We start from the raw sequence: 554,617 nt of genomic DNA on the forward strand, positions 1-554,617 counted from the left end.
AGACTCCTCTGTCCACGGAATTTTCCAGGCAAGAATACTGCAGTGGGTTGTCATTTCCTTCTCTAGAGGGTCTTCTCGATCCAGAGATCAAACTCGAATCTCTGTGTCTCCTGCATTGGCAGACAGATTCTTTACCACTGTGCCACCTGGGAAGCCCCCATAGTAACCTTGGGCAACACTATATAGGAGAACAGGTATGTCTGGGTAGCACATGTGTATGTATTTAATTGACCATCAAGTCTTCCTGTTTCAATGCAACACGTAAAGCTGAAACTCTGTTACCTTGAAACTCTGTTACAAGGTATTTGTATCACCTGTGAAGCAGTATAGTATTTGCAAGTGGACTTGGGCTAGTCATAAATGTGTATAGCAAACTCTAGGGCAATTGCTTAAGAAAGTAAAAATAGAAGTAAAACTGAAATGTTAAGAGAGGAGAGAAATGGAATGATATAGTGAGTGAGTGAGTGAAAGTCGCTCAGTCATGTCCGACTTTTTGCAACCCCAGAGACTATACAGTCCATGGACTTCTCCAGGCCAGAATACTAGAGAGGGTAGCCTTTTCCTTCTCCAGGGGATCTTCCCAACCCAAGAATCGAACCCAGGTCTCTCAAATTGCAGGCAGATTCTTTACCAGCAGATCTGGTTCTTTACCAGCTGAGCCACAAGAGAAGCCCTAAATGCTCATAAAAGCAAAGAAGGTATTAAAAGAATAGAAGACAAAAAAACAGAAATGAATGAAAATAGTAACAAACATGGCAAACATGTCATAATCACTTTAAATGTGAGTGGTCTAAATAAACCAACTAAAAGAACATCAGAATGGATAGGGGAAAAAAAAGACTGAACTACATGTTGTCTACAAGAAACCCACTTTAAATATAAACACATAGATTAAATGTAAAGTGATGGAGAAAGATATACCATGCTAACACTAACAAAAAGAAAGTTGGGACAGCTATGTTAATTTCAGACCAGAATTCAGAGAAAGAAATTTATCAGGGATAAAGAGAAGCATTACAAAAAGATAAAGAGGTGAATTTTCCAAGAAGATATAACAATTCTTACTGCACATACTCCTAACAACAGAGCAACAAAATACACGAGGCAAAAACTGATAGAACTGCAGAGAGAAACAGATAAATCCACCGTTATAGCTAGAGACTTCGATACCCCTCTATCAGCAACAAACCCAGCAGGCAGAAAATATCAGTAAGGACATAGTTGAACAGAACAGCCCCATCAATCAACTGAATTTAATTGTCATTCATAGACTACTTCACCCAACCACAACAGATTACACATTCCCCTCAAACCCACAGAACCTTCACCAAGATGGACTATATTCTGGGCCATAAAAAATGTAAAAGAAATAGCTCCCTGCCACTCAGCCATTGTCCGTGTGCTTGGTTGTGACTCTTCGCAAAGCCCTGGGCTGTAGCCCTCCAGGCTTCTCGTCCAAGGGAATTCCCAGACAAGAATACTGGAGTGGGTTGCCATTTCCTACTCCAGGGGATCTTCCCAACCCAGGGATTGAACCTGTTTCTCTTGCATGTCTGCATTGCCAGGTGGATTCTTTACCTCTGGGCCACCTGGGAAGCCCATGATACCCCAAATAACAAACACAATTAATTTGAATGTATCTTTCAAGCCATGGAAAATGAAGCAGAGCTCATCTTATAAAAAGCACAAAATCAGACAATCTTCGGGCTTCCCTGGTGGCACACTGGGTAAAACGTCTGCCTTCAATGCGGGAGACCTGGGTTTGATCCCCAGGTCGGGGAGATCCCCTGGAGAAGGAAACGGCAACCCACTCCAGTTCCTCTTGCCTGGAAAATTCGCAAACAGTTGTACACGACTGAGCAACTTGACTTCTCTGACTGCGAAATAATATTTTTGCTGCCTACTAGAAAATCCTAAGCTAATAAATCTAAAGAAATGGTAGCCTACTCATTTGAAATCAATTTTTTCTCAGGAGCAGAAAATTTGTCAGTTTTTGCATCTCTACAGATGACCTGAATCTGGGCTGTGTTCTGTTTCCCCTCCTTGCACAATAGGATAACATTCCTACTCCTCCGAATGCCAATTCCCCCATCATCCACTGAATCCCAGCCTCCTCACTTTCTTCTCTTGTCTTCATTCCATGGGTCACCCCCATTAGCTCACAACATGTCTGGTATCCATTAATTTTAAGGTTGCCACGTTTAGCAAGTAAAAACACAGACACCTAGGTAAATTTTAGTGTCAGATAAACAAGTAACATATTTGTGTGTGTGTCTCATGGAATATTTCAGTTCAGTTCAGTCACTCAGTTGTGTCTGACTCTTTGCGACCCCATGGACTGCAGCATCATGCAATATTTAAGACATACTAAAAACTGAAAACAAAGCCTTCCTGTTTGCCTGAAATTCAACTTAATCGGGGTCCCTGTATTTTATTCGGCAACCTTACATCATTCACCCTACAGCCCAGTCTTCCCCCTTTCCTTTTCTTCCCTTCTCAGCAAAGTGCCTGAAAAAAAGAGTCGTCTGAATTCTCCCTTCTCTCCTCCCCCTCCTATTCCTCTTTCACACTGTGTCCAAGCTAACTTCTTTAGCCAGCACTCCAGAGACTGATGGCCTCCACGCTGTTTATTGGAGCATGAGATTGGTCTTATTCCCCAGTGTATTCCAAGTTCCTGGTGCTTATAACAGTACCTATCACAGAGCTGGTACTCGATCAATGTTTATTTAATGAATGCACTCATGTATCTGCAGTATTATCAGATGAGTCAGTTTTCAGCAAATTTATTTGCCATTCCATGAGATTCTCAATGCTGGAATTGAAATTGTTCACTCTCATATACATATAACACACCATGCTCTAACTATAGAAGCAAGTCTTTAAGCCATTCAACTTTATTCACAGCTACTTTTTTTTTAACAGCTACTTTTTCATACTAAACATCATCTAAACATACTAAACAATGTCTAGCCCTTCCTTCATTTTACGGCATAACTAACCACAAAGAAGCAGGGAGATGGACGTCCCCTCACCGTGCTGACTCTGGGGAGAGCCTGAGCTGCTTTTTTCCCATCCTATCCATAGCATCATCTCCGTTCCAGGTGTCCAGAGCCTCCCCTTCTTCCTCACTGCCCCATGAGCAGCTTGGAAAAGAACTGAGCGGGAAGGGAGGTCTCAATGCCCAGAGATACAGTCCTTCTGCTGGAGGCCATGGGGGGACAGGCTTAGTGCCACGGAAGAAGGTCCTCATGAGAGGCCAACGGGAAGAAATTCTAGAGATGACTTTTCTGTGCTGACCTACTGAAATCACTGATAAGTTCTTTCTTTTAACTGGGCCAAGACCGACTTTCTTGGGTTGTTAGTTATGTCTTCCAGAATACAATCAAATATGTAAAGCAAGTCAATTCTCTTTCTCATGATGACACTTTGAACATCTGAAGATAGCTTTGTATCCTACAAGCCTTCACTCCTCAGGGCAAACACTTAGCTTCTTGATTTCTTTCTCAAAGGAAGTGGTTTCCAGTCCTTACATTCTGGCTCCCTTTCTCCTAGTCTTTCCATTCAATTCATGAACATTTCTTTCAAAATAGGGTGCCTGGATTCTTCATGTAACCAACCTGGGAGATAGAAGTTCTTACAGGGCAACATGTTACTATTTATAATGTCTAAGTCAGGGTTGCTCCCCAAACATCTGCAGTGCTCCTAATGGTCCCTAGAATGTCAGTTAACATCCTCAAATCTTTTCCCATAAAATCCTGTTAGACCATATTCCCTTTATCATATATGCATATTATAGATTTTTTAAAATGAGTAGAACTTTAAATTTTATAGGAATAAATGAAATTCTGTTAACATTCTTTTCCTGTGTTTTAGCCTGTCAACTTCATTTGTAATTCTGCTTGCCATTTGTCACAATACCATCCTTCTACATGTTGAGGCATCTCAAATCCAGTAAGTCACTCTGAACCCACTGATGGAAAGAGCATGCAAACTCTTTAACTTCTGAGGTCCAGGGGCCAGTAACCTCAAAAGACAGAAACCTTAATTATCCAGAAAGGGGCTGAGACACGGAGGACTCTGTCACAGGCTAAAGCAACTTGTGATCCTACAGAAATACTTGAGATGTTACTCTTGGTTCACCCATCAGTGGGTTGGGGAGAGAGAGGTAGGCAGTCTGGGAGGAAATGTGTTATGGAAAGTTGATATCTGTGCCCAGCCAGCCAGTGAAGAGAAAGACACTGAGGCAGACACTTTTCACCAGAGTCCCCCCAAAGCAGCTTATGTGCAGAAGGCAGAGCTTTTGAGTTACCTTAAAGCCAAGGCTAGAAATGGGATATCGCTTTCTGAACAGGCCTCCCTGTCCATGAAGTCCTCTATCTCAGCTACAAGCACTGTGAAGTTCCTGCAAAATTCCATGAAATGTGTCCGGAGGTCAACCGGGCAGTGCTCCCTAGAGGCAGCCGCAGAATTAGCCACAAAGGGACAGGGTTCTCAAGGTGATGGTGCCACTTTCCTCCAGCAGTGGAAGGCCCCAGGCACATAGCCCACTCTTCTTTCCAGTTTATACCCTGCACCAATTCTAATGCTTCCGCCCTACTCCTGACCCTCCCCAGCCCTTGTATACTTTGGAAACCAAATCAATAGCTTCTTAGATCAATTAGAAAGTAAATCACCCCGATCAGCCCCAATCACCAAACAAGATTAAACTGACTGAGATTTATTAAAATTTAAAAAAAAAAATTTGTTTGCAGTATCTCTAATGGTGAAGTTATACTGGTTTTTATTTCCTTTTTTGCTAACCTACATTTTGTTCAGAAAAGATAAAATGAAAAAAGATTGGGGTTAATGGGTTACCTGCAATAATATGATGTTCTGATTTAAATTTGGTTAATTACATCTTTTTTTTTTTTTTCAAGAACTTTACTCGTAACTTGTGTGTCATATTTGTCTTGCAAAGAATCCAGAAAGAACAGTACCAGGGAAATACAAAAGGAAACCAACATTCAAAACACCTGCTGGTTCTTGACTTCAAATCCAGGTCATGATTTCTTTCTTTCCCTGCCTCCCCCGCCACAGCCCATCCCCACCCCCCACCCCATCCCCACACACACAGCTTTAGGAATTTCTAAAGGGAATAGCTACTTCTCACTTCTTCTAAAAGCAGAACATCTCTACGATTCTTCAAAAACAGGCACAATGAAGAACTACTTTGGTTTGAAGACCAACATTTGTACTAAAATGCAGCAACTCCATTTTAGCTTTTAACTCATTCTTAAACAAAACAAAAAACTCTTCATACTGATGTTTTCTTTAGAAAAATCTCAGAATTGTAAAATGCTAAATGAAAGAAACATCATGAGAAATGCTAGGCTGGATGAAGCACAAGCTGGAATCAAGATTGCCAGGAGAAATATCAGTAACCTCAGACATGCAGATGACACCACCCTTATGGCAGAAAGTGAAGAACTAAAGAGCCTCTTGATGCAAGTGAGACAGGAGAATGAAAAAGTTGGCTTAAAGCTCAACATTCAGAAAACTAAGATCATGGCATCAGGTCCCATCACTTCATGGCAAATAGATGGGGGAAACAATGAAAACAGTGTCAGACTTTATTTTGGGGGGCTCCAAAATCACTGTAGATAGTGACTGCAGTCATGAAATTAAAAGACGCTTACTCCTTGGAAGAAAAGTTATGACCAACCTAGACAGCATATTAAAAAGCAGAGACATTACTTTGCCAACAAAGGTCCATCTAGTCAAAGCTATGGCTTTTCCAGTGGTCATGTATGGATGTGAGAGTTGGATTATAAAGAAAGCTGAGCACCAAAGAATTGATGCTTTTGAACTGTGGTGTTGGAGAAGACTCTTAAGAGTCCCTTGGACTGCAAGGAGATCCAACCAGTCTATCCTAAAGGAAATCAGTCCTGAATATTCACTGGAAGGACTGATGTTGAAGCTGAAACTCCAATATTTACCTGATGCAAAGAACTGACTCATAGGAAAAGCCCCTGAGGCTGGGAAAGATTGAAGGTGTGAGGACAAGGGGACGACAGAGGATGAGATGGTTGGATGGCATCACCGACTCAATGGACATGAGTTTGAGTAAACTCTGGGAGTTGGCAATGGACAGGGAGGCCTAGTGTGCTGCAGTCCATGGGGCGCAAAGAGTTAGACACAACTGAGCGACTGAACTGAAATGAAAGAAACCACTGATTTCAGGAATATCACTATATCACAAAATCAAAATCTAAATACTTACACTAATGAGTATTTTCAGGGTACTGATGTAACCACCTATGAGCCAGTTACTCTAAAACAACTTTACAATAAGAGTTGTCCAGATATGTTCTGTGTTCCACACTTCTGTAATTCTATCCTTTGGCACAAGTATGACAAATAGTAGTTTAACTACATGAAAGTGGGCTACTTAAATTTGTGAGTATAATTGTTCCAGTCTCCCAACACCAGAGAGATCAAACACATACCACCTCCAGTTACTCCCCCAGGAAGGTCCAGCAGGGAAAGTGAGGGAGATCTTTAGAGGAAGAAAGTTACTAGATAAATAGTGTGCAACTCAAAAACAATAAAAATATTTCATTAATCACCTAACCCAGGCACTGGACCAAGGATCGCTTACTTGTTTTTGCTTATTGTTTTCTTCTTACCTGAAGCTGTGCTTGGCAGGTGCAACATGGAAGAGGAGAAAGAGGGAGAAAAAAATGCCAGTTTGGTTTAAATCCACATTTAAGTCAACCCAGTGGGACTGGGTGTGGGACCAGCCTGACCTCTCTCCTAAGCCTTAGCTGCTTCTCCTAATTCCCTGTTCTACTATTTTGAACCTTTTCACAACCAGAGCATGTGAAATCTCTTAGGGAACACGGTGTGCCAGGTGGTCCCCTGGTTTTAATATGAAGTATATCAGGGCTTTCCTGATAGCTCAGTTGGTAAAGAATCCACCTGCATACCAGGAGACCCTGACTCAATTCCTGAGTCAGGAAGATCTGCTGAAGGTATAGGCTACCCACTCCAGTATTCTGGCTTGGAGAATTCCATGGACTGTATATAGTCCACGGGGTTGCAAAGAGTCAGACACGACTGAGCGACTTTCAATTCAATACTGATTAAAAGAGAACATAAAAGTATCTTAAAACTATCACATTTATTTCTTCAGGTATGTCTAAAGTATTGGCATATCTTACCAGGGTGTATATATGTATTTTTAAAAATCCCTTTATTTTTCTTTCATGGATTTTCAGTTTTGTCAGTGTGCTTCAACTATCCTGATACACTGTCTTTCTGTTGTTTACTATTTTTTTTTAAGCTCTGTAAACAGCAGAAACATACTTTAAAGCTTTCTTCATAGTGGTCTACTCCCTCCAATTTTTAGGCTCAAGTTCTCCTTGTTGGTTGATCCTGTGAACTCTCCGTCATGAAGCCTTGTTTTCTGCCAAGACTTGCAATCATTAACTGTGGTTTCCACTTCACCAGGAGCTGACTGCCTTGAGAATCGAGGCAAGTTCTGGGTCATGGATACCCAGGGCAGGCTCTTAATAGTCTCTGTGAGGACCTTTGGGCTTTATCTGTATCAGATTAGTTTTTAAAATTTCAATTAACTTTAGAGAAAAACTTTAAAAATAGAGGGTTTCTGTATACCTTTTCCATAGCTTCCCCTAATACTAAAGTTAGCAAAATCAATAAAGGAACCTCTGTACAATACTGCTAGCTACACTGTAGGCGGTATTTAGATTTCACCCTTTTTCCCACTGATAACCTTTTTGTTGTCCAGAATCCTATCCAGGTTTCCACATTTCCTTCCTTTGTTGTGTTCCTCTGTGTTTTGCAGTTCCTCTTGCTTTTCTCAGTTTCAAGGGGTTTTTATTTTCTTGAGTTTCGTAAACAACTCCAGGTTTATCCTCTTACCCTTCAAGTTTGCATAGATGAGGATCTTCTCAGTTATCTTTCTAGATCATAGTCCTAATCTTTTAATTCCAAAATGAATCTGCTCTTAGTGGAACCATCGATTTGATTAGTGGAGGGCCTGTAAAGCAAAATAGTGAGATGAAAGGAGTGGCGCCAACCACCTTGAGTGACAACAATTCTGCAAATTCCATGCACTGAAAAGACTACTTTCAACTTAATTCCTTGGAAAATGAAAGCATCAGGTGTTCTCACGACGGACACAAAAATCAGAGAACAAAAACCACTGCATTCAACTTTCACATTTTGCACATGAGAACTATCATGTTGCAAAGGAAATAAACAGAAAATATCACTTGACACCAATTCAGAGCATTTATTGACATTTCCATTTAAAATGCTAGGAAAGCTGTATAAATTGTAAACATGGAAACCAAACACTTGCATAAATTATTTCAAAAACTCTACAGCACATTAGAAAACGGTGCAGCTAATTGAAGGGAAGAAACATAGCCAGCAAAGAGAAGAGAGGGTCGAATTACTAAATCATTTACCCATACTGAAATTTAAGGGCCCATTTGAGACCAGCAAACCATGATTGTCAAGTTCAAAGTTGCAGGATTGATGCCTCAAGTGGCCTCAATTTACTCTGCATTTTTTCGTACATTAACACTCATAATCTAGGGATGAGAGTGCAGGAACTCAGAAGAACATGGACCTTGACAAAGTCAGAGGTGGCCAGTGGGCACCCCAGAGTGCTCGGTTTGGCAGCCTTTCCTGGAAGGGTGCAATTCACTCCACCCCCATGCTCCCTAGACCAGCCCTGGAGGAGGGCAAAGTGGAGAATTTCTACTCCCCTTTTCTGAAATTAACCCTCTGCTGCCTAGAGCAACGGAATCCACTGGTGGAGCTTCTGTTCCCCTAGGGTTCCCTCCTCCTTCCTCACATTTGCAGGAGGAACAGTTTGGGGAGCCTGGCTAGAAGCTGACCCAGCACTATTCTGACCTTGCACTCAAGGAGTCAAGTGATGAATGCTGGAAACCTGGTGGACATGAGAAGGGGCATTCATGACGTTCCAAGTTGTCCAGAAAGATTCCGTGGAATCAGGGACCATGAGACCCAAATCACTTCAATTTTTCTTTGTCCCTTCTACTTATCCACTCTTTCTTTAAATGTGAAGTGGCCCCAGAGCAGAAAAACCCGGAGAAAGAAGGAAAAGCAAAGGGTCTGCATGATGATCTACCCCGTGGGAAAGTAATTTCGAGAAGGGTGTCTCAGAGGGTGACATTCCTTCCTTCTTTCTCTTGCTAGCTGGTTCCCAACTTTGTTTCATGTTTCCAAGGCATTTGATACTCTTTTGCTAAATGTCAACGCTGCTGGCGTGTTAAGATAAATTGTCAGGTGTACTGTTACACACACAGCATGGAATTAGGATCGTACCGTGAGGTTTTAGTTTTCACGTCTTTTTCATAAAATTAGAGACAGGAGTCTTAACGACTGCAAATCGCCTCCAAGGGTAGCAAAAGAAACCAGAAATGCACACACTCCCTGTTCACTAGGTAACAAGTGTAAGCCTAATACAGTGTATGAGTGTGTTACGGCAGCTGTTGATGGAAACCCCTCTCACCTGTTGTAAGAATATCCGTGATGGTGCTAGAGTAAATGTAAAAATGAAGTTCAGGTTACCATCCCATAAAAACATGCTGTGTGTTCAAATGGTCTACATGCAGGTGCAGAAGTGGACTTCCTCACGCTCCTGCCTGGAACAAAGGTGGGTTAGGTGGGCTCTGGAGTCTGGCTTTGGGGACCTGATCTGGAGGTAGAAATGAAATGGCTAAAACATCTACAGCTAAAGCGTGTGTGGTACTTAAGATTGGAACCCCCTCCCCACCCACCCAGAACCTCTCACCAGCTCTCCTCCAATGAGCAAATTCATTCATGTCTAGGAATCTCATATGAAAGGGAGAGAGAGATGTATTTAATGATTAACTCCTGAATTAACTACAAATGCCAATCTGTGTCCGAGTGACTGGTTTGGTCACTGGAGCACTAAGTTGTGCAAACGCAGTGAACACTGACCCTGTCACGCAGTTGAATGGGAGGCTCGTAAAGCACAGAATTACCTGTTTCAGCCCGCAGCCTCCAGGCGTCCCTTCACCTGTACCCTGCATCACAGGCCTCATGCCCTGAAAAATTGTGGTTGGCAGAAACTGGCTTAGTCTGCAGCTCAAAAGCCACATACAACCAAAATGAAAAGACGCTCTGAAATTAAATACAATTTGGAGGAAAAAGTGTAGGTAGCTGTAAAGTCAAATATATTTACTTATAACCCACTACACTCCACAAAGGATTAAATGTGGCTGAATGACGGACCCTTGAGATCTGCTCTTAGCAGCAGACCTCAGTGAACATCTTTCACACTTGACACTGGCCCTCTGGCAGTTCTGGGACTCTCCCGTCCCCTCCAGAACAGACGTCTTCCTCCACAGACCTTCCTCCCAGGCCTGGTCATTTTCTTGGTGGGTTCCTGCAAACATTTCCTCATAGCGTCACTTCTTCCTCTTTACAAAACTCCTTCAGTGGTGCAGTTAGGGATTTGGTCTCCATATTTGAGCAGACCAGGTTCAAGGTTATTTTCAATGGCAGCTTCACCACTTTCTCCATCCTTCCCCAGGCCCACTCTCAACTCTTCCCACACCATCTCACCACGTGCCTGGGAAGCTCTTGTCTTCCGTGGCTTCTGATGCTGAGTTCTCCCCAAGATCCCACTGTTTCCAAACGTGTAAGTTCCATTCCTCCTTCTAATGTACTTGTGTACTTCGGTGCATTTTACTGATGTTTAAACCATGTTATTTTCCCATCTCTTCCATTTTTTACACCCAAGGGTGTTGTCTGATTCAGATCCGAACATCTCAGAAGGCAGGACTCATGTTTGGTGCCAGAAACAGCAGAAAATCCGAACAATGCATGAGAACTGAAAGTTAATGGCGAAGGAAGTGAATTGAAAGCAAATCGGGAGGGAGGAAGTGGAGTCCCATGGGGCCTCTGGTGTTGCTCTGGTTTCCTCCACGTGAACTCACTCACTGGGAGGTCACAGCAGATCCGACGGTCCATCCCAGCACCATCACACAGACAGCCCATGTTCTCACAGTGTTCTGTGGTCCCTCCTCAAGGGGTGTCTGCCCACATGACCACACCTGATCCTTGCAATGAGAATCCTGGGGGGTGAGGGTGGGTGCACGGGGGAGGCCCGTTCTCATGAGGCTGATGGGGAGAATAAGGCTCAGACAAGTGGCCTGACACAGCCAGGGAGTGACTGTGCAGAATCTGAAAATGACCATTTCTCCAAACAGTCTCCTCTAAAACTCCGACTCAAATGTATAGCTCTTGCTACTACCATGAGAACTTTTAAAATCAGAAAAAAAGAACAGACGTAAAATGTCAGTTTTCATTTTGCAGTGTTTCAATAAATGGAACTCCAAAGCCACACAACTGCCACGAGGACCTCTCGTTGAAGTAGATTCCATTCACTGAGTGTCTGAAGCCCCACTCAGGGCAGTGTTCCCACGACAGCTGGTGTGTTCTGGGTCAGTTGACAATAAAACTGAGTGCAAACTGAGTGTGCTTTACAACCAACGCAAGAGTGCTGGGGATCTCACCCACCTGCTCACAGCCACCACATACCACCGGTTGTCTATAACACGTCATTTTTGGTCTTGGCATTGGTTTAAAAGTGTATCCCTTCTAAGAAGAAAAATATAGACAGAATCCCCTTATGCTAGCTTGAAAGGCATCAAAACTGCTACCGCAGCCCCGTTTAAAACAGAGGCCCATCTCTGCCACGTGCCAAGGAGGTAACCACATCTGTACACTCCACGTGCGAACACGTAGGACATTGAGCAGGAGGGGAGGGGAGGGGCTGTCAGTTGGCACTCAATCTGAATTCACCAAAAGGTGTCCAAAGTAAAAATCTGCGTGAATCTCTGAAATCCTTCCTTACACATTCAGGATCCTGGTATTTCTGAATGACAGGCAAAGAGACCCCTCCACTCTGGGCAAGTCTGGTATTAAATCAAGACTGAGAGGTAAGAGATGAAGCCCACATGAGGGTCCTCTCTCCCCTGCTCTTTGGAGCCAGGGAAGGGTACCCAAAAAGGAGCTCCCATCACTTTATCTCACATTCTCAACAGACATCCTTCTGCACCTCTCCTGTTTCAGAGGCGTGAAGATAAAAAATGCCTACATTTTAATTTCCCAGAACTGACTCTCCCTGGATTGTGAGACTCTTGAGTCTACATAACAGGCTAAGTGCAGGAAGTGCAGAAACCCAATGGTTCCACTTTGGGGGCCTATTTTAGCTGCTTCAGGGTTCTTAAAATTTGACATAAATACAGAGATTTTGATTAGTCAGAGCCCCAGATTCTGCCTGTGTATCTGTTGTTTAATTAAAGATATTAATTGAGCTAATAAAAAAGGAATCATGGCAAAGTGTTATCTGCATCTGTTCCTCTTCATTCCACTCAGGTCCCAGAAAACAGAACAGCCCTTGTTACTCTATTCTTTACTCCACTTCGGGAAGCGGAGAGCTATTCCCTTCAGGAGGCAATCTCAAGTGAGAGGACCCCTCCGTCAGGCCCAAAGGTGGTTTTATCAGTCACTCAGCACAGTTATACACAATAAAATCAGAAATCAGGAGCAACTCTTTCTCCCTCGTGGTCTCAAAGCTTCTCCTTCCTTTCTTGGCTCATTACAAAGAGGCTCAACAGAACTCGTTTCCAGGTCTTGAACATAGGGACTGCAATTTCCACAGGTGCATTCATGAATAACTAACCATTCGGTGGTCCTAGGAACTGTGACAAAGCATTTTTGCTCATGTAAGATTCCTCATTCAAAGTCGGGAGCAACTTATCAGCAAAGTGCCAGGATTCGTCAGGACCTCCTCAAAGCCTCATTCTATAGGACTGGCCTTGATGAAGATATGTACTCAAATGAAATGCAGTAGGCAGTTGCCTCTGCCAATCAACAAATGGCAAATACAATTAAGAGTGTAAATCTAAACTTTGATATGTATTTTGAATAACCAAATAAATATTAAGCTTTTCCTCTGTGGAGAGGCTTTTTCCCCTCTTTCTAGAACAAAATGAAGCCTTCCACATGTTCTTCCATTGAGAAAGCCAAAGTTGCATTTCACAGACAAGGTGAAGGGGCTCTTGGAGCTGTAGCACCAGAAGAAGGAAAATGCAGTTGATGGCTTTGTTTCAAATCATCAGGCTCTACAATCTATCATTTGGTTTCTCACTAGTAGCTTTTTAAATTCCCAAACAGTCTTAGTATTCATGTCGTTAATATTACTATTAAAAGAAGTTCCTATGGAGGAAAAAGAGGGTGAAAATCAAGCCGTTAATAAAATGTCTTCAAAACTCTTCTCAGAAAACAAAGCAGCAGGTTCATCGTACAAACCAGTCTGAGTCACATCTTCCTACAGAAATACTAGGTTCCTTTAATCCCTACACCATCTACACATTATCATCTTTCACCTTAAAAAAAAAAAAAAGAGAAACTAACTTAGGAATTTCATTAGCTTAGAACTGTGGTTGGTCTTTTGTGAAGTGCTGCTGGCTTTTGGCCAAAAGTACATAAATTTCAACTGAACCCAGGTGGTCACAAAACTGCCAACGTATGAAAAGCATCATGGGCTGTCACGTGACTTGGGGCATCTTCTAAAATCGCGACCTGTTCCCTTAGTTGGGCCCCTCACCCCGGAGATGCTCCTCCTCTTAAAAACACCTGCTCAGTTGACTTCCTTTTAGTCTTGCTTCCACAGGAAGCGGATACTTGGCAAATGTGCAAGGCGAGGCTGATCAGCTGTGGAAGTTCTGCACAGCGGTCTGCTTCTGCGAGAGCCGGAGGAGCTCCTCGCGGATTGCTTTGATGAGAGAGGCTGAGGAGTGGCCGGGCTGGAGGTCTTCCGTGGAGCTGGTGGGGTAGGCCAATCCGGCGCCCGGCAGCCCCCTGTGAGGGAGGTTCCCGGGAGGAGCTGAGGGCTCCCGGCCTGAAGTCCTTGGCACCTGGAACAGCGGGGATGAATACTCCTGATGTCCGAGCACGTGTGTCTAAAAAACCACGGCAAACACAGGAAAACAGGAGGGAAGATCAGAGGCAAACTGGCATCCGATGCTCTCCACCCACCTCCCAACCAACAGCTCAGTCTCCCACCACCAGAATGCAAAGATGTAACTGCAGAGAAATCGTTCAAGGGAAAGTAGTCCAATAAAGAAGCCCCTGAACTTAATTTAACAAGGGCCTATACACACTTGCTTAAAGACAGAAAGAATGAACGCATGGTTGGCCCCACTGGCTAATCCCCGTGCTGCCATGTGTAGGAGAGTGGGCCACTGGGGAACCCGGAAGGGCCCTGCAGAGCTGGACAGGGAAGGAGGCTGGAGCATCCCAGAGAGGGCAAGGTCTGATGAGCATGTCTGCTCAGAGGGATATGCAGAAACTGGCAGACGGACCGACGGGAAGAGCAACTGCCTTTGCTCTGAGTCCAGGACTCAAGGAAGCGGTGACGAGAACACATATTGGGCCCATGGAACAAGACCACATGGCGACAAGATCACAAAATCATCTTCCATCCTATCCACCTGTGTGTCTGCGTGTCAGTGCTCTGTACAGCTTTTTTTTTTTAAAGCTATCTGCACAAAAGCATACACTAGCTTTGCTGACACTGGCAAAATATGGATTAACCGGGCATTCCTTTGATAAGAATTATACTTTTCAGTGATTTTTTCCATATTTTTTTTCAGTGGAAAAAATCTCTTTATACACACATACACACACTACATCTGTGATTTCACTTGTGGTAAGAGCAACTCGATAGCCTGGTAAACAGGACATGTGAGCCCCGGAATAACTTCCACATTTCACTTCTCCAAATTGTGACCAAGAAGCCCTCAAAAAGTGCACATTGAATTTGATGGGAAAACCCAAAACAACTCAGGAAACTAAGCCAGGCACAGAAAATGCAAAATGTCAGCAAAGGTAAAGTGCAGACCTGAGACTGTAATGCACGCACGCCAAGTCTCTTCAGTCATGTCCAACTCTTTGAGACCCCATGAACTGTATGTAGCCCATCAGGCTCCTCTGTCCATGGGATTCTCCAGGCAAGAATACTGGAGTGGGTTGCCATTTCCTACTCCAGGGGATCTTTCTGACCCATGGATCGAACTCACGTCGATCCAAGTTCAACCAAGTTCAACCAAGTTCAACCCCTGAGTCGGGAAGATCCCCTGGAGGAGGAAATGGCAACCCACTCCAGTATTCTTGCCTGGAGAATCCCATGGACAGAGGAGCCTGGTGGGCTACAGTTCACAGGGTCGAAAAAGAGTCAGACCTGGACTAAAGCGACTCAGCACGCATACACGGTGGTCATAATGGAAATGACATTAACAAACCCACAATAAAACTCAAATGCTGAGCAAGAAGGTACATAAGATTGGAAATATTTATATAGTGATCACACCAAAGATCAAGTCCAGCTTTTACAGTTTCAAAGTCACGACTTAAAAGTCAAAATTACAGAGACAAAATTACAGGTAGTGCCTGGAGCTAGGGGGAGGGAGAGTGGGGAATTCGTGTTTAATGGGTATGGATTTCAGCTTCATAAGATGAAAAGAGCTATGGGGACGAATGATGTGAAGGCTACATAATAGTATGAATGTATTTAAAACCACTTAAGCATGGTTCAAATGGTAAATTTTACGTTCTATGTATTTTACCATAATTGAAAAAAAATGGGGGGAAAAAGTTACTGTTACTTAGGTCTCTATGCAGATTTTCCATAATGAATACTGCTTTCGTTATTTTTAAGTTATTTTAGAAACCTCATTACTTCAAGCCTGAAATCTACCTTGAGAAAAATAGTATATGTTTCCAGATTTCAACACCAGTAGTCTCCCAGTCTGGTCAGAGGGAATTACCATCTACAAGCTGTAAGAAGGACTTCCCAGGTGGCGCTAGTGGTAAAGAGCCTGCCTGCCAATGCAGCAGACAAAAGAGACATGGGTTCAGTCCCTGGGTTGGGAAGATCCCCTGGAGGAGGGCATGCCAACCCACTCCAGTATTCTTGCCTGGAGATCCCATGGACAGTGGAGCCTGGCGGACTAAGTCCATAAGGTCACACAGAGTTGGACACAACTGAAGCAACTTAGCATGCATGCACGACTGTATGAAAAGAAAAACAGACTCAAGGAGAAAAATGGTGACGGAGGTTTTAAAGAGAGATCTGCCCTGCAGAAGCAGCAGCAGCTATACCATTTACCATTTGAACCATGCTTAAGTGGTTTTAAATACATTCATACTATTATGCAGCCTTAGCTTCGTCCCCATAGCTCTTGAAATCATCTTATAAAACTGAAATCCATACCCATCATGTCTGAATTCTCAACGATGATCCCAACACGAGATACTCACAGCCTCTCTCCGGCCGGCTTCGTCCTCCCCATAGGCAGGCCAGCCTGGCCCCCCATACTGGCCGCCTCTGCCCGGTGGGATTTCCACTGGCTGAGCTCCGATTCTGCTGGCGATTCCCACCTGTGTCAGGTGCTGGATCTGAGAGCCTAGAGGAACACAGGGAGGGGCCCGTGAACACCAGCAGGGGAGTGGAAGGCTGCTCAAGTGAAGACACTCTGGTTCTGACCTCAGCACGCCCCTGGGGACACAAGCACTGTTCAAATGTGGCACCAATTCTACCCCCAGAAAAGACACTTCCTAAGAAAACCAGACCTGAGCTTCTGGGCTTGTGGGCTGTTACTTTCTCTCAATACAGTGGCTATTAGTGATGTTCCTATTTTCCTGGTCAGACATCAAAGGACGGGGAAGAAGGGATAATGGAGGGCTCTTCCATTCATTTCTGTAGAGGCTACAGATAATGGGGACCTTATTCATTCAGAAAAAAAAGGAGTGAAAGGTTTTGGAGCCATAAAGAAGCTGAAACCTAGTACTTTCTTATGACTTTCAGACTCACAGCAAAATGAAAATGCAATATGCCTTTTTTTTTTTTAAACAGGCAGAGTGTGTATTTGAGTTCAAAATGTTAAAGTACATTTTTGTTACACTCACACTGTTTTCATAATTTAGTCACACCAAATTAAAAATTTAAAACTATCCATGACAAATGGGTACTTGCCAAGAGCATGTGCCAGCGACTGAACAACAAGGGCATTTGTCACCTGCCTCTGCGGAGACTGAACCCTGAGCTGCTGCAGCTGTTGACCTTCAGCACCCCGAGGGAGTTCAGGGTGGAGTGAGACACTCTGCTCCAGGGAATCTGGTGGAACAGGTCTTTAGAGAGTTAGGTATTTTCAGGAACTGATTTCAGGATCCCAATCTTTGCATCTCCTCACATCCAGAAAAGCACTAAATCCCTTCGTGATGACATCAGCTCCAGGTGACTAGCAGAAAACCTCTTGTAAAGTAAGTGCCTGATTGCACTGAAGTCCCCTTTCTTAAAAATCATATATTGACCTTCCCCCACTGCCTCTTTGGGGCAGTCTCTCAGAGCTATCTGAGGTGCTGTCTCTCAGGCTACAGTCCTCATTTTGCCCCAAATAAAACTCACCTCTCGAGTTGTGCCTCTTTTTCAGTCGACAAAGCCACCCACCCAACCTCTTCATCGAGGTATAGTGAAGCAAAGACAGATGATCACTAGTGCTCATTCTACACTTAGGCACGCCATAGCCTTGTGTGGCTGTGAAAGCTAGCCTTTAAATAACATATTTTTCTCTCCCATCAACTTTGGCATATGGAAATAACCCTATTCAACAGATCGAGGGAGAAAAAACAAATCTTTAAATGCTGTGAAATAAAACATCGATTTCTAAATGCACCTAGGATCATCTTATTCATCTGGGATGCTCAGGCTAGTCCCACAAAGGTTCAGGGTTTTCCAGAGGTAAGACCTCTCCATCTTCAAGGCTGTTCCTACTCTAGTTACCTAATTAACAGCCTCTGTTAATCAAATACTTTTTATTAAATGTCCTCTACAGGAGCACTTGTCCTGAAGCATTTGTTACTGAAGATTCCTAACACTATTAAAATTACTGGAACTATCAGACAATGGACATTGCCCAACAGACATTGAGTAAATCTTGCAAAGGACGGAAATGCAGCAGTGTTCATCATCACTTGTGACTTGAGACAACTGCACAGGGAGAAAAGCATACCTTTGTGTTGGACTTGCAACAGCAGTTGAAATCGCAGTTGAGACATGATTCTGTATTTTGCTTTGTTCACTTAACGAGACACACAGGCTCCCTCATGATTCAAGTGGCCCATCACCCCCCAGCAGGCAGGGGTTTGCATTCCAGCTCAACCACTGACAAGCCTGTGACCTCAGACACCCAGTAATCACTCCAGCTGAGACTCAATGCCTCACTTTTCAAATGGAGATTAAAAAAAAAAAACTATCTCACAGTGCTATTTCAAGGATTAAAAGAGAGAAAATAGGTCAAGTACCAAATGCATAGGAGGCAATCAGGAAATCTTAAATTCCCTTTTTGTGGCTCTGAGCTCTTCATTTTCAAAGGCTGTACAAGTTTACTCACTGATGCCCTTAAACTCGGTATTGAGGGAGCTCACAGTTGTTTGCTATTCTGAATAATGCTTCAATAAACATCCTTGCACATGTAGTTTTTCTCCAATATTTTGGATCTCTTCGGGGGACAGGGAGGACCCCATATTCCCAAATTACGAAATCAAAGGCTCACAAAGTTATATTGCCAAGCTGCTTTCCAAAAATTTAATGATTTACACCATCACCAGAAATAATATGAGTAGTAATAATAATAATGGCAGCTAATATTATTACAATTTGTGATATGCCAGGCACTATTTTAAGCACTTTATATCTGTTATCTTCTAAGACTGTTCTTTTAATGATGATCTGAAAGAGCAGGTAGAAAAAACCTAGAGCAGTTTCATGTTGTCACCAGCTTCCCCTGACCTTCCACTGCTGACTCTGCCCATGAGTGACTGCAGAGAAGGGACAGGCATAGAGGCATGGGGAAATGACAAAGATATTTTAGAAAAGAGAAGATAAAGGTAGAAGGGGAAAAATGAGGGAGGTAAGGCTCGAGGAGAAAACCGTGGTTGTACCCTCCCAGAAGTGACCAAATAAAACACAAATCTCCCTGTAGTCACTGCGGATCAACTTTAGAAACTGCCTTCTCTAAAATAAACGCTTGTTTTCATGCCATCGTAAGCACTCAGAAATAGGTGTTTCTGTTCACTCTAAGTTTTCAGAAACGTTTTCCCTGAAGACATGCGCTGGGAATTTCACATAAAGGGACTGTTTTCGAGACTCTGACTCAGGAACAAATCGGAGGCCCCGGGTCTTGGGATCGCAGCCACTCTGTCCTTTCCCACCTCCCAGCCATGCATCTCCAACAGGATCCGAGGGAACACAGCTCACCCCCAGAAGAGGCCAGGGCTGGGATGCTGACACCCTGAAGTCTAAAATGTTCTCTGCAGAGTTTAGCCAAAAAGAAACGCCCGCGTGTACCTGTGGTGCCCCCAACAGGCCGAGGCCGGGCCACTGACGGCCCCTCCTCAGAGTAGATCCCTCGGGCAGCAAATGAGGTGGCTTCGGACGATGCTTGGGGCTGCGGCGGCTCGGGAGGCACCAGCTCCGAAGACTGCAGCAAACCGGCTCCGAAACTGGGTCTGAAGGCGAAGCACACCCAAACATTAGGACCACACTTGCCTGGTTCTGCTATTTTATTAGGTCCACCCTCAGCCCTGAAGCAATATAAGACCTATGTGTCTGCTGTCTTATTAACCATCTCCTCTCCCAGAACATGGGCTCCCTGAGGACAGGGACTCTATTTGCTCCCTGACAAATCTCCTGTGCTACAAACTATATATACACCATCCAGTACACATGCTGGAACACAGCTGATGCTTGACCAATCTGCTGGAAGACTGGAGAAAAAATGCTCTAGTTTATAGACCCAAAAAGGGTGCATCTCAAGCTCCAGGGCCTGTTCATCTTCAGCAGTCGACTAAAGGAGTGGATCTCAACCCTGGCTGTACATTAGGGTTACCTGGGGAACCCACACCACATCCCAGACTTCCCAAAAATAGAATCTTTAGACATGGGACCCACACCATGGTAGTTTTTAAAGCTCCACTGATGTTCCTGAGTTTTATCAAGGCTGAAAACTAGTGCTTTAAAGCAGTGGTTCTCAAACTATTTAGTCTTAGGACATAGTTGCATTCATGAAAATAAGGACTCACAAGGGAAAGTGAAAGTTGCTCAGTGGTGTCCAACTCTTTGCAACCTCATGGACTACTCCAAGGAATTCTCCAGGTCAGAATACTGGAGTGGGTAGCCTTTCCCTTCTCCAGGGGATCTTCCCAACCCAGGGATCAAACCCAGGTCTCCCAAATTGCAGGCGGATTCTTTATCAGCTGAGCCACAAGGGAAGCCCAAGAATACTGGAGTGGGTAGCCTATCCCTTTCTCCAGGGGATCATCCCCACCCAGTAACTGAACCGGGGCCTCCTGCATTGCAGGCAGATTCTTTACCAACTGAGCTAAGAGGGAAGGACTCACAAGAGCTTTTGTTTATTTGGCTTCCCTGGTTGAGTCACCTGGTTGAGTCACCTGCAATGCAGGAGACTGGGGTTCAGTCCCTGGCTCCAGAAGATCCCCTGGAGGAGGGCATGGCAACCCACTCCAGTATTCTTGCCTGGAGAACCCCATGGACAGAGGAGCTTGGCAGGCTACAGTCCACAGGGTCACAAAGAGTTGGACACAACTGAGTAACTAACACTTTCAAGAGTTCTTGTTTATGTGGAGCATATCTATAGCTAAGTATCATGTTCAAAATTAAAACAGAGCAAATGAAAAATTCATTTAAAAATAACAATATTAAACCTATGACATGTCAACATTTTTCACAGAATTAACTAATACTGGAGTGGGTAGCCATTCCCTTCTCCATGGAATCTTCCCGACACAGGGATCAAACCTGGGTCTCTTGCATTGCAGGTGGATTCTTTACCATCTGAGCCACCAGAGAAGCCCATATTTTCCTGCATGCCCCCCTCCCCCCAATTTAATGAGAAGTGTTCTACATTTTTTAAAAAATTTCCTTAATAGAAGACATCTGGATTCTCATATACTTTGTATTCAATCAGTTTCCATCAGTTATTTTATGAAGAAAGGCATAAATATGTAGTTGGAAAAAGAAGGAAGATTTTAATAGCCTTTCCAAATAATATTCAAATAGTATTTCCATTAAACATTCTTCTCTGAAACCATACCAAAACTCAATATTTCCTATGAAGGTTAGTGGCAATATTGACTCTGAAACTATCAATGAACTTTTCATCTTCTGTTATGTTAAAACTACTCGTCTTCCTTGCACTTAGAATAGACTCATGCATGATTGTATGACATTGCTCATTTGGAAAATACTGGTTCACTGAATTATGCAGACTTTCTTGATATTGACACATTTTATTTTACAGTAACCCAAAGTCACATTCATTAATATCACCATCAAGCTCATCAGAAAAGGCTTTAAGTACTAGGAAACTGTCCATTTCACCGCAGCAGACAAGTTTATAAAATTTTAATTTCCAATTGAAAGCTCAATTTGATCATTGGCAATAACTGCTGTCAGCTGTTTTCCTGCCCACTGCTCATTTTCAAAGCCAAACAAAAGTCCACAGGCTGTTTGTTCAAGCAAAAACATAGCAACAGTTAGATCAGTTCTCAACTCTAAGGCCAAAATCAGCAGAAGTGGTTTATATGTTTCTCCTCTCCTGTCATCCAGACTGTTAAGAGACTCTAGGGTCTAAGTTTAATAAAGTTAATTTTGGGGCCTCCCTGGTGGTCCAGTGGTTAAGAATCCGACTGCCCATGCAGGGGACACAGGTTTAATCCCTGGTCTGGGAAGATCTCACATGCCTGGGAGCAACTAAGCCCATGCACCACAATTCCTGAGCCCTTGCGTCTAGAGCCCACAGCTACAGCTACTGAAGCTCGCATACTCTAGAGCCCGTGCTCCACAACAAGAGAAGTTGCTGCCACAAGAAGCCTCCACACCACAACGAAGAGTAGCCCCCGCTCTCCACAACTAGAGAAAGCCTGCACAGCAATTAAGACTCACCACAGCCAAAAATAAATAAATCTTTAAAATTTATTTTTACTACCTCAATGATATACTAACATAAAACTGGCATTTTAAAAAATGCTGTAAAAAAACAAAAATAAAAAAATCTGTGATTGCCCAGCAGTGACGAAGACTGGAATGAGTCCTTGAACAGCTAGGTGTCACTGTCTGGATTCAAGCCAAGGCACCACAGCTTCACCCACCACTGCTTACATACCTCAGTGCAAAGGTCAACGCAATGAGAAAAGTCAGATGATATCTTTATATTATTACAAAAATAGCTTTGACCTCACAGACCTCCCTGAATGGGCCTCAAGGACCCTCTAGGGATCTGAGAATCTCACCCTGAGATTCTGAGGCTTCTCAGAATCTCAGGGTGAGATTCTCACCCTGAGAACCCCTCTTTTAAAGATACTCAAAAGTAAAAAAAGAATGATGGTTTAGCTATAATTCCTTGCAAATGACAGTTAACCAGTAATTAATAGATTAAAACTTGGACTGCATGGAGATCAAACCAGTCAATCCTAAAAGAAATCAGTTCTGAATATAAGACTGATGCTGAAGCTGAAGCTCAGCTTTGGCCACCTGATATGAAGAAGTGACTCACTGGAAAAGACCCTGATGTTGGGAAAGACTGAAGGCAGGAGGGGAAGGGGATGACAGAGGATGAGATGGTTGGATGGCATCACCAACTTGATGCACATGAGTCTGAGCAAGCTCCAGGAGTTCGATGACAGGGAAGCCTAGCATGCTATAGTCCATGGACATAGTCCATGTCGCAGACATGACTGAGCAACTGAACTGACTAATAGATTAAACTAGTTTGATGAGAAAGTACACCAACTTGCTCTGATTCTACACTGTCATTTCTGGAGTACAGTCCATAAACTAAAACCCAGGCAACCTGTATTACTCTCTTTAAAGAACTGCTGCTGTTTCCGATTGACCTCAGAAAGAGGTGTCTGACATCTCTGACCTTACAGATCTAAGAGCTTAACCAATGCACACTCCTCCATCCAGCCCTGTAAACTAGAGCTCACCTAAGTTAATTATAATCTCTGGACCATTACCTAGGAACAAGAGCTTGCCTTTTATTAATGATTTCTGCTTTATCCAGTCAACTAGCACCCTCCTGCCTATATCTACACCCCTTTCATCCTAAACTGTATACTCAGAGAGTTCTGTGTGATCCAAATATTCTAATTTACCTTGGGTGACCAAGGTAAAATTTAGCATCCAAACCAGAACACTTTTGAGAGTGGAATTTACAGTTATGCTGAACATCAGGTGTAAATTAGGATTGAACCAGGCAAAACCAGATCATGTGGTCCCCCTAGCATTAGCTTTTGCCCTGGATCATCTAATCTCCACCTGTTCCCTTTACTTTGTTGCTTTTGGACCACAAAGCATTGCCTGGAGAGGGGGAGAAGGGCTGAGGAAAAATAAAACAAAATCTTCTGAAAATGAGGGCAAATAAAGAGAAAGTAAGGAGAAAGCAGATAACATTCCTACTTCTGTGTGACTAAAGGGATAGCTGAATCATTCAAGGGATAGTTGAATGTGATTTCTGAGACTAATTCTTTATTACAATTCCTTCATTGTAATAAATCAATTGTCTATTCACATGTGGGTCTGATTATGAATGCTCTTTTCTGTTCTGTTGGTCTACTTGTCTTGCTTTATAGCCACACCACACTCCTCATTCCTTGACAGTAATTTGCAACATTCAGAATACAGTCCTAACATCTTATTCTTCTTTCTCAAAGTGACTTGGCTACTCTTGGCCCCTTGCAAATCCACATGTATTTTAGAGTGAGTTAATCAATTTCCACATATTAAAAAATGCAACAGAGACAGCAAAAGAGACACAGATATAAAGAACAGACTTTTGGACTCTGGCAGGGAAGGCGAGGGTGGGATGATTTGAGAGAACAGCATTGAAACATGTATATTACCATATGTGAAACAGAAGACCAGTCTAAGTTTGATGCATTAAACAGGGCACTCAAAACCAGTGCACTGGGACAGCCCAGAGGGATGGGATGGGGAGAGGGGTAGGAGGGGGGTTTGGGACAGGGGAACACATGTACACCCGTGGCTGATTCATGTCAGTGTATAGCCAGAACCACCACAATACTGTAAAGTAATTAGCCTCCAGTTATAATAAATGAATTAATTTTTTAAAAATAAATTAAAAATGCAATAAACTATTGGGATTTTGAATGGGACTGCAATGAATCTGTAGACCATTTGGGGTGATTCGATATTTTAAAAGAGTTGCACAATCCATGAATACCTTTCTTTAGAAGGCTTGAATATCTTCAGTTAGATTTAGCCTGAGGTATTTCGTACTTTTGAGTGCTATTTTACATACCTTTAAAATTTTTTTATTTTCTGTCATTGCTCATGAACAGAACAGATTTTTGTATACTAGTCTTATAATGTTGTATACTGATCTTGTTCATCTTGGTATCCAATTACTTTGTAATTTAATTATTATGATCTTGCTATTTAACCATCTTGCTAAAGTTCCTTAATTCTAACAATTCATGTATTGACATTTTAGGATTTTTCTATTACAAAAGTGTATCATCTGTGAATAACAACAGTATTATTTCTCTATTTGGATTCCTTAATCGCTCTGTTACTTTTTCTTGTGTTATTATACTAGCTAGGATGGCCAGGGCAATGCTGAATAGAAGTAATGCATGCAGGCAATTTTGTCTTGCTTTTGTTCTCAAAGGGAAAGTTTTTAACATTTCACCATTAACCAGTATTTGCCAAGATACTTTTTTATCAGATTCCTATCTGTCTGCTTCTATCCTGTGTTTACAAAGATTTTTACCATGAACGGATGCTGAACTTTATCAAATGTTGTATCTATTGAAATGAGAAGATTTTCCTCCTTTATTCACTTCAAAGTGGTGAATTACAATGATTTTTTAAAATATTACATTACTCTTGTACTGATGGAAAAACATCCAACTTGATTATGATGTGATAGCCTATTGTATTGTATTGCTGGATATACTTGCTAAAATACAGTTTCAAATTTTTGGCATCTATGTTCACGAATGAAACTGGCCCTTAATGTTTCCTGTCTTGCAATGTCCTTATCCTCTCTGGTTTTGGTTATCAAGGTTATGCTGGTCTCATAAAATGAGTTAAGGAGTATTTTCTTGTTTTCTGCTCTTTAAAAGAGTTTGTATGATACTGGTATCTTTTCTTCCTTCAGTGTTTGGTAGAATTTACTGTTGAAGCCACCAGGCCCTGAAGTTTTCTTTGTGGGAAGAATTTTAATAATGATTTTAATCTCTTTAATAGTTATAGGACTATTCATGTTTTCTCTTTCTAGGAGTTTTTCAAAGAACTAACTTTCAGCTTTGCTGATGGCATTTGTTTTCTACTTCATTAATTTCTATTCTTATTTTTATTATTTCCTTCCTTCTACTTCCCTAGGTTTTAAGACTTTTTTTCATGTGGACCATTTTAAAAGTCTTTTACTGCACTTGAGGCACTAACGCTTCTGTTGTTTATGACCTGGTTTTCTGGCCACGAGGCACAGGGGATCTTTGCTTCCTCACCAGGGAATGAGTCTGCACCCCCTGCATTGGACGGCAAAGCCTTAACCACTGGACGACCAGGAAAGTCCCCACAAAACTTTTGATACAGTGCATTTTCAAGACTTCAAATCTCATGAATCTTGTCAAAAGTTTTGCTCAGCTTGATTCCTTGTCTGGAATCAGCAGTATCCGTGGGAGAAAGCGGACCCCAAAGCAGGGCTCGCTTCTTTGGATTTGCTGGATCTTGACTCCATTCTGTTTCACTGCCTTGATGGCTACTGGGTGTTTTGTTTTTGTTCTTAAATCTTGTCCAGCTTTTCCAGTTATCATGAGCAAATTATCTAGTCTGTCATTACTGGAAGCAGGACTTAAATTCTAACTTTCTTCCTCCTCTTCTGGTTACATCAAGATAACACACAACTCCGAGTTTTGTATCTGTTCATATTAGCTAAAAGAAATAAAGCTGAAAAATTTAAGAAACAGCCTATGTGAAAGGTCCTGATACATTTTCTCCTAAAAACCTTACCTTGGTAATGGGCCTGATGGGGGAGTCATTCCATAGTCTTCATATCTCTGAAAGAAATTCAAATGAAGATTAACATTCAATCCTTATTATGAAGTGACAACAGCAAACTTACAAATTTAGATTTGCAGGATCAACTTCCAAGAGATTTATTTTCTCATAAAAAGTTAGTATGCTTTCACGGCATTCCGCCACCATGTAATGCTAGAAGCTTCAGTTTGGGGAACTGGGCTAATACACAACTAGCTTCCAGACCTTTCCTTCTTTTGTAAAAATATTAACAAGAGACAGAGTTCCTGCACCTGCCCTTCCCTGCAGGTTTATCATCCACAAACCTGTATCTTCTGCTAATAAGATGGGCCTTTGTGGCCATATTTACTGTAAATGACTCCATCAACATGGACCACAATGGTCACCAGATCTAGTGGGTGCCTATCAGCAATTCAAATACACTCAAGAAACTAAGCAATGCAAATGTTGTTCCATGCTGTACAATGCTATAAAAAGAGAAAGACTTTAAGAAGAACCGTAATTTGAGAGAGATGCTAAAAGATGAAGTAAACACATTCCGTTCTGACTAATACCAAGGAGGTCCAGCCATACACACTGCCCTTAAATTCCATAAGATGTCCAGGTATCCTTCAATCCACTCTTCTTATTTGAACTAATCTGCACTAACCAAACACTCTTTGACTAAAGCAAGATGGCACCAGATTGAAAGAAATCTAGATCTATGCTGCATTCCTCATGAAACCAATATATCCTAACCCTAGCATAGTTGGGACTTGGACTTTTAACACTTCTTTTCAACAACTATGAATCATGATTTTGGAGTCAGATATTTTAGTAGGATAGTAACTCTGGACAGCGTCCACCCAACTCCACTCAGTTTAAATTAACTGGCTCCAGGATAGGAGTTCCATATTAAGTTACTAAATCAGCCTTGCTTCTGGACTTGCTCTCATATGAGATCTTTTTTTTCTTAAGCTGCCATTTACTGAATTATTATTTTGCTATGACTGTATGAACACTGACTCAGGTCCACAGCAATGCTAAAAAGGGGTCATTACCTACTGCTTACAGAAGAAACCAAAACACAAAGAAATTAAACAATGTCCTCCTAATCTATCTTTCTGACTCCAAAGACTATGCTTTTAATCACTGGGCTGCACCACCCATGATTTCTAAAACCAGACTTTCCCTCTTAAATAAATCTCTACTGGTGGGGGGGGGGGGGGGGGGAGTGGAGGGCGGGTGGCCAGATAAGGAGTATAAGGAGTAGCAGCTTTGGCCTCAGACACACTGACCAATTCATTCTATTTCCCTTGGTCTATTACCTTAGGCCAAGAAGGACAAAACAATCTCTGCACCTCATAGAGTCCCAAAGGGATTACTAGCCTTGAAAACGTACTCAAATTGCTTCACCTCTGACCCTCGCTGCTTCCCTTCCCTTGGCAAAGGGAGAGAGATTTAGAACCCCTCAGAGTTCCACAACTGAGGTAAAATAAGCCAAAGGGGATTATGGAAGAAGAGAGGAACAGGATGAAAAGGAGAGTCTATTTATTTTCCAAATAATTAAACAGAAATCTGAGACTGGATCAAGATTATTCTTTACAGAATAAAATGGCCCCTGTGCTTTCAGCAGAGTTTCGTTTTTTTAAAAAACATATTCATATGCAAAATAATATTAATAAAAAAGGTCAAGACTTTACAGTTTATCTGTTGGGATTTCACAAGGTCTAATAAGTGAAAAACTAAAAAGAAAAACAATGCAAAGTAGCTGACTACTCTTTACCTGATCTATTACTGTAGTGCTAGGCATTTCTGCTCTACTTTAGTTAGAAAAAGGGTATTATTTTTCTAGAGGCTACATACCCCCAATGATGGCAGGCATTTCCTTTACGTGGGTCACACTTGTTAAAAAAAAAAAGTCTGGAGGACAAAGAGAATTTTAAGGTTGCAATCATCTAGGTGAATAAAAATCCCATTTTAATGCATTCTTTCGTTCTGTTCAGTATAAAACAAGCCAACAAAGCAAGAAAGACAACTGATGGGTGGAGCCTGGGAGAGGCCTGAGGTAAAGCAACCAGATGGCAAGAAGCTAGTAAAATCTCAGGTATTCACACCTGCCACTTGGAGGACAAATCCAAGGAGGTTAACTCTACTTAGGAAAGCGGAAATACCACCTGTCAAGTGGCCTGACTCACCAATGCATAACTAACAATTTTACACTGGCAAGAAAAGGATAGAAGTGTTGTCAGATGGTCTATATTCATGGGGTAACTGAAGGCATCCTGAAATCCACATTTCAGTGGTTTTTACTGTAGTCAAAAGAAGCAAATAAAAGGTGATCAGGTTCCTCCTGGCAATAAACAGTAACTTTACAACCAATTTATGAGCATGTTTAAGTTATATTAGATATGCCCAAATACAACCAATGATCTGGTTTTCCACTAGATTAAATTGCTACCACTCCCATCAAAACACTAAGGATAATCAACTAGTAGGGAAAACAATAGATACAACTTATAATCAAATCAATGCCTTCAGTCATAATTGAAGGCAGAGAAAAAAGAACAAAGTAGCTAAAGCTGCAGATAAACTGACAGATACAGAAAAGGGACAAAGATGAGCCAACATAAAAATAAATGGCATCTTCAATCCAACAAAGAAAACTGCTTCAGAAGTGAAAGGAAGTTTCCCTGACATGAATGAAAGAAATGAATATGAAGATTAAATGGACACTGGCTATTCAGGGGGGGAAATGATTTGGAAAAACTGGTTGAATGCCAAGAACTATTTATGCTTCCCAGAGGACAGGACACACACATCTTCTATCAGGTAGGGAGCAATTAAGAAGGCCACAAATTTCTGCACCGAACAACTCAAGGAGCAGAAAGAAGCAACATGTAGATGCCAGCAGCCACCAAGTATAGGTTGGGAAGTGAGATGAGAATTCTCCTTTTGGAAAACATGAGACTAGCCCAAGAGGCTCCTGGAAGGTCTCCCTCTTCACTCAAGTCCTCCTGTCCCTCATAGATGCATCTACTGTGTTAGCCTCTCAGCTCGTTAACACCAATAAACAGCATTTTACTTGTCAGCCACCACCCTGACATCCTCCCTTTCAAAACCAGAGGCAAGGAGATGAACAGGAAATCTTTCAATAATCTTGGTGAGAGATGATGACGACTCCACCAGTGTAATACAGTGGATAGATTTGAGAGGAAAAGTTTCCAACCCTCTAGCACATTTAATCAACCTCAACTTCCTCCACTTCCCCTTTCAGTGCTAATCTACCATCACTTCAACTGTACCCTCTGACCTGTACATCTCTTCCCAGCTGTCTTATCATCACACATGCCTGATAAAGCCCCAGTCCTGGATCAATCCAATTGCCTATTCTCTCCTTGTCTACACCTGGGTATCTGAATGCTAGTAAACTACAAAACTTTAATTTGTGCCACTATAATTTCATGACCGTCAGTCTCAACAGTGGCCTCAAGGCTGAGTGATTACTTCCATGTCGCTAGTCTGTTTTCCCTCATTCTCCTCCATAAGTATTTCATGTTTCTACTCTCCCTCAACCCTCCTGCCTTGCTACACTTCTCTCATTCTGAAGAGATGACTCTGCTTTCTCTACTGTGAGAACAGAAACCAATGTAGGGAGTCTGGGTTCAATCCTTGGTCAGGGAACTAGATCCCACATGTTGCAATTCAGGGTCTTGCCACAAATAAAGATCCCACACGCCTCAATGAAAATTGAAGATCCCAGATCCTGCACGCCACAACTATTTAATAAGACCCAGAGCAGCCAAATAAATATCAATAAAAAATATTTTTAAAAGGTTGAATTTGATCTGTATCCTTTAAATTTTTCAATGCTTCTAATTAATGTGTTCAATCTTTCCTCTAGGTTCCTAAACATACAAAACTCCATTATAATAATTCTTTTATTATCTTTGTCTACTAATGCTATAATCTGTACCATTTTCTTGCTTCTCTGCTTGTTTGGTTAGTTTTGACTGGATGCCAGACATTATTCAGTTTACCTTGCTGGATACTGTATATTTTTGGTTTTCTACATAAATATTCCTGACTTTGTTCAGCTTCAGGTCTTACTTTTTCTGTGTTAGGTAGAATGAGAGCAGCTTTAACCTGGGGCTATTTGCCCCACTACTGAGGCAAAACTCTTCTGAGTACTCTAACTGATGCTACACAAATTATTGGGTCTTCTACACTGCGCACACACACAAAAACTATAGTCATCTCAGGCTACCATCACAAAACAACACCGATTGGGTGGCTTAAAAAACAGAAATTAAAAAAAAACAAAACAGAAATTAAATTTTTCACAGTTCTGGAGGTGGAAAATCCACAGTCAAGTTTCCAGCAGGGTTCAGCTGTTGCTAGTTTTCCTCCTGGCTTGTGGACAGCTGCCTACCTGCTGTGTCCTCACACGGTGGAGAGCAAGCTCTGGTGCCTCTTCCTCTTCTTATAAGGGTACCAGTTCTATCAGATCAGGGATGCAACCGTATGACCTCATTTAACTTTTATTTACTCCTTCAAGACTCAGTCTCCAATACATGTGCATGGGGGCTTACACTTCAACATACAAATTTTGGGAGAATACAATTCAATCCACAGCAGGAACATTTCCCCATACTTCTGTGAGCTCTGACGATGGTTCCCTTTAATCTCTTGGGGAAGTTCTTTCCCTCGTCTGGAGTAGTTTCCTCACACCTTAAAACTGATCAAAACTCAAATGAAGATTCCCTGCAATCTCTGGAAGCATCTCTCTGTGCTTCTCTCTGCTTTCCTGCACTGTCTGTTGTGAACCCTAGCTCTCTTCTCCTCCCCACACTCTCCACTCCGTTCTCTCACCTCGGGGAGACCATGGAGCTCTCCCTGGAGTCTTCCTCCCCGCACCATAGCTAGAAACTCTCTCAAGATGGGAACTGGGGTGACGGGAGGGTTCTATGCATCTCTCAGTGATCTCTCTTCTTTGTTGCCTCAAGTCCAATGGTGGTGAAAACCCATACATTTTGTTCAGTTATTTTTACTTGTTTCTGGAGGGAGGATAAATCCTGAGCCTTTCCTCCATTTTGTCCAGAAGAGGGAGTTTGTACCAGATGCTTTTGTTTCTGGGTCTCTGTTAGATTCCCCACTACCTGGAATACTCTTCTTTAACTGAAACCACTAATTGTCCTCAGACTTCCACTTAGATGTCATTCTGTCCAGAAAATCCTTCCCAAACACTTTGGGTCAAGGGCTCCCCCACATACTCTCCTCCTGCCTGACACCTGCCCTATGCTGCACTGAATTACTTTTTCCACTGTCCACATATCCCCACTGGGATGCAGGGGCTGGAGCTATATGTTGTGCACTTCTGTGACCCCAACACCTCGCAGAGCACTCAACAGGCAAAGCAGGTGCTCCATAAACACATCTGAATGAATAAACGAGCGAGACAAGCTTAATGTAAACAGACAGCAGACATGGTCAAACTCATTTTCATTGCTGAGTTTTGTTCTGTATCATCCATTTCCTTAAAGATTATAAACTACTAGTTTATAATTACCTATCACCTATAATTATGAAATGGTTTAACCTTTATTGCTGAAACAATCTATATTTTAATATATAAACCAACAATGACTAGGTTGGATAGCATTTTTCTCCTGTGTGGTGGCTATGATCACTCAGGCATGTGCTCATTATGCCTTGAAAGAAACTATCTAAGAGCCTACTTTGAAAATTCCAGAGATGAAAATTCTTCTTTAAAAAAAATTTTTTTAATGTATTTTTCTGTGCTGGGTCTTAGTTGCAGCATGTGGGATCGAGTTCCCTGACTGGGGATTAAACCTGGGTCCCCTGAACTGAGAGGACAGAGTCTAACCACTGGACCATCAGGGAAGTCCCCAGAGCTGAAAATTCTTTTAACGCATGCTTATTACCGCCCAATTTAACCTTAATATGGTTAGCAAAACTAGAAGAACCCTGTATAAACACTCCTTGAAGAACAAATTTAAACTGTAACCTATTAACATCTTTCCAGAATCAAATGTTTCATCATCTGAAATTAGAAAAAGATAATATTTAATATTACGTCCTTGAGTTTTACTTCTTGTCCTTGACTTGACAAGGCACCTCTGAAAGCACTGATTGAATATAAAAATAAACAAATAAAGGATAACAAAACAGATGAAGCACTGAAATGTCAGCTCCCAAGATGGAAACCTGGTATTTGAAAATGACTATCTTTGGCTACTGGTGGACTAGATGCCTCCACTCCCAGAGCCTCACCTCACCTCTCCAGTCCCAGGGGCCTGCAAAAAGAAGCTGAATGACTCTAGGACATTCTTGGCCGTATCTTTTATGGAGACATCAGTGAAAATTTTCTGGCTGTTTTTTTTAGTCTCTAAGTCCTGTCTGATTCTTCCTCAACCCCACGGATTGTAGCCCACCAGGGTCCTTTGTCCATGGGATTTCTCAGGCAAGGATACTGGAGTGGGTTGCCATTTCCTGCTCTAAGGGACATTCCCGAACCAGGGATCAAACCCATGTCTCCGGCACTGGCAGGTGGATTCTTAACCACAGAGCCACATCTTCCCTTTGGTAAAGAATCTGCCTGCCAGTGCAGGAGCTGGAGGAGATATGAGTTTGATCTCTGGGTTGGGAAGATCCCCTGGAGTAGAAAACAGCAACCACTCCAGTAGTCTTGCCTGGAAAATCCAAGGGATAGAGGAGCCTGGTGGGCTACAGTCCATGGGGTCACAAAAGAGACAGACAGGACTGAAGAACTAAACAAACAAAAAAACAACGAGAATGTATTTTGACAGTTACTCCACATATATTTTATGACAATGAATTTTATACCTTTCATGGAGGCAAATTCAGGAAGGTACCTCCATGAAATGTCCAAGTTGCATAAAACGATGTTTTCAACATTGAGAATTAACTTAGAAGATAATAAAAACTAAGACTCATCATACAAGCTTTAATTCCAGTCGAATCCAATCAGGATCCTGAAAATGAGGCAGTCAGGCAACAAAGCTCCAACATCTTGCCCATGAGAGAATTCCAGAAGGTCCACACTTACACTGCACGGGTTGTTGGCCGTCTGAGCCGGGCTGTAGAAGGACCCCCACTGGGTGGCTCGTCTCTCATCCCGGGAAGGGGTGCTGTTCACGGGCAGGCCGGCTGGGACCCCAGGGCCTGCAGCCGCAGCGTTGGGGGGCTGGCTGCTGGGGGCCACCAGGGCAAAAGCATCGTCCAGGAGGGAGTGCATGGTCTGGCGCGCCTCCTCGATGGACGGCTGGGGCGGGATGTACTGGGAGGCCGGGAAGGGCAGGCCTGGATACCTGCCCAGCTCAGCCGACGACGGCGTGGGCACATCAGCCGGGAGGTCGGGATCAGACTACAGCGGGGGAGACAGCAAAGTGGAAAGTCACATCACTCAGCCATTAAAAGGAACGAAACCGGGTCATTTGTAGAGATATGGGTGGGCCTAGAGTCTGTCATACAGAGGGAAGTAAGTCAGAAAGAGAAAAACAAATATTGCGTGCTAATGCATATAAGTGGAATCTAGAAAATGGTACAGATGAACCCATTTGCAGGGCAGGGGTAGAGATAAAGAACAGACATGTGGACATGTAGGGGAGGGGAAGGTGGGATGAACTGAGAGTGCACCACTGACATTTACACACTGTCATGTGTAATATAGATAGCTAGTGGGAAGCTGCTATAGAGCTCAGCTTGGTGCTCTGCGACGACCAAGAGGGGTGGGATGGGTGAGAGAAAGATCCAGGAGGGAGGGGACATATGTATACATATTGCTGATTCACTCCACTGAACAGTGGAGATGAACCCAACATTGTAAACCAATTATATTTAAAAAAAATGAATCCGACACGAGTTTCTATGGAGAACAAAATTCTAGGACCAAGACAGAATTTGTAACCATTTTCACTGCCACTGAGGAATGGGTTTACCATAAAAATATTCCAAATCACAGCCGAGGAATGTGTGTTACCTTTCATCGGGGCAAAAAGTTTGAAATCAGAAAAAAGTAAAAATATTCAACAACCATTTGTCAGGCAAAACGCAATCAATTCCCTGAAAGGTATCTCAGTACCTGAAAGTTCATGTTTTTCCTGAGAGCCCCTAACAACCAAAAATGATGTGTCAGAATTTACATACTAAAATACCTAGTTGACGTTCCATAGATACAGAAACCCCCTGCTAAAGCAGTTTATTGACTATTAATAATAGAACAGCCCTATACAACCCCAAAGAATTCAAAGTCACCACCATGTTACAACTACGTGTGTATAAACCTTTTTAACACTTATTGCGACAACTCTTTATAAACAGTAAATAGTATCTATTATTTGTTCAGAAACTACTTTCTTAACATAAAGGTGTCCCTGGATAACATGAGCCAACAAGAAAAGTTTAACTCCTATACCCACTGTCTATGAGGCAGGGACATAAGTAACAATTTAAAATTTTTAATTAAAATTACTTCAACTGACACTGAAGAGAAGAGGTTCTACTCAGTGGGCTGGTGACCCCATGTCCTCAAAGAAAAAGTTGTTCAATTGCTCAGTCGTGTCCAACTCTTTGTGACCCCATGGACTGCAGCATGCTGGACTTTCTTGTCCTTCACTATCTCATAGAGGTTGCTCAAAATCATGTCCACTGAGTCAGTGATGCCATCCAACCATCTCATCCTCTGCCTTCTACTCCTGCCTTCAAACTTTCCCAGCATCAGGGTCTTTTTCAGTGAGTCGGCTCTTCACATCATGTGGCCAAATTATTGGAGCTTCAGCTTCAGCATCAGTCCTTCCAATTAATATTCCTTAGGATTCTTCAATCCTTTAGGATTGACTGGTTGGATCTCCTTGCAGTTCAAGGGACTCTCAAGAGTTTCTCCAACACCACAATTCGAAAGCATCAATTCTTCAGTACTCAGCCTTTTTTATGGTCCAACTCTCACATCCATACATGACTACTGGAAAAACCATAGCTTTGAATATATGCACCTTTGTCAGCAAAGTGATGTCTCTGCTTTTTAATACACTGTCTACGTTTGTCAAAGCTTTTCTTCCAAGGAGCAAGTGTCTTTTAATTTCATGGCTATAGTCACAGTCCACAGTAATTTTGGAGTCCAAGAAAATAAATTCTGCTTCTGCTACCCCTTTTTGGGTGGGTACCTTTTCCTGGAATCCTCTGCTTACTCTACAGGTCCACAGTTTTAGCTTCGCTGATTAGATCATCCCACAGAAGGGCCAAAGGAAGGCATTCCCATATTTGTTTGGCTCAGTGAATCTCTTACAAAGAAAATCTCTATTCCAGAGTCACATCCTTACTTTTAGTCAACTGTCTGAAACACTTCCTAATGACTATTGTCTGTACACTGAGGATCAGTTTTTATTCACACCAGCATCAAAGACTTAAGAGCAGCAGTTGTGTAATTCCAAACAAAGAGAAAAACAGACTACGAACTGGCAAACCCACCAACAGTTCACAAACCTATTGTGCTTGGCCCACACAGTATTTAAAAAATAGTCAATATTTTAAAAATCTGAAAATTTCCTACGAAAACTCAGATTTCTGGACTCTCTTGGCAGACTCGGAAGCTGTGGCACCCCTGGGCCCTTGTCCTCCACAGAAACAAGTGCTGTTGGGCAGAGCCGGCTCCTGAGATGGGCCGGTGCGCCGTCCTTCACAACAGCGAGTGGGTGGTCTCACTCCCAGGTATAATACACACTGGGTCCTCAAAGACTGCTTCTCCAAAATTACAATATCCCAGTAAAGTTCCACTAAGCGGCTTCATCATCGAGGAAGGATTTGGGGCTCCAAAGGTCTCCGGCTTGTGACACAACATTGGAAAGAGTCTGTGTTCTTCTCCTTACAAGGTACGAAAATGGCCCACACTCATACCTTCTCCTGCTTTTGGTTTTCTTGAGGAGCAGATCAGGAAGAATGTGGTGAGTAGAGGCCACCAACCCAACACCCCATGGTGAAAAAGAAAAGTATATCTGTAGAAATGTCCTACGGGTAACTAAGAGGGTCTCTCTAAAACCAGAAGCCATGTTCCTGGTGGTGGTTTTCAATAACTGCAGCGCATGGAAGCGAGCACTGTGGCTTGGCTACAGCTTGACTACAGTGCAAACTGAGATTCAAATGGGGGGAAAATCCTATTTACATTTGAGGAGGGTTCCCAAAAGCTACAGCCACTGCCAATCTCAGCATCACTGGGTGTCACTTTAAAGAAGGTATAACTTCTATAGCAAGAGAGACCTGTTGCAAAGATGTGAAGTTAGGTTCCTTGGAGACTCATTGGTTCCATGAATCCTGCCATGAAGGCAAAGAGCCGTAGAGCAATGATGTGAGAGCTTCCTGCTCTCTGGTCTTCCTGCTGCCCCCAACCCCCAAATTCACAGACTAGACTCTCAGCAACCTGCAGGCCAAGAGGAGGTTTTATTCATTTTCCTGTGTCCCAACATCCAGCACAGTGTTTCACATGTAGATGGAACTTAACAGATGGTACTATGATCAAGAGAAGATGAAATCTACCTAGGATACCCAGGACTTGGAATTTGAATTTCATTCTCTTGAATCCAAGTTTGATGACTTTGATGTTCAGTTTGTTTCCTTGGCACAAATACATGTTCACCTATCACTCCCCAGAAATATATGAGAACTTTTTTGCCTTTAGTAAAAAAAAAAAAAAAAAGTATGTTATTTCTATGATGCATTCTGGTGCCTCTCTGCAATGCTTCATATTATAAGAGAGTGATCACGTACTGTGGCTGGTCCAGGACAATCTCGGTTCATGCTTGTTATCCTAGGATAATTAATACCATCTACTGTCACCCTCACAAGGGTGTGACTTGGAAAATAAATTATATTGGGGTTGACAAACTTCCATAAAGGGCCAGAGAGTAAATATTCTAGGCTTTGTGAGTCATATAACTACTCAACTCTGCCACCCTAGCAAAAGCAGTCATAGATAACACAAAAATGATGGGTGTGGCTGTGTTCCAATAAAGCTTTCTTCACAAAAGCCAGCAGTAGGTTGGATTTGGCCTGAGGGTCATAGTGTGCTGAATCCTGATTTATAATGTAAGCCTATTTACGAGAAATCCAGGAATATTTCTTTTACTTCAGGAGAAGAAAGCTCTCAAGAAGATATTTTGAGGGGAAAGCACAAAATTCAAGACAGTTCAAAAGCATGTATGCGTAATATAACCTTCGAGATGAAATACTACCTATAAAAAGGTGAGTGCTCAAAAAGGCATTATCTTTGAAAGTATACATTTCAACAGACTCACAGACTTAGAAAACAAATTTACGGTTTTATCAAAGGAGAAAGATAGGTTGGGGGAGGGATAAATTAGGAGGTTGGGATTAACATATACACACAACTATATATAAAATGGGCTTCCCAGGTGACTCAGTGGTAAAGAATCTGCCTGCCAATGCAGGAGACACAAGAGATAGGGTTTGAACCCTCGGTATGGAAAATTCCATCGAGTAGGAAATGGTAACCCACTCCAGTACTCCTGCCTGGAAAATTCCGTGGTCAGAGGAGCCTGGTGGGCTATAGTACATGGGGTCTCAAAGAGTCAGATGCAACTGAGCACACATACACATAAATTACATAATCAACAAATACAGGGAGCTCTACTCAATATTCTGTAATAACCTATACTGGAAAAGAATCTGAAAAAGAAAAGATATTCATATAACTGAATCACCTTACTATACGCCTGAAACACACACTGTAAATCAAGTATGTGTGTGTGTGGTCAGCTTGGTCCCACTATTTTATGACCCCATGGTCTGCAGCCCTCCAAGCTCCTATGTCCATGGGCTTCTCGAGGCAGGAATACTGGAGTGGGTAACCATTTCCTTCTACAGGGAATCTTCCTGACCCAGGGATTGAATCTGCATTTCCTACACTGGCAGGCAGATTCTTTACCACTGCGCCACCTGGGAAGCCCAAAATCAATTACACTCCAATGTAAAATAAAAATTAAAACAAAATCATACAATATTTAAGTATTAAAATAAAAAAGAAAGTATACATTTCATAATTTTAAGGAGAGAAAGTAAAAAGTCCATGTAAGGAAGAATGACTTCTTAGGGTACCTCTGCAAATCGGAGCTACTTGGGACGAAGCAGCTGATTGAGGTGGTACTCACCAGGGAAGAGCTTCTTCCCTCCAGCTGAGGGAGGAAACTCTGCACTTTCTGCTAAGAAAAAAAGCAAAGAGAAGAAGGATGGTCTGGGCCACCATGAAAGGAGTCTGATTTAGGATCATTAAGAGAGGAAGAGGAGGACAGGTTCAGTCCTGTCCTGAAGGTTCAGTTCAGTCGCTCAGTCGTGTTTGACTTTGCAGACCCCATGGACTGCAGCACGTCAGGCCTCCCTGTCTATCACCAACTCCCGGAGTTTACTCAAACTCATGTCCATTCAGTCGGTGATGCCATCCAACCATCTCATCCTCTGTCATCCCCTTCTCCTCCTGCCTTCAATCTTTCCCAGCATCAGGGTCTTTTCAAATGAGTCAGTTCTTCGCATCAGGTGGCCAAAGTACTGGAGTTTCAGCTTTAGCATCAGTCCTTCCAATGAACACCCAGGACTGATCTCCTTTAGGATGGACTGGTTGGATCTCCTTGCAGTCCAAGGGACTTAAGAGTCTTCTCCAACACCACAGTTCAAAAGCATCCATTCTTTGGCACTCAGTTTTCTTTATAGTCCAACTCTCACATTCATACATGACTACTGGAAAAGCCATAGCTTTGACTAGGCAGACTTTTGTTGGCAAAGTAATGTCTCTGCTTTTTAATAAGCCGTCTAGGTTGATCATAACTTTTCTTCCAAGGAGCAAGAGTCTTTTAACTTCACGGCTGCATTAACCATCTGCAGTGATCTTGGAGTCACCAAAAATAAAGTCTGTCACTGTTTGCACTGTTTCTCCATCTATTTGCCATGAAGTGATGGGACCAGATGCTACAATCTTAGTTTTCTGAATGTTGAGCTTTAAGCCAACTTTTTCACTCTCCTCTTTCACATTCATCAAGAGGCTCTTCAGTTCTTCTTCGCTTTCTGCCAGAGGGTGATGTCATCTGCATATCTGAGGTTATTGATATTTCTCCCAGCAAACTAATCTATTCTTTAGTTTCACACAACACGGTCTCTGAGATTCCAGATTAGACAAAAACAAAAGCTCCAAGGGACCATCCTGGGGAGCCAAGGATACATCCCTTCCAGAATCAAGCCAGACACCACAGACGCCCCAACACTGGTCCAAAAACACAGCGGCAGCTCAAGATCGCCATCTACTGTGAGAACTGCCAATGCTGGTTCCCCCACCGGAGGAATTTATTCACAGCCTTCAGAAAGGACTCTTTCATTCATCCTGCTGAGGAGCAAAGGAACCTAATTTGTAGACCTTCCAGCCCTCGGGAATCACATCAACCCTCACAAGCCGGTTAGGAAGGGACAGTCTTAGGACACCAGAATCACAATAAGATTCCAAGGAAAAGCCTGGGGAAAGAAGCCTGGGATCATCTCTCGGACGATCATGATGCAATTATATTTAGTCCCAATGTCAGTACGGCATTTGGCACATATGTGTAATTATGCTTAGTATCTCTCAGTGTTAGATATTTGTGTCATTTGAGGAATTAAAATATAAAACTCAAATAAAACACTGGTTACATAAGCTCTATCTGAAGTGATCATGTACATCATAAACTCTTTCTCCGAGGGCATGTTTTTCGCTCAATTCTTTAACAAAGATAGCTCTGTCAGGGCTGCACCTTGGCACAGAGTCACAGACATCCACTGTGTGTCCCAGTACTGCCGGACACAGTGGATAAAAATGGATTAACAGGAAGATACCTGGGTATCTGGGGCTCCTCTCCATCTTGGGGTGTTTTTATATCTGTATTTCTCATGGTCCATTGGGGAGGCTAGCCCTTTCCTCTCTACTTACTGGGGTCTGTATGTGTCTTAATGTTGTCAACATCTGCTTTAACACATCAAGCAACTCTGTGTCCTTTTCCTTCCAAAAAAATTAAGTCCCTATTTCTTAATTTCCATTAAGCTCTTTCTTCCATTAAAACTAGAAATATATATATACATACACATGTATATATATACACACCCACACATTGTTATTTAGTCACTCAGTCAAGTCCAACTCGTTTGCGACCCCATGGATTGTGATTTTCCAGCAGGAATACTTCCTTTGTCCAGGGTATATTCCCAGTTCAGGGACTGAACCTGTATCTCCTGCACTGCAGGTGGATTTTTTTACAGCTGAACCACTGGGAAGCCATACATATGCATATATACATATATATATATGCTCGCGCGTGCACACACACACACACACACACACACACACACACACACCACATAGAGGGAACATCTTAGCACTCTAAGAGCAGAACGGGACACAAAACCCTAAATATCCCTCCTACCACCAAGAAATCCAAACAGTTCCCTCAACCAGGGGAAGGGGAAAAAAAAACTTTCTGGACATTTCTGTTTTCCAGTGAATTCCCAAAAGTGCCCGTCCTGAAGCCCGAGAGGACGGGGCTTGCACATAGGAAAGAAAAACACTGAGCATGTTTCCAGAGGGCGCCCCCAGCAGCCCCCTGGTCTCCAGGACTCAAGTTTCTCCACAAATGAGCGGCCCATCCTTGCCCCCACCCACATGCGCCCCACGACCCGGCTGGCCCTGGAGCATCAACCCCACACATGGCCGCAGCTGGCACTGCTCACTCATCTCCTGCTGGCCACCAGACACAAGGGTCAGCGTACGCACCGGGCAACCAATATAGGCAGAGTTGTGGACACCAGGCGGCCTTTTGTAAGTGCCGTCACTGTCCGTGGTGATAAGTCTGTCCTTCTCAGCGTCTCCGGGGCAGCCGTTGACTTGGTGTTTCCGGCGTGGCTTAGGGGAACGTTTTATCCTGGAGCTGCCAGGAGAAAAAGACATTATCTTCTTAGGAAATAACTTTCCTGCCCTGGCTCATGAAGTGAAGGCTAAGGATTTTCTGAGTACCTAGAACCCTGCTGGCCACTGTATGAAACACCCCACAGGATATAAACGTGTAAAACAGTCTCTGCTCTAAGAAAGGCACAGTCCACCTGGGCAGACAATACTAAACACACAGAACAACACAGAATAACATCATCGCTGGCTACTGGGACCTGACCTAGGTCTTGAAGAGGGAGGAGGAGCTTTGGACACGTCCAATTTATCCAACAAAAATAATAAATAAGGAGGGAGGTGGGGAGAGTGTGAGGCGAAGCTGGGATCTTGCCCAGGGCCAGAAACCGGAATGTAGATGAAAGTCTAGAGGGCGATGAGGCCATCGCCTGGTAGGGCGGCAGGCCCATCTGTGGGGAGCATCTGGGTGGGGACTCGGGGCCCCACCAGGTACCGGGGCACGGGTCCACCCACAGGCAGCCTGATCCAATACAGGGGTGGGCAGAGCAAGACGCAAATGAGAGCTGGCCTTACAGAAAACGCCTCTCCCTTAAGGAGCAGGGGTCTCGGAGACCAAGAGGACAAGAGGCTGAGGGCAGCAGCGGGAAAAGAAATGGGCATCCAGCAAGCAGAGGGTGGTGATGACACGGGGGGCGAGGGCAGGACGAGGGGAGGGGGAGCCAGGGCTCAGCGTCTGACAAGGAGGGGCCCCCGTTTCAGAAAGCTGAATGCCAGGAGACAGGAAACCCGGGAATGGCGAGTCCCGGGGTAACTGGGGTGGAAGCAGCCTTCCCCGCAGGCGACCGCCAGGCGGGGTCGCCCCCTGCCGGCAGCCCGGAGTTCCCGCAGGCGACCGCCAGGCGGGGTCGGCCTCCCCCTCGGCCGCACGCCCACCTCTTCCTGGGCTCGATGAACACGGAGGGCACGCTGGCCGTGGGGTCCAGGATCTTGTCGATCTGCATCTGCGCCCTGCGGTACACGCGGTGCCGCTCCCGCGTGTCGCCCGACGACAGCTCGTCCAGCACCGGGAACTCGTAGTGGCCGCGGCGCTTGGCACGCAGCCGGATCTTGTTGCGGTGGTGCTCGATCTCAGACTTGTGCCGCAGAGCTGTCTGGATCTGGGGAGCGAGACAGACAGACCGTTTCCACGGTTCCATGGACCCGTGCACAAAGTAGTCTGGAGGCGTCCTGTGTCTCTCCCCTGCCCTCCCTCCGACACCCCCCCCCCCCCCCCCCCACACACACAGCTGTCCTAGGCTCCCAAGAGGCCCCAAGGGGCGACAGGGACACCAGCCGCAGAGAGCCTGCCACCGCCCCCTAGCTGCGTCCCCACCCTCCACGTGGTGCGTGTGAGCGGAGAAGCCTCGGTACCGGCCCCCAGAAACGACATGCGTGCCTATGCGCTCAGTCCTATTAGGCTCTCTGCGGCCCCATGGACTGAAGCTCGCCAGGCTCCTCTGTCCATGGGATTTTTTCAGGCAAGAATACCGGAGTGGGTTGCTATTTCCTCCTCCAGGGGATTTTCCCGACCCAGGGATGGAACCCATGTCTCTAGCATCTCCTGCATTGACAGGCAGATTCTGTACCACTGCGAGCCCTGGGAAAGGCAAAAGTACTCAAACCCAGGAAATCGTCCAGTGGCAACTTTGAAGATGCTGAGGGGCAGTGATTCCTAGATGTAATTCTCCCTGAGAAAAAAATAAGTATTTTCCATACCCAATAGTATCATTACTTAATAAGTTTTTAAATTAAAACAGTTCAAAGAAGATATTTGCACTATACAATAAAATAGCCATTTACTAATGATGTTTCAGTGTTACCGAAACAAGCCCCCTAATAGGAGACCCCTCTCCTCAAAGAAGAAAATCAGCAAGTATGCAAACACATCCTCCTGGCTCCATGGGGCGTGAACTACGTCTGGAAGTGTTGGGGAGAAAGGGTAGTGGGCAGAGGGCAAGGGCCAGAAGCAGGAATGCAGGTGCATGTCTAGGAGAAGGAGGCCACGACTCCGGGAGCGGTCAGTCTGTTGGGCTCTGGTGGAGAGCAGACGGGGAATGCCTGCCTTCATCAACAAACATCACCTCATTTTCAAAGCCCTTAGCCTTGCTTCAGGGAACTTAATAGCAAGTGAGATGGAGGGAGACAGAGGGGGAAGAGGGAAACCAAGAAGGGACTCCAACTGGAAAGAGACAGCAGGACGCTGTCCAAGACAGGACATGGTCTGCCACACCACAGCAGACCAGAAGCCACGTCCTCCTTGAGACTTTGAGAAGGAGGGTTAGCTAGATGAGAGTCGACAAACTTCCCAGCAGGAGAATTCAGGAAGCCCCTCTAACTCTTTCAGGATCTGTTCTTTAAAATACCTGAGGTCTCACAGGAGGACTGAGATATGCCTGGAATCTGCGCCAGAACCTCCTATGAAGAAAACATTTCCATTGAGATGTCCATACCTACCATACATGTAGGTCCACCAGAACTGATAATGCTCTTGTTCTTAAGCTGAATTTTCATTTTATGCTTCATAATCAGTATATATGTTTCCTATACCACATGTATCCATCAGATACATTTTAAAAAGATAGTAAAAGAACAAAGTGGAGATGAACACTTTCCAGTGGTGAGGCCATGGGCCTGGTGAGCTCATTCTCATCTTTCTTTCGGTCACACAGAGAACCCACTCAGAGTGCTTACTCACGGCTGGTGTGAGACACTTGAAACACCGGACTGATGAAAACAGGTCTAGGCTAGGACAGGAGTCATGTGAGCAACCCCAGGGCTCCCAAGCATTGGTGAGAAGGGACAGCACATGCCACCTTGAGCCCATGATGCAAGTTTTTGTGGTCACATCCTTGGCAAGGAGCCAATGGAGAGGAGACAGTGTAAGAACTCTTGAGGAGACTTCTACAAGATAATCCACTTTAAGGATTCAGTTGTATCAATTATTACTTCACCTGGCAGAACTCACAAGAGCAGCAGGCATTTCTTAGCAGCAGGAAACTGACAGCCACGATGCTGTCATGCGTGCAGCCCTCAATACTATTCACTGCACTCATGGTCCAGCCCCGGTCAAACTTCTCAAGTTCAGCTTAACAGTGACTCGAGCCGGCCTTCTGATTCCAGAATATTAGGAAGAAAGCAGATCTAACTCACTCTTCCAGGAGTCACTAGAATAGGGTAGTTTACCAATCATGATTTAGATCTTGGGGCCAGAGCAGTTCTATCAGAGTTCACAGAATCTACCGTGGTCCCAAGATTACTCAGCGTTCAGTGATTCACTAGGAGAACCCTCTGGACTCAGCATTCAGTCCAATTTATTACAGCAAGAGGCTACAAAGCAAAACCAGCATAGGGGAATGACACATAGGGTGAGGTCTGGAGGACCCAGGCACAAGCTTCCAGGAGTCCTTTCCCGGTAAAGTCACGTAGGGTGTACTGAATTCCTCCAGCAATGACTTGTGACAACACGTGCAAAACGTCTACAAGGGAAGTTTATTAGATACTCAATGCTCACAGGGTCCTCACTGGAGACTGCTCACATAGGCACCCTCTGCCTAGCATGTACCAAAATTCCAGACTCCAGGAAGAGCTGTTCAGCATACATCATGTTTTTTGTACAAAAACAGTTTAGGTACAGCGAGCCACTCCATCCTGAGAATGGTGGGGATCTTTCCAAAATCTCATTCCCAAACCCCAACCACGGGCTAAGGCAGACTTTCTAAGGATAGCCAGCCCTGGTCTTTAGTCTGCACATCTCCCAATGTGCCCACTCGTGTCCATGATCAGTATCTGACCTAAAAATACTGAGTAGCAGATTTAAAATTAAGAATCGTTGTAAGCAGCTCATGGGACTTCCCAGATGGCACTAGTGGTAAAGAATTCGCTTGCCAATGCAGGAGACATAAGAGACACGATCCTGGGTTAGGTAGACAGATCCCCTGGAGGAGGGCATGGCAGTCCACTCCATTATTCTTGCTTGGAGAATCCCATGGACAGAGAAGCCTGGTGGGCTACAGTCCATGGGGTCCCAAAGAGCTGGACACAACTGAAGCAACTTGCATGCACGCACACACGTGAGGAGCTCACGTTGTTAGTGACCTTTTGACACTAACTTTCACTCATTTTTAAGCACTGACCAAATCAGAATCTAAGGGCTTTTTGGGCTTTTTTAATTACTGTACTTTTCCATAAAAGCAGATACCTCCTTGTGAATCCTGTTGGTCTCTGCCCCGCGGTCAGCCAGGGCGGGGTGTGGAGCTGGAGGGGCGGGGATGGGCTGCATGGCAATCAGCTGGATTTTACTGGGGACCCGCCGACCGGCCTCCGAGGGGCGGCAGATCCTGTCCACGTGCTCGAAGATGGAGGCTGACGAGTGCTGCTCATTCCCCGAACTGGGTGCTGCCCCTGGAACAGAGAGAAGAGCAGAGTTAGTAAACACCGTCACCCTAAGAAAAGAGCAAACCATCACAATTATTACAGATTATTTCCTAAAGGATCCTTAGATGGATCCCAGACCAAAAACACATCCACAACTCCATGGCAGAATACTTGAAATGTCACTCTTTGAGCCTAAACTGTCTGGGTTAAATAGTGTCTCCTTCAACCTCAGCAATAATTACAGATATCTGTAGGGAAGATAAGAAAATCATTATGAACTTTGTGCCCCAGATGTCCTGTTTTGTCTAAAAGTGTTTCCAAGACTTCAGTAAGACAGGCTAAAGGGTAAGAGGAGCCTGAGGTTGGCCGGCCAGGAGCGATTTACAGAACGTGGAGGACATTTATAACAGCTCTGAACATCCATGCTCATCTGGAGTGAGAGTGGTATAAATTTAGTTGCCAAGGCAACTTACTGTCGGAAAAAAAAAAGACCAGGGGGACTGTGGACCTGCTGTACTGATTAATGGTGAATGCTGCTGGCTTTTCTGTTCTAATGCAGCAAAAAATGAAGCTGAGGAGTCAAAGAGAAGAAAAAGCTGCTGCTGCAAGGAATTAGTTTCTTCTTTACAAAGAGATGCAGAGAACACTCAAAAAATGGTTAAAAGGGTAAATTCTAGGGCTATATATATTTCACCACAATGAATGTTTTTTTAGTCATCAGAACTGCAAAGAAGAAACACACTTAAATGTATAGAAAAAAGAAAAACACATTACGATGTTAATAGAGACTGGATCTTGGTGTAATGGGTCATTTTCTCCACTTTTTTGTATTTTCTATAATGAAGATTTTCTCTAGTCAGTATTACTTTTATAACAGAAATAATCTCAATAAACTTTTATTTTTAAAAAGCAAAGAGAGAGATTAAGAAGGGTCAAATAGATGAAAAGAACTCCCAGTTACATGCACTAAGATCCCTGATGCCCTTCCTCTAAGCCACAGTCACCTCTGGGCTACTCTAACATTGCTCGAAAATAAATGGCCAAACACCAAGAGAGGGGCTTCCCTGGTGGCGCTAGTGGTTAAGAATCCATCTGCCAATGCAGGACACACAAGAGACATGGGTTCCATCCCTGGGTCTGGACGATCCCCTGGAGAAGAAAATGGCTACCCACTCCAGTATTCTTGCCTGGAAAATTCCATGGGCAGAAAAGCCTGGCGGGCTACAGTCCAAGGGGTTGCAAAAGATTCGGACATGACTGAGCACACACACACACAGGCCGAGAGAAGGAGTAAGGGCATGTAGAAACTGTTTCTAAACAAAAGCCTGAGTTTTGAAACCTCAATCATAAGTGAAAACTGTAGAGGTTTTCCCTCAGTGTAAAAAAGTGTTGAGCAAAGCAGTAAGGAGTAGTAGCTGATACTTTATATAAGGCATGCACAGTAGTGGGGGACAAATCTTTGTATTTCCTCTCAATTTGAATTATATGCATTTATGTTCAGTAATACTCATCCCAAGTAATTAGAAATTACATACTTAACTCTGTGAATGAAGATGTCTCAGCGAGGAGGCACACTTGTCTGCATTCAGGCTGTTCCTGGGCTTTCTTTGCCTGCCTGGAGGGAGCCTGACCCTTTGTATAATGCAAACCCAGCCAGACAGCACCGTTCACCAGGGGGCTACTCAAATTACAGGCACGAAGCCTAGCAGGAGATAATTAGCTCTACCAGATAAGGCCGGCCTTGCTAACCCAAACTTTTAAACCAAAGGCAAATGTCACGAAGGGTGTCCCATTAACTCACTGATACTGAAGGCAGAGGTGGCCTCTTCCAGGATGGTAAAAAAAAAACAGGGTGCAAAGGTGACAGGAAGAAAGGCCCCTCCACTCGTGTCATCTGCCTGCCTGGGTCCCCGGGGCTGCAGGCCTGGGACGGACTCCTGTCCTGGCCCTTCCCACCCCTCAACTGGATCCTCGCTCTATAATTCACCAGCTGCAATAGGAGAAGCAGGAGATGCACAGAAAACCCTCAACTTCTAGACTGGCTAGAACTCAGCCCTTCCAAAAGGCTAAAAAATGCGATATGTTATTTGCCATATTCATACATTAAAGATATATATATCTCCTTACACATATATATAAACAAACTGGATTAGTATACATATGTAACACACATATTATTTTACATATAATACATATTTTTATTGTTTGCTATCCACTGCACAATTTTTTAAAAAACTGCCTGGATAATAATGACAAGGGTTACATAGATCAATGCTGCACAAATACTGCCTTAAGGCAAGTAGGTATTAAAATCTTTTAAAAAATTATAAAACAAAAAAAATAAGGATAGAAATTATAGTGTAAGATGATGTCCACAGAACAGAATGACACAGGAAAGGGCAATCTGAATTACTGAAATACCGAAGCAACAGAACATTTATAAAGGAATGTTAATTCCATTATCAATAAGTAAGTACATCTTTAAATCAAAATAGCGGCATGTGAGCCTTCTAGGACCCACAAGAACGTCTAGGCCACTTGTCTCCTTCCACAGTCAACTCTAAGCCCCGACACTGACATGCTTATTACTACCTGGATTTTGAATATATGTTGAGAGTGATATTTGACTTTTGTTAGCCATGTATAATATACTGGTTCTAATACTATTAGCAAGGATTGTTAAAGGGCTTTCCTGATGGCTCAGTGGGTAAAGAAACTGCCTGCAATGTAGGAGACACAGAAGACGATGGTTTGATGCCTGGGTTGGGAAGATCCCCTGAAGGAGGAAATCACAACTCACTCCAGTATTCTTGCCTAGAAAATCTCATGGACAGAGAAGCCTGGTGGGCTGCAGTCCAAAGGGTCACAAAGAGTCTGACACGACTGAGCAACTAAGCACAGAAGGAGTTAAAAACAGGAACCAAAGAGGAAGATTTACTCAGACATACAATTAACAGAAATTAAGAAGCTCCAGAGCTGATTTTTTCCCCCAAATATTTCTTTTCCTAGGATCAAAATTAGATTTTAACCCTGTCTATCTGAAACAGTGCACCTATTACCATGGTGCTAACTAATTTTTAAGATTTTATGAAATTAGATCATTAGATCTAAAGAAAAAAATCCTTCCCTTATCCTAAGGTTTTTCTTTTTTGTTTTTGTTTTTAACACCAAAAAAGAAACAACCGGAAGGCATCTCAAAAATCAGCTGGCTTAGTCCCAGAGAAGTTCCCACAACTAAGGGACATACAAGGTCACAAACAAGACAGTGGATAAAATAGGCTCTCCAACTCTGTCCATAATCTATTCATTTACAGATGATGGTTCAGTCTGTACTGCAATTTTATACAGATATATTTGTAATGGAAAACATATGTATAAAAATTACTATTAAAAATCATATCCTGGTAATTCCCTGGCAGTCCAGTGGTTAGGACTCTGCAATTTCACTACCAAGGGCTTGGGTTCAATCCCTAATTGGGAGCTAAGATCCCAAAAGAGGCGTGACACAGCCAAATAAAAAAGTAATAAAATGATATCCAGAGACACTTCCATCTTCTTTGCACTACTAAAACACAACCCTGAAATATAAATAAAGCTCCAGCAAGTACAAGAGCATTTATTTAACAGAATCTATTAAACTAACACCAAAGCTACCCTGTCATCAGGCCAAAAAAGGTTCCAAGTCTAGTAAGACCGATGAGCTAAGTTCTACTGCAAGACACATGAATTTTATGACAATACTCTTCAGAAGGGGAGTGAAGTACATTTCAAACCTGGTCAAAGAAGCAACAGCATCTGACAACACATGCAACCATCTGACCACGCTCAACTATTTGCTGGAAGATAGACCTAGGACTAGGACCAAATATAAAGCCCTTGGACCTAGAATAAGTAAATAATCAGCCTTCTGACAGTGACAGCTGTGAGATACTTAAATGGGCTCCTAAGAAGGTCACTGAACCCTGGATGCAGTTTTACTTGGATTCCTCCTTGTCCTTTGAAGAGGAAAATTGTAGGACCCCAAACTAGATTCAAACATGACCAGTAACCTCAAAACACACATCAGTGAATCTCTTAACTTCTAGCCTGGCCCACCAGCTCAATGCAGACACTGATACAGCGTTAGACGGTGACAATTAATCCGAGAAATCCACTGTATGAATGATGAATATTTTAATGCACAGGGTATTCTTATGTTCTGCATTTGAAGCAGTATAAGAGTCTAGCCTACTAGAACCTCATAATGACTTTTTTTTTCACCACAACGCAGGGTTTGTGGGATCTTAGTTCCCTGACCAGGGATCGAACCCACACCCTCTGCAATGAAATGGCAGAGTCCACACCACTGGACTGCTAAGGAAGTCCCTCATAATTACTACTTTTAAAGTGGAGAACAAGAAGGGTCACAGACCACTCTGTGGGGCTCTGTGGGACTTGCCATCGGTCACGGCTCCTGGAGTCTTGTCCCCCGCGTCCCTCTCACTGGACTCTTCACTTACGGTGGAGTCGGCATCTGAGGGAGAAACTCTGCAGACACAAAACAAATGCAGATGTTAGGAAAAAGAAAGAAAGCAGGTAGAAAGGTCACATTCATCTGGATGGGGAAGTCAGGCTTCTATGCAAAACTGGGAGAAGTCAAAGGGTCCAAAACCTTGTTTCGAGGTGCAGCATCTTCAAGGACCACACTGATAGCACAGTTACCTTGTGAGGACAGCGTGACATGCCTTACTAAACGGCTCAGCAGACTCATTTCGACAAATACTGGGAAACCAAGTACTCGCTGGAGGACAGTCCCCCCACCCCGCAAGCTCCCAGGGGAAACCTGGCAATCTGGGACTGGTGTGGGTTGGATCAGAGGATCTGGGATTCAAGTTTGGTTAGGAGTTAGCTGGGCCTGCAGAATTTCTAGGAAGCCAGGGTCATTCTGCAGTCACCAGATATAATTCCAAATATTTGGAGGAAGACTACACTTTTAACACAAAGGCAATGATTATCGCTGTTAACTGATTCTATATTTAAAAAAGCAAGTGTGTCATAGAACCCAAGTTGCTCCAGGATTCACTGAAAAGCCTTGATCAGTTAACACCCTTTCTCTTTGAACTTTCTGAAATGCCCAGACATTCTAGTGCCCCTGAGGGATGCTAAACTATGATATTAACCATGCAGACCATTGAGATGTTGTGACTAAGTGTCTAGGCTGAGGCTTCCAGACGAGAAAAAAAGACTGTTAAATTGTACTAGCATATTCAATAATCTTTAATGATTTGATTTATTCTCACTCTGCAAAATAATTAAGCAAATGATCTCTCTCTACATTATTCATCTTCTTTTGTAAAGATCATGTTCTAACATTCATTAAATTCTTAAAACTAGGTCAGAACCCCTGGGGTATGCTTTCTGATAAATCAGAAATTACAATGTCATTTTGAATGTTGGTATGATCACACACTTTTCCCCTCTCAACAGAAAACCAGAATTTGGCACTCCAAAGCTCAAAAGAAGGCTGATAATTGGGGGCTTCAATACCAAAACCTGATGACGCTCTGACCTAAAGGCAAGTTAATAAAACCTGACCCTGAACATTGTCTCCTTTAGAGAAGGGCAGCCCGTCTCACAGGGTCATAGGGTCACACTAGGTAGTCTGTTACCAGCAGTGCCCCGTGTGCTTAATGTTGGTAAGAGGAATGGGAATTAACTGGGAAAGGGGAGCTGGGCACAGGGTGATGAAGAATCCAGGCACACATGCTAAAGAGGGTAACAGCAGGGGCAGATGGAGAAAAGCCACGCAAGGAAAGCAGGGTGTGATGAAGGTCACCTGCAGATCAAGCAAGGAAGCCACAGCTCCAGCCGCTGGCATAACAGTCAAGGGCAGAGCCGATGCTGGCCAAGTGTGTATCATAAGCCATGCACTTTTTATACATTTTTGTACATTATTCCTAACATCACCTCCAGAGGGCCTAGCGTGGTCACCCCAGAATATATACCCTCAAGCTGGTCAATCCCAAATGAAGTTCCAAGGGGACCACCAAAGCATACGGATCGGTGGTTCATAACCTTACCCACTTTGGGGAAAAAAAGCACATGGGCCTCCTCTGGGAGTCCATTAGAGCGGATCAAGGGCCCTTGGGTGTGCTGATTTTGGGGGCCAATCTCATCAGTCTTCCAGGCTGCAGACTCGGGCAACACTCACCGTCAGCCCTTCTGCTACTGGAAACTGACAAATGGAAAAGAGAACCGCGGGTCGCGATAGCGAACAATACAGAAAGCCCCGTAAGAACCTTCCTCTGTGACGGATGTTCTTGGAAGGGATCTTTGCCTTGGGGCTCGGCACATCTCCGTTCTCAGAGGGTGTGGTGTGGTCCTTCACGGGTCCCGGCAGTGGGGCTGGCTCGTGAATGATCAGTATGTCGTCCTTGTTGTGCTGACCCAGGTGCTGCTTAGCGAAGTCGAAGCCCTTCACACTAGGGATCTGCAACTGAAACACATACACACAAGTGAGACAATCAAGCTGATGGTGAGTGCCGGCAGGAGGGTGAGTGCCAGCTTCTGACCCAAGAGTGTGCTTGCAATCTTACCCATCAAATTCAACATGCATCTCTAGAACACTGACCCGTGCAAGAATTATACCTTCAGTTTTCAGTAAAGACAGATACTTGCTACAGATTAAAATACAAAGATTAAAAAGTTAGACCACGATACAAGACATCACAAGACAATGCTGACCACTGTCACAGCAATGACCCAAGCCTGGATAGTGGCATGGGGTGAGACTCTTCTCAGAGAATGGAGACTTGTGCTAGGAGGACAGACCGAATGTAGAAATAAAAAGAGGTGGCTACTCAGAGAATGTCCTCAATTGCATCAGGGACCAGAGAAGACTTGAGATCTGGTAAAAGATCACATTAGCTGCACTAGAAGGGTCAGGACAGAGGGGAATGAGAGAAGGCCAGACTGTAACACCCAGGGGTGGGTATTAACTGTTTCCTTTGCTTCACTTGCAAAGTAGAGGAAAATAAACCACGTATTAGTAGTGCTACCAAGGGTCTCTTTGGCAGGAGTCCCCATGCAATTCCATCAGGCTGAATTCTACACTCACAGAGAGTGCTATCAGTCAGAAGACAAAGTCCAACTCATCTAAGGAGCCGTTCTAGACAATATACTGCATGTGGAAGTGAAAGGCTTTGCGGTATTTGCGCTAACTTTACACACAGGTGAGCGACAATATCAGTGGCTTGTTTGTGATCTCTATGGTCTTTCAGCACTAAAAAGATAGGCTGGATGGGTGGAAGGAAAGCAGTCTGCAATAACGACTTACGCCAGCAGAGGGGGACAGAACTTGATATAAATCATGCTTACAAAAACGCTGCTTGGAAACAAAAGGCAAAGACTGGCATGCCTATATTTTCTAAATTAATAACATCTTGTTACCAGCAGTCAACTTCACCACACACAGGCAGATTGTGCGTGGTGCACATTTCTTGGCTCAAAAACGTTGTTTCCCAAACAATGAGCCCAAACCTGCATCTCCATGACTCCCCCTACCTCCCAGCCATCTTCACCGGGGCTCTGCAAATCTCTGGGACTGTGGGCTTCCCAGGTGGAGCAAGTGGTAAAGAATCTGCCTGCCAATGTAAGAGACAGGTTCAATCCCTGGGTCGGGAAGATCCCCTGGAGGAGGAAATGGCAACCCCCTCCAATATTGCCTGGAAAATTACATGGACAGAGGAGCCTGGTGGGTTACAGTCCATGGGGTCGCAAAGAGTCAGGCACAACTGAAAATGCATATACACACACACCTTCCTGGGGGCATGTGTTCCCTTTAAAGCAATCAAACGCCAAACAGACAACCTCTGTAGATAAACTTCTGGTTCCTCCTTTCTCAAGAATCCTCCTGCTTTACAGGAGAGGCACATCTCTCATCCATGGGGCTGCTTGGCCCCAGCTACACCTCATTTTAGCTCCATAAGTTTCCTCTAAATGAGAGAGTAACAGATATCATCAATAGTCATCTACTCATAACCATCAAAATCTCCTCTTTTGAAAGCTAGACGATTTGCTTTTATCAAAATTGAAGGATGAGCCACAGATTGCCTCCTCTAAGCAAAGGTCTCTAAAGTGAATAAAGGAAAAATATAGACAGCATCGCCTCCTTGGTACAGCCTGTGTAGCCAGGTCTAGGAACTAAATGCCTGCCCTGATATACTCTTAGGTTTATACAAGAAATGTACATCAGTGGGAAGCAGCTACGTAGTACAGGGAGCTCGGCTCGGTGCTCTCTGATGACCTAGAGAGCTGGGTGGGAGGCTCAAGAGGGAGGAGCTATAGTTTTACTTACAGCTGATTCACTGTTGTAGAGCAACACAACACTGTGAAGCAATTATCCCGTAATTAAAAATAAGTTTTTTAAAAACCTGAAAAAAATAAAAGATGAAAACCTTGGCAAGAAAAAAAGAAACATATATACACATCGTAGGGGAACAAAATTTGCTACCCCCAAATGTCTCTTGAGAGTCCCTCGGACAGCAAGGAGATCCAACCAGTCAATCCCGAAGGAAATCAATCCTGAATATTCATTGGAAGGACTGATGCTGAAGCTCCAATACTTTGGCCACCTGATGCGAAGAGCTGACTTATGGAAAAGACCCTGTTGCTAGGAAAGAATGAGGGCAGGAGGAGAAGGGGGTAAGAGAGGACAAGATGGATGGCATCACCGACTCAATGGACATGAGTCTGAGCAAGCTCCAGGAGATAGTGAAGGACAGGGAAGCCTGGCGTGCTGCAGTCCACGGGGGTGGGGGGGCGGGGTCACAAAGAGTCGGACACGACTGAGCAACTGAACAACAGTGTGTCTTTGGCAGGTGCATTATTTCAAGATGAAAACAAGCAAGGCCCAAAAGACTCAGGAAAAACTCTGATATTCCCCCATCTAACTGCCTAAAAAATAGAGACAGAGGACCTATTCCAGAAAGAGAGCTATCACCATTCCTCTCTGGTCCCCCGTCTCTGCAAGACCCACCAAGCATTTATTTACCAAACCTTTGCTTTTCCATCTCCCTGTGAACTGCCTTCCTCCCCTCTAAAGTCCCAAACCACTGCCTCTGACATCCTCTTTTGTCTTTAGCTGCTGGTGGTATTTAAGGTGAGCGCTTTGGCCATTGTGGTGAGTTCCTCCATTCCATACATGGGTCTCTCCTATGAACCCATGTTATTGAACCTTTCTGTGATTTCCTCCTGTCAATCTGTCTCAGGTCGATTTAATTTGTAGACCAGCCTATAAAATTCGTTCCTCCCCGACAATATCAAAATGCTTCATAAATGCCAAGGCACCAAACAAATGAGACTGACAGCAATATTATTGCTCTTGGTCGATGAAAGTTGATATAAATAGACAGTTGAGAGTTCTCAGAGACCAGATAAGACTATAGATATAAATTTAGATACAAAATGTTTTAATTCAGCAACGTGACCCACAGTAGACCCCCAATAAATATCTGATGACTGAACAAATTTTAAAAAGGTTACCAAACTTACTGGATTTTGTGGGGAACCAAGAAAAGAGTATACATCATAAATGAAATATACATCCATTACAGCCCTAAAGTCCTGTTGGCTTTGGTTCATTCCAACTAGCATCTTTAAATATGTTCATTAGTTCCCTGACTTCTCTCAGGCTGGGTGAGTCGCCTCCTCCTATGACAATAGAAATTTGGCAACCAGTCTGTGCTTATACACAAAACAAAGGCCATCTCCACACAGAAGGAAAAAATTAGAGAAAACACTGCTCCCCTCACTTATGGAACTATTAGCTCCCTTTGTTTCTTCCCTGTTTCCCAGAACACTTTTTCTAGTTTTTCTATGTCTTAAAAAAATCTATAGAGTTAAGTCTGGCATATTGTGCTTCCAGCCTTCACATGCAGAAAAAAAGTGTCAATCAGCATTTTATAAGAGTCAAGATTCACGCGTGCTTTCAATATTCCTATTAGGACCCAGTTTTTCTAAGCAGACAGCTCTTTTGTTCCTTCTTTAATGTATCACAGAGGGGACAACTCCACTGTCTGTGTCTCACTGGAATATGTCGCTGACAAGTTGGGGTGGGCTGGTATGGCAGGTCAGCCAAGTAACAGGAGAGATGCCGGATGAATTTTAAAATGTGTGAGCCATAAATATAATATGACCCAGATGGAACAACGCAGAGTGAAGTCCCCAGGACTCGGGTTAGCCTGAGTCCCCTTAGGAAGGAGCAGTTGAGATGACAAGGGAAACCGCAGAGCCGACCCCCAAAGTGGCTGAACAAAAACGCACCACCTCCAAGACAGCGCCATTGTTTAAGCGCTTGCTGTTTGATGCATGTGGTCGGGGGGAGTCACCAGGGCCACCATGCTGTCTCCATTGAGGGGGTGACCACAAGGGGAGCCTACTGCCACCCCGGTCTCCCCTGCAGCCCAGCGTGGGGCCACGGCTCACCCCAAGGTCTAGGAGGTGGGCAAGCAGTTCTCCGAGATCCTCCCACCCCCAGGCCCTGGCAAGTCCTGGTCAGCTGATCCAGAACAGCCTGGAGCCACCAACACTTTAGGTGTTAACACAATCCTTGCAGAGAAGGGATGAGACGAACTCTGCTCAGATGGAAGGAACTCTTCCAGCTTCACTTCAACCCGCTGATCACACTGCCCTCCTCAGGAACTGTTTCAAACATCAGTGTGTCCAGGGGATTCCCTGGGGGCCCCACGGTTAAGAATCTGCCTCCCAATGCAGGGGACGTGGGTTCGATCCCTGGTTGGGGAACTAAGATCCCCTATGCTTGGGGTGACTAAGCCCATGCAGCACTGTAACTTCTGAGCCCACGAGCTCTAGAGCCTGGGCACCACAACAAGAGAAGCTCCCGCTGGAACCAGAGAAAGCCTGGGCGCCACAACAAAGAGTCCGCGCACACACCAAAAGACCTAATGCAACTAAATTTGAAAACAAAAACAAATCAATGCGTCCAAGCTACTCTCGCTTCTGACAACCCCTCAGTGCTCCCCCAAGCCGAGAGCATCACCTCCACCCCTTGTCACGTCCTATAAACCCCTCCAAGCCTCACTCCTGCCTACATCTGTCACCTTGGTGTTGGCTGTGCCCTTCGTTACATTCACCTTCGCCCCATCCTTCCGGCGTCCATACCTGCCCTCCCCCACCACCTGGACCCACTTCCTCTGGCTTCCCCTCCTCAACCTCCAAGCTTCAGCCCTTTATCTGAGCTGCCCCAGAGCCCTGGACAGAGGCTGCTGTGTGTCGGCTTTGAGCCGCTTCCTCCCTAACCAAAGCCCCCAAAGGCAGGGGCCACATGTTATCTGTGCTGGTCACCCAGCCCGACCCTGCTGGGCGGAGAGCAAAGTCTCAGCGCTTGGTGAATGAACACGCGGCGTCTGAGGCAGCCCCATCCGGCCGCCCACGGTGCCCGCGAGCCAGGAACCAGGTCCCAGGCCGACCACGGGGTGTGGAACGTCCCCATCAGAAGGAACAAGTTTTCACCAAGCAGGCAACATCTAAGCCAATGCTGTTCATGTCTTTAAATAGAACCTCAACAGGGCGAGGCGGGTCCAAGCTGTAATTTTACTGGTAGCAGTAAAAAGTGATGCCTTTGGGCTACAGATTAAAGAGAATACAGATAAAAAGAAAGACATGCGTTAGGGTTTGTGTGTTTTCTTTTTATCATTCAAAATTTTTAAAGACTCTGCCTCAAAATAGGACAGAATGGCTTCTCTCTCTTATCATATTTCAAAACTAATCTACTCCCAGACAATAGGAAGAGGTTTCCCTCTGATTACAAGAAGAAAGGGGTGTGGATTTGGGGTCAGCAGATTTATTGTTTCCAGATGTTTGCAGCTCTGGGATTTGCTAAAAGATTTCAGAGAATAGCAGTGAAGCAGCACCAGGGGGCGGGGTGAGCAGAGCAGAGAGTGAAAACAGCCACACGAGAAGGAAAAAGAGCCTCTGCTCTTCTGAGTCACACGGAAGACAGCATCTTTGCAAAGTGCCCTGAAGAATAGGCTAGAGGCACTTTACTATTATCAGATAATCTTAGAAGAAACACTTATGAAGCAGAGATGCTTGTTTTTGAACTAAATGGATAGCATCATCTTCTTATTAGAAAAACACGACAAAATCCAAACGATGGGCTCTTATGCCAGCAAAACAAAGACCCTGCTACGCTTCTAACCAAGTCAAGGATACCTGTTCTCTTGCGGAATCCTTGGTACAAAAAACCTTTCCTGAAAAGATGCTGTAAAACTGAATACGCCAACCCAGGCAGCACATGCAGAAGAACACAACTCCAAAGGCGGAAAGTTCTATTGGAAACTGTTTACTTGAGGGATAGCAGCATCAGGGGTTAGAATATTTCAGAACAGTCCATTGTGAACTTCAGGGATGTGGTTCTCTTGACAGTTTACTGAAGTGAGAGACAATGGATAGGTTTCCACAGGAGTGTTTATGTGAGGAATCACAGCACAGTACAGACCCAAATACAGAACTGTCTACACTGGCTAAATCTCTCTGTAACAGTGCTCTTTCACCAGAACCAGAAACATTTCCAAACCGATTGCTGATGTCACCACAGTGAAAGTCACATGATGAATCATTTAGTACATCAAGGACTTTACCCCCCAGGTTTTTTCCATGCTATTCACCAGTCTGACAACAAAACAACCTTAGCAGATTATGTCAATGATAAATGAAGATGGGTAATAAATATAACCTTAATGTATAAACTGCTTCCAAAATGCTGGATAACTATAAGCTTGCAATTTAATCAAGAGTTTGCATTTCTTAGTTAAATCATAAGAAAAAGAATGCTCTTTATTTTACAAGCAAAATAAATTTTAAATTCTTTTTTTCATCCATCAGAACTTCCCTGGTGGTCTAGTGATTAAGACTCCATCCACACTTTTGATGCAAGGAATGTGGGTTCGATCCCTGGTCTGGGAATTAAGATCCCATATGCTGCACAGGGTGGTCAAAGAAATAACCCCAAAAATGACTTTAAATAGTGCTGAATTAATTTGAGCTTCCCTGGTGGCTCAGCTGGTAAAGAATCCACCTGCAATGCAGGAGACCTGGGTTCGATCCCTATGTTGGGAAGATCCCCTGGAAAAGGGAAACACGACCCACTCCAGTATTCTGGCCTGGACTGTATAGTCCATGGGGTTGCAAAGAGTTGGACATGACTTTCACTTTCACTTTTTTCATCCATCAGGTCTAGGTTTATTATGTACAGGATTTTTTAATACCCAGAAAATCAGAGTAAAATTAGAAGGTTAATAGGGTGGTCATTTATTTCCTGTTCTTCTGCCTCTTGATTTCTTTTTCTCACTAAACTCTTAGAGTCCATCAAGTCCTCTAAATGTGTGACCCATAGTGGATACATGTTATTAGAGTTGGTAGCCACCACTTCTCATGCCCTGGGTGAGGCTGACAGGTGTGCTGAGTTCAGGGTTTGCACCTAACCAGCTCTTCTCTTACTTGGCATGTTCAGGCTTCACCAGAGGAGCCAGATACTGACTAAGATGCTGTGTCTTCGCTCTGAAACTTATATGTGACAAATATTGCAGATACTGTTGAAACGTAAGTATGAGAAGGGAACTACTATTATAAAAACTAAAAACTGCTATTATAAAAACTAAAAACTGCTATTATAAATTTCCAAGGAATGCCTTGGAAAGACATTGGAAAAGAGTTGCTAAAAAGAAAGAAACTGCTGTCAAATTAGGTGTAAGTTAATTAACTCTAAAAGATTGCAGAGTAGGGTTGGGTAGGGGGGATATGGGAAAAAAAAAATAGAAAATTTTGTACTCAGGTTGTTTTGTTCTTCCCTAAAGTATCCCAATCTGGAAACTGCAGCTGATGCATTTTGGGTGTTGTTAACAAGAAAGACCACACAGAATTCCTTTTGGTTGACTAGTACTCCGAACTTTTTTTGAAGGTTGTCAAATAAAGACTCATTATGTACATACATACATATATATATAATCAAAATGAAAAAGGCACATATTACCACTTTTTAATGATTAAGTGCTTTTGATCAAGGTGATAAGTAGGCTTGCAGTAAGGTAGACAGAAAGTAAAGGAGCCACCCAGCGGGGTTGTAGATCAAAGAAAACCTACCTTGGCTCTTGCTCTCTGAATGTCTCCGGGGTTAAAATAGATCAGAATTCATGCACAGAATGGATATGACTTTGTAACTGAATATCTCAAAAATAAAATCACAGTGGAACTCAGAGCCCACAGCATTACTGCGTCTTTACACAGCTTCTTTTTCTGGGCAGGTACTGAACACTACAGAAGACCTGGCTTTCAGCAAACAAACACGGAAGTGAAGGGACACCACCCGCAGGCCCTGAAGATTTCCTGACCAGCCCCTTTCCCCGTCCTTCAGGACCAGGAGCCCGAACTCGCCCCAGCCCAGCCCACAAGACGCTCATGTGAATGTGGGGGTGGAGGGGCCACCCCTTACCTTCTGACGCTGCTGAACGTTGGCCACGGTGTCAGGCTGAAAGTCCAGCTTGTCCGTGCGGCAGAGCTTCCAGTAGAGGATGACGACAATCACCAGCACCACCAGCGCCGGCACGACCACGCCCACGATGACCCAGAGGTTGCTGCTCTGGGACTCGGGGGACGGCCTCTTCACCCTGTCCACAGCTGCACACGAGGAAGCAAGGTCTCCCGGTGAGTCCTCTGCGCTCCTTTACTGGACAGCGAATGCCCCCTCCACTAGCAGAAACCCTCCCACGTCATTTCAGCTCAAGACAACTGGGGAGAGATGGTGACCCCCTGAAGACAAAAAACGGGACGCAGTAAACACAACTCAGGATGTTCCAGCTACAACACGGCAGGTATCATGGTGACATCCACGACACGTCTAAAGGAACATCGCTAATTCAATGGCCAAGTGAGGTGGATTCCAGGTCTCCTGACGTCCAGCTTATTCTCCTGACATCCAGTTTATTCTACCAGGTCCCTCCCTAAATTCTCACTGCAGCAAGATTTCTAATCCTCACCAAAAATCAGAAATCCCAGTAAGGGGTCTGTGAGCACTGTCTTCATTCTTCATCTGGGTCTCTCTCTAAGCCCTTGAAATAGGAATTTGCATTGAAACCGCTTTACTTAAGGTACAGTTGTCAATTTTACAATTACATTAAAAATTTTTTTTTGGATTTGGATCATCTTTAAAGTCTTTATTGAATTTGTTACAATATTGCTTCTGTTTTATGTTTTGGCTTGTTGGCATGTGGGATCTCAGGTCCCCAACCAGGGATCAAACTCACATTCCCTGCACTGGCAAGTAAAGTCTAAACCACTGGGCCGTCAAGGAAGTCCCCTCAACTCACATTCTGAATCCTCCGCCCTCCGCCCTCTGCCCCCGTACCTCCCACCGCAGGCCCCCCCCCCCCATCTCCCATGGCCTTGGATGATCATGCTGTCATTACTCGGTCCTCAATTTCCTTCACGGGCTCCTCTCCCTAACCCAGCCTCCCAGTACTGGGCCTTCATGCTCTTCATTTTACATTCCTTCTCTTGCAAGATTTAGCTCTTCTTAAAAGCTCAAGTCTTTCCGGTCCTTTTAAAGCTCAGATTCCAATTACTAGGCTCTGGAAACCAAAACGCCCCCTCCCCTCTGCCCAGCTCCCTCATCCATTACGGTCACTTCACAACAACCTCTCCATGATAACGGTGGATTCCCCTTGTCTAACTTCTTTTGTCCTTGGATGTCTTTGTCTTATAAACAGTAGTGTGCTATTCTTTCATGAGGCATGTTATTACATAAATGTATCATCTTGATACACAATCCTACTTCGCTCATTAATATGGTCATGACTCTATGCCTTGTCTGTTCAAACACAACCTCAGTCTTTTTGAGCAGGGACTAAGTTTTATACTTTTTTCATATCCTGTAATGGTTAACACATGCTGCGGGATCAGAATGTTTTCACTCGAAGATGTAACAATAAAAAGAGATGCTTAGTGCTGGTTTAAGTTTGGGTTTAGGCCCCTGAGTGACCAGTGGGGAGCAAGCCCTCTAAAGCACGTGCACTCTGAAAGAAGCACAAATTGCAAAGCAAAGGCTCTGCAGGAAATGGGGAAAGTGACAGGGTGTTAACAGTTTGGATCTTTTAGTTTGCCATGAATACAGCTTGTACACGTACTTTATCTTGCATGAAAACAACTGACAATACTGGAGTTACACAACCAAACTGAGGAGCTGGGACAACTGGAGACTCTTCTTAGTTCTAACCTAGTAAAACCCTGTGACTCATCAAAATGAGGGCCTGACACGGGGTCCACAGCTGTTTTGGGGGCTGGCTCTAGTCTTGGCTGAAGCTTCCAACCCCAGGACTGCTACCCCCGTGGTCTTCAGCACAAAAATGAGCCAAGAGAGGTGCAAAAGTAGATGGAAGTAGCCTTGAAAAGTGCCCAGAGTCTACTGCAATGCATCTTTTCTAAAAAAGTGAGTGCTCAGCTGGACTGGGGCACCCATCCAACAGTCTGAAATACCATCTATGAAGAAATGTAAGTAAGTGTTTCATTATTTTTTCTGGCTGCTTTGAAACAGAACACACCAATACACAATCATCTCTCAAATACACAAACACAAACCACCAGTGGTTAATTGCTTCAACTCTCCCATGATCACCTATAAAATGGAGCAAGTGTGTGCACTGACCCTCTTCCTCATTAGTTTCCAAGGACAGCTCTTACAAAGAACATTCCATTACTGAGGATCATTTCAAAGCTGTCATTTGTTAAGAACTGCCTTCATCGCTGAAAGTTGGGGGGAGATTTTCAACACTCTCTGATGCTAAATTCCTTCTAAACATTTAGCTATCCCTTTACTGTTGTAGGGAGGAAATATCTCTGGGCTCTTACGAGGATTGCTCCCAGGAACATAAAGGAAAAACACCCACATTAAAATAGTAGTCTGATTCAGAGAGGCATATTTAGAAAAATATACTCTTTCATGTCTCTCCTTTTCTTACTTTTAAATAACCAGAATCTGTGAGTTGGGGAAAAAAAAAAGGCTTGAGAATAGCCATCTCGAGGAGGGGCAGGAGCCCAGACTCTTCCAGCAATAATAAAGAGATATCAAAACACCCCTAAATTATGAGTGGTGTAAGGACAGGGTGGGAGAGAAACAGGATTGAAAAGGCTAAGGATCAAGGACTTCTTTGTATTATAAGACCCAGGAGGAAGCCAATAAATTCAGAAGGTACCTCCCAGCTTCCTGTTTGACTCACTGTCCCCACCCCAACATTCAAAATGTGACATATAAGATTTTGGAATAAATACAGAGAAAATACAGTATTTTACCTAGGATAAATCTTTTTTTTTTTTAGTACAGGAAGAAGGAAAAATATTAAAGTTAACTTAAGCTACTAAAACTCACTATAACACTATGAATATAAAATTCTGGGTAAGAAAAAGAACAGTGAATGCTACAACTACATGCAACTGAAATAAAGAAGGTCTTGGCAAACTAATTTTAATGACTGACCTCTTACATAAGTGACACCTAATAATAAAGATATAAGACATAAATCTACTATGCACACATAAGAAAGCTTTAAATTCAGAGGTTATCATCAAAAACAGACCGACTTTTGACCCCAGCTCAGCACAGATGACTATGAGGGGCCAAGCCTCATGCACTCACGCTGGGCGACAGCGCCTTGAATTCGGTAACCCAAGATGATGGCTGCTCTCTGGATGTCTATCTTGTTAATCAGATCTGAAGACTTGACGGCACTGAGTCTCTCTCCATCTTGATCCTCCACAAAGTAGATGAGCTGCACGGGATTGTCGTCTCCCTCGAGCCTTGACACATTTACCACCTGAAAGATAACAGAAACCATTAGCATTTTAGATGCTCTCATTTCCAGATGCCCTTTCTTGGGAGCACTCAACCTTGACTGTGTTACTCAGGATTTATTCCTATCCTCCTAGTAAGGTCATTACACCACTCCAGATCCCAGAATCCCCAAGATGCTCTCTTGATGAGAAGAAAAACAGTTAAAATGAAAGTTCCTCTCTGCAGAAATAACAAGTGTGCTTTGTTTTGCTCAAAGTCTCCTTTGAGACAAAGGAGCAAGGAGGGTACATAGAATATACCAAGTCCAGTCTAGAACTGCTATCAACCAGCTCCAACAGGTCACGGGAGAGTGCTGTCGTCCTCCCAGCACCCCTGGTTCTCTCAAACTATTAGTGGTTCTAGCCAATCCTTTCTCAAATCTGTTGGCATTTTCTCCCTGTTCTTCGAGGGCAGAGTTTCTCAACCTTGGCACTATTGCCATTTTTGATCCAGATAATTCCTTGATGTGGGACTACCCCAAGTATCATAGGATGCTTAGCAGCATCTCTGCCCTCAACTCACTAAAGGCCGGTAGCAACAGCTATGTCCTTCCTCACCAGCTGTGAAAACCAAAAATATTTCCAAACATTGCCAAATGTATCCTGGGGGGCAAAATCATCCTCTGTTGAGAACCAGTGCTCTTGAGATAATAAATCTCATTAACTTTTTAATATCCCACTCTCAACAAGAGATAGATCATCCAACCAGGAATCAATAAACAGCAGATTTGAACAATGCTGCAGACCAAATGAACCTAACAAACATACATAGAACATTCCCTCCAATGGCAACACAATATACATTCTTCTCAAGTACACATGGAACGTTTTCTAGGGCAGATCATATGTTAGGCCATAAAACAAATCTCAAGGTGGATGTGAGTTTAAGCAAGCTCCGGGAGTTGGTGATGGACAGGGAAGCCTGGCGTGCTGCAGTCCATGGGGTCACAAAGAGTTGGACATGACTGGGTGACTGAATTGAACTGAAACTGAACCAATAAAAAGAGATAGGACTCAAAAACTATAAATGAAACAGAAGACATTACATTAGATACCATAAAAATATAAATGATCAAAAGAGACTACTGTGAACAATTATATGCCTACAGATTTGACAACCAAGAAGAAATGGATAAATTCCTAGAAACATACAACCTACCAAGACAGGATCATGATGAAATAGAAAATCTGTTCAGACCAATAATGTGTAAGGAAATTAAATCAGTAATCACATACTTCCTATCCAAAAAAAAAAAAGCCCAGAACCAGATGGTTTCACTGATGAATTCTATCAAATAATTAAAGAAAAATTTAAAACCTCAAAATTTTCCAAAAAATTGAAGAGGGGAAAGCACTCTCAAATTGATTGTATAAGACTAACATTATCTTAAATACCAAAGCCAGGTATAGACACTACAAGAAAAGAAAACTACAGACCAATATCTCTAAGAAACACAAATGCAAAAATTTTCAACAATCTTAGCAAACCAAATTCAATAATAAATCATACAAGCATATCAACAGATGCGAAAAAAAAGCATTTGACAAAACTCAAAATTCATTTATGATAAAAACTCTTAACAAATTGAGTCCAGAAGAAACATATCTCTATATAGAAAAAATCATATATGACAAATACACAGTTAACACTGTACTCAATGATGAAAGGTTGAAAGCTTTTCCTTTATGACCAGGAATAAGATGAGATTCTCCACTCTTACTACCCCTATTCAACACAATCCTAGAAATCCTAAGTGGAACAATCAGGCAAGAAAAATAAATAAAAGGCATCCAAATTGAAAAGGAAGAAGTAAAACTGTCTTTGTTTGTAGATGACATGAAATTATATACAGAAAACCCTAAAGACCCTCCAAAAACAAACCCAAAAAACTAGTGGAATGAATAAGTAAATTCAGTAAAGCTGTAAGATATAAAATGAAAATACAGAAATCACTTGTATTTCTATATACTAATAACAAAGTATCTGAAAAAGAAACAAACAGTCCCATTCAAAATAGCATCAAAAATAATCAACTATTTAGGAATAAATTTAACCAAGGAGGTAAAGATCTGTATACTGAAATCTATAAGACACTGATGAAAGAAACCGAAGATTACACAAATAAATGGAAATATGTCCCATATTCATGGATCAAAAGAATACTGTTAAAATGTCCATACTATCCAAAGCTATCTACAGATTCAACGCAGTCCCTACCAAAATTCCAATGGCATTTTTACAGAAATAAAACAACAATCCTAAAATTCATATGAAACCACAAAAGACCCTGGTGACCAAAAAGCCGAGAATACTCAATGGGGCAAAGAAACTCTTTTATAAATGGAGTTGGGAAAACTGGATATTCACATCCAAAAAGATGAAACTGGACACCATCTTACACACAAAAATTACCTCTAAATGGAAACACCTGAAACCACAAAACTCCTACATGAAAACATATGACAAAAGCTCTGTCATTGGTCTTGGCAATGGTTTTTGGATAAGACATTCAAAGCACAAGCAACAAGCAAAAATAAACAAATGGGACTACATGTTAAAAAAAAAAAAAAGCCTCTATACAGCAAAAGAAACAATCAACAAAATGAAGAGGTAACCTATGAAATAGGATAAAATATTTACAAATCATGTATTTGATAAGGGATTAATATTCAAAATATATCAAGGAACTCATAAAACTCAATAGCAAAAAAAAAAAATCTGATTAACAAACAAGCATCAATTCAGTTCAATTTAGTTCACTCAGTCATGTCCGACTCTTTGCGACCCCATGGACTGCAGCACGCCAGGCTTCCCTGTCCATCACCAACTCCTGGAGCCTGCTCAGACTTACGTCCATTGAGTCAGAGATGCCATCCAACTATCTCATCCTCTGTCATTCCCTTCTCCTCCTGCCTTCAATCTTTCCTAGCATCAGGATCTTTTCCAAAGAGTCAGTTCTTCACATCAGGTGGCCAAAGTATTAGAGCTTCAGCTTCAGCATCAGTCCTTCCAATGAATATTCAGGACTGATTTCTTTTAGGACTGAATGGTTTGATCTCCTTGAAGTACAAGGGACTCAAGAGTCTTCTCCAACACCACAGTTCAAAAGCATCAATTCTTCGGCACTCAGTTTTCTTTAAAAAAAAAAAAAAAATAGCTTTGACTACACAGACCTTTGTCAGCAAAGTGATGTTTCTGCTTTTTAACATACTGTCTAGCATCAGGGCCTTTTCCAGTGAGTCAGTTCTTCACATCAGGTGGCCAAAGTATTAGAGCTTCAGCTTCAGCATCAGTTTTTCCATTGAATATTCAGGACTGATTTCATCTAGGATTGACTGGCTTGACCTCCTTGCAGTCCAAGGGACTCCAACTTCTCCAACACCACAGTTCTAAAGCATCAATTCTTTGGTGCTCAGCTTTCTTTACGGTCCAATTCTCACATCCATACATGACCACTGGAAAAACCATAGCTTTGACTAGATGGACCTTTGTTGGCAAAGTAATGTCTCTGCTTTTTAATATGCTGTCTAGGTTGGTCATACCTTTTCTTCCAAGGAGCAAGCGTCTTTTAATTTCATGGCTGCAGTCACCATCTGCAGTGATTTTGGAGCCCAAGAAAATAAAGTCTGTCACTGTTTTCATTGTTTCCCCATCTATTTGCCATGAAGTGATAGGACTGGATGCCATGATCTTAATTTTCTGAGTACTGAGTTTTATGCCAGCTTTTTGACTCTCCTCTTTTACTTTCATCATGAGGCTCTTTAGTTTCTCTTCACATTCTGCCATTAGGGTGATGTCATTTGCATATCTGAGGTTATTGATATTTCTCCCAGCAATCTTGACTCCAGCTTGTGCTTCATCCAATATGGCATTTTGCATGAGGTACTTCGCATATAAGTTAAATAAGCAAGGTGACAATATACAGCCTTGACATATTCCTTTCCCAATTTGGAACCAGTCTGTTGTTCCATGTCTGGTTCTAACTGTTGCTTCTTGACCTGCATACAGATTTCTCAGGAAGCAGATAAGGTGGTCTGTTATTCCCATCTCTTAAACAATATTCTACAATTTGCTGTGATCCACACAAAGGGTTTAACAAAGTCAATGAAGCAGAAGTAGATACTTTTCTGGAATTCTCTTGCTTTTGCAATGATCCAATGGATGTTGGCAATTGGATCTCTGGTTCTTCTGCCTTTTCTAAATCCAGCTTGAACATCTGGAAGTCCACAGTTCACATACTGCTGAAGCCTGGCTTGGAGAATTTCAAGCATTACTTGGCTAGTGTGTGAGATGAGTCCAACTGTGCGGTAGTTTGAGCATTCTTTGGCATTTCCTTTCTTTGGGACTGGAATGAAAACTGATCTTTTCCAGTCCTGTGGCCACTGTTGAGTCTTCCAAATTTGCTGGCGTATTGAATGCAGCACTTTCACAGCATCATCTTTTAGGATTTGAAACAGCTCCACTGGAATTCCACCACATCCACTAGTTTTGTTCGTAGTGATGCTTCCTAAGGCCCATTTGACTTCACACTCCAGAATGTCTAGCTCTAGGTGAGTGATCACACCATCATGGTTATCTGGGCCTTAAGATCTTTTCTGTACAGTTCTGTGTATTCTTGCCACCTCTTCTTAATATCTTCTGCTTCTGTTAGGTCTATATCGTTTCTGTTCTTTATTGTGCCCATCATTGCATGAAATGTCCCCTTGGTATCTCCCTTGGAAACAAACGGGTATAGGATCTGAATAGACATTTTTCCAAAGATACACAAATGGCCAATGGTACATGAAGAAGAACTCAATATCACTAACTATCATGGAAATGCAAATCAAAACCACAGTGAGATATCACCTCGTATCTACTAGAATGACTATTATCAAAAGCATAAGAGATAAATGCTAGTGAGGATGTAGAGAAAAGGGAACCTTTGTGCACTACTGGTGGGAACTCAAGTTGGTACAGCCACCATGGGAGATAGTGTGGAGGTTCCTCAAAAATTTAAAACTAGAACTAGTATGTGGTCCAGGAGCTCCACTTTGGGGTACATATCCAAAGTAAATGAAATCACTGTCTTTGACAAGATATCTGCACCCCAAGTTCACTAGATTCAACAGGCAGGACATGGAAGTAACCTAAAGTGTCCATCTATGGACAAATGGATAAAGAAAATGTGACATGATACATACACATGTGTGTACACACACAATGGAATAGTATTCATTCAAAAAAGAAGAAAATCCCATCATTTGCAACTATCTGGGATGAACCTTGAATGTATTCCACTAAGTGAAGTAAGTCCAACAAAGACAAATACTGTCTGATTTCACGCATGTGTGGAATCTAAAACAGTCAAACTCATGGAAAGAGTAGATTGGCGGTTGCAAGGGTGGAGGGGAAGAGAAATGGGGTGATGGTGGTCAAAGGGGGTCACTTCCAGTCATCAGGTTCTAGGGATCTAATGTACAGCATGGTGACTACAGTTAATAATACTGTACTGCATACTTGCTGCTATGAGAATAGACCTTAAAAGTTCTCACCACACACACAAAAAAAGTATGTGAGCGATGGATGTGTTAACTAATCTTATACTAGTAATTGTTTCACAACGTATATATAAATTAACAGAGAGGGAGATGGCAACCCACTCCAGTATTCTTGCCTGAGAAATCCCATGGATAAAGGAGCCCCCTACAGTCCATGGGGTCACAAAAGAGTTGGACATGACTTAGCAACTAAACGACATACATAAATCATATCATCACACTGTATACTTTAAATTTACACAATATTATATGTCAATTACTTCACAAGCAAGTTGAAAAAATCTCATAAACTCATTATCTGCTGGGTCAATACTTTGACTTGTCCCAAAATTTGTTATCTCTCTGGTGTTAACAGGGAAGTCCTGTTACATTAGTACTTCAGAATCTACGACACTTGATATATCACAGTTTTGCATAAATATAGCTTTCTATTTTGTTGCTATTTCTCTTAGTAATATACAACTTTATGGCCCCTTTAGACTCCAGCAAAATAGTGGACTGACATTCTGAGAGAATGATCAATGGTAATCCCAAGCCCTCTATTTTAGACACATAATTTCAATGTTTGGGCTCTACATTTGCCATTGGCAAAATGTAGCTGCTCCTTTGCTAGCCACAATACAGAACTGTAATAGTGCCCTGTGCTCTGGACATGGCTGTTTGCCTCTTTCTTCACCACTGGAAACTTTTGGCAAACTTTTGGCCACTATTTCATGATTTCATCGTGAATGCCTACTTCCAGATCATGTATAAAGATCCTTAACATAGGTCCAAACTCTCATCCCTGGAGAATCTGTTCTTTATACCTCTGCATCGTAAGAACGGCTCACCTGTCCAGGCCTTCATTTGTTGTTTCTAGGCCTTCATTTGCTGTTTCTAAGTTAGTTCCTTGACCACTTCTGCTCCCTAACCACCTACTTCCTCCCCCAGAACTGTGCTATAATAGTTGATTTTCATTAGCCTTTAGAATGGAATACTATAAAGGGCTACTGAAATGCAATAGATTATATCCACCTGCCTGTCTACCTATGTGCCTATTTATTCCACTATAAAGTTCTGATAAGTTTTAGAAATGCTTCTTCTTGCAGAAACCATACACCCAAATATCCAGTGACATCTACCTTGATTAAAAATTCTACATGCTTCTCCAATCTGAAAGTAACAGTTTGTAAAATCTAATCCCAACATCCTTCCTAGATGACTTTGTATCAGATTCATATCTGAAATCCATAAAACCAGGCTGTGACAGTCATCATTTGGGGCAACATTTTCTATTTTATTAAAAAAAAAATTTCTGATTAAAATCACATATTCAACTGTACAAATTATACACTCATTGGAGAAATTTTGAAGAACAAGAAAAATAAGGATAAAGAATAAAACAAAAATCACCTGAAACTCAGTCAACCAAAGAAAATCATTGCAAATATTTTGGCATATTCCCTCCTGTCATTTTTTTCATATGTACATTAATATTTGGATTATATTGCATATATTCATTTATAGCCTCTTTTTACTTCAGCTTTTTTCTATACTCCCTCACTAATTAAAAAAAAAAAGATAATGGGACATTCTAACATAAAGATTTCACTACAGTTTATTTGCCCATTCTCTAATTGCTGGACATTGAGCTTGTTTTAATACTTTCACTTTTACACATTATGGGTTTGTTTGGTTATTTTTAAACACCAAAAATACCTTGTGTTGAGGTTTAGCAGATTAACAACGCTGTGGTAGTTTGGGGGAACGGCAAAGGCACTAAACCATACATATAAAACATGAATCCATTATCTCCCAAACTTCCCTCCCATCCAGGCTAGCACCTAACATTGAGCAGAGTTCCATGTGCTATACAATAGGGTCTTTACACATTATGTTTTTTTCTTTAATTAGTTTACTTGCTTTATAATATTGTGTTGGTTTCTGCCAAACATCAGCATGAATCAGCCATAGCATTATGTTTTGATGAAGAGTCCTGGTTGTACATAAATCCTTGCCTACATCTCCATGTTTGGTCACTCTAAAGCGGAAGACACATAGGGCATGTTTTCTAAGCAATTCATTAGATGGCACCATTAGCCTAAGATGACTTGGTTGACTTTCAAAGATTCCACATTTCTATCTCAGGGAACTTGCACAACTAATTAAACACATCATTATGGAATTTTATGGTCCTCTACAGCTATTTTATGTGCATAAATTAACCTCCACCCAGACTTTGAGCTCTATGAAGCCAAGGCTGCTAAATAAGGCATGGCTTTTAATGTTCATTTTTATTCTTAGTATTATAGTTATTTGCTTAATATTGCTCTTTTTTTTTTTTTAGTTTTTCAATTTCTGTATATTCTATAGCATCTGGCAAAGTAACTAGTTTAGAAACCTAATAACCACCTTTCTGGGAGGGAAAATAAAGAGCAACATTTACAGGGAAAAACTCGGTAAAAGAGCTGAGGGATAATGATGATGCCAGTTCTCGGCAAACTGCCCAGCTCCCCACCCAAGTGTCAGCTTCACATCTTTCTCTCGAAAGCCTCTAAACCACCAGTCTCCACGTCTCTGCACGCTGGGGTTTCACCCTGGCTTCTCGTCTCTGAAATGGCATAGCTCCAAATATCCCATTTCCCTAGCTTTACAAGTCAGCATTGGTAAAGACAAAAATCCAAAATAATGTAATTCATATCAAGATGGGAATTAATTACAGCCCCAACCCCAACTCTTGAGTATATGCATTTTTAAATGGGTCACTTTTCGATTCAAACGGATCTGTCATTGCAACCTTTCTGCCAGTCTATGTAGTGAAGACAATTTGGGTAACAAGGGACACCCAGGGCTGGCGGGAGGCGGGGAAGACAGAGTGTTGGAAGAGAGGACAACATTTTCCTCTTTCCCATCTCTCAAGGTTTCTCACAGCTGAATGACTTATCTCTACAATGCTATCAATAATGCTTACCATTCCACAACACTGTTTTGGTAACTAAAAAACTACTCTTTGAAAAATCAGATCATCCAATGGCAGTCCACTTATACGTTCTTCTGCTGTGGTCCCCACAAGGCCATTTGCTGCACTGACCAGTTATTAAGGATTCGGGAAGTATCTGTCCAGACTCTAGTGGAATTAAATGGTGACACATTCACTGCCGCTTAAGAGAGCAATCAGTCTATTTATCAAGATTCTTCTCCTGGCATTTTCCATTTGCGTGAAAACACGGCACATTTTTAGACGGCTCCGCTCTCCTTCCCCGCCCTCCTCCTCCGGCCGTCTCCTTACCTGCACCATGCTGTTCCCGGCAGCGATGGTGGCCCTTCTCCACATCCGTCTTCTGGTGGAGACCTCGCTGAGCAGCTGGGCCAGCTTGCGCTCCATCTCAGCTTGAAACACTTCATTCTGGAGCTGCTTCTCAACAACACCCAGGAGGACTACATTCAAGGTGAAACACACATAGGCCCCCAAACAAGTTAACAGTGGAGAGGAAAGAGTGTGTGCAAAGGAAATTAACACAGGCTTACTATAAAATGCCAATCCCTAGGAAGGAGACATTAAAAGGGGAAAGAGGGAAGATGAATGGGGTGCGGGAGAGCCCCAGGGAGGATGGGTCTTATCTCTAAAGTTCACAAAGACTGGTGGCCAGAAGTCCCAGGAGTTCAGCAATGCAGGAGCTTTGGAGCTAAGAGCTCCTGCTGCTGCTGCTGCTGCTGCTGTTGCTGCTAAGTCGCTTCAGTCGTGTCCAACTCTGTGTGACCCCATAGACAGCAGCCCACCAGGCTCCCCCGTCCCTGGGATTCTCCAGGCAAGAACACTGGAGTGGGCTGCCATTTCCTTTTCCACTAAGAGGTCCTACACAAGATCAAATGTTTTGTCTGCACTGATTTCAAAATTTCTGTAAATGGTCTGAGCTCATATTCTATCTTGACTCAAGATTCAGACTCATTAACTGACTTGAGATAAGGAAGCCTGTCTTCAGACACCTGGATTATCTAAACAGACAACAGCTTCTCAGCGTGGTATAAAAGAAAAAAGCCTGAGTTTTTCAGCCAAAACTGGCTCAAATCCCCTTTGAGATAGGACCACGTGCAAGTCACTTAACCACTAGGAAAATTATTTTGAAAATAAGGCCACTGTACCAGGCAAAGAGGTGGGGCCTTTATCAGGCATCATGTTGGACATGAGCAATGAGAACTTGCAGGGCCCAGGAACCTGTCCATAATGATGATCCCCACTTTGCAAGCTTCCTCCCACGACCAGTGAGGTACCAGGCTGCTTCCACACTGTCATAGACTGGGCATCTTTTACTCTTTTGTGTCCCAAGTTAAAAAGCCTTTATCTGCAATTCCACAGCTATGAATATCTGACCCAGGCCCACAAGACTTTAAAACATGCTTCTTAACTGCTCACCAATACCTTATTTGTCCTTATCAAACTAGACATATGAGGCTTTTAAGGGAAAAGAAGAGATCCTTGCTTTGGAAGCTTGTCCTGTTCTGGTCAGAAGACTGTCAATTCCTGTTAGACTTTGTCCTGGACGTGACGTATGAATTTTAAAGAAAGCCAATCCTTTCTGTGCCATAACTCAGTGGGACATATTCTCGCAGTCGAATCTGAATCCCTTTTTTCATTCATTCTTTGCCAGGAATCTAAGGTACACGTTGCCCTGAATTTAGGGCTCAGAAACAGGAAAGGCGGTGTCCCTCTCAATACCCCAGCACAGGCTCCTTCCTCTTACAGTTTCTCAAAACATTATGTAAGTTAAACGTACCTGTTCTTACCCAGGAGGACTTCAACAGCTGAGATAAGTTGAGCTGTGGGTACTGGAAGGCTATAAAAGGAAAGAGTTAGAAAAGGAGAAAGATCTGTTAAAAAAACAAAAAAATGTTTGCAACAATCAGAAAGGTGAGTGTTCTAGGGAGTGAGGGATAAAGTCACAATATGCCATCTCTCCTTCACTAATCAGCTCTGCTTGTGGGCGCAAGGCTAGGGTGCCAGGCTGGGGTGAAGGCAGAGACAGTGACAGGATCCTGAGCGCATCAGCCTCCAGGAGAAAGAGAGAGAAAAGGAAAGAAAGGGCGACATCATGGGACACTGTTTCACAGAGCTCACCCTTAAGTTCCCCTTGAAATGTCACAATTCCAGAGCAACCAGTTTTCACTCCATGTTCCTCAGAGCCCTGGAAATTCCCAGCAATGACTCAGACAGGCAAAGTGACCCAATGTCTGGCATACTTATTATTTCATCCATACCTGCACAATGTATCACTGAAAGTTGCTATTCGTAAACAACAATTTCATCCCTGTCTATTTCTGCATTTTACAAGTTATCCTTTTTCATTTAATTCACTTCAGTTCAGACATTCAGTTGTGTCCGACTCTTTGCAACCCCATGAATCACAGCACGCCAGGCTTCCCTGTCCATCACCAACTCCCGGAGTTTACTCAAACTCATGTCCATCGAGTCGGTGATGACATCCAGCCATCTCATCCTCTGTCGTCCCCTTCTCCTCCTGCCCCCAATCCCTCCCAGTATCAGGGTCTTTTCCAATGAGTCAACTCTCTGCATGAGGTGGCCAAAGTATTGCAGGTTCAGCTTCAGCATCAGTCCTTTCAATGAACACCCAGGACTGATCTCCTTTTGGATGGACTGGTTGGATCTCCTTGCAGTCCAAGGGACTCTCAAGAGTCTTCTCCAACACCACAGTTCAAAAGCATCAATTCTTCAGCACTCAGCTTTCTTCACATTCCAACTCTCATATCCATACATGATCACTGGAAAATTCATTTAATTAACACTACACTAAAATAACAATAAGGGCTTCCCAGGTAGCTCAAATGGTAAGGAATATGCCTGCAATGCAGGAGACCTGGGTTCGGTCCCTGGGTTGGGAAATGTCCTGAAGGAGGGCATGGCTACCCACTCTAGTACTCTTGCCTGAAGAATCCCATGGACAGAGGAGCCTTGTAGGCTACAGTCCATGGGGTTGCAAAGAGTCAGACCACGACTGAGCGACTAACACATAAAACACAGTAATAATCATTAAGCCATTTGGCTGTTCCATTCTGAAAAAGAATTTGATATCTTTTTTTTCCCTTGACTTCAGCTCTGGAATCTACTGTTTTTTTGAAGTAAATATTTCCCCTATCCCGACTCCACTCCCTTTGTACTGTGAACTGAACTGTTTCCACCAGGAAGGAAGGTTTTGTTGGTTTTCATTTCTGCTTTGTTTTTCTTCTTAAATGTACACACAGTAAACCTTGGTCTTTTTGCTGTATATTTAGGTTGGTGCAAGCATAATTGCGGTTTTGGACCATGACTTTTAATTCATTATAACTAGGCTCAACACATCTTTATTAATCAAAATAGGAACCAAAACAATCAACACATCTTTGCCAATGAGAAATAAGTTTGTTTATTCCTGTAGTGTGAAAATCCATGCTTCAGGATCTGATGAACTCTTGGAAAGCATTTTCTGCATCCTGCTAGTTGTGGAAGCATTTTCTCTGCATAAAGTTGTCACGATGCTTGAAGAAGTGGCAGTCAGTTGGCAAGAGGTCAGGTGAATATGGCAGATGAGGCAAAACTTCATAGCCCAATGCATTCAACTTTTGAAGCACTGGTTGTGTGACATGTGGTCAGGTGTTGTTGTGGAAAAGAACTGGGTCCTTTCTGTTGCCCAATGCTGGCTGCAGGTGTTGCAGTTTTCAGGGTATCTCATCAAATTGCTGAGCATACTTCTCAGATGGAATGGTTTCGCCAGGATTCAGAAAGTTGTAGTGGATCAGACCAGCAGCAGACCACCAAACAGTGACAATGACCTTTTTTTGGTGCAAGTCTGGCTTTGGGAAGTATCTTGGAGCTTCTTCTTGGTCCAACCACTGAGCTAGTCATTGCTAGTTGTCATATAAAATCCACTTTTCATCCCACAATACAATTTGATTGAGAAATGGTTCACTCTTGTTGTCTAGAATAAGAGGACACTTCAAAATGACAATTTTTTTTTTATTTTCAGTCAGCTCACAAGGCACCCACTTATAAAGCTTTGCCACCTTTCCAATTTGCCTCAAATACCAAATGACTGTAAAATTGTCAATGTTGAGTTCTTCAGCAACTTCTTGTGTAGTTGGAAAAGGATCAGATTTGTTGATGGCTCTCAACGCCATTGTCAACTTCCGAACTACGTTCCTCATCTTCAAGGCTTTCCTCTCCTTTGCAAAACTTCTTGAACCACCACTGCACTGTCCATTCATTATCAGTTCTTTGGTCAAATGCTTTGTTGATGTTGTAAGTTGTCTCTGCTGTTTTACGACCCATTTTGAACTCAAATAAGGAAATCACTCAAATTTCCTTTTAGTTTAACATCATTTTCATAGTCTAAAATAAATAAATATAAAATATACAGCCAGTAACAAGCCACTAGCAAAAAAAAATAAAAAACCATAAAGCGAGAAATGGGCATTAAAATGATGCATAACATAACCAAGTTTATTTAAGAAGGTATTCCAATATCAAATGGCGAAGTTTAGCAATGCAAAACCGCAATTACTTTTGCACCAACCTAACAGTTTTATGGGTTTTGACAAGTGCATAGAGGTGTGTAACCACCACAATATACAAGACACTCTCATCACTACCCCTCCCCCTACTCCAAGCTGCTTTTCTCACACCCTTCACCCCTGGTAACCACAGATCTGTTACTCAGTCCCTCTGGTTTCACCTTTTCCAGGACTGGTATAATCTTGGATGGCACCCTTGGCTCTCTAAAGAGAATAACAATGCAAGCCTGGGGGGAAAGGAGGGCTCTGGAGGCCCACCTCCACGTGATTTGAGGAGCTCCAGTTTTATCTGATTTATATTCTGCCTTTCTGCTAGCTATTCTGTTTGAAGAGGTCCACCAACGCAAGCGCTCCCAGCCACATTCCCCGGGAGAGCACCACTCACGTTCGGCGATCTGCAGCACCGGGTACCCCAGGTAGAAGCTGAACTCCACCACGCTCAGGTTTCTGAGCAGCTCGCTCACTTCAGATCCGTTCAGAAACCCCTGCGAGCCTCTGACAGCAAAGACGATGTTCACAGGGCCCCGGCGAGGAGCCAGCCTCGAAGATCCCACAGTGATATTCAAGATCTGAAAGAAAGAAATCGGAATAAGTTTCTAAGATAAATTAAAACATCCAGGTAAAAGCTTGACTATGATTTCTCTCTCACAATTTCTCTCACCAATTTTTTTTTTAAAGAATATTTTTAAAGGAAGAGTAATTGGCCTCACAGTCAGGTTCCTTTTTGTAATAATTTTAAACCCTCAGTTTATTGAAAACGTTTTTTTACATTAAGTAGAGAACTGAGCACATGTATTTACAGTTCCTCCCCTTTTCGTTCCCACCCCAAATCCCACTGATATAACAATAAGATGAACAAAGAGGAATAAATCTACAAAGACGCTGAGAAAAGAAGAAAACCAGAGATTCTGTCAAATTACTGGAAGCTGGAGACAGGGTGGGAATCATGTTGATACAAACCAAAATGGAGGGAACCAAGACCCCAAAACACACACATGCACAGACCACAGTGGACTGAGACGGGTCTCCTCCAGGGGCCCCAGGAGGCCTCCTCCCAGAGATCTGCAGGAACTGAGAAAAGAGTGGGCTGCAGGACAGACGCTGGGGTCACTAGGTAGACTGGGTGCCAACCACTGATTCGGGTATCTGCCACCCCTCTCCCTTCCCACGTCCCAGGCCAACTCACAAGGGCTAGCAGCCCCAGCTTCACCCCAGGAAGCTGAAGAGCTGCTCCCTGAGGAAGATGAGCTCCTGGTCTGAGAGGGTCCAAGACCCGTTGTGGGGCAGCCTCTAAGCAGGAAGATGGGTAAAAATAACCACAGTGTACACAGGTGACAAAGAAGGAAAAGGAGTGAAAAGGAGGAGCTGTTCTACTATGAAAAATACATCAACACTCCTCACCTCCAGGACACAACCTCCTCATCTCATACGACAGTTGCCTGTCCCTGATCAAATACTGCCTGGTACCCAAGGCTCCAGTGAACTCTCCCAACAGGAGAGAGAGCTGATGTAGACACAGACTCTACAGCTGATGGGGAAAGATGAACGAGGTGCTAAAACCACCTTCTTCCTCATTCCTAAAGACAACCACTAACGGTCAACAGATGCTTACAGAAAACTATTAGCATGAAAGTGAAGACCCAAGATAAACATAGAACAACGGCAAAGAATGCAGAGAAAACTTAGGACATGGAAGACAACTTATTAAAAATTCTAATTAACATCCTCAGAAACTTTCAAGGGAATACTGTAACATCATTCAAGATAAGCCTGCATTATTACAGGAAGCCTGCAATGAAACAAAGAACAAATAACAATGAAAAACAAATGATAGCTAAAAGAAAATTCAATAGAGGAAATGAACAACGTAATGAACACAGCTGAAGACTACATCAACAACTTGGAGGACAAGATTTAGAAATCTGTAAAAGTAGAGAATTTCAGACAGAGGTAGAAGAACTTCCCTGGTGGTCCAGTGGTTAAGAATCCACCTTCCAATGCAGGGGACTTGGGTTTGATTCCTGGTCAGGAACTAAGATCTCACATGTCGCAGGACAATGAAGCCGGTGTGCCTCAACTACTGAGCCTGCCTGTGCCACTACTAGAGAGAAGCCCTAACGCCGCAATGAAGAGCCTGCACACCGCAACGAAAGATTCTGCATGCTGCAACTAAGACCTGACCCAGCCAAAAATACATAAATAAATATTAAAGAGAGAGAGATGGAAAAAGTAACTAATACGCATGGGGAATCCAGGATCACCAAAATCTTTTTAACATGAATTCAAAAAAGAGAAAACAAAGAATATGGAGGAATAAATATCAAAGAAATGTAAAAACATCAGTTTCCATGTGATACAAAGCCTGTTCTTTGATTAGTACCATATTCTGTTCAAATAGTGAAGCACTGCATTTCATGGTATTCCATAAAATGAAATTCCATACTATGAAACTCTGGTGTATTCAGGCATTCCCCTCATTGGATATTTAAGTTGATACTGTTCATTTCTAGAACATTCTTACATTTCCCACATAGGCCCATCTCTCTCCAGCTCACCACACCTGAGCTCCCTGGTTATTGGGCCACTCTGTAAACTTTCAAATATACTTTAGTCTATTCAAGCTCTGTGGCCTCAATGCCATGGAAAGAGATGCTCTCTAATCCATGAAAACCGAATCTCCTCTGCTGTAGGGAATTAGTAAGAGTTAGGTGTGTCTGAAACAAACCATTAAGAAACGGGTTTCTCTTTAAAAGATAAAGCATCTTGCTCTGCACTCAAGGCTGTGCTCACCTGCACCGTGAGGTTGTACCCCCCCTGCCGGTGTTTCCTCACTTCTGAGAGAGCTGTCATCAGGCCTTTCTCGATGCGCTGGGTGAAGTTGCAGAAGCCGGTGTCCACACTCTGAGGCACAAACTGGAGCACTGAAAAGAAGGACAGCAACACAGTCCCCTGAACCGGGCATTTCTTGAGTATTTAAAATGAGGAGAGGGACAAAACAGTGTCTAAATCAATGAACTCTGACCCATAGTACACCGTTAAGTTCTATAAAATTATTATTTTACTGAGGGATAGTGGGTGTACATGATTATGTAAGTTTCAGGTGTACAACGCACTGATTCACAATTTTTAGAGGCTATATTTCATTTATAGTTATAAAATACTAGCTATATTCCCTGTGCTATACAATATATCCTTGTAGCTTATTTATTCTATACATAGTAGTTTGCAACCCCTTAATCTCTTACATCTATATTGTCCCCACCCTTGGTTCTCTCCACTTGTAAACACTAGTTTGTTGTCAATGAGTCTATTTCTTTTCTGTTATATTCACTAGCCTGATTTATTTTTTAGATTCTGTGTAAGTGACATCTCATAGTATTTGTCTTTCTCTGTCTGACTTAATTTCACTTAGCATAATACCCTCTAAGTCCATCCATGTTCTTGCAAATGGCAAAATTTTCATTCCTTTTTATGGATTAATAGTATATATATATATATATATATATATATATAGGGATTCCCAGGTGGCTCAGCAGTAAAGAATCTGCCTGCCAATGCAGGAGACACAGGAGATGCAGGTTCAATCCCTGTGTCAGGAAGACCCCCTGGTGGAATAAATGGCAACCCACTCCAATATTCTTGCTGGGAAATTTACATGGACAGAGGAGCCTGGCAGGTTACAGTCCATGGGGTCGCAAAGAGTCTGACATGACTGAGCATCACCACTATACACACACAGACACACATACACACACATCACATCTTCATCCATTCATCTGTTGATAGGCACTTGGGTGCATCCATGTCTTGGGTTATTGAAAATAATGCTGCTATGAACACTGAGGTGCATGTATCTTTTTAAATTAGTGTTTTCATTTTTTTGGATACACATCCAAGAGTGGAACTGCTGGGTCACACGGTAGTTCTATTTTCAGGTTTTTGAGAAACGTCCATACTGTTTTCCGTAGTGGCTGCACCAATTTACATTCCCACCAACAGTGTACAAGGGTCCATGATATATTATTTACACATATCACATCACGGAAATGTGGAAAGCCAACTGTACCAAAGGACTACGTGCAACGTGAAGTGACTCATACCATTTTAAAATGGAAAAATATCTAAGATAATAACTGGGGCATCAAAAGATACAACACTGAAACATTTGAAATATAAATAAATTCACTAGTGATGAATTCTTAAGTATGTATGGGTGAAATGACATGTTATCTGATATTGTTTTAAAACACTCTAGCTTCCTCAAAAAAATCTGTGTGAGATAAAAGAAACAAAACTGGGAAAATGTTGATAATTTTTTAAGTCTGTATACACATATGTGGGCTAACTGCAGTATTCTTTCTACTTCTGTATGTTTTTAGAAGTCCATAATAAAAAGTTAAATGACATTAAGGAATTACAGCTAATCTCAGGGGGTGTGACAATGATACTGTGAATAGATGTGTGTATGTATGCATGTGTATGTTTTATGTGTGTGTATATATGTTTAATAGTCTTATCTTTTAGAGTCACAGCTAAAGTATTTATGAATGAGATGACACGAGGCCATATCAAAATAACATGAGAGAAGGGGTTTATCTGGGGACAAAGATGTAACAAAACTGGCTAGGAGTTGAAAATTGTTGTGTGTTAGTCACTCAGTTGTGTCCGACTCTTTGCAACCCCATGGACTGTAGCCCTGCAGGCTCCTCTGTCCCTGGGGATTCTCGAGGCAAGAATACTAGAGTGTGTTGTCATGCCCTCCTCCAGGGGATCTTCCCAACCCAGGGACTGAACCCAGGTCTCCTGCATTGCAGGCGGATTCTTCACAGTCTGAGTCACCAATTGTTGAAGCCGTACAATGAGTACCTAGGGGTTCATTATATTATTCTGTGCACTTTTATATAAGCTGGAAATTCTCCATCATTATAAAGTTTTTTGAAATTTTGAATAACAAATTTTAACACAATCCTCCCCAAAGTATTTTAAAACATAAAAAATAAAATGAAACTATATTTACAAATCAGAAAAACTATACTTAAGTCTTCTTACCTGTTTGAACTTGGAACCTGGACTCTGGCACAAGGAAGGAGGGTTTCACAGCCAAGATTAAAGGAGTTTGGTCTCGTACAAGTTTACTATTTATAAGTACATTGATGACAGATATTGCCGTGTAAACAAAGGGACCAGATGTTACCAGAAAAGTGAAGTCAGCGAATAGTTCATAAACCTATAAAGACAAAAGACATTAAATAGAAAATTTGACGGTAACATAATTCAAACTAAAGGGAGTTGTATTGAGTAGAAAAATAATAAAGTTAAAAAAATAATTTTAAATGAAGGGGTATGGCTTCAGAGATAATTAAAATTTTATTTTAGTTATTCCTCTCACATATCTGTCAACTTTCTCAACAAAAGCACAAAATTACAAGAGCAAGGACTGTGAAAAAGAAGAATAGTTAATAATAGGAACCAACTAAGGAATTAAGAAAAATTCAAGGTGTTTTATTGTATTTAACCCACATAAAAAGGAGCACTTACTCTATGAAGCAGAGCTATCCACAAGAAGTACGTGAGCCACATATATAATTTTCAAATTTCTAGTAGCCACATTAAAAAAATAAAATAAACAGGTGAAATTAATTTTAAAGCATTTTACTTAAACCATATATGATATGTCATCTCAATTGGAGGCAATGCAAAAACATGATTAATGAGATACTCTGCATTCCCTTTTGCACTGAGTCTTTGAAATCTGGTGTGTATCTAGCACTGACAGCACATCTCACTCGGGACAAGTCCCATTCCACATGCTCAACAGCCACACATGGCTCGTGGCTCTGTTCAAGATGACGCCAGGCTAGAATGTGGCTTTGTGAGCTCAGCAGGGGACAGGAGGCACCAGCAGGCACCCAGCCTAAAGCACCTAGAAACCCATCTCACTCGACGCACAGAAACATACACACACACTCACTCTAAACCCTCATCCAAGTCCTTTCATGTAAATCAAGGGAAGCGAGATCCTTAGGTCATCACCCCAGACGCAAGTCTTACAGCCCTTTGTTCCCACTCTGCCAACACGCCCCCTGATGGACTAAACCTGGCCTCGTCTGGGGTCAGAAAGGCTTCCTTGGAGAACTGGATGTTTGAGGGGTGATCCAAAGGAAGAGAAGGTGTCCACCAGGAGGAGGGAGGGGGGAAGAGGAAAGCAAATGTCCTGCTCCCACTGTGCGTGCAATCCAGCCAAGCTCCCCCTGCAGATTTTCACACCATGCGGACCCACCTTGAGCTCCACCACACGGTTGAAATGGGTCCTCAACACCTCTTTGATGGATGTGATGATGTACTCCTGCACGGCTCTGCGGGCCAGCACTGCAAGGCAGGTTAGTGTCATTATGAATGGGCTCCCTTGGTCTCAGTGTGGAGAAAAAAGACCCAGTGCGTTCTCCTCCCTCCTCCCAGCTCCACCTTCCCTGACCACTCAGCTCCCTGCCTGCTCCACCTCTCCTGCCATCTTCTCCCTTTCTATCCCTCATTCCCATCCCAACCAACAAGCAGAACCAGGCTGCTGATCAACCACACTTTGTACTTCAGTGCGTATGAACAGGACACTGGCTTAATGCACACCTGCCACTTCTCAAGAGGAACAAGCAGGAAAGTCTGATGGGAGGCCACAGTCGCCAGACTTGTTCAGACATGACATTCGGGGTACTTCAGTTTTCTGCAACTAAAGTGGCCGAGCAGTTGCAAGAGAAGCTGCTGCCTGTCGGCCGGTAACTCAGACAGCAGGCTGGGGAGAAGGTCAAGGTCTGTGACCCAGTTCAGAGGATACTAAGTCACCCCATGTTGCTCTCCTCGGTTTCTCTGATGGCTCAGGTGGTAAACAATCTGCCTGCAATGCAGGAGACCCAGATTTGACCCCTAGCTCAGGAAGATGCCCTAGAGAAGGGAATGGCTACCCACTCCAGCATTCTTGCCTGGAGAATTCTATGGGCAGAGGAGCCTGGCAGGCTAGTCTGTGGGGTCAAAGAGTCGGATACCACTGAGTGACTAACACTTTCATGCAAGAACAAAGTGCCCCCTCTTTTCCAGGAAAAGTGAGAACAGTAAATGAGTAAGAAACTGCAGTGGAGGCCCTTACACATTTGTCCAACTAACTGCTTGAACGAAACATGAAGGTGTTTAACTGTGTCATCTATGCATCCCATGGGTTATGAGCTCCAAAGACAAAGATCCTAGCAAACACTTCTAAAGCTCATTTAAATCTGTTTTCATTGCTGCTCATCTGTAATATATTTTGTGGGCACTTACAATATAGGCCAGGCACTGGGTTAAGTATTTTATATGCATTAACGCATTGAAATCTCTATAACAACCCAAAGAAGTAAGTGCCACCATCCTCCCTGTTTAACAGTTGAGGAAACTGAGGCTTAGAGAAGCTAACTGCCCAGAGAAGTCAAGAGAGCTGGTACAGCAGTGAGGAGTTGTCTGGGTCCAGAGCTTATACTTTGCCCCAGCGCTGCACATTATACACGTGTTTCCTATGAGCACCTTCAGAACATCACCCCAACTGAGAGAAGGGACGTGAAGCAGGGCCTTACCAGTTGTGATCAGATAGGCGTCAGGAACCGTAATATCACACACATATGGCGACTTGGTGGTGACCAGCGCTGGAGTAGGAACTGATGCTTCGGGAGTGGGGGTGGCCACGGGCTGAAGGGACAGTGCAGGGAGGACCGTGCTGCCCTCGTGGGGATCCTGACTGGCGGGTCTGCTGTTCAGGGTGGTGTGACCAGAATTCTCAGGGGCAACACTGGTATCAGACGTGCTTGGTTCAGTGGAGGTGTTCCTCGGCAAATCCGCGGGTGTGAAGGACAGCCCACGCGGACCGCCGGTAGGCTCTGTAGGCAGAGGCGAGGGGGTCACGTCAGGAACAGACGAGGATGCTGACGGCAGGTACCCGGCGGTGACCAGCACTGTGCTGGTAGGGGTGACTTCTGAGAACGAGGGTAAGACAGACGCGTGATCGTTTATAGCACTGATATCACCAGAAGGTGTCGGGGTTGAAAAGAGAGAAGGTTCAGTTAAAACAGCTGAAGTAGGGACAGCAGTCCAAAGTGACATGAAGTGAGAGTCAGCAGTCAAAACGGGCTCGGAGCTGGAGGGCACCAGCGTGGTGACTGCGGATTCACGGGACATGAGTGAAAACTCAACAGAGGAGGTAGTTTCAGTGAAAGCTGAGGTAAAATGAGCTTCAGTATCTGTCAGTGACACTGTGGGCGCTTCAGAAAACTTCAGAGAATCAGAGGGAAAGCTGGAGTGTCGTGACATTTCAGAGTAACCAGGGAGGAGAGTGAACGTGCTTAAAAGAGAGTTTGAGCTTGGCCAGGGCTGAGAAAACTGCAGGTTTGTGGAGCCGGGAACAGAGGGCTGCGGTGACTGAGAATTGATCGCGTCGGTCAGTGTAGGTGTCTCAACCAAGCTGGAAAACGCCTGAGAAACAAAGGTAGACAGATCCCTTGACCTCAGAGACGGAGAAGCAAATACTTCCGAAGACGGAGGGACCCCGCTGCTGTATTCCAGTGGTGGAGTAGAGAGAAAGCTGGACGCAGAACCCCAAATACTTGCAGTTTCATATTGGGAAAAACTGACAGGTTCTCGGTCCGGGAAAAGCGAAGACTCTGCCGGCGGGTCCGAACTGTAAGACGGAAAAAGACCTGGGCTGCTGACGGCAAGCGACGGTGTGTTTCTGTTTGCTGTGACGGGGAAGGAAGAGTCGAGAAGGACGCTGGGGGTGACCGAGGACAGCACGGCTGTCACGCTGGACGGCATCATTTGAGCAACAGAGGAGGAGCCCAGAGCAGCATCGGGTGACACAGGCTCCGAGAGGCGGCCGTGGGGAGGGTACACCCGCATGGTTACAACACCGCTCATCTCCCCCTCGGCTGAAACACCGACATCGGTGGCTGAGATTTCCCCGGACGGAGAAGAGAGAGGAACCATCGGCCTGGAGGGGAAAAGTGTATTGAACTCTTGAGACTCTTCCTCAAATTCAGGGAGGTCCGTGATGACACTGCTCAGTGGAGAGATGCTGCTGGCTCCCAAGGGGGTGGGGGACAGGGTCTCAGCACCATCCCCCGAACCCGCATCCTTCTCCGTGAGGCTCGTTGACAGCACAGGCCGGGACAAATCCTCACCACAGGACAGGCATCGCGTGTACAGCCTGAACAAAGACACCGGGCTCTGGACATGGGAGTCACCCGCACCACTTGGGACCACTGGGTGGCCAGGCAATTCTGATGCCTCATGGGAGTTGCCGGGAAGAAAGGGGTTATGTGACACGCTGGCGGATTGAGCAGAAAAGGATCCAGATGCCAGAGGAGCTGGAAACAAAGCCCAGTGTGCATTGCTGCTGCTAAAAGCAAGGACCATTGGCGACAGAGCTGCAGAACGGCGTGTGCCTGGAGAGACGGTTTTGTCTAGGCTCTGACCCAAAGCAGTGGTGACATCAGGGTACCTGTCTGTATCTGTGGTCAGAACATCCTCTGGAGGCGGTGAGACCTGCCCTGATGGGGGAGATGGCTGCTGAGTAACATCATCGCCTGGTAGCCAGGACTCTGAAGACTGCGAGCTAAGAAGGAGGGTTCCTGAGCCCTCTGCTCCTGAAACCATGATCTCCGGCAAAGTCCTGCTTGACACGTGCCCACAAGCATCAGAAGGATAAAATGCCAAATTCCTACTAGGCATTGGAATTATGCCCTCGGAAGTGGGAAAAGCTGACCGAAAAGCACTGAAATGACCAGGGAGCTCCGCATACGTGGTTGGTTGTTTCACTGTGTTTAGCCAGGCTGATGTCACTTCTTCATCTTGTAAAGGTATGACGGGTAACGATGGAGTCAGCACGGAGTCTAAGGTTTCCTTGGGCAGCTCTGGCGGGCTGACTGTGACATATCGTACCGGCGAAACCACGCGCGAGGCGGTCCAATAAGTCTCTGGCAAGAAGTTGTCCATTTCATCGTCATCTAGGACCTCGTTGCTCGTCACTGCCACATAATTTGCCGCAAAGATGCTGGGATCTGCTGTACTTTGGGTCCATTTTTCTTGGTTAAAAAAGGCTGTATCAAAAGCCGTGGTGGATGGAGATGATGTGATGTGGAGAGAACTGCTTTGTGGGGACCCTGGAGCGGTTTCTGTTAAGGCCACGTATGCAGTGCTGGGCACAGTGCCTTCCCTCGGCATGAGCTCCATGGAGGAGAAAGAAAGATTGTGCTGTTCCAGACGGAGCTCATCTAAGAAAATAACAGCCGAGTTTAGTTGAAAGGCAATGAAAAGTCACACTGCTAACATTTTGTTTCAGATATGAAAATATTCTCCATCAACAGATACCCACTCACTGAATATCCACGATTTAAAAAAGTTAAACAACCAATTGAAAGCCAGAAATTGCCAGAGTTAACTGTCAGCATAATACCTGCAAACATTCATAAATTTGAGCACCACTTTTTACTTAAGCATGTTGGGCCTGTCGGTCTGTATACACACACTGACATGTTCTTTTTGCCTTCTCACACCCCCACAGAATACTATAAATAGAGGAGGACGAATGGAGCTGTCTTATCTCTTCTTGCTCATTTATCGCTGAGAAAGAGAAGGTCGGAGAAGGTAATTAAATCAGTTACGTGACCACCCAGACGCAGGTGGAGCTGGAATCTTAGTAGAAGCCTGCCTTGATGCCCGAGCCCGTTTTCCTATTCTTTCAGAAGAGCTGGCTCTTAGGAGAAATGAACATGACTGCTCTGACAGCACCATGCACAAAGCAGGGAAGAGAGTTCAGCAGTTTCCTGGTTATAGGGCCTTCCACATCCAGGCTGCAGACTGCCTCCAGGCTCCCCCCTCATCCTTCCCTGCTCCGCTCACACCGTCCCAACTACGCTCTGGCCCAATGAGCTACTTGCAGTCCCCAAGCCCAGATCCTCTGCGGCTCAGTGATCTGCACATTCCCTTCTCTCTCTGCTGGGATGCCCTTCCCCTGCCCTCCACCTGGGTTGTTTCTACCGGCCCTGCAGATACAGCCCAGGTACCACCTCCCTCCTCAATGCTCCAAAGGCAGGTGAGTGTCTCTCCCTAGTTTTCTACCTGTCACATCCCTGATCATGTCCCACTGAAATGAGCTGTCTGCTCATTACACTCTGAGCATTTTGAGGACAGAAACTATTGATCTCTCTCCCTAGTGCCTAGCACAGTGAATGACTTATACTAACAGCTCAATAAGTGAAAAATGAAAGTCGCTCAGTCGTGTCCGACTCTTTGCAACCCCATGGACTATACAGTCCATGGAATTCTCCATGCCAGAATACTGGAGTGGGTAGCCATTCCCTTCTCCAGGGGATCTTCCCAACCCAGGGATCAAACCCAGGTCTCCTGCATTGCAGGTAGATTCTTTACCAGCTGAGTCACAAGGGAAGTCCAAGAATACTGGAGTGGGTAGCCTATCTCCTCTCAGTGGATCTTCCAGACCCAGGAATTGAACTGGGATCTCCTGCATTGCAGGCGAAATCTTTAGGAACTGAGCTATCAGTAAATTTCAATAAACAGCTGTTAAGTGAATGAATGAATAAATGAATAAATGAACGTGTCTGAGGACCAAGTTCTGATATGTGCCAAAAGCATTCTATCATCCTCTCAAACTTTCATATTCTTCATCCTTGGGATAGCTGTCATGATCATTTAAGTGATTTAGGTATTTCCACCTCTAATTCAGGTATACTGTACAGAGAGGCAGGAAACACAATGGCCCAGACCCCTGATGAAGGCCCAGGGGACAGGTCTTAGAGGAATATCTAAATAGAAAGCCTAGACGGACACTGCACCAGTCAGCTTAATGCTCAGTCATGAGTGCAAATTTAAAAATCACAAGATACATAAGAATTCAGGTACTATGAAAAAGAATCAAGAGAAACCTCCCCCAAAAGTGAAGAGAGAAATCCACACAAAAGAAAAGGTGATTATCCTGGAGGGAAGATCTGAGAATAAATAGAGAATAAAGGAATGATAAAATGTGGTTAAATCTAAACAAGCATGGATGCTATAAATGAACAATAAAAATGCTATTTAATCTGTAAGGTTACAAGAGACCTAATACAGAATTAAAATGGCTTGTTACATGGCATAGAAGTTGAAAGAGCAGCATTTAGACAAAACTGAATAGATCTTGTGTGTACACACTAAAATTTGTAAATTATATTCAATCATGTATTTATATAGATGAACTATTTCTAGCTGGTTCAGTTAGCATCTGAAAGTTACAAATTTACACCAGACAGAAGCTGCTTACTTTAAAGCTGCTCACTTTCTGTGGAATATGACTTTTAAAAATGAATAGATAATTAAAGAAGAAAACTGTTTCTCAGAGATTTTAGGTTTTTTCATAGCAATATATATTAGGCATCTGTTGTCTTCCATACAACTAGGCTCTAGATTTCTGGTCTATATGCTTTTACTATTTACCTGCCACATTCCAAGCATGAGTAAAAGTAAAGACAATACTTACTACAAATACCGTAAAGTAGCAGCTGCTCTCCTCCATAGTAAAGGTTAAGAAGTGATAAATTTGAGAAGTAATAAAATAATAATATGTGCAACTATGCAGCACATAGATTTAAAAGTTTTCCTAAGAATAAATTATTTTATGTGTTCGAAAACTCTGCTATGATTTATTTTTAAATAGAAGACCTGAAGAAAGAGCAAGATCCCTTTTTAATTGAATCAGAAACATACTCATAAGTGCACTGGAAAACTGCAAGAGATAAAACAGCAAAGAGAGAAGCATTTAGGGGCTAATTTATGAGCCCAAGTATCTGATGCAACTTAGAATTCAATCAATTCTGCCTACAAAGGACAGGGAACAGGGAAGGCAAAGTGATCAAAAGAATGAAAAATTCTCCTGGCTAGTAAAACAGAGGAACAAAAACTTCCTATTAAGAACTGTGAGGTGAGCCAAGCCGTGGCGCTTTCTCCCCCCTCCTTCTGGCCAAGTCCCAGGAGAAAGAAATCAGCTCTAAAGAGACAGCCGCCGGAATGCCATGGGAATCACTTCTGTAGTTAATTCAGGAAGAGGTTAGAAAACCCAGGTGAGTCCCTCCCAGCAGAAAAAGCTTCCAAGACTCTAATTTCAAGCCCTGGAGATCAATTTTCAAGCTCTCAAGTTCACACAAGCATGCAAGGTTCTCTCTTGGACAACACGGAGAAAGGAATGGGGATGATACACGTGAGATGGGGGATCTTGTTAAGATATGGGCACTGTCGGGCAGGGCCGGGCCAGGAGAGGGCCCGCTGAGCTTCTGCAGAGCGCCCAGGTGGGTCCAGACCCAACCAGACTCTGCGGAAAAGTACTAAGCCACTTTCTCCTGTGTAGACGGTACAACCTCGCACCCCCTTCTCCTTTGTAGGTGCCTGCCAAGCTGCCCAAGTGCCATGCAGATTCATAGTGATGAAAAATTCACAATGCAAACCCGTAGAAAGCACATCAAAGGTGAACCCCAAAGGGAGCTAGACTTTGGGTGACAATGCTGTGTCAGTGTAGGTTCATTTACTGTAACAAACGTACCATCTGGTGGGGGATGTTAACAATGGGGGAGGCTATGCGTGGGTGGGGGCAGGGAGTATATGGGAAATCTCTCTACTTTCCTCTCAATTTTGCTACCTGAATGAACCTAAAACTGTTCTTTAAAAAATAAAATAAATTCTTGGGAATTTCCTGGTGATCCAATAGTTAGTCAGGACTTCATGCTTTCACTGCTGAGGGCCTGAGTTCAATCCCTGGTCGAGCAACTAAGATACCACAAGCAGCACAGTATGGCCAAAAGAAACAAAACAAATAAATAAATATTTTAAAAAGTAAAACTTTTTTAAAACTCATGTGTGAGCTGCCAGTCTCTAGGAAGTCACTGGTCTCATTCACACATGCATAATTTGGTATTTATCTTTTTTGAAAGTTGTATTTTTCCATCTGGAAACCCTCCCTAAATACACTAGTCAAACATGGCATCGTGGACTTTTCAAGCTGAATGGATCCTTTAAGACCTTGGCAACCCCCTCGCATGGCAAATGAGGCTCAGAGGTTAAGCTGACTTGCTCAAAATAGCATCAGGGCAGAGCCAGCCTAGAAAGGCAGGCTCCTAAGCCCCCACTGGTTGAATGCAAGATTCACACCACACCAGGCTGAGGCAAATCAGCCTATTTCATTAAGATTGCTAGTGAAGAAATTACATTGAAAAATATGCTAAGTTGTGTTATAAATGCATTGAAAGCACATGCTAAATTCTGTGCCCCTGAAACCTATGCCAAGGCATGCTGCTTGAGCTCTGAGGTACCACCGTCCACGCGGGGCGGCTCATAGCTGCAGGCACGGGCGCTCAGAAAACAAAACATCCTCTGAGGGCTGGCCTGGAAAACCCAAGGGACGACAACATCAAAAACCTCTAAGGAGCTTTCACCCAAACAGAACCATTACTTTTGCTTCTCTGCTGAACTGAGGAGTCTGCAAAGCAGGGTGAGTCGTCTCCACTCCGTGGCTATTAGGTCCGCCACAGAACAAGAGCTCACTAGAATCTCTAGGTGTTTGAAAACAAAAGCAGTCAGATAACTAAACCAATAGCAATGCGGCAAATCTTCAGCACTTTTTATCCTAGTTCTTAGGCTGTCCTAAGAAGGATTTTAGTGCCATTCTTAAAACCATCCTCTCCTTTTCCTACCTTTCATTTTTCTCTCCCTGGTTTAGAAAAGAATGTGTCTCTTCTCTTTCTTTCTCCAACCCCAACTGTCTATTAATACCTTCAACCAGCTACCTCCTACCTTCTATGCTCTCTTCCAAGTGGTATTGTTTTTATTACCAAATATTGAGTAGGTAAGAAATACTACTTATAAAGAAAGACACATTTATCAGGTCACATATATATAGTAACATAAATAACATCTGAATTTTATGTGGTCTTCTGATGAACAGAAATTATCAGTTTTAATGTGGTTAAATTTATCAATCTTTTCTGTAATTGTTTGAGATTTGTGTGTCTGTGTCTTAAGATGGAAAGCTTAAATTCTTCCCTAGAGTAAAAGCCATCATGATATCCTTTAAAAGCATAAAGCAAGAATGACACGATCAGGATAATGATCTAAAAGTCCCTCCTACTACAGCATGAAGAACAGGTTAACCAGGGTCAAGAGGAGATGCTGAGTAAGTGGGCTTATGAGAACTCTGTTAATTTCACAACTTTGCCTGATGTCTAAGATGCTCTCCAAATAAAAACTAAAATAAGTCGGGTTCTCACTCAGCAGGTTGGGCCTGGGGCTCAGGACTCGGTGTAGGTGTCTGTGTTTGCTGCTGTTCCTGTTGTGGTGGAACTGTGTTCTGAAAACCACACCCTGGGTAATACTAACCCCAAGCACAAGCACCCTTCTCTGTGGAGACCAGACTAGGAATAATGCTGACGGAACAACCCATAAGAGAGGAAGAAGTAGAAGATGCAAAGGATGAAGGAGGAGCCCAGGGGGCTGGGAAGGAAGAAGGAAACGGGGTCCAGAGGGGAAGCAGCCTTTGACCCTCACCTGGAGTAGAGGGTGAGTGCAGACAGGGCACGATGCACGGACCTGCTGGAGAGTGCTGAAAGGGATTCTGGCCTGGGCGGGGAGGGGTGGGGACGACAGCAACCAGGTCAGTGGAGAATGCTGAAACAGACACCAAAGGAGATGGCCAGGCTCTGCTGGGGGAGCTACAGTCTGAAACCAGAGGGCAGGCTTCACAGGTCCCATGTGGTTTGGGAAACTGTGGTTCCCGATTCCGCATTTCAGGGTGGATCTGGGGGCTCAGCCAAAGAACAATCACCAAAGAGCTCCCTGCACAGAAAAGACTCAACCTCAAGGCAAATAAATAGTAACTGCTGGTCAGTTCTCAGGATTTTAAAGACCTCAGGAGGCACAAGTGGTAAACCATCCAACTACCAATGCAGGAGCTATAAGAGATGCAGGTTCAATCCCTGGGTCATGATGATCCCCTGGAGGAGGAAATGGCAACCCACTCCAGTATTCTTCTTGGAGAATCCCATGGACAGACAGCCCGGCGGGCTACAGTCCATGGGATCACAAAGAGAAAAACACGACTGAAGCAACTGAGCATGCCAGCCAAACCTGGGTATTTTAAGACCTCAGTACTACGTAAAAACTTTTATAAATCTTCTTTTGATATCCTTTGTTTCTCAACTTTTATTAAATCACAAACAACAATAAACTGCCTGAAACGCCATAGTTCCCGTCTGTCATGAACTGAACAGTGCTGCCCAGGCCTCTGTGTTGAAGCTCTAACCCTCACTGTGACATGTTTGGAGATGGGGGCCTTCACGGAGGTGATGGAGGTTAAAGGCGGTCATGAGGGTGGGGTCCTTCCTGATCCGACAGAACCAGCCTCTTTATAAGAAGAGGGAAACCAGAGCTCGCCGGCCCCAGGTGCCTGGGCATGGAGGAAAGGCCATGTGAGGAAACAGCGAGAAGGCAGCATCCACAAGCACAGGAGTGGAGCCTCGACAGACACCAACCCTGCCGGCACCTTGATTGTGGACTCCAGCCTCAGAACTAGAAGGAAGCTAATTCCTGTTGACGTCACACAGTCTGGCGTTTTGTGAGGGCGGCTCGAGTGACCAAGACAACACCATTCATTCCTGGCTCAAGCAAAAGGCTCTGTGATGGAGCAGAGATGACAGGAAACTTGTGGGTCTAGGGTCCGGCTCACAAGCTCAGGAGCTGCTGACCCTGAGTAACTCACCTCACATCCCTGGGTCTCAGCTCCCTCTTCTCCTCGTGAGATACAAGGTTCCTGAAAACGGGTGTGAAAGTGTGGACTTCCCCTGTCCAGGCCTGACATGCGACCCGATGCTTGCTTGCTTCCTCAAGCTGTGAGGGCTTCTCAGTCAGGGTTCTCTGTTGTTCGCAGTGGAAACAGCTCTGGCCACATAAGCAGGAGGGGATTCAGTGGAACGACACCAGGGGGTCCACGGAACGAACAAGCTGGCTCAGGCTCGGGACACAGCTGAGAGACAAGTGAGGCTGGGCAGTGAGGGAGCCGGCTGGGGTCTCTGCACGGGGTGGCAGCCGACACCGCCCGGCCGGGACCAACACTGGCACAGCTGTCAGTGGACCCTCTGGGCCTCTGCTTCATGACCTCGCTCCCGCCAAGTTCAAAGTCCAGCCAGGAGTGTCCCACCAGCCACGCCCAGGTCACATGCCACACTGCTGGTCCTCCCTGCAGCCCTTGAACCCTAACATAATATGGATTCCCCAGAAAGGGAAAGGGTGGTCCCCAAACTGGCAAACGGCTACTACATCAGTAGTGGGGGCTTCGGTTTTAACTGGAAACATAAAAGCTAATAAAAAGCACAGCACTGGCATAATACAATCCTGGTCAGAGAGGGAGACGACAGCTCCAGAACCTTCCACAGATAACAGAACTGGGTTCTGGGGTTCCGTTCTGTATCAAACTTGCTCAGCTCCCCAGAAGAAATCTGCTGTAATTAGTCATACCTTCCACTTCCTCCTCAAGAGATGGAGATACAGATAACAATTAGTGACATCACTGAAACAAGAAGAGAACTAATGAGCAACTTCAGAAAACAACAACTGCAACCATACAATCCTGAAATAATGGGTCCATGAAGCTTTTCCACAATGCATACTATTATAGCTAAAACACCAGGATAGCTTCCCATTGGGATCTGGGCCTCTCTCTCTCTCTGCACAATTTTCTCATTTAAGGAGGTAAGGATAATAAAATGTTGGTTTAATTCAAAGCATGTTCCAGAGTATTTGTTGGGAGATGTTCTGTAGCACTTTACTTTTTTCCTAAATAAAATGCAATCCTCTTTTACCAACCTGGAAAGCAAGGCTGTCAGCACTTTAAGTAACCAAAACAAACTCAACTAAATACTCAATTCACTAAGAACAAAGGCGAAAAAACTCTCAGTCGGCCATCTGTTTCTAAAATAATTTAATTCAAAACACAGTCCCAGAACAACAGGGAAAAGGACACCATCAGCGTCAAGATAATCTTCCATCTCCAATTACACTTGGGGCTGGACTGGCACAGACATCCTGTGACTAAGCATGAGAAGGCACTTCACCCCCAAACATGGGAGCCCGAGGCCATCAGTCTCTGTACAAACACACGCGCCTGAAACCCAGTAACCAGGGGACACATCTGCCTCCTAGGTAGCTCTCCTCCCAACAGTCAAGAGCTTATGCTACAGGCTCAATACTTTAATTCACCTCTAAATTGAGTTTTGACTTTACATCAAGGGAGCCAGAGGCTTAAGAGAGAGACTGGGGGGCCATGCTGGCTGGAAGTAGCAGCGTGGACAAAGGCTCCACGTCTGGACAATGTGGGGTGTGTTTGCTAACAAACAGTAGTGGCTCCACTAGGTTGGAGAGAACACTAGGAAAGTCGGCTGAGGAGCGTGAGAATGCAGTGAACAATGGGGGAGCCACTGGATATTTGCAGCAAAGTGGGCTTCTTATCAAAGTTACGGTGCAGAAGGGGAGAAAAAAAAAAAACAACAACCTGGCAGAGCAGAGAGAAGCACAAAACATCAATCGCACCCACAGGTACACAGCCGAAGGGGCAAGGAGAGGGGACTGGGTGACAGATGAGACCGCAAGAGAAGTTACAAGAGAGACTGCACAGAAGGCCAGTAATAAAGTTAGTTACTGACGACATGGATGGGGCAAGAAAGAGGAGTCCAAAGCAATTCTGAGTCACAGATTCAACTGCCCACTACAGACTCTTCCACCTGGTTACCTAATGCAGTCGTGTCTGACTCTTTGCAACTCCACAGACTATAGGCCGCCAGGCTCCTCTGTCCATGGGATTTCACAGGCAAGAATACTAGAGAGGGTTGCCATTTCCTCCCCAGGGGATCTTGCTGACCCAGGGATCGAACCCATGTCTCCTGCATTGGCAGACGGTTTCTTTACCACTGAGCCACCTGGGATGCTCTGAGTAACTAATAGGTATCTAACAGGCCCCTAAAAAAACCTGATCCTTCCTCTTTGGATATTTATAAGTCTTTCTCACAGTCAGGATCTTGTAATTCACTCTCAAATCCTTTGATCCCCACCACTACTGAAGTCTGGGCCCTTAACCACTGCTTGATCATCATCAGCCTCTGTGAAGAGACAAGCTTTCCAAGGGCCTGGAGACACAGGAGGCAGGGATGTTCTGACACCCTGGACACAAACCCTGCTTCCTTGCTCACCCTGAGTTTGGTTCAAGAACCAGGAGAACCCAGAGGATCCTTTAACATTCCTCTGATGACAAAGAAGTGGCTGTGGTGACAAGTGCTTCCTGAGTGGTATCACACACCACCAGTACAAAGATTGGTGCCCAGTAAGGGTGAACACCCCCAACGTGACAATTTCCTGTTCATCACAGCCTCCCGAGAGCTGTGTGACTACCTGCTTCCCATGTGTCCCAGCCCCTAGGGCTCTAGACTCAAGGGGAGCCGTGCTAAGAAATGCTGTAATCGTCAGGAAATTCAGCCTGATCAGAAGTGTGCTCCTGCCCACGGAAATCCATCGGGGCTGTGGTCTCTCCCCACCAGCCACAACCCACCCTAAACTCCTGAAGCATCTCCTAGCACCTTCAACCCATCTGGAAGGTGTTCTAACACACAGATCCGATCCATCCATTTCTGTGCATTTGAGGTTTCTCTAAAGCGAGAAGAGAAATAATCCTTCCACGACATTCCAGGCTTAAGATCCTCCAAGGGATCCTTAACAGCCTTTGGAAATCCAAAGTCCTCAGCTGTGACACAAGAGCCCCCATTTTCCGGTCACATCCTGTCCTGCTGTGTCACCTCCCTGACAACCAGCCCACACACTCCCACCATGCAATGTTTTCTCTGACTGCCCTAATTTTGGAAAGACTGGTTCCTCTCCTACAAACACCCATCCCTCCTCCTTTCCCTAACTCCAGTCATGCTCCCAGACTTCTTGTTCCCATCACTTCCAGAACCTGTGTGTGCTTTTCTCATAAAACTGTAATGTTTGGCTTACTCATCTCCCTCCCCGAGCCAATGACCAAGATGCTTGGAGGAAAAAACTGTATCGTTCACCAGTCTGCCTTCCAGGTTTAGCCCAGAGCCAGACATGTCCATTCATTCATCAATCATTCACTCGTAAATCCAACAAATGTCTACTGATGATGGAAGCAAAGTGCAGGGCATGAAGTGTCAACCGAGACAGAAAGGAGTCCTGCTCAGGGAACTCACAGTGGAGAAGAGGAGACAATAATTATAACTGAGAAGACGGCTAAGGAAACAAGGCAGGGCTGGTGAGAATGGCACCCAAGGCAAAGCACCAAGAGCTGGTGTGAATGGTGCTCAGCCAGCCTGGGGAGCCTGGCTCGGGCGAGGCTGGCGTGGAAGGCAGGGAACCAAGTCCAGGTGGATGGAAATGTGATTCTAGCACCCAACAGAGTCATTTGGGCCAACAGTACCGATTTGGTGATCCTCTACAGAGAGATGGTAACAAACTGAAGTCGAATGACTCCAACAAGGCAGAGAGAGAGAGAGAAACAAGTTTGACCCCACACTCTACAGTGCTATGTTCATTTAAGGTGTGGTGGGAGAGCCCCAGATTCTACAGCAGTCAGAAGAGACCACCTTTAGCAATCATTACCATACAGAGTGCTCTTTACATACACTTCTACAAGCCAACTCAGTCAAGCACACAAATTATTCTCCTCCTGACTTAATTTATTTCCATTCACTGACAATCTTCCCCAAACCCCCTCTTTTGCCTGTTTATTGGTATGAACAGCCTACTGATTAGCAATTATCCATAGCGTTAACTCTCTAAGTATCTGTAATTATGACCTCTCTTGGTTTATTTGAGGGCTCCTGGGGACTTCAGGATGAGGAATAACATGAAGCTAATGTAAATACTAATTTGTCAAGAAACCAACCAGACCAAATATGCAGATAAGCCAAAAGGCAATTTTCCAAAAGCTGAGGTTCCACCAGTCTGGAGAGTTCTGTATTTGTTTTCACTATTTAAAGGGAAGTGTTTAAATGCCACCGATAAACCAATTTCGGCATTTTTAACTTTTTATTATGAAATTTTCAGACATACAGAAGCTGAAAGACTGGAACACATTACCCAGTGTGAACACCAGTTTTCTGCCATGCTCACTTCACCTACCCCTCCTCGCAGCTTTTTTTGTAAATGAAAGTAAAGCAAATCCCAGACATCATTTATTTCACTAGTATCTACTTCAGTGTCTCTGATAAGGGCTTTTAAAAATCATAACCACAATCATTATCACAGCCAACAAAATTAAAAGTAATTCCTAATATCATCTAATTATCCATCCCACACTTAGCTTTCCTTGATGGCCTCAAAATACTTTTGTATAATTGCTTTTTGCAAATCAAGATTGAAAACAGGTGCACAACTGCTTAGGGTGATGTGTCTCCCAAGTCCCTTTTATTTGGTTAACAGGTCTCACCTACCTTTTTTCTTTTTTAAATCTCTCATTATTCACTTGCTAGAGAAAAGGTCGCTTGTCCCTGTAGACAGCCCATGTGCTATATTTAGTTGACTATATTCTCATGGTGTCATTTCACATATTCTTCCAATCCTCGAATTTTCTATAAACTGGGTGTTATATCAAGAGGCTTTACTACATTCAAGACCAATGTTTTTGGCAAGAATACTTTCCAGGTGGTCCACTGCATCACATCAAGAGGTGCCTGATCCCTAGCTGTCCCACTGGGAGTGATACCAACATTCATCCAGGGCTTTAGGTTGTGAGACCCTGCCCTATCCATCATAAAGCTCTCCATCAATGTCTCACCAAACAATGAAGCAGTCACAAAGATCACTGCTTACATCTGCTATTTCATTAAGAAGGTTGAGTTTCTTAACTCTACCTTAATTAAAGATATTCCTAACGCTCACAGATACAATTACAGAAAGAATAATTATTATTTGGTATCTGAAACAATAACATATTTGTGTGTGTTTGAGAACATTTCTTAAGTCACCTAACTAGGAATTCAATAAAAGATGCTGACTCCTAAACTTTTCTTTAGAAAGATTATTTTTAAATGACTGACTGTGCATGTAATACAGTAAAGCTCTATGTCTGTCTGTCTGTCTGTCTGTCTGTCTTTCTATCTCTCTCTGGAGTTCAAAGTTCCAAAACGACAGTGAAAAAAAAATCAAGGAAATCTTAGAAATTATGCCAATTATGAAGGAGCAAGGGAGCAAGAAATAGAAATGGCAGAATATTTCCCAAAGCAGTACATTTATTTTAGTCCCTGTTCAAAGGAGAGATTAATGAAGTACCAAAATAACCTTAACACATGATGGTTAAACAGTTTCAATTTCTACTTCTTCCCAAAGCTCTTAATTAGAGTTTCTAGAAAACAGTCAAAAAGAGCCTGAAATCTTTTTCTTCCCTATCCCATAGTCAGATGTTAATAAACAGTATAGTACCTGTGTGGACAGAAGCAGGAGACCTTGCCTCCAAAACTGGCAATGAGAGTTAATACCACCCGAAGAACCATTTAATGACCCTGAGAAAGCCTCCATCAACATCCAAGCCTCCCCAGACAACTGCATTTCCCTCTGGCGCTAGAGAACTTGCAGCTCACTGAACTTCACCAGCCTGGGGCAAGCAGGGAGGGGAAGGGGCACCTGTCGCCAGGTGTGACCTCCAGGTATGATGATGAGAGAGGTTAAATGCTGCAAAGAGAAGAAATAACGCAACAACAAAAATGTTGCAGTGACTGCCACTGAGTTGTATACTTAATAATCAGTGAAATGGAAACGTTTATATTATGTATATTTTACCATAGCAAAAAAAAAAAAAAAAGAACATGTTGCAATGGTCAAGTGAGAGGCTTACAGGCTCTTCTCAACAGTAACCACCACTCTGCCAGCCGCTAGGACCCATTATCTTTCTCACTTTATTGCTGAAGGAGATGAGGGCCCAAAAGATAAAGTGCCTCGTTCAAGGCCCACGGTCAGCAAGTGGTTCAGATCTGAACACGCACCCACCAGCCGCCAAAGCCCCTTGCTCTCTCACAACAGCACACAACCTCTCTGGGGACAGTGTGTTGAGCTGCACTCAAAAGTTTCCAAGGCACATTTCCAGACTATCATTCTTGAATAGCTATATGCAAAAATCTTCATAATTACACAGCAAACAAGAATTCTATTATGTATATATATTTAAGATTTTAAACTTTTTATTTATTTTTGACTGCACTGGGTCTCAGTTGCTGCACGGGCTTTTCTCTAGTTGTGGCGAATGGGGGCCACTCTCCAGTTGCAGCTTCTCATTGCAGCGGCTTCTCTTCGTTGTGAAGCATGGGCTCCGGGGCTCGCAGGCTTCAGGAGCTGCAGCACATGGGTTCAGGAGTTGGGCTCCTAGGTTCGAGCGCACGAGTTGTGGTACACGGGCTTGGCTGCTCTGCACACAGGGGACCTTCCCAGATCAGGGATCAAACCCATGAATCAGCAGGTGGGTTCTTTACCGCTGAGCCACCAGGGACGCCCCAAGAATTCTATACAATAAAAACAGCTTCCCAAATGTTCCTTGCATGCCCATACAGCCCTACCAACTTGAAAGGCATTAAACAATATTTAAAAGAACCATGCAGTAAGATTAACATCTCAACACCAGGTCCAAAGAGGCACGAAGCTGGCTCCTGGCTCAGCTCTGCGTCAGGACCGCACAGGGTGTTGCCCCAGGAGGACTCTGTAACTGGTAAAAAGTTGCCCAGGTCCATGGGAGCCTTCCAGGAAATGGGCTTTCCTGGGCTTTGGGCTGGTAACACATTTACTCCCCTGACAACCTGGATAAACTGGAGTTTGGGCCAGAAGCAGGAAAACTCAAGCAATGAATATAGACGTTCACTATCCCTGGCAACCTAGACACGGTCCCCCAGGGCCTCACACAGCAGATGACAACCACAATGTGTCCCTCCAGGTTGCCATCCTCAACACTAAGGAAAGAAGCACAGATATGATGACAGAGCTCCTGGTCTGTGACAAAGATGAGGACAAAGGCTCCAGAGTGCTCACTCTGTGCCCAGATGCTTTAACAGGCCCTTCCTGTTGTTCACGAAGCCCTCCAAGGAAGCTACTGTTAGCATCACTGTTACACCAACAAGGCAGGCAGGCTCAGAGAATTCTAGCTTGCCCAAAGCCTGGCAAGAGTCAGGACTAGGATTCTGGGCTGTCTGCCTCCAGCACCAACAACATTCAAAACTGTTACCCTGCATTAAGAAGACAACACCCACCTCAATACATAGTGACTACTTAAAAGCAAAACCGTTGCCAAAAGGCACAAGAAAAGATGCTCCATGTCATTAGTCATTAGGAAAACGCAAGTCAAAACCACAAGGAGACACCAATTCGCACCCACTAGGATGGCCAGAAATTTTTTTAAAACAAGAAATAAAAAGAAAAAAAAAAGTTCTGGAAGATGTAGAGTAATTGTAATGCTCATATACTGCTCGTGCATCCACTATGGTAAAGAGTTTGCTGTTATGCAGAAAATCACCATATGACCCAGTAATACCATCTGTAGATATATACTTAAAACCATTGGAAACGGGTGCTCAAAACCTTATATAGGAATGTTCCCAGTAGTACTACTGACAACAGCCAACCCCTGGAAACAACTCAAACACTCATCAACAGATGACTGGATAAACAAAGTGTAGTGTATCCATACAATGCAGTTTTATCCGGCCATAAAAAAGAATGAGGTACTCAAACACGCTTCAACCCGGATGAATCTTGAAAAGGTTATGCTCAGTGAGAGCAGCCAGACACACCCACAAAGACACATACTGTACAATTCCATTTACATGAAATATCCAGAATCAACAAACCCAGGGAGCGAGAAAACAGATTAGTGGTTGCTAAGGGCTGGGGGCAGGAACAACAGAACCAGACAGTGAATAGTGGTTACATACAACACTGCAAATGCCCTAATGCCACAGAACTACACACTTTCAGTAGGATTTTCAATGGTGATTTCAGGTTGTGTGTGTTTTCCTACAGTCTATTCGTTGGTGCACTGGGTCTTCATTGCTGCTTGTGGGCTTTCTCTAGTTGCAGTGAATGGGGCTACCCTTCGCAGCAGAGGACAGCCTTCTCATCTTGGTGGCATCCCTTGTTTCAAAGCACGGGCTCCAGGTGTTCAGGCTTCAGTGGCTGCAGCTCACAGACTCAGCAGTTGTGGCTCCAAGGCTCTAGAGCTCAGGCTCAGTAGTTGTGGCTCACAGGTTTTAGTGGCTCTGCAACATGTGGAATCATCCCACATTAGGGATTGAAATCGTGTCCTCTGCATTGGCAGGCAGATTCCTATCCACTGTACCACCAAGGAAGTCTTACAGTTTTTGTTTTTTTTAAGCCACCAGTCCCAGGGCTTGAATACATAAACTCCTAGGTGCAAAGTAAACCTTAACCCAACTTACTTTTGGTAAGTTCTCATTATTCTCAAGCTGTCATTTCTTTCTACCAGTGCAGTGTTTCTCAGAGTGGTCCTGCTCTCAGAATCACCTGAAGACCTTTTAAGAATATGGATTTCCAGGCCTCTCTCCAGACTCTCCAAGGGAGCAGGAATGCACAGGTTAACACCTGCCCCAGTGCCTCAGCATCATCTCTAAGACTCCCATCCCTGTTCTTCTAGCCAGTGGGCCAGTTACTGAAGCTTCTCAAAAGAAAAGTGTTAATCAGCTTCTTCCCAGCTGCTGGCCATGGATGCCTGGGTACCATCTCTGAGCTGTTAGTATCTGTTGCGTTTAGCTCTCAGCTGCACTTTCCAAGTCAAGCCCCCCCCCCCGCCCCCACCTGACAGAAGCTGACCTTGGCCCCACTATTCGAAGTTCTGTCCCACTTCTGATCCACAGAGGTGGTTATCCTGTTTTTGAGACTAACGAAGTGAAGTGAAGTGAAAGTCACTCAGTCATGGCCAACTCTTTGTGACCCCATGGACTGTACAGTCCATGGAATTCTCTAGGTTAGAATGCTGGAGTGGGTAGCCTTTCCCTTCGCCAAGGGATCTTCCCAACCCAGGGATCGAACCCAGGTCTCCCACATTGCAGGCAGATTCTTTTACCAGCTGAGCCACAAGGGATTGCATTTCACCTACCAACGTTTAAAGCATGAACTCACGCGTGCCATCTTACCCAAAGACTGATTTCTGACTATTCCCACTTCAAAACCAGACTGCTAACATGTTTTCTTCTAGGCATATTATTAATAAAATTCCTTCAAAACACAACAATTTTAACCTAAGTGGCAGTTTTAAAATGTATCCACAAGTCTAGGTCAACAGCAAGCTTGTCAAAGAACATGTTTAAGCTGGTTCCCCCTCTCTGAGCTCACTAACCCCCCCCCCCCACCTCTCCCCCAGTCTCTCTCCATCCTTTGCCAGCCTCTCCCCAGTCCTGTGTTTCTTATCTGCCTCCCATCTTCTCCCTTTCCTCAACTGGAATAACATAAGATTATGAAATCAAATAATTAAGTATACACATTGTTACATTTACTGAGGGAGGTTTCTATTCTCTGCTTTTAAACACTGGTTACAATTTGTTCTTTTAAATAAACTTTTTTTTCCTCCTGCTTGTGTGTAAGCCTTGGTTGATTTCTTGAGAGGCATCAGTGGCCTCTAAGAAAAAGGCTCTTGATTGCTGATGCTATTTAAATAAGGAACACAGGGCATCCTCAGTGAGAATTTTAAACCACCCCACTGTCACGATACAATTCCTCATTCTTCTGCTTGGCTACAGAGACAAAAAGAAAAGGACCTCATAGACCAAAGATACTCTGTGCGTGCTCAGTCAGTCAGTCATGTCTGACTCTGCAAGCCCACAGACTGTGGCCCGCCAGGCTCCTCTATCCATGGGGATTCTCCAGGCAAGAATACTGGAGTGAGTTGCCATGCCCTCTTAGGGGATCTTCCTGACCCAGGGATCAAACCCGCATTTCCTGCTTCTCCTACATTGCAAGAGGATTCTTTACCAGTGAGTCACCGGGGAAGTCCCAAAATACCTTAAAACAGAACTTTTAAAAAATGAAAATGCAGGACTTAAAGCAGTCATATTAGAGGCACCTGGAGGTCCCCAGTTCTTTGAACTCCCAATCCACTAGCTGTAAAGTCTTCATCCCCACCCCATTGTTGACAATGACAACAAACACCCCTGCAACGATACTGGCCCAGCGAAGAACCCCTGCCGTGTGCTGCATCTTCACTGGGGAGGCCTAGGGAGGGCAGAAAATAACCCCCAAGTCACCCTGGTGCCCCCACTGCCATCCTGCATAGGAAAACCCACAGCAGAATCAGGAAAGCCACAGCAGTGCATTCACTTGGAGAATCAATGCTAATATTTATTGACTGCCTGCTATGTGTCAAGCACCCTGCAGGCATTATATTGTTTAATTTCCCCAACACGGTGTTTTACAAAGGAGGAAACTAAAGCTAGAGAGGTCAGGGAACTTGCAAAGGCTGGCTGCTAGGAAGTCATGGAATTGGGGTTTTCATGCAAGCCTCCAGTCCTGAGTACCTGACCCTCTGGTCAGACAGCCCAGGTGGTGCTCTCCAAACTGACGGGGTGACACACTCCATTAGTAAGTGTTAAACCATGTGAAAGTATGACCTGCTCAATAAAAGGTTAATTTTAAAAAATTTTAAACAAAGTATAATAAAATGCCTGCTGATTCTGGCTAGAAGTTTGTGATCCAGGGTTTAGATAATACACTTGCTGGAAAATAGTTAAGTTACTGGAAGTAAGAAAACCCTCAAAGATACAAAAAGTTTCAGAGAGTCTGAAGGTTCTCCATCTGTGATCTCAGGAGACTCTTCAACACAAATGCCTAGAGAAGCAAGGGGGAGAAGAGGTTCAGGAGTGAACCTCTCAACTTGCTGGAAAATAGTTAAGTTACTGGAACTAAGAAAAACCTCAAAGATACCAAAGTTTCGGAGACTTTGAAGGTTCTCCTTTTGCAATCTCAGGAGACTCTTACACACAAATGCTTAGAGACGCAAGGAGAAGAGGTTCAGGAGTGAACCTCACAAAATAAAGGGGACAGGGTGGAGGAAAGGGGGTCACAGAGATTCAGTCCTGGCACAGTGCCCCAATTGAGGAAAGCAGGCTTGGTGAGGCCAAGCATTAATTCGTTCCAAGAGAAGACACACATCTACATTTTGATGGGAAATCTCCCGATTTTTAAATGCTGGCAAATCTTCTGACATTTACAAATAATCTTCAAGTCAATGAAACCACTTCATCAGGCTTGAGCTCAAAGTCAGAGTAGAAGAGATGTTTGTGCCAGGATGAAGAGGCCCTAAAGCTACCTAGGAGTCACCGGCACTCCCTGCAATGAATGCAGAGGCCCAGGGATACCCAGGACCTGGGAAAGATCCAGAACCACCTGCAACAGCCCAGGATCCCAGAGACCAACGGGTGCCTCGTACACACCAGGCAAACACGTCTGAGCCAGTCTGGGGCAGCCTGTGCAAGTCCACGAGTGCAACGAACAGATCTGAAGTCAGCAGCCCCCACCAAGCCACAAGCCTCCTAACTGACACTACATTTTCAGGAAGATGGCTGAGGCCACCTTACTTCAAGATCTGCACAAAACTAACCCTAACCCTGGCAACAAGCTGTAGACAAGTTTGTGGATGACATGACTGCACATGCTAATTTACCATTTCAGCTCTTATACCAGGAAAGGGATTACCCAGGGAAGAAGAGGACACACAGAGGAGCTTTGGAAGGGCAAGTGACATTCCAGTTCTTGATTTCAGTGTTATTACGCCCCTGCATTGTTTGTGCAGGGCTTCCCTGGTGGCTCAGTGGTAAAGAATTTGCCTGCCAATGCAGCAGACAAGGGTTCAATTTCTGCAAGGTCCCCTGGAAAAGGGAATGGCAACCCACTCCAGTATTCTTGCCTGGAGAATCCCATGGACAGAGGAGCCTGGGGGGCTACAGTCCATGGGGTTGCAAAGAGTTGGATAAGACTGACAGACTAAACAACAACACTGTGCAAATTCACTGGGTTAAACACTTAAGCGCACTTTTCTATGTATACATGCGAAGGTATAGACAGATAAGTAGAGAGAGAAATACATAAAATTTCAAAAGCTCAATTTCTGTGAAACTTGAAAAATCCTTAAGACACTTCTAACAGATCCAAACACCCACAATAAGCTGCTCACTTAGTTAAAGCCACTCAACTACTGTTTGGAAAAGGAAAGGCTGCCTACAAGTCTTCCCTCTTTCTAGCCTTACTAGGCTTCAGGAAAAGAGAATACACTGTGTGAGCTTAAATTTGGGCTGTGAGATGAATTCTCGAAAAGCTGTATGGAAACTGCCTCTGGAATCTTTAAATTCTATGTGAAATGCCTTAGGGGACTTGTCATTTAAAAACTATTCAGCACAAGAAGAATCACTTCCAGGGACTTCCCTGGGTGGTCCAGTGGCTAGCGCTCCACATTGCCAATGCAGGGGACCCAGGTTTGATCCCTGGCCAGGCAACTAGATTCCACATGCCAGAACTAAGCGTTCACATGCTGCAACTAAGACCAGGCACCATCAACTAAAAAATACATACATATATAAAGAATGTGTGTGCTAAGTCACTTCAGTCGTGTCTGACTCTTTACGACCCTATGGACTGTAGCCCCCCAGGCTCCTCTGTCCATGGGATTCTTCAGGCAAGAGAATTCTCCATCGCCACAGCAGCTGCCATGCTCCTGTTCTCCCCTGGGGCTGAAACCTCACACTCCCATCAGATCATCTCTCCTACTTTGCTGAAACTATCGGCACCATCTCACACGAGGCCCCTGCCACCTTCACCCTCACCTCCGACCGCTCCGTCACCACAGTTACCTCCCTATCGTTCCTTCATCCCCAAGGTCAGGTGCACCTCTCCCTTCCCCCACCCACTCATCTTCTCCTCTGAATAACCTGAATCCCAAACACAGCATCGCAGAAGGCAGGCTCCGCAGGACCCCTCCATCAACTGACTTCTCTCCCTTTTCCTCAGGGTATGCTCTCCTGCAAATATCGCAGGCTTCCTCTCCCTGGACCCCTCTCCTTAACCCTGTTGCTGCCCCCCCGCACTCTATCTCTTTTTCTTTCCCTTCCCTGGGCTTTACCTGGAATGCACCCTTGACCTCCTCCCCGTTCGTGTCCTCTTTGTTAGCTCTGCACCCATGGGGCTGGCCCAGGGGACTGTTTATGTCCGTCTCCACAGTTCTGCGAGAGCTGATCCCAGGTGAACAACTGCTCAGGCTTAAGCTATCAACCCACTCATTAGAGGCCACCACCTGCTCTCCCCACAGAACAACTGACTCCAGAGCAGCACACCTTTTAATAAAGTACCTAAAACTTAACAACTCATCCCCCTGGGATCGTGCATGGACTATCTAAGTGATCAATAATAAAATGCTAGTCAGCAAACACCCCTGATCCGACAGAAATTCTGTATGTCCCGATGTGCAGACTACAGGAGAAAAGAACACAATATCGATGCCTGCACACTAACCAGGAATTTAAAAGTACTTCCTGAACCGATGTTACAGAGGGACCTCTGTAAATACTGCACGATGCCCCTGCTCTGTTTTAATCAAACAGTCTGGCTCCAAAGCATAACTGATAAGTACTGAAAGAACAGTCTCTGGAATCAGACAAACTGGGTGTGAATCTCCACTAATGCTATGTTGATCAGTCCTGTCCTCAGTGTTTCCAAACATAAAATGTGGAAAATACATGCTCCAGAGGGTCATTAGATAGATTAAAATAGCACAGGGGACCCTTGGCTGCCAATCAGAATCGTCTGCAGCACTGAACAGAATACTGGTGCCTTGGTCCCTCTCCCAGCGGTTCTGACTCAGTCTGTCTGGGTATACACTGGGATTCTGAAACTCTGCAGATTGATTCTAATGTGCATAAGACCCAGAAAAACTGGACAAACATATGGAAAGCTATCCCTCCAAAACGCCAGCTTTTAGTACAATCATTCATAATATGGCCTGGGAAAAGAAGAATTCGGGGATCCAGGTTTAAACAAGATGAGGCACTCAAAAGAACCAGGCTAAGGCAAGTGAGAATTTTAATAACCAAGAACCTTCACGGGAAATAAGTTTGTTCCACTCTTCTTGGTTAGTAAAATCAGAAAGATGTCATTCCCAGGAATAAGTTAAGGACTCTACACATCAAGTGATGTTCATGAAAATCACTCAGGATGAATGAGACGGAACCTCTGTTGTTGGTGTGAATCCCCATGGCCTGAAGCTCTACCCAGTCACTAGTATTATGATCACCTAATGGGGCCACTTTAGCAAAGTAGTTATACTCTAGTCCAAAAATGCATTTTTCACCCATTGAAATTTGCATTTGGCATCATAGACGCTAACTCTGATCATTTCTGTCACTTTGTGATAATCTTAAAAAGATTCCTGGTTCCTTGATGAAGTGTTCTAGAAGGTCCTATAGGCTTTTTTTTTTTAAGGGTCACCTTCCTCCATAAAGCACCGCTCCCACCAAAAAAAAAAAAAGCAAAAAAAAACTCAATCTGAAAAAAAATCTATAGGGAAAAACAAAAAAACATGAAAGAAAACATGAGTGAAACAAAATGAGGAAGGCTGCATTAGGAAAGGAAGTAGTAGTGCTCCATTCAAAAGAGGAGGTTATGCAATTCCTATTCCCAAAAAGAGAAAGAATGGCAGTTTAAAATTTTCAAGAAATAGAATTTTAAGACCTTACCCTGTAATTTCATAAACTTTCTCATCTATCTTCCACACAACACAAACAGAAAACAGACACACATGAAACAAAATAAACACTTATTTCACATCTATTACGATTCATTCATTCAAAGACACATCTTTTTTTCATGTCTATAAGAAATTAGGATGCATTTGCAACCAAGGGTGTGCTGTCATGTAAGTGGCAATGTTTTTTCTTCATGATTTTTCTTCCTCAGAGTACAGAAAATAACTAGTCCATCTCACTCTCAATGGCATCCTAGTTCCAATGAAATGTTATATTAGTCATCGACAATAATATTACTACACGCAATGCTTTATGCTAGCAAGGGGCCAATGATATAGTCATAGAGATAGGATCCAGAGAAACTTAGATGAATAATAATTAAAATTAGTTCCAAACAAGGGGCTGTATGTAGTATGAGTGTTTATAGACAGAGAAACTGCTAAAAGAATATGAAGCGGAGAGTATTCGGGCAATTGAACTCTGTCAGTAAACTTAAGTACTGAACTGTGCTCTGAAGATGGTGAGAATTGAGCAAACTGGCAAAGCCTGGGCAGATGCTGCCTTTGGGGAAAACAGCATGAGGAAGATGTTAAAGACAGAAGACAGAAGGGCCATCTGGGGCATAATTAACTTGGGTCAGGTGGGCAGTTCAGACGTGTAATGGGAGATGGGTGGATAACGGGATGAGACTCCTGAGGACCTGAACTGCCAGACTAAGCAGTTAAAAATTGATCGTACAAGCTGGCCTGGCATCCTGAACATCCACCCCCTGCCAAGGCGCAGGCTCTCTGCAACAGCCAAATGAAATTCCCCAGGGTGCCTGAGCACTAGCCAAAAATGGTCTGCTTCCTTCCCTACATCTTTCAGGGTATTTCTCTGCCTCTGGGCCCCTCTACTCCCAAAGGATGCCAGAGTCAGTTTTCCACCTCGGCTTCCCCTCCAGAAGTTGTCTTCAGCCATCCTTGCTGGCTCATTAAAGCTTCTGCCTCTCCAGGAAGGGAATGAATCATACAGAGCTACTCAAGTTTCAGGGAAAGGTGGTCTTAAGCAAGAACCATAAGGAAGAGTCGTGTAGTGCAGGAGAAACTGAGCACTGTCAGAACCAGGTGATGGGAACGAAGGTGGGGAAGAAAAGCCGCAGATGTGAGGGTGCATCTGGAAGGCAGATCCAGCAACCCAGGGCAAGAAAAAGAAGACAGCAAAGCCATGGAGCATTCGAGGCACGATGCCCCAGAGGCTGAGCACAGGAAAGACTCCCCCCAACAGACCGCCCAGGACTCAAGTCACCACCCACACTACGTGCCAGAGACAGCGCCAGGCTTCTGGGAGCTGCAGGCACTGTCCCTGTTCCTGAGTTGCTGCTAGTCTGATAGTAAAAACAGAACTAAAAATAAGTCACTGTAAGGGTTTCACTGTGAGAGGATCAGCGATGGCTGCACGACAATGGGAATGCATGTAATACCCTGCAAACCTGTGTGCTTAACCACGATGAAAGAGAAAATCTTAGGTATTTTTACCATGATAACCAGCCAGTGAGGTACTGTAACACACACAGTAGGAACAGTCAAATAGAGACAATGGACACAGTTGTGGCACAAAGGAAGATCAGGAAAGAGGTGCTCAACAAAGGAAAGACAGCTGGGGCTGAACCCTGAAGGAGGAGCAGAAAGTGTGCTCCCAAAAGATCACGTGTTCCTCCCACTCCCATCCGTTCACCGCGAGGTCATACCCCCACACCCATCCCCCAGGAAGTAACGGCAATGGCTGGTAACATCCCCGGTGTGGCCAAGATTCCCAAATACCCTCTGACTCTTGGGCTCTGGATCTTGAGAGGCGTGCACAGGGTAGTGGCTGCTTTATGGGTAAACACCTGTTCACAATGAGATGCAGTAGAAGACAATCAGACAACACAGCTGGGAAGAAGTATTAGTCCCGGCCAGGGATTCTCTTTCTGGAAAATTGCTGAACTATACGAACTATGGGCTTCCCTGGTAGCTCAGTTGGTAAAGAATCCGCCTGCAATGCAGGAGACCCTGGTTCGATTCCTGGGTTGGGAAGATGCCCTGGAGAAGGGAAAGGCTACCCACTCCAGTATTCTGGGCTTCCCTTGTGGCTCAGCTGGTAAACAATCCGCCTGCAATGCAGGAGACCTGGGTTTGAACCCTGGGTTGGGAAGATCCCCTTGGAGAAGGGAAAGGCTACCCACTCCAGCATTCTGGCCTGGAGAATTCCATGGACTGTATAGTCCATGGGGTCGCAAAGAGTCAGACACGACTGAGCAACTTTCACTTTCTTCACTTCCATACAAACTATAAAGCTGTTTCTAAATTCCCAAACAAATGGCATATTTTGGGATAGTTATTCTGGACATTATTCTGGTTTACACATACATACACACACACACAGAGGTTTCCCCTTTTTGACCCAGTGATTCTCCTATAATCTAATCCTAAAGGGAATAACCAGAAGCCCAAAGATCTATGTATGAAGAGGTTCATCAGAGCATAAATGTATAAAATGGTAAGAATGAGGATCAATGTAGACATCAAACTAAGAATGGCTTGAAAAATTCTGCTCTATAAAGGGATACTATGCAAGGAGATCCAACCAGTCCATCCTAAAGGAGATCAGTCCTGGGTGTTCACTGGAAGGACTGATGCTGAAACTGAAACTCCAGTACTTTGGCCACCTGATGCAAAGAGCTGACTCACTGGAAAAGACCCTGATGCTGGGAGGGATTGGGGGCAGGAGAAGGGGACGACAGAAGATGAGATGGCTGGATGGCATCACCGACTCAGTGGACATGAGTTTGAGTAAACTCCGGGAGTTGGTGATAGGCAGGGAAGCCTGGCGTGCTGCAATCCATGGGGTCACAAAGAGTCAGATACAATTGAGCGACTGAACTGAATTGAACTGATGCAACCAACAAAAATATTTTAAAGGATATGTAATAGCCTGGAAAATATTTTGCATTTCATTGCAAATGAAAATTGCAATAAGGAAAATTATACAGATAGTATGACCACATTTTACAAAACAGTCTATTATATATACCTGTATACATGTTTTTTTAAAGATAAGAAAGACACATATCAAACTGTATATGAAATACTATAGTTATTGTTAGATGGTAAAAATAAAGGTGCTTATTTTCATCTAAATATATTTCCATATTTCCAAAGAATATATAAGTAAGTATTATTTATGCGTGCTAAGTTGCTTCAGTCATGTCTGACTCATTGCAACCTATAGACTGTAGCCTGCCAAGCTCCTCTGTCCATGGGATTCTCCAGGCAAGAATACTGGAGTGGGTTGCCACCCCCTCCTCCAGGGGATCTTCCTGACCCAGGGATGGAACCTGCATCTCCTGTGACTAAGTATTATTTATAATCAGAAACATAAACTTCTCTTGAAAGTTTATGATTCTTGAAAGAAAGAATCAACAACATGCAGGAAACTCAGGCACTGACAGGATTAAATTTAAAATGATATCTAACATCCACATGGGTTTAAGTTCAAGTCAAGATCTGGGACAAAGACGTAGTTTTGAGGCCCAAAAGTATACAGGTGACTCCTGGAGCCGAGGGACTGAGTAAAATCTTCAAGAAAGGAAAGAGGGTCTGAAAAAGAGTCCTGAGTTAGGATTCAGGAGGAGGAAGATGGTAAGTGGCAGTGAAAGATAAAAGGAAGTCTGGCTTTAAGAAGCACGTGATACATTCACTGAGTCATTATTCTGGTTCAATCAACCGTTTATAAATCACATATGGGGCTTCCCAGGTGGCACTAGCGGTAAAGAACCCACCTGCCAATGCAGGAGATGTAAGAGACATAGGTTTGATCCCTGGGCAGGGAAGATCCCCTGGAGGAGGGCATGGCAACCCTCCCCAGTATTCTTGCCTGGAGAATGCCATCAACACAGGCGCCTGACAGGCTATAGTCCATGGGGCTGCAAAGAATCAGACATGACCGAAGTGACTTAGCACACACGGCACAATCACACATCCGTTCAATCTTTCACTGACAGGATCACTCCTCTCTCCAATCATCCATTTAATTAGTCAACAAACATTCACTGAGGGCCAGCCACAGTGCTAGGTGGTGAGGACACGAATTGGAAAAGGAACCGTTTTTTTACCCCCAAGAAGCTTCCAATCTAATTAAAAACCAATACTGCCCAGAGTGGTCAGTGCTATCACGCGGTGTACATAGACCATCGAAATCTTTCCAGGATTTCTGGAAGGCTTCCTGCAGGAGGTGATATCTAGGCTGAGACTTCGAGGATGGAGGAAAATCAAGGAGAAGAGAAAGAGCATTCCAGGAGAAGGAACAGCATATAGACAGCATGTGCAAAGGGGCTGAGACACAAAGAACTCAACACAGGTCCCCTTATGGGGAAAGAACATGCGGCCTGAACGGCGTCACAGAGGACAGGAAATGAAGCAGGAAAGCGAAGGAAGGCTGTTGCACTGGTAAAAGCAGACCGAGAAAAATGAAGACAACAAACCAGGAACGCTGCCATGTGCGGCCTCACACTGCTCTTCTGATCCAATGAACTCAGTGAACATGCTGACCAGGAACAGAGCCAAGAGCCCCAAGAACAAAAAGACAAGCAGAAACCCAAAGTCAACTAATGAATCGCAGCCAACTACGTTGTTAACGCATGTTAACTGAGGACCCTTTTCACACGCCATGTCACTTGCTGTCCCCTCCTTATCTCGGCTGTCCCCTCTACTCTCGTCCTCATCTACCCTCTACTATTCAGCCATTCTGCCCCACGCATTCTCTCTCCAAGCACCCAGGCACTCTGCCAAGGGCACGCACCCCCCAGTCTGTCTAACTAACCGTATGTCCATGTATCTATATGTGTGCATTTCTGTGTGTGCTACTATTAACCTATGTACCTGGACACAGGATGCTTTTTTATGTACTCATGCGTCTGTGCATGTAGTTATTTGTGAAAATGTCTGTTAATACATATTTCTGTCTTTCCTCACCTTTTGAGTGTCTTCCTCTGAATGTACATACATGCATATTTATGAGTACATGTATGTATGTAAACAGGTGAAAATATGCACTGAGCGTGAGTGGGGATGTGATGCACATGCAGGCTGCAGAGTGGACACCTGCAGTTCCAGCCCACCTGGCACCCACCCCCCAGTATGGCTTTGGGGAACACTCCTTCCACTGTGATCAAGATGCTTTGTCACTAAAGATGCCCATTTGCTCAGGGCCAAGGGACAGGCACCTAGCCCAGGCCCCAGGCTCTGCCCTCAGAACCGGAATCCTGAACAGAAAAATAATAAAGGCTGAAATTCACCCAACTGGCTGTGCCCTAAAGACCAGTCTCCGTCTCCTACAGCCTGGATCCCCAAGGTGCAGGCCCCGGGGCATCTTGTCAGGGCCACAGAAGTAGAAACTGACACACATAAGAATATTTACACACCTTCCCAGCTGCAAAGTTCTATGATTCAGGAACTATTTAACAGTCTGACAAACACTACCCATGACAACAGTTTTGCCTGGGATTATTTTTAAAACTTGTATTTCTCCCTCCCCGGTTTGGTTTCTTGCTGCCTCACTGTCCCACCAGCTACTCTTTCTCTCCCAGGTCCGGAGACACCCAGTTTCTGCCTACTTGCCCCTAACTAATGTGGACAGCAGACACTCTGCCTCACTCAGCAACAATCCAATATGACCAAACAACGTGGCAGAGCTCAGAAACTGTTCCTGTTCAGGCAGACATACAAGTTCCACTATTTAAAGAAATACAGACTTGTTTTTTCAGTGGCCAGGAGTTCTCACTCATATTTCTTTTTCCATTTGGCCACATCACAGGACATGTAGGACCTTAGTTCCCCGATCAGGGATCAAACCTGCAACCCCCTGCACTGGACCACCAGGGAAGTCCCTCTAATCCATTATTTTTTAACCAAGCAACCTTAAGTAGTATTATAAAAATCTGGTGTAGATTCATTTATTCCCTCTTGGCAATGAGCCACCTATCAAAACTAAGACTATCAGAAATCATGACCATAAACAACTAGAAAAAGTACCAGTGATAAAAAAAAAATTGATAAAAAGTTAATAAATAATAAGCACTATTGATAAGTCCTCATTCATTTACTAATGCTGGGCCCTGTGGAATACAGACGACTAACTCTAACAGGGATCCCACCGTGGGAAACAGGGAGTGAGGGTGTGTGGCCCAGAGGCCCAAACTGCACAGGGCAAAGGGTCTTTGTATTCATTTCCCATAAAAAGCCTGCAGTCAGAACCCAGGTTTTATAAATGGAGAAAATGTAATCATTGTTATGACCATTTTTAACCCTGACATTGGTTATCAATTATTTCAGCATGAAATGTGTCTTGAATGCTTGCTTACAAAATAAAACTTAAACTTATGTTAAATTAGAAACTTTTTCTTGATTAGAAGAGGCATTAACAAATCTCTTTATAAAATTATGTAAGTGCTACTATCAAAGAATTATAACTCTGTAAATTCCAAAGAGCTAAACTGCAGGGTCAAAGAGTATGTGATGATCACGGGGTGCCTGGGTGGGAACTGTGTCTCTGAGCCTGACGTGACCCGTCTTTAAACACTCCAGTACTAACAATTTTCAGCAAACATCACGGCTGTGTTGTACCGGGTCAGTGCTCAGGACTAGAGGGCAAAGACGGAAAAGACTGCCAGTTCCCTGACATGGATAAGATCTGGTCTGGTCAGAGGCTTCAAAAGTTAATCCAGGATACGGTGAATCAAAGCAGGAATTAGAGTGGTGTCCCAACCTCAATTGTCAAAGGCTGATGGGGCTACCAGGTCCAGGAGAAGCAGAGTTGACCCCTGGAACTCCACGGCATGGGAGAGAGTACAGACGATGTACCTTATGGCTTCCTGCTCTGCTCTTTCTGTTGTGATCCACAGATAGTACACTTAAAAACCACTTTTTGCACAAAGTTCAACCTGCCCTTGCCCCATCACACTGAAGTGATGACCATCCTACCATCAAAAAGAAAAAAAAGAGGCAATCCAACACTAAGCTCCTCCACAGCATCATCCCCACACCCCTCACCTGCACCCACACCTGTACCCATCACTCCCTCCAGTCCACCTGTCTCAGTGGAAGCAGCACCATTCTTCCTGTCCAAGAGTGCCCGGGAGTTTGAATCCTTCCTCTCCCAGTTATCAGCTGTGTGACCTAAGGTGAGGTTCCTCATCTTCTTGGGTACCAGTCTCCTCATCTGTAAAATGGAGTTAATAGTTGTAGCTGATAGAGTTGTTACCAGGACAAAATAATACTATTAATTCATGTCAAGTGGCTCAAAGAATGCCTGGCACATGGTAAGTGCACATTAAATATGAGTTAGCTATTATAAGAGGGCAGCAGAGGATAAGATGGTTGGATGGCATCACTGATTCAGTGGACATGAACTTGGGCAAACTCTGGGACATACCGAGGGACAGGGAGGCCTGGCATGCTGCATGGGGGGTCACAAAGAGTCAGATACAACTTTGTGACTGAACAACGAGCAAGTTATTATAATTGCTATTGCTTTTATAATTTACTTGTGTCTCTTCTGAGAACTTGCCCTGGTGATTTTACCTTTTCCTCCTTTATCCTCAACCAAGTTGTGCTTGTGCTGGATAATCTTGATGATCACCATCAATTCATAAGCATATGCTATTCCATCCACCAATGGTTAGCTCCTATTCCCTCCTGCCTCTTGAATCTGGGCTGGCCTTGTGACTAGCTCTGACAAAAAGAATGCAGCAGGGGAACTTTCAAGCCCCAGATCTTAAGTGAACTGGCAGCTTCTGCTTTATCCCTATTGAAAGTCAAATGTGATGTCCTACCATCCTGAGACCACTACATTTTGAGGAAGCCCACGACAGCCACGTGGGAGGAGAGCGGGAGGGTATGTGGAAGGGCATAACAACACTAGACAGGGGAGGGAAACCCTCTTGGAAGTTCCAGTACCAACCACAAGCCAGGTCAGGGACCACAGTCCAGGCTACATGGAGCAGAAGAATCGCCCGTCTGAGCCCTGTCCAAATTCCTGACCCACAGAATCACTAGGAATAAAATGCCATTACTGTCTAAAACCACTCAATGTTGGGGAGATCTGTTATGCAACAAGAGATAACTGAAACAATGCTCCCCTTCAGCACTAAAAGAATGTTCCATCGTCCATCCCATCTTAAAACAAAATATCCCACAGTTCTTCAACCCTACGTTTACCACCAGTTACTGACTTCTTTGTATCACCACTGCAGTCTTCTGTTACAGCACTTAGCACACTGCTGGATAGCTATTTATGTATAGCACTCTCTCTCCTACTGGATGGAGTTCCTTGGGGCCATGACTGACTGTCATGTTATTCTTAATATCCTCACGTCTAGCGCATTCAGCAAGTGGTCTAGCGCATTCAGTGAGTGCTCCAGAAAAAAAAAAAAGTTAGCTGAGGGAATTTCCCTGGCAGTCCAATGGTTAGAACTCCACCCTCTCACTGCCGAGTGTCTGGGCTCAATCCCTGGTTGAGGAACTAAAATTCCATCAGCTGTGTGGCACGGCAAAAAAAAAAAAAGTTAGCTGAATAATATATGCATGTATAAATAAAGGGAACCTCCATACATCTGGTTTACCCCAGACATACACTGGAAAACCCAAGATGAAGATGAAAACAAACACAGGAACCAAGAAAGCAAAATTTCTAGACCCAGACAAAAGTCAAAAGGTGCAGGAAAGAGGTAAAGGGTAAAATCAGCATGGTGGAGTCAAACGCACAGAATGAAAGCCACTGAAGTTTGAGGGTTGTTTCTGCAGCACAACTAGTTTATCCTGACTGGCGGAATACATTTTCTACAAGTATATGTTGTTTTGTTTTCATGGGGAGCTGAACCCTAAGTTGTAAGAAGGAGAAGAGGAACTTGAAAGATGTCAATGGTCAAAGTCAATATAAACACTGATTAAAAACTAGGCAAAACAGTTTCAGGCCTAAGATTTCTGGAAATTATTTAGAAGGTTAAACTTTAAAGCCAGATCCAGACAAGAACTCAAGGTATGAATACACTGTGTTTTATTAAGAACTAAAAAGGCTCAAGGGGCATATAAAACAATGAAAGTAGGACAGCTTGGTGCTCAGGTTGGGTTTCAAACAATGTATTAATTTTAAGGCATTGACTTCCTCCCACCAAAATTTCAAAGTTAATGAGAAATTGATTTTAAACCAGTGTCATACACCAATTTATTAACAAAGAGGATGTATAACAACCCACACACTCTGCTATCAGAAACAAGCCACAGCTAAATAATATAGTCGAAAACAAAGTAGAAATATCAAAACCACAAGGATATGATCCAGGACATGATGCACAAGGAAATGCAATAAGAAAATGTCACCTGGTATTAAGAAAACAATTATCCTCTGTGTCGGAGGATATGGAATATGGGTTCATAATATGAATTTTAACTTTCTGAAACTTTTTAAAAATTTTAATATATTAAAGTAAAAAAAAAAAAAAGGCACCTTCACATAATATCCTAACTATATCCTAACTTTCAAAAGCCTGCCTCCTTCATTTCTCTTAACCATTGTTTGGGGAGCACCTTCCCATATGTGTTGAGCCCTGGGCTGGCCTTCAGAGCCAGGACATCTGACGCAGGCCGGGGGCTGGCGAGGGCCACAGCTGGCTGTGACCGCAGCTCTGGGTCCACAGAGCTCACTCGACCAAGCAAGCAAAGCCGGTGAGCCGGCATTTCAACAGCAGAGATCATGGAGTCGTTCTCTAACTAGACCTTGAGCAAAAGAAACCCCCAGGGTGAGAAGGACTGCTACTAGTTGTATGACCTTGAGCAAGTGTGTGACCATCTCTAACCTTTATTTCCCTCATCTGTAAAGTGGGGATAACAACAGTGCCTACCTCGTAGAGTTCTGATATACATTAAACAAGATACACTGTGTCTAACACAATGCCTGGCACGCAGCTAGCTCGCTACAATTGTTAAGTATTATTACTCCCAGGTTAGCCTTGAGCTTTCTACAAGGGAAACCAGAGAAAGGAAGGCAAAGGGGGCTTCAATCAAAGGCCTAACGGGTCTTTCCTGGTGGTCCAGGGGTTAAGACTTCCCCTTCCAATGCAGAGGGTGAGGGTTCAATCCCTGGTCAGGAAGCCAAGATCCCACATGCCTTGTGGCCAAAAGACCAAAACATAAAATAGAAGCAATATTATAACAAATCCAATAAAGACTTTAAAAATGGTCCATATAAAAAAAATAAATAAAGGCTTTAAGAAACAAAACAAAAAAACCAAAGGCCTGAGTGCCTACTAACAAACAAGGAAGTAAAACTTTAAAGGAGATGTTTTTTACCTACGATTTTGGCAAAGATAATAAAGATTGGGAATAGTCTGTTATATAGAAAGGTGGAGTAAAACTGGCACTCAATTCACTCCTAGGGAGAACGCTGATTGCTTCAACCTTTTGAGAGACCAATTTGGTAATATATATTAAAATTTAACATATGAATACTGTCTAGTCCAGCAGTTCTATTTCTGGGAATTTATCCTAAGGAAATAATTAGAAAAGTGTATAAAGATAGACGCACAAAGACGCTCATAGCAGTGTTTTTTAATCACACCAAAGCTGAAAGAGATGTAATTATCCATCAACAGAGAACCAATTAAATAAAGTATAGAACATCCACAGCACTGGGTAAAATCATGATGTGGACCTATATTTCCTGACAAGAAGGTTCTATGAGCAAGTGTGAAGTGATAAGAAGTTAGCAAACAACACATAGAAGACAGTACCCTTCTTTGTTTACACACGCTAAAAAAGTCTGAAATAAGAGATACCAGAGTGGCATAGTGGTTATCTCTGAGTAGAGGGATCTGGGGTGGTTTTCACTTTCTTTCATCTTTTTGTACTATCAGAATGCATTTAATGTGCCATAAATCTGATGTGTTAAGCCTCATCACATCACTCCTCTAATTCTCACCTTACTGGGGGTGATGATGAGTCCTGTGACACCTATGATGCTCCACCCAACACTCACTTTCTCCAACATCTGAGCCCCTGTCTCCACTCCCCATCTCCACCCTCTCTTCTTTGGGCACATTAGCTTTCCTCCCATCCCTCCCCGAACACTGGCACACTCCTGTCTTTACACTGATTGCTTCATCCACAGGAAACACTGTCCCCCAAAGACCTAGGTGGCTGGCCCCCTGGCTTTCTTCAAATCTTAAGAGTAAATGCGACTGTCACGGGTCGAACCATGTCCCCCGTCCCCAAATTCACAGGTTGGAGTCCTAACCCCGAGTACCTCAGGATGTGACCTTATTTGGAAACAGGGTCACTGAAGACGTTAGAAGCTAAGATGAAGTCATACTGGAGTATGATGGGCCCTCAATCCAATGGCTATCCTTACAGAAAGGGGAAAATTGAAGACGCGCTGCCACAAGCCAAGGCCCGCCACAATCCAGGAGAGAGGACAGGACAGATCCTCCCCACCCCGCGCCACAATCCAGGAGAGAGGACAGGACAGATCCTCCCCACCCTGCACCTTCAGAGGAGCACGGCCCTGCAGACAGGGGACTTCTAGCATCCAGCACGGGGCTGCGATCAATTTCTGCTGTTTAAGCTGCCATTTTTGTGGCCCTCCATGATGGAGGCCCCAGCAATTAACAGCCACGGGCTCAACGAGGCCTCCCTCGCCACTGGACTCCCGCTTCCATCCCTCGCTCCCAAGCCCTCTACCTGCTCCATTTCTTCACGGCATTTACCAACAAGTAACACGCCATGAAATTACCTTTGTTCACGGAGGCATCCCCAGGGCCCAGGGCAGGATCTGCACAGAGAAGGCACTCAAGAAGGATCTGCTACCCAGAGAAACAACACAGGACAAAACAAACCAAGGCGGGCCTGGCCGAGCTTACTCTGTAGTGGAGGGAGACAAAAGAAGCAGACACGGAGAAGGTGGTGCCAAGCGCCGTGGAGACCACCAAGGCCGGGTCAGGCGCAAGGAATTCGGGAAGGGCTGCGGTTTCTTTAAAACAGAGTCAGGGAAGGCGTCTCTGATGACGTGAGATCTGAGCACAGACCTGAAGGAAGGGGCGCCCGTAAACCATGGAGATCACAGCTGAGATAAGAATGTTCCAGGCACAGAGAACAGTAAGTACAGATTAGTTCAATAAACACATACCATTTGTATAATCAGAATAGAGGGGAAAAAAATAAGGCTATTGTAAGTCTGAAAATGCATCCAAATATTTAAAAGCCCAATGCAAGGGCAAGGAAGAAGAATCTGGTTTTATGAATTCTTAAACACTCTATCCTGGCCCAGGCTGAAAATTTCAACCCCCTCCCAGCCCTGCCCCCAGGCTATCCTCCAACAAAACGGGGGGGAGTGAGATGAGAGGTGAAAAGTGAGGTGAAAGAGGAAGGTGACAGGTGAGGTAAGAAGCTTTGAGGTGAGGTGAAACGAGGTGAGAGGTGAAAGGTTAGGTGAGAGATAAAGTAAAGGTGAAGGTGCGTGCTTAGTCACTGCATTCGTGCCCCACTCTCTGCGACCCTATGTACTGAAGCCCACAAGGTTCCTCTGTCCATGGGATTCTCCAAGCAAGAATCCTGGAGTGGGTTGCCATGCCCTCCTCCAGGGGATCCTCTGGACCCAGGGATGGAACCCGTGATTCCTACATTTCCTGCATTGGCAGGCAGTTTCTTTACCACTAGCGCCACCTAGGAACGTGAGGTGAGGTGAATCAGTCCTGAAGTTGAGAAGCCTGGAGATCCCTGATGGTGCCTTAGGGCCAAGAGCAAGGAATGTGACTGCTGTCCTAGCCACCAGCCGCCGACCTGTCCCCATCAGGTCTGGCCTCTGCTGGTCACCTGTGTCAGCCAGCACGTTCCCACAGCCAGCACCCGTCCTGTGCTCCAGCCCTGCCCTCAGGCTACCGTGGATCCCAGCTCTGACTGGGATCACTCCTGCTACCTGACCAGCTAGTTAGCATTCAGCCTCACTTTGGCTTTCTTTTTTGAATTGCAATTTAAAAAAAAGCTCACATATCATACAATTTACTGCAGTGTTTGGTACATGCACATGGTTGTACAACCCATCTCCAGAATGCTTTTCATCCTGCAAAAGTGAAACTCTGCACCCACTGAACACAGCTCCCCTGCCCTCCTTCCCTCCGACCCTGGCCAGCTCCACTCTACTTCTGTCTCCGCGATTCTGGCAACTAGATACAAGTGGAATCGCACAGTACTTTGTCCTTTTTGTGACTGTCTTATTTCACTTAGCATTAATGTCAAGATCCATCCATGTTGCAACCTGAGTCAGAACTTCCCTTTTTCTCTAAGAAGGAATACTAAGTCCCTTGTACGGACAGACCGCATTTTGTTTGCGTCTGTTGATGGACATCTGAGTTGCTTCCACCTTCGCCTTGCTTTTGACACTTTGCTTCAGCTACCTCCAGGCGCTCCTGTAATCTTGGGGTTCAAGATCAGTGCAGGGCAACCTAGGATGGAGTGAAAGGCGACCAAACTCGCCCAGGCTGAGGGGAAACACGGAGCAGGGGCGGTTCTGAGCTACACGACCTGCCAGACACCAACCCGGTTCTGAACCTGCTGCTGCTCCTTCCCTGCTTCCCAACCAACTTAAAACCTGCATTTTTACCAGTTAAAGACTCCCTACTGATAGGGGAAACCAGGCCTGGGAAATGTACTCATCCTCAAGGACACACTGCCAAGGCCAGAGCTTCTCAAACCTGAGTGTGCTAAGTCCCTCTCGTGTCCAACTCTCTGCAACCCCTGTGGACCACAGCCCACCAGGCTCCTCTGTCCATGGGATTCTCCAGGCAAGAATGCTGGAGTGGGTTGCTGTGCCCTCCTCCAGGGGATCTTCCCGACCCAGGGATCGAACCTGAGACTCTTACATCTCCTGCACTGGCAGGTGGGTTATTTACCACTAGCACCACTTGGACTTAAACGGTATACTCCATAGATCCAAGCAGACCTCGACGAGGGCCTTCCTCACACACTCCCGGGGAGCTTTGGGGGCCGCTCCATGCCCCGTAACCTGCAGAAGCAAAGGCCTAGCAACCCCCCCGCCATTCACTCCTGTCTCCTGGGCTCCCCGTTTGCGGTGTGTGTGCGAGGCGTCCCGTGTTCACACGGCCCTTCAGGCTGCGTGGCTCCAACGTGAATCTCGGCACCACGGTGAGGCAGGGCTCCCTCCACCAGCCCCGACGCGAGAGCAGAGAAAGGAGCTGGAGGGCTTCCCCAGGACTCCACAGGGCCGCCAACACCGGCCCGGCCCCGACCCCCTGGCAGGACGGGCCACCCACCGCCCAGGGGAGCTGTCACCGCACGTATCCGGCCGGGGCTCCCAGGAAAGGCAAGCGGACGGTGCCCGCCTCGCCCACTGCCGAGACGGCCCCCCAACTGCAGCCCACGCCATTTAGGACCTGACAATTCGTCACTCACCTCCTCTCGGCTTCCTTCCACAAGCCACCATATTTCCTCACACTCACCGTCCCCTCTCACACAGAGGGGTCGCACAGAGGGTTCTCAGCAGAGGGCTGAGAATGTCCGCCATCCCCGGGAATGGTCACCCGCTCCTCGGCCCGCCCCTGTCCCCCCACCACCTAGCTCCAGCTCTCCTCCGCTCTCCCCGGAGTCTCCTCCCCCCCAAAGCCCTGGAGTCTTCACTCCACCCTCATCGGCCCACCCAGCACCATCCCTCTCCTCTTCCAGCCCACCCCCTCCTCTCCGGCACTTGGGGGCCCCTACCTGCCCCCTCTTCGCCTTCTGCAAACTTGCAACCCACTTCAAACCCTGAAGAGACACAGGACCCCCTAAAGCAGGACTCGGCCTCCCCCCACCACCCCCCAACCCCGGCCAGCCAGTCACCGTCAAGTGCATCCCGAGGTTGAAACCATGGAAGATGTGAGGAAGGCAACCCTCAGGCGTCAGATCCTGTCCCGTCCCCCTCTCGTTGGCCCTTTCTGGCACAAGTGCTCTGGAGACCCTGCACCACCGTGTCCACGTTCTCATGAGCGCCCACCTCCCACATCCCAGCTCCCACCCCTGGCACAAGCCTCGTCCTGAGCGCCCAGGCTGTGGACTCGGACTTGAAGGAGCATGAAACTGTGGGAGCCCCCCAGTTGTTTCAGCGAGAAAGTGAGGATGTGACGTGAGCAGCCTGGTTTCCACAAGGACCTCCAGCTGAAGCGGGGAGATGAACTGGCTGTAGCCAGAGCAGTAACGGGGGAGAAGAGGACGGGAGGCTGGACGGGGGCAGCGGTGATGGAGAGAGGGGTGGAGAGGCTAAAGGGCCGCTTCCTCCCCACCGCGGCGGTCACGGCCCTTCATTTACTGAAGACTCAGTGCCCAGCTCCCGGTCCTCTCACCTCACTCCTGGCGAATCTGGCACCCACAGAGGATTCACCCAGAGCCTGCATTCATGGTCCACTCCGACAACCGGCTCCTGCAGCCACACCCCACACCCTTAACCGAGACCAACAGCAGCGCTGATTCACTTCTGAAACCGCCATCCCTCCAGCCTGCCTCCCACCTCACTGCTATCTGGGATCTCCCCAGACCCCCTTTCTCAGTCCTTCTCCTCTCCTCCTCCCCTTCCTTCCTCATCCAGCCCAGACTGCACCGCACCACCTGACCATGTCTTCACAAATCCCGCCACTCCCCTTGTCTTTTGACCACGTCTGCCCGAGATTCCCAACCCTGGCTCAAGCCAACCGCCCACCTCCCCTGGCCCCACACGCCTGTCAGATGCTACAGGACAAACGCCATCACCTGTGCCCCGGCAACACCACAGCCTCAGGCTTCACTCCCAACCTCCCACCAGTCCCTTTCAGTTCCTTCTCCCATTATTATTTCTCTCCTATGCAAGCTATGTTAAGTCTGCCTGCCCAAAGGAACTTCTCACTTTGGAGAATGATCCTTCAGTTACTTCTATGTGCTCAGTCGTGTCCGACTCTGAGAGCCTGTGGACTGTAGCCTACCAAGCTCCTCCGTCCATGGGATTTTCCGGGCAAGAGTACTGGAGTGGGTTGCCACTTCCTTGTCCAGGGGATGTTCCTGACCCAGGGATCGAACCCGGGTCTCCTGCGTTGTAGGCAGATGCTTTACCATCTGAGCCACTGGGGATTCTATGTGCTTCTACTCGTTCTTAAATTTTCAACAACTGCTTTACTGATTCTTCCATGACGCCTATGAACATAACCAAGTCATTATATATGTTTTCAAAATCTCCATTAACCCCATGAAGTCAATAGGTGGCAAGTCTGGTCACCTCCCTCCCGCCCTCCTTGCATCTGTAGGGGCTCCCGTTTTTTTCAAGATCCCCTAAGTCTAAGTCCACAGTCTGTGCTCTCAGTAGGAGGTTTATGAGGTGGGGTGGGAGTAGGGACCTAGGATGCAGGGGCTCATGAGAAAATGAACACAGTGGGTGTACTGGGGGCAGGGATGCAGGAGGAAAGAGTATTTTTTTTAAGAAGAACTGAACACAATGGCCTTCGGTAGGTCACTGGACTAGAACATCTACAGGACAGTGAGACAGTGACACTCACAGACATTCAGTGGAAGCTGGACAGTTGCTATAACACATGCATCCAACCTGTGGACCTGAAATGTAAGAGCATCTCAGCAAACCCTGCTTACACTGATGAGATAACCCAGCACAGGGTAACCTGTCCACAGACACACAGCAAGTCATCGGCTAAGAAGAGCACTCTCAGGTTTGCTACCTCACAGTTGGGTGTGCTTTCCAACAAATCGTGCTGCCTAAGCACATGAAAGAGAAATCATGTCACTGCAAGCCCGCAGATGAAAGGTGGGTGGTCACAACTTGGAAACAAATTAGATCAGTGAGAACAGCATCTTTCTAGCTGGGAAAATCAACCTAGTGTAATTATAATTACAGTAATTAGCTGCCTCTAGCACCCAGGGCACTGAGAGAAAAACCTGTGGCTCCCAGGTCCCCCGAGACTTTTCACAACCCCTGGCTGGGTTCTGTTTTCAGGATTAAATGAGGCATTTCCTGACAAAGACTGCAGCAGCTGTTCCCAAGGGGCTGGAGAGGTGAGGATTTAAAATGACTTCCTCCATGCCCTTTGATTCTCAACCCAGAGACAACCAACCAGACAAGATAGAATCCCAATCAGTTTCAACATTATGGTTTTAAATCAATTGTTCTAACAGTGAAAAGACAATTGCAAGATATTAAGTGGACTATCCCCCAAATGCCATCAACTTTCAACTATGGGTTTATGGTATCTGGATCAGCAGTTCCAAAGGTCAAAATGCCTAAAAATAAGCTGTGAAAAAAGGAAGATTCCCAGTTACTAACACCAAAGATTCTAATGTAGGTGAAGGGAGAGCCGCAGAAATCTAAATTCTTAACAAGCACCCCCAAGTCCCGGAGGGATTGTGATGATGCAGGGGTCTAGGGATCACACCTTCAGAACGTTTACCTAAGTCTTCGTTTATAGGCTACTACACCACTCAAGAAGTAGAGCAAATATTCAACTGAAAGCACTCATAATAAAACAGTGCTTAATGTAACTTAAAAAGTTAACATGCCATTAAGCATACATGCAATGAAAAAACAAAATGGCAGATTTTGCTAACCAAAATAATCAAATTTCAAGACTATATAAAATTTAAAGGAAAATCCATTAGGAGGGGGAGAAAATAACAAAAAGGAGGGGGAAAAAAACAGTTGCTCTCTTTTAAAAAAATTTACATATATATGTATGTGTGTGTGTTTTGGGCTTCCCAGGTGGCTTAGTGATAAAGGACCTGCCTTCGGATATCGGAGATGAGGGTTGGATTTCTGGGTCGGGAAGATCCCCTAGAAATGGGAATCCACTACAGTATTCTTGCCTGGGAAATTCCAAGGACAGAGGAGCCTGGAGGGCTACAGTTCACAGGGTCACAACAGAGTCAGACACGACTCAGTGACTAAGCTATACGTATATATCATGGATAAATAAGAAAAAACAGAAAATTCACAGACTACAAATACAAAATAAACACAAAATATTCAACTCAAAAGTAATAAAAAATTAAAGCAATGTGTTACAAATTAACTAGAGTTTTAAAAGTAACACTCAATGCTGGCAGTGATGAAGTAAAACAGTAAACTGCATAGACTGCTTGGGGTAATTTCAGCATTACAGTTTTATGTAAGAAGCTGATTCCTTTAACAACCACCTACCGAGACACGTATTAAACACCCAGCATACCAAACAAAACATGCAAAGATCCAGGCCGGTGGATTTAGATCTAAAGAGTAGTCTAATTTCTCTTCTGGAAATGTATTCTAAGGGGGGAAAAGAGCCCACACACAAAGAAATCTAGACAAAGTCTTACCTATATACCTATTCATCACAGCATTATTTATAACAGGAAAAAAAAAAGCTGGAATAAAAGGATAAATGAGTAAATTATTAGGATGGAAACTGAATTTTTCATGAATAGGGAAATGCTTAAGTTAAATATTGAGTGAAAAAAAGTAAATACATAAATTCAAAATTTTTTTTTTATGCTAACAAAGCAAAGACAAAGTTACTTACAGAGTTAGCTATAGGTTGTGGGATTAAGGATACCTGTTATCTGTACCTTCCGATAATTTTCAAAGTTTCAATTTCATAATAACTATTATCTTAAGAAAGACTTACCCCTGAATAAAATGAAGAAATGGGGTACAATCTTTTCTTTTTACATGGTGGATGTAGGATTCCTAAAGCACTCCATTCAAAAACAAGTCCAAAGCATTACAACTTGTTTCCACAGCAGTGAACCATCAAGACCAAACTTATAAATGTTTAAACAAACCAAAAAAAAAAAAAAAAAAAAAGGAGGGGGCACATTTAAAACGCTGAATGAAACAGAAATAGACAAGAAATCAATAAGACACAGAAATTTATATAAAGACTGACATATGGGGATAACTGGAGGGCGGACCCCATTTAACAAAGTTACCAAGCAAAGACAAACCTGTGGAAGGAGGAGAGAGTCTACAGGCAGCCACAGAAGGAACAAGTGCCTAACCTAGGAGACCCAAGGCAGGAGAAAGACACGACACGTTCTGATGCCACTTACTCTTCAGAAAGAGAACCAGGACAGCAGGGCTTGGCAGAGCCTCCTCCAGCCCCACTCCAATGGGGAAAATACAACTCTCAGGACGAGGAGCCCAAGGGTCCCAGCGGCACAAGACATGGGCCAGACAGCTGAAACGCAGCATCTCCTCGGGGTCACATGCCACTCACCATGCCCAGGGGTCCCACATTAGGAAGTCACCCTCCGCCACTATCACTCTCTCAGCCTTCCAGAGGATCGGTGCCACCTTTTAAGAGATCTTCCCTGGAAAGCTGTTTCCCTTGCTTCCTTTCCTGCCCGGGGACAGCCCACGTGGGGTCTGGTCTTGCTTATGAGCTGCTTTGGGTCCCAACAGGATCCCTGAGGACAGGCGCCATGTCCTCCCCTTCTTCAGTTCCCATCCTATGATGCAGCCTAGAAGCAGCTATACAAACCTGAAGGGCCCAATACACCAACCAGCAAAAGGATGAGGTCTCTGCTTCTATGATGTCGATTCTAGAGTGGATATAAAATGACTTTCAAGTCTCCACGTTTAATGTTTGCATTGGAGGTTACGCAGCACAGGAAAAGACTAGAGAAGAGAAAATTATGGAGAGACAGTACAAACAGCTCGATTTACTTTAAATTTATCAAGAGAATTACTTGTATTACCCACAACATCTACAGCACATCCAGATGGCCATATTCACATGAGGAAGCTGTACAGAGGTTACTGTACATGGAGTCTGGAGTCAAACTAACCCAAACTCCTGCAGCCTTAGTATTCTCATCTGTAAAATGGGGATAACAATGCCTAACTCACAGCGTATCAGATCATGTATATAAAATGTGGTGCCCAGCACACAGGACGCACTCAGTAAATGGAAACAATCAGTTTGCCATGTCCCTTAGCAGATGAATCCATTAGTATCAGATGTTTTTTACTGCTTGACTAAAGCCAAGAGCCTGCTTCATGATTACCTCTTCTCACGAAAGGCCCAAGATCTCCATTTCTCTCGACACACAGGCGCAAGACTGAGAGCTGAGGCACTGGGTCAGCAATGCTGTCTCTTTCAAATGCCCGAAAGAGACCCATTTTGTCCCCCTGGTTCTGCTGTGGCTCCCTGAGCAGGGTTCCACCCAGCTATGGGAAAGCTATGAAGGGGTCTCAGGTGTGCCTAAGTTCACAGGTTAAGCGCCATAAGGCGAATGGAAAACAGAGGGTTCTGCACCAACCAGCCTGTGACCTTGGGCAAGTCAGTTACGTCTCAATTTCCTCTTCAGTAAGAGGAGCAGTTCCAGTCTGTGATCCTTCAAGTCCCTTCCTGTGCTTTTGTGTCCCATCCTCTATGTGGCACTGGTTATAATTCCGACAGTGAGGTCCAGGGACACCTTCAAACGTGTTCCATTTCCTCCCAGAGCCACTTGGCGGTCCTCTGGCACTGATCCCACCAGAAGGGAAGGTTTGGAGTTGCTTCCACAGCTTTCTGGTTTTGTTCAGCATGCAGCCGCTCTGCACACTGCTCACTCCACCTTTCCTGCCCCCAAAGTGGTCGTGCGTGTGTGCGCGCGCGCGTGTGTGTGTACGCGCACGAGCACGCGCTGGGGCAATCACCGGCTTGCATCATGTCAGTTCAGAGACGGTTTGCAGACCATCCTGCGTGTATGCTCAGGGTGGACAAATAAACATTTCAGAGGAGCAATATGAATTAAATCATTTCCTCAACAACAAAACCCGCCCACATGCTTCTTCATAAATCATGCCTCTTAATTCCACGCTGACTAACAGTCAGTAAACTGCCTCTATTATAAAAACAACCCTTACTCCTTTCATGCCCTGACACTTAAGAATCACAATATTTTCACACTCTATTGTACTAATGCCTTTGCAGAAGTAACAGCAATAGCTATTTCCCTGGAAAGATCCATGGCCAGGGCGCTTTCCAAGAGATATTCTTTGAATGTTCTTTGTGTCCTGGTGCACTGGGGGACACAGCCAGCTGCCTGCATCTGGGGGACGCAGGGCCACCCAGAGAAATGCAACACTGCTTTAAAGCACACTCACCGAATGTACCCTTTCGCCCCGACCATCAAGTATTTCCCCAAATTTGCTGTAACCACATTCATACAGCCATGCACAAACACAATTCCAGTGCCTGCGTTTTGCAGGGAAAAATAAAGACACATTTTGAGATGAAGCCGCCAGACCCGCCTCGGGTTCCGTGGATAGCAGAATAAGCTTTGCAGACCTTTGGCAAGATTGGCCAGAATCTGCTTGCTTTTTCGTATTATTTTTTCCGTGCCTTTATCTGTTGGGCCCAACGAAAATGGAAAAGCATCTCCAGAAAGGAGGGCGAGGGAGCGGTGAAGAATAAAAGATGGGCGGGGAAAGCAGGATTTTGAAAAGAGCAGCGATAAAGGAAAGGCAGGGTCGCGCCGGAGGGTCTCCGCGGTGCTTACCTGGGGCGCACGAGGTCGGCCGGGCCAGCAGCAGCAGCCAGAGGCCGGGGAGTAGCAGCCCCGAGCGGCGGCGGCGGCGGCGGCGGGCGCGGCGGGCGGAAGGCCCGCGGCCGCTCGGCCCCGGGACCAGCGCGACCCCGGCGCGGGTCTTCCCCTCCATGGCCGCGCCTCGGCGTCGGCGCCGCGCCCCCGGCAGTCCCGGCCGGCGCCCCGGCCCGGCCTCGCGGCTCTGCGCTCTCAGGCCCGGGAGGGGCGGCCGCTGCGGCGGCGGCGGCAGGGACGGGGCGCCGCGCACCGGCGCGGAGAGAGGCCGGCGAGGCGGGGGCGGGCCGGGGGCCGGAACCGCGGACGGACGGGGGCTGCCAGCCGCACGCCGGCCTCGCCGCTCCGCCCACTTCGGAGCCTCCGAGGCGCTGCCCAGCAACGCGCGGGCCCGGGCGCGGGGAGGCGAGCACCACCTCCCGGCCGGCCGGGAACCTGCCTGAGGGGCGGCCAGGCGGCGGGCGCGGGCGCGAGGGGACTGCGCGGCGCAAGGCCCGGGCCCGGCCCGCCCCCGGGATCCGCCTCCTGGGAGGGGGCGCGCGGGTCGCGGGAGGCCTGGGACCAGGTGGCGGCCGGCGCCGCCCGACCCGCACCGAACGCCGGGTCCCGCCGCCCTGGTGGCCCGGCGTCCAGCCCCCCGGGGGCGCCCGGAGGGAGGGGGCGCCGCGAGGAGGGGCCAGAGCCGGAAAACCTGGCGAGCGCGAGCGCGGCGGGCCTCTTTCCTCCTCTGGCTCCAGTCGGTGCGGGGCAGCAGGTGTGAGTGGGGCTCCTGCGTTGGTAGGACAGCCTTCGGGGCTGCAGCGGGCACAAAGCGAAGGAGAAATCGGCGGCCCCTTTGCAAGAGTCCGACGTGCAGTAGAGGAAAGCGCGCGCACCGCCCTACCCATCCTGCCTCCCGCCTGCAGGTCTTGCCTCCGGACCAGGTGACTGGGAAACGAACAGATAGGATGCTCTGGGCCCGGAAAACCCGCAAATCGCGCACCTAGTAGGCCTGCAGAAGGCGCCTACAGAATCAATTGAAGCAGAACGCCGAAGAATTGATGCTTTTGAAGTGTGGTGTTGGAGAAGACTCTTGAAAGTCTTGAAAGTCCCTTAAAAGTCCCTTCGACTGCAAGGAAATCCAACCAATCCATCCTAAAGGAGATCAGTCCTGAGTGTTCACTGGAAGGACTGATGCTGAAACCGAAACTCCATTACCTCGTACGAAGGGCTGACTCATTGGAAAAGACCCTGATGCTGGGAAAGATTGAAGGCGGGAGGAGAAGGGGACGACAGAGGATGAGATGGTTGGATGGCATCACCGGCTCAATGGACATAAGTTATGGTAAACTCCGGGAGTTGGTGATGGACAGGGAGGCCTGGCGTGCTGCAGTCCATGGGGTCGCAAAGAGTCGGACACAGCTGAGCGACTGAACTGACTGGGGAGAGAACCAGGCACGCCCAGGCCGTCTTAGGGAAAGCAGTGGTCTTGGGAGGCGAAAGAGAATGCCAGAGTTCGGAAGAGTTCGGACTGGGTGCGAGGATCAGGAACGCGAGGATATGAGTTGACATTTGTCTGGTGCCTGCTGTGCACGGAGTGTCTAACTCCAAGGACACCCCGTGGACTAAAGGTCTTGGAACGTGGAATTGACAGTTTTCGATCTTGTCCTATTGTAATGCTTGCACCAGTCAGATTATGAAAGGTGTGAGTTGGGGACACTGTATTGCCCTGGGAAGCTACAATGGACTGTGGAGAGTGTGAATCACCCACAAAGGATGCAGGTTGCTCTCCAGTCTGTTTTCCCTGCAAGGCCCAGCCTTGCAGCTCCAGTCCAACTAGGCTTCCTGTCTGGTGGTGAGAGTGTTGGAGAATTAGTAATAGCCCTTGCTCAGAATAAGGCTGAGGTACCTACCTGTTAAGTACCTACCTGTTAGTTTCAAGGAAGATAATTGAGTGCTTCGGCAGCACATATACTAAAAATTGGGAGGGAGATAATTGAGAATAAAGGTTAAAGATAACTTTTGTTGATATTCCTATTTGGTTTTGTACTTTTTTTTTTTTGGTTTTGTACTTTTTAATCCCTCCTGATCATAAACAGTCCTTGTTCTTAGCACCTTGATCACCTCCCTTCATAGATAAGGAGCTTTGCATACCTTGCTTTCAGCTCATAATCTGCAGGTTAGTACTCAGATGGAGACACTGCCTATCCGTGCACATCTGGTCCTTGGATATCAGCCCTAGATGTTCATTTTCCGATTTCACTTCATTTGACCACAGACGCCTGCCTTGGGATTCTTAAATTGTCTTGTCCTATTAAGGTTATCTTTTATGAATTTATGCTTTGTGTCTCCAGCCAAATTAATAGGAAGTTCAAAGATGATGTCATCCTGCTTAGCACTGCCCATAGCACCAGTCAAACCTTGTTATCCATTTGTTGATTTGAATCGGAGAATCCACCTGCCCAGTGAAGAAGTTCAACCTTTCAGATCTGGCCCTAGCCTCCAGGAGGCTTCCACCTACCCCAGAAGACAGGCTGTGAGAGAAAGGAGGTGCCCTCACAAACTGCAAGTCAGTTCAAGAAAAATGAAATATTTGCCCAGCCATTAAGAAAAGATCAACATCAATTGGAAATAGAAATTGCAACTTCAATAGGAATGAGGCAAGGTCACCAACTCTCTAAGAAAAATGAGATTCCTAGTGTCCCATAGCTTCCCAGCTCTGAAGGCAAAAAACTCAATGTTCAGGGATTTCCCTGATGATTCAGTGGTTAAGAATCCACCTTCCAGGACTTCCCTCGTGGTCCGGTGGTTGAGAAGCTGCCTGCCAGTGCTGGGGACACAGGTTTGATCCCTGGTCAGGGAAGATCCCACATGCCAAGGAGCAACTAAGCCCATGTGCCACGACTACCAAGCCCTTCATAGATAAGGAGCCTGTGAGCCAAACGACTCAAGCCCTCAAGCCCTAGAACCCGTGCTCTGCAGCAAGACAAGCCACGGCACTGAGAAGCTCTTGCCCCACAACTAGAGAAAACCGAAGCAGCAAGGAAGGCTCAGAGCAGACAAAAAATTTAAAAAAAGAATCCACCTTCACTGCTGGGGATGTGGGTTCAATCCCTGGTTGGGGAGTAAGACATCACATGCAATGGCTCAGCTAACCCTGCAAGACACAACTAGAGAGCCCACGTGTCAAAACTAAGACCCAACATGGAAACTACCTAAGCACGCACCAAAAAGTGAATGGTAAAGTAATCACACACACACACACACACAGGACTATTATTTGGCCGTGAAAAAGAAGGAAATCCTGTTATTTGCAACAACATGGATAGATCTCACAGCATTATGCTAAGTGAAATAGAGAAAGGCAAATACTGTATGATCTCCTTTATTTGTGGAATCTAAAAACATGGAGCTCATAGAAACAGTAGAATGGTGGTTACCAAGGACTGAGGGCAATGGGGAGATGTTGGTCAGAGAGTACAGACTTTCAGTTAACAGATGAGTGGTTCCAGGGATCTAATGTTCAGCAAAGTCACTGTAATCAATAATAGTTTAAAGTTGTGAGCACAGAGCTTTAATAGTCTTAGTAACAAAACAGTAATTATGTGAGGTGGAAGTTGTGTTAAGCTTATTGTAGTAAACATTTCACTATATATCTGAGTGTCAAATTATCACTTTGTGCACCTTGAACTTACACCATGTTATATGTCAGTTATACCTCAATAAAGCTGGAGGGGATAAGAACCCTTGAGCTAGAAGTCTGAGTCCAACTTTCTACTAAAAATGGTAAGACAGAAACTTAGTAGAGAAGCTGGGATGGACTAAGGACTCAAACACCTGGCTAGAATGTCTAGACTTAACTTTGTAAGCAGTTGGGGTATCATTAATGATTTTTTTGAGGTAGTATTACAACTAAACACTAGAAGGATTACTCAATTAACAATATGTAAGATGATCTGGAGAGAGAAAAGATTGCAAGTGAAGAGACTGATTAGGACAAGATCTTAACAGCACATGACTGAGGTCATAGGTTTTTTTCACCATCAAATAGACCTTTAAAAAAAATTGATTATATCCATTTGTGTCAGAGTGTGGGGAAACAGGCACTCTCAGGTTCTAGTGGTGGAGGCGTAAATTGGTATATCCATTTTGGAGGATGATTAAGCCTTATCTATCAAAATTTAAAATCAGTTCACCATCTGGTACAGAAAATTATATATATAGACAGAGAGACCGAGAGAGAGTGAAGTGACGTCGCTCAGTCATGTCCGACTCTTTGTGACCCCATGGACTATAGCCTACTAGGCTCCTCTGTCCATGAAATTTTCCAGGCAAGAGTACTGGAGTGGGTTGCCATTCCCTTCTCCAGGGGATCTTCCTGACCCAGGGATCGAACCCGGGTCTCCCACATTGCAGGCAGACGCTTTACCGTCTGAACCACCTGGGAATATATATGCTGTTATTTCTGCTGCTTTTTCTTCCTTTCTTTTCCTTTTTTTAATCAAGGTTAATTCAGACAGGTAAATTCAGTCAAATAATTCAATCAGATAAAATTCACTTCTTTTAAAGTATACCTACAGATCATTGAATTTTGACAAACAAGTAACTGCCACCACATTTAAGACACAGAGCATTTCTACTGCCCTACAAAGTTCCCTTGTGCCAGCCCACAGTCTATATCCTGCCCCTATCCCAACCCCTAACAACCACCAATCTGATTTCTATTTCTATAGCTTTGCCTCTCCCAGAATTTCATATATAAATGGAATAATATGATATGTAGCCTTTTGTGACTGGTTTCTTTTTCTTACTTTGAGATTCATTCAAGTTGTTGCGTATATCAGCAATTTGTCCCTTTCTGTTGCTAACTAGTATTCCGTTGAATGGTCATACCACAGTTTGTTAATCCACTCACCAATTGATGGACATTTGGCTTGTTTTCAATTCTGTTTTGTCTTGGCTGTTATGAACACTGCTGCTATAAACATTTGCTTCCAAGTCTTTGTGTGACAATGTTTTCATTTCTCTTAGGTAAAAACCTTGGATTTGAGTTGCTAGGTCATGTGGCTAATATATATTTAACTTTACACGAAACTGCCTTCCAAAGTGGATATAATATTTTATGTTCTCAGCAGTTATGTTTGATAGTTTCCGTTGTTCCCTGTTCATGTCAGCACTTGCTTCTATCAGTCATTTAAATTTGTACCGTTCTGGTAGGCATGTGGGGCTTCCTAGGTGGCTCAGTGGTAAAGAATCCACCTGCCAATGCGGGAGATGTGGGTTTGATCCCTGGGTCAGGAAGACCCCTGGAGTAGGAAATGGCAACCCACTCCAGTATTCTTGCTTGGAAAATTCCATGGATAGAAGACCCTGGTGGGCTATGGTCTATGGGGTCGCAAAAGAGTCAGACACAGCTGATCGACTGAGCACACACACACAGTAGGCACGCAGTGATATTTTGTTATGGTCTTTAATTTGCATTTTCCTGATGACTGATGTTATTGAACACCTTTCAGGTGTTTATTTTCCATTAATATTTCTTTTTTGATGAAGTGCCTGTGTGAATCTTTTACTCATTTTATAGTTACACTGTTTTCTTATTATCAAGTTGTAAGTATCTTTATTTATCCTGGATACAAATTCTTTTTCAGACAACTATTTTTGCAAATATTTTATTTGAGTCCATAACTTGTCTTTCTGTTCTCTTAACAATATCTTTTGAAAAGCAGACATTTTTAATTTGATGAGGTCCAATTTGTAAATATTTTTGCTTTTGCTTTCTATGTCCTAAGAAAATTTTTGTCTAACCCGAGGTCACAAGTACTTTCCCCTATGTTTTCTTTTAGATATATAATGTTTAGCTTTTGTGTTTAGCTCTTCAATTCATCTGAGTCAACTTCTATTTATTTTGCTAGATAGAAGTTGCTGTTAACCTTTCCCATACAATGTCCAGTTATTATAGCACCATTTGTTAAAAGACTATCCTTTCTCCATAAGAACCAATTTTATACGTTTTTAATTTTTATTTTATTAATATAATAATATTATCATGTTAATTAATATTTGTTTTTACTGCACTGAGTCTTCACTGCTCCATGCTGGTTTTCTCAAGTTTCGGTGATTGGGGGCTACTTCTAGTTGTGATGGGCATCTCATTGCAGTTGGTTTTTTGTTGCAGAGGACAGGCTCGAGAGCACGTGGGTTTCAGCAGTTGTGGTGCATGGTCTTAGTTGCCCTGCAGCATGTGGAATTGTCCCAGAGCAAGGATGGAACCCGTGTCCCCTGCACTGGCAGGTAGAATCTTAACCACTAGGCCACAAAGGAAGTCCAATTTTATACTTTTTAAAAATAAAAATGTTACAACATATATGTGGGTCTTTCCTTGGACCTTCTATTCTGTTCCATGTAAGATCTATATACCTCATAATGAAGGAGAGAAAGCAAGACACAGTATAGTGTAATTAATGGGAAAAAGTGTGTTGATTGGAAATCCACTTTCCCACTGGGAAAAGAAATAATATTTGGAAAGGGATTGAGGAGTACATATTTGAAGAGGAATGTTCACTTTTACAGAGAAGAGCATTCATTTGTTACTCTATATGTTAATACATCTGATTATAGTATAATAAAATTATATCACTTGCATTTTTAACACAAGCATAATGCTTTTGTATTTTGACTAAAATCTCTGTGTGTTTGAGTGGAGATTAGAAAACAGGTGAGACACACACATCTCTGGGAGATAGTGAAGGATAGGGAAGCCTGGCGTGCTGCAGTTCCTGGGGTCGAAAAGACTTGGACACGACTTCGCAACTGAACAACCCCACCACCACTCTGGATGTTAAATCAGCTGATGAAATATGAGGAAAGAAAAGAATAAAAGATGATTCAGAGGTTTTGAGGTCATATATGCAAGGGTAAGCCAAAGGAAGCTTGGGGGTGGGGGATGAAGAAGGTTGGGAGCTAAATTCGAGGAGCTGGGTTAGCACTGGGTGCTAACAGGGAATGATGTTAGCATGAGCAGTGGGTGGTGAAGGTGAGCCTCAGGCTTGGCGGATTAGGCCAGTAGGGTTAAAAGTACACATATGGAAATCATTTGCACAGAAGTATTAGCTAAAGATGTGAAAATAAATGACTCTGCCGGGGAAGAGGGGAAAGCAGAGAAGAGGGCTGAAGAGCTTCAGAAAGACCTTCATTTTGGAAAAACTAAAAAGGAGTTTTCGATAAAAGCAGAGAAAGATTGAGAGAAAGCTGAAGAGAACGACAGAAAAGTGACATCACCAAGGGCCTGGAGGACTGTTTCAGGAAGGTATGATCAATGTCAGGGATGATAAGGACTGAGGTCTTTTTGGGCTTAATGATGTGGTCATTAAAAGGAGACTGCTGAAATGTGATGGAGAAGGGTAATAACAAGGGTAACTAAAAGAATGAGCTGATTGGAAAACACTGGAGGCTACAGAGAATGGTATCGGCAGGGTTGAAATATGTTTTAGGTTAGATAAGCCTCAACATCTCTGTAGATAGGAGAGAAGGTATTGAAAACAGCGAGAGAATAAAATGCAAGGGAAAATACTTTGAATGACATTATAATTATGAATATATGTTTCTATTGTGCTGTGCTGTGTTTAGTCACTCAGTCGTGTCCAGCTCTTTGTGACAGCATGGACGGTAGCCTGGCAGGCTCCTCGGTCCATGGAATTCTCCAGGCAAAAATACTAGAGTGGGTAGCCATGCCCTCCTCCAGGGGATCTTCCCAATCCAGGGATGAAACCCAGGTCTCCTGCAATACAGATGGATTCTTTACCAGCTGAGCTACCGGGGAAGCTCATATATTTTTATGCTTTTGTCCAAATCCTTAGAATGTTTAACACTACTGACTTCATTAAAGTGAACCCTAAGATGAAGTAGGGGCCTTGGTTGATTATGATGTGTCAATACAGTTCATTCTTGATTAAAAAAAAAAAAAAAAATGTACCACCTGGTTGATAGTGGCTATTCTTCCAGGGGAGGGGGTATATGAGAAATTTCTGTATCTTCTTGTCATTTTTGTTGTGAACCTAAAACTGCTTTTTAAAAAAGTCTCCAAAAAAAAATTAACACTCAGGGTAGACATTTTTCGCAAAACTTTTGTTTCACTTTTACTTATGTATACACATTATATATGTGTGTATGTTTGTTGGATTGTGATGTAAAATTGATCTCTTAGGTCAAAAACTTTGCAGGCCACAGTAGTTAAATTATACTGGCAAATAAAAACACAAATTAACCTCAAAAAAAAATACAAGGGAAGGATAATTGATATAAATTCTCAGAATTCAGAGGAGATGGAATTAAGAACAGCATGTAATTCTTTGGAAAATAGAGCCAATGGCACCCACTCCAGTATTCTGGCCTGGGAAATTCCATGGACAGAGGAGCCTGGCGGGCTACAGTCCATGGGGTCACAAAAGAGTCAGACATGACTTAGTGACTAAACAACAACACAGATTTTTCAGTTTCTGTTATGTGAATACTGTAAGAAGCTAAATAATTAAAAGCATTATTTGTGATTAAAAAAAAAAATGACAGAATGAGCCAGCAACCCCTGTCCAGTATCAAGAGAGTGGCTTGTTATAATTACATTACAGTAACAAGAGGCAATGTTATACTTCTCTTATAATAACTGTGAGGAAACTAAAGACGTGTTTGGGTTATGTTGTTAAATGGAGAAAAACTAAATATAAAGTGGTTTATGAGATGATGTAAAACAATGAGTATGACTGGAAAGGAATGGTGTAATACTTACAATTGTTGCATTAAGATGATGAGATTAAGGGTATTCTCTCTTTAGATGCTGTCATATTTGTGTTTTCAATAAAAAAGAGTTTAGAAATGTCTTCCTCCAAGAGAGGAGAGGAAAGGACAGATAAAGATGAGTTCAGATGAAGGGTTTGGTGGTCTTTAACATGATTTCTCCCTTTCCAACACCCTCAGTCTCAGTCTCAGTGTTACGTGGCAGGTTTGGGACTATAAATTTGGTGGGGTTTTTTTTTCTTGGAAAACCCAAATAACAGTTAAGACTCCACGCTTGCACAACAGGGGGTGAGAGTTCGATCTCTGGTGGGGGCGGGTGTAGGGGTGGGGGTGGGGGCACTAAGATCCCATATGCCTGAGCAGTGTGGCCAAAAAGTTTTTTTTTTTAAAGGAGAGAGGGTATTGCAGAGAAAACAAGGGTAGGAAGACAAGGCAAAGAAAGGCAAGGTAGAAATTCTAAAGGTAAGAAGGTAGAAATGAATGGAATGTGGACACAGGATGGGCCACTTGCTAACTGGAGGAAGAGCTATTTAGAGGAATTTGGGGAGAACAAATAGATATGGTCAGATTGTAGCAAGCAGAGTTTAGACCTGCCATGGTCTAAGCCAAACAACTACCTAAATTGACCTCAGTCTCTAGGAAAGACCTCCTGCCCAGTGGAGAAAGAGATCCTCCAAGGCCAGTGACCAAGGGTACAAGGTTTAAAACCAGGATCCTGGTCTCAGATGGACTGAGCCGGAGACTTCTGTCTCTCTCTCACTGTTTGTTGGCCATAATGACAATAAGAATGTTCCTGAAGCAGGCTTCCCAGCCTCGCCTCCCTGTCTGTTGCAGTTTCCCTTACCTCCTTCCCCAGTCCCCTCCCGACAGCACACAAACCACAGATCAACCAGCTCAACTCTCTGCCCACACTCTCCTCGGCCGTTTCCCACTATAGCCCCAAACCCACGGGCAGCTCCCCTAAGAAGTGCCAAAAAACCCATAGGAGAACCGTGGCAGCAGTTGGGAAAAGCTGTTTTTAGAATCACCCTCTTTCTCTGGCATTCTACTAACTCCAACTCACATATGACTGGGTTCTAGAACTCATCAACTCTGGCTCCACTTCAGAGAAGGAGAATGATGATCACTCAGTTCCCTTCCTCGTTCTTTCGTCTGGGCCTGAGTGAGAATCGATGACCTGAGTAAGGAAAGCCAAACCCACTCTGTGGATCTGTCCTAATCTCCCTGCTTTTCTAAAAAACTCTTTGCTCACTCACATCCCTAGATGGATACCCTTCCTAGGAGAGATCTCTGCTCTTGAGCTGTATCCTTCATTTCTCCAGTCATTGGTCCTTCATCTCCCCAAACCCGGATCTGTTGCCCTCCTCTATGCTCCCACAGCCCCTGGGATACCTCGGTCAGTGCTCTGACCACGTGGAGTAAATCTACATGTGCCTGCTAGTTCTTCAAGGGCAGAGACCAGCTCATTTCCACCTCTTTCATTCCTGGATGCCTAGCATGGTGCTTGGCAGGTTGTAGGGCTCAGTTAATACTTGGATGTACAAGAACTGCTTAGTTCACCCTTCCTTGCCCCCCATGAACAATTAACCTAATCAATTAATTAGGGGAGCATGAGTTTGTCCATGGTCCTTGGGTACCAGAGCCAGAAAAATGTACCAGGGCATCATCTTATCCAACTTTACACAGACAGAGTAACTTCTCAGACTTCAAAGTACATCAAGAAATGCTGGGGACCTCCCTGGTGGTACAGTGGATGGAAACCCACCTGTCAATGTTGGGACAAAGGTTTGATCCCTGGTCCGGGAAGATTCCAGATGCCTCAGAGTAACTAAGCCCACACACCACAACTACTGAGCCCAAACTCTAGAGCAGACGAGCCACAGCTATGGAGTCTGCGTGCTGCAAGTACTGAAGCCTGTGGGCCGAGAGCCTGTGCTCCACAACAAGAGAAGCCGTTGCAATGAGAAGCCCATGCATTGCAACAAAGGGTAGTCCCCACTCGCCGCAACTAGAGAAAGCCCATGCGCAGCAATGAAGACCCAGCACAACCAAAAATAAATAAAACTTTAAAAAGGAAAGAAATGCTGGATTTCTCTGCTCTACACTATGAACAGTCAAACAGTGATTGCTTAAAAAACATAAAAGGTCACTTCAGACATGACATTAGTTCGGCCTTGTGTAGAGCTACAGTCATTGGCATCAGCAAAAGCTTATTAAATTTAGTGAATGACTTTAAAAGCTCTTCACAGAAAAAGAGAAAGAACACAATCTCTGCCCTTTAGGTGATGACAATCTCCAAACAATAAGATATGCTTACAAAATTTGAATTTTATAGACTCTGGTGAAAATTGTGAGAAACTGGATGATAAAATTATCCGCCCACAAACAGCTGTGTGTGGAACTCCTCCACCATTTAAAAGAGCAAATTAAGAAATTCCTAGGCCAGTGCTGTCAAGAAGAACTTTATGCGATGATGGAACTGTTCTATAAATCTGTTCTGTCCAATGAAGTAGCTGCTATGAGCATCCAAAGTGTGACTAAGGAGCTGAATTTTTAATGTTATTTCAGTTTAATGAATTTAAATTTGAATATCTATGTGGCCACCATATTGGATGGAACAGCTCAACCATGAAAATGAAGTACAATGACTGCTATGTGATAAGTGGAGTATAGAAACTGCCAACTTATAACTCACTATTCAGATTTGCTAATAAATCCTGGACTTGGTCCATGATGGACTTTCCTGGTGACTCAGATGGTAGGGAATCTGCCTGCAATGCCAGAGACCTGGGTTTGATCCCTGAGTTGGGAAGACCCCCTGGAGGAGGGCATGGCAACCCACTCCAGTATTCTTGCCTGGAAAATCCCTATGGACAGAGGAGCCTGATTGGCTACAGTCCATGGGATCACAAAGAGTTGGACATGGCTAAGCACAGCACAGCACATGATATATACTATTTTTTTTTTTTTTTTGTCTTCCCTGGTATCTCAGTTGGTAAAGAATCCGCCTGCACTGCAGGAGACCCTGGTTTGATTCCTGGGTCAGGAAGATCTGCTGGAGAAGGGAGAAGTCACCCACTCCAGTATTCTTGGGCTTCCCTCATGGCTCAGCTGGTAAATAATCCACCTGCAATGCAGGAGACCTGGGTTCGATCCCTGGGTTGGGAAGATCCCCTGGAGAAGGGAACGGCTACCCACTCCAGTATTCTGGCCTGGAGAATTCATCCATGGGCTCACAAAGAGTCAAACACGACTGAGCGACTTTCACTTTCACTGGTCCATGACAGGTATTTGACATCTATGGCAAACACCACTTTCTGTACATTAGTTTCCTCATCTGCAAAATGGGAATAATCATAAAAGTAACTATACCTCATACCACCCTCAGCACTTTGCCTCTCTAACCTTCTAAGAATCAATTTGAAATTCCACATTTGGAATATCTGTCTGCCTGAGGCTCAGGCCAGAAAGGAACTCAGCCACCGTCACCTGTGACCACAGAAGATGCTGGCCTGAGTCCCATGGGTAGGATGGGTTAGCCATCAGGTGAGTAAAAAATAAAAGACACCTGCAGATGAAGCATCTGTAATGAGCAAAAACACTCCATAAATAAAAAATCCAAACTTCAAAATCTCCCCATCACTCTTCAAATAAAACCAGTTGCTTGGCCTGACCAGCAAATGTTCACAGACTCCTTCAGGGATGAGCAGCGTCTGGGACTATCCTTCCAGGCACCGCCCCAGGGCCCCTTCCCGGGCTCTCCCACTGGCCCTGGCCAATCACCCACCCTTCCTCTGATGGGCTTTTCACTCCAGCCTTCCCTGACTGCCCTATCCCCATCTAAGTAAGCCATTCCTCTTAGTCTCATCTACCTTTTTTAGCATTTACTATTTGAAACCACATATTTAATTTTGTGTTTGGTTTTATGTCTGTATTTGCCATTAAATCTTAATCTTGCTGAGGACAGACAGCATTGCTCCATGTCTAGAGAGGAGAGTTTTACATAATGGTTATTTGCTCAGACTCTTAGGCCAGGGTTACTTATATTTGTGTCACAGCCCCACCACTTATTAGCTATATGATGCACTAGCCCCTCTGTGCCTCAGTGTTCTCATCTATAAAATGGAAGAACAGTAACAGTCATTATCTCGTGGGGTTGTATAAGAATTGAGTTGGTGTATCTAAACTGCTTAGAAAAGAGTCTAGTCTAGCATATAGCAAACTCTACATTAATGTCAGCTGTTATTATCCTTTGACACTGTTTGGGCAATGCCTGACACATAGTATGTTCCCAGTAAATATTTACTGATTGAATTTCCATACTATATGAATGATCTGGTTTTTTTTCCTAACTACTCTTGCCATCTTAAAAGCAATGACAATAATCCCTAAAAATATTCTAAATAATTATGACATTGACCAGTTAATTTGTGGTTAATCTGATGTTGACCTTTTTTTTAACTGAAGTATAGTTGATGCACACATCTTAACTTGTTTTTATTTTTATTTTTCCAAACTTTAAACTCTTTATTTTGCATTAGGGTATAGCCGATCAACAATGACGTGGTAGTTTCAGGTGAACAACAAAAGGAGTCATATATATGTATGGGACTCAGCCATACATACACATGTAGCCATTCTTTCCTAAACCCCCCTGCCATCCAGGCTGGCACATAACATTGAGTAGAGCTCCATGTGCTATATAGTAGGTCTTTGTTGGTTATCTATTTTGAATATAACAGTGTGTATATGACCTTCCCAAACTCCCAAGTATCCTTTCTCCCCCAGTAACCATAAATTTGCTTACTAAGTCTGTGAGTCTCTTTAACTTGTTTTAAAAATATGGATGCCAAGTTAATGAAGTATCTGCCTGGTTTTAGCTTCAGAGAGTCTTTTAAATATTATACAATGCCTGTTCAGTGTTTATAATCTTCTGATGTTCATTAATCATGCTGTTGCTGGCATGAAGTAATGTATTCAGTTTTCTTTGCGATCTGCTCATCTTGTACTTGAAGATAAGTTCTATTTAGTCATAGTGTGGTTAACAACACAGATTTTATTTACTTTTCATTTATTTTTTAATTGGTGGAAAATTGCTTTATGATTTTGTGTTGGTTTCTACTATACAACAATACAATCAGTCATAATTATTTATATATATATCCCTTCCCTCCGGAACCTCTGTCTCCTCCTCACATCCCATCCCTCTGGATCATCACGGAGTGCCAGGCTGGCCTCCCTGCAACACAGATTTTAGATGAAGACAGATCTGACTTTGAATACTGTTTTGTCATTTAAAAACCACATAACTTTGAGAATGACTTTTCTGAGCCTTGGTTTCTCTGCCTAAAAATGAAAAGGTTAATACCTACTTCATAGTGTTGGATGAAAAAGATAGAGAGTTGGGTAAGTCACTCAGCATTGTTCCCGCCATCTAATTATATACAGTAATTATTGTTGCTCAAGTCTTTGCTAGAATTTCATTGAAGAATGTTGTAACCATGTTCAAAAGTGAAATTGGCTTCTAATAGAATTTTTAATGAATTTTCCTTATCAGTTTTAAGACTAGCACCTATTTAACTCACAGAATTAATTTGGGATTATGCCATATTTCTCACTTTTCAAAAAATAACTTTAATTTTTTATTACACATTGCAGAAAAGGCAGAACATACCAAAAAGTAAAGTTATGCCCTGTAATCTCACCACTCCAAAAGAAGCACCATTAGCATTAGACCAAATATTCTTCCAGACACTACAAATGCATATGTGTGCATGCGCACGTGTGTGTGTGCACATATACACACACAATACTAATATAAAATTGAGATCACGCTGTAGATAAAATTTTGTTTCACTGAACAGTATATTATGAATATCTTCCCACCTTAGTAAACACTTGCAGACATAATTTTTAATGGTGGCACTGTATTCCCAAATATGAACCTAAGTTGTTCAAGAGTTCCCTAATGTTGGACATATAGGTGGTTTCCAACAATTTACCATTATAGGCGATGCTGCATCAGACACTGTGGTCGATATTTTATTAGCCCATGTCCATCCTTCCCTCTCCACCATGCTATTTACTTCAGGAAGCTGACCTTTGCCAGACTGCATCATTGACCTTCCTTTTTCTCTGGCCTCCTTCAATCAATGGGAGCAAGAAATTAGACAATAGAGAAAAGGGAGACAAAGGTATTTATAACCCCAGGTCCTCCCTAAAGGGCTACTAGTTAGTAGTCCATGAGTGAAAGAACTTGACTATACCTGGTAGGAGGTTCTCTCAAGTGGCTACTCTCCCTGGGTTCCTGTAACAGGCCCTCGCCCCGCACCCTCATGCTCAGGTTGGTACCCTCATCACCGCACGCCCATGTACCCCACCAACCCTGGTAGGTTTCCCTTCACCTGACCCATGTCTTTGTAAATAGTCCTTCATTAAATCCGCCCCACTTATCCAGTTTAAGCGTGCCTTGTCTTTCTCACCATGACCCTAACAAACATAAACAACTTTGTCAGTAAATCCCTCTACATATTTTTTATTATTATCACATGATAAATTTCTGACACTGAAATTATTTGATCAATGACATGTGTATTTTTAAGACCTTTTATGAGCTTGCCAACTTGTCTTCCAGTGGACCCTTTCCCCGCAGTCCCTGAGTGTGACAGCCTTCAAGCCCCTTGTCTAACTGGGTATTATAATTTCTTTATCTTTTGCTGCATTCATAAACATTTCTATAATGTGGAGGTCATCTTGTCTTTGAAAGTGTGTGTTGGGGTTTGAGATTACTTATTAATCATTGCAGTCTGTTTGTTTTGGCTGTTCTTACGTAACTTTCTGTGTTTCCCTCTGCTACACCTACTATAAATTGACATGCTACCCCACAATCGGCCTTTAAGAATTTGTTAAAATGTATGTGATTTCATCTTACCCGTTTGTATGGGGGCCATTTCTGCCCACGTGCTCTTTCAAAGGTGAATTTGTTTTTGTGTCATGTCTCTCTTTGCAGAATCTTGTCACACTTTGGGTTTCAGTGAAGTTGATTGACTTGTGACCACAGCTCTCTTACGAGCTCAAGAAAGGTTATGGTGATTCCCTGGTGGTTCAGTGGTTAAGACTCAGCTCTTTCACTGCCAGGGGCCCAGGTTCGCTCCCTGTTTGGGGAAACAAGATCGTGCAAACTGCATGGCACAGTCAAAAAAAAGAAATGAAAACTTAAAGAGAGAAAAGTTATGATTTTGTAGGTGATCTGGCTTTTTCTTGTGACTTTCTGCATCATGAGGTGAAGTGAAACTCCCCATTCAATTTTTAGTTAAATTTAGTTAAATCTTAAGGATCCTTTAGTTTTTTTTCCTTTATTTTTATTAGTTGGAGGCTAATTACTTTACAATATTGTAGTGGTTTTTGCCATACATTGACATGAATCAGCCACGGATTTACATGTGTTCCCCATCCTGATCCCCCCTCCCTCCTCCCTTCCCACTCCATCCCTCTGGGTCATCCCAGTGCACCAGCCCCAAGCACTTGTCTCATGCATCCAGCCTGGGCGGGTGATCTGTTTCACCCTTGATAATATACATGTTTCAATTAAGGATCCTTTAATAAAAATAAAACATAAAACTATTCAATACCCAGTTCAGTGTGCGTGTAATGCCTAAGGACTCAATATCTTGTCTCATATATTACATGGAAAACTACTTCATAAATGTTGAAGAGTAGTATGAATTGTTTAATAATGCAAAATGTCCCCCAGCCTCTGTGTGCACTAGCAGCAAATACTATTTAATTTGTGTCTGCAGAACCGCTGATTGGAACACAAAGAGGAAGGGAAATGGACACTGGAAACTACTGGGAAATGTTATTTTATTTCGAAAGATTCTTTCACATCCACTCTGACAAGCAGGACTTGACAAGTTCGTTTGTTTTTGCCTACCTGCATGTTTGCACCAGTGAAATCCTTTCAAAGCCTAAAACCATACCTGTCTCCACTGTTGGCAGGAGTACAACCCACAGACCTGCACAGCGTTCAGAAGCAATCACTTTGTTTTGGCTGCAACAAGTTAGTTGCTGCATCCAGGATCTGAGGGATCTTTCGTTGCAGTGCCAGGATTCTCTAGTTGTGGCGTGTGGGCTCAATTTCTCCACGGCATGTGGGATCTTAGCTCCCTAGCCAGGGATCAGACCCAAGTACCCTGCTTTACAAGGTGGCTTCTCAACCACTGGACCACCAGGGAAGTCCGGCGATCACCTTTTGTGTTGAGGACATAGTTTAAGAGATGTAGGGAAAGATTTTCCTGGGACCTAAAAAGATGTAAATCGTCAGCAGAGAGGAACTTCTAAAGCCGAGGCCCAGCGCAGAGACCCCCTTGCCCAGGTCTAAGGGCAGTACTGATCTAACTCATCTCTGTTTGGATAATTAAATAAGGTCGCCTATTTAAAGAACTTGGGGAACTTCCCAGGCAGTCCAGTGGTTAAGACTCCGCACTTCCAATGCAAGGGCATGTGAGAATGTCAAGCTGCTTCAGTCGTGTCTGACTCTCTGCGACCGTGGACTGCAGCCTACCAGACTCCTCCGTCCAGGCAAGAATCCTGGAGTGGGTTGCCATGCCCTCCTCCAGGGGATCTTGGTCAAGGGTTCAATCCCTAGTCAGGGATCTAAGATCCCACATGCTGAGCGCCCAAAAAATAAATCAATTAAATATGTTTTAAAAAGGACTTAGGGATCGATGACGACACCCTCTCATGCATTCCTTGGAAAATCTGAACAACATGAGTGAGAACTCACTACCGTCTCCTCATCGAAACTGAGGTCCAGCACGTTGCCTAAAAAAAAAAAAAAAAAGGACTTAGGACTTTCTTGTCACACAGGAAAGGTACAATGAAGGGAAGCTGTTATAAGTATCACTATTTCTTATCACCGATGAGACCCATTAGCTCAACGTATCTTAAAGATCCTGATTTCAGCCCCTGTGGCCTTTTATTTGGATTTCAAGTCCCCAAATAATTCTATTTGATATTTCTTTCAATGTTATCTACCCCTTCTTGGTTGCTTAAAGCATTCTTTATAAGTTCAGCAAGTTAAAATATTTATTCAGGTTTCTTATTTTAAATGATAGTACTTGATAGGACCCCAGGTGTACTTTTGAACTTCAAGCACAACTTATTTCTGTTTCCAGCCCTAGGAAATGCTCTTCTATTACAATGCTGTTTATGCAACTAGACTAGCACTTTCTCAGAAATTCTTTCGAACCTTCAATTGTATTTCTGTGTCCTGTTGCCTAATTTTTCTAGTCATACTATAACTCTTCTTACTCAATCCCTCTTTGTCTTGAATTTGATTTTTAATTAATATTTAGCATTGCTGATTAGATATAGTATAGGTTTAATTATATAGTTACATATACTTCTACTAAGCACAAAACAATTCAGTATTATCTTAATTTTTACAGCACTTACAAATACATTAATATATTTTTCATCCTAATCTGTTTTTCCTCTAGCATTTTCATGAGATCCCAAGTAGATCTAACATTCTGCTTAAAATTTAATACTTCTACAATTAGTTTGGGTATTATTCTTTTTGTAAGATAACTTTTTCCCCTCAGGCTATGTTCTCCCTTCCCTCATTCTTTGAGTGTTTTTCTACTGCTTTTTGATGTTGAGGTTTTTGTTTCAAATGCTCTCACTGGTATTTTAGGAGATCTTGTCAGTTTCAGCAGATACCACAAAAAAAGTGTCCTTGCATTTTATCGGTAGGGCACCCATTATATCTCAGAAACAAGCTAAAAAAAATGTAAATTCACATTTAGGGCATCAACCATGTTAGAAGCCTTCAGTTCACGTGATCAACCTTTGAGATAAAAAAAAATAGTAACAAAAAAAAATAATAAAAAAATAAAATAGTAACAAACATAGAATCGTTACTGTATTGTTCTCCTTAATATTGACATAATTAATTCTATCAATATCTTTATAAAGTATTTTAACTAAATGAATATGAACCAAGAAGCACAGTTTATCAGTCAGCATCATTTGAATGAGGCAAATATTAAGGGAAATGTTTTCAGCTCTTTTCCTTTTAAGAACAGACTTAGTTCCAGAGAACTGGCTCTCTGTGCCACCTACTTGCACAAGAGCTTTTCCTTACTGAGAAGTTTCACCAGTAATTGGCCAAATATCAGACTGATCTTATTGACCTGTGGAAGGGTAATCACTGAGATAAATCTCTGTGTCCTGTTTGTGAACATCCTAGTTCATTATGCTCAGTAGACTGTGACTGCCGGCATTATTCTGGGTTTGGTTTCTTTTTTCTAATTTCATGTCATTAAAAAAAAACTTATTGTGTTTATCAAAGTAATTATTGTTATTATTTTTTTAATCATATAGATAATAAAGTAATTGAGTCAATAATGAATAGTCCTCCAAAACAGAAAGCAAGAGACCCAGAAGGGTTCATCGGTGAATTATACCAAACATTTAAGAAAAAAATGACGCCAATTCTACACAGTCTCTTTCAAAGAATAGAAGCAGAGGAAATAATTAGTAACTTATTCTATGAAGCCAACATTAACCTAATATCAAAACCAGATAAAGATAAGAAAACTTCCCGGATGGCTCATTAGCTAAAGAATCTGCCTGCAATGCAAGAGACACAGGAGACTCAGTTTTGAGTCTTCCCTGGGTCGGGAAGATCCCCTGGAGAAGGAAATGGCACCCATTCCAGTATTCTTCTTTGGAGAATCCCATGGACAGAGGAGCCTGGCAGGCTACAGTCCAGTGGGTCGCAGAGTCGAACATGACTGGGCGACCTAGCACACACAGATCAATATCTCTTGTGAACGCAGATGCAAAAGTCCTCAACAAAATATTAACAAGTTGAATCCAAAAATGTCCAAAAAGAATTATATACCATGACCAAGTGGGATTTATCATTGATACACAAGACAACTGGGTCAACATTTGAAAATCAATTATGATAATCTATCACATTGACAGACTAAAAAAGAAAAATCATACTATATCGATAGATGCAGAAAAAACATTTGACAAAATCCAACTCTCAGTGATAAAAACTCAGTAAACTGGAGTAGAAGGGAACTTTCTCAAGTTGGTAAAGACTATCTACAAAAAACCTACAGCTAACATCATACTAAATGGTGAGAAATTCAAAGCTTTAAGACAAGAATGTCCCTTCTCAGCATTTCTTTTCAACATAGAACTGAAGCCTTGCTAATGTGGCAAGGCAAGAAAAGGGTGGTACAGTCACTTTGGAAGGCAGTTTGGTGGTTTCTCATAAAACTAAATATTCTTTCACCATATGATCTAGCAATTATACTTCTTGGTATTTACCCAATGACGTTGAAAAAGTATGTCCACACAAAAACCTCAACATGGACCTATTTAGCAGTTCTAGTCATAATTACAATTGGAAGCAACCAAGATGTCCTTCAGTAGGTAGATGGATAAACTGTGGTAACCTTCAGACAATGGAATATTATACAGCACTATAAAGAAACGAGCCCCCAGAGACATGGAGGAACCTAAATGCATATTACTAAGTGAAAGAAACCAATCTAAAAAAACTATGTAATGTACAATTCCAACTATATAACATCCTGTAAAAAGTAAAACTGTGGAAACAATCAAAAGATCAGTGTTTGCCAAGTTGGGGAAGGGAGATGATAGGCAAAGCACAGAGACTTTTCAAGGCAGTAAAAATATTCTGTATGGCCCCTGGTGGCTCAGACGGTAAAGAACTTGCCTGCAATGCAGGGGCCGCAGGAGAGGCAGGTTCAATCCCTGGGTCAGGAAGATCCCCTGGAGAAGAAAATGGCAACCCACTCCAGTATTGTGGCCTGGGATATCCCACAGATGGAGCAGCCTGGCAGGCTACAGTCCACGGGGTTGCAGAGTCATACACAACTGAAGAGACTGAACACACACACATTATTAATATAATGATGGATATATGCTATTATACTTTTATCCAAACCTATAGAATATATAACACTAAGAGTGAACCCTAAGGTAAACTATGGACCTTAGATGATAATGATGTAAATTTTGTTGTTGTTCAGCCTCTAAATTGGCGTTCAACTCTTTGCGACCTCAAGGACTATAGACTGCCAGGCTCCTCTGTCCATGTGGTTTTCCAGGCAAGAATACTGGAATGGGTTGCTATTTCCTTCTCCAGAAAGTAGGTACATTCTTGCTAAAAAATACACTGTTCTGGTAAGTGATGTTCATAATGGGAGAGGCTATGCATGTATGGGAGTGGAGGGTATATGAGAAATCTCTACCTTCCTCTCATAAACCTACTCTAAAAAAAATCGTGTCCTAAAACGTCACAATGCCCGACCATAGAACTACGATTAAATAAAAGATACCTTAAAAATATAATGCAGCTATCAAATATGAGTGCTTTCAATTGTGTGGGGGAATGCTGACAATATCAATCCAGAAGTGCATAATATGAAGTTGCACTTATGGTATACTCTCAATATTTAAGAATATGTACATAAGGGACATCCCTGGTGGTCCAGTGGTTAAAAATCCACCTTCCAAAGCAGGGGATGCAGGTTCAATCCCCGGTGGAGGATCTAAGATCCCACATGCTGCAGGGTAACTAAGGCTGCAAGCCACAGCTGCTCAGCCCATGTGCCACAACCAGAGAGACGCCCCTGCTACACAACAAAGAGCCCACGTCCCACAACTAAGGCCTGAGGCAGTCAAATAAACAAAGACTTTAAAAAACACTGTGAAAAAAGACTGAAAAAATATCCTAAATGATTAACAGTGATTGTCTCTATACAGTTGTATTATGGGTGCTTGTGACTTCTCTCCTACTACTTAATTCCTGTACTCTCCAAAATTCTACAATGACATATTTTCTCCCCAAAAAATCTTTTGGAAAAATATTCCTCAATAATAATACAGTAATTCAATGATACAGTAATACATTATTTTAAAGTTAATAATGAATGTGAGGGGATGGATGTGCTAACTAGCTTTATCGTGGTAAACAGTTGGAAATATATACATGTATACAGGTGAATCAGATCATCTTGTACATCTTAAACTGACACAATGTTATATGTCAGTTCCATCTCAATAAAGCGCGACCAAAATTTTAATAAAAATTGTAATAACATTACATATCAATTTACAAAAAGTCAAAACAGTACCTAGAATATTTTTCTCAGAATAAAGCAATAAAAGGAACTTACTACACACACATAATATGTAAATAAACTTTATTTATGAATGTTTAGATGTGTATACTTGAAAATTACCAAATAAGATAAAAAATACATTAAAAGAATATATACCATTATCAAGTGGAGATTACTCAAGAATTTAAAGATGTTTTAATATCATGAAAACCATTAATACAATCATATTAGGTGATTTAAATGATTAAAATTATATCAAAAGATACCAATTCCTACCAAAAGCTTCCAATAAACAAGAATAAAAGATGCTATTTCCCTTATCATAATACAGAATATTTAACGCCAGCAATTGACTTCATATTTAATAAAGAAATATCCAAAATATGTTATTACAATTTTATTTCACCAAAGATATAACAGAAATACATAAGAAAAGTTAAATACAAACCATCTAATACTGTTAGGATGAAGACAATTCATCTAAAGACAAATATTTTGAAAATCAACAGCATTCTAATGATAAAGAGTCCCATACTGAGTAGCAATACTGATATATTTAGCCAGGACAGAATTCATGCAATAAGGGATATTTAAGATCTAGACAAAAACATGAACAAATTATAAAGAAAGAAATCAAGAAATATGTCAATAATGTAGACTTTAGTCCTTGATGGAAGGAATTAGTGTCACAAACATAAGTCATAAAGAGTTAATTTTAGACCTAGACAATTCAAACTGAAGTATCAAAAGGATGTTTACTTTATAGAAGACATTCCTTTTGGGAAAAATATTTTTTTAATATTAAAAATATGTGAGGAGAAAGAGAATCAATGAAGAGCCATATGATACTGATTCAACAGATTAAAATGCAGAGTTTAATTCATTATACGGCAAAAAATATTTAACCACCAAGTGTATAATTTGCAAGAAGAATAAATAATGTCTGCTCAAAGCCAGGGAATAAAAACACAAGCACTGCAATGTAATGTAGTAAGCACTAGAACTTGGAGAACATGAGGAGAACTGCCTGTCTTGGGGTCAGGAAAGGCTAACCTGGAATCTTAAAGAACCTAATTTTGCCAGGTTTTGGGGCTGAGGAAGGAAACAGCGTTACTTAGAAGGAGCATCTAAGTAGGAATCACAAGATAAAATGGCACATTCCAAAAACTGCAAGTAGGTCAATTCACACAATATTGACCTGCATTTTAAAAACTCAACTGAAAGTCAATATTTAAAAGTCAGCAAACCGCTCATAAGAATTTCTGGATTTTTGGCTTTTTTTTAACAAATTGGACGATATGTCAAATTGGGTACTGCATTCCTATGTGGAAGCAGGTGGCAGGTGCCCCTTTCAGATGGGACAATATGCCACAGCCTTCCTCTCTCCCCCCATTCCTCTCACTTTGTCCATTTACCTTAACTGTCTAGCCCCTGTAGGGATTTGAGTTTTATGACTTCTATCCTCCGTGATGGGGACCGATGAAGGGTATGGCAGAAAAAAGCGAAACCATTAGGTCTGCATTTTCAAAAGGTCAACCAGGCAGCAAAGGGAAAGAAGAGTGGTAAGGAGTTCAACGACATCAGCAAAGGCCTACTATATGAAAAATCACCATGGTGCTGCCATCCTTGAAGTGCACATTACAATGGGGCTACCAACTCCTGCCACAAAATTCTAACAAGACATGACTTGAAAACCATGGAGTTATCCATCTCTAAAATAAATACAAGAAGTGATGAGGGCTTAGAAAAAGGCAGTGGGTTGGGGATGCAAAGAAAGGGGTAGAGAAGGACAAAAATTTGAGAGTTTTTTTTTTTTTTTGAGAGATTCTTAAGGTGGAAAATTCTCCAACATGGGGTAACCAATCTAACAATTTCTCCTAATAAGGAGAAAGGAAAAGTATAGGACACTTTACAGGGTTTTTGCTTAAGTCATTTGGTGGGGACACTTCAAAATTAAGAACAAAAGGAGGAAGAAGTCTAAAGGAAAGTCAGTCATTCCATTTAGGGTATTTGGAGTTTAGGGAGCCTATAGATGTGCAGCTTCATCTCATAAACCCTGATGGATTGCCAAAGAAAATTCTAAGCTGATAACTCTCCAACAGCTGACTCATCAAGATAAAATAAAAGAGACGGGTACGAATACATAAAATGTTTATAGAGAATGACTACTAATGGAACAAAGATTAAAATGGAATATTATAGAATTGAATAATATATTGCAACAAAGATTAGAGAGTCAATAACTTCATATATAAAGGCTTAATTATAAGAGATACAAAAATAAAATTTTAAAAAGATATACAAAAAGAACACAATAATGTAAAAATCTACCAAAGATGTAAAGAATATGCTTTTATATGCTACACTGTTTCCATTAAGGATTTAACATGGCTTACAAAAGAAATAGTAAAATAATAAAATGTAAGTGATTATAAAATGTGAAAATTTTTCTTAAAAAGTTATCACCAGGAGAAATCATAACAAAGAAAAAAGAAACAAGATATGCAAAACCTAAGAGTTTTCAGAAATACTGTTGTTGGCAATCAAAGTGAAGGGATTAGCATAAGTTGCATGGCTCTTATTGTCCATCAGAAGAAAACACAGCACTTTTTCACTTTAAAAAGGACATATTCACTCATCTCCCTCAACGGAAAAGAAAAATTTTCATGATTAAAAATTTGCTAAATTAAATAAATTTAGCTGGATGAAAACCGCACCACTTTGGCCTATTCCCCAAATGTTATGTTATTGCTAGACAGTTAAATTAAAAAAAGAAAGAAAGAAAACAACTTTACACACGAATATTTGGGCTATTACTACAACAAACACAGGAAAGAAATTCACAAAGCTGATCTCTGTGGTACCCCTTCGTGAAAACAAAGAATTAAACATGGGGCGTAACTCAACAGAGACAGCTGGGTAGGCAGGGGCAGAGAGAAAGGAGGAAGCAGGAAGTCAGTTCAGAATGGGTAAGGTATTTAGATTTCTGATGGTTCATCTTAATCACAGAAAGGATGGACACAACTAGGAGGAATATATGAGCTACACTTTCTTCACACTATAGGAATCTGAGCTTTGGTAAAAGTTTAGTAAGAAATGGAAAGTAGACAGAGTGAGGTAGAAATCTCTGGTGAGCACCCAAAAGTTAAATTCTCTGTGGAGTTGGCTGAGGGTAGATTCACAAGGGCTGGATATCATATCAAATACAGTCATCATCCTTTTACAAAAACTTTAAGGAGCCTAATTAAAGGCCAACTCACAGCAGCACAGAGGAGGGCTCCAGCAATTCAAGGGCACATACAAACTGTACAAAATAAAGACAGAGAGAAAGAAGGCACAGAGAAAAGTATTTACTGGCATACAGATATAGTTAATATATTTTTTACTCGTGCCCCCTGCAGTAGAAACAGAGTCCTAACCACTGGACCACCAGGGAATTCCTGCATATATTTTTAAAGAAATGAAAATCAACAGTATCGTTCAGCAACCATATAGGTGAAGCAAAAGCAAAGAATAACTTAAACATTAATATTATGTGGATTTTAAGAAGAGCTGTATTCAAAATTTGTTGGGAAGAATAAAAATATCCCAGAATAGTGGAACTAGTGAAGCAAAGGATGATATATGAGCATATCTGTGCATAAAAATGATGATGCTTGATAAATGTGAACACATATGGAGAAATGCTTATGGACTACTAGAAAAAAAAAAGCAGCATAAAGTGTGTGTACTCTCTGAACACAAGATGAACTCTGTATACAGACGTATAGATAGGCACTTGGTTGGGTTCCAGAACAGGTCAGCAGGAGTCTGTCTCTTTAAGGGCTCTGGCCAGCTAGCCTGGGTAAGCTCTCCAGAACTGCAGGATTTGCCCAGGACTGACCTCATCTCCCTCCAGGTTTTACCCTCTCTTAGCCTGTTTAATGTCCAACCTCACCCCTAACCACTCAGCCCCAGTTTCATCCTCCCAATCTGACACTTTCTCCTTTCCCATCTTCTTTCTCTCATCACAACCTGTGAGGTAGGTATTATTATGGCTATTATTAATCAACGATTAAGTGAATGAACAGTTACAAACCGAATCTCAACAGAAGCCTTGTTTTCAGACCCTCCAACTGGACACTCTTCTTATCCTGCTGACGTCCTTTAAGGTCTGCCTGCACACGGCTTCTTGGCCGACGCAGCAGGGCCAGAGACCAGAGGTCGGGCCTCTGCAGCCCCAGCTACGTGCCCTCCTCGTTTCTCAAGGCCCTGGGGATGCTCAGCAGGAGAAGCTGAACCATCTAAAAAGAAGAAGAAAGAGACGAGGTTTCCTAAGATACTCCTTTATCACTCAAAATTTCATTTAATGTTGGGAGCATCAGCCCAAGCTAGTCAGATCTGTGATAAAACTCCCAACGCTCGGGATTTAGAGAGTTCATGTCTTCTGGATTAAAAAACTTACATATGTACTTATATATCTCGACAGCAAGCAGAAAGTCACATTTCATAGTTAGGAGAGAGCCATTAAATAAGACCAGATGAAGACAGGGACAGGCCCTACTCATCATATAGGTTGGGAGGTCCCTGCCACCATTTAGGGACCCACCGACACAGCCTCTGAAACTGATACATACAGAGTCCCCCCTACCTTCAAGCCACCACTCATCAAGTCAGGCTCTACCATCCCAACACAAGGAGCTTCCATGTTAAAGCTTAGAGACTCTGATTTTTTTGGATATCTGGTTTTTCCGTCAGCAATTCTTCCAAGCCTACTACCCTCTGGTTTTCAGCTATAAGCAAATCTCAGGGAATAAATTCCCTCACACTATAATTAAAAGAAGACCAAACCACACTTAGCTGTTGTTTAGTTGCTAAGTTGTGTCCGACTCCTTTTCGACCTCATGAACTGCAGCCCACCAGGCTCCTCTGTCCATGGGATTTCCCAGGCAAGAATACCGGAGCGGGTTGCCATTTCCTTCTCCAGGGGATCTTCCCGACCCAGGGACTAAATCCAAATCTCCTGCATTGGTAGGTGGATTCTTTACTGCTGAGGCACCAGGGAAGCCCACACTTCATAGACCTTAAAAAAGGATAGACTACGCAGCAATATGGGATGATATGTATGATGCTGTATAACATGAGAACAAAAGGTACTAAACTGCTACAGACTCTGACCACTACCGGACTGGTATTTTCCAGTAATAGGACTGAAAGGCCTGTAATTAAATGGTACCAATTATTGTGGATTAGAATGAGTCATATGTGAGTTTTACTTCTACTCTCTATTTTCCAAACTCTTCTGTAGTGTGCTTAAAATTTCCTAAAAATTTAAGAAAAAAAAAATTCAATTCAATTTAAAAAAAGAAAGCCATCTCTACATTATCCTATGTTTCCAGTATGGATAAGTATATATGTTTCTAGCCCACCTTCCTCCTTTTTTCCCCTGGTGATTTAGTCGCTAAGTCATGTCCGACTCTTGTAACCCCATGGACTGTAGCCTGCTAGGCTCCTCTGTTCATGGGATTCTCTGGGCAAGAATACTGGAGTTGCCATTTCCTTCGCCAGGGGATCTTCCCCACCCAGGAATCGAACCCAGGTATCCGGCACGGCAGGTAGATTCTTTGCCCACTGAGCTACGAGGGAAGCCCTCTTTTTTCCTAACAAAGAGGTTAAGGCTGCTATTCCAACTTCCTGATCCCCAACTTACCAAGAAGCTACACTGTCCAAACACTTGGGGGCAGTGCTGAAAATAAACTCGAACCCGACCCTCCCTCTTTTGGTTAGAAGCACAGCTCAATATCATAGAACACTGACTGATGAAGCCTCCCAAGGACCCAGTAGCCATCAACCTATGAAGTGCTTTTTCCCCAGACTCACTTCCAGCTCAGCACTACACTGTGGATAGTGTTTCGTTCATCTCTGATAGTCTCACCTTTGTTTTCTAGCATCTTGTGCAGCTTCATGTGCTTGTAGGTGGAAATGATCTGAAAATTAACGACACTTGAGATCTCCAGTTCTTGGTCCTGCAGCAGCTCCAGGGATGCAGCATGAATGAGTTGATGGGACCGCTTGCATTTCTGCAGCCTGCACTCTCCCCTGACAAAGGACTTGCACACGTGCAACTTGGTGCATTTATCCTTGAGGTTGCAGTAACCATAGAGGGCTTCACCTTTGTTGTAGAGCAAACAGACCTGGTACAGAAATGAAGCAACACTTAGGATGTTTGTTTTCACTGTATCTCAAGACAGTAAAGGGCAGTATCTCTAAATGGCACCCTCTGATCATCGATGGCTGTTAAAGGCCCCATAGATGAAAGGCAGATGAGTATATAATAGCTCCTCCACTCACATCTCTCCTCTGTGTACTCAGTGACTCAGTCGTGTCTGGCTCTTTGCCACCCCATGGACTGTAGCCCACCAGGCTCCTCTGTCCAAGGGGTTTTTCAGGCTGGAGCAAGTTGGCATTTCCTGCTCCAAGGGATCTTCCCGACCCAGGGATTGAACCCACGTCTCTTGCATTAGCAGGCAGATCCTTTACCACCGAGCCACCTGGGAAGGCCCACATCTCTCCTAGCTGCAACTAACATTCAGCTGCCCCTCTCTGACCTTGACTCTCAGCTGGCCTGCCCTCCTCTCCCGAAGCCTGTAGCCAATGAGTGACTTCTATGCAGGTACAAAAGGCTGGACCCTGCCTCAAAGCTAGAACCTCAAAGCTAGTGATATTTGCTCCCAAGCCTCTGTGTGAATCAAGTCAGGGCCATTCCATCTTGCCTGTAGCTCTCCCCTCCCGCTGTTTTACCTTACAGATTTTTCCCAAGGATCCCTCCTTCAATATATCTCACGCACCTCAATCCCTGTGTCAGCCTCTGTCTCTAGGGAAACCAATCTGGACAGACAGCATGATTAGATAATTTATTATCCAGACAAGGGCATTTTTAAAGGAGCACTGTTAATATTTGCATTGGGACCAGACATTGTATACCTCCTGACAATAGGAAATATGACTTTTTAGCAGGAAAGTCTAACATAAGTCTGGAAACCCCTCAGTCCCAGGCAAATGGGGGACCATTAGTCACCCTAACAATATACCACATGTACAAAAAATTCTTGCTACATAATTCAAGCCTAAATCCAATCAAAGCTCCAGATCAATCAATTTTCAGTAAATTCAGGGGACAGAGGAACATGTTAAATGACATTAGAGGAACACAGCCAAACCTAAAATGTGGGCAATTCTACTGGACACAAATGACCAGATGACCAGAGACTGATACCACAAATGGTATCAAAGAACAAGGGGGTGGTGGCCCAAGGACAGAGAGGTGGAGGATGGGTGAAATAGCTGAAGGGAATTAAGAGGTACAAGCTTCCCATCATAAAGTAAGCCACACAAACATAATACACAGCAGAAAAATATGGTCGATATTGTATGGAGTGATGCCATCCAATACATCATTGATTCACTGGACGTGAACTTGGGCAAACTTGGGCTCACAAAGAGTCAGATACAACTTGGCCACTGAACAACAACAACAAAAATTGTATGGAGACAGATGTTATTGGACTTATCATGTGATCATTTCATAATGTATTTAAACATTATACATGTGAAACTAACATACTACTTACTGTACATCAATTATATCTCAATCAATAAATTTTTTTAATGGCTTCCTACCTACAATTGTGATGCCAATTTTCTGAAATGAACACACAATTTTAGTGTAACTCCTACTTCCCCCAAAGAATTCCTATAAAACAGTTTTAGGAATTTAAATGACTGTAAAAGCTTATCTGAAAAAGGAAACAAGTGAGAATGGATTAAAGTTAAAACATTTGAAAAAGAGTAAAAACATAGAGACTCATACCATCATATCTTAAAATACAACATACTTTCATTAAACAGTGTAATACTGGTTCCAGAATGTACAGGAGATCAAAGATCCCAGATCCCAGATCTGGCCCCCAAATCGGAATAATCTACTCCTTCAAGATATGTTAAAGCTGAGCAATAGATCCGTAAGAGCTTAATACTCTCTTGTAGAAGACTTACCGAACATTCTGATTTTGTGAGTTTTTTACATTTTTATTTGAATGCTTTTATTAAAAAAAAAATTATTCTGGTTTCCTATTTATTCTTGAATTAATATTGACTTGCATTATTTTTCTAGAGATTTGCCCATTTCATGAAAGTTTTCAAATGTATCAGCAAAGTATATTTTCATATTTCCAACGTGTGTGTTTTTCAACACCACCAAGTGATTCTCAGCTGACACTGAAGAGGCAGCCCACAAATTTAACTCAATACTGACATAATCTCCAGGAGACAGACTTGGAATGGCATCAGATCACACATGTTAAGGGCTAGGGCTTGGTCCCACAAGCCTAGGACTTCCCTGGAAGCTCAGTTGGTAAAAAAAATCTGCCTGCAGTGCAGGAGACCCGGGTTCGATCCCTGGATCGGGAAGATCCTCTGGAGAAGGAAATGGCAAGCCACTCCAGTATTGTTGCCTGGAAAATCCCATGGAGAGAGGAGCTTAGCAGGCTACAGTCCATTGGATCGCAAGAGTCGGGCATGACTTAGCAACTAAACTACCACCCACAAGACTGCTCTCACTTCAGATACAAATCATAAGTCCAGGTTGACACCTGTGCTTCTGATCTTCCAGCTACAGATTAGAAGTTCCCACAACCCCTTGCCTGTTTCAACTAATTTGCTAGAAAGGCTCACACAACTCAGAGACACATTTTGCTTGCTAAATTTCCAGTTTATTATCCCTGCAAACTGCAGCCTGCCAGGCTATTCTGTCCATGGGATTTCCCAAGCAAAAATACTGGAGTGAATTGGCGTTTCCTTCTCCAGGGGATCTTCCTGACCCAAGGATCGAATTGGCGTCTCCTGGCAGGTCAGTTCTTTACCACTAGCACCAGCTGGGAAGCATAAAAGGAACGGCTGGATGGAAGAGACACAAAGGGCATTGGGGGAGGGTACAGAGTTTCCAGACTCTCTATGGCCACCACTCTCCCAGGACCTCCACGTGTTCACCAGCCTGAAAGTTCTCTAAAGCCCATCCTGTTGAGGTTTTATGGAGGCTTCCTTGATTAAATCACTGGCCACTGGTAACTGAACTCAACCTCGAGGACTTCTACCCTCCCAGGACTGGGGGTGGGACTGAAAGTTCCAACCCTCTAATCACGTAATTGGTTCTTAGGGAAGCCAGTCCCCATGTCACCTAGGGACGTTTCAAAAGTCATCACATGAACATAACAAAAGTAATGTTTTATTGCTCTCAACATTCAGGAAATTTCAAGAGTTTTAGGAACTCTGTGCCAGAGGCAGAGATGAAGAGCAAATATATATTTCTTATTATAAGTCATAATATCACAATATTTGGGCTTTCCAGGTGGCACTAGCGGTAAAGACCCTGCCTGCCAACGCAGGAGAAGTAAGAGATGCAGGCTCCATCTCTGGGTTGGGACGATCCCCTGGAAGAGTGCATGGCAACCCACTCCAGTACTCTTGCCTGGAGAATCCCATGGACAGAGAAGCCTAGTGGTCCACTGTCCACAGGGCCGTACAGAGTCAGACACGACAGAAGCAACTTAGCATGTCCGTACACACTGCGATATGTGCCCCCCTGTTTTTTTGGGGGGGGGGCATATGGCATGCAGGATCTTAGTTCCCCAGTCAGGGATGGAACTTGTGCCCCTTGCAGTGGAAGTACAGTGGAAGTCCTAACCACTGAACCACTGGGGAAGTCCCACCCCTTATTGATGTCTTACATACACTGGACCTGCACTATGTACTCAATCTTTGGGAGAGGGGTAAAAAGGGATCATCAGGTATTTTCACACATGAGATGCGAGGTACCATTTCTGCCTCACCCAGCTGCTTGTCCATGGTCCCTGCTGTCTAAGTGGCCGTGTTTTGTGCCGCACGACTGGGCTGGGTGCTAAGTTGCCTCAGTCGTGTCCAACTCTTTGCAACCCCATGGACACTAGCCCACCAGGCTCCTGTGTCCATGGGATTCTCCAGGTCAGAATCCTGGAGTGGGTTGCCATGTCCTCCTCCAGAGGATCTTCCCTACCCAGGGATCGAACCCGTGTCTCATTATGTCTCCTGCATGGGCAGGCGAGATCTTTACCACTAGTGCCACCTGGGAAGCCTCCATGACACACACCACCAGCTTCAGATGATCAACCTGAAGGCAGGCTCCCGTCATAAATGCAGCCAACCCATCACCTGTTCACAGAACACTGACATAGACTAATACGACAAAATGAGGCTGGACCCAGGACATTCGGGGAGAAGCCACAAAGAAAAAAACTCAGTAAGTTTAACAATATAAAAACACTAAGTTTCTATTAGTAAAAAAAAAATTCCATGAATGCTAAAGGTAAATAAAAGTCTTCTCTTCTCTTGGAGACAGGACAGACTGGACCCTGTCCCGCAGGTGCCGCATCCTCCTCTCCCTTCCTGCCAAGAACCTGCTCCAGCTGCTGCTGGGACTGCATCAGGCAACATTGCCGGAATAATCTGGCTCGTGACATACCAAACCTGACTTCAGAACCTGAAATCAGAAAGCACATGGATGCCAAGTAGAAGCCTGTCGGCTCCTAAGGCTGACTCCAGACTTCTGAGTATAGACTGCTGCCTGGAGGGCAGTCTCTACCAGCTACCAATTTTTGAGCTACCAAAGATTCTAGCTCAAACCCCTCGTCTTCTGAATTTCTTCCCTGTAGACCCTGAAATTCCTCTGAGTTAAAGTGGGACCACAACCATGAGCTACTCTGTTTTCCTAACATCCTCCCTTCTTCCCATCCCCTTTCTGGCAAGGTGTGTGCGTGGTAAGTCGTTTCAGTTATGTATGTTCTTTGCAACCCTATGGACTGTAGCCCATCAGGCTCCTCTGTCCATGGGATTCTCCAGGCAAGGGTACTGGAGTGGGTTTCCATGCCCTCCTCCAGGGGATCTTCCCGACCCAGGGATGGACCCTGTGTCTCATTATGTCTCCTGAAGTGGCAAGCAGGTTCTTTACCACTAGCGCCACCAACATAGAAGTGTCTATCACAGAATCATTGTGCTAGATTAGAAAACTCTACTTTTAATTGGCGGCCTCTTGTAATATCTTCTTTGGTGATTCCAACCCTTTTGTTTGAAAATTCTTTGTGTATAGCTAAACAGATACAAGTGTGTTAATTTTGCCATTATAGCAGTTATAATGAGTACTTTGTAACCATTTGAAACTACATTATGGAGTTGCAAAGCAATTAAAATATCTAAAGCCCCCCAAAATAAATGGGGGCGAATACTTGTAACAAACGTGACCCAAAAAGGGATTTGTCGTTAAAGATATCTTATGAATTAACAGAAAAAGACAAATGCCTGGATAGAAAAATCAGCAGAAGTATAAACAGGTAATTTACAAAACCAAGGCTTCATAATCAGACAAAACTAAATTCAAATCTGTCATTTACTATGTGACCTTGGGCAAGTTATTTAATCAAATTTCAGTTGCCTCACCTGTAAAATGGGGAGAGGCGTACTTCACTCACCGATTACTAATAGCTTAAGACAACTGAACTATCAATACTTAGCATTCAGTAAGAACTCAAAAAAAATCCATAAACCATTATTATTATTATTTCTATCCCACACAGGTCCATCACCCCTTGCATGTCAAAGTGTATTAAAGCCCAATAAAATCAGAGAGTCCAGGAAAGTCACCACTGTCCACACCTGCCCCCTTCCCCTCAGGCTGTCCTGGGCAAGCAAACATTTGATGTTCTTCCCTGACTTTTTTCATGGATTCAGGCAATATGAGAGCGACTGCTTGGTGACTCACCTCTGGTAGAAGGCAGGGGTCATTCTGTAAAAGCAGGACCCGAAGCTGGGCCTCGTTGAGACCAAACAGTCCCTGTTTTTTCAGAACCTGGATGTTGACAGGCGTGTGGATATCATGAGAAAGGGTGCAGGTAGACCTAGAACCACAAAGGTCTGGATCAGAGGCCCAGAAGAAGATGGAGCCAGATGGTCAAATCCCTATCCTAGGGTGGCTTTCAACTACAGTCTAGTGTGTGGATCCTGTGTGTTAGTCACTCAGTCGTGTCCGACTCTTTGCGACCCTATAGACTGTAGCCCGTTGCCAGGAAGATCAGGGGATCTTCCTGATCGAGGGATCGAATCCCCGTCTCCCGCATTGCAGGCAGATTTTGCATTGCAGGCAGATTCTTTACTGTCTGAGCCACAAGAGAAGCCCTGGACCCTCTTACGGTATAGTAAGCTCTGATAATAAGAAAGCTGGGATAAAGTAACTCCCCTCCCAAAGCCATTTCACGCTGAACAAAGACACTTTACGGCCAAGGGGACCCTCTCCCCCAGTCACCTGCTTTAACAGAGGCTCCCAGCGGGTGGTGTAGGCAGACGTCTGCACTGGCCTTCTCCACCCCAAACGGCTGCCCAGCCCACCATCCCCCAACCTTAAAAAGAATGCCTGCCTCCTCCCCCACCCACTTTGGGGCGCTAGAGTCGACAGAGGAGGACTGGAGTCGGGAGGCAGACTCAAAGGTCCTCACACAAATCACCCCACCCTCCGTTTCCTGACGGGGGTCGACCTAGATCGCGCGTTCTAAACCCACAGAGCACAGACTCTTTTCTGCTAAAACTGTGTTTAGGTGGGAAGAGCCGGTCTTTTCAACAAAGGATCCGTGAATTCCACGGGGTCCGCAAATGGCCGCAAAAGGGCCCCTGGAGGAAATGAACTCAAAAGTCCTGATTTATCCCGGCCCCGTCGTGGAGGATGGGGGGGGCGGGGAAGGAGAGAAAGCTGCAAATTTGGGGCGGGGGGAGGCGGAGAGAGGTGGTTGAGAATCCCAAATTGAGACGATCTTCCGATCTTCCGTCCCGTTCCTCAGCTGGGAGCGCGGGGGAGGCCTCCGCCCGGAGGACGCGGAGGGGCCCCTTCCCGGGGCTTCCCTTCTGCCCTCCCAGAGGGGGTCGTCCGGCCCGGATCGACGACCCCCGTTCTCCTTTCCTTCTGGGTCCCGCTCCCGGCTGGACGGGTCAGGCCCGCGGCCCCCGCGCCGAGACCGTCGCGCCCCGCCCCGCCCCGCCCCGCCCGGCCCGGCCCGCAGCCTCACCAGCAGTCGCGATTCGGGCACTTGCCCTGCATGTGGCGGCGGCAGAGGTGCAGCTGGTCGCAGGCCTGGCACTCGCCGCGCTGGTAGCGGGCGCAGAGGCGCGCGGAGGACACGGCCACCACCCGCCAGGCCGCCGGGCCGCCGCCGCCGCCCGCGCCGGCCGCCACCTCGGCCTCGGCGTCCCACGGGCCCTCGCGCACCTCCACCTCCTGCAGCAGGAAGCGGTCGGGCCCGGCCTGGCGCAGCACGTCCTGCAGCCGGGCCTCGGAGAGCTCCACGTGGCCGCGCAGGTCCTGCAGGAACATGCGGCCGCCGTGGGCGCACAGCACTTTGGTGAGGAAGGAACACACGGTGGGCTCCGCCATGGTCGCGGCCCGGCTCCCTGTGCGGAAATCCGAGGCGGGCAGACTCCTCCCAGTCACGTTCACGACTTCAGACCCGGTTCCCGGGAAGGGCCTGAAAAAGGGCGGGTGAGGGACGGCCGTGCGAGAGGACAGCGCCGGGGCCCGGGTCCATCAGGGGCGCAGATCAGGCGAGGACAATCCTGATCCGGCGCCTGCTCTGCGTCAGGCACCCTTCAAGGTTAAGTCCTCACCTCGAGGGACTTGTATACTCGGAGGGAATTGGGAGATACTAGTAAAGGCTGCAAAGAAGATGGAACAGGTAATGTGGTAGAAGGTGAATAGCTGGAGGCCTTAGGAAGGTGATCTCAGGACTTAGCCATTAGCCATGGGTGCTTGAAATGTGACCAGTTTGAAGTGGGATGTGTGAAATATACACACACTGGATTTGGAAGCTTTAGAATGCAGAAACTGTAAAATTTTATAGTAACGATGTTAAATTGATAATATTTAAATAAAATGTTATAATTTCATCTGTTTCTTTCACTTCTAAGGCAGCTATGAGAAAATGTAAAATTACACACGGGGCTGACTTTATGTTTCTGTTAGACAGCCCTGGTTTACACCTGTAGGTTTGTTAAGTGTTCGTGGCTTAGTCCTGTGTGTCTCTTTGTAATGCCATGGGCTGTAGCCTGCCAGGAATACAGTCTGTTCATGGAATTCTCCAGGCAAGAATGCTGGAGTGGGTTGCTATTCCTTTCTCCAGGGGATCTTCCCCACCCAGGGATTGAACTCAGGTCTCCTGCATTACAGGCAGATTCTGTACCATCTGAGCCACCAGGGAAAGTTGTTAAAGAGCTTTTTGCCCAAGGCGATGCTGATTTAATAAGCATTTTTTGAGCCAACTCTTAATGCAGCCATGGAGTACTGGGATGGATAAAATATGATTGAGGAACTCACCTGGTTGAGTCGCTGTCTTGCAAGGTGGTTGTGAAGATTAAATAAATTAATGGCATGTGAAGAAGCTAAAGAGAAAGTCCACTGGCCAGGTCCTCGAAGATCTTTTCTGCCATGTTAAGAAAGTTGGACTTCCAGAAGACTTTGGGAAGCAACTAAAGGAATCTCACCTGGGGAGTGATCCCTCTGGCTAGAATGCTCCTCGGCATCCCCATCTAGAAGTCTTTTTGTCATTCAACACTGACTTGCCTAACCTCCCACTCTAAAGTAGCACCCTGGTCTCTGAATGGAACTTATCGCTCATATTTTTCTTCTTATTTATTCATGTATTTGTAGAATTCAAGCTTCTGGAGGCAGGAATTTTGTGTGTCTTGTTCCTTGCTGTATCCCCAGCGCTTAAAAACAGTGCTTGGCTAGGGGCTTCCCTGGTGGCCCAGTGGCAAAGAATCCACCTGCCAATGCTGGGGACACGGGTTCTCTCCCTGGTCCAGGAAGATCCCATGTGCCAACGAGCAACTAAGCCATGTGCCACAAGTACTGAGCCCACATGTGGCAACTACTAGAAACCATTGCAATGAGAAGCCTGTGCACTGCAACTGAAGAAGGACTTCACGCAGCAGTGAAGACCCAGCACAGCCAAAAATACATAAATAAATAAATCTTAAAAAAAAAACAAAAAACAGTGCTTGGCTATATTGTAGGATAAGTGTTTTTTATGATGATTTAATATTATATTATGAAATTATCATATATATTACATATAAATGTTATTTGATTTAATACTTATTTTTGACTGCACTGGGTCTTCATTGCCACTCGAGGGCTTTTTCTAGTTGTAGCTAGCCAGGACTCTTCTTCGTTGCAGTGCACAAACTTCTCACTGCAGTGGCTTCTCTTGTTGCGGAGCACAGGCTTCAATAATTTCAGCACACAGGCTCAGTAGTTGTGGCACATGCGGTTAGTTGCTTTTTGGCAAGTGGAATCTTCCCGGATCAGGGATCCAACCATTGTCCCCTGCACTGGCAGGCGGATTCTTAAACTCTCTACCACCAGGGAAGTCCCAGGATAGGTGTTTTTTATTATGTGTGTTTTTTTTTAATTAGTAGTAGACAATTTTTCAAGCAGAAAATTAGAAGATAGTGAAATAAGCACCCAGATATATCGATTTCCTTGAGTTATAAAATCTTAATACTTTGTCCTATTTTATGTGCCTGATTGTTTTGGCTGAGAATTTGTAAGTTTCAATTTGTAGATATTTCTAGATATTTCAATCCTAAATATTTCATTAGGCATGACTTTTAAAAGTGGTAGATTTCCCTACATAATCCTAACATTATTTTCATAATTAACAAAAGTACCTGTCATTTTCCTGAACACTTCTAACGTAGGGTAGATATTTTGGAAAGATCTCTACCCTTAATAAAGAATGGATTTCTAGAAAACCAAGACAGGATTAAAAAAAAAAACAGAAGAGAAACAGCTGAGGGATTATTATCTTAATTTTTATTGTGTTGAGTTTGCAGTGGATGGTCCATGGGAAGATGCTCAGTGGGCAGTTGAATTTACAGGTCAAGAGCTTAAGAAAGATTGAAGAGAATATTGATTTGAGTGTCATCAGAGTACAAGGAAATTGGAGCTTTGATAGTTGATAAGCTCACTCAGCACAAATAAAGAAAAGCAGAAGTGGAAGGATCGAACCTTGGGGAGTAGCAACATCAAACATTTCTGAAAAATTGAGAGCCTGCCATGACAAATAAATAAATAGGACAAATAAATAAATAGAACATATAACTAAATGGAAAAACTCAAAACATTTGCTTGGTTTGATGTCACTTCTATATATTCTAGTGTGGGCGCTTTAACAGCAATGGGTTGGCTATATATTATTTTATTTCCATTGATGTCCAAGTCAAATGGCAGTTTTACCTTCACTTTAATCATATCTATGGACATGAATTTGGGTAAACACTGGGAGTTGGTGATGGACAGGGAGGCCTGGCATGCTGCAGTTCATGAGGTCGCAAAGAGTCGGACACGACTGAGCGACTGAACTGAACTGAACTGAATGCTACCATGTTTCCCAGGTGGCTCAGTGGTAAAGAATCAGCCTGCCAGTGTAGAAGATGCGTGTTCAGTCCCTGAGTTGGGAAGATCCCCTGGAGGAGCAAGTTGCAACCCACTCCAGTGTTCTAGGCTGGAGAAATCCCATGGATAGAGAAGCCTGACCGGCTACAGTCCATGGGGTCACAAAGAGTCAGACACAGCTGAGCAGCACGTGCTGCCATATAGATGTTCTCTGTCTCCGTCCAAAGCTTTGTGATTAAAAACAAATGGGTGGGACTTCCTGGCAGTTAAGAAGTGCTAGTGCTAAGTCACTTCAGTCGTGTCCGACTCTTTGCGACCCCTTGGACTGCAGCCTGCCAGGCTCCTCTATCCATGGGATTCTCCAGGCAAGAATACTGGAGTGGGTTGCCATTTCCTTCTCCAGGGATCGAACCATGTCTCTTTTGTCTCCCGCATTGGCAGGCAGGTTCTTTACCACTAGCGCCACCTGGGAAGCCCTAGAAACTGCCTGCCAATGCAGGGCAAATGGGCTGGATCCCTGGTCCAGGAAGATTACACATGCCCTGGGGCAACTAAGCCCATGCACCTACAGCCCGTGCTCTGAAACAAGAGAAGCCAATGTGATGGGACGCCCACGCTTTCTCCAACTAGAGAAGGCACACACGCAGTAACAAAGACCCAGTGCCACCAAAATAAATACAAATACTCCTTAAAAAAGAAACAAGAGTAGAGAAAGACTTTTGAAGGCGTTACTAATTGGACAACTCTGCTGATCATTTACGTTTTTAGCTGCCTCCCACTGGCCCTGTTCCCACTCCTAAGGGGTATCAGCAGTTTCCACTGTCTCCCTCTCCCCTAAACAAGATGTACCAACCCACTGCGGGCTTCCCCATCACCACCACTCAGTCTTCCCCTGGCAGTGTGCTAAAGGCTCCTTGGTCATTGAGTCCTGGAATGATGAAGCTGGAAGGGGCAACACACATCCTTTACCCCCCCATTGAAAAAACAGGTGTCTGCAGGTGATTACCTTTTAGGAGATACCTGGAAATAGAGCAAATACAGGCAGTGGAGCCAAAATTAATATTTATTTCCTTGTATTAGACAATCTCAAATGGAGCTGGGAGGAGAACAAGAAGAAATACAACTCAGCTGCTGAATTATAAGAAGCTGAACTTTATTCAACAAAATTTATCCAGTGTATCAAGTACTCAGCTGGGTATGCAGTGTGGCACAGTGAACAGGACAGGGTGACTTGGCTCTCATGGAGCTTACACTCTAATGCGAAAAGCGGACAACTGTAAGTCAGACAGGTGCTAAAAATAATCAAAGCAAGATGCAAAGTGTTTTTAAAACCAGGGATTTGGGAGGCAAGCATCCAATTTAATCTATAGGAGGACTCCTTATGAAGGCTAGTAAGCTAATCTAAAGATGCTAGATATTAACTGAGTGAGTCTCATTGTGGTCTTTTGGAAATTGAAGGGTTGTTGGTTTTGTAATCATTTCGGACTTTTACTGGCATTGGGTGGATCCGGCTAGGGATAAGAAATGTCCCTATGGTGTATGGGTTAGTCCCATACAAAGAAGAGTTATTCGGTACTCTATACGACTTTCTAAGGTCCTACTAGACACTTACGTAGGACCTACAGCTCGCCTGAAAGGATATAATTCTTTTTTTCCTCTTAGACAATCTGTTATTTGTCTTGTCCTGCTAAACTTATTTCAATTAAGATAATTTCGTTCTTCCCCTAACTACATGCAGGAAAGGTATATGGTCTGTTATGACTTACCCTAATACTGATTTTAATTCTGGTGTCACCTATACTTCTAATCTTTCCAGTACTTCTTTATAGGAAATAGCCTCCGATCGACTCTTAAATCCAAACCTATTCAGTATCAGTAGAAGTAAATATCTATTTCATAATGTCGTATAGCGTGGTCATACTGGAGCATTTACATATTGATATTCATTTTATCATTATTACAAACTTCTTGCCTTCTGTTTCTCATTATAATAGTGAGGGCAATAAATTGATTTCTTAAGAAAAAAATTCATGTAGATTGTAGTATTTGAATCATCTCAGGACAGCAAAGGGGATGTTATACAAATTATTTGCTCTGAAGATGGTGAATAGATCTGATAAGGTTTGTGGCTGCCATCATAATGGGGAGGGCGCTACTGGCATGTAGTAGTATGTGAGAGCCAAGTATGCTGACTATCTGGCAGTACCCTGGGCAGCTGCTCACAATAAGGAATTACTCTGCAGCCTGTACGAATGTAGAATGTCTCACTAGACATTCGTGTATGACCTACAGCTCGCCTGCAAGAATATAGTACTTCCTCATTTTCTCCATTTCGACAATCTGTAGATTTCCTTTTTTTTTTTTTTTAGGTTTTTTGACTTTTTTTGGCCAGGCCACGTGGCATATGGGATCTTGGTTTCCTGACCAGGGTTTGAACCCGTGCCCCATGCAGTGGAAGCTTGAAGCCTTAACCTCTGCACTGCCAGGGAAGTAAGTCCCTGCTGGAGCCCTTTCAAGTCAGAGAGTTGTAGAGATCTTTGCACCGATCTAAAACCCAATATAAAATCAACTCCAATGCTAATTAATTTTTATAACATATCTGCTGGAAGTAATTATAGCATGAAATGTTGGCGACTGGTATGGAATGTTGAAAATTGGAAGGAAAACCCTCATTCATAATAAGAAAGGAACTCTTGGTCCAGGCACCTCAGCTGCTCTAAAAACTGATTGTGCTATAATTCCACACAATCTGTTATATTTAGAAAAAGAAGCCCCTCGCAGGCGCAAGGCTTGTTTGCGGCACTGTTCCCTTCGTTTTGATTCTGTCTCCCTAGGAAACTAACCTCACCTCCTTAGGGGGCCCATCCTCTAGTAGAATGGCCCTAATTGCTTGGTGAGCCTCAACTAACATAGCGAACGACTACAACAGCACTCGGATTTATCAGTCGTGATTGTGTGAATCTGGTTACTGCAACTCGGTCCACCCAAAATACCAGCACTTCATGTATGTCTGACCTGAAAAAAAGCCTTCTCTGTTAGTTAGAATATAAATGTCTACTTTGCCCAAATGGGCAGTTAATTACAGTTGGTTGCTGCGCTCTGAGCCATACTTAGCAGCTCTTTTTATTGCATTTCATGAAGCGTCAACTTGGATGGAGTACCCTAAATAAACGTAGAGATAAAGAAATGCACGCCCTCAAATCAGTTTCACCACAGAGATAAGGTACAGTACTGCAGTTCTGTCTTGCTAGCATTTAAACTGCCCTTAGGTTTCCTCCCCCTGCAACTAAATTCCTATGTATTTTCCCCCAGCTTTCCACAATTTTCCAAGGCTGTACTGTCTTATGTCCTTATTTCAATAGGAATTTTTAGATTTCACTTATTTTTATTTCCCAAATAAATTTTCTTTCAATTTAACCAAAACAAAACCAAATCACGCAATCAACTAAGAGTAGTTGGGGGAGAAAGGCTGCTGCATTAACAGAAGCTGTAGAAGTGAGTTTTTACCAGTTACATCTAAGGTTATGAGTGATTCCCAAACTTATGACACATTTCAATCATCTTCTTGGCTGTCAACCCCAAAAAAGTGATCTAGTTGGAGTGGGGTGTAATCTGGACAGTGGAATTTTTTTTTTAAGGCTGCATGCACTGTGCATCATGCCAGATCTTAGTTCAGGGATTGAATCTGTGCCCCCTACATTGGGAGTGTGGAGTCTTAACCACTGATCACCAGGGAAGTCCCCTGGACAGTGGAGTTGTTTAACGCTTCCCAGATGATTCAAATGTGCAGCAAAGTTTGGGAACCACTAATCCAAGGCATTTATAGGAGAGAAGACGTAAGTTTAACTATTATCCTTCTGGGAGATTGGGTTCAGTAAGTGAACAGAGTGGTTATGGCATCCTTTATGACGCTGTAGCCATCATTTCTAACTAATCACACAGGGTTTCTCTGTTTCGGTATATTCAATCACATATTCTGGGTAAATCTGATCTTTCTGAAAGATGACAAAAACAGAGGGATTCACTCTTGTATCCACACAGCTGTCATACCGCGGAGGGGGTCTCTGGTAACTCATATGGCCTTCAATGAAATTTCCAACCAGGACTCGGGCTACAAACATAACGATGTTTTTGGAATCAAACGGGCAATTTTTATGGGCACTAATGGCATCTTTTGTGAAGTAGATTCCTAGAAATAATCAGAAGAAAAAGGTTAAGAACTATTATAAAAGAAGGTATGTCATTTATAAGATTATTTACACATAATCAGATGACAGGCATTGACCAAGTATATGTCAGCAATACCTTACTGATACTAATAACTTTTCTTTGTACTTAGGAAAATGTTTATTATGCAAGTACACTTGAATACAGTGTATAACCTGAATTAACTAACCTGAATTAATTCTGTTACTGAATTAACAGAAACATTTGCAACATTTGCAGAATTCACAGATACAATGTTGAGCCACTGGGTAGAATGACCAACTGTTGACATCACAGTGGTCCAGTTCATGCAAGCAAGTTGAGTTGCAACTAATAAACCAAAGATACTCCAACAGAGGCCATTTTATATTGTGTACATTTTAAGGAAGAAACATCATTTACTACTGTGGGAAGGTCCTGGGGAAAAGAAAAGGGAGAGATGAGAGATGTGACGTGAGCCAACAGTTGACCCTGGCAGAACTGGTCAGACACTCAATCTATCGTCCTCAACTACAAGACAACCTCTGATAATCACTGATATCACCACACTCACCAGAGCAACAACCATTTCCTGATAAATTAAAATTTCCTATATTTATTTTTATTATTGCCAAGGGAACAAAATAACCTCTTGACAAGGGTGAAAGAGGAGAGTGGAAAAGCTGCCTTAAAACTCAACATTCAAAAAACTAAGATCACGGCATCCGGTCCCATCACTTCATGGCAAATAGATGGGGAAAAAGAAACAGTAACAGATTTTATTTTCTTGGGCTCCAAAATCACTGTAGATGGTGACTACAGCCATTAAATTAAAAGACGCTTGCTCCTTGGAAGAAAAACTATAACAAACCTAGGAAGTACACTAAAAAGCAAAGATAGCACTTGGCTGACAAAGGTCCATATAAACAAAACTATGGTTTTTCCAGTAGTCATGTATAGATGTGAGAGTTGGACCACAAAAAAGCCTGAGCACTGAAGAATTGATGCTTTCCAATTGTGGTGCTGTAGAAAACTCTTGAGAGTCCCTTGGACTGCAAGGAGAGCAAACCAATCAATTCTAAAGGAAATTAACCCTGAATATTCATTGAAAGGACTAATGCTGAAGCTGAAGCTCTACTACTTTGGCCACCTGATGCAAAGCTCCGACTCATTGGAAAAGGCCCTGATGCTGGGAAAGACTGAGGGCAGAAGAATGGGGCGACAGAGGATGAGATGATTGGATGACATCACCGACTCAAGAGACATGAGTGTGAGCAGATTTCAGGAGATAGTGAGGACAGAGGAGCCAGACATGCTTTGGTCCATGCGGTTGCAAAGAATTGGACATGACTTAGCAACTGAACAACAGCAAATGTCTTTCTGCCCTTTGAAGGAAAGGAGTCTATATTGCAAAATCTGATATTCTGTGCAAAAATTAATTGAAATTGATAAACTATTATTTGTTGTCTTAAGGTGAGTGATTCTTTGGTTTTGTTTGGTGGGGTTTTTGGATTTTGAGTTGCATGAAGAAATTTAGGAACAAAAAGAAAGAGCTGAAAAGATTTGGTGTGACCAGCATGGCCTGTGATGGGAAAAGACCTCATCTCCATCTTTGATTAGAACCCATCAGAGGCAAGAGAAGGGATAGACATAGGTCAGGAAGAGCCATGGCCGGAACTGTGGAGCAATGGTAGACAAAGTCATCAACAAGAGGGAAGACTCTGCAAGATATATGAGGTGCTCTGGTCTCTGCACCCCACCCTTCCCATAAAACACAGAAGACAGGAAGGAAGCAGGGCTAAAGTGCAGGAATCAAGTCCCACAGTGATTTCTCACTCTAATTTGGAAATTTCAGATTAACATGAGCTTATTTTTCTCCAGGAATGCAAAAGCCTGGAGGTGCTGGTTAATACAAAATAATTACATATATCTCATAATAGGAGCGTGTATAGTAGAGCTGAGTGTTGGCTCTACTAGTTCAGTTTCTCTATTCCATACAAACCTTTTCCATATTTGGCATCATGACTTCCATGTGAGAGACAGTCAAAATTATTCTTACAGATAGACGTCACTTTGTTGCGTCTTGCTGCACAAAATAGGATTTCCTCGTCTCTCTTCATCTCCTTTTTCTTGCTAATATGGAAAACGTAAGACTTAACACAGAGAACATTTCTCACCCACTCCAGTTAATAATGTAAATCCCAACTAAAGTCTAATTATCTTAAAATTGTGCTCCACCAGCTTTCAGAATGGAGCTACTAACATTAAGGCAATAGCTATAAAAAAATAAATACATATAAACTTTTAAATGACAGACACATGAAAGCATTAATTGTAAAGCTAAAACTGAAAGAGAGACATTTGAGCCTACACTATGAAAACACTACAGACTGAAAAAACTGTTGACCACTACAATGAAAAAGTGAATATAAATCTTCAAAGACAGGTCTTCACTAATCCTTTCAAACTTTATGTCAAGGGAAGCCTGATAAGGAGGCCACTCACCTTTCAAAAGCCTTCAAGAGCTGTAGGTTCTGGACCTTCTTTATCTTTTCAATCTTGAAATTTCTCATGGAAGCTTTAAAATGATCACTTACTTCAACATATTCTGGAGTATTGTTATGGATTTCAAGCAACTGAAAGAAATTTAAAAATATGTAAATGTGAAGCAGGAAATATTTAAGGCATGATGGGGCTTCCCTTGTGGCTCAGCTGGTAAAGACTCTGCCTGCAATGCTGGAGACCTGGGTTTGATCCCTGGGTTGGGAAGATCCCCTAGGGAAGGGAACGGCTCCCCACTCCAGTCTTCTGGCCTGGAGAATTCCATGGACTGTATAGTCCATGGAGTCACAAAGAGTCAAACACGACTGAGTGACTTTCACTTTCACATCATGTCCCTCTGTGGGCTTCCCAGGTGGTGCTAGTGGTAAAGAACCTGCCTGCCAATGCAGGAGATCCAAGAGACTGGGAGTTCGATCCCTGGGTCAGAAAGATCCCCTGGTGGAGGGCATGGCAACCCACTCCAGTATTCTTGCCCAGAGAATCGCATGGACAGAGGAGCCTGGAGGGCTATAGTCCACGGGGTCACAAAGAGTTGGACACGACTGAGCGACTTAGCACAGCACATGTCCATATGTGTGGCCATCTATGCCATGGAGCATCCTTGCCAGGCCTCTGACAGCAGGGAGGATAAGCTGGCTTAGGGTTTCCGCATCTGATAGTTCATTCCAGTGATGAACTAGATGGCCCGGAGCCCATCTGTCCAAGGCTAACAGAGCATTAGCCTGAAGGCAAACGGAGCACACACTCCTCCCCTCCCCAACCCCCAGGTGTGTGATTCAGTCCAGTGACCTGGTGAGTTCTTTGTTTAAAGCCAGTGCAGGGGCAGAGGCAATGCAGGCACCCAAGGAACCCAAGCAGAGTTGCCTGCACCCAAAGCTAGCCTCTGATGTGGCAAAATGATCCAGGAAGAATCTTGCCCCAGGACTTCCCTGGTGATCCTGTGGTTAACAGTCCACCTGCCAATGCAAGGGACATGGGTTCAATCCCTGGTCCAGGAAGATTCCACATGCTGCAGGGCAACTAAGTCCCGGCACCACAACTACTGAGCTCGTGTGCTGCAACTACTGAAGACTGCATGCCCTAGAGCCCATGGTCTGCAACAAGAGAAGGCCTCTGCAATGAGAAGCTTGTGTACCGCAACTAGAGATTAGACCCTGCTTGCCACAACTAGAGAAAACTAACAACAAAGACCCAGTACAGCCAAAATAAATAACTAAATAAAATGTTTTAAAAAAGAGTTGCCCCAACCAGGTAAGGTGATGAGCTGAGGCCCACTTTGAGTCCCATAGAAACCTGTTTTTTAACTCCAATTAATGGACAAGTTGCTCTTACTGTGAGTTACAGTTTGCTCGTCTGTAAGGTAGAGAAGCAAATATCTATTTTACAAGTTTGTCATGAGCATCTGTCCCAAGGCGATCGTGTGTGCCAATGAGGTGCCCTTCTCCTTTGGGAAAGTGGTACATGACACAGTCACCATTTGGATGTTAGCCTTTGAATCTTGTTCCAAGAGTTTTGCAGAAGTGATTCATTCACTTCTTTCACTCATTCATTCATTCAACTACACACATTTGTAGCAAAGTACTTTGTTCCATCTTTAAACAATTCATCCACTACAAAGTAAAAAGCCAGTACCTCAAAGCCATTTGAGAATGAGACGCTTGTGTCCGGTTGGGGAAGATATATCTTGATGTAAGGTTCGGACGAGGTCTGCCCCTGTTGATGGCTAGAAACAAGAGAGAGAAAGAAATTCATCTGGCTCCCTGTTTGATACACCCAAGTGATTTTCTGTGCTTCGATTAAGCTGAGGTTCCTCTGGAAATTTTCCAAGTCCTAATGTGTTAGCGTTAAGTAAGGCTAGGGGACTTCCCTGGTGGTCCAATGGTTAGGAATCCATGCTTCCAATACAAGGGGGACATGGGTTTGATCCCTGGTGGGAGAACTAAGATCCCATATGCCTTGAGGCATAGCCAAAAAATAATATTTAAAAAAAAGTAAAGTTTGTCTTACGGCTTCTTTGCCAAATGATAAATATTTAAATACTTTAGTGGTATAGGGAAAAGAATCCTGTCTTTCCTGTATGAACTGTATTCAGAGTAACCACACATTTGAGGGTTCTCCACCCTGAAATAGAGAACCCCTAACATGTACATAGGGGTTTATCACATAATTTTCTTTAAGTTTGATATTTTCCATTATGAGAAAATTACATTTTAAAAAATGCTTTAAGGAAAAAACTCTTTAAAAACCTCCTTTCATAAAATGAAAATTCTTTTCGAATGAAAGAAGCTGGTCCCAATTTATATGTTAAGCTCTGATTTTCATACTATACTGCTGCTGCTGCTAAGTCGCTTCAGTCGTGTCCAACTCTGTGTGACTGCATAGACGGCAGCCCACCAGGCTCCTCCGTCCCTGGGATTCTCCAGGCAAGAACGCTGGAGTGGGTTGCCATTGCCTTCTCCATCATACTGTACTGGTATAGTGCAAAACAGATTCAAGTAATATGTTGTAAGGTGCTCATCAAAAATGCTATCATTCACTTCTCTTCAGATTGTTCAGAGTAGCACTCACAGCCTTTATTCTATCCTAAAGCCGTGTGTCTCCTCTGGGTATGTGATAGCGGGATTTAAGCTCAGTTCAGTTCAGTCAATTAGTCATATCTGACTCTTTGTGACCCACAGACTGCAGCATGCCAGGCTGCCCTGTCCATCACCAACTCCCGAAGCTTGCTCAAACTCACATCCATGGAGTCGGTGATGCCATCAACCATCTCATCCTCTGTTGTCCCCTTCTCCTCCTGCCTTCAATCTTTCGCAGAATCTCAGTCTTTTCCAATGAGTCAGTTCTTCACATCAGGTGGCCAAAGTATTGTATTCAAGCTACTTTCCACAACCACCCACAAACAGTTTTCTCAATTCATTTTACTTTACATTTATTTGGCTGCACCAAATAGTCACGGCATGCAAGATTTTTAGCTGTGGCATGTGGGATCTAGTCCCCAGACCAGGGATCAAACCGAGGTCCCCGTGGTGGGAGCATGAAGTCTTAACCATTGGACCACCAGAGAAGTCCCAGCAACGTAGTTTTTGACTGGATTTCATGAGCAGACAGAGCTGTCACACTGAATCCCTTACAACAAAATTTCCTTCAAAAAATCCATTTTCATCAACTTTATCTTTCCTCAAAGGCTTTGCTAGGCAGCTGCTACATCCCTTTTTTCTCTCCATTTCTCCCTCAACCTCCCATCCCCTGTAAATCCATTCCACAAAACTAAAGATACTCAGAAGAACCCAGAGCAGAATAAAAACCCAGTAATGGTGCATCTGATTCTTTCCTAGGCACAGCCAGCCATTCTCAGCTGAGGAAACAGCCCAGAGTAAGATGTCTGCTCAAAGTCCCCCGTGAACCTAAGGAAAAGACAAACTTCCTACTCTAGAATGCTTTTAGTCACACTGTATTACTTAGTTAGTACCTTACTCATAGTCAAAGCAAAAGGGAATTGCAGTGTATGTGAGCATGAACATTTCAGAAACCAGGGTCCCAGATTCATGAGTGACTTGAACATCGAAATGTGTGCCAGCAAGCAGCGTTCAGACACTCACTCTTGTCTGCGTTTCACCTGCTCCACATCCCAGTAAGACACAAACGTTGGCCTTCTTATGACATCCTTTTGGGTCTTGGAAACTATGTTTGTCTGAATCATCCCTTTAGACAGAAAAACAAGGAGAAAACACAAATCATGAATTGGTCCTAGGAAATGATTTTATCTTTATTTTTCAGAGACTACAAACATAGCTAATATTCATGACTCAACTATACATGCATGAATCGAGAAAATCTTTTTAGATGGAAACTGCTCATGATAAAAATGAATATCCTTCACTGGCCTTAGTATAAGACCCAGAAAACAAAGAGGTAAATGAGCAAATTGCAATTAATCAAATCTTTCAATCAAAGTCAGGTGGGAAAGAGAACTAGGGCAGCCAGATTACCTCACCCATGACCACTGTCCTAAACCAGTCATCAGTGATTATGGGTTGGAACATGGTAGCTATATTTTGAAAGTATTTTCCTACCTCAAATGTGAAATGCTGTTTTTAACAGGTTGTACACCTGGGTCTACACTGCAGCATGAGTTCTTTAAAAAGTAAATCATCATACATTGCTAGTAAAAATATATAATGGCACAACCACTTTGGAAAAGAATTTGGAAGCTTCTTACCAAGCTAAACATACACTACCTATACAATCCAACAAATCCACTCCTCAGTATTTATCCAAGAGAAATCTACATCCACACAAAGATTTGCATTTCGGTGTGCCTAGTAGCATTATTATAATAAGCAAAATGTGAAAGCAATCCAAATATCCATCAACAGGTGAGTGGTTAAACAAACTATGGTATATCCATGCAATGGAAGATTACTCAGCAATGAAAAAGGACCACTTTACATGCAATAATATAGATGAGTGAAAAACAGTATTCTGAGAGGAGTCAACCATATGAAGAGTACACACCACAAAGTTCTATTATATGAAGTTCTAGAATAGATTAAATTAAATTATAATGACAGAAAGTAAATTGGCTGCAGAGGGGAGACTGACTACAAAGGAGCATGAGAAAACTTTCTGGATTGATGGGAATGTTCTAGATCTTGATTAGGATAGCAGCTGCATGCATTTGTCAGTACTCATCCAACTAGACACTTTAAATGGATATACCTGATTGTACCAATTATGCCAATTGTGCCTCACATGCATATCAACAAAACAACAAGGAAAAGAGCACTCAGATCCTGCCTCAACTCTGCTCAAAACCTTCTGGACGTTTCCAGCTTGTAAAGTATTTAAGTTTCAATGTCTACTCTCAGTTCTTACACACCTCCTTCACATGCATGGGCTGCCCACTCCCTTCCAAAGTGTCCTCCTGAGATAAAAGCAGGCACCCTCCCACAAGCCCTCCATTTTCTTGGGGATTCATCACATTGCTTCATCTTGCCTGAAGCTGTCATTATTTTCAGAAGGTGCCTGGTTTGCCAGCATTCAGATTAGTGTCTGGCAACACAGCTCAAATACTAGCTTAATGAACAAACAGCATATTAGAAATAGAAAGGAAATAGTCTGGAACACTGAAAACTTCTCTGGACTAGCTTCTATGAACCAAGGGAACAAATATATGGGATTAAAATTTCTCCAGATTCAGGAACAAGATATATTGGTTTTCATCTCTCCACCACCTTTTTATTTTTTTATTTTTATTTTTTTCAGATCTGAAAATGTCTTTATTTTTTAGAAAATGGATTCCAGGAAGGTTAAAAAGCAATACCAGAGGGTATATAGGTGCAGAACTGGATGTAGTCATTCAAAGCATTCAATTAAGAATATGGCAATATAAATATCTGAAAAGCATCTCTTAGGTGTTTGAAACAAAATGTATGTCATTCCTAACTATTTGGAGCTTTACAGACAGAAAATGGTTAACATTTCAAAGTCCTGGAAGCTTTTTCCTTGGTTAATAACATTAAATGGTTTGCCTTTGATCAAATTCCTTCCTTTTTAAACATGGATAAAAGTATTACATAGGTCCACTGTTAAGACAACATGTTGCAAATTAAATCTGGTATAATGTATTCCAACAAAGCTTAGAAAATAAAAGGTGGTGTGGTGGCTTTGGATTAAGTTTAATAGTCGTCTCCTCGGCTGACAACTTCTTTACATGTTGGACGCAAAAGTATGGTATGTTCAAACTGTGCTGTATATGATCCTTTAATGTCACATAATGGTGGATATGGGTCTACAATGCCCAAGTCACACAGATTCTTCAGAGCCATCAAGTATTTACTTTCTCCCAAACGATCCAGCCATCTGCGGCAGAAGGCGAGAGTGCCAAAGTTTTCATTGATGACATTTAACAAGTGTTTTGTTCTTGGAAGCCTTATTGGCACATGTCCAACATCAAAATTTTTCATGTAATGTGAACATTCCATATCATCATGAACCACACCTTTTCCTGTGCTACCAAAGGTTTCGATGGCATATACTTCTCCTTCCTCCATTCTTGTTGCCTCTCCTCCTTTCACAATGGGCACTGTTTTCCCAGCATGTATTCTATATGGCCCAATTGAATGTCCATTTAGATTACGGATTGGTTTCACTTGATATGTCTTCCCATCTATTTCAACTTCATAGGATTCCATAACTTCTTGGATTGCGTCACCAACATCACAGAGACGAACATCAATTCCGGCACACTTTATTCCAGTGTTAGTGGCATCTTTTACAGCTTTTAATAATGTATCATATTTGGGATTAAAAGTGATAGTAAAAGCACAATCGATAATCCTACCCCTTATATGTGTTCCAAAGTCTATCTTACAGATGTCATCATACTGTAATACTGTTGTGTCACCAGCATTGGGAGTATAATGGGCAGCACAGTTATTCAGAGAACACCCAGTAGGAAATGCCAGGCCTGCGTTTAATCCATTCTCTTTTATTAATTTTCGTGAACAGTCTTCCAACTTCTCACGGATTTCTATCATTGTCATCCCAGGCTTGATCCAGCTCATAACATATTTTCTAACTTGTCGACGTGCTTCTGCAGCTTCTCGAAAATCATTCCAAATCTCTTCACTAGCTTGATCTAATGCTTTCTTTTCTTCACTTGTAGTTCTCCAAGCAGCTGTTCGCCCATCTTGTGTGGGTGGGTATTCGCATTCTTGTCCTTTGGGAAATACACCATTAGGATACAGGTCACATATTGGAACTGAGGGAGGGTCTGTTTGAACTTTTGGTCCTCTCTTCTTCTTCTTCTTTTTCTTCTTCTTTCCAGCTGCTCCATCTCCATCACCATCTCCATCTTCATCGTCATCATCTCTTTCTTTCTCTTCCAATGCTTGTCTTTCCAATTGTCTTGCCAACTCATCAGCTGAGGCTCCTGCTTCTTTATCAGGTTCCTGTTGCCCTGGGGCAGCCCCTTTACTCTTCTTCTTCTTCCGTCTTTTTTTCTTGGCCGCCTCTTCAGCCGTAGAGGCAGCTCCCTCTTCCCTGTCGTCTGGATCTAGGTCACCATTCAGGTGGCTCCCGCAGGACGCTGCCTCCTCCACACCCGCCATGTTGCCCGAGAGAGCGCGAGGCACTTCCACCACCTTTTTAAACAGTCAGAACAATAGAATACCACTGCAAAAAAATTTAATTTAAGTCCATTTTTAATTTGACCACCCAACAGAAGAAATTTTTATTTTCGTCTATTGCTTTCTTGTCTTGGTCCATAACGCACACACTGTTGCACGTACCACATCATTAAATTTTTAAAAAATTCATTCCTGAGAAAAATATTCATTTCTGTTTTAATTACAGAAACATAAACTTGGGGTTTGGCCTTCTTCATTTAACAGTATCAAGTTTTGCTTTTAAGGCAGTTTTCACAATCATAATTTTTAACAACTACCTAATACTCCACTGAAATGTAACACTCTAATGTGTTCAGTCACAATCCTACTGGTACACAGGCTATTCCTATTTAGTACTATAAGGAGGCTTTAATAAAGACCTTTATGTCTATAGCTTATTTTTTTTCTTATTGTGAATCATTTCCTTAGAAGGATTCCTGAGAATAAAAAAGTAAGCATATTTTAATATCTCTTGATATGCACTGCCAGGATGCTTTCCACTGTAGTTAGTATAATGCTCCCTCAAAGCTATGTGACTTGGGGTCTTCCCTGATGGTCCAGTGGTTAAGACTCTGCACTTCCAATGCGTGGTGCACAAGTTCAATCCCTAACTAGGGAGCTAAGCTCCCACATCCCACATGTTACAGCCAAAAAAAAAGAAAAGGTATGAAAAGTTATGTGACTTAACACAGAAATTGGTACAGGGCCCAAATCTCGGGTACCACCTGGGAATGTCAAGGAGCTGAAAAAGTCTCCTTCATCTCTTTCAAAGCATCTGTAAGGATAGTCCTGAAAGGGCACATATCTGACCATATACGGGGCTGGCGTGGGCGTGGGGGTGGGGGCGGGATTTGGGGGCAGAGGGCACAGAGGCAGCCGATGGGGCAGTACATTCAGAGGGAGAGCAGTTTCTGCCCTGGTTTCTTACTAAACACAGCAGGCAGATGGGCAGAAGGTAACCAAATCTTTTTATGGGGTCTCCAATAAACATGGGAGAACTCAAAGTCTTTAGAAAAGGCGACGGATAAAAGCATTGACCTAGATGATGAAGCCTAAAAGGAGCAGCGTGGCTCTAAAATTCTGAAGGACCCACAGCCCCAAGGTCTCTCCTGCAGTCGTTAACACCTGAAATCTGTCTCAGGGAAGCAGCCCACCTAGAATAAAGAATTTAGAATGGCAGAACTGGAAGTGCCCCCAGAGGCTATGTAATCCAATCCCCCCCATTTCACAGGGTGCCAGGTGCTGTTCCCAGCTACTGTGAGTCACAGTCAAGGCGCAGAGCGCAGCCCTTCTGATTGCCATCAGCTCCCACCCGCCGGTCCTGCCGTGCTAGAAAGAACCCGGTCCTGAGTGCAGCATGCCCGCGGCTCTATTCCCACTCCTGTGTGGATGCCACAGCCAGATTCAGAGGACAGGCGCCACTGCCAAATGCAGACACTTACCTTGGAAACTCAGCTCGTAGTTTTGTGAACCCGCCTGAAACGGCACAACTCCCCTCGGGCAGGATAGAAAAAGAGACTCCAGGTATGAAGAGTCAATGTTTGAAATCTGCTCATTGTCTTTCTATTTAAAAAAATAAAATAAAAAGGTAAAGACATCAGGGTAGGGTTTTAGGAAATTCCTATCATGATATCTTATTTCTTAACTTTATTTCAGCCATGGGATTTGGACAGGAATGCATCCTGCCACCCAAACCAGATTGTAAGGCTTCCTGGGTGGAGTCTAGTCACACCCTTCTTTAGTCTCCACTGTATGGAGTCTATGTTACTGAAACTGATGATACCCTAGGTGGAGGCCTGAAAAATAGAGCTGTTTTGCAATAGTCCATTTACATATTCCATAAAATATGACCCAAGTGTACAGAGCAACTTGTACCCGATACAAGATGTCTAACCACATCCAAAACGTTGTCATGAAGTAGACCATCACAGCTATCGTCTCATCACACAATGAGAAAGAACAGTTAAAAGCTGGAGTGAAGGCACATAAAACTCCAACGGATGCATTGTTATTTAGTTGCTAAGTCATGACTCTTGGCCACCCCATGGACTGTAGCCCACCACTCTCCTCTGTCCATGGATTTCCCAGGCAAGAATACTGGAGTGGTTTCCCATTTCCTTCTCCATCTAATAGGTATATCGCTGTCCAAATCACAGTGATGGGGCAAGGAACACCCCCAAAATGTAAAGATATAATCTCCAGCCATCTCCAGGACCTTCCTCTAGCCCATTCAGAACTCCAGTTCTGAATGAGTGAGTGAGTGAATGAATGAACACTAGAGCCTTCAATTACATATTCTCCAAGACTTGAATTTATTCCTCAGTCTCAGGAACCAGGTCTTGTTACCTTTGCCTTGTGCCTACACGACAGCCTTGATTTTGGCTTTCTAGAGCTATGGCTCGCCCTCACCTTGGGCAATTCCTTCAGGTCATACACTCCTGCCCCTCAAGGCATGCTACTAAGCTTGACTGTGTGCTGCATGCTAAGTTGCTTCAGTTGTATCTGACTCTGTGACCCTATGGACTGTGGCCTGTCAAGCCCCTACTAGAGCAGATTGCCATTTCCTTCTCCAGGGGATCTTCCCAACCCAGGGATCAAACCTGCATCTCTGGCATCTCCTGCATTGGCAGACAGGTTCTCTAGCACTGAACTACCTGGGAAGCCCCAGGTATCTTGTAATAGATTGTATTTCTTTGATTGCTTTGGCAGCTTGGGAGCTCAGAACCAAATGTATGGCCCAGCAGCTTATGCTGGGATATCCTCATCCCGTTTTTGCCTTTGGCTTCATTTCCATCTCTTGCTTTTCTTTTCTTTTCTCTTTCTCATCACTCTAATTTCATTGCCTACGTTAGCTACCTCCCTCTCTGCTTAATCATCTGAATCAAACGGAAGAAGGGATACTAGACGGAACCTCTGCCTGTCTAAATTTCTCTCCCCTATTACTATGTCCCTGTGGGGGTTAGTCTAAACCTTCTAGTTCATCTGAATACAGACTCTGACTAAATCCTAGCAACCATATGTATCAGTTTTCTGATTTCTCACTCTTGCCTACTTTTCTGGCTGAAACGGGTAGTCTCTGCCCATTCATGGACTAGTGCATAGAAAACTATCTCAAGGTTCTGCCACAGTCCCCGATAGTGAAGAAAGAGGGATATTTGGCTGGCTCATATATCAAGGAGTTTCTTAAAAATAGTTATTTTTTATAATGCAGTCGGAATACATGCTTGCTGAGTATAATATTAAAAAATACCACTTTCTCTACCATATCCATGCTCCATGGGTAATCACATAGGTGTCAGACACTGTACTACTAGATTCTTCTGAAGTTGTCAAGTTTATACAAGAGTATCCACAAGAAGGAATGGTACTCACCTTCTCCCCATATGGAACCCATTTGTCAGTTCCATCCCTCCAGTACCAAATCCATTTTGTGGTAAAGAGAGAACTGGCCGGCTTTGTGACGGATGAAGGTGTGGAGATACGTCGGACAGGATTAAAATCACAAATCATCTTCTGGAAACTGATGTTATAATTGCCAACAGAAACGCTGAGAGGGGAAAGTTTAGCATTAATAAAATGCTTCTCTGAAGCAAAATGGTTCTGTTTTCTCTACTCTGGTCTTCTTAATAAGAGGGAAGAATTAAAAACTGAGAGTTGAAAGGGGTCTCTGAATTCCCTTTATACAGCTTACGGTCTTACACACAAAAGAAAAACTGAAATACAGAGAGGTAACATAACCTGCCACATATTTAATGGAATCGCAAAATGTGTTCTTCCCTCAAAAAATATCCCCAAAAGAAAACAATTGATTGGCTCAATGTCAGAAACTCTGAAACTCACAGTAGGTCAGTTTTTTCAATTATTATACATTATTTAAATAGTTGGGCTTCCCTGGTGGCAAAGATGGTAAAGAATTGCTTTCAATGCAGGAGACTGGGATTCAATCGCTGGGTCAGGAAGATCCCCTGGCGAAAGGAATGGTTACCCACTCCAGTATCCTTGCCCAGAGAATTCCATTATCAAAGCGTAGTTCGAGCCCTTTTCAGGGTCTCCTTTGCAGGGTCTCCTGCAAGGTCAAAGTTACTTTCATAATAATATTAGGACATTACCCACCTTTTTCACTTTCATCCCCTCACAGGTACACAGTGGAGTTTTTCAAGGCTACCCAATGTTTGATTTTACAATAAAGAGATTTGCAAAAATATAAAACAATGTCATTCTCAGTGAATTTGGTTTGGTTTGGTTTTGGAAAAGTTATTTTTATAGTTATACTTACATACATTCATGTATGCATGTAACTATATATAATTATCTTTAAATGTTATGTTAACGCAAATGAGTTTATTATCATTATTTTTAATGAATCAGTAAATAATTTTTCTCAGTTGTGACTTTTAACATGGTAAATATCAATAGCTATAAATCCACACAAACTGAAATCTCTGGGATCCTCAGTACATTTTAAAAGTATCAAGGGCTCCAGAAACCAAAAAGTTTGAGTTACTGCTCTACAAAATACCTTCTAGATCAGCAATGTTCAATCAGGAGTGATATTAGACCCAGGAAACATTGACAACATCAAAAGACATTTTCGTTTCTCACAACTGGCGTGTAGTGGGTAGACACTAGGGATGATGCTAAAATACTCCAGCAAACCAAATAATTATTTGGGCCCCAAAGTCAACAGCGCTAAGGTTGAAAAACCCTGCTTCAGATATACTTGGTGTGAGAAACACACCTAGAAACAAAACGGCTGACAGCACCCTCTAGTGGCAGAATACAGCAACACACTCTCCGCCAGACATTCACTAAATCTGAAGACGGTGACAAGTCTGTATTTTCCCTCCTAAAGTATTTCCTTATAAAGTAGGATGCAGCTTATAAATATGGTCATGGGTAGCATCACCCATATCAGCCCTAACAGAAACAGAAATATAAAGAAACCTTTTAGAAACCTCCAGGATAGAGAAAATAGCAAATATAGAGGCAGGTATAAAATGCTAAAGTATGTAACAAAATTCTGCCTTAGAACTATATGAAATGACTCAAATCGTTTTCTCAAACAATGAGATTAATTAAGCCAAAGGCTCTTCTGAGCTCATAGGTTTGCAAACCAACCTATGAATTTGGTTGTTCAGACAAATATTAACTGAACAAATATTTGTGTCCCTGTTTATTTCACCTGAGTTAGCAAATATTCCCAGAGTCTCTCGTATTAGCCAGGCTCTGGGTGACTTCAATCCTGCCCCACTTATTCCTTCATCTTTATTAACTCAGCAGTCATTTGCCATTTTAATCTCAAGAGTTAACCTGAATGGGATTCTGAAGGAAAACTGCTTTTTCTTCTTCCCATAAGCACAGCACTAGGGTTTCCTTTGATGATGCTGTAGATTTCACAAGCCAGACCCACCACCAACTTACCTGCAGTTTTTGGGGTCACAAAAGGCCTTCTCAATATCCTCCATGAATGGAAGGTCCACCCACCTGTTGGCAAGAGACATCTGCCACCGGTAGGGCAGGTGGAAATGAACTTTGTTGCAGCTCTCTACAAAGATAGAAAAGAGGTCTGAGCAATTTGACCAAGTTCACTGCTGACTCTCCCCATCAAGGCCTGCGTTTCTCACCCTGCCAGCCCTGTAGGCACATTTTCCAGCTACCACTGTGCTCATGCCGGCCCCTACCTGCATTGTCTCCAGCTCCTATCTCCAGATTCATTTACTACCCATGGAGACTCGTCAGAAGACAAAATTCCCCACTCCCCCGAAAGCCATGTTCAGTTCAGTTCAGTCGCTCAGTCATGTTTGAGTCTTTGTGACCCCATGGACTGCAGCACACCAGGCTTCCCTGTTCATCATCAACTCCCAGAGCTTGCTCAAACTCAAGTCCATTGAGTTGGTGATGCCACCCAACCATCTCATCCTCTGTTGTCCCCTTCTCCTCTCACCTTCAAAAAAAAGAGCCATATTACCCACATGGAAATCTGAGGTCATTATAAATTTACAATGATCCTTTCTGCACCTCCCTCTACATGCATGTATTGAGACAAACTGCTCTCTATTGGAGGCAACTGCCTGTGTGTTTCCCAGGAAGCCCTGGCCTAGAATTCATCTCTTCCAGAATTCTGTCACTGATCTCGTGCTCTTCTGACCTGACTTGTGTTTTATGTTCCCTCAACCAGTGCTCTGGACACAGTTTGTGCTTTATTAGTTGTGTATTTACTTATTTTATGCAGTTCTCTAATTTGTGGATGTTCTATTTGTTCTGGGCCACACCGCACAGTTTGTGGGATCTTAGTTCTTTGACCAGGGATTGAACCCAAGCCCTTGGCAGCAAGAGTGCACAGACTGGGCTAACCACTGGACTGCCATGGAATTTCTGAATTTGTGGATGTTTTGATGCCCAGCTTTAATGACAAACTTGGGCTTCCCTTGTGGCTCTGCTGGGAAAGAATCCGCCCGCAATGCGGGAGACCTGGGTTCGATCCCTGGGTTGGGAAGATCCCCTGGAGAAGGGAAAGGCTACCCACTCCAGTATCCTGGCCTGGAGAATTCCATGGACTATACAGTCCATGGTTGCAAAGAGTCAGACACAACTGAGCTACTTTCATTTAATGACAAACTTACTGAAGAAAGGCCTGCATCATTGTTTAGCTTATGGCTCCTCGCTACACTGGCAGAGGAGTAGGCATGCAGAGGACGCCCTTTCAATGAATGCTTGCTGAATAATGAATTAATGTTAGAAGCTCATAATACAGGAGGACAGAAAACAGTTCTATTTTTCACAATTTGCATTGTTTAAATCATTTTGAAATGTCACTGCCAGGAATTTAACTGATTTAAAAATATAACCTTCCTCACACCCATGAGAATGGCTGCTATAAATAAACAAACAAAAACAAATTTACAAGTGTTGGCAAGGATATGGAGAAACTGGAACTCTTGTGCATTGCTGATAAAAATGTAAAGTGATACACCTGCTATAGAAAACTGTGTGACAGTTTCTTAAAAACTTAAACATGGATTTACCACATAATCCAGCAATTCCACTTCTGGGTATAGACCCAAAAGAACTGAAAGCAAGAACTGATATTTGTACACCTGTGTTCCTAGCAGCATTATACACAATAGCTAAGAGGTAGAAGCAACTCAAGTGCCCATCAGTGGATGAGTGGATAAACAAAATGGGATAGAATACAATCTAATAGTGTTCAACCTTCATGAGGGAGGAAATTCTCACAAAGCTTATAATACGGCTGAACCTTGAGGATATTGTACTAAGTAAAATAAGCCAGTGTCAGAAAAAGACAAATATTGTGTGAGATCACTCATATGAGGGACATAGAAGAGTCATATTCGTAGACTGAAAGCAAAATGGCAGTCGTCAGGGGCTTCCCTGCCAGAAGGCGGAAATGAAGAGTTGTTGTTTTCAAGGAAATCAGTACTGAATATCCATTGGAAGGACTGATGTTGAAGCTGAAACTCCAATACTTTGGCCACCTGATGCGAAGAACTGACTCACTTGAAAAGACCCTGATGCTGGGAAAGATTGAAGGCGGGAGGAGAAGGGGACGACAGAGGATGAGATGGTTGGATGGCATCACCGACTCAATGGAGTTTGAGCAAGCTCTGGGAGTTGGTGACGGGCAGGGAAGCCTGGCGTGCTACAGTCCATGGGGTCCCAAAGAGTCAGACACGACTGCGGGACTGAACTGAGGTACAGAGTTTCAGTTTTAAAAGGTGAACAGAGTTCTGGAGATTAGTTGCACAACAATATGAATGATGTAATCAATAGTACAGAGCAGTATACTTAAAATGGTTAAGATGGTAAAATCTATGTTATGTGTTTTACCTTAGTTAAAAATAAATTTTGTTGAAGTTAAACATTTTTGATTTAGAGAACAGAGGGCAGAATCTGCTGCTCAGACACAAGGCGAATGACTCTAAGACCACTAAGGGATCACATAAATGAATCAGACATGATGGGTAGGCCTGGGGCAGAGACTGAAAGGAACAGGGTGGTGCAAGAGTGACAGGGAAGAGCCGTGTCCCAAGCAGTCCCGTGGGAAACAGTTCTGCAGGAGGCTTGGTGAGAGAGAACAGTCAACAGATGCCGGGGAAGCCTGGCTGCTGCAGCCCCTGGGGTAGAAGAGTGGGACATATCTTAGTGACTAAACAACAACTGCTACTGCTGTTTGGTTTTCGTATGTAAAAAGAGGGGTCCCTGATTAAGTCTAAGAGTTCACCTAAAACTGAACTGTAAAAGGAGAAAGTATAATATCATGCAGTGGTCAAGTGGTTTGGGGTGAAAACCCAATTTCTATCTGGGCATCTGTAAAATGAATTAACAAAAGAACCTAAAGTTGACTTGAAGGTTAAAGAAGATGCAGGTAAGATTCTCAGCACTGCACTCAACACATAGTAAACATTCAATAAATGCTAGCCATACTACTATTAATAATGTTTCTGCTTCTAGAAAGTCCTTAAGGCAGTTACTCACTAAGCTGACAACCCTTATACAGATGGTCAAGACAAATTTCGTTTGAGCTGTGTTCATTCATCGCGGGAGATGTGGGACTCGCAACGTCAGGTACGGAATCTACAAAACAGAAGAGGATGCATGTAAGCGAACTGTAACATTTAAACCAACAAAGCAAGATACCTGGTCTAACAGTGGGAAAGAATATCTGAAACGGGGGCCAGGTTCAAGAAAATTCTTACGATTCATGTATTGCTCATGAGAGCCCAGACATGAAAACAAACATGAAGTCAGGGTTCCTTAGTGTCACACTGCTTTCTTAAGCCATGGCTGAACTATTCCTGTTCTCAATAAATGGAGCAACTTACTCTATACAGTTCTTGATCCTTCTGTCTTCATATGTCCTCATCCATACCACCCCTTAACCAAAACCTTTTAGTACTGTTAAGGAACACCCAAAGAGAAACCACCAGCCGTGGCCACTCTATGCAGACTCTCTTTGTCCCTCAGTGATCACACAGAACCCAGCCTGGAGCCCCCCTTGTCATCTCACTGGAGGGGGTAACAAGGATTTGAGCAGAGTTCTGACCATGGGTCCCCTAGGCTGCAGCTCTGTTGCTTAAGGAAGGTGTAAAAGAAGGGACCTTGGTAAAAATGATGTTTATGAATCCTTGTACCAAGGTGAGACATGTTAAATTATAAATTAGTAAAAATTTTATGTAACATAAAAAATTGCTTGTGCAATATCATCTTAGCTATGAACAAACTAGATATAGAAAAATGTTAAAGAATATAAATGAAATGTTCATTGTACATTTCTTTGTGTTAACTGCAGTGTCTTTACTTACGTTAATATCAATTAATAATAACATTCTAACATCCTTGTATAAAATATTTTGTTTATAGAAAAGAAAAAGAAGGGACCTTGGGGAGAGCACGTGCTGCCTTGTGCGGGGGCAGAGGGCTCCCCACGTGTGGGCAGGACCTGCTTGTTAACCCCCGAATTCCAGAGTGTAACACATCTTTCTTCCCTCTGACTGCCGCCATGAAGCCAAACCCAGTGGCACCAGTTTTACCTACAACAGTAGTTTTATCCATCACTTAATCCATCCTTCTAGTGGCACTGTGGACAGACTGACTAGCCCAGAAGGTCTCTTCTGTGTGTTTACCATTAACAAAGGCTGCGGCCGCATCCCCAGTCATCTTGCCAGCGGTGGGCAGATGACTCCGAGGTGTTCCAGTGTCCAGATTCCCAGGTAACGATTTTTCTCTCTGTCTACTGCTTGGGGGTTGGTAATTCGCCAGTCTCGTGGAAGTTGTATCTACGGCCATGCCATCAGCGTTATTATCAAAAAGCGGGAAATGCTGGCCATCTTGACTCCCACTCCTGCGCTCCGCATTCACATGGTCCGAGGAAAGGACAGCGGTGCTCTTTCTGGTGGTGATGGTTTCAGGTGTTTGCAGAGAACCAGGAGAGAAGGAGAAGGCTGGACTGGAGGAAATCCAACTCTTTTTACCGGTGTCCTGGTCATTCTGCCAGGATGCAGGGAGCCCCCATTTGAAGGCTGGTTTCACATCAAAATGAAAGAAATCATGGCTATCATTCCCATAGAGAAGATCCTTTGCACTGCCGTTCTCTGCAAGACTCTGGTTTCCTCCTCCTTGACTGGTTCCTCCAAGACTGGCAGCTGCAGACGGGCCAGCGGCAGGTGTGGGGCACTCCTGACTTCCCAGATGCGAGAATTTGTGGGCAAGATCCTCGACAGGCCCATCACTCAGGACAGAGCCGCGGTGGCCCGCAGGCTTTGGGCTGGGTGGGCAGGACCTCTGGGCAGGAGCTGAAGCTGCTGGATGAAATTCCTCACTGCCCCGGTCTCTGCTCCTACTCCTCCCTCTGTAGGCTGGGTCTCTACGATGGGGAGGAGGAGCTGGGAAAGAAAAACCAAACAACAAAAGTTAGCTTTAACGTCACTAACTTTGTACCCGCCTCCCATTCGGACTCGGAGGGGATGGGTGAAATGAGAGTGGGGTAAAGCAGAAACAGTATCAGCAGGAGAGAAGAAAAGGAGGGACTTCGTCAGTGGGCAAAAGAGGTTCAGACGTTTTCGTGGGTAAGTATATTTGGAGGTCTAAAACTCTTTTCAGGAATTCCCCATGACCACTCTTAAGGATCTCACTCTTTCCACCTCAGAGCCCTAAACTTTCATGCTGGAGAAGCGGTGAATTAACTGGCACTATCATTCAGCAATCCTGCAGAGTCAAACGCTGCCACTGCTTGCAACAGCCAAGACACGTGCTGTGCTGTGGTTAGTCGCTTAGCCACGTCCAACTCTTTGCAACCCCATGGACTGAAGCCCACCAGGCTGCTCTCCATGGGGATTCTCCAGGCAAGGATACTGGAGTGGGTTGTCATTTCCTCCTGTGATCGTCCCGACACAGAAATTGGACCAGTGTCTCCTGCATTGCAGGCAGATTCTTTACCCGCTGAGCTACCAGGGAAGACCAGCCAAGACATGGAGGCAACCTAAATGTCCATTGACAGAGGAATGAATAAAAAAGATGTGGTACATATATACAATGGAATACTACTCAGCCATTAGAAAAGGACGAAATAATGCCATTTGCAGCAACACAGATGGACCTAGAGTGTCATACTGCTTCATACTAGAGTAAAATAAGTCAAATAGATGAGAAATATCCTATGACATGCCTTATATGGGTAATCTTAAAAGAAATGATACAAATGAACTTATTCACAAAACAGAAAAAGACTCATAGACTTAGAGAAGGAACTTAATGATTACCAGCGGGGGAAGGATGGAAGGAAGGGATGGTTAGGGAATTTGGGATCAACATACACACACTGCTGTGTTTAAAGTGGATAACCAGCAAGGAACAAGTATAGCACAGGGAACTGTGCTCAATGTTACATGGCAGCCTGGATGGGAGGGGAGTCTGGGGGAGAATGGATACATGTATATATAAGGCTGAGTCCCTCCACTGTGCACCTAAAACTATCACAACATTGTTAACTGACTATTCTCCAAAATCAAATAAAAAGTTTAAAGAAATTAATTTGTGTGAAAATCTTGACAAGGTGGTTATGACAATGGAAGAATCCCCCCTTCCTGCCAGCCCAGCAGAAAACACCACCTTTGGCCTAGGATAAAGGTTGAGCCAACCCTGGTTCTTCTCGGCTTCTCTCATGGGACTTAGATGCAGCTCCTAAATGCCTGCTGTCTTAGGTGGGGCTGTCCACAGTCCTCAAGTTCAAGTCCCAGAGAGATAGACTTCAAGTTCAAGTTTGGAGAGACAGACTAGTGCTCATCAGAGATGAGTGCCCCAAATCACTTAGAGTTCACCCATATTGTGACACAGGTGTACCTAAGCTAAGAAGTCACAATACTTAAAACAACAACAAAAAAAGAAAATAAGGAAAGGTCTGATTTCACTGAAGCTTGGAATTATCCAGAGTTGTTCATCTGGCCCCCAAATGCCCAAGCTTAAGTCAGCGATATCCAAAATTAAAAAAAAAAAAATTGACCTCTTTCTAGAAACATGTTAAGTCACAGCCCCAGGAAGCAGAGAGAAGGGATGGAGTGAGCATGTGTGTTCGTGTGTGCAAAAAGTGTGGTGTGCTTGTTTGTGATGTTTATATGTGGGGTTCATATATGTTTATATGGAGTGTGTGCATGTGTGTGTGTGATATGCATACATAGTAGATATGTGAGGGGTGTATGTGTGTGTACGTGAGGTTTGCACATATGGTATGTGACACATGTCCCTTAGTGAGAGGTGCATATGTTGGCAACGTGCCCGAGTATGAAGTGTGTCTGTGTGGTGTGGATGCACGGAATAGCATGAAATCAAATCGCAAAATCACACATATACTACGATCATAATTATGTAAAAATTGTGTATGTGTATCGACGAGGTCTGAAAGGGAAAGTAGTTTTACATGATGAGGTAGGGTGAGTATAAGTAGCGATTCCCTCTCCTTGTGATTTCTGTTTATTTCCGTTTATCCTGTTAAGAAGGCCCCCAAGCTTACCTCTCCACGCTGAGGGCTTCTTCCGGCGGTGCCTGCTATTGCAGATGTCCTGGATGTTCTGGACCACGCTTGAACTCAGCCCGTGCTCCCTCATGACGGCCAGCACCTTTCTGTCCATCAGGTTATGGGACCGGAAGCAGTTGGCATAGCCACAGTTCCCTCGGGTAAAGTGTTCACAGACGTGGAGTCTTTCACACGGGGGCTGCTGGTTACAGACCTGTCTTCCACCCTCACCCTTATAATTCTTGCATATCTACAGAAGAAAGAAACAAGATCCAGAAAGAAAACATGTTTCTCTATATGCCACACGTTAAGGAAAGTTCGTGTAAATATAATGATCTATATGGAAATAGAATCTAAAAAAAGAATGGATCTATGTATCAGTTCAGTTCAGTTCAGTTGCTCAGTCATGTCCGACTCTTTGCGACCCTATGGACTATAGCACGCCAGGCCTCCCTGTCCACCACCAACTCCCAGAGTTTATTCAAACTCATGTCCATTGAATCAGTGTAGTGATGCCATCCAACCATCTCATCCTCTGTATTCCCCTTCTCCTCCTGCCTTCAATCTTTCCCAGCATCAGGATCTTTTCAAATGAGTCAGTTCTTCATATCAGGTGACCAAAATATTGGAGTTTCAGCTTCAACATCAGTCCTTCAAAAGAACATTCAGGACTGATCTCCTTTAGGATGGACGGGTTGGATCTATGTATAGGTATAACTGATTCACTCTGCAGTACACCTGAAACTAACACAACATTGTACATCAACTGTACTCCAATAAATATTGATTAAATAAATAAAAATGCATTTTTTTTTACTTCCTGGTAAGAAAAAAATGCATGTTTTCTTATTTCCTGAAAGAAAAAGAAAAAACAGAAGCAAAGATATAAACTTCCCTGATGACTCAGCAGGTAAAGAATCTGCCTGTAATGCAGGAGCTGCAGGAGACGCAGGTTCAATCCCTGTGTCAGGAAGATCCCTTGGAGAAGGAAATGGCAACCCGCTGCAGTATTCTTGCCTGGGAAATCCCATGGCCAGAGGAGCCTGGCGTGATACAGTCCATGGGGTCAGACACAACTGAGCACGTGAGCACAAGCAGAGATATATCTTAGGAAAAAAATGTATGTGTATATAAAAAAAATGTATGTGTATGACTCTATAATCTTTGTTGAGTTATATTCAATCAGTGACTTATTTGGAGTAGAAGAGGCCTACAAACTAACTAAAAGAAACTTGACTTTTATTAACTTCTTTGGGAAGAATAAGACGGCCAGCAATAGATAGAACAAAACAGGACCCAAAGGGACCCCTACATATAAAGGAATCCCAAAGAGGAAGGCCCACCTTTGGATATCAACACATCTTCAATTAAAAGACCATCTTCAATTAGAAGAACACTGCAGGGGGCACGGGTTATCCTGCGTGCCACGTGGTGCAGTCAAAAAGAAAAAAAAAAAAGGATGTGAGGTCTTACCTTCGGTTGGGAGCTAGGCAGAATGTGGCAGTTTCTCAAAAGACCAACTGATAGCTGATCATTTTTATATGTAAATAGGTGTATCTACATATCTAGCTCTACAGAGATGTAATTCTTACTGAAAGGAGAGCAGGAGAAGCATCATCAGGAAGGCCAGACCCTGTGATACAAGACTAGGGGATGTTGGTTGAAGTCTGCAGCTAGAAGGAGCTATACGTGACTTCACATCTGAGTTACTTACCTACTCCCAGCCTCTTGCCCTTGCTGTAAAAGACAAAAATATTTGCTCCCCTCACCTAACCATGTTGTGGAGCAGGTTAAATAAAAAAATACATAATGTGCACAATACAAAATGTGATGCAAATGTTTGAATCATTACGCAAAGAGACTTAAACACGAAAGTGTTTGTAAGTTGTTTCAACAGACTCTGAGCAAACCAGATCAACATGGGCCTCTGTGATGTATTGAGGTGGAAAAAACAAGGATTAAACCATGATTGAGCCATACAAACAACTTCTAAACCTGACGCAAATACATATCATTGTGATAGAGTCTATGAGCCAGAATCAAGACTCCTGGACAACAGTTCTCAAAGTGTGGTCCCTGGACCAACAGCATCTGCTCCAACCGAAAACTAACCAGAAATACAAATCCTTGGGCCCTTCCCTGTATCTACAGTCAGAATGACCAGAGGAGGAGCCCAGCAATCTGGGTTTGACAAACACTCCTGGTGATTCTGACCCACACTAAAGCTTGAGACCCAGAATTATCGAGGCTCAAGTAAAACAAGGATTATTAGCAACTTCACAGATGATACTTCGGTTAACATTCCTAATACCATTCTGATGTTTAAGAAAGACTGCTCCTGCCAGAACAAATGAGACCCATTTCTCCCTTTTAATAAATGCACTTCAATTATCCGTGTTTATATACCAGGAAGTTCATGCTTTTATGGTCTCACAGGTTAAGGCAAAGTGGAAAAGTGTGAACGTGTTCGGCATTTGAGGACAGGCGTGTGCCTTGTCCACCACTGACTTCAGGATTTAACTCAATGCTACCCTTGCAGGCACTCCTAAGTGTTAGCTGAATGACTGCAAAGCAAACAGTAAGTAATGTGAGACCCTGAAAGATGAAATGCCTTGTCCAAGATCACATAGGTAGTTGGTGGCAAAGACAGAACTTAGAGACACGGAGGGACCATCCCTGATCAACTATCCTTGGAACTAGCTGAACTCTGGCTGACCACTCCCCTCTCCTGCTAAAACCTTGAAAATACTCCACCCTCCTCCCCCAAGTTAAGACACTCCTTTAGAGACAACTCTTGCCCAGAATGGTCAAACACAGACTTATGTCATCAATGCTCTAGTTGATTTCCCATCACAGGAAACAGCTTCTCAGAACTCTGGTCCCAGGAAGCAGTGCAGTCTGCTAGTCTGTGATCCTACCCCTACATGTGGTAAAAGGCAATTAAGTTATTGGCTAAAAATAAACTTCAAGCACAAACCGTTCCACCCTACCCTCTAATCACGGGTACCAAATTCTTAAAACCCATGGGTACTGTAAGGGAGCCTCAGGTGACACTTCAGACTCTCTGTGTGATTAAGGTCAGCATCCTCCTACGAGAAGCCTCCCAGCGCTTTTGTCAATGGGCTTTTACTGGGCTAAGTCAGCAACAGCACCATCCAGGAGGTTCTTTCCTAGAGAAAGGAAGAGCTGCCACTCCTCTTATTCTCCAGGGACGAAATATAGCAAGTCCTTGGTGATTTGGAGAACAGCAGCAGAGAGCTGACCTGGTGAGTGACGTTTCCAACCCTGCAAGTTTAACACCAGGTTGGACCCCGGGCAACACTCTCTCAAGAGTCATGACAAGCTGTCGTCATTCTTTCACATGAGAGGGAAAGGAGAGGGTGCCTCTGTTAGTCAATGGGACCTTTAACAAGTTGGGGTGTAAGGCATTTTCCCCATACTGGTAGCCAGGAGGGACTGGGCTGGCTGGCACATAGGCCAAGGGCCACAGAGATCCTAAGATAAGACCTCTGAACCTTGGATTCCTGGAAACAGAGAGAGAAAGAGAGAGAGAAACTCAAGTACTTAAATGAAAGAATGCCTGGGGAAGTGAGTTATATATAGTTAAATATTCCTTCCCCCCCCTCCCCCCCCCGTTCCTCTCTGAAGACATTTTTACAGAGTGTCTTGCATTCCTATCTTGCCTGAGCTCAGTAATCAATGCAAAATCAACCCACGTGTCCTAAGTTTTCCTAAGTCCTCAGGGAAACACACTGAACTTAGAGTCAAAAGATGTTTAACCCTCCAGATGTCCCTAATAGCTATCTTGTCATACATAAAAGCACGACCGAGAATCTCAACCTTGTTATCTTATCTCAGTCCCTTCCACCCTCTCAACTTGAGGCTTCCATTACATTTCTGGGCCTCTCTTCCAGTGTGAGGCTAACTTCTTTACCCAAGGATTTTTCTCAGATCATTCTCAGATACCATTTTTAAGCAGCATCCTCTGATTTTCAAGTCAATATTCCTATATGGATGAGACTGTTAATTATCTGAGATCATTCTTATCCTTCTTTTAATAATAGAAGCTTCCAAGTTTTAGCTGGACATGTAGTTACCCAGCCAGAAAACTACATTTCCCAGGCTGCCTTCTCCCTAAGTGCAGTCACGTGATAAGTTCTGGCAAATGAGATGGAGCATACAATGAATGAGATACAATATCCAAGTCACATCTTTTTAAAAAGGAAGCAGCTTGTCTTTTACTTACTCCTTCTCTACGTTCCTGTTGGCTAGAAAAATGATAATGTTGAGAAGAGCCTCTTTTACCGTGAGGCGGAAGCCATATGTTAAAAGAGAACAGAGATATCTACTGGTCCAGTAATAAAACAGATCTATAATATATAAGATAACAAGGCTGACCTGCTGACCTGAGTGCCTACACGATATCATGGAATTCAGCTGCCTGACCATCAGACTACCTGCCTGCCTACCTCTAGGCAAGACCAAACGTCAGCAAACTATTAGCATAAATGATCAAATAGTAAATATTTTAGGCTTGGCAGGCCATTGATCTCTGTTGCAAACACTCAACTCACTCTTGTATGAGAAAGTGGCCACAGACATTATATAAATGAATGAGTGTGACTGTGTTCCAATTAAACTACAAAAACAGGCGGCAGGTGGGATATGGTCCATGGACTATAGTTTAGTGACCTCAGATCTAGACTACCAAGAGATGGAGAAACAGTAATATTTTATTTGAATCCCTGCATTTTGAGATCTCTTTGCTACAACTTAGCCTCAAGCAATATACCCTGTCATCTTCCAAAACCTTGCTTCAAAGCCCACCTCTTCCAGGAAGTCACTCGGCTGTAAGGTCTTACTGCTAGTTCTTCAGATCACACTGCTCACACAGGGTTCCTGAGCAGCCCAGGGGAGGAGGCATTCCAGACTCAAATACTTATTAAACTTCAAATAAGAAGGAAACTGTTGGAATCTCCAGGTCACTTAGCAACAGCCACCTGCTGACTGCCACCTGCAGAGCCCCGGTGCTGGGTTTTCTCTGCTCCCATTCCAACACACACAGGACACCACCCCGCCAAAGGCATTCTCCTTGCTTTTCAAACTGAGGAATCAGAACTTACCTCGGGCATAAAAAAAGGATCACTCTGGAGAAGGAGCACAGCTAATTCCTCTTGGTTCAGTCCAGAGAGCCCATGGTTTGACAGGACCCTGAAGTTATCTTCGGAGAGAACCTCGTGAGAATATTTGCATAAATTCCTGGAAGAAAATAACAATGGTCAGCGTTTCCACTTCACAGAAAATAAAGAAAAAGCAACCATCCAGGAAACCTTTCAAATGAAAATCAATGCCCACATCCTTGGGTAACGAACACAAGGTTGGTCCAGCTTCAAAAATACACTTTCAAAATATAAATTGATGAAACACCTATATAGGAAAAGAGAATGTGAGGATCTCTTCATAAATTATACACATGTATTCTTTTTATTTTAACTTTTTATTTTGTATTGGGGTATAGCTGATTAACAACATACACGTTATACTTTAATTTATTGCAATCCTTCTTTAAATGTCTCCTCTAGTATATGTTAATTATGTAAGACGAGGAAAAAATAGCAAAGAAACTGAATCCAATTTAGTGGAAATGATTGCCCATTGAGAGGCAAATAATAATTAGGATAACACATCTATGGAATGACAATAAAATCAATAGGATAAAATAATTTTATTGATCAAACTAAATTAGATAAAACTGTCCCTTGCTTCATCACTTCTATGAATGTATACCTATGTGGTTTATGACTACAAAGGAATGGAACAAGCTTGTAATCGCATATTTCAAACAACTTTACCAAGAAAGTGATAAAAATCCCCTTCACTTTAAGATTGATGATTTAAGTCTGACAAAACTTTCTGTGATGATGGACTTTTTCTATAATCTGAGCTTTCTGAGATGTAAGCCATACATGACTAATGCATACTTGAAATATAGGTAATAAGACTTAGGAAACTAAATTTTCCATTTTATTTCAATTAATCTAAAATTGAATAGCCTCATATGACTAGTGTCCACGAGACTGCATGGCAGAGATTTAAGCATTTGCTCTTAAAATTGAGGTGGGAGGAGTAACTTTACCATTATCATAAATTTAGAATATCCCAGGCTCCACCCCAGTTCGTGTGAATCAAAATCTGCCTTTCAACAAGACCCCCAAATTATAATCACACTGACCTCCCACAAGCACTGACTTATTAGACCTAGCATTGAGACGCTGACAGCACTGATGTTTTCATTAGATAAACATAATTTGACAATTACCAATGTTCACCTAACAAATGTCTTCTACTTCTTAACTTATATACGTACATTCCCTATAATATCACCAACATCCTCAGGTTTATGGTTTTAACAGTTGCTAATGTGATGGGATGTTAATATTTTCCAGTTTGTACAACCATTAACAAATAGTCAGGTGGTTCGGTAATGGCCAGAATTTCACTATACAACCTTTATAAGCCTTTCTTCTTTCACATTATTTTCTTGAGATTTATTTGAGAGTATTGCCTAAGTGGTGAGTGTTTCATTTTCATCTCCTGCTCTGCAGAAAACATACTTGTAAATCTAGAGAGTGTGTCTATTTCCCTCCAAGCACATGAACACACAGTTTTATCACTTTTGCTACTTAACTAAGAAATAGATTCATACTTTTAATTTGCACTTTATTAGCAAGACTGAAATATTCCAAATGTAGGTTTGATGCTCGTATTTCCTCTTATACTATTTGTTCATATCTTTTAACTGTTTATCTATAGATTTATAATTGTTCTTTATATTTTTAATACTAATCTTTACCAGCCTTGTTTATTTCAAATAGTTTTGCACTTTTCCCTTTTTATCAAGAACTTATTAAGCTTGCTGTTGCTCAATTTTTATACAATCAGATCCTTCCAATCGCCCACTGTTTTAATACTTTACCACTGCTGGATAACTATAATATATCATTTTGTTTCACTTTTAAAAGAGATATTTTCAGCTTTAAAATATCTGGAGCTCATTCTGACAAACAGCATCAGAGGAAGACAGAAGTGCTTTCTATCTTTTCTCAATAACGTCTATTAAATAGGATTCCTTTCTTACTATTTTGTTGTCCAGAACTATTGTTTGTTAACTTTTTAGCAAATTTAGAATGCAGGGAATCCTTATGTTTTTGTCAATCTACTATTCTGCTTTGCATCTGATACCATACAATATAAATGTCCTTCGTACCACATTTTAAATATTAACAGAATAATTTATCATATTATTGGTTCATTTCTTCTCAAAAATTTTCTTAATGTGCTTAACCATTATTTTCTCTATAGAAATTATATCATTGTTTTGTCAATTTCCACAAAATATCATATGGAATCTAATTTGTGTTAACTCCATGCATTAGATTAGATATTATGTCATCTTACTATTTTAAACCTTCTGATTCTAGGACAGAAAATATCTCTTCATTTATTCAAGTCTTATTCTATTTTTCTTACTGAGAATTAAAATCTTTCTTTTCACAGTTCTCTTGTTTCCCAAATATTAAGCATAAATCAGTTGTCACTACTGTTTTTCATTGTCACTGTAGACAGAAACGCAACTGACTGCAAAATTATCTTATTGAAATTGACAGTGATTTTTGTAATGTAAACACCTACAAAAAGTTATTCTCTAAGAATTGGTCTTTGAAAATCACTATTCAAATGCCATTGTCTGTGTGTGAGGCATTTCTGAACCACTCTGGCATTGTTTTTGGATCTAACTGTAGGAACCCCAAAAGAAAAGTCAGAATCAACCACCATGGCAGCCACCGCCCGAGCCCTTAAAACCCAGCCAGCCCTCCCACACTCCCTGCTTCATGCAAAAGTCAAGGGCAGGTGGTCAGGCTCTGTTGACAGCCTGTATCCTAGCCATTTTCTAGGGCGTGCACTCTCCTGGTTTTCTTCACCAGGAGTCCTGGCTTTTAGTGTGTTTCTGGCACTCCCTGATAGAGCTGACATCAGCTCTCTGCTTGCTCTTGAGGTTTGTGGTTTCAGATAACTGCTCCCCCACAGCCCCCACTCCCCAGAGCTCTCAGCGGCTAGGCAAAACTACACCTTATCTCTTTCCCAGCCATCATGGGAGGGGGGCATCTATGAAGAGATTCCACAGCAGGAAGGGGCCCAGCCTCCACCCCAAAGCAGGAAACCCCTCCAGTACAACTTTTGCCAGACATGTGTGAGCCTCCTTACCTCTCTAGACCTTTCACTCCCCTGCGCATTGCCACTAATGACCCTCTCAATCTGGAGCAGAAAATGAGCTCACTGAAACACCTCACCCCTGTGCAGCTTCTACCCTCTGGCTCAGAGAGGGGAGGAATTAAGAATCTTTCTTTCCTTTGAGCTTCAGTCCAGATGCTGTGGTCACAGTGCCAAGACGATCATACCTCACCTATGGCCGGATTACGGTCATACGTGAAGACCCAGTCCCTCTCCAGATTCCAGCAAGATACAGCCTTGGTCTTACCTGTCTAGCACCTGCTCTGCCCTTGCCAAGGGGCAGTGAGGCACTTCCAAGGTCCTGGAAGTCAGCATTTCCTCTAAATAACTAAAGGCAGCCAGACAAGCCAAGGAGAAGCCCTCTGCCTGGAGCCCCAAGAGTCTGGGCTTTCCCAGCCCACCTGACACTCATGCCCATAGGAGGAGCCCTTCCAGCACACGTGGCGCTGACTGGGTCCTTGATGCTGCCTGTCTGAGGGCCCAGATCACTCTTCATTTCTCATCTCCATCCTCAGGCAAACTACTCGTTCCTCTAGATTCTATAATCCTCGCCTTGACCCCAGCTTCAGTCAGCAACATGTCATATCTAGCCTTGGGTTCTGACCTGCAGCTCCATCCCTGGGAGGCCCTGTTCTGTTTTCCCACATTTCCTAGACTTTTCCAAGCTTCTTAGAGGATTTATCTCCACCTTAATTTCAAAAAAAGTGGGGCAGTTCTCACTCACTTATCTGAGGAGTAATAAGACCAAGGATTTCCCAGGTGGCGCTAGTGGTAAAGAACCTGCTTGCCAATTCCGGAGACATAAGAGACTAGGGTTCGATTGCTGGTTTGGGAAGATTCTCTGAAGGAGGAAATGGCAACCCACTCCAGCATTCTTGCCTGGAGAATCCCATGGACAGAGGAGTCTGTGGGCTACAGTCCACAGAATCAGACACAAATGAAGTGACTGAGCCCGTACGCATCCAAGTAAGACCAGAAGTACGGACACTAACACTTATCACACATATTCTGAGTGACAGGAACTGGATCTGTTATTTATAACCTATGAGGAAATATTTTACTTTTTATTTTGGGAAACTGAGGCTAGGTAAAATGAGAAATAAAAGGTTACTCAAATAAGAGGAAGAGCTCATAACTGAACCCAGAACGCAACATAAGAAAATTAAAAACATAATCTGGAAAAATAAAAACAGACAGGACTGAAAATTTTCCAAACCAAAAAGAAAAAAAAAGAAAGCCATGCTAGATTACTATCCCAGTCACTGTTCCCTTGTTGCTGTTATTGTTTAATAGCTAAGCCATGTCCAGTTCTTTGCAACCCTATTGACTGTATCACACCAGGCTCCTCTGTCCACCGGAGGCAAGAATACTGGAGTATATTGCCATTTCTTTCTCCAGGAGATCTTCTCCAGGGATAGAACGTGGGTCTGTTGCACTGCAAGCAGATTCTTTACCATCTGAGCTACCAGGGAAGAATATGGTGCAGGAGGAGCACAATAAATGATAGAAACTGGTTCTTGTGACTTCCCTGGCAGTGCAGTGGTTAAGACTCCATGCTTCCACTGCAGGGGTCACAGGTTCAACTACTGGTCAGGAAACTAAGATCCTGCACGCATCTCAGCGAGGCCAAAAGAAAAAATGAAACTATTTCAGGCTTTCCAGGCGGTGCCGTTTGGTGAAGAATCTTCCTGCCAATGCAGGAAACATCTTTCATTGTTAGGAGGATTCTTTACCACTGAGACACCTGGGTCAGGAATATCCCCTGGAATAGGAAACGGCAATGCACTCCAGTATTCTTGCCTGAGAAATCCCATGGACACAGGAGCCTGGTGGGCTGCAGTCCGTAGCGTTGCAGATTCAGACATGACTGAGCACACTCACTTATGCTAGTCTATTTTCTATGGCAGTTCCCAGATCCATAAAGGCTATGTCTAGTACTTCATCAAGCAAACATGAACATTTAATAAATTATTTTTTTAAAAAGAAAAGAAACTGTTTCTCATGATTGGCACTGAGGAAACAAGTTCAGCAGCTGACTGATTCAACCTTTAGTCGAACCTGTCATGGTCAGGGCTTAATGGAGGTCATGCTTAGGTTTAAGATGCAGAAGCTTCCTTCTCACTTTCTTCTGATCACTCTGTCTCAGTTACAGGCCCCTAATACTGGCTATGAGGCTTTAGCCAGGAAACAGTGTGAAAAACCCCCAAGGTCTCTTGGGGTTCTCAAAACCAGTGGTTCTCAAAGTGAAGTCCTCTGATCAGCATAACCTAGGAGGTTGTCAGAAACGCAAATTCTCAGGCCCTCTCCCAGACCTACAGGGTGAGTCTCAACTTTCTAGCTCACATCAGAATCACTGAGAAGGTTTGTTAGAACACAGAATGCTAGACACCACCCCCAGAGTTCCTGATCAGGAGGTCTGGGATGAGGGCTGGGTGTACATTTCTCACAAGCTCCTAGGTGATGCTAATGCTGCTGGGCCAAAGAGCACATCTGGATAAGCATGCTCAAGGTGACCTTCTACAACAAAGGGTTGACTCACAGCCACGGGACTCCCCACCTCCCAGCACAGAAAAGAGCTCACCCACAAGCCCTTATGAGCTGCCCAGGAGGAAACAAGCATTTGTAGAAGGCTGCCTGCCCTTGGAGTAGATAAACTTCAAACAGCATGAGTTGGGATAGGAAATGATAACTTTTCTAAAAAGAGCGAAGATGGCCTTGGGAGAGGCAAGAAGGTCTCTCGAGAATCTCAAGCCAAAAGCCTAAAAACAAGCCTTTTCATTCTTTTCTTCCAGCCACGGAATGAAAGGTTATTTTAACCCTGGCAGTAAGTGCTCCCCCAGTCACAGATGAGGTCTAGCCTGCAGGGAGGTTCTCATCCCTGGCTACACATAATAACCAACTGGGCAGTGCTGAGAAATACCTAAGCCTGGCCACGCCCTCAGAGATGGTAATATAATTTGACAAGAGGTGGGACCCCAGATGATTTCAGTGTGCAGTCAGGGCTGAGAGTTGCTGGTTGGATCTGTTGGATGAAATTCTAAGCTAGGTTCCTGAACTAGATATTCACACGTGTGAGCTCTGGCACTTCACAAATCAGTAAACATAGGGTCAACCCTAGGCTCCACAACCAGACCAATGAGAAAAACATAACCTTAGGGAGAGTCTTGGTTTTAGTTTATTTTTATTTTTTAAAACAATTTTCTCTCTCTCTCTCTCTTTTTTTTTTTTTTGGCTGTGTAGGTCTTCATTACTGCGAGTGCTTTTCTCTACTTGTGGTGAGCAGAAGCCACTCTCTAGTTGTGGGGGATTCTTAATGTGGTGGTTTCTCTCGGTGTGGAGCACAGACAGACTCTAGAGAGCCAAGGCTTCAGGAGTTGCAGCTTATGGGCTCTGGAGCACAGGCTCAATAGCTGACGCACACGGGCTTAGCGGCTCCGAGGCAATGTGGGATCTTCCCAGAGCAGGGATCAAACCCTTATCGCCTGCTCTTTATTACTGAGCCTCCAGGGGAGCCCCAGTTTGTTTTTTCAATTGGAATACAATTGCTCTACAGTGCTGTGTTAGTTTCTGCTATATAACAGCGTGAACCAGCCATATGCATATCCTTCTTGAGCCTCCCTCCCAGGCCACTCCTGGAAGTCATCACAGAGCCCTGAGCTGAGCTCCCTGTGTGACACAGCAGCTTCCCACTAGCTATCGAATTGACACGTGGGCATGTATATATGTCAGTGCTTCTCTTAATCCATCCCAATCTCTCCTTCCCCCACTGTGTCCACACGTCCACTCTCTAGAGAGTCTTGTTTTTCAACCATTGCTTGTATCAAAATACCTCTTCCTTTCACCTCCTCTGCTCCCCAACACCTCATGGGGGGAGGGTGGGCAGAATCAAAGAGCTAGCCAGTTTGTGTAGAACACAGGAAATAGCTCACCACAATGCCAGCCAGGCGAGAAAGAAACCAAGGCCTGTGAAAGATAACAATCTAGAGAACATTAGTCTACAGAATAAAATGGCGTCAATCAAACCAACCCTGAAACGTGTCCAAGTCATGAGACTCCCATTCTCTATATGACTGTACCTCTGACGTTTGAGATTCAATTGCTGGTTACTAGAGGCAGGAATGATTCACCACATCGGGAACCCCTAGTCGGGTGGGGGAAAACCAGAGTAGACCAGAGGAGAACACAGGAGCAGTCTAAGGACCAGCGTGCAGGAAGGGAAAGGGTGGAGCCGAAGGAACCGGTCTGCTTTAACCGCAAACGTGTTACGCAGAGTCTACTGGGTGCAGAGAAGAGGCACCCCTGCCTGCTGACTGGTGAGCCCCAGGTGCAGATGGCCAAGTTTCCCAGAAGGGGAGCCGTGCGGGGCGGAAGAACTGACTGTAATCTATAACGGTACCAAAAGTAAGGCAAACCATACAGGTGCCACAACACTTTAGACCAGTTCCCCAGGTTGACCTACTTCTCTGGTCCTTTTAATTAGGGGGGTTCTCAAACTCTGCTGCCCATTAGAACCATCCGTGGCCTTTTTTTTTCTTTTTTTTAAATAATTTTATTTATTTATTTTGGCTGTGCTGGGTCTTGGTTGCTGTGCAGGCTTTTCTCTAGTTGCGGAGAACAGAGGCTGCTCTTGAGTTGCGGTGCGAGAGCTTCTCATTAATGTGGCTGCTTTTGTTGTAAAGCACAGGCTCTAGGGTGCGAGCTCAACAGTTGCAGTGTGCAAGCTTAGTTGCTCCAAGGCATGTGGGATCTTCATCGACTGGGAATTGAACACCTGTCCCCTGCATTGGCAAGGCAGTTTCTTTACCACTGAGCCACCAGGGAAGCCCCACCCATGGTCTTTTAAAAAACCCCAATGCCCAAGGCATACCCTATATCAATTAAATCAGAATGTCCAGTGGTAAGATCTGGGCACCAGTATCTATAAAAGATTCCTCAAGGGACTCCAATGTGCAGCGAAAGTTTGGCATCATTGTCCACATCAGGACCAAGAAAAAGCATAGCAAGTGAAGATAGGGAAGAGCAGGAAGTACTATGTAGCGTGGGGGATCTTAGTTCCCTGAGCAGGGATCAAACCAGCTCCCCCTTGCAGAGGAAGCCCAGAGTCCTAAACACTGGACCACTAGGTAAGTCCTAGGTCTGAAACATATTAAAATTTCTTCTCAGTGAGGAAGCATTCAAAGATCATGAATGAGGTCTCCACTTTCTTCTCCCAAACTGAGTCCAACTCTTATACCCAATTTGGTAAATTGATTTCTCATTGGACTTGAGATCTGAAGTTCTTCTTTTATTCCTTTTCTAAAACCATCTTGGGACCTTGCTAATTCTAAAGTAGTCTGTAGGAGGAGGAGCCAAGATGGCGGAGGAATAGGACGGGGAGACCACTTTCTCCCCTACAAATTTATAAAAAAAAAAAAAAAAAATTCAACGCAGAGCAAACTTCACAAAACAGCTTCTGATCGCTAGCTGAGGACATCAGGTGCCCAGAAAAGCAGCCCACTGTCTTCAAAAGGAGGTAGGACAAAATATAAAAGATAAAAAGAGAGACAAAAGAGCTAGGGACGGAGACCTGTCCTGGGAAGGGAGTCTTAATAGAGAAAGTTTCCAAACAACAGGAAACCCTCGCACTGGCAGGTCTGGGGGAAGTTTTCGAATCTCAGAGGGCAAACTAACTGGAAGGAAAATAAATAAAACCCACAGAATACATGCCTAAAAGCAACTCCCAGCAGAAAAGTACCCCAGACGCCCGCATCCGCCACCAGCAAGTGGGGGCGGAATGGAGAGGAGCTTAGGGTAAGGACCGGGCCTGAGTGCCCTGAGGGCAATCGGAGGGAGCTTTTGTGAGAAACCAACTTAAACTGTGGGACAGCAAAAGAGAGAGAGAAAATTAACTGGCCCAAACACACAGCCGGCCGTTCGCAGAACAAAGGGTCTGAGCAAGTCCAGAGGAGCTAGCCGGCTGTGGACCGGCCCTGCCCCGCCGGAGGCAGGAGGCATGGGGGGGGGGGGGGAAGGGGCAGGCTCGGCCCCAAGGACCGCATCCCCTATCGCACTCCAAACAGGCCTCCAGTTTCTAACCAAAGACCTCCTGAGATTCTGGATGGTCGACATCCGCAGGGAGGGTCGCAGCTAAACACAGGGCTCACGCACCCGACCGGCGAGAGCTGAAACTGAGGCTGGGACCGCGGAGGGGAGAAGGCACGCTACACCCGGGGAGAGTGCGCCCGACAAGCTCCTGGCTGCCTGAGCTGCTCGGGCAGGGAAGGCACAAAACGCAGGTGCAACCGAGTCCGCGCTTTTGTGGAGTACCCGAAAACTGGAACCACACGCGACGCAGGGCCCGTTCCATATAGAGCAGCCGGGAGCCTGAGCAGCGCAGACGGGGAAAACAGCGCCCCCACTTCCCACAGCGCGACGGAACTAGCGAACCTGAACAAGAGACCACCGCCGCCCGCCTGTGTCAGGGCGGAAATTAGGCCCTGAAGAGACCGGCAAACAGAAGCCAAATAAACGAAGGGAACCTCTTCAGAAGGGACCGGTGCAACTGATTAAAATCCCTGTAGGTAACACCGACTACACTGGAAGGGGCCTATAGATATCGAGAAGTGTAAGCTGGAATGAGGAGCTATCTGAAACTGAACCGAACCCACACTGACCGCAACAGCTCCAGAGAAATTCCTAGATATATTTTTACCTTTTTTTTTAAATTAAAAAAAAATTTTTTTCTTTTCTCTTTTATTTTCTTTTAAAATTCCCTGTTACTCTCCCATTACTCCTTAACTTTCATTTTCATATATTTTTACGATTTTCTTAATTAGGAAAAAAATTTTGTTTTGTTACTTTTTTCTTTTTCTCTTATTTTCTTTTAAAGTCCTCTATTACTTCTCTAATACTCCTTAATTTTCATTTTCATTTCACTATAACCTTGCAAAAAAAAAAAAAAAGAGAGAAGCCCTGTTTTTAAACTGAACTTCATATATATTTCTAAAATTTTTTTGTGTTTTTGTTTTTAATATTGTATTTTTAAGAGTTTAACCTTTACTCTAGATTTTTAATCTTTGTTTTTCAGTATGTGATATAAACTTTGGACATTTAAGAATCCAATATTCAGTTCCCATTTTTACTCAGGAGTGTGTTGATTACTCTCTCCCACTTTTGACTCTCCATTTTCTACCTCAGAACACCTCTATTTCCTCCTTTCCCCTTCTCTTCCCAATCCAATTCTGTGAATCTTTGTGGATGTCTGGGCTACGGAGAACACTTTGGGAAGAGACAACTGTGTAGATCTGTCTCTCTCCTCTTGAGTTTCCCTTTTTCTCCTCCTGCTCATCTCTATCTCCCTCCTTCCTCTCCTCTTCTTTATGTAACTCTGTGAACCTCTCTGAGTTTCCCTCATGGCAGAGAATCTTTTCACCATTAACCTAGAAGTTTTATTATCAGTGCTGTATAGTTGGAGAAGTCTTGAGGCTACTGGAAGAATAAAACTGAAATCCAGAGGCAGGAGACTTAAGACCAAAACCTGAGAACACCAGAAAACTCCTGACTACACGGAACATTAAGTAATAAGAGACCATCCAAGAGCCTCCATACCTACACTGAAACCAACCACCACCCAAGGCCAGTAAGTTTCAGAGCAAGACATACCACGCAAATTCTCCAGTAACACAGGAACATAGCCCTGAGTGTCAACATACAGGCTGCCCAAAGTCACACATAACACATAGACCCATCTCAAAACTCATTAAGGGCACTTCATTGCACTCCAGGGAGAAGAAATCCAGTTCCACGCACCAGAACACTGACGCAAGCTTCCCTAACCAGGAAACCTTGACAAGCCAATCGTCCAACCCCACCCACTGGGTGAAACCTCCACAATAAAAAGGAACCACAGACCTCCAGAATACAGAAAGCCCACTCCAGACACAGCAATCTAAACAAGATGAAAAGGCAGAGAAATAACCAACAGATAAAGGAAACCAACATGAAAAATGCCCACCAAGTCAAACAAAAGAGGAGGAGATAGGGAATCTACCTGAAAAAGAATTTAGAATAATGATAATAAAAATGATCCAAAATCTTGAAAACAAAATGGAGTTACAGATAAATAGCCTGGAGACAAAGATAGAGAAGATGCAAGAAATGTTTAACAAGGACCTAGAAGAAATAAAAGAGTCCATTAAAAATGAATAATGCAATAAATCAGATCAAAAACACTCTGGAGGGAACCAAGAGTAGAATAACGGAGACAGAAGATAGGATAAGTGAGGTAGAAGACAAAATGGTGGAAATAAATGAAGCAGAGAGGAAAAAAGAAAAAAGAATCAAAAGAAATGAGGACAACCTCAGGGACCTCTGGGACAATGTGAAACACCCCAACATTAGAATCATAGGAGTCCCAGAAGAAGAAGACAAAAAGAAAGGCCATGAGAAAATACTCGAGGAGATAATAGCTGAAAACTTTCCTAAAATGGGGAAGGAAATAGCCACCCAAGTCCAAGAAACCCAGAGAGTCCCAAACAGGATAAACCCAAGGCGAAACACCCCAAAACACATATTAATCAAATTAACAAAGATAAAACACAAAGAACAAATATTAAAAGCAGCAAGGGAGAAACAACAAATAACACACAAAGGGATTCCCATAAGGATAACAGCTGATCTATCAATAGAAACCCTCCAGGCCAGAAGGGAATGGCAGGACATACTTAAAGTAACGAAAGAGAATAACCTACAACCTAGATTAGTGTACCCAGCAAGGATCTCATTCAGATATGAAGGAGAATTCAAAAGCTTTACAGACAAGCAAAAGCTGAGAGAATTCAGCACCACCAAACCAGCTCTTCAACAAGTGCTAAAGGATCTTCTCTAGACAGGAAACACAGAAAGGTTGTATAAACGTGAACCCAAAACAACAAAGTAAATGGCAACGGGACCATACCTATCAATAATTACCTTAAATGTAAATGGGTTGAACGCCCCAACCAAAAGACAAAGACTGGCTGAATGGATACAAAAACAAGACCCCTATATATGCTGTCTACAAGAGACCCATCTCAAAACAAGAGACACATCTCAAAACAAGAGACACGTACAACTAAAAGTGAAGGGCTGGAAAAAGTATTACACGCAAACGGAGAACAAAAGAAAGCAGGAGTCGCAATACTCATATCAGATAAAATAGACTTTCAAATAAAGGCTGTGAAAAAGAGACAAAGAAGGACACTACATAATGATCAAAGGATCAATCCAAGAAGAAAATATAACAGTTATAAATATATATACACCCAACATAGGAGCACCGCAATATGTAAGGCAAACGCTAATGAGTATGAAAGAGGAAATTAATAGTAACACAATAATAGTGGGAGACTTTAATACCCCACTCACAACTATGGATAGATCAACTAAATAGAAAATTAACAAGGAAACACAAACTTTAAATGACACAATGGACCAGCTAGACCTAATTGATATCTATAGGACATTTCACCCCAAAACAATCAACTTCACCTTTTTCTCAAGTGCACACGGAACATTCTCCAGAATAGATTACATCCTGGGCCATAAATCTAGTCTTGGTAAATTCAAAAAAATTGAAATCATTCCAGTCACCTTTTCTGATCACAGTGCAGTAAGATTAGATCTCAATTACAGGAAAAAAATTGTTAAAAATTCAAACATATGGAGGCTAAATAACACGCTTCTGAATAACCAACAAATCAAAAAAGAAATCAAAATATGCATAGAAATGAATGAAAATGAAAACACAACAACCCAAAACCTATGGGACACTGTAAAAGCAGTGCTAAGGGGAAGGTTCATAGTATTACAGGCTTACCTCAAGAAACAAGAAAAAAGTCAAATAAATAACCTATCTCTACACCTAAAGCAACTAGAGAAGGAAGAAATGAAGAACCCCAGGGTTAGTAGAAGGAAGGAAATCTTAAAAATTAGGGCAGAAATAAATGCAAAAGAAACTAAAGAGACCATAGCAAAAATCAACAAAGCTAAAAGCTGGTTTTTTTAAAAAATAAACAAAATTGACACACCATTAGCAAGACTCATTAAGAAACAAAGGGAGAAGAACCAAATTAACAAAATTAGAAATGAAAATGGAGAGATCACAACAGACAACACTGAAATACAAAGGATCATAAGAGACTACTACCAGCAGCTCTATGCCAATAAAATGGACAACTTGGAAGAAATGGACAAATTCTTAGAAAAGTATAGCTTTCCAAAACTGAACCAGGAAGAAATAGAAGATCTTAACAGACCCATCACAAGCCAGGAAATCGAAACTGTAATCAGAAATCTTCCAGCAAACAAAAGCCCAGGACCAGATGGCTTCACAGCTGAATTCTACCAAAAATTTAGAGAAGAGCTAACACCTATCTTACTCAAACTCTTCCAGAAAATTGCAGAAGTAGGTAAACTTCCAAACTCATTCTATGAGGCCACCATCACCCTAATTCCAAAACCAGAGAAAGATGCCACAAAAAAAGAAAACTACAGGCCAATATCACTGATGAACATAGATGCAAAAATCCTTAACAAAATTCTAGGAAACAGAATCCAAAAACATATTAAAAAAATCATACACCATGACCAGGTGGGCTTTATCCCAGGAATGCAAGGATTCTTTAATATCCACAAATCAATCAATGTAATACATCACATTAACAAATTGAAAGATAAAAACCATGTGATTATCTCAATAGATGCAGAGAAAGCCTTTGACAAAATTCAACACCCATTTATGATTAAAACCCTCCAGAAAGCAGGAATAGAAGGAACATACCTCAATATAATAAAAGCTATATATGACAAACCCACTGCAAGCATTACCCTCAATGGTGAAAAATTGCAAGCATTTTCCCCTAAAATCAGGAACAAGACAAGGATGCCCACTCTCACCACTACTATTCAACATAGTTTTGGAAGTTTTGGCCACAGCAATCAGAGCAGAAAAAGAAGTAAAAGGAATCCAGATAGGAAAAGAAGTGAAACTCTCACTGTTTGCAGATGTCATGATCCTCTACATAGAAAACCCTAAAGACTCTACCAGAAAATTACTAGAGCTAATCAACGAATATAGTAAAGTTGCAGGATATAAAATTAACACACAGAAATCCCTTGCATTCCTATACACTAACAATGAGAAAACAGAAAGAGAAATTAAGGAAACAATACCATTCACCATTGTAACAAAAAGAATAAAATACTTAGGAGTATATCTACCTAAAGAAACAAAAGACCTATACATAGAAAACTATAAAACACTGATGAAAGAAATCAAAGAGGTCACAAACAGATGGAGAAACATACCGTGTTCATGGATTGGAAGAATCAATATTGTCAAAATGGCTATTGTACCCAAAGCAATTTATAGATTCAACGCAATCTCTATTAAGCTACCAACGGTATTTTTCACAGAACTAGACCAAAAAATTTCTCAATTTGTATGGAAATACAAAAAACCTCGAATAGCCAAGTAATCTTGAGAAAAAAGAATGGAATTGGAGGAATCAACCTGCCGGACTTCAGACTCTACTACAAAGCCACAGTCATCAAGACAGTATGGTACTGGCACAAAGACAGAAATATAGATAAATGGAACAGATTAGAAAGCCCAGAGATAAATCCATGAACCTATGGACACCTTATCTTCGACAAAGGTGGCAAGGATATATACAATGGAAAAAAGACAACCTCTTTAACAAGCGGTGCTGGGAAAACTGGTCAACCACTTGTAAAAGAATGAAACTAGAACACTTTCTAACACCATACACAAAAATAAACTCAAAATGGATTAAAGATCTAAATGTAAGACCAGAAACTAAAAATCTCCTAGAGGAAAACATAGGCAAAACACTCTCCGACATAAATCACAGCAAGATCCTCTATGACCCACCTCCCAGAATATTGGAAATAAAAGCAAAAATAAACAAATGGGACCTAATGAAACTTAAAAGCTTTTGCACAACAAAGGAAACTATAAGCAAGGTGAAAAGACAGCCCTCAGATTGGGAGAAAATAATAGCAAACGAAGCAACAGACAAAAGATTAATCTCAAAAATATACAAGCAACTCCTGCAGCTCAATTCCAGAAAAATAAATGACCCAATCAAAAAATGGGCCAAAGAACTAAACAGATATTTCTCCAAAGAAGACATACAGATGGCTAACAAACACATGAAAAGATGCTCAACATCACTCATCATCAGAGAAATGCAAATCAAAACCACAATGAGGTACCATTACATGCCAGTCAGGATGGCTGCTATCCAAAAGTCTACAAGCAATAAATGCTGGAGAGGGTGTGGAGAAAAGGGAACCCTCTTACACTGTAGGTGGGAATGCAAACTAGTACAGCCGCTATGGAGAACAGTGTGGAGATTTCTTAAAAACTGGAAACAAAACTGCCATATGACCCAGCAATACCACTTCTGGGCATACACACCGAGGAAACCAGATCTGAAAGAGACATGTGCACCCCAATGTTCATCGCAGCACTGTTTATAATAGCCAGGACATGGAAGCAACCTAGATGCCCATCAGCAGACGAATGGATAAGGAAGCTGTGGTACATATACACCATGGAATATTACTCAGCTGTTAAAAAGAATTCATTTGAATCAGTTCTAATGAGATGGATGAAACTGGAGCCCATTATACACAGTGAAGTAAGCCAGAAAGATAAAGAACATTACAGCATACTAACACATATATATGGAATTTAGAAAGATGGTAATGATAACCCTATATGCAAAACAGAAAAAGAGACACAGAAGTACAGAACAGACTTTTGGACTCTGTGGGAGAAGGCGAGGGTGGGATGTTTCGAGAGAACAGCATCGAAACATGTACATTATCTAGGGTGAAACAGATCACCAGCCCAGATTGGATGCATGAGACAAGTGCTCAGGCCTGGTGCACTGGGAAGACCCAGAGGGACTGGGTAGAGAGGGAGGTGGGAGGGGGGATCGGGATGGGGAATACATGTAAATCCATGGCTGATTCATGTCAATGTATGACAAAACACACTGTATTACTGTAAAGTGATTAGCCTCCAACTAATAAAAATAAATGAAAAAAAAAAATTAAAAAAAAATAGTCTGTAGGTAAAGATCACTGATTCACCCTATGGACTGTAGCTCTCCAGGCTCTTCTGTCCATGGGATTCCCCAGGCAAAAATATACTGGAGTAGATAGCCATTCCCTTCCCCAGGAGATCTTTCCAGCCCAGGAATCAAACCCAAGACTCCCGCAATGCAGGTGGATTCTTTACCGTCTGAGCTACCAGAGAAGCCCAAAGGTCACAGATACCAGTTTGGAAATAAATGTGGTTAGGAGTAGTAATCCAATTAGAACCTTTTTATGTAAACAAATCTATGCTTACCTTAAATGTTTAATTCTGTCACCTCTACATTAAGTAAAAGGCAGAAAATATTTTGTTATCAGATACTTTTTTTTGTCGCTTATTTAAAATTTCAGGAAGACTCCATGGACAGAGCAAAATTAGTAACAAAGGGAACTTTCAGGGAGATTCCTCCTGGGTATATACCCCAACAAAAGACATGTAACATGCAGAAGTAAATGGCAAACTGTGAAGACATTATGCTAAGTGAAAGAAGCCAGACACAATAGGGAAAATATTGTATGATTCCATTTACAGGAAACTTCCAAAACAGCTAAATCCATGCAAACAGAAAGTGGATTAGAGGTTACCAGAGGCTGTGGAGAGGAAAGAATGAGGTGTGCCCATGGATGGGTGTGGGGTTTCTTTTGGGGATGATGAAAATGTTCTGGAACCAGAAAGTGGAGATGGTTGCACAACATCATGAATGTACTTATTGCCATTGAAGTGTACAGCTTACAATAAAAAATAAAATGCAATAAAAGCAATTACAGGCAAAAATTGATTGCTAAGAGGACCGAAAAAGAAAAATGAAAATAAGAACCAACTTCCAAGAATCAGACACCACATAAGACAAACTTAAAAAACAAGCATTAGGCCATAGCAATATTTTTCTCGGCTCTGTCTCTTGAAGCAAAGGGAATGAATGCAAAAAGTAACAAATGGGACCTAATTAAATGGAAAAGATTTTGCACAGCAAAGGAAACCATTGACAAAATGAAAAGACAACCTACTGAATAGGAAGGAATACTTGCAAACGCTATGACCAATAAGGGATTAATAGCCAGCGTATATAATATCCAACATATATAAACAGCTCATACAACTCAACATCAAAGCAAAATCAAACAATTTAAAAGTGGGCAGAAATGAATAGACATTTTTCCAAAGAGGAAATAGAGACAGCCAACAAACACATGAAAAAATTCTCAGCATCACTAATTATCAGGGAAATGCAAATCAAAATCACAATGAGATAGCACTTCACACCTGTCAGAATGGTTGTCATCAAAAAGAACACAAACAACAAATGTTGGCAAGGACGTGGAGAAAATGGAACTCTCATACACTGTTGGTGGGAATGTGCAACCATTGTGGAGAATAGTATGGAGGTCTCTCAGAAAACTAAAAATAAAAACTACCACATGATCTATTAATTCCACTACTGGGTATATATCTGAAAAAAGCAAACACACCATTTTAAAAGGACACATACCCAGTATTTAGAAGCACTATTTACAATTGCCGAGTTATGGACGCAGCCAAAGAGTCCATCAACAGACAGATAGATAAAGAAGATGTAGTATACTTTGGAATACCACAATGGAATGCTACTCAGCCACAAAAAAGAACAAAATTTTGCCATTTGCAGAAACACGGAAGGACTTGGAGGACTTTACACTAAGTGAAATAAGTCAGACAGAGAAAGAAAAGTACTGTATGATATCACATACATATGAATCTAAAAAAATACAACAAACAGGGAATATAACAAGAAGCAGACTCGCAGATAAAGAGAGAACAAACAAGTGGTTTCCCGTGGGGGTCGGGGGAGGAGAAATGTCGTAGTGGGAGATACAAACTATTAGGTGTAAGATAGGCTCAAGGATATATTGTACAAAAGGAGGAACAGGGCCAATATTTTGTAATAACTATAAAGGGAAAGAAACTTTTTTAAATTGCATAAAATTAAGAAAAATTTTGAAACAAGCAGTATGACTTACAAGTGCTAGAGACTAACAATATATAAACAGTCGAAACTATAATGAGGTACAACTTCACATTCCTTGTATTGGCACAATTCGTAAAAGGCTGATGACATCAACTGGCAAGGATATGAAACAAAGGAACGTTCATATTTTTCTGGTGGGACTAAAACTTGGTATGCACACCTGGAGATTTGGTATTGGCCCCTAAAACTTAAGCATGGAAATTCTGCTACTAGATACCTAGGTAATTCTTCCACAAAGAAAGATATTCTAAATTATTAGTTTATAATAACAAAAAACTGAAAACAACCTCTATTTTAATAACAAAAAAATTGATACATAAATAGTGCACATTTGTACAAAAGAAAGCAACTGTTTATAAAAGAAAGAACTAGAGCAGTCCCTCTTTTAAAATGATGGGGTTTGGAGGCCAGTGTTGTTGTTGTTGTTGTTTAGTTGCTAACCGTGTCTGACTCTTTTGTGATCCCACAGACTGTAGCCTGCCAGGTTCCTCGGTCCACAGGATTTCCCAGGCAACAATACTGGAGTGGGTTGCCATTTCCTTCTCCAGGGAACCTTTCCAATCCAGGACTCAAGTACCTAAACACTTAGAAGTAATTAATCAAGCTAAGAAATGTTTCAATAAAATATGTTCCCTCTTCCTATCTTGACAAACACACTTTCTTAATGACCTGGAAGGCCAAGTTCAAATTTAGAATGCTCAGACTCCTTTGAGTTCTGTAATAGAATATATTAACAGTAGAATGAAGAAAGTCAGCCCTGGATCCCACCTTCAGCCCATCACTTCTCTTCTTCCCATCAGGCTCTGTCCCACATTGCTAGTGCCATCAGACAGAGGCAATGAACATGCCAGCCTGTACATCCAAATTCCTTCCACATGTCGGAAGACCCAGGGAAGAGGCCCACTCAGGCCCTGGAAATGGGCTTGGGAATTCTAGGGTTCTGGGAACCCAAGGGCCCCGGAGGGAGGTTACAGGGTCTAGATGAACACGATTCCTTAACTTCACAGACTCCTCAAAAGGTGACTAGGTATACACTTGAGCTAGAACTAGGACCATACAGCAGAGGGCACAGGGCAGAAATTTGTCTTGCCCAGGTCACAAGGTGGTATAGAAACAGGGCTTTGTTAGCAGGAGTGAGTCTCAAACATTACACTGTGCAAACAAGACGAAATAAAGCCAATATTTGCATACCCAATCACTGATGTAATCTACAGCCTTGAAAACAGGCAAAACAACCCTAACTATTGCTTAGAAATAAATACATGTGTAGAAAGACAATAAACATGTGGGGAAAATAAATATCAAACGCAGAACCATGTTGTGGGATTGTAAACTGGTATGGCCATTATGGAAAATGGAATGGAGTTCCTCAAAAAATTAAAAATAGAACAACATATGATCCAGCAATCTCACTGCTGGGTGTATATCCAAAGGAAATGAAATCATTATCTTGAAGAAATATCTGCACTCCCAAGTTGATCGCCTCATTATTCACAATAGCCAAGACATGAAAACAACCTGAGTGAGCACCCGCAGATGCATGGATAAAGAAAACATGGTTTAGATGTATAAAATGAAATATTATTCATTCATAAAAACAAGGAAACTGCCATTTGTGACATGTGTGAACCTAAAAGACCTTATGCTAGATGAAATAAGCCAGACACAGAAAGACAAAAACTGCGTGATCTCACCTACAGACGGAATCTAAGAAAGTCACACACATTGAATATGAGAGTAGAATGGTAGCTGCCAGGGATTTGAGTGGAGGAGGAGGGACAAAGGGTACAAATTTTCACCTATAAGATGAAGAAGTTCTGGATCTCTAAGGTACAGCATGGTGACCATGGTTGATAATAAATATCAGCATACTTGAGACTTGGTAAGAGAGTTGTTATTAAATGTTCTCATCATTTTTAAAAAAATGGGGGTAAATAGGACTTCCCTGGTGGCCTCAGTGGCTAAGATTTCCCACTCCCAATTTACAGAGCCCTGGTTTAATCCCTGGTTAAGGAACTAGATTCCTCATGCAACAACTAAAAGTCGGCATGTCACAATGAAGATCTAAGATCCATGTGCTGCAATTAAGATCCCAGTGCAGCCAAATAAATAAATAAATTTTTTAAACATGGGTGTAAATAGATGAAGTGATAAATAGGTTAATCAGCTTGATTGAGGGAATCACTACACAATGTAAACATATATCAAAATACTACATTGTACACCCAAAATATGCACAATGTTTATTAGTCAATCATACTTAAAGCTGTTATGTTTATCACTAGTTATCACCTCTAAAATGGCGGAGATAATCAAAGATGATGCCATCCAACCATCCCATGGCATCACCGACTTGATGGACATGAGTCTGAACAAGCAAATGAGTCGGACACGACTGAGCGATAGGACTGAACTGATCAAAGGTGAGAATTCTGGGGCTTTTAAATGGTAATATTTTATTTCTGAAGCTTATTTCTGAAGCATATTTCACTGTATGTATATAGTATCATAAGCAAATAAATAACACATATTAAAAACTTTCATAAGAAAATAATTTTAAAATTAAAACAATGAAATACAATTGTATACCCTTCAGATTAGCACAAATACAAAGTGTAGGCAGCGGTTCAGTCCCTGGTCAGGGAACTAAGATCTCACATGCTGCGAAGTACAGTCAAAAAGTTAAAAAAAAAAGAGACTTCCCCAGCAGTCCAGCAGTTAAGACTCTGCGCTTCCACTGCAAGGGCTGCAGGTTCAATGCCTGGTCAGGGAACCAAGATTTTTATCTCACAAGCTGCATGGTGCAGTCAAAAGTTAAAAGGAAAAGAAAAGAAAAAGTCTGATAATACCAAGTGCTAATTGTCTATAAAATCAGGAAAGTGAGACTACCAAACATAAAAACGTAAATTGGACCCATGGTTCAGATGGTAAAGAATCTACCTGCAATGCAGGAGACCCAGCTTTGATCCCTGGGTCAGAAAGATTCCCCTGAAGATGGGAATGGCAACCCACTCCAGTATTTTTACCTGGGAAATTTCATGGACTGTGGAGCCTGGTGGGCTACAGTCCATGGGGTCACAAAGAGTCAGACATGACTGAATGGCTAAGCACAGCACAGCACACTGATAAACCTTGGAGAAGCTTTTGCCATAAGCACCAAGAGACAAGTAGCCTCTTGGCAGCATGCTTCTTTGTAGCAAAAACTTAGAAATATTCTAAATGTCCATTATTGCAGGGATAATCATATGATTATTATGTACAAATCATATGATGAAATGCTATACAGCTGTTAAGATGAATAAACTAGATCCTTATAACAGCATGAATCAATCTTCAAAACATAGCAATGAGTAAAAATTCTAAAACACATAAAGCAACACTACATTTTGTCTATGAATAAAAACATAGAGGAGAGGAAATTTTAAAATCATGGACACACACCAAAATCATGACTGAGATTGTTTCTGGGGAAAGAGGTAAGTGAGACTAAAGAAGAGAAAAAAACAATAACCTTAGGCATATTATGGTTTTTATTTTATTTTAAAATAAAAGAAGCAAAGATGAAAAATCGTAAATATTTATTGAGAGGTGAATTATAAGCTTATTATACTATAAATTCTTTTATATAGTGTAGCTTTTGTAATATACTCAGAATATATAGACTCTGATGCTTGTTATACTATTCTTTGCATTTTTTTTAATTTATGAAATAATTGATTCGTTCTCTTCCTATCTACCCACCCCCACCCAAAGTTTCAATTACGCAAACAGGAAAGTCACACAAACAGGAAGAGCCCAGAGGATACACCCACAGCAGCAGAAACCGCAAAGCTAGTTGAAGGCACTCGGAGAGCCTGCTTTAAACAGTTAAACAGAAACCATGCTTACAAAAAAATGTCTTGAACCTGAATTAATGAAAGATCAACCCTTCCTACAGCTACTTGACAATGCCAGTAGCTAAGTTAAGTCCTACAGGGGACTGCCCTGGTGATCCAATGGCTAAGACGCTGTGCTCCCAGTACAGGGGGCCTGGGTTTGATCCTTGGTCAGGGAGCTAAGATCCTGAAAGCCACAACTAAGACCCACTGCAGTCAAGTAAATAAAAAAATTTTTTTTTTTTTAAAAGAAGACATTCTGTGGATCTGGGTTCAACACTAACTTTGTCAGCTCTCTGCTATGTGACCTGTGATAAAATTCTAAACAGTCTAGGCCTGAGTTTCCTTACATTAAACTGAAACTGAAACTTAGTTACTCAGTCTTGTCTGACTCTGCGACCCTGTGGCCTGCAGCCCTGCAGGCTCCTCTGCCATGCGATTCTCCAGGCAAAGATACTGGAGTGGGTTGACATTTTCTTCTCCAGGGGATCTTCCAGGGACAAGGGATCAAACCCGCGCCTCCTGCATTTCAGGCAGATTTTTACCATTTGAGCCACCAGGGAAGTTCCTAACAGTTAGATGGAGTTTACAACACCTACTTCAAGAGTCAAGACAGAGACTGACTTGGATACCATCTCTGAAGTGCTTATCATAGTGCTTGGTACACAGTTATTTGTTCAATACATGGTGGTTATTACTTGTGTCAGAACTGAGGTTAGAACTCCACCTGTGGGTATCTGTTTCAGCAAAGCAAAAAGAAATACCCACAACAAAGGACCTAAACTATTTTCCAACGATGAAGCAAGCCCTGTCATCAACTAAAATGTCTAGCTAAAAGCAATTTAAAATAAAAGACTAGTATTGCAGAATTTATAGGAGAAATCCAATCTATAAATAATAGTAATACAGAGGAAAATTTAGAAGTCCAGCAAAAGGCAAACAGTCCTCATACAAACAGAGAACAGTTACTGAACTGAACGGTAATCTCAACATGGGCATTGATTGGTCAACAGAGCCCATCACCCTGTAATCCACAAAGAAAGCCCTTAGAATCCCTTGTGTCAAACCCATCTTTTAGAAGATGAGGTTTTATAAGTTACTAAGAAAAGGAGAATATTTTAAAACATACTTGGGGGAAATAATATATTTTCTAGGCTTTGAGGCAAAAGAAAAAGAATTCTCCCAATGGTCCTTATTATGAGGACATGATTTACATTAATGATTAAAATTTTTTAATCCTCAAACTCAAAAATTATATAAAAACAATTTTAAAATATGACTAGACCAATACATTTAAGAAATAAGACTTTATCACTCAAATAAAAAAAGAAAAAAGACTTTCATTAATTCTCCAGAAAATCCACCCAAACTTGCATAAACTAAATTATTCCTACAGATCATATTATTTATATAGAACATACTATTCCCCCTTTAAAATATTGAAAAGTGCAGGTCAACTACCCAACTTATGAACTTAAAACAGTTTTGATGTTTCAAACAACAAAGAATAATAATTATAAAGCAACAAACTAAAGTTTCTAAATGTACTGTGTGTAATAAAACTAAGTTTCTAAATATATTAGATATATTGCAACATATTAAAATGATTATGGATTATGTCTGCACAGGTTTTATTTCCTGTAAATACAAGTCTGAATATATGGCAGTCAGAGAAATTTGAAAACCAACTTGATATTATACGATATTCAAGTTATAATTGTAGAAAAAGTGATCACTACACTGCAGTTATATTAATAGAGTCCTTCATCTTTGGAGATACTAGAGTATTTACAAAGCAACTAAACTCGCATTTGGCTAAAAATAACACATTGGTGTTGAGAATAGGGATGGGAAGGGGAGAATAAATGAGCCAAGACTGGCCTTACTTTGAAAACTGTTGAAACTATGGGTACATAGGGGTTCATCATTCTCTCTTCTCTACTTTAGTGTATGTTGAAAATACTCATAGTAAAAAAAAAATTGTAAAGACAAGAAGCCTATGTATTTAAAACTAAAAGCCAGCACTAACTGGTGAAGAATTTTTCACAACAAAACAGAAAAGACCACAAAGTCTTTCATCCCTGTTGTTATTTGGTAGAGCACTAGAATGTTCCTTTCTTTTCTTTCTTTTTTTTTTTTAGTCTTAATCTCTACCCTCTTTTCCCCCTTCCTGGTTTCATCTGTTGCTGACTTAGATGACTTCTTCCAAACTCATACCTTCCTAAAACTCAGAAACAGACTTTCAAATTGTTGCCTCGCAACATAATAAATATTTCTTTTTAAAAACAATGGAGTATTTTGAAAATTCTGCTCTAAACGAATTTAAAAAAATCATCTAATCTCATCCATATACAACCTCTGTCTTGTATGTTTTATCACACAAATATTGGGAGTGAGAAATCTAAAGTTCTTGGTGAATACGCACTGGCTGAAAAGTTTGAAGACCACCATTTTGGACACTAAGACACCACTAAAAGCTTTTAAGGAGGCAGGAAGTGTGACAAGTTCTACATCAAGAAAAACAATTTAGCGGAAGGAAAACAATTTTCCTATCCTATACAGATAGGAAAGATGGGGAGAAAGACTGTGGTCAGAGAAAATCATTCACTAATTCAACAAGACATTCGTTTAGAAGTGAGATTGAAAAGTAGGAAATAGATAGGGAAGGCTCAGGAGTGCTCAATGAAAGGACTTACTGATTAATGGTTAAGGTAAGGTGAAGGAGGAAGAAGAGGTTGAGGGGAGTGTCAGAAACCCTGCCCTGGGGGAAAGAAAATGGGTTTGACTCAGATTGGCAAGGTATTTAGAAGCAGATACTTCTCAGACACCTGGAGATGAAGAACCTAGAGTCTACTAAAGACCTGGGGAAGTACACAAGGGAGCCATCTTTGTAGATGTGACAACGGAACCCAGTGGAGTCAGGGCTTTCGGGGAGAGAAGTGGAAGGCAAGTCCATCAAAAGGGTTAACCCAAACGTTGGGGCACACCTATATTCAGGAGGCAAAATAAGTGAAAACACAGAAGCGGCTGCCAGGGAGACACTGCAGCACTGTCTCAGAGTGGTCCCAAGAGTGGTTTGGTCAAAGGGCGGTTGGCCAAAATGCAGGCCACCCTGGCGACCACGAGGAAGGATCTCTGAGCGGACCCATCTTAGGTAACCTCGAAGAGGACCATTCTGGTCCGGTGGAGCGGTCTAGAGTCAGATATCAGAAAAGGGATAATGAGAGGGGGGAGAGAGGCGGCTAGGGATGGAGGGCCAAGCAGAGCCCCTCAGGCGCCGCGACGGAGACAGATCCCGCGGGTCAGGCGCGCCTGGGGGTCTGGGAAGACCACACAAAAACCCCTAGCGGGTAAGGTAGCAGAGAGGGAGAGATCTAGTTTCCAGAGAGTGGAGGCATTTTCGGTTGTTCCCAAACCTGCCTGCAAACCCTCTAGAACCTGGCATGCCCCAGAGAACTTTATTCTTACGAGAAAAGCGAAAGTGTTAGCTGCTCAGTCGTGTCCGACTCTGCGATTCCATGGACTGTAGCCCCCCCCCCCCCCCCCCCAGGCTCCTCTGGCAGGAGTACTGGAGTGGGTTGCCATGCCCTCCTCCAGAGATCTTCCCGACCCAGGGATCAAACCCGGGTTTTCCGCATTACAGACAGACCCTTATTGAAGTGGGAAGTTCATCGTTAGTCTTCATCGGGGCAATAGCGCCCTAGCCTTATTGGAGGAAAGGTCCGACGGCGCTGGAAGAGGGGAACCTCCAAGAGAAGCGCGGGCTCCGCGAGAAGCGAGGCGGAGGCATAGGGCGCGGGGTCCCAGCGAGGGCGCGCCCCTCCCAGAGCAGCAGCCGCGGTCCTCCCAGAGCCGGGACCCGGGGGAGCCGCCCCTCCCGCTCAGGGCACTCACCGCTCCGACTGCGAATAGTGGCACCGGCCCAGCAGGTTGAGCTTGCAGAGATGCAGGTTCCCGCAGGGTTTGTTGCAGTACTTGCGACGGCAGACCCGGGCTCGAGTGGTGGCCACCACGGACCGGGTGACCCCTTCCTTGCCGCCCATCTCCAACACCACGAAGCGGTCGGGCCCGGCCTCCTCCAGCACCTCGCAGAGCTGCTCCTCGGAGAGCTGCATCTCGCGGAGCAGCGCTTCCAGGGCCATGCGCCCCCCGTGGGCGCACAGGATCTTGGTGATGAAGCTGCACACCCCGGGGTCCGCCATGGCGCGCTGCACCGGCCTGACCTCCGCGCGGGACTCGGCTGCTGGGAGAATCGAAACTTACTGGAGTCCCCGGGGCGGGGGGCGGGCGCCGCGCGGGCTGGGCGCGCCCGGGGACAGCGAGCGAGCGTGCGCTGTCCGCCGCCCGTTAGCCGAGCCGGACGGTTTCGGTTTCCGAAAAGCTCGGGTCGAGAGGCCAGATCTCACCGACCCCGGTCCCTGCGTCAGATCCAAAGCCGATCGCGACGACCACCTCGTGCAAAGGGAGCGAACAAGTGAGAGCTTGTCTGCAGGCGACCGTGGAGACCACCGGACGGCTGCCCCCTCGTCTCCAGTCTCCTGGAGGCTCAGATTCCCCAGCTGGGCGCCGAGAGGCTTCTTCGGAAAGAAGAGAAACTAAAAGGGGAAGAAAAAAAAAATAACCTCTGGGCTCTGGCAGAGCTTTTATAAGCCAGACGAAGCGGCGAATGACGCGAGTCTTGGGAGCCCTCTGGAGGAGCCCTCTGTTCTCTACTCCACCCATCCCCGGAAAGAACGGACCCAAGAGAGCGCCTGCTCTGAGCCCCGCGCCCTGCCTCCCGTATTAGTTGTTTGTTGTTCAGTTGCTCAGTCCGATTCTTTGTGACCACATGGGCTGCAGCCGGCCAGGCTTCCCTGTCCTTCACCATCTCCTGGAGTTTGCCCAAACTCATGTCCACTGAGTCGGTGATGCCATCCAACCATCTCCTCCTCTGTCTCCCCTTTCTCCTCCTGCCTTCAATCTTTCCCAGCATGAGGGTCTTTTCCAGTGAGTCAGCTCTTCGCATCAGGTGGCCAGAATATTGGAGCTTTAGCTTCAGCATCAGTGAATCTTCACAGCTCCACGAGTTAGATAGTATTATCCTCACTCTCCTTCAGGAAGTAATCTGAGCAAACAGCCGACAAGTTGGAGCCGGAATACCACCCAAGGTTTCCCAAATCTGCCCCCAGACTCCAGATTGAGGCCTGTCTGGCCGGGACCGCTGGGTAGTGTCTCTGTCAGCACCGGACCTTCTCCAAGAACAATCATTATTGCTCTCCCGCTTTTTCACCTTCTTTTGAGCTCTTTGAAGAACCACTTCTTGAGGCATTCTTGCCTGTCTATAACCGTTAACAGAGGTGCCCCAGACACGGCTTAATCTCAGATAGCAATTAGTCACAGCCTGGCATGCTTAGACATATCCCAGGACTTCAGCTAGATTTCCTCTCTTTGAATATTTGGACACAATCTTTTCCGCTTCAATGGGGACTCCCTTAAGCCCCCAGAGTTGGTATAAAAGAAAAAAGTGAAAGTGAAAGTTGCTCAGTCTGTCTGACTCTTGGGGACCCCATGGACTGTAGCCCACCAGACTCGTCTGTCCATGGAATTCTCCAGGCCAGAATACTGGAGTGGGTAGCTGTTCCCTTCTCTAGGAGATCTTCTCAACCTAGGGATCGAACCCAGGTCTCCCACATTTGCAGGCAGAGTCTTTACCATCTGAACCACCGTATAAAGATTAAAGTGGAAACGTTTGAGCTACAGAGGATGCAGAAAGAAATTTATCTGAATTTCTCTTAATATGAGTAAAGCAAAGACCTCCAGAAAATGCAGCTACCTGTCACCCCCTTCCAACGGAGTTTCCTGCTAACTCAATTGCCCTGGAGACAATATCCATTGCAGTTAGCATCAAAAAGCCAGATAGAACTTTCCCTACCCCTCTACTGAAGTCCTAAAAAAGAAACCCTTTTGTTAATTGAGATATATAAAGTGATTTGAGGCAATTCCAGAAGGTTTCCATTATTGGAAGCTTCCCCCCACCAATGCTAAATAAATCTCTTTTCTCTTTTTATTTTTTTTCCTTTCTCTTTTTATTTTTATTTTATTTTTTTTTTCCTTTCTCTTTTTAATCTGTCTACTGCCAGTTAATTTGCAAGACCCAATGACTGGATTCAAATTGGAATAGGAAAAAGGTTTTCCTCCCAACACTCCTGAGTGGAACGTCATTGCTCAGACAAGTCATAAAGCTTTTTTTTTTAATGACAGAGCTCAGTAATCAAACTAAAAATTCTTCAAAATGATGAATGGGCATTCTCAGGTTGGTAATTCATGACTGATGAACAGTGTCTTAGAAATACAGTACTTTGGTATGAAAACCAGCAAAATCTGGGTTCCTTTTAGCTGTTACTTTATAGTTGCCTTTGATTCACTTGGCCTGATTTATGGTCTGACAGGTTCCCACAGACTGAGTTTTCTTTTTTCAAGTTTATATTGTAGTATAGTTGGTTTACAATGTTATACTAGTTTCAGGTGTACACCGAAGTGAATCAGTTATACATATATCCACTCTTTTTTAGATTCTTTTCCATATAGGCCATTATAGAGTATTAAGTAGAGTTACCTATGCTATACAGTAGGTCTTTATGATGCTTTCGAACTGTGGTGTTGGAGAAGTTCCTTGGACTTCTCAAGTCCCTTGAGAGTCCCTTGGACTGCAAGGAGATCCAACCAGTCCATCTTAAAGGAGATCAGGCCTGGGTGTTCACTGGAAGGACTGATACTGAAGCTGAAGCTCCAATACTTTGGCCACCTAATGCGAAGAGCTGATTCATTTGAAAAGACCCTGATGCTGGAAGGGATTGGGAGCAGAAGGAGAAGGGGACGACAGAGGATGAGATGGTTGGATGGCATCACCAACTCGATGGACATGAGTTTGGGTTAACTCCGGGGGTTGGTGATGGACAGGGAGGCCTGGCATGCTGCGATTCATGGGGTCGCAAAGTGTCGGACACGACTGAGCGACTGAACTGAACTGATGTTATATACAGTAGTGTGTATGTGTTAATTCCAGTCTTCCAATTTATCCCTCCCCCCTTTACACCCTGATAACTCTAAGTTTGTTTTCTACATCAGTAACTCTATTTCTGTTTTGTAGATAAGTTCATTTGTACCTTTTTTTCTTTTTTTTTAGATTCCACATATAATCATATGAACTGGGCTTTCGATATGAAATCAAATAATTCACCACAATATCTTCCCTGTGGCTCTTACTTTACTTAGTCACTCTGAATGTTTCAAAGAAGAATCAATTCTGACTCCATGTGGGAACTGACTCTTCAACTTGCTTTTCATTGCTGTTGTGATTCTAATCATACATAATGGCCTGCCTCAATGGACCCTGCCCCTCTGCCTGACAGTTAAACTAAAATGTCTTTGTTCAGCTGATAGATAATCCAACCCTGCCCAACTGTGAAAAGGAGATTAGCACATCCCTTCCAAAGGCTGGCCAGTCCCATTCCTGTAGATGTTTTCCAAGACTGATGGTCTTTTTTCCTTTACTTCCTCACCACCTCTCCTCCTCTGTTCTGCCTCCTGACTTCAGTTCCTCAATGCTTCTCTCTATAGTTCTATAAAAGAACTTGGCATCAAGACCCCAAGAAGAAGGTTATTTTGAGACATTAGTCTGCCATCTTCTCAACTGGCTTTCAGAATACAGTCATATTCCTTGCCTTAACACCTATCTTTTAGATTCATTGGCCTGTCATGTGAGGAGCAGAGCGAGCTTGGACTCAGTAACATGAACATATAGAAGTTTAAAAAATCATCACTGTAGTCAAGGACCTTATGTTTGGGAAGAGATGAACAAACATTAAAACAAAAGGGAATCCATGGTTAAATGCTGGGACAGGTATATAGGAGACTGGAGAAGAATAGAGTTTGGTGAGAGTGGTTGGGAGTAGAGATATAAAATTCCCCTCAGTTTGAGGATCTGAGAGACAAATGTAAGGGACTGTGGAGAGGAAAAAAGCAGAGATTTAGGAAATTTGTGTTGTCACAGATTGGGTTCTCCAGGAAGCTGACACTGTTATGGAGTTAAGAATACAGAAGATTGCTGGGAGGGTAACACCAAAGAAAGTCAAGGGAAGAAGCTAAGGTTGGTTTATGGGAGCCATCAGGTTTCATTGTAGACATCACCAAGTCTCTGCCAGTTCAACTTGAGCAGGAGACTAGGCTCAGGCAGATAGCCTAGGCCCTCATACCACTGTCCCAGATGGCCATTGGCAGAGGCCACTGGAGAAGTGCGTGACTTCAGCTCAGCTGCTGAGGTGAAGTCTGAAAAAGTGCAAGCTGGGTGCTCTCAGCTAAACACATTCCTTGCAGCCAGGGAGCAAGTCCTGGCTTGAAGGGACATCTGAGTGATGCCATGTCCACCCTTTGTGACATGTGGATCTTGTTTCTCCACCTGTAGTCAGGGAACAGCTTCTTCAGGGCTCACTGGGCCACTTTTCCTGAAAAGAAACTTAGAAGAGGGAAGTTAATGAAGTGAAGGGCTTCCGTGGTGGGTCAGATGGTAAAGAATCTGCCTGCAGTGCAGGAGACCTGGGTTGGATCCCTGAGTTGGGATGATCCCCTGGAAAAGGGCTTGGGCCCACTCCGTTCTTGTCTGAAGAATTCAATGGACAGAGGAGCCTGGTGGGCTACAAGTCCACAGGGAGGCAAAGAGTCAGACAGGACTAAAGTGACTGAGCACACACAATAGCTTCTGCCACTGGAGCTGGTTGTAGAAACCACAACTGGCCCTCATCATGTCCCCTCCACCACCATCCATTTCTTTTTCTTTTTACTTATTTTATTGAATGTAGTTAATTTGCAATATTGTGTTAGTTTTAGGTGTACAGCAAAGTGATTTGGTTATACATATGTATATACTTATATTCTTTTTTGATTTTGTTATTAATTACAAGATATAAAATATAGTTTCCTGTGCTGTGCAGTAAATGCTTGTTGTTTATTTTACATATAGTAGTGTACATCTGTTAATCTCATGCTCTCCATTTATCCCTCCCTCCCTTCCCCATGAGTAACCATAAGTTTATTTTCTGTCTGTGAGTCTGTTTCTGTTTTGTAAGTAAGATCATTTGTACTCTTTTTTTAGATTCCACATGTAAGTGATATTATATAATATGTGTCTTTCTCTGACTTACTTAGTATGATAATGTCTAGGTCCATTCGTGTTGCTGCAAATGGATTTATTTCATTTTTTTATTCCATTGTATGTCCAACATCTACTTTATCCATTCATTTGTTGATGGACACTTAGGTTGCTTCTGTGTCTTAGCTATTGTAAATAGTGCTGCTAAGAACATTGGGGTACATGTATCTTTTCAAATTAAAACTTTCATCTTTTCTAGATATATGCCCAGGAGTGGAATAGTTTGACCATATGGTAGTTCTATTTTTAGTTTTCTAAGAAACCTCCATTATTGTTTACCATAGTAGCTGCAACCAATTTATTTAATACATTCCCACCAACAGTGTAGGAGGGTTCCCTTTTCCCCACACCCTGCCCAGCATTTGTAGACTTTTTGATGATTATCCATTTCCAATTCCCCTCACCCTAGGTGAGTGGAGTCTCAGTAGTCCACCAGGATGGGTACCCCAAACCCTCATTCCTAAGAGGTCCAAACACCTTCACAGACCACTGTTGCTGCTCTTTTCTTGTCCATTCTCTGTCACAGTTGGGCAAAAGGTATCAGCTGACACCCAAATAGGTCACTGGAGTGCACTCAGATTCCTCCCTCCCCCTTCTAAGAATAACCCTACTTCCTTCTGCTATCTCTGATAAGACAGTCATTTCTTATCTTACTTCTGGTCTCTCAACATCAGGAGGTCAAAGGGTCTGGTGGTAGCCATAGTGTACAATCCAGTGGGACATCTGCTGTATCCTCAGGTAAGAATGTGCCCCTTTTGGGGACCAAGACTTCTAATTTTGCAGAGCCTGGATTTGTCAGGAACAGTGGAAGACCAGTGGGTTTGTAGAAGACCTAAACTTGACACCCCAAAATATCTCCTTAGTATGAGGATCATTCCCAGCTGAATGTAATCAAGATCCAAAAGACTCAGGAAGAAACTCTAACCTTCCCACAGCTGGCTAAAAAAATTTCAGTTGAGGGTATGTTCTGGAATAGAGTTATCACCAGAGGTACCTGTAAAGAATCCAGGCTGTGGGTGGTGGGGGAACTCTAAACAGGGCCTAGAGATCAGAGTCCATTCTGTGACCCTTTGTCTCTGTGTGACCCAGCAAACATTTATTTACCAAATATTTGTCTTTCCATCTCCATGTGAATTGCCTTCCTCCCCTTTGAAGTTCCAAACCACCACCCTCAACTCCTCTTTTATCTCAAGCTAAAGATGGTATTTGAGGTGAGGAATTCAGCTATTTGGAGGAGTTACTTAGTTTTCCCAAGTCTCTTTCAATCAAGGCATCTTCCATATATGCATGCGTGCTAAGTCACTTACTCGTGTCCAACTCTGTGTGACCCCATGGACTGCAGCCCAGCAGGCTCCTCTGTCCATGGGATTCTCCAGGCAACAATACTGGAAGTGGGTCGCTGTACCTTCCTCCAAGGGATCTTCCCAACCCAGGGATCGAACCCAAGTCTTTTATGTCTCCTACATTGGCAGGCATGTCCTTTACCAGTAGCACCACCTGGGAAGCCTAAATCCAACATATCCATGTTATTAAACTTTGCTTAATTTTCTTGGGGGCTTCCACGATGGTCCAGTAGTTAAGACTTTGCCTTCCAATGCAGGTGATGTGGGTTCAATCCCTGGTCCAGAAGCTAAGATCCCACATGCCTTGTAGCCAACAAATGAAAATGTAAAAAGAGAAGCTATACTGTAGCAAACTCAACAAAGACTTAAAACAAGCAAAAAAGTTCAATCAGTTCAGTTCAGTCCCTCACCCACTCTTTGCAGCCCCATGGACTACAGCATTCCAGGCCTCCCTGTCCACCACAACCTCCTGAAGTTTACTCAAACTCATGTCCATTGAATCAGTGATGCCTTCCAACCATCTCATCCTGTGTCATCCCCTTCTACTCCTGCCCTCAATCTTTCCCAGTATCAGGGTCTTTTCAAATGAGCCAGCTCTCCACATTAGTTGGCCAAAGTATTGGAGTTTCAACTTCAACATCTGTCCTTCCAATGAACATTCAGGACTGATCTCCTTTAGGATGGACTGGTTGGATCTCCTTGCAGTCCAAGGGACTCTCAAGAGTCTTCTCCAACACCACAGTTCAAAAGCATCAATTATTTGCTTCTCAGCTTTATTTATAGTCCAACTCTCACATCCATACATGACTACTGGAAAAACCATAGCTTTGATTAGATGGACCTTTGTTGGCAAAGTAATGTCTATGCTTTTTAATAGGAGCAAGCACCTTTTAATTTCATGGCTGCAGTCACCATCTGCAATGATTTTGGAGCCCCAAAAAATAAAGTCTGACACTGTTTCCCCATCTGTTTGCCATGAAGTGATGGGAACAGATGCCATGAACTTAGTTTTCTGAATATGGAGCTTTAAGTCAAATTTTTCACTCTCCTCCTTCACTTTCATCAAGAGACTTTTTAGTTCCTCTTCACTTTCTGCCATAAGGGTGGTGTCATCTGCATATCTGAGATTATTGATATTTCTCCCGGCAATCTTGATTCCAGTTTGTGCTTCATCCAGCCCAGCATTTCTCATGATATACTCTGCATATAAGTTAAATAAGCAGGGTGACAATATACAGCCTTGACGTACTCCTTTTCCTATTTGGAACTAGTCTGATGTTCCATGTTCAGTTCTAACTGTTGCTTCCTGACCTGCATACAGATTTCTCAAGAGGCAGTTTAGGTGGTCTGGTATTCCCATCATTTTTGGAATTTTCCACAGTTTACTGTGATCTGCACAATCAAAGGCGTTGGTATAGTCGATAAAGCAGAAATAGATGTTTTTCTGGAACTCTCTTGCTTTTTCAATGATCCAACAGATGTTGGCAATTTGATCTCTGGTTCCTCTGCCTTTTCTAAAATCAGCTTGAACATCTGGAAGTTCACAGTTCATGTATGGTTGAAGCCTGGCTTGGAGAATTTTGAGCATTACTTTACTAGCGTGTGAAATGAGTGCAATTGTGCAATAGTTTGAGAATTCTTTGGCATTGCCTTTCTTAGGGATTGGAATGAAAACTGACCTTTTCCAGTTCTGTGGCCACTGCTGAGTCTTCCAAATTTGCTGGCATATCATTGAGTGCCACATTTTCACAGCATCATCTTTTAGGATTTGAAATAGCTCAACTGGAATTCCATCACTTCCACTAGCTTTGTTCGTAGTGATGCTTCCTAAGGCCCACTTGGCTTTGCATTCCAGGATGTCTGGCTCTAGGTGAGTGATCACACCATCATGATTATCTGAGTCGTGAAGATCCCTTTTGTACAGTTCCTCTGTGTATTCTTGCCACCTCTTCTTAATATCTTCTGCTTCTGTTAGTTCCATACCATTTCTGTCCTTTATTGAGCCCATATTTGAATGAAATATTCCCTGGTATCTCTAATTTTCTTGAAGAGATCTCTAGTCTTTCCCATTCTATTGTTTTCCTCTGTTTGTTTGTATTGAGGAAGGCTTTCTTATCTTTCCTTGCTATTCTTTGGAACTCTGTATTCAACTGGGAATATCTTTCCTTTTCTGCTTTGCTTTTCACTTCTCTTCTTTTCAGTTATTTGTAGATCCTCCTCAGACAGCCATTTTGCTTTTTTGCATTTCTTTTTCTTGGGCATGGTCCTGATCCCTGTCTCCTGTACAATGTCACGAACCTCCATCCATAGTTCTTCAGGCAGTCTATCAGATCTAGTCCCTTAAATCTGTTTCTCACTTCCACTGTATAATCGTAAGAGATATGATTTAGGTCATACCTGAATGGTCTAGTGGTTTTCCTTACTTTCTTCAATTTAAGTCTGAATTTGGCAATAATGAGTTCATGATCTGAGCCACAGTCAGCTCCTGGTCTTGTTATTGCTGACTGTATAGAACTTCATCTTTGGCTGCAAAGAATATAATCAGTCTTATTTCGGTGTTGACCATCTGGCGATGTCCATGTGTAGAGTCTTCCTTGTGTTGTTGGAAGAGGGTGTTTGCTATGACCAGTGCATTTTCTTGGCAAAACTCTATTAGCCTTTGCCCTGCTTCATTCTGTACTCCAAGGCCAAATTTGCCTGTTACTCCAAGTTGTGTATATATATATATACACGTGTATATAAATTTTTGCTTAATTTTCTCATGAATTTTTCTCCTGTCAGTTTAATTATTAGACCAACCAGAAGAACCTAGAAAGGGAGGGGAAAGTTTCTTCCTCCCCAGTGGGCCACTGGGATGATACTAACTGGGGTCACTCACACTTCCACACATTGTGAAAGATACAGGTATTCTTTCTATGATGGACACAGCACCATGCTATGTTATCTGATCGAAGGTGTATGCGCTGATGTCCTGGAGGAAATGTCATCACGATACGGTGCAGAGCTCTATGGGGCTCCAGTGCACAAGGCCTTTAAGCCCCTGTTTCTTTGATTATAGGAAACAGCCTTCAGTCAGCCTCCATGACCTTCCCTGAGCTCCAATGGGCAGATTCAAGCCATTGTTAATTAGGGAAGGAAGGGAATGGGAGACCAAGGAGAAGCAGTCACAAGCAGCCTTGGAGCAAAGTCCTATTTCCCCATCAAATGATAGACACAAAAATATCTGAGCTATTTTGCAAATACTGAAACCCCCTCCAGGTGGGAGAAGTTAATAATTCATGATGGTATGGTGCCCACAAGCATATAGACCCAGACTAGTCAGACCTGAAGGTTGACAATGTGGACTCACTTACCTCACCACCAACTCATCAGAAGAAAGTCCACCAGCTGATCACACCCTCTGTGAACAATTGCTAGAAAACTTGTCACTATCTTCCCCAAGTTGAGACACTTCTTGAGGGCATTAGCTCTTCTTTGCCTGGCAAAGCAATAAAGCTATCCTTTTCTGCATCACCCAAAACTCTGTCTCTGAGATTTGATTCAGCACCAGTATGCCAAACACCTGAGCTTTTGACATCAATTACTGCAGTGTATCACCTATATGATGGAGCTGCTGCTGCGTCTCTAACTTGCTATTCCAATATTTCATGTATATCCAGCTGCTTTGAGTTTACACAGTGATGTGACCCATAGATCCCATGTTCATAGGCCCCTCCCTCTACTTCTTGTGATGAAAAGAGTTTTCTGGTCAGATGCTGCGTTCTGTGGGATTCCATGTCTGTGGATTAAGCACCCAGAGAGTGGCACTACTGAAGTCCTGCCAGCAGGAAAGGCAACACCCATACCTGGAATCAGTGTCTGTTCCTGAGAGAGCAAACCTCTGGTCCTTCCAGAGAAAAAGAGATCAACTGGTCACCAGGTATCCCATTGGTTTCCTCAAGGAGTAGAATTTAGCCTCAGTCTTGATGGCCAACAGATTGGACATCTGGCAGTGGCAGTAGCTATATTCGGTACCCATCATTCAGCAGTGGTGGGAGAGTGGCTCTGAGAAAGTTGGCCAAGTTATTTTGTCTTCTTGCACATCTTTTGGAATAGATATTTACAAATGGGCTTAACATGGGATACGAACAACTTCCCATATTGCATCCACTCCTTTACGTCCATCCACAAGCCTCTACACCAGCTCTTGTCTCTCAATTTTACAATCTTTTTCTCTCAGGTCCTCTACCCACCAGCCAAGCCACACATCACTGTCCATGAGTCCATACGTGTTCAAACCTTAGGCCATTGTCCTTACACACAACTCAGATGACCAGGCGCACATCTCAGGGTTCCTCCTATTGGAGAGATTTTCTGTCACCACCATCTTTCAAGGGCCCCCCGAGTGTGACTGTAACGCAGCTGCTTTCCATGTTCAGCTTGTACCCACATGCTGAGGTGACTCATGCATACTCCCAGCTTGGAATTTTTCTTCTTTCTTTATTGGTTATATGGGAGCCCTCTCACATGGCCATAGGTAAAAGCTGGTGTATCTGGGGGGGGGGCGGGGGCGGTGGTGCTGGTGCAAGTGTAACGAGTGATATAGAGATCTGGGTTACTTGTTCATACAGCTTCCTTGGAGGTGTAAGTGTTAGTCGCTCAGTCGTGTCCGACTCTTCGTGACCCCCTGAACTGTCTCCTGACCGGCTCCTCTGGCCGTAGGATTTCCCAGTCAAGAATACTGGAGTGGGTTGCCATTCCCCTCTCCAGGGGATCTTCCTGACCCAGGGATCGAACCCAGGGTCTCCTGCATTGTGGGCAGATTCTTTACCATCTGAGCCACCTGGGACAGCTTCCTTGTACCCTCTTAAATCCTACATCCTGAGAGAGTGCTCCTCTGTCAATAGAGTCTGTATACAGTTTTATATTCCAGCTTACTTGATGGAGGCGATTTCTCAGATTGGTCGGGTTAGAAATCAAAATACATCACTCATTTTAGAGGATTGATAAGGAGAGGAGAAGGGAGGAGAGGAATTATTTGGGTAGCCAGGGAGATTTTTTTTTTTTTTTTTGACTGAACTCAGTCTTCAGTGCTTCTCACAGGCTTTCTCTAGTTGCAGTGAGTGGGGGATACTCTCCAGTTGTGGTGTGTGGGCTTCTTATTGCAGGGGCTTCTCTCCTTGCAGAGCACAGGCTCTAGGTGTGCAGACTCAGAAGCCGTGGTGCATAGGCTGGCTTAGTTGCCCCAAGGCACATGGAATCTTCTTGGACCAGGGATCAAACTTGTGTCCCCTGCATTGACAGGTAGATTCCTAACCACTGGACCACAAGGGAAATCCCTACAGAGACTTCTTGTTTGCTTGCTTACATATTGCTGCCATTTTACTGGCAGATCTGGGGCGAGTGTGAAAATTTCAAAGAAATACATCTGGGGAGGGATCAAAGCTACAGTTGCTCTGACACATTAACAAGAAATCAGGCTACGTGAGTCAGTTGAACCACCAATCGGGGAGGGAAGCAAAACATACACCAGGCAGTGATGAGTCAGCTATGCCAAGTCATAGAAATGTAAAGTACATAGACCTTGGAGGGTTGAGTCACGTGCCATGTTCAAAGTCCATGGCAAACAGGTGTTCTCCAGGAGATATGGGAGTCAGAGGAGGCATTAGTCAGCTAGACAGGGGAGGGCAGAGGGGATTTCCTTGGGTTGAACTTGCAGCAGCAAGGACCTGGGAAGGGATGAAGCTGGCATAAACAGATGGAGGGGTGACTTCAGAGTAAGAAGGGTCATTTCTCTCTCTGAGAATGAATTTCTAGGCTTTGCTTTGGTGGTGTTAAAATGAGGAACTTCAGGCTGCAAATCTTGTTGTTAAGACTGGTTTGAAAGCACAGGCAACATGCATTTAGACAAGGGCCTGATGTGACAGCCAGATAGTCCCCAGGGAATCTCACCTCCTGTTATTTGCACCCTCCCACACCATACAGGACTCATCTGCATAATTCATCAGTGGGCTAGGACAGTAATGACGGTGTGAGTTTCAAAGCTAGGTCGTAAAAAGCATTGTGACTTCCTGATTCACTCTTAGCACTTGCTATAGGGAAGCCAGTTGATACATCATGAGGACCCTCATGTGGAGAGGTCCATACGACAGGAAACAAAGGCCTTCTGTCCACAGCCAGCACTAACTTGCCAGGCATGTGGATAAGCCCCATAGAATGGGACCCTTCAACTCCAGCCAAGCGGTCCAATGACTAGAGCCCCCAACTAACAGCTTGGCTTGAACCTGAGCAGACGCTAAGCCAGAACCACCCAGCTGAGTTACTTAGCAGTGCAGAAGCTACGCAGTAACTACGGGAGATAAGAATATTGATTGCTTTAAGCTATTAAGTTTGGGGGAAAATTGTTACGCAGCCATGGATAATTAATATAATATACCCAAACATACAAAGTAACAAAGGTCCAAAACAGAAAGCAGTGTGGACTGTGGAAGGCATCCGGGGCGATCATCAGATCCAGAGGAGGAATGAAAGAACAGATTATTGAAGAGCAGATGACAGGGACTGGGAGTAACAACAGGTTATCAGGTTGTGTGTGACTGGGAAGAGACAACTGGGAACTTGTGATTTCTAAGAACACTCTATGGAAGGTCAAGGCAGTACTGGGCAAGGCGGGCTGACAGCCCAGCCGGCTGTGTGGGTGACCTTTCACAGCCGGGGCCTCTTTCTTGAGTGCTAAATCTACTTGGGATAAAATAGGGCTGGAGCGGTAACCTGAACCCTATGGTATCGGGTGGGATGCTGATAAGACCACCAGGCCCTAAGCATTTGCTGTGTTAAGTGCTTTAATGAATATGACATAGTCGTACTGTGGGATATTATTCAGCCACCAAAAGGAATGGACTATAATATGCCCTGTAACATGATTGAGACTGGAAAACATGACTCGAGTGAAAGAAGCCAAAGATAAAGTGTCATACACTGTATGATTCCATTTATATGAAATGTCCAGAGTCAGAAAATAGGTAAATGGTTGCCAGGGGCATAGGATGAGAGTGAATGTGGAGTGACCACTAATGGTTACAGGGGCATTTCTCTCAGAGGTAATGAAAATATTTTAAATTAGATAATAGTGACGTACATTCTTGCAAACACACCAAAACCCCATTAAATTGTACACTTAAAAATAGTGAATTTTATGGCATGAAAATTATATTCCAGTAAGAGAATAATATGAAGATGGAGGCACATATAATAGCACTGACCATGAACCGGACGTGGAACAAAAGACTGGTTCCAAATAGGAAAAGGAGTACGTCAAGGCTGTATATTGTCACCCTGCTTATTTAACTTATACGCAGAGTACATTATGAGAAATGCCAGGCTGGATGAAGCACATAGTGGAATCAAGATTTCCAGGAGATATATTAATAACCTCAGATATGCAGATGACACCACCCTTATGGCAGAAAGTGAAGAAGAACTAAAGAGCCTCATGATGAAGGTGAAAGAGGAGAGTGAAAAAGTTGGCTTAAAGCTCAACATTCAGAAAACTAAGATCATGGCATCCAGTCCCATCACTTCACAGCAAATAGATGGAGAAACAGTGGAAACTGTCAGATTTTTTTTTGGGGGGGGGGGTTCCAAAATCACTGCAGATGGTGACTGCAGCCATGAAATTAAAAGACGCTTGCTCCTTGGAAGAAAAGTTATGACCAACCTAGACAGCATATTAAAAAGCAGAGACATTACTTTGCCAACAGAAGTCCATCTAGTCAAAGCTATGGTTTTTCCAGTAGTCATATATGGATGTGAGAGTTGGACTATAAAGAAAGCTGAGCACCGAAGAATTGATGCTTTTGAACTGTGGTGTTGGAGAAGACTCTTGAGTGTCCCTTGGATGGCAAGGAGGTCTAACCAGTCCATCCTAAAGGAAATCAGTCCTGATTATTCATTCGAAGAACTGATGTTGAAGCTGAAACTCCAATACTTTGGCCACCTGATGCAAAGAACTGACTCATTTGAAAAGACCCTGATGCTGGGAAAGATTGAAGGCGGGAGAAGGGGATGACAGAGGATGAGATGGTTGGATGGCATCACCGACTCGATGGACATGAGTTGGAGCAAGCTCCGGGAGTTGGTGATGGACAGGGAAGCCTGGCGTGCTGCAGTTTGTGGGGTCGCAAAGAGTCGGACACGACTGAGCGACTGAATTGAACTGTGTGCACAGCACTATTCTAAATGCTTTCTGTATGTAATTTAACTTTCACAACCAAAGGACCTAGGAGGTAAGAACTATTAATATTATTATGATTTTCCATTTACGAGTGAGAAGACTGAAGCCCAAAGAGGTTAAGTGATTTGCCCAGGTCACACAGCTAAAGTAAGCTCTGGAGCCAAGAACTAAATGTAGGCAGTCTACCTCCTGACAGACTTAACCATTACATCGCCTTTCTCAGGTGAATTTTAACCAAATCAGCAAGGCGGGTTTTAGTGTAGTGTCTCTATTTACAGAGGATAAAATTCAGAGAGGTTAAGTGAACTGCTCAGGGTCCACAGGTAGAAAGCAGGGAAGGCAATATTCAAATCCAAGTCTTGCTGACTTCAGAGCATGAGTCCATGTCACCTTCACTTCTTGCTAGGAGCTGCCTTCAGCACTAGGTGCTAAGTCGCTTCTGTCATGTCTGACTCTTTGTGACCCCCTGGACTGTAGCCTGCCCCCCTCCTATGTCCTTGGATTCACCAGGCAAGAATACTTGAGTGGGTTGCCATTTCCTTCTCCAGAGGATCCTCCTGACCCAGGGATCGAACCCACATCTCCTGCATCTCCTGCACTTGTAGGTGGATTCTTTACCACTAGCATCACCTGGGAAGGCCAGCCCTCAGCAGTAGGGAATGAACTAAAATGGACCATCTGAAGAGGATCCCACATCTCAGCAGCTGGCCAACACAAGAAGTGCCTTCTCTAAGGATCATGGAACTGCAATACCTGGTATTTTCCTTTGTACACGTGATGATGTCTATATGGCTTTCTGATTTTCCAGTTATCACTTCACCAAATAACAATTACATTAGCAATCAGAAGCTGAAAATCAGCTTGCCCAGTATCATCACATAGACTTAGTTTTAACTAGTATAAATGCAAGTTACTTTTTAAATTGAAATAAATATTGATTCCTATGTCTTTAATTCATTTCAGTTAAAAATTTGGCCATACAGAACATTTTGGGAGTTTTCAAATGTCTTTTTTATTTTTGGATTATGGAAATTTTCCATATAAAAATAGAATAGTATAATAAACACTCATTACTCATCACCCAGCTTCAACAATCATAACCTATAGATTTTTAAAAATATTTATTTATTTGTTTGGCTATTCTGAGTCTTAGTTGCAGCAAACTGGATCTAGTTCCCTTACCAGGGATCAAATCTGGGTCCCCTACATTAGGAGTGGGGAGTCTTAGCCACTGGACCACCAGGGAAGTCCCACCTATAGATTTTTTTATAACTAGTTCTCCAGTTTATTAGTAGCTCAGCTATGATTACATTATCCTTAGTACTAGTTAAATAAATCACTTTTTAAAAGGCAAAATGTTAGCAAGTGTTAATAAGTGGTTATAGATAATTTATACTTTCTTCATTTTAAGTCTTAGCATCTTTCAAAGTTTCCATGGTGAATATGTAGTACTTTTGTGACAAGGAAAAATGTTACTTTTTACAGATCCTCAGATATTGCTGCTCTATTGCAACTGCAGTAAAGTTGCAAATTCCAACTTCGCCTCTTAACCAGGCAACCAGTTTTCATGTATCTATGTTATTAAGTGTTTCACAACACCCTAGATTCTTAGAGCTATATCTGGGAATATACAGACTTTTCTCAACTACACTCAACTGCCATACTCTGACCTTCATAAATACAGGCAGAAGAAAGACAGAACGCTGTACTCAGTCATGTCCAATCCTTTTCGACCCCATGCAGCCCGCAGAAGGTGGGCCCCATGTAGCCCACTAGCCTCCTCCATTCACGGGATTTTTCAGACCAGAATACTGGAGTGGGTAGCCATGTCCTTCTCCAGGGGATCTTCCCAACCCAGGGATCAAACCCAGGTTTCCTGCATTGCAGGCAGATTCTTTACCAACTGAGCCACCAGGGAAGCCCTCATCATTACAGCTACAGTTCAAACAGCCCCTAAAGAAATTTACAGGTTGAAAGCAGTACCACAAACTGCTGGGGGTCGTTTCAATGGATTTAGCAAAATCAACAGGGTTGTTCACAGTGTAATCAGCAACACTGCCCTTAGACCTTGGCGAGCAGAGCCCCTGCCCTGGGCTCCGTGCCCTGACTGCACCCTGCCCCAGGTGTGAAGAGGCCATGTGTGTGGCTGAGGGGTTCCTGCAGCCCTCTCACCATGCTATGGTGCCCAATCCTCTGCCCATAACACCCCAAGCCTGTTTCCACGCCTGAGCAAGTCTCCCTTTAGATCTGTCAGGATGATTGCTCATTAGAGAGTGGGTGATTATGCTTGCACTGCCGGGCAGGGTGTCCACGCATGTGCACAAAGCCCCTTGTGGGGCAGGATGGAGCCTGGGCTGAGAAGGGAAGGACTGAGTGATGGCTGGGGGCAGCCCTCTGCACGCTGTCACCTCCCCCGACAGGATTCCAGGAAGTCTGAGAATTCTACATTGGAACGTGACCCTGTTCATCATGGTGTATCTGTCAAGGTAGGAGGATAAAATATTTTAACAGTTTGCTAGGATGATTTTAAGTTTTTCAGTATTTAGACATAAGCTATGTGGACCTCTGTACAGCTTCATTTTTATGAAATATCCAGAATAGTCAAATCCATAGAGAGAGATGGGTTAGTGGCTGCCAAAGGCTGGGGGAAGAAGGGGAAACTATGCATATGCCTGTTGTATGTGTCTTTATCCATGTTTGTGTGTGTGTGCCATGCTTAGTCTGGAGAAGGAAATGGCAACCCACTCCAGTGTTCTTGTCTGGAGAATCCCAGGGATGGGGGAGCCTGGTGGGCTGCCGTCTATGGGGTCACACAGAGTTGGACACGACTGAAGCAACTTAGCATGCATGCATGCATTGGAGAAGGAAATGGCAACCCACTGCAGTATTCTTGCCTCAAGAGTCCCAGGGACAGAGGAGCCTGGTGGGCTGCCACCTGTGGGGTCGCACAGGGTCGGACACGACTGATGCGACTTAGCAGCAGCAGCAGCACCCGGGCTTAGTCACTCAGTCATTTCTGACTCTTCACAACACCATGGGCTATAGTCCTCCAGGCTCCTCTGTCCATGGGGATTCTTCAGGCAACTATACTGGAGTGGGTTGCCAAGCCCTCCTCCAGGGGATCTTACCAAACCAGGGATCGAATCCAGGTCTCCAACCTTGCAGGCGGATTCTTTACCATCGGAGCCACCAGGGAAGCCCATGAATACTGGAATGGGTAGCCTATCCCTTCTCCAGGGGAATCTTCCTGACCAAGGAATTGAACTGGGGTCTCCTGCATTGCACGTGGATTCTTGGGAAGCCCGTTAGTGTGTATACAAAGCTGTATATATCAAGGAATGAAGACAAGTAGACACTCATTTACTCTACAAGTGTTTGGCAATGGGATGGGGGGCAAGAACTGGAGCACAATGAGGATGAAGAAGAATCTAGGAAATCATACCTTCCTTCTGTAAGCTTACGGTACACCTGAGTCTTTAAATAGGCTAGTTATTCAGGGGGGTATGTAATGTAATTCAACTATAACACAACAGTCTATACACTTGGGAGAATTACTTCACTTCTCCAGATGTTAGTTCCTTAGTCTATTAATTCTGAGGGTTGGACTAGATGTCCTTTAAAGGTCCCTTCCAGCTCTAATATTCCATGATTTAGTGATTTTAGATTACCCTTGCAGCTGTGTTTACTGGATTTGTTCCTGGTGAATATGAGGTTCTTGCTTCATCATCAAAGAATTTGGAGGTGAAATGATAGGTAAGAAGTGGATATATTTAGAGAGAAACACACTCCACAGACAGAGTATGGGCCCTCAGAAGGTGCGAGAGAGCTTTGATACATGGCATGGTTAGTTTTAATGAGTTGGATAATTTCATAGGTTAATGAGTGGGAGGTTTATTTCAATTATTTTGGGGGAGGGACAGAGACTTCCTGGAATTGGGCTACCACTCACTTTTTAGCCTTTTATGGTCAGCCTCAGAACTGTCATGGCACTGGTGGGTGTGTCATTTAGCTTATGTTAATATAAGAATAGGACACGACTTAGCAACTAAACAACAACAACAGTGTGTTACAGGAGCAAATGATGAGGTTTATAGGTCTACTGGAAGTCAACTATTCCATCATCTTGGATCCAGTTGGTTCTAACCAGACTTTGTCATGTCCTATGGCTATATCATTCTTTTAAAGGTTGTGCCCTGCCCCCTCCCCTCCTATTTCAGGTTCAGGAGTAAGATAAATTAAGTCACCCAAACAACACATATTATAGTTTCTTACTGTGTGTGCGTGTCATAAGACAAAGCAACAAGGCCAGGTAAGAATCATGGGATTGAGGAGTCATAAAACATGTCATGAGCCAATTGTGTAAGAAGTTCAAATCACTCAGCTTATTGCACTCAATAAACTCAAATTAGTCACACCCAATAGTAAAGAAAATATAGGGTTTAAGGAACCACTCTGAAGAGGTGTCAGGGACAGGAGGCATTCTCAATGCAGATGGCAGGCACAGGTTCTGCATGTCGGCATGGCAACCAGTGTGGCACTGGCTTTTCTCAGCAGTTACTTTCTACTCCGGCAGCTTCTGACACAGGCAGTCTCTACCTTAGTGTGTGTGCTCCACTGAGACCCTTCTCCAGAAAATGTGTTCAGTCAGTTCAGTCACTCAGTCATGTCTGACTCTTTGTGGCCCCATGGACTATAGCACACCAGGCTTCCCTGTCCTTGATCAACTCCCAGAGCCTTCTCAAACTCATGTCCATTGAGTCAGTGATGTCATCCAACTATCTCATCCTCTGCTTCCCCCTTCTCCTCCTGCCTTCAATCTTTCCCAGCATCAGGGTCTTTTCCAATGAGTCAGTTCTTCACATCAGGTGGCCAAAGTATTGGAGCTTCAGCTTCAGCATCAGTGCTTCCAATGAATATTCATGGTTGGAATTCCTTTAGGAGGGACTGGTTGGATCTCCTTGCAGTCCAACGGACTCTCAAGAGTCTTCTTCAACACCACAGTTCAAAAGCATCAATTCTTTGGCGCTCAGCTTTATGTGTTCAGACCCTATCTTTTGTAAGGTACAGTCCCTTGGGTGCAACAGTTACAATCCCGGCTACAAAGAGCCTTACCTCTAGACAAAAAAATGTTGTCTTCTATTTCAGTAAACAGAGTGCTGTCTGCCATCAAACCAACAGTCACTGCAGCTGTCTTGACAGTGTCTCTTAAGTGGAATTCAGAATGGAGAAAAAGAAGACACTGGCCCTGGATAGTTAAGATGCATATCAAAGGAATAATTGCAACGAGCCCAGTCACTTCCATTTTCCCATACATAAAAAAGCACTGAAGTCCTTGAGATGTTGGGTATTTTTTTTGTAATTAACAGTAGTCTTTTGAAGTTTGACTACAGTTTGTTCTCCAATAAAAACCCCTATATACCCTGGCTCCTTGCTTATCTCTTTGGAACAGTTCCTCAGAGCCATCGGAGAGGTTAATTCCCAGGCTATAGTCCTTAGTAAGGTTCCCTGAATAAACATAACTCTCAACTTCTAGGTTGTGCACTTTTTAAAGTCAACATATAAGCATGTGTGTGTATGTGTGTGTTTTAGTTGCTCAGTCATGTCTGACTCTTGGCAACCTCATGGACTATAGCCTGCCAGGCTCCTCTGTCCATGGGATTTCCCAGGCAAGAATACAGGAGTGGGTTGCCATTTCCTTCTCCAACATACAAGCATGCTGCTACTGCTGCTAAGTTGCTTCAGTCGTGTCTGACTCTGTGCGACCCCATAGACAGCAGCCCACCAGGCTGCTCCATCCCTAGATTCCCCCCAAAATCAGGATTGCTAAGACAAAGATTCATTTGTAAACTCACATTTGCTGACTGACAGTAGGACTCTCGGAAGAATTTAAGGTAAAAACAGGATGAGGCATCTGTGCTTTGGATGCACATGAATACAGACAGGTCCCAGGCTTTGGGTAGCTCAAACAGTAAAGATCTGCCTGCAATGTGGGAGACCTGGGTTCCATCCCTGGGTCAGGAAGATCCCTGGAGACAGGCATGGCAACCCACTCCACTATTCTTGCCTGGAGAATCCCACGGACAGAGAAGCCTGTTGGGCTACAGTCCATAGGGTTGCAAGGAGTCAGACAGGACTGAGTGACTAACACTTTCACTTTCATAGGTAGTCAAAAGTGTATCTCAGGAAGAATTTTAATGACTCTAGGTTCTTCCATCCTCCATACATAGAAAAGCTAAAAAGATTAACTGGAGATATCTGTTCTTTATGATTAGCAGCAATCTTACCAAGATACATGCTTGACTGCAGGTATCCCCCAGCCAAAAGTCATGCATGAACTGACTTTTTCCTTACTTCTACTGAGTGGTTGCTTCAGAGTGCACCAAGTGGTTGTCTCTTGGGCTTTAGTTCTTAGAAAGACCCTGACTAAAACTTAAAACTCACAGCTCTTATGTTACACATCTTTAAACCCTTTCTCCACACCTTTAAAAACAATTTCCTGGAATTTCCTGGCGGACCAGTGATTAGAATTCCCAGCTTCAGGAGGGTCCCGGCTCCACCCCTGGTTGGGTAACTAAGAGCCCACAAGCTCCGTGACACAGCCAAACAACAACAACAAAACTTACACACACACACACACACACACACACACACACACACACACCCAGCCAAAACAAAGTTAATTATTTCACTCCAGTTACCTTAATTTACATATTCAAAATATTGCATCAGACCTTTAGAAACAATCAAGATGGGTGCTGCATTGGCCACTGTGTTTCCCTATTTCTAACGAACGAGAGGTTCTATTCTAAATTCTAGGTAGGAATTATACTGTCACATCATAATGGAGATGTATCTACGGAAATAAGAAATCGTATTCAGGGGAACTCCCGCCTCCAAACATCAGCATACTTGCTCCGGCAGAAATTTGGTTCTAAGCCTCACAGCACAGGCAACCCGCGATCACGTGCCAGACAGCGCCCAAGGCTGCTTCGGAGCCCAACGCGGTCCAAATCGGAAGTGGTCCTTGAAAATTACTTTCCCGGGAAACCTGTTTTTGAAAAACCATGTCACTTTTAATTCGCTTTTTCCTAATGTAAACTCACAGAAATACAGACAAACTCTCGCTCTCAGTACAGAGAAAGACACTTTCATGCGGAGAGAAAATCTTTCACGCCCGGCAGCAGCGATAAGCCAATGGGAACCAAGATGCGCAGGGTACCAGTTCTCCGGCGAGCGCTACTCCGGGAGGGCCAGTCCCCTGGCGGGGTTGCCGTGGAGACCAAGCGAGCTTTGTGGATACTGAGGCGCGCTGAAGCCAGGCCTTCTGCTGTCTGTCTGCAGAGGGGGTTCACAGGACCGGCGCCAAGATGGTTAGTGGCGTTGAATAGTGAGGAATAAGTTTGAGTAGGTCCTGGGACTGGAGATTAGAGATTCCTAGCACACTTCTGGTTTAAGTCTAGGAGTGTTAACGGAGGCAGATGTCTGTGCCCTCCCCCATGTTCCCACCGGGGACAGGGCTACAACTGTAGAAACATCGTTGCTTTCTTCCCTCCTGCTTCTCCGTTTTCCCACTCCTGAGCTGCGCGTGAGATGGGAAGCGAACCAAGGGAAGGCTGAGATGACAATAGCTACCCGAAAGCATCTCTTACCTCATTCTCGTTGGAGGAGATGAAGAAGTAGGGGATAGCGGTTTCGTTCAGCTCAAGCACCGGGTGATGGACCTTTTAGTAAAATGCGTGTTACGGAAAGAGTTTAAATAGGCTTACAAGGGGTTCGTTGTTCAGGATTTGACTTATGAATCCGGGAGCTGTCACTCTCGTTTTTAAATTGACCACGGGAATGGGATCATACAGCTATCTTTGTTGTTTCTTTCACAGATGCTTTCAAGGGCCAAACCTGCTGTAGGCGGGGACCCACCGCACACTGACAAAAGAAAGAAGAAAGGTAGGAAGATTCCAAAGCTAGAGGAGCTACTTTCACAAAGAGATTTCACTGGAGCTATTACCCTGTTGGAGGTAATGTCCAAAGAAAGTTGTTTCTTAGAACGTAAATAACCATCATATAAAGGAATGCATGGGTGAATGCTGGTTGCTATGCATTGAACAGGTGGGTGCATTCTGGGACTTCCTGTAAATCTAGTCAGGCACAGATTCCAGGTTAACTATAAACCTGACTAAAGATGAACTAAAAAGATAGACTTCTTTCTGTCTCTCTCTCTCTCACTTTTTTTTTTTTTAACATGACAGACTTATTTCTTGAGAGATACTTTTAATTATGTCTAGTTCCACTGATGGCAAATCCAGCCTAAAAGTGCAGAGGGGCATTTAATACAGTGTCAGTTCACACATTGCCTATTCCACCCCCTGACAAGTTTATGATTTATTCCTATTAATATGTTATAACATTTTGATCAAATTTAAATAATTCTACCATGTTTCATGCTTATTGTCTGAAATACTGTATCTTCAGAAGATATTTCAAATCTCTCTGCCAGTAGTTCTCAACTTTTAATACTCATAAGAGTCACTTGTGGTACTTTTTTAAATGTACATTTCTGGACTCCTACCTTGTGTGTGTGAGTTGCTCAGTCGTGCCTGATTCTTTTTGACCCCATGAACTATAGCCCACCAGGCTCCTCTGTTCATGGGATTTCCCAGGCAAGAATTCTGGAGTGGGATGCCATTCCCTTCTCCATGGAATCTTCCCGACCCAGGAATTGAATCCAGGTCTCCCGAGTTGCAGGCAGGTTCTTTACCATCTAAGCCACCAGGGAAACTCAAGAGCCCAATATTTTGGGCAAATAGCCTAAGTGTTGATGTAGATGGTCCAAGGATACTGCACTTGGGAAATGGTTTTGTGGGAAGAACATGTTATAGGAGAATGAAGGGGCGCACCAAAGAACACAGAGGGGAGGAGTTCTGACAGCACAACCTGGTTGTGTTGTGCCATAATCATTTCTCTAAAGCACTACAACAGCCGTATTACTCTATCAACAATAAGTGTTGTAATCAGCTTTATATATCTTTCTCAGTCTTGCATGTAAAGTCCTGTGTTTCTTGCTAGTGCACTGGTGTTGAGCACATTGCTTAAACTTTTCTGGTGTCAGATTTCTTATCTTTAAATCAGAGGAGCTGCCTTGGAAGGACCCTCTAGCTCTGTAAATCAGTGGACTGAGTGGTAGATACATGTGTGATTTTTGTTAGTCTCTTTTTCTCTTCTCTCTTTTCTTTAAGGAAGTGACCACACTTTCCTTACTGTGTGATCCCATGCTGCCTTTAAGTTGTCCAGGGAGGCTCAGCTCTATGCTTTCATTCTTAGGTAGCCAAAGTGCCATGATGGATTGGAATGGGAACTGCCCTGGTGTGGGATGAGGAAGGGCCTGTGAACTCTGCTGTGGCTCCGGGGAATTCCAGGGGCAAATTCAGGGAGACCTCAAATAAGAGTTCTTCAGGCTTAAGGCACTGCACTCAAATTCACAGTATTTGGTGAGAGGTTGTTATTGTTTAGTCGCTTCAGTTGTGTCTGACTCTTTGTGACCCCATGAACTGTAGCCCACCTGGCTTCTCTGTGCATTGGGTTTTCCAGGCAAGTATACTGGAATGGGTTGCCATTTCCTTCTCCAGGTGAGAGGAGAATTTCTAATATTATAGAATTAGCTACAAGAGTAAGTTTTTATTTAGACAAAGTATCAACAGATATCTTCTTCTTGTACTGGTCAAGGCACCTGAAGTTTTGTTAACAATGATTGATTTTTTAAAATTTTATCTTATTTTTATTATAGTTGCTTTACAATGTTGTGTTAGCTTCTACTGTATAGCAAAGCGAAGCAATTATACTCATAAATATTTCCACTGTTTTTTAGATTTCCTTTCTGTTTAGGTCACTACAAATCAACAATGATCTGTTTAATTTTTACTTTTTCACTTATGTTTTTGACTTATTCCCACATAGAGTGGGAAAAAAAAAAATCTTTTGCCAAAAAAACAAAAAACCTCACGGTAATTCAGACTTCTCCTTCAGGATCTCACACCTTTCCTCCAAAACAGGACTTTTGTTTCATTGGATGATGAATTCATGAATATTTTTTTACAATGGTCATAAATGATTCGGTGGTCTTCTAAAATCTTTAATTCTTATAGGTCCTGGCAAGCCTGTTCAAGGGTGATAGAATGATTTAATGCCTTGTCTTCAGTGAAAAGTTATAACCTATGAATAAATATATGTGTGTGCTCATGGGACAGGTTTGAAGTGTGAAGTTAAATGCAGTAGAAGATGGGTGAAAACATGGGCGTTCGAATCAGTTGGCTCCGTGGTGCCTTGCACCACACTTAACTGGCTGTATGTGGCCTTGAGGTCACTGCTTAATTTCTCTAACCTTCAGTTATTTGGCATTAAATATTTCACAGAGTTCTTATGATCCTTATATATCATCCAGAATTGTTATGAGGCTAACTCTTAGATACTTCCTGGAGTAAGGTGTCAGTAAACACAAAAACAATTGTGAAATATTTGAGGACAAGGTAGTTAATTGTGCTGAGTTCTGTGGGTATCAGTTTGATTAAACTGAGATTATCTTGCTTCCATAACTTGCAATTTCCTATTGTTCATTAATAACTTAACATAGCAGTTTTTTAAACAAGGGCTTACCATTCAAAGTATTCTTTTTTTTTTTTCATGAAATTTTAATGTGAAGTTCAAACGTCATGTTGGGGAACAAGAAGAGGATACTAATCTGTGGATTGGATACTGTGCTTTTCACCTGGGTGACTACAAGAGAGCTTTGGAGGTTAGTTAAAGTATTTTTTTTTTTTAAGTAACTGTAGGGTTTTGAAATGTTACTAAGTTTTGTATTATAATAATACATGCTCATGGTAAAATTCAAGCAATATAGAAGGGAACAAAGGAAAAAGGAAAAAAGTCACCCTGTCTGCCTTCCTCCATCCTATTTCTTTGTTAACTGAAGTAAGCATCGGCTCTTTTTTGATATATTGCTTCAGAAATCTTCTATATATGTTCAAGTATATGTAGCAATGTTAGTTTACTTTTTCCTTTTAGATATATACTAATGAGATTGTTCAATATATTAATATTAGTCTTTCTTAAGAAAATCTTCAGAAGAAAAATAAGCCCTTTTGATTAAAAGTTTTATGATTCTTTTCTCCAAAATAGTTCGTGGTTATTTTGCAAGGTTAATTTTAGACATAGGAAAAATTATTTTATCTTTATATTTTTTAATATTTTAATATATTATTTTTTAAATATATTTAAAAGTATAGTTTTGAAAGTTGTTTTTCTTGGTCATTGTAAACCCTACAGTGTAGTTAACAATCTATGGAATTATGGCTGTACATAAAATTTGTAGATGCCTTATGTCAATAATTTTTTTTTATGTCAATAATTTTTAACTCATAAATGAAATTGTTTTGACCTTTCTTACGTATTCTCACTCTCAAAATGTAATTTAAGGATATTAAAAGCCTGCACTACTAAAATGAAAAATATCCGAGATCAGGTAATGAGAAACAGATATGAACAAAAGCAACAAAATCAGTGAAAGAAAAGTGAAGGTGTGAAGAGGGCAGAATAGAAACTGATAGTATTTGTGAAAGATTTAGGAGAAGAGAGAGTAGTTCAAATGGAGTAAGAAAGAAAATAGGCATGTGGTTGAAGACTGATAGTAAAACAGTATATGGAAAATGTAGTTGACAAAGTGAATTTCAGAAACTGTCCTTAACAGGGAAGGAAAAAACCCTCAAAGACCAAATTTTTAAAATGTAAAGCCAAGTAAACAAAGCCAGAAAACAATTAGCATGAAATCAAATTTGTAGCATATTAAGGTTATCAGATTTTAAGTTAGCTGAAACTATGCATTTTAAATGTCTTTTTAAGTTAACAAAAAGAAAATATTTTAGTTGTTTTTCATTTCTGCAGTTTGTTAGCCCATATCAATATTAAAAGGGAAAAAAAAAAAACAAGTGTAGGGTTCTATGGGCAACAGTCCCACATGGGTAGGATTGAGCCCTAACTGCAGTATTTAATATTACAGGTATAGAATATAAGGAGCACATGTGTGTACATGGTAAGTCGCTCCATTTGTGTCCGACTCTTTGCGACTCTGGACTGTAGCCTGCCAGGCTCCTCTGTTCATGGGATTCTCCAGGCAAGAATACTGGAGTGGGTTGCCATGCCCTCCTCCAGGGGATCCCCTCCAGGGACTGAAATTACATATGCATCGGCAGGCAGGTCCTTTACCACTAGCGCCACCTGGGAAGCCCTAAGGAGCAAATAGAATTCTCCTAAATGTGAAGTTGCCCAATCAAGAACTCCTATTCCATTATACATAAAGGAATGGCCCATTGATTAGCTTTACTGCTATAAGGGATCACTGGTTATTGTATATTTCAGGAATATGAAAATGCAACAAAAGAAGAAAATTGTAATCCTGAAGTCTGGGTGAACCTAGCCTGTACCTACTTTTTTCTTGGAATGTATAAACAAGCTGAAGCAGCTGGATTTAAAGGTAAATGAGCCCTTTTAATATCTGATATTCATCACTAATACTAAGAGTCATTTTGGAGATTTTTAAACTTACTTAATACCTCTCTCGAGGAAAAATCAAGTGACATTAGAAAGCTAAAAAAAAAAAAAAGAGAAAGAAAAGCTCTACTCTTCAAAGAATATTGGATCTTAGCAACTTTATGTTTAACGGCAGAATTAATCTCTGTGTGGCTTACCCTTACCCTCCCTACTTCACCTCCCCAGAAGCTACAGCCAAAAAGCAGAGGGATGAGAGAAGAAAAAGACAAGATGCCTTTCTTAGGCCCTCCTATGGTGAGACATTCATGCTGTTGGTAGGAGTTGGGTATAGTTGTTCAAGCTCTCATGAATGTGGATTTTATAGCTTCTTGCCCTACTTGTAAATGACAAGCCTAGTAATCTCAGCTTGAAGAATCCAAATTTCTTCCCTTTTGTTTGACTTATGAGGTCAGTCATCTTAGGAGAAGTGAATTCAGATTTGCCAATAAGTGTAGGGCAAAATGGAAATATGGGAGGAAAGATTAAGAATAATTAGAGTATGAATCAAATTAAAATCAAAGAAAAATAGAGAAAGTGGGGAAAAGAATGTTTGTTAGGAAATATGGGAGCGACGAGTGTATTCCAGGGTAGAATTCTTAGAGAATTAACTGGTAAATACATATTTAGATAGAATTCCAGTTCAAGGTCATGGAAAATCTCTTAATTTGTACCCAAGTTGTTTCAATTTACTGATGTAGTTTTTCCCAGTTCGGTTATAACAGTCTTTGAGTTATTTATCTCATGTTTCTAGACTTTGTGCGTAGAACAGTTAGATGCATGTAAGGTGATCAAGGTAACTATCTCTCTTTCCATATATATTTTTTCTTCTTTAACATTGAAGTATGACTTTTTGTTGTAAAGAGATATATTAATAATATTGAGTGCCCAGAATTAGGAAAATTCTCCAAGAGCACAAAGGGGATCTGGAATTTAAAAGATGTTAACCTTTTTGCTTGGCTACCCCTTTTAGATGGCAGATTATCATGCCAGATCTGTGGAGAATGGGCTAGTATTTAGGAAAATGCGTGTGAGTGTGCTCAGTTGTGTCTGACTCTTTGCAACCCCATGGACTGGAGCCCACTGGGCTCCTCTGTCTATGGGATTTTCCGGGCAAGGATATTGGAGTGGGTTGCCATTCCCTTCTCCAGGGGATCTTCATGACCCAGCAATCAAACCTGCGTCTCCTGCAATGACAGGCAGAGTCTTTACCACTGAAGCACCTGGGAAGCCCCATTTAGGAAAACATGGCAGTGTAACTATGAAAAGAAGAGTTCAGAGGGAATTGACAACACTGAAAGGTTGTTGTTGAACACGCAAAGACGCCAGGATCCTTGGCTTCCAGAGGAAAAGAATTCAATCTGGGGCCAGAGACGAGGCTTGATCGCCCAGAGCTTTTGCGTAATAAAGTTTTGTTAAAGTATACAAGAGATAGAGAAAGCTTCTGACATAGGCATCAGAAGGGGACAGAAAGAGTACCCCCTTGCTAGTGTTAGCCATGGAATTATATACTCTCTAATTAGTTTTGACAGTGAATCAAAAGAATGTCTGGAGGTTGTAAAGACCTCCCTAGACCTACTCCCATAATTTACACCTTGAGATAAGCTGTAAAGGTATAAGATAAGGATTAGCCGGAAGGTTTTTTCCGGAGACTGTCTTCAAGCAGGATACATTATTGTTATATGATCCTAAGGAATGTTGAGGGACAAAAAAGTTTGTCCTTTCTTGCTCTTTGAGGATTCCAGACCCCTCTCTCCTTGGGGACCCCTAGACTTCTTATCAACCTGCCTAGGAAATGACTCTCTCAACTGGATTCCTGTATGTACTGACATGACCACAACCATCTGCTTCCCGTGTCTGGTCCCGCGTGTGAACTACGCGGGAGGGGCTGCTGCTGGCACTGAAGGGTCAGGCTGTGCTTTACCACGACAGAGCCAGGAAGACCAGTGTGGGCATGAGCAGAACTCTAGAGTGTTTTCCCTCTGGTCCTTGATGATGTTCCTTCTACTGCAGTAGGACTAGACTAAAATAATATATTTTATAGCAGAGACATAGCAGGATCCCATGGGTAAGGATTTGGGAATATCCTTATCTGAGTCTCATGTCACTCCTACAAGGGACTAAGTGCCATAGACAATTGAGATCTTTAATAAGCACCTTGGATTTTTTTTCTCAGCTCCAAAAAGCCGACTTCAAAACCGCGTTCTCTTCCACTTGGCTCACAAGGTATTTTTGTGCTTATTTCACCTTTTTTAATGTAAAATCTTATTTTTCTTTTTTAATTGACATAAATTAAAACTTTTGTTTTTAAAATATTTTTCTCTTTCTTTCTTGTTACCAACATGGGTGAAAGAGAATTAAGTAGAAATTCTTGTTAATGATATGTTTAGAGCAAGTAGAATACAGGTATTAATTTTATAGGATTTTTCTTCCCCATTAATGTTTTTTACCCTGTTAATTTATTCCGAGATGTTAGGTTTTAGTTCTTCTTAAGCAATAGTCTTTTAAGATTAGTTTGTTTCCACCATCTTATTGTCTCTTAGGAAGCAGAAGCAAAGATGCCTTGTCCTGACTCCTGAAAATAAATACATACTTTTCCGAATTGCCTGCCTTATGGCAATAATTTTGATTATCATCATAAAATTATTTCTTAATACTTTTTCATATTATAAAATCACACATTCTAGTAATCAAAATATAAAGATGCAATAAAAAGATATTTTTGTTGTTGTTCTGTCGCTAAATCATGTCTGACTCTTTGTGAGCCCATGGACTGCAGCACACCAGGCTTCCCTTTCCTTCACTATCTCCCAGAGTTTGTTCAAACGTCTTCCATATTTAAAGTTAACTATATTTCAACCTTTTGGCATATCCCTTTAAGGATAATTATTTTTTATATGCATATTTGTATTTTTGTTCATTTGTTTTGCAGAATGGGACTTATGTTAAATATATACTTTTGTATTCTACAACTTACCTTTAAATTGTGAACTGTATCCCTGAGTCACTAGTCTTCAAACCCATCTGTTTTAAATAACAATCCATTATATGCATGTGCCACAATTCTTTCAGCATTTCCTAGTTATTTGGCTTCAAGATTGATTTTGATTTTAATTATAAAAATGTAATTCTAACATCCTAGAAATAGACTTGTTAGGTTATTGAGTATGAACAATAAAAATTTAAAGCTGTTAATTGATAGTGCTAAATTATTTTACATGGAGTTTATCTGTAGGTAGTATTTGAAAATAATTATTTTTGGTGTATTTAAAAATTTCATGCTGTAATTATCTCTCTTTGTTTAGTTCTTTCAATTTTTGCTTTACATGTTTTGCAGACTCTCATTAAGTGCATACAGATATAGAATTGTTATGTCCTTTTAGTGAATTGAAACATTTATCATTATCATTATGAAATATCTGTCTTTATCTCTAAAACTCTCTCTTCATGTAAACACTGCATTGTCATGTTTGTGTAGCTCTATCAGCTCTCTTTTGGTTAGTGGTTGCCTATTACGTCTTTTTATATCTGTTCATTCTTTACTTTTCTATGTCCTATTTTAAATGTCTCTCTTATAAACAACATATAAAAAGATAGAAACATAGAAAATAAAAAGGGAGGGAGAAGATATAAAGAAAGAAATAGAAAAGAAACAGAAAGTAAGAAGAGGGGGGTCAAGTAATTAATGGGTTGTAACTAAAGACTAAGACTCTGCCTCTGGAGACTATTTTATTCCGTCTGAAGGCGAGGTAGAGAGACTGGGAGCTGAAGGGAAACAGGGAGAGCAGAGGCACGTGGCAGAAGGAAGGGGGAGTTAAATTTGTGTTACCTAAGTGCTGATTTCTCTAACCATACTCTAGCATGAATTTTTATATGTCTTTTTTCTCTTACAATTTTAGTTTAATGATGAGAAGAAATTGATGAACTTCCATCAGAATCTTCAGGATATCACAGAAGATCAACTCAGTTTGGCCTCAATCCACTATATGCGATCTCACTACCAAGAAGCTATTGATATTTACAAGCGAATACTGCTAGATAACAGGTGTGAGTCCTGTTGTGCCTCCTTGAACTCTCATTTTGTTACTTTCTTCTGTACCCAGTTTGGCTGAGGACCTAGTGTCCTTTGGTTCTAATATCACCGTGTGTTCAAATCTGTTTAGCTAATAATCTGGTGAAATTAAGAACTCCTTATTGTCTAGACTCCTCATTGTCTAGACTGTCTTTCCCCGTCTTAATTGCCCTCCCATTAAGTTTCAGTACCACAGGTATATTGTATATCTGGTTATGTACTGTATGTATATCTGTATCTATGTATATATATAAAATAAATATTATTTTTCATCTCTCCATAAGAACCAAGTTTCGCCCCTTTGGGGGTGATATCACACCTGTTGAAAATGCATGGTGTAGGTGTATCATTGTTCAGTGTTGTAGTTACATTGAAGGTAATTTGCTAACAAAATTAGAAGCAAACTGTTCTGAAGAACTAGTATTCCAGCTTTATCACTGACTACTTGGTCTCTCTTCTGCATCCCAGAATATCTCATCCCTCTCCCTTCTCCCTCTTTTGCTTTACGTTCATAGTCTCCCACTTGTTCCCATTCTCAGTCATCAAATCCGCTTGCCTTGTCTGTCCATCTTCTGTATGGTGTCGGCTTATTTGCATTTATACCTCATTACGGATTATATTAGTTTAGTTTTGTTTTTTTAACATGAACAGGTAGTGGTTGAACTTTTCCCTTTCTCCTCTAGTTGTCATCTTTTACTCTACTTATATCAAAACACTCAAATACTATAACACAAAAAGAAAAATACTACACTGATCATATTGCCTTTTTCTTTAAAAAAAGAAATGTCCTCTTTGCCTTGCTGTCCAGTTGAGCCATTAAGAAATGTCTGTAGTTTGACAGCATTTTTGTGAAGTAGACTTAAATTGTGAATCCTTAATTTTTTCTTCTAATAGGGAGTACCTTGCCCTCAATGTTTATGTGGCCCTATGTTATTACAAGCTGGATTACTATGACGTGTCTCAAGAAGTCCTGGCTGTTTATCTTCAGCAAATTCCTGATAGCACCATCGCACTCAATCTCAAGGCCTGTAACCATTTTCGCCTTTACAACGGCAAAGCCGCTGAGGTAGTGATGAAATCTGTTCTTAATTCATTTCATTCCAGTTTGAATTACCCTACACTTCCTGGGTTATTGATAAAACTATTATCTGTCACTCTTGATTAATATCCCCTTGTTATTGCCAGTGTGATTCTGTAAGAACCCAACTGTATAAATATTTATACTTACCAGATATTCTAACAAAGAATGTTGACTTCTGAACTCTCTGTGTGCATCTGATATACTGTAGATGATCTTTATCTATGTCTTACATTACCTTAAGTATGTTAAAAACCAAATACTTTTGCTTCTTTCTCTGAAATATGTTTGTGGCTCAGAGTCGTCAACATGTAATCAGAAACCTAGAGTTTTCATCACTCTCTTCTTCATCCGCAGTCTACTTTTCTACCAGTTCCTATCTGTTCTGTTCTAGATGCCTCTTTTCTCCGTGCCTTCTTCTTTGCCACTGCTCTAGTTCAGGCATTCCTTACCTTTTGTTTCAACTCCTTAAATAATTTTCCTGCCTCTCGTCTTTGCTCTCTTCAGTCCAGTCATTGAGTTTTTTTTCACACGCTCATATCCTCCTAGTGCCATGGCTTTGTAGGCAGCATTCTGTTTCCTGGAGTGCCTTTCTCTGCCTAGTGATCCTTCAGTATCTCTTTAAGGTTACTCCCAGAAGCAGTAGTGGGGGGCATTTTATAAGTAGTTAGAAAGTGGTTAACTTATAGGCACTGTGCAGAATACTTTGTATCCGTTTTTTAGTTTCCCTCACAATCCTGTGGATAAATTCTGTTATATAGCTCTCTCTTTTTTCTTTTTTTCCTTGTTGTTATAGCTGTCATTTTATTTGAAACTCAGAGTATACAGAAGTCCATACATTATGATCTCATTTTATTAAACTACTCACAAACACATGCATACACATATATATATACACATAAACATAGATATAAATAGATCTATAGATATATAGATAGCATGTTCTATATCTATACAGATTCGATATATATATTTGAATATACTTTGTGTACAGATATGTTTAGGTTAACCCTATGAGGGAGGTCCATGAGTACAAATTACTTCCTTGGCCATTATTTTAGTTGATGTCAGAAGCCACCAAAATTTAAATGCAAAATTTCTTTATGTGTCAACACTCTGCCCAAAAGATAGTGTAAGTGGCATCATACCAGCCTAGAGTAGGGGAAGGAATCATTGTGATGTCATGTCTGACTCTTTGGTGACTCCATGGACTGTAGCCTGCCAGACTCCTCTGTCGATGGGATTTTCCAGGTAAGAGTATTGGGGTGAGTTACTATTTCCCTCTCCAGGGGTGTCTTCCCAACCCAGGGATCAAACCTGCATCTACTGCACCTCCTTCATTAGCAGGCGGATTCTTTACTGCACCACCTGGGAAGTCCAGAATAGGGGGAGAGAGGAAGAAATTGAAACTAGAAAATTAAGTACTATATCAAAGCAAAATTTATTGTGTAATAGCAGGAAGAACTATTAATATACTTCACACTAACAGCAGATTGAGTTGCTAAGTGAAACAGCATTTATCAGCTGGTGGATGGAGAACACATATCCTTAACATTTGCTCAGGTTCACTTTTCGTGACTTATGTTGATAAAGGTGCTCACTTGAGGCAAATGAAATTCTTACAATTAAATTGCTTAGTATGCAATGGAACGGTTGCTTTATGTAATGAAATAAAATACATTCTTGGATATCCTCATTTCAGCTAGAGTCCCTGCCTAATTGACTAGTTCCCAGCATCAGCAGTTTAATAGTAAACTGGATTTGCAATTTGATCTTTAATTAGAGTTTTGGTTAAAATAAATTAAAAAAGTATGTTTTTGTCTTTCTATATTGAGTCAGTCTTGGGGGCTTTGCCAATTTTGGCATAAGGTCCAACCTTTTAAATGTTTATATTTTGTCTGCACATGTTCTTTCCATAGTCTGGAATGGGTGACATGGCTAACCAATATGCTCTAGATGTAATGCTATCTAATTCAGGACAGCAAATTGTACTTCTTGTTCACTAAAAGGATGCTTTTTCATTTGAAATTGTGCATGTGCAGATTACATATTGATTGTATAATGTTCTCCAGCAGTAGATAACTATAACAAATGTACCCTAAGGAGCTTTCTTTTCTTTTTTTCTTTTTTACAGCAATAGGATATAGTTTGTATTTACTTACAATAGTTTTATTAAACCTTTTAAAAGTAAGCATTCCTCTAGTATCTTTTATAATGGGCTCTATATTGTATAATTCATTCTGTCCCCAAACACCAAAACATTCTGCTTTTCTGTAGTAAGCATGAAATATTATGTAATGATTCATTCAATTCTTAAAGTCCTTTGAACAACTCACCCAAAGTTATACAACTAACAAGTGAGAAATTCAGATCTTTAAAGCCCATAGATAGCTGATTCATGTTGATGTGTGACAGAAAACAACAAAATTCTGTAAAGTAATTACCCTTCAATTAAAAAATAAATTTAAAAAAAGAAACAAAACAAAACAAAAAATAAAGCCCATAGACTTAACCACTAAAATTTAATGTAAATTTAGGTGTGCAATTCTTCTTCTCTGCTCTTAACTTATATATATATACACACATTCACAAGTAATAATACAGTTACCAAATAACAAGCATGATTTTATATATATATACATATATAAAATCAAACAATATTGTTATTATATCTTACCAACAAATAATTGGTAATAATATGGCTATTATATATGATTTTATATCTATATAAAATCATGCTTATTGTTGCCTAATTACCTTTTTTTTTTCCTGGACAAGTTTTATTATTCACAGAGAGGAAGGAGCTCTGCACTTGGCTGTGACTTTCCTCGTGATTACCAGGACATTACTCAGCTCCTCTCCCTTCTTCTTGGCATGGGTGTGTGTCCCCACCCTTTTCTTGATGCATTTGAGGCCTGCTCTCAGAGACCTTGAGCAGCTCCATGGCTTGCCACTCCGAAGGGGTGAAGCTGCAGGCCTCTTAGATCATGAGGCTTGTTCTTGGTGAGGTGCCCCCAGTCACAGTGGCCGTAGCTCTGGTGGCTCACATTCTTAGTCATCTTGTAGGCCTTGCTGACACCCACGATCATGGGGTAGCACAGAGCCGTGGCAGTGAGCTGCATGGGGGCCCTTAGGGTCCAGATGGTGGTGGGTCCTAATGGAGCAAGGCCTCATGAACCTGCTTTAATTATCTTTAATCTAGATAAGCTTATTGAGGGTTGAGCCTTGTGGCATTGGTATCCCAGGACCTGGCACAATGTATATACAAAGTTGATGCCAATGAAGTAATGGTTGAATGAGAAATTTAAAATATGACTAACAGATTAAGGGAGAGTCATGTTTGAAAAAAGGAGGAAGTTCAAAATAGGTCAATAAAGATGAAGATTAAGAAAAAACCATTGGATTTCATAACTGGGATTTCCTACGCTGATTGGGATATCATTATTATTGAGTGTTGAAGCTAGATGTCAAGGAGATAAGGAGTGAATGACTAACCTCTTGGACTGAGAAACATCCTAAGGGATATGGCAGAAGAAAGACAAGTAGATGATGAAGATATAGAAGCAGTGAGTATAGGATGCTTCTGAAAGGAAGGAATAGTTTCAGAGGATAAAGAAATTTTATCCAAATTCCAATCTTAGGTTACTAGCTATGTAGTTTCAGTACAAAGTATGCAAAATAACAATACTGAATTTTTGTAGGTTTTTGTGATGTATATAAAGTCCTTAACTTTATATACATAGTAAATAGTGAACTGAGCAATTATCAAAGATTTTATAGGCTGAAACATAGTTAGATTTATCTTTTTCTTTATGTTTAGTGCTTTTTGTATTTTGCTTAAAAAAAATATTTCCTAGCCCAAATTTTGTTCTCTGATATTCTAAAAGCTTATTGTTTTGCCTTTTACAAATCCAAATTATCTGTAATTATATCTAAAAGGTTTTATTTCTCAATTAATGACAAAGATTAACAAGTTAGATTAAAAAGACAAAACCCTAATGCATATTTTAAATATTGTTGTTGTTGTTGTTGAGTCATTAAGTCTTGTCTGACTCTTTGGGACTCCATGAACTGCAGTACTCCAGGCTTCTCTGTTTATCACCAACTCCTGGAGCTTGCTCCAACTCATGTCCTTGAGTCAGTGATACCATCCATCCAACCATCTCATCTCTGTTGCCCCCTTCTCCTCTTGTTCTCAGACTTTTCCAGCATCAGGGTCTTTTCCAAAGAGTCAGCTCTTCACATTGGGTGGCCAAAGAATTGGAGCTTCAGCATCAGTCCTTCCAATGAATATTCATGGTTGATTTCCTTTAGGATTGATTGGTTTGATCTCCTTGCTGTCCAAGGGACTCTCAAGAGTCGTCTCCTGCTCCACAGTTCAAAAGCATCAGTTTTTCGATGTTCAGCCTTCTTTATGGTCCAACTCTCACATCTGTATATGACTACTAGAAAAACCATAGCTTTGACTATGCGAACTTTTGTCGGCAAAGTGATGTTTCTCCTTTTTGATATGCTGTCTAGGTTTGTCATAGCTTTTCTTCCAAGAAGCAAGCATCTTTTAATTTGGTAGCTGCAGTCACCCTCCACAGTGATTTTGGAGCCCAAGAAAATAAAATCTGTCACTGTTTCCACTTTTCCCCATCTATCTGCCATGAAATGATGGGACCAGATGCCGTATCTTCATTTTTTGAATGCTGAATTTTAAGCCAGCTTTTTCACCTTCCTCTTTCACGTTCATCAAGAGGCTCTGTAGTTCCCCTTTGCTTTCTGCTATTAAAGTGGTAGCATCTGCATATCAGAGGTTATTGCTACTTCTCCCGGTAATCTTGATTCCAGCTTGTGCTTCATCCAGCCCTGCATTTCACGTGATGTACTCTGCATATAAGTTAAATAAGCAGGGTGACAATATACAGCATTGACGTACTCCTTTCCCAATTTTGAACTAGTCCATTGTTTCATGTCTAGTTGTAACTGTTGCTTCTTGTCCTGCATATAGGTTTCTCAGGAGTCAGGTTAAGGCGGTCTGGTATTCCCATCTCTTTAAGAATTTTCCACAGTTTGTTGTGGTACACACAGCCAAAGGCTTTAGCAATGAAACAGAAATAGATGTTTTTTTTTAAATTCCCTTGCTTTTTTCTATGATCCAGCGAATGCTGGCAATTTGATCTCTGGTTCCTCTGCCCTTTCTAAATCCAGCTTGAATATCTGGAGGTTCTCAGTTCATCTGCTGCTGAAGCCTAGCTTGAAGGATTGTGAGCATAGTCTTGCTAGCATGTTGAAATGAATGCAATGGTATGGTAATTTGAACATTCTTTGGCCTTACCTTTCTTTGGGATTGGAATGAAAACTGACCTTTTCCAGTCCTGTGGCCACTGCTGAGTTTTCCAAATTTGTTAGTACATTGAGTGCAGCACTTTAACAGCATCTTCTTTTAGGATTTGAAATAGCTCAGCTGGAATTCCATCACCTCCACCAGCTTTGTTCATAGTAATGCTTCCTAAGGCCCACTTAATTTCACACTCCACAATGTCTGGCTCTAGGTGAATGACTACACCACTGTGGTTATCTGGGTCATTAAGACCTTTTTCGTTCAGTTCTACTGTGTGTTCTTGCCACGTCTTCTTAATCTCTTCTACTTCTGTGATTCCTTGCCATTTCTGTCCTTTATTATACCCATCTTTGCACGAAATGTTCCCCTGTTATCTCCAGTTTGTTTGAAGAGATCTCTAGTGTTTTTAATTCTATTGTTTTCCTCTATTTCTTTGCATTATTCACTAAAGAAGACTTTCTTATCTCTTCTTGCTGTTCTCTGGAGCTCTGCATTCAGTTGGGTATATTTTTCCCTTTCTCCTTTGCCTTTTGCTTGTCTTCTTTTCTCAGGTATTTGTAAAGCCTCCTCAGACAACCAATTTGCCTTCTTACATTTCTTTTTCTTTGAGATGGTTTTGGTCACCACCTCCTGTACAATGTTATAAACCTCCGTCCATTGTTCTTCAGACACTGTCTACCGGATCTAATCCCTTGAACCTAGTTGTCATCTCCACTGTATAATCATAAGGGATTTTCATTTTAAATATAGGAAACAGAAAATTTGAATATGAAAGCATGTGTATCATGAGGAATATTTCTTACATGATTTCTATCATGTTTTTGTACTTTTAGACAAGTCATTTTAACTCTAAATTAAGATGACCTACATCTTCTATTTATACCTCTATGTTTTAGCAGCTTTATTGAGGCATAACTAACGTACCATGTAGTCACCCTTTTGAAATATACGTTTCTGTGGGTTTTAGTGTATTCACCACTGTGTTTAATCTTCACCACAGTCAATTTTATTCATTCATTTATTTATTTTTAAACACTACCCCCCCCCCCCCCCATTTTTGACTACACCATGCAGCTTGCAGGATCTAACTTCCCTAACCAGCGATTGATTCCACACCCTTGGCAGTGAAAGTGCTGAGTCCTAACCACTGGACTGCCAGGGAATTCCCACCACAGTCAATTCTAAAACATTCCCATTACTTCAAAAAGAAACTCCGTAATCTATAGCTATCAGCCCCCATCCCACCAACCCCAAACAGCTACTAATCCACTTTCTGTTTCTATAGATGTGTGTGTTTTGGATATTTCCTCTAAAAAGGAGTCACATATTAATGCTATATAATCTTTTATGACTGGCCTGTTTTACTTTAGCTTAATATCTATGAAGTTCATTGTGTTATAGCATGTTTCAGTACTTCATTCATTTTTATCACCAAATAATATTCCATTGTATGGATGTACCACATTGTATTTTTCCAGTTGTCAGAGATGGATGTTTGGATTGTTTCCACATTCTTCCTACTATGAATAATGCTGCTGTAACATGTATATACATGTTTTGGGGCATGTTTTGAATATGTTTCATTTCTCTTGGGCATATAACTGGAAATGGAATTCCTGGGTCATACGGGAGCTATATTTAATTGAGGAACTTTCAGACTATTTTCCAAAGTGGCTGCACCAGTTTCCATTCCCACTAGCAATATGTGTAAGAGTTTCGAGTTTCAATTTTTCTACATCCTTACCAATAGTTGTTATTATCTGTCTTTTTTATCCTAGCCATCCCAGTGGGTGTGGAGTGGAATCTCACTGTAATTTTGATTTGTATTTTCCTGATAACTAGAATGATGTTGAGCATCTTTTCATGTGAAATGAGTGCTGCTTTAAATTTTATGCCCTGCGCTTCTCACTTACCTCACTTTTCATCCTGGTTGGCCCTGTCTGAGATCAAAGCTAGCCTCATAATACTAAAAGATTTTGTCTTTTCACTTTCATTCATTTTTGAATGTGCAGTGAAGTTTTCCAGAGACAGCATGATTTCAAAATAGATTGATTGCAGGCACAGATATGCCAATCAAGCTGTCATCTGTTAAGGCAGACCTTGAGGAGACTTGCAAAAATACATAACAGTACCATTCTTGTCACTAAATTTTTTTTATTGGTAAATACAGTTTTTTTAAATGAAAAAAATGTTATTTGTGTTAACGTGTAGTAAGTTTATTAGTACTTTTGATTAATTGAATACTTTAAATTTCTGTTTTAATTTCTAATATAATATATATAAATGGCTATAACCCACATAAACACAAACTCTTTGGGATGCTTAGTAATTTTTAAGGTTTAAAAAATATCTTGAGATCAAAAAGCTTGAAAACTGCTGAACTAGCCTAATATTACCCAAGACTTTGGAATTCCTGCTGTAGACAAGAGGAGATTAGTAAAAGGTTGCTAAATAAGTGTGCATTCCCATATGACATCAGGTAGAACAAGTTTGTAGTGCTTAGTGAGAACAGTCAAGAATTTAATTATTTTATCCAGAAAATCTTAGGTATCCACTGATGGAGGTAGAAAAAGAAGGTGAGAATTAGTCAGAATTATAGATTGGCAAGAAGGAATAGCAGAAAGCTGAGGAAGTGAATAAATAAACCTCAGATATTACTAAAGACACTGTAGAAATGGCTGACCATTTGTTCTAGGGGAAGTTAAAGAAGCAGGATAAAACAAAAGAGATCTGATAGTTCTAATAAATAGTAACATAGAGGGGAGAAGGTACATTAATTGCATCATGTAAATAAAGGCCAATTTAGCAGGAAGAAAGTATAGGAAAGTTCAGGACACAGGTGGAATGGTCAGATTGAAGAATCAACCTTAGTGGACTTCCCTGGTATAACAGTGGTTGAGAATCCGACTGCTAATGTAGGAGACACAAGTTCAGTCCCTGGTCCAGAAAGATTCTGCCCGCCATTGAGCAACTAAAGCCTGTGCGCCATACCTACTGAGCCCGAGCTCTAGAGCCCTTGACTGCAACTACTGAACTACTGAGCCCGAGTGTTGCATCTACTGAAACCCAAGTGCCTCAACCCAGTGCTCTGCAACAAGAGAAGCCTACACACTTCAGTGAAGAGTAGCCCCCTCTCACGGCAACTACAGAAAGCCCACGTGCAGCAGTGAAGACCCAGTGCAGTCAAAAATAATAATAAATAAGTTAATTAAAAATGTTAAATAAAGAAAAATAGCCAACCTTAGTTGTTAAAAGTTTATCACCTGAAAGGAAAGACTAACTCTAGGAGTCTTCAGACTCGGTTTCACCAGTTTCAGACTTTCTGCTTAGAGGTTCAGTCATTTAATGTTTATAAGCCTTAAGGTTCTCTTCTGTAAAATGAGAATAATAGTTACATTGATTATTTCTCAGAGCTCTGCAGAACAAAGGAAGCAGCATGTTAAATTCTTTGTAAGCTATAAAACTTTGTAATTCTTACAGGTGATGTAAAAACTATACACTTGTCATTTTCATAAGTCTTTCCTTTTTTTAATTTCAGGCAGAACTCAAAAGCTTGATGGACAACGCTTCTTCTTCCTTTGAATTTGCTAAAGAGCTCATCAGGCACAATCTGGTGAATAAGAGTTTCCAGTCTTGATGATTTGAGGCCTACCCTCTTTTGAGTACATCACAGTGGTTTTGGGAAGATGAATGAAGGGAGATATCTCAACAAGTATTTCTCTACTCCAAGTGTTGTTGAACTTGGAGTTCAACAACTCTTTCTTGTGGTGGAGGAGAGAGAATGAGTTTAAGATATCAGGTTCTTTCCTTACTGGGAAGGCAGTAACACATACTTAACATTTAGAAAGAAGTGTGAGGCAGTGAGATCCATGTGTTCATTTTGTTGGTGAAGACAAAGGAACATATCCTTTACTTTCTGATGAAAGTGAAAATCCTTTACTTTCTAATGAAAGTAAAACTTGAGCTGGTCTTTGAAGAATGACTTGGATTTAAAGGGTTCATTTGTGGCAAGAACGTGGATGAATGAATGAAGAAGATGTATGTGAGCTGACTGAATTTACTGGAACAGAAATTTGCACTGGGATGGTTGCTAAAAAAAAAAGATTCCGATGAAGTTTCAAGTTTGATTCAATTGACTCAGCAGTAAAGTGGGTGCAGAGCAGCTGTATTCAACTCAGACACCTGGGAACACTGAGCAATTTACTCCCTATTGTTGAGTTTCAGATTCCTTGTGTGAATGTGGCAGTAATAATAGCTACACATTTTCCTTCTAATTTCTCTGTACCTTCATTAGCACTAAGTCTCCCAGTACCGATGCTGAAAACTGTAGCTGGTTTAGACTCTCTCTTTCCCCTTATCTCTGATACTCAGTCACTTAATGCTATTAATTCTTCTTTGGCGGTGTCTCCTATATATATCCCATTCCTCCTCTAACTCAGGCCTCCATCACAGAGTTTTCTGAGGTTATTTTGCATTATGAGCTTCTGCCTCTAACCTTTTCACTTCTAATTTAGTCTATAATTAAACCCAGATTCATTTTTGTGGAGAATGATATGTTAGAGAGAGTAGTCTGGAAATTAAACTTGGAAAGAGATTAAGACTGGAGGACAGGTTTAGGAGTTTTCATAAGAGTAGGGATAGCCAAAGAGAAGTTTAAAAAGAGAGAAATATGGTTCCAAGAGAGTGTTTGTATTTAAGGAGCTGGAAGAGGAGAATAAGAAAATAACGCAAAAAAGGGCAGGCAAGAGAAAACACCTACATAATGTACAACCCCTTCTGCAGCACAGGTTTGTGTGCATGGGTCCACTCATACACAGATTTTTCTCAGTCATAAATACTATAACATCTGAGGTGGGTTGAATCCTCCTATATGGAGGAACTCTGTATGTGGGTGGCTGACTGTAAATCATATTTGAATTTTCAACTGTGTGGAGAGTCAGCGCCCCTAACAATCCCCCTCACCATTGTTCAATGGTCAACAGTCATTTTATAAAATTTTTCTAATTTTTATATAATTTTTAAAAGCTATACTCCATTTACAGTTATCACAAAATATCAGCTCTGTGCTCTGTGTTGTACAAATACATCCTTATATCCTATCTTACCCCCAGTAGTTTGTGCTTCCCCCACCCCCCGAAGACTGCCCTCCCCACTGCTAACCACTAGTTTGCTCTCTGTATCTGTGAGTCTGTCTGCTGCTTTTCTGTTCTGTTCACTGGTGTGTTGCATTTTTTTTAGATTCCACATATAAGTGACATCAAGTTTGTGTGACATAAGTGACATCAGTATTTGTCTCTCTGTCTGACTTATTTCACCTAGCATAATGCCCTCCAGGTCCATCCATGTTGCAAATGGCAAAATTTCATTATTTTTTATGGCTGAGCAATATTCCATCGTCTATACAGACCACGTCATCTTTGTCCATTCATCTCACCTGTTGATGGACATGTAGGTTGCTTCTGACGTAATGTCATTGTGTTGTGCTGCGCTTAGTCGCTCAGTCGAGTCCGACTCTTTGCGACACCATGGACTGTAGCCTGCCAGGCTCCTTTGTCCATGAGGATTCTCCAGGCAAGAACACTGGATCGAGTTGCCACGCCTTCCTCCAGGGGATCCTCCCAATCCAGGGACTGAACCCAGGTCTCCTGCATCGTAGTGGATTCTTTACTGTCTGAGCCACCAGAGAAACCACCACAGAAGTTGTAATGTCATTACAACTACACATTTAATCACCCAGGAGATTTAAAAAAATATTAATGTGTGAGATTTTTATTGAATGGTTGGGCTAAGGTTCAACTATCAATACTTAAAAGTTTTCCAAGTGGCTATAACATACAGCCAGAATAAAGAACCTTTATATGTACATATAACTGGAAGGTGCGTATTAGCTAGTGATGGGAGCTATAATTGGAGGGTGGGATTAAAAAGAAAAGTGAGAAAATGGTAATTTTCCTTTTGCCTGTTGTAATACTACATGTAAGTTTTTTTCTAGTAAATACAGATTAATTTTATAGTTTAAGACAAAACCTGAAAAAAATATTAAGCAGTATAAATTGTTACTGACATCAGCTTTCGCAGTCAGACCTGATGTCAAAATCAAGTACATCATATACTAGCTTTGTAACTTTGGGTAAGTCACTAAACACTGATGAGTCTCTATGTTCTCTTATGTAGAACAGAGGAAATCATACACCTACCTTATTTCCTTGTGAAGATGAAATGAGGTAATATATGTCAGGTACCTCAGCAGTATACAGCGTATAGTAAGCATTTAGTAAATAGTGCTTTTATTGTCATGCTATGGCCACTGGTGTCAAAACTGGAGATGTGTCATGGAGCAAGAAGAGAGGAAAGTCTATTGGATTTGGTCAAAGGGCTTGATATTTGTGACTTGTAGAATGGGTTTATTAGTGTGCGGAGAGCAGCAGCAAGTTTTCTGGGCAGTGAAGGAGTGAGAGGAAGAGGAGGAAGTTGAAACAGCAAACCACTTACTCTGCAAGTGTGGCATTGAAAAAAGGAAAAGAGTACAGTGCTCTTCAGAAGGAACAGTGACACCAAGTGAAGGGAAGATTTTTCAAGACAGCAGAAACCTCTGTGCATATTTAAAGTTGAGAAGTGGGACCAGGATTAATGAAATAGAATATTAATACAGAAATAAAATCCATATGGAGTTAAAATCATGACATCAAAGAAGACAATTGTAGGAATTAATCTTGGCAAGGGAAAGGAGCGTCTTAGACAAGGAGAACCAAATAAGATGACCAGATGGATATTTTGATATAGAAAGAAGAGATTAGGTAGTTTATGCTTGATTGCCTTGATTTCTGTATATTTGTGAAATAACAGTAGTATGTGTCAGAAACCGTGCTAGGCTCTGGGTACAAAACAGCATGTAAAACCATCCTTTCATGGACAGTGTTTTTGTTTTAGCTATTCTCTGTAGCTTTTATTATCATATGACAGCATACTTAAGTTTGCTCTTTGAAGGTCTCTCCCCATTTTGAGTATAGACTATATACAGACAGGAGAATGACTTTTTCCTAGTGTAGCCCTGGTATTACAATACCAGGCATATAGTAGATGCTAATAAATAGTTACTAATATTTTAATAAAAATATAACCTACAATATGCCATGCATGTAGCCCACTTTAACTTATTTTATCCTTATGGTAACTCTAAAAGGTGGACATTAGTAATGCCTTTTAGAGATGAGGAAATAATCTCAGAAGGATTTCATAAATTCCTTTATGGAGTTTTTAATGTAGAATATCTGTCTAGAAAAAAGTTTCATAAATTATTGGGTACTTTAAGAGTTTCATACAGTTCCTATGAGGAGAAAAGGAAATATATGCAATAGGACCATGCCTTTATTCTATTTCTTACATTTAGGATGACTTTATTTTTTTGGCCGTGATGCACATGGGACTTAGCACCCCAAACAAGGATCAAATCTGTAGCCCCTACATTTGAAGCACAGAGTCTTAACCACTAGACTGCCAGGGAAGTCCTTAGGATGGCTTTTTTTTTTTTTTAATGAGGTCAAGGTTATATGTGTATAGAGAAAGCTTCAAAAATACATACTTCCCTTCAAAGAGTAACTGTGTCAGCTCCGTATGTATTTCTACCAATAAACATACTCATGTTTATTGCCATAATAATGTTTTTTCTGTCTTTAGGTAGTTTTCCGAGGAGGAGAAGGGGCTTTGCAGGTTTTGCCTCCCCTGGTTGATGTCATTCCTGAAGCTAGGTTAAACTTAGTGATTTACTATCTTCGTCAAGGTAAGAGAAATGTGTCTTGGTCTTGCCTATGTAAGATATTTTAGAACATTTACTCTCTAACTGAACTACTTGCTTAACCTTTAAAATCACTTCATAATACTTCCAAAAATGTATTTGCAGCAGGTTCACAGAACAGAACAAATTTATTCATATTTATTTGTTGTGCTTTTTGTCTTTATCTCCTCTTTCCTCTTCTGTTGCTTCCAATCTCTCACCCATTCTGGTTTTTTTCTTTTCCTCTTATTTTTCTGCACTTTGTCCTGTATTCATTTTATTTCAGGTTTTCTGTTGTTTTTCCTTTCCCTCCCTCGTTCCTTCTTTTTTGTGTGTTCCTCTGAGTGTAATGTTCATCTACACTTCCTTGTGTCTTTTCTTTCTCATCATTAACTGTATTTGCTCTAATTATCTGTCTTTCTGTTTGCTTGCACCCCCAGTTTCTGCGAAATATTAAGATGCGAAGTGAGCATGGTATTTGTTGCCCCTAAGTAGGGATAAGTTGCAGACACAGGCCCAAGCAGTCTGTTATCTCGCAGTTGTGGACACAGGGTGGGAGCTCCCACGCAGTGGTGCTGGCACTCTGCCACGGGCCTCAGACTAAGTGTGGGCCTTTGAAGGCGCATGGTGGGAACCAGCCAGACAACATATTCCTCACCGAGGGAAGTGTGAAGTGTTTATTAACAGGAGACCATGAACCTGCAGATGGTTCTCTCTAATTTGATACATCAGCACAAAGAAATAAGCTTTTGGACAAGAAGTAAAGAAACACCTTGTGTATTTTATAAACTAATTTTTATTCTAAGAACTTTCAAACGTAAACAAAACAAAAGTTGATAGTATGAACACCCAAATAATAACCCCAGATACAACAGTCTTATAGCTATTGCCAGTCTTTCTTCATTTATCCGCCCTCTTCCAGTTTTGTTGTGAAGTATTTTATGAGACTGATGCGCTACCTACTGCGCTAACGAGGCACCTTGTTGTGAAATATTTTAAAGCGAATCCCAGCCTTCGTGTCATTTTACTCCTGTGTACTATATATATATATATATATATATATATATATACATATACATATACACATATATATATTTAAAAATGGATGTTTTTCTTATATAATTACAATGCCATAAGCATATACTTCCCTGTTCCTTATTTTTAGCTTGAACCCTTAAGTGCTTCATGTCTTAATATGGATTTCCTACAGGTATTTGGTTGTCTACTACTAAGCGTTGAACTTGATGGAGAATTAAGAGACAAGAAAAGCATATCATACTTCTCATGAGTGTTTGAAGGACCTTGTCATTTGGGGCAACTGTTTCAGAAAAGTTTGCTAGGATACAGACTAATATGGCTACTTATTTCCTTTATTTCAGATGATGTACAAGAAGCTTATAACTTAATTAAGGATCTGGAACCTACTACTCCTCAGGTAATTGACAATATGTTACATTTTTACTAATCAAGTTCTGTTGAAGGTGGAATTTCTGTTGAAAGGTAGTTGGAAGGCATATTAGGGAAGATTCCTGCTTGTAGACTCTCAGGAAAGTTGTGTATGTTGATCTGGGAATATTACGTGAGACTTTTGATATGAGAATCAATATTCTGGGTTTTCTTGATATTTGTAAACTCCATAAATGTGGTCATTTCCTCAAAAGGGTTGAGGTTTGAAAATACTGAAATCTAGAATTCTGATGAAACTAGACATGGAGACTTCCATCACCAGTATGATTGTCTGTACTGTGTCTTTGTCCCCTGCTGGTGGTTCGCTCCTTGAACTCAGGCACTGTTTATATTGTGTCTGCAGCACTATGAACTCTAAGCATGTACTGGAGCATCCCACTATTGAGTGAAAGATTGAAAAATATTTCCAGGTCTAAGTTGGTATATTTCTCAAGTGTATTAAGAGCTTCAGCATCTTTTGTTTTATTCTTTTTAAGATCTGTCTTAAATAAAAATAGTACCCACATAAAAATCAGAATTCCTGGTGATCCAGTCATTAGGATTCCGTACTTTCACTGCAGGGGACATGAGTTTGATCTCTGGTGAGGGAACTAAGATCCTGTGCGGTGCAACAACAACAACAAAAAATTCATAAAGCTAAGGAGAGTATCTATTAATGAGTAGAACCAAGTCTGAAGGGGTACAGGTAAGCCCTCAGGACTCCAAAATGAGAATACATTACAAATGAGAATCAGAAGATTTTTTTTTTTTTTGAGGAAAGGAAGGTTATTATATAATTGGAAAGGGATAATTATATACATGTGATAGGGTCACATGTATATGACCCTATACATGGTCACAGAGAATGGCAGTGGCTGATAAAGTGTAAAAATTGTTACATAAACATATTATGGTTAATTTTTTACATTGAATTGAAATAAAAATAAAACTCCTGTGAAGGTCCACTGAGTTTTTCTGCTGAAGATTGAGAATTTACAAATATGATGAATTCTGTTATATGAACACTTTCCTGAGAACCAAATAAAAGTCTCCTAATTCTTTCATTCTTACCAGGGATAGAACAGAGCAAAGTGACGTTGGGTAACTTTTGATAATATATGTAAAGCATTGAGTTGATGCAAATGATTTTTTTTGAGAGATATCTCTTAGTTTTATATTCCTTTTAAATTAATTACTGATATTCCTTGTCTCCAGGAGTACATCCTCAAAGGAGTAGTCAATGCAGCCCTTGGCCAGGAAATGTGTTCAGTGAGTATAAAACCACTGGTACCTATAGTTTGCAAAGTAACAGTGTGTAGAAAAAATTAAAATGAATGTCAAAGTTCAACTAGTAATAAGCTTACAAATAGGCTCCTCGGCAGTTCCTTTTATTTCTCCATATCCCCCAATCCAGCTTCCATTGTGACAAGAATTCTGTGCTATTTGAAGACAAAAAAGGGGAATTCCCCAGTTGTCCAGTGATTAGGACTTGGTGCTCTCATTGCCAAGGGCTCAGGTTTGATCCCTGGATGGAGAACAAGATCCTGCAAACCATGTGGCTTGTCCAAAAAATAAGTAGAATAGAGTAAAAATTTAAAAAAATAATAGAAAGCTATAGCCATAAGAATTACTGCTTTTTAAGGGAAAAGAAAGGCCAATTGTTGAACAATGTGTTTATCTAATAACAACAGCAAATCATTGCAAAACTTCATTCTTACTTTCACTGGTTTTTTTTTTTAACCTTGCATACCTCTGAGCTATAATTTTGGCATCTATAAAATGAGAGTAATTGTTTCTTTGGGAAAGTTTTTTATAAATACAAAACACTGACTAAAATTAAGCTCTTATTCACCTGAATATGGCATAGTAAGTTCTTTTTGGAATGAAATGGGATGTAAATAAATCTTTTTATCTGCAACTCGGTCCAAATTGCCTCAAACAGGAAGTAAATAGCTATTGAATAAATGAATGATTTTACTTAGTAAATTACTCCTTGTTCTAGCCATAGCTCCTACCACAAGGTCTGATACATGATAAAAGCAATAAATATTTGTTGAATGAATGAATGAGTGAGTTCATTTAATGAAGGTACTTTTTTTTTTTTTAATGAAGGTACTTTTAAGATAGAATTTGGGAATTGAATTTTTTTTTTCCTCCTCTTTTCTTTCTGATCCTAACTAGGTTTTAATTCAATTACAGATTGTCGTTTTTCTAGTTGGTGATACTAATAAAAAAATTAGTACTGCTGATTTGAGGAAAATTTAAAATATGTTAAATCCTGATAGATATATTGAAACCATAAAGTGTAATACAAATAATATCTTTTCAGTTTATTCCTCTTATCAGCTCTCCTTGGTTTTTTAGAGGGATCATATGAAAATTGCCCAGCAGTTCTTCCAGTTGGTGGGAGGATCAGCTAGCGAATGTGGTATGTTCGAATCTGTACATGTGAGCATGATTTATCAGTGGACTTGGTCGTATATTGACTGGTGAAGTTTGATTCTGTGTCTAGGGATATATCTGTTAGGTTTCCCATTGTAAAGCAGGAACTCAGACGCAGGAGAGAATATTAGATTAGCCCTTCTTAACAGCTCAGCTAAAATGGGATGAGAGGATACATAAACAGAGGAGCATAAGTATATTCTCTAGTTCATAAGAGTTTTAAAAATTTGATTCTGTTTTTTATTTGGAATTTTCACTTTGATCGATTTCTCAAGAGCTCTTTAGGTATAAAACTTTGTCATTCTGTGGTTATTTTTTCAGAAGGTCATTGCTTTTAATTTTGCCTATGGTATTTTTCCTATATGAAAACATTTAAGTCTTATATATCTTTTCTATAATGATTTATTATATGGGTATCAAGCTTAGAAAATACTTTTTTATTCCTGAAGTTATGTAATATTCACCTATATTTTGCCAGTAGTTTCGTGACTTCATTTTTGTTATTAAACTATTGATCTTATCACTCAAGATTCAGTTTAAGTTTTGAAAACAGCATCTAAAATGGGCTGATAGTTAGCCAGTATAAACTAGTATGGCTGGCTGTACCTGTTTTCAATGGCTGGCATCTATTCTGACAGTGTTCATGCTGAAGTGATTATTAAATATTCTGATCACCCCTAGGAATTCATTTTCTATCAAATGTTTCACCAAAACCATTTATTGGATAACATTTTCTTTCCCTATTTCACTTCATTCTTACAACAAAAATTTATTGAGGTGTGGGGATACAGCAGTAAACAAAACAAACCAGTTCCCCTACCCTTGTGCAGTGTTCCATCTAGTGAGAACAAACTATAGACATAAGAAATAGATTATATAGTATATCTGACTGTGATAAGTGTTATAGGGGAAAAATGGAACAGAGGAAGGAGGATCAGGAGTGACTGTGGTGAAGGTAGGGTATTTTACGAATCCTCTACCACTTCAAATAGGAATCTGTTATCAGACAAGTTGGTCAGAATCAGGATCAGATGGTTCCATGGCCAAATATTTCTCCATTTGAGATCAGAAGTGTTAGGTTGTCTTAGGTGAGGAATGATGGGTACTAATTCATATTAGTTGAATGTGCAGGTGTTGGAGCTGAATGAGAGAATCAAAGCCCTGGAAAAAAGACCTGGGGAAAACTGTAGCCTGAAGGACACATGCTCATGTGGGTTTTAGAGTTAACCGCAGGAGAGATTATTGGTCATTCTTGAGTACTGTGACTTCCACATCCCGAGGTTCTGTCCACTGAACAGAATCTAATTTCAGAATCTAGAGAGATGTCTTGGAATACATTTCTTGTCACTAAATTATAACATAACTCAAATTTCAGCTAAAGAGAACTTTTAGTTTCATGAATACACCTGTTTTTTTTCCCATTCCATTTCAGATACAATACCAGGAAGGCAGTGCATGGCTTCCTGTTTCTTCCTGCTTAAGCAATTTGATGATGTCTTGATTTACCTCAACTCATTTAAGGTCAGTGTAGAGTTTTCTAGGTGATTTTGTATACAAAATACTCTATATAATATGTCACAGATAAGGTACTTTTGGAGATGACCCTTTTACTGTGGGAGTAGTAGTGTTATCAGCTAATTCCTCAAAATTATTTTTATGTTTATCTGGTATAACTGTTGTTTTTATATTCTATATGTTAAAGCTCAATGTGACCTGTTCTCGGGATGTTTTTCAGAGTTACTTCTATAATGATGACATCTTTAACTTTAATTATGCCCAAGCCAAAGCTGCAACTGGCAATACCAGTGAGGGTGAAGAGGTAGGTACCTGCTTTTGAAGACTTTTGAATGATTCTATCTAAAAATGTTATCTTTTTCTCACTGAAATACATGTTTAAAGCTAAAGGATTATTGAAAGTTCCATTGTTCTTAGGTTACATTAAAAAGTACAATATAAATAAATATATAGATTTTATGACCACATTCATGTTTTCCTTTTTTGGATAAATTTTTGGGGGCTTCTCAAGTTGTGCTAGTGGTAAAGAACCCTCCTGTCAGTGCAGGAGACATAAGAGATGCTGGTTTCGATCCCTGGGTGGGGAAGATCCCCTGGAGAAGGAAATGGCAACCCACTCCAGTATTCTTGCCTGGAAAGTCCCATGGACAGAGGAGCCTGGTGAGCTATAGTCCATATTGAGAGACATACACATATAACCACATTCATGTTTTCCTTTTTGGATGAATTTTATAAAGACATAACATACATGGAGAAAAGTATACAAATCGAAGTACACAGCTTGATGAATTTTTAAAGTGAACATACCCAAATAGTCAGCACCCAGATCATAAAATAGAATTTTATCATAAGCTAGGGAACCCTCTCATCCCCTTTTGGAGTCAGTCAGTCCCTTTCCCACAAGGCTAACCACTGTCTTGATTTCTAACTCCATAGATTGATTATCCAAATGATTCAAAATGTTTCAGTTGAGTTACTTAATTCAGTTTTGTTATTATTCAACAAATGACTCAACTTATTATTGTTGAAATTCTAAGTGTTTTACAATTTCCATTGTGTTTAGAAATGATCTTTTCATTATCTTTAACTGTGAGTTATTTTAAAACATTTTTCATGATTTTCAAGTATGTACGTTATCTTTTCCAGGTTTTTTTTTTTAATTAATATATTTTTTATTGAAGGATAATTGCTTTACAGAATTTTGCTGTTTTCAGTCAAACCTCAGCATGAATCAGGAGGGGAAATATATATATCCAGGTTATTTTGATTTCTAACTTAATTGTAGTGTGGTCATCGAGTGTGGTCTGTATAACACAGATTCTTTAAAATCTGTTAAGACTTGCTTTATTGCCCAGTAGCACGTGCAGTTGTTAATTATTCTGTTCAAATCTTCTATATCCTTACCAACCTCATGTCACCTTGTGATATCAATAACTGAGTGCTCATCCTCAGTCACTAAGTCGTGACTGACTCTTTGCAATCCCATGAACTGCAGCCCATGTTCCTCTGTTCATGGGATTCTCCAGGCAAGAATAGTGGAGTGGGTTGCCATTTTCTTCTCCAGGGGATCTTCCTAACCCAGGAATCAAACCCAGGTCTCCTGCATTTCAGGCAGATACTTTACTGACTGAGCTACGAGGGAAGCCTCAATAACTGAGAGAAATGTGTTAAAATCACCACGATTTTATCCTTCACTTTTCTTAGCAGCCTATGTAGAATTTGGTCATTATAATGCTCATTAGCCTAAGGCAAGCTGCTGTGGATATTTTTACTGTAAAAGCATCTGTATGTTTGTTCCCTTTTCCCTCCTCTTACAGGTTTTCCTTTTAATCCAAAGTGAGAAGATGAAAAATGACTACATTTACCTCAGTTGGTTAGCTCGGTGCTGTGAGTCTTCTTTTAAACGTTATAGAGGAATCTTCCTTTTATTGTTTTCTAATTTTGTTTTGTAGAGTGGTTAAACTCTGAGATTGTGTTGTTAACGCTAGTCAGTAAAGGTGGCCATGTGCACGTATTTATGTAAGTGTGCCTGTGGTTAGTTCTTCCATATGACAGTGACCTAGCACCAACAGTCCTAAAAGATGCCAATTCTTTCTTTAGTGTATTCCAGCTTCCAGAGTCTCAGTTTACTTTGCTTTTTTTTTTTGCTAAATGATATTGTTATGTTAATTTTACCTTTTCACTATGGTGCAGGCCTGAAAAGTAGTAAAATGTCAAAAACATAATTTTTGTGTGCACTATATATATATATATATATATATATATATATATATATCTCTCTCCTATCGTCTCTGCCTGTCTTTCTCTCTCTCCAGTGTTTTTTGTTTCTTTTTTCACTTGGACTTAAAATGTTCAGTAAGTTTTTGATGTCTTAGGAAAATTTTAGCAATTAGATCTTCTAAGTGAGGCTGAAACTGTATGGGTGGAATTGAATGAATGATAGATGACTTTTTAAGCAGATGAGCAAAGTGAGAACTACTGAAAATCAACTCAGTCTAAAAAGACATACTTACGTAAAGCCTAACAAGTATTTTAAGCACTGTATGTAGAGTCCTGATGGGGAACCAGCTTAATGCCAATATTGCAAGCTTTTCATGTAAAATGTTCACTGTTTACTATTACTTAGTATGTTTCTAACATAAAAGCAAATCCATAGACTAGCAAGATGCAGAAGTGTACTGCTTGTACATTTAGAAAACATAAATCTTTGTTTCTCTTTGTAGACATTATGAATAAGAAGCCAAGACTAGCCTGGGAGCTTTATCTCAAGATGGAAACCTCTGGCGAGTCCTTTAGCCTCCTACAGCTCATTGCTAATGACTGCTACAAGGTGAGTCTGAGTGAAATCTAAGGGGAAAGTGAAGATAATTATCACATTGGTGCATTGACTAAATGTTAGGGGAAAGTGTCCTAGAGACTAAATGGTCATAGGTGAGAGAATTCACATAGTGATATCAGAAATGTCATTCCTTCTATAGATGAACTAAACTCAGAGATAGGCAGGATTTTATGTGTATATAAAACATGTATACATATAAATGAAATGTGAAAATAACGTGTACAGAAATAGTGGTTTAGAGAGGAGGTTTTAGATTTCTAAAGGCTGTGCCTCTTTAGGTATCATGCAGGTAGAGATATTCATCTGGCGGTTGGAAGTTTGTTTCTGAAGCTCAAGAATGATGGCCTCTGGACTTCTCTGATGGTCCAGTGGTTATGAGTGTGCCTGCCAGTGCAGAGGACATGGATTCGATCCTGGTCTGGGAAGACTTCACATCTGCGGGGCAGCTCAGCCCAGGCGCCACACTGCTGACCCTACCTGCTAACAGCTGAAGCCAGCTTGCCCTAGAGCCAGTGCTTCACAACAGGAGGCGCCGTCTCAGTGGGAAACCGCACACTGCGACTGGAGAGTAGCCCTGCTCATGCATAGCAACGGGGCCCCAATCCAGCCAAACATAAATACATTAGAGAAAAAGAACAGTGTCGTCTGACACTGAGAGACGGATTTGGAGAAATCACCACTTCAATAGTAGTAGATGTCCTGAAAAACAGTGAAACTTCCCAGATAAGGGAGTCAAGTAAGAAGAATAAAGAGTTGCAAACCAAACCTTTGGGAAACCTTGGTGTAACTAGTGGATAGGAAGGACAAAGGAACCAGAAAAAGTAGAGTCAGATCTAGTAAAAGAGGAGCTTTGTGTGTGTGTGTGTAGGGAGTTGGAAAGACAGGGAAGAGTTTGGGGCCCTATCCTATAGATTAAAAGTTTTTTACAAAACTAACCTCAAATTCTGAAAACTATTTGGGGACTATTTCTTCCTGTTCAAAAGACAGGAAAACATTAGGTAAAGAGAGTCTAGTATCAACTTAATCAATAATAGCTCATTAAAAAAAACTCTTTAAAAAACTGATATATGATTTCATATATATATATACACATATATATGTATATTAAAACATTCTTGAAATGACAAAATTATAGAGCTGTAGAAAAAAATTGATGATTGCCAGAGGTTAGGAATGGTCAGCTGGGAGGAGAGTACAGCTTTGTGGTGATGGAATAGTTCTGTCTTGATAGGGGTGGTGGTTATATGAGTCTGACACATTTGATGAAATAACAAAAGTGCACACATACATTGTAGTGATGTCAGTTTCCTGGGTTTGATGTTCCATGGGACCACCATGGGATCAAAAAGGCTTTAGCAAATGACCCACCTAGCGCTATATCCAACAATATAGATAAATTGTAAAAACATATACAAAGCCACAAAAGAATATCTACAGCATTATTTCATATAATTAACATACTAAGAGGCAGCATTCAATTATGTTGTCCAAACGTATATACAAAGCTGATACAACTATACAGTCAAAGAACTGATGACCGTAAGAGTCAGACTAGTAGTTACTGAAAATAGGGGAAAAGAGGGCTGTGGTATAGAAGTGAGACACAGCTTTGGTTTTGCTGTCAATGTTTTGTTTCTTGACATGGGTGGTAGTTAGTTACACGTGTATTGACATTATAGTCATTAAACTGTGCATGTATGTTTCTCACATCATTTGGTGTGTTTCTTTACAAGAAAAAAAATATATATTTATTTTAGGTGAATATAGGAAGAAGGATTAGCCTTGAAAAGGAATAAGAACACTTCTTTCTGTGAGATAGGCAGAGTAATGAAGTATAATTTGAATGGAAGGCAGGAAAGTTGTGTCTTCCCTATGAAGTAGAGAAAAAAAGCTAAGCTAAGAATGCAATAGAGATCTTAAGGAAATTGGCAAAGGTTTAAAACAACAGTTTATGGAAAAGGAGAAATAATTAAACCACACTAAGTAAGGGAGGATTTCCCAGCAACTTGAAGACTTCAGTGAAATTGGTAACCCTATACATTTATGAGACTGCAGCCATGAAATTAAAAGATGCTTGGTCTTTGGAAGAAAAGCTATGACAGACTTAGACAGCATATTGACAAGCAGAGACAGCACTTTGCCGACAAAGGTCCTTATGGTTTTTCCAGTAGCCATGTACGAATGTGAGAGTTGGACCCTGAAGAAGGCTGAGCCCCAAAGAATTGATGCTTTTGAACTGTGGTGCTGGAGAAGACTCTTGAGAGTTCCTTGGTCTGCAAGGAGATCAAATCAACTCTGAATAGTCATTGGAAGGACTGATGCTGAAGCTGAAACTCCAATACTTTGGCCACTTGATGCAAAGAGCTGACTCTTTGGGAAAGACTCTGATGGTGGAAAAGATTGAGGGCAAGAGGAGAAGGGGGTGACAGAGGATGAGATGGTTGGATGGCATCACTTACTCAATGGACATGAGTTTGAGCAAACTCCAGGAGCAAGTGAAAGACAGAGAAGCCTGGTGTGTTGCAGTCCATAGGGTCACAAAGAGTTGGACAGGACTTAGCGACTGAACAACAACAACATCTAAGCAAAATTTAATGATAGCATGCTGTACAAGGCCATGGAAGTGTAGTGTGTTTGGGAAAGAAACTTGTCAAAATGAATTAAATATTTAAGAGGTTTGCTGTTTAGGAGTCAGTGTACATCTAGGCATTCTGAGATGACAGGGCTAAGGTCAGGGAAAGACCATTCTCTTGGGTGAAACATGATCAAATTAGCAGAAAATGAATGAAAGTAGTCATCTATAGAATGCATTGAGGAAACTTAAAAAGTAACCAGTTCGGATCAGTCATCGGTGTTTATCCTCAAGAATAGAATATAATTAGAAGAAATGACAAATGTGTTGATTATAGCATAACTTGACTATATGTAGAAGAAATGTTGTATTGCTGAAAACTTAATGAAGGTAAGAGGATTTAAATTGAACCCGTGTATAAAAACTGTGATTTCCTTTCTTGTTTTAATAAGGAATAGAAGTTAATTTGCTAACTAAGAATGTTGCCATTACCCAAGCACTTGTTTTATGTACTTATGTTATATAGATCTGTTTCATGGTATCTTTACATTTAGTTTCATTCTGTGGAATCTTTTGACTACAAGTATTACCATAATACTTTCTTTTATTCAGATGGGCCAGTTTTACTATTCAGCCAAAGCATTTGATGTCTTAGAGAGGCTGGACCCCAACCCTGAATACTGGGAAGGCAAGCGGGGTGCCTGTGTGGGCATATTCCAGATGATCTTGGCTGGGAGGGAACCCAAGTAAGTAGACAGACAAGAGATGCTATTCTGTGCACTTGCTGCTTTCCTGGGGGGTGACAATTGTTTTCCTGGGTAATGTCCTCTGAAAACTAAAAATTAATAATGACGTTTTAGAATGATGAATGAAAATTTAAGTTTTATACTGCCATTTTCACAAGCAATGTCCTTTTCAATCTCTTCTGCTCTTTTCTTTGTCTGTTGGTTTTTTTCTTGTGTCTCTTAGTTTAGACCTCAAAGAATTAGAAATGGAGTGAGTGTGGTTAAAAATTAATTTTTTTTGCCTTCTCGTATTTCAGGAAATACTGAGACATTAGACCACACAAAATTACACGGCATATAGTTCCATTTGTAATAAAAGTTAAACTATTGAAAACTAAATTCCATTTTCTGAAAGTAATTTGTTTGGAATGTATTTGTTACTGACATATGATAGAAGATAATGACTATTTTATAAGTAAATAATCTATTAAAAATTAGTTCCTACCTTGTATATATTTCTAGTACTATTAAAAGTTTAAAAGAATTTGGGTAGTTGAAAGAAGATACTTTGGAGAAGGAAATGGCAACCCACTCCAGTATTCTTGCCTGGAAAAATCCATGGACAGAGGAGTCTGGCGGGCTGAAGTCCATGGGATTACATGACTGAGCATGTGTGCACGAGGGTGGAGGGAGATGGGTTGGTAGCAATAAACTGGTAGAACTGAAAAAAAAAAAAGAAGATACTTGAGGGAAGAAGGAGAAAATATGAGAGAACCCTTAGGGAAGAGGATCAGTAGGCAGTCATTTATAGATATGATGATGTAACAGGGAAGATTTAGTACGTATTACTTAAAACATGAGTTTTAATTTTAATTAAATTTAAATTAGTTAGATATAAATACTGCATATTTGCCAAATCTTGGTCCTTAACTTTCCCCTCTTCTGTATTTATTAATGTGTCACTTTCTTGAAGAGATCCTATATCCCGGCTTTCTGACATTTTCCATTTATGGCAGTGACACCCAGTTTGGGGTGATTACCACATTAAACAAAGGAGAAGTCTGGGACTCAGTCAAGTTAAGTGACCTGTTAGCACAGAGCTAGAATTTGAACCCAGCTCCTTAATACACACTTTCTATTCTGTCCTACAGAATAACCATAGAAACAGAAATATTTATGTCAGAATAGACAAAGAAAACATATGTGTATATGTGTGTGTGCACGCAAACAAGGAAAACAGATTGGTGAGGAGTTCACAGAATTTCCATTTTAGTATGGCACCGTAAAAATAGAAAGCTAGGAAGTCTGTGATTGGTTTATGAAAACTCAGGAAAAGAGAAGGCAGATATGCCTGCTAGAAGGATGTGAAGAACCGTCACAAGTTATTTTAGCTGTTAATTTGCATTCTTGTCCTTTCACACCGTTTCCTCAGAGAGACCCTTCGAGAAGTGCTCCACTTACTGAGAAGCACGGGTAACACGCAAGTCGAGTACATCATCCGGATCATGAAGAAATGGGCCAAGGAAAACAGAGTGCCTGTCTAAAACAGCCCCCAAGTCCTCCGGAACCCATCACCACTCTGACATAAAATTGGAGATCGCTTCCCTCAAGTTTATGTGAGAGACAGGGCTCTGTTGATTGACATCTCCTTCCTTGGTCTCCAAGCCTCCAGATCAGTGACTGGCTAGCTTAGACCAAGCGTCCTGACTGAATTAAGAGCTGTAGTCTGGGCTGTGGCTCCCATATGATCCCATGAGCAATAAGACTTTGGACTTGTCCAGTGCCTTCATTCTAAAAATACTCAGAGCACTCTTATGTAATTTACTGACTTTAAGGAGAATGACATAAACTTTTTTTATTTATTAGCATTCCATGGCATTTTCTCCAAGTTGCAATAACAGATGCCTTTACTGCTCAAGGGTCACATCATTTCTGTCATCTTAACTTTAGCCATCTATGTACATGATACTGTGTTACTGGGGAAATCCATAAAAAGTTTTGTAATGCATCTCTGAATCTTAGGAGAGCAGAAGTTATAAATAGCTACATGGTTCTAAGAATGGCAGGAAGACCCTTTATCAAACTGTCCAGGCATTAATAGATAATAGACTTCTGGGGTTATTCTTATGATAGTTGAATTGTTGATGATAATAACATGTTACAGAAGAGTAACATGTATATTGCAGTTTTTAAAAGGTGAGTTCTATGTGAAGAAAATCTGTGTGGGACATTTTAAAGATATTCAGGAAACAAAGTATACAGGTCTCATCTGTCACTTCTCCATTATATTTTAAGTAATCTTACAGGTTAGGTTTTCCTTCCTTTATCTCACTAAGTAAACATCAATTTTTGAAAGTAGGGCTCCAGAGATTGTTTTATTTATTAATGTAATGATAATAGAATATGAATCATGTAAAGTTCTTTGAGGGATTCCCTAATGGCTGGACTTTGTCCTAAGCCTATTCCAGCCCAGTGTTGCTGAGCTCTAGCAACACAACTTATACAACTGAGCATTTTTAGGCTGACAACCTATTTTCAGAAGATAGAGCTAGATGTTTTATGTACCAAGTTACTTTGTTTCTGTATTACATACTTTGTTTCTACTAGTTGAAGGTACCAGCATTACAGATACAGAAAGTGCAGAGCCATTCTACCCAGCGGGAGAACTCAAAAGTCACAAGTCCTTGAAGCACTAAAGACAAGAATTCCTATAAGCACTGTGTCAGGTATTCCACCACCCGCCCCAGCATCCACTGTGGACGAAGGAGTTGTGTAGGATGGAGATGGGAACATGGCGGGAGTCGGCGCAGCGGAGGTGAGAAGGTCAGTGATGGCAGAGGGTTTTGCCTTCTGGACGATTATGAGGGTTCTCCCATCTCCACTCAGGAAAATGGCCAGTTCTCCAGTCTTTTGTTAGACCCAGATCTAATCAAGTCAAAGCACAAATCAAAATAAACTGGTCCAAATAGCTGAGTTTTGAAAACAAAATTACACCACCATTTTTAATAAACAAAAGCTGTTTACTGTTTCTGTTTTTTCACTAGTTGGTTCTCAGTATCTAAGTTACTAGGTGGATCAGATCTGGACAGAACCTGCCATAATCTTTAGAAACCTTGTGATTCTTACTTACCTCACTCAAAATACTAGGAAACGTGACAGCAGAAAAAGATGTATGGACCGCTTCAGTGGTTCTTGAAAATGAAATTTGTCTTCCAGTTAGTTGCTATTATTTTCAAATTTCCTATACTTGGAAAGCTTTTCCACGGATGGCAATTTACTTTTAAATGAGCTCTTGTTGATCTTCACATTCCGGCTTCTCCCTGCCATTTTTCTGTCTCCTGGAAAAAACAGATATTCCAAACAGAGCAATTTCTGAAATTTTAGATTAACTTTTTAAAAAGTTTTTTATCTATAGAACTGACCCCCCCCCCCCCCCGACAATACCCCATGGAGACTAGTTTAAGAGAGAGACTACCCAATTCTGTTATTAAGGATAGCTGCTTCCGAAGCAGCTGGGCCCTTTGGCGGGGCCTGAAGGTTGAGAGCGGTGTTGCGTGGAGAAGAGGGGGTCCAGGCTTGGGAATGCAGTGGTAACGCGTACAGTTCATAGCGTCACTGTGCTCCTTACACTCTGCAGCAGAGACTACTTGCAAATGGAAAAAAATGTTATTTTTATACTTCAAAAGAATTGCTATGTTCCACTGTAACATACTTAAATTAAAGCTTATTATTTGGTTATTTATAGTATTCTGTTAAGTGTGGTGAGTATGGGCGGTGGGTTTATAATGTGCCTTCTCCTCTTTCTTGCCTGACCTCAGAGTGAAGGGGGAAACACCAAGTTTTACTCCCCACAAGTTACTCTTTCTGAGAGGAAGATAGACAGCCCTAAGAAGCCCTGTCCACTAAGGCTTGTATTTCCTGCTTAGCCATGTTAGGTTGGGCTCTCTATTATGTCACAGTGCATTCCAGAATTTGTTATACAATGTTAACGAACGTTACACAACACTACACAAGTCTCATATGTAGAAAGCTTCCAAATAGTTGGCTGAATAATTAAACATAGTAACTGGAAGAGCAGGGTACTTGTGAGATCTGACCTCATATATTCTTGTTCCCATCTAATTTTTCTTTTTTTCTTTTGAACTTTTTATTTTGTACTGGGATATAGCCAAGTGACAATGCTGCGATAGTTTCAGGTGAACCTTGAAGGGACTCAGACATGCATATACATGTATCCGTTCTCCCCCAAACCCTCCTCCCATCCAGGCTGCCATGTAACATTTAGCAGAGTTCCCTATGCTGTACAATGGGTTCTTGTTAGTTACCCATTTTAAATATAGCAGTAATTGTTTTCTGGTGTGCCAAGTATATACTGGGCTTCCCTGGTGGCTTGGACGGTAAAGAATTCACCTGCAATGTGGGAGACCTGGGTCTGATCCTTGGGTTGGGAAGGTCGCCCAGAGGAGGGCATGGTAACCCACTCCAGTATTCTTCCCTGGAGAATCCCCATGGACAGAGAAGCCTAGCGGGCTACAGCCCATGAGGTTGCAAAGAGTCGGACGTGACTGAACAATGAAGCATAGCATAGCGCAGCAAGCATATACTAGGTTCTAGAGATGCAGAGAGAAGTAACGCACAATCCTGATCCTTAAGAGACTCAGTCTGAGAGTACACCCACCAAAACACAGTAACGCAATTGTTGCCTCAATAGGAACAAGCTACTGAGAGAGAAAATAAGGCAGTGGAAATGTTTGTATCCATGTATAGGGGACACCTCCTTCCCCATTTGGGAGAAGCAACCAGAATGGACCCTGGAACTCAACAGCTACCAGGACACCCAGACCTCTGCCACATGTGCAGCACATGCAACATATTCCAAGTACACAGAAGCCAAAGGACTGCTTTCCTTCTTTATGGCTTGATACACTTAAAAAGTTTCAAGCTAGGGACTTCCCTGCTGGCCCAGTGGTTAAGACTCTGAGCTCCCAATGCAGGGGGCCCAGGTTCGATCCCTGGTCAGGGAACTAGATCCCACATGCTGCAGCCAAGACCTGGTGCAGCCAAATAAATGAATTAAAAAAAAAAAAAAAGTTTCAAGCTAGTGGGCATTAAATCACAATAGTTATATCTACTTTCTAATAACAAAAATGAATTTGTGATTTACTTTTGTTGTTGTCATTCAGTCACTAAGTTGTATATGACTCTGAGACCCCATGGACTGCAGCACACCTGGCTTCTCTGTCCTTCACTACCTCCTGGACTTTGTTCAGACTCACATCCATTGAGTCGGTGATGCCATCCAACCATCTCATCCTCTTTCATCCCCTTCTCCTCCCGCCTTCAACCTTTTCCAGCATTAGAGTCTTCTCCAATGAGTTGGATCTTCGCATCAGGTGGCCAAAGGATTGGAGCTTCAGCTTCAGCATCAGTCTTCCAATGACTGTTCAGGGTTGATTTCCTTTAGGATTGACTGGTTTGATCTCTTTGCTGTCCAAGGGACTCTCAAGAGTCTTCTCTAGCGCCACAGTTCAAAAGCGTCAGCGTCAATTCTTCAGCACTCAGCCTTCTTTATGGATTGACTCTCACATCCATACATGACTGCTGGAGAAACTATAGCTTTGAGTATACGGATCTTTGTTGACAAAGTGCAGTCTGCTTTTTAATACACTATCTAGGTTTATCATAGCCTTGCTTCCAAGCAGCAAGCATCTTTTAATTTCACGACTGCGGTCACTGTCCACAGTGATTTTGGAGCCCAAGAAAAGAAAATCAGTCACTGTTTCCAGTTATTCCCTTCTATTTGCCATGAGGTGATGGGACCAGATGCTATGATCTTAGTTTTTACTAATTTTAGTGATTTACTAGTTCCTGTATTTATGACTCCCTTAATATGATTTAGATAAATAGTCATCTTTCTTCTTCATCCTGTAAAATACTTCTCAGGTTTGTATGTATTTTATGTTAATGTTCCAACAGTCATCTCCTTATTTAGAGATGCTCTCAGAAAAGCAGAGCTAGAGACCTGATGATGTGCCCACAACCTACCTCGACTCTGGAGTAATATGTGACGTTATGAGGCAGCCACACCCCAAAAGGATGTGTGAACACAATCAGCTGATGCATGTGTATTGACTGTAGTGTATAGATAACCTTGCACTCTTTTCTGCATCAAACCCCTTCCTTGATATAAAGTCTAGATGCCAAATACTGAAGGACTGCCTTGGTGGTTGGGGGAAAAAGAGAAAAGGAAGCAGACACAGCAGCCCCACCACTCAGGCTACCGAACAAGGAAACACAGTTTACAAACTTCAGATATAGGAAAGCAGGAGGCTGCTAGGTGAACCTCAGGAGAGAGGGCAGTGGGAAACACAGATGTGAGCACCCATACTGCAAATTACAGAAGCATTTGATTTAATTCACCTTTGTGTGTGTATTGATTCATGTATTTATTTGGTCATTTACTTCTACTGTGTTCTAGAAACGATTTGAGATAAATTACCAAATATATACATACATACGTATATATATAACAAATAAAAGGCATTTAAGAGTAAAGGAAGGAATACCCTGGTGGTCCAGTAGTTAGGATTCTGTGCTTTCACTACGGAGAGTCTGGGTTCGATCCCTGGTCAGGGAACTGAAATCCCACAAGCCATGCAGTCTGGTCAAAAAAAAGAATGCAAGAGTGAACTCAATACACAAAAATACATACCATAATTATGAAAAATGGGCCAGAAATCTACCTTCAAGCTTCCCACAAACCAAAGTAAAAAGGGAAATACAAGCAGATAAAAAACTCAATCCATCTGTGTAAATGAACTCCCTATAGGGGAAAAAAAAACACCTGGGATCTCTGTTGATGGGGTTCTGAATTGGGTTTCTGCATCATAACTTGACATAGCTTTATGCATAACAAAAATTTCAAGGGAATTCTTATTGCATCTCTAAACATGTATAAGTCTTTCCCACTGTGTATGAACTACACATACATACTATGTACAGTTAATTACATGAGCCCTTCCAATTTTCATTTCCTCCATAGACATAATTATACCCTCCTTTGCTAGTTTTTAACTGAGAAGTAGCTATTAATATGGTGGAGATGAGACATGTTATTAAAGTCTTAAACATTGAAAGTGTATGTTAGGATGAAAATGTAGGTAACAGTAGCCTAAAGAATAATTAAAGGTACTGTAAAAGCAATGAAAGCATAGGCTAGTATAGCTTATATTAATACATTTACTGAGAAAATGTGACAGGGAAAAACGCTGGATGGGCCACACAGAATAGGCTACATAGGGGAAGTGCTCTTAAGATGAATCTTGAAGTACAGAATTTAACCACATAGAGAATAAGTCAATAATTATGTCCGATGAAGATAACATAAAAGAAGGCCTGACTAATATTTACAGATGTTTAATCTTAACTTTAATTGTTCCTATTTACCTACTTTCATTTATTCTTTGAGAAATGGTATGACCTTTTTTTGTAAACTTTAGCTTCATGCTATGACCCAGGAGTTCCACTCTTCAGTAAATGTTCAAGAGATACTCTCGGATGTCCTTGGCAGTCTTGGGGTTAAGAATCTGTTGCCAGTGCAGGGGACATGGGTTCGACCCCTGTTCCGGGAAGATTCCACATGCTATGGTGCAACTAACCCCGTGTGCCACAGCGACTGACGTCCGAGCAGCTGAGCCTGCGCTCTGCAACAAGGGATGCCTGTCCCGTCAGGAGACTTATGGTGTCTCACTCTTCCACTTGAGGAGAATTCTGTTCTTGTTAGGAGACTTGTATTACCAAAAAAATTGTGGTCAGTTTCTATTTTTAATTTCATCAATAAGAAATTTGGGGAGCTTTGTTTTTTCTCTTGTCATGTAAATAGCTACCGAAGAGTTTCAATTTGCCTCTTGGGTCTGCAAAACCTAAAATGTTTACTGATTCTTTACAAGAAAGAGTTCTTTGACTCCTGCCCTAGAATATTACCTTATCTTCCTCAAGTGAATCTTTCAAGCAAGGTGTGGTTGCTTGAAAAAATTGTTGGGACTTCTCTGAGCTCCCATACTACAGAATTACACTTACATGAAGTATCCAAAGCAGTCAAATTCATAGAAGCAGAAAGTTAAATGGTAGTTGCCAGAGGCAGGGAGGGAATTGTTTAATGGATATAGAGTTTCTTTTTCTCCAAGATGAAAAAGTTCTGGAGTGTACATTATATATGGTGGTGGTAGTGGTTTAGTCGCTAAACTGAAACTGTTATTCACTCAGTCGTGTCTGACTCTTGTGATCCCATGGACTGTGCCCACCAGGCTCCTCTGTCCATGGGATACTCCAGGCAAGAATACTGGAGTGGGTTGTCATTTCCTTCTCCAGGGGATCTTCCCGACCTAGGAATCAAACCCGGGTCTCCTGTATTGCAGGCAGATGATTTACCAACTGAGCTATGAGGAAAGCCTGTATATTATATATAAAAGTTGTTAAAAGAGTAAATCCTAAGAGTGCTCATCACAAGGAAAAGTATTTTTTTCTATTTCTTATTTTTTGTATCTATATGAGATGATGATGTTCACTAAATTTGTGGTAATTCATGATGAAGTCATATCATTATGCTACATACTGTAAATAAACTTCTACAGTGCTGCTGTACATCAACTGTGTCTCAATAAAAGTAGAATATAAAGTAAATAAAACATTAAAAAGTTCTGGAGATCTGTTCCAAAACAACATGAAGATACTTCTGAACTATACACTTAAAAATTATTAAGATCGTCAATGTTATGTGATTTTTTAATCACTATAAAAAAAAGGAAAGGGATATAAAAAGATATACTATACAAATAATAATCAAAAGCAAGCTGCAGTGTTTATATTAATAACCAGGAAAAGTAGACTTTAGCTTTCCTGGTAGCTCAGCTAGTAAAGAATCCACCTGCAAGGCAGGAGACCCTAGTTGGATTCCTGGGTCAGGAAGATCCCCTGGAGAAGGGATAGGCTCAGTTCAGTTCAGTTGAGTCGCTCAGTCGTGTCTGACTCTTCGCGACCCCATGAATCACAGCATGCCAGGCCTCCCTGTCCATCACCAACTCCCAGAGTTTACTCAAACTCATGCCCATCGACTCGGTGATGCCATCCAGCCATCTCATCCTCTGTCGTCCCCTTCTCCTCCTGCCCCTAATCCCTCCCAGCATCAGGGTCTTTTCCAATGAGTCAGCTCTTTGCATCAGGTGCCCAAAGTATTGGAGTTTCAGCTTCAGCATCAGTCCTTCCAATGAACACCCAGGACTGATCTCCTTTAAGATGGACTGGTTGGATCTCCTTGTAGTCCAAGGGACTCTCAAGAGTCTTCTCCAACACCACAGTTCAAAAGCATCAATTTTTCGGTGCTCAGCTTTCCTCACAGTCCAACCCACTCCAATATTCTTAGGCTTCCCTGGTGACTCAGCTGGTAAAGAATCTGCCTGCAATGTGAGATACCTGGGTTCAATCCCTGGGTTGGGAAGATAGCCTGGAGAAGGGATAGGTTACCCACTCCAGTATTCTGGCCTGGAGAATCCCATGAACTGTATAGTCCCTGGGGTCCCAAAGATTTGGACACAACTGAGCAAATTTCACTTTCACTTCAAAGTAGACTTCAGACCAAAGAGCCCACAGAAACCACTCAAATCATTTGCCTTGTTTTTGGACTGACTGTTGATGTTGCTCCCAATATCTTAGCACCTTGAACAACTGTTCTTGACAAAAGGCTGATTTATTCTATTTGCATACATTTTTCATCGACTGCCACAAGCAAACACAGTTTAATTAACTCTCCATTGGTAAATGGCTTTCCTAGCTTGACTAACAAATGAGCCACTCAGAAAACACTGCAGCCTCATTTTCACATTTTATTTTTGTGAAGAAATTTCACTGTGATGAAATATCATTTAAAATTTTCCTGTGTTTTCAAACTTAGCTTTCCTGTGAGTTGGAAATAGTGTGAGGACTGCTTAATCTGGAACTGTGACATATTGTGTTCTTCTAGAATTATTACACTGTCATTACATAATAAGCATGAAGCTTTGACATCTAATTTGACACAAAATACTTCACACTCTACTGTGCCTTAAAGACTCCAATATCACGGGATGAGGACTCATTGGGGTTTCTCTAACTATCAAGTTTGTAGATCCTGATTATATGTTAAAGGGGAAATGACCACAAGGTGGTCCACAGTAATGACCACAATAAGCTGGACTTGGACCAGGGCTGAACTTATTACTTGGCTCCCAGACTCCAAAGCTGTACCAAAAGGGCAACGGTACATCCTGGGTCTCTGTATCAATGTCAACTAGGACTTTGGGTCTCCCAGTCCTCAGAAAAGTCAAGTATTCCTCAGTTTACTGTCATCTGAGTAAATGGCCATAGGTCCTTTTGAGCAAGGACAGTGGAAATCACAAAATGTATGTTTTTTACAGTTCTATGGTTTTGACAAATGTATTCAGTCATTAGTTCAGTCGCTTAGTTGTGTCTGATTCCCTGTGACCCCATGGACTGCAGCACGCCAGGTCTCCCTGTCCATCATCAACTCTCAGAGTTTACGCAAACTCATGTCCATTGAGTCGGTGATGCCATCCAATCATCTCATCCTCTGTAATCCCCTTCTCCTCCCACCTTCAATCTTTGCCACCTTTAGGGTCTTTTCAAATGAGTCAGATTTTTGCATCAGGTGGCCAAAGTATTAGAGTTTCAGCTTCAGCATCAGTCCTTCCAAAGAATAAAATATGTGTGTTATATATAGATTTGTTAATATATATATGATTTTTTTGGTATAAAAAAGCTATTTTTAAAAAAGAATACAGGGGACTTCCCTGGTGTTGTCAGTGATTATGATTCTGTGTTTCCAGTGCAGGGGGTGTAAGTTCAATCCCTGGTTGGGGAACTAAGATTCTACATGCTGCAAGGTGCAGCCAAAATAGTAATAAAATAAAAAATAGAAATCAAAAAGAATCCCAGGTTTAAGTTCATGCTCACCTGCTACGGTTGCAACCACTATGTGGAAACTGGCATGAGACCTGGGCATCTGTCCTGTGTGTCAGTGGAACTAAAAAAGATAATTACCAGAACATTGGTGACAAACAGAACTAAAGCTTATGAAGGGGGAGGTCGGCAGAGGTTGCAGACTAATATCCAAAAATCAAGTTGATAAATGGCCTTGGACCTCTCAGTAGCAACTTTGGACGCTTTAAAAACAGTGTTGCAAAGCCTTAAGAATTCTGAGGAAAAACTGTTTCCAACTAGAAACTGTCATCCCAATATGTAGTAGAACAAATGTCTTTTCAGACATGTATTTAATTTCATATTAGCCCCTGAATTTTGTGCTTTACTATCTGTTCTTGTCTTTCCCCATTTTTCTATTAGCTTATTGTGTGCATGCATGCTGTCTCTCTAGTCATGTCTGACTCTTTGCAACCGTATGGGTTGTAGCCCATCAGGCTCCTCTTATCTATGGGATTCTCCAGGCAAGAATACTGGAGTGAGGTTCCATTCCCTTCTTCAGGGGATCTTCCTGACCCAGGGATCAAACCCGCTTCTCGAGGCTCCTGCATGGCAAACAGATTCTATACCACTGAGCTGCCAGGGTACTGTTGTTGTTTCTCCTTGATTATTATCAGGGAAATTCACCCTTCATGAAATGTGTTATAATTGTTTCTTTCCAATTTGTCTTTTGACTAAGGCTATTTTTCTTTCATAAAATTTACTTTTTAAAAAATTTATTTTAAATAGTCAAAATTATCAATCATAATTGGAAAGGCCTTTCCTAGTGTGAGTTTTTAAAAACATCTCAGCTGATTACTTCTCAAATTTTTTTATTTCTTTTTTTTACATTTAAAATTTTGATTGACTATGTATTTATCCTTTTGTAAGGTGTGAAATAAAATTTTTTTTCATTTATTTTTATTAGTTGGAGGCGAATTACTTCACAACATTTCAGTGGAATTTGTCATACATTGACATGAATCAGCCATGGAGTTACATGTATTCCCCATCCCGATCCCCCCTCCCACCTCCCTCTCCACCCGATTCCTCTGGGTCTTCCCAGTGCACCAGGCCCGAGCACTTGTCTCATGCATCCCACCTGGGCTGGTGATCTGTTTCACTATAGAAAAAATATGGAACGCTTCACGAATTTGCGTGTCATCCTTGCGCAGGGGCCATGCTAATCTTCTCTGTATCATTCCAATTTTAGTATATGTGCTGCCGAAGCGAGCACTAAAATTTTATTCTTGTCTCAGATTTGTCTCTTGCCTCTTTCCCCATCTTGCTCACTGTGCTCCAGCCACTCTGACCTTTTGTCCAACTCACCAAGCTCACTCCCTACATAGACCTTTTGCACTTGAGTTTCTTTCTCAGTGATACTCTGGCCTTTGGATCTTCCCAAGACATTCTAGTCTTAAACCTTTCATTCTCAGAGAGGATTAACATAAAAAGGACTAACATGACACTGAGCTGTCTTTAAATCTACCTATTTGTGTTAATTCCGTTTGTCTCACTATTACCAATTAAGTTTTTCCTATTTAACTCCACAAAGCAGCTGTTTTAAGCTTATTGCTAAATTCACTCTGGGGAAGACAGGGATTTGGGGACAATCCTGCTGCTCTGCCTCTAGGACAGAACATTAAGGGAAAGGCATTAAGTTAAGGATCAGATTGACTTGCCTTTCTCTGTAAGTACAAGTGTAATATTACCACACCCTGGACAGAACATTGATCCTCAACCTGAGATTTGAGAGTCTGTAAAGTTATCAAAATTGCTGTGAAGATGTTTTAGATAGTATTAACCATTAAAAAGGTACGAGTAGCTTGATCTCACAGGATATTTTATAGACAACAAAGATAGGATGCCCTGCACTCACAGCCGCTATGTGGGCTTCATCTGTGGCTCAGCTGGTAAAGAATCAACCTGCAATGAGGGAGAGCTGGGTTCAATCCCTGGGTTGGGAAGATCCCCTGGAGAAGGGACTGGCTACCCACTCCAGAATTCTGGCCTGGAGAATTCCATGGACCGTGACTCAGACGGTAAAGCGTCTGCCTACAATGTGGGAGACCTGGGTTCGATCCCTGGGTCGGTAAGATCTCCTGGAGAAAGAAATGGCAACCCACTCCAGTACTCTTGCCTGGAAAATTCCATGGACGGAGGAGCCTGGTAGGCTACAATCCGTGGAGTTGCAGAGTCGGACACGACTGAGCGACTTCAATGGCAAATGTCATGTCATGGTCCATGGGGTCACAAACTGTTGGACACGACTGAGGGACTTTCACTTCACAGCGTTACAGTTAGATTACATGAGTATCTGACACATTTTTAGGTAATCTAGTATTTTAGATAAGGATATTTTGACTTTGAATGAGAATTGACTTTGACGTCTTCCCAGCTTCTTCAAATGACCCCAAAACTAGGATTCTCATATTAGCAGTTGAGAGCTGAAAGGGAACATCAGAACGATCAATTCCAACACCATCTTTATACAATATGAAAGTATTAATAATATGAAGGCAAAAAACCCAGAACCTACTCATAACTCGTCTACAACATCACACTGACTCAAAGTCATCCATAGGTGTTAACACTGTTAACCTGGTTAATGGAGTTAACAGAAGCCGTGGAGGGCAAGCTCTCAGATTTGCTTTCCATTAAATGGATTATTAATCAAATGGACCGTAACCTTCATTCTTTTAAAGGTGAATTTCAATTAGTTTATGACGGGTGTGCCTATGAGTCGTTTCCAACTAAGGCTCCTTTCCTACCAGAAATGGGTCATCTAGCATTTCACTTTCAAGAGACTCTCATAAAATACCAACAGACTCTGTTGAGAAGATTTTTTTGGTAAACTAAACAGCTTAGACTTTATGAATGAGCCCAGAAATATTCATTGGCTTGTTCAATTTCCCAACTGCAAAACGTTACTGGGCATTTTATGACCCTGTGACACAATCCCAGGCGCAGACCGACCCCCCTCCCGCCTCCCCCCCCAAAAAAAAAGAGGAGTCGGTTTAGGAAAGGCAGGCCTGTGGGAGTCAACGTCGCGCTTTGCGCAAGGAAGCCGCAGGGTGAATCAGGTTGGAGTTAGCGATTTCCTTTTTCCCCTGACATTTCGGGCTGCTGGGGGCCTGGGCGGGCAGACACCCGTTTGCGGCCTTCTACTCTTTCCCCGCATCGGCCTTGACTAACAAACCAGCTGACAACCCCAACTCTCTAGAAGCGACAGAGAGAGAGACGACCCGGCGCCATAGCTGGGTCGGTCCCAGGCACATCTCCACGCTAGCCACTGCGCGCCCCTCCGGTTTCCAGGTGCGAACAGGAAGCTTCTCGCGAACCCCCAGATCCCTCCCCTTTAGGAAGGGCGCAGACAGCGTCTCTGTTTCCATGGAAACCGGTCCTGCCATGATGTCACTTCCGCTGACCTGTCTGGACTCCAGACTGTTGGGAGGAAAAGAGGAAAACTGAGCCACAGCCACGACGGTGGATGCGAGCGTCTCCTGTCTGCGCATGCGCCCGCTCAGCGGCCTGCTTCTATTTATGTGGGGGATCCAACATGGCGGCTGCGGCGACCCTGGCGATGGCGGTGGTGCCCGTCAGAACATAGTGGCGGGGAAGGGGGCACAGTCCGCACTCACGGTGGCGTCGGTGGAGACGGCTGAGGGTGGTGGAGGGAAGAAAAGCGACGGAAAGCAAAAGGAAGGGCAGGCGGGCAAACAACTCGGCGTAGAACCGAGCGCCGGCTCGAGCGAAGGCAGAGGGCCAGAACAGTGGGGATGGCGGAGCCACGCAGAGTAGCGTTTATTAGCCTGTCACCGGTGAGGCGGCGCGAGGCCGAGTTCCCGGGGGCCGAACGCGAACCCGAGTATCCTCGCGAGCCTCCCCGGCTGGAACCGCAGCCGTTCCGCGAGCCGGCCCGGACGGAGCCGCCGGCCCCGCGGGAGGTTACCCCCAGGTCGGACGCGCAGCCCCCGCCGCGGGAGAAGCCGCTCCCCCAGCGCGAGGTCAGCCGCGCCGAGCCGCCCATGTCGCTGCAGCGCGAGCCCCCGAGGCCCGAGCCGCCGCCGCCGCCGCTCCCGCAGTTGCACTTGCAGCCGCCCCCGCCGCGGGAGTCGGCTTCCCGGGCCGAGCCGCAGCCGAGGCCGCCGAGGGAGACGGTGCGCCTGGAGCTGGTGCTCAAAGATCCCACCGACGAGAGCTGCGTGGAGTTCAGTTACCCGGAGCTGTTGCTGTGTGGAGAACAACGGGTACAGAAGATCCCTCCCTCATCCCCCAGACCCCGGGAGCCTCGAGACCCGTCCGCCTCCCCCCAGTGGTTTGCACCTTCCGACGCCCACCTTGCGCGTCTCGGGTCTCCGCAGAGGGTGGCTGGAAGGGGCAGGGACCGAGCGGGTGTGCTTTCCTCTGCTCCCCTGGGTTGGCCGAGGCTCCTACCCGCTCCACCGACCATCCTCCCCTACCCCCCGCATCCTGCTCCCGCTCCCGCTCCAAACGCTGTTCGGATCTGGCTTTCCCCTGCACCTTTCGAAACCTCAGGTTTCCTCTCTTCCTTCTACAGAAAAAACCTGGGGGCCCTGCAAGTTGCGTTGTTAGGTTTTGCTTGCGGACCTCTAGCAGTCGTTTCGGTAGAAAGGAAGAGAAAACCTGGGGGACACGCCCCCCAGTGTGAAGCAGAGACATTGTGTAACCCCTCCAGGATCATCCTCACCTTCGTCGCTGTTTGTTGTTGTGGGCGCTGAGATGTGCTTCCGAGCGTGGGGTATTTTTCTTAATTGAAGAGGATTTAAAACTAATCTAAACATTTTCAGACTAAGTAGTCCACTTTAAGAATGAAGGATACCTGGGCTAGTTATCTGGTTCCTTGTTTTTCTCTTTCGTGTTGATATTGGTAAACCTTTTAAGCTTTGTTTTCTCTAGTGTTCACGCAGCAATTGAATGGGAGGGTGTCTCGTTTTATTTGGTGCTTACCACCATATTCTTATTTGAGTGTACATATCATTAGTTTATTGGTCCTAGCTGAAGGATATTTCACTTGGCCATTGTGATTTGATTTTTGGAGAGTGATGAAAATGTTAGCTTTGAATTTCTAAAAACTTTATTAAAAAATATCTAGGTATGCTTTTGGTGGAACTGGTGAACAATGGAGATAAGAGAGGGGCTTGTTGGTAGCTGTAATTTTTATTGTTGGTTGGTGATCTTCAGAAGTAAGCTAGAAAGGGAAATGACAGAGTAAGAGTAATAAGAACAATTTCCTCTGTTGTTTAGAGACTATGCTGTTTATTAGGTTTTGCTTTAGCACCCGTCTAATGGACCCCAGAAGTCACTTGTTTTATTTTCATCCTCGATTATCTTTATAGTTGAAATGAATAACTTAGCTTAAAAATACCATATTAAACAATGTCACTAGATTTTGTTTGTTGTAAAGCTAGCTAATCTTTTGATCATTATTTACAAATACTATTGTGTAATCGAATCATTACTAAATGTTTGCAACCAAAATGAATTGTTAAGGATAGAGATCATTTTGGTCGTTTCCACATAACATTTTGCCCTTTAGACTCACTTTAGTGCCCCTGTTATTCATAAAGTGATGGCGTATTTTTCCTCCAAAGACTCTTGAGAATATTGAACTGGAGCATTTTTCCAAAAAATTGTGCTGTATTTGATCTAAAGAAGGCTTGCAGTTGTACTCCTTAATCTGCTTCATAAATTATAGGTGATTATATTGGGGAAGAATACATAATAAGGACTAACATTTACTGATTTCTCACTGAGTGCCAAACACAGTTCTAATTGTGGCTTGTGGAGTTTAGTCCAGCAGAACTGCATGAGAAAAAACCTTCATCCCCATTTTACAAAGAGACGGCTGGTTCTCAAAGTGCTCATATGTCATCTTATTAGTACTTTTTTCCATATGCTAGTACCAGTTCTTAATAAAAACAGAATTCTTAATTAACTCATATAGTATAAATTTAGAAGGTCCTGCCCAATTGAACTGAAATAAGAGTTATAGTAGAAATACAAAGACCTCTGTTATGATCTTTATGCTATAATATTCCTGGGATGATAAACTAATAATAGATATGTATCTTTTAATTATGAAGTTGATTTTGACACACTACCCTATTAATTTGATAATATCAGAACTAATAATTTCATGTACTAGGAGAAAGGTGAATAATTCATTTAATTTTTCTTTTACACTATCAATTTGTGGTGTATTAGTCTAGTTATTGTGTACATTCAGCTATATGTCATTTGACATATTCCACTGAACCAAAATATCCATTAGTTATACATACAGTGTGTGTTTGCAACATATTGCCAGATTTTCCTATGATTATTCCCAGTGAACATATTTATTACATAAGGAAGTATAGAAAACACCTTTCTAAATGAAGTTGTCACATTTCCATGAAAGGAAATCCTGGGAAGAGAAACCAGGAAAAGGCAAAATGGAAGCAATAGAATTAATCTGCAAAGTGGCGATTCCCAGCTTTGGTTTTTCTTCCCCTCAGGAGGAGTCAAGTTTATTTTCATGATGATGGAATATTTTCAAAATAGTTTTTAAATTTTGTGATGATTTAGTGGCTAAGTCATGTCCGACTATTTCCACCCCATGGACTGAAGCCTGCCAGGCTCCTCTGTCCGTGGGATTCTTCAGGCAAGAATACTGGAGTGGGTTGCCATTTCCTTCTCCGGGGGGATCTTCCTGATCCAGGAATAGAACCCAGGTCTCCTGCCATTGCAGGTAGATTCTTTACCTACTGAGCTATGAGGGAAACCTTTATTTTACCTTATTGTAATTGAACAGCATACTATGTAGCAGGTTAAGAGTAGCAAGGGAAGGAAAAGAGATCTTGTAAAATTAAAAGAAGAAAACTTTCTGCAACATTGAGGTAGCTGTCTACCACCCAGTAAGACTTTACTTGATAGATGTTTAAGTATAAAAAATCTGTTACATGTGAGTACAATCTGTACTGGGGTGAATTTAAATCATCTTTCATAAATACACAATGAACAGTAAAACCCCAATTAACTGAATGCAGTCAGGAATTTTTCTAAACTTACTTTTTATTTATAAGAGAAAATATAATCAAATGAGCAGATCTTGGCAAAATATGGAAAACAAAACCCGCTCTAGTTGTCAGAACACAGATTAGCTAAACCCTTAACCTTGTCTGCAGAGTATTGATCCTGGTTGAGGTGGAAGCATTGTAATCATCTCTATCCTGAAAGAGTAATTTGTTCACCTTTTCTGGCTCAGGGGAATTGATACACAAGAAATTCTTTTTTAACTCTTAGTAAACCAGAAAATCATTTAACCAGAAAACATCTTCCATAAACATGATTAATTGAGCATTTTGTATAAAAATATATGATTACAGTGGTAATGTGATTATACTGTTACCAGAGCATTCTGTGGTATTCCATTATTTGTCATACTGCATATTTTGGATAACATATATGAAAGCGCTCCTGAAAATGATGTTAATTAGTTAACATCTAAGGAAATAATTGTTGTATCAATTTTGCCTATGGGTTGATCGATTATTTTGGTATTTACTAATTATTAGGTCTTTTCACCTGAAAAATGTAATTTTTTTTTGAAAAATAATTTAATTTTGAAAGTGAGTCAGTTTCGTTAAATTTATTTTTATAGATTATCAAGAGTAAATAAGTGATTTAATTTTGCTGCCTATGTAAAAATCCACATATAAAATATTTGATAATGGTATATAATGTGATTCTTATTTAAAATCTCTATTCATGTGTTTATATTTGCTCATACAGAAATGGGTCAGATCAGTAATGAGATGTAGTATTTGGACTCCATAGTAATATGAGGGAACAGTTTATAATGACAAGGCATAGTGGTTGTTTACTGACCTTAACCCTAATCTCATGTTAAGGCTGAACCCTGAACATGCCTAGTGCTTCTTGTTTTACTACCTTTCTGCTGGCTTGCTTTCTTTTTTTGTTCTTTCGTTTATGTTTTATTTCTTTTCTTTCTTGTTTCATCACCTTTCTGCTGATTTGTTTCCTTTAGGTCATATTTATATTTTCCTTTGATAACTCCTGTTGGGATAAAGGACTCTATAAACATGTTATTTATTATAATAGATAATTTTCAAAATTGATTTAAAAATTCCTTTAAGCTTTAAAATGTATGCTTTCATTCTAATGCCTCCTAAGTATGATGAATTGTTTTGTATTCATTCTGTCCATATTTTTTGATTAATCATGTCTCAGCCTTTATAGCCAGGATGAAATATCTTGGTTTCAAAGTTTGCAAAACATCATCCCTTCTACATTTTTTCTTGACCTTCAGGGCAAATCTGTGTCTAATGTTTCAGCTGTAATGTACTTTCATTTTAATTACTGCTTGAAGATGGTATGTCAGTTAAAGCATCTAGCCTTTTTTTCCATGAACTTTCTAGTCAGTTGTTCATAGTTAGATAAAAATAGCATTTTTATCCATATGTAGCTACTCTTGTTTTTTTTGTAAATTGAAATATATCTATATTTATATGAGGTGTGTCTGTGAAATAGCAAGCTTGAGTAAAAGATGTGATGTGTCTTTTTGTTTATTTTGATCAGTAGGTGGTAAATGCGGGATCCTAGCTGTATGTTTTAAACTGTACTTTATAGTAGATTTTAACTCTTCCTGCTAAAAGAAAGCCTTGATAATGTAATCTGTAGCTATTGAACTTTTCTGCCTTGTTTAGAAGTTGTATGAATCCCTTGAATGGATATTCATTGACAGGATGTAGGTGATACAGAGCTTGTCCGTGCTCGGCCTCAGCAAAAAGCTGTAGCAGCTACAGATACTCCAGTGCTAACTCAGGGCAGATGATTAAATGATGATTGTAATAAACTTTTAGAAGCAAAAGGTTTTCTGACCAAATTGGTTAATCTTTGTTGGGAAGTTATCAAAGTACAGTTATAGGTGGTTTGTTTTATTTTTTACCTAATTTTCTTGGGTTTCTTTGGCCTTTTTATTTTGGATGGGATAACCATAGATTTTTTTGTGACTGAAGACAATTTGAATTGTTGAGTTTTTGACTGTTGAAAAACTTTAAAATGTGTAAGAGTCCATTCAAACTGGAAATATTTTTGCTATGAACCAACATTTCTTTCTAGTTTTTTTTTTAAATTTTTTAATTTTTTAAAATTAAAATGGATTTTTCAAATGAAGTGTAGTTGATTTACAGTGTTAGTTTCTTTTTTAGTTACTTTTAATGCTTCTAATTTGTTTGTTAATATTTGGAAAAATTGACTCATTTACTAAGTTTAAAGATATATTTGACTCTAATTGAAGTAATACTAATACTTCTATTTCTTTTACTATTCACTTTGAATCAGAAAAAGCCCGTTTACACAGAAGACCCGTTTAATGATGATCATCAAGAGAGGCAAGAAGTGGAAATGTTGGCTAAGAAGTTTGAAATGAAATATGTGAGTATAATAAACTTCACTCAGGTAATTTTATCCTGTTGTCCTATTTTTTTTTTTTTTCCTGTGACTGATTGGAAGGACTTATGACATCCATTGCTCACATTATCTTGTTCTAATAAATTGAACCCAAATAAATGGTTAGATGATCAAATGAAGATTCTGATAGGTTTGTGGTGGCTATAGTAGTAACTGTCATTTCTTGTTCTCCTTCTGGTAGGCAGTTTGCTTATCATTATGTACAATCCTTGTAACAACACTGCAAGGTAAATGACATTGACCACATTTACAGATGAGGAAACAGGTCTGAGCTTAAGGTTAAATAACTGATCTGAGGTCACATGTACTGATGTCAGAAATGAGACTGCATTTCCAGGTCTATTTAGCTTAATCCTTTGCTCTTTCCACTGCCATTGAGAACACTGCTCTAATTCCTTTGGTGTAGTAGTTCTTAAGCTTTCCTGCCTCTTAAGTGTTTAAGAGATTTTGAATGTGTGTCCTTCTAGGCCACTGAGATCAGGATCAATCAGAAGCAGCATGAAGTTTCTTTATAAGTGCCTTGTCTACCTTTATAAGTGCCTTGTCTGCATTTTATAAACTGTGCCACAATAGATTAGTGTTTGTTTTAATATAAAAATAAATTTGAATTACGTGATTGTGAAGTTGCTTACTATTATTCTCAATTTTTCTGGTGTAATTGACTTTGTTGGAAAATCCCTCCCATGCCCTCCCCATGTTTATTCTATGGCTTTAACTACCCCTGTCTCTTTGCTCAGACATGACCCAAGAGAAGCAAGACCTTACCTCTTGTGGGTCCCCTGAGAGCACTGAAAAGTATCTCACAGAGATAGCACATCAGCTCACACTAGCCCTGTCATTCATGTTATCTTCAGAATGCAGTTAGGGTGGCTATAGTAGTAACTGTCATTTCTTGGTGATCCTGGTGAACACTTGTTGGCTCTTTGTAGTAATGAGGAAACAGTTTGAGGGGAGGAAAATACACGAGAACGTTTTGAAATGTGGGTCAGGTTCTGGGTCATACTTTGCCAGCTGCTAATTGTATCCATTGGTGAGGTTATTTAACCTCTTTGCGCCAAAGTTTTCTTCCCTGTAAATTTGAGAAGTTCAGGATTTTCATACCCTTCTCTGGCTCTGTATTCTGTGGCTGTATAATATCTTGAGGGGTGAACTGATGGAAAGAATAGCCAAAGTTGTTACAGTGATTTGTAGTGTTAATTATAATGCACTCTTCTCAGATTATAAATCCTGAAGTAGCTGTCTACAATTATTATACAAATTAATACATTGGTTAAATTTAGTGTTTTAACCAGCTAGTACATTTTACATAGTTCAAATTCAAAAGTATGGAATGAAAAATCTTCCTTTTATTCTCTTGTCCACCCACCTAATCTCATTTCCGAGAGGCAAATAGTGTTCTTGAGTGTCCTTCCCAAAGATATTATATGTGTATCTTCCTGTATACATTATTCCTCCCCTACCACACCCTTTTACACATATTGCAAAATACATGATTCTGCTCTTTCCTTTTTTCATTTCCTGTATCTTGGAGATTTTTTCATATCCAGGCAAAGAGAGCTTTCTCTCTTTTTCAAAGCTACATGGTATTCCGTTGTATGGAAATAACACAGTTTATTTAACTGGTCCCCACATAATTGCAAAATTGTTTCAAAAAATTTGCTCTTCTAATAGTGCTACAGTAAATTATTTAGTAGCATGGCATTTCACACTTCTTCAAGTTTATCTGTAGAACAAATTCCTAGAAGGGAATTTTTTAGGTCAAAAGATTTATGCATGTATATTTTGGGTATATATAGTATTATCAAATTAGGAGTTTCAGTTATTAGTTTCTACTCCCTCCAAGACTCTTACTATAATGTTTTGTTTCTCCCCATGGGTTATAAAGCCAAAGGGTTCCCTTTGGAAATGGAAAATTTCCAGCATATCCTATAAGGAAGGAACCTCACAGTTTGCATTAAATCTTATTGGGGATCTTTTAGATAGTTCTTGGCATAGAAAAACCAGTGTCCAAAAGAAGTTGGTTGATAGGTAAAATTGTTTTATGTGATTAGGATATACTCAGGCACTGTCATTTTGCAGGGATAAAATGTTACTCTTGTTATCATTGAAATTAATGGACTATATTTCTTCTCTAGTTTTTTATTTTGACTGCGGACTCTTTTATTTCATTCTAAGTAGAGATTTAAAATATTCTGCCTCATCAAGGCTTTATGTAAATCTAAAAGCATGCCATGAATATCGTAACAGTGAATGTTAAGTATGGATATTATAACAAGTTATTTGGAACCTTTTAAGAAAATCATCAGACTCTTTTAAGTGACCTGTGAGAAGATATCTTGTCCAGCTCTAGGTTCCAGGCTTCACAAAAGATCACTCTTAAACAGCAGAGATTTTTTATTGGTGTTTAAGGAGAGCATATGCTGATGTCTATATGTATATTTATACATAAATGACAATTATTTATATAAGCACCATATGTATATTTATATTTTAACTGAAAGAAAGTCTTTTAGATATTTGCAGAATGTTAACCCACCAAAGTTTGATTACTTTTTGTGCATATGACAAAAAGATGAGTTTTTTGAGGTTTTTAAAACACAAATAAAACTTGTATCACTAGCTACCTTTTCTTCTTACTTTTCCCCCATTTGTCATATAATTTAGATGTCCTTGTCATTATTTCTGAAAATCAGTTAAGGTTATTTCTGACCTTTTGTTTCTTGGAACAAGAGATGAAGATAATTTGTTAAATTCTGTATATAAATAATAAAATATATGAGTATTTATGTTGGACATACAAAGAATCATGTTATTTGCCACCTCCTGGAGAAACTTTAAAAATAATTGGGAAGACAAAACATATATGACACACAAATGCAGTGTCTGTGGAAATGAATGACTCTCCTTTGGGGATCTAAAATTGAGTAGAAGAGCCAGTCTCATTCTTGAAATTGGGAGGAATTTTGGAGACTTGAATGGATCCTTTGAACCTGCTTTCCACCCTTTGTAGGCTACAGTGGATGAGAGGCGGCAGCAGCAGTGGGTTGTAGTGTAAAGAGCCCAGGATTATGATTTAATGAAGCTGCATTCTAATCTTCCCTTTGCCATAACTAGCTGGGTTACCTTAGTGAAACCTCTTGGCTTTTTTGTGCTTTAGTATGTGTGAGGGGAAAGTAAGGTCTGCTTAGTCAACTTTATAACACAAAGGTTTTGTCAGCATAAGATGAAAAATAGATCGTTAATGTTTAAAATGTTTAAAGTGCTATCTAAATGTGAAGTGCTGTTTAGTCACTTAAACATATCATTCTTTTTTCTGAAAAATAATTTATTTCAGGAAATAGCAAGTAACAGATTAATTTTGCAAAAAAATACATTAAAACACCAATATTTTTCTCTCCCTTTTAGGCAGATACATTAACCTGGCCTCCTGATTACCCAGAGGGCTAGACCTATGCAGTGAATTACTTCATTGGATAAAACAAATTAAAGCTTATCATTCTTGTAGAGAGTTGCTCTTATTCTATACATGTCGTAAATTCTTTGTACGTAAACATCTGTGTGGTTTTAACCTCTTAATTGACAACCCCACTGATTTTGATCTTTTCCTTCAGGCATTCTGTTCCACATAGCCTTTATCTTTGGTCATCCAGTCACTTGTTACATATTCTTCTTAACTGTTGTGTCTTCTTACAGACCACAACAGATTATTTGGAGTCCTTTAAGAAAAATTATTTGACAACAGTGACCTGGGAGAAGATATCTTCTCCAAGCCTAGGCTCTCGCAAAAGAGTATGGTTAAACAACAGATGAGGATATGTATTGCCCTGTAGTTTACTGTCCTGTAGTTACTTTAGTGTTTGAAATTCAGGAGCAACAAATTCAGGTGTCCTCAGCTGTGCACTGATCAATCAGTGAAGCAAGTCTGATGGACAGTGAAGGTGGGGGATTCTTCCAAACGGGGGACAGACAGCACATGCCCTATCTCGGTTCCAGCAGCTTTTGTTAACTTTGCAGGAATTTCGCCTTAGGGTTGCCAAATCTTTTCATTTCTCAAAAGAATGCTGAAATCTGGATTTTACTCTATTATTCTTACTTTTAAATGTTGGCTTCTGACTCAAACACCTCTTGGGCTAGCCAAAATGTATCTGAGGGCCAGATTTGGCTCTCAAGCTTTTGTTTGAGATCTTTGTGTACTTGACTCATTGGTTTTTTTTTTTCCCTAATACATTTAACTCATCAGTTCATCTACGTTTTACATTCTGCCCTTTCTCTTCTGTGAGCAGGGTGGCTGGTGGTACACATGGGAGCCTGTATCATTTCTCCTGTGGTGGACCATGTATTTATCGGAAGATTCAGAGAACCGGGCAAGCTAAACTCAGCTGGGGATTTCCAGATATGGAGAAAAATAGGATGCATTGATGTGGCTGGGTCCAAGAGAGATGTTAGTGATAAATTCTGTGATTTGTTGGAAGGCCTGTGGGGCTAGTTTGTGGGCTTTTTGTGGCTTTAGTATGTCTAGCTGTTACTTGGGCTGGAGAGGAGTTACGTAAAGGGGAGCAGGCGACCACCTGAGGGAGAAGGGAAGGCTGCCTGAGGAGTACAGGCTGTGCTTCATCCTGAAGCCGTTGCTTGTGGATAGAAGGACTGAGACAGCTTTGGTAGTTGAAAAACAGTGATAGCAGAAATTATGGGGAGTATGGAACCCTGTGTTCAATGATTGGTTCGTGTTTTTCCCCCATTCTGTCCTATTTTTATTGTCTGTCATAGGTCCTGTTACATTACTTGTCAGATAATGTGACAGTGTGTCAGTTCAGTTCAGTCCCTCAGTCGTGTCCTGCTATTTGTGACCCCGGGACTGCAGCACGCCAGACTTCCCTGTTCATCACCAACTCCCAGAGCTTGCTCAAACTCATGTCCATCGAGTTGGTGATGCCATCCAACCATCTCATCCTCTGTCGTCCCCTTCTCTTCCCGCCTTCAGTCTTTCCCAGCATCAGGGTCTTTTCAAATGAGTCAGCTCTTCGCATGAGGTGGCCAAAGTGTTGGAACTTCAGCTTCAACATCATTCCTTCCAATGAATATTGAGGACTGGTTTCCTTTAGGATTGACTGGTTTGATCTTCTTGCAGTCCAAGGGACTCTCAAGAGTCTACTCCAACACCACTGTTCAAAAGCATCAATTCTTCAGCACTGAACTTTGTTTATGGTCCAACTCTCACATCCATACATGACTACTGGAAAAACCATAGCCTTGACTAGATGGACCTTTGTCAGCAAAGTAATGTCTCTGCTTTTTAATATGCTGTCTAGGTTGGTCATAACTTTTCTTCTAAGGAGAAAACATCTTTTAGTTTCATGGCTGCAGTCACCATCTGCAGTGATTTTGGAGCCCAAAAAAATAAAGTCTGTTACTGTTCCCATTGTTTCCCCATCTATTTGCCAGGAAGTGATGGGACCGGATGCCACGGTGTTTGTTTTTTGAATGTTGAGTTTTAAGCTAGCGTTTTCACTCTTCTCTTTCACTTTCATCAAGAGGCTCTTCAGTTCCTCTTTGCTTTATGCCATAAGGGTGTTGTCCTCTGCATATCTGAGGTTATTGATATTTCTCCAGGAAGTCTTGATTCCAGCTTGTGCTTCATCCATTTCACCATTTTGTATGATGTACTCTGCATGTAAGTTAAATAAGGGTGACAATATACAGCCTTGACATACTGCTTCCCTAATTTGGAATCAGTCCATTGTTCCATGTCCAATTCTAACTGTTGCTTCTTGACCTGCATGCAGATTTCTCAGGAGGCAGGTAAGGTGGTCTGGTATTCCCATCTCTTGAAGAATTTTCTGCAGCATGTATTTCTGCAGTATGTGACAGTATGCATTCAGCATCAGTTGTTAAATTATTTTTTGGGAAAAGGGTGATATAAGTATTCAGCACTTACTTCTACCTAGAATATATCAAAATGGTTGTTGTACACTCATAATAAATAGCTAAGTTCAAGTTTTGACATTTGACATTTGTCTTGTTGGTTATTGTAAGCAGGAGGTAGAATATAATTTAAAGAGACCACCATAACTTTCCTCATTCCCAGTCTTAAGGCTCCACATGTTGAGGCTAAATATGTATAGTACTTTCCAGTTCAGTTTTTAGGTATTTCTAGGTTGTGTATGTTTTTCTGAGGCCATGTACTCTAGATTAGAGCATTAAACGAGGTTTGATTTGAAGGGTGTAGACATGTTTTCTAAGCCTGTGAGGCCATAGGATGGCATGTGGTGGTTGGAAGGTTTGTTTTAGTGATTTTTCTCACTCTCTTACTCCAGCATCTTGAAAGATCGTCCTGTCCTAGAACTGGATATAAATGCAGTAATCTAAATGAAAGTGCATAACCCAATATCTGATACCTTGCAGCTAGAACTATTTGAATCTCAATGACTCTCTAAACATGAAGACATGTATTCTGCCAGGCATTTATTAGCCTTTATGAAGTCACATCATGACTTTAAAATCTGCTTATTATAACACATAGATTTTGAATGCCACCTCTGATGCTTTGATTTTGGACTTTCTGAACCCTTAAGTAGCTTCATACTTATTTTAAAAGATAGGATAGGGGTAGATTTGATGGTGTAAAAGTTATGAGCAGTGTTATAAGTAAGGAGTTTGATGAAGTAGAGTTAACACTTTTTAATAAAGTATATAAAAAGTTGCTATTCTTTTGGTATGGCTTTTAAAACTTGTTCAGTTATGTTTTAAAGAATGGCACTATCTTGGCATAACTAATTTTCAATGAAATTGGCTTCTTCATAGTATATACTAAATTGAGTTGAAAGGAAATATATTTTTGTACTTAAAATAAGTATAAATTGTTTGAAAAGTGTCCTCAAATGTGAGACTGATGTAAGTGGATATCAGAAGACATTTTATGCACCCTGTCTGGGAATTTTCAGGATTCTGTCTGCTTTTCATATTATTAGATCATCATCCACACATGCTGAGGCATTCGAGCTTCCTTGAGAACTTCCTGGACTGGTTTTCCTCTATTTGTTTTGGCCTTATACTAGATCTCGTCCCTAAGGATCAACTTGGGTAGGACTTTGGGTAAAGCAGTTTGGGTCAACTTGTTAATACTACCACAAAATAAATTCTACTTACAAAGCACAAGTGTATTTAAGTTCTGTTGATCAGTAAAGTAGTGTGGTACTGCAAATACAATAAAAATGTAAAATAATAACCTTTTAAAGCAGTCTGATGGGTGTGGTTTTTCAAAGGGCAAGAGAGGATTCTCCTCTCAAATAAGAGTTTCTTTATTGCAGTTAACAATTCTAATTGCTTGCCATGACATGCCCTTTTAAGTCCTTGGCCTCTTTAAATAAATTCTCTTCTTCTTCTTTAAATCCCATAGGAACAGTTGAGAATCAGCAGTTTTAGGGTATTTGGGAGGAAGCTTCTGTATCTATAAGTGGTGATTATAGAAATCTGAGTATACTGTTTCTGTGTTGTTAAGTCAGCTCTTGACTGACTTTCCACTGACTTAAATCTCTACCCTTTTCTGTTGGTAGGTTAAGGAAATTAGTAAAGATGGAAGATAAGGTTGTGATGGGGCTGCAACAACTATCTGTATGACCAGCAGCTGTTTTCTTCTCGGTTGTCAAACTGGGGTCTTGGCAATGTCATGCTTTTGTCTTCTGTAGGTGATCAATGAAAGTTGGTTATTAGTTTAGGGTTGTTATAACTTGGAGGTGATAGGGCGTCCTGTAAGTTTGTTTTCCATTCTGATGTTCCAGTGTAATTGGACTTCATTGGCTTGAAACACTGATTATCAGGTTAAGCAGGTACTAATGATTCAGTAAGCCATTTTTTTCTGAGTCATGGTATGTGAACTAGTGCCCTCCAGGAATAGATTTAAAGGGATTTTTTTCTTCATCTTAGATGTAGCAAAGTTCAAAGGCTTTTTAAAATTTGGAAAATAGAATTTGCATTGTTATAAGATGCATTTACTATGTAAAGTGTAACGTCAATCAACTGCAGGAGGCCAGACATATATTGTTGTGTTTTTCTTAAATGAGATCCTTCTATTTGTATGGAAGCAACTTGTTATTTTTAATGTTGTTTCCACGATTACCAGTTAAGTTGAGCACTTCCAGATACTTAGTGAACATCAGTATTACTTTTTCTGTGAATAGCCTGAACTATACATATCATTTGGTAAATTGTTCTTGTTACCTTCTTTATTACTGAATATTCTTCTACCACATTGTTTTAAAATGGCTGTTAATATTGAATAGATTTGTCATAGTATATATAATTTATACCTTTATCATTGTTATGGTGCTATAATTGATATGAGCTTGTAAAATAACATCCTTATACATCTAAGATCCTATTTTTAGAGGCATTTTAGTTAGATTAATACTATTATAGTTAGGTAAAGTATTAGCCATTTTGGTTGCTATTATTGACAAGTGTCACATTTACTTATTTAAACATTTTACTGAATATAATAGATAGGGATTCAGAGCTATTAATAACAGCTGTCATTTCCAGTGGTAATTATTGGTATCTTAGACTAGACTTACATGTTCCTAAATCTCTCTACTTATGTGTAAGTTACTGGACTTATGCATAAGTCTCATTGTGCTCATTAAAATAGAACCTATTTGTTTTCAAGTTTTCCCTAGATAAATCTTTTATAGACAGCTAATTGTGCCTAGACGAAAAAAATACATTAAGAGAGCAGAAAAAGATCATTGTGATTTTGAGTGGAAAACATCTAGGAGAAAAGCTTTACAACTTGGGCTGAGCTGTAAAGGGTGGGAGTATTCAGAGAGGGGTAAGAGATTATTCCAAATAAGGGGAAAGCATGAGGAAAGATAAACAAGCATGAGGAGAGTGGGTATATAAACTGAATGGATTAAAGTGCTGAAGTAAGAAGAAAGTTGGAAAGAGAGTTTTGAGTTAAGCATGTAGAAGGCATTTAATTAATGCCATAGTAAGATTTTTGGATTTATTTTGTAATAGGATGCTTCTGAAGCATTTTGAGCAAGGAGTTGTTATGAAATGATATTTTAGAAATATTAGATGATATTACGCAGGGTGAATGGAGGATTAATATGAGGAAGTAATATGACAAACCTAGGCAGCATATTAAAAAGCAGAGACATTACTTTGCTGACAAAAGCTATGGTTTTTCCAGTAGTCATGTATGGATGTGAGAGTTGGACCATAAACAAAACTGAGTGCTGAAGAATTGATGCTTTTGAATTGTGTTGAAGAAGACTCTTGAGAGTCCCTTGAACTGCAAGGAGATCAAACCAGTCAGTCCTAAAGGAAATCAGTCCTGAATATTCATTGGAAGGAATGATGCTGAAGCTGAAGCTCTAATACTTTGGCCACTTGATGCGAAGAACTGACTCACTGGAAATGACCCTGATGCTGGGAAAGATTGAAGGAAGGAGGAGAAGGGGACGACAGAGGATGAGATGGTTGGATATCACTGACTCGATGGACATGAGTTTGAGCAAGCTCTGGGAGTTAGTGATGGACAGGGAAGCCTGGCATGCTGCAGTCCACGGGGTCAAAAAGTGCCTGAACTGAACTGAATGAGGAAATAAAATGTTTGATGAACTGCACTGAACACTTACTCTAATGTGAACCTCATCACTGGGAACTGTGAGACAGGCAATGATTCTGTATGTATGACTGCCTTCCCAAAGCCCCTGTCAGTATGTCAATGAGCAGAATCCTTATTTCTCTGAAGTGCTGATACAACAGGCTTTGAGATACACCTTCCACTATTATACAGAAAGTATCAGTGGTTTCGTAAGTGTTGTGTTAGTAGTCCGTTGCTCAGTCGTGTCCAACTCTTTGCAACGCCGTGGACTATAGCCCATCAGACTCCTCTGTCTGTGGAATTCTCAAGCAAGCATACTGGAGTGGGTTGTTATTCCCTTCTCCAGGGGATCTTCCCCACCCAGGGATTGAACATAGGTCTCCTGCATCACAGGCAGATTCTTTACCATCTGAACTACCAGGGAAACCCCCTAATATGAGGAAGGAGAAGCTAGTTAAGACATTACTTACATTTAAGTGAAAACAATGGCCAGGATTATAAGCAATGGCAGTTAGAATGGAGAGGAAACTGTAGATGTGAGCAATTATATGAACAAAGGTTTGTGAGGAGAAAGAGTTGAAGTAGAAGTATTAATGAAGAGTTTTTTAAATTGTTATTGAAGTATAATTTAAATACAGTTCATTCATTTAAATATACAGTTTGGTGAATTTTGATAAATGTATGCTGCCTTACAACCACTACAGCAATGATGATACAGAACAGTTTCATCACCCCAGAAAATTCACTTCTGGTTCTCTACAGATAACCCTCTCCCCTCCAGCCCTGGCCCCTGGCAACCTCTAATCTACTTTGTGTTTCCATAGCTTTTCAGGTTTTGTTTTTTCTTTTCTAGTGTTTCCTATATATGTCATCTTACAGTTTTTTGTATATGGTTTATTTCACGTGGTATAATGCTTCTGAAGTGCATCCAAGAGTTGCATGTTATCAGTAGTTATTTTTATTGCTGCTAAGCATGTGGATGTACTGCTGGGTGATGGGTGATAGGCACAGGTGATTTCCAGTTTGTGGCTGCTGAAAGTAAAGCTGCTCTAACATTGGAACATAAGTGTATGTGTGAACGTATGTCTTCATTTCTTTTGAGGAAATAGTAAGAGAGGGATTGTCAGGTCGTATGATAAGTGTGTGTTTACTTGATAAAAAACTGTCAGACTTTTCCAAAGTGGGTGTATCATTTTGCACCAGCCATGAGGGTTTGAATTGTTCCACATCCTTGTTAATAATAAACAGCCCAGTGTCATCAAATTGTGTAATTTTAGTTAATAATGAAACTTTAAGTCAGAAAAGTAGAAGAATAAAACGGACACGTCTAGTGGGGAAGCTAATTTGGAGATGAACACTGGTGTTTTGTATTGAGTTTTATGTGTCTCTGAGTGGAAAAAGGATCCAGAGGTTCTATAACTTCTCTTACAGAACTTTTTAAAAAACTTTATTTTTAACTGGAGTATAATTGCTTTACAATACTGTGTTAGTTTCTGCCATACATCGACACATGAATGAGCCAGAGGTATACATATGTCCCTTTCTTTTCTTACAGAACTTTTAATAGAATGATACTTTAGAGTCAGATGGTCATGAGTTTGAAAATTGACTCTCTCACTTTCTCTATGATCTTAGACAAGTTATTTATCTTCTCCAAGCTTTAGTTTTTCCCATTTGTTAAACATGAAATAATACACGGTTGTACTTAGTATAGGTGCTGATGCAAAGGTAGCACTCAGTGGATGGTGGCTATCGTCTTCACCATGATTGATGCTTAAGTATATATTTTATGCCCCCAGTAACTTGTGACTTTCTTGCAGATCTCTGCAGTTTTTCTTTCCTAATTGATCTCCTCAACTGTGTTCATTCCCCACCACGGTGGCCAGAATGATTTTGTTAAAGCACTAGGTTACTTCCCAGTTCCAAGTGAACTGGTTATTTCCCAAGTGAACTGGACTTCCACAAGTGATTACTTCCTCTCACCCTTGTCTGGGTATAAATATCTCAGGAAAGCCTTGGTTCTGTCTTCTGTTAAGAAAAAACCCAGTACTACTTATATTTTCCTATTTACCATTTATTTAATCTTTGTCTTCTCCACAATACTATAATATCCATGAAGGCTGGCACTTGATAGGTGCTCAGTTAATTTGTTGAGGAGATTATTTTCAAGTTCTTTCAGGACAAAAACTTCATACTTAAGCCTAAGGTCCTTCTGACATCTAACATATTGCTTTTAAAAATATATATATATACTCACTTTTTAAGAGAAATTTTATTTATTTTTGGCTGTGCTGGGTCTTTGTTGCTTCATAGGCTTTTCTCTAGTGGCACGTGGGCTTTTCAATGTGATGACTTCTCTTGTTGCAGAGCAGACTCTAGGGCAGGCGGGCATCAGTGGTTGTGGCTCTCAGGCTCTAGAGCACAGGCTTAGTGGTTCTGGGGCCCAGGCTTAGTTGCTCCACAGCATGTGGAATCTTCCCGGATCAGGGATCGAACCTGTGTCTCCTGCATTGGCAGGTGCATTCTTTATGACTGAGCCACCGGGGAAGCCCTACTTTCTTCTTTTATTTAAATTATTTTTTCTTAAATAATAATTAACGTTTAGTTGATATGTAATGTTGTATTAGTTTCTGCTGTGCAGCAAAGTGAATCAGTTATACACGTATTCACCTTTTTTAGGTTCTGTTCCCATGCAGGTCATTATAGAATATTGAGTAGATCCCTATGATCCCTGTGATATTCAGTAGGTTTTATTAGTTACCTATTTTATACATAGCAGTGCATGCATGTCAATCCCAATCTTCCAATTTATCCCTCCCCCCTCAGCCTTTCCCCTTTGGGCAACCAGAGTTTGTTTTCTATGTCTGTGACTCTCTGTTTTGTAAATAGGTTCATTTATACCATTTCTTCAGACTCCACATATAAGTATAACATATAGTATTTGTCTTTCGATATCTGACTTCACTCAGGATGGTGATCTCTAGATCCATCCATGTTGCTGCAGATGGCATTGTTTCGTTCTTTTTTAATGGCTGAGTAATATTCCATTGTGTATAACTGTTTCATGTCTTGGCTATTGTAAACAGCAGTGGAATGAATATCAGGGTACATGTATCTTTTCATATTAGGAAATTTTTTCTGGATTTTCTCTGGATATATGCCTAGAAGGGGGATTGCTAGATCATATGCTGGCTCCATTTTTAGTTTTTTTGAAGAACCTTGATACTCTTCTCCATATTGGTTGTACCAATTTATATTCTCATTAACAGAGTAGGAGGGTTCACTTTTCTCCACACGCTTTCCAGCATTTACTGTTTGTAGATATTTTGATGATGGCCATTCTGACCAGTTTGAGGTGATACCTCATTGTAGTTTTGATTTGCATTCCTCTGATAATTAGAGATGTTGTACATCTTTTCATGTGCCTCTTAGCCATCTGTATATTTTCTTTGGAGGACTGTTTATTTAGATCTTCTGCCCATTCTTTGATTGAGTTCTTTGTTTTTTTTTTGATACTGAGCTGCATGAGCTGTTTGTGTATTTTAGAGATTAATACTTTGTTGCTTTGTTTGCAAATATTTTCTCTCATTCTGAGGGTTGCCTTTTCATCTTGCTTGTGGTTTCCTTTGCTGTACAAGAGCTTTTAAGTTTAATTAGGTTCCATTTATTTACTTTTGTTTTTAATCTTCATTACTCTGGGAAGTAGATCAAAAAAGACCTTGCTGTGATTTATGTCAGAGAGTGTTTTGCCTATACTTTCCTCTTAGGGATTTATAGTATCCAGTCTTACATTTAGGTCTTTAATCCATTTTGAGGTTTTTTTGTGTGTGGTGTTAGAAAATGTTCTAATTTCATTCGTTAACATGTTTTCTAGTACTACTTATTAAAGATACTGTACGTTTTCCATTGTATTAATGTATTCTTGCCTCTTTTGTCATAGATTAGGTGACCATATGTACGTGTATTTATCTCTGGAGTTTTGTGGCAGTACCATACTGTTTTGATGACTGTAGCTTTGTAGTATAGTCTGAGGTCAGGGACCCTAATTGATTCAGCTCTGTTTTTCTCAAGATTGCTATGGCTTTTCAGGGTCTTTTAAGTGTTTCCATAAAAATTGTAAAATCTTTTGCTCTAATTTTATGGAAAATGCTGTTGGTTATATGATAGGAACTCCTTTCAATCTGTAGATTATGCATTTCTTTCCATAGCATGCATTTTTATCTGATACTTTTGGATCTAACTAGTGGTTTCAGAGTAAGTTGAATTATCAAGTCAAATAAGAAGTTTTAAAACTTCAGTTCAGTTCAGTTCAGTAGCTCATTTGTGTCTGACCCTTTGTGGCCCCATGGCTGCAACACACCAGGCCTTCCTGTCCATCACCAACTCCTGGAGCCTGCTCAAACTCACGTCCAGCAAGTTGGTGCTGCCGTCCAACTGTCTCATCCTCTGTCGTCCCTTTTTCCTCCCACCTTCAATCTTTCCCAGCATCAGGGTCTTTTCCAGTGAGTCAGTTCTTCACACCAGGTGGCCAGAGTATTGGAACTTCAGCTTCAGCATCATTCCTTTCAATGAATATTCAGAACTGATTTCCTTTAGGATGAACTGGTTTGATCTCCTTGCTGTCCAAGGGATTCTCAAGAATCTTCTCCAACACTACAGTTCAAAAGCATTAATTCTTTGGTGCTCAGCTTTGTTTATGGTCCAACCCTCACATCCATACATGACTACTGGAAAAATTATAGCTTTGACTGGATGGACCTTTGTCAGCAAAGTAATGTCTCTGCTTTTTAATATGCTGTCTAGGCTTGTCATAACTTTTCTTCCAAAGAGCAAATGTCTTTTAATTTCATGGCTGACAGTCACCATCTGCAGTGATTTTCGAGCCCAAGAAAATAAAGTTTGTCACTGTTCTTGTTGTTTCCCGATCTACTTGCCATGAAGTGATGGGACTGGTGCTATAATCTTCATTTTTTGAATGTTGAGTTTTAAGCTAGCGTTTTCACTCTCCTCTTTGACTTTCATCAACAGGCTCTTCAGTTCCTCTTCACTTTATGCCATAAGGGTGGTGTCATCTGCATATCTCAGGTTACTGATATTTCTCCCAGCAATCTTGAATCCAGCTTGTGTTTCATCCATCCTGCCATTTCACGTGATGTACTCTGCATATAAGTTAAATAAGCAGGGTGACAATATACAGCCTTGACGTATTCCTTTCCCAATTTGGAACCAGTCTGTTGTTCCATGTCCAGTTCTAACTGGTGCTTCTTGACCTGCATACAAATATCTCAGGAGGCAGGTAAGATGGTCTGGTATTCCCATCTCTTGAAGAATTTTCCACAGTTTGTCATGATCCACATAGTCAAAGGCTTTGGCCTAGTCAGTAAAGCAGAAGTAGTTGTTTTTCTGAAACCCTCTTGCCTTTTCAGTGATCCAGTGGGTGGTGGCAATTTGGTCTCTGGTTCCTCTGCCTTTTCTAAAACCAGCTTGAACATCTGGAAGTTCTCATACTGTTGAAGCCTGGCTTGGATAATTTTGACCATTACTTTGCTATCATTTGAGATGAGGGCAGTTGTGCAGTAGTTTGAACATTGTTTGGCATTTTCTTTCTTTGGAATGAAAACTCAGCTTTTGCAGTCCTGTGACCACTGCTGAGTTTTCCAAATTTGCTTGCATATGGAGTGCAGCACTTTCACAGCATCATCTTTTAGGAACTTGAAATAGCTCAGCTGGAATTCCATCACCTCCACTAACTTTGTTCGTAGTGATGCTTCCTAAGGCCCACTTGACTTTGCACTCCAAGATGTCTGGCTCTAGGGGGGGTGATCACACCATTGTGGTTATCTGGGTCATGAAGATCTTTTTTGGATAGTTCTTCTGTGTATTCTTGCCACCTCTTAATAGCTTCTGCTTCTGTTAGTTCCATACCATTTCTGTCCTTTATTGTGCCCATTTTTGCATGAAATATTCCCTTGATATTTCTAATTTTCTTGAAGAGATCTAGTCTTTCCCATTCTATTGTTTTCCTCTATTTCTTTGCATTGATCACTTAGGAATGCTTTCATGTCTCTCCTTGCTGTTCTTTGGAATTCTGCATTATGATGGGTATATCTTTTCTTTTTTCATTTGTCTTTAGCTTCTCTTTTTTTCTCAACTGTTTGTAAGGCCTCCTCAGACAACCATTTTGCCTTTTTGTGTTTGTTTTTTTGGGGGATGGTCTTGATCACTGCGTCCTCTACAATGTCATGAACCGTTGTCCATAGTTCTTCAGGCACTGTATCAGATCTAATCCCTTGAATCTATTTGTCACTTCCACTGTATAATCATAAGGGATTTGATTTAGGTTGTACTTGAATGGTCTAGTGGTTTTCCCTACTTTCTTCAATTTCAGTGTGAATTTTACAATAAGGAGTTCATGATCTGAACCACAGTCAGCTCCCAGTCTGACTGTATAGAGTTTCTCCATCTTCAGCTGCAAATAAATAATCAATCTGATTTGGTATTGATCATCTGGTGATGTCCATGTGTAGAGTCGTCTCTTATGTTGTTGGAAGAGGGTGTTTGCTGTGATTAGTGCTTTCTCTTGGCAAAACTCTGTTAGCCTTTGCCCTGCTTTGTTTTGTACTCCAAGGCCAAACTTTCCTGTCACTCCAGGTATCTCTTGACTTCCCACTTTTGCATTCCAGTCCCCTATGATGAAAAGGACGTAATTTTTTTGGTGTTAGTTCTAAAAGGTCTTGTAGGTCGTCATAGAACTGTTCAACTTCAGATTCTTTGGCATTAGTGGTTGGGGCATGGGCTTGGATTACTGCGATATTGAATGGTTTGCCTTGGAAACGAACAAAGATCATTCTGTCATCTTTGAGATTGCACCCAAGTACTGCATTTCAGACAGTTTTGTTGACTCTGAGGGCTACTTCATTTCTTCTAAGGGATTCATGGCCACAGTAGTAGATATAATGATCATCTGAATTAAATTCACCCATTCCAAACCATTTTAGTTCACTGATTCCTAAAATGTTGATGTTCACTCTTGCCATATCCTGTTTGACCACTTACAATTTATCTTGATACATGGACCCAGGTTCCTATTCAATATTGTTCTTTACAGCATCAGACTTTACTTTCATCAGCAGTCACATCCACAACTGGGCATTGTTTTTGCTTTGGTTCCATCTCTTCATTGTTTCTGGAGTTATTTCTCCACTCTTCTCTAGTAGCATATTGGGCACCTACCCACCTGGGGAGTTCATCTTTCAGTGGCATATCTTTTTGCCTTTTCATCCTGTTCAGGGGGTTCTCAAGGCAAGAACACTGAAGTGGTTTGCCATTTCCTTCTCTCCAGTGGACCATGTTTTGTCAGAACTCTCCACCATGACCTGTCCATCTTGGGTGCCCTACATGGCATGGGTCATAGTTTCATTGAGTTAGAGAAGGCAGTGGTCCATGTGATCAGTTTGGTTAGTTTTCTGTGGTTATGATTTTCATTCTGTCTGCCCTCTGTTGGAGAAGAGTAAGAGCCTTATGGAAGCTTCCTGATGGGGAGACTGACTGAGGGGGAAACTGGGTCTTGTTCTGTTGGGTAGGGCCTTGCTCAGTAAATCTTTAATCCAATTTTCTATTGATGTATGGGACTGTGTTCCCTCCCTGTTGCTTGGCCTGAGGCGAAACTGTGGACCCATGCTTCCACTGGAGACTCCTGGACGCTCATAGGCAAGTCTGACTCAGTGTCTTTTGGGGACACTGCTCCTTTCTCCTGGCTGCTGGCGCATGCAAGGTTTTGTTTGTGCCCTCCAAGAGTCTGTTTCCCCAGTCCTGTGCAAGTTGTGTAATCAAATTCCACTGGCCTCCAAAGTCAGATTCCCTGGGGGTTCTCAGTTCCTTTGCCGGATCCCCAGGTTGGGAAATCTGTTGCGGGTCCTAGAACTTTCTTAACAGTGTGAGAATATCTTTGGTATAATTATTCTGCAGTTTGTGGGTCATCTACTCGGCAGCTCTGTGGTGGATATCGCTGCATGACCTAGGTCTGCTGCAGCCAGAGCTAAGAGTATGGAAGAATCTTTGGAGATTCTTTTAGATTGCTTTCCAGAAGTTTTATTGGTATACTCTTGAAACCATTTACCATAGATTGGGACTTGAGCCCATGTGCTGGGACTTGAACCCAGCCAAAACCCAGTTTGGGACTCAAATCCATGTGGCTGGGACTCGAACTCAACTAGAACCCTTCTTGGGACTTGAAACCCACATGGCTGGGACTCAGGTCCAGCCAAAACCTTGCTTGGGACTCAAACCCAGCCAAAACTCATGGTACCTGGTTTCAGGACCTAATGAAGCTCAGGTTCTTGATGTCTCATGACAGAAAGAATTCAGTGAGAGACAGAGTGATAAGTAAGAAGTAGATTTATTCAGATTCAGAGAGAAACACACTCTATAGACAAGGTGAGTCTGTGGAGGGTGAGTCCACCTCGAAATGTGGTGTGGTTAGTTTTTATAGACTGGGAAATTTCACATGCTAATGAGTGGGAGGGTTATTCCAACAGTTTTTGAGAAGGGGTGCAGATTTTCACTATTTCAGTCACTGCCTACTCCTTGGCCTTTTAGCAGTGGGTTGGAACTGTCATGGCCCCTCTGGGTGTGGCATTTCTCAATTTGCTAGATGAAATTTATATCTTATTTTATTTCCATTTAGTTATTAATTGCTCTCCATTGAGTTGCAATGTTGCCTTTTTCATATAAAATTCATTTTTTCCTCTGTCATATCTATTTTAACTCCTATACCTTTAAATGTATTTAATATCTGGCAGGGCTGGTGTTTCTCATTAGTTTTTGTCTTTAGAGTTTTAATTTACTAGAACTCTCTTTTTTGGGTAAAAACAGTCCGTCATGTATTTAACTGCTTTTGTGTTACTTTTTCTCAGTAGAATAACTTCTAACATGGAAATATCTTCTACTCTCCCCTTCTTTTTCTCACTGTAATTCTGTAACATAGCATTACAGCTGCAGTATGCAGATCTGGCAAGTGAGAAAAATAACAACACTTTATTGTCTGTGTTCCATCTAAGCATATCCATATGTCGTGTGTGTTTGCGTATGTCTGTTGCCATTGGTGTTTCTTGAGAAGAATTCTACTTACTTTTTGATGGTGTCATCGGTGCTGTTTTGAATTTGGCAATAAGGAGTTCATGATCTGAGCCACAGTCAGCTCCCAGCCTTGTTTTTGCTAACTCTATAGAGCTTCACCCACTTTTAGTTTAGTTCAAAAACTCAGTCATGTCTGACTCTTTGCGACCCCATGAACTGCAGCACGCCAGGCCTCCCTGTCCATCACCAACTCACAGAGTTTGCCCAAACTCATGTCCATTGAGTCAGTGATGCCATCCAACCATCTCATCCTCTGTCGTCCCCTTCTCCTCCTGCCCTCAATCTTTCCCAGCATCAGGGTCTTTTCAAATGAGTCATTTCTTCACATCAGGTGGCCAAAGTATTGGAGTTTCAGCTTCAGCATCAGTTCTTCCAATGAACACCCAGGGCTGGTTTCCTTTAGGATGGACTGGTTGGATCTCCTTGCAGTCCAAGGGACTCTCAAGAGTCTTCTCCAACACCACAATTCAAAACCATCAATTCTTTGGCGCTCAGCTTTCTTTCTTTCTTTTTTTTTTTTTTTAGTATTTATTTATTTATTTTATTTGGATGCACTGGGTCTTAGCTGTGGCATGTGGGATCTAGTTCCCTGCCCAGGGAATGAACCCAAACCCCCTGCATTGGGAGTGTGTAGTCTTAACCACTGGACTACCAGGGAAGTCCCAGGCGCTCAGCTTTCTTTACAGTCCAGCTGTCACATCCATACATGACTACTGGAAAAACCATAGCCTTGACTCAAGGGACCTTTGTTGGCAAAGTAATGTCTCTGCTTTTTAATATCCTGTCTAGATTGGTCATAACTTTCCTTCCAAGGAGTAAGCGTCTTTTAATTTCATGGCTGCAGTCACCATCTGCAGTGATTTTGGAGCACCCCCCAAAATAAAGTCAGCTACTGTTTCCCCATCTATTTGCCATGAAGTGATGGGACTGGATGCCATGATCTTAGTTTTCTGAATGTTGAACTTTAAGCCAACTTTTTCACTCTCCTCTTTCACTTTCATCAAGAGGCTCTTTAGTTCTTCTTCACTTTCTGCCATAAGGGTGGTGTCATCTGCATATCTGAGGTTATTGATATTTTTCCCAGCAATCTTGATTCCAGCTTGTGCTTCATCCAGCCTAGCATTTCTCATGATGTACTCTGCATATAAGTTAAATAAGCAGGGTGACAATATATAGCCTTGACGTACTCCTTTTCCTATTTGTAACCAGTCTGTTGTTCCATGTCCAGTACTAACTGTTGCTTCCTGACCTTCATACAGATTTCTCAAGAGACAGGTCAGGTGGTCTGATAGTCCCATTCTTCCACAGTTTATTGTGATCCACACAGTCAAAGGCTTTGTCTCTGGAACTCTCTTACTTTTTTGATGATCCAGCAAATGTTGGCAATTGATCTCTGGTTCCTCTCCCTTTTCTAAAACCAGCTTGAACATCTGGAAGTTCATGGTTCACATATTGCTGAAGCCTACAAAGAATATGATCAATCTGATTTTGGTATTGACCATCTGGTGATGTCCATATATAGAGTCTTCTTTTACGTTGTTGGAAGAGGGTGTTTGCTATGACCAGTATGTTCTCTGGGCAAAACTCTGTTAGTCTTTGGCCTACTTTGTTTTGTACTCCAAGGTCAAACTTGTCTGTTACTCCAGGTATCTCTTAACTTCCTACTTTTGCATTCCAGTCCCCTATAATGAAAAGGACATCTTTTTTGGGTCTTGGTTCTAGAAGGTCTTGTACGTCTTGATAGAACCGTTCAACTTAGCTTTTTCAGCATTACTGGTTGGTGTACAGACTTGGGTTATTGTGATATTGAATGGTTTGCCTTGGAGAGGAACAGAGATCATTCAGTCGTTTTTGATATTTCATCCAAATACTGTATTTGGGACTCTTTTCTTGACTATGATGGTTACTCCATTTCTTCTAAGGGATTGCCCACAGTAGTAGATATAGTGGTCATCTGAGTTAAATTCACCTATTCCAGTCCATTTTAATTTACTGATTCCTATAATGTCAATGTTCACTCTTGTCATCTCCTGTTTGACCACTTCTAATTTGCCTTGATTCATGAACCTAACATTCCAGGTTCCTATGACCAACCTAGACAGCATATTAAAAAGCAGAGACATTACTTTGCCAACAAAGGTCCCTTGAGTCAAGGCTATGGTTTTTCCAGTAGTCATGTATGGATGTGAGAGTTGGACTATAAAGAAAGCTGAGTGCCAAAGAATTGATGGTTTTGAATTGTGGTGTTAGAAAAGACTCTTGAGAGTCCCTTGGACTGCAAGATCCAACCAGTCCATCCTAAAGGAAATCAGCCCTGGGTGTTCATTGGAAGGACTGATGCTAAAGCTGAAACTCCAATCCTTTGGCCACCTGATGCGAAGAGCTGACTCATTTGAAAAGACCCTGATGCTGGGAAAGATTGAGGGCAGGAGGAGAAGGGGACGACAGAGGATGAGATGGTTGGATGGCATCACCGACTCAATGGACATGGGTTTGGGTGGACTCCGGGAGTTGGTGATGAACAGGGAGGCCTGGCATGGGTTAGTCCGTGGGGTCGCAGAGTCGGATACAACTGAGCGACTGAACTGGGTGACTGATACAATATTGCTCTTTACAGAATCGAACTTTACTTCCATCACCTGTCATATCCACAGCTGGTTGTTGTTTTTGCTTTGGTTCCGTCTATTCATTCTTTCTGAAGTTATTTATCTACTGATCTTCAGTAGCATATTGGGCACCTGTTGACCTGGGGAGTTCATCTTTCAGTGTCCTATCTTTACCTTTTCATACTGTACATACTGAGAAATCTGTATGCAGGTCAAGAAGCAATAGAACAACATGGAACAACAGACTGGTTCTGAATTGGAAAAGGAGTATATCAAGGCTGTATATTGTCACCCGGGTTATTTAACTTATATGCAGAGTACATCATGAGAAATGCTGGACTGGATGAAGCACAAGCTGGAATTAAGATTGCTGGGAGAAATATCAATAACCTCAGATAGGCAGATGATAGCACCCTTATGGTTGAGAGCAAAGAAGAACTAAAGAGTCTCTTGATGAAAGTGAAAGAGGAGAGTGAGAAAGCTGACTTAAGTCTCAGCATTCAAAAACCGAAGATCATGGCATCTGGTCCCATCACTTCATGGCAGATAGATGGGGAAACAATGGGAACAGTGACAGACTTTGTTTTCTTGGGCCTCAAAATCACTGCAGATGGTGACTGTCAGCCATGAAATTAGAAGATGTTTGCTCCTTGGAAGAAAAGCTATGACAAACTTAGACAGCATATTAAAAAGCAGAGACATTACTTTGATGACAAAGGTCCATCTAGTCAAACTGTGGTTTTTCCAGTAGTTTTGTATGGATGTGAGAGTTGGACCATAAACAAAGCTGAGCGTTGAAGAATGGATGCTTTTGAACTGTGGTGTTGGGAGTAGACTCTTGAGAATCCCTTGGATTGCAAAGAGATCAAACCAGTCAATCCTAAAGGAAATCACTCCTGAATATTCATTGGAAGGACTGATGTTGCAGCTGTAGCTCTGATATTTTGGCCACCTGGTGTGAAGAACTGACTCATTTGGAGAGACCCAGATGCTGGGAAAGTTTGAAGTTGGGAGGAAATGGAGACAACAGAGGCTGAGATGGTTGGATGGCATCACCGACTCAATGGACATGAGTTTGAGCAAGCTCCAGGAGTTGGTGATGGACAGGGAGGCCTGGCGTGCTGCAGTCCATGGGGACACAAGTGAGCGACTGTAGTGAACTGAACTCAGTTGTTTTATCCACCAAAATAGAAGGGTTGCCCCTCTGTGTTGGTCTCCAAATTGCTTTTAAAACTGGTAAATCTGAAAACATGGGAGCAACTACTTTATCTCACACCAAAATGACACTCTCACTGGTGATGGTATTATAACAGTTTTGTTCACTGAAAAGCATACAATGGAGTCATAATTATGGGCGGTAGGTTTTTTTTTTTAACATTAATATGCAATACAAACATAGCGTTTAGTCAGAATTACCTTACAAAATTACCTTAAAAGGAAATGGTTTTATGTTGGAGACATTTCTCAGTAAGTCCATCATAATTGTTTTTTTTTTTTTTTAATGTAAACACTGGAAGAGATCCCCATTTCTTCACGTGGAAATAGATGAAGTAATTTGCTTTCATTTAAGAGCTATGTTGCAGAAAACTCAGCCATTTTTCACCATTGGGACCAGCGGTAAAATGCACTGTGCATTGAGAGACACGTGCACTGTGGAAACGTAAACCATAGGAGTGTTCGGTCTCACACACTACACCTTCTCCAGGGCTCATTCTCACTCATTGGTGGCATGAGGGCAGGCAGGACCCTTAGCCCTGTTGGTTTTCTCTCTGCTTTCTGAGCATGCTTTTCCCCACTTCTGCTTCACAAAAATCATGGGGTCTGGCAGCTGTTAGAAAGATGCTTAGAAAGTAGAGTTGAATTTGCATGAGTCAGTTTGCATATCTAAAATGAGTCTTGGAGATGAAACTAAATACTCATTTTAGTAGTGCCATAATAATACTAGCCTTCCTGCTCAGTTAATGTGCTTATGGAAAGCTTATATAGAACCTTTAGAATACATGTGCCATTTAATCCTTGAGATAGACTGAGTTCTTTATACTGTAATCAGTCAGAGTTAAAAGACTCAGTAAAGTGCGACGTGAATAATGGAGTCCATACTAACTGCTTCTTTTGATTTTGATGTTGTTTTACTTAAAAAAGTTTTTGTTTTCTTTTAATTTCAGGAGAACTATAGACTCACAAGAAGTTGCAATATAGAGAGGTCCTTTGTACCAGTCACCTGGTTTTTCTCAGTAGTGACTTAACTATAGTTACCAAAACTAGGAAATAGGCATTGGGACAATAAAGTTAACTAGACCACAGACTTTATTCAGATTTCACCAGTTTCTCCATGCATTCGTTTTTTATTTTCTTGTATGTCTATGTGTATAATTAATTATAGGACATTAAAAATACTTTTAAGAATAGTTTGGATTTACAGAAAAGTTGAAAATACAAAGTATTTCCATATAGTTCTCACCCAGTCTCCCCTGTAACATGATTGTATAGTAGACTTGTTACAACTAACCAACCAACACTGGTACATTACTGTTGATACTGCATTTTATTCAAGATTTGCTTATTTCCCCGTGTCCTTTTTTAAGTGCAGGCAGGAGAGCAGATCACATTTCGTTTTTCTGTCTCTTTAAGCTTATCTAGACTATGACAGTTTTTCAGATTTTTCTTGTTTTTGATAATCTTGACCACTTTGAAGAATACTGGTCAGTTACTTGTAAGAATGTCCCTCAGTTGAGTTTGGTGTTTTTCTTGTGGTTCTGTTTTGTCATGATGTTTATCTCATGGTTAACCTATAACTGAGGTGACACGCTTTTGAGAGGAAGACTGCAAAGTTTAAGTGCAATTTGTGTCACATCGTGTCAAGAGTAATGCTGTATCAATATGACATCACTGTTGGTGCCGACCTTGATCATGTGGCTGAGTAACATGAGCCAGATTTTTCACTGTAAACTTACTTTGGAGGCGAGTCCCTAAGTACAGCTTTCGTTCAAGATGTGAGGGGATTTAAATTCAACCTCCTGAGGGGTATTATTACAGAAGTCATTTGCAGATTCTTCTGACAGGTATTTTATAATTTTATGGAAACAACATGAGTACTGATTCAGTCTAACATATCTGTTCTTCACAGGGTGGGAAGCCCCGTAAACACCGGAAGGATCGGCTACAAGATTTAATCGATATAGGCTTTGGCTATGATGAGACAGATCCATTTATTGATAACTCAGAGGCTGTGAGTAATTTGTCTTTAATATAAAAGCACTTCTTTATTTGGGTAGTGGAATTCAAAGATAAAATAAATGTTTCAGCAAGTGTTTTACTGATTCCCTTTTGATGTATGTCTGAATCATTTACAGTTTTGGGAATTCCCGGGCAGTCCACTGGTTAGCATGCAGTGCTTTCTCAGGCGGAGCCTGGGTTCGATCCCTGGAGGGGAAACTAAAATCCCAAAGCTGCACGGTGTGGCCAGAGGAAAAAAGGTTCCAGTTTCCTGTGCTTACAAGTAATTGAGCCATCAACAGTACACATTTTTCTTCGTGTACTTGAGTAGGCATGTAAGATAATTATGGAGTAAAATTATATGTATAGGTTAAGTTTCTAGTGGTGGGATTTATTCATCAGAGAATATTTCCACCTTGAGTTTTTATCGATGTTCCCAAGGGCAGGTGTGTTTTGAAACACCTTCAGATAAGAACCATGAGATTTTGAAGACTGAGGCTGCTGGGTTGTAGTTAATCTGGCAGATAGCTTGAAATTGTGCTTCATGGTTTTATTGCTGCCAATCTTTACTACAGTGGTGATAGTTGAATGCTATCCTTCATCACAGTCTGTTTTGATGAAGCCCTACAGCTTTCCCCCTGGAATCTTCTTTCTCTTATAAAAGGAAGAGGAATTCAGGAGAGCATTTCAGGACTACAGCAGTCCATTGATTGCATAGCAAATAAATAAAGGCATGCCATGTTTAGGGGTTGGTAAGTTGTATGTTCTTACATTCTTCTCAGTGTGCTGGAATAATCTAATCCCTGCATTATGATATCCCCTGCACTGTGTAGTGACTGCTTAGAATATACAGAAAGTGACACTAAGGTGGCTGTTAGACTACCCGCAAATTAGTATCTCTTTTTCCTGTTACTACAGGGCTTGGTTGTGTAGAGGATGACAAGGCATGTAGTGGTAGGAAGGTGATAGGAAGGACTTCCAGCTTGAGGCATACACACCCTGTCGTACTCCTGTGTTACTTTGGTTTCCTGACATAAACTGGTTTGCAAGCCTACTCTGTACAAGTAAAATGTTGACAGTGTCCTTTGGAGTTGAGAGGACTTTCTGTTACCAAAAAGGTTGTCAGCCTTTTTTGTAGGTTCGGGCATGGAATGGTCTCAAAGAGTTTTGACCTTGATTTGACATTAAAGTCAAAAGTACTAGATTCTAGACTCCACTTGTTTTCTAATTCACCGTGAACCAGGAGCAAGTCTTTTATTGTAGCATCACCCAGTTTTCTCTGTTACGACTGACTTGCCCAGCAGAATTATGTACTCTGAGACTCAAGATAATGACATGCTGAAAAGCCTGTGTGGGTGCTCAGTGGCTTCATTTGTATCCCGTTTGTTGCGATCCCATGGACATCACGTTCCCCTGTCCGTAGGATTTCATAGGCAAGAATACTGGAGGGGTTTGCCCTTTCCTTCTCCAGGGGATTTTCCCACCCCAGGGATCAAACTCATCTCTCCTACTGCTCCTGCAAGTGGATTCTTTACCAGTGTGCCACCAGGGAAGCCCATCGAAAAGCAGAAAGCAAATATAAACCAATAGTACTGGTGTTAACACTCTATGTAAAGTAGATTTTGAATTCTAAATAACTCAAGAGGAAACTCAGCCATGCCGTGTATGAATGAACATTGCATGTACTCAGGCTTACATAAATAGCATTTTAAAATTTTTTAGAAATTTTTTATTGAAGTATAATTGCTTTACAAAATTTTGTTGTTTTCTGTCAAACCTCAACATGAAGCAGCAATAGGAATACACATATCCCCTCCCTTTTGAACTTACCTCCCATCTCCCTCCTCATCCCCCACCCCCCCGCCCCGGGTTGACATAGAGCCCTTGTTTGAGTTTAATTAATAAACTTAACTTTTTTAGAGCAGTTTGAGGTACACAGCAAAATTGAATGGAAGGTGCAAAAATTGCCCGTATACTCCCTGCCCTCACGACATGCACTGCTTCCCCCATTATCGGTGTTCTCCCACCAGAGTGGTATGCTAGTCACAGGTGAAGAATCTGCATCAACACATCGTCACCCAGAGCCCATAGTTTACTTTCAGATTCACTCTTGGTGTTGTACCTTCTGTGGATTTTGACAAATGTATAATGACATGTATCCACCATTATACTGTCATACAAGATAGTTTCACTGCCCTAAAAATAATATGCTCTACCTATTCATCCCTCCCTAACACCTGCAACCACTAATCTTTTTATTGTCTTCATAGTTTTGCCTCTTCTCCAGCATCATACAGTTAGAATCATATGGTATGTAGCCTTTCATAAAGAGCATTTTTAGTATTTTCCTTTGTAGCATTCCAAATATTTGAATAAAAGTGTTTTGCAAACCTATTTTTGTGAAATGTAATTTCTTTGTGTATCAATTTAAAGACTGGCTGGCATTTTCAAAGAGAATGAAATAGAGTAGGAGCTGTTATAGTAAGCTACTGATATATTATGTGATTTTTATTGTGTGTGTGTGTGTTTATATGCATGCACTGGGTTTTGATGGGTAATATATTTTCCACTTGGGCTGGTGAAGAAAATTTGAAAGCCACTGCTTTAATAAATGAGGATAAATTTTGTAGGTATAAATTGTTGTGTTATATATATATATATAAATATATATAAAAATATATATTTATTTGTTATACATATGTATATATAACTTATACAGTTACTGACATATTTATAGGACAATTTCAGTCTCTGTTTTATAGGAGGAAATTGAACTAAAACACAGGTTGTTTATTGACTTGCAAAATAATTTTGTATCATTTTCTTTAACAGATTATTTCGTTTTTACATGAAATAATTCAGTGATTCAGACATAAAACACTTATGAGCCAACCAAATGATTTTCTTGTTTTTTTCCAATGGGTATATTGCTTATAGGCTTTTTTTTTGGGCTGTGTCATCCTCATGGGATCTTAGTTCCCTGACTGGGAATTGAACCTGGGCCCTTGGAAGTGAAAGTGCAGAGTCATAACAACTAGACCGCTAGGAAATTCCCACTAGTAGACTTTCTCTATTTGTATATTATTCAATAGGGATTGAAAATAATCTGGTTCTGATTCACTTTAAGAATTGTGTACTATTAATACTTACTACTGTAATATCTGAAAATAAATGCTTTTTAAGATTATTTTGAGTCTAACATGCATGCTGCCAAATTTTTAAAAAACAAAGGAAATCTTTTCATTGTTGAAATAATACCAGAGATGATTAATGCTTTTATTTAGGTTATGTCTTTTAAATTTCACTAGAACTTCATGAAGTAAGTAATATTGAATCTGTTTTGCAGCCGTGAAGTATTGATGTTAAGTGATTTATTCTGGGTCACAATAGCTAGGCATCTCTGTTGGCAAAGGATCTGATAAATCTGGTTTGCAAGTTCAGTGATCCATTGCCTCTTAATACATTGTACTTAAAAGGCTAAAATTATTACAGAAGTAGAAATGTCATATACTCATGAAACTTATGTAAGGTTATAAATGAGTGTTACCTTAACAAAAACAACCCCAGAATATAGCCTGTACCTTGCAAGAAAAGAAAAAAAAATGCTTGTCACATTTATAACTCACAGTGCAGTGGAAGCTGTGTATTTATCCTTGCTCTGTCATATTGGTTGTGTCACTTTAGTACGGTTGCCAGGTTTATTAAAGACAATTGTAGTCCACTTGGTTATATTTTTTTAAAAAGGCTAAATCAAATATGCATAAAGAGTTTGTTCTCCTGAAGAGTGTTCTGATAGGGAAAGTTCAGCAGAATACTGCTGAAGAAGGTAGATAATGAGCACCTCCGCATTGTCTGGTAGCTTGGTGATGAGTGTGTTTCTAACACGAGATGCTGCTTATTACAGTGGGTAGATTGGGAAAACAGTCAGTGACACTGCCATAAACCAATACTGCTACTGTGGCAAACTTCTTGACCTCTCTGAATTTGGTTTTCACTTATAAAATGGGAGTAATATTTGCCTTCCTGGCCTCCAAAGGGGATCAGGGGAACCAAGTGAAATAATTTATACGAGGAAGATAAAAATTGTAAAGCATTATACAAATTTATGTAAGCAAAAAGTGCAGGTGTATTTGTCTTATCACAATTATACATTTTCAAAATAATTACTAGAGAGACTTTTCACTTTAAAAAAAAAAATTTATTTTTGTCTGCGCTGGGTCTTCATTGCTATGCGTGGGCTTTATCTAGTTGTAGCAAGCCGGGGCACCTCTCTAGTTTCAGTGCCTGGGCTTCTCATTGCAGTGCCTTCTCGTTTGTACTACATCTTCTTTATTCATGCCTCTATTGGACATTTAGGTTGTTTCTGGGCCTTGGATATTGTAAACAGCGCTACAGTGAACACTGGGGTGCATGTATCCTTTAGCATCACGTTTTTCTCCAGATAAATGTGGAGATTCCTAACCACTGGACCACCATGGAAGTCCATTCTTTTCACTTTTTTTTTTTTTTTCTCGTTCTTTTCAGTTTTAATTCTTTACTCCTCACATCACTCCTTTACTTACAGATAGTACTGGGCCCTTTCTGAAGGTCATAGCCATAGGTCTTTGTAGTAACCCCTCAAGTAGAGCAACAAGAAAGGAGTTTGTTCCTTTTTTCTTTTTCTAACATCATTCAGTTTTGGTTCAAAATCATTAAATGTACAGGCTTTCTCCATTCTCCATGTAACTTAAGAGGATACAGTTTAAAAAAAAAAAAGAGGATGCAGTTTAAAATCACAAGCTTTGTATTTAGCCTTAATATGTTTAACAAATATGTTCTGTATATATTTTGCCCATGGCAAAAGAATTTTCCTTACAAATACCACTTTCTTAAAGACTAATTATATAATATGAAGAGAACCCTTAAGTAGAGTTCTGGGGACCCCAGGTAGCAGGTATCTTGCTTCTGTTAGATAAGTAGTTCCTTTTTTTCCTCTTTTGCCGTGAACACCTTCATTTAGTTAAGATTGACCTTCAATTTAGTGCTTGTTTTTTCTTCTTCAGGTGAGATAAGATGAAGCTTAAAATCCAGACTTACACAACTAGAGAATGCCTGTGTAGCAACAAAAGACCCAGCACAGCCATAAATATATACTTACATAAAATTTTAAAAAATTGAAGCTTAGAGGACATCAACTTAACGTGATACTCTAGACCAGATCTTCATACTGATTTATACAATTTGATTCTTTTTCAGAGAAGTACCTGGATTCTCAGTGTATGCTTACTGAACAGGGCAGTTCTTTTTCTACTTCCCTTTAAAACTTATTTTTGTTTTATATGTTTACAAAATATTCCTTACTTAAAAACTTAGAACTAAGGCAGAAGAAACAACCTTTAATTTTTACAATCTATTTATGAATAAAATTATGTATTAATACCAATATTGGTAAGAAGTGAAGTTCATTTGTCGTCTGGCCATTTAGTCTTTTGTTTTAACTTGTTTCAGTATCTCATCAGAATCATTTGTCATTAAGAATATCAGTGATTGTTAAGTTTTTCTCAGCAGATGATATATTTAGAATTAGCTTCGGTGTTTGAGAAGTTTCTTTTTTTAATAAATACTGAATGATCAGAGCTCATTTCTGTTCCAGATACTAACTTTTTCTAAATTTATTCACAGACATCTTCATTGCAGTTAGTTTTGTAGTTAAGATGTAAGGAAGATGCTGACGGGATTGAATTTCTTTGACGCATTTATAGAATTAAAGATAGTAAGATATATCTGAAAAATTTTTTTCAATCTAGTATGACGAATTAGTTCCTGCTTCTCTAACAACAAAATATGGAGGCTTTTATATCAACACTGGCACTCTCCAGTTTCGCCAAGCTTCAGATACTGAAGAAGACGATACCACAGACAACCAAAAGCACAAGCCAGCCAAAGTGAGTTTACCCAGCACCGCAACGGCAGTGGGAGCGCTCAGTTAAAAGGACGTGGTGTTTGGGTTTTGCTTGTGCTTTACGGCTGTGAATAGACGGAAAAGTAGAATGCTAATCATTGTTTAATGAATCTATAGTTAACTACATGCTTTAAAGTAAAATCATAAAAATACGGGAAGGTGTGTTTTTATATCATAGTAGAATTATGTTTTCTGTTAAAACTTCTCTCTCCGTATCTAGCCTCATAGTCTGCTATTTCTGGATAAGGTTGTAGTTCTAGGATAGCTTAAGACTTTTTTTTTTTTTCATTTATTTTTATTAGTTGGAGGTTAATTACTTTACAAATTGTAGTGGTTTTTGCCATACATTGACATGAATCAGCCATGGATTTACATGTGTTCCCCATCTTGATCCCCCCTTCCACCTCCCTAGCTTAAGACTTGATATGGAAATGACTGGTAATAATAGCAGTTACTTTTTCTAAGATGTAAAGCACATTTTATAGAATGTATATATTGTATTTGAGAAATGAATAAAATGTCTTTAGGTGTTTCCTGAAATGTGAGCCAAAGACATATTTGCACCAGAATTATCAAAATGTTTGTTAAAAATGAAGATTAAAAGGCTCTCCCCCAGATAACTGAGCCAAAACCAAGGTTTGGGAGTTCTCATGGACCCAGAGAATTTGCATTTTAACAAGCAGTTCTAATGCACCCTGAAATTTGAGTAAAACCATTTTCCCTGGATTGGTATCATCAAAGAGTAGAGCAGTAACACTTAGGTAAGTGATATATTTTATCATTTTATAGATTCCCAAAATAAAAGAAGATGATATTGAGGTGAAGAAGAGGAAGCGGAAAGAGGAAGGGGAAAAGGAGAAGAAGCCAAGGAAAAAATTACCCAAACAACTGGGGTAAGTGAAATTAGATATAATGAGGGAACTAGTATTGTAGCATGATAAGCACTCCTTTTTAGAAAGATATATTTAGCATTAATTAGTTCAACTTAGCTGGATCTAATTTAATACAATATTTATAAATGTCAGTGACCCATTAACTTACATTTTAATAATATTTATTATTAAGTAGAAGTCATCTTAGAGACTTTAGGTGTTTTAAATCAGATTTACGTATTTGTTCATTAAGTATTTTGCTCATTACAACATTTTATCAACAAGAATCAGTTTGAAAAATGGAACACGTTTTCTTAATTTTTTGAACTAAAACAAAGCTTAGATACCCGGGGTCTGAGAATTGGCATTAATCCTTGTGTAAATGATTGATGGTTGTTTTAATATTTTTTAAAAGTCATTGGTTTTACTTAGCTATTCTTAATGCTTGTCACTTTAGGTAATGATATTGCCTCTAAAAAGCCAAGTAGAATTTCTCAAAAGCTTATTAAGTCATAAGAGGGAATTCCTTGGCAGTCCAGTGGTTAGGACTTGGTGCTTTCACTGCCAGGATCCAGGTGCAATCCCTGGTTAGAAACTAAGATCCTATACGTCGAGAGGCACAGCCACCAAACAAAAAGGAGATCAAGAGAGAGAAATGGAATAAAAAGTCATAAGAATAAAATGAACCTTGCAATCATGAAACTGCCAGTTGTCCCTACTTCTCTATGGCTTTTTTAGATAGAGCCCAGGGACAGAAACTTGTGAGAGGCTGGATTTTTCTCCCCTCCGTAGCAGAGGAAGAGATACATCTGAATTTGGGACTCTCAAAATCTCAAGAGTTGATGTAAGGAGGTACTTAGCTCCTCCTATACATGAGATTAGGGACTTCCCTGGTGGCTCAGATGGTAAAGCGTCTGCCTACAATGCGGGAGACACAGGTTCGATCCCTGGGTTGGGAAGATCCTCTGGAGAAGGAAATGGCAACCTACTCCAGTACTCTTGCCTGGAAAATCCCATGGATGGAGGAGCGTGGTAGGCTACAGTCTGTGGGGTCACAAAGAGTTGGACACAACTGAGCGACCTCGGTTTCGCTTTCACTTTTGATACACGAGATTGAGCTTCCTAGGTGGTGCAGTGGTAAAGAATCCGCCTGCCAATGCAGGAGACGCAGGTTCAGTCCAGAGTCGGACACGACTGAGCAACAAACATAATTCCTGCATACCAGACACTGTCTGGGTTTTGGATATATAAGTGTGAAATGAAACAGTGGCCTCCCTTCAAAGCACTAATCATCATTTTTAGTTTCTGTAGTGCACATAGAAGCATATAAGCCAAGGAATTTAGAAAAGATTTCTTAGAGAAAGGGATAGCTAAACCGAGACCACCCTTTCCTTATAATCCCCACAGAGAGAAAGTTGTCACTGAAAATTACATGTATCTATCCCACACCCTCAGAGAGAAGAAATGCAAAGTGAAAAGGGATCAGAAGGTAGTAGACAGAATGAGGTCTGGATAAATGACGTGGTGATGAAGGAAGGCTCACAGACTGACTCAGGGGATTTTGCATTCCTTTGGTAGTTTGTAGCACGAACCACCTGGGGTTTGAAGGTGTACTATGTAGGCTTCTCTGGTTGTTTTTAAAGTCAACTCTGTTTTCAGCAAAAGTGCAGTTCTTTACTTCATTAATTCTTCTATTAATACTTCATTAATTCTTTATAGATGTGGCAAAGAAAGAACATTCCAAAAGGTGTAGGAATTTAAGTTCATATACTTTTCGTTTTTTCTTTTTTTGACTGTGACTTGCAGGATCTTAATTCTCTGACCAGGAATCAAACCTGCACCCTTGGCAGTGAAAGTGCAGAGTCCTTACCACTGGACCACAGGGAGTTTCCTAACTTTGTATACTTAATAAACCAGAACTCTAATAGTGTTGTTTATTTCTGTTGACTTTATCCCTTTCATTTTATTCACTCTAATGGCCATTTACCCATCTGCCTTTCATAAATGACAGTCCAGATGGTGAAGATGATGTTATTTTAACTCTATGCCTCCTTATTTCCATGGGGTTTTAACCACTAAAATCATAAAGACCTAACTGATCACTTTTTTCTTCACAGAGTTATGGCTCTAAATTCACACAAATCTGAAAAAAAGAAGAAACGTTATAAAGATTCTCTTTCTCTAGCTGCCATGATAAGAAAATTTCAAAAAGAGAAGGATGCATTAAAGAAGGAATCTAACCCTAAAACCCCAGTGAACTTCTCAACCTCCTCTCTGAATAACCCCCCCTCTGCTGCTGTAGCATTGGGAAATGATGTCTCGGACCTGAATCTGAACAGTGCTGATCCGGACCTCCCCATCTTTGTTAGCACAAACGAACATGAACTATTTCAGGAAGCTGAAAATGCCCTAGAGATGCTAGATGATTTCGACTTTGACAGATTACTGGATGCTGCTTCTAATGGTAGCCCCCTCTCAGAGTCAGGGGGAGAGAATGGAAACACCACCCAGCCAACCTATGCCTCTCAAGTTATGCCCAAGGTGGTACCTACACTCCCAGAGGGTCTGCCTGTCCTCCTTGAAAAACGTATCGAAGACCTCCGTGTAGTAAGTGTGATAATTCTCTTGTTTTCTGTTTGCTGCATAAACATAGCAATAAATACTTATTTTCAAGCAAAAATAATAACCTATAATCCTAACATACTTTTAAGTAACTTTATTTTCTGTATTTCCTTTTAAGCATTGAATCTGTGCATAGTCTTTTTCTTTTAAGTTTAGTTATAACATGGGAATGGCAGCCCACTCCAGTATTCTTGCCTGGAAAATTCCGTAGACAGAGGTGGGCTACAGCCCAGGGCATTGCAAAGAGTTGGATGTGATTGCGTGACTGAACACAGATGCGCACACAGCATGGATACAGTTCATTGTTTTATTACCTCACTTCATCTTATATTTTTCTGTATAATTTTCATAAGTACAATTTTTATTGGCTTACATAGCCTGGTAAAGAAAATACAGGGAAGGTAGGAACAAATAAGTGTATACTACTTTGGCATGTTTGTCTAAACCCATGCCATGTTTTTAGCCCTCTTTTTTATTTTATTTTTCCCTGATTACAGAAGTTATATATTCAATATAAGTTGTATTTTTCACTTAGGGAGGGAAACATGCCCGATAATCAGACATTTTCCACCCCCAGTATGGAACAACCATTATTAAACTATTTTTCTGGATTTTATTTCATGCATTTGCAAATATGTTGTTATTAAAAATAATTATTGTAATTATTAAAAATTATTAAATAATAAAAAATAATTGTTAACAAGTATATTTTATAACTTGTCTCTTCTAGGGTTATAGTAGCCATTTAAATCACATTTTAAATTTATTAATCATCTCCATGTTGTATTTATTTCTCTTAACTCTTTCTAAATTTTAAGTATCTGATTAGGGGAGCAGGAGATCTATCTAATTTTTCCAACAGGTGACTCATGGATTCTAATTATCAATTTTATTCTTTTTCTATTTTTTGTTCTTTAGCATTTCTTCTGAGGTCACCGCTTATTAAATTCTCTAAATAAAATTTTTACTTATTTTAAGGTAATTTGTTAGTTGAGGACTTAAAAGAAGTGTGTTCAAGTATCTCATTGCCAGTGTTTCTGAGGTTATGACTTGTATTGCCATGATTTTTGCTTTATGTCTATGCTGTGTTGTTTGTTGGCCCATGCAGTTCTTGCTGGCTCAATCTCTGTTGTGATGTGTATCACTTGAAGATGGCCCTGTCTGTGCTATTAATGTTTCTTATCTCAAATTCATTATTGTCTGATTTTACTGTGGGTTCCTTTCTCTTTATTTTTGCATGGAATAGCTTTTCTCATCATTTCAAAATTCTCCTTAAGATTTTCTCTTACCTACAGCTGTTATAATGATAATGATATAATCTTTATTCTGTCATTTTCTTTTATATTTTGTTTTATTCTTTCCCCTCCTTTGCTTTTCACTCTTGCTATTTTCTGTGCTTATCAAATATGCAGTCATCTTATTAATCATATAGATTTTTTATTTGATCTTCTTAACCCTTGTATGAAGTAAAGGTATTGTTTCCTTTTTGTGGCTAACAAACTTAAGTGGAGGTAGATGAAGTAGCTTGGTCAGGCCCTACAACTAGTAAGTGGTGGAGCCTGAATTTAAACACAAGGGTTCACCTGACTCCAAGGTACGTGCTTTTTGCTGTCCCATATTGCCCCTAAAATCTTTAGTTTCTTTGATGGTTTAAATATAAAAGTGCTAGGGATATAATCCAGGGTTTTCAACATGTAATTAATAATAATAGCTATTATTTGTTTAGCAAATAACTATACTGTGTACTGAGTGTAGTGCTCTCAGGACCCCAGTTACTGCTGAGGAGACAGTGTCCTGGTGGAAGTGGCTGAGCCGTAATACACAGTCAGAATTGAAAGGGAGGACCATCGCGCTGTATATAACTTGCGCTCTGTCCACTGTGTTGTCTGCCTTTCTTTCCCACTTAGTACACAAAACTGATGAGCAGTGAGTGTGTTTCAGTTTTGTCAGGTGCTGTCATATCCATATACTAAAACTCTTTCTGTAGTTGCCATGGCAGGACTTCCTAACTTCTTAGGAAATTATCAGCAAGAAGATTCATTTCACTTGCTAGTATCTGTAAATTCTCCATATTTTTGTCTTTCAAATAGGAGATGGTGTTTTTTCCTCAGGAAGCAAGTTTCATAACTGCTTGCAGTGCTCACCTCTGTCTGATAAGGACTTTCTTCTTGTAGCTCTTTTCTCACTTTGTAACATTCTTCCAGTGTTCAGCCTCTTGATGTCTTTTTTTCTTGAAGTTTAGTTTTTGTTCTGGCTTTCTTCCTATATTTCTTCTCCATACACATACCCAGTCTTCATCATTTCTAAGAAACGCTGAGGCATATCCCCAAAATTGTCCTCATCTATTTATAGCATGTGAGGTTGTCAAACAGTATAAAATTATCAACAGAGTTGACAGAGTCAGCATATTTCTTACTCAGATTATTGAATCAGGATGTTTTGTATCTCGGGTGTCTTAAGATGAACCGTGTCTTTTGTGATTTCCCCAGTAAATTTTACTTACGTTAGTGTATTGGTTTGTATACTCTTTGTTTCTGGTAAACTGGTTAAGGTGACACAGCGATGAAAATATCATTCTTACCCTCATTGAATTGATTTTTGCTCATCCCTGGATAATGACCACGGCCAGTTTTTTCATTGTTAGTTATTAAGTGGAACCCAGACTGGCTGCGGGGCTTCCCTTGTAGTTCAGCTGGTAAAGAATCTGCCTGCAATGGGGGAGATCTTGGTTCAATCCCTGGGTCAGGAAGATGCCCTGGAGAAGGGAAAGGCTACCCACTCCAGTATTCTGGCCTGGAGAGTTCCATGAACTGTATAATCCATGGGGTTGCAAAGAGACGGACATGACTGAGCGACTTTCACTTCACAGACTGGCTGGAGAAGCTCAGTATCTTTGTACAGAGTCACAGTGTTATACAGTTGAAGTCAGAAAGCTTCTGGTCTGAGTCCTGGATCCACCATTCACTACCAGTGTGATTTGGGGGTATATCACGTTTAGGTTTAGGTTCCTTGTTTCTAAAATGGGGGCTATAATGCCTATGTCACTGGGTGTTATGAAGATTAAACATGGTAATGTGTACAGTATATAGAATATCAGACGTGTTGTTAGACAATATTGTCTAGTAAAAAATGAGACAGCAGCTTTCTGTCATCTTGGAGACAACAGCGAGAATTAATAAAACTAACAGATACTCAAAATACACAAGATACCCATAGCACTAAAAAATCTTATATGTATAACTTATTGAATTTGGGAAAATTCAGAAAAATGAAATACAGACATAATAGGAAAGAATGTTATGTATGCTAAATTTTGTCTCAGTACCCTTTAATTGCCTGTCATGCCAGGTAATAGCTGGGATGTAAAGTGAAACTAATCCTAGCCCCGCCCTCAAGGAACTTATTCTAAAGTAAGTAGATAGGGAAACAGATATGTTTATTGAGGGTTTTATTGACAATCTTGTGTTTCTGTAGGCTGCCAAACTTTTTGATGAAGAAGGAAGGAAAAAATTCTTTACCCAGGATATGAATAATATTCTTCTGGAGTAAGTAATTTTCTTCTTTGATTAAAACACCGTAAGAATTCTTTAAGGAATGTTGTAGACCTCTGAGGCGCAGACGCGGCTTGGTTGGTTACTCTCGGACCTTGGCTCTTTCCTTTTGGCCTCACAACGTGTGTGATTAAGTTTCTCAGCAAAACTGTGTGTCTTTGTACAGTGGTTCTCCATGACCCCTTAAGATAATCAAAGCTTCCAGTGGGAAAACCACCAGAGCAGGTGACCACTGTATGGGGATGAATGTTATCCTGCGTTTAAATGCAGTGTTTGTCATGTTATGTGAAGATATCTTTTTGAGACATCTCTGATTGTTTACATTAAAATTCACACAGACATTTTATATCCAAATGGAAAGTATGATTTAATGAAGAATCATTGTTATGGGATAGGATGGAGGCAGTGTAGAGAAGACAGGTGTTCAATTGGAAAGGAAAGGGTAAAAGCTGGTTATGATACAAACAGTATTTAAATCAGTGATAATCTTCACCCTTAGCTAGAATTTGATGTTAATGAAATTGCAGGTTCTAAGATTGTGGTCAAATAAGCTGTATTTATAAACCTATTGACTTATAAATTTTGACTGTGGTTCCAGAAATTGAGTATATAATTGACTACAGGCAGGAATGGGCAAAAGAGAAGTGGTCCTGGGGAAAGCAGTAAATTCCTTTCTGATGAAAATAATGTATACCTACTTTTGGTGGTTTAGTAGCATCATATATACAGAAACGAGGCAACGTTTCTAATACTATAATTCCTGTCTTTTAAATATATAATGGAGTTAGTTTCTCATGAGATATAAAGGATGAGTTGGTTTTCTGGTTTTGATAACTATTTTAATTAATGCATTCTCTCTTTTTCCTGAAGTACTTAAAAAAATATTTTGGTCCCATGGACTAGCATGGAGACAGAGGAATTTCTTGTTCCTGTTATTTATTATAGCCAGGGGTTTTCAGGTTTATTCAGTTTGCTTGCAAATCCTTCCTGTCAGTGTCACGTCCTTTTACCTAGCTTTCTTCTAAACCTTAGGTTCAATAACCAGTGTAACCATTACTTATCAGAGCTGCCCTGGATTCCAGGATCAGGGATCTGACTAGCTCTTTTTCTTTTTACCTAATAGCCCAAGTTTACTATATTAGATCTTTTTCCTGTGACTAAGACAGTCATTTTTTATTATACTCTTCTGTAAGGGGACAACTCTTTTTCTCTCTTTGATAATCAAAAGATCATACTTGGGACATAACATCTGAAGTAAGCAGAATACCAGTTACCAGTATTCTGTTAACAGGCTTCTCTGTTAATTCCTGCCATGTCCGTCTTAAATCCTCTAGTCTTTTTTTGAGCCCATCTATTTTTTTATTTCACAGAGAGTGTTCCTGTAATTCTACAAGCCTTAGTGTTCAGGCTTTGAATTTTTTTCCTTTTAGTAACTTTCTTATGCTCTCTTGTCTTCTTACACGTTCCTGAACAAACATCCCTTATTTCTCTGTACTGAGTTGATTGTCTCAGGGCATATGATACACGATTATTTGGAGTAGTAATTCCATGAATTTTTTTAGGTAAATTTTAGTCATCCCCATATACTAAAAGATTGGAATTCTTAGAAAAAATATTAAAGTATATATGTGAGGGATGTGTACTTAAACTGCTCTCAGATACGAATTTGTATCTATTTGGGATAGACCAATACAGTCAGTAACCTCTAGGGTTAATCCTTTTCTCTAATTTTTACCTAATAGAGGCTTGGGAGCAGAGTCAGTGCTTCCAGTTTCTGAGTTACCCCCTCTTTGGAAACCACTAATTTTCATAAGTAGGTCATTGATTTAATCTGTTCTTACTTGGAATCTCTTACTACTTGGAGTTTCTATTTTATTTTCAGCTTTAACTAACCTTTTATAATGGGACAAGCCTAAAATGCCTCCTACTCAGAGTCTAGACTTTTAATAAGTTCTAACCGCATTATTTAACCAAATGTTTATACACAGAACTCATGACCATAGTGATTATCTTCCGTATGAACCTCTGCATTTGACCCTCTGGCTCTACTAGGTCTTAAACTTCTGTTCATTTATTTCTTTATTGTGTTGGCTTCTCTAATACTGAAAATTTTATACTGTCAATTCTAAGGCATATAGTTAGTTTTCCACATTTCATTGTTTCTGAAATTGCAGTGTATATTATAAGTGTTAGATACATTTGATCTGGCAGGGTTTCTGGTTTCTTTTTTTCCCCAAAAGCTGTTAATTGAATCTTAGGATGCACCTACATTTGTGAAAGTATTTAAGTCTGTCAGCACCTTCTCCTATAGAAGAACATGATGATGGGCGTAATTTGCTACCAAGGGGCCCAGTTTGGCCTCACCTTTCTACAGTAGCAGCTGCCAGATATAATGTCTTCCATCTTAAAGAAACCTCAGCTGTTTATTATAGACTTGTCCTGCTAAGAATGTGGTGGCTGTTACAAACTCTTTTTTTTTTTTTTTTAAAGCAGCTATTTGGCTAAATACCCTTTAGGAACTGGAGAATTAGAGTATATTGAATAAACAAATAAATATCTAGTTTGTGCAGTGGAGGCACAATAAGGCCAATAAAAGATAGATAAAACTATGTGTGTAGCCTCTTCTGAATCTGTAATTTTTTCAAACACGTTTAAGGAAAATTTACTCTGAGAACTTACAGAAAAAACTCTAGTATAACTAACGGTTGCAGGGTGGTGAGGGGAATTATGAAATCTCTTTGAGGAAATGAGTTTTTGGTTAATAGTGGAGTTCCTGTGCTTTACGCAAAAATGGAGACTTTACCCCTATCATTAGGAAGTTATTTGGTTATAGCTGATTCACGTGGTGGTGGTGTACAGCAGAAACCAACATAACATAAAGTAATTATCCTCCAATTAAAAATAAAAGACCAAAAAAAAAAAATTATTTGCACCGGAAGGGGAGTAAATTAGTAGTTAAGGACTTTTTTTCTGGCCATATTGTGTGGCTTGTGGGATGTTAGGGCCCCGACCAGGGGTCAGACTTTTGCCCCCTGCAGTGGAAGCATGGAGTTCTAACCACTGGACTACCAGGGAATTTCCAGGAATTTAGGGATTAACAGATACACACTGCTGTATGGTAAAGAATATGCTTGCAGTGCAGAAGACCTGGGTTCAGTCACTGGGTTGGGATGATATCCTGGAGAAAGGAATGGCTACCTACTCAGTATTCTTGCCTGGAGAATTCCATGCCTTGCTGGCTGCAGGCCCAAGGAGAATTCTTTGCCTGGCAGGTTACAGTCCATGGCGTTGCAAAGAGTCGGACACAACTGAGTGACTAACATGATGGTGATATGTAAAATAGATAAAGATACTGTATAGCACAGGGGACTATATTAAATATCTCATAATAACCTATAGTGGAAAAGAATCTGAAAAAGCATATATATAAAACTAAATCACTTTTCTGTATAACTGAAACTAACACAATATTGTAAACTGGCTATACTTCAATTTAAAAAAAGCAAATTATTTGCCATCTTGTTTAGGGTTATAAATTCTACTCTTAAACTAGATTCATTGAAATTTTTTTATAGCATTGTTATTTATGTTGGGTTTTTTGTTTTTTTACTCGAACAATGCTGTCTGGGAAATCAGGGAAGTATAAAATGAGAAAAGAATCTGCCTCTGTCTCCTTGCCTGTTTGTTGCTACCTAAAAGAAATTCTCTACTACTTATTTGTTATTGTTTTTGGTCAGCATTGAGTTACAGCTGCAGGAACTAGGCCCTGTCATTCGTAGTGGTGTCTACTCCCACCTTGAAGCTTTCGTGCCATGCAATAAAGAAACACTGGTAAAACGTCTGAAGAAGTTACATCTCAATGTCCAGGTAAGAAGGGGAATAATAATAACTGCATCTGGGGTTTTAGAACCTGTAAAGAGACTGGTTTCTGTTTGCTGCTTTTGCATATAGTCATAGTATATGTTTTGCTTTATAGTCATAGTATATATATTTAATAACGATAGTCATAGTATATATATTTAATAACCACAGAATGTTCTTTTTAAGGCCTGGAATACAACTGCTTTTCAAGTTGATAAGTTTTGATGAGAAGTAATGTTTTCTAATGCTTCCTGGATGAGATAAATTAACTTCATTTCATAGCTGACACAACTGTATCCTCAAGAAATAATCTGACATGTGTCACTCAATTTTTTTATTCCTGAAATGGACCCATACAGACACACTCACACAGACATGAAGACCAATGGAAAGAATCACAGGGTTGCATGTAAACTCAAAGATTATTCATTGTAATCATCAGTGTTTTACTAGGTTCTTTTCCACTACAGCCCCTCTAAGTGTTCCTTACATCAGGAAGTTCTTCCATACATTGGGCCAGATCCAAGTCCTTTCCATCCTTTCCACCCTAATTCTGCTTTTGGCATGGAATTCTGTGTTACAGGTTGTATACTTCCATTAATAAAATGGTTCTTTGAATTGAGAAACTACAGTTCTTGCTCAGTTCAAGCAGGTTAATGAACAAATGAAATTTATTTGAGGTCTCAGATTTCCTGGACTGTGGAATGTTAGCTATGGAAGAAGACATTTATCTAACCCTTGCTTTTCTTCGTGTGGTATAATTATGTACCTTTGTACCCCTAAACAAATTGTGTGGTTTGCATGTTTGTGAGCTTCATATAAATGGAGAAACAGTGTCTGTTTTCTTCTTCAGCTTGCTTATTTACACTCAACATTATGCATTTCAGGTTTATCTGTCTTTACGTGTAGTGGGACTCCATTTTTACTGCTATGTGTACAGTGTTCCATTGTATGAATATATTTCAGTTAATTTATTCATTTAACTGTTGATGGATACTTGACTTTTTCCCAGGCAGATAGTCTCAACTATATAATTCTTAAGATCACATAAAAACCATGATACTGGATTTCACATTTTGAAGAATGGTATTTTATAGCAAACACTGTCCTGTGTGCTGCAATAGTAATTGGTATGCATGAAATAAGTAAAATGCTTGTTAGTAATATTTGTATTTTATTTTTATTAGATTTTGGTCTCTATTTAATCATTGTATTATAGTTAAAGTGTGGATATAATTTACTGCCCAAGCATGGAGTATTTTTAAGAATGTAATTGAACACTATTAATTATGCTAAAGCAACAGGCAAAAACTGGGACTGTTTGGCTGTCTGAGAAGTATGGTTATCCTAATTTTATATCTAGTGTGCATTGTGAAAAGTCAGCATTGTAGAAGAAATGTCTGTATTTGAGTATGCTAACATTTCAGTTGTGTGATCAATATCTAAAACCCAGATTTCATCTTTTGAGGACCTGCTTACAAAATAGGCTATGTAAATATGCTTGAAAAAACTTTTAGTTTTTTTTCCCTCAGGATGATCGTTTAAGAGAACCTCTGCAAAAGCTGAAACTGGCTGTCAGCAATGTCATGCCTGAACAGCTATTTAAATACCAGGAGGACTGCCAGGCTCGTAATCAGGCTAAGTGTGCCAAGTATGTACCTCTTCTATTTGGACTGGCTTTTGCACTTGAGAAATACCTGTAGCTGTTAGGGATTGGTCTTAAGTAGAAATCCACCTAAACCACTAGAGTGGCATAATTGAATATTTTCTAAATGGTAAGGCACTTCCCACTCAGGTGCTTTGGGGTAAAAGGCAAAAAGGTCTTTTGATGTTGTGTTGTGCATGAGTGTGATCAAAGCTAGAGCTGACCCTGATAAGATATTTCACATGTTGACCTACTTGACTGGTTGCAGTTGGATACAAAAGATAAGTGTTCATGCCTTTATATTAGAATTTGAAGACCTTATTTACCAAAGTGCTATATAAGGCACTTCAAATTCAGAGTATTATGTGGAAAGTTAAATTCCTTATTTACCCTGTCTTTGAAGCAATTCAACAAGTATCCAAGGAGCATATTATAGCAATGTTGGGTTAAAACTTTGCTGCATAAAATGTTTTCCATTTTTAGGTTTCAAACAGATGAAGAACGAGAAAAAAATGGGTCCGAGGAAGATGACGAGGAGAAACCGGGGAAACGTGTCATAGGACCAAGGAAGAAATTCCACTGGGATGACACCATTAGGTAAGGTTTAACGAAAACCTTCACTTTCAACCAGATAGATAATGCAGAAGTACAGTTTCTACGGTTTCTCATTAAAAAAGAATCTAGAGTAAATGGAAAACTCGATTAGAAGCAACCAAAAGTTAGTGTGTAGGAAAATTTTATTCAAGAGAAATTGATTTGGTTCTAATATCCATAGAGTTCTATCACTTTTATTTTCACATAGTACTTTTCATAAACTAATCTTATTATTGAGTAAGTCATACTGGTTTCAGAGGTGAAGTACTCAGTACGTTTGTGTAACCAGTCATCTTTCTTACCAGTATTTCTGTACTCTTAGTAGAGGGTTTAGTTGTAGGACTACCCCTTTTAAACTTTGGTGCCTGGATTAAAGGTACCAAAGGGAATTATCTTATACTGGGGATTTGGCTATAGTGCACTGAATGATATATGTTAGAAATTATTTATCTTCATGTCATCTTCTGAATTCTTCAGATAATATTCTTTATTATTGCTGTCAGATTTGTGTGCTTTTAAAAACATCTGTTTCAAGCTTAATTTTCTACAATTTGCAGTCAGATTTATATATAAATATATATATTTTTAATCTGTTTAGAACTTTGTTATGTAACCTTGTTGAGATCAAATTGGGATGCTATGAGTTAGAGCCAAATAAAAGCCAGTCTGCTGAGGATTATCTTAAATCCTTTATGGAGACAGAGGTGAAACCATTGTGGCCTAAGGGCTGGATGCAGGCAAGGTAAGAAATGTGACATCCTAGATTTTATTTTACTCTCTTATTGCTGTTATTAAAGACACATATATACACACATATTACATTCATTTTCCTAAGAACCTAGTGTGTTTGACATTCTGTAAGTCATCTCAGATGATGCCTACTTTGAAAACTTCACTCACTTAAAAGAAAAAAGTCATATGGACATAGAGATAAACATAAAAGTGACTCTCTTTAACTCACCACTTTTTCTTTTTTGCACCTAAATTTCCTAATAGAGAAAAAGGGAGGGGGGAAGAAGGTTATGAACTTTGGGAGGGGAACTTTATATGGGTATCTTGAAGATAAGTAACTGAATACAAGATTTAGACTGCAGAAAAAGAGGCACAACTTTAGTTCTATTGAAAATACAGTCAGTTTAGAGTGGTATCTCAAAAGCTAAGGGTAGCTCAGTTTAAAGAGTTAAGTATAGACTGTTAAAATTAATAGGCCTGGTTGTCTCAACCTGTCATCCTAAAGTGTTCATCTTAAATCAACAGAAATCTTTTAAAAGATTTAAATAAAGAGGTAATATAAAGTTTTGCATAAAATAGGTTATTGAATTTACTGTATGTACCATTGTAAGTCTTTATTTGGTAAATAGCAAGTAGTAGCCTATTGAGTATCAAATGATTAAAATGACAAAGTGATTATCTTGTTATTGTTTGCTATGGAAAAATAACTGTTTTTTTTTTTTTTTTTTCAATTTTCCCAGAATGCTTTTTAAGGAAAGTCGGAGTGTACATAATCATCTTACTTCTGCTCCGTGAGTAAATGCAGACCCCAGATTTCTTCATTTATTTTTATTCACATTATAATATTTAGTAAACAAAATATTCATTAAATCCTAGGTAAAATAGGACTTAAACATACAATCTGTCTTAACACAGCTTTTAAAAAAAAATCATTTTAACTGTTGACTCTCTAGACCTGAGGACATGTTTCTCTATTAATGAACTTCTCAGGCTAGTCTCTAAAAACTTGAATCCATAATGTAACATATTGGTTTGAAATCTGGTGGTGAGAAGCCATTTAAATAGGAAGGCTTCAGTGGTTTCCTTTGTTCCTGGACAGTCTGCCCTCCAGGTCTTTTGTATCCTTTTTCTTTCCCTCTTAATGACCATCTACAAAGGTGATCCTTTAGCCTCCTGCTTTCCACGACAGTTCTGTATATATCCTACCTAGCCTTGCCTTGCAGTGTGTTTTATTCCACAAAATTAATGTACTCTTCATGTCCTTTCTTCTGTCCCAAAGTGGATCTTTTCATTAGTGATGTAATTACTAAAGAATATGAAGTCGCTCACTAGTGTCTGACTCTTTGCGACCCCATGGACTATAGCCTGCCAGGCTCCTCTGTCCATGGGATTTCCCAGGCAAGAATACTGGAGTGGGTTGCCATTTCCTTCTCCAGGGGATCTTCCTGACCCAGGGATTGAACCTGGGTCTCCCGCATTGTAGGCAGATGCTTTACCGTCTGAGCCACCAGGGTTCAAGAATGGTCTCTAGTAAAAAGGCAGGTTTTTTTCTGTGGTTATATTTTTGGGTGAATACTGGTTATCTTGACAAGGATTCTATTTTTCCTTACAACTTAAGTCTCCTTCTCTATAGCTAGAAGTGTAGTGTTAAGGGTTATTAAAATATAAAATTAGCAGGTCACTGAGAAGTTACTGAACAACTTTAGTTCAGAGGTCTGGATAATATCTGGGAAGTGTTACGAAATTCCCCCTCTCCTTATGTATAGTTGCAGTAGATGGAATTTTTTTTTTACAGCTTTTAGGAAGGACCCTTTGTTAGTTTACTATCCAAAATACATTAAAGTTGGTTTTGGTTTTCAGATCTTGCTATTTTTGCTTATTTTGGGTATAAATTTGGAGTAGTTTGGTTTTATAGGTTTACTTTGTTGCAGGTGGTTTACATATCCCAGGGTGGGAGTAAATATATTTTTTTATGCATTTATGTGTATTTGTGTCAATATTTCAGGCCTTTAATTTCCGTATACTCCTAAAAGCCCATTACAATTCAAGTATAGAAATAATTTATTTCTTCAGTTCTAAAGCAAATTTCACATAGATCCTTTCCCTCAGTTTTTTTTTTTTTTTTTTTTTTTTAGTAGCCTCATTATTATGGCTAACTTTTTGTCTTGTTTTGTATCAGAAAGTAGAAATCTGTGTGATAATATAGGCCTGGAAGTCATGACTATTACTGTTGCCTTGATGAAGTTATAGATTGACTGTAAAATTTTATTTAGACATTTGTTAATTTAACTTAGTGAAGTAGAAATATTCAATGTTCAGAAATATCAAGATACTTTTAGCTTTACAACTGTTTAATTATTCAGCAAACATGTAAATACTTTCTTGTGCTAAAGAACCCTTAAGATTTTTTTTAATCTTTTCACTTTTTCACACTGGTTCACAAATGTTCTAAACTTTCATGGTGTTTTTCTGTTGCCCTTTTTCTGTCAGTTTTAAAATTTTTTATTTGAACTATTATGTTAAAAATAGCTTTCTTAAAAAACTTGAGGATTTTTTGTTTTGTTTTTTAAATAGTATGTCATTTATAACCTCTTAGCATGGTTTAATTTGAGCTTGAAGTTCCTTAAAGCTCTTTTCTATAAATAATTATAAATTCCTACCAATTCTTTGAAATAAGTATCCTTTAGGCAGCTTCGTTAGCATGTTTTGAGTTTTAATTTTTATTTTTAGCAATCATATTTAATTAAAAAAATTTTATCATCTACATTTTACTAATGGTTTGACCTTTATTGTAGTTAATTGAAATTAGTAAAAATGTTGCTGTATATTCACATATAAACTGAATACTTACATACAAAATTATGTGTTACAATTTCCTAATGAGTGACTTAACTGCTATTGAGATAACCTCCTTTTTAATCTTTCCTTTTAGGGCAAAGAAGAAGGTGATTCCTCCACCTAAACCCAAAGTGAAGGTAAGTATTGAACTAAATCTTTAGTTAGTGATAATTGGTGACTATTGAAATACATTCTTATGATGAAAAGGTTTTATGGCATTTAGCATAGATTTAGGTACTGTTCTCTTAAGATGGGTATTTTCAAGCATTGTAAAAATTCTGGAACCATTGTATTTGGGAGAATAGATAACTGTGGCAATGGGAAGTTTACGTACATTAGTTGAATTCTAAGGCTTAGTACTACTTAGAAATGTTGGATAAAATATTAATATGACAAATAGATTTTAAAAGCATGACTGGGATCTTGAATGAGTGAAATCCTGTCTCAAAGCAAAGGAGTAGCTGCCAGAAAGTTAATCTGTCACTGAAACTTCAGTTGCCCTTAGGTGCATTTGCTGATTTCTGTCACCTTTCACAGCACAGCTGATAAGATTTTCTTAGGCTTAAATAGGTTGGGAAATGGAATGAAGCTCTCCATAAACCTGGGACTCTCAGAGGATGACATTTTTAGTAAAAGAGAGGACTAGAAAAGAAATCCACTCACCAGTAAAAAGATTAAGAAATTTGTGTGTTTTGGCCATGGTTCTGAATTAGGGAAAGAATGTCCTTCCTGAAAATTTTCTGTGGATTAGGAGATTAGTTTATACAACCTGCATAATCTGGGAAAACCTCAAGCGAGGAAAATAACTTAAAAGTTGTTAGATTAGTATTAACCCAGGGCACTGGCAAATCACATTCTTTCTGGAATAATGTACCCTCATCCCAGGCCTCAAAGGCTTATTACATATGTGCTTAGTTGGTGAGTCGTATCCCACTCTTCGCGACCCCATGGACTGTAGTCTGCTAGGCTCTTATGTCCAAGGGGATTCTCCAGGCAAGAATACTGGAGTGTATTGCCATGCCCTCCTCTAGGAAATCTTCCCAACCCAGGGATCAAACCCAGGTCTCCCACATTACAGGCAGATTCTTTACCATCTGAGCCACCGGGGAAATCCAAAAATGCCGAAGTGGGTAGCTTATCTCTTCTCCAGGGGAACTTTCAGACCCAGGAATCAAACCGGGGTCTCCTGCATTGCAGGCGGATTATTTATCAGCTGAGCTACTGGGGAAGCTCAAAGAAAGATTTCCCTGACTGGGAAACGAACCCCAGCCATGGCGGTGAAAGCGCCAAATCCTAGCCACTATATATACTGTGTCAAACATCTGAAAATACGGGATACGTGAGGAAATGTTACTATGAGTGGGTCAGCCAAGACAACCAGTAGAATTGAATCCCTGAGAACAGCAAGTGATGGATTTATTATGGTTAGGACATAAAGTGACTTAAGTTATTTAATATTTAAAAATGTAGAAGGGGGGACAAAAAACATCAAAATAGACAAGGCAGAGTTGAACCAAGCATTGGGTTGGCCAAAAAGTTTGAGTTTTTCTGTAGGCTGTTATGGAAAAAACCCAAATGAACCTTTTGGCCAACCCACTATAACCTCTAGAAGTAAAAACTATAATCATTTGAAATTAAAATTGTAATGAAAGCCCACACCTTTTAGATTTTAGACTTTTCCCATAGTCTTCACTCTTTGAATAGAGTTTCTTTGCTTGTGAGGTTATGGCCAGAAGATCTGTATTTGCTACTCTGTGCTCTTCTTAACTTAATAGTGTTAGAGGCTTTTTGAATATAGATTAAGTAGTCTTCTTTTTCTTAGTTAAATTTATTGGTTCATGCTTTGTTTTGACATTTGACTTATTTTTAAACTCCTAATACCCACCATAAAGAGTTGGTTAAATTTTGCTACATCTCTTTAAACACATGATTAAATTTACCAGAACTCTGATAACGGGTGTGTTGGGATGGTACAGTGGGATAATCTGTTGTGTTCATCTTTTAAAAAAAAGTTTTTTAAATTTATTTTTGGCTGCACTGGGTATTTGTTGCTGTGCACAGGCTTTCTCTAGTAGCTTTGAGTGAGAGTTATTCTTCATTGCCGTATGCGGGCTTTTCATTGCTGTGGCTTCTCATTGCAGAGCACAGGCTCTAGGCACAGGCTCAGTAGTTAATGCTAGTAGTTGTAGGGCATGGGCTTAGTTGCCCCCAAGGCATGTCAGATCTTCCCAGGCCAGGAATCAAACCCATGTCCTCTGCCTTGGCAGGCAGATTCTTAACCACTGAACCACCAGAGTAGTCCTGTTTTGTTCATCTTTGTGATGAATTTACCTTTTCCTTTTCCGCAAATGGAAAAAGCTGTATTCTGATTTGTTTTTTGTTTTTTTTTTTCCTGCTCTAATGCCCCTTCAATACCTATTTCAGTTATAAAGGTAATACCAGGAATGCTTATAGGAGAAAATGCAAACAATATAGAAAAGTGAAGGAGGAAAGTAGAAGTATCCTGAAATTTCTGCTCAAACAAAGGAAAAAAGGCTTCTTTCTGGTACACATCTGCCCTCCCTTCTTCTGGATCTGTCCTTGCCTCCCCTCCTTCCTTCCGGATCCAGCTGCCCATCCAGCCATTTGTTTATCCAGATTGAATCAACATTTTATATAAAAGAAATAACCTTTTTTTCCACTCAAATATATATCCTAAACAATTTGCCAGTATAAATCTACACAGTACTCTTGGGTGGATTAAATGTTATTTTTATAAAGAAAAAATATTAATAAAAAAAGTTACTTTAAAATGGCAATTTTATACTGGTAACACTACCAATATTATTTTGATATACTCCCTCTCAGTTTCTGTCCTCTTTTTAGTAATGGAGTTTTCACTGAATGGTATGTCAGTGCAGTCATGTCTCATCTGTTCATCTTAGCAGACAGCCTTGCCCTACGCTTCAGACTGCTAAAAGGCACTGAGGTTTTCAGTCAGGGCTTTTTAGAAGTTTTAGAGAAATTGCTAAGAAAGTTAGAGTGCAGTGGCATTCTTAAGAGAAATAAGAATTTACTGTTCTTATTTATTGTTATCATAATACCTTAGAAGGTAGATGGTAGAGACTTTTTCTCCATGCTTTCCCCACTATAGTTAAGGTAAGTGCTGTGGTGGTATAAATTAATATATATGGCTTTGGGTTTATTTGGATTTGTCTCTTTTTAAAAAGCTAGTTGAAAGTTTGAAATGATTTTTATGTAGTTTTCTTTCTTCTTAATTTTATTTTTTTTTCTTCTTAATTTTAAAAATAAAATGTCAAGTACTTCATATTTTTCTTGAGAAAGATACTTTTTTAATGCTTTTGCTCTTTAAGTATTTTAAACTGCTCTAATTCTATCTCTTCCTTGAATTTTAAGAAGGTTAAATTCTTAATTCTCTCTTAGGTATTTAGAGTTTTAATTTCTAATACTCTTGTTTTCTTAGCATAGTACCTTGCTCATAGTGAATATATATGGAATAAATTATAATTTATAAATTATAAATGACTTCTACCATAATGAATAGAAAGCACAATTTAAGTGTGCTTGAATTGAATCATCTACCAGTTTGATGTACCGTTTTCACTATGTACTGTCTGTAGGTAAGACAGGCATACAAACAGGTCAGAATGCAAGGAAGCTGGGAGTGATGGTCTTTATCATAGCAAACCACACTACACAAGATGGGTAAAATCCTAAGATAAAGGCAAAGAGACTTGTAGAATTTTAATTATGAGAATTCTAATCCTTTAAAAACTAATACTGTGTAAATTTTGATTAATTGTTTTTGTTTTTCCAATATAATGCTTCTTAACGCTAGGAGTGTAGTCCAAAAAAGGACCAGAAAACTCCTGCATCCTCGGTGGCTTCAGTTGGTGGTCCTTCAGCGAGCTCTAGCACATCGGCCGTGGCCTCTACCAGTTCTGGCTCCACGCCAGTGCAGGAGACCATCTGCCTTGATGACTCACTAGATGAAGAACTTTCCTTTCATCCACCTGCACTGGATCTTGTTTCTGAAGCTTTAGCTGTTATCAACAATGGGAACAAGGGCCCTCCAGCTGGCTCAAGGATAAGTATGCCAACTGCAAAACCTCGTCCAGGACTGAGAGAAGAAAAATTAGCAAGTATCATGAGTAAACTGCCATTGGCTACACCCAAAAAACTCGATTCTACTCAGACTGCACATTCATCGAGTCTTATTGCTGGCCACACAGGGCCAGTACCAAAGAAACCCCAGGATTTAGCTCATACTGGCATCTCTTCAGGCCTTATTGCTGGTTCTTCAATTCAGAACCCGAAAGTTTCCTTAGAACCTTTGCCAGCCAGGCTGCTTCAGCAAGGACTACAGAGGTCAAGCCAGATTCATGCTTCTTCCTCTTCGCAGACCCACATCTCCTCCTCTTCCCAAGCCCAGGTTGCTGCCTCTTCTCATGCTCTGGGAACATCAGAGGCCCAAGACGCTCCTCCGTTAACACAAGTAACAAAGGTGCACCAGCATTCCGCCGTCCAGCAGAACTATGTGTCCCCGTTACAAGCGACTATCAGTAAATCACAGGCCAACCAAGTGGTGAAGTTAAGTAATAGTCCCCAGCTTTCCTGTTCATCCCCACTTACTAAGACTTCAGACAAGCCACTTATGTACCGCCTTCCCTTATCTACACCCCCACCTGGAAATGGTTCTCAAGGGTCCCACTCCCTGGTTTCTAGGACAGTACCTAGCACCACTACCTCCACTAACTATTTAGCCAAGGCGATGGTGTCACAAATCTCCACGCAGGGTTTCAAGTCCCCCTTCTCAATGGCTGCATCCCCAAAACTTGCCTCATCTCCAAAACCTGCCACATCTCCTAAACCCTTGCCCTCACCTAAGCCTTCTGCCTCACCCAAGCCCTCTCAGTCAGCTAAGCCTTCAGTATCAACTAAACTTATTTCTAAATCCAACCCAACTCCCAAACCTACTGTATCCCCAAATTCTTCCAGTCCAAATGCACTAGTGGCCCAGAGTAGCCACTCGAGCAGTAACAACCCAGCCCATAAACAGCCCAGTGGAATGAACATCAGCAGACAGTCTCCCACCTTGAATTTATTGCCCTTGAATCGCACTTCAGGCCTTCCGTCTACAAAAAATCTTCAGGCCCCTTCAAAGCTGACAAACTCACCATCCACTGGAACTGTTGGGAAGAATAGCTTGAGTGGAATTGCATTGAATGTACCTGCCAGCAGAGGTAGCAACCTTAACTCAAGCGGAGCTAATAGGACTAGTCTGTCTGGGGGAACAGGAAGTGGAACACAGGGTGCTACTAAACCGTTGTCTACTCCACATAGACCATCCTCTGCCTCAGGGTCTTCAGTGGTGACAGCCAGTGTGCAGGTATGTATGTTAGATACACGCACGTGATCAAGTGTAAGGCGGTGTAATTTCTCTCAGTCAGTTCAATGATCTTATCATGATGTGTTGTTTATAATTTACAACTTCTGGGATGTTGACATCACAGTGATAGATAATCTTGGGGACAAAATTTTTGTTGGGATGTGGTTTTTTTTTTATCACATGCTTGCTTTCAAAATTTTTCAAAATTTAAAACTCTATCTTATCAAAGTCCAGAACAAAATAGTCACTTATGATTTTAATATACCTTCACTTGTCTCTTCTTTTCCCTGTCCTAGTCCCTTTCTCCTGTCAACTTTCATAATTTTTTAAATCAAATTTATGCATTCATATTATTTTTTCCTTTAACCATGTCTTTTTGAATAAAATTTTTATTTTTTATAAATTTTGCAGTTGTTCATATATAATTCTCTGTCAAATTGGTATCAGTAGTCTGTTTATACCACACTTTCCCCATTCATGAGTTTTTCTTTTAAATTTCTCTCTCAGTTAGCAGGAGTTCCTAATTCAAGAGATCTTTTCAAGAAGGCTAATGTGAATGTTGTTTTACTTCAGCACTTATATACCTGATGATTTCTGTCACACTTGAATAGATTCAGATTTCTTAGGTCACTAAGTGTCTCACTCCAGATTTTATAAATACTGCTCCACTGACCCTTACTATTTAAGGTTATAAAAAAGTTTGAGGCCATTCTGACTTTTTGTTTCCTTATAAGTAACATATTTTCTCTGCCTAAATGCTAATCACATTTTATCTTTTTCCTTGAAAATCAGGTGTTCCCAGATAATGGCTAGGTTTATCTAGATAGTTTTCATTAATTTTGTACCTAGAAAATAGTAACATCTTTCAGTCTCTGACCCACTCATTTTTTCAGCTCAAGAATATTTTATTCTGTTATGGGCCTGATTATTATTTCTGATCCATTTGCCGAGGTTTTTTGAGAGCTCTATTGCTCGTATGTTTCATCTCTCTGCCTTTCATGTCATCTTTTCTGTTATTATTTTCATCTATCTACCACTTATTTGTATTCTGAGGCTTTCTCAGATTTGTTCTTCACTTTACTCATTTGGTTTCTTTAATTTTTTTCCCCCTCCCTTAAAACATAATCCATGTTCACAGTTGGTAAAATTCAGAAAAAATTTTTAAAGAAGGAAAAGTCATGTATCGTCTCACCAGTGTTGATGTTTTCCAGATACTTTTTTTAGACTCTTCAAGAAAGTAGATTCTGCATAATACTACGTTTCATGCGCTTTTTAAAAAATAGTATTTTATGGTGTTATTTCTTGGCTTCTCAGTTACTCTTTGAAAATATGACTTATTTATGAAACTCTGTTGTTTAAGAAAGTACTCTAACTTTGTACTGCCTCTTATTCATGTGGAATAGGAACATCTAATGAAGTCAGTTTCCCCATGGTATCTGAGAGATTTCCTGCTGTTTAGTACAAGCTAAGTGTTGGTATTCAATGTACACTTAAAACCCAAATCATCACTCTGCCTCTACTATAGGCTTAGAAATGAATGAATTCTAAAATTCTAATATAGAACAAAATTCCATTATCTGATACTTCATTAATTGAAATCTAGGATTTATAGATGTTTTATCCATATGATTTTGCTTTTATCAGAAATAAGAAGATAGCCCAAAAAACCCCTAGGGATCATATGTGAAAATTTAAGTTACAACTAACGTCTAGGAGTTAGTCTGCATTCTTATTTTATTATCTTTGTTAAAATGTTGACTGTTTTTGAAATCAGTCTTTAATTTGATCATAGGAGTAGGTGAGAGGAGTATAATAACCAAAATGACAGTTCCATGGCCCATATCCTCCTTCCTATTGTCAACTACTTTTAACTGTTAGCTTTTTCTCTTGTGTTTTTTAAAAATAAAAATGAATAGAAGTCTCTTTTAGTGTTATCTTTCAGCTTCTCATTGTGATAAATAAGGCTTTTAACTGTCTTATACTTCTCCCATTCTCTTCAGAGACTAAAAGAGACTAAAATTACAACTTTTGGTTAAATCTGTGACTTTGTAAAAGATTGTCTGTGTTGAGCTAACTATTGTGAATGGTGGTTTCAATCATAAATTTTGGGCTTATTTTCTGGAGTTAAAATTTGCTTTTTTTTTTTTTTTTTTTTCTTTCACTTACTTTGTTTTCTTTAAAGTTAAATCTCCCTCTATCTTTCATCATCTCCAGAATCTATCAGTTCTGTTTCCACCCCCCACCCCACCCCCCGGAAAACTTCCTACATTTGATCATTTATCCCAAAAGAACAATTTGGTTTATTGTTTACCAGTTAGTTTCTTACCAAGGAACCTACATGACAAAATTTGTGTTTCTAAAATGTAACTCCTTTCTTCTGATTTCTTCCTCTCCAAAATGGCTTTATGATTTGGAGACTTTAATGTTCCTGCCTCATATCTGATCCTTTTTGTCTTTCTTATTGGTTTGACTGAAGAAAACATCAGTAATTGAATAAGGTTATTCCTAACTTTTGTTCTCTTTTTTAACACAACATCAGTGATGTCTTATCAGCTACCTTGTGGCACCTAGATCCTGTCTTTCTAAAGCTGGCCAACACGAAAAACAGATTTCCTATCTAAGTCTTAAAATATTCCACTTGCCTCTGAAAGATGTCTTTAGCTGTGTGCAGATGTGAGCATGACAGGTCCTGAGGTTAATCAAAGTTAAAGTCTTTCTAGGTTCAGGTTGATCTCTACCTGCTTTTTATTTAATAACTTTGCACCGAAGGCTTTCCTGTTCTTTCTTGCCCTTCAGCTCATTGATTTTCTGTGAATCCAGTCTTTTGCCACTCTATAATTTCCAAAATAATTCACTAAACAAATATTTACTAAGTGTTTAATATGTGCCAGGCACTCTTCTAGGTGCTGGGGAAATTGGGGTGAGTCAAGATCATGCCCCCTCTCATGGGGGATATATTCTAGGATGAAGATAAGCAAAACACAGTACTTAAAAATACGTTGTGCTGTAAAAATAAAAACAGTAATATGATAAAGTGTGATTGCTGCTAACATGGATAAGGGAGATGGAGAAGGCCTTTTGGAAGAGGCAATGTTTGAGCTGATAATTGAATGACTAGGACCAGGCCTTTTGGAGAGAAGAGCAAACAGCCCAGGCCAGAAAGGGGAAGTAGATGTGAAGACACCGAGATGGGAAAGAGCCTGACAGGGCTCGACAGTTGGGAAAGATGGGGAGGTGACAGGTCAAAAACAACTCCAGACCATGTGATCGAGGGCCCTGGGGGCTACAATAAGGACTTGGGCTTTTACTTTGTGTTCAGTGGGAAGCCGTTGGAGGGGAGTGGTATGGTCTGATACACATTTCAAAAAATCATTCTGGGTGTTGTAGAGGGTGTGGGGGGCGGATGTACTCACCAAAATGAAACATGTTGTTAAAAAGAAATCTAATGCCCACCACGACGAGCAAGGTGTTCCTTTATATTTTCCCCTGGGGATGAAATGTAGAGGTCGTGCAAAATATTCCTGATTATGGGACATTATCCTGAACTGTTTGCCTGCTTCATGTTGATAGCTTCTCCTGTAATGCTTCTAAATAATACCAACAATGGATACCCCGCTTTTAAAAGGTCTCCATCTTCTGTGAGAGAAAATTATAACTGCCCATGTAACATTTAGATAATCTGGTGTTTCATTTTAGTTTTATAAACAAAAGTGGATATGGAAGGTTTCTATAAGTATAAAATGTTAGTTACGGCCTGGTGCCATTTTTTATTGCTAATACACATAACTTAATTTTGGAAGTTGCCCTAATTTGCATTTTCTGTCAGCTTTAATGCTTTAATGAACCTACTCCAGAAAAGCATACGAGTTCTCCTTATTAGCAGTATTTAATGTTCCTCACTAGGAGGACTTCACTTGGGAAACATGGTTTTAGAGTGTGTTCCCCATATTGTTCTGAGATTGTAGTAGAATGTTGATGAAAAAGAAGAGAAAACCCTTGTTAACTCTTGATACTGATCCTTTTTCTCCTTCAAACCACTGTTGTTTCTTTGTTAGTAATTTGTTCCTAAATCACCCATTTTTGACATCGTGGTTGGCACAGTAGAGGTAAACGACTGGCAAATAAGAAAAACAGTTAAGTCCAAGCATAAAGTGATAAAGATTTGCACTTACTTAAATGTAGGAGAAAGTTGTGATTTAAAAAAAAAAGATATGTTGAATATGAGTTCATCTTGTCGTTCATTTTGTGTTGCTTAAAAACTAAGATTTCAAGCCTTGAGTGGTGGGAAAAAATTGAAACTACTGTTCTTAGCAGTTAACATATATGGGAGGGAAATGATTGTAACAGATGATGAGTTCAATTCTGAGCATACCAATTTGGTGAGGTTAGATATCCAAGTGGAATTCTTCACTAAACCATTAGCTAACCAGGGTTGAAACTGAGGTGAGAGGTCAGAACTATAGGTACAAATTTGAGACATAAATAAAGGGGGTAAGGGAAGGCAATTGGAGAACTAGTGAAAAAACAGAATAGAAAGCTTTTTAAGGATGTTCTTCATTTTTTCATTCAGCAGTGGTGTGGACCATTGAATGTATAGATACATGAGATGATGTGGCATTTTTGCATGGGAAAATCACCTGCATTTTTCCTATAGATTAACTGAGAAATAAAATGACCAGCCATTTATTAATAATGTGTACTGGTAGAAATCATCAGTATACAAAATAAAAGTAACAGTTGCTAATGCTTATTATTGATTAACAAATACTCAGAGAATTCAGTTTTTTTGACCAAACTTAGAACTCTGAAAATTTTTTACCACAGAAATTTGGAGTTGATAAAATAAGGCTATAAAAGAAACCTCACAATTGCAAATATAGTAGGTAATATCTGATACTGAGAAATTTTGGTTATAATCTTTATTAAGTACACACAAAAAAGTCAGAATGGAAAAAAATGTTTATTTGCTGTATAGAAAATTGTTCAAAGAACTAAATTAGCTTAATAGAGTATATTTCAGTAATTTCTCAATGAAAGCTTATCAGTGCTGGCATGTTTCGAAGTGTTTTTCTTCATAATGATGGCATCAAAGCCCAAGTAGGGGAGTGTCAAAACACTCTGTAATTTACCTTTTGCCTTAGGAGTCTGAGTTCAGAAATGTAGTGGAATTGGAAATCAGCTTTCAGGGGTTAAGAAGAGATGAGATTGTGTGGAAAATGAAGGCTGCCATTCAATAAGTTTGATAATAAAAGAAATATACGTCTCATGTGGACAGCAATGTACAGGGAGAATTAAATTATTTTAACACATACAAAAAAAAAAAATATATATACGTAAGTCAGGTTGTTGCTAGGGGTTGGGGAAGAGCCAGGAGTAATGGTTGGTTGTAAGACAGTTGGTTTTAAGACATGTCAGGGGTCTCTGTATATGCAAAAGCAGAGGAAATGCAAAGAAAGTGCAGTGCTTGATTGACATTTGTGACAGAAAGTTCTGCAGGAGTGGTATTCATGGCATAGGTCAGGTGGTTAGCTTTTGAGGAAGAGGCAGATAAAGCTTATGAAGAGGAAAACACAGATGGCCATTAACGATGAAAGTACAGGGTATGGAGTTGAGGGATCTGAGAGAGTAATAGTCTAGAACAGAAGCTGCAGACGCTGTGCCCAGAAAGACAGCTAAATTACAGATCAGAGACCGAGCTGAAATGATATGGAATTGATTCCCTGTGTCAGATGGAGAGGTCAAAGCAAAAGCGAAAATCCAAGTTTAGAAATGAGTGGGTTAAGAGGAATGGGTGTTAATGTAGACATTGCAGTAACAGTTAAGGAAACTTAACGGGTGATGAAGAGCTAAGTAGAAGTATTTTCAAAGTCCGTATTGGTCACTCTTTGAAATGTAATTTACACTTCAGCCTTCATTTCTGTCTCCCAGAGTTTCTGTTAGAGTAGACGTAAGACACAGTCTCACGTCCATGAGGATATTAAGTAAAATAAATCAATTCAGGTTAAAGACTTGATTTCTTATGTATTTTGACCCCTGGTTTCCGCAGTCCACAGCAGGAGCATCATTATTGGCTAATGCCTCACCTCTGACTCTCATGACATCACCTTTGTCTGTAACAAATCAAAATGTGACTCCTTTTGGGATGCTGGGTGGCCTTGTTCCAGTGACCATGCCCTTCCAGTTTCCCTTGGAGCTACTTGGCTTTGGAACGGACACAGCTGGAGTGACAACCACCTCGGGATCTACCTCAGCCGCTTTCCACCATAGCCTAACTCAGAGTAAGTGGGGCTCTTTTTCTTATATGGCTACCTAGTCTTGACAGAACAGGAAACCTCACAAATTTATACTAATTGAGAGCAGTTCAGTTGGAGTTAGTGGAGATTATAGAATTTCTTTCTAAAAGAAATCCAGTTTATTTCATGTGTATATATAAAATAAGTGTAAGTACTGGACTCTGAAATTTTTTTATAGTTTCTAAAGTTAACTGGCTATTCCACACTTTTATCTTAATGAAATTTATATTAAGAGAAAGTCAGATTTCCTGGGTTATTTGCATGCACATTTGTATTTATACACGTAATGTATGTACTCTAGTTTAGAAAAAGCTTTGAAGTCGAGGTCTGTGCTTGCATTGGATAAATTATTTTCATTTTTGTATCTAAGAGGGCTCAGATCTTAGTTTGAAGAAGATCACTGACAAGTGTGTTCTCCCCCCAGATTTACTAAAGGGTTTACAGCCAGGAGCTCAGCACGCAGCAGCGCTTTCCCACTCACCTCTGCCTGCACATGTACAGCAAACGTTTAATGGTGAGAGAGCCCCTGTTTCTTCCTCTGTCTAACATTTATACAGGTTTACCAATATATTAAATCTTTCCTGAAAACAATACAAGAGAATGACAAAGATTGGAAAAGGTAATTTTCATATGAGCAAATGCTCATCGGCAACAAATGTCTTTTCAGAGAAAGGAAACAGGTAAAGGAGATCTTTTGTTACATGTGCAGAGAGCCTTTTTGAAGATGTTTGTTATATGGGAATGAGGACAAAGAATAGGATTTATAAGACAGTATACAAAAATCATGTCCAGTAGTTAATCACACTTACCTTTATGGAAATTTTCCAAATTGCCAGATAGTCTTGTGATACACGTATTAGCTAATTTAATCCTTACAATAAACCTGTGAATGAGATCACAATCCCCATTTTACAGATTAGGAAACTCAGGAAAGGGAATCAGAGGTAAGCAGCTTGCCCAAGTTGATGGGATAATAAGTGTTTAATCTGAGATAGAATCCAGGAAGTCTGACTCCATGGCCTGTATTCCTAACCATTACTCTTCTCTGCCTCCTCGCCCTTATTAAATTCTTGTGATCTCAGACTCTGTTACATACTTGCAGGCCAGCTAGATGCTCTGAGGTCTGGAGTTGGACAGCAAATGCTGCACCCAGCCCTGGCCTCCAGATTCTAGCTCTCATCAGCAACTGACCCCAGTAAAATGCCGATAGTATTCTGAGGGCCATTTTCAGCATCTTTGAGCAGCTTAGCTTTTCTCTTAACTGTGAAAGCTGACTAGGGCCTCACTGTTCTTTTTGGCCACTGCATTCAAATGGTTCTTGAACAAGTTTACAGCTGACCACAAAGTGGAAATGGGAGCTTCAGAGCAATCTTGAGGCAGTAGGTTGTAGTAAATGCTCTAAGACACCCAAGTGTTAAGCTGCCCTAGACAAACCTCTTGAGAGAGTGAACACAAGACCACAATTGTGCCAGTGTGGGTACAAAGTGTGAGTCGCTCAGTCGTGTCCAACTCTTTGCAACCCCATGAACTGTAGCCTGCCAAGCTCCTCTGTCCATGGAATTCTCCAGGCAAGAATCCTGGAGTGGATTGCCAGTCCCTTCTCCAGGGAATCTTCCCAATCCATGAATCAAACCCGAATCTCCTGCATTACAAGCAGATTCTTTACACAAAGTAGGCACAAATGTCAACAATCCTTATCGTCCTGAGCTTCTTGACTAGGTTTAAATGCTTAAGGAAAATTGCCCTGTGACTAAAGCAGTTCCACCCTGGGTTTTGACAGCTGCTTGGTATGGTGAGTCGAGTTGAGTACTATATGTTTGTGAGCAGACTGGTAGAAATCTGCAGGGAATTAGGCACACAGGATTCTTGTGGTTCAATGTGACCCTCATATTCCAGATTTAGATACATTATCTTGTTATCTGATCAGCACCTCTGTTCCAGAGGGAGACAGGAAATAAGACTGTCAGTATTTTCCAAGTAATTAAAATTTAAAAGTTTATAATTTTTCATTTAAAAAGCATTTTAAAGTCTGAGACACTAAATTTGAGAATCAGGCTGGAATTTTTGAATTCTAGGACTGCCACTTTGAGCAAGTGTAGTTTGTTCGAATATCACTTCCGTTGATAGGGATAGCAAGATGTTTTTAATAGACTTATTATGGAGAATTTAACAAAAATATTTAAAGCTTCTAGCATGGTATCACGTACATGGTAAGAGCTTAGTTAATGTTAATTCTCTGATCGCATCTAGTCTAAAGACTGGGGCCAATAAACTTTTTCTACAAAGATGAAAATAGTAAATATTTCATGTTTACTTTGTATGGCCACATAGTCCATCACAACTACTTAACTCTGCCATTGCAGTACTAAAACATTTATAGATATTGCATAATGTGAGTGTGACTGGGCTCCAGTAAAACTTTAGTCACAAAAAGAGGTAACAGACCATATTTGGCCTAAGGGCCATAGTCGCCAATCCCTGATCTAAAGAATTTCACAGTGTGGTTAATATGAGTGTTTTTTTTTTTTTTTTTTTTTTTATTTATTTATTTATTTGGCTGTGCTAGGTCTTAGTTGAGGCATGCAGAATCTTTGTTTGAGGCATGTAAGACTGCCAGTTGAGGCATGTAGGATCCAGTTCCCTGACCAGGGAGCAAACCCAGGACCCCTGCATTGGGAGCATGGAGTCTTAACCACTGGACCATGAGGGAAGTACCTAATATGAGTATTTTATTTTGCTGATTATCCAAAGCTGCTTTTAGCAAAATCCCACCCTGCTGTTTTGTGAATTTAATCGTGTCTCAAGTCAAATCATTTCTTTCCACAAATGCAAGGGTATGATATCTTATTATAAATGGAAATGCCAATTCCTTAGATACTCAGTAAAGTTCACTTAAATAGTATTCTGTATATACAGCTTTTGAAATTATTATCTTGTTTCATTGATACATCTTTTCTTCAGTAGAGGCAGTTTTTTTGTTTTGCTTATGTTTTACCCAAGTAATTTAGACATCACAGGAGTGGACTCAACATTGTGACTTCAGCGGTCTCCTCCAGGCTTGAAGTTACTCTTGTAATGCAGTAATTTGCTCCTTGACACTTGTGCATTTCTGCCATTCTTGCCTCCCCCTGCCTTTTTCTCTCAGGCCTGGTGGTGGTGATTTAGTCACTAAGTTGTGTCCGACTCTTGGGACCCCATGGACTGTAGCCTGCCAGGCTCCTCTGTTCATGGGATTCTCCAGGCAAGAATACTCAGGCCTGGTGGAGCTTAACTTTCCTTGATAAGGCAACAAATGATAAGAGATTTTCTACATGTTTTTTTTGGCCCTCAAGGTCACCCAGTCCTTCTCTTGTCCAGTTTAAGTATAGTGATTAGCATTTTCCCAGTATAAGTTACATAGCCGTACGTAAAACTAGAAAAGTCATTCTTCCCGTAGCAGACTTTCCTACCTTTTACGTTTGCCAGGTTAGGACTAAAAACAAAGATGCAGCTGGAGTTTTCACTCCCAGTGTGGTCCATTCATTTGCATAAATAATTGAGAGTTATTAACTGCTTTGTCATGGTAAGAAATTTTCACTTGCATGAAAATGAAGTTGATCTTGAAGTTGACCTTGTTTTCTAAGGGAATCAAAAAAATGTGATAAGTTCCTTGAAAGAGGGGGACTGATTGTGTTTTTCCGTCTCTTTATAATCCTCGAAGCATTTGACATAGTTGACTATAAGGTAGATAACAAATAACTTGTTGAAATAGTATTTGTAGGACACTGGAAACCAATTAAACCATAGTCATTTTGAGATAAGAGAATCATTCTTGTTTATATGTCAACTTCTTTGTGCTGTAACATGTAAGGTACTAAAGGTTATCTTTCTAGCAATGTCGTCATCCACGTGAAAATTAGAAGTTAATTGTTTGCTTTGCTTCATATGCTTTTATTTTTTATGACATGCCGACACATACTGATTAAAACACCTCTTTTCTCAGATGGAGGCCAAAGTAAAGGGGACACTAAGTTACCACGGAAATCTCAGTGACTTCGCAGCAAGCACAGGAGACGACACACTTGGCTGGCTGTTGGAACCTACCTGATGGGAAAGTACTCGTGTGGTCATAGGGCTGCTGTTCTGTCGATGTTTACATTCTCTCGTCCCAAGCACTGTGGTGAGGAGGAAAAAGAAAAGAAAACATTACTTGAGTAAAGCCAGGTGCAGGAGGAAGAAATGCTTTTGTGCAAAGTTAAGTGTGACCTTTGGTCTCTTCTAAAGAAAGACAGTTACCATATTAACTGACTTGAAAGAGACTCAGTTGTCAAACCCACAGAAATACAAATTTGATTTTTCCCTGGGCAGGAAGAAGGAAATTGAGGATTTGGGTAAACTCCATCCATCCTGGGGGTTGGATCTGAACACTTGTAGACATAGTTGCATAATAAAAGGCAGTATACCCCAAATTAGGCCAGTTTGTCAGGAGTAATGGTCATGTCTGAGTGGACTATGCAACAAATTTTCCACAAAAAATATTTAATGGCCCTATGTCTGATGCAGAGAGTAGCTGAGTATAAATTATGTACCCTCAAAAATCCTGAACAAACTTGAATCTTCTCCGATGTGTAGCAACTCCTGTGTAAATCAGTGGACTAAAGATGCTTCAGGAAAGTTATTTTAGCACAGTGATATATATTACATTTTTTTAAGTCAAAAAATTGAGGCTGTTGCTCATAACAGATGAAACTTAGATGTCCCCTTTTTGTAAAAGGGTCAATTACATCTTCCATTCAGAAGCAGGTACTTAACTCTCTTCTTCAGGTGATTTGTGCATCTGGTGTTGACTGGTTAATTCTTATTTCCATTCTTGATGTTAAAATGTGACTTGTGTTCACATTTTCCTCTTGAGAAATGGGGATCTTTGTTGTAGGACTGCAGCTTTGGTCCACTTAGCCTTTGCAGGCCTGCCGGTGTGAATTGTCAGTTTCCCCCAACATCACTTTAGTTCACAACCTCTCTTTCTGTTTTTTTTTTTTTGCTAGTGGTATTTCAGGTGATTATTAACTATTGATATAAACAGGTGTAAGTGTGTATTGGAGTGCTTCTTCATTGGTCATTCAAATGGCATATATGTATTTGGGGGGAATTTTGAAGATGGTATTTTAAAGGGAGGAATTAAATTAGGATCATTGTGTACAGGGGATTATTTTTATAACAATCAGTGTATTTTTACTCCCTATATCCACTGTAGTGAAACTGATTTGGAGCATTTGAAATTTGAAAGTTTTACTAATACTTAGAGTATTGATATATGAGTAAACCTGCAGATAATAAGACTCCGTTACTAGAGCTTCCTCATGCAAATTGCATGTTCAGCAAAGGATGTTAAGGGAGAAATTTATAGTGTTTGGATACATTTTGTTGACTTTTTTCACCACATCATTGTTCTAGTCTTTTTCTTCCTGTTTAGGCTTCTGAATGTTTTCAAACTGTTCACAAGAATGGTGTAAGCTTGGTCCATTAATAATGCCAGACACCTAAAAACATTGCACCAGATTGGTAGTAGCAAGATTTCTTACATATGTTTTCATTACAAGTCACCCAATGCCATTAATATTTATCCAGATAAGGATATTAATCAGGCCCTTTTTTCCTTTCATAAGCAAAAGTTCCAAATAGGCTTTAGGACTGAATAAATTAACACAGAATACTTTAGATCTGTAAGCCCATATTTTGACTTCAGAGTCACATTGGCTTACTTTACAGCAGAAAAAAAAAGTTAATAACTGAAAACTTTAGTTACAAGAACTTGTTACAATAAGGGGAAAGAGTTATTTCAAAGGAATCATTGATATAATTGCTTGCCTCTAAGAATTTAATTTATCAGTAAAGCAAATAAGAATGTTCTGTCAACCCTGGTAGATATTTGGAAGGATACTGGGATGTTGCAGATATATTTGATTTGAATGGAGAATGTTTGATTAAAGTTTGTTCGGTTTTTTTTACCTAGGGAAGCTTACCCAGTTCTTGAGTTCTTCCATTGTAGCATACCTCTTGCTTTTATCTAATTTAGAGGGGGGAAAAAGTCTGCTAATCTTTAAGAATTTTCCTTTGAGAAGCCACCTTCATTTTACTTCCCCGAACAAGGAGAGAACACAATGCAGATTCATCTCTCTTCTGGTGGAGAGTGGTGCATGTGTTCATCTGTGTGTGTATTTTTGTACACATATATTTATTGATAGATGAGTTCAGTGGTAGTTTAAGTTGAGGAATGACAACTTTAATTTGTTAAACCCATCAACTCTGAATCACACTGTCAGGCGAGTGTATGCTCCTCGGTTCTTTGTCTTGTCACAACAAGGATTTGGAGTGACGACACCATCCGAAGACCCCCCCCACCCATGATTCTGTCTTCATTAGAGAAGAGCGGGATTATCAGTTCCTCCCCCATATCTTTTTATAAACACCTGAGGGCCCTGGGCTCTGAGGCCTCCTCTGTGAAGATTTTATTCTGTTCTCTTCAATCCTGATTCTGTGAGAACTGCTGCCTCACCCCCACCACATTTTCACTAGCTTCATCCATTTCAATCAAGACTGCCCTTTTATGTTGTACAAATGAAATAAACATCCTTATATTTCTTAAAAAGTATGATCAAAGAGTTACTGCATGTAAATACCTATTTCTTTTCTAGGTCATAACATTGAAAATGGTGTCCATACTGTACAGACACCTATTTTTACAGCTTTTCTTACTAAAAACATACATACAAATCAGTTATTTTTTAGCACAGAGGCTTGCGACTCATATTCTATTTTTGCACTTGAAAATCAAATTATGTTATTTTTTAAAAGTGGAGAGTAATTGGAAAGGCTATAGAGCAGTGTGTCCTTTCTGAAGAGCATTAGCAACATCCCATTGTAAAGGTAGTCAGCACACAGTTACATCCCGTGCCGTGGGATTCTTGATTCAGGAAAAGTAAGCTGTTTTCAACGGTCTTGTATTTTAAATTGCCTTCGCTGACGTATAAGCTGTTACTGTACATACAAGTTAATCCTCAGTATTCACAAGCAATAATGAATGATCAGCAGAGCTGTCTCCAGAGATAGCAGTGCTGAGCCTCGGCTGGAGACTGAGAGCAAAGTGTCAAGCTCATTCAGAGCCTCCACAATCGATGTAAGCAATAATTTCATTACCAGTCGGTTATAATTCTTTCTCATCTGCTTCTGAGATCAGAGGGTAAAGGAAATCATGATTTTAAAACCAACCGAAGAGATTAAGTATTGGGGGAAGAAGTGAAGTTCATCTGAGGTCCCCAAGTCTTGATTTTGAGGGACTCAGAGCATTGTGTCAGCACATTCCTTCATGCCTGCCACCCCTTTGATGGATGTTGTTAGCCCAAATTTCTTTCTTTCTTTTTTTTTTTTAATATCATAGAAGCTCAATAGGGTTTATCATATCACCCAGCTAGAAGGAAGAACCGGGCACACACCTGTTTGAATGCTGTGGGTTTGACACCTGTATGAAAACAACTTCTACAAAAAGATTTTTAACCCAGGATTTTTTTTTCCCCCCAAAGCAGATTTAAATTGTTTACTACCCAGGTTTGGAAAGGGCAGACACCTCTAATCTTTCTCCTCTCATTGCCCTCTACCATACTCCCTTTCCACTTCTACTTGGTTCAAGACATTTTCTGAAATGGAATTCTACTGTTATTCAAACTACCATTGATTACGCGAATACTGTGTCCCTTGGGATCATCTCTTAGAACTCCAATTAATCTATCAGATTTGCTGCTACATTTGTAAAATGAACTTTGCCTGTAATGTTCAACTTCAATTTACAGTTCTTTATTTCTGGGAGGCTTTGTCATATACTTTGACCCATGTATAGAACTAGGATACTTTATTTTAAGGGTGTACCATAAAAGCACACTGGTCCTTGTATTCTTTTAATCATTTAGGTTTTGAATTTTTGTTTGCTCTTTTTGTTGGTTGATGTTTATTTTGTCCTGTTTTAAATTAGAAGAGTGAGAGAAATCTACAATCAGGCCAGACTTGAGAACGTGCCCTGTGCTTCAGCACTTCAGTTTCTGCTGACCTTATGTTCTCAGAAGGGCACTTTTACTTGCTGTTGTGCCTGTTGGTTGTTTTTGTTTGTCTGTTGTTTTGGTTTTTGCTTTTAGGGGGCTTTTGTTTTTGTAATAATGATGCAGAAGAAAAATGCAGTAGTAGGTAAATGATTAGAAACATGTTAGACAGTTTTATTTTATAAAATTTAAGAGGAAAGGTTTAACTCTGTAAATCATTTCTTAGCTCTGGTAAAATGGCTTATATTACTTCTCTAAAGCATATTCAATTCAGGCCTTTGTCTTTGTTAAGTGCCTTTTTTTCTTTCTTTTTTCCCCTCTTTTGAAACTGTTCTCAGATATCCTAAAGTACAGGCTAATAACGTCAGGGGATTCAGGAGGAAGAATCTCAGAGTTGCCAAGATCATGTCATGCTGTAATATTCTTCTTTATATGTATATGGATATATGTGTAAGATACACACATACATGCATACATATATATGTGTGTATATTTGTATACATATGTAATATATATATATATATATATATAACTAGTAGCTGCTGTACCATTGCATCCTTTCCAAGCACTCCCCTATTTTAATGTTTGCAAAATTTCTGCCTTGTTTATTCCATTGCCTTTAGTTGATTTGAATGGGTAGATTGGGAAATTGTCTTCTCACAGATATTGTCTTCGCCCTTTGAATATCTGTTTGTAGAAGTTAACAGGAACAACAGCTACATATAAAATAAGTCAGTTATTATAACTAAAATAAATTTAGTGGACTCATTGGCTGTTCCTGGGTGTAATCCACTGGTCTGTGCCCTTAGACTTGGCATGTGTAAAACTAGAGAAAGCATTGGGATACCAAGAGTCTTTCCAGGTCAAGTTGATAAGGTACATGATGGCAGGCAAGACTAAAGACATGGGAGAGCTAGAGTTAGAACCATGGTATTGTTTCTGAGTTTTGAAGCAAGTTAGCAACTTTGTCCGTGTTTAAAATGCATCATATGCTCTTCTGGAAAATGGGTTTTGAAGAATTCATATAGCTGCATATCTGTCAAAAGGGTAATAAACTTAGAAGTAGAAGGACTTCAGATATGGAGGGAAACACTTATATAACCCATGGCATTCCTGAGAGAGCTTCAGTTTTCTCATTTGCCAAATAATTACATTTGGCCTAATATGATTTAATGGTTACTTTTGTTTCTCCCTTGAGCAAAATAACATAATATCAGTAATTAGTGTTTATCTGTTTCTTGTCGAAAACAGATGTGACATGTGGAGGGAGACTAAGTTGAACCAATCCTCAAAACCCAGTATAAATATGTCTAGTAAATGCCCCCTTTTAACTACATTTTAACTGAGGAGACTGGCGGCCAAAAAGGAGAAAGCAGAGGCTCCTGGCTCTGTTACTTGACAGCAAGACTGTTAGCAGATGGCCTCAGTTCAGTCGTGTTACTCCTTGATTATTGTGTTTAGGGGGAATATCGTTTAACCTTTGTGCCTCAGATTACCCATTAGAAAATTGGGTATAATAATATTCACCTACCTCCCAGGGATAGCAGAGACTTTTTCAAAAATATTTTGAGTTTTTCTAAAATGTCCTATATAATTAAAAAAAGTATTATCATCTTCCTGCAGAGGCTAAAAAAAAATGTTTCCCTATGATGGGTATAAAAAGCACCATATGATTTTTAGGTTAATAAAAAAATCACTGGAATTCTAATTTAGATACATATGTGTTATTTAAACATATTATATTTGTGGTTGGATAAAATGCTTAGTTTCAGGTTAATAAGAGGGGAGGGGTAAATAACACTAAGTTTCCTAATTATAAATACTTTTTTTCTTTAAGCTGTTCATGGTATTATGACATGTGTGATTTTTGCCAAGATTGTGGAGCTGAAGCTAGCTAAAGCGTGAATGATTGGTTACTGGAGTTGATTAATGATCCCAAATGTTTTATCTGCCTCACTTTGCCATGTTCTCAGCCTAATTTCCTTTTATTACTTGTTTAGTGGTGGATTTAGCTAAGCTTTTAACTTTCTAAGAATGAATGGGGGTCTCCTCCTTATGGAGATGGTGTATGTTCCTGTAACCATAGGTTTATCCAGCTTTGCACTGAAGGGGCGAGCACTCCACACAGCCTGCTAGGTGTACTGTAGCCAGTCTGCCTGTGTACTTTATGCTTATTTAACGTGAAAGAGTGGGCGCCATCAACTGCTCAGGTTGCAGAAAAATGGGAGAGAGGAGGCAGGTTTCTCTTCCTAGCTGGGGCAGCTGTGGGAAGGGTGGGAGCACAAAGAAATATATTTTTCCCAGCTCCAGGGAGGAGAGGAAGGTCATCTTATCCTATCCCCCATCAAGTATATGAAGCAGTAATACATAGAATTTTCCTTTTATCATTTAAAACAATAACAACAGGAAACATTGGATGCTGCTTCTATGTTAGCGCTAGATGCTGAGCACCATTTGCGAGGAGATGTGTGTAGATTTTGTAGCACATATTCAGGGTCAGGAAAGAGAATGTCAGGGGATTAGGAACAAATGATCCAGTGTGAGTGAGTAGGGAGAATGTCCCAGGCCCAAGTAGACAAAGCCTCTGAGTTAATTCCCAGAACTGGCTGAGGCCCATTTACTCTCTAGTGACAGGACGTTTTTCCTTAAAAGTCACTTTTTGGTTTTTTGTTGTGTTTTTCAGATAAAGCCTTAGTTAGTAGCCTCTAAATATCAACTATGCAGATAAACATACAAGTTTTCCACATTCTTCCTTTTTTCCATTCTTTAAATAACAGATGTTAATTAAGACTTCTACCCAAAGAAATAAGGCATAAGGGTTTTCTTGAATGTGTGTTTGTTCCTCTCGGGAAAATTAATGGAAACATAAAAATAGAGATATTTTTTGTGTGTCCATCTGTCCTAAAATGTGAACTTTATATTCAGAAACTAAGTACAGATTCTGGTGCACACTGTAGTTGGAATCATGGAATGTTTTCGGGTTGTTAAGATAAAACCATCCCAGTGTTCAATTCTGAGACAGTTTTAGATTCTCTGGCGCAGTGTTCAGGCTTGTGGAGCTAATAAACAGATGGTCATACTATCATTACAAAGTGGCGTTAAATATTAATGTCAGATTCTCATTGTTTCTTTACTTTCTTTAGTTTTCATTATTCTTTTCTCTAATCTGAGCCCTCAAGTTAACCATCGCATCAGCCAGTGGCTACAGTAGAATAAAAGTTGTTGAGAGTCTGGGGAGGAAAGCTTCAACTTTCACCTCCTTTTCTCATCCGTGTTGGTCATCTACGCTGGGTCCCCACTGATTTGAAAGTAAAGACTGCAGGCGTGTTGTAGGAGACTGTTTACTTCCCAGCCCACTCAGACAGGGACTGGTAGGATTTTAATCAGGCTGCCTTTGAATAACTTGATATTTTTCTCAGATATTCCCAAAGTACCATTTGCTTGAAAGTAGCTATTTGTGATCTTTATTTAATTTCCTCATACTGTAATATGTAATACTTCTGCTTTTCAGACTTTCTTTCATATGTCCATTTTAGAGCAGGTTAGTACTTAAATTTTGGACACTTTTCCGAACTGTTACCCAAACAGGTCAAGAATACTAAATAAATAAATAAATAAATAAATAAATAAATCTCAGTAGTATAATTAAGGGGGTCTATATGTCCAGGACTTAAAATCATCACTGGTGATGTGAATTTTTTTTCTCTTTCTCCTTTGTGTTAAAAATAGATTTCTCTACTATATAATATAGTAGTAGCTACATTACATGGCCTCCTCTTGATACTTTTCAAGGTTATTCAGAAGAGAACTCTTACTTGTTCTTATTATTTGTTGGGCTCTTATTTCACATAATAGTCTGCCTTGCTTCTTTTCATTAATTCCTCTGGAATAAACCTACTTTACAAAGGTCTGCGTCAGAAAGGCCATATGAATCCTAAGTACCAATTTTAGGTTCCTCAGAAAACGCTCCATATATTATTTGTTACTGTTTTGCCAATAATAATATAATTCTATTTTATCTTGTCTAGTTTTAAAATATTTTGTAACAAAGCACTAATGGAAACTTAATTGAAAAACAAGCAAGGTGACTATTACCTTAGGTAATGTGGAGATACTCTGTTTTTTAATTTGACAGTTCCATCTGCCCTCCAAGCACATTTAGGAGTTGGCAGTAACCAAGACTACCCAAGTGGCATATTCTTCTGTGTGACAACCTGCTACATTACATTTCACGCTCTTCTGGCCGTAAACTTCTCTCCTCTTTTGCTTCTCTCATCTGTTTGCAGGGGTCGTGTGCCCTGTGCCAGCATTTTGGGTTTTTTTTCCTGTCCCTGTGAAATTACCAAGAAATACCCCCAATTTTGGCCAGAGGCATTATTAAAAGAGAAATTATTCTCAGTTGACAGAGTTATTACTGTTTTATATAGGTAGTCGGAAAGTTGACCAAGTTTGGCCAACTTTTAAAATCCTGGCTATGCTTACATAATTAATTACATAGACCTTCTGAGACTTGTAGATAAGCAAGGGGCCCTTGCACCAGTAGAGGTAGGTTTTCCAGCATACACACAATTTTTTTGGCCAGCCTCCAGAGAAGGGATTCATGCTTTGTACTGCTCTTTTGTTGGCTGTCATTCAAAAATTATATTACAGAATGTATCAAAAATATCTAATTGTTCTTAAGAGTATATAAATCTTGGGGCTTGCCCTTCCTTGTCTGTTGCTTGCTAAACAGTGGTAAACTGAAAAGGAAAGGAAATCTCTGGCTGGTGAAAATTTTGTGCCCCAAATAATAAGTTAATCAAAGTCTCCCAAGGTAACCAAGTGATGAGTGTTTTCTCGTTTATTACAAGCAAGAAAATTTATTTGCAGTTGTAAAAATTATCGTGGGACTGCAGACTGATTTGCTATAACTGATTGGAAATAAGGATTCTGATTTTTAGTCTGAGTAAGCACATATTTCCAACTCTTGCAGTATGAATTTTGATAAAGGAAAGACTTTTGTTTGGTAGCAGAAGGAAAACTGGGACTTATTTATACAGTGAATGCTCACTCTATAAAGGAATGTCCTTCCGGTTACACAGCATCTTCTTTCTCGGCCACCTCCCCGCTCTGTGTAGATGCCGACAGGTTTTACAATGCATCCTGAGGGAAGGAGCCCAGGTAGTTGCTGCTCCTCTGGGTGAGAGGCCCCGACTACCATATGGGAGGTGCGTTTCTGCTAACTTGAAGGGATATGCTGTATTTTAAATTTAAATATGTGTGACTTAATATTTTGGGAATTTTTTTTTCCTCCTTTAAAACTGGACCTGAACACAGCTTTGAGTTGATATTTGTAATAATCTCAGGACCTGAAAGATTGTAGCATTTAGTGTGTCTTAAAAATTATGTACTGTACCAGCCATGGATTTTTGTAAATATACCTGTCTCCCTTTTTTGTATTATTTTAGTAAAAAAAAATAATAAATTTAAATAAAAGGGGGTGGTGATGACATGTGAATGGGCGTGGGTACGTGTGTGTGTGTGTCTGTATAAGGCTCTTCTCAGATGAACTGGTGCTTGTTTAATTTCCGGCTCTAATCAGAGCAGGAATATGGACAAACTGCTGCTACCGAACCCTGCACTGAGCCTAGATGTTTCCATTGTGTTTCCTCGTGACTCATCAGGAAATGACCAAGTTAAATTTTCTTCCCAGTGCCATCTTGCCTTTGAATTCTCAGTTCTGCACACCTTTTGAACTTTAATGGTAAAGCTTTCCACACTTTGGGTGGTTTGCTGGTCTCTAGTTTTTAGAGAGCTCTTGTCACTGTTTTCTAAGAAGAAAGGAGGACGGGTAAAAATTTTTATCCCCCCCAAAAAAATCACATTTCATAAAACCCTGATGATTTTTGGATATGTGACAGGACTTAAACATTCCTAGATGTGGATCTTGTGAATTTAGTAAAATTGACCCCATTGATACATATACTCCTTCAGTGCAGGGACTTTTTTTTTTTTTTTTTTTTTCGCAACAGCCTTGCTCATATTCCAAGTGTAGCTAAGCAAACCCCTGTTTTAAAGCAGGAGCCTTATTTGATTGTGTAGATGTTTTCCTGTCTATCCTTTGTGACAGGGCCTTTTACATGAGTGTTTTTTCTTTTTGTATGTGTTACGTGTTGTTGTATTAAATAAAGAGGAATGTACATATTATTCTTGTGTCTGTTGTATCATTGAGTTAACTTGAATTTTAATATCTCATTCTTTCAGTGGTCCTGGAGTATCTCTTGCCTCTGTCACACTGTGCTGGGCGGTATGGGATATAGAAATCAGGGCATAGGCCCTACCCTCCATGTATTTACAAATAGTCTGCAATCATATGACAGGTTAAAAGACAGACAGCAGTTCAAAATGTGTCACAAAGGTGTGGTCCATGGCCACTTGCCACTTGAGTTCAGAGCAGGGGAGAAAATGGGCTGGAAAGATCTGAGGAGACCTTGTCAGGTTGATGGCGTTTGAACTGGGCCTTCCCGGATAAATGGGATTTGACTGGGAAGGAGGAAGAGGGAGCATCCTGAGAAGACTTAGGAAGAAACAGGAAGGAGGCCAGGCTGGTGTGAGGTGGGTTCTGGGGTGACTAGAGGAAGCCAGACTGTGGGAGTCCTGGAATGCAGGCCCACTAGGTTCTTCCTTCGGCTTAGAGGGTGTGTGCCTGTGTACGCGTGCATGCCTCCATGGTCAAGGCTTGCAGTTGTAGACACAGGACGCTCACCTAGTTGCATGGGTAAGCATCTTTTAGTCCTACTTGTAGAGGACTTCTTTAGGGAAAATATTGGCATGAGAAAAAAGTGAAAAAAACAATTTAACCTTAGAAATTCAGGTAGGGAGTGGGAAAGAGGGTGAAAAGATAGCAATTTGTGAGAGAAGTTGAACAGTTTTGTCATTTATAAGTGTATTTGTGCATATAAGATACAGAAAAGAACATATGCCCTCAAATATAAACAGTTCTGGTATTTAAGTGTATTTTCAGTGCACTGTCATTAAGATGAAGAAGTTTAAAGACATGGGCCTCAGGCAGGGTGGAGAGGGTAGGCTGCAAGTGCTTTTACGAAAAACTAGTAACATTTAAGTCTAGTTTTGCAAAAGTGTGTTTTTGGGAGTAACAGCCCCTTAAGAAATCTGTAGCTAATTAATCTGACTACCATCTTGCAATGTGGATTAACATATTAAAAGTGCCATTGTTAAACAGGATTTTTTAAAGCCATAATTTCCTCAAGCTTCTTTGACTGTGGAATACTTTTTTTCATGTAACTTTGATTAACATTAAATTATATAAGGCATGTGAAGCACTTAGCACAGTGACTCAAAGTGAGTACTAGATAAATGTTAGCTTTTATTATCATTTATACTAGTTCTGTTTTATTATTGATTATATGGTATATATATATATATATATTTTTTTTTTTTTAAGTTTTTAAGAAGAAAAAACATGGTCCAAGGAATTAAGAATTTCAGAGTAACCAAGTCAATTTAGAGCCAAGAATTAAACAGAAATGCAGCCTATTCTCTGAGGCTGAATTGATTGAGGGACAGATGTCCAGAGAGGTTGGTTCACAGGAGTATAGAAAACTGAAGCAGCAAGTATGTTTTATACTTGTGCATGTAGTCAAGAAATCGTCTCCAACCTTAGCTTTGGTGCAGAAAAGTGTCTGTGGCTAGTTAGGAAAAGCGACAACTGTAGATGGAGCTCAAAGGCAGAAGTTAACTTTGTTTTTACAAACATATTCTAAGGGGAAAAGGTACTTGTACAAAGGTTTCTGTACAAAAGGGACTCATACAAGGGTGTTCATGTGTGTTGCTCATAATAGTAAAATTTTGAAACAGCTTAATGTGCTGGGGGGGATTGGTTGAGTGAATAAAATCACACTACTAAATAAAATTGTTTTAAGATAAGAAATGATCAAGATGTCCATGTATTATTAATAAATAAAAGAGCAGTTATAAGTGTTAATGCACATACATAGGCACAGAAGGAAGAAAAAAAACATGAACATACATGTTCTTCAAAATACAAAGAATGGTGAGATAAGTGCTTTTTTTAAAATCTTTTTACATAAGTGGATTTTCAATGAATGTGGATACCATGAATAAGTTTTGGTTTGAGAGTTTTGTAAAGAAACAAAGAGGTGGGCTTAGTTGTAGAAAAGGGGGGGAAAAATAGGAAGGAACCTCTTGCTATCTAATCACTGGGAGAAGGGAAAGAAATAGTTTATTTCTTCCACTCAGACCCCAAAATTGGATCTGGTTTAGAGGAAAGACACAACTGAACTGCTTGATATAAAGATTGTAGGGGGAAAGATTATTCTTACACTTGGTTAAAAGAAAAAAATACCAAATACATGATTGTACAGTGAATGCAAAGCATCTTTCCTACCCATTGTCCTCCTTTTTCTTCCCCAGACCAACCACTGCTACCAAGTTCTCCAGTTAAAAGTATAAATACGTATCCAGCTTTTTAACATTATCTTGGAGGTTATTCCATGTCAATACATAGAGATCTATCTTTACTTGTTGACAGTTCATATAGTATTCCATAGTTATAGTACCACAGTTATTGATGAGCGGTTAGATAACTATTACAGGTCAAATTGTGCTATCCTTTAGGTATTTGGTGTCTGTATGCATAACCAAACCAGCAGTCACAGGCTTGTTTTGTGGATAATAAGAACTGACATTCCAGATTTGAATGTCTGTGTCTGGAATCTGTGACATTGCTTCATATCCATGTAAAGCTTTGAGGAATACTTGAGAAAATAAATATTTTTTAAAGAGTTTTGAAAATTGGAAGTAAAAGCAGAAGAACTGATTCTGGGTGCTCGAAGGATTGCATTACATTGCAGGTGAGATCATGAGCTTTTCAAAGGGCAGTGACAGGTATCGGCTAGCATGATGGTTCTTCCTCATCGGAATGTGCCCTGACGTGGCTTGTTTTTTTTTCTGTCTCTGTGTATATTTGCCTTGTCTGTGTCCCTGTGTCTGTCCCTTCGCTATTTCCCCACTATCGTTTTTGTACTAGGGTGGCACAGCGTGCAGAACAGGCTAACATTAGACTTGGGCTCTGAGGTCCCCTCTATGAAGGTGGCACTTCAGACAAGATGTGGCTCCCCGTTCAGCCTCCTCATTTCTGCAGGGATAATTCCCAGTGGTGGGTTTTGTTGTTGAATTAGGAGATGAGGTATGGAAAGCACCTAGCATAGTGCCTAGCACATGAGAACTAACACAGGGTGGCTGCTATTCTGTCTCTTTTCTGCCTCTTTTTTCCCCCTGTTAATTCATGCTTCCTCTTGCTCTGATTTTCCCAAATAAAAGTGAAACCAGTATTTTTTAAAATCTTAAAAAATGTATATTTAAAAGTACAGGAGTGGATAAATACCAGGTAAAAATCTTCCATCACACGTGTCAATCCCTTGGCATAAAAAGTAAAGGGAGACTGCTCTAAAAGTCTATTAAGCAAAACAATTAAGGGAATCTTTTGGTTCATGTAATGAGCAGTCTAGAGGTAAACCTAGCTTTGTTGCTGTTCAGTTGCGAAGTCGTGTCAGACTCTTTGCAATCCCGTGGACTGCAGCATGCCAGGCTCCTCTGTCCTTCACTGTCTCCCAGATTTTGCTCAGATTCATGTTTATTGAGTCAGTGATGCTATCTAACTATCTCATCCTCTGCCCTTTTTTCACTCCCTTCTCCTTTTGCCTTCAATCTTTCCCAGGATCAGGGTCTTTTCCAATGAGTTGGCTCTTCCCATCAGGTGGCCAAAGTATTGGAGCTTCAGCGTCAGTTCTTCCAGTGAAAATTCAGGGTTGATTTGCTTTAGGATTGACTGGTTTGTTCTCCTTGCTATCCAAAGGACTCTCAAGAGTCTTCAACACCACAGTTCAAAAGCATCAATTCTTCAGCGCTCAGTTCTCTTTATGAGAACTCTCTCACATCCATACATGACTACTGGAAAAACTAGCTTTGACTATACAGACCTTTGTCAGCAAAGTGATGTCTCTGCTTTTTAATATGCTGTCTAGTTTTGTCATAGCTTCTCACTGTCTACACTGATTGGAGTCCAAATCACCGCTTCCACTTTCTCCACTTGCATTGAAGAGAAGTAAAGCTTGAAATAAAGCCATGAAGAGAAATAAAGCTTTATCCAGTGATTCAGTTTCACCTCTGTCTCTGCGCTTGCATTCAGAGTGTCAGGTTTCACACATAACCCTCTGACAATTACTGCTTCTCCCGTCATAGTTTGCTGCTGCATTTTCAAACTGTATGTCAGTATGTGTTCTGTATAGTTTATTTCTGCTTTACTTTACCGCAAATGCAAAGCAGTGCATTAATTATGTGCCTTAATCCATAGCACATGGTTTTCATCTCTTAATAGAAGCCGTTTCCTCATTTTATGATAAATTAGGTTTCTCCTCCCTTTCTTACTCCCCCACTCCCTATTTCCTAAAGGTACCCACACTTAGTTTTGATATGCTTCTTGTTCCGCTTCTTCTTCATTTTTAAAAATCCTCTTTCATGTCTTCTAGTAAAGCTTTTAAGTTTTCTCTGTAAAGGTATTGTTCATGTATTGATTTCTAGGTACTTTAGATTTGTTGTTTTTACAAATGGTTATGTTAATCTCTTATATTTTCTAGTGGCTTTCTTGGGATCAGTGCTTTTGATTTCACAAATTGAGTTAGTATCCAGCAGCTTTACTCTCTTCTTCTAATTACTTGTCTGATTATTAATTTTTCAACTGAGTTGATCATATAACTACAAATAATGTCAGGTGAATTTCCTCTTCCAATTTTTTCATTTCTTTTTTTTGGCCATGCCGTGTGGCTTGTAGGATCTTTGTTCCCTCATCAGGTATTGAACCTGGGCCCACGCAGTGAAAGGGCCAAGTGCTAACCACTGGGCAGCCAGGACTCCCATCTTTGTTTATTTTAATGGGAAAATCTTCTCTTTTAAGTATAGCATTTATTCTATATTTTTGGTATATAGCTTTTATGAAGTTAAAATTCTATTCCTAGTTTTCTGGAAGTCTTGTTAAGTATGAGTTGAATTATGTCAATTGCTTGTCCTATAGCACCTATATACAATCAATCCACTTGACAGTTTCTTAGAAGTGTATTAAAAATATTTTTATTAAAAAATATTTTTATATTATAATCTCTGTTGTATCTGTATTTGTTTTCCTGCTCTCATTCTCTGTTTTGTTTATGTGCAGCTTCTTCCTTTTCCTTCGGTCTTGGCATATATTGAGTGAATATATGTTCATTATGGTTATATCTATTTTTTCTTTTATTTTTTCAATTGAAGTATAGTTGATTTACAATGTTGCATTTGTTTTGGTTATATCTTTTTGATATATTTTTCTTTTCAACAATATATAATGTTGCTTATCTTTCTTTATATTTTTTCCCTAATATTAAATTTAATATCCAAGCTATCTATATCCTGAATAGTATTTCATTGTATGAATATATTACATTTTTATATATCCATTTATTAGTATGTATACTTGGGCTGTTTCCACTTTTTGAATATTATGAATAATGCTGCTATGAACATTTGGGTACAAGCTTTTGTGGAATATATGTCTTCAGTTCTTTTGTATATATACCAAGGAATGGTATTCCTGGGTCATATGGTAACTTTATATTTAATTTTTTTGAGGAAACACCAAACTGTTTCCCACAGTAGCTTAACCATTTTACATTCCCAGTTGATGTAAAATATTTTATGTTATAGTATACAATATAGTGATTAACAATTTTTAAGGGTTATGTTCCATTTATTATTATAAAATATTGACTATATCCCCCATGTTGTATAGTATATCCTTGTAGCTTATTTTATACCTAAGTTTGTACTCTACCCACTTCCCTCTCCCCACTTGTAAACACTAGTCTAGTCTCTGTATCTGTTGAGTCTGCTTCCTTATTATATTCACAAGTTTGCCATATTTTTTAGATTCCATATGTAAGTGATATTATACAGTTTTTTACTTTGACTCATTTCACTTAAGCAGGAAGGCTTTCAAAGAGACTTTGTGCTGTAAATTTTCTAAAGCCTTGTATGTTTGAATATATCATCTTTCTGCCCTTACATTTAAGTAATAGTTTAGCTGGATATAATACTCTTAGGTTATTTTCCTTAGGAAAATATATTCTGTATTCACTTAGAATATATAACTTCACCAGTTTTCTTGTCTCCATTGTATTTTTTAGGAAGACTAGTATAAATCTAATTCTTATGCTTTTGTGAACTTTCTGCTTCTTCTCTCCAGAAGCTTTTAGCATTTTGTCTTTTTTAAATTTTTCATTTTTAATTGGAGAATAATTCCTTTACAATGTTGGGCTGGTTTCTGCTGTCCAACAGTGGGAACCAGCCGTACATATCCCTCCCTCTTGTGTTCTTAAATTTCACGTAATATGTCAAAATTTTGATTTTTCCATAATTTTTCTATTTGGTGCTCCGTGAGACCTTTGGAGTCCATTTTATCTTTCATTTTTGAAAGTTCTTACTTACGATTTAATTATCTCTTCTCTAAATCCATTTTCTCTCTTTCTGGGATTCATAGTGTTCAGATATTGACCTTATTATTTCTTAAATGTTCTTTCATATTTTCCGTCTCTTTCCAATACCTTCTAAGAAAATTCCTTGAGCTGATCTAGATGATTATTCATTTAGAATATCAGCTAGGTAGCCATTGTTTTTATCCACTGTATTGGGTTTGTCCAGCTATTACATACTTCATATCTATTTCCATTTAGTTCTACATAATTGCTTGTTTCTTACTATTATCCTGTTTGTGAGGATCTTTATTACGCTTAAGTTTTTGGTCAGTGTTGTTTCGTTCTGGTTTGTCTAGCATGGCATGTTCCATCGATTGTCTCTCTGTTGTGATTATACTCCTCAGATATCTCATTTTCATGTGTGAGCTTATTTTTTCCTGGGTTTGGCAGCATTCTTAGATGGTGACGTGTACTAAAGAGCGAGGCCAAGGTCAGGGCCTCGGCATGTGCTTAGTGGGTTGGGAGCATCAGACCCATAAAGTTCCAGACACCAGAGTCAGATCTTGAACCAACTGTAGGTCCAATACTATAGTTTTTCTACTAACTTGCTTATACTGGCTTATTTCTGCATGTGTTTGGTGCTTTTTCTTCTTTTTTTAACATATCCCTGTACTTTGACTTCGGGCATTCTTTGAGGCCTGGATGTAAAGTGTGTTCCTTTAAAGAGTATTTGAGTTTGCCTCTTCCAGGTTTCTAGGGACATTACCAATCCAAGACCACTTCAAACTAAATGTTCAGCTTAAGGATTTCAATGCCACAGAGATAGGATGACTTTCCAGTCACAGATGTGTATGAGTGGTCTACTGCTGGTGGTTAAGAATTCTTGTATAGAAGCTTTTCCCCACATGCCACCCAGCCCTGAGCTGAGACAGAAAAGTCTCCTCTCGGTGAGGTCAGGGATATTGTTTTCATTCCCAGCAATAAGGTTAGTTGTTGGGGTTGCCATCATTTTGTAAGAGTTTATGATCTGACCTGGCCTTCCCTGGTGGCTCCGTGGTAAAGGATTGCCTGCCAGTGCAGGAGATAGAGGTTCAGTCCCTGGGTTGGGACGATCCCCTGGAGGAAGGAAATGGTAACCCACTCCAGCATTCTAGCCTGGAGAATCCCATGGACAGAGGAGCCTGGTGGGCTACAGTCTGTGAGATCCCAAAGAACTGGACACATCGGAGGAGCATAACAACATGATCTGACCTCCTACAAGGTGATCTGAGGCTTTCTCTTTTCTTTGGACTGCCTAAGGCAAATTAGGGGTTCCCTTGTGGTCAGCTGGTAAAGAACGCCTGCAATACAAGAGACCTGGGTTCAATTCCTGGGTTGGGAAGATCCCCTGGAGAAGGGAATGGCTACCCACTCCAGTATTCTAGCCTGGGGAATTCCATGGACTGTATATAGTCCATAGTGTCCCAAAGAGTCAGACAGGACTAAGCGACTTTCACTTTCACTAAGGCAGATTAAAACCCACACTCTAGGCCACCGGGGTAACTGGCCACCCGGATTATCCCTCAGGGGAAATGCTACTTTTATTGTTCCCTTTTTTCTTTTCTGATTTTTGGTTATTCTGGCTTCTTTTACTCATTCACACTTTGAAAAAAAAATATTTTTATGTGTATGGAAATTTCACCCAGCACTTTAACATGTCTTATATTGAGATTTCTCTGCACATCTAATCTTCCACAATGTGAAAAACAAGAGTCTTACAGTAATTTTCAACTTCTAGAAAATATTTCAGAATGTCAGCTAATACCTTTGCACAAAGATTTTCATGCCAGCACTGTATTTAATCAAGAAAATTGAGAGTTCATAAATATCCAACAATAAAGGAAGTGTTAATAAAATTCCTTCTAAATTATAGGAATTTTTATAAGCATATTTTTATGGTGCTTCCATGATAAGAGATTAAAGGTATGATTTCATGTTGCAAAAAATAAAACAAGAGTCTTATACATAGTTTCCATAAAAATAGCTATCTCTCTATATAAACATATTTTAAGGTCAAGGTCCCTGTCCTCAGTCATGTCTGATTCTTTGCGACCCCATGGACTGTAGCCCACCAGGTTCCTCTGTCCATGGGATTCTTCAGGCAGGAATACTGGAGTGGGTTGCCATTTCCTTCTTCAGGGCATCTTCCTGACTCAGGGATCTAACCCACATCTTTTGCATCTCCTGCATTGGCAGGTGGATTCTTTACTACTGTGCCACCTGGGAAGCCCCATAAACATATATAATATTGAAATTTAACAAATCAATAAGATTATACTTAATATGTAAGGGCAAAGAAACTGCCTGCAGTGCAGGAGACGCGCGTTCAATTTCTGGGTCAGGAAGATCCCCTGGAGAAGGTAATGGCAACCCCCACTCCAGTATTCTTGCTGGGAAACCCCATGGATAGAGAAGCCTGGTGGACAACAGTCCATGGGGTCGCAAAAGAGTCGGACATGACTTAGTCACTAAAACCAAAAACCAAATAATAATAGTTCTGTATTAGTTGTACATTCAGGCAGTCCAGTTCACTAGCCAGGTTGCCGGCAGTGCCTCAGGCCTCCTGATGAAAGAACAGGGGTTCCATAAGGAAAGTCTGACAATGGTACCTTCATTTACTAAAGTGGGACTCTCTCTGTGTCAGTTTCACCAGAAACCCCAAAGGCCAAGAACAAAACAGTAGGTGCCAAGTCCATCCACGTTCTAAAGGGAAGGGGAACTAGTTTACCTGTGCGCCGCGTGCTAAGAGACTGTGAAGCGGATCCTGGGAAGTACCAGCTCAGTGCTGGGACGGATGAGCTGGCTCGGCACCTGCCTCCAGGCTCCGTGAGAGAATGTGAGAAGATTCCCCTGGAAGCAGTTGTCAATATGCTGGACGTTTCCCTTCTGCTGACCAAGCAGGAGAGGGTGGGGGTGCTTCCTCTTCAACTCGTGCCAAATGGGGGGGCCCCCTCCGCAGGATCGTTTGGAGGGCTTGACCCATCTCCGGTGGAATCTGAGGGACATGGGAGTCTGACTCACTCCTTAAAGTCTAAAGACAAGTGAAGAGTAGTTGACTAGCTCCTGGAGAAGACAGAAAGAAGAAGGCTGCATGGAGAGTGGCTTACACTGCCAAAGTTCCTGAGTTCCTGTGGGTCTGATGTGGTTCTCAAGAAAGGGAACCAGATTTGCTCATTTTAAGAAGGAACCCAGCCAAAGGGAACACCTGGATGGATGAAATGACTTCAGTGGAGGGGCGGATCCTGGAAACGAAGCGGCCAGTGCAGGTGTCCTGAGTAACTAGAGAAGACATGGCCCACAAGGGAACTGCAGCTGAGAGATCCCCAGAGAGAAAGTATTGAGCTATAAGAAAAGAAGCAATGCTGGAATCTGCTGCTCCTAGAGGACACGGACACCAGCTTCTCTCTCTACCATCTCTTCTCTCCCGTGCTGCAACTGCGGCTGGAACAGCAGCCAGCAAGGAGGCAAGAGGGAGTGAGAAACAGAACTGGCCCTGATCCCCCTTCTCTTCACATTTCCAAGCTGGAGGAGGAGAGAAAGGTTAACTCAAAACTGGCATTTGCAGTTTTGATCTGATACTGGATGAGACTGGTTCATACCTTAAAAAAAGACTGTTTTTAAAATGCTAACTCTTTAACCTGTTTGTCACCTAAAAGAAAAAAAAGCCGTGAATTTCATCCCAGCATAACAAATCATTACAGCAAGTGTGTAGGGGCACTCCTGAGAAAACAACGTTGCTTTCTGTTTATAGAGATCCAGCTTGTTCCAGGAAGAGTTTACATTTGAAGAGCCGGTGAGTAGTTCAGGGGAGATGGAGAACTAGGCTGTATCCTGCAGGCCTAACTGCTCATCTTTAGCCTGTGGCAGCCTCAGCTGACAAGGGGAGAAGTTTTATGGAAATAAGTCTGGAGTTTTAATGTTAAACAGGTTGAACTTCTTAAAAAACCAAAGCGGGGTCGGGGTTGGGGGGAGGGGAGGAAAAAAAAAAAATTGCCTGTTATTCCCTGGAAAAGCTATGTGAACCACCCACGATTTCATGCCAGAGAGGAAGAAGTCCATGAGCAGCAGTGGTGGGAGGAATAAATTGCTTTCTGCTTACATCAAGCAAGTCTAGCTTGCTGGTTAATAGCGACCTTTGCTTCTGAGTGTTATAACATACTGCAATCTGTACGCTACAGGGTGTTATTGGTAAGGTTAATCTGTTTAAAAGTAAGACCTTTAAAAAGCAGAAACTACTATGTAATGGGAAGTAGACTACATAATAATACATAAGCTATACTGATGCAGCGATTAGCTTGCTGAAAAGGATTTACAAGAGCTGTCTAACTTAGAATTTACCTATTTTTCTTTTACGAAAGGGGCGAGTGTTTCACACTTGCTGAGCCTTTCTGTGATGACAAGAGGCTCAGGAGTATGCTGCTGTGTGGGCTACAGCCTGGTTTTTGGCAGTCGGCATTCATTCCTATATCCTTTTATGTATCACAGAGATTAGAATTATGGAAACATTTCCCAAACTCCTTGGCTTCGAGGTTCTGGATGTGATTTCTTTCTGCCAGATGTATTCATGGGGTATTTTGTAGATGGGAGGGAAAAGCGGCAGCGCCTAGCAAAATGGGCGGTCTGTAGGAGACTTCAAAGTTCTCCCCAGCTCGTGTAATCTCCTATCAGCTCCTATATGAGTACTTGGGGCCGGGGGAGCAGGTCTGATCAGCACTGGGGGGGTTCCCTGTATCTTCCGTCCTAGAGCAGCAACCTCCCAATACTCTGAACTGCTGAATGTGAGTGGCAACTTCCCCTGGCTCCTGCAGGTCCTCTAATAGTGCCATCGGGCATCTCAATGCCCTGCACTCGGCTGCTTTCTGCTTGAAAAGCCTGCAGTGGTTTCTCTTTTTCTGGTTCATCCCTGATGGATACAACTGCCTAGCTGATCTTCTGAAAGAAATGAACATATTTAAAGGTTCTCTTTTAAGTTAAAAGTAATTTTTTAAAGCTGTAAGTGACTGCATTTTTAAAAGAAACTCATGCAATGAAGAAATTTGAAAATGGATGTTTAGAAATGTTTATCACTATGTTATCTTGTTGCCCCAAATGTGTTAGACCAAGATTTTCAAAATAATAAAACATACTGTATTACACTGCATTTTCAATAAAGTATATTCATCTTTCTTTACTGAGAGAAATCAGGACTTTTTTTTTACTGTTAATAAATACAATAAAAATGTTTTCAAAATACTGTTTTTCATTTTAAAAACATTTTATTTCTATTTAGTGCACGTTTTAAATATATACACTACACTGAATCAATAGTACATGTATGTAATTTTAAAATAAATACAAAGACTTACGGGGGAGGCACAAGATTTTTACCACTGTGGGTACATAAAGAAGTTTAGAAATCACTGCCTTGTAACACACGTCTCTAGAATCCCAACTGAGGGAAGCAAGTGCCTACATATGTCTCATCTCAGAATCACCCTCTTTCATCAGTCCTGTCTCTTTCTCACTAAAATTACCCTGATTCCCACGTGCACAGCCAGGTAGCCAGTCACTAGTGTAGTTGCAGAGTTTAGACCTCCAAGGTTTTTCTACCGTTTCTCTGGGCAGAGAAAACTTGTCCGAGAACTCCTCCTGTACCTCACAGAGCTTGAAGGACAGGATATCAGTGGCCTCACAATGGGTGCGGAATGGGGGTAGGGTCTCTACTTAAAGTGTGGGTACACATACACACAAGCTAAAGATGCAGTTTCTGCACATCGTTTTGGGTCTCTGCTCAAATGTCCTTACCCTATCCAGAAGGACCACTCAGAACCTGTAACAGGTCTCAATCCCCTGCCCCTGGCTTTATTTAGTTATTTTTCATAGCACTCCTCACCATTTGACAAATTTTATGTTATGCTTGTTTATTTGCTTATTGTCTGTCTGCCCCTTTCTAGAATGGAAGCTTTCACAAGTAGAGGAAAGGTTGACCTATACTACTTGTGCTTTTGTTTCCCTAGCATCTAGAAGTGCCTGCCTCATAGTAGAAGCTTAATAAAAATTCATTGGATGACAAAGTATTTGCTTTCCCAGCCACCTCTGACCAGCATGGGAACATGACCCAGGCCATGTTTATTAGAAGTACTTGGCCCAGAGCTCTGACTCTTAGGTAGTGACTTTCTCCATTCTGGCACAAGTTGGAGCAGAGGAGCCAGCTACAGCCAGTGTCCTGGAGCCACAGCTTTGGTGCCAGTGTGCAGACCCTGTGCAGCGTCCCTGTGTCCGCACTGCAAGCTGCAGTGACTGGGCCTGCTGCTGTTGTCACTGGACCACATCTGGAGCAGACTTTTAGGTGAGGTTCTTGGCTGTGTAGCTTCCAAACCTGGTCTCTAACCTTACCCAGAAGTTCTGATTATGACCCCACCTCTTTTTTTGTAAAAAAAATCCCTTTTCTGCTATAAAATTTTTTTAAGTTTAAAAAATAGGCTTTGGAGTTAAGACTACTTAACTCCAGCAGATGCTGGCTTTGTCACTGAGCAGTCAGTAAAGCTGGCTAAAACTAAACCATGAAACTGCCTTGAGCTTGTTCCCACATTTCTAAGTAGGTAAAATCAGAGTACTACCTCATAGGGTCCCATGAGACGTTGCTTGTGAAATGCCCTGGGACACAGTGTGCACCCTTGCAACCTTAGATTATATAAGGTCAAATTCGACAGACAGTACTGGTTTTAACTGACTGTTAACACTTTTAATTAAAGAGGCATTGCATTGGCTGATTTGGTTTTCTGTTGACACAGTTGCTCTAAAATTTAGTGGAATTTATTCCCAATCAACAGTCATGTTGTTTTAACGTTTCTTTGGATTGACTAGATTCAGCTGGGCAATTCTCTGCTACATATGACACGAGTTAAGACTATCATAAGTTGCGGGTGTTACTGGATTGGAACATTCAAGATGGCCCACTTCCCTGGTTGGTAATTAGTGCCATCAGTTGAGAGCTCAGGTGGGCCTGTCTCAGGATTCTTCTATGAGCCCTGTGGTTTTCATAATATGGTAGCTAGATAAGAAACACACTGTGAAAGCTAACAATTTTAAAGCCTGGTGTACCATAGAAGTCCCAGAACATTCTACTTATTAGTTAAAGCTGGTCACAAAGCCTGCTCAGATTTAAGAGCAGGAATGGTGGGAAGGATGCGTAAAACGCTTCACCTCTTGTAAAAAATAACGTATGTATGAAAGGGGAAACTTGTTAGGGGGCCGTCTTTGGTGACCAGTGGCTACACGGAACTAACATTTTATGATTATCTATTTACTCTGCTTTAGTCTAAAAATGGAAGAGTCCCTTAGCAGTTCAGTAAAAAGGAACTCAGAACTGTCTTATTGCCCTTTACCATAACATACCAACAGTTATTGAAAACCTACTTCCAATTATTCTCCTGCTTTCTCAGAGCTGGCAAAATTTGCAACATCTTTGAAATTTGGATAAACAAATTTCAATTAAGGGGAGAATATCCAAAAGAGATGGGAATACCAGACCACCTGACCTGACTCTTGAGAAATCTATATGCAGGTCAGGAAGCAACAGTTAATACTAGGCATGGAACAACAGACTGGTTCCAAATAGGAAAAGGAGTACGTCAAGGCTGTATACTGTCACCATGCTTATTTAACTTATATGCAGAAACTTATCATGAGAAACACTGGGCTAGATCAACCACAAGCTGGAATCGAGATTGCTGGGAGAAGTATCAGTAACATATACTCAGATGACACCACCCTTATGGCAGAAAGTGAAGAACTAAAGAGCCTCTTGATGAAAGTGAAAGAAGGGAGTGAAAAAGTTGGCTTAATGCTCAACATTCAGAAACTAAGATCATGGCATCCAGTCCCATACTTCAGGCAAATAGATGGGGAAACAGTGGCTGACTTTATTTTGGGGGGGGCTCCAAAATCACTGCAGATGGTGACTGCAGCCATGAAATTAAAAGACGCTTACTCCTTGGAAGGAAAGTTATGACCAACCTAGACAGCATATTAAAAAGCAGAGACATTACTTTGCCAACAAAGGTCCATCTGGTCAAGGCTATGGTTTTTCCAGTGGTCATGTATGGATGTGAGAGTTGGACTATAAAGAAAGCTGAGCACTGAAGAATTGATGCTTTTGTACTGTGGTGTTGGAGAAGACTCTTGAGAGTCCCTTTGACTGCAAGGAGATCCAACCAGTCCATCCTGAAGGAGATCAGTCCTGGGTGTTCATTGGAAGGACTGATGCTGAAGCTGAAACTCCAATACTTTGGCCACCTCATGCGAAGAGTTGACTCATTGGAAAAGACCCTGACGCTGGGAGGGATTGGGGGCAGGAGGAGAAGGGGACGACAGAGGATGAGATGGCTGGATGGCATCACCGAGTCGATGGACATAAGTTTCAGTAAACTCCGGGAGTCGGTGATGGACAGGGAGGCCTGGCGTGCTGCAATTCATGGGGTCACAGAGTCGGACACGACTGAGCGACTGAACTGAACTGAATATCGCTGAGACTCAGAAATGAATTGTCCAATTTATGCAACTAGATAAAGAACCAAAATAAACTCCTAGTTGTTTCCAATTAACTAGTTCTTAATTAATTAACTAATTCGAATTCCCTGCTGTCCCATGTTTCCCACTGAGCTGCCAACTGAGAACGCAAGATAAACGTGTCTAACTGGCCCCACAGTCAACACCACAGTACTGTCAACACCACAGTACAAAAACTCTGCGGAAATAGCCTCAGAGTTTCAACCGGAAACAGAAAATGACCACCACAAACGCCACCTAATGGCAGGATGGAGGGCAAGCTAAGTCCGGAAAGCCACAACGCCGGAAGGGGCCGGCTGTTTCCGGAGAACACCCAACGCGACAGAAACTCTAGAGGTGAATCTCGAAGAGTCAGCCAGCTTCCCAAGAGGGTTCGGCTCCCCGACGTCGTGTGTGCGCTTCTGCGCAGGCGCAGGGGTACCGCGTAGGAAACGTGTACACAAAACCGTGCGCGTGCCCGTTCACCGTCCGGCGCTTCGGTGCTGTTTTCGAGGGTAAAACCTTTAGAGCTGTAACGCGGGATTTTGTTTCTTGAACTACAACTCCCAGCATGCTTCGCCCCCCATTATTGGTACTAAGTGTGGGTTCCTAGGATAGGTTAGAAGGAAACTCTGACATGACATGACGTATCTGGAAGGAAAAAAATTGAAAGCGTTGTTTGAGCGCGTTATTCAGAGAAGCCCCAGTGGCCTAATGGATAAGGCATTGGCCTCCTAAGCCAGGGATTGTGGGTTCGAGTCCCATCTGGGGTGACGAATTTTTTTTTTCCCACTTTAAAGTCAACTTTTCCATAAAATTTTTGCCTTTTCCCTTCTTGAACAATTATAGCGAAATATGCTGACTTGATTTTACTTTTTAGAGATGGGAAGTGTATGCGTGGTTTTTCCAAGTTTGGGGCTACAGTTGCGAGAATCAATAGACTCCCATTTCTTTGTGAGCCGTAATCTCGTTAAGATTTTGGGGAAGCCGATAGGTTGAATTTTTATATTCCCTTTAGAAATAAATAAAATCTCAAAGTTTTCTATTTTAAATTGACACCCACTTGCGATATGCCCTCATTTTCTCCAGTTTCAGCGGTGCTCCGTCAGCGAATGGCGTCTAACGTGACGCAGTCAGGAAACGAACAAGGACCTTCTTTCTCTCCGCCTGGCTTTTTCCAGGCCATTCAGTTACATTCGGCTTTCGTTTGCTTTTCTCTTAACACCTTAGGAAGCCGCTCGGCGTTCGATTAATACTGCTCGGCAGAGAAGGGAAGTGAGACATCCCACTGTCCTGCAGTCGATGGGGGAGCCTGCAGTCTGGTCCCGACCGTACCATTAAGCGGCGGGTAAGGGGGGTCGAGGGAGTGGGAGGGTTGCAGGGTGCCGTCGCGTAGCCGACTGCGACGACGGGAAAATGGCGGCCTTAGGGTCACCGCTGCGCACTTGGCGAGGCCTTCTACGGGAGTTGCGCTACTTGAACGCGGCCACAGGCCGACCCTATCGCGACACCGCAGCTTATCGGTACCTCGTCAAAGCTTTCCGTGCGCATCGGGTACGGAAGCCCGTGTCCGGGTGCTCCAGCGTCCCCTTTCCGGGGAGGGAGGAGAGTCGGGTCTGGGCGAGATGGAGCGCGCCTGGCCTTAACCCGCAATTCTGGGGGCCCAGGCTTCCTCCAGACAGACCCAGGCTAGCCTAGGCCCTGGTCTAAGAGCTGAGGCCGGGGACTAAGCAAGGACTGGCGTGAGAGAGCAAAGTTGTCCTGGGGTGGAGCCGTCCCTGGAGATTCCACTGGCTGTCTTTGGCCTGTGTGGATGGGAAAGTTAGAGGAGAGTGAAATGGAAGAAACAGGGACAAGCAGAAAGATGGTGAGTGTAGGGGTTACTAGTCACAGCATCTATCCAACTCGCGCCTTCCCTAGGAGATCTATTCTGAGGAGTTCTTGATGCGGAGAGGGATATTGGGAGCTACTTGAAGAGCATGACTACGACGTCACTTTTAGCTGGGTAGTGGTAAAGAATCCGCCTGCTAATTGAAGAGACGCGGGTCCAACTCCTGGGTGGGGAAGAACCCCGGGAGGAGGAAGTGGGAGCTCACCCTTACCGGGTCCCAAAGAGTGGGACAGGACTAAGCACGCACATTGTAGAGCTGAACTAGACACCTCTAATGAGGTGGTACTGTGAGTTACAACATTAGTGTGATATATGACCAAGTAACAATTTTTCTATCTGTAGCAGATAAATATGAACGCCCACCATCCTTGGACATTTCCTTTGTGAATTCTGCACTCCAGCACTCTTATTTACCCCGGATAGGCAAGATAGGATGAAAGTTTCTTTTTTCAAATGGGGCAGCTGAGACTCAGGGACAGTTGACTTATACAAGCCCAACTAGATTGAGAGTTACTGATCTGGCTTGGAAAGAAGTTGCAACCTATCTCAGAAGTAAGTTGAATAATTAGCTTGGGCTTTAGCGAAGGAAGCCTGGCGTCCTCTGAGCAGTGTGGAAAGGGGAGAACCATTATCTTAAACTCTTGCTTTTCTGAGCCATGGAAGTTAGAATGCAAAATGTCAGAACTAAAGTTCAACTGAGTTTTGAAAGGTCACAATATTAGGTACTAATAGGAACTTGACTAAAAATGACGAGTAAGATCCACATGGGTCTTTTTTAAGAAGCTTGCGTTCCACCTGAGGAGCCATTTGACCAAGGACTTAGAATAAACAAGCGCTAAAGGAGTAGAGATGCCTGAAGTCCTGGTATATAGAAGAGGTAGGCTTTACAGGATGGAATTTATTACCCAGGAATCTGAAGAATACTTTAGAGTTAGCAAGTAAATGAGGGTTAGTAAAAGTCCAAGCGGCACTACTGAAAGCCAAGAGGGGAGAGGAACTGACAGTTGAGAGCAGCTAAGGCTCAGGGTGTGGTGGTTGAAGTGGAGGAAGATGAGGTGGGCAGGAATTTAAATTTGTTGTAAATGTAACAGGAAGTCAGTCTTAAGATTCTTAAGGTGACAAGATTATAGTTTATGCCGTATGGAGGCAACATTTTTTGCCCTTGAGAGAGGCTTGGAAATGGCTGTGAAAACCCTTGGGAATAAATGTGAACTTCATGCTAAAGACTCTAGAAACAACTTTCTGGAATGCATGAGAGGAATTGGGTATGGTTTCTTTTTCCTGCTGGCTCAGAGCTAACTCAATAATCATCTTTGCCCATTGTCTCTCCTTTCTCTAGGCTGAAGGAATTCAATTAGGGGGAGATCTCCCCTTTCTCCATAGGGAAAATACAACTTTCTATTTCATTAGATCTCTTGATCTCTGGTGGTTCATTTACTAAGTTATATTATTGACACTTCTCATAATTCAGGCTTAGCTGAATCAAGATTGGTTATGTGCTGTCCTATACTAAGGTGGAATTCCTGTTTCAAATTCTATCAAACTAGACTTAAGAGATGAATGTTACTCATTCACAATGTTAGTGTTGATCTCATAAATTTTTAATTATAAAAATTGAATTGATTAAAACAGATGAATTCTGTTTTTGAGCAGCTTATATTTTCATACATGTGATCTGCAGATCTTAAATCAGACATACTAGTTTTCAGATTCCAAACCTAGATATTCCAGTAAAGAAAGGTCAAAGAAAAGCATATGTAGGCAGTGGTGCCCAGAGCTTAATCCACACTTGGTCAGGGCTCCTTAAGTCATTTGAGGTTATGCATCCATCTCCCTCTCACCTTTCCTGCCCCTTTCCTGCTGTGAAGCCTCAGAACATAAAACTAGCCAAGTAAAGTCTGTGTGCTAATGTACTTAATATGAAAATTATGACCAGCTTAAGGTCATCAGAATATAAATTTTTTAGATGAAAATGTAAATTGTGAGAGGGAGTATAATTAAGTAATATAAACATGATTCTCATATATATAAAACCTTCATTTTGTTACTGGTGAAGACAAAACTATTTTTCAGACAAAACAAGTTTTTAATTTTCATTGAGAGGCATGTGCCATATTAACCAGTCCACAGTCACATAAAATAAAGCAGTCCTTCATTTGTTTGAAGGGTAGAAAGTTCTGTATTTTATTCCTTAGGTGACATTAATGATTAGTGACCTGACTGTAGTTCCCCATCTCTGCATTAACCAACCATGGAACCTCTCTGGACTTTAGATCCCGCATTCGTTAAATGAGGATGTTGAAAGGAGGTAACTTTTTTTCCCAGTATTAAAATTTGAGGACACTCAATGAAATGCTTCAGTGAAACTCCTCGTAAAATTCTTCAGTTAACAGGTGGCCAAATTACAGATGTATTAAGTATACACAAACATATGTTTGTATCTCCTATGTGCAGTTTACTTTTATTCTAGAGAATGCTTGTTTAATAATGCTGTCTCAATACAGTGTCCCTGTATCAATACAGTGTCCCTGTATCTGCAGCTGGACTGTTAATAAACTATCTGACCTTTCTACTTCTCCAGGTCACCAGTGAGAAACTGTGCAGAGCCCAGCATGAGCTTCATTTCCAAGCTGCCACCTATCTCTGCTTGCTACGCAGCATTCGAGAACACGTGGCCCTTCATCAGGAATTTCATGGCAAGGGTGAGCGCTCAGTGGAAGAGTCTGCTGGCTTAGTGGGTCTCAAGTTGCCCCAGCAGCCTGGAGGGAAGGGCTGGGAGCCATGAAAATGGAGAAATTCCTTGGATGCTGTCTTCGTGCAAGAGTTTATTAATTTCTGTCAATATGTATTTATCATTAAATTTTTTTTTTTTAAAGTTTAGGGGTTTTCTCTGAAATTTTGTTGACTGAGTGTTTCTCAGGGAGGTTTCATTTTTACTCAGTGAATTCACTGAAGTTCTTACACTAGGCTGAGTGATGTTCTTGATTTACTTTGAAAACTCTTATTTTTCATTTTAAAAAGTAATACAGCCTATTGTTAAGGAATTCAGATAGTATAGACATATAAAATAAAGCCCTCTCATCTTTTCCCTTGTCTCTCCCTCCCCTCTTCCAAACCCATTACCAGTCCTAAAACTGCTGACAGTTGGTGTGCATCCTTCTAGATGTTTCCTGTCCTTAAACAAATAATTATACAGATACACCTTTTATTTAAAAATACACAAATATGATGTTAAGATCCTGGTAGGAAACAGATGGTATGCTCAAACAGGGTTATTGAGGAGAGTTAATGACGGGATATATATATATACATATATATATATAAAGATGTGGTTTGAATTAAGGTGAACAAGATGGGCTACAACAGTGGAGAGCTAGTACCTCCCTAGGCCTGACCCTTAGGTATGATAACACGGCCACCACTCAAGTACAGGCTGCAGGAAAACCAGGGAGAGGGTGATGGAATTAACACACTGACTTCTCTCCCCTCTGCCTTCTACCCTCCATGTCAAATTGCTCTTCTTCTTGAATTTTTTATGAAGGTGAAGGACTCTACCATGCACTTGGCTGAAAAAGTCAAGAACTTGAGCTTCATTCTGTATTTCTCTTCTCACTCTCCACATCCATCAGTAAGTTTGGAGGGAAAAACAGTTCTGCAAGAACTGTTAGCATCACTATCTCTGTCCTGTTTCAAGCACTGGAAATAATTGGGCTGAACTATTAAACTAGACTCCTAAATGTTTCCCTTGCATCTAGCATCCTGAATTCCTTAAATAAAATAAAAATTCTCTCTGAACTACCAATAATTCTTTACCTGTGCCCCCTTTGTGGTATATGTCAGTTTCTTCTGGTATAATCATAGACATATAATGTCTTTTTCCCTGAACTGTCAGCTCCTTTACAGTAAGGAAGACACCTCATTCATTTTTGTATGTTGTAAAGTGTCTTCCACAGTGATTTACATAGACAGTTATTCAGTGTTTTGAATGCACAGCTCAGTTCTACTCACTAGGAGTAAAACCTAAACACTCATGAAGTACTTCAAAACATCATCTTTTTCTTCTAAGAGATTAACATTAAAATAACAGTATTAAGAGGTCAAACCAGGCATCTATTCAATTGAACAGATCAAAAAAGTAAAAATGTTTTAACATCCTATCTCCCCTGCTTTGTTTCATACATGTGTGTGCTCTGTCGCTTTAGTCGTGTCCGACTCTTTGTGACCCCATGGACTGTAGCCTGCCAAGCTCCTCTGTTCATGGGATTCCCCAGGCAAGAATACTGGAGTGGGTTGCCATTTCCTCCTCCAGGGGATCTTCCCTACCCAGGGATTGAAACTGCATCTCTTTCATCTCCTTGCCCTGGTAGGTGGATTCTTTACCACTAGTGCCCCTGGGTATATTATTATCTGAAGATGTTTTACTTTACTAAGATGAAGAAAGCAAAAGGATTAAGATAGACCAATCTTTTGATTGCTTTTGTTAAAATATTAATATACCCAGGTGGCTGTATATAATAATGTTGGGTTTGTGGGGTTTTTTTTTTTTTTTTGGCTACATGGCTTGTGGGATCTTAGTTCCCTGACCAGGGGTTGAACCCAACACAGAGCAGTGAAAATGCCAAGTCTTAACCACTGAACTGCCAGGGAATTTCCATAGCGTTTTTAAAGAATGAGATTTGAGGCAGAATTGCATAACAAGGTTGTTGTTTAGTCAGTGAGTCCTGTCCAACTCTTTTTTGACCCCATGGACTGTAACTTACCGGGCTTCTCTCCATGGGGTTTCCCAGGCAAGAATACTGAAGTGGGTAGCCATATCCTTTTCCAGGGGATCTTCCCAACCCAGGAATCAAACTTGTATCTCTTGCTTGTCAGACGGATTCTTTTACCACTCAGCCCCAAGCCCTGCATAGCAGGGTAAGAAATACTATGGGTTTGAAATCATACAGTGTACATGCTCAGTCGCTTCAGTTTTGTCCTACTCCTTGTGACCCCATAGACTATCCTGCCAGGCTTCTCTGTCCGAGATTCTTCAGGCAAGAATACTGGAGTGGGTTGCCATGCCCTCCTCCAAGGGATCTTCCTGACCCAGGGGTCAAACCCACATCTTTGGCTCCTGCACTGCAGGCAGATTCTTTACTGCTGAGCCACCGAGGAAGCCTGAAGTACAGACATAGGCTTTAATCCCACCTTTAGAGTTTACCACCTTTATAATCCCACCTTTATAAGGTGTGTGATCTTGGCTAGGTTGATTGACCTCGACTTGTTCCCTCTTCTGCAGAATGAGAATGCCAACAAGGTGGTTGTAACAAATGAAAATAATAGTTACGTAAAACATTTGCACAGTACATAAGTGCTTGACAAAGAAAATCTTGTTTTCATCTTAAACCACTGTACCCTTATTCTTTTGTCATGAACCCTTCTCTAAGCCCTGGAGAAGGAAGTGGCAACCTGTTCGGTATTCTTACCTGGGAAATCCCATGGACAGAGGAGCCTGGCGAGCTACAGTCCATGGGGTCAAAAGTCAGACAGAACTTAGCAACTAAACAACTTCTCTAAGCCTTATTGCCACCAGTCTTCTGAAATAAATTATTTCCCATGGTTTAAATGATTTGCTTAGGCCATTTCTGTCCATATATAACCAATCTGTACCTCTTATCAGTGGTCTTACCATCCAGAATTAACTAAACATTAAAAATGGAAGGAATTGATTGTGGAATATGAATTGTATTGGCGATAAACGTTCTATACTTGGAATGTCCTAAAAATAGGGACTTCTGAGGTTTGGGCACTTGTTAGCCCACTATTGTGATTTTTGATGTGGTACATGCTTTATCATATTCCTTCACTTTAGTGTCTCTTGCCTGCTATCCTTTAAGTGCTTCCTCTCACTGAATTTTATTGGTATTTACATATGCCCAAGGCTTTTCCATCTAAAAGTAACTATAATTGACCCTTGAACAATTTGGAGGATTAGGGGCACTGACCCTCCACACAGAACTCTGAGTATAACTACAGTCGTCCCTCCATGGTTCTGAATCTGTGGATTCAACCAACTACAGATCCGGTAGTACTCGAGTATTTACTCGTGAAAAAAGTCCAGGTATAAGTGGACCAGCACAATTCAAACACCTGTCATTCAAGGCTCAGTTGTAATCGGCTTTATCCCAAATATTTTTTCAGCTGCTATCTTCTAACTTGTTCCTCTTTGCAAACAAATTGAATGTATTCAATGAATTGAATGTATTCAGTGAATTGAATGAATTTTCATTTTCTACATTAAAATTTTTTTCTTATTTATTTTTGGCTGTGCTGGGTCTTTGTTGCTGCATGTGGGCTTCTCTAGTTGCGGCGAGTGGGAGCTACTTTAGTTGTCTGTGTGCTTCTCACTGCAGTGGCTTCTCGTTGCAGAGCACAGGTGCTAGGGTGCATGGGCTTTAGTAGTTGTGGCGCTTGGGCTTAGTTGTCTCACAGTATGAGGAATCTTCCTGGACCAGGGATCAAACCTGTGTCCCCTGTGTTGGCAGGCAGATTCTCAACCACTGGACCACTAGGGAAGTCCTCACTTTCTGTATTTTTTAAACTTTACAATAAGTTGTATTGAGGTATAATTTACATATAATAACTATGCAGTTCAACAAATGACAACGAATGCACCTGTGTAATAACCACCCCAGTAAAGCTATATTTTCACCACCCCTCAAAGTTCCCCTATGCCCCTTTGCAGACATCCCTCCTTCCCCACACCTGGTCCCAGGCAACCACTGACCTGCTTGTTGTCACAGTAGATTAATTTGGCCTGTTCAAACATTTAATACAAATGCAGTCATAATATGTATGTACTGTTTTTAAGTTGGCTTCTTTGGCTCAGCATACAGATTTTGAAGTTAATAATCCATGTTGTCTCATGACATTTTCTACATTTTTCATGGCCATTCATCCTTAATCCACTACAGTCTGGTTTCTCCCCTACTAGAACTGCCTTGCAAGTTTACAAATGACCTTCATCCACTAGACCCAATGGATCATTCCTTATCTTGCTGAGCTCTAAGGAGCATTTGCCACTATTAACCACTCCTTCCTTTTTTCTCTTGGCTTTCGTGGTACATTTTATGTTTTCTTCTCACCCGAGCCATTTGTCTTCAGTGTCCTCTTGTGCATACCCCTTACATGTTAGTGTTTCTTGGGTGCAGACCTAGGTCCTTAACCTCATACTCTATGTGCTTTCCCTGGTTCATCACCTCCATTCCAAGGTTTTAATTATCAATGGGCTAACTCCAGTCCATGCCCCCCACCCCACTCAAGTTATAAAAACCTGTATGTCCAGTGGCCAGAAACCACCACTTAGATGACTCAAAGGCATCTCAAGTTCAGTGCATCTAAAATGGAACCTCCTCATTCCCCCATAAATCTCTCTGGCATTCCCTAACATTTTTACTCAATCACTCAAGTCAGAAATCTGAATTATTCTAGACTGCTTCCTTACCTTCACATCCTCAGTTAAATAATCACTAAGTTAGATTCTACCCTCTAAGAATTTTGAACCTCTATTGCTACTACCCTGCTGCAGACCTTATGTCTTGCATCTTTTCTCTGAACCTTTGCCCTCCCTAATTGGTCTCACTAAATCCAAATTACGCTCTTCAGTCAATTTTCCATAATGTACAGATCTGAACTTGTCTCTTCAGCTTATAACCCTTCAAGCTAAACTTAAGGTCCTCTAGGATCTGGCCCTTGCTAAATCTCTTTATTTTTTTATTTTTTATTTATTTTTTTACAAAAAGTAAATTATTAAGTTACCACTTCAGTCCTTACGTTGATGTGTTTACAAAAATATCAGTTTGAAATACATTATCGAAAGTGAATACACACAACAAATAGAAAATAAAGATGCATGGTGCTGCAGACATATCAACCAACTTATCTTGATCTATTGCCCATTGCTGTAGACAAAATTTGACACAGGTTCAGCATTACTGACAGCAGTCAAAGTATCAGGGAGAGGGTTGCAAACTATGAGAAAAGTAGCTTAAAATTCTGGCCCTCGCCCCCCCCCCCCAAAAAAAAAAAATTCTGGACCAGAAAAACTCTCTGGACCACTCACCAAAAACTAAAAATAAAAAATAATTGTTTATCTGGAAGCTAACCTTAGTATGATACTGAATTATCTACTACTGTCCATAGGAACAATTTGAAAATAAGAAAAGTGCCGGGGAACCTTCATTAAGTAAGTTTTTACTTTAAACATGATTACTCAAATATCCTAAGCCATGAAGCAGGCCCTAAGACAGTAAGTTATAAATAGTCTGAAATTAATAACTTAAACGTGATACGGTTAATATAGGACACACTGCATGAGTGTTTCAACCAGCCTCTTTCAGGTGAGGTGATAATTAAAAGGTTTAAATTTACAGTTTCAATTTCTGCTCAAAAGAGTGATATCAGTATTCCAGCAACAGTGATGATATCCTATTATTGTAAATATGCTAATAGACATACTACTCTGAATTATACTTGATTGAATTCTATGTACGTGTTCCATATTCCAAGTGCAAATTTTCAACGGTATGGGTTTATAATAAAACCTGGGTTTGACAAATGCTTTCTGACTTCTGAAAGCAAATGATGAAAGCACTTCCTAAAAGTGAATAAACTAGATACAAGTAGGTGACCATTTCCTTTTTTCTTTACGTGTGATGAACTTCACGAAGCATCAATTCCCAAGGTATGTTTGTTTCTGGACCATAGAGCTTACACGCTCTTCTTTCAAAGGCAGTCACGATCTGCTTTACAACTTCATCGAAAAACAATGTGGCAAGCTGAGAGTGTAGAAGTGAGTGAAATTCAAAAGAAATTGAAAAATCCAAAGTACAAGTTCTTGGGTAGCCAGGAAGACCTGGGCTAAAATGCCTGTCTCCAAATGATTGAAGAGCTTCCCATCAGTACAGGATGCCTTCACCTGTACTGATATGTGGTGAAATGTGGTTTCACCAAGGTTACTACTGAGGTATAGTGCTCCAATACAGGTGGAAACCCAATTTCTAATTGTGTTTTGCAGTATCCAGATCTCCTTGATATTATATCTGATTTTTTACAAGGAATAAAATGCTTATAATCCTCCATTCCAGATACTACATCATACATTTCCTGCATAGAATAGCCTATAATTCTCCTTTTTGAATATTCTTTTCTTTTATTAATGGTGCAGCAATTTTGAAGAAGGTTCTTGCATGTATCTTCTTAGGCAAAACTGAGGTATGTAGTGGAAGAGTTCTGTTCATCAGTATACCACAGGAAGCTAAATAACTGACGTTCCTCGCAGGCATCCGCGCTGGAGCCGGGGCTCTGGTGGCTGCTGCCAACTTCGGATGGCATCCCAAGACCACCTTTTTAAGGGCTCTTTGACCTGTCCGAGCTGCCATGATCATCTTATTGAAGCCGGTCGCCAGTAAGCCCGATAAATCTCTTAGCTTCATCTCTCCCCTCTTTACATCTGACAGTCTAGCCATGTAGAAATTCATTCAGTTCTGGAAGCCATGACTTTCAACATTCTGTTGTTCCATATGCATGGAAAGCTTTCTCCCAACTATCTCCCACTTCTCAGGCTAATTCCTATTCACTCTTTAGCTCTCAAGTTAAATTTTGCTTTCTTTTTTTCTTCTTCCTTCAACAAGTTTTTTATTTTTTTGCACATGCTGTGTGCCAACCAGGGCTTGAACCCTGGGCAATAGCATTGAAAGCGATGAGTACTAACTACTGGACCGCTAAGGAATTCCCTCAACAAGCATTTTAAAATGCCTATTATGGGGCTGACTGTGGCTTCGATATTTTCTTTTCACTCTTTAAAACTTCTGTCTTTAATAGACCAACCAAGTAGCTCACTCAGTTCAGGTTTGGTTCTTGCTATTTCAGTCAGTTCAGTTGCTCAGTAGTGTCCAACTCTTTGGGAGCCCGTGGACTGCAGCACACCAGGCCTTCCTGTCCATCACCAATTCCCAGAGTTTACTCAAACTCATGTCCAATGAATTGGTGATGCCATCCAACCATCTCATCCTCTGCCACCCCCTTCTCCTCCCACCTTCACTCTTTCTCAGCATTAGGGTCTTTTAAAATGAGTCATTCTTCACATCAGGTGGCCAAAGTATTGGAGTTTCAGCTTCAACATCAGTCCTTCCAATGAGTATTCAGGACTGATTTCCTTTAGGATGGACCGGGTGAATCTCCTTGCAGTGCAAGGGACTCTCAAGAGTCTTCTCCAACACCACAGTTCAAAAGCATCAATTCCTTGGCGCTCAGTTTTATAGTCCAACTCTCACATCCATACACGACTATTGGAAAAACTATAGCTTTGACTAGACAGACTTTGTTGGTAAAGTGATGTCTCTAATGTCTTGCTATTTCTCCTCTCCATAAACTTCAAATGTTTATAAATTTTGACTAGACTGTTTCTGTCTGGTTTTAAGTCATTAGTACTTTGCTTGTCCTTTGTATGGATAAATGTTCAAGACACAAATACAAACATAATGATAAGAACAAAAGGTTCTCACATACTAGGATTGTGTGGGGTGGAAAAAAAGCAGCGTAGTTTTGAACTAAAGGCAGGCTAATCCAAGGGACTTTGTGTTCGTAAGGTAAATTTTTAATCACTCAACTAAAACGATATAATTTACACCGATTTTTTTTTGGTGGGGGGTCATGCTGCATGCAGGATCTTAGCCCAACCAGCAGTCTGACCAGTGCTCCCCTGTGGTGGAAGTACAGACTCTTAACCACTGTATCACAAGGGAATTACCCCAGAATTTGATTTTTTTAACCTGTATTTAAATTAACAGGAACAGTTTATAAAATTTGTTATTAGATAGGTACTCAAGATGAAAGAATCACTGCAATATTAAATTTTACTATATAGCCTTTATTTACTAGATTAGTTTATAAATTACAATAAAATGAAGAGTTGTCCACTCTGGATGGCTAGCAAAATGTATGCTATTTAGGTTGGTGCAAAAGTAATTGTGGTTTTGGACCATGAATTTTAAATCATTATAACTAGACTCAAACACATCTTTAAAAAAAAAGCAAAAAAAACCACACATCTTTATTAACCAAAATAGGAACCATTACAATCAACATATTTTTGCCAACAAGAAATAAGTTTGTTTATTCCTGTGGCATAAAAATCCATGCTTCGGGATCCTATGAACTCCTGGAAAGCATTTTCTGCCTCCTGCTGGTTGTGGAAGCATTTTCCCTGCAAAAATTTGTTAAGATGCTTGAAGAAGTGGTAGTTGGTTGGCAAGAGGTCAGGTGAATATGGCGGATGAGGCAAAACTTCGTATCCCAATTCATTCAGCTTCTCAAGCATTGGTTGTGCGATGTGCAGTTGGGCATTCTTGTGGAGAAGAACTGGGACCTTTTTGTTGACCAATGCCAGCTGCAGGCATTGCAGTTTCTGGTGCATCTTATCAATTTGCTGAGCATACTTCTCAGGTGTAATGGTGTCCCAGAGATTAAAAAAGCTGCAGTGGATCAGACTGGCAGCAGACTACCAAACAGTGACCATGACCTTTTTTTGGTGCAAGATTGGCTTTGGGAAGTGCTTTGGAGCTTCTTCTCAGTCCAACCACTGAGCTGGTTGTCATATAAAATCCACTTTTTGTCGCATGTCACAATCTGACCGAGAAATGGTCCGTTGCTGTTGCGCAGTATAAGAGAAGATGACACTTCAAAATGACGTTTTTTTAAATTTTCGGTCAGTTCATGAGGCACCCGCTTATCGAGCTTTTTCACCTTTCCAATTTGCTTCAAATGCCAAATGACCATAGAATGGTCGACGCTGAGTTCTTCAGCAACTTCTTTGATGATTGCTCTCAGTTGATCGTTATCAACTTCTGATGGCCAACCACTGCACTTCTCATCTTCAAGGCTCTCATCTCCTTTGCAAAACTTCTTAAACCACCACTGCACTGTATGTTCATCAGCAGTTCCTGGGCCAAATTTGTTGTTTCAGAGTTGTCGCTGCTGCTTTATGACCCATTTTGAACTCGAATAAGAAAATTGCTTGAATTTACTTTTTGTCTAACATCATTTCCTAGTCTAAAATAAATACAAAATAAACAGCAAGTAATAAGTCATTAGCAAACAGCAAAGCAAGAAATGTGTATTAAAATGAAGTATAATATAACCACATTTAAGAAAGTATTCCAATATCAAACAGCAAATTTTAACAATGAAAAAATGCAATTATTTTTGCACCAATCTTGTACCTATTCTAATTTTTAATTACCTAGCTGATGGCATGTATAGATTAAGAGTATATACTACTCTTGTAAGTTCCTGTTTCCTTATGACAACTTATTCCTAAAGGAATGGATATCATTGCTAGAATGTACACAAAGACATATTCACAGGTTTTGTTTTTGGATAAGAGTAATACAGAGTTACTAAATTTTAAAAATTAAAAAAGTTTACAAAGAGAACAAATTTCTAATTCTGTTAATGACAGTCTAGGTAATTTACATTAACACTTTGGTTGAATACAGCTAAAAACCATGGATGAAATATTTTAATTCTTAAAATCATTAAAGAGCTACTAAGATAAGTAGGAAAGCAGTAGGCCAACTCTTAGAAGACAAGAAACAAGAAAAGTGCAGCACACAAAGGCATATTTTTGGCCTCAAGGCATTTGCCACTTTAGTAGCAATAGCTTCAGTTTTCAAATTAACCTGCACTTTTGGTGGGATCATAGAGGGGTTAGGGAGGCAAAAGACAAAGTCTCTGGCCCACCAAGGTAAGCACTCTAAGAAACCCACACTCACTTTAAACTAGCACTCTGGAGTTCACTCTCAAGGGTGAACTGGAAATAAAAAAGTCCTTGTCAGCCTTTCAGACCAGATTTTTGCCATTTTGGTGTCAAGAGAAATTAAAGCATTGAATTTGTATTATGATGATCCTTGACATGTATTTCAAATTACTATCAGAAAAAAAAATAAAAATCCTCTTTGGAGAAAGACAGCATTATATCCTACACATATGTTTTCAAGTACATGTTCAGCAGACAAAGATAATCAGATACATAAGAAAACAAGACCCCAAAAGGGAAATCCAGGAGAAATAACAGACACAGAACCATAGAAAACTTCAGATATTATAATCAGCAAACTCAGATTACAAAACAATTATGATCACTGGGTCAAATAATAGCCAACCTTGGGAATTTAATCAAGGAAGCAGAAACCATAAAAAATGACTTAGATTTGAAAAACAACCAAATAAAAATTCTATAACTGAAAAAATAAATAAATCATTTGATAGGTTTAACAGCTGAAGGGAGGTTAGTGAACAATAAAACTCGTCAGGAAAAAAAGCATCAAGAAGGTAGCTTGGCACAACAAGGTGGAAAACACAAAGAGAATAAAGAGATATAGAGGAAACAATGAAACTTGATTTGGAGGTTCAGAAGTTGATGAATGACCGTATTCAAGAATAGCTAAAAATTTTTCTGAAATTGATTAAAAAAAAGATGTTAGTCCACAGTTTCTAAAAGCTCAATGAATCACAAGCAAAATAAAAATAAATCCAAACCCAGATACAGTAAGCTGCAGAAAAATACATGCAAAAAGAACACAATTTGAAAGCAGACAGCCCAGCTTTCTTCAAAGGAATGACAGACAGAACTGCCTTCCCAGGAGCAAGAAAGGCAGCAGAATGATAGCGTCTATGTGCCAAAAGAAAATAACTTTCAACCTAGAATATTCATCTAGAATTGAGAAAGGCAAGATAAAGGTCTTTTCAGATCAACAAAAATGGCAGAGTTCTCTACTAGCAAGCCAATACGAAAGCAAACCCTGAGACAGGTCAGGCAAGTGTCCTGAAAGAGCTAGACAGTAAATATTTCAGTCTTCCAGGCCATAGGGTACGGTATCTGCCAACCACTTAACTCTGCTGTTGTAGTCTAAAGAAACTGTAGACAGTAACAAACGAACAGCCTGGCAGTATTCCAATGAACCTAGTCACAAAAATTGGCAATGGCCTGGATTTGATGAGTGAATTGTATATTGCTGACTCCTGTCCTAAAGTTTAAACATCAGACAAAAGGGAAATGATCCCAGGTGGAAAGGCAGAGATTCCAGAAAGAAAGAAAAAGTGGTAAATAAACAAACATTGATATGAAATTTTGTTTTAAAAAGCCATAATGAACTGGGAATTCCCAGGTGGCCCAGTGGTTAAGACTCTACCCTTTCACTGCTGCGGGCCCAGGTTCAGTCCCTAATCGGGGAGCTAAGATCCTGCAAACTCTGGGGTGCAGCCTAAAAAAGAAAAGAGAAAAAACAAACAAAAAATCTAAACCATATGACTAACACGTGCAGTTATCTTGGGAAGAGGTTTAAATGGAGTTAGTTTTCTGGGTTCTCTGTATTATCTCTCTGGGTGAAGTGTAAACGCATTGATTAGACTTTGATACATTAAAAAACACCCCTATATAACTTCTAGAATAACTGCTAAAAGAATAAAAAGACTAAAATTTCCAAACTACGAGAAGGGGAAAAAATGAAATGATTAAAAGGGAGACAAGAAACGAGAGAAAATTAAACCTAAAACAGGTGAGATAGACAAGAGCTTTAAACTCAAGGACGTATGTAATTACATGAATATAAGTGAGTAAATGCTTCAATTAAAAGGCAGTGAATATCAGATTATTAAAAGACAAAAACTATGTTTTCTGAAAATAGGAGATTTATCTAAAATGTGAGCAATCAGAAAGGTAGAAAGTAAGTGAGAGATAAGAACTAAACTCTCTTCACTAACACAAACCATTTCAATATTTCAGCATATTTTCCTCTTAAGGATGGCGTCCATGGGGTCGTAGAGTTGGACACGACTGAACGACTGAACTCAAGGATACTGTACATGTAATAGTGTTAGTTGTTCAGTCGTGTCCCACTCTGCGACCTCATGTGCCACCAGGGACAGCCATATTTAATAGTGCATTTCTCTCACACGTATTGATTTGTAAATTTTTCTTTTACTGTAAATAGTTTCCAAAGGATGATATTCCACGTATTTGGAGTTGTTTGAATTTTCAACTCTCTGAATAACTGGTAGGAAACTATCTTTTCAGTTACTAAACACTGCGATGATTCTGAGATAGACCCAATTTGCTTTTTTTTTTTTCATTTATTTTTATTAGTTGGAGGCTAATTACTTTACAATATTGTAGTGGTTTTTGTCATACATTGACATGAATCAGCCATGGATTTACAAGTATTCCCCATCCCCATCCCCCCTGCCACCTCCCTCTCCACCCCATTCCTCTGGGTCTTCCCAGTGCACCAGGCCCGAGCACTTGTCTCATGCATCTGTTTCACCCTAGATAATATACATGTCTCAATGCTGTTCTCTAGAAACATCCCACCCTCACCTTCTCCCACAGAATCCAAAATTCTGTTCTGTACATCTGTGTCTCTTTTTCTGTTTTGCATATAGGGTTATCGTTACCATCTTTCTAAATTCCATATATATGCGTTAGTATACTGTATTGGTCTTTAACTTTCTGGCTTATTTCACCAATATGCTTTTAAAGGGATCTTTGGGGACTTCCCTGGCGGTGGGGCCAGTGGTTAATTCTCAGAGCCTTCCCTCCCAAGCTGCACCGGAGGGCCGAATAAAAAGGGTGTGGTGGGGGGTACCTTGAGGCTACAATTGCTATTTCATGTACATTTTTAATTGATCTTGCTAATAAAGCTCAAAGGCAATGTATATAACATTTTAATGCAACAAAAATTTTCACCATTATTTCCTTTTCAAAGTACCTGTGTCTCCTCTTAAGGAATTATTATTTTACAATAAAAGTTAAAACAAGGCTCCGGGATAGGTATTTTCTGTGAGCTCATTTAGTCCTCACATACGTGTAACTTCATCGGAGGTTGAGATTTAATTAAAAAAAGCACTGAAGGTTCCACAGTTAGGAATCTGTCCACCTACGTCTGGAACGCAGGGTGACGGTTAAGCTAACCCAACCCACCGGCTTTCTTTTCCATTGTCAAAGCTGCTGATACACCAAAAAGGCCTCATCCTTCAAATTTAGCTGTCAAGTAGGGAAAAAAATTCTCTACAAGATGACCTCCTTTCCTTTCTTAGAATCTTAATTTTTATAGCTTCTAATATAGGCTAACAGCTTCCTGCTATATAAGTAACGATGATAAATCCGAATGGGTTGGATGGCCTGCTCCTAGTGTATTAACTTCAGGCGTTATTTCCTGAACCTAACTTAGTCCAGTTGGGCGGCTTAAAGCCTCTCTGCATAGATTAAGGAAAACGACCCAGCTGTCAGATCTCCAGGGCTTCTTTCGTAGAGAGTCGGGTCACAATGAGAAAAGGGTTGAGTCTACATGATGACAGGCCCCTGGGTCTGTGAAAACGAGTTAATTGGTCAGGTCAATGAGTATTGTCAGGAATACGCCCATAATAGCTACTAACGCTGCTAACCTCCGTCGAAATGCCAGATGCGGTTTCTACTTACTTTCGACTCTGGCTAACCCTCTGGCCCACTGGCTAACTTGGGTCTGGCTCGCCAGCACACCGTGCGGCGAAGCCCTAGCGGACCCGCAGCCGGGAGAGCGAGGTTTCGCGCCCGGGGCGGATCCGGTTTGAGGCACCCGAGTCTCGCGAGATCTGGAGGCAGGGGCGGGAGAGGCCGGCGTGCACGCGCCCGAGAGACGTTAGGGTGGAACCCCCGCCCCGTGCGGGGCGGGCGGAGCGAATACAGTTAGACGCCAGTTGGTGGAGCCCCCGCGGGAAACGACCAAGCGCGAGGAGCGTGCGCGCTCACGTCGCGGCGACGGTGGCGGCGAGCGGCGTCAGAACTTGGAGGGGGGGGCTGACGTCTTCTGGCGGGTGGCGGTGTTGGAGACGAGAGCTTGCTTAGCCGGTATTGCTTCCGTCCCAGGAACCGACGGAAAGAGAGGGAACGAGGGTCGCTTTCGGGGGCTGCTGACTTCCACGTACGCGTCGTCGTGAGGAGCCGCAGCCCGGACTCTCCTGCAACCCCTCCGGCTTCCTTTCCGCACGTCTCGAGGCAGCGGCGGCAGAGACAAGCGTCTCAGCTCCCCCCACCCCTTCCCCTTGTCCCCCCCGCCCGAAAGGGCCCTTTCTGCGCCCCTCCCCCGCCCGCCCGCTACGCCGCCGCCATGTCGGCGCAGGCCCAGATGCGCGCGATGCTGGACCAGTTGATGGGCACCTCCCGGGACGGTAAGTCTCTGCCAGTGCCCTGGGGGTGGGGGAAGGGATGGGGAAGGTGAGGGGAAGGGGCTCCGCGGGCGCACCTGGGCTTGTGTGTGTGGCTGAGTAAGGGGCTCCCAGATTGGTAACACGAGGTCCCGGCTCCCGTCCCATCCAATGAAGGCTGGGCAGGCGGGCCCGGGGGGCGGCGACCGAGCGGATTGGCGGGAACTGCTGCCAATGGGGTCAGGCGGGGCCTGGAGCCTGAAAGGAGAGTTTGAGCTCCGAGTGTTGACTTGGCTGGGACGGGAGAGCCCACGTCTCTCATGCGTAGTCGGGCGGCCTGTCTTGTCGCTGGTTAGGCACCTACGGACCGCTAAGGCCTCCGCCCCCTGAACTAATTCCTTAACCCAGAGCTGTGGGATCAGCCCTCGCCGCCGCCCTGCGGAGTATCCAGAGAGAAATGGTCCCCACCCTCCACCCCTTTACCTGGGTCCGGAGAAAATCTTTCCTAGAATCCAGTCCCAGAGATGAAACCACCATTCATATGGGAAAATCTGACCCAAACCATGGTTTCCTGAAGCGGGTGTGTTTGGCCCATTTTGTGAAAAGAATGTTACGGCCTGTTTTTTCCGAGAGACCTCCATTTTGTTAGACAATTTAATAGAAGCTTTGTTCAGTAAATATTGACGAACTTTGCATGTGCCCCGAATAGAACCATTTTGAAAATGTGGTGCCCAGTGAAGTAGAATTGAGGGAAACAACGATGCTTTTAGGCGCTTAGGTTAGTGTTTGTACAAAGAACCACTAATGACTGGATATCTTTTTGTCATAGAGAATTTCTAGGTAAGACGAAATGCTGTTGCTTTTTTGATGATGGTAATTAGTAATACACTCTTTGAAATTCGAGTGAAGCCCATGCTAATATGGAGGAAGGGTCTAGTCCACTACTTTGTTAGAAACAAAGCCAATACTTGCTCATTTTTGTATGTTGCTTGTTCAGGCAAATAGTTTCTTAGCCATTAAACCAATGCTTTTTTCTTGACAAGTTACTTAAGTTGTTTGATGTAAGAGAAAAGGCACACTCTTAACTTTTGAGCAGTTGCTGTTAGAATTTCCTTGAGTGCTTTGCAGCAAAATGTGAGTAGATTTAAAACATTTTTATTGAATTCAAATGTTTTTAGCAGTACATAATTTGCATGGTTTATCAGTGTTCATAATTCAGTTTTAATAAAAACCCATATTTGGAACTTTTCTTCTTAGAACGTATAGAAAAGTAGGTGTAGATCGCAAACCTACTTGTGGTTGTGTATAGAGAAGAGGAAGATTGGGAAGGAAATGAATTTTATTTATGTAGTAAACCCTTGAAAGTTAGCATTAATTAAAAATGCCACTGGAGAAACTTCTATCAGTTAACATTTTTCACTTTTAGGTTAGAGTGGTTTTTATAACTGTAGCGTTTACTTAACATTGCTCCTTTTCCATTTTGAAGATGGTATTGAGAAGGGGCTTAATTCAGGATTTTAACTAACAGAATAACTAATCTTTGTAGCAAAATTATAGAACTCATTTTACTTAAGACATAGTTTACACGATCCTATTAATCCTAGTTGGATGTCATTTTTGGTACCTTCCTCATGGATTTAGTTTCCTAATTTTACTGGGAGGGCAGTTGGATCAAAGCAACTATTATCACCTGATAAATTTCCAAACTAGATTGCAATCTACTATTGTAAAACTGAATTAAAATATATGTGTGTGTGTGTACTCACACACATATATACATACATACATATTTTTCCTATGTGTGTAATCCGCAGAAACTTGCGTTTCTTAAAATCCACTCTGCTTTGTATACAGATAAATTTATATTTTTATGTGTTTGTTACTGGATTTTTTTTTGCCTCCAGACTAAGAGGATTTACCAATGAACTCATGTTTACAAGTCCACGATATTATTTTAGCTGAAATGACTGGATTTTCACTGCTGTGTTGGGCTAGAAGTAAGAAACATACTACTTTCAAGGAGAATGTTTTTTAGATACCCAGATTAGTTCTTTTATGTACATAGGAATCAGAGCATACTTTTCTTTCTTACCACATAGTTAATGAGTTTATATACTCATCTTATCCAGGACCTTCAAGTAATTAGGATTTTTTTTTTTTAAGTGTTCAGTCAACTTCAAGTTATCCAGGGATAGGGAATATGGATGCCTTCCTAAATAACACCATGTAATTTGAATTTATATAATGGGAAGCTTTGTGTTGGACACAGGAACAGCTTAAGGGAGTGGTTACTAAGAAGTGGAAGTGGGGTCGAAGGGGTGGGAGAGAGATGGAGAAGGTAGGTAGGAGAGTATTTAAAGCAGCTGTGTCCAATTTTTTTTTTTAACCCCAGAGACTGACTCTAAAGCAGCCACTGCCTTTTTGTCAGGGTGGCAGTAACCCCCCTCTGCCCTTAGAGTGCTGTCTGTGAGGGAGTCTGAAGTGGCGCAGGGAGCCAGGGCACCTGTACCTCCTTTGCCCCTCTAAGGAGGATTTATTTCCTCTTTCCCGCCCCCAAATCAGAATTTTTAATTAGTTCCTTTTTAAACTCCTTGGAGATTTGGCTGTTAAATGTAACTTGGAATTACTTAAATCAGTTAATCACGTAGATGACCAAAACTTGACTGAAATTCTCAGAAGAGGGACTTTTAGTAGGGAAAAGGCGAGGTAATTTTGGATCACTGGGCACTTCCAGAAAGGACAGTCCTGGGTGAGTGGTGGAAGTGGGAGGCTTTGAATAACCAGAGGGCAGCATGATCGCGCTGGGAGGCTGGGCAGGGGGATGACCAGGAGGTGGGTGAGGAATGCATAAGGGAAGTGGGAGGGCCAAAGACAAACTTTGCCTTCTTTGCAATTTTGCCTAGGGCCCTGGTGGTGGCAACCGCCTGTGTGCCACTGAAAATCGTGCCGATGCCTGGCATACTGCATAAATGGAAGCAGGGTACCGCGTGAGTTGAAACATTGGTCACACTATATAAAGTTTGTATATGTGAATCAGTGTAACTCATACCCATGTAACTGGGGGTCTGACTGTATTTGGATTTTTCTGATAAGGCATCATGGGCTAAGGAAAAGAGCACTGGGCTAAGACTCAGGAGACCTGGTTTCTAGCCCCAGCTGTACCTCTAATTGTAACCTTGGGTAAGTCACTTAACCTTTTTTGCCTCAAGTTAAATCTATACTTTGTTAAATGAGAAGCCAAGTAATTTCTTATGTTATCTTCAAAAATGTTGACAAATAAGTATATTTTAAATTTTTTAAAAGGAAGAAACCATAGGTAGATATTAAGTATCTTAAAATACATTAAATTTTATAAATACTTTGTTTTAGTTGTTAGCAGTAACAGAAAAGAGAGGGATAATTTGTTTTCCCCAAAATATTCCATTTAAAAAGGAGAAGCAACACAGGAAAAGTCAAATAGCTGTTCAGTTGAATTGTCTGCGTGATGATTGGAGGAACCTAGTGTCCTCACACAGACTAGTCATTTTTGTTCTGTTGGTTTAGTTGAAAGGGTGTCCCTTAGCTAAAGCCCTTTTGCCAGCAAGTACGGTTTACTTATGAGAGGTCTCTAGTCCTGACCCCAGAAAGGTCTTGCAAGATTTGAGGGATAGGAGTTAAACAAAATTGAGGGTGTATATTTAGATTACTTTCTAAGTTTAGCAACTAGAGAAGTTACAGAAGGTAGTTTTAAGGATTTCATACCTCTTAAATTGCTTATAGCTCTTAAATGGGAACAGAGTCCATCTCTGAAAGGTTATATCAGGCCAGAAATAGCAATCTGCCTTCAAAAATAACCAGTAGACTATAGGACTCAGAATATAGATTAGAATTTTACAGCATCATTTGTTGTCCATTATGGTTAGGGAGTGTTCAGAGCAAGTTAAAGCTTTCAGGTAATTTTAGCTGTTTTGGATGATAATCTTTCTGAACCTATGATGTACTTTCCCAGTTAACAGAGTACATTAACCATAATTAAATATTTTTGCTGGTCATTTATATTGTGCGGTGGTTGTATCTTACAGGATGTAAAGTTAAAGGGACATGCACCCTAGGAGATAATCAGGAAAATGCAGTTCAGAAAATCAGTTAGTTGTTCCTGGTACTAGTGATACGTAACTGTTGAACCTATAGGACAGTATGACCAGGCTGCTTTTCTTCAAAGTAAATATTGAATCAAAGATTGTAGTGTTCTTGTCAGTGGATTTTCTTAATAAAATCACCTTGACTGTAATCTGTGTTCCTTGAGTTGTCATCAACATTGAGAGCATTTTCTCCTTATTTTCTCTCATTAACATAATGGATCATTTATTTCTTGGTCAGTTGTAAATCATTCTTCTGTTCCACTTGGATTATTCATTTTAAGTGAAGGAGGCATAGCCTTTAATGTGTAAGCACACATTTTTTGAAATAATAATGGGATATATCTAATTCTATAACTTGTGAATTCTTTTGATATTTTAAGAAAATTTAACACATTAAATAGTTAAACATAAACAGTTTTAGTAAATATAGGATTTTATCAGAGGTCCAAGCATATCAAAACACTGAAAGCTGTTAACACCCACATAGTGAATTCATTTAAAAAAAAACTAGTTTTGAACTCTGAATGATATTTCTGACTACACTACAACTCAGAAAACAATAATAGTATTACCTCCTACAACTCTGCATTGTTCTTGGATTTTCTACAGTTTAGCTCTCCTCAAGGAAACCTGTGCTTCTGAGACATTCTTTGCTTTGGGTAAAAAAAAAAAAAAAGCCAAAGAAATCATTTTGTCTATCAGTGCATAAGCTTTATAAACACCAAGTAAATACTTTGATTTGGTTTGTTTAAGATGTCATATAGGAATAAATGTTAGTGAGCTCTAACTAACATCTTAACTAACTTTAAGATGGGTAGCAGGAAGTTAAAGGCAAGTAAGCTGTCATGGATGTGGGTGAGGGTTAGTGAGTCAGTGTTCAGTACCAGGTGGTTCATATAAACATTAAACCTCGGAGTTGCTAGGGATTCAGGCAAATTCGGGGTTGCAAGGATAGGCAGAGGGCTTAAAACTGTGGGCAAGGCTAGATAAATGAGACAGGTACTCTTCAAGAATGGAATTCCAAAAAGGTGCTTAAAATGGACGGAATCCTAAAAGCTCAGGACTGTTAGTATATTTATTGAGGACACATACATGACTGTATTACCCAACTTAATAATCAGTGTATGGCAGAATTGTAGGTAAGAAGATGAAGAAAGTTGGAACATTTTGCTGGAGAAAGAGGGAAGGAGTGGGAGGAAGGGTAAGTTTATGACAGGAATCTTATGGATTCAGCACCTGCAGAAGTCTTTCTGTTCCTTTCCAGTTTAAGTTCTCATACACTAGCAGCTGCTAGGATAGAAATTAGAAGGCAAGGCCTTTTGATCATTTAATCAGTTATGTAAGATTATTGAGGATGTAGAGAAAAGTAGTTCATAAAAACTCTGAAATTAGCTACAGTTTTGTGTTTTAACTAAGTAGCTTAAGACTTGAAAAGTCAAAGCGATTAGAAGAAAATAACATGTAAGTCAGCTGAATAAATGTTATATTTTGCTATTTAACATGGGCTGGAGAAAGGAGTCTTTAAAACTTTTCTTGAAAAAGCACTCACTAGATACTGATCCTTATGTTCTAATTTAGTTGTGAACCATGTGCAATGATGTTTGACCTCTGTGATTCTACATGAAAAGAATTTAACCAGCTGCCCTTGCTGAATCTTTTGTCATGTCTCCTGAATGCATGGTAAATTGTTTTGTTTTTATTTTCTTGAGACCTCAGTTTTCTGCAGACATCAGTTTTCTCTTTCGGAGTTAAACTTTACAAAGCTTTTCCTTTTAATAACATTGGTTAGATGTTTATGTATAGTATCTATAGTGTATGTACCTTGCTGTTTGGCGGCTTCTATATTCTGTCCTACTGCTATGTTAAACATTATACCCTTCTCTGCCTCTTGAGGGTGTGTTTTAGATCAGGGTTGGCACTATGGCCCACTTGCTTTTTGTAACTAAAGTTTTGTTGGAACACAGTTGTGCCCGTTTGTGTATATATGGTCTGTGGCTGCTTTGCTTTGCAGCAGAGATATAAAGCTGGTAAGTTTAAAGTATTTGCCATCTGGCCGTTTAAGAAAAAGCATGTTGACCATTGTTCTAGATCAGTGTTGCTCAAAAGTGTGGTGCCTGATCAACCTTAGCATCACCTGGGAACTTCTTAGAAATACAGATTCTTGGACCTATCACTCCAGGCCTACCAAATTAGAATTTTGGGGGTTGGGTGCAAGCAATTTGTGTTTTAAGAAGCCTTCCATGTGACTCTGATGCACACTGAAAGTTTGAGAAACCCTGTTCTAGATAAATGTTTCCCAAATGTTAGTCACATCTGTCACTTTACTATTTTTTACCCTGTTTTAACATTTTTAATTGTCAACTCACTTTCTCAAAATTTAAGTTAACTTTAAAGTGAAAGCTTATGTCACCAGAAAAATAAATACAGTGAAAACAACATGGTGTTATAAGAGAAAACTAGATTCTGTTGTCATTTACTTCTGTTGAAAATTAGAGCTCGTCAGATGTATTAATTAAACACATACTAGGCAGTAAGTGGGAACTTTTTTCTTGACTTAATCATGATATATAATCACTACTAAGTGATAGAGTGGTGTTCAAAATGTCATGCTGGTGAAATTATATAACAGCTAAAATCACTTTTTGTACAAATTCCATACTTTAGGAAATGCAGTTCTAGTTCCTTACATGGAAGGAAAGCTGTTTGAACTGTACATATCTAAGCCCCTAAGTAGAAATGATTTTTCCTTAGAAATAGAAATACACACTCATAAGATGGAACGATATAGAAGTCCCTAGAGAGGTCCATTCAGACTTCTAGGATGAAATTGCTTATTTAGCTTGATCTTACCTCTCCATTAATGTTCCGGTCTGTGGTGGTCAGTATTTCTGCAGGATTTCACCAACCTGTTTCACAGTGGGATTGTGAAAAGGTGCTGGCTGTTTGTCAAAGAAAACTCATGGGCTAGAAACTGGGGAGAAGTGCTGTGATTCTGCATTATGGGCAGAGAACCGTCAGGGCATGCTTACTAAGGAACAGTTGATTCCCCTCAGATTTTAGAAACCATGTATTTTCAGAAATTCTGGTATGAGAATAAATAAAATGATTTAATTTGCCTCATAGTATTACAGGGAGTACTTCCCCAGACATGGTATTCTGATACCGGCTGATGTGTTTTAGGGTGTAGTAATTGTTGGTGCAACTAGAACCTGAATATCCCTAGGTTGCTGGGTTGCTTCAGATTTTTCTTGCTTTCATTTTCTTAGAGATTATGGACTTATTTGCTGCTTTTGTCATTTGACTCTGCAATAAAGTAGTGACATAAGACTCTGACCCTAGATGGACTGAAAGTCTAGTAGGGAGTGAAGATGTACAGTAAGTGATAAATTCTGTATGCTGATTACATACATATATAGATATCTAATTTTGAAAAAATGTCAAAAATAAAAAAGACTGCCAAACATCCCTAAGACTGAACAATGTTTTGTAAGTTTCCCTTAAAAAAAGTGTTAACAATGAAGTCTCTTAGGTTCTCCTTCACTGTTTTAGTCCTTTCCTCCAAAGGCATTTCTTGTGAATATGTCAGTGGATTTTCTTCTGTGTTGTTTCAGTACTTACAAGGCTCAGTCTCCTTCATGCTAATCTGTTTTTTCATTTTAAATTCCTTTATCATTGAGTTGTCTGTCACTTCTGTCCTTTAATATTCTCATTTCTTTTCCATTTTTGTTTCTTTACTTTGTTTTAGATTTGGGGAGGCTCCGCTTAGCTTTTATAGCAATCACCAACCATTGAAAACTTGACTCATTAATAGACAAATCTGCCAAATACTTTTTCTTCTGCTCTTTTCAGCTATTTGTTCATAGCCAGAGATAGCTTTTGTTACTTCTAATTTTGTGTATAAAACGTTGCGCATGATAGAAGGCACCAGATATCTAGAGTATGAGTGTTACTGTGTCAGAATTGCAGCTCTGAAGTAAGCATCAAAATATAAAATTTAGCAGGCTACAACTTTTTAATAATTGACTTCCCTTAATGGCATATACCATAAAACAAAGTACATGTAATCCACTTTTAGGACTACATTTGTGGATAACTATTTATTCAAGACACACTTCTAATGTGTGCCTTAGCTCTAAGTGGAGCAACATGTTGATTTCCTAAAGCATACATCCCCTGGCGGAAGTGTGATGGCTCTGACCCCTGCCAGTGGCCAAGACTGTGCTTTATAATGAGAGAAAACAGGATTGTGGCAAGGGGTGGGATAGAATTCTTGGAATGCAGCTACTTTAGTATTTATTTTTGAACATTTCCTTTACCATTCTTTTAGCTCTTAAAGACCCTAAGCTTTTTTTCCTGTTACATGGCTGTTTCTCTGTTTCATTCCTTATGATATTTTTATATGGATTTTCACAGACAAATAGACTGGAAAATTTGAAAAATTATTTTAGCATTATTTGTCTTTGATATTCAGCAAGAACGAACTTGTCTTGGAAACTTCTTCCACAGTGGGCATTGCATTTTAAAAATGGGCTTGTCATTGGGAATATGATAGTGAGGGTGATACAAGTACCTATTTGTGATGATAAACCATATGAAAGAATTAGGAGGGCTAGCCTTTTAATGCCCTTATTTTTTTTATTTTTCTAGGGGAAAGGAAAGCCTCTACTAGTATTCAGTGTGATTTCCTAAGTTCTGTTAGAAATGACTTGATACTACATTTGGAAGGGAAAATGCCCTCACAGTTTTTCCTTCTGCCATCTTTGAGTATTTTTTCTTTCCTTTCCTTATATAATAAATATGTTCCTGGAAAGTTTCATATGTACCAGGTCATATTAAATATTTTCAAAGCATCAATGATCATTATTTTAAGACATGGTAGTGAATGCTTTCATAAAATGAACTTATACTTTATAGTGTATAAATATATGATGAATTAAACAGTGTATTTATTAACAAGGTAAATGGAGTAATGAGTTTTTTCTTTGAAGATTATTTTAAAAGGATTCTTATAGGTGCCCTTTAGGCTAAATTTAGGCTATAGATGAGCTTCAGGCTAAAGGAACAACAGAGGTAGGTGGGAGAAGTTAGGGGAGTTGGTGAGACTGATGGAGAAAGCTGTAAAAAAGATCAACGTTGTTCTTTACTGTAACAGTTACTGTGCAGCAATAGCTGTTGGTTCCACAAGAAGACCTAAGAGTTCCACAAAAACATGAAGATGAGTGTTTACTAGCACAGGACAGGTCTCTTCCTGCTCTGTACCAGATTAGAAATTGGTCTTTATATAGTTTCCACGTTCTGCGGACTCATAGCTTATGTTGTAAGAAATGGTAATAAGGTGGAACATTTGAAGATTTGAGGGCACGGGAAATAAGAAACTTTAAGGTTAAAGAAACTTAAAGCTTATTCACCGCTCTTTCTAGCTCTGGCTTTTCTTTCACTGAAAGAGTATGGCATTTATTCCAGAGGGAGTAAGCCTACCCTGCCCCAGCCAACAGAGACACAGGGTCCCAACAAGTATACCTGTGGGGAGGGGAAGGATTTGATTGTCCCATCAGAGAACGTGGGAGAGCTCTTCCCTTCTTGGCCCCGTTCCTAAACTAGGATGCTTCTGTTTGCTTTGTGTGCTGTTGAGTTTTTCCCTCTGTTTTCTCTAAGCTAAGCTTTAAGCTAATTCTGTACAAAAGAAATACTAATTAGTTGTTTTTATAAATTGCTTGCCATTAATGCCTGATAAAATGCAGTAAAATAAGGATTCTGCATACCATTATATGTCAAATATTACAAACTTTAAGGTTCTTTTGAAATTACAATACTAAACTCAGTTCACTTTTGCTTAGCCTTCACAGTTGATCACATAGCATGGTCATCCACTCACAGCTTAAAAAAATACAGGGAGCATCGGAGAGAATGGGTAAAGTAAAATTTTGATGTTTTTAAAAATAGCACCTAAATCTATGAAAATTGATTTGATTTATTGTTTGTATGGGAGGGAGAGGGTGGTTGGCACTGGAAGGGAGGGGGTGGATATTGGGAAAATAGCATGCACCATGTAAGATGATGTTAGATACCATATAGGCCAAAATTTTAAGTGTTACTACTGCAGTTTAAATGCAAGTCTGTTTCAGAAGAGGCAGGACCATACAGTGGCAGTGTTGGGATTTACAGTGGGCCTAGCTTTTTCTCCCTACAGATTGAAGGGGATTTTGAGAATAGCAGCTTTTGAGTAGTTTGGACAGAAGTCGTGTTTTTAGAGTGACCTGTCCATATTCCCTGAGTGAAGTTGCTTTGGTAGCACCTCAGGTTCCATTAATGTTACTGAGGAACATTGTTTAAGAGGAACAACGTGCATTCTAGTTTTTATTGTACACCTGTGACTTAGTTGTTCCCAAATATGGGCTAGGATTCATGAAGCCCTTGAGGGGGTGGGTTGAGGAACAGAGAGAGGTTACTCTGAAGTTAGTTGTTTGGTAGAAAAAATAGAAATTTTGGTGCTTCCTTTAAAATGAAGAACACTTTTTCTTTCAAAGTTCTAAATCAAGGTTTTAATCTCAGTCCTTACCATTGTGGTCATCTACAAAGCCTAATTAATTAGCATCCTGGAGGTTATAGAGAAGAGAGTCTGCCATGTTTTTATGGGTAGGGCATTTTGTTGTAAATTGTGTAACTATCTAATCTCTGCCTCATTATTTTTAAGTTTTTTCTTTGTTTACATATGTAAAATCTGGGGGAAGAAATTAAAGAAACCAGATTTTACCCTAAAAATAATCTTGCCTCAACTTTGCTATTGCCCTACATGAAACCATTTGCCAAAGCCAGATATGATTTCCCAAACCTTTTTGCCTTCCTTTGTCAAAGATGGTACGCCAGTTTGGAATGCTCTTCTTTGCCCATTCTTTTGGTCTAAGTCCTGTCTTTCCTTCAAATAATGGCTTCTATCTATTGCACAAAGCCTCATCTAACCTCTTCAGTCCTTGTGGTCATTGTAGTCTTAGAATTCCTGAAGTACTGCTGTTTGATAGTATTCCATCCATTATAGACATTCATTTGGCACTTGGATCATGCCCCCTTTTGTTGTTACTGTATTTAAATACCCTCTTTTCTCTAGGAAAGTGATGGGCTCCTTGAGGGTAGAGAGCTTGTCTTAATTAAATGGCTCTTTGTAAACCCATTGCCTGGCACAGAGGATATCTTCAGGAGTCGGCTTGATTCTTTGATTTGGATCCAGTATTAGTGTAATGGGGCATTGTTTAACTTGGATTATTTTTATAGTGAATACATACCCAGAAACCCCAAAGATAAAGTACATTTGAAGTACATTCGATTAATAAAATAATTTCTTGTGAGGAGATTTGGTTCATATTTGTTCCTTATTAATTACAGCCCCTCTCCCCAACTTTGTTTTTCAGTGAGTGCTGTTTTACCTAGTTTCTTTTGAAAAACATGGTTTGGGCCAGATATATTGACAGAAATAAAAATTGCTAATATTTTTATTTTAAAATTCGTTGATTAGTCAGATGATACTTTCATGGTATAAGCCCAAATAAATTTATTAAATACTACATGGTAATATAGCCAAATTATCTTAGAATGTTAACCTTAAGGTCTCTTAAGTGAAATTTTAAAAATATCAATAGACAGATACTCAGTTGCTAATCCTTTTCATTTCTTATCTCAAATTATTAGGAATTTTATTATTTCTTTGTTTATAAAGATTACTGTGCAGGCTGATGTTTGATAACTGTGTTTATTGTGTTTGCTGCAGTTATCAAATAGAGCAGACATTTATATGCAGTGAAGAATTAATTAAAAATACTTTTTGGTGTTTATAGAAACTGATACTTTTTTTTAGTATTCCCAAACTCATTTGGGATAATTTTGTTTAATTCATATTTGAAACTGTTTACATTTTATCTGATAGCAGTGTCTTCAAGGCACATATGTTAATATTGGATTTATGTTGTGATTTCTTACAAAATGCTTAACTAGTAAAACTTCTAAAATACTAATTTTACTCTAAAGCTTGGCTTAAAATATTCTTGAGCCATTAGTTTGACAAAGCACTGAAACGATACTGCTGTTGCATTACTGAAAAGCTTAGATAATTGTGGCAGGGGACTTCTAGAAGTTTCTTTCCTCTTCAAAAATTTATATTTAAATTTCTTAGCATAATTTGAGTACAGATTTAAGGTAAAATATTTTTTACTTACATGTGAGGAAGCAAAAAGCCTCTGATAATGGCATTGCCATTCTGATGTGAGCTCATCAGAGTACCAGTCTGACATGAGCTTAAGGCCCTGATCAATCTTGATGAAATTTGCTTTATAAAAAATTTTTTTCTAAAACCCAGTTGGCCCAGGGACCACTTTACAGAGCTCCAGCCTTGGACTTTTAGCTATGATCAGTCATATTCTTCTCCAGGGTTTATACTTGTTACGTCAAAACACAGAAAACACCCCCCCACTAGCCCCGATTTTGTTCACTTTTGTTTTCATATACAAGAATCTTTACAGTCAACATGTACTTCTAGATGCTGTATTGAAATTGCTGGCAGAGTCTATTCTATACAAACTGAACAATCTGGCCCCTTGTTTTATTTGTAAAGGTTCAATGTATCTATGCCTGCCTACTTCAATCTGCAAGGGAGTGTCAGAAAGGCCCCGCATTCGCCGAGCCGTGAGTTATCACTAACTTTTCAGATGTGTTAATGAATGTGGAACAAAAAGCAGTTGTGTTTAAAAGGAAAAAAGGACCATCAAAATAACCTTTATTATAGTAGCAGGCGTGAACACTAAATGAATTACTCCAAATTGTGGTGTCAAAAATAACATACTTTAACTAGAGACTAGCCTCTAGAAAACCTATTGTTGAACTGCTCTGAAGCTGTTGTTTTAGCGATAAGTTACTGTTCTTAAAGTTTTATAAACCATGATTGCAAATTAATATGTTCTTTTAAGTCTTTTTAACCAAGTTAAAACAATCTGAACAAAATCTTACCACGACTAAAAATGATAGTATTTAATTTACTTTGAGTTAAGCTCTTTAAAATAATACCATGTGAAAGGGGTAAAGTTTTAACCTTTTTTGTTACTCACATGTGAAAAATAAATTAAACAATTGAATCTCTTCATGATGAAAGTTTTAGTACAGTGTTATTTACAGTCTGTTTTGGTAGCAACAGTTCTTGCTTCAGTAATTCACCAGTAGGTTTTCATTCATCAATGACTATGTCAATATAAGGCTAAAAATAAAACACTTTCATTTCCTAGGGCTTCATCCGTCTCCTTAGAGGAAACCATCCTTAAGAGTTACCCCTTCCCAAAGAGATTTGAAGCAAAAAAAAAATCATAACTAACATCTTTTTTTTTTTTTGTTTGTTATTAGAGATAGTTACCTTTCTTTTTCTTAGATTCTTTCAAGTTTTGAGTAGATAGGCATATTTGACTAGCAGGTCGGAAGCTTCTGTTGCCTAGGAGGTGTATTGTGTTAAATAAAGACAGAATAAATTTAAATGTACCCAGTTTGGCCATTTATAGCACAGACTACCTAAAACTTGGGAGGTATGGAACCTTTGGAGCCATTAAGTTAAATGTTTCATTTAGGCAATGTGCCTTTGTTTGACTGGTGTGTAAGTCCTTCTTCCAGGTTTGTACACTCTTAAACACGTCATTCTACCCTCTCTAACTCCTCCCAGCAGCAAAAGGGAGACACTTCAGCTGGAACAAAATAGTGGAAGAAATGGCGTCTGGGGTTCAGTGGGGATTCGCAGTGTGTATGCAATGTTTGCAAGATTACTTTTTATGTTTTTCAATTAATGTAAATAATTACAGAATAAATCAGTGCTTAGTGTCAACATAGGGAACATCGTATACCAATAGAAATTCTCCTAGTGGGTCTGCTGCAAGTCGTTTAACCTCTTGGGTCCTCAGTTTTCTCATCTGCAGTATAAAGGAGTTGGACTCAATAATCTGTAAGGTCCATTCCTGCTCTAAATCCTGTGCTTTTCTGAAGTACTCTGTTTAACAGAATGCATTGCTTTCCCACTTTGACTGTTTGAATTACGTGTGCAGTACACGTACTGCAACTGCATGTTGTCTAAAATAGTTTTTCTGTAGGATATTATATAAACTAACCCCTCTTGAGGTGATTTATAAATGTGTGTATATAGCCACACATAAAAAGCTAGTGTTAGTAGGGCTCTCAGAAAATACATATTTTCCAAATGTCTAACCTTGAATGTCATTAACTTTCCTCTATTACAGGAGATACTACTCGTCAACGAATCAAATTCAGTGATGACAGAGTATGCAAGAGTCACCTTCTCAACTGTTGCCCCCATGATGTCCTGTCTGGAACTGTATGTATTTATTAAATCTATTGTTTTATTGTTGGTATACTACAAAAACAAACTACTTGATAAAGTCTTAGTTTTGTGTCAAATTACTATGCAGTGATTTTTTTTTAAAAAACACTTGTTAGCAGAGAAATTTACATCCATTATATTCAGGTTGATTATTTAGTTCTGCAATAATGGGATTCCTCACAGAAATTATTGCCGTTTTACTTTATAATATTCCCGCTCTTTGGAGCATTTATTTGGAACACAGAGGCAGTTATAATGCAGCAGCTACATTTTTAGTCTAGAGATAATGTGAATGATTTTTAAATTGTTTGCTTCAGTGTTGAGCATAGTAGACTTTTATCCAAACCAGTTTACATTTTCATTAAGATTTCTGCACATTTGTATTGTAGAAATTATTGTGAAGCAATATGTTGGTAATTAAATTCACAGTAAAGTTTGTGAGTAGTATTGTTGGTTAAAACTCACTTATTTTGCTTGCTCCTGATAATACATAGAGCTCACTTAATTTATATTCTACATCTAGTGATGTTAGTTTACCTTAAAGTATTATTATTTTTAATTTGGTGGATAAATCACATGATCATGGACCTTTAGAACAAAGGATTTGGTTACCTGGGTTTTGGATTTGATTGAAATGATACTTTTAAGAGCGCCTGGTCACAGGGATAGCAGAGGAGGGCTGGTAGGGCCTAAATATTTAGCTGACTTTGTCATTTTTCTAAAATGAAAGGATTTCATACTTCATTTGCAGAAGCAGTGAGGTCCCTTAATTAAAGATGTCTAAATGAATGGTTTCTTCTGCTGTAAGACGTGGGATGTTAGTTCCCTGATGAGGGATGAGACCCACATTCCCTGCAGTGGAAATGTGGAATCTTGATGAGTGGTGTCTTTTTGATAGGAGGAGTAAAATACCCCAAATGTACAGGTATCCAGGCATTTTTTATTAAAAAAAAAACAAACAACAAAAACCTGTCTTTTGGGGGCTTCCCTGATAGCTCAGTAGGTAAAGAATACACCTGCAGTTTAGGAGACCCAATTTGATTCCTGGGTCAGGAAGATCCGCTGGATCTTGGAGTGATCTTGGATCACTCCAGTGTTCTTGGGCTTCCCCTGTAGCTCTGCTGATAAAGAATCTGCCTGTAATGTGGGAGACCTGGGTTCGATCCTTGGGTTGGGAAGATCCCCTGGAGAAGGGAAAGGCTACCCAGAATACCCAGTATTCTGACTACCACTACCCACTCCAGTATTTTGGTCTTCCCTATAGGTCAAACGGTAAAGAATCTGCCTGCAATGCAGGAGACCTGGTTTCGATCCCTGGGTCAGGAAGGTCCTCTGAAGGGAGTGGCAGTCCTCTCTAGTATTCTTACTTGGAGAATCCCATGGACAGAGGAGCCTAGTGGGCTACAGTCCATGGGATCCCAAAGAGGCGGACATGACTGAGCGGCTAACACTACTACACTTGTCTTTTTCCAGTAGGAAGGACCATTGAAACTATGTTATATAAGTTAAAAGGAATAGAAGTGCTAACATTTAAAAAATATAAATACTTAATTTTTTTTTAAGTATCTATATTACAAGGCAAGCGTGCTGGTTTCTCAGTGCTTGAATTAGGACTGTGACAGATATCTCTATTAGACCTTCATATCTACTCTTTAGGATTTGCATAATTAAAATATTCTGCTCTGCTGTAATATGATTGAAATCTATATTATCTGTAGTTATCTGTGGTGGTATTTGATTCTTCACATTTACTGTTTTAACACTTAATGATACTTAATGGATAAATTATCACTTCAAATGAATTTTTTGAACAAGATTAGTTGATAAGTGGCAGAATTTAAGTTTTTGGTTCTTTAAAATCAGCAATAGCAAGACTGACATACTATTACATTCTTCAGGTATGGCATTTAATAATTAAAAAATCTGACATCACAGTTGTGCTTTTGCTTTTTATAATTATATAATTCAGTTACACTCATTATTTCTATATTGGGTAAAACAACTTGTTGAGTATATGTTCCATAGTTAGCCTTAATGACAGTAAAGTGATTTATTCAAAATATTCAGTTCTGTTGATTTAAAGTAAAACTGGGACCAAAACCAAATTTTCCGAGCTCTAGTTTTATTCACTGTGTCTTACACTCTGTAGGTAATACTTAATGCTTCATCATGTTGGTGTTAGACTTTCATTGTAAAATTCTTGCTGGTGGATTTATCTCTGTAATGTGCATCTTAAAATTGATGATAGAAAAATACTATTTTAATTTGTAACATTTTTCTTACAGTGAGGCTTAAAATTGATGTTTTGAATCACATGAAAAATAGCGAATGACCTTCGAAAGGCACTTGTTAGGGAAGTTCTATATGAGACATATCTTCTTTATGTCAGCTTAATAGGCAAGAGATTGTCATTTATGTAAGGATGTAGTTAAGTTCTTATGAGCCTCTTAAGCAAAATTTTCAGGGCTGGCTCTAGAATTTTGTTAACAGTCCAAGGTTGCCTAGAGTGGTGAACTTAAGAACTTGAAACCACCCATGAGTGATTGTCTCATGACCCTTACTATAATACTAAAAAGGGCTGCTTATAGCACTTTATTCTATGTACATGTGGTTTTTAATTACAGAGCTCTGCCTTCTTTAGCAACCAATCTCTGTAGAACTAATACTTTTCTGGCACAGAATCTAATAGTTCACGTCTCTCTATGTTGAAGATATTTTTTTGACCTGTTGGGTCAAAGATGAAAAGAACCGAATTGTAACTGTTGATTTAATAGTGCTTTTTGTTTGTTTTATAACTGAAAGTTGCCTTTTAGTTTTCCAGACCTTGTTCCTCAGATCTGTCACTTCCAGCAGAATATGACTCATCAGTGGTCTAGATTATTTAGCAGAAGATAATACGGAAATATATTTTCTGGCTTTTCTTTATTATTATTATAAAAAGGTTGAACTTTATACTGAGTACTTGGAGATAAAGGGTATGGTTTCTGAAAATATACTCAAAACTGACAATTTGGAATATTTTTGAAATTCACTTTGATGAAAATGCCCCTGTAGCATTGTACTTTTCTTTAGTCTGGTACTTTGGTATAACTTTTTTATTTTTTTGGAGTATAGTTGATTTACAAAGTTGTATTAGTTTCAGGTATACAGCAGAGAGATTGAGTGTTTTACACACACACAGTGTTTACACACACACACAAAATAGGTATAAATGTAGTTGTTTGTTTAGTCGCTAAGTCCAGGTGACCCATGTTCTGTAGCCCTCCAGGCTCCTCTGTCCATGGGATTTCCCGGGCAAGAATACTGGAATAGATTGCCATTTCCTTCTATTTCAAAAGCTTGGATTATTTTCCTATTCATCTAGAACTTTTTGTTTGTCTCACTCTTTTCATCCTTTGGTCCAGTTAGTTGTCTCCTTATATTTAGCATGCATAAAGTAAACAGCACCCCCTTTCAGATTTAGGCAAAACAAAAAACCTAAGAGTTGTCATCTCCCCCTGCTGCCTCCCTCCACCAAAATAAACCACATTATTTCTGGTTCATATATTACCTAAGGAAAGATAAGGATATTGAAGTGCTTAAAAAAAATCTTTGCATCTAGTTTCTAGTAACCTAGGGAAAAGGTATGTAATAGTAATAATTTACAGAAGGCATTAAATTTGAAGCAGGTGGCATCAGAGATTGAAACTAAGATCTGCAGGGATGGGAATGTATGCTCATAATACATCCATCCTAAATTCAAAAGTGGCCACTACTAATTTTCTTACAGACTTCACTGTAGCATAATTTTAGTGTTGACAGGCCATCATGTCTTCTAGCTTAAGGCCATCGTTTTAAATAGATACAAAAATTTAAGATTCAGAGAAATTGTCTTCTCAGATGTCTCACAAATAATCATGGTATATTATACCACAAAGGAATCCTAGAGTTACTTTAATCCAAATGCTTCTTCAGTGTTTTATGTTGTAAAGAGCTGATCTTGAGAAATACTTCAGTTCAGTTGCTTAGTCGTATCTGACTTTTTGCAACCTCATAGACTGCAGCACGCCAGGCTTCCCTGTCCATCACCAACTCCCAGAACTTGCTCAAACTCATGTCCATAGAGTCATGGCATTCAGCCATCTCATTCTCTGTTGTCCCCTTCTTTTCCTGCCTTCAGTCTTTCCCAGCATCAGGGTCTTTTCCAATGAGTCAGTTCTTTGGATCAGGTGGCCAAAGTACTGGAGTTTCAGCATCAGTCCTTCCAATGAATATTTGGACTGATTTCCTTTAGGATTGACTGGTTTGATTTCCTTACAGTCCAAGGGACTCTCAAGAGTCTTCTACACCACATTTCAAAAATATGCCTTCTTCAGTACTCAGCTTTCTTTCTGGTCCAACTCCCATGTCCATACATGACTGTTGGAAAAACCATAGCTTTGACTAGATGGACCTTTGACAGCAAAGTAATGTCTCTGCCTTTTAATATGCTGTCTAGGTTGGTCATAACTTTTCTTCCAAGAAGTAAGCATCTTTTAATTTCATGACTACAGTCACCATCTGCAGTGATTTTAGAGCCTAAGAAAATCAAGTCTGTCACTGTTTCCATTGTTTCCCCATCTATTTGCCATGAAGTGATGGGACTGGATGCCATGATCTTTGTTTTCTGAATGTTGAGCTTTAAGTCAACTTTTTCACTCTCTTCCATTTTCATCAAAAGGTTCTTCAGTTTCTCTTTGTTTTCTGCCATAAGGGTGGTGTCATCTGCATAGCTGAGGTTACCGATTATTTCTCTCGGCGATCTTGATTCCAGCTTGTGCTTCCTCCAGCCCTGCAATTTGCATGATGTACTCTGCATATAAGTTAAATAAGCAGGGTGACAATACACAGCCTTTATGTACTCCTTTCCCAGTTTGGAACCAGTCTGTTGTTCCATGTCTGGTTCTGACTGTTGCTTCTTGACCTGCATAGAGATTTCTCAGGAGTCAGGTAAGGTGGTCTGGTATTCCCATCTCTTGAAGAATTTTCCAGTTTGTTGTGGTCCACATAGTCAAAGACTTTGGTGTAGTCAATAAGGCAGAAGTAGATGTTTTTCTGAAACTCTCTGGCCTTTTCTATGGTCCAGTGGATGTTGGCTATTTGATCTCTGGTTCCTCTGCCTTTCCTAAATCCAAGTTGAACATCTGGAAGTTCTCAGTTCATGTACTGTTGAAGCCTGGCTTGGAGAATTTTGAGCTTTGCTAGCATGTGAGATGAGTGCAATTGTGCAATAGTTCGAACATTCTTTGACATTGTCTTTCTTTGGGATTGGATTGAAAACTGACCTTTTCCAGTCTTGTGGTCACTGCTGAGTCTTCCAAATTTGCTGGCATATTGAGTGCAGCACTTTAACAGCATCTTATTTTAGGACTTTAAATAGCTCAGCTGAAATTCCATCACCTCCACTAGCTTTGTTTGTAGTGATGCTTCCTAAGGTCCGCTTGACTTTGGACTCCAGGAGAAATACGTAGGGACAGGGATAGGGTAAAATTTTATCTACCTCTTCAAAGTGATTGGGTGGAAATACTGGTTGTCAAAAATCCTCAGTGTCCCCAGTAGGTTCTGGGTTTTATCCAAAATGAAATTTTTATTAATCAGAACTCCTTTATTGCTTCTCTCTCTTGAGACTTGGTTCAAGTCAACTCCTTGAATACCTACAAACCTGAACTTAACAACTGCTGAAGTGTCTTTGATAGTACAAATTTAAAGGAGCCATGAAAGTTTAGAGAAGCAGTGATAAGAAATAAACCTGCACAAAATTTTCTTAGTCACTAAGTAGAATGTAAATTTCATAATGAGAGCAGACACGTTTCGTTCAGTGCTGTGTCTCTAGCATCTAGAATGGTGTTCTTCCCTTGTGTTAACATGAATAATCAATCACCCAAAAGTAGGACATGAAACAAGTGTTTTTCAGAACTAGCTTTAAGTTCAAAAGTTGATGATTGTGGGTCAGTCGGCCGGAGCGCGGACCTGCCTGCATCACCGTTTGGAGCTCGTCGTTCCCGGGAGCTGCACAGCTTCCCCTGCAGTAGCGAAGCGTCAGAGAGCGCCATTCGCGGACCCTTGCGGTCCCCGGGCTTAGCTGCGAGTGCCCCGCTCGTCCTCGGAGTCAGCCAGACCCGCGACCGGATTAAAAAAAAAAAAAAAATTGATGATTGTGGAAAAAAGTGTTACCTTCTAATGGATAAGGAGTGTATCTTGATTTTGAATTACTTACCAAAACATGCCAGCAGTGGTTTCATATACATATGTGAAAAAGTCTGTAGATAATTTAAACCTTCATAACCTTTTCTCTGGAAAGGGTTTGTTTTGGGACACTTAAACATTTTTAAGCAAGTGTTTTTAACATTAGGTTCCCTAGTGATCTAGTGGTTAGGATTTAGCTTTCTCACTGCCGTGGCCTGGATTCATTCCCTGGTCAAGGAACTGAGATATCTCTTAAGCTGCTGTGGCATGGCTAAAATAAAAAAAGAAGGAAAGCAAAATAAAAAACGGGCCCAGATTACTAGCTTGAAATTTTTTCCCCCTAATTTCTATGACCCCAGTTTCTAGAGCTTCCCAGTTTGTGAAACTGCCAGATAACCCAGGTTTTTAGCAAAATTGGCTTTTGAGGTGTTCTTACACTATCAAACTTGCTGTTGTTATTTTAGTCTCGGTTTCTTACAAAAATTCCTTTAACAAGTAGTTCTAGAGAAGGCCTTACACTAAAAATACATTTGAGGCCTAGGAAATCAGAGGCACATTAAGAACTTCCCAGTGAATAATTTGATCTTTACTGCCAAACTTCAAAAACCTAGTCCTTTTTATGGCTGAGTAATATTCCATTGTATGTATGTAGCACAACTTCTTTATCCATTCATCTGCTGATGGACATCTAGGTTGCTTTCTTGTCCTAGGTATTGTAAATAGTGCAGCTCTGAACACTGGGGTACATGTTCTTTTTCAATTATGGTTTTCTCAGGGAATGTGCCCAGTAGTGGGATTGCTGGATCATATGATAGTTTTATTCATAGCTTTTTAAGGAAACTGCGTACTATTCTCCATAGCGGCTGTATCAATTTACATTCAGGGAGTTCAACCCAGTACAATGCCACAATCTAAGAGGGATAGGAGTGGGGAATGGCTGGGGAGGCTGAGGAGGGAGGGGGAGGGGTCGTAAGTGTACTTGTGTCTGATTCACATTGTTATATGGCGGAAGCCAACACAATATTGTAAAGCGTTATCTTGCAATTAAAAAAGAAAAACCCAGTCTTGGGGACTTCCCTGGCAGTCCAGTGGTAAGGAATTCACCTTCAAGTGCAGGGAGTGTTGGTTCAGTCCCTTGAGATCAAAAAATGAAAACATGAAACAGAAGTAATGCTGTAACAAATTCAAAAAGACTTAAAATGGTCCACATTAGAAGAAGAAAAATATGAAACCAAGTCCTGAATATAATTTGGAGTATTATTGACTTGGGATATGAATACCCTGAACCATTCAGCTTCAGGTGGTTCTGTCCTTAGGAAATAACCCTTTTCTATTGTTCTGAATAATCTTGTGGGCATTCATTTCCTGTTCTTAAAATAAGTTAATATACTTTAGGCTTGTGGAAGTAGTCTTTCAAAAGGAGACCCTGAGACCATCTCTGGGTCTTGATCTACTTTAGTCTCTCTAGTTAAGATCAGTCAGCATATTTGTCCTTGACACTTGGATTAATGATTAAATACAAAAGTACATATATGTAAATACACATGCATCCATTGTGCTGATGTCCAATCTTTGTAGATCAAATACAAGTTAATTTTACTTTTCATTTTTATTCTGTGCTACTGAATCAGTTTGAGGAAAAAAATCTTTTGAAACTTAAATTTTAACTATATGTAAAAGTAGAGTTGTATACTGAACTTCATACACCCATATACCAGCTTCATAAGTATTTTACACACAACTACCTTATTTCGTTTATAATTACTTAATGTCCTTTTCATCCTTTTGTTTGTTTTTTGAGGTAAATCTTAACATTTTGGACCTGTCATTTAGGATAACTCTTGAAACACTATAAAGTAGTAAAGACCAGTAACTTCCAAGCAAAGAAGAAGGAGGTCTGGAAGGCATTGTGCACGCAGATTGTTTTTGGTACCCTGGCACTCGGTCAGTGTATTTCGCTGTCACTTTGGGCCGGGTGGGGTGTCTTGTGGGTCTTAGTCCCCGGGATGGAACCTGACCCTCCGCGGCTGCCAGGTCCCGCACGTTTGGCTTCTGCACAGTGGCTCTCAGTAAATGTTTTATTATTTGAAAACTAGGAATCATCACTCTGTCTCTGAACTCTTTAGGTCTTTCTTAGACGTAGGAACAGTTTTATAAAGCTCATTTTAACAAATCTGAAGTAATGTGTTTTCTGAGGCTATTTATTGAGAAAGGTGGGATGGAGTTATAAATGCATTGTTCAGAAGATACAGACTGAACACAGAGCAAACATATAATAATAGATGAAAACTTGAAACATTTTTATTGTACAGGTAATTAACTGCAGACATCAAGCAAAGTCATGAAATGTCTTATCACTGAAAATGTTTTTTTAAAATGTGATGCATTCTACCTTGATGTGCTGGTGGCAAGGTCAGATGACTTAGTATAATCCTTCCTTATTTAAGGGTAGTTACAAAGGAAACTTTTAAAAATATTTGGTGTTTTACTCTGATTTGTATTGACTAAAACATCTTGGCTATATATTTATTACCCCATAGACTTTTTTTTGAGTCTATAAAGTCAAAAAATATAAGCATATATGTTGATGTGTTTGTATAATGCAATTTGTAAAATATCCAAATTTAGGTAGATTTTTGTGTGTTCCTACCCCTTTGTAGTATTACAGTGTTTGGAACAATGAAGTTAAGCAGAGGAAGAAATAGAAAAAGGGCGAGCAAGAGTATCAGATTAATGAGGGCTAGAAGGAAAATGTAAAGAAAATTCACAGTAAAAATGAACAGAAAATTCTTCTACAAGAAATGAATTTTTTTTTTTTTTGTAATCTCTGGGAGTGTTGCTGATTGCTGAGATCAGCATTCATTCATTCATTCACTTAACAAATACATATTGAGGACCTGCTATGTGCCATATGCAAAAATGCTGGAGATACAGAAGTATATAGGGGTTTCTCTCTTAGTAATGGGAGCTTACCTTCTTAAGTTTCTTTCACAGTCAAGTGTGAAAATAAATACTGTGATTTCAGAAATGTTGCAAGCACTGTGACAACAATGGGTGGCTAGATCTGGGACAGTGGGCAAGGGGCTGCTCTGACAGGATGACGAGAAAACATTTTGATGAGATGACATTTGAAGAGTTCTAAATGTGGAGAAAAGAAGCCAGTTATTCCTGAGAGGAAATAAATTTGGCATATGTTGCCTCCACTCAAAAACTTTTGGGAACTATTATGTATTAATATATGGTCAAAAATCTGAATATCTTTAGTTGGATCTGTCTCTTCCTTGAATAAATAAATCAGTTTGGTCCTCTGTTTGAACCAGACTGATTTTTTCATTGTTGTCTCACTGCTTTCCTTGCCCAGCATGTTCATTATTGCCTATCCCCCTTTCTGTGCCTGGAATAACCCTTTCTCTACAAATTTAAAATCCTGCCTAGGAAACTACATGTGATTGCTCTGAATCCCAGGGGAGTACAAGCCCTCCATATTACCGAGTGGTCACTTGTTTTATCTTGTTTGTATATATCCTTTCTCTCCTTGATTAGATAGTCTTTGTGAGGCAAGGCCTTCTGTTTTAATTTTATCCTGTTATGTTTGCATATCTAAGATTAGAAATGGATAAGAAAATGTTTCCTACTGTATTCATCAAAAAACATTCATTAAGAAATGGTAAACAAAGAACTTTACTTTTCTTTATCCACTCAGGAAAAAGTGAACTTGGAGGAAGAACACTCAAGTGAGAATGGGCAGTTAACAAGTGGGGAAGTGGTGGAAAAGCAGGAGCTACTTGGTGCTCGTACTGTGGGCCCCATTCCTCTTCATTCACCACTTATGTTTGATTTGTTAGTTTTGAGTGCCAACGTTGGAATTAGGAAAGAAAAACCTTCTTAAAAAAACCGTGGAAAAAAAAAAAAACGTGGCATAACTGAAACTCGTATCCAGGTTTTGTTATTTCAAGACTTTTTTCCATAGTTTATTCAGTTTTCTCTTGTTATTGAGCTGGGTCTTAAGGTGGGCACTGAACATGGATGGAAGAGCGAGATTTTATAAATGTGAAGAGGAGGAAGACAGTGAAAATGTAAAATGTGAAGATGTGAAAGTCAAACTATAGATGTTTTGTGTTTTGGAAAATAGCATTGGCATTGGAACCATGCATGGAATGGTTCAGATGCTAGACTAAAGGTTTGTGTTTGCTGTGCTCTCTGTCCTGCTGTCATGGTTTTGTTTTACTTTTTCTTCAGTTGGTATGTATTCCTTTTAGTACTTCACCAATATTGCCGTCCATTCTTATACTTCTTGCTGTCTGACAAGGATGTTCGTCCACCTAGTAGTGTGGTGTTAATGCTGCTAAAACAGGTTTATCATAAAACCTGTTTTATCAAACAGGTCATATTTCTGTCCAAGGAGTCCAGCATTCTCTGCCCCCAGAGAAAGTTCTGCATGTGTTGATTCACATTCAGAATCTTCCACAATGTAGTCAGTCTGTAAGTAAGTCGTACTGCAGTCCTGAAGTTCTGGAGAAAAGAGAAGTTCTGAGAGATTAAGTGAATTTCTCACAGTTAAATGGATAATGAGATATGGGATAATGAGGAAGTGGGATATTTTCTGAGTTCAGACCAGGTCAGTGCCTGGTCTGTCATATTTTATTTATTACTTCGGCAATATAGTCTTCAAGTATAAGAGGAAAAGCATGAAACATGAAAGTTTCCCCTTGTTCATCATACCCCTCTTCCCAGAACTAAACCCTGTTAACAGTTTAATGTGCATCTTCCACTCTCCTTTCTGTACATTTGCGAGTATGTGTGATGTGTGTATTTTAACAAATAGCATCTTTAAATTTTTCTCACTTGTCTTGGAGAAGTTTCCGTATCAGTGGTCTATATTTTTTAAATGCAGATGTAATATTTCACAATATAGCCATTCCTTAAGTTACTTATCCAGTGACTCTTAATTGTTCTTGTTTTTGGTGTGCAGTATGGCAATGAAATGCTTGTATATACATCTTTATTTACGTTTAATTCAACCACTGTCAAAAAATCCAAACAATATTCAGCCTCACAGCAGTGTCTATATATGAACTTTAAAAATGGTTAACTTGTGGGTTATGCAAACCTGATCTCTGTTGGAATTTCAAAAGAACAGTTAAAAAGCACTTAATAGAATCAGCTTTGTTAAACAGTAAAACATAAAATGTTGGGAGGTTGTAAGAGAATTCTGTTACCACAATCAGGTATAGTTATTTGATCGACTTCGTGGAAAAAATGGGTTTAGGATGGAGAGGGCAAAATGCAGAACTGAATTTATCCATTTCCCCAATAATATAAGAATTTAAATGTGCATTCATTAAAACATCAAGAAATAAGTTTGTGGAAAGAATTTATGAAGTAAATTACTTGTTAAATTTAAAAATTTTAAACTCTTCCTGTAGCTTTCATCATAAATAGTTATTTTAGGTTAAAATAAATGACCAAACATTTTATTTTGTTCAGTTTGAAGCTCAACTATTTCAAAAGAGAAGCAATAGCAAGAAAATATCCGTGCACTTAGTGTTCAAAACACTGTTGCACCATCAGTGATGGCGTCAGGTCCATGCTCAGTCATGGTGTGGTTCTCCCGTGCTTGGCTCTGGTGGCTTTTTAATTACATACTAGGGTCATGGAGAGCATTACTATACTTTCCCTTCACTCAGTTTTACAGTGGCAGGTAATTGCTGAGTTTATTTTGGCTTGTTAAATACTCATGTGCTCAACATGATGCTAGTGTAAGTGCTTAGTAATGATGTTACAGACTGAAGAAAAAACATGACTCGTATCTAGAATTCTGAAAATCTGCCTTGCTACACCTATTGTCCTGATAGGTCCCTGAAGAAATAAGCACTGAGGCTATTGGGCTGGGAGGTTGGGGGGAGTTATCATTATAACTAGGCTCTTTGAGCTCCTACGGCTTTGGCCCCCACATCTACTTTGGTGAGCTAGACAAGACTAAAGCTGCAGATGCTTTTAGCCCACCATAGTGAAAAACCCAAGTAAGTCTTCCTCCTGGAGGAGAGGAGTGCATAGGGAAAAACAGAAAAGAGTAGCTCAAAATAGTTAAGAAGAAAGGGAGCCTCCAAAAGGAGAAAATTCAAGGAGAGGTTAAGAAGATCTTCCCTCCCCAGAACTCAGACCAATTTTGCCCTGGGCTCCATCTTAACCACCCTTGCTTAAGTCCAGGAGCCTCTGTGCCACATGTTCTTCTCTGTCCAGTTTTGTTTATTCAATAAAGGTTATAAATATTTTAAGCATTTTGATGTACAGACCCAGGTATGTAGTGGATAAAGTAGAAAAAGTTCTTTATCCTTGTGGATTTCACATTTTCCCTTCCATAAGTCCCCTACAAGGCATATATTCCCCCCAGCTGTACTCCTTTCACCCAAATTCCAACTTTGCTATAGTGAAATAATTGGATCTTTTTTTAGTGTTCATTTTGTTCTTGATCCACGTAGTTGCTTTTCTTTTGATTGGTTGTGTGGTGTGAATTTAAAGATAGAGGCGGGCAGGGGGAGCCTGGAATTCCTGCCAAAGGGTAGTATGGGTGGACAGCAGATGTTTAGGTTAAGCTCAGTGAGGCAATTAACATGTTTTTGAAAACAGATTTTAAATATAGTTATGCACAAGATAAAAATAAGGGAGATTGCTGAAGTAAAGGCAGTAGACAGCTGATTTGAATATCTGTTGTATGCAGAGCTTTTTTAGATGTTATGGGGGATGATTGTCAATTAAAAATACTAAAGGATAAGTTAGTACTGAAATAATTGGAATTAGCATAATAAAGCAGAAGAGGTGTTAGACCAGAAATCTGCTAACCAGATTTCCTAGTAAGTACCCTGAAGAAGTCAGTCTTTATGTGCTTCAGTTCCGTTGTCTTTGGAATGGGAATAAAAGTAGATCAGCTAGTGGTTCATGACACTGTACATTAAAAACTTACGGGGGACTTTTACAATTCAGTTTTTGGAGGTTAGGGCTTGGGCCTATTTTCAGAAGCTTTCACTGATAATATTTAAATCCAAGTTCAGATTCAGAACTGCTCCCAAGATCGAAGGCATTTCCAACTCTGACATCTTAACATTTGATGAAGTAGGCATAGCATGAACAACTATACAGCTGTGGAAATATATGTAAATATGATTGTTGGGATGAGTAATAGTAAGATATTATTAAATCAACAGGCTAGTGTAACAGAGGGTAAGAACATTCTTTTGCCATTCTTTCATTCCTGTCTTATTTTCCTGCAATTTTTTTAAAGAGTAATAAGTGTTTTTCTAGTTTTGGGTTTTGTTTTTTTTAATAAGCATTGCCTAATAAACAGCTTTGAATTTCCAGACATCTTTTGGAAGTTTCTGTTGCTGTTTCTTCTCACTGGAAAGCTCCTTAGTTTGTTAATCCCTGGACTGATGGTTGAGAGTAAGCATTGGAGCCTGAAAAAATCTCAGCATCCTCAGCATCACAATGACACTTTAGTAGTCCCCAACCTTTCGGATACCAGGGACCAGTTTCATGGAAGATAATTTTTCCACGGACTGAATGTGAAGGACTGGTTTCAGAGTGATTCTTGTAGGGAGCAACCTAGATCCCTTGCATGTGCAGTTCACAGGCCGGTTCCCACTCCTGTGAGAATCTGATGCCACCTCTGATCCAACAGGAGGTGGAGCTCAGGTGGTAATGCAAACGATGGGGAGCAGCTGTAAATACAGAAGACGCTTGACTCACTCACCCACTGCTCACCTCCTGATGTTTGGCCTGGTTCTTAACAGGCCATGGACTGCTTCCACCCTGGGGGTTGGGTTCCAGCCTGCTTTAAACCATTAGTGTGATGACTTTTATAATGGTGGTGAATAGTCCTTATTATTTCCCAAAGGATAACTTTGAGGACATTGTCTATATTTTCCCATTCGTTCCTTTACATAATTAAGAACCAAGGTAATACAGTTTTGAGAACCATTTTTTTTTTTTTTTTTTTTTTTTGGATAGTCATAAAATCTCAGAGTTGGAAAAAAGACTAACAGTTACCTGATGTTCGAATTCTTTATTTGGGTACCCCAAAGAAGTAGTTGTCTAAACAGTATTTGAATCTCTCAGTTACCTGGAAACTCAAGTAACTGCGAAGAAAGCTTGTCCATCTTTTGAAAACTCTAAGCATTAGAATGTATTATGTTAAGAGGACCAAAGTCTGACTCTGGAGTTCCTTGGGGCCATAATACAATCCACGTCTGTTTCATATTAAAAAGTTCAGTTGACTTTTCACATCTTAATTCTCCAGTTTAGTTACATCTGTTCTCTGGCTATTTTGCATAGCTTTGTTTTGAGACACTGATTTATTCATATCACTTTTGAAACGTGTTAGCACACAGAATGTGTGTTTTGGAAGAGATGGACTTGCTTTTAAACCAGCCTTCAGTAAGAGTGATCTCACTTGCTCATATTATATCCTATAAATTACTGTTGTATCACTTAAATTGATCTCATTCATGCCACCCTGTAACCCTTACTCTTGACTAGCAAGTTTTTTAATTTGTCTTATCATTTTCTTATACTTAATTATTTATAAATTTGATTTTTTGGTGTAACTGTGAAAGTGAAAATAGTAGTCACTTAGTCATGTCCCACTCTTTGTGAGCCCATGGATTGTATGTAGCCTGCCAGGCTCCTCTCTGTCCATGGAATTCTCCAGGCAAGAATACTGGAGTGGGTTGCTATTTCCTTCTCCAGGGGATTTTCCTGACCCAGGAGTTGAACCTGGGTCTTCTGCATTGCAGGCAGATTCTTTACCATCTGAGCTACCAGGGAAGTCCTTTAGAACTTTGTACTTATTTCTTTATATTAAATTTAATCTGATATATCAGTATTTTTTAAATCTTAATCCAGTGAATTCACTATCCTTTTTAGCTTGGGATAGTGCACAGAATTGTTGATCATATCCTTCTATATGTCTAGGTGGTTGCAAAAATGTTAAATAGGCAGAGTCATTTTTAGATAATATATACAGAGGTAAGACCCAGACTCCATGCTATGGATATGTTAGTCCTGTTCCCTGCTACTAGAAACTTCCCTCTTGAGTAACACTTGTATATATTTTCTTAAAGATCTGCTTTCTAAATCTGTAAAACTGAAAGAATCTTTTCTTAGCTTTCCCTAAGGTTAGTCTGCTTCCTCCCACTTTTTAGATCCAGTTGGAATGTAGCCTCATCAGAATGAAAGCCTCTCTGACAACCTTATCCCAAGTAGCTTCCCCTAGTAAATAGGAGTGTTACTATTTTGCTAGATCACTTAACATTGTTCAGAGATACAAATATGGTTTATTACTTGCTTCTCCTCTTCTAGAATGTCAGCTCTGTGAGGTCGGAGACTACGTCTTTGTCGTTTAGTGCTGTGTCCCTTGCACCTAATACAGTGCTTGACCCAGGTTGGGTACTCAGTTGAAGGAATGACTTTACTGCTGCAATGCTGTTTGTAGTTTACTTTATATATAGTTTGTGTAATATATACAAAAGGAACATTTAGCTTTTGAATTATTGTACTCCCTTTTACACCCTTGTAGGGATTCTGTGACATTCCAATGATGGGATAGCATAACTCCAATTGGAAAATCTGCTGTGCTCTGATCACCTTTAATCACATCTAATTATCTTTACAGCAAGCCCATTTTTTTTTTTACACAATGTGCTTCTAAAAGGATTTCATGAAATATCAGTTGCCCAGATACATGTAAAAATGAACAGATTTTTAGAAATTTTTGTCTCATGTGAGGAAAGCTTCGAATTGGGTGAAAAAGTGAAAGTGTTAGCCCCCAGTCCTGTTGAACTCTCTGACCCTGTGGCCTGCAGCCCTCCAGGCTTCTCTGTCCCTGGAGTTTTCTAGTCAAGAATACTGGAATGGATAGCCATTCTCTTCTCAGGGGATCTTCCCAACTCAGGGATTGAACCTGGGTCTCCCACATTGCAGGCACATTCTTTACCGTCTGAGCCACCAGGAAAGGTAAACAGTGTCGAATTGGAATTCCATAGAAGGTTTCTACTAGATTCCTTATTGAAATAAATACCTACTTGGTATAAATAAATACCAAGTAGGTATTTATTTTCCTGCATATGCTAATCATAGTGGGGCTAGATACTTATTCTTTGTCAAATTGTTATGGGTTTTAATAAATTACTTCTTTACTAGTTCATCTGGAATCTTGTCTGGAATCCATATCAAGATTACCAGTCTGTTGTTTGAGGACTCCATCTTTATTTGAAAATTAGAATGTTACTCATAGAGTACTGACTATAATTCAGCAGTTTGGTTTACACATTCTGCTAGTTTGATTTTAAATTTATTTTTTGTGTGTGTTAAACAACCAAGTGAAATATGTTTTGAGATAGAAGTGAGAAGCTTTTTTCGGTTTCTGACAGGCTTTTCCTTTTCTATTTGTTCTTGAGTACAAAAGTAATCATGATTCTCATCTGTTGGTAGATAGAATTCATGTGGGTGTTTTTGGGCACCAAGTTTTATAGTTGTCTGTGAAATTTTGCATGATTTGAAAATCCGTAAATAAAGAAGCATCTGTATGACTCAGTAATTATTCTGAAGAGAACTGTGATTATTAATGAATTTTTGAAAAAAGTATTTTCTGTTTTAATAATATGTGTCTTTTTTCCTCCTCCAGAGAATGGATCTTGGAGAATGTCTGAAAGTCCATGACCTGGCTTTAAGAGCAGATTATGAAATCGCATCCAAAGAACAAGATTTTTTCTTTGAACTTGATGTATGTCATTTTGTTTTAACAAGTTAGATTACCTTTTGCAGTATAATAGTTTGAATATAGATTGATATTTCTTAATGGATAAGCCTCTTAGCAAAATGATCTTTTTGTGGTTAATACAAAGGGTAGTTTAAGGGAAGTCCACAAAGAGTCGGACACACGACCGAGCGACTAACACGCACAGCACACACATGAAGGGTAGTACTAACTTTAGTAAGATTATGTGCTTTCTTAACTAATGATAATTTTGGAAAATATGAGATGAAAGTGTGTGAAAGTTGTGTAATTCATATATTGATTTGAAAATTAAGGATATTCTTCCCAATTAGGTATTTGTGATTAAGAAAATACCATCTTAAATGTAAACAGCTAATTTCTAGTGTATATAAAACCCCTTAATACTTAACTGAATTTTTATATTCATACTTGTTTTTATATTCATACTTGTTTTTGTATCTATAAATATACATATAAAGAGAGGGAAGATATTAAGGACAGTGTTTTTTTTTTTTAATGTGTGTAAGAGAAGAAATATTAGAGGAAATAGAAGATGCTATATAGGTATCTAAAAGGCTCAAACTCTATTCTTTTTATACAAACAGAGTAGTTGGGACTTTTTTTTTTTAAAGTAGAAGACATATCAATCAGCATTACATAAAACATACTGATGACCATAAACCTTATGGTATATATATATATATATATTTTTTTTTTTTCTTATGGTATATTTTATCAGTGAGGTAATAGATGGTTTATTTGGTTTGGGAGAAAAGTAGTAAATAGCCACCACCCCACCCCCACCCCGTTCACTTCTCTGAACGTCCAAGAATTTCTGCTAATGGAAATGAAGTCATCTTTGTAAACATAATTTTTTTTTTCTTTTTTTTTTTTTGTAAACATAATTTTAATATGGGGCTGGAGCAGTTGGGGAAATGCTTTAAGTGAATTTGTTATGATTTAACGTACACTGGGCATAAAAAACTGCAGACATTCACCAACATCTAGATGTAAGGGTGTGGGGTTTTCAGTCTTTTTCTGTTATGGTAAGTAATAATGCATTGTGTTTATATGTCAGGTATCTACAGAATAAATTCCTAGAATTAGAATAACTGAGTCAAAAAGCAGTTTTGCCAGGTCACTCTCCATGAAAACCATCAATTTATACTCCCACAAGTATGTTTGAAACTGTTTCCCATATGCCACATAGTGTGTTGGTCACGATTTCCTTGCAGCTTTAATAAATGAAATGGAATATAAGTATAATTTTAATTTGCATTTCTTATTATAAGTAAGTTTGAAATTTTCTCATGTATTTAGGATCTATTTATATGTCCTTTTCAGTGACTTTCAGTGTACATTTTGTGTGTGGGGGGGGGGTTGCTATTTACTAATCTTGGATGTTAGTGGGGTTTGTTGTTGTTGTTGTTGTTGTTGTTTTAATTTTTGCCATGTGGCATATGGAATCTTAGCTCCCCCAGCCAGGGATCAAACTCACACCCCCTGTAGTGGAAGCAGGGAGTCTTAGCCACTAGACCACCAGGAAAGTCCTGGATGTTAGTATTTTTCTACTTGATTTGTACTAAATAGCACCTTATATATGTGAAGAAAATTAGTCCCATCTCAGATAATATGTTGTGGTTTTTTCTATTTCTTTTTTGGGAGTTGTGAGTTATGCAGAATATTTGTGTAGTTTATTAATTGTTAAAAATCTGTTAAATTAAGTCAAAAGGCCTTCCCTGTCCTGCTGTGATAAGAATTCTGTTTCATGATTTCTTCTGGTATATTTATGGCTTTGTTTTATATATTTGAACCTGTGATTAAATTTATTCTGTTACAAGGAACTGAGGTATAGATCTCACTTTCTACATAGCTGCTTAGTTGACCCAACACTACTTATTGATTAGTTCTATCTTTTTTTAAAGATAAAATTTAAGTTAATTAGAGTTAAATAACTATTTCTTTTTCATTGCAGATAAAAGGTTTTACATTTTCATGAAGTGCATGGGTTTAAATAACCATTTTTAGAATTTTATATGTGTCTAATAAATTTATATTTTTAAACATTGGAGTTTTGAATTAGCTGTATTTCTGCACAGTAAGATATGAAAGTCTAAGTTGGTTGGGTTGGGAATACATCTTTAAAGTTTAGTTTTATATGAATTGTTATTTATTTATAGACATATTAACATATGCCTGATAAAATCTGTGTAAATACTGATGTAGATTTTTACAAAATTCTCAGTGGTTTATTCTTTGAGAAAAGAGCAAGTGTTCCTGATTGTAACATTTTCATTGTGAAAAATTTGAAGAACACAGAAAAACAGATTACTAAAAATTATCCATATATTCAGAATTGTTAATACTTAATGTATGCTCGTCCATTTTTCTAATGCTTTTTTATTTTACAAAATTGGGCTCTTGCTGCGTATAACATTTTGTAACTTTATTTACAAATGAAGCATGAACATTTTCTTAGGTCCTTACGTGTTCTACTAACACCTTTTTTAAATGACTGAAGATTATATTTCTACATGTTACCTGGATATTTCCCCATTTAACACTGTGAAGAACATCTTTGAATATTAATTTCTCCATATACCTCTGATTGCTTTCTTAAAATGGATTTCTAGAAGTAAAAGTTATTAAATCAGAGCATATTGTTAAGGCTTTTGATAAAGATTACCATGCTGCCTTTTTATTGAGGCTGCACTGGTTTGTGATTCCTTTAGCAAAGTATGAGAGTGGAAGTTTCCTTACAGCCTTACATTTTCTGGGAATTTTTATGTTTGTTCTTTGTAGACTTGATAGATGATGATAGTGGTTTTCAATTTGTAGTTGAACTCACTTTTATTTTTTTTATTCCCATAATAGCATTTTAAATAATAAAGTACAATTTTTGAGTAAAGATATTTATGGATACAGTTGATTTTTCTTACAGTAATCGTCTTCATTAACCTTTGTAGGCTATGGATCATCTGCAGTCATTCATTGCAGATTGTGATCGAAGAACAGAAGTGGCTAAGAAAAGATTAGCAGAAACTCAAGAAGAAATTAGTGCTGAAGTTGCAGCGAAGGTAAGATGTTCAGTTATTTCATTAATACAAAGTAGTTTTACCTTACTATACTTTGAGGTATACTTTCTATAACTTTTTATTTTTTAAAAATTATATTTATAGGAGATTGCAGAGACCTATGTAGAAATTTTGCATACTCTTCCTCTAGTCCTCCCCTATGTTAACATCTTACACAATTATAGTGTCAAAGTCATGAAGTTGATACTGGCCCAGTCCTTACATTTTATTCACATTTCATTAGTTGTGCATGTGTGTGTAGCTGTGTGCAATTTCATCACATGTGTAACGGGTAACTACCACTGTAATTGAGTTATTTAACTGTAGCATCACTACAATACTCCGTCATGTTACTCCTTTATAGCCACACTCATTCCTCTACTTCTCTTGCCCTTGGCCACCACTAACCTATTTTCCATCTCTGTAATTATGTTATTTCATTGAATATTGCATAAATAGCATCATGAAGGTTGTATCCTTTTGAGATTGGCTTTTTACAGTCAGTACAACTTCCTTCAGTTTCATACAAGTTGTTGTGTGTATCAGTAGCTCATTCTTAGGCAAAAATGTTTTGTTGTGAACTTCTGCATAAAGTAGAAAAAAAGTACAGTGAATCCCAGTGAATTCAAAGCATCAGTCTTCTGCTGTTTTACTATTTGAAAAGCAGATTGTAGATGTCATGTCAGTTCACCTTTAAAATACAACCACAAAATTACATTCACAAAGGTAACAAGTTTTTAATATTATCTAACACCCAGAATGAGTTCACTTTCCTGTGTAGAGTTGGTGTGTTGAATCAGTTCAGAAGTCCACATGTTGACTTTTGCTGATTTGATGACTCATTGCTTTATAATGTTGTGTACCATTCAGTGTAGTCTGGCACATTTTACGAAAATGCAGAATGGAGACAAAGTTACCCAATAGAGTTTAGGTGACATCATTAAATGTCGTGCTCAGACATGTGTGTACAAAGTGACATGGATCCCTTGTCTGAGGAGAGGATTATGTATAACCAACTTTCTCTGGAAGGTTTTCTTAATATGGGGACTGTAAAGATAGGTGTCCTAAAGTACAAGGGATTTCATATATCATGGTAGCAAGAGATCCATGGCGGTTGGCTAGACCCCAGCTGTATTGGTTTATAAAGCTTTGTATTAGTTATCCATCACTATAAAAATGCTGTCTTAACAAGTTACCTCAAAACTTAAAACATTAAGAATTTATTTAGCTCATGAGTCTGTAATCAGTTACTTAGGCTGTAATTGACTAGACAGTTATTCCTCTAAGCTGGGCTCACTCAATGTCTTCCAGTCAGCTGGAGGCCAGAGGTCTGGCCTGGACATATTCTCATGGTGGTAGCAGAGGTGCAGTAGTATCAAGCCCCGTCATACAAGCAGTTTTAAGCCTTCCCTTCTGTCATACTTGCTACTATCCTGTTAACCAGAGCCAGTTAGTTACATGCCCAAAGTCAGAGTCAGCGTGTGATGGTGTTCACATAGCAGAGGGCACAGGTGCAGGGAGGGTGAAGAGCTTTGGTCACTAATGCAGTCTTTCTCTGGCAGATACTTGAGGAAAAGACCATTTTGTTAAAGTAGGACAATAGTGATAATACAGTTGGGAATTTCTTTGAGGGGCAAATATCTTGGATTGAGGGAAATTTAAGGAGTAAAGATTATTGGCACACTACTTTGTTGGGACTGGGTGTCAATGTCAGATCAAAACCTTTTTTGCTAATTGGCCATACAGGCTGAATACTTATTTTGTAGCCAGAATAAAGACTGTCATGTGCCATTAAAACAATAGGAATGAACTAGATAACCCGTAACGGTGGTGATGAAGTGGTATATCAGAACCCAAGGAAAGAAATAACCCCAATGGAAAGGGATGGACCACGGGAGAAAGGTGCCATGCTGGCATGCTGAATATTAGTAATAGGCCGCAAGCATATACAAGGCACATTTTCTCATTTCTCACAACCTTTAGAGGTAGGTATTATCCCTACTTCTCAGATAAGGAAGTAGATTCAGGTATGGTAATCTGGCCACATTTACAAAGCTGTTAATTGGTTTGGCCATAAACCAGATATGTTGGACTCTAAAGCCATATCTTCACTTTAAAGAATCTGTCAATTCTTTTCTTTTATTCATATTTGAGCATAATATCTTAGGCATTGGAAATACAAAAATGGCATACAGAGTGATGTGATATAGATAAAAGTAATTGTCATAGAAGATACAGAGATGGCACAAAGGAGGGTATGGCGCACTCTGCTTAAGTGTCTTAAGTGAGGGTGAGGTGTGGCTATTGATTGTCCACATAACAGACTGTTTAGTTGGATCTTAATGAATGGATAGACATACACGAGGCAGGTCAAGAACATAATGGACGACATCCTAGCAAGAGAGAGCAGTATGTGGAAAGTCAGAGAGGAAGAAAACAACAGGGTAAGTTTGGAGGATTTGTTGTGAAGTCAGAGAACAGAAAGAGATAGTTTGGAAAGGTACAGAGTGCCAGATTGTGGAAGAAAATGTATTTTGTACTTGGAATACAGTGCCAAAGCAGAGGTTAAAAAGCAATAGTTACATTGAGATCAGCTGTCTCCCTGAACTCACTAAAGTAAAGGCAGGCAGGCTCAAAATATTCTAATGTCCACCAATTCATTTATGATAAAAGTATTAGTTTTATTGCCTTAGATAGCTTAAACATCTTTTCTGAGCACTTAGGAAATATTTTGAACTTCGGTACATGCTGCTTTTTACTCATGATCTTCTTTTCTGTTTCTTTCTAGGCAGAACGTGTTCATGAGTTAAATGAAGAAATTGGTAAATTGTTGGCCAAGGTGGAGCAGCTAGGAGCTGAAGGAAATGTGGAGGAATCCCAGAAAGTAATGGATGAAGTGGAAAAAGCACGGGCAAAGAAAAGAGAAGCAGAGGTAGTTTATACTTACAGTTTACAGAGCCTCAGCATCTGTACTTGCAAAAGAACATATATTAGATCAGAAATTACTGAAAGTTAAAGGAAATTTAAACTAGTTTAAAAGCATACAGCTAGTTTGTGTCGTGCCAGTGGGTTGTATATCAAAACTAGTGGTTGTTCTGGAATTTAGAGTCATTGATCTGTTGAAATTTATAACTGGAAATGAAATTACCTAAGCAACGTCTTTCATACACACAGACACACACATACAGTATTGATATCCATGGTCACTGTGATACCCTACCCCCTTCTCCATCCTCATGCAACTATAGTACTCTCCCTTTTCTTCCATCCTCATTTCAGTCTGCTAGCACACTGGAAGCCTCCTCTCATTCTTCCTCCACAGCACAGCTCAAAATCTGCTATCCTGCAGACAAAGTTCTATTTTTTTTTTTGCCCCTCCCCCCGATGTTTTTTAGAAAATCAAATACCTTCAAATAAGATGGTACTCTTCCCTTTGCCGTAGTCTACATTGTTCTTAACTGTATCACACCTGGGTTTGATTTGTTCTTATTTCTGTAGCCTTTTGAGGCAGAAGCTTAGAGCATTCATTTAGTTTATTTTATTGATTTATTTTTCATTTTTTTTTACTTTCACTGAAGTATAGTTGATTTACAGTGTTGTGCTAATTTCTGCGCTTCCCGGTTGGTGCTAGTGATAAAGAACCTGCCTGCCAATGCAGGTTAGACCTAAGAGACACTGGTTTGATCCCTGGGTCGGGAAGATCCCCTGAAGGAGGGCATTGCAACCAACTCCAGTATTCTTGCCTGGAGAATCCCTTGGACAGAGGAGCCTGGCAGGCTACCGTCCATGGGGTTGCAAAGAGTTGGACACAACTGAAGCAACTTAGCAGGCCCAGCAAAGTGACTCACTTACTACATATATATATATTTTTTTTTCCCATTATATTTTATCATGGATTATTAAATATACATATAGTTCCTGTGCTATACAGTAGAACTTTGTTGTTCATCCATACTGTATATACTAGTTTGTGTCTGCTATTCCCAAGCTTCCAGTCCTTCCCTCCCCCAACCCCCTTGAATCATTCTTCTAAGCCCAGCAATAGCATCTCCCAGATTTTCATATGTTGTGTTTTTATTTCCATTCATTTCTAAAGATTTGCTAATATTGCTTATGATTTCTTTTCTGACCTGTGGGTTTTAAGAGATATGTTTAGTTTTTATTTTTACTGATTTTAATTCTGTTGTGGTCAGAAAATATGTTATAATTTCAGTTCTCTTAAATATGTCAGTACTTGTTTTGTGACCCTGCCTATGGCCTGTCTTAGTGAATGTTCCATTTGCACTTGAATGATACTCTGCCTTATTAAATGAAGTGTTCTGTAAATGTCTTTGAGTCAAGATAGTTGATAGATTTTTTTCAACTCATCTATATCCTGTTGGTTTTCCTGCCTATTTATTCTACTATTAATATTTACTGAGAGGAGAGGTTGAAGTCTTAATTGTGGATTTCTTTATGCTTTCCATTTAGTCACTTTTTGCTTCATTTCTGTTATTAGCTTAATAGACATTAAGGTTTATATATCTTTTGATTAATTTAGCGCTTTGTTTTGAAATGTCCTTCTCTGTCCCTATTAGTGTCCCTTTTTTTGAAATCTCCTTTGTCTGATGTTATTAAAGATTCTAGCTTTTTTTATAAGTTGAAGTTGTATATTATAAACTATAGAGAAACCACTGGAGCAGAAAAAAAAGTATAATTAATAGCTGACATAAAGTGGAATCCTAAAAAAGTACTTAATCCAAAAGAAAGGCAGGAGAAAAGAAACAACAGGTTAGACATATAGACAATAAATAGTGGGATGGTAGACTTAAACCCAGTGTATCAGTAATTACATTAGATATAGATGGTCTCAATAGTCCAATTAAAAAGAGATAGTGAGACTAGATTTACAACAGAAAGAAGTAAGACTTAACTGTACTAGCTGCAGGAAATCCACTCTGAATACAGAGATACAGATTAAAAGGTTCTAGGCTGGGAAAAGGTATACCAAGTAGCCATTCTAGGTAGTTTTAATTTCTTAATGTTAGGATTTCTTTAAATGTAGTTAATGTCAGTCCGGAAAATAAACAGTTTGTGGTGACACCATGACCTCTAAGCCTAAAGCCTTTCATTTCTCCCTCAGTGGAAAGAGGAGGAATAATAAGGCACAAAAATTGAGCTGACCTGTCTTGTACTTTCAGTTTTTCTTTTTAAAAATATTTTATTTTGAAATATTTTAAGAAAAGTTAAAATATCGGGTGAAGAATTCTCCTGTATCCTTCGCACAGACTCTTCAAATGTTAACATATTACCGCATTAGCTTTATCATTCTGTTCCTACATGTGTGTGTGTGTATTTGAACTGTTTGACAATAAGTTATAAAAATGATGCCTCTTTATCCCTAAGTACTTTGGTGTGTATTTCATAAAAACAAAGATATCTTACTATATAACCACAGTACAGTTGTCTGAATCACGGAATAATATTGTTACAATACTATTAATCTGAAGACTTTGTTTAGATTTTACCATTTGTCCCAATAATATTCATTTTCAGAAAAGAAAAAAAATTTTTGTTTAAGATCCAGTTCAGGATCATGTATTGCATTTTAGTTGTTATGTCTCTCTGGTCTAATTTAATCTGGTACCTCATTCTTTGTCTTACATGGTCTTGACCGTTTTGAAAAGTATAGACCTCTTATTCTGTAAAATGTCCTTCACTTTGGATTTGCTCAGTATTTCTTTCCATTAGATTTTTGAGAGGAATACCACTGAAACTGTCACAGCCTATCAGAGGCATGTGTTAGTGGTTTGTTCACATGTATACCTGTATCTCCTCCCTCTAGAACTGCCCTCCCACCCTGCCCCTTAGGTCACCACAGGACACGGTGCTGGACAGCGGCTCCCAACTGGCTGTCTGTCTCACACATGGTAACATGTGGTTTTGTTGCTAACTCGTGTTCCACTCGTACAACTCCATAGACTGTACCCACCACGCTCCTCTGTCCATGGAATTTCCCAGGCACGAATACTGGATTGGGTTGCCATTTCCTTCTCTAGGGGATCTTTCTGACCCAGGAATCAAACCCGGGTCTCCTGTATTGCAGGTAGATTCTACCAACTGGAGCTAATAGGAAATCCCTAGTAATGGGAGAAATGTCTTATTTAGGAAGAAAATATTTGCAAATGAAGCAGCAGACAACGGATTAATCTCCAAAGTGACAAACAGCTCATGGAGCTCAATATTTAAAAAAAAAATTAAAAAATGGGTGGAAGACCTAAATAGACATTTTTCCCATTGCTTTTTAAAAAAAAATTGGTATACAAAAACTGGGCCCAAAGTGGAGGCTGCGTTTTTTGTTTTGTTTTTTAAATTTCACTCAGTTGTTTTTGGCTGCATGTGGGCTTTCTCTAGTTCTGGGAAATGGGGCTACTCTCTAGTTGTGGTGCAGTGACTGCTTTTGTTGCGGAGCACGGGCTCTAGAGTACTGGCTCAATAGTTGTGTTATGTGGGATCTTCCCAGACCAGGGATTGAACCGGTGTCCTTTGCTTTGCAAGGCAGATTCTTAAAGAACCTCCTGTAGATTCTCTCCAGCAGTGTCCACTTGTATTTCCTTAACCAAAGCTATGTGGAAACTTGAATATGTCGTGCTTTGAGCTGGGCATGCTGCTGCCTCAAATAGATCAGAATTCTGTCAGTATAAGGAAAAAGGATAGAGTGGATGCACAAATCCACTAATTTGTTATCTCCTTAATGAACTTAAATGATGAGTCCAAGACCTCTTAATCTCAGTAAGGCACCTTTCATCTATGTCTTACAGAGCCCCTCTGTTTGAGGTGAAGTTTTATCATTTGGAGGCCTTATCTGTATTTACATAGTGGGGAAAATGATACGTGGGAGGAAGCTGTATGGAAGACATGCATTCCTTTTCTGCAAGCATGGGCGACTACCTCCTTGATTCTTCACTGATGTGTATTTCGGGGGTTGCTGAATCTCATTTTTAACAAAAAAATAGAGAAAACAGAACATTGAGAAAACCTTTGAAGAAAGTTATATCGTGTTACTGTTATTGTAGTTCTTGGCAAAAGGTAATTTGAGGCTCTGATCTTTCATTTCTAGTGGAGAAGTCCTGAGGACAGATTATGGGAGTAAGGGGGGAATCTATTTTGTGACAAAATAGCCATACTTTGTATGTTCACTAGAAGCATTTTTTTGGTTTTTTTTGGTATGAACATAGTGAATTTTGTTTAATTGTGTGATTTGAATGCAGTTTATATGAACATGGTTTTTCTCTTTTGTTTTAGGAAGTTTATCGGAATTCTATGCCAGCTTCCAGTTTCCAGCAGCAGAAACTTCGAGTCTGTGAAGTTTGCTCTGCCTATTTAGGTCTTCATGATAATGACAGACGACTGGCTGATCATTTTGGGGGTAAACTGCACCTGGGATTTATTGAAATAAGAGAGAAGCTTGAAGAATTAAAGGTACATTGGTAAATTAATATCCCTCACTTTGTCCAGTTATAGCCACTCATTTGTCTTTCTGTGTAGTATTTTTCTTTGATATTGAAGACTATTCTTAACTGTGAATCTGTTAATAATTCAGATTATAGGATTTTGTGTAGGATTGTAAATGAAAATAGCAGCTTGTTTAATGGATGTCTGACAAACTTTAAAAATCTTGTTCTTGGTGGAGATAACATTTTGTCTTGGACATTATATTGAATCAGGTAGGAATCTTGCAAGCTGGGTTATAAAATCATACGAGCCCCCTGAAATTTCCAATGATATTGTCTTTTTTTAAAAAAAAATCCTGGTAGTAATGTTAATATAACATTTAAGGGAAGATTTAAAAAGTGATCCAATATTTATTTAAAATATTTTGCAGTTCACTAAATAGCAGACTTTAGAACCTCTAGTTTTATGCTTCTGCTCCTACTTCAGAACTTAGAAACCTATTTTTTTTTAATGGACAGTCTCTGTCATTTAAATATATAGACTGATGTGAGAAAGGCAACACAACTCTTACTTGTCTGCCGAATTCTTCTGAGAAGATAAGTTAGCAAAGACAGAAAAGAATATTTCTAAACCATTGAAAGTAAGCATAGTCAATGGATAGAACCAATTTACATTTCAACAGTCTGATGTGGCTAGTTGTTTTTGTCTTTTTTTAATTAGCACTGTCGCATTTTGTCATGAATTGCGGACTATCAAAGATGGCAAACACCAGTAGTGACTTTTTGTGTAGTTATCACTGAAATTAACCTAGCATCCATGGCTGGGCATTTAAAATAACATAGAATCAGAATCCGGAGAAGGCAATGGCAACCCACTCCAGTACTCTTGCCTGGAAAATCCCATGGACGGAGGAGCCTTGTAGGCTGCAGTCCATGGGGTCACTAAGAATGAAACAGGACTGGGCGACTTCACTTTCACTTTTCACTTTCATGCATTGGAGAAGGAAATGGCAAGCCACTCCAGTGTTCTTGCCTGGAGAATCCCAGGGACGGGGGAGCCTGGTGGGCTGTCGTCTATGGGGTCGCACAGAGTCGGACACAACTGAAGTGACTTAGCAGCAGCAGAATCAGAATCACCTAGGGATGTCTCCGTATTTTTAGTTTATTGTGAGCTCTTGTCAGTATTCTGAGTAGCTTAGATGATCTTGGGTAAGTTTTTTGAAATTACAAAATGAGTGTCACCATAGCAAATAATTCATTGGGCTCAAAGATAAAAATGGTACCTGATTGGGTACCAAATACAGACCTAGCAGCAGAACTGTTGAGAGTTTCACTGGTATTTTTAAAAGCAGTAGCATCAGGATTGTAACCAGATGTCAACAAGACATTTCTGTGTTGGAAATCATAGAGCATGGAAACAATGATCTATAATGATTGATTTTTAAAATCATTTTTAAAGAATTTAGAAGATATTAAGAGGAGAAAAATCTTATAAAAGTGATTTTGAAATATCATTAAGAAGTCATGGAGAAATATGAAATTTTATATGCAAAAGAGGAAACATTTTAGAAACCAGACTTGTAAGCTTAATGATTATACCTGACAAAACTTCACACTGAATTGGTATTAAAAAGTTTTGATATTAGATACGGTAAAGTTGAGGATAATGCTAAGAATGGGCCCGGTAAATAATGCTTCTCATTTAATATTATTTGAACTGTCATTGTGTTTTAAGAGAGTTGTAGCTGAGAAGCAGGAGAAAAGAAACCAGGAGCGCCTGAAAAGAAGAGAAGAAAGGGAGAGAGAAGAAAGGGAGAAGCTGAGGAGGTATGGCATAATTACTGGAGTAGTCCCAAGTACCTGAAGTGGGACATTCCTGGTTCTGAAAAAGATGTGATGGTGTATAAGATTTTAGACATCAATAAATCTGGACTTGGGAAATTTTTGTTTACTCTTAAAAATATTACCATATGAAAGTGTTTATTCAAGTATATTAATTAATGACTGTTTAAGTCCAGGAGATTTCCTTCAAAATGTAGGGAAGAGGGAGTCGAGAGCCCCTCACATCTTTATGTTTAGAAGATTTATAACAAGGCCGGTTTCTAGCCCTTTGATTATCATAATAGGCTCACTTTGTGCCAGACTGGCACAGAACTATTTTATGGTACATACTTGTTGATAGAAGGTCTGGGTGTGTTGGTTTTTTATCTATTTCACTGATTATTTTACATGCTACTTTGATTCTGTATTTCTTCAATTTAGAAGCTATAAACTGTTAAAACTTATTAATTTAATAATAGCTAAATATGCATAGTTCTTTTTATATTGGTATATTAGCTGATAAAATCAGGATTCTTCATATTTAGAACGTATGCATGTTCTGGATCATTGTTACCAATTGGCAGCAAGTTGTGTGATAAAATGTTTAAAAACTTCAACAATTTTCAGATGGAGGGATGTGCCAGAAAAGATTTACCTGTCATTCTAACTTACAGTGTTTCCTTAATGGTGTTATATTTCTCTGAAATTTAAATAGCTTCTCTTCAGTAGATGTCCTTAAGTTAATTAAAACCTTTGATAATATGTGACTCGGCTATGTCAACTTCCTCCAAACTTTGAGCATGTTACATGCAATCTATTTCAAGACACTTAAACTGACCTCATCTTTGTTACATGGCTTTTAACAGGTAATCTTTTTGCACTGTGATGATAAAAATGAAACAAAGCTGTATATGGACATGTTCCTGTTTAGAGGAAGTGCTTTTATTCTTCCATCGATATATTTTCTTCATTTACTAGTAAATTTTACCTCAGAGCTTAATCTCTGTTCTCTTTTGTGTATACTAAGTTTTCATGGAAATAGCGCCCAGTATTGTAATATTTAAGATAATATAAATGGAATTTAAATCTCAGTTTAAGTTAAAATTCAACAGAATATACTGCCACTAATATAAATTATACATCTGAGATGACAGCCAAATAAGAAAAAGAATTCTTTGCAGAACTACATTTTCACATCTGTCAGAGATGAAAGTACATCACAGCTTACTCTTTTAATGCCATATTTCTTTTAATATTAGTTATGAAATGTTAACACTTTCAGAAATGTTTAAAAAAATTTTATATGTGAACTTGAAGGACTCTAAGTATGGAAGATGAGGAAACTACTAGTAAGTATAAAATTATACACAAAATGGGGTTCCAACTATGGTGTTGAAAGGATAATGATAAAAACTATCACTTTACTGGATGCTTACTGTGTTCCAGCTACTGTGCTAATAAGACTTCCTATATTAATTTATCTGTTACTTGAAAGCCCCCTGTGAATTTTTTTATTACTATTCCTCTTTTTCAAATGGCAAACTAAGCTGCAGGAAGATATATAATCTGCCCAGGCCCCACAGATAGTGAGTGGTGGAAACAGTTATGGCTTATATGAGGCTCGGTCCACATTCCTGTTTCAACCACGCTGTATACGCTCCACCAAGAAAACCCTTTGACTTCCTGGTAACCATAATATTGCTCTACTATCTGTTGAGCTTTAATTGTGTGCTGGGCAACATGAGGAGTACTTTATATCAGAGAATTGTGTGTCGTACTAAGAAACATTGTAAGATTGAAGTGAGTGTTTTAGGGGTTATCGTATGAGGTGATAATTCCAGAGTATGTGTCCCTCAGAAGTTTTATTCTGTTCCCAGAGGGAAAGACGAAATGACAGATGTAAATAACAAAGAATTCTTTCCAGGTTGGGAGGTGGTTTTTGGAGAATTAGTGAATTGCGTTGTGTTTTAAGTCTTCTAGGAGCATATTCTTAAGAGCCAGGTAGCCTAGGTAAGGGGTATGCCAGAGTGGGAAAGTCTGTAAAGTTTGTGGTGCTTTTGGGGAATATTTGTGTATACACATATGTGCCTTGTATTTATAAAGTTAACATAAAAATTAGAAATGAGAATGTAATTTTAATAGCACATTGTACCTTTTCTTCCTTATTTATATTTTTCTAAAAATAGATTTCTTTTTTTAGGTCTCGATCACATAGCAAGAATCCTAAAAGGTAGGTATTATACAAGATAAGTGATGAAGCTGTGTTTTTTGAGGGTAGTGAATGAGAATTTATTAGTACTGTTAATTCTTTTGTAGTGCATATTTGAGCAGTGTCATTTGAGAAGAAGTTGCTCAGAAGATACTCATGAGCTACAGTTTAGTTTTATCAGAGTAAATTATATACAGGGCCCTGAAGTGACAGAGAAAGCTAAAAATATTTTAGAATAATTCATTAAAATCTTATTTGGAAGCTCAGAGTATACATGTGACAGATTTATTTTTTAAAAATCAGTTTGGGTGGTACATCTAAGAAACACATTCTAAGAGGTTGTATCTGTTCAAAATATAAATAAATAGTTGGATATGTTTTAGATGAGGGAATCCATGTTGAGTTAATTAAGGGAAACGAAAATGTTTAGTCTGCACCCAAGCTAGACTTGGGCTTTATTACTTCTCCCTTCGTATAGGGATCATATAGAGCTTTAATGGGGCATTTCACATCCTTAGAGGAGAAAGAGGAGAAGACTTCATTTTGATCTTTGGCCCTAGTATTGGTGGACTTTTTGAAGCTTTTTCCCCAAATTCTTCCATTGATCTCACTCAAATCACATCTTCTTTTTGAAACCTTCTATGTATTCTTGACTTTAAAGAATAAGAGCATTTGCTGTTATGAAAGCAAAACCTTGTGTGTCTATTAAATGTCCCTTAGTACTTTTTAGTACTAAGTACTTTTTTTGTTGGCGGGGAGAGGGTTTGCTTGTAGCTCAGTTGGTAAAGAATGCCTGCAGTGCAAGAGACCTGGGTTCGATCCCTGGGTCAGGAATTTCCCCTGGAGAAGGAAATGGCAACCCACTCCAGTATCCTTGCCTGGAAAATCCCATGGACAGAGGAGCCTGGTGGGCTGCAGTCCATGGGGTCGCAAAGAATTGGGCACGACTGAGTGACTAACACTTACTTAGTACTTTCTAGCATCTTTCAGTGGTGTTTCTGCTTAAAACACTGAAAAACTAAGACATTTGTCAGGACCAGTTGTATCAGCTAATTTATATGGTGGCGAGTTTCTCAATCCAGGATGAGAAGTAGAAATATTAAATGATGCTTTTTTAGTGATTGGTTACTGTAGGCTTGTCCCTTTATTGGAGAGAAATTTAAACCCTTTGTACACAGAACATCCTTAGACATTCAGGCTAGATATTTAATTTCTACTCCCCTTGTCCAAGCCACGTTTTACCCGCTATTTACAGCAACCTCTTAATGAGTCTCTTAATTTCTATTCATGTCCACGTCCCTTTTTGGCCTGTCTTGTTTTTTACAAGAATAAAAAATGCGTTCTTTAAAAAGTAGAATAAAGCAAATCTGTTCTGTCTTCAAACCTTCTAAAAGTATTCCATTTCACTCAGAGGAGAAGTTGAAATCCTCACCATGGTTTTTAAGAGTGATCAATCTGCCCTAGGAGAGTTACGGTTTATTTCTTGTCTCAGCACGTTTATTAATAGCTCCCTTTTTCCCTCTGTATAATTTAATACTGAAAGCATCCTGGTTTGAATGGCAGAGTACTTGGTCATCCTGATATTACTTCCCCCTTGCTAATCTCACTACAGCCAGAAGGGTTTCTTTTGTTCTGTGAACTTTCTCCCCCTCAGGGCCTTTGCACCTTGTTCTCTCTACCTGAAGCATTCTTCTCTGTGCTCCCTGATTTCCTTAGTTCATTTCATCTTTGCTTAAATGCTATTTTATAGGAAAAACCTTTCCTGCCTACTCTGTGTAAAAGAGGACTGCCTAATTTCACTCTCCTTTTTACCCTCCTGTCATGTCCTTACTACCTGCCCTATCTTTTATTTGCTGCGTACATGTCTGTGGAGGCCCCTTTCTGGAGTTTAAGCACCGTGAGGTTAAGGGCTTTGCCGTCTGTGCCGCTCCATCTCCCTAGCACCTGGAACAGTGCAGTAGGCACTCAGGAAATGTTTTTACCAGTTACTGTCAAGTAAAATGAACTATGCCTTGGGGAAATAATTTGTTACAATAGCTCAGAGTGAGTGATATAAGAAAATACCATTTGATAAAAACACATGGAATGGATTTTCTGTTTTCCCTGTGTTTCTTCTCAGAAATACTTAATTGTGGAAACACTATTCAGCTGCGATTGATACTAGATCCACAGTAGATGCCTTTCTTTCTAATGTTGATATAAGCTGAATACTTTTAGACTGTAACAAAGTAATAATTTGAAAATAAACCCAGTTTCTAACTTACCGGAATAATGTGCTTTTGAACTTACTGTAATCAGATTACAAGAAAATATTTCATTATTTACACACCATCTGATAAGTTTTACCTGTTTAAGTTTGCAGGTTGATTTTTCAGTAAATTTTTAAGTTGTGCAATCCAGGTTAGAACATTTCCATCACTCTTAACAATATTCACTTATTTCTTCCTCATTGTTTCCCAAGTGTTCTATATCCTCTATATATGTTGTCCCCACCCTGACCAAATACACAATACATAAGTTAGTTTTGTAACCCAGTAGAGGCTACAGAAGTGTTTTTCCTTCTCTATATGCCTACATACTTGTTGTAAATATTATTTTTTTTGCAGTTTAAAGTTCTCTAAAATGATTTACACATTTAATCTTTTTCTTCCCAATAAATTATGTACTACTTGCATAGAGAACTGTCTTAACTGTTTTGATTACACTGACAAGACACATTGTGGGCATTTAAATTTATTTTGATATTCATATAACCTTTCCAATTCAGTGAGTTAAAACTTACCCTAAACAATATTCTTTCTCATGTGTCTCCTCCCTTCTGTTCATGTACACCAGGTACATACCTTGTTTCTAAAGTATACTAAAAATCATAGTTAGATCCATAAAGCATGTAGGTAATATAGTCCTTGGCATGTAGTAGTAGTATAGATTGTTTCCTTCATTTAAAAGAATACTCCTGATGTAAATTTATACAACACTGACCTGAGAGCTATTTCTTCTTTCAGAATTCTAGTATGTAGTTATTTAATATACCAGCAGTTTATTTCAGTGTAGATTTAGCTGATTTGAAATAGTATTGGCATTAAGTAAGTTTCTCTGTAAAGAGTAGGCTTTAGTAATTGAGAAACTTAGTGCCAACTAAACTAAAAATTAAATATCTTTTCTAGATCCAGGTCCAGGGAGCATCGCAGACATCGCTCTCGCTCCATGTCACGAGAACGGAAAAGGAGAACTCGATCCAAATCCCGGGAGAAACGCCATCGCCACAGGTCCCGCTCCAGCAGCCGTAGTCGCAGCCGCAGCCACCAGAGAAGTGGGCACAGTTCTAGAGACAGGAGCAGAGAGCGATCGAGGAGGAGGTACTGAGGTCCATAGGAGGATATGGAACTACCTTTACAGTTTAGACTTGGAATACTAGTGGTTTGAACTTGCATCTGGTAATTTGTACACATTTGTGTGTGTGTGTATAACTTTTTTTTCCCCTGATTATATGGGTACTTCAGAAAGAATATACTTATGAGCCAGAGTAAGAAATTGGAACCAATACGTGCAGAGGTTATTGCTTTTCTCTGGTTAGTGTGTCTTGGGGAAAAGTACTTTATGGGCAAATAAGTTTAGGTACCAGTACTGTGAGAGCTTCTCCAGTATGTATTGGCAAATTAGGAACTCTGAGAAGTCCTTTTGTTAAGAGTTGCTTGACTTACTGTTTTCTAAACTTCTTGGAGCTGGTTACTTTTTCAGAGCAGATAAATTCAGTATATTCTTGTTTATTCTGCACTATAGGTATGCAATGTTATATACAGATAGCTTGGCGGGGCAGGTTCAGAATTTTAAGGAAGTTAGACATCACTGGCATGAAAATTCAAAACATGCAGGGAGGGCAAACCCAGGGTGAGGTATGTTAAAGGACTTGAACGTCTAATCAGGACAAAGGATTAGAATATGATGGAGCCTTTGTACTCATGTTCTGTATAGACCAAGCTCCCCAAACTTCTCAGGTCCCATCATGGCCCTTAAGCCAGGTCATTTCTATGAAACAGAAACATTTTTTGAGTGCCTAGTATCTACTAATCTCAAGCTTTCTATGGATTATTACTCCACATAAAACCTGTGACAAATTTCTAACAGCTTTCTGCAGATTCCTTTTTTTATTTTTGGCGCCTTAGCTAGCCATTCCCTGAAACTGCTCACAGACTGAGTTGGATATGATAGGCCCTTTTATTTATTTTCTCGCCTTGTTCCAAGTAGGTTCCCACCCCCTCCTCCAGCTTTATTGAGGTGTAATTGACAAAGTTGTAAGATATTTAAAGTGTACATTGTGGTGATTTGCTATACATGTACATTATGAAAGGATTCCTCCCATCTAGTTAGTTAACACATCCATCACTTCACATATATTTTTGCTGAGAACATTTATGTTCTACTCTTAGAAAACCAAGTAGTTCTTCTACTGTACTAGGCCTAGTAAACATATATATATATATATAAAAGGTAGTTCAGCAACTTTATTCAAGTGAATTAGGACATAGGACTAATATTTTGACAATAATGAGATTAACCTAAGTGCTAAACTGGAATCAGAGTAAACAGTATGGGAGTTTAGTGCTAGTGCTAAGTCGCTTCAGTTGTGTCCATCTCTGTGGGACCCTATGGATTGTAGCCCTCCAGGCTTCTCTGTCCATGGGATTCTCCAGGCAAGAATACTGGAGTGGGTTGCCATTTCCTTCTCCAGGGAATCTTCCCAACCCAGGGATCGAACCTGCATCTCTTATATCTCCTTTGTTGGCAGGCGGGTTCTTTACTGCTAGTGCCACCTGGGAGTTTAGATGAGGGAAATATCAGAGTAATTAAAAAAGATAGCTTCAGGGAGTAGCCTAAAGCCTAAATAGAGTAGGTATAATTTGAATAGATAAAACCAGGTAGGAAAGAGATATTTTAGATATTACAGGCACATGCAAAGAATGAGCTGGGAATTTGTGAATTTTTAAGGGACAGAGTTATTCATAGTGTGCTTCTAGGTCACTTACATCATTAAAACTAGGCACACAGTACAGTGCCCAGAAAAATACATTTTAAAAAATTCTCCATGAATCTTACCTACACTGTAAATTTTAAGAATCATCTTGCTGGTTGGTAGAAGGTCTAGATAATTTCTCTTGTCACCTTGGCCCCCGTCATTGTTTTGGTATCTCTGCACTCTAAATGTTGTCATTGGTGGTGGCGATGGCGGGGTAGGCATGAAGTCTCCTTCTTAGGGGACTCAGTCCCTAATGTTTCCTGTGTTTATGAAGGTAATATAGGAAATTTGACCACCATACTACCTGACATCCCTCATCCAATATTTTCAGCATATTGTTCATAAAGAGGATTGTTTTTGTAGAAGTATATCTTTTCTCAAGAACACTTCTAATCTTGATACTCAAGATTACTGTCTCAAAGCAGTATTTTGTTTTTTGCTGAAAATGAGCAATTGCTGTTGAAATCTACTTGATATAAAAGAGAATATCAAGTTATTGCTGCATAGTAACAGTTTTAATTTCAAGGTAAAAATCCCACCTAAAGGTCTTTAATAACTTGGCATTCTTCTGCTTCAACTGTGAAGTACTGGTCTCAGTAGATTCTGCTTGCAGCCTTTCCTGGCAACAGCCACCCTTGGTAAACGAGGAACATGTGCATTTTTCTGCTGCCTGCTGTGTTCAGGTGCATACAGTGCAGACTTCAGAGTCAGACTACTTGGGTGAAAATGGCCTTGGCCGAATTATCTAATTACCCTTCCTGTCTTTCCTTATCTACTTAGAAGAAGAGTACCTGCTTCATCAGAATTATTGGTATACTGAGTAAAAACTGCTTTTGTACAGGTCATTGTAACCTCTGGCAAAATATTAGTCGATACTCATCTCACAGTCTGGCGTCGTTTCTCTGGGACTCACCTGCAGTACCTATCCTTACTCTTAGGCAGCATCTCAGTCTTTGTCCTCATATTCCATTCCTACAAAGACATGGGTGGGATGTGTGGAGTGTGATTTAACATCATTTTAAAATTAAGCTTGTTAAAACCTCAATTCAGTAGAATGCTCAAAGTTGACATTTAGTCTTTCAACCTTTTTGGTTTAATCTTTTTAAACGATATTTCTAAAGCTGCCTAGTATAGTAGTGTTTTTTTCCCTTGCCTTAGTAGTTGAAAGTATTACTTAATCAGGCTTCAGATCGTAATTCTGAGCATGGGTTAAGTGAGATAATTATGTAAAAGTACCGTGTCGCCTGTAAAGAACCAAATAAATGTGATATGTTCCTAATTTATTCTAGATGTTGAAGGTATAGAAGATTCCATATTAATTCTGATCCCCTAGTGTCTTTTGGTTTTCCTTCTGACTGATTCTCTGGTATGAGCTTATATTTACCTTTCTTATTGGCTCGGTATGGGAATGGAAAGGTGGTGTTAAGAAACAGTTTCGGTTAATCAAGATTTATTATAGTGTGATCACCTGTCTTTTATTCTGTTTTTTTCCTATTGGTTGAATGAGCTAACTCAGGAGGAATAAAGCAGAGTTTTAAAATAATCAGTGGTTACTTAAAGCCATATCATTGAGTAGTTCTCTTATCTAAGTTGAACATTGACAAACTGTTGCCTGCAGGCCAAATCTGGCCTATTGGCCCGTTTTTATATAGCCAGGGAGCTATGGATGATGGTTTTTATATTGCCAAGGAGTTGACAGAAGGAAGAGGAAGAATATACCACACTTACATGACCTGTAACACCTAAAATCTTTACATCTCTGGCCAGACAGCAAAGAAAAATTGGTTCCTGACTCCTATCATAAGTCGGTGCTTTCCATCTAATTTGGAATGTACATTCTGTTTTTAAAATGCTGGATAACATTTTTAAGGTATTATCTTGTATATTTTCATATTAAATACATTTGCTGTGAGCTGGAGAAGCTTTAGGGTTGCCTCTGAGATAATGATTTCCAAGATAGTCTCATTATTTTGGCTTATGGTTTTTTACCCTTAGCTCTTTGTTTTCACCCATCTCCTTAATTAGTACCCTTACCAAATATAGTAGTGCTCTTTTCTGTCAGAAAACTGACTCCTCTTTCTTAGATGTATTCTGTGTATCTTCAACTAATCAGTACCTTAATATTTATCCGATTCTTTCATTTGGGTTTTGGGTTTCCCAACACATTTTGCTCCTCAAATTAATATTTTTCAGATCCTCAAAAGAAAGATTCAGAGACCAAGACTTAGCATCACGTGACAGAGACAGGAATTCAAGAGACAGATCACCTCGTGACAGAGATCGAAAAGATAAGAAGCGGTCCTATGAGAGCGCTAATGGCAGATCAGAAGACAGGAGGAGCTCTGAAGAGCGCGAAGCAGGGGAGATATAATTAGCTGTGTACATATCCTCAATCCTTAAGCTTCTTCTGGAGTTACATACTATTGTTTAGTTTACAGCTGTTTGGGGTGACACAGTGAGCAGTTCCAGACACCGATCCAGCTAGGCTAGGTGTACAGCATCTAACTCAGTCTGTACTTGTTTTCTTTGATGAAGCCTAAAACTACATCCATAGTTTCTGGTGAACCTGTAATACACTTCTGAAAGTCCAGTTTTATATAATAAGACACAGATGTCTTTATTCTTTCTAGTAGGACTGATAGTGAATAAATTGTGTTACTTGCCTTGGGATTTTTTGAACATTTGTAAAATGCTGTCTTCCTCTCTAGTCCCAAACAACAGTGACTTTGGGAATTTCTTTTTAATCCTTCTTCCTTTGACTCTATATCCCCTGACACTTCTACCCTCTAGTGGTAAGAGAAAGGGGTACAAGGAAGCAATATAACTTCTGTTCTAAGGTTCTATTCCCATTATTAATTACTAGCTGATTACAGTTCAGAACATTTATACTGGAATGTGTGCTGGAGAAATTTAAAATACGAGGAGTTTTGTTTGTCTAACGGTGCCTATTTTAGAGTTGGAAGTTGAACAGCTGTTGCATTACATACTTTGCTTTTTTATTGAAATTTTGAAATCAAACATGTCTTGATTTTTCTGTTCTTCTTGAATAGCTACATTCAGGATGTTTTGAGATGGGGGGTGGGGGCAGGGACTTTCATAAGCACTTGTTTTATTTTGTGTGTGTGGAGTACAAAGATGACACCCTTATTGTAAAAAATAATAAAGTGAAAGAATCACCACCACCATCATTAAACTGTAACTTGTCTAGTAAATTGTCACTAGAGCTATTTGCTGTGGCCATTTCTATTCTGTTATTATAGTGCCTTACTGTGCAAGGCACCAAAGGAAATAAATATATACTTACAAAGATTCAAGATGAATTGTTGCTCCACCTGGGCCCTTGCTGACTATATTCCAGCTGCTTCAGGACTGTAACAGCCACTGTAGAGAAGGACCAGAACTGCAGAAGAAATTGGGTTTGTTTGTTTTGTTTTTCTTCACATTGAGCAAACCGAAATAAAAACATGGTGTAACCAGTGTAAAGAGACTTAACGATTTCTGCGTTGAAAAGCTATATATCCACTCATGTTGAAACAGTAGTTAACCTTGTGATTCTAGGAAAAGCTGAGAAATATATTAAGTAATATAAGGATCTGTGAGTATAACTAAGATCCTTTTAAGGATCACCTCTCTCAGGTTCAGCTCTGGCACAGCTGAGAATCTTTGGAATCTTGATCCAGCACAATATGCTGTACTGATATTTTGGGGGAAGAAAGTTCTTTGTTTTTCCTATCCAAAAAAAAGCTGTTAACATCCATTATTCATTATACCTCAATTACTGGTATTCAGACTTCCCCCGGTATAAACAAGGCAATACAAAGTTGTTCTTTCTTTACCTGTTGTAATTTGAAAATGAAAAAAAGGTCTCACACTTCAGCAGTCAGGGGAGGCAGGAGAGGGCTGAGAAGAGAGGTTTGGTGGCAGAGGCTGACTCGGAGGGCCAGGCAGAGGACTGCCAGCGGAGTAAGTGGTGCTGGGGCCACAGCTGAGCAGGACTCGGGTGATGGGGGAGCAGGTGTTCTGAACTTCGAGGTGGGCCTCCATGTTTTGCAGAGACCAGGATGTTAGAGGTTTGGGGTCTACACCGAGGGTCAAACCAAACCGACAGCATAACAGGGTTCAGGCTGCAAGCAAGGCATTCAGGCTCGCAGAACTGGGCGCTCGGTCGAGGATTCAGCCAAGTGAAGCCTTGTAGGAAGTGCCCACACCTGAATCTGCTGCTGCTGCTCTGGGAGAGGCTTCTAAGGCCACTCCTATACCTGGGTACTGCTTGTAACAAGACCCAGCTCCAGCAGCCTTAAACAAGGTGGTCACTGGACACTCACATGCTTGAGTCCATGTGACCGCTCCGCTCTCAGGATAGCACTGGATAACCCAGATGAATTGTGCCCACACCAGCTTCGTCTTGCCTGACATGCAGGGAACCAACATGCTGAAATGCCAAGGTTTGAGGCAAAAGAGGGTTTCATGTCAAGTCAGCTGAGTGAGGAGATGAGAGAACAGATCTTAAACCCGCTTCCCCAAAGTCTAAGGAGTGTCAATAGGATGATGAGTTACAAAGCAGGGCAGAATGCTCTTGCCTTGGAAGAATTGACATTGTTAAAATACCCATTCTACCCAAAGCATTCTACAGGTTCATTGTTCTGTCAAATTACTCATGAGGTTTCTCACAGAACTAGAACAATCCTAAAATTCATATGGAACCATAAAAGATCAAGAGGGATGGAGTAGAAGGTTGGGGTGAAGGTTTGGTTTTTGGTTACTTGGGTTTTGGGGGAGTTTTTAGGCTGCACTGGATGGCTCTTGGGGTCTTAGCTCCCCGACCAGGGATCAGACCCAGGCAGGCTCCCTGCAGTGGTAGCGTGGGGTCTTAACCACTGGGCCACCAGGGAATTCCCTGTAAGCTTTTATGTAAAGAATAAATAAACAACAAGGCCCTACTATATAGCACAGAGAACTATATTCAATACCCTATGATAAACCTTAATGGAAAAGTATTAAATATGTATGTATAACCAGATCACTTTGCTATACAGCAGTAGTTAACATTGTAAATCAACAGTACTTTAATAAAAAGCAGCAGGGATGTGTGAGGTGTGGGGTGCAATGGGGAAAGGTGGTCGGAGAAGGTGCAGGGATCATTCTGCCCTCTTGGAACTAGGCTATAGGCCTCTGCAGGTGTCTGAGCATGCTCTGCTGGAGGGTGGGTGGTGGGTGGTCCTAGCCAGCCTTAACCAGCTCATGTGCACCAGGTGCAGTTGAGACTCCCAAGTGCCTGGGGAATAAATAGCCCAGCCATCCACCTTAGTGTTCAAGGCTCCTGGCCTCTTAGGAAACATACAGATGTTAGTTAACCTTGATCAGTGTGAGGCAGATAAAGATTTGACTAATCCTCATGTACTATTTCGGTCTACTGCATCTTTTTGATCATTCCTCAACCTTTTAAGTGCTTAAAATTGTATCTTTTTTGTACCACACAGCTGTGGGAGCTTAGTTCCCTGAATAAGGATCGAACTCGTGCCTCCTGCAGTGGACGCGCATTTTCTTAACCACTCGTCCACTGAGAAAGTCCCTTGTTCCTCAGTCTTGAGGAAAGAGTGGCAGTGCCCACTCTGAATACTTTTTGCCGATTAAGGGTGTGTAGACCTAACAAGGACCTGGGTAAAGAAGCTGTTAGCACTCATTTGAAAATACTCTTATTCCTGATTTCAAGTTAACCTTTTGACCCCAGTAAGCAAACAGCACCTATGTGCCAGCTGTCACAGCATTCATAGGCCAAAGTTGGTCATCAAAAAGATGGACCTTGGTGGGGAGGGGAGGGCAAAGCACACAGAATGTACGTGTGAGACATACTGATAATCTTCACACATCAAGTCAGGGATCACTCTGACCTCAAGTGCCTCAGTTGTTAACCAGTTTAGCTGAAACACATAGATATTAAATATGGAAGGGACATGGGCCAGGAAAATTAAGTATGATTGCTACAATATGCTGACCAAGTGGACTTTTAAAGGGGAAAGACACCCAGGGTTATTTGAGGACACAAGGGAGAGGACCAGGTTTCAGCTTCTGGGGGAATGGAAGTTGGGTTGATTAGTCCAACACGACCTTAATATCTGAGGGTTCTCTATCCCAAGTGTCAGTGAAGGCAGAGGTGGTGGGAAAGTGCTGACAGGCATAACTAAGGGGTCAGCATGCTCAAATATAGAAAAAGGTTTGGAGTAACATATCCAACAGCTAGAGAGAGTACCTGCTTTTGCCAGAGTTTGAGAAATCCTAATCATTGTTCTTCCAAGCCCAGGAGGTCAAAAGTACAGAAAAGACAAAAGAACAGTCATTCTGGTAACACCTGACAAGTTATTTAAGTAACTTACCTTCTGAAGAATTTTATTTAACCAAAGCCAGCACTGCAGCAGTCTTGTTCACCTTAGTTTCTTTCTCACAGCTTCTTTCTGGAAAGCAACTTAAGATCTGCTAGGGACTCACTTGCCCATTCAGAGAAGTCAGTGTCAGGGGTATGGAACCAGCCAAGGTTTGGATGACCTTGGGCAAGGTTTGTTTCCCTTCTGTAACGGGGTCTGTCTTTTCCATCGTGTTCCTCAGAAGGTCCAGTCCAGCAAGGATGGCACTGGTCTTGTAGATGTTTACCCTTCTAAGATTGCAGGGTAGAGGTTCATTGTCCCCTCCTTTAAGAGTTTCCTGGGGAACTTCTGCCTACCAGTACAGGGGACACTGGGTTGATCCCTGGTCTTGGAATATTCCACATGCCACACAGCACATAGCTGCTTCAGGGAGGCACTAGTCCCTCCCAGTTAGATCCTTGGCACTTCGCTGCCAAGGGCCCAGGTTCAATCTCAGGTTGGGGAATAAAGACCCCACAAGCAATGTGACCAAAAAAAAAAAAATCATAGCTGCTTCACATGAGTCTTCCCCATCTGATGGTCTAGAGATTGGAGACCAGGCTTTTTCAAAATGTCTCAAGACACCTTAGTTACAAACATAGTCTCAAAGTTTAGAAAGCCAGATATTTGAAACAGCTAAGTGGTCCCCATATTGATCAGAAAGTCCAAAAGTTGGTTTCTCACTGTCATAGTCCTGTGAGGTTCTACATGCTGGAAATTGATGGACTTGGAGGGATTGAGGGGAGCCCTTGGGTTCCGTGGTCTATCTCATTCTCATCTGTCTCAGTCATCTGATGCATCACTTATTTTATCTTCTTCCAGAGTCTTCCTTAGGATGACACAGTCTTTTCTGAGGGCCCTCCTGTTTGAAATATGCACAGTGGTTGGGCTGGGTCTTTTTTTTTTTTTTTGGTTGTGCTATGTAGCATATAGGATCTTAGTTCTCCGACCAGGGATGAAGCCCACACCCCCTGCAGTGGAAGTGTGGAGTCTTAACCACTGGATCGCCAGGGAAGTCCCAGAGGTCTCACTATTTATTATCCCATTCACGTAGAAGCTTGGGGCCTCCTACCTTTTGCCGAGTCCCTTGTAGGGTCTTCACCTTGGTCCACCTCTTCCCTCTGTGAAGACAGAGTGGCCTGTTTCATTCTCTTGTTCCCTTCTGAGCCTGCCCTGCTATTAGAAACTGCAGGCAATCTCAACAGGTTAAGACATAGGCATTCCAAGAGCACCTTCCATTTCTTGTGTATGGTGGAAGTCGGGGGGGGGGGGGGCACTCTGACCAATAAGTCTTACTCAGTTCAGTCGCTCAGTTGTGTCTGACTCTTTGCAACCCCATGAATCACAGCACGCCAGGCCTCCCTGTCCATCACCAACCCCCGGAGTTTACTCAAATTCATGCCCATCAAGTCGGTGATGCCATCCAGCCATCCTCTGTCGTCCCCTTCTCCTCCTGCCCCCAATCCCTCCCAGCATCAGGGTCTTTTCCAATGAGTCAGCTCTTCGCATGAGGTGGCCAAAGTATTGGAGTTTCAGCTTCAGCATCAATCTTTCCAATGAACACCCAGGACTGATCTCCTTTAGGATGGACTGGTTGGATCTCCTTGCAGTCCGAGGGACTCTCATGAGTCTTCTCCAACACCACAGTTCAAAAGCATCAATTCTTCAGCGCTCAACTTTCTTCATAGGCCAACTCTCACATCCATATATGACCACTGGAAAAACCATAGCTTCGACTAGACAGACCTTTGTTGGCAGAGTAATGTCTCTGCTTTTTAATATGCTATCTAGGTAGGTTGATCATAACTTTGCTTCCAAGGACTAAGCGTCTTTTAATTTCATGGCTGCAGTCACCATATGCAATGATTTTTGGAGCCCCCCAAAATAAAGTCTGACAGTTTACACTGTTTCCCCATCTATTTCCCAAGAAGTGATGGGACAAGATGCCATGAACTTAGTTTTCTGAATGTTGCACTTTAAGCCAACTTTTTCACTCTCCTGTTTCACTTTCATCAAGAGGCTTTTCCTCTTCACTTTCTGCCATAAGGGTGTTGTCATCTGCATATCTGAGGTTATTGGTATTTCTCCCAGCAATCTTGATTCCAGCTTGTGCTTCTTCCAGCCCAGCGTTTCTCATGATGTACTCAGCATATAAGTTAAATAAGCAGGGTGACAATATACAGCCTTGACGTACTCCTATTTGGAACCAGTCTGTTGTTCCATGTCCAGTTCTAACTTGCTTCCTGACCTGCATATTGGTTTTTATAGAGGCAGGTCAGGTGGTCTGGTATTCCCATTTCTTTCAGAATTTTCCAGTTTATTGTGTGTTATTAACCACCTTTAAATTCTCTGGGGCCTCAGGGTCTGTATCTGTATAATGTCTCTAAGCTTTGAAGACCCTCGCTAGAAATTCTGAAAGACCCTCATTTGGGTTCCGTTTTATCTCTTGTACTTTATTGTGCATCCCTCTTTGAATCAATCTCAAGTTTAGGCCTATCCCAGCATTCACATCCCACTTAGCATGTGCTATTGACATAGCCATGCTCACAGCCTCTCACGCCGGCTTTCCAGGTCTACAGCACAGCCTCCTCATGAGCTTTATCCAGCACCATTCTGCGATCTTCTGAAATGAGAAGGGTATTGAATGAGTTCTGAATTCAGTTTTGACACCTGCCCAGGTTGGATTTGGAGTATTAAAAAAAAAAAAATTTTGATGAAAAAAGAATTCTTCCTTTCTCTTTGCTTTGTCTCAGTAAGTTGGTATGTTGTTCTTCCAATTACATAAATCTGAAGTTGAAAGTGAGACTGGACCCAGATCATTCCCACCGGCTGCCTGGTCTCAGCATTCACAGCCCCAGTGGGGACTCTCCTTGGTGGACATCGCCCCATCTGAGCTTGTGGAGCTCCCTGGCCCCGTCAAGTGACAGGTATGAGAAGGGCGAGATCACTCCTGTGGGCCCCTCAGAGACCAGAGGGCCCTGAGCCTGAGGCTGCGCTCAGACAGTGGAAGGAGAAGCAGCCGCCTCGCATAGGGTCGACAGCAAATCCCCCTTTTCATTAGGACTAAGCAAAACAGGTTTCTCTGCCTTCCTTCCTGTTGGACCATAACCTGGCATCTTTGCACAGGTTTATTCTGATACAATCACTGTACCTACGGTACTTCATCCCATTTTTCCTATTTACAAAGTAAATCCAGTTGCAGAGGGACATTGTAAATGCAGGATCCATTTACAGGCCATTTTGCTCAGGAGTCTACAGGATGTTGTGGTCATGCTGTGTTACTAAAAAGTACCATCATTTTCTTTTCCATGGATTCATAACTGAAAGTCTCCCAATTTTGGAAAATGCAGCCTAGAGGGCTGCCAGGGGGAACAGTACTTCCTGTTTTGAAGGGGCTTTGCTTCCAGATGGTCCCAATAATGAAGTTTTTCTAAGGGTCCTTGCTGCCATTACCAAGCTCAATCCCCAAGTATCAATTCTTTTATTATTTATTTTTGGCTGGGCTGGGTCTTCATTGCTGCATGCATGGGCTTTCTCTAGTTGCAGAAAGCAGGAGCTACTGTATGTTGTGGTGCACGGGCTTCTCACTGCAGTGACTTCTCCTGTTGTGGAGTGCAGGCTCGGGTGCTCGGGCTTAGTTGCCCCATGGCATGTGAGATCCTCCCAGGCCAGGGCTTGAACCCATGTCCCCTTCTTTGGCAGGCAGATTCTTTACCACTGAACCATCAGGGAAGTCCCCCCAACAGGTGATTCTGAACAACTGAAACAATCAGATGAAGATGGACAGACAAGCAAGACCCAAACAAACAATATCAGCAACCAAAAACCCCTGGCCTCCAACCCAGGTACAGGGTACCTCAGCAGCTGTGACCTTTTGTATTGTCTGCCAGAATCCCTCCAGTTAAACGGGCCCCCCAGCCTATGACCTGGTCAGGATTATCAAACGGTTTAAGCACTGCTAGATTTCTTTAACGCAGTTACTCACCCACAAGACATCTTCCAAACCAGCTGCTGAGAAATGAAATGTTGGTTGCACCTGGCAGGGAGATTCGGGAGAGGTCCTGGAACAAATGGACCAGGCAGCTGCTTGGACCCGTCCGCGGGCTCTCAGTACCAGCCAAGGGCCAGCAAGCATAAGGTCCACCTGGTCCCCCCCCACCTGGCTCCGCAAACGTGTTACCCAGTCAGCTTTGTCCTGCTGCATCACACAGAGCGCCAAACGCTGAGATGCCGGGTTTGGGGACAAAGAGTGGGTTTATTCCAGCCAAGAGAGGAGATGGGAAAACATCTCAGATCTCGAATCTGCCTTCGAGAGGCTCAGTGTATGTACAGGATGACAGAGGCAAAGCTGGTGAGGGATGGGGAGAGGAGACTGAAAAGAGGTGCAGGAATCCTGCGCAGGTGTAACTAAGCTACGAGGAGGCCGTGAGAGCGGGCACCCACTCACACTGGAGGAGGTGGAGGGTGGGTGGTTCCATCCAGCCTTAACCGGCTTAGCTGAGGCTTCAAGGTCCTAGAAAATAACCCAGGCAGACACTGTTCAGGCTACCTGCTGCTTAGGAGGACACCCAGGTGTTAAAACAACCTTGACTAGTGGAGACAAGTGAAATGGATTTGATCAATCATCACGTATGGTTTCAAAACCACTGCGTCCTGTCTGTAAAGAGCAAGGCCATCTTTGCTTAGGTCTGTGGCCCAGTTGAGTCAAGTTCCCACTTGGAAACCAAGCAAAGTGGACAGAGTTAGTGACACTCCTAATTGACTTAGGTCTGGGCTCCTGAACCAAACATTGGCCAGGGGGCTGGGACTGCACGGCGTACGATAGGCTTAGATGTATCAGGTACCTCCCAGGTTATCACTGCTCACCCTCACCTCAAGCGGGGGTCACTGCCAGACCACATGGCTGCCCCACGGTGGCCATAGGAGGTTGGAGCTTATAGGGAGAAGCCCAGTATCCCCGATGATTCCTTTGCCTGAACACACACCCATACCATACAACCCAGTAACCCTACTCCTAGATACTCAAGACAACTGACAGCCTGCCTCCACACACAGACTTACATTTGAATGTCCATAGCATTGTATTCATAATGGCTGTAAACTGGAGATAACCAACTAGAGAGATGATAAACAGATTGTGACTTATCCCTACACAGAAAGGAACTACTATCAGTAAATGTGGCAACTTGAACATGTCTTTAAAACCTTGTGCTGTTGCTAAAGAAGCAGACACAAAGAGTACATAATGTCCAGTTCTGTTATGTGAAATCCCAAAACAAGCTAAACTTCAATTCGCCTGGGGCTGGAGGTCAGGAGAGAGCACAGACCACAGAGAGACAGGAGGGAACTTCCTGGAATGTTGGAAATACTCCATGTCTTGACTGGCAGTTGTTTGGGTACCTACTGTCTTCAGAAAGTACCCTCTTGATTTTTTATTTTTGGCTGCACTATGAGGCCTGTGGGATCTTAGTTCCTTGACTGGGGATCAAGCCCATGCTCCCTGCAGTGGATTCTTAACCACTGGACGGCCCAGGGTGGTCCCAAAAGGTACTCTTGAGATGAGGGCATTTTCTTCTTTGCAAATTACACCTCAATGAAGTTGACAAAATATACTTTTCCTGGTGACAATATGGACTCTTTTGGACAGTGTGTCTCACCAGAAAAGCTGGTGAAAACCTGACTTGGGGGTCGGTATCTACCCACTGCCCATCTCAGGATGAGTTGTGTGTGCTGCACACAGGTGGCTTCCACAAGCGAGGTGTCCACGGCTCAGAAGCTGCTGTGACCTGCTGGGCCAGCCTGTATCAGAGGCTGTTCTCCAAAGCTCCGAGAAACAAGCGGGTGCTGCTGGCAGCATTAGTAGTGTGGATTTCAAACAACAGCAGTTGGCAGGGCCCGGTGGGAAAAGAGCCTAGAACAATTACTCAAGAGGAATTCCATGCAGACCAACCTGCTGTGTAACTTTTCCAGCCTCCGTTTAGTAGAAAGGGAAATACATGCTCTGAAGGTGAGGTGAGGCTGAAACTTGTGAAAACGTATCTTGATGTAAGAAATAATTACAGGTTGTAAGAAAAGGCATTCCAGTCACAGGAACCCTTTCTAAAACTAGTAGTTCTCAAGCCAGGCTGCACATCAGAATCTTTTGGACCTTTTAAACATTTCAATTTCTCTTTTTATCGAAGTAGTACACAAATACAGGAGTTTTAATAAATTAATTTTTTTTATTTCTTGGCTGCATGGTACAGCAAGAGGGATCTTAGTTCTCTAACCAGAGATCGAACATGAGCCCTCGAAGGGGAAGCTGGGAGTCTTAACTCCTAGACTTCCAGGGAAGTCCCAAATATGGTATTTTTTTTTGAAGTGAATATGGTTTTATGTTAATAGGACTAAAGGATGTATATTTACAAAAAAGAACAAACATCAGTCCCCTTGTAATCTCACTCCTGTTCCTTAGAACAGCTTTTTAACCTTAAGTGTACAGCTTGATGAATTTTTACATGTGTATCCACCTAACTTCACCCACATCAAGATCCAGACCATTCCAGCATCCTCAAATACTCACTGGCACCTCTGCCCAGTTAATACTGCCTTGCCTCAAGACAAGTACTCTTCATGACTCCTGTCACCATCAAATAGTTTTAAGGTGACCATCTGAAATGATTTTTGCCACTTTATCTAGTGAAGTGAAAGTCGCTCAGTCATGTCAGACTCTTTGTGACCCCATTGGACTATACAGTCCATGGAATTCTCCAGGCCAGAATACTGGAGTAGGTAGCCTTTCCCTTCTCCAGGGGATTTTCCCAACCCCGGGATCAAACCTAGGTCTCCCACATTGCAGGCAGATTCTTTACCAGCTGAGCCACCAGGGAAGCCCATTTTTTCTAGTACTTGTCTCCATAATTCTAAATAATAAGTGTACACTGCTATTCCTTGGTTTGCCAACTTTGGACAGTAACTAGGAGCTTCCTCCTTTGGTAGATGAAACTTCACTCGTCTACTCTCCTTCCTTACCCACTGAAGCGGAGAAACTCTCAGGTTTCTACGCTGCAGCCTCACACCACCCACCCTGGGCACCTGGGTCCTTGAAGCACCGCAGGTGAGCCTAAGTGGCATTGAGCCCAGAGCCCCCAAGCTGGTGGTGACCCCGAAACTGACGTGAAACCAGCCTGCCAATGCCAGAACGTTCCCCGAGAAGGGCTCTGAAGAGAGTTAAACCAGGACACGTCATCAAGCTCTGGGCTAGTTTGTAGTTGAAAGGATGTCATGAGAAACACCAGCGTGTTTCTAAGATTTTTATTGCTCGCCGGGTGTGTTCTCAAGGCTCTCCACCCCTTTCTCCCAGGCAGCCACACACTCTGTACAAGCTCTTAGTGTAACTTGAGCTTTCTCTGAGGAGTTCGGGTGCCAGGTCTGCCTTTAAAGAGGAAGGTTCGTTTGCGCCTGATTGGCACCATAAGCAAGGGCAGGTAGTTTCTTTCCTTCGGAGAAGCCTCTCCAGCCCGGGAGGGCCTCCCAGGGGGTGCTAATGGTATAGAATCCGCCTACCAGTACAGGAGGTGCAAGAGACATGGGTTCGATCCCTGGGTCGGGAAGATCCCCCGGAGGAGGAAATGGCACCCCTCACTCCAGTATTCTTGCCTGGAGAATCCTGTGAACAGAGGAGCCTGGTGGGCTCTAGTCCATGGGGCCGCAGAGAGTCAGACACAACTGAGTGAGCCTGTGTGCATGCTCGTGCACACACACACACACTCTCTCTCTCCCCCTTCCCCCCACTTTGCTGCCATGCCCTTCAACCCGAAGACCCCTCACTGAACCTCAACTGGGGGCCATCTCCAGGCTGTGTCCCCACAGCTGTGAGAGGCAGGGCTGCCTCATGCCTCCCCACATTTCTGATTCCTTTTTCTCAGACCCCAAGCTTTGCAGCGTCTTCACCAACCAAGAGGCGGTGCTCCCTTGATTCCCCCTGCCTAGATGGCTCTGTCCTCGCCATGTCCTCTCAGCCTCTGGCATCAGCTGGGTGGATACCCCGCCAGCAATCCCCCCGATGTTGGTCTGCACAAAAAACCTTACTCTCCACTGGCTCCCAGGGCAGGGACGGGACCTGCTTCCTCTCTCCTCCGGGGCGGCCCCTTCTCCTGCCCTATCCTCCACACGCCGTGGATGCCTCTGACCGCCTGGAAAGGGTCTTTATAGCAATGATGTCATTGCTGCCAAATCCCAGGCATGAAATAGGAGCCTCCCTCTGTGGGCTCGAGGAGAATCCAGGCTCAGATCACCTGTGAGTCCTGTTCTCTGAAAGGGCATGCACCTGTGAGGCAGCAGATATGTGAGAGAATGGGGAATGGCTGGTTTAATGAGGGAGAAACAGGCTTAGAATGCTTAAAAAAAAAAGAAAAACACAGGGTCACAGCAAATGCACTTCAGCAGCTGGAGATTCAGTGGGGGGCTCAGCCTCGGGGTCGCCGCGGCTCTCCTCTCCCGCGGACCCCATCTTCCTGCCCTGGGACCCGCTCCCTGGTTCACTGAGGCAGGACCGTCGAGCACCAAGCGGGGAGACCTGGGCACCCGGATCCAGGGAGGTGGCTGCCCCAGCTCTCAACCTGGCCTCCCCAGGGGCCGCATGCCCCCAGCAGACTCAGGGCAGGTGGAAGCCCAATTCACTTGGTCCCCTTGGCACAGACCCAGGGTCTGGGGGAGGCACAGTCCGAAGCCACCAGCTTGCCTCCCTCCAGGCGCCCGCACTCGAGATCCGGCTGGTCCTGGTCTTCCTCTGGGAGCCTGGGGGAGGGTGAGAGGACGAGAGGCCTTCAGGAGCACGGGCCCTCCTGGCTTGTGTGGCCGCTGCCTGGGTACTGCTGGGGTCGCCGCCCAGAGCCCGGGATCGGGAAAGAGCCCTGGGGCAGGAGCCAGGAGGCCGCACCCCCTCCTGCCCCAGATGTCAGCCGGGTGGCCCTGGGCAAACCTCCAAACTTCTCTAAGAGGCACACCCCTTATCCAGAGAAGGGGGTGACAGTCCTTGGGCAAAGGCATGGGGGACCCAACAAGGGATGGGGTGAAGGGGACTAAGTGAAACTGAGAAACCCATCCTAGGAGGGGGATGGAGAAGGGGCGGGGGGTGGGAGAGGACTCAACCTGGGGACAGGTGAAGGGGAAGGCTTCCGGGTTCCTCTGGTGCTGCTGTGATGACACGCTGGTCACACGGGGGGCCCAGTGCTAGCAAACTGGGGACAGAGGGGCCAGCCACCCAGGCCCGTGGTCACTCACAGCTGGGGTGGCAGGGGGGTCCCGTCGATCCAGTGCCAGCCCTGGGGGCCTCGTCGGGCTCCCACCCAGGAGTACTTGGTGACTGGGTGTCTGCTCAGGAAATCCTGAGGGAGGAAAGCAGTGGGTCATTCTTCTCGGGTCACTGGTACGGCTCACCTGGGCTTCCATGTCCCTGTCCGATCCCCCCACCCCAGCTTCCACAAGTCCCCAGCCCCCCAAGCCAGAGACGTGACTCATCTCTCCCCAAACGCCAGCAAGTGGGAAGCTGTATTGGATGCTTGCTGGTTGACAGGCACTGTGCTCAGGCTTGGGGACCAGAAATGGGGGCGATCCCTGCTCAGCCTTCAAGAGGAGAGTGGATGTGATCCTCCATCCCCACGAGCAACACACCATGGGTACTGAGCAGGAGGAGAAACGAGGAAGCGCCGAGAAGACGGTAAAAGCCATGGGGAAAGCTGGGAGCCTACAAAGAAACCCAGGTGATAGATAGCAAGTAGCCTCGCTGGGCGGGAGGCTGCAGAGGTGGTCAGGGAGCGGACGGTCAGCACCACAGTTGCCAGCAAGAATAATAAACTACATTACATCCACTCGGGAAGGTATTGGTACGACCACTAAAGGGGACTTCCCTGGGGTGCACGGGGTAAGAACCTTCCAATGCAGGGGGACAAGGGTTCGATCCCTGGTTGGGGAACTAAGATCCCACATCCAAGGAGCAACTAAGTCTTGAGAACCACAACTGCAGAGCCCTCATGCTCCAGAGCTTCTGCTCCGCAATGAAGACCCAGTGCAGCCAAAATCAATAATAATAATAAAAGATGTCTTAAAGAAGGACCATTAAAAATAAGGGTGAGTGTGAAATCCATGGGGCAACATAGGGAAAAGTTATAGTCTGTGAGGGGTTACAGTCCATGAAAAAGCTGAATTAAAGTTGTGGCCTGATAATAAGAGTAAAAAAATGTGTATACCTGGACACAGACACACGAGGAACAACAAAAATCAAAACAAGGGTGTTCAGAGAACTGTTGGAGACGCTTTTTTCTTTTAAATACTTGTCCTCAATGTCATCATGTTTTTAGCAATGAATTAAAGCAAAAAAACTGTGTTTAAAAATGTTGAGGGGGCAGAGTGGGAAAGAGGCTCAAGAGGGAGGGGATGTATGTATATTTAAAGCTGACTCATGTTATAGTATGGCAGAAACCAACACAACATTGTAAAGCAATTATCCTCCAATTTAAAGAAAAATCTTCAACTCGGAAAAAAGATGTCTCCATATCCTAAGCCCTGGTGTAGGGAACTGGAAGGTGGAAGGGTGGGGCAGCTGTCCACGCCAGCCCAGTCTTTCCAGAACATAAATTGTGCTATGTCACAAGAGCGGTATCATGGTTCCTAATGCTCATATGGGTAATTCCACTTTAGGGAAGAAATTCAAGAACAGAAAGAGAAAATGAACATTCTCAAAATTTCCTGCTGCTATTTATAAAGATAAAATGGAAACCACCCAAATGCTCAGCAGTCAGGAAATAACTAGGCAAATTATGGGATATCAACATGATGGAAAATTACAGTGCTCTTAAAGATGACAGGCACACCGAACACGCAGTTAGGCAAGAAAATGTAAATATGAAATAACGCCAAGTGGAAAAAAGCAGACCATGCCAGCAAGCCCATGGCGCTCACCACGCTGAGCAGCACACACATTAGTGATGATAGGAAGTGGCCTGGCATACATCTGACATAGGCTTAGTTCCTCTCTACCAGTGTTCAGGATGACAGAGACAAAAGTTCTATGTTTGACCTTGGGGATTAGGAAGCAAGCGTGGGGACTTCCCTGGCAGTCCTGTGGTTAAGACTGCACTTTCACTGCAGAGGACGCAGGTTCGAGCCCTGGTAGGGGAACTAAGATCCAACAGACTGTGCAGTGTTGCCAAAAAAAAAATAAAACCCACAGAAAGGAAGCACAGAATGATGCCTGCCCCCTTGATGACACTATTTGTCCTTCAGGCCTCAGTTTAAAGGTGACTTTCTGTAGGGACACTGCACTGAACCCCTCCCCTGGATCACCACAACCTTCATAGTTTGGAGCGTGGTGTGAGATACCGAACTTGGCAGTTTTCTGTATCAGGGAACTTGGTGAGGACTGGGGGCCTGCCCTATCGATCACTGACTGTGAGAGCCCAGCACACAGCAGACCAGCCCAACAAAATGCACCCCCACCCCCCATGTCCCTGCCAATAACCAGCAAGGGCTGCAGGTAACAGGCGAGCTGTGAGGCCAGCCCTGCACCCAGAGGTGTTGGTGCAGACCCACCCCCCACCCACCCCTTTCAGGAACATCAGCTGGTCAACAACTGGGAAAGGAACCTGAAAGAACTTCCAGACTGAGGGGTGGCAACCTCACCCCTTCTGAAATCCCAAAGACCAGAAGACCAGACTGCACAAGGCACACACAGCCATTCCTGGGCTTTTCATTTCCTCTCTGGCTGGACTCCACAGGCCGGGGCCCAGGGGCAGGGCTGGGTGGGAGCTTTGGAGGGGATGAGAAGGAACCTGGGCTGGCTTTGAGCTGTGAGTCAGAGGGCAGGGCAGCCCTAAGCATCTTGCAACTGTGGCTGCAGCAGACTTGGGCCTCCTGCTACCCAGCCCCAACCTCCTGGGAGCAGTCACTGCCTGATCACCAGATCTTGGAGCTTCTTCCAGTGCTGAGAAGGTGGCTATCACTGCAGAGGAGAGCTTTGGGGCCTGGCCACCCTTTACTCAAATTCTGGTTCTGTGGCTTGCAAGCTACGTGACCCTAGGCAAGCTCCTTGAGTTTTCAGAGCTTCAGTATGATCCTCTATAAAGTAGGGGAGATGTTTGAATGAGGCCTGAGGTCATGTCCACAAAGCCAAGGGCGTGTAGTACACATTCATTAAATGAGTCTCCAGTCTGCTGGGTGCTGTGTAAAGCTTCATGTCTGGCCCCAACATACACGACCTCATCTGATGCTTGGCGTTGCCAAGGTGATCCTGCCCTTCTCGGTCGTAGCCCCAGGCCATCCGGCTCTCTCCCTTGGCCTTCCCCACCCAGCTCCACCCATTCCATTCCTTGCAGCTCAGACTCCACTAACCTGTTCCCATTGTTAGCGAAAATTGTGGTGTGGAAAAAGCACTGTCTAGAGACAAAAGTAAATTCTAGAAATTTGGGGGGCTTCCCTGGTGGCTCAGATGGTAAAGAATCAGCCTGCCATTCAGGAGACCTGGGTTCGATTCCTGGGTCGGGAAGATCCCCTGGAGGAGGGCCTGGCAACCCACTCCAGTATTCTTGCCTGGAGAATCCCCATGGACAGAGGAGCCTGGCGGGCTACAGTTCACGGAGTCGCAGAGAGTCAGACACGACTGAGCAACTAAGTACAGAGACTCTGGAGTAATTTACAGCTCAAAGGAAAGCTCTGCAAGGGTGGCACTGACATTGGGGCGCCACTGTCTCTAGCTGGTAAGTCTCCAATTCTGCTACCAATGTGGGGGTGGGGGATGTGATCCTGATACTCCCTGAAAGCTTATGTTCTACATCTTAAAATTAAGGCAAATTACTTACCATGCTTTCATACATTTCTTCTTTAAAAACTGTGGTAAACTATACATATCATAAAATGTACCATTTTTAAGTGTGTAGCCCAGAGGCTTTAGGTTCACTCACTGCTATATGACAATCACTGCCCCCTTCATCTCCAGAACTTTTTCATCTTCCCCAACTGAAACTTTGCACCCATGAAGCAACTCTGATTTCCCCCTCCCCCTGGCAACCATCATTCTACTTTTTGCCTTCAAACATTTCTGTGTTAATATTTGAATGTTTTAAGCTATATGATTTTCTGAATCCTATGATATCTATTCGTGTTTTCGTCTTTCTGCACTCAAGATGTGGCTTACAGTCGGTGTGTACATTTCAAGAATCTTCTTCCTTCCCCACCCCTGCGAAACCAAGCTGATCTTAAACCAGTGGCTAGAGAATCTAATGACTGATGGCACGTGTGTGCAAGCTAAGTCGCCTCAGTCGTGTCTCTTTGCAACCTATGGAATGTAACCTGCCAGGTTCCTCTGTCCATGGGATTCTCCAGGCAAGAATACTGGGGTGGGTTGCCATGCCCTCCTCCAGGGGATCTTCCGGACCCAGGGATCGAACCTGTGCATCTTGTGTCTCCTGCACTGGCAGGCGGGTTCTTTACCACTAGTGCCCCCTGTGAAGCACTGAAACTTTCTCCTTTCCTCTTAACCTCTTGAGGAAGATGAGCCGTGTCTATCATCGGGCTGTGTGTACTACTGGCACTTTGGCGTGTCCCAGGGGTCCGTGCCTCCCAGCTTGCGAGCCCAGCCTTTGCCAGCCCACCCGGCCCCTCTATCAGCTGCCAGCCTGTCCTCAGCTGCTCTTTCCCACCTCCGCCTCGGTACCTCCTACAGCTTCTGGGCCTCATCCAGAACTCGGGAGAATTCTAGAGCTCCACAACCAGCATATTCAGGATTTTAACTGCTTGAGACCCAAGTCTTCACTTTGGTCTTTTTCCAAGGGGCATTTTGTAAGTTCCTTTTTGAAAAAGGCTTATCGAAACTTTGTGATATATTTTCTGATTATATACACTTGTGTCACAAATGATCCTATGTGCTAAGTTTTAAAAGAATTTAAGATCCATTTGCAATTGGGGTAGTTCAGCCCATCTCCCCTCTTGGAGGACCCCAGTCACAGGGAGCCCATTTGTTCAGGTGACATCCAAAGTCATTGTGGACCAAACCTGTCTGATGTAAGGGAGGCTGAAGGGCAGGGACCTTTTGCTTCACCAGTTTTCTGATGACACTTGCTACGCTGAGTCGGTCTCAGGAGATGGGCTGCTAAGTCCTTGCCCAGTTCACCCTCCATCCTCCATCAGCTCCAGGCTCTCTCTAGGGACCCACCAAGTTCCCAATGGCCGTCACTTCACAGACCCAGCTGGGCTGGGTTGTGCAGAAACCATTATATTCTGATCTCTTGGGCTACCATTCCTCTAGCATTTCCCCCTACTTCTAGAGCATACTATTTGTGGAACACCTAGAACATTCCAAAAAGCTTGAAAGAAGAAAAATAATCACTTGTGGCTCCAGTGATAACCATATACTTCCTTTCAGTACTTTTTCTTTGCAAGTGTATTTACGGTCTTCGGATCATGCCCCTCGCCTGCCCACCTCCCCCTTCTCACCTGGGTGTGTCTCAGCAGGGGGAGGGTAGCGTGGTGAGCTGAGCAGAAAGCCTGGCTGGTCTCCCAGGCCTTGGCTTCGGCTGCGAGGTAGTAGCACTGCCCCTCGGACCACATCCAGCCCGGGGGGCATGGTCGGCATCTGGTCCCTGCGGCACGGAGACCGGAGGTGAGCACAGGGCAAACTGTACAGAGTTTAAACTGCTCAGGATTGGTATGGATGTTCAAATATCAGGGGGCAGGTGCGGATCATGGAGCCAGAGAGCCTGGAAGGGGAGAGGGATGGGTGGGGGGTGGGGGTGGGGCGAGCACCGGGGGGGCGGGGCGAGCACGGGGGGCGGGGCGAGCACGGTTGGGGGGGCGAGCACGGGGGGCGGGGGGGGGGGCGAGCACCGGGGGGGGCGGGGCGAGCACGTGGCAGGGGGGCGGGGCGAGCACCGGGAAGGCTTATGCACAAGCTGCATCCACCCGGAAGGGGCTCTAATCCCTTACCTTTGCTCACTGAGTCCGCTACCTTTGTGCATCTGCCCAGGGGGATGTCTTTTTTTTTTTTTTCTTAAAATATTTTTTGGATTTGGACCATTTTTTAAAGTCTTTATTGCATTTGTTACAATATTCTTGTTTCATGTTTGGGGTTTTTGGCCCCGCGGTACGTTGGAGCTTAGCTGCCCAACCAGGGACTGAACCTGTACGCCCTGCATTGAAAGGCGAAGTCCTAACCACTGGACTGCCAGGAGAGTCCCTGGGGATGTCTTTTACTAATTTCACAAAGAAGCTGGAAGGACTAGACACCCTGCTGGTGGAGCAGGGAAGGAAAGGGAATGGGGGACGGGGAGGAGAGGGGGGATGGTGGGGAAGGAGATCCACACCTGTTTTCGAGGCCAGGGCCACAACGGCCACCGCCAACACCGCCAGGAGCACGGCCATGAGTGCCAGGGCCCAGCGCAGGGACCTCATGTACATGGGCAGCCCTGGGGGGGAGGGGACAACCAGGAGACAGAGGTTAGATCATCGCAACTCAGGACCATGCTGCATCACACCCACCTCAGCACCCACCCCCTCGGCCCCTAACACCAGGGTAAACCGTGCAACTTGGGACCAGACTTCATATTTGGGAGAAAACTGCTAGAAGATATTCCACTTCTTAAATAACTAGGAGACACGAGATTCTCTTCAAGAGAGAGAGGGGCTAACAACAATGAATGGAGCTCCTGATGTGCACGAGAGGCAAGGCACCACAACACCAACGGTGGGCCAAGGTCCCTGTGCTCAGGTTGCTAGGGACAGGCCAAGATGCCAGGAGATAAAATTTCACAGGAGGGCGGGCCCAGGGCTAGATTCAAAGTCCAACAGACCCTCCAATTCAAGTTCAAGTTCTGACTCCATGGGCCCCTCAAGTGTTCTTGGTGTTTTCCCATTTTAATGTTGGAATCACACCTGCCTCTTCTCTCTCACTAGAGACCACTGATGAAGCATCAGGCAAAGAGCGCTTTACAAGCTGCAGAGCACTAGACAAATGTGAGCTGTCAGCCACTCAGGGACCAGGGGACCAGATGGCTGGAAAGAGGCTGCGGAGGGGAAAGGAAGATGGGGGACACTCCAGGAGAGAGGAAGGACTCAGAAATAGAACGTGTTCAGATGTCACATCCTGCCCTGTAGACAGAATAACTGGGGAGACCAGAGGGTAACACTTGGAGAATAAAACATAGTCAGTGCTTGCTAACAGACATCGATAGTTATAAGCAGCTTTCCACCCAGAAAGGCACATGCATCTGAAGCATGCAGGATGGGACCTTGGCCACAACTCAGGTGTGAAATCAATCAGAGCAAAAACATCTCGCTGCAGGGGGCCCCAGACCTACCCAGATCTTGGGGATGAGGGTCAGGAATGCTGCATAATCAGTGTGAGGAAATCAGTCATGTTTCCCAAAGTCTAGAAGCAGAATTCTGTGGCAAATATTTCATTCTTTTGAAAAGGCTAATTCCATTAAGAAAAAAAAAAAGCCACGTACATTGTATATTCCCACTATCTGATTCCCTTTTTGTATCAGGTATTGACATCTTCAGTGTCACACCCTCTGCTGCTTTTCTTCACTGCTCATCCACTGTCATTCTCTATATTTTGACTACCTTTCCCGCCCCACAACTGAAACACCACCTGCTTCCTCCTGTAGTCAAATCCCACAGCTGGGGTAGAGCCGGTTTGGGGGGACTTACAGTTTATTCACCTGGGGCAGCCAAGGGTCATCATAAAAACTAAAATACACACTTCCAAACACAAAGCTTACCAGAGGACTCAGAGGGCTCCTGCCACTGAGAGACCTGCAGGTCGGTCTACTTTGGCCCGTGGCCTCTGTCCCTCTGGCTGAGCTCAAGCATGCTGGACACCACTCTCTCGGCTCCACTTCCTCCAGACACTGAGAACATTCTTCCTCTGAATGTACCCCACCTCCCCCACCCACCCCATGCCATCGAAGATTGCCAGGCCCTTTTGTTTTCTCCAGAGTAAGGACTGCCGGAGGGCAGGTTCAGGACTCTGTTTCCTCCTATCCTCCACACCTGATGTGCTGAGCACAATGCGACCGGCACCAGCGGGTTGGACAGCCACTGAGATCCAACTGCTGCTCTCCTGCCCTAACTGGGCTGGGGACGAAGCGTTCCTGACACGTGCTCACACTCTGAAGCTAGTGCCATTCATTGAGTGTTGATTTACAGAGCACTGCCAGGTGTCGGAGATTTGGTGAGATGTGAGCTGTCACCAGCTGTGCCCCGCGGGGCTCGGGAATCCTGAGGATACTCACAAGAGGGATGCTGAGCTGGGCAGCACAAGGACCCGTGGAGCACAGAATAGACACACCTAATCCAGCCTTGGGACCACATGAGGTGACTCTAAACCAACACCTAAGGGGGTATATTCTCCATCCGAGGATCCAGCTGTCGCCCCAGTTTTAGGTTGTCTGCAAAAAGCGACTTCTCTTCTGGGATGCATGCTGCCATAGAGAACATTCCCTGAGTCTTTTTTTTGTTTGTTTTTATTAATTAAAACAAAATTAAAACAAAATTTATTAATAAATTAATATTTATTAATTTGACTGTGCCAGGTCTTAGTTGCAGCATGTGGGATCTAGTTCCTTGACCAGGGATTGAACTCAGGCTCCCTGCATTGGGATTTTCAGTTTACATGGGGCCAGCGCCTCTGGGACAGTTGCCCCCCAAAAGCAGTGAAGAGATAAAGCAGTATGTCCCCTAACTCTCTCCACAGTGGCCTCCGCCCTCCCGGGTTCTCAAGGAGGGGACATGGAAACAGCTGGCTGGCAACATTACTGTACTGGGGGCCTGGGCAAGTCCCCCAGCCTGTGCCCTCGAGTGCCCTCTTGTTGAGGTCACTAGCTTGATCCCAGGTTGGTAAAGGCCACAGCAGGCAGAAACCACATGCAGCGTTCCTCATCCAGGCAGCCTCCCTCAGACCAAGCCTCAGCCAGGTGCTGGGGACCTTAAAGTTCTTTGATCCCACACTTCCCAGAGAGCAAGCCCAAAGCACCAGTGTCTATGTACACCCTGCAGTATTTTCTGCCAGGTGTCTTCCCCCTATACCCTCAAGATCCATCCCCACGCCCCCAGGTTCCTTGCCTCATGCCCAGAGCACTGCTCCCACGTGGCAGCACTCCCCAAGTCTGCCTCTCCCCAGGACACTGCTGACCACATCTTCCTCAAACTCTCACCTTTTGCAGCTTCTTTGTATCCTGATTCTCTTCCTACCACCTATATTTTTCTTTCCCAGTCTGTGACTGGCTCCTCTTCCTTTTGTTTTTTTGGTGATGCATGGCATGCAGGATCTTAATTCCCAGATCAGGTATCGCACCTGCGCCCCCTGTAGTCGGGGCTTGGAGTCCTAACCATTGGACTGCCAGGGACATCTGACTCCTCTTCCTTTAAATGACATCACTACCTGGAACTCCCAAATGCACCTGCTTATTTCTTCCCTACCTCTTCCCCCATTCTCCCTTCTGGAAGGATAACCCAATGAATCCATCACTCCACTACTCAGATCAGCAACTTGGGAGGTATCCCCACTCCTCCTGTTCGCACATCTTCATGGACACAGTGGCCTTGCTCACTAATCCTACCTCTTTAACCCTCCCTCCCATCCCTGCCACAGATCATCTCTTCATTGTCTCTTGTTGAACGACTGCTATCACCTAAGGTTTGCCTTCCTTCAACCTCATCCCTGTCCCAACCTTCCTCCACAGTGCTGTCAGAGCCCACTTTCTAGTCATTTCCTTATCACCCCACCCTTCAGACGGTAAAGAATCTGCCTGCAACACAGGAGACCCAGGTTCAATCCCTGGGTTGGGAAGATCCCCTGGAGAAGGGAATGGCAACCCACTCCAGTATTCTTGCTTGGAGAATTCCATAGACAGAGAAGCCTGGCAGGCTACAGTCCATCAGGTCACAAAGAGTCAGACATGACTGAGCAACTTCTATTATTAATCTGATAAAAAGCTATAGACTCATTATGGTAGACAGAATAACATCCCCCTAAAGATGCTGGTAAAGAATCCACCTGCCAATGAAGAAGACACAGCTTTGATCCCTGGGTCGGGAAGATCCTCTGGAGGAGGAAATGGCAACCCACTCCAGTATTCTTGCCTGGAAAATTCCATGGACAGAGGAGCCTGGCAGGCTACAGTTCATGGGGTTGCAACAAGTCAGACACAGTTGAACACACACAGCATGGCAGCAAAGATGTCCACGTCTTAACCCCTGGAACCTGGGAATATGTTAGGTTACAGGTACATGGGGATTAAGGTTTCTTATCTGCTGACCTTGGGATGGATTTCTGGGTGGGTCCAATGTAATCACAGGGGTCCTTATAAATGGAAGAGGGGGACAGAAGGTCAGGAGAGTCAAAGATGGCAGTGGGAGGCTTCAAGCAGACATTGTCTGATTTTGAATATACAAAGGACCATGAGCTAAGGAACTCGATCACCCTTAGAAACCAGAAAAGGCAAGGAAACAACCATCTCCTGAAGCCCCTAGAATGGATCACGGGGGTTGATAACTGGACTTTACACCCCTGAGCCTACATCAGATTTCAGACTTACAGAACCGCAAGGTAATAAATTAGTGCCATTTTAAGCCTCTAAGTTTGTGCCAGTTTGTTACAGCAGTACCAGAAAACGACTACACTTCTGCAGAAAGTGTGCTCGCACCCAACTCTGCACAAGTTCCTAAGTGATCCGAGTCCTTGAACTCTACCATGTCCAAGAACAACCCCCTCACCTCCGGTATAGAGCCCCTCGGGATTTGGAGCCTGTCCAGCTGACCCGTCCTTCCTCTCGGCTGGCCAAGCTTTTAGCAATGTGCCTGTGTCTAGCTCCACAGGGTCCCTGTTCCCGCTGGCTTTCTACCTAGAAGGAGTCTGCCACCGGCAACTCCTTAAGCTTTCAAGACTTAGCTGAAGGAAGCTTTCCCATGCCCTCAAGTTCACAAACCACTCCCTTCTGCTTCCGTGTCCAGGATTTTTATATATAGGATCTTTCTTCTTCACTGCAAACCCCCACGCCTCCCCCACCCCCGCCCCGTCTGGCCTGTTGTCCCCACGCAGCTGCTGCCGAATGGATGAGTGTTAGGGGCCAGGTGACCCCTAATACATGGGAGGGAAAGAGGAACCCTGGGCCTAGAGAGGTCGGCCAGCCAGAGCCAGGATTAGGTAGTTCTACCTGGTCGCCACCACCGTCACGTGATCCCGAAAGCCTTCCTCGCGCTTGGAATTCCTTCCACCCCTACTTTTCAAAGATGCTGCGCACACTAAGACGGAACGCGAAAGTTCTTGGAGGGTCAGGGAGGGAGAATAGTGGTTGGTTTTTTTTTTTTTTTTTTTTTTTACTACCAACAATTTGAATTATAATTACGCAGACAGTAAGGTTATTGGCTGTAAGCCAGAGAGGCCTGATGGGGGTTCCTCCGCCCAGTGGCTCAACCCCCACCGGGCAGCGCTGCTCCCGACGCCCGCGCGCTTACCTACGCGCTTTATGATCCGGGACATCTTCCTGTCGCTGTACAGCTCGGCGTGGGGCAGGAGCACGGCGTCCTCCCGGCAGCGGCAGCGGCACGTGGGGGAGCCCGAGGACTCTGCGCCCCCCTCCGCGGAACTGGCGCAGCCCTCGGCGTCGAGGCCGCGCTCAGTCCCGGAGGCGGCGGGCGGCGTGCCGCGGCCCCACGTGCCTCCCGGGGACGGGGTCCGCCTCAGGAGCGTGTGCGCGGGGGAGGTGTGGCGGGAGAAGCCCGGGGACTCGGGCACCGGAACGGTGAGGAAGCGCGTGGAGGGCACCGGCGAGGGCGCGCGGCTACCGCCGGCCGCGCCCACGGACTTCACGCGCACGTCCACCTGCAGTTCCACCGGGGTCCAGGTTCCCGGAGTTGGCTCACCCGGAGAGGCCTTGGGTATCAGCTCGGCCTCCGGCGCCTCGCCGTCCCGGCGCTGCTCGGCCGCGGCGGGGCCCGGAGACGGCGGCTCCGGGCTCGTCGACGCCTGGCGGCGGAAGGCGCCATAGCCCAGGCTGGGTGGCAGCAATCGCAGAGGCGCGGGGCGAGGCGAGGGCAGCATCTTCACGCCCGACAAGTCCTGGCCCGCGCCCGCCGCCTCTTTGGCGGGGGCCAGACTCAAGCTGTTCTCGGGACTCTCAGGGCGTCTTTCCTCCGCGGGGACCTGCGGCTGCTCCAGCTCCGGGACCTGGCTTCCCAAGGACTCCATTTCGAACTCGGCCCCGGCTCGGTCTTCCCTTGACGCCCCCAGCGCCTCCCGGTCCTCCTCCATCCTGTGCGCAGAGCAGCGGAGATGCCGAGCGGGACGCACCTGGGCCAGGTAGGGAGTTGGCTTCTCCTCCCGGGTTGGGATTGGTGCAGAGGAGTCGCTCAAGTGGCCAAGCCACGCCCCTCCCCGTCGCCACACCCACTTCCTCCGCCCAAGGGCCCCGCTGGGATTGGCTGTGGCCGGCCGTCTGACTGACTGGGGTTTTACTCAGAAAGACAGAGCTTAGGAAGACTCATAAGGGGGATCCCAGAGCTCAGACTCTTCTCTCTTTCCTGTCCCTGACCCCAATCATTTTCCCCTCTAGCGCTCTGGACTGTGCTGATTTTTGAGAGTTATAGCTTGGGCGGAGAGCGGTTGGCCAAGCCGGTAGAAATCCTGGGACCTCAGTAAAATCAGCGGGTCCAAAGGGAATGGGCCTGCTTGTGGAAAAGCAGCAGAGCTGAGTATCCGGACAATGTAGCCGGGGACGGGGCGGAACGCCTGAGAGGTCACTCCCAAGGCAGAAGTCGCAGCGACATCTACTCTGGAGGCCCGACTCCCACTGTGCTAGCTCAGTAAAGACCGAGAGATGAATAAGCTTGAAAATGTGTATTTTCACCGGGGCCAGTAATCTAAATACCGTTAAAAAATATAGATTCCTGGCGGACTCCACCTAGACCTACTGAATCTCATAAGGGGATAAAGAGGGCAATTTTCAACAAGCGCCTCAGGACTTCCCAGGTGGTGCTAGTGGTAAAGAACTTGTGAGTCAATGCAGGAGACGTAAGAGACTCTGGTTTGATCCCTGGGCCGGGAAGATCCCCTGGGGTAGGAAATAGCAATCCATTCCAGTATTTTCTCTTGGAGAATACCATGGACAGAAGAGCCTGGTGGGCTACAGTCCATGGGGTCGCTAAGAGTGGGACTTCACTGAGCGACTTAGCATATATTGTATGGCACAGTACAGCCCCAGGGCTCGCAGATACAATACAGTCCACTCAGTTCAATCTTAATTTCTGATAAGTAAAAGGTTTTTTTTTTTTTTTTTTAAGGATAAGTACATCCCAAGTGCTCCATTATCCGAAATTAAAATTTAACCTACCTCCTCCATTTTTCTTTTTTTTAAAAGATGTGATTTTATTTATTTACTTTTTTTTTTTTTTTGGCCATGCTGTGCAGCATGAAGGATCTCGGTTCCCCAACCAGAGACTGAATCCACACCTCCTGCATCAGAAGGTGGAGTCTTAACCACTAGACCTCCAGGGAAGTCCCTGCCTCCTATATTTTTACTCACCAAACCAGGCAACTCTATTTCCAGGGACTTCTGCTGGAGTGGTCTTGGAAACAGCATCTGAAAAGACCACAGACTTGTTACTCCTGGGGTAAAGAAGAAAGGAGGCGGTGAAGGGGAAGGATCTTAGGAGGGCAGTTAAACTACTAGAAAGGAAGCTCCCTGAATACAAATGACTGGGAGAAAAAGTCCGGCAGAAAGAAAACACAATATGAGAACACTTTATATTTAATGTCTTCCAAACCCAGGCTATATATTTAATGTGAGGACATATATATTCATGAAAATGAATTTTTTTTTTTAAATTTTATTTTATTAGTTGGAGGCCAATTACTTCACAAATGAAAATGAATTTTAAAAGATATGGAAAGATTCATTCCAAAGTGATAATACTAGTGGATTTTGCTGTAGGTTGTTTGGAGGATGGGTGCAGGGGTTGTCTAGGAGACTTAAACTGATCTGCAATGTTTCCAATTTCTTTTTTTTTTTTTTATTAGTTGGAGGCTAATTACTTCACAACATTTCAGTGGGTTTTGTCATACATTGATATGAATCAGCCATAGAGTTACACGTATTCCCCATTCTGATCCCCCCTCCCACCTCCCTCTCCACCCGATTCCTCTGGGTCTTCCCAGTGCTCCAGGCCCGAGCACTTGTCTCATGCATCCCACCTGGGCTAGTGATCTGTTTCACCTTAGATAATATACATACTGTTCTTTCGAAACATCCCTTCCTCACCTTCTCCCACAGAGTTCAAGTCTGTTCTGTACTTCTGTGTGTTTCCAATTTCTTGAAAGAGAAGGTATTTATTGTATGTATTTGTTGCTGTTCAGTTGCTCAGTTGTGTCCGACTCTTTGGGACCCCATGAACTACAGCACAGCAGGCTTCCTTGTCCTTCACTATTTCCCGGAGTTTGCTCAAACTCATGTCCACTGAATCGGTGATGCCATCCAACCATCTCATTGTCTGTCACCCCTTTTCCTTTTGCCATCAATCTTTCCCAGCATCATGGTTTTTTCCAGTGAGTCTGCTCTTCACATCAGGTGGCCAAAGTACTGGAGCTTCAGCTTCAGCATCAGTCCTTCCAATGAATATTCAGGGTTGATTTCATTTAGGATTGGTTTGATCTCCTTGCTGTCCAAGGAACTCTCAGGAGTCTTGAGAGTCTCCAACACGACAGTTTGAAAGCATCAACTTGTTGGCACTCAGCCCTCTTTATGGTCCAGCTCTCACATCTGTACATGACTACTGGAAAGTATGTGTGCTAGTGTTGCTAAGTCGCTTCAGTCGTGTCCGACTCTGTGCGACCCCAGAGATGGCAGCCCACTAGGCTCCCCAGTCCCCGGGATCCTCCAGGCAGGAATACTGGAGTGGGGTGCCATTTCTTTCTCCAAAAGTATGTATATTCTTACATAAAAATTCAGTTTTTAAAGAGATGGCATATATTAATAGTAGGTTTTTTAGTGCTAGTAAAGATTACTATAAAAATGAAAATAGTTCAACAAGTATATAAAATATAAAGAAAAGCTCACTTCTGTACCTGAATGTCACCTCTCAGGGGCAGCTGCTGTCCCTGTTGAGATGGACCGCTCTTCCATTTTCAGTGTGGACTGGAGCTGAGAGGGAAGCTTCCTGACTTGCTTTCCTGCTTAAATATCTTCACCTGGGATGATGATCACCACATATGTAGTTTATAAAAATTAAAGGCTTCTTATCTTCCAGGTGTTTTGACTCAGAGAGAGTCAGTGAGGAAAACACGATGTGTTTCACGGTGACACAGTTCCTCAGAGGGTGACACCAAGGCTTGGCTCTCCTGGCCACAGCCACCAGCCCAGGCTGAGCTCCAGACTCAGAGGCGCTCAGGAGTCCATCTTGAATTTGAGCTGTAGACCACAGTGCTCGTGGGAAGCTGGTGATGGGCAGTGGTGCTGAGGGGTCAGGAGTGGAGAGACCTAGGGCAGCAGAGTGCGAGCCTGGCCTGTCCCTCAATTTCTTGAAAGAGAAGGATTTATTGTATGTATTTGTTGCTGTTCAGTTGCTCAGTTGTGTCCGACTCTTTGGGACCCCATGAACTACAGCACAGCAGGCTTCCTTGTCCTTCACTATTTCCCGGAGTTTGCTCAAACTCATGTCCACTGAATCGGTGATGCCGTGGATTTCCATCCCCTTTCTGGATTCCATCCCCTTCTGTCTGCAGTCATAATTTCAGTTCACTACTCTTTATGGAGCACAGATTGTGTGCCTGGCATGTGGGTAAATCTTAGGAGCCTGCACCACAACGATCTCCTATTTTTAAAAAAAATATTTACTTATTTGACTGCATTGGGACTTAGTTGTGGAGAGCAGGATCTTCAATCACATCATTTTGTTGCAGTGCACAGACTCTCCAGTTGTGGTATGTGGCTTCACAGCTGAGATGTGCACAGGCTGATTTGCCCCTTGACATGTGGGATCCTTAGTTCCCCCACTAGGGATTGAACCCACATCCCCTGCATTGCTAGGCAGATTCTTAACCATTGGACCACCAGGGAAGTCTGTCCTCTGTCTTCAGTCTCTCCCTTTTCAACTGGTTCTTTCCCATCATCATGAAACATGATCAAGCTTTACCTGCCTCCTTGGACCCCAAATCCCCTCCAGCCAATACCCTATCTATTTCTTCCTCATAACAACCAACCTTCTTTAACAAGAGAATTGTGCCCCTCTCTGTCCATTTCGTCACATCCCAAGCACTCCTAAACCACTTATGGTCTGTTTCAGCCCTCGCTAGTCTGCCAACCTTCTTTGCCAAGAACCTAATGTATCACCAGATCCAGCAGACATCCTTCAGTACCGCTTACCTCTCAGAAGCTCTTGCCATTGTCAGTCATTGCCTCATCCTCACGTCCCATGCCTCTGTGGCTTTCCCAGCCCCACACTCTGCTGGGTTTCCTTTACTGCCCTGCTGCTCCTCCTTGAGTCTGCTCCCAGAGCTCTCCACCCACCGTCATGTCAGGGAGTCTCCAGCTCTCCCAGCCCAGATCTTTCTCCTGACCTTGTCCATAACAGCTGTGCCATGGGTTGGATTTTGTCCCACAACCCTGTCTTGCCCCAAACTCATATGTTGAAGTCTTAACCCCGAGAGCCTCTGAATGTATCCTTATCTGAAATTAGGTAATTAGTTAAGATGAAGTCACACTACAGTAGGGTGGACTCCTAATCCAATATGACTGGTGTCCTTATGAAAGGGGGAGGTGTGAATACAGACATGCGCACTGGGAGAACGCCTTGTGAACACAAAGGCAGAGATTGGGGTGAAGTGCCTACAAGTCAAGGGATGCCAGAGATTGCTGGCAAGCCACCAGAGTTCAGGGAGAGACCTGGAACCAGTTCTTCCTTGCAGCCCTCAGGAGGATCCAGCCCTGTTGATGCCATGATCTTGGACTTTCAGTCTCCGGAACTGAGAGACAATAGATTTCTATTGTTTAAGCCACTGGGCTTGTGGTACTTTGTTATGGCAGCCCTAGGAAACCAATACAAGTGTCTCCAGTTCAGATGGCTCCCTGTCCGGGGGACAGCTTACCCTGACGGTTCACCACCACTGACTCAGCTGGGCCAATCAGATTGTCCCTTGCAGGAATTTAGCACTTGATTCTAAGAGACCTGGAGCTGGGAGTTGTCACAATTCCCAGTTGGGCAGCTCTCTAGAGACAAAGGGGCTTCCCAGGTGGCGCTAGTGGTAAAGAACCCCCCTGCCAATACAGGAGAAGCAAGAAAACTCACTGGTAAAACTTAGCTGAGCCTGGAGTTTGTAGGAAAAGTTTGATAAGAAATTCAATTTCTGTAATACATATAGGACTACAATATTCAGATTTTCTGTTTCATCATGTCAGTTTGGGAAAGTTGTGTTTTTCAAGGAGTTTGTCCATTTCATGCCTGTTTTCTAATATATTGGCAAAATATTGTTCAAAATATTCCCTTAATATTTAAACATTTTTTAATCTATTTATTTAGCTGCATCACGTCTTAACTGCGGCATGCAGGCTCTGGGGCCAGTGGGCTTAGTTGCTCTGTCGCATGTGGGCTCTTAGTTCCCCAACCAGGGATGGAACCCGTGTGCGCTTCATTGGAAGGCAAATTCTTAACTACTGGACCATGGGTAAGTCCCTCCCTTAAATGCCTGTGGAATCTGTTATGATGTTCCCTCTCTCATTGGACTTGATATTTTCTTAGTCATTACTCATCTGATGGGTGAAATTTCAACTTGCATTTCTTGAGACGTGAATGAGGTTGAACACGCTTTGTTCACTGCGTTGCTGACAAGTATCTTTGGCAGCCTCAGTGAAGGGGGCCACGGAGATTCCCTCTGAGGCCCGTTCCAGATCACGAGTTGGTTCCAGGAAGTGGCCCAGCCGGTACCCTTGTCACCTGCTGGCAAACCACAGAGTTCACTGCTCCAGGAGGCTGATGGTATCTGGCCTGTCTGAGCGTAAACTAAACCACAGCTGGTTGCTCCCAGAGAGGGAGCAAACATGCCCAGCCCTGGCTCTTGGCTGATGTCACCCCCTGCGGCATCCTGAGCCCTTCCCGGCCCAGGATGCTCAGATGGGGAGGGGGAGGTTTCCGCACGGCTGGCTGACTGGCATGGTCCATCTTCAATTCACATTCCACCTGCTCAGAACCTTAGGAGCCCCCAAGCCAGAGTGGCACTCCCACCCCTGGGGCCCGGTCCATCACCTGTGACTGTCTTCATAGCACTCGGCACTGTCTTGGGCCAACGTGTTCATATATTTGTTTTGTCATTTAATGTTTGTCTCCGGCCCTCTAGCAGCCACTGTTTTGTATCTCTAGGACAGTACCTGGCAGGCCCCTCTATGGTTCTCTGCTGACATTACCCCTGGTGACATATTTTGAATATTTATGAAATAAACATTGCTGAATGGGTGCTGGGCAGGGTGCTTGACATGTCTTGTCTCATTTCTTCTTCCTCCCCCCACCCCCTGCCAATTTTTGACAAATTTTAAACATTAAGGAAAATGAAAGCACACCCAGTGAACACGAACACTTGCAGATCCTCCAACGGTTAGCAAATCATCATATTTGCTTTGTGGTTCTCTCCACACAAATGTACTTTTTGTTGGTGTTGAACCACATGAATGAGCTTCAGACCTCGAGAAACTTGTGCCTAAATACTTTCGCATGTTATCACCCACGAATATAGTGTTCTATGGAGGTCCATTGGCCTCCCTGGGGCTCAGCAGTGAAGACTCCACCTGCAATGCTGGAGGCGCAGGAGCCACAGGTCCAGTCCCTGGGCCAGGAAGATCCCCTGGAGGAGGGCATGGCAACCCACTCCAGTATTCCTGCCTGGAGAATCCCATGGACAGAGGAGCCTGGCGGGTCACAGTCCACGGGGCTTCGAAGAGTCGGACACAACTGAAATGACAGCACAGCATGGACCATCCTTGTGCCAAGAAATGAACAAGTACTCCACACCAGATGCTGTTACGGAGACCGTGTTTAAATTCCCCCCAGTTAGTTTCAAACTCGGATCCAGTCAGTTTATTTTGGTACAGTGCATTCGGCTGTGAGGTCTATTTACTCTTCACCTTAATAACCCTGTGGAGAAGACACTAAAATCACTAAAATTCCTACTTTATGGGAAACTGAGGGTGAGAGAGGTTGGGGCACTTGCCAGGGTCATAGGCCTGCGAAGTGGGAGACTCGGGATGCGGTCGTGGATCCCCGAGCCCCAGACACAGCTTCTCTCCCCATTTCCTACCTCTTGCCTGCCTGGGCCCCCAGAGGTTTCTCTCCCGGTCTCTGGAGGCTCCCCGCAAGTCACGGGCTGAGGCAGAGGTGAAGGAGCTGACCCAGTCACTCGGCAGTTACTTACTTTCAAGTTCCTCCAGCCACCTCCTCATCCCGATCTTATCTCTGTTGCTCTCTGAGACAGTAGCTGTCGGCTGGGAGTGACACGGCGTCCTGCTTCTGCCTCGGTTATTTGGTGGAGGATCCACCTGAGCTGGAGGAGGGATGAGTGTGGAGCCAGTGAAGGAACACGTGGTGGCCTTCAGTTAGGTGTGCAGATACAGGGAGGGCTGCAGCGGGGATGAGAAAACGTCCCCCCGGACGCGTGCAGGCTCACCCGAGACTCAGGCGCCATAAGAGGGCAGGAAAATAGCTCCCTGAGTCATGGGCTGCTTGCTCCCTGCGTGTCGAAACAAAGAGCCTCCCTTGCTGGGAGCTCCACTCCTAGAATCCATTCCCCTACAACGCAGCACACTGATGCTGTGCACTCGGGCCTGTAAGTGACTGACCTGTGTGAACAGAAAACCCTGAGAATAGACAGTGACTTGTGGGACAGACCCAGCTCTCCTATGGATTAATGTCCCCACTGCAGCTGACCTCCAGGGTTCTGGGGCTCCATACGTGGAAAGACCTGGATGGGGGCAGGTGCAGGAAACAGGAGACCAGGGGCGGAAAGAGACAAGGACGGGCAAAGAGGATTGAGCCGGCTCCTGATTATACATACAGGAAAAAAAATATATATATAGGAAATATATACACATGTATGTCTCTAATGGGCCTCCCTGGAGGCTCAGCAGTAAAGAATTTGCCTGCAATGCAGCAGACGCAGTTCTGATCCCTAGGTGGCAAAGATCCCTTGGAGAAGGAAATGGCAACCCACTCCTGTATTCTTGCCTGGGAAATCCCATGGACAGAGGAGCCTGGCGGGCCACTGTCCATGGAGTCGCAAAAGAGTTGGACATGACTTAGCGACTAGACAAAAACATAAAGACCCTGACAAATCCGGCCTTTGGGGTACAGACTCCCTCCTCCCTGGCGTCCTTCCAGGGCCGCACCTCCCAGAGGCAGCTCCACACACATCCACTCGCGCCCTCCCCGGGCTGAGGTCCTGCCCCTCCCCGACCCTCCAGGGCAGGCACCTGGCACCGTGGGAACACCTGTCCCCACCCAGTCCCCTCCAGCCTCAGGCTGTTCTTTGGACTCAGTCCATGGAGTCTTCCTCCATCCAAAACCTCCTGTGTTATGATTATTTTATGAGTCTAGGCAGGCTTTTAAAAATGAAAGCACTCAACTCTCCCCTGGGGCTAGGAACAATTCAATTTCTAGGACAAAAAGTCCAACCGCCCTCTGAAGAGGAAGAAGCAGGAAAACACCTCTCTTTTGGTAGTGAGTCTATGGGACACCGCGGTGGCGAACTTCGAATCAGACCATTCCTACCCGGCTTTGTCTCTTCCCTGCTGTCAGGAGCAGAGGTGATGAGATGCTGGGCTTGCGCTCACATCAGAGTCCAGGGGAGTTCACGGCTGCACTGTCGAAGCGCACCCTGGTCAAGAGACCCGCTGCTGAGCTGCGCCCAGGCCCCAGGGGTGAGTGACCACAGTGGAAGATGTGGGGGTCTCCCTGCAAGACCCCAACTATCTTCTCAAGGCCTACAGTGCAGACCTCGGTGAGGACGAAGAGCCTGGTCTTCCCAGGAGGGTGGGCTGCTCCAGTGTGGCCCGATGCGAGGCTACATGGTGGTACTGCAGACAGCAGGCAGCCCAGGGCCACTCAGGACAAAAAAGGCGAGATGAAAGGTCTCAGCAACCATACAGCCCGAAAGGGGGTCCCTGACCGTCTTTCAGGCCTAGACTTGGCTCTGTCAGGCTTGAACTGCCCTGGTTACTTCTGCCGGTCGGAGACGAGGGGCCGTCTGTCTCAGGCAAGGAGTCACCTGCCCTCCATCCCCATTCTCTGAGGGCCCACTCTCCCTGCCTCCACCTGTCCCGAGTCCCTCCACCCACCTCAGGACAGGTGGTGCTTCCTGAGACCTGTCTCAGAGACTGGAAGGGCCCCACATCCTCAAGGACTTTCCACGTGAGAAATAAGAGGGGCCTCACACTTACACGGTGACCCTACCCCTAGCATACCCACCCCCTTCATTAGGGAGCAGCCCCAGGACCCAAGGGATTCTGCACACACTGCACCCAAATCCTGGCCCCCTCTCCTCCCTGCAGACCTGATGCCAGGACTCCCCATGGCCACAGCAGCAGGCCTTGTGAGGCTCTTCCCTGCCCAGGTGAATAACACTGGTAATGATCACGGCCCTTAGGGAAGGCCAGGAGCACGTGACAGTGTGACGCACTGGCATTAACGCCCGTGAGGAAGACTAAGCTGCGGAGGGGGTTTCATCAGGCCTGGCTCTCGGTGATGTCGTACAGATGCTTTCCAAACAGTGAGTGTGTTTGTGCAGACCCTCCCCAGTCCTGCACCCATGATCCATGTGATTTGGCTGCCAGCCTGTCAAATACAAGGAGAGGGATGGCTGGATGGAGATGCTCACAGCACAGAATGAGGTGGAGATATTCCCAGGTGCGGTCCATGTGCATCAAAACACCCCAGCTTTCTAGAAGAGCAAAAATGCAGGCAAGTAGAAAACAAGAGGCCTTCTCTCCCCAAAATAAAACTCAAAGTTATCAGTTAGTGAAAAACTGATGTCTGATGGGGAGACTATTGAAGATCTCTGGCTGTGAAGGAAATCTATTTAGGAAAATATTTCAAATGGCTTGCTAAAATTTCTTTTATTTCTGTAAAATAAATCTGGCAGGGAAAGCTAGATATTTTATAATAATGCAGACTGAGAACTTTCCCTACCATGTACCATGAAGGTGTGCAGCTATCTATCTAACATCTATCTTTCATCTATCTATTTATCAAACGGTAGAGTAGTGGCAGAGGGCTTCCTAGGTGGCGCAGGGGTAAAGAATCCGCCTACCAATGCAGGAGACACAGGAGACTCGGGTTTGATCCCTGGGTTGGGAAGATCCTCTAGAGAAGGAAATGGCAACCTGCTCCAGTATTCTTGCCTGGAAAATTCCATGGACAAGAGGAGTCTGGCGGGATACATTCCATGAGGTTGCAAAGAGTCAGACACGACTGAGCGTGCCCACACACAGTGGTGGCAGAGGGGCAGACAAATGAAAGACAGAGAGAGAGAGAGACAGGGAGAGCAGGACCAGCTGCTGCCTAAATATAGACACTGTGAAACTTTGGTCAAGTAGAAGTCATCGGTCACTCACCTCTGGGTGATGTGAACAAAAACCCTCTAGAGAGGCAAACTTCTAGGGAAAGGGTCTCACATCCCTGTCAGTCTTGGGACCGAGTTCATGGACTCCATCAAAGTCCATTTTCTCTATAAAGGAACAGACACTACTATTCCCGGGGACCCATCAGAGAACCCAGGCCACAGGGACCACACTACATTCTGTGACCACAGAACCTAGCCTGCACCAATCCAAATTAGAGATCCACAGACACAATCCTGAAGTTCCTTCGGGGTTCAGATCGGGAGATAACCATGGTCAAGATCAACTCCCAATCTCACGATGAATGTCTATGCTTTAGAAGAAAACTGAATCTACTCATTTACTGTAAAGATGTGTGAGGGGATGGGAGTTTTTAGGGCAGTATTTCTTAATTGGTTTATGTATAGACTCCTTTGAGTCTCCAGTGAATCCTGGGAACACTCTCCCTAGTAAAATACATACACTTTGCAGTTTTCAGTGTTAGGGGGGGTCACAGATTCCCTGAAGCCCACCCATGAGCAGCAAGGTAAGGACCCCTGGTCTACAGGCTGAAGCTCTAACCATCTGGCTTATCTATTCCACTGCATTTTTGCACATGAAGCTTCTTTCATAGGCCATCGGAAGGCTGGTTTCCACCTGTCTCCTCAGACCCCCAAACTGGGATTACATGACTTTCATACATAGCAGATTTAAATACCCTAACTCAGACAGCAGGAGAGCCAGTCTGGCCACTGTGCCTGAGAATTAAACAGTGATTTTGAGCCAGAACTGTGCCATTTCTGCAAGCAAAATACAATGACTGAAAAAGGCATTTAAGCTATGGCTAATTTTGAAGAGACCTTCACTGTGATGATTAAGATAAGGTATAATTTTAAAAACCTGGAGGGGTAACCTCCTGCAAGGATGATGATGGCTCTGGCTGAGGAGGCCAGCTTTTCATAGACTTAAGTTTCTTTGGCTGCTGAGACAGCTCAGGGTCTGTTTGGGCTACAAAGCCTCCCTTTGCTCTGAGGTCTGGAGACACATAAATTTGAGACTGTCTGGCTTGTTTATCTTAAGAGATTTTATTGGAGATCAGACAGGTTTCTGAATCCAACCTGACACAGAAAGAAAAGCTTTCTAGTAACTTTTATGAGCTGAATTTCTCTGTCCCTCCAGCCTCCCCTCCTCCCATCACCATGGAAATGGAGGAGAAGATGAGGGGTTTAATGCTATCTTGTTTGGGGATCTTAATGGTATCCATCGAACTGTGTCCTCACAAATTCCTATGTTGAAGTCCTAATCCCTAGTAGCTCAGAATGTAACTTTATTTGGAGCAGAGGTCCTTGCAGATGTAGTTAGTTAAGGTGAGGTGATTGGGATGGGCCCCGTGTGCATGCGCATGTGCTTAGTCACTCAGTCATGTCCGACTCTTTGCGACCCCATGGACTGCAGCCTGCCAGGCTCCTCTGTTCATGGGATTCTCCAGGCAAGAGTATTGGAGTGAGTTGCCATTTCCTCCTCCAGGAAATCGTCCCAACCCAGGGACTGAACGAGCATCTCCTGCGTCTCCTGCTTTGCAGGGGGATTCTTTACCTACTGAGCCGTTGGGGAAGGTCCTAATCCATCAGAAAAAGGGGAGATCTGGACACAGACATGCAGGGAGACAGTCCACAGGAAGAACGCCATGTGAACATAAAGGCGGATGGCGGAGATGTGTCTACAGGCCAAGGAACACCAAAAATGGCCAGCAAACCACTGGAAGCCAGGAGAGAGGCAAGATTCTACCTGACAACCCTCAGAAGGGACGAACTCTGCTGATGCCTTGATCTCGGACTTCTAGACTCCAGAACTGTGAGACAGGACATTTCTGTTTTCTAAGCAAGTGATCCCCAACCTTTTTGGCACCAGGGGCTGGTTTCATGGAAGACTTTTCCATGGGGAGGGGATGGTTTCAGGATGATTCAAGGTACTATGTTTACTGTGTACTTTATTTCTATTATTATGATGTTAGCTCCACCTCAGATCATCAAGCACTAGATCCCAGACACTGGGGACCCCTGTTCTAAGTCACCTCGTTTATGATACTTTGTTACAGCAACCCCAGGAAACAAACACACTGACCCGGGCCTCATTGTCCCATTTCAAACATCATCAAACAGTGCTCCACTACACAGATTTTTACAGACCAGGTGGTGGGAACATAAACTCACTCTTGGCCCACCTTAATCTCTGCCCGCCGGAACTGTAATGACCTTTCTATTTACAGAAGAGAGTCTGTATATCTGAGACAGTCTGGGAACAAGAGAAACGAAGGTGAGCCATTCACAGCCTGGCTTGAAGAGCTAGGCTAGAGTCAGCAGAATGGTGCAAACACGTTTTCTGCCTGCAAACCTTGTGATCAAATACAGATATGAGTCTTGACGTTACACTCCCCAGCAGCGCCCCCTGGTGGAGACCACAGGCACAGGAAAAGATTTGCCATTCCAGCTAACACGGGGAGCAACTCGGGAAGGGATTTCTACCTGTGGGAGAACACAGGTGAGAAGGGGTCCAGAGAAGCCTGGGAGTCATGGGCTGGGGCTCCATGCAGGAGCCTGTTCTCCAAGGAGTCACCTAACTCCTCGAAAGCTGCAGCTGGCCCCGATCTGTGAGAATTAGGAAAAGCCCCACCACCCCCATCCAGTGTGGGCAGGCTCACAGAGAGGAGGTGGATTTGAAAAATGTGCCCTTTCCTCCAGGTGACACGGCTCTGCGATCAGGTAAGAGCTGAATTCCAGATCCTAATGGCTCCCCCCCCCACCCCCGCCCCAGGCCAGGCGCTGGGTGTTGAGTGAGCAGCCTACACAGATGTAAACCGCAGTTCTGATTGCTCTCTGCGTGCTCAGTCTGTATCCGCTTCTATTCATGCACTCGTCCCACATGGGTGGCGGGCAGCTTGTTGCTCAAGAATGACAGCCGGGACTTCCCTGGTAGTCCAGTGACTAAGACTGGGAGCTCCCAATGCAGGGGGCTTACGTTCGATCCCTGGTTAGGGAACTAGATCCCACTTGCTACACCTAAAGATGCCGCAACTAAGGCCCGGCACAGCCAAGTAAGTGAGAAGAAAAAAAAAAAAAAAAAAGAATGGCAGCCAAGGCTCCAAATGGGGGTAAGAAGTGCTAGATGGTCCACATTTTAGGTCCAAGGAGGCCAGCAGTCAGAGCAAGGCTATCCACAGGGCTTACTGAGTGGTGCCTATTGAAAACTTTCCCTTTTCCCCATCCTCCTCCCCCACCCCCAAATAGGGAAGGAGGTCAGCAGCCTTTGAGAGCTCAGTGCTTGTGGGGAGAGGCTATTCTCTTAAAAGGGGGGTGGTGCCTTCCCTCCATGATGCCAAGTTGGGGACTGCAAGAAAACCCCTAAGGCGGGGGGTGGGGGGGGATGTCTGAATAAGAGGAGACTGGAGTCCCTTTCCACCTGATGGTTTGCTGAGCTGCAGAAACCACTTGCCTCCTGGGTTTGTTCTGGAGCAAGTGGGCTGGTGGGGATGAGGTGGCTCAGGGTCAGGCCGGTCCAGAAACTTCGGAGGTCGGTCCCGCCGGGTCTTCTGAGGCTCTAACCTGGGGTGCACGCAGGGAGGGTGCACTCAGGCTAACCCTGGTGGCGCTCCCTCTAACACCCTGGTCTCCCTGAACACCTTCCCCAGTCCCGACAAGTAGTGGGGTACCCTGAGCCAGAATTCTCCCAGAGAGGTCTTATGTGGCTCTGAGCCGACCTCTCTGGGGCCACCGGCCAGCCCTTCTGAAGAGCGAGGCATCCTCAACAGGAGGCCTGACTCAGAGCTTGGACCAGACCGGCCTCCACCCACGGAGATGGCCCTAGGCCGCGCGTTGTTGTCGGGCAGGGAAGCGCCATCCCTCATCCGCCCCCAACAAGGCCTTCTGGAACAGGGTCCAGTCCCCTCCACAGAACTTTCCCGCACTCACCAGAACGTTCCACAGGTGTACTTCGGCCACCCGAAGTTAGAACGTGGTAGTATACCCTTACATATCGCTAGATGGCGACCCTGCGTTAAGAGAAAGCGAAATATCGCTGGAAACAGCGCCGCTCGCCGCCTGCCTGCCTTTCCGCAGAGGCGGGGTCTCTGGAGGGTATCGAGACAGAAGAGGGTGCAGGCGGAAGGTGCCGGCTTTCGGGTTCCCCCGGGGGCTCTGGGGGCGTGGTCCCGGGGGGCAATTCCTCCCCCAGGCCCCCCGGGAGCCGGGATGTCCTTCCCCAGCAGGGCACACAAGCGCCAGCCCAGCTTCCCGCGGCTCCGGAGCTGTGCGCACACGTGGAGGGGCTCCTCGTTACCCGCTGGGGACCAGCTTTGCCCCCCAAAGATGTTTTCAGGTGAAGCACCATCTCAGGGCCAGGACGTGAGCCCTGCGAGAGGGGGAGAGAACGCTCACGGCTGAGCACCGGCCTCCGAGACACAGGCTCAAGGCCACGGCCAAGGTGGCGCCCGCGCGCCGCAGCAAGGTCAGACCCGGGCGGGTTCCTAGAAAAGCCAGAGTGGCTCGGTGTGCTCGCAACTGTACAACTTAAATAATAGTAACAGCGGGCTTCCCAGGTGGCGCTAGTGGCACAGAACCTTCCTGCCGACGCAGCAGACGTAAGAGATGTAGGTTCGATTCCTGGGTGGGGAAGATCCCCTGGAGGAGGGCTTGGCAACCCACTCCAGTCTTCTTGCCTGGAGAATCCCATGGACAGGGGAGCCTGGCATGCTACGGTCCATAGTGTCGCAAAGGGTCGGACACAACTGAAGCGACTTCGCCAAAACAAACAACAGCAACAATAATGAAAGTTCTGCAGTGTGTTTGGAAGCTTGTGGAACTGGTCCGAGGGTGCTCAGTTGTGTCTGACTCTTTGTGACCCCGTGGACTGTAGCCCCGGTTCCTCTGTCCACGGGATTTTCCAGGCAACAGTACTGGAATGGGTTGCCATTTCCTCCTCCAAGGAATCTTCACCACTCAGGGATCAAACCTGCGTTTCCTGCATTGCAGGTGGATTCTTTACCACGGAGCCACAGGGACGCTGTCTGAGCATATTTGAAAAGTGGCAACTGGAGGCCACTTTTGAATCTTCACCCGTTATATTAATTCGCAGTACTATATATTTTGTGTATGTTTCATTTTGGTCCTGAAACAACTCCCTCAGGGAGATGGGGCACGGAGCTTTACTGCAGGGCGGTGATTTGCCCAGGCCCAGTGGTAAATTAACAGCCCAACTAGCGCCGAAACTAGCCTGTGCCATGTCACAGGAAGCTTTTGCCAAGATGGCTTGTGTGCCAGACGCTGTGTAAGGTTCAGGGAATTCAGCACTAAGATGCCGGGTTCTTCTTTTTGATAGTTGATAGTTACTCAGATGTTGGGCCCTGATCACCCCCACCTAAAACAGCGCCCCCTACCTGCCAACAGCCATTACCCTCTCTCCTTAAGTCTCCTCATAGCAAACTAGCCCACCTGGGTGAGGTTTATTGCCTCCCCCCTCCGCCCACTACAGCATCCACTCCGGAAGCCCGGGAGGGTGCCTGCAAGTCTCCAATCTCCAACCCGCCCCCTCACCCGGGCTCTCTTGCTCAAGCTCTCTCTGCGCAAGGCAGCCCCAGAACTTTCAGTTTTCTAGAAGTGTTCCCTGCCACCACAGCTGCTGCTCCAGAAACCAAGTTATGGGTTTCTTGTTTGGCTTCTGGCCCCCAGAGGACACTCGCCTTCCCTGCTGGCTGTTCACTGTGCCCCGCGGTTGCCAAATTCAGGCTTCTGGTCTGGGTGAGGGAAAGCATCTCATAGTAACTACCGAAGGTCCAGAGCAGTCCACACGTTGGGGGAAGAGTCCGCAGCAGCTGCTTTGTCTTCAAGAGACCTGTTTCCCAGGCGCTTCTTAAATCTTGAACTGTTCAAACGTGGCAGTGACTCTGGAGAATTTAATGACGGTCACAACTAGGTGTGTGTGTGTGTGGGGGGGGGGGGTGCTAGTGACATCTAGTGGATAGACAGACACCGTGGTGTCCTTAGGGCTCCCCTGCAGCTCAAATGGTAAAGAATCTGTCTGCAATGCAGGAGACAGTGAACCCACCCCGGGTTCAGTCCCTGGGTTGGGAAGATCCCCTGGAGAAGGAAATGGCAATCCACTCCAGTATCCTTCACTGGTGAATTCTGTGAACAGAGGAGCCTGGCGGGCTACAGTCCATGGGGTTGCAAAGAGTCAGACACGACTGAGTGACTAAATTTCACTTTTCATTTCATGCTGTCATTACGCATCCTACATTGCACAAGACAGCCCCCCCCCCCACCCGCCTACTCCTGTAAGAAAACATCACCCAGACCAACATGTCAACAGTGCAGTAGTTGCAAAACCCTGGGACATGGCTTTTTAGGTTTATTTGACTCCTGAGTTGCTCCTTTAAAAAAAAAAATCTCAATCTGAAAGAAGTTTTGGTGTATATATACACAAGAGAATATTACCCAGCTGTAAAAAGAGTGAAATAACACCATTTTCAGCAACATGGATGGACCCTGAGATTATTATACTAAGTGAATAAGTCGGATAGAAAAAGACAAATATTATGTATCACTTATATGTGAAATCTAAAAGCAAGAATACAAATAAATCTATTTACAAAATAGAAACAGACTCACAAACATTAAAAAAATAAACTTATGGTTACCAAAAGGGAAGGCAGGGAAGGGATAAATTAGGAGTATGGAATCAACAGGTACACACTACTATATATAAAATAGATAAGCAGCAATGGTTCGCTATATGACACAGGGAACAATATTCAATATCTTGTAATAACCTATAATGTAAAATAATGTGAAAAATACAACTGACCCACTTTGCTGTACCCCTGAAACTTACACAATATTATAAACCAATTATACTTTAAAAAATCTCAATCCAGAGTGTTCCTGAGTTTATTCTAATACTGCAAGTTAACCACTTGTTAACTTGTCTACTTGTTACTAGTTTCTTTTTTACTTTGTGACCTTTTTTCAAACCATTGTGCCAGTTTGCATCACTTCTGGAGCATCGCTTAATGTTCAGTAATGTACTGCATGCGTGCCTGTGTGCTAAGTCGCTTCAGTTGTGTCCCACTCTTTGCGACCTTATGGACTGTAGCCCGCCAGGCTCCTTTGTCCATGGGATTCTCCAGGGAAGAATACTGCAGTGGGTTGCCATCTCTCCTCCAGGGGATCTTCCCAACCCAGGGATGGCACCTGCATCTGTTATGTCTCCTGTATTGGCAGGCAGGTTCTTTACCACTAATTCCACCTGGGAAGCCCTCAGTAATGCAGGGACAACAGCAAAATTGCAGTGAGAGGTGGATGCTGGCTAAGTGAGGCCCACTCACTGGATAACTGTTCTAGACCTTTGAAAAACTACACACGACTACATATCATAGGACTTTAGTCACACAAAATGAGAACACTAAGACTTAGACTCACTACAACGTACCCAGAGTCTTCTTGGGTTGTATGGTATTAATTTTCTTTAAGCGGTTTAGACTGCAGGTATTTACTGGGTGGGTTTGGAGTAAGGGAGAAACGAAGAAGCCCTGTTGTGTGAGGACCGGTGCTGACACCTAAACGTCTCTTGGGGGCGCTGTTCTCTCTTCAGAACAGCACTTAGGCGTCAGGGCTTACGCTCACCTGTGGTCCCTTCCCTCCTGTGATCAACTGATGTGTTCAGTCCATGAATGATTCTGATGCTGCCATCAAAACCCTTCACACGTTCCCGCAGTGGGGTCAGGGAGACCCGGCTCAGGAATCCTGCTTTGCTGATTTCCTGTCCTCAGGAGGAAAGTGAAATATTTCTGACCAGGCAGTGCAAAGGCATGAAGCATACCCTTGGGCACACTTCAACTCTCATTCTAAATAATTAATCTTGTGCATTATTTTATAACTCTAGGCTCTGCAGAATATTTACTCACAGTGTTTTGAGTTGAACCATTTCAGAGAACTTTTGACCCAGTAATTCCCCTTCTAGAAATTTCTTCCATAGAAACACTTGTACAGGGCACAGAAGTAAATGTGCTAGAATATTTATCACAATGCTGCTTGTACTATTAAAAAAATTACAAATTTAAATGTCCATCCACAGGAGAATAATGAAGTAATAGTAATTATGATATCTCCATACTGTGGAATTCTATATGTAAAAAAAAAGAATGCTATAGAGCTATAGGAAGTGACACAAGAAGCAAGTTGCAGGATGTATTAGCTTCAGTTTTGTAAAAAATAATCATAAATACTTATTTTACATATATTAAAAAGTGCTTAGAAGCACATGGAGTATACCAAACTCTAGTGAAAGGTTAAAATTAAAAAATTTTTATATTGCCTGCATGAAAACAGCTTCTGTATTAGCTTTATAATTTTAAAATGTGTTTATTTTGGTTGTTGTAGAAAAAAGGTACAAAGTCAGATTTGGTTTTCATCCTCAACAAGGGTAAGTCCCTTGCAGGTTCTTGTTACTCTCCAGGGAGAAGGCTAATGCATGAGGCAGTGGTTTGGAGCAGGATTATTATTGAAGACATCATTCTCATCATCAAGTCAATATTTTGGCCAACAAAAGATTTTTTTTTTTTTCTTTTTTGGCTGCAGAGCATGTGGGATCTTGGTTCCCTAGCCAGGGATCAAATCCACTCCCCCTGCACTGGAGCATGGAGTCTTAACCGCTAGACCACCAGAGAAGTCCCAAGACTAGCTTTTCTTGACTGCAGAAGTTGCTTCCATCAGCAAACCCAGCTCACTGTCAGAGCTGGTGCCCAGGACGCTCCCCAAGCGACCCAGCGTCCGTGCACTGGTGGGGCCTTGTCGCGAAGCTCTGAGCGCCGGGCCTGGGTGTGGCCTTGGCCCGTGTGTTCCCAGCACCTGCTCCGTGCCCTGCACGGCGTGTATTTACTGCTCGGTAACTGTTAACAGAATTTGTTGACGGAAGGCTATTTGATCCCTGTCGGCTTGATTTTCAGATTTGGGGGCTGTGGGGTGTCTGTGAAGGTGGCTGGAAGTTCCTGGGTCATGAGTCCCAGGGTGTCTCCTGGGTTCCTAACTCTGTACAGTTGTGAGTTGGCCAAGCCACCTGAGCAGCAGCTGGTAAAGCCTTAACACACAGGAGCAGACACTGTCCTGGCCTCAGACAGGATAGCATGGAGTCGATGTGACACGTCTAAGCGATTTACAGAATGTTTCTCCTACACAGTTGTTGTTGTGTTGGTTGCTCAGTCATGTCCAACTCCCTGCAACCCTGTGAACTATAGCCCATGAGGCTCCTCTGTCCATGGGATTCTCCAGGCAAGAATACTGGAGTGGGTTGCCATGCTCTCCTCCAGGGGATCTTCCCAACCCAGGGATCGAACTTGCATCTCTTGTGTCTCCTGCTTTGCAAGCAGATTCTTTACCACTAAGCCACCGAGGAAGCCCCAATGTAAATGGTAATCACCTTAAATAAAGGTAAGTGGGTTCATGGCTGAAGCAAAATCAGTCACTTCTGGAGTGTCTTTGGAGCTTGGGTGCCAAAGAGGGATCTAAGTGAACTTGTAAATGCTCTGAGCTCCTTTCAGAGATGCTCTGGACTCCAGATCAGGCCCACTCTCATGCCGACTCTCTCTCTGTTTCTGAAAAAGGAGGGTGGTCCCCAGCTGTGAGCTCTCAGAGCTGAGCCTCAAGCTCCCCTTCCTTCTAAGGTCTCCCCGGCCTCCACCCCTGACACAGAAAACATGACTGGTGGCCCTGCTTTGCCCAGCTCCTGGCCCAGGCCCCCTGGCCTTGCTATCCCAGGTCTGTTGCCCCTCAGTCAAAACCTCAGCCAGACCTCAGAGTCCTTACTCCCAGTGATCTTTCTTGGTTTCTGTGAGATAAAAATTCTGACATAGGTGCTCTGAATGCAACTTAAATATGGGGCCTCTGGTCAGTTGATATTTAATGAAAATGCACAAGAATGGAAAACAAAAAATATTCTTCCTTCCACACCCCCTAGTTCTGCTGTACAGAGATAAATACCCATTAATTCTTTCTTGTGTATTCTCATAAAAATCTTCATTCCTGTACCAGCACCCATGCACACATCCTCATCTTTTGGTGGCTAGGCATGGACATACCCTCTGCCACTCTTCTGCATCTTCCTTTTTTAGCTTAGCTTGGAGATTGCTCCAAATCAACAAATACAGATTTACCTTATTCTTTTTTTAAGCAATTTTTTATTTTGAAAGAACTTTATTTATTTGCCTGCACTAGGACTTGGTTGTATCAAATGAGATCTAGTTCCTTGACCAGGGATTGAACCTGGGCCCCTGCATTGAGAGCACAGAGTCTTAGCTACTGGTTCACCAGGGAAGTCCTTACCTTATTCTTTCTAAAGGCCTTTCCTGTTCCACTGTCTATATGGGAAATGCTTACTGTTTTTTTCTTGCCCAGCAGCCCAGGAGAGTAGCATTTCATCCTGTGAGAGTAGCATTTCCTTTGTCTCCTCCCCACCTCCAGTCCTATAATGTGGGTGAGGATGGCCTTGACCTCAGCTACAGCCTTGGACAAACGACCCAGGTCTTATCATTGAGACTAGTTCAAGGGTGGACACATGACCCAGATGCCGGCAAGGTCAGTGAGGGCCATAGTTTTATCTGAATTATTAAGGTAAGAGAAGCTCTCTTTTTCTTACTGAACTTGGAACCAGGAAAATGTGGTCCTGGAGCAGTTTCCATCATGTGGAGTCTGAGAATGAAGCCTATATGAAGAAGAATGGAGCCAAAATAGGGAGATGCTTGTCTTGATGGCATAGTTTTAAGAGTCTGGTTCGTTTACCTGGAGCCCTCCCTCTCCACCCTGAACTTTTAATTACACGTGCCAATGGATTCCTTTTTTGCCTAAGCCAATTGGGCCGGGCTTTCTGCAGCTCACCCTAGGAAGAGTCTTGCTATGGAAACTGGCATCAAGAATGAGGACTGGCAAGACTTCCCTGGTGGTCCAGTGGTTAAGAATCTGCCTCGCAGTGCAGGAGACATGGGTTTGCTCCCTGGTTGGTGACCTGAGGTCCCACCTGCCTTGGGGCAGCTAAGCCTGTGCGCCACAACTACTAAAGCCTGTGTGATCCCAGAGCCCACACACCACGAGGAAAAGGTCCCACACGACCCATAAGAGATCCTGGGTGCTGCGTCTAAGACTCAGTGTGGCCAAATAAATAAACAAATAAATGAGGGATGGCAAGGGACCCCAGCATGCTGAATCAGCTGCGTCAAAGGAGGTGGAGATCCTTCTCTTCCTGGTAGCAAGTTGGCCATTCTTATCACATAGTAATGAAGCAACTGATTGAATTGTGGCCATTCAGACTAAGGGCACTATTCCACTTATATGAGGTGCCTAGACTAGTCAAATTCAGAGGGAAAGAGTGTAGAGCAGTGGTTGCCAGTGGCTGGGAGGAGCTGGAAAGAGAAAGTGGTTGTTTCGTGGACACCGAGTTTCAGTTTTGCAGGATGAAAGGGGCTCAGGAGATGGACGGTGGTGACGCATGCACAAAATGTGCCATACTGAGAGCCACTGAAAAGTGGTTAGGATGGTAAATATTACTTTGCACGTATTTTACTTAAAATAAAACATACACGGAAGGAAAGAAACACAGCTTTTTTTTATATATAATTTTCTTTTTTTTTTTACTTTCTTTTTTAAAAATTTTTTTATTTATTTATTTTTTTTTAGTGGGTTTTGTCATACATTGATATGAATCAGCCATAGAGTTACACATATTCCCCATCCCGATCCCCCCTCCCACCTCCCTCTCCACCCGATCCCTCTGGGTCCTCCCAGTGCACCAGGCCCGAGCACTTGTCTCACGCATCCCACCAGGGCTGGTGATCTGTTTCACCATAGATAATATACATGCTGTTCTTTTGAAACATCCCACCCTCACCTTCTCCCACAGAGTTCAAAAGTCTGTTCTGTACTTCTGGAAACACAGCTTTATTATGAGAGGCCCCTTTTTGCCTATGACCTGCAATCCAGTATGGCTGAGAGTCTGGTCAAGCTCTATTGGAAAAGCTGAATTTTCTGCAACAAGCTGGGGGCACTGGGAGCACAGCCTGAGAGGCAGAAAACAGTCAGAGAGAAGGTTGAGATTGAGGAGGCTAGTAATGCAACCTGACACTTGGGTGTCTCCTGTATGGTTCGCATCTATGAGCTCCTTACTCCTAACGACCCACTGGGGTAGATGCTGAATTTCAGATAAGGAAAATAAAAGCAAGAGGAAGTTAAACAAGTAAATCCTGATGAGGTAAGGCACAGAGTCCTGGCTATGACCTGGGCAGTCAGTGGTTTCATTCCTACTCCACGGCATTTGGAAAAGAACAGCCTGGAAGCCCCTGGAATCCCAACTGGATCGTGTTGTCAGAGAAACCAGCCCTGGCTCACGAAGCCTCTGCCCCAGGGCAATCTCCAGGTCCTGCTGCACCAGCCTGTGACCAGAGGTGCAGAAAAGCCCCTGCGTGGGGACGTCACAGCTGCCCTGCCCACCATCCCGTTTCACTCTCATATGCTTCAATTTCCATGGACTCTCCTCTTTCCCGAGAACAGTCTATGGAGAAGTTTTGGAAAACCACTGACCGTATAAAATTATTCAGTGCTTCCAAGATTCATTCACCACAGTCCTCTTTTTATTTTTATTTTTTTGGTGGGGATGACATTAAGTTTTTCTTTAATTTTTAAACTTTTTATTTTGTATTGGAGGCTTCCCAGGTGGCTCGTGGTAAAAGAACCCACCTGGCAATACAAGAGACATTAAGAGCCACAGGTTTGATCCCTGGGTAGGAAAGATTCCCTGGAGAAGGGCATGGCAACGCACTCCAGTATTCTTGCCTGGAGAATCCCCAGGGACAGAGGAGCCTGGAGGGCTCCAGTCCAAGGGATCTCAAAGAGTTGGACACAACTGAAGCGACTTAGCACACACATAGCTGATTATCAATGGCCATCAAAGGGACTCGGCCATAAATATACATGTATCCCTTCTCCCTCAGACTCCCCTCCTATCCAGACTGCCACATAACGTTGAGTGGAGTTCCCTATGCTATACTGTAGGTCCTTGTTGGTTATCCATTTAAAATATAGCAATGTGTACATGTTGATCCCAAACTCCCTAACTATCCCTTCCTCCCATAGTGTAATGAAACACTATCACAGTTGTCTTTTTTAAAATTTTATTTATTTATTTGGCTAGGCCGACTCTGAGTGACAGCATGCAGGATCTTCCATCTTTGTTGCTGCATGCAGAATCTTTAGTTGTGGCATGCAAACTCTTAGTTACGGCATGTATGATTTAATTCCCTGATCAGGGATGGAACCTGGGTCCCCTACATTGGGAGCATGGAGTCTTAGCCACTGGACCCCTAGGGAAGTCCCTCACCTCTTTTGCTGTGCTCAAGTCCAGGAACTGACACTCATTTCCTGGGCCACAGAGTCATTGTTTAATGTGTCTCACAGTTGACTCTGGGGTTGGAAAATCTCCTGGCTGAAGTCTTTCGACTATGTTCATTATTTCTGCTTGAACAATCTACTTGTGTGCGCTACTCGGGGTAGTAAGCTTAGTCTGTGTATTAGGGTTAGGTGGAGGGTGAGAAAGAGTCAGAGTCATCATCTGGCCTGATCGAAACTGGCAGAGGACAAATCACATCACTTGACAAAGAAGGACAGGACAGGGGAGTGGAGACTTATTTCAGCAGATGAACCATGCTCCAGAGAGAAACACAGGACAACTTGACGGGGGAGGCTTTGCCCCATTGGAGAGGAACCTCAACAGATGGATGTCTCTTCTGTGCTATAAAAAGGACAATGACTTCCCTGCTGGCCTAGAGGGTAAAGAACCCCCCTGCAATGAGGGACACCCGGGTTCAGTCCCTGGGTCGGGAAGATCCCTTGGAGAAGGGAATGGAAACCCACTCCAGTATCCTTGCCTGGAGAATCCCATGGACAGAGGAGCCTTGTGGGCTACAGTCCATAGGGTTGCAAAGAGTTGGACATGACTGAGCGACTAACACTAACTAACTGACTTCCTAAACTCAAGGAAGAAGGACCTTGAACACCCCGTGACTCCAGGCAGCATTGTGAGTCATATGGCAAGACTCACATGGACTTGGCAATGAGAATTTGATTGTTGACAGCCAAGAATAGACTTGTGAAGGAGATGATGCCAAAATAAATCATGTGACAAAATATATTCTACTACCAGTATTTAGTTTGTCTTCTCCTTGTGTTGGCTTCACAATTTTTTTACTTCATTAACTTACGGACAATAAAGTGAATTATTTATGTTTGTTATTATAAATGATCCGTTCCTACTTATTGCCAAGAGCGAAGCCCTTCCTGGTTCCCCACAGTAATATGCAGTCAGCTTTTAGATCTCAGGTGATGCCATTGACTTATGGGGAGAAGGTAGTGTGATTTCTCAAGCCCAGTCAAAAGGAATAAGAGGAAAAACCTATAGCGAGTATATAGGGTCAGCCCTCATCTGTATGGAAATGCCTTTCCTAATACCTCCCAGTTCAACACCTGCTCATAGCCATAAGGACTCCCACACCCTATGCTCACATAATAAGTAGTGAGGAAGTTTCCTTCCAGATGATGGAGACAGGCCAGTAAAAGAGGCCCTTGCCTAATTAGAAGACAGTTGCCCTCATGGGTCTCATCCAGTAACCTTTTTTTCCTAAGGGTTTGTGATGTCTTGTGTTATATGGGGTCCCTGACATCAAGTATATCCTTAAATCAGAGACTGTCAACTGGTACCTCAGAGGCTGAATCAATCCTGTAGATGTGTGTGTGTGTGTGTTGTTATTTTTTGGCTTATACAAGTTTTCTATGAAAATATGAATTGTTTGCCAGAACTAGAAATGATCAAGTTTCATATAACAACTCATATTTCCAACCCCTGTGGAAAATACCAAAATGCTGGGAAGCGCTGATAACCGTGGAGTGGTGTTCCCACTTGGCCATGACCTGCTGACCCGAGTGAGGGGGTCCTCCACAGTCCCCCACTGGTAGGATTTACTCCCTCTGTCCTTCAGATGTCTGCCCCTGGGCATCTGGGTTCTCAATTCTGTGCCCTCCTAGTCTAGCAAACACCATCATTCCAGAACAACTCAGTGCACGTGAGGATGTGGGTGCAGGATACATCACACTAACAGCTAGCAGAAAAATAACCTGTTCTAATGAAATTTATTTATTTGACTGCGTCAGGTCTTAGTTGCAGCATCCGGGATCTTTTGTGTGACCCACAGGTTTCTCTAGTTGCACATACAGGCTTAATTTCCCTGTGACATGTGGGATCTCAGTTCCTGGACAAGGGATCAAACCCATGTCCCCTGCATTGGAAGGCAGATTCTTAACCACTGAGCCACCAGGGAAGACACTAGTAGTGAAATTATTGTTTGACTGGCTACATATTTCTTGTGCCTGTTCAGTCGCTCCAGTCATGTCTGACTCTTTGTAACCCTATGGACTGTAGCCCGCCAGACTCCTCTGTCCATGGGATTCTCCAGGCAAGGATACTGGAGTGAGTTGCCATGCCTCCTCTAGGGGATCTTCCCGACCCAGGAATCAAACCCTCGTCTCCGGTGTCTCCTGCACTGCAGGCAGATTCTTTACCCAGTGAGCCTGATTGTAAGCAATTCACCAGGCTTTGTATGTCCTTGCCTTAAGAATTTTGGTGGGGCAGAAAGCAAAGCAGCTTGAAAATGAAGCTGATTTATACTAAGAACCTAAGGCCACTGATGAGACGATGGGGTGTCCTGGAGAGAGACCTTGGAGAAGTGGTGGAGTCAGGAGGGTGGGCCCCTGCCCAGGAAGGGCAGAGAAATCCGGGGGCTCCTTCAGGGCAGCAGGGCCACCACGACTCCATGAGAGCCTCTGGAGGGGCCACATGGCCGGGTGGCCTGGAGAGGCAGCTCTGGCCCCAGAGCGCCAGCGCTAGCAAAGACTCCGCATCTCATGAAAGCCAGGAGGCAGAGTCTGCTCAGCTCAGAGGGCAGGTGTCAGCCGGGATGTCCCTTGTAAGCTTTGGGGATTCAGATACAACCTTGAAAGGACAACAGCTCTCAAAACAGACCAAGATGAAAAGGAATGAAGGACTGACATGGATGCTGCTCAAAACCATGCTAAGTAAAAAGAAGCCAGGCACCAAAGGCTACACGGTGTATGGTTCCACTGATATGAAATATCCAGAACACGCAAACTCACAGAGACAGAAAGCAGCTAGCGGTTACCAGGGGCTGGGGGAGAGGGGGATGAGGAGTGACTGCTTGATGGGTACCAGGTTTCTTTCTAGGATGGTGAACATGTTCTAGAATTAGGTAGTGATGACGGCTGTGCAATGTTGAGGGAGACCGTTAGGAGGCTGCGGTTGCAATCTGACAAGAGGTGAAATGGACTTGTATTTCAAGGAAGAGAGAAGGGTGGACTGATGGAGCCGCTGAAAGGGAGAATTCATAGGAGTTGTTGGTACCTTACTGGATTTGGTGGGGGAAAGAGCAGGAGGGTTGAGAATGAGGGATCACAGACTGAGATAGGAAACAGACGTGGGGTGAGGCCTGGAGAAGGACATGCCAGCCTCCTCGTGGAGCCTGAGGTGACCTGGGGTCAACCACAGAAAGAGCAGGCCGAGTGAAGACCATCTAGGAAGCCCTGGCCCCAAAGTAGAACAGTGGCCTAACGCGCTCCTGCACGGTGCAGCCTTCAGCAATGCCCTTGACCTCTCTAACTTCCCATTCTCAACCTAAACTGAGGATGTTGACAGTTAAGGTTTGTAAAAAACTCCTGGCACGTATTAGAGGCTCAGTCAACTTTAAGTGAATTGGAAATACTGTTCCACGCGCCCCCTCGGCCCTTGGCTCTCTCGTGCTCACCGATTCCGTTTCTCTCATCTGCCAAGAATCTGGGCCACGTCCCAGCCCTCACCCCTCTGCTCTGGCTCCAGGGTGGCCCGGAGGAAAGCCCCTCATCTTCCTTGAGCCTTGCTGTGTCGTCCGCGGGAACTTGATTCCCGTTTTAATAGAAACTGGCAGGTGGACTGGAAGCCAGGACTCTGGGCTCCCGGTGCCGCGATCCCTGCTCCGCAGCATCTGGACTCCTGCCGAAGGGGCGGGAGGCCGGCGGCCCCGAGCGGTGGGGCCGTCCGCGCTCCCGGCGCCTCCTCCCTCGCTCCGGGCCCCCGCCCTGCCCCGGCCCCCGCACCTCCCCGCGCTCCTCCCCCGCGCCTCGGCTCTGCGCTGAGGTTGCGGCTCCGCCGGGCAGGCGCGCGGGGACCCAGGCGGCGGCGGCGGCGGCGGCGGCGGCGGCCACCGGGTGCAGCGGGTCCGGCGCGGGGAGCCGGGCTCAGCCCCGGCCTGCACGAGCCGCGGCCCTAGCCCACTGAGGCCGGCCTGGGGGGCCCGCAGGGCGCGCGGAGCGCCGAGTGCGTGTGGGGTTGGGCCCCGCACCCCGGCACAGGAGCGCGGACGCGGCGCGGCGGAGCGCGGGGCATGGAGCCGGCCCGGGAGCCCCCCGCGCGCACCCGGCCGCCGCCGCCTCCCGCCGTTCGCCCTGCGCCAGCCCCTGCCGCCCCCAGGCCGCGCTCGCCCGCCGAGGCGGAGGGCCGCGGTCCAGAGGGGCTGCTGCGGCGATCGGGGTCGGGCTATGAGGGCAGCACCAGCTGGAAAGCGGCCTTGGAGGGTAAGCGGTGAGTGGGACGCGAGAGGCGGGACAGAGTAACCTTGGCCGATCTCCCGTGGGGAGGGCGGGGAGGGCGACTCTGGACCCCTGAGGATGGATGTCAGGGCATTGGATGCCACACTGCGGGGCAGTGGGGAGGAGGTAACTGAGGACCACCTGCCTATCTCAGCAGCTAACTCACACTCTGACCTTGGGAGTAGGTCTCACGCTCTGAGTTTCAATTTCCTCATGAGTGAAGGGGGCGGTTACTGTCCTGCACTCACCTGGGAGGCATATATAGAGAGTGGCTTGACTCTCTCTCCAGCTGTGAAAACGTCCTGGGCAAGGCGCAAAAGCTGTAGACCCCAGACACGGTGGTAATGCCCTGTGAGAGGGGGTTGGCTGGTAGGTGGGGGGGAACGCCTGGAGGTGATGAGCTGGAGAACCTGCAGGGGCCTTACCTACCTCTTTCAGTCAGAGGGGCTCAGGAGGTGACCCCTGAGTGGCCAAGGGGGGCGGTAACCAAAGTGGAAAAGAGTTCAAGTTCGTGAGTTCTCCCAGTTTGCTTGTGTGGCCACTGGTGGTGTGTGGTGTGGGAGGTGTGGCCAGAGGGCTGTCCTCTGGAAGTTTCTTGGTACTCTTCACACCCGGAGTCCCAAGGCTGAGGACCTCGACAGCATCAGCTAAGGGAAGCTCTAAGCTGAATCACCCAGCCATTAGGGAAGGAGTATCAGGATAGGAGGGCTTCCTGGAGTAGGTGACCTCATAGACATATGGAAAGAGAAGGAGTGACATGTTCAAGGGTCAAATAGTGAGAGCTAGCCTGTCCCTTGTGGGGAACTGACCTTCAGAATACCAGGATCGGGGAGGGGGGAGAAGAGAGGATTCCGGAGGACACAGACTGTGAACGGCCACCCAGGCCTTGCCAAAGAGTTTGGACTTTGTCTGAAGTAACTACTGAGAGATTTAAAGTGTAGAATGAAAATGAAGTGGGTTTCATTTTCCAAGAGAGTTTGCCCTTGGAAAAGCGGTGGTGGCCCAGAGGGATCAGACCAAGGCCAGGTCAGTGAGGAAGATGGGGCTGTGGTAAGAGGAGGAACATAATCAGTGCCAGCCAGGGCAGGGGCCTGGCCGAGGAGGGAGAGGTGGGGTCAGCCGTGTCTGCATTTGACCCAAAGGTGGGTGAACCAGGGGACACGGATGGCCTGAGGAGGGGCTGTGCAGACTGGGGGATGAAGCTGGACACCTGGGTGGTGATTTGGGACAAAGGAGGCAAAGATGTTGGAACTTGGAGAAGAAGAACTTTTGCAGAGGGGCTTCGGGCTGAGAAGAGCTGAGCAGGATGAAGGTGGACAGACTCCTCGCTGTGACGTGCGTCTCCGGGCACGTTGTTAGATTTGCATGTGACACCCAGCTTCCCTCCCGCCCAAGTTATTTCTTGAAGCTGCTCATGCCTCTTGCCTGTATTCTCCACTCATTCATTCGTAAGCATTTCTCTAGGATCTGCGCCAACCTAGTTCTAACCCCCAGGGGTTAGGGCCATTTCAGAGGTGGTGTGGGCTCTTTCAATGCCCCCGGCTTGGCGCCTCCTGTCTTACTCTGTATCCTGACCTTGGCCCCGTCTGCTTCCTACTCCCAGGGGTGACTGGACCGACCACCTGCAAGTTAGGCTGAAGAAGAGGCTGCACGCCTGGCAGGAAATGGTCCAGCGGGTCTCTCAGGACCTTGGATCTTCCGGGCCATCCTGTGGTCCATGTCTACCTGTGGCCCACCCTCATCTCACCTGTCCGGGCATGGCTCCCTACCTGGCCTGACTCTGGGTCTCGGGGCACCTCTGGTCCCTTGGCCTCGTTCGCATGGTCCGTCAGAAGCAGGCCCACTCTGATGCTTGTGGACCTTGGGGGCTCAGCCTCTGGGGCCTATGGGCCTTTCCCATTGTTTTAGCACGTGGAGTCTGTGTGCTTGCCAGGGGCCTTCCCTCTGCCGGTCCCCTGAGCATCTCCTGGGTGTTCCCTGGGCACCACATTTCCGGCAGGGAGAGGGGAGCTCTCAAACCAGGGTGGTGCTCTCCAAGGTCCTGCCCTGTGCTGGCCTCCCCCGCTCCCCACCCCCCCCTGCCCCCCCTCACTCTTCCTCACCTCCCACACACACTCCTGGAGGGCCCACTGTCCTGGAGCACCTCTTGGCGCAGGGAACATCCCTGTGCTTGAAGAGATCATGGCAGGGGCCGAGGGAGCCTGTTGAGAGTCAGAGAGCACGGATTCTGGGATTGGCTAAGCCTGAGCCAGGTCCTTTCACTGCCAGTGTGCTGGCAGGTTTGCAAACTTGTCCGAGCCTCAGTTTCCCCACCTGCTAAGCTGGTGGAGAAGAGATTTCTGCCTCTCAGACAGAGATGCTGGGGTGTAGGGTGTGTGGAGGTGACCCCTTTCCCCAGTCCCTAGAGCCTGGTGGGGGAACCCAGGCAAAGTGTGTGACTGTCTGCTCAATTGAAATCCTTTGACTGCTGGTCTGCCTACTGTGAGTCCACACCCCACCCCAAACTGTGTGCATGCTAAGTCACTCAGTCGTGTCCGACTCTTTGCGACCCCATGGACTGTAGCCTGCCTAGCTCCTCTCTCCATGGGATTCTCCAGGCAAGAGTACTGGCGTGGATTGCCATGCCCTCCTCCAAGGGATTTTCCCTACCCAGGGACTGAACCCAAGTCTCCCACATTGCAGGCAGATTCTATACCGTCTGAGCCACCAGGAAGGTCCAAGAATAAAGTGGATTGCCATGCCCTCTTCCAGGGGATTTTCCTGACCCAAGGATCGAACTGGGGCCCACCTAATGAGCCCATGATGAAGCCCTCTTGATGGAATGAGTGGTCTGCCACGTCTGCGGACCAAGATATTTATTTTGCAGCCCTTACTTAGCCAAGCATCTGTTTTGGCTGAGCTGTGGGGTGTGTGGGATTGAGCCCTCACCCCCTGTGTTGGCAGTGCAGAGTCCTAACTACTGGACAGCCAGGGAAGTCCTTGTCTTGAGACTTCCTGATTTGACCAAGCTGAACCCTCGGGGGCCTCTGCTCCTTTGTTGCCAGGCGCTGAATATTTATCAAGCCCCTGCTACATGCCAGCCCCATGCGGGGGCTTCCACATAACTGTCACATTTAACCCTCACGTCTGCCCTTCCACGGGCTGGGTAAGTGTCGTGTGTATTTTAAACGTGAGGAAACTGAGGCTCAGAGAGGCTCAGTGTCTTGCCCAAGGACACGCGTTGCTCTGTCACATGTGAAACCCCTCTGGGTTTGCCACGAGGCCCTCTGACTTGAGAGCCCTTATCCCGTCCTGACCTGACCAAGGACACAGGGCTCGCTGAGGCTAATTGGAGAGAATCAAGTTGTGCTTGTGACGCACGCAGCTCTCCTCCATGTGCTCCTCAGACGACCCTGCCGCCTCCAGCAGATATTTTTTCCTCTTCACAGGTTAAGTGACGTGGAAAACATCTTAAATCTAAAGCTGGGATTACAGCCCAGGTCTTTAAGACTTTCCTTTGATGAACAGTTAGCTTTATAAATAGGAAGCCAAACAGAAATTCTTCCAATCGAGTCCTCTCCCTGTGGCTCTTAGCCTTTCCTTCCACCCTACAGCCTTGGGGGACAGGTTGCAAAAGTGATCCAGAGCTGCCATCTGGGTGCTGGAAGGACTGGAGGTGATTGGAGATGGGAATATTTCTGGCACTGGGGGTGCGGGGGTGAGGAAAAAGCAGCCTAGGGGTACAGGAGGGGGGTGGACCACAGATGATTCTGCAAATCTCAGGCTATAGATTTTTCAAGGCTCACCAATTCTGAATTTTTAATGTTGAAAGTTTCTTGATTAGGCATAAACCCACAACTTCCTGCTCAAAACCACACACACGCATTTAGCAAAGCCTCTTAAAAATTTAAAAATTACCAAACTCTACATTGGAGAGTTTTTGACTGTCAACTTAGGGGTGTCAGCTATGAGTCTCTTTTGCACTGTGATATGAGTGTTGTTGGGGCATTTGTCTGGGCTTGGGAGCCAAATTTTTTTCAGTTGTTCTTTCTACCATTAGGCTAAATCATACGCATTTACAACATAAATAAACTGCACCCTCAAACTCCATTTAATAAAGGCCAGTGCATACAAGGAAGGATTTCTGAGTTAGACATTTATTCTGACTTGAATTATATCCCCCTAAGAGATGTGTTGAAATCTTAACTCCGCAGTTCCTCAGATTATGACCTTGTTTGGAAATATGGTCCCTGCAGGTGTAATTAGTTCAGATGAGGGCATACTGGAGTAGAGAGGGCTTCTAACCCAATGTGACTGGTGTCCTTCTAAGAGACGGTCACATGAAGACAGACACTCAGGGAGAAGGATGTGACAATGAAGGCAGAGACTGGAGTGATGCAGCTGCAAGCCCAGGAGGACCAGAGATCACCAGTAAGCCAGGAAAAATGAGGACAAAGCCAGGAAGACTTTTCTTACAGGTCTCAGAGGGAGCATGGCTTGCTGACACCTTGATTGTGGACTTCTGGGCCTCAGAGCTATGAGATGACACATTTCTGGTGTTTTAAGCCACCTCGTTTGTGACGCTTTGTTATGTTGACCTAGGAAACTAATACCACATTGTTTGGGGTGGTCCAGCTCCAAGGCCACCCTCGGGAGTGAACGAAGAGTCAGATCCTGTAGCGTGTCCTCTGTCTGTCCACAGCACAGTGTCCAGGGCAGTTATCCTGTGAAAGACGAGGAGAGTCCTCTGTTCTGGTGATGCTGGAGATGCGGGCACAGACTCCCCTTTCCCTGAGAGCAGGTGTATATCCACATGGTCAAGGGCATTGTCATTCAGGGCAACTAGATGCCCTGTGTGTATCCAGCCCCAGTGGGTGCTCTGTAACATGCCAGGCAATGACTGCGTCCTGTTAGAGGGAACCCAAAGGTGAGGAAAGCATCACCCTTACCCAGAAGGACCGACTCAATGGACATGACCTTGGACAAGCACTGGGAGATGGTGAGGGACAGAGAAGCCTGGCGTGCCATAGTCCACGGGGTTGTGACGAGTCGGACACGACTGGGGGGGTGAGCGACTGCCCACAGGGAGCCTGTGAGCCGAGAACCATCATGATGGTGACTGTTGACACTGAGGGAGAGCTTACCGCGCCAGGCACTGCTCTAAGCACTATTTGTTGAATTCTCATAAAATTCTAAGAGGCAGATACTATGCTGACTTCCTCTTAAAGACGAGGAAAATGAAATAGAAGCTGAGTAACTTTGCCACAAGAAAGTGGCAGAGCTGGGATGTGAACCCAGGTGAAGTGGTTTACGATGCGGACTGAGAGGTGTTTATGGAAGGAAAAAGAAGGATTCACACAGCGTGCTTGCCACGGGCAGCCACCATGCAGCTCAAGGGGATCAGCCTTACAACATGCAGCCCCTGGGGACGGCAGAGTCGACACAGAGGGGGCTCAGCCCTCTGTTCTCACTGGGCCCGGAGCCACCCGCCTCTGGATCCTGTTCAGTGGTCAGTACAAACCATGCCCATAGGAGGGACTCCTGAATGTCTGTTGGACTTGCAAGTAAAGATGGTGGACTAAACACATGCATTTTTCTTTCCCTTGTGAAACTCACTAATACAATAGTAAAAAGGTGTTTTTTTCTTTTTATTTTATTTGGGAGGGGGTCACTGCAGCATGTAGGATCTTAGGTCCCTGACCAGGTATCGAACCCATGCCCCCTGCAGTGGAAGCGCAGAGTCTTAACCACTGGACCACCAGGGAAGTCCCAATAAAGGAACTTGCAAGTAAAGATGGCAGACTGAAGACATGCATTTTTCTTTCCTTTAAAAATCCAATATAGTGGAGAAGGAAATGGCAACCCACTCCAGTACTCTTGCCTGGAAAAGTCCATGGACAGAGGAGTCTGGCAGGCTGAAGTCCATGGGATTACATGACTGAGCATGTGTGCACGAGGGTGGAGGGAAATGGGTTAGTAGCAATAAAGTGGTAGAACTAAAAAATAAATAAATAAATAAAAATCCAATAAAGGAATTTTTTAAGAATAACAAGAACAGGAGAGAAAACAATAGCAACACAGTTGGGAACTAGGGATCAATGATGATGATCAGTGATGATGATCAATGATCAATAACTGACACTGACTCCCCTGGCCTTAGAAAGTGCAGCAAGCAGAGGAGCACGCAGGACCCCACACTGGTCGGCACAGCAGGGAGTAAAGCGGGAGCAGATGTCAGGAGGGCTGGGTGAACCCTTGTTAGGAAGACTTCAGGTCCCCAATTCTCTTCCCACTCTGTGAGCCTCTCCCCAGCCCTCTGCCCTGGGGAGAGAGGGCCTCCAGACACCAGCACATTTGACAGCAAACAGGCAGCATCTACGGATTGAGGGCTGAGGATGGCCTCCTTGCCTCTTCTCCCAGCCAAGACTACATCCTGCAGGAGTGAAAACAGAGGGGCAGCCCCCAGCGACGCTGACCCGAAAGGAGAAACTCAAGGAGGTCCACAGAGAGCTGGACTTCCCTGGTGGTCCAGTGGCTAAGACCCGGTGCTCCTGAGGCAGGGGTCCCAGGTTCCATTCCTGGTCGGGGAACTAAGATCCCACAGGCTGCAACTGGGACCAGGCACAGTCAAATAAATAAATATATAAAAAATAAAATAAAATCAAGTGTTAAAGAGAGAGCCTTGAGGACCAACCCAGCCAGGTCACCCTGCCATGACCTCCACAGTTAATAAATTCCTCTCACGGTCTCAAAGACACCAATAAAGTCTTATTCCTCCTGCCTTAATCATGAACAAATAACCAAGGGTCTGTAGATGTATGAGGAAAGTCCCTAACATGGAAGCTAGAGATTAAAACACATGAACAGGGGGAGAAAAGCAATTTGGAAAAAACAGCGATTATACAGACCAAACTTTCTGCCCACCTCTCCCCCAACCCTCCTGCTTCCCCCAAAAAATATCAGCTAAAAAACTGTCAGTATTATTCAGAGAGAGAAGAGAAAATTTCCCATCATTAAAATAAGAACAGTATGCTTTAGGAGGGAGTATTCAGGGAACAGCAGTAACAAACCCCTGAAAACCTTGGAAGTTAAAAATAATCATAAGAATAAAAGATTCAGTAGAGAGTGGGAAGATAAAGTTTAAAAAAATCTTCAGGAAATAGAGCAAAAAGGCAAAGTGGATGTGAGGGCTTCCGCTCTCTGCTCTGGTGTCTTGTCCTCTTTTTATAAGGGCATTAACCCCACCATGGGAGCCCTGACCAAGAATGGGTTTGCTGGTAACCTTGATCCTGGACTCGCCAGCCTCCAGAACTGGGAGAGAGAAGTGTCTGTTGTTTCAGCAATCCAGTCTAGGAATTTTGTTAGCCTGTGCAGACTAAGACAGAAGTGGAGTAGAATTCCTGATTTTGCCTCATCAACTTAAAGGAGCTTCGCAATTGAAATAAGAATGAACACACAGAAGTGTAGGCAAAGGAAAATGATTAATTACAGGGAAACAAGAATTTGTGTAGAAATAACGATCGTAATACACTGCAGAGCTTGCTGGGAGCAGCATTTACATTGTCAAAAGAGTACTGAGACGTCCCTGGTGGTACAGTGGTTAAGATTCCTCGCTTCCACTGCAGGGGGCGCAGGTTTCATCCCTGGTCAGGAGAGCTAAGATCCCACAAGCTGTGTGGCATGGCCAAAAAAAAAAAAAAAAAAAAACCCTTACCGAATTATCAGTCCAACCCAAACTATGATGTAGAGAGGGTAAGTAGTATGTGAGTGGTCAGGGTGGGACAATAATGCTGAGAATTAAATCTTCCTCATTACTGTGGAACGTCAATAAGTAATGTCTTAAATAGAAAAGTTGAGCAGTATTGACTTCTTGACACAAAGCTTTTAGAGATTTGGAGGTAAATACCGAAAGAGTTCTCTGAAGGAATTGGAAGTAGTTGCTTCTATGGAAGGGGCGATTCTTTGGTTGTTTAGTGAAGCCTGGTAGATTTCTTGACTTTGGATCTGTTGCTTTGCAGATCCTTGATAAAGAACCAGGTTTCTTTCCCCAATCTGTTGTGAAGTACCATACAGATGAATTACTAGAAACAGTATCAGGCACTTGGATGTCACCGGAATGATGAATTGCTGTAGAGGTTTCTATTAATAGATACTTCCTCTTGACTTTGGTACTTTGCTCATATGGGTGGACAACCCAGTGGTGGGCTGGAGGTGGTTCTTTCATCTGTGCACATATATAACATAAAAATTTTTTAAAGGACTTGAAAACAAAAAGGGAGTTCTCATCTACTGGTGGCTCAGATGGTAAAGAATCTGCCTGCAATGTGGGAGACCTGGGTTTGATCACTGAGTTGGGAAGATCCCCTGGAGAAGGGACCAGCCACCCACTCCAGTTTTCTGGCCTGGAGAATTCTATGGACAGAGGAGGCTGGCAGACTACAGTCCATAGGGTCGCACAGAGTCTGACACGGCTGAGTGACTTTCACTTTCACTTTTCACATCCACTAGGATGGCTATAACAAACAAAAGTAGAAGCTAACAAGTGTCGGTGAGGAGATGGAGAAATTAGAACATGTGGTGTCGGCATCACTGGTAGGATGCAAAATGGTGTTGCAGCTGTGGAAAACAGTTTGGTGTGTTCTCAAAGAGTTAAATGTGGAATTACCATATGATCCAGCAATTCTACTCCTGGGTATATACCCCAAAGAGTTGAAAACTGGGACTCAAACAGATCTTTGTTGGCCAATGTTCACAGCAGGATGATTCATAATAACTAAAAGATGGAAGCAGTCCAACTGTCTGTCAATGGATGGATGGATAAACAAAATGTATGTAATCACACAATGGAATATTATTCAGCCACAAAAAGGAAGGAAATTTTGATACGTGCTACAATATGGATGAACATTGAAAACAATATGTTAAGCGAAAGAAGTCAGACCCCAAAAGACAGATATGATTCCATTTACATGAGGTACTTAGGACAGGTGGATATATAGAGTCAGAAAGTGAATGAGAGAGGAGGAGCCAAGATGGCGGAGGAGTAGGACGGAGAGACCACTTTCTCTCCTAGAAATTCATCAAAAAAATAACTGAACGCAGAGCAAACTTCACAAAACAACTTCTGATCGCTAGCTGAGATCATCAGGCACCCAGAAAAGCAGCCCATTGTCTTCGAAAGGAGGTAGGACAAAATATAAAAGATAAAAAGCGAAACAAAAGAGCTAAGGACGGAGATCCGTCCCGGGAAGGGACTTAATAGAGGACGTTCCCAGACACCGGGAAACCCTCGCACTGGCGGGCCTGGGGGAAGTGTTGGAATCTCAAGAGTTTGAATCTGACTGGGAGGGATAGAATAAATAAAACCCACAGATTACGAGCCTAAAAGCAACTCCCAGCAGAAAAATACCCCAGACGCCCGCATCCGCAACCAGCAAGTGGGGGCGGAACGGAGAGGAGCGGGCGGCATTACTTGGGGCTGGATCCGGGCCTGAGCGCCCTGAGGACAATCAGAGGGAGCTTTTGTGAGTTGCCAGCTTGAACTGTGGGATTGCAAAAGAGAGAGAAAATTAACCGGCCCGAACACACTGCCGGCCGTTCGCAGAACAAAGGGACCGAGATTCTGGGCGGCCGAAGTCCGCCGGGAGGGTCGCGGCGAGACGGAGGGCGCGGGCGCCCGACCGGCGCGGGCGGGAACTGGGGCTGGGGACGCGGAGGGCAGAGGGCGCGCACGCCCGACTGGCGCCGGCGGGGACTGAGACTCGGACCGCGCAGGGCAGAAGACGCGCCGCACCCGGGGAGAGAGCGCCCGTCAAGCGCCTGGCTGCCTGGGCCGCTCGGGCGGCGTGGGGCCGGAGCGCGGGCCCAGCTTTGTGTGCCGCGCTTCTGTGAATCGCCCGAGGGCTGGAGCCGCGCGCAGCGCGCGCGCGCTTCAGACAGAACAGCCCGGAGCCTGAGCAGCGCAGACCGAGAAAACAGCGCAAGCCTCTCCCGGGAGCGCCGGCCCCTCCGCGCACAGCCCCTCCCCGCACAGCCCCTCCCTGCAGCGCGACGGAACTAGCTACCTGAATAAGAATCCACCTCCGCCTCCTGTGTCAGGGCGGAAATTAGGCGCGGAAGAGAGACCGGCAACAGAACCCAAATAAACAAAGGGAACCACTTCAGAAGGGACCGGTGCAACAGATTAAAATCCCTGAAGAAACCACCGACTGACTACACCGGAAGGGCCTGTAGATATCGAGAAGTGTAAGCTGGAACGAGGAGCTATCTGAAGCTGAGCCGAACCCACACTGACCGCAACAGCTCCAGAGAAATTCCTAGATATATTTTTTTTCTTTTTCTTTTTTTTTCTTTTTTTTTTTTAAGTAAGGAAAAAAAAAAAAATTTTTTTTTTCTTTTATATTGGTTCTCTTTTAATTTCCTTTAAAAATTCCTTATTACTCCCCCATTACTCCTTAACTTTCATAGATCTTTACGATTTTTTATAATTAGGCAAAACAATTTTTTTTCTCTTTTCTTTTTTTTTCTTTTTCTTCTTTTTCTTCTTTTTTTTCTGTTCTTTTTTCTTCTTCTCTTCTATTTTCTTTTTCTTTTTCTCTTATTTCTTTTAAAGCCCTCTAGCACTCCATTTACTACGCCTTAATTTTCATTTTCAATCCACTATAACCTTACAGAAGAAAGGGAAAAAAAAAAAAAAGAGAAGCCCTATTTTTATACCAAACTTCATATACATTTCTAAAATTTCTTTTGTGTGTTTTGGTTTTTGTTTTTAATATAGTATTTTTAAGAGTCTAACCTCTACTCTAGATTTTTAATTTTTGTTTTTCAGTATATGATATAAATTGTGAACATTTAAGAATCCAATATTCAGCTCCCATTTTTATTCACGAGTGTGTTGATTATTCTCTCCCAATCTTGACTCTGTTTTCTACCTCAGAACACCTCTATTTCCGCCTTTCCCCTTCTCTTCCCAATCCAATTCTGTGAATCTTTGTGGGTGTCTGGGCTACGGAGAACACTCTGGGATCAGACAACTTCGTAGATCTGTCTCTCTCCTCTTGAGTCCCCCTCTTTCTCCTCCTGCCCATCTCTATCTCCCTCCTCCCTCTCCTCTTCTCCATGTAACTCGGTGAACCTCTCTGGGTATCCCTAACGGGGGAGAAACTTTCCACCATTAACATAGAAGTTTTATTATCAGTGCTGTATAGTTGGAGAAGTCCTGAGACTACAGGAAGAATAAAACTGAAATCCAGAAGCAGGAGACTTAAGACCAAAACCTGAGAACACCAGAAAACTCCTGACTACATGAATCTTTAAGTAATAAGTGACCGTACAAAAGCCTCCATACCTGCACCGAAACCAACCACCACCCAAGAGCCAATAAGTTTTAGAGCACGACATACCACGCAAATTCTCCAGCAACGCAGGAACATTGCCCTGAACGTCAACATACAGACAGCCCAAGGTCACACCTAACACATAGACCCATCTCAAAACTCATTACTGGGCACTCCATTGCTATCCAAAGAGAAGAAATCAAGATCCGCATACCAGAACACTGACGCAAGCTTCGCTAATCAGGAAACCTTGACAAGCCAATCGTCTAACCCCACCCACTGGGTAAAACCTCCACAATAAAAAGGAACCACAGACCTGCAGAATACAGAAAGCCCACTCCAGACACAGCAATCTAAACAAGATGAAAAGGCAGAGAAATACCCAACAGGTAAAGGAACATGAAAAAAGCCCACCAAGTCAAACAAAAGAGGAGGAGATAGGGAATCTACCTGAAAAAGAATTTAGAATAATGATAATAAAAATGATCCAAAATCTTGAAAGCAAAATGGAGGTACAGATAAATAGCCTGGAGACAAAGATTGAAAAGATGCAAGAAATGTTTAATAAAGATCTAGAAGAAATAAAAAAGAGTCAATTGAAAATGAATAATGCAATGAATGAGATCAAAAACACTCTGGAGGGAACCAAGAGTAGAATAACGGAGACAGAAGACAGGATAAGTGAGGTAGAAGATAAAATGGTGGAAATAAATGAAGCAGAGAGGAAAAAAGAAAAAAGGATCAAAAGAAATGAGGACAACCTCAGGGACCTCTGGGACAATGTGAAACGCCCCAACATTCGAATCATAGGAGTCCCAGAAGAAGAAGACAAAAAGAAAGGCCATGAGAAAATACTCGAGGAGATAATAGCTGAGAACTTCCCTAAAATGGGGAAGGAAATAGCCACCCAAGTCCAAGAAACCCAGAGAGTCCCAAACAGGATAAACCCAAGGCGAAACACCCCAAGACACATATTAATCAAATTAACAAAGATCAAACACAAAGAACAAATACTAAAAGCAGCACGGGAGAAACAACAAATAACACACAAAGGGATTCCTATAAGGATAACAGCTGATCTATCAATAGAAACCCTCCAGGCCAGAAGGGAATGGCAGGACATACTGAAAGTAATGAAAGAGAATAACCTACAACCTAGATTACTGTACCCAGCAAGGATCTCATTCAGATATGAAGGAGAATTCAAAAGCTTTACAGACAAGCAAAAGCTGAGAGAATTCAGCACCACCAAACCAGCTCTTCAACAAATGCTAAAGGATCTTCTCTAGACAGGAAATGCAGAAAGGTTGTATAAACGTGAAACCAAAACAACAAAGTAAATGACAACGGGACCACACCTATCAATAATTACCTTAAATGTAAATGGGTTGAATGCCCCAACCAAAAGACAAAGATTGGCTGAATGGATACAAAAACAAGACCCCTATATATGCTGTCTACAAGAGACCCACCTCAAAACAAGGGACACATACAGACTGAAAGTGAAGGGCTGGAAAAAAATATTTCACGCAAACGGAGACCAAAAGAAAGCAGGAGTCGCAATACTCATATCAGATAAAATAGACTTCCAAATAAAGGATGTGAAAAGAGACAAAGAAGGACACTACATAATGATCAAAGGATCAATCCAAGAAGAAGATATAACAATTATAAATATATATGCACCCAACATAGGAGCACCGCAATATGTACGGCAAACACTAACGAGTATGAAAGAGGAAATTAATAGTAACACAATAATAGTGGGAGACTTTAATACCCCACTCACAACCATGGATAGATCAACTAAACAGAAAATCAACAAGGAAACACAAACCTTAAATGATACAATGGACCAGCTAGACCTAATTGATATCTATAGGACATTTCACCCCAAAACAATCAACTTCACCTTTTTCTCAAGTGCACACGGAACCTTCTCCAGAATAGATCACATCCTGGGCCATAAATCTGGTCTTGGAAAATTCAAAAAAATTGACATCATTCCAGTCATCTTTTCTGACCACAGTGCAGTAAGATTAGATCTCAATTACAGGAAAAAAATTGTTAAAAATTCCAACATATGGAGGCTAAATAACACGCTTCTGAATAACCAACAAATCATAGAAGAAATCAAAAAAGAAATCAAAGTATGTATAGAAATAAATGAAAATGAAAACACAACAACCCAAAACCTATGGGACACTGTAAAAGCAGTGCTAAGGGGAAGGTTCATAGCATTACAGGCACACATCAAGAAACAAGAAAAAAGCCAAATAAATAACCTAACTCTACACCTAAAGCAATTAGAGAAGGAAGAAATGAAGAACCCCAGGGTTAGCAGAAGGAAAGAAATCTTAAAAATTAGGGCAGAAATAAATGCGAAAGAAACTAAAGAGACCATAGCAAAAATCAACAAAGCTAAAAGCTGGTTTTTTGAAAAAATAAACAAAATTGACAAACCATTAGCAAGACTCATTAAGAAACAAAGAGAGAAGAACCAAATTAACAAAATAAGAAATGAAAAGGGTGAGATCACAACAGACAACACTGAAATACAAAGGATCATAAGAGACTACTACCAGCAGCTCTATGCCAATAAAATGGACAACTTGGATGAAATGGACAAATTCTTAGAAAAGTATAACTTTCCAAAACTGAACCAGGAAGAAATAGAAGATCTTAACAGAGTCATCACAAGCAAGGAAATCGAAACTGTAATCAGAAATCTTCCAGCAAACAAAAGCCCAGGACCAGATGGCTTCACAGCTGAATTCTACCAAAAATTTAGAGAAGAGCTAACACCTATCTTACTCAAACTCTTCCAGAAAATTGCAGAAGAAGGTAAACTTCCAAACTCATTCTATGAGGCCACCATCACCCTCATTCCAAAACCAGACAAAGATGCCACAAAAAAAGAAAACTACAGGCCAATATCACTGATGAACATAGATGCAAAAATCCTTAACAAAATTCTAGCAAACAGAATCCAACAACATATTAAAAAAATCATACACCACGACCAAGTGGGCTTTATCCCAGGAATGCAAGGATTCTTTAATATCCGCAAATCAATCAACGTAATACACCACATTAACAAATTGAAAGATAAAAACCATATGATTATCTCAATAGATGCAGAGAAAGCCTTTGACAAAATTCAACACTCATTTATGATTAAAACTCTCCAGAAAGCAGGAATAGAAGGAACATACCTCAACATAATAAAAGCTATATATGACAAACCCACAGCAAGCATCACCCTCAATGGTGAAAAATTGAAAGCATTTCCTCTGAAATCAGGAACAAGACAAGGATGCCCACTCTCACCACTACTATTCAACATAGTGTTGGAAGTTTTGGCCACAGCAATCAGAGCAGAAAAAGACATAAAAGGAATCCAGATAGGAAAAGAAGAAGTGAAACTCTCGCTGTTTGCAGATGACATGATCCTCTACATAGAAAACCCTAAAGACTCTTCCAGAAAATTACTAGAGCTAATCAATGAATATAGTAAAGTTGCAGGATATAAAATTAACACACAGAAATCCCTTGCATTCCTATACACTAACAATGAAAAAACAGAAAGAGAAATTAAGGAAACAATACCATTCACCATTGCAACAAAAAGAATAAAATACTTAGGAGTACATCTACCTAAAGAAACAAAAGACCTATACATAGAAAACTATAAAACACTGATGAAAGAAATCAAAGAGGACACAAACAGATGGAGAAACATACCGTGCTCATGGATTGGAAGAATCAATATTATCAAAATGGCTATTCTACCCAAAGCAATCTATAGATTCAATGCAATCCCTATCAAGTTACCAACGGTATTTTTCACAGAACTAGAACAAATAATTTCACAATTTGTATGGAAATACAAAAAACCTCGAATAGCCAAAGTAATCTTGAGAAAGAAGAATGGAACTGGAGGAATCAACCTGCCTGACTTCAGACTCTACTACAAAGCCACAGTCATCAAGACAGTATGGTACTGGCACAAAGACAGAAATATAGATCAATGGAATAGAATAGAAAGCCCAGAGATAAATCCACGAACCTATGGACACCTCATCTTTGACAAAGGAGGCAAGGATATACAATGGAAAAAAGACAATCTCTTTAACAAGTGGTGCTGGGAAAACTGGTCAACCACTTGTAAAAGAATGAAACTAGAACACTTTCTAACACCATACACAAAAATAAACTCAAAATGGATTAAAGATCTAAATGTAAGACCAGAAACTATAAAACTCCTAGAGGAGAACATAGGCAAAACACTCTCCGACATAAATCACAGCAAGATCTTCTATGACCCACCTCCCAGAATATTGGAAATAAAAGCAAAAATAAACAAATGGGACCTAATGAAAATTAAAAGCTTTTGCACAACAAAGGAAACTATAAGTAAGGTGAAAAGACAGCCCTCAGATTGGGAGAAAATAATAACAAATGAGGAAACAGACAAAGGATTAATCTCAAAAATATACAAGCAACTCCTGAAGCTCAATACCAGAAAAATAAATGACCCAATCAAAAAATGGGCCAAAGAACTAAACAGACATTTCTCCAAAGAAGACATACAGATGGCTAACAAACACATGAAAAGATGCTCCACATCACTCATCATCAGAGAAATGCAAATCAAAACCACAATGAGGTACCATTACACGCCAGTCAGGATGGCTGCTATCCAAAAGTCTACAAGCAATAAATGCTGGAGAGGGTGTGGAGAAAAGGGAACCCTCTTACACTGTTGGTGGGAATGCAAACTAGTACAGCCACTATGGAAAACAGTGTGGAGATTTCTTAAAAAACTGGAAATAGAACTGCCATATGACCCAGCAATACCACTTCTAGGCATACACACTGAGGAATCCAGATCTGAAAGAGACACGTGCACCCCAATGTTCATTGCAGCACTGTTTATAATAGCCAGGACATGGAAGCAACCCAGATGCCCATCAGCAGATGAATGGATAAGGAAGCTGTGGTACATATACACCATGGAATATTACTCAGCCGTTAAAAAGAATTCATTTGAATCAGTTCTAATGAGATGGATGAAACTGGAGCCCATTATACAGAGTGAAGTAAGCCAGAAAGATAAAGAACATTACAGTATACTAACACATATATACGGAATTTAGATAGATGGTGGCGATAACCCTATATGCAAAACAGAAAAAGAGACACAGAAGTACAGAACAGACTATTGAACTCTGGGGGAGAACGTGAGGGTGGGATGTTTTGAAAGAACAGCATGTATATTATCTATGGTGAAACGGACCACCAGCCCAGGTGGGATACATGAGTCAGGTGCTCGGGCCTGGTGCACTGGGAGGACCCTGAGGAGTCGGGTGGGGAGGGAGGTGGGAGGGGGGATCGGGATGGGGAATACGTGTAACTATATGGCTGATTCATGTCAATGTATGACAAAACCCACTGAAATATTGTAAAGTGATTGGCCTCCAACTAATAAAATAATATTAAAAAAAAAATAAAAATAAAAAATAAAAAAAAAATAAAAAAAAAAAAAAAAAAAAAAAAAAAAGAAAGTGAATGAGAGATTAGCAGGGGCTGGAGGGGGTTGGGAATGAGGCGCTAATGCTTGATCAGTAGTTTCTGTTTGGGATGATGAAAAAGTTTTACAAGTAGATCATGGGGATGAGTGCACAACTTTGTGAATGTAATTAACACCATGCATTGAACCCTTGAGCATAGTTAAAAAGGCAACTTTTATGTTATGTGTATTTTATCACAATTAGTAAAACTTTCAAAGACCCTGTGTCTAAAGTCTATAAGGATTCTTTCATTAAATATCAAATTAAATGCCATTTTCAGCAACATGGATGGATCTAGAGATTATCATACTGAGTGAAGTAAAGTCAGACAGAGAAGTACAAATATTGTATGATATCATTTATATGTGGAATCTAAAAAAACCAAAAGGATATAAATGAATTTATTTACAAAACAGAAACAGACTCATAGATTTAGAGAAGGAACTTATAGTTACCAGTGGGAAGGATTGAGGGGAGGGATGGTAAGGGAGTTTGGGATTGACATGTACACACTGCTATACTTAAAATAACCAACAAGACCTACTGTATTGCACAGGGAACTCTGTTCAATATTAGGCAACAACCTAAATGGGAAAATAATTTGAAAAAGAACATATATATATATTGAATCACTTTGCTGTATACACCTGAAGCTAACACATCATTTTGTTAATCAATTACACTCCAATATAAATAGAAAGTTAAAAAATTGCTGTGCAGGATTCCACTGAATGAATGCCCAACATTTTATCCATTCTCCCTCTGACAGACATTTAGCTTGTTTCCATTTTCGCACCGTTGTGAATAAACCTGCTATGAACATTTAAAAAATCAAATTAAAATTTGGGGTGAGAACAACAAATAAATAAAATTTTAAAGGGAGAAGCCAGAGGATCAGGAAAGTCTTCCTGAAGAGGATGGAGGGTGTGGGGCAGAATTTCAAGAGACAGCAGTCGAAGAGGAGCACTTTGGGAGCAAAGATCCAGCCACAGGGCTGAGAGGATGGACTGGGGTATTTCAAGGAGTCTGTCTGGCTGAAACTAGGGATGAGGTAGAGAAGCAGCAGGATATGAGAGATTGGAAAGTGCTAACAGCCACAGAAAGAGTTCAAGTGTGTAGCCCTGAGGGAGGGTTTTTAAGCAGAAGTATCACAGAATCAGACAAACCTGTGCTTGAGAATGGCATTTCAGACTTCAGCATCAGGATGGCCTGGACCAGAGGTTTCCAACCTCCAGCCTGTGAACTGGTACCTCCTGTCAGATCAGCATTGGCATTAAATTAGAAATAAAGGGCACAATAAATGTAATTCACTTGAATCATCCCCAGACCATCCCTCCCCCTCTCCCCTAGTTCATGGAAAAATTGTCTTTCATGAAACCGGTCCCCCCGGTGCCAAAAAGGTTGGGGACCATTGCCCTGGAGGGCTTGTTCAAACACAGAGTGCTGGGCTCAGCCCCAGTTTCTCAGTATCAGGACTTGGGGTTGGCAGTGGGAATGGGCGGTGGGGATGGGCCATAATCAGTCCCTTTCTCTCTCCTCAGACACCACCACGCGTCTCCTGCTGGGGGCCATCGCAGTGCTTCTGTTCGCCATCCTGGTGGTGATGAGCATCTTGGGTGAGCATGGATGTTAGAGCATTTGCAATTCATTTCCTACACACCTTTCAAAAGCATGTCTAATTAAGTCAAGAAAGGTTCCAGACATATCATCAACTCTGTGGGGGTCAAAGTAAATAGGAAATAGGGTATTGGTTCTAGATGACATTTTAGCCTAAAATAATATGTTCACAAATCAATATATCCATCCCCTTAACTAAGCCATGCAGCAAAAGTGGAGATGTTACTTAGGTACCATTACAAAAATGCTTCAAGAACGCTGAACAAACTTGGTGTGTGTTAGGCGGGCAGTGCTTCATGAAAGAGACAGTTTGGGGTTAAGGGCCTTAAAGATCTCATTCACTCACTCAATAAACATTTATTGATCCCGGCTGTGTGTTAGGCCCTGGGCTAAGTGCTGGAGATATATATTTTTTAAAGTGTAGTATGACATCCACTCCCTTGTCCAGTGATAGGGCATTGCCTGGGGGCCTCCCAGAGCAGGGAGCACATATGGTAAACCCTGAAGAATGAATAGTTTCCTGGAGACCAGGAGGAACACAGAACAGGGCATTCTGAGGAGGAGCGTCCAGGGAAACACACTGGCAGGCAGGACCGAAAGGGTCGAAGGAGGAATCAAAAAGAGGAAACTGCTACAAGTAAGCCGGTGAGGCTATATGACCTGGGGCTTTGCTGCTTGTAATGAGTTCAAGCCAAAGTGATTTCAGGACCTCTGTCTTTAATCTTTGAGAAGCTTTAATCCTAACACCTCCAAATGGGAGGAAAACCCACGGATAATATCAGTTCTAGCCAACCTGCACTTGTAGGGCATGCAGGCTAAGCAGGGCACTGTGGGTGCTTAGAAAAGAAGGTGGTGACCACCTTGGATTCACCACCAGTTTGGATTCACCTAGACTAATTGCTACAAATTAAACTATTCTGCTGCTATGTTGGGAGGGCAGGGCAAGATGTAAACAGAGAATATTGTGATTGGAGGAAAGCGCAATAGCCTTTGGAGATCCTCATGGAAAAGCATGGCCTGGACTTCTAAGTGGGCCTCCAGCTCACTGAACAGGAATGCCCAAGTGCCCATTAATTAATTAATTGGTATTGGCATGGCAGTAGCTCCCTTGGGCGCTTGGGTACCATGGGCCTGTTCTTGACTCTGTCCTGGTCTGCATTTTAATCAACCTTCTTGTATGAGGACAAACAAAAAAAATATGCTTATGGAATTTGTAGGCAATACAACCCAAAGAGGGATGTGCCACAGGCCAGGTGAAAAAGAAATCGAGATTAAAATTCATCGTTAAAAACTCAAATAAGCCAACCTTAATGAAGCAACTGTGGAAGAAATAAACACAAGATCCTGCATTTAGATTTAAATGTGATTTACACATGTTCTGGGCAGGGGGACCTGACTTGGAAGGAGATCATAGGAAAATAGTTGAAGAGTATGGCTGAATTCCTTTTGGCAAGGAGACCCTTAGAGAATCGCATGGAAGCTCTGGGCTTCCTTCCCAGAAAAGTGCACCTATGCACATACCCACAGATTCTTCTCATTGGAGCGTCTGCAGACTGGAAAACCCACAGCAGCCAGAAGGGCTATGGCCATCACTGCTGGGTGGCGGACCACAGCTGATGTGTCCCAGCCTGTGCTGGTGGCAGTGTTTTAGGGGTCATGTGGGCACATCACAGTGAGGCAGGCAGGATGGAGAAGGTCTGGAAAGCATCCCCTCCAAGGGATTGTGGAAGAGACAGTGTCTGTTCAGTCAGTTCTGGAAGAGGGGAGTGTGGGTCAGTCCTCAAGGAGAAGGTAGACCAGGTCTGTCCAGGTCACTCCAGAGGCAGATACTGGGTCCGTGAAGCTAGGTCACAATGGGAAGGCAGGTTGGGACTCAACATTGAAAAGGAACTTTCTAGCACTTCAGCAGCGTAGCCGATGAGGGTGTGGCCAATGAGAGCGGGTGGGGGTGGGGGGGATGGCTCCCAACCTGGCTGAAGAGAGAGGATGCGTGGTCACCAGGTTCAAGTCTGAATTTATTGGGTTTCACATCACCTCCAGGAGCCCAGAGAGAGAGGAGAACATAATCTGGGGGTTAACCTGCTGTCACTCCCCCTCATGGGGGTGTCCCTGCCAAATTGCTCTTCCTAATTCATGTAGTCCCTAGCCTCTGACCTGCCAGGCGCTGTGACAGGCCCTCCCCTGAGATGAATGACTGATGGTCACCAAAGTCAGGGGGTCCCAAGTGGGATTCTTGGGGGCCGGGCAGAGACCCTCCCTGCTGGCAGATACTGAGTCCCTCCTTTTCCCTGCAGCCTCCAAGGGCTGCATCAAGTGCGAAGCGCCCTGCCCAGAGGACTGGCTGCTATACGGAAGGAAATGCTACTTCTTCTCGGAGGAACCGAGAGACTGGAACACGGGCCGGCAGTACTGCCACAGCCACGAGGCGGCACTTGCTGTCATCCAGAGTCAGAAAGAACTGGTGAGTGCCCGGGGCGAGGGGCATGTGGGGGCGGGGTCTGGGCGGGCTGGTGAAAGGGGCGGGGTCATGCGGGAGAGCCACGCCCAAGGACCTGGTGTCCCCTGTGACCTGTTTCCAGACAGGTGGGGTGTGCACGTGGGCTCCACAAGTGGGGTCTGAGCAGCTCCACGAGGGGCTCTTGTTCTTACTGCTCTTGTCAAGGCCAGCTGCGTCTATCCAAGGTTGGCTTGCTGGGCTCAACACAATCAAGTGTAAGCATTACAAATTATACAGGCACTTGTGAAATGTGTGAGTCTCCCTGGTGGCTCAGAAAGTAAAGAACCCGCCTGCTGTGCGGGAGACCTGGGCTCGATCCCTGGGTTGGAAAGATCCCCTGGAAGAGGGCATGGCAACCCACTCCAGTGTATCAAATTAGCATCCTCAACTAGTCCAAATCAGGGTCTGAGGTCCCACCTAACACCCCAAATAGTCATATCACTAGAAATATGAATGTAACACAATGAATAGGTCTCTTGGTCATTTTTGGATTTTGCAGGCTCGTGCAATTCAAAATCTAAAATCACTTCTGTTTGTCTCTGATACACAGTCTGATAGCCCCTTTCTGCAGAGAAAGGCCCAGGACAGCCAGTCCCAGATAACCCATCAAGCAATCCCAGGCTTCCTGAAAATCAGGAATGTTGGCATGCTGGGTCCCCGAGCTAGGAGACAAACCCTGTTCCAGGGTTCCTGCCCCATTGGCGCATCCCCAGAGTCCAGGTTCCTTGAAGGCCATTGCAGTGCATCTGTAAACCCAGCTCCTCACTCCTGCGGTGTGGTGAGGTGTCACCCTTACGGCGTCCACACATCTTGAGAGCCAGTCTTCCAAGTTAAAGTTCATCTGGGGATGTGTGAGCAGTCAGGAGGCCGCACCTGACTCTGAGGTTTCCCTCTTTCCTTGGCACAGGAATTCATGTTCAAGTTCACACGGAGGGAGCCCTGGATCGGCCTGCGCAGAGTGGGGGACGAATTCCACTGGGTCAATGGGGACCCGTTTGACCCGGACACGTGAGCCGAGGCTTCATCTTCTGACCACCGAGCTTAGACCGGGGAAGACTTAGCTTCCCAGACAAACCTCCAGAGGGACAACTTGGTTTTGTGTTAGCTAGAGCCACTCACCTGTAGGGTCAGGGGTGAGGGACAGAAACCCGGGCATGGGAAAGGCTTTACTACTCTCTCCCCAGTAGAGTCCAGCCTGGTTTGGTGGCCCTGTTCCACGCAGGCATCGGAACTTCCTGCTGCTGGAAGGGGCCCAGGCTCTTTCCATCTTGTGACTCCCTCGTCGCTCTGCACGGCTCAGTGTGGCTCAGAGAAAGGGGAGGATGTCCCAGGACAGCCCTCTGCATTGGGCAGAACTTAGCCACATGGCCCCGCCTGACAGTGAGAGGGGAGGAAATGGGACCTCTATGCTGGGCAGTCACGTGCCACCTGAACAGTTTTACTACGGAGAAAGGGGGTCTGAACTACGGGTCCCAGGAGGGTCCTCTTAGAGAAAACACCTTGAGGGTGTTGGTGGCGTGTGCAGGGTGGTATTATTTGTGTGGCCCATGTGGTGTGGCAGTGAGCGTGTGATCTGTGTGGTGGGTGTGTGGGGTGATGGTGGCAGCAGAGAGGGGGGACACTTTAGGCTTAGGGAGACACAGGTCAGCGCACACGGGGTGTAAGAACCTCAGCCACTGATCTAGACCCTAAGGCTGGAGCACTAGGCCCGAGGAGTTGGGTGGGGGCACAGATGCTGACCTGATGTGACCCTCGGGCCATGAAGACTTCCCTATTCCCACATCTCCCTGTCTCCTGAGCTCTTCATTCAGTGCCTCTCTTTGTCCTCACTGCCCCTTCCTTTTTTCTCCTCTTTCCTTGTCCTGACCTCATCCTCCAATCTGTTTTCAAAGCAGCTGAGAAAGTCTTACCTTGCTGCTGCCCCCGCCTCTCCCCTTCTCAAAGCTTCTTGCTCCTAGAACCCTGGAAGCCCTGGAGGCTGGAGGCCCCAGGATGTTGACCACCCAGCAACTAGCGGGCCTTGGGGCCACGCTTCTCTGACCACTCTGAGGTGGTTCTGGCTTCCCCACTCCCTCTTGGGGTCCTTCTGATGCCCTCTGAGAACCTCATTCTGGCCTTGGTGGTGAGGGGCTCAGGTCAGGGTGGCCAAATGAGTTTAAGAAGAAATGTTGAGCTTCAAAAGGGATGCTTTTAGGCAGGGAGAACCCCCTGTTGCTATTAATAATAGCTGTAAGAGGTGCAGGCAGGGCGCCGTGGGCAGGTGGGGTCAGGGGAGGCTTGTTCTAGACAGGGCCCTAGTCTCCTGGGACGAGTGAGCCGAGCCTGGCAGGATGGGGAAGCCGGATGGGGAGCATAGGGTGCGTCCAGGATACATCTGTGGGCGTCACCAGGGCGATTGGAGCTGTGGTACAGAGTTGGGAGATAGTGGGAGCCACACTAGCAAGGTCTGTGGGGTGGACTGTCCCATAGCAGGGCAGCTCCAGAGGGAAGGATGAGTCACAGTGCCTCTGGGGCTGCCCAGTGACCGGTGGCATCTGCCAGCGGTGAGTGCCTGGTCTCCTCTCTCCTGGTCACAGGTTCCCCATCGCGGGCCCGGGGGAGTGTGTCTTCGTGGAGCCCACCAGGCTGGTGTCGACAGACTGCCTGATGACCCGGCCCTGGGTGTGCAGCAAGATGGCCTACACGTGAGGTGGGTCATGCCAGAGGCCACCCTGCAACCAGGCTCTGAGACCTGCTGGCCTGGGGCTCTGCTCCAAGGTGAAGCAGCGAGGAGGATGCTCTCTGCCCCTGGGTGCTCTCCCCCAGCCCCCGAATCCTGGTCCCTGGTCCTCTCGGCCTCAGGCAGGCCCTGTGGCTCAGCAATCAACTCCCACAAGCTCAGTAGTATGTAGGCACGCGTCCCCAGACACACACGCACACCAACGCACTTGCTCATGCACACGCGTGCACACAGCACCCGCTCAAGTTCACAGTCTACCCTTCGTCAGCCCAGCAGGTCTCTCCCTGGCCCCACCCTGGAGCATTCCTTCCTCTGGAGGCCCTGGTGCTCTGAGGAAGGCTGGGGGCTGACAGACTGCCGTACTGTCTGCACACATGGAACCCCTCCCCAGGCATCTCTCTCCTGGCTCCTGGGGAGGCAGGAAGGGCAGCCCCTCACCTGGCCCCTGCATCCACCCCTCTGGCCTTGCCCGGGGTCTCAGGCAGGCCCCTGCTGGGTCCGTGGTGCTGCTCTGTTGGTCACCGGTGGAATAAAGAGATGACTGGCATCCAGAGAAGTCGGCTGCCGTTTGTTCCATGATCGTGGCTTGGGGGAGAGGGGCATGGCTCAGGGTGCCCATCTAGGGAGGGACCACCAAGAGGCACTGGTGTGGCAGGCAACACGTGAAGGAACCAAGGCCAAAAACACGCTCTGTGGCCTCAGGGCACCGTTTAATGTTGCCAGGCCACTGCGTTATTCTTAGATGTCTGAGGGGTGTGCTCCATCTGGCGTCATCATTACCATTCGACTCAACATGACAAACATTTATTCACACCTATCACGTGCCAGACACCACACCAGGCAGGGGGATCAACAGCTTTATCCCCCAAGTGAGCACACAGGGAGCAGAGGGACCAGCTTGGGAAGCACCAGAACATTCTGGAACATGGCCGAGGGATGCTTATTCTGCCTTAGGAGAGGATAGAGTGAAGGAGGCGGGAGGATGAGAGGAGATGATGTGCATGTTGGGTTGGTTAAGAGTTTGTGCAGGTCCAAGGGCCCCTTCCTGTCCCTCCTTGGTCTGCAGGGAAGGAAGGGGGGATGGGGCAGAGGCTGGTGGTTCCCCTGGGCCTGCAGCGGCTGCAAGCGCCACCTTCTCCAGCCACGCACTTGGAGCCCAGAGTAAGTGGTGGGGGGGCCTGGGCCTCCCCAGCCTGTGGCCGGGTGAGATACAGGCAGGAGCTGCCTAGGAGGTGCGTCTGTGAATCTGGGTCCTGCCCCATTTTCTGAGAAAACAGCTCAGAGGGAAACACATCCTGCTCTGCTCCGGTCACTCCTTTTACTGTCAGTTTTCAGACACAACTGTCAGCTTCGGTTTTATGGACTCTTCTAAAAGCTTTCCAGGTATTTAGTAAAATATGGGTATTTTGTGGTTTCATATTTTATCTTCATGGGGAAGCCAGTGTGGAATTTGACTGTGCAATGAAGAGGTTAAAGGAGTGCTGTGTGGTGGCGGTGGCCTGTGGGGGTTTGGCTGAAGCCCACTGCCTTCCCAGCCCCTGTGGGGAAGTGTTTTGAAGGGCTGAGGACTGAGGAAGTGGTCAGCTGCTGCTGCTGCTGCTTGGGTTGGGCGAGGGCTGAAGGGTGAGTAGGGGGGTGTCTCACACTCACACCTGTTCTCAGTCATACACAGGCCTGGGGTTCTCACCAGTATCTTTCCATCAAAGATGGTCTTCCCATCAAAGCCTTTGTTGTTGCTGTTCAGTGGCCAAGTTGTGTCTGACTCTTTGCGACCCCACAGACTGCAGCACACTAGGCTCCTCTTTCCTCCACTATCTCCCAGAGTTTGCTCAAACTCAGGTCCACTGAGTCAGTGATGCTAGTCTTACCTCATTTAAGTCTCTTAAAAAGGACCTGAGGTGGGTTATGCTGCCACAGGTGACCCAACTGTACCTGGGCAGGGCCCAAGGCATGAGGAGCAGGGCTGTGCTCTCATCCCATTCTGTGGGTTTAAGTGGGAAGAAGGGAGCCATGAGGGGGCGGAGGAAGCACTGTGGGAGGGCAGGGAATAGGAACCCAGGCCCTCGGGATCTTATCTTTCATTCAGCTCCACAGCCTGCTGCCTCAGGGCACACTGGCAGGTGAGCTCTCCAAACCTTGGGTTTGTCCTGGGGCGGCCCAACAATTCTAAATCAGTTCAGCAAAGCTAAAGGAACTCTAAAGCTAAAAGAGATCAACAAAAACCAGTCAATCCTAAAGAAAATCAACCCTGAATTTTCATTGGAAGGACTGATGCTGAAGCTCCAAAACCTTGGCCACTTGATTTGAAGTGCTGATTCACTGGGAAAGACCCTCTTGGAGGAAAGATTGACGACAAGAGGAGAAGAGGGCAACAGAGGATGAGATGGTTTGATGGCATCACTGACTCAATGGACATAAGTTTCAGCAAACTCAGGGAGATAGTGGACACGGAAGCCGGAGGAGCTGCAATCCATGGGGTCGTAAAGAGTCAAACAGGACTGTGCGACTGAATAACAACAAGAGGAACTCTGACCCAAGGTCATGGATGTTTTCAGGGTTTTCTTATCTTTTCCTACCCAGGAAGGAAACACAACACCAAAACAAAACACCAGCACGCCGAACTTGAGAAACGTTGAAAATCCTTTCAAAGGTTATAAACCAGCCAGGGACTTCCCTGGAGGTTCAGCGGTTAATATTCCGCCTTCTACTGTAGGGGGCGCGATCCATCCGATCCCAGGTCGAGGAAGATCTTGCACGCTGCCCTGCGCGGCCAAAAGCAAATAAAAAAACTCCGACAAACCCAGCCAGGCACCCACGCCTCCCACGTGGGCAGAGAGCCAGGCTGGGTAGGCGTGCAGTTCCTCCTGAGGCCATAGGCGGCAGCATGGAGTCCAGACCCTCTGCGGGTTTCTAAGCCTGGAGCTCAGAGCTGTCTCCCTGGGCGATGGGGTGGGGTGGGGTGGGGGTGGTTAGGGAGAGACCTAGGCTAGGGCTTCCCTTGTGGCTCAGCTGGTAAAGAATCTGCCCGCAATGCGGGAGACTTGGGTTCGATCCCTGGGTTGGGAAGATCCCCTGGAGAAGGGAAAGGCTACCCATTCCAATATTCTGCCCTGGAGAATTCCATGGACTGCATAGTAGTCCACGGGGTCGCAAAGAGTCGGACACGACTGAGAGACTTTCACTTCACTTCACTTCAGGCCAGAGAGAAGTGTAGGGGGCAAGGTCCAAAGGACCACCCTCCAGCCCCAGTCCTCAGCCCCTTTGGAAGATGTTCCCTTCTGAGGCAACTCGCCTGGAGTTGAGAGTGTGCTTAGCTGGGACCCTGGGTGGATTTGAAGCCACACCGCAGCGCCGTCCTCTGAGGGGGCGGGAAGGCTGGAGCTCGCCCCCCAGGCCACCCTCAGACGTTGGCTGTGAAGATGGCGCGAGGAGGGATTTTATCAGCAGGACACACTGGGGGGTAAGGTTCGTTGCTGTGCTGACAGGTTCACTGGTGATTGCTTCGTAAATTCTCCTACAGCCTTAACAGATGAAGAAGCAGGTTCAAGGGGGTTAAGGGGCTTGCTCTATCTACATCACAAGCCTAGGGTGTGGGGGAGAGAAGGAGCCAAAGGAGCCACCTTGGGAGAGGACGTGGGATGCCCATCGGCGATTTTTTTTCCTGCGCACTTTTATCGCCTTCAAATGGTTTTCAGGCGGAATTTCCCATAGAGCGTGAGTGACGCAAATACTGACTACTGCCCTCTCTCGCTTCAAGGTCCAGCTCGCGCTCCCTGGGACTGCTTCCGGGTCGGCAGCAGCCCTCGGTGACCATGCCCTCCCCCAACGCCTGCGGCGCCGAAGCAGACTGAGCCTCTCACAGGGCCGAGAGTGTGGAACTTCTCATCTGTAACGCATCTCTTCACTCATCTGACCGCTCTAGTCTGATTATAAGCCTCTGAGTAGCAGGGATTATGGCTGTTATGTGCACACATAACATATGCTCAAAAAAATTGTTAGTGGTGACAATAAGATTGCTGGCGAGTGTCATCTCTTCACCCGTTGCCATTGGGGCAGACAGCAGTGGCCGGCTGTCTGTCAGAGGCTTGTCTTTTAGGCTTTGGTGGGCGTGGCATGATTTTAGAGGTCCGGCCAAGATGAGATCTTTAATTTGTTTTGCTTCAGTTAAGTGAGCTCACTCACATTCCCTAAGCACGTACATACTGGGCGGCCTGAGTGGGGGTGGCCTGGAGCTCGTGAGCGAGAGGGAGAAGTCCCTCCACTTCTAAGATGTTCTTTGCATCATTCACAGGGGACCAAGAGACCGGGCCCAGGGAGGGCTTCCAGCAGTGACTGGGGTTGGCTGCCGAAGATTCCTGTGATCTCCAGGATAATTATGCTAATGTCGCTCTGTTCTGTGTGTGAAAGACCACTTGCTTTTCAGAAATGTCCACTGTCAGCTGTGTACTTACACCAGGAGGGGGTGAAGAACTTCAAACTGGGAGCAAGTACGAGGTTCACACAGGGGGGCATCCGGCAAACTTCCTGCCATACCCATCAGAGATACACCCTCAGCCTGGAGGGGACATGCTTCCTCCTGGCTCTGGAGACCTGCTGGAGTCTAGTATGGGACTGTCTCTACCGATGAGCAGGCGTGCAGCTCAGACCGCTGTGCTCAACCTCCCAGACCCCAGGCTTTACGTCTAATAAAGTAGAAATCGTGCCTGCCTGGCCTACCTCACAGGATTATGAGAACCGTAGATTTTAGAATTTCAGGGATAAAAAATGATTGACCCTATTCTCACTATCCATGAGGCCCAGAGAGGGTTAAATAACATGTCCAAGGTCGCGCATCTAGTGGCAGAGCTAGACTTCAGGTCTTGTGGCTCCTCTCTTGCTTGTTGATCCTCTTATTGCACATATCATGCTTTATTTGCTCACTTGTTCACCATCCACGCAGAAGTGTAAGCCCCTAGAGGGTGGGGATCCACTCTCATGCTCCTTTGTTTCTCTAGAGCCTGGTGCATACTAAAGGAGCTCAATAAATGTGTGCTGAACTGATCTTGACTCCTAGTTCACCTGCTCCTTCCCTCTATACCATGCCGTCTCTGATCTCGGAAATCTGCACTGCTAGTCCAGCTGCCCACAGAAAGTATGAAAACTTGCAGATGTTTTAGAGAAAGAGATAAGATGCTCAACCACCTTGCAATGTCGATTAGCATCTTTTAAAGCACAGAATCCATCTGAACAAAGACATACACATCTAAGACAAAATTAGAATAATAACAATGAACGCTAATTAAGAGCTTATAATAAGGCCAGGCATTGTGCGAAGCACTTCACACACATAGTAAGTGCTTAATGAAAAGTTATTATCTTTTTTTACTATGATGTAAGTTGAGTAGGGGATTGGAATATGCTAGCTTCTGTAATACCTGCATTTCAGAGGCTTACCCCAGTAAAGATTCCTTTGTGGCTCACACCGCAGACTAATGCAGGTCAACCATATGGAAAAGCGTTGCTGCATCCAGGGCCTTGGAACATAGAGGCTCACACAGAACGTGTTTTGGGGATGTGGTAGATGAGGCTACCAGGTACCAATTTTCCCTTTCCTTTCCTTCTGCGTATGTAGAAGGACTATTTCCGGGCCTGTTTGAAGGAGGGTGTCAGGTGACACCAGAGCTTTAACCATGGCAAGGCGACATGTCATTTCCTGGTGGAAACATTTAAGAACCAGTGTACACTCCTCCATATTCTATACTGCCCCCTCCTCCACTGCCAGTCATAATTTTTCTATTTGGAGTCTTCCTAAGACTGAAGCATGCTGAAATGCTAAGTCAGTATGTGGAGAATGGGTTCCCTGGAGGGTGTCTGAATCTGCAGCAGACTGTGTAAGTGAGAAAGCCTCTGAGATTTTGGGTTTGCTGTGATCACAGCATATCTTACCCTAGACTAGACAAGGGCCTGGAGGTGGCACACGTTCCATCCACAGTTCATTGACCAGGAAGGTTGTGGGAGGCTGAGAAATATCTTTCAGCTGTATGCTTGTTGTATGCATGAGATTCTTTTTTTAAAATAAATTATTTATTTACTTAGTTTTGGCTGTGCTGGGTTTTTGTTGCAGCATGGACTACTCTCTAGTTGCGGTGCCTAGGCTTCTCATTGCGGTGGCTTCTCCTGTTGTGGAACATGGGCTCTAGGGTGCTCAGGCTTCAATAGTTGCAGTGCATGGGCTCAGCAGTTGCAGTTCCCAGACTCTAGAGCACAGGCTCAATAGTTGTGGCACATGGGCTTAGTTGTTCCTCGAAATGTGGAATCTTCCTGGGGATCAAGCCTATGTCCCCCTGCATTAGCAGGCAGGTTCTTTACTACTGAGCTACCAGGGAAGCCCTGCATGAGATTCTTGATTCTAAAAGTTGAGGTTTTCATAAATTTTGGAAGATTCATTACCTCTGTCTAAATATTTCTACTGCCTGACTCTTTTCTCTCCATCCTGGACTCCAATTAAGGCTGTTTGGGTTTGTCACACCTTTTATCCTGTTAACTTACCAGACTGACTTGTTAGTTCTATATTTTCAGCAGACCGATCAGGCTTTTTAATTGCACGTGCATCCAATGTTTTATTAAAGCAAAGCGTGGGTCACCATGATTCCAGCTCCTAGAATCAGCTTCTTCATTTCTCTGTCCAGCTGCTAAGCCAATGCCATGGATTTTATTTTAGCTGTTTGCTACAGTGAGTGAAAGTGAAAGTGAAGTCGCTCAGTCGTGTCCGACTCTTTGCAACCCGTGGACTGTAGTCTACCAGGCTCCACCATCCATGGGGTTCTCCAGGCAAGAATACTGGAGTGGGTTGCCATTTCCTTCTCCAGGGGATCTTCCCGACACAGGAATCGAACCCGGGTCTCCTGCATTGCAGGCAGACGCTTTAACCTCTGAGCCACCAGGGAAGCCCTTGCTACAGTACCACCTCACTTTTAGGAACCAATGTCTATATTAGTCAGAATAGGCTAATTGCTATAATTTGTTGTTGTCGTTTAGTGGTTAAGTTGTGTCCGACTCTTTGCGACCCCATGGACTCTAGCCCACCAAGTTCCTCTGTCCATGGGATTTCCCAGGCAAGAGTACAGGAATGGTTTGCCATTTCCTTCTCCAGGGGATATTCCCAACCTAGGGATCAAAACTGCAATTGGTATAACAAACAAAATTTCAGTGGCTTAAATATTATAAAAAGTCTTTTTCTTACTCTTTGTGGCTTTGTCCAGTGTGGTTTTATTAGGAGGCCATGAGGTCATTTAGTGGTTCCATGGTTCTCTAAACCTTCAAAGTCCTTCATTAGCTCTTCTACATTTGGCCAGATATTGAGGAAAGAGAGTGTGGATAAAAGTATGAGAATTTTTTTAGGGTTCAGGACTAGCTATTTAAAAAATATATAGTTATTTGACTGTGTTGGATCTTAGTTGTAGCACTTGGGAGCTTCAGTCTTAATTGCACCATACGGGAACTTTTAGTTCTGGTGTGTGAACTCTTAGTTGCAGCATCTGGGATCTAGTTCCCTGACCAGGGATTGTACCCAGGGCCCCTACATTGGGAACTTGGAGTCTAGCTACTAGACCACCAGGGAAGTCCTGGGCCGGCCATATCTTTGTGTGAAGAAAACTAGGAAATATAATCTGGGTGTGTGCTCAGCAAGAAGAGGAAAAGGCTTTGAGAATATCCTATTAGTCTTTGCCACCATTGGCATTATCCCTGTTTTACAGATAAGAAATCTGAGGCTTGAGAGGTTAAGTGATCTCCCAGCTTTTACCATCATAAACAACAGAGCCTAGAATTGGACCCAATATGGCTGACTCCAAAGCCATGCTCTGAATCGCTCTGCTATGGATAATGCCTTCTCTCTTATTGCCTCATTGGCCAGTGCTATCTTAAGACCTGGGGCAATCATTTCTCCTTTAGAAGGGCTTTTTCCAAGCACCCACTTTTCCCCTTCTGGTTCTGGCTTTTTATTTATCAGTGGGTCATTTGTTCTCTTATAAGCAGTCTGGTCCACAGGCTTCAGTTCAGTTCAGTCGTTCAGTTGTATCCAACTCTTTGCAACCTCATGGATGGCAGCATGCCAGGCTTCCCTGTCCATCACCAACTCCCAGAGCTGCTCAAACTCATGTCCTTCAAGTCAGTGATGCCATCCAAACATCTCATCCTCTGTTGTCCCCTTCTCCTGCCTTCAGTCTTTCCCACCATCAGGGTCTTTTCCAGTGAGTCAGTCCTTTGCATCAGGTGGCTGAAGTATTAGAGCTTCAACTTCAGCATCAGTCTTTCCAATGAATATTCAGGACTGATCTCCTTTAGGATGGACTGGTTGGATCTCCTTGCAGAAGACTCTCAAGAGTCTTCTCCAACACCACAGTTCAAAAGCATTCATTCTTCGGTGCTCAGCTTTCTTCATGGTCCAACTTTCACATCCGTACATGACTACTGGAAAAACCATAACTTTGACTAGACAGAACTTTGTCAGCAATGCCTCTGCTTTTTAATATGCTGTCTAGGTTGGTCATAGCTATTCTTCCAAGGAGCAAGTGCCTTTTAATTTCATGACTGCAGTGACCATCTGTAGTGATTTTGGAGCCCAAGAAAATGAAGTCTGTCACTGTTTCCCTTTTTCCCCATCTATTTGCCATGAAGTGATGGGTCTGGATGCCATGAAGTGATGGGTCTGGATGCCATGATGTTAGTTTTTTGAATGTTGAGTTTTAAGCCTACTCTCCTATTTCACTTTCTACTCTCCTATTTCATTTTCATCAAGAGGCTTTTAGTTCCTCTTTGCTTTCTGCCAAAAGGGTGGTGTCATCTGCATATCTGAGGTTATTGATATTTCTCCTTGTGATTATGATTCCAGCTTGTGCTTCATCCAGTCTGGCATTTCGCATGATATACTCTGCATATAAATTAAATAAGTAAGGTGACAATATACAGCCTTGACATACTCCTTTCCCAACTTGGAACCAGTTCCTTGTTCCATGTCAGATTCTAGCTGTTGCTTCTTGACCTGCATACAAACTTCTCAGGAGGCAGGTAAGATGGTATGGTATTCCCATCTCTTGAAGAATTTTCCACAGTGTGTAGTGATTCACACAGTCAAAGGCTTTGGTATAGACAATACAGTAGAAGTAGATGTTTTTCTGGAACTCTCTTAGTCTGCAGCAGATAAACAGTCTGAGAGCCACAGCAATAAGACATCCAAACAGAATACAAAAAGACGTAGAAGCAGATATTAAGTGGTTTCTTGAGAAGAGTACCTGCACTCTAGTGTTGTTTTATATGTGCTGTCAAATGCAGAATGTGTCAGTAGATGGGACTAGATCTATAAATGGGCGCGTGTAAAGAGAGCACTCATGAATGGGAATTAGATGGTCGTCTTACCAAATCAACTTTCTCTTGCTGATGCACAGTGATTGGAAAAAGGTTTGGAATCATTGTGCAGATGTAACTAAGCTACCAGCCTCTGCAGGGGTCCAGCTGGAGGGTCGCTGGCCTATCCATTTTAACTGGCTCAGCTGCAACTCCAAATTCCTAGAAAACAACTCAGGCAGAGATCTTACTGTTCAGATAATGAGCTGCTTGGAGGACACTCGATTGTGAAAGCGCTCTGGATCAGCGGAGGCAGGTGGAATGGACTTGATTAATCATCATGCACGGTTTCAGGCTCAGAAGACTGGAGGACTATCTGACTTTTGGCTGTCTCTTCCCTGTAGAGTGAGGATTTGGGTTGTTGCTGAATGGAGTGTTGGGGAAGAGGTTGGTGGTGGGAGGGAGTGGTTTCAAACCTCAAGCAGCACCAGGCAGCGTAAGGAAAGTAGGTCTTCTAAGGAAGATCTGTGGGAGGATGTTTGCATGGATCAAGTTGGGCCTACATCGTGCCAGGTGGGGGAGGGAGGGTCCAAGGGCAGAAGAGAGGGACTGAACACAGTGAAGAGGTCATGAAGACACCCGCCCCATCAGTGTTACATTTACACTTTGCTCTTGGTGTATTCTCTGCTTTTACACTTGATATTTGCTTGTGTATGTGTGCTTAGTTGCTCAGTCGTGTCTGACTCTTTGCAACCTCATGGACTGTATAGCATGTCAGGCTCCTCTGTCCATGGAGACTTTCCAGGCAAGAATACTGGAGTGGTTATTTGCTTAAGCTATTCCCAGGGAACAGTTAGGAAACATGTAAATCAGACTCTTACCGAAAATGTAGTGCACGTGGCTGTTTGGAACAGCCTCTCGGGCAGGACCTCCAGGACCCAACAATACGCCCCCAAAGGAAGGGGAGCTTGGTGAGGTGGGAGCATCTCCCCTCAAAAGCAAAGCGCCAGGGAGCAGATCCTGAGCTGCCTGCTGGGTGAGAGCGCCACCTACCTGTTGGCTTGGCCCTCGTCTAGGAACTCCTTGGCTCTGCTGGGAAATAGTATTTATTACTGTTCTCTAGTATTCCACTTTCTGTTCATCATCAGTTCAAGGAAAGCAGTTTTATTTATTTATTTGCTTGGAGGAACATACTGACAGCGGTAGCTTTGTCTTTTCACTTTATTATTATTTTAAATTTTTATTTATTTTCCTGCGGTACAACAATGTGAATCAGCCATGTGTGCGTGCTCAGTGCCTCAGTCGTGTTCGACTCTTTGCGACCCTTCGAGCCATAGCCCATCAGGCTCCTCTGTTCATGGAGAGTCTCCAGGCAAGAATACTGGAGTGGGTTGCCAAGCCCTCCTCCAGGGAATCTTCCTGACCCAGGGATCAAACCCGGGTCTCTTACCTCTTCTGCATTGGCAAGCATGTTCTTTATCCACTGAGGCACCTGGGAATATGTATACATATATCCACTGCTTCTTGAACCTCCCTCCCACCCATTCCCCCATCCCGCCCCTCTAGGTCGTCACAGAGCACCAACTTGAGTTCCCTGTGCTCTACAACATCTTCCCACTAGCTATTTTTTACATGGTAGCGTCAACGCTACTCTCCCAATTTGTCCCGCCCTGCCTTTCCCACTGTGTCCACAAATCTGTTCTCTACATCTATGTCTCTATTCCTGCCCTGCAAATAGGTTCATCGGTACCATTTTTTGTAGATTCCATATGTATGTATTAATAAACAATATTTGTTCTTCTATCGTTTCACTTTAGATTTAAATAACTTTCCAGAGACACTAATGGTGAGATCTTAAGCATAGCTGCCCTGTATCCTCCTGTTGACATGCTCTTATCTCACTTGGAATATAGCGTCTGCTTCTCCCTCCATTTCCATGGGCTGTGATCCCTGGAGTACATGTCTCACTGAAGAAATTTGTTGGATGAGTTCTAAAGTTCTGTCAAAATTTTTGGCATGGATTTTTTACAGAACTTGAGTTTTGGTTGAGTTGCACTTAGGGTTTATTTGTCCTGAATTCTGGGACACATGGAATTTGTCTGACAGGAAGGTGGGTAGATTGGGCAATGAATGCAGCTTGATGTAGCATGTTCATTTATCCAAATATTTCTTGACCTCCTACTCTGCCTAGCAGGATAATAGAAGCCATGGAAGTAAGAGATGAGAGAAAAATCCTTACCTGCAAGGAATTTGTGGTCCATGGGGAAGGAAAATCAGGAAAGTAAGGTTGACAGTGTGACTTGGTAAGAATCATGCAAATTATGCACAAGGGGCTGGGAACCTGGGTGAGGGACACCCACCTTGTCAGGAGCCTGAAGACGAGCCCACCAGAGGGATGACTCAGGCTGGCTCTTGAAGGGCACCAGGTGTGAGACAAGCAGGAGAATCCCAGGTAAAGGGCAGACGCTTGACCAGAAAGAGCTCTGGAGAGAGGAAGGGACGCAGTGGGTGCAGGCCCTTCTTCCTCTGAGGCTGAAGGGTGAAAGGCATGTGAGGCACAGGCTTCGGGAGGGGGTGGGATTGACCCCTGAGGGGGCCTGGATTTCTCTGAGTGACCCTAGAGAGTAGGGATTGGGGGTGGAGGGAGTGGCAAGTTTCCAATCAGCCACAGATGGAGCCGATGACAAGCATGGATGCTGGCCCGAGGTCCCCACGGTTCTGGGAACCAGGGTGGAAAAGCAGAGCCATAGATGATTAAATTTACAGCAAGTAGGTGTGGCAGGAAGCTCAGGGTACCAGCGAGAAGGGCGTGCATGCAAAGTTGCTTCCGTCATGTCCAACTCTGCAACACTATGGACCATAGCGAGCCAGGCTCCTCTGTCCATGGGATTCTCCAGGCAAGAATACTAGAGTGGGTTGCCACGCCTACTCCAGGGGATTGTCCCAATTCAGGGGTCAAATCTGCATCTTTTGTGTCTCCTGGATTAGCAGGTTCTTTACCACTAGCACCACTTGGGAAGAAGGAATTTGCTGGTGGTCCAGTGGTTAGGACTCCATGCTTCCACTGCTGAAGGTGTGGGTTCAATCCCTGGTCGGGGAACTAATATCCCTCAAACCAGGTGGTACGGCCAAAAAAAAGAGGTGGGTAAGGAGAGTTTAGGTTGGTTGGAGACCTTATGAAACCAGGAGACACAGAAAATGGAGGCCCAGGAGCCTGACAGTCCTGAAGCTCAAGAACACTGGCTATGCAGGACAGGATAAGAGTGCTGCGTGAGGAAACTGGAGTTGCCTGGGGTGTAATATGGTACAGCTGCTGTGGAAAATTTTGGCAATTCCTCAAAAAATTAAGAATTACCATATAATCCAGCAATTCAACATTCAGGTATTATCCCAAAGAACTGAAAGCAGGGACTCAGGTGCTTACACCCCCGTGTTTCCAGCAGCATGGTTCACAGAAGCCAGAAGGTGGAAAACACTCACTTGTCCATTACCAGAAGAATGGAAAGACCAAATGTGATATACACATACAATGGAGTGGTACCAGTCTTTGAAAGGAATGAAATTCTGATACGTGCTGTAACATAAGCAGACAAACCTTGAAAACACTGTTGAATAAAAGAAGCCAGATACAGAAGGGCAAATATTGTATTATTCCACTTACATGAAGTTTCTTTGTTGTTGTTCAGTCTAGAAAAGGCAAATTTAGAGACAGAAAGTAGAAGGTGGTTTGGGATGATGAAAGTTCTAGAAATAGCTAGTGGTGAGATTTGCACAACATTGTGAATGTCATTAATGCCATTAACAGTACATTTTATTTATTTATTTTTAAAAACTAATTGCTTTTATTTTTTTAATAAAATT

The 554,617-nt window shown here is 42.2% G+C and overlaps 9 protein-coding genes, 3 non-coding genes and 2 pseudogenes across 28 annotated transcripts; 7 read left to right on the plus strand and 7 right to left on the minus strand.

Annotated features, from left to right (window-relative positions):
* Positions 1-8,278: 8,278 nt before the first annotated feature.
* KIAA1549 (KIAA1549 ortholog) lies at positions 8,279-131,191 on the minus strand. The gene is made up of 21 exons (XM_065938498.1): positions 131,170-131,191; positions 129,931-130,899; positions 84,134-86,821; positions 82,816-82,904; positions 81,585-81,762; positions 79,326-79,456; positions 76,921-77,104; positions 73,748-73,807; positions 72,262-72,410; positions 63,259-63,436; positions 60,064-60,248; positions 51,851-52,047; positions 49,984-50,099; positions 45,397-45,599; positions 42,093-42,316; positions 41,031-41,184; positions 33,282-33,599; positions 26,186-26,232; positions 19,478-19,638; positions 16,390-16,535; positions 8,279-14,030 (listed from the first exon to the last, which is right to left on the minus strand). The coding sequence occupies exons 1-21, from the start codon at positions 131,189-131,191 to the stop codon at positions 13,779-13,781; spliced, it is 6,651 nt and encodes a 2,216-aa protein (XP_065794570.1). The 3' UTR covers positions 8,279-13,778.
* Positions 131,192-147,464: 16,273 nt separating this feature from the next.
* LOC136171275 (small nucleolar RNA SNORD116) lies at positions 147,465-147,557 on the plus strand. Its single transcript, XR_010663819.1, has one exon. It is a non-coding gene; the product is annotated as a small nucleolar RNA SNORD116 (small nucleolar RNA).
* Positions 147,558-151,990: 4,433 nt separating this feature from the next.
* ZC3HAV1L (zinc finger CCCH-type containing, antiviral 1 like) lies at positions 151,991-165,491 on the minus strand. Its single transcript, XM_065939523.1, has 4 exons — positions 165,038-165,491; positions 163,744-163,879; positions 157,831-158,089; positions 151,991-156,199 (listed from the first exon to the last, which is right to left on the minus strand). Exons 1-4 carry the CDS (start codon positions 165,400-165,402, stop codon positions 156,063-156,065), a joined length of 897 nt encoding a protein of 298 aa, XP_065795595.1. The 5' UTR covers positions 165,403-165,491; the 3' UTR covers positions 151,991-156,062.
* A 4,065-nt stretch (positions 165,492-169,556) lies between these two features.
* Positions 169,557-227,518, minus strand: ZC3HAV1 (zinc finger CCCH-type containing, antiviral 1). Its single transcript, XM_065939130.1, has 13 exons — positions 226,076-227,518; positions 199,989-200,124; positions 194,863-195,115; positions 191,981-192,739; positions 190,833-190,931; positions 187,758-187,881; positions 185,709-185,883; positions 183,779-183,899; positions 178,767-178,869; positions 176,800-176,890; positions 175,111-175,241; positions 174,608-174,738; positions 169,557-172,609 (listed from the first exon to the last, which is right to left on the minus strand). Exons 1-13 carry the CDS (start codon positions 226,381-226,383, stop codon positions 172,347-172,349), a joined length of 2,694 nt encoding a protein of 897 aa, XP_065795202.1. The 5' UTR covers positions 226,384-227,518; the 3' UTR covers positions 169,557-172,346.
* On the minus strand, positions 180,613-182,311 carry LOC136171024 (methionine aminopeptidase 2 pseudogene; annotated as a pseudogene).
* Positions 227,519-248,160: 20,642 nt separating the features above from the next.
* Positions 248,161-285,153, plus strand: IFT56 (intraflagellar transport 56). Of its 3 annotated transcripts, XM_065939527.1 has the most exons (18): positions 248,161-248,293; positions 248,801-248,938; positions 251,617-251,709; positions 253,329-253,443; positions 255,673-255,722; positions 257,396-257,541; positions 258,463-258,634; positions 267,514-267,588; positions 271,653-271,755; positions 273,129-273,184; positions 274,411-274,464; positions 275,560-275,623; positions 277,070-277,158; positions 277,373-277,456; positions 278,970-279,039; positions 279,876-279,982; positions 283,176-283,309; positions 284,721-285,153. In XM_065939527.1, exons 1-18 carry the CDS (start codon positions 248,291-248,293, stop codon positions 284,830-284,832), a joined length of 1,665 nt encoding a protein of 554 aa, XP_065795599.1. In that variant the 5' UTR covers positions 248,161-248,290; the 3' UTR covers positions 284,833-285,153. The 3 variants fall into 3 exon arrangements, with proteins under 3 accessions (XP_065795599.1, XP_065795600.1, XP_065795601.1); XM_065939528.1 differs by lacking the exons at positions 248,161-248,293; positions 248,801-248,938 and adding an exon at positions 252,970-253,002 and having other exon boundaries at positions 251,633-251,709; XM_065939529.1 differs by lacking the exons at positions 248,161-248,293; positions 248,801-248,938; positions 251,617-251,709; positions 255,673-255,722 and having other exon boundaries at positions 253,340-253,443.
* Positions 285,154-295,428: 10,275 nt separating this feature from the next.
* Positions 295,429-295,535, minus strand: LOC136171342 (U6 spliceosomal RNA). The gene has a single exon (XR_010663866.1). It is a non-coding gene; the product is annotated as a U6 spliceosomal RNA (small nuclear RNA).
* A 2,316-nt stretch (positions 295,536-297,851) lies between these two features.
* On the plus strand, positions 297,852-376,935 carry UBN2 (ubinuclein 2). 2 transcript variants are annotated; one of them, XM_065939146.1, is made up of 17 exons: positions 297,852-298,548; positions 303,668-303,760; positions 328,272-328,373; positions 334,147-334,284; positions 335,091-335,194; positions 337,291-337,780; positions 341,270-341,340; positions 345,084-345,213; positions 346,740-346,858; positions 347,336-347,449; positions 348,045-348,188; positions 348,919-348,969; positions 351,111-351,153; positions 354,855-356,405; positions 362,452-362,683; positions 363,123-363,212; positions 366,681-376,935. In XM_065939146.1, the coding sequence occupies exons 1-17, from the start codon at positions 298,078-298,080 to the stop codon at positions 366,728-366,730; spliced, it is 3,993 nt and encodes a 1,330-aa protein (XP_065795218.1). In that variant the 5' UTR covers positions 297,852-298,077; the 3' UTR covers positions 366,731-376,935. The 2 variants fall into 2 exon arrangements, with proteins under 2 accessions (XP_065795218.1, XP_065795219.1); XM_065939147.1 differs by lacking the exon at positions 348,045-348,188.
* Positions 376,936-392,559: 15,624 nt separating this feature from the next.
* TRNAR-CCU (transfer RNA arginine (anticodon CCU)) lies at positions 392,560-392,632 on the plus strand. The gene has a single exon. It is a non-coding gene; the product is annotated as a tRNA-Arg (tRNA).
* Positions 392,633-393,221: 589 nt separating this feature from the next.
* FMC1 (formation of mitochondrial complex V assembly factor 1 homolog) lies at positions 393,222-396,628 on the plus strand. Its single transcript, XM_065939177.1, has 2 exons — positions 393,222-393,413; positions 396,332-396,628. Exons 1-2 carry the CDS (start codon positions 393,276-393,278, stop codon positions 396,533-396,535), a joined length of 342 nt encoding a protein of 113 aa, XP_065795249.1. The 5' UTR covers positions 393,222-393,275; the 3' UTR covers positions 396,536-396,628.
* Positions 396,629-402,434: 5,806 nt separating this feature from the next.
* Positions 402,435-403,175, minus strand: LOC136170725 (coenzyme Q-binding protein COQ10 homolog B, mitochondrial pseudogene; annotated as a pseudogene).
* Positions 403,176-410,622: 7,447 nt separating this feature from the next.
* On the plus strand, positions 410,623-465,195 carry LUC7L2 (LUC7 like 2, pre-mRNA splicing factor). 8 transcript variants are annotated; one of them, XM_065939168.1, is made up of 13 exons: positions 416,750-416,783; positions 420,938-421,002; positions 423,694-423,764; positions 424,783-424,856; positions 425,351-425,445; positions 442,337-442,435; positions 445,396-445,506; positions 448,292-448,435; positions 452,788-452,964; positions 454,672-454,763; positions 456,958-456,987; positions 460,134-460,325; positions 464,177-465,195. In XM_065939168.1, the coding sequence occupies exons 1-13, from the start codon at positions 416,765-416,767 to the stop codon at positions 464,352-464,354; spliced, it is 1,347 nt and encodes a 448-aa protein (XP_065795240.1). In that variant the 5' UTR covers positions 416,750-416,764; the 3' UTR covers positions 464,355-465,195. The 8 variants fall into 8 exon arrangements, with proteins under 8 accessions (XP_065795242.1, XP_065795246.1, XP_065795245.1 ...); XM_065939169.1 differs by having other exon boundaries at positions 416,750-416,771; positions 420,929-421,002; XM_065939173.1 differs by lacking the exons at positions 420,938-421,002; positions 423,694-423,764; positions 424,783-424,856 and adding an exon at positions 414,027-414,150 and having other exon boundaries at positions 416,670-416,771.
* Positions 465,196-475,031: 9,836 nt separating this feature from the next.
* Positions 475,032-489,755, minus strand: KLRG2 (killer cell lectin like receptor G2). Its single transcript, XM_065938917.1, has 5 exons — positions 488,875-489,755; positions 483,720-483,821; positions 482,854-482,999; positions 477,649-477,752; positions 475,032-477,162 (listed from the first exon to the last, which is right to left on the minus strand). The coding sequence occupies exons 1-5, from the start codon at positions 489,668-489,670 to the stop codon at positions 477,042-477,044; spliced, it is 1,269 nt and encodes a 422-aa protein (XP_065794989.1). The 5' UTR covers positions 489,671-489,755; the 3' UTR covers positions 475,032-477,041.
* Positions 489,756-517,270: 27,515 nt separating this feature from the next.
* On the plus strand, positions 517,271-545,300 carry CLEC2L (C-type lectin domain family 2 member L). 7 transcript variants are annotated; one of them, XR_010663692.1, is made up of 6 exons: positions 517,271-517,703; positions 536,141-536,215; positions 538,511-538,677; positions 539,621-539,721; positions 541,290-541,402; positions 541,701-541,937. XR_010663692.1 is itself a non-coding variant. In XM_065939338.1 (6 exons), the coding sequence occupies exons 1-5, from the start codon at positions 517,507-517,509 to the stop codon at positions 541,399-541,401; spliced, it is 645 nt and encodes a 214-aa protein (XP_065795410.1). In that variant the 5' UTR covers positions 517,271-517,506; the 3' UTR covers position 541,402; positions 545,190-545,300. The 7 variants fall into 7 exon arrangements, 5 of the variants coding, with proteins under 5 accessions (XP_065795410.1, XP_065795406.1, XP_065795407.1 ...); XR_010663693.1 differs by having other exon boundaries at positions 541,706-541,717; XM_065939338.1 differs by lacking the exon at positions 541,701-541,937 and adding an exon at positions 545,190-545,300 and having other exon boundaries at positions 517,271-517,696.
* Positions 545,301-554,617: the final 9,317 nt, after the last annotated feature.

This window comes from Muntiacus reevesi, chromosome 6, assembly GCF_963930625.1.
Source record: "Muntiacus reevesi chromosome 6, mMunRee1.1, whole genome shotgun sequence".
Lineage (NCBI taxonomy): Eukaryota > Metazoa > Chordata > Mammalia > Artiodactyla > Cervidae > Muntiacus > Muntiacus reevesi.

What these genes read in the sequence shown, in the direction of transcription:
- CLEC2L (XM_065939338.1), top strand. Translation starts at nt 517,507, where the DNA reads ATGGAGCCGGCCCGGGAGCCCCCCGCGCGCACCCGGCCGCCGCCGCCT. An exon ending in CTGGAAAGCGGCCTTGGAGG is followed by an intron (nt 517,697 to 536,140) that starts GTAAGCGGTGAG and finishes CTCTCTCCTCAG; the next exon opens with ACACCACCACGCGTCTCCTG. An exon ending in TCCAGAGTCAGAAAGAACTG is followed by an intron (nt 538,678 to 539,620) that starts GTGAGTGCCCGG and finishes TCCTTGGCACAG; the next exon opens with GAATTCATGTTCAAGTTCAC.
- ZC3HAV1 (XM_065939130.1), bottom strand. Translation starts at nt 226,383, where the DNA reads ATGGCGGACCCCGGGGTGTGCAGCTTCATCACCAAGATCCTGTGCGCC. An exon ending in GAAGCCCTCAGCGTGGAGAG is followed by an intron (nt 192,740 to 194,862) that starts GTAAGCTTGGGG and finishes TTTCTTTCCCAG; the next exon opens with CTCCTCCTCCCCATCGTAGA. An exon ending in CATTCTCAAATGGCTTTGAG is followed by an intron (nt 175,242 to 176,799) that starts GTACTGGCTTTT and finishes AATTTCTTTCAG; the next exon opens with TTGCTTGAAATCCATAACAA.
- UBN2 (XM_065939146.1), top strand. Translation starts at nt 298,078, where the DNA reads ATGGCGGAGCCACGCAGAGTAGCGTTTATTAGCCTGTCACCGGTGAGG. An exon ending in AAATTACCCAAACAACTGGG is followed by an intron (nt 335,195 to 337,290) that starts GTAAGTGAAATT and finishes TTTTCTTCACAG; the next exon opens with AGTTATGGCTCTAAATTCAC. An exon ending in ATGAATAATATTCTTCTGGA is followed by an intron (nt 341,341 to 345,083) that starts GTAAGTAATTTT and finishes GTTTTTGGTCAG; the next exon opens with CATTGAGTTACAGCTGCAGG.
- FMC1 (XM_065939177.1), top strand. Translation starts at nt 393,276, where the DNA reads ATGGCGGCCTTAGGGTCACCGCTGCGCACTTGGCGAGGCCTTCTACGG. An exon ending in AAGCTTTCCGTGCGCATCGG is followed by an intron (nt 393,414 to 396,331) that starts GTACGGAAGCCC and finishes CTACTTCTCCAG; the next exon opens with GTCACCAGTGAGAAACTGTG.
- KIAA1549 (XM_065938498.1), bottom strand. Translation starts at nt 131,191, where the DNA reads ATGAGTCAGCCCTTCGTACGAG. An exon ending in CTGCCTATATTGGTTGCCCG is followed by an intron (nt 33,600 to 41,030) that starts GTGCGTACGCTG and finishes CCCCCGCTGTAG; the next exon opens with TCTGATCCCGACCTCCCGGC. An exon ending in AAGCCGGCCGGAGAGAGGCT is followed by an intron (nt 14,031 to 16,389) that starts GTGAGTATCTCG and finishes GTGGTTTTTTAG; the next exon opens with ACACACGTGCTCGGACATCA.
- ZC3HAV1L (XM_065939523.1), bottom strand. Translation starts at nt 165,402, where the DNA reads ATGGCGGAGCCCACCGTGTGTTCCTTCCTCACCAAAGTGCTGTGCGCC. An exon ending in ACCCCTGCCTTCTACCAGAG is followed by an intron (nt 158,090 to 163,743) that starts GTGAGTCACCAA and finishes TTTCTGTACCAG; the next exon opens with GTCTGTTTGCTCTACAACAA. An exon ending in CAAGATGCTAGAAAACAAAG is followed by an intron (nt 156,200 to 157,830) that starts GTGAGACTATCA and finishes TCTTCTTTTTAG; the next exon opens with ATGGTTCAGCTTCTCCTGCT.
- KLRG2 (XM_065938917.1), bottom strand. Translation starts at nt 489,670, where the DNA reads ATGGAGGAGGACCGGGAGGCGCTGGGGGCGTCAAGGGAAGACCGAGCC. An exon ending in GGCCCTGGCCTCGAAAACAG is followed by an intron (nt 483,000 to 483,719) that starts GTGTGGATCTCC and finishes TCCGTGCCGCAG; the next exon opens with GGACCAGATGCCGACCATGC. An exon ending in CCCTGCTGAGACACACCCAG is followed by an intron (nt 477,753 to 482,853) that starts GTGAGAAGGGGG and finishes TTCCTCCCTCAG; the next exon opens with GATTTCCTGAGCAGACACCC.
- IFT56 (XM_065939527.1), top strand. An exon ending in TGAAGCAGCTGGATTTAAAG is followed by an intron (nt 253,444 to 255,672) that starts GTAAATGAGCCC and finishes TTTTTTTCTCAG; the next exon opens with CTCCAAAAAGCCGACTTCAA. An exon ending in AGCTCATCAGGCACAATCTG is followed by an intron (nt 267,589 to 271,652) that starts GTGAATAAGAGT and finishes TTCTGTCTTTAG; the next exon opens with GTAGTTTTCCGAGGAGGAGA.
- LUC7L2 (XM_065939168.1), top strand. An exon ending in GGGTTCAGTGGGGATTCGCA is followed by an intron (nt 424,857 to 425,350) that starts GTGTGTATGCAA and finishes CCTCTATTACAG; the next exon opens with GAGATACTACTCGTCAACGA. An exon ending in ATGATGTCCTGTCTGGAACT is followed by an intron (nt 425,446 to 442,336) that starts GTATGTATTTAT and finishes TTCCTCCTCCAG; the next exon opens with AGAATGGATCTTGGAGAATG.